Here is a 491,134-nt window from a genome sequence, read left to right on the forward strand (position 1 = left end):
ATTCCATTAATATATATACTGTATATGCTGAATACAACACTAAATGGGAGCGTTTTGCATAATGGGTACTTTTACTTGTGATGACTTGACTTAAATGTAGAGAACAAGTACAATGAAAAGTGTTTTGTGGCTTTTGGAGACTGTGCAATAGGCAGATAAAATGCAAGTAAGACATAAAACAATGTAAAACGCATGCAATAACAAAAGAAGGAAAACACTATGTGCAAGTACATTCAGGGGAAGAGAGTAGTATACAATAAAAAAGTACACTACTCAAAAGTATAGTTTGCTGCCAGTTTATCTCATTTTGAAAGCAGAACTTCTACTTGTAATGGGGTGTTTTTTTCAATGTAGTATTCCTACTTTTATTTTAGTAAAAGATCTCACTACTTATTCCACTGTTTGTAAATGAACTCATCGATGTTAATAAAAAAATGCTGCGTCTATTTGTATTGCAATTCAGCTTTAAAATAAAGTGCGACTGGAAAATAAATCTCATCGAGCTGTATTGTATAAGACTGTTGGTTAGAATACTAAGAAAAAAAACTGGCGTGTAAAAAAGGGGGTGAGAAAAAAAGCTTGAATATGAGCTCTGACTATGGATCCCTGGGGTAGCTGATATCACTGGTTGACTGGAGAAAAAAAAAAAGAGAGAAAAAGTTCAACCAAGAAAATACAGCTTTAAAGCCAAAACAAATAATCCACTGGTGCACTTGATTATGGGGTTATAACAAGAGCGCATGTAGCTTGCTTTACATCACAGCAAGAACACAGTGCTACTGCCCAGAAACCTCCATATGGAAAATTCAATGGGGATGAACACAGTTGGTCCACAGAGATGGCGCTGGCTTGGAGCCTCTGAATGTAATGCATAAGGTGGAACATCATCGCTCCCCAAGGAGTGAGAGAGTGGGCCTGTAGTATTTGCCATATCCATCTGTACCTATAATTCTGCATGTAGACTCTGTTTTATATGAGCTGAACAGGTATCTGTAATCGTTCGCTTCGCCCAATTAAGAATCACATACAGCATCTGCTCCTTGGTACCACCAGAGCGGTTTCACTGTCAGAACTGGAAAACATGCTGCAACTGAATGATCAGAGAGGTACCAAAGGGGTAAAAAAAGGAAGTTTCATCTATGTGTGCCCTTATTATTGTACAGCAGCAACTTAAAAAAGGCATGAAGCTAGAGTTTAGCTTTGCTGCAGTGCCACACATTTGCTATCTTTCACTAAAAGGGTCCACAAGGGAAAGTGGGGCCTTCAATATTGAATCCCATTCCCAAATAGAAATCCACACGGGATCTACACTGAGATGCAGCATAGGCCAGAACAAAGTCTTGGCCATCTCCCATCGTACAAAATGTGCTCGGAAGATTTGCTCTTTGCAACCAGCAGACAGCAGTAGCGGCAGATACATATGGCGAGTCTGTCTCTCTACAGATTTTTTCGGGATTCAGCGCTGCCCTCTGGCACACCCTCCTATGCCACCATCAACACGAGACGGAGCGGGCTTGGAATATGTCTCGAGTATACTGAAGGATTTTCTCACCGGGAGAGTCGAGATAGAAATCTATCATTGGAGGATATGTCTGCTCAATCTGCCAGCAGGCAAAAACACTTGGATTGAGAACATACAGCATAAAGGATTTTGACAAATGCAATAAAATGGTGGTCTCATAATTAAACCGCACAAGATGTTTTTTTGTGCGTGGTATTGTTGGGTCTACACAGCTTTCTCTGCCATGGTCCCCTGAATTATGCAAAACGCATCTCAGCTCAGTATTCAGTGCACATGAGAAGATGACACAACTGCAACGTAACAGCATTTTGCTTTGAAATGCCAATCTTGTATTTGTCAGCTAACAAGCCCCCTAAGCATTAAAGCAACCTATGTAAACCCTGCAGGACTAACAAGGTGTTAACTGGGTTTCTCCTAATCCCTTAACCTTACATGGTCGCTTCTGAAATCAGGTTACTGCCGAAACTGGGGAATGATCAGATTACTAATGTGCATATAAACGCACTGAATGTGAAAAGGACACAATACTGTTATGAAGACATTCTCATAAGAGCTCAAGCCTTTAGATGTTTTTTTTTTCTTCTTCACAGCAAACAAAGAATAATAATCTCTTCTGGGTGATGTTGTGTTGTCAAGTTGTATTTAAATGTTGTATTTGTATATTTATGTTATTTTTATACACTACAATATTTCTGTGATTCACTTTCTGATATTTTGCATAGAAGAACTTCTACAAAAGGCATTTCCACCCTGTTTTATTAGCTGCTAAACTAATGTAAGCAGGCCAATTAAAGCCACGGCCCTCCCGCATTCATAGCTCTGCCTTGCTGTAACACATATTTAAAAATCTAATTTTCAGATTAGATCCATCTCATCAGACATACTGTGCAGTCAGAATACTTACTCTAGCAAATTGGATTTGAAATTAAACAACAGGTCCCGTATGGGGTTAAAGTGCTGACTTTCTGCTTGAAAAGTGTTTGATGGTGTTCATATTTTTGGGCCAACCATGCAGAACTTGTAGCCCTTTCTATCCACACTTATAAAACAAAGAAATTGGATAGTAATCCTGAACATACAGACAAGGAAAACCAAGGAGTTTTTATTGCCAAACTGTGTGAATCCCAAGTGAGCATGTGTTTCACTTGCTGACGACCAGACGGGAGGCAAAAAAGCCCCCAAAACAAGCAAGAAATGAATATGGCTGCAGTACAAGCCTGGCAGAGAATCATCAGGGAACACACCAAGTGTCTGTTCGTGTCTCTAGATCATGGATTTCAGACAGTCACTGACTGGAACGAGTCTAATGACAATATGCTACTGATTTAAGCCTTAAAATATTTGTTATTTATCTAACAAAATATGCTAGGTCATTTTACAATAACCAAATTGAGCTAAATATTCTGAAATGTCGTTTGCAGGATCATCACTGTAATAGACAAATTATTCTTTATTGCATTTATTTGAAATGTATTTAACCTTTTTGTGGAAGCTGTTGCTGTTAAATTATGTATTATTACTATGTAGAAGGACAGAAGTCATGGCAAGGATGCTGTCTGTAGCTCAACTACTTCTAAATGTTAACTATTTCTAAAATGTAAAAGCCTTTTCAATAGTCTATTGTACATTTATATTAGATTATATAGGGGTGCTGCTGTGCTCAAGGTTTTATCTCAGATACTGATGACTGTATTTCCTTGAAGAACAGGCTGGCTACTGTTATTACATTTTAAATAGTGCACTGTGCTTTATGCTCTTAAATAAAGCATGTGTTTTAGATGTGGCACTTATTTTTCAGATGTTCAGTGTTGGCCTTCTCTAATCTGAGAGTCCTTGTCTAACTTGAGAGGGGCCTTGTTTTTACACAGGAACGTTCCTTACGAGACTCTCCAGGCATACAAAAGTGAACTCGACATAGCTGTTGAGTGCTGAGGTTTCTTTTCAAAACTCTAAACTTCTTCATTCTTTCAGCTGCCATTTATCTATACTACTAACACTACAGCTGCTGTGTGTCTACTGTTCCCTCCAACAGGCATTTCCATAGATGTGAAGGGGGGGGGGGGGGGGGAGACTGTGAGCGTTCCAACAAAGTATTGCTTACTAATTAAAGATTTGCCCACTGTGGCATGAAAATGCACATATACTGTAGACTGTGCATCAGCTGAAAACAGCCCACAGGGGAATAGCTTGGATGCCAGATTTGGAATAGGTTTACAGAATATAGACAAGCTCTTCCTAATCAAATTGCTTGATTTGATCAATGTATGAACGACAAATTACCCACAAAAATCTGGCTTTGAAAATGTACATGTAGCTCCTTTTTTCTTAACCAGAAGCTGATCAAAGCTTGAAAGAAGCACTCTATTTCTTGCATTTCCTGTGGACTCTCCAGTAAGGTTTAATATTTATTTTGGAGTCTAAACAGCAGGCTTAATGACTGCTTGTACATTAGCCAAGAAAGGGATACACAGAAAACTACTATTTGGTTGTAAAACACTAAAGTGCAAGACAGGCTGATACCAGAGCTTGTTACATGAGCGGATGTGCTGAGCTGAGCTGGCACACTGGAGCCAATTACATTCTAAGTCTTGATGAGCGAGCTCACGTACAAAAAAGGCTGTTCAACACAGAGGCTACAGGTCTGCAGCTTTCATGTTGCTATCACTGGCCATTTGTGTGCTGAGCAGTGGCAGACTGTGCATGCTCCTTCATAATTCACATCACTCTCTGTCAAATGGGTATAAATATATATATTTCTGTGTGCTGATGTTTGGATTATCACTGATCCTGGCTTCTAAGCAAACACTTGGGCCCGAATTTAAGGGTATCTGTCATGCTAGCTTGCTCCAGCCCCACCCTAGAGACGAGAGCGAGGGTCATGAGACTGGAAAGGCTGACAAAAACAAATCTTTAATCAATATCCGAGCCCTGAACGCAAAACCCTTTCTCTTCCGTCTCTGTCTCAGAGCGCTCTGGGAGTGACAGTTTTTCTTTTTAATCTGTGCCCACATTGTGGAGAAATTGCAAGCTAATGTTTTGGCTATAGATCATTCAACAAATCGCTGCTGGCGGTGCATATCCAAAGTAACAGCTTGAATGCAAACATTTTCCACAACAGTTCAGTGGCTAATATGGCTTAAGGATGTAAAGTGCAGTGTAACAGTATGTGCTCTTTTTTGTAGCTTTACCTGAAACACATAGGAGGCGAATCACTAAAAAAAAACACAAACAGTCCTGTGGATAAACATTTGGCTCTCATCTCTGTCTAGTAAGAAGGGCTGCGAAGCTGAATTAGGCCGATGGCAATGTCTGTTATCATTAGGTTGGATGACAGCCATCCACTGGGCAGGACCAAAAATGCCCCTAAGAGTTTATCTCCAAAATTAGCCAGGTTAGCCAAATGAAATTAGCTCAGACATATTTCATCATCTGGGGGTGAGAAATGTCAAGCTACCAAAAAAACAAAAAAACATACTCCTTCATCTGCTGCGGATAAACTGCGGCCAAGCAACACGTTTTTCAATTGTAGTGATTGATACAATATGCAAATACACAAACAAAAGAAAAAGATGTCATCCAGCAAAAGGAGCTCTTGCTGTGATTGTAGAGTCTCGCATCAAAATGATGTCCTAATGATGGTCACAAATTCATCACTTTAACGTCCTGCCTGTTTTGCATATTTCATGATCTATTTTAACTGAAGGGAGCTCGGTTTATGTGCCTACGCCGAGTCCATTTAAAGACAGAATAAGCTGCAATGTTTCACCTGAAAATGCACCGTCATCTGTTTCACCTCCTGCAGCCTGACAATAATGTTTGTTCCGACGCTCACTTCTTGAAGGAACTGATATTTTGATCACTTAATCCCTGTATTATATGAACAGAATAATACTCCATACACTTAAGCGCTCGCTGTGAGAGGGACAGAAACAGTAAAACATCACATCACTGGCAGGGGATTTGAAAGAACAACTTTCAGTGTGTGTACAAACCATGCATGCACATCGAAAAACACAAAAGCACACAGGCCTATTACAATAGACGGAAGAGAGGAAAACAGAAATGGCATTCATTCACAACATGCACAGAAAAAAAAAAAAAAACTCCCACAGCCGAGCTACATGCACTTTTCTATACCATGCACTTTCTTTAAAAAGGATGTGAAAATACAAGTGAAATGCCAATATAGAAGTATCTAAACATATACAATCCCCAATGGATGCGTCATGCCGTAAGTGTAATGATCAGATTTAGATGGAAGAAAAATTGAGTTTAACATGGTGACAGAAGTTCTAAAACTAGACAACTGTGGTCAAATGTGAAGCGACCAGGGTGCAGTGGTCAGCTAATGACATGCTGCCAATTAAAAGCAATCAATCTGGTTGTGGAGGTGTGAAAAAAAGAGGGGTGGAAAGGTAAAGAGGGGGTTTAACCTGCAGGAGATGATTGTAGTGGCCTTTACAGTAATGGGATATTTCCTCCCCTGTAGCCTACAGGTTAGGACACTTTCCTTTGATTCAGACAAGACCCAAAATTCTTGCTGACGTCAATAATAATGTGCGGGCCAAATATCATGACTTCCAGGCTCATTAAATATTGATAACCCTCTAACCGTGTGCTTAACTTAACAAAAAAAACATTTATCTTGTTATCCCTTTGAATGATACTCTATTTTGTCACATTTCCATGTTAAGTGATAGTCCAAAAATCACTCATTTCAAGAGGTTTGAACATCACTAAAACTCATCTATCTACAGTACATCAATTTCACAATGTTTTTTTTCACAAGGAAGACTTAGTGGTACTTGGCCACAGAGAAGTCCATAGCCCTCCTACTTGTGGGGAGATCCTGAGCTGAGCTTTACTACAACACAAGACAATTAGAGCAGTGTCAGATTTCCCTGGCAGTAATAACAATGATTGGCCAGCAGTCCAAGGGCCAGTCTCCCCACAGCCTGACGACGCTAGATGGGGACACGGATAGGAGTGTGTAGACTTAAAATAGCCATGTGTTAGTGTAGGAGTGGGAAACCAATTATCTTTATCATTTGGCCTATAGCCTGTTCGATAACGCTCTTACATACAGTGAAATTACTAACCGCCCACAAGCCAAAAAAAAAAAAAGAAAAAAGTCTTACTCAACTTCACCATTGCGTTGCTATGTTACGACAAAACTACAACAAAGAGAACATTACATGACTTCTCTAGGATGTAGGATGAGTGTTTGACCCTGCAACACACACAACAGCTACTGTAAGAGGCACAAAAGGTATTTTTTCCCCTCCCAGTGGGAAAGATATAAAAGAGTCTACATGCTAGTAAGAGTTTTGAATTATACTGATTTTTTTTCTGGACACTGATATTAAAAGTATCAGTTTGGACCAATCTTCCCATTCACTTAAATGGGAAAGTGTGCCGAAACTTTTGACTGGTACTGTATATGCAGCTGTGTTACCACTAAACATGTGCATTGTGGCAGCATTCATAGTCTATAATTACACTGTTGATGTTCCCTCAATGATTATACCTTAGACGCACTGTGGCTCTATGTGGTTATAATGGTATGGCATAATGTAGCATAATAAGGGGAGACTGTCAAAAAGTCAAACAGCAGGGAAAAAAAAAACCTGGGCCTATTACTGGAAGTTCAACAAACATGCACACATGGTTAACTGCCTGCAACAAACTGAAAATGACTCTTTATGTGTTCTCTGCCCTCACCAAGCTCACCCATCCATAAAAATCCCATCTCAAGGAGAGCAAAGGTGAGGTCTCTCTCTCCAACTCTGTCTGTCTGTCTCTCGCTCTCTCTCTCTCTTCTTCCCTTTCACTTTGTTCCTATTGCTTACACGTGCACACAAACAAAGCCCCGTCTTTCTGTATCATAACTATTCCCACAATTACTCAGACAATTACTCAGATTAATGGTTTACCTGCCTGTTTGTGCTGCTGTATTCAGCCACAGAGTGTCCTGGGTGAGGCAGAAAAAAACCTCCAGGCTGAACGCATTAAACAGGGTGTCTGACATGGGTACAGGATACTGTAATACCACGCAATAACATGGGGGAAAATAGCAAGACCGGCAAAATGTATTGTCAGTCACAGCTGTCACACATGAAGGGGTAACGCGAAAGTCTATCAACAATGTCCCTGTTACAGTCTGCACCCCTGTTTCATAGATTTGCACAGACAGTCCCCTGCCATAAAAAAATGTCTCAAAACATTCTCTTTTAAAAATACCAAAAAGATTTGGTGCAGCAGAGCTTCTCCCAGTGACAGATATCGAGTGAGGAGCCTAATAAGGAGTTGGGGGTGATTTCAGACTCTCTATTTAGAAATGACAATACATGAGCACACTTAATTACCCAGTCTCTAGTCTAGATCAACACAGTCTTCCAGCAGTGAAGAGACTGGTGTATTTATTAACAATGAAGGGCCTCCTTTCTGCTGAGAAACAATCTGCTTTACAGCAGACAGTTTTTTCAATAGGCAAAGACAGAGGCTAAAATTCAGACACATTTTCTAAAGAGGAATGAAAGGAAAATCACCCACAAATAAAACCCGAGACTTTGGCCTATATTTCTGACTGATTTGTTTTGGTCGTGACAGAAAATAGCACTAGTGCGCAGACTTGTAAGTGCACTGAAGCAATTCCCACAGAAGCTGGTTTTTACAAGTCATAAAAACCTCAGCTATGATGTTGTGTTGTCTTTGTTCTTTGCCCCTAGACTACAGTTCTCATAGAGCACAAATGTAATGAGAGGGAGGCAGAGGCACAGATTAATTCATTTCAAGTAAAAGAAAATATCATAGGATATTAATTTTTTCTGCAGTTAATAAATATTTTGGTCAAACACAATTTAATTTTGCAACATTTTAAAGCCTTTTTTTTTAAACTTTGGTAGGCTTTTTTTCCCTCCATCAAATGCAGGTTCAAGAAAAGCAGAGAAAAGGCAAGTAGAGGGCCATAATTGATGGCTCAAAGTGTAAGCTTTCTCTCTAAGGGTCTGCTCAGGTCCTGATCCCCTGGCCTCAACCTGAAACAATCACTCTTAGTTAACGACAACACTTCAGCTATTGACAGCATGATCCCGTAAAGCAGACACTTCAATCAACAGAGCAGCCGGAGGAGGTGTTGTGTTGGAAGAGAATAAAAAGAAGGAGGGGGCATGGGGACGGATGAAATCAAGAAGTAAATAAATGAATCGATGAATGAATAATAGATTGGCCAGCTAGTGGCCTCTTGGAGCAGCAATGCAGTATTAATAACTGACTCTTACTGTTCGTCTCTGTGTCATCACTGATACTCTTAGGTGGACCATGGCCAGCATAACACACTGCTGATCTGTACATTCGATCCGGATTACGAATTTTCTTCAGTCCTTCAGGAGGCAAAGAGAAAAGTAGAGAAAATCGAGGAAAAGAAGCATTGTCCCAGTCTGTGATAACTAAGCAAACTCCCCATGCAAGTCATATCAACAGAGGCTAGACAGTATATTTGAAATACATTTAAAAACACATCAAACTTGTTGGGCACAACATGAGGCTAATAATTGTAACAATAATCATCATAATTATAATAAATCACAGTGAATGTGTCTATTGTCATTTAAAAACAGTGAAGTTTTTGTCTCTATAAGAAATATGGCCAGTAATAAGGGTCACTGTAGCTCTGTAGCTCCCACTTTGATATGGGTCAATAACACTCCCTATTGTATCAGTGGTAAGCTAGATAAAATCAATACAATCAATCAGTGGAGGCCGTGCAAAGCAGTCAGTAAAGGTCTATTACAGGCAGGCATTAGGAATGATACGTCTCAGCAACCACAGACCGGACCTGGGTCCCATCCATCCACGCCTCGCTGATTCAATTAAAAGGCTGGGAAAAAAATGTACCGCCTGATTCAACACAAAACTGGGAGAGTAAGTCGTCCGACATCACGAGGAGGTTAAATTCATCCTTCTTTACAAAACAGCAGAGAAATATTTATACCATTGCTGCACAAGCACTTTTGTAAGTTAATGGCTGACTGCGTGTTTACTTGATGTTTTGCTGCCGTTTCACCATGAACTTTGAGTGAAATGATAACATCATGAAACTTTTTGAATCTGCATCCGATTGAAAATAAAATAGATTTATTTATTACTTTTTGCTCGGCTAAGACTACAGGTCTAATTCACTATGTTTCAGAAAACAACCTGTGTTGATTGTTTCTGTGTTCACCAAAGTTTCCAGCTGCATTAACCTGAAGTATACTGTATATCATTTATGTAACACACCTGTGTGAGTTTTACGCGTCAGTAATGTTAGGCCTTGCATTTAACTGATTTTAAATTAAAGTATTAAAGTATGCTACAGTATCAAGATTCAACTTCAGAGGGTAAAAGCATCCAGATTTAACTTTAACAATGTTTCCTACAAGTGTTAGTACCGTAGGTTGTGTTTACAAATGTCAATTCATTTCTTTTCTCAAATTTGGCTCTTATACAGAAATATTTTTATGAGTCTCTGCTCTGGTGGATTAATAAAAACCACTGGCTGTATTTTCATCCTGAGGAGTCTCAGTGTAAGACATATCAAGCCTATCAAGCCTGTCTTTTCAGTGCCCTCTAGGCTTTGTACTTAAAATAACGGACCCACAGTGCTTTTTATGAGTGTGAAGAAAAAAAAACACCCCCAAGGGCCCTGACAATCAGTTAGGCTGGAGAGAAATACCCCAGGATGTAAACATTACACCACTGAGTGAGACTGGGTCATGGCCCCTGGGTTTAACACAAGATGTAACCCTCAGTTGTTATGGGCCATCATAGGACCTGCCAACCAACTAAGAGAGATCAGCACTGCCTGCATACCACAAGGACAAAAGGTTAAGGAAACACTGTTCAGCTCTCTCAGCAGCTACACGACATCCAGGGACATGTCATGTAAAAGCTGCTACAGTGATGTTTAAAAATGCCATGCTCTATATTAATGAATAGCCAAGAACTAAGAAAAAACTAGATGCAGGAAGGAATAAAGATTCAGCATGGCAGCTCTACGTAAAAGCTTCAAGGGCCAGGCTTCCATGAGACCACATTGCATTTACATGAAGGTGTGAAGCTCTCTCACTCTCTCTATGCTCCCCTTCCTCCTCCTCCTCCTCCTTTTTTTTTCTCCACTGACCGGCCTCACAGGAACACTGAAAATAACTTAACCTGCTCACCAATGGGACTTTCAAGTCAGGGTTTTCGGTGAGAGTTCCCAGTGTTGGAGAGGCATTGGGATTAACAACTGGATCCTATTTGTTAAGTTCAGCTATCTAGATGAATACATTAGGACTATACACCACAGTGAAGTCATTACTATCATAAAACCAGATGTCTTCATTTTTTTGTCATAGCCACAGACAGATCCTTCATACACTAAATGTGCTTCTGTAGCTCAACATCACCCCCTGGTGGGACTCTGGTTAGTGGTTGGCACACTGACATTCAAACAACTGAATTCCCAGTGTTTTATCGTTTCCCCTCATATGGACGGAGGTAATTTGTTTACACTCATTTGAAACATTAAAGTAATTCCACATCAAAAAGAATTCACATTTGAGGTTCCTGACACCAAACTCTGACGGAGGTCTGTTCAATTTTGGAGCCTGCAACAATATGTTATGTACAGCTCAGAAACAGCTTGACCTAACGATTTATGTAAATCTCTTTTTTAAACTGTTTCTCAAATTATGCAGCCAATTCTAGGATGACTCTTTTGTTTCATCCAGATGGGTCAATATAATCAATAAATATAAAAAGCCCCACACATTTAGGAAAAAATGCAATAGCATATTGTATTAACGACCATAATTACGCTTAATTATGCTCATTACAAAACCTAAAAACTCACAAGTTGTGAACCATTGTTATTATAGTTAGTTTAGTCCATAAGAAGCAACTTAACATCAACATAAACAAGATTAAAGCCAGTTTAACAAGCTTCATCATTATCCAGGAGATTTGTCAAAAATCTGAATTGAAGTTGCTATGTTTTAGGATTTTCACCCATATCAAATATAAAACAGAGATTGTAAATACATAACTTACTCCAGTCTGGATCAAATACCCTTAAAAGTGGAAAGCTGCCAAGAAAACTAGCCATTTTGCAATTTATCTATTTTATCCTATCTTTATTTTTATACAGTCATAGTTTAATTACTCACCCAAATACTCCATGGGCCTATCTGAATAGAAGCAGATCTCTTATGGATATGTTTCGCAGTAAAATATACCCACTAAGTAAGTCTAATGGGTTTCATTTTAAGTTAGTGAGCCGTGTGAAATAAGCTCGGGGAAAAAAAAAAAGTCATCATTTTGTCCTATGTGTAAAGTAGTGTAAATGGGCAGGCAGTGCTGCTGGAAATCCTACTCTCCATGCTCCCTGTTTCCTCTGGTGTGATGGCATTTCATTTCCAGCGCGATAGGGCATTACAAGCGGAGCGGGCATTACAACGTTGTGGTTGTCCGTGTCTCAAAAAAAAAAACACCAAATATAGGCCAAGTACTATTAGCCTAATTGGAATTTGGAGAACATAATCGGCTGATTTTAAAAAAGGAAAACATCACTTCTCACTCGCAAACACTATCCGCTGAATGCCAAAGAAAAAAAAAACATCGCGCTTCAAGGGGGAACTGAACGACCCTCTACAAGACGAGGGGGGGAAAAAATATATAAAACTCGACTTGTACGTTTTAAAACAGACATGCCATAATGATTATCGCAATGCCTTCAAAACAAGCTGCAAACAGCGGCTGTAGAGGACAGTCGTATTGACACATAAACTACCACAACCGAGCCGCTTTTTTAAAGCTGGGTAATAAGGGAAGAAGTTAGTCGATGCCAATGACATGTTGTCATTAACTTAGCCTTGTTGTTAACAACTTGAATTTGCTCGTCTCTTGATAAGCATCCGGAGCAAAACACACGGTAAACGCGTTACTTTTAACCACGCTGACTATTTGTCCCCGTGGTGGTGGTGGTGGTGCTTTAGATGTGGTGCTACGATGGGAATAGCAGCTGGCTAGAAAGCAAGCTAATATTAGCTGGCTAGGTGATGTCTCCACGTTTTAGCAGCCTATTCGGAGGAAAATAGCGGAGCCTTTTTCAGCCCAAAAATTTCTCCACTTGTCCTCTCGCTTGTGTCAGAGTTGCGACTGTTCCTAAAATCACACGGCGGTCATACTAGTAAATTAATCCCATTATATTTCTCTTACCTTCCGGCTTGTTTTCGGCAGCCATTTCCCCTTCACGCGCAACATCCTCCTCCTCCTCACGACCGTGGGTACCACGCGCGTGCACGGTGAGGACAGCACGAGGAGGGACCGGAGGAGCAAGCGGCGAGTCGGTCCGACCGAGGCGAACTTATCATTGGCTGTGAGGCGGTGACTGACAGAGAGGCTCCGGGATGAAAAACACATCTCCAATCACCTTGGCACCGCCAGCCGTGTTTTTTTTTCTTTCTTTCCTCTCTCTCTCTCTCTCTCTCTCTCTCTCTCTCTCTTTTCTTTTTTCTTTTTTTTTTTTTAACAGTGAATTTAAAAAAGCTCAGAGACGCTGCAGGTCTGGCATGACGCTTTAGTTTAAAGCTGATGACGCGTTATTATATTAAAAGGAAATTACTTCATGTTCAGTGCATCTTTTATACTCAATTAAAACTAATTACAATGGGAGTGTTAAATGATTGTCTTTGAGCCGCCCCACTAAAGTTGTTTAACACTAGATACCTGAGCGATACCAAACAGCCCATTGCCTAATTAACCTAAATTAACTGCTTAATGGTCTTTATTAAGTTTTATATATGTAAAAAACATTGGCTATCTGTAGAGATAAGTATTTTGATCAAACTTGATAATGGTTGTCTGATCTGTTCCATACAACTAACAGAGATCCATTTTGCATATAATTATATTTTTACATAATTATCAATAACAGAATCATTTTTGCTTGTTTTGATTTAAAAGCTCAGTTTACTTTATTTTCACTCGGATGCAGGATACTGGTTTCCTTCCAGGGGATTCTTGGGCACAGACATATTAAAAAAAAAAAAACGAAACACTTGAAACGTTTTAAACAATAGTAGGCATATGTCTGCACAATCTGCCAATCAAGTGTCAGATGTCTGTTTATATCTGAAAGCCCGGAGACTAGTTTGTTCCCTTGTAGACCTCACTGATTATGGATAGTGGCAGCTTAATAGCCTGCTGGAGGCTGGTCCTTAAACGCAGCAATTCCGACCGCAGGAATTTACAGGAGGTGGATCCAACCCGGTGGAGCACACCTCAACATTTCTGTCAGGTACTGATTGGTCGGGGTGACGCACAGATTTGAAAACTTCTATCATTATGTCGCAGTTACATACAGCCTTGACAAATTGTACGGCAACGTTAAATGACTACAGGCAATCGAATTACAAATCATTGTACTTAATAGACTTTGGTTTTGGCACTCAACTACAGCACTTAAGAACAGCCGTCATCCTATATTAACAGGCTGTGGACGGTCAGTGCTGAAACGCAGTGTATAGTTTGAGGCGGTGGTGCTGAAAGGACAGCTCCTCTGCTGCCTGCTGCTCCGTCGCGCCTTGTACAGTCAACGGCTTTGTTATTGCAAGGAAAGTAATAATCAGCTAATGAAATACCTAATGTGCTGAAGTGATTGTCTCGCCCTTTGCCTTAATTGCTTCTAGGTGGATAGGATGCAGACAACAAGCCCACCCTTTTAGAACAGCATGAATGCATGTATCCCATCCACCTTCTAAACAATGCATGTTCATATTTTAATATCGGGAATATGACACTGTATGAAGATGATTTTTTATCTAAAATGTCAAATTCAGTGATATTTATGTATTCACGTTTACATTGAAACATAATGGGCGAAATTTAAAATGGTTAGTAGCAGAATTAAACTTTATTTATATAGCACTTTGCTTCATAAAAAAGCTACTTGGAGTATAAAATACTATAAAACAATAATGCTTAAAAAATATGAATGGGATAAATGAAATGAAATTACATTCATACAGATATAAAAGCCTTTTTAAAGAATGTTTCAAGATATTTAAAAGTAGAGATAGATAGAAGATAAGATAAGAGGTACTTTATTAATCCCCTAGAGAGGAAACTGAATGTCACCCTTACACAAAGACAAACAACATACAGGAAGGAAACATAGGTTACACGACTTAGGCAGTGCAAGATAAGCGCAAAGCACAACATCAACATCAAATCAGTCAACAACAGTTTTTGTTAAAAAAAAAAAAAAAAAAGAAAAAGACTAAACTGCACCAGCAAAAAAGGACCTTCTAAATCTTTCTGAAGAGCACCATGGCATTAAAAGTCTGTCAGTAAAGTAGCTCTTCAGCTCACTAAAAACACTGTACAATGGGTGGTCCTCATTATGCAGGACACTCCTGAGTTCCCTTCATGACCAGCCTCTAGTGATATAGCAAACCTATTCTCAGCAGATAAATTGTCTAAGAGGTTTGGCAGTTTTGGTTAAAATGACACTTTAGATGTTATACTGGAATCAGACCTTTCAGCACCGCTCTTTATACCAACTAAGTCAAATAGCTGCACATTTATAACACTTCAAAAATGATAACACACAACATAAACAAGCGTGAATTAAAAAGTCGTTTTTTGTGTGTGTTTATTCATCCCAGACACAAGGGGGCGACAGAGTGCGCAGCGAAGTGATGGCGCGGCGTAAATGAGCCGAAGAAGAAGCGATGACCGGGTGTAAACATGGCGTCTGCCTTGGACGATGATGAGATCTGCAATGATGACTACTATTCCCTGTTGAATGTCAGGAGAGAGGTATGCTACACAGCTGGGATCTGAATGGATGTCTGCGCGTACAAACGTCGCAGTCATCCTTTAAGCTTTCTCGGGTTAACGTGAAGCGACAGCCCGAATAATCGGAGTTAATGTTAGCTAGGTGGGCTAGCTTGTGACCCTCGACATTGGTTTCTTGTGGTGTGACTCTTCGGCTGCACACTTTTTTTTTTTTTTTTTGCAAAGACATACAACAGGTTGCATCATGTTGGCCACTTTTACAAACAGGAGCGTTCAGTTCATTAAGTAATTTGCAGAGTCGTGCGTTACTGTGGTAATCTGGCGACTGATGTTAAAGTTATTTTCACTTTCATAATTATCTCATGGACTGTGCTAACCAGCTAATGCTACCATGTAACTGTATGAGTGCAACTGTAAAGGTTGACCATCATCAGATTACACTCTGAATATCTGCCACATGTGAAAATGACATATGTTTACATAATTAAAATCGACTTTGTGGTAGACAGACGTGCTGCTTTGTTGACTGACTGAACAAACAACAATTAAAATGTTCTTATAATTTACATAAAGTCAAGTGAGCATGTAAGAGAAAAGTATTGAGAGAAAAAACAGAATTAATGTTCATTAATCATAAGCAGAGCATCGGCGTTAAAGTCACCATCCACTTCATTTGGTACACCTGTGCAATCTAATTAAATCAAACAACAACTGTTTTAAGTTCATATGTGTTTTTGTTTCAATTCTATGTTATGTTTATTACTAAGGCTGTACTAAGTGGTGGTCCTCCTAATATTTTGTCCCTCTCATGTATGCTAATGGAGTGGACATTATTTATTAGGAACACTAGTCAATATATATAACAATATAGTGCACTAATGTCATTTTATAAAAATTGAGTTTATTTTTAAAATGTAAAATATCACAATCTCCATTACATACCTTTGGCACAAGTGTTTGTTAACCACATTTGAAAGGAAATGTGTGTTAATGTATAGATTCTGTATATACAAGATTATCAGCCGATATATTGATATAGGAATTTTTTTACCCAAAAATCTAGTATGGGTCGGGCCGTAATCATAATAATGCCCTTCATTTATACTGCACCTTTCATTCACTGTGAATCTAAAAACTGCTACAGCTTTATAAAAGCCAACTAAAAATCTTGTTTACATGATAAACTTGAATTCAATGATAGGTTAAAAAAAAAAGTGTAACTGATCTCTTTACAGTAAAAGTACAACTCAAATGACTCAAGGTCTCTTATGTCCATGATCTCACAAATTAAATGTGTTTAGTTGGCAGGAGTCCAGATTAATTTTTTATGAATAGACTGTGATAGATGACCTTTTGTACCAGTCAGTCTCACAACAATGTAATTAGTCTGAATTTCAGCAACATCAGCAACTTAATGTCTAGACTGTTTTGTCACAAGTCATCTACACCCTGAAATGGCACTACAGCTGTCTTCATAGTAGAGCTACAATGATTAATTCATTTGTTGCCTACTATTAAATTAATCTCCAACTATATTAATAATTACTTAACTTAATTTTGAGTCATTTATTAAGAAAACAATACCCTGATTGCGCTTCTCAAATTTTATTTTCTGTTTTTTTTTAAGTCATCTATGACTGCAAATTGAATATCTATTGGTTGTGGACTGTTGGTCGAGACATTTGAAGACATTTGAAGACATTTGAAGTCATCACCTTGGGATTTGGGAAACAGTGATCGACATTTTTCACAATTTTCTGACATTTTATGGAATAGATTAATCAAGAAAATAATCAACAGACTAAATTGATAATGACAGTAATCATTAGTCGCAGTCCTAGTTCGGAGACCAAATCAAGTGCCGGATCATTAGTAAATTAAGTTAGTAATAGGTGGGTTCAGCTGTAGCGACATTATACTGAATACTTTGTATGTTTTTGATCAAGTTTCTCCTAAAGTTTTGTCACACGTGTTTGTTTTGTTTCTGTCTCAATGTTGTGCTTCAGGCAACACAGGATGAGCTTAAAGCGGCATACAGGCGATTATGCATGTTGTATCACCCAGACAAACACCGGGATCCTGAGCTCAAGCTACAGGCACAACAGCTTTTTAACCTCGTACACGAAGCTTATGAAGGTAAGAAAAGCTACGGTCGCATCAATCAGTCGTCAGGTGTGCACGTGAAGCAGACGCGTTGAACATTTTATGATCCTCATTGACACATTCAGATTCATAAACAATTTCTACTGTTTGTTCACATTATTAATGGTAATCCATCTCTTTACAGTGCTTAGTGACCCACAGGCCCGAGCTATCTATGATATCTATGGCAAGCGAGGTCTCGATGTTGAAGGATGGGAGGTAAGTCCATTAGTGACTTAAGAACGTAATCCCTCAAATAAGCCAGCACTTGATGTTAGAGTTGACAGTTTACTATTTACTAAGAGCAAAAAACATACTCTGACGACTCTCGGACGTGCAGTTTAAGTCGCTTCCAACTAAATTTCACAACCACGATCGTCTTATACATTTTTAAAACTACTTTGTGTTGAATTTATTATAAATGTCATATGTGTTTTGCTAGCCAACTGCAAACAGAACCAAATGTCATGTAACAAAAAAAAAAAAAAAAATCTATTCCACATGTCTATCTGTGTGGAAAAATTCAGTATGGGTTTGCAATTTTCATTTAAACTCTGAGAAAGCGCACACAGTGAGGTGCAGATCAATGTGAGCTTCAGAGCAAGGCCATCAACATTAAAGAGGCAACTCTTCCACAGTACACCTGAACACACCAAATGTTTCTGGCTTTCTTGCCTTCCTCCGGAGTGATCTGGGTAGCGTGTTTCCATTTGAAACCATGGGTCAGTAGAATCAAGGTTTAAAGAGAAAAAAAGGCATATGCTTCCTTATAATCCATACCAGGTTTAGTCTGGACTGAACATTTCTTTAGGTTCTTGACAACTTCAACAAATCAATATGTTTTATAAATTACACATTTATGCACATCTTGCTTGTCATTTGGTATGCTTGAGATTAGTGGTTCTCAATTCAGAGGATTTATTTTCTTGACTCAAATCTTTGCTTTTTTTGTGTGAATTCATCGAAGTTAAAAACAAACAAAAAATCAAATATAGAAACTGGTTACAACTGGTACATAAATGAAGCTGGTTACGAGGGGTCAGAAGTAGACATTGCTGCATTATAAAGGCCTGAAAAGGTTAGGAAGCAGGGCTGCATACACAAGTCTAAAATTTCATTTTTCATATGACTTTGGTGGCAAGCAGCCTTAAAAATATGATATTACCTTTTTTTAAATGCCTATCCATTCAAGTAGTGCAATTCATGATTCCACTGAGCTGGTAGTCTGACATGTAGCACTCAAATGGACACATCAGAAGCACATCAAAAGAAATGATGTGCATAAAATGAGCCAGCTCTTAATGTGGTTAATCCTTTTACCGCCTTCCTCTTGAGAATAACGTACTTAGTGGAAGAATACACAGTGAATCAAGGAGTATAAACCATATATCTACTGTATATATGGCATTAATAAACAAACAGATTTTGGGCATTGCAGTCTCAGGACATAAAACCTGCATTCTTACTATAAGACTTTCAACTGCTTAACCGGCATGAAATACTTTTTGTTTTGCTTCTCTAAAAACCACTGGTATGAGCTTGACAGTAAAAAAAATTATGACACTTATAAATATTTTCACAGAAAGAACATAGGGGGTTGTGAAATTTCTTCTACTGCAGCTTTTTTTTTTTATCTGCCACCTGTGAAGCAGCCAATCTACCATTTCCTTTGCATTCAAATCCTATCTTCTGACTCCAGGTGGTGGAGAGAAAAAGAACCCCTGCAGAGATTCGAGAAGAGTACGAGCGTCTTCAGATAGAGAGAGAAGAGAGAAGGCTTCAGCAAAGGACCAACCCAAAGGTATGCATGGGGGTAGATAACAAGCCTCATATACAACTCAATGTGGTTTAAAGAGTCATTAGGAATCTGTGCATGTAATATACATTATTCATGAACACAGTATTGTTTCCTGATCATATAATACACAGGGAACGATTAGTGTGGGTATTGATGCCACAGACCTCTTTGACCATTATGAGGAAGACTACGAGGATATGGTCGGAGGGGGCGTGCCACATGTGGAAATCAACAAGATGCACATATCACAATCCATAGAGGTAAAACATTGCTCTGCATGATATTTACAATGATGTGGTTTTGGATGAATCAAACCTCCGCTAGTTGTAAGGAAAGATGTTTGAGCTAATTCTTTACAGTTGTTGTATGTGTTCTACTACAGGCTCCTCTCACCACGACCGACACAGCCATTTTGTCTGGCTCCTTGTCAACCCACAACGGAAATGGAGGTGGCACCATTAACTTGGCCTTGAGAAGAGTCACCTCGGCTAAGGGGTGGGGAGAGGTATGCTGCATTCTTACTGGGCACCACATGCACTGATCTTGTAACGTACACTATAAATAGCACACTTTTGTTTCTCTGACTATGTCACAAATAGAGTTGTCTATGTCTATGTGGTACAACAGGAATTGATGTCTTAAGATTTGAAATGATGTTTTTTTTTTTTTTGTCTTGTGTGTACGCAGGTAGAGTTTGGAGCCGGAGACACACATGGACCTCTCCTCGGAATGAAGATTTTTCGAAACTTGACACCTCGCTTGTATGTCTAAAAATATGAGAGAAAAGAAAATCAATAATCGTTGTTTTCACTACAACGTGAAGAAGTCGGTGACATATCTTCCTTTTTTTTTGTTGCCTCAGCTTCGTGACAGCTCAGTGTGGACTCCAGTTTTCATCCCGAGGCGTTCGTCCTGGGGTTACCACAGTGCTGGCCCGTCACCTAGACAAGAACACTATGGGCTACCTGCAGTGGCGCTGGGGGGTCCAGTCATCTATGAACACCAGCGTAGTCAGGGATACCAAGAGCAGTCATTTCACCTTCGCAATGCAGGTTAGCAAGCCAGCAGTCATATTTAACTTTTAATGTTGGCCGAGACACCGTTAAATCAACAGCTGTTTGTCACAGTTGTGCCAAAATGATCATTATCATTTCCTTTTTGTCTCTGCAGCTCGGTATTCCTCATACTTTTATGATGATGAGCTACCAGTACAAGTTCCAGGATGATGATCAGACGAAGATTAAGGGCTCAGTAAAGTACGTTGTCAAAATGCAGTATGTGCTATTTGGAAAACATAAGATCACCGTTGTAGGTCATAATTTGTTTTTAGTATGAATTTGTTTTTTGCAGCTACTCAAATTTCAATCCAATTAAAATGTGCAATTGGTGTAAGTAATTTGACAGCTTAAATTAAAGTTTGACTGCAGGTAGAGGAGGTAGTGACTGTGTCTTTTTTATGTTGCAGATCAGGTTTCTTTGGGACTGTGGTGGAGTACGGCGCTGAGAGGAAGATCAGTCGACACAGCGTCCTGGGGGCCACTGTCAGCGTGGGAGTGCCCCAAGGAGTCTCCCTCAAGATCAAGTGAGTGCTGCTCTTTGCTCCATTTTCCTATTTGAGGAAAGGAGGAGGTTTTCCTAAAAACACTACTGCCATGATTGCCCATTGGAGTCATGATGTAACATTGTGTCAGCCAGTTAATTTAATTTTTTAAAACTGCGTCTGTGATGTGGTATACATGTCAGAATTGGACACATTTGGTCCAGGGATATGATTTTAAAAGCATGTGCAAATATACATATAGAGTATGTTTTTATTATTATTATTTTTGGACACTTACAGACTGACTGAACATATCACACAATAAATTGTCTTAACATGTAAGAAATAAGCACACAATTCACTCTCCTGTCTGACCTGGAAAGTGGCAGGTTTTTCTTACTTTGATGTGTTGAGCTGAGAATAATTGAACTTTAGTTACTTTAGTATTCCTTTAAAGGATTGGTTCAAGTCATTAACACAATGTTTGTCTTGCTGTAATCAGAACCTTCAGCACATTTTAATAGCATGGTTAAGGATGCCAGAGCTACATAGTTTTCTAACCTTATATCAAATAGTCAATGTTATCCCAAAATCCTGTTTGACCCCAGCAGTAACACTGTCTGTCCTACCATCACTTGCTGTTCTAGTTTTGTAGTTTTCAACAACTTTCTTTGCTTCTTTGTTGGCAAGATTGGTAAACAAGCAAACATCATTCCCTTTTTTTTAAGCCCACAACCCCTCGCCCTTCCCGGCTAACAGTCCTGGACAGTTTTTCTCCAATCCTCCAATCTCATTACAAAAACTCACAAATCTGGTTTGTGCTCCTCTAGTTCCCTTGGCATTCTTTGTTAAAAAATCTTATTGATTCCATCGGTCCGTGTGTGCTCTTTATAATCAATAACTCATTGACATCTGGTCATAGCCCGACTTATTTTAAACAAGCTGCTGTTTATCCACTTCTCAAAAAAACACACTAATCTGTAATCTTTGCCTCAGAACTAAAAGGCCTATTTCTAAATGGTTGTTTTTTTTATAGCTAAGGCTACTTAGCAAAGTAGTTGCTAAGTAGCTAAGATGAACACAACATTATTGACATGTTTTAGTCTGGTTTCTGTTGCTTGCATTCAATAGAAACAACTTTTCTCAGAGTCCCAAATGATCTGTTAAATCTGGGTGATGCAGGAGAATGTTTTTTTTTTTTTTTTATTGGTATCATTACAACTCAGTGCTGCTTATGATATTGTGGACCACTTTATATTGATGGAGAGGCTCAGGCAGTGGGTCAGAAAAACGGTTATACTGAAGTATCTCAACTCTATAATAGATTGGATGGCAGATCATTTTCTACTGCTAATTAAGTTCTCAATTTTTTTTTCCTGATGACATTGTCTCGAAGGTGATGGAAATTCTTGAGTCTTTATCATCCACTGTTAAACCGACCCTCCATAATCTGGGCGTTTCCATGGAACCAGGCTTTAAATCTTGACCAGCATGTGATTATGTTGTTCGCTCCTGTTTCTAACAGCTGAAAAACATTGCTTAACTCAGGCCCATTATGTACATAATGGGCCTGAGTGGTGAGATGGAGATGATTATACATGCGTTTAATTCCTTCCATCTTGATTACCACAATTCCCTTTTCGCCTTACTTAGCAAGACATTCCTGAATCACTTACAATCCCTAAGCCTAATATTGCCTAATATGAAGCCTGGCATTGTCTTCAGATAAACTGTGGATTTTGTCACCCATCAATTACATTATCTTCTTATGGTCAGTATGAACAGGAGGAATGATTACAGCAAGCAAAACTTTAAAAAATGTGAATCTATCCTTTAATGTTCTGTCATATTCAGAGAAAATTTCCCACAAATATTACATGGAGTTAGCATTTAGCCGTTTGGATATAAATATGAAACCAACTCTCTCTCCCTGCAGACTAAACAGAGCCAGCCAGACGTATTTCTTCCCTATTCACCTGACCGACCAACTCATGCCTAGTGCTGTATTTTACGCCACAGTTGGACCACTGGTTGTCTACCTCGCCCTCCAGCAACTAATTATTCGGCCCTACGTGCGAGCCCAGAAGGAACAGTAAGAAATCCCTGCTTTATGTTGGTTGTTTCATGCAAGAAATGTTATTGGAAGAAGCGCCACATGTATTATTATGGCCAGATTTTATGAGCTCATTTTATTCCTCCATTTATCTTTTAACTCAACAGAGACTTGGAGAAGCAGCGAGAGAGCTCGGCCTCTAACATAACGAAGAAGAAACAAGAGGCAGAGGCTGCTGTGAGTATTTTATAGGTCTTCATGTAGCTGTGATGCCAATCCTGTATCGTGCTTCGGTGTTAGATAAGAGATGCAGGTATTGTGCGTGACTGTCAAGATGTATTACAAGCCCCACACCAGTCAGAAATCTGTAGTAACAAATGGGCTGAGATGGGATTAGATAAGATGCAAAGCCTTAGTGAAATTCATTAGTATAATCCATATGATGTGAAATCTCATTGTTTGTGTCTGTCTTCCTTTCTCTCTCTCTCCCCGTGCCTTTTTTTTTCATCTGTAAAGGTCTTACTCATGCAGGAGTCTGTGCGCAGGATTATTGAAGCTGAGGAGTCTAGAATGGGTAAGATCAGTAATATTTAAAGGATGAGCTTATCCTCAGAATAATGTTTTTTAAGCAGGTTGTGAAACTATTTGATTCTCTTAGATCCTCAACTGCTTTTCATACATTTTAGGTGAAATGCATTGATGCCTGGTTGAATGTTGCGCACAGAGTAGTGTAATTTCTGAGATACAGTGCCCTGTTTTTTTAACTACATGAAACAAAACCAGTCTTCTACTGGCAAAAAAAAAAAAAAGATCACTCACTGTTAAGTTTTCTGCTCCTTATAAATTACCAGTTCATACATCAGAAAATCCAAACTAAAGCCTTTTAATTGTAGTATAGGACACTTACTGTGTGGCCACTGATATCCAGGGTATTCAGGGTGATTTTGTGGGGATATGGGTAGCTTTTTAAACAAGGTTAAAATGGTTAATAGAGAAATATGTTTCAGTGGATTTTTTAATGACCCTCCAGCCTCTATTTTGACTGCTGATAATTGGGGCTTTTTAGTTTGCCTTTGATAAGTACACTAACAAAAAGCTCTCAGCAGACAGTATAATTTCCACCTGGGGAGTTTGGCAAGTGATAATTGGCTTATAGCACCTGTCACTGTAGAGGTTGCTTAGATTTTAGTATCATCAGAGGTCTCCTACACTTTGCACTTGTTAGATAACAGTTAATAACAGTGTGTGAAATGACAGTCACACAGCTGTTCGTCTGCATTCAGTGGACTACACTCCACCAAATGGTAACATTGTTGTCTGCATAGCTTACAAATAAAAAAAATTGTGCTTGTGTTTTTGTTTTTGCACTTGCAAGGTGAATTTAAGAAATTATTATAGGTTCTGTTCTTAACGGTGCGACCAAATGTAATAGCAAGTGAGATGAAAAGTAGTGCTGGTTCATGTTCGACTGTGTTGTAAAAATCTACATGATCTGTCATCCTTGGGATTTCTGAAATGAACTTAAGTATGACAGTTTAGTGACTAATTTGCATTTGGGAACACATTAACATACCACATTAATGCATAACATTTCCAGTTTGATTCACACTGTTCTTGATGATGCTTCCTAAAAATCAGGCCTCATCATCCTCAACGCCTGGTACGGCAAGTTCGTGACAGACAATAGTAGAAAACACGAGAGGGCAAAAGTCATCGATGTGACTGTGCCACTGCAGTGTCTGGTGAAAGATTCAAAGCTCATCCTGACTGAGACTACAAAGGTACGTACATTTCCAAATTCCAACCCGCCAAAGTCATCCAAAACCTACACGATAGACTAGTTTTTTTCTGCCATAATCATAATGTATTTTCCTGTTGTATAAAATATACTAATACATCCATCACAAATACTGGTTATAAATCTATTTGTGTGTTTACAGTTTCTACATGACCTTGTGTTTTGTCTTTTTAGTCAGGACTCCCTGGCTTCTACGACCCCTGTGTGGGGGAGGAGAAGAGCCTGAAGGTGCTGTATCAGTTCCGCGGAGTCATGCATCAAGTCCTGTCAGGAGACACGGAACCACTCAGGATACCAAAGCAATGTAAGTCTCAGCGAGGCACAATCACTCTCTCATAGAGAGACTGTGTCACATTTTTGCCCCCATCACTATAGTGTTTAGCTACTTCAGTGCAGGTTAATGATGTGGTTGATCATATACTCTCTTGAACGAGTCTAACGTGCCCTTGTGTCAGATGTAGAGGTAACTGACAGCGGGGGAAATTAACTTGAACACTTTGTAGTTTGATGCAACATATCTTAAAATATTTTATCTCCACTTTGAGAATGTCTCCTAAATTTCACAGAGCTGTATTACCTGCCACTTTCATGTGCCTGCCAGCAGCATTATACCTGACTTCTTTGTTCTTGTCCTCCGCACAGCTCACAGGATTGATGCAGACACATAGGGGCTCCTCTGCTGACCAAAAAGACACATCTCTCAGCTGTTTGACAGAAGATGGATAAACCTCTGTTTTAGATACGACATGGATCTCTCCTTGTTTCTCAGAAATTGTGCATTTATCTTTTGTCTTTATATCGTTCGTTCAAATATGCAGAGCAGAGTGAAACCATCACAGACTGGATTGATCCTAATTCAGTATCCATGGACAGGGTTATGGCCTGCTTGAAATTCTAATGTGACACCAAAATCAATGGCTGCCATCTCATTTAACAGGTCTTCTAGCCTCATTGGTGTCCATTTATTTTTGGTAGGGCTTGTAATTTATGACCGAGTTCTATGTACTGTATTGTACACAAACTGCAGTGCCTATGTGATTGAAGACATGAATGCACCTCTGTTTATTTGCCATATTATTAAAAATCTCAGTCTCTCTCATGTTGTATAGCCATTTTGGTATTGTTTTGGGGTTTTTTGTAACACTTAATGAAATTATTTGGATTTTTGGTTAAAACCTAATATTGAACATTGTTAATGTTTTTGAGGCATTTGGAGAAATTGCATATGAAAAATGTTTATTGGCCCTGATCTGATGAAGAAAGATTCTTCATGCCGATATCTTCAGATGATGACTACATGCAGATTTTTAAACATACTCTGTCAGTCAAACTGTAACAGTGAAGTCTGAATGATCCCTTCAGTTGTTTGCCAGTTTGCGCGCCACAAACGGAAGAATAATGGATGAACTGAAGACACTACAAGATCAAAAGAGGTTTACTTCTTTTGAAAACTCAAATTGAGTTTGACAATTTAATCACGAGACACAATCTATTTTTACCAAAATATGTTTTCCAGGATGCATGACATGACATGATTTGATGGTTTGACAACTGAATGTAACCAATGAATTATAAACCCAGATGATCAATACAATTAAAAAGGTGTGTGTGTGTAAAGACTACTGTATGTGTATCAGAGGTAAAATATATTGGCCTCACTTAGGAGGGCCTGAGACAGAGTACATGACAGTATTGTAACAGTAGATGAAAGATAAGAAAAAACTTTACTATGTTTCCTAATAGTCAGCAGACAGTTTGACCTTTCAAAGCAAAAAAAACATGTAAATTATAACATTAACAGTAAGGTGCCCATATAAACACTGAAAGAGGTTTTGTTGCTTTAATCATTCCTCCTGTTCACAATGGCTGTTAAAATATCCCCTTCTAGTATTAAAATTAAATTAGTGTAAAATATTAGCCCATAAAGACAGTAAAAAGAAAAAACACAGACAACAAAACACAAAATTTGAACACTAGACCACATAAGGTGAAACAAAGGACAGTTTGAATAATTGAGTCTTATTCTGCGTTTTAAAGGTGTCAGAGACCACAGATTGTATGTCTATAGAAGAGGCACTGCAGTGTCAGAACCACCACTTGAAAGGTATGGTCACCTTTTGTATTTAAAAGTATGGGACAACCAGTTAGCGCTGATGACCTAAGTGACCTTCTGGTGATATAAGGAGGGAGCAGGTCAGCGATGTACACAGACACCTGACCATGCAGGGCTCTATGTGAAAACAAGAACCTTAAAATGAATCCCAAACTTGATAGGAAGCCAAGAAGTATACATATTCACACCTCTGGATTTAAAGACCATAAAATGGGTGTGATGTGAGTCGCCCTGCTGGACCTGGCCCTGCAACAGCTTTCTGCACCATTTCTAATCTAGACAGTCCAGAGAAGACTTGCAGGTGAAAAGGAAGTAGTAGTTTCAATATTCCAGCCTAGATGATATAAAAGTGTGAATGACTGTCTCTTTCTCAACAGACCTGAGTTTGGCAATGTTTCTTAAATGGAAGAAATGTACGGTTCAATGGGGAAATGTACAAGTTGAAAAGCACAGACTGGTCAAATATATTCTAAGATTAGACTTTTCAGTTGAAGAAAGGGACCCAATACACTGCACAACCAGGGAGGTTATGTTGTCTGACGCAATGATAACTGCCTCAGTCTTATCCAGGTGTAGCTGTAACAATTTGTGAGCCACCCAGTCCTTAACAGCAGTCAGACAATTGTGCAAAACAGTCAGTTTGTCAGTCTCGTCAGGCTGAAAACAGCTGGATCATCATCAGCGTAACAGTGATATATGACATACCTTTACATTTGCTAATAATGTGACCCAAGGGATCATAGCCAATAACATAACACCAAGGCATAATCCTGAGGCACACCACAGACTGGAGCTGCAGTTTTATAGGAGAACCAGACCAGGGCGCTCCCAAAGACCCACTACTTTAATCATGATGCTCTTTAATTCTTTTTTTTTTTTTTTTTTTAGGCATCTTAGATAGGCTGATGGCTAGTGGTGGTGGGGTGGTGGGGCTTCAGAAGAAGTTGAACAACTTCATGTTTGAAATTAACTGGGACACAACCAGACTGCAGGGGGCTATGTACAATCACAGACTGCAAACAAATGTGGATGTTTGTGGCCATTACATCACCTCTTGGTTGTGGACTGCCATTCAAGAAGCATCCAGTGTAGAGATTTTGACCATCTTTGATTTTTGGAGCCAAAAGATTACCATATGAACATGAGGGTGAAGCTGACCCATGGAGATCTTGCTGCTTGCTTGGTAATGTTGCATTTTCTGGTCTATGCTAACTGTGATAATTGCTAATGCTAATGCAGGCTTAAAACCATAAAAACTAAATATACATACCGGAAAAAGTGACCTGTTGACTCCTTTAGACTAGGACCAAACGCTGAACAAAACTTTTCATATGTTACAATTAACTTTACTTTCATGAACTGAAAACACTGTGAAATAGCAGCAGCTACACCTGTTGCGGCCTGCACCTTGTGAGTCTGGAGTTACGCCATGCTTACTTTACGTAGACTTATCGGGCGGGGAGTTCCTATCCTCTGAAAAGAAGCCAATGCGGAAGTAATTTAGAGCTGCATTCTATCAAAATGCCACCAGGGGGCGACCGTTTTGTGTTCAAAAAGACTTCCGGCTCTATACAAGTCAATGGAGAATTCACCAACTTCTCACTTGATTTCTAACCTCAGTAAACGTTTTCAAAATGTGTTTATGGTCTCAATCGCTAGTTTAAAGCCTTCTTCAATGCAGTATGATGTTCATTTGGGACATTTTGGCCTCCCTGATTTTATATGTGACGATAAAGCAGGCTACGTGGCTACGTTGTGATTGACAGGTTGATTGACCAATGTCCTTGAGATCCAGCCCTCGCAACCAATCGCAGCCTCGCCGCTCCGCCGTTAGCCCCGCCCATACTTCCGTCCATGACTCCGCCTCATGCCCATATAAGTAGAATCCGTGTTCTTTTTTCCCAGCATGCACCTGAAATTTTCAAGATGGCGCTGCCTAGATTCGATACTATTGGCTTCCGAGCAGCAGTCCACAAACCAATGGGTGACGTCACAGATGTTACGTCCATTTCTATGAGACTTATCAATCACAAGGTAGCCACGCCCTAAAGCGTACGCTGATTTGACGTCTATTTTACTTTAAATGGGACCATAATTTACAAAACGAACATCATGCTGTATTGATAATAACTTGAAACAAGCGATTGAGACCATAAAAACATCAGTAAAGTGTTTACTGGGGTAATAAATCAAGTGAGAAGTCGGGTCATTTCCTCATAGACTTCCTATACAATTTGACTTATTTTTGCAATTAGTCACCACCTGCTGGACATTAGAGAGAATGCAGGTTAATGGCACCTCACTTTTCAGACCAGGAGCTACTCACTTGTTCAGAATAGAGACCAGGCATGAACCAGTAGACCTAAGTACATTCCCAAGTACATTTTTAAGCATGGAAGTTGGTAAAATATCTACAGGCCTTGAGGGTTTCACACTGCCCACAAGATCAATAAAGTCTTGCAGGGAAATAGGAGAGAAGCAGTCCAAAATTGATTGCTGAATTGGACAAGTAGAAAAGGGAGTGGAAGAGTGGATGGTGCTAGCCCAGAAATGTTTAATCTTATCCACAAAAAAATAACCTTGCTGCAATTCTTATTTGAAAAAACAGGCACATCAGGGGGTGCAGAAGTGACAATGACAATGTTGCTGATGGTGTCAAACAGGACTGGGATCAGGTTGCATTTACTGAAGGAAATTAGGTCAGGAAAGTAAGAAGCCCTTGCATCCTTAACCATATTATTTAACTCTGTTAAAAGGTCTTTGTAATGGGGATGGTGTACATGCACTTCAGTGGATTTCCACAGTCACTACCCTCTGACATTTACGCTAGAAACAATGAATAGTGCCATTTAACTAGGGGGATGGATTGACAAAGGGAACAAGTCTCATTTTGTTATGAACCACTTCTTCCAAAATGGCAGAGCCATGAGTGTTAAAGGTCTGGACCAGACAAGTAATGTCAGTATGAGAAGGCATCACTGTGCTTGGGTCAAAATCTGTAGAAAACTTCTCAGCCAAGATGCAAGAGCAAATTTACATGTTGACTGAGCACAGAATCTAAATTAATAGACAAGTTGGATCAACAAAGTGATGGGTCCCAAAATTGTTGAATTTTTGTACAAAAATGTAATGTTTATCTGAAGCTTATGTGAGGCTTCTGTGGTCTAAGTTAATAATTTTAAGTGTCTTATCAAGTGGATATCACATATCTTCTTGATTTGTCTATTTGGACAGCTGAAGCTTCTGATTAGCTTCATTTCAAAATGCATTTTTGTACAGAAGGAGAATTGTGGATTTTGGCCCCCATCACGTACACTGTCTTGTATTATGAAGGGATCTTCCAATGGCCAGTATGAGTAGGAAGAGTGATTATGACAAGAAAAACAATATTCATTTGGGCACCTGACTATGTTAACTGTCCCAATAAGCCATACGGACAATACCAGAGCCCTGAAACTGGCCCACGTAAATGTAATTATTAAATTAGTTATTGATTCCACCTGTGCTTTTCCTGTTTTGACAAGTCAAATGTGAGAAGGGTCTATTAGAGAGTTCTGTGAACTCCTCTGGCACTCAAAAAAGGACATTTTAAAATCCAGAGGTGTGAATATGTATTTTTGATATATGTATTTGATTGAAATAGTTCAATCTCAACTACACAATTGTTACTATTATTCCTAATCCAGCAGCATGAATTGTTTTCTCTCCCTGCCCGGTTCCAGAAATGGCAGAAAACTGTAAGAATGTTTTGACTGAAAGTGACTAACTTCCTTAACTAGATGGGTTAGTGTAGATATCAATATTTAACTTTTATATGAAGCAGCATTTGTCTGTTTCAGACTGAATTTCACACTGTCTCTGTCACAGATCCAGACACGAAACAAATTAAATAAGGCAGAAATTCTCTGATTCCAGCCTCTTAAATGTGAATATTTTGTGGAATCTTCTCAAGAATCATTAGAGGAGAAGATCAGAAGCCTGAAACCTAATTTAGCTCAACATTTGCTCCTGTGAAGGCCAACGTTTCCGGCTGAACTAACTGGAACTACAAAGTAATTTTCTCACATCCTCATTCTGTAGAAGAACTGAATGTCTGGCAGACTTTGCAGAATGGTGGGGATAAATGGGCAGTACGTGAAATTATACCACATCGAGATGAGACAGTCCAGAAAAGCTTTGTGACCTCTTATGAGTGAGTATTCAGCAGCAGTGGTACACCAGACACCTGACTCTCACATTCATATTATGTAGTAGCTAAAACATTCTCTGTTTTTTTTTCTTTGCAAAATGTAGAAGGAAGGAAGGAAGGAAGGTGAAGCTGATTGATTTGGAGATGGAAGGTTACAACTCATCATTTATGGATCACCTCCAGCCAGACATCAGATTATCTGACTGGTGAGAAGAATACACATGAAATCCTCTCACAGCTCATTGATTAATTCCTAAATTGATGGCAAAAAGAAAAAGTCATGAACACAATTTAGATCTACAATCCAGAAAAATCTGGATACTTACTTAATTGAATTATTTAACTTTTAATTACGTGGATAATGTCACATTCAACACTTTGTATGCCTAAATGAAATCATTGCTGCGTACATGAGCGTGTGTGTGTCAGTCAATGAGATATGTGTAGAGTTAGTCAATCAAAGGAGGGAGCCTGTGCAGACATTTGGTGCTGAGACAGTTTACTTTAATGAGTGGGAATATAAGGAATGAAAGCAGGTATGGTTGAAGCACATTGCATTTATTGTGATCCAAAGGATAATTCTAAACCTACTGATATTTATTTTTCAGATTACCCATAAACCATGGACCAGGAAGTGAGGGATATCCATTTTACCCACAGACGCAAAGACTTACAGGTTTGGAAAGGATGGTATGGAGTTCACATCACTGATAGCTGCATTGAGATATGTCTGGCAATGGACTAATAACTCTGTGGGATTCAACTAATGCCTGTTTCATGCCTTTGGCTGAAACTGCACCTTTTCAAGAACTTCACTTCACATAACCTGAATTTATTTTGTCTGCAGCTATTCGTTTATTTGAATTAGTTTCTTATCAAACATAATTTTTTAGCAAATTCAGCTGTTGAGCGTCAAATCATGAATGAAATCGAAAAATGCTAATCAAAAGCAGTTAATAGGAATAAAGTTTATTTTTTGTTTGTCATCAGTACTGTTCACAATAAGTACAACATTAATTTAGTATCCACATTTAAAGTAGTGTATTCAACAGGAAAATTTACATTTGAGACCAAATAATAATAATAATATTTTTTATTTGATATTTACCATTTATTTATTTAAAAGGGATATTGCACATTAATAGACAAAGGTATCAATAAATGTAAGTAAATGCACCAGAGTTAGCACAACTGCTAAGTTGCATCTGTTTTCCTCTGGCAGGTCATACACACACAAAACAAGACAAAAAATCCATCACACAATTGTAAGAAAAGTATAATGTGCGTGATGAAGTAAGGTGCATATAAAATGACAAGTCAAAAAACATTACACAATCATAAAACAATTATAAAGTGTGTGATGATGTAAAGTGCATATCAGAAGTGACAAGTTCATATGACCATACAGATTTCATACATACTTACCTATATTCATACAGTGCAATACATTAAAACAATAACATTACACACACATACAAGATTCACAACGAACCAGTGTAATAAATCGGTGCAATGCATGCTTGCACATATGTATGTGCCTATGTGTCTATAGATCAACAGTGAGTGCAGGATTGATTACTCTTGAGCCAGTTCTTCAGATGTGTTTTGAATATGGCATATGTATCACATTCCCGTATTGTTAGTGGTAAACTATTCCAAATGTGACTGCCCTTGACTGAGAGTACTAACTGACAAAAAGTGGTGCGTCTGAATGGTATTATAATGTCCCCTCTTGTGGTTGCCCTAGTAGATTGGTTATTATTTGCTTTCTGTTTGATGTAGTCACTTAATGGGGGTGGTGTAAGTGCTTTTAAAGTTTTATATATTGAGCAGGCATACTTAAACTTTTTAAAATGATCAAAACTGAGGAGGTTATGTTTCTGAAGTATATGACAGCGATGATGTGAGAGCGTTTTTTTATAATTTTTTTGGCACAGACACCTTTATTTAATAGTAGACAGACAGGAAACAGGAGAGAGAGGGGGGGGTGACATGCAGCAAAGGACCTCCAGCCGGGATTTGAACCAGGGTCAGCTGCACATGCACTCTAACCACTCGACCACCTGCGCACCTTTTTATCAAACATTTTAAGTGCTCTTTTGTATAGTGATTCGATTCGAGCGTTGCATGACAACCAATCATGGAAATAAGGACAGTATGCCTGATACAGTACAAAGTCAACTTGCAGAACAGGTTCTTTGAATGGACTATCTGATGTTTGATTACTTCTCAGTAAATTTCATTAAAAGGTAAATTATTGATGACACATTTGAAAGGCAATGATTGCATCAGTGTTGTCATTTGAGGGAACAGTGCCTCTTCAGTTTAATTGACTTGTTGATCTTGTCAACTTCAAAGAAAGAGCCTGTGAAAGACCATGGATAAAGGCTAAATGACTTGGGACAACAATATCCGGAAGTTGACCTCAGAACTAAAGGGATTCTCTTTGTGAGAGCATAACTGTGTAGCATTACTGTCTGTTATTGCATTGTTGCTTTACACTGCATTGCAATGTGTAAGGTGTGATGAGGATAATGTAATGCTCAACTGTTTTTGTTGTAGTCATTTCTACAAATTGTTTTGTAGTTTGACCACAAAACTACAAAAAAACTACTAGGCCTACTAAGAATTGCTGCAAATTAACAACTATGTACGATCCAGGAAATTGGTACAAAATTAAAAGGCCTGTAAATGTAATGTGTTGCCAGTACACATAATCGTTAAGTTAGTCACCAATTACTGTGTAAAATACCAGATTACTGATTTATCACAAGTAAAATTTAGTACACATGTCACGGCAAACTGTGCAAAAATCAAACATTTTGATTTGGTTCATATCTTGACACCGCTTCATAAAACATAATCCTCAACTATCAGAAAACACAAGACGACAAAGATTGTGCCGCTGCAGGAATTATGGTTAAATACAGTCTTTAAATCCATACTTGATAATACTACAGTTATTGTAGGCTATTTTTTAATTAATTGGTGGTACGACTAATTTGGTATTTTATTTGTTCTGCAGATATTTATTTATTATGAAAATTATTAAATGAAAAATAGCCTAATTATATCAGAAGAGACAAAAGTTCAAACAAGTATAACTGTATAGGCTACATCTCCTCCAACTTGGATGTCTCCTGTATTATGTATGTTGAATGAAACAAATACATTTTAAAAATCTATACTCAATAATTTTTTTAACAACACAAATGTATTACAACGAACCAATATCACCATATATCTGTAACGTTTTAGCTTTTTTTGTCCCGCCCCCGTGATGACGCAAATACGGAAGTTTCCTTTAAGGAGGCGCTTAAGAGTACGAGGGTTCGCTACTACTTTACGGCGTACACCGACTCTCACCAGGATATGCGGAGTTAGCAGCAACACCGGTGTTATTCAACTGCTACATGACCTATTATTAGTTATCTGCAGGGCCGTAGGTGTAATGTGACCGGGGAATCCAATCCTTAACTTTCGGGTAGTTTTGCTGCGTTATTTGAGATGCTAACCCCGCCGCTCACGCACAAGCCGATGTCTATAACGAATGTGTCAGGAAATAGGAACGTCTTACGGGAAGAAGTATTAAGGGAAATATGACAGATGTCCCGGCGAGAGTTTTGGCCTGAAAGTCACTGTTGCTACCTTTGAAATCAGAGTAATTAAGTGTCATTTGTTAGATTTAGAGTGACTTTCTTCCGCGTCGTGTTTCGTTATCGCGTATAAATAACTGGAGCCATATATATGTGACATTACAGCTTTAAAAGCAATCATACGCACTCATCAACATCTGTCAGGAGGCCGAGAAGTGACGGCAGCGTTTCAGCATATAGCTGGATTCGCTGGGAAAGTCGTCTGTGTCTGGGTCTGTGTCTGGCATGAAGAGGATAAGAAAAAAGGCTTTCATCATGGGTACCAGTCAAAGCCATGATCCAGACTCTAGTCCGGGTCCCTCTGCAGCTTCGTCAGCCTCGTTTTCAAATGAAGATGTAAGTGCTTTACGCCACACTCAACACAAAGTCACTTTTAAAGAATGAAGTTCAGCTGAATGCACCTACTAAGGTTTAAGGTACCGTGAATAACACAGCACAGGGGTTAAAATGATTGGATTATTGGAATGGGGTGACTATGTTTATATTTATATTTATTTATTTATTTTTGCTGTTTGATTAAGTATCAGGGTTCCCACGGCCATGAAATTCCTGGAAAAGTTATGAAATTAGAAAAACAGTTTTCCAAGCCTGGGAATGATTTAGAATTAGGTAAATGTTTTGTAAACGTTTTCAATTAGTGATGGACCAATCTGATATCAAAGATAATGGCTATAAGACATGCTGCATGAACTTGGACCCCCCACTTTCATCATGTCAAACATCAATTTCTATATTTAGCTTTTTAATATCTTGTAATTTGTGATCTGGGGCCAAACACTTGCTCTGGGATGTAATTATAAAATGCACCCATCATTTAGTGAGATCAAAGTGTCAAAACACTGTTAGACCCTGTTCAGAATACAGGAAATGATATCTACTCTGTTAAACTACTTAAAAATAAGTAATGGAAATGGGGTAAAAATATTATGGAATAGTTATGGAAAAGTTTTGAAAATTCAATGGTAAAAATGTGTGGGAAGTTCCCTGAAGTATTTTTTTGGAATATTTTTGCTTTGTGAGTTGACGATGACCACATGGTTTCATTTTGTGGAGGGGGTTCAAGTAGGGGGGTTTAGTTTCATTTTCAAGTATAACAGAAGCCATTAAAAAGAGAAATTATACAGCTGTGCCATGTGCTAAAATGATCAGGTTCAACATTTCATAATTCAGTAGTCCCAGACACAGAATTAGGATGAGCAATGAGTCAAATATATATATTAAGACAAGCATTCAAATAATTAGCCAGTTATGAGTCATGCAGTTTTATGGATTTCTTCAAATTGAACAGAGGTGAGTTAGTTATACTTCTGTTGAGAAAAGAGGCATGTTTGCTACACCTTGTGAGTGCTTGTGAAAAACAAATACTTGCTATTAGAATAAAGAAATGCTCTACCATACCAAGCTTTGTTTTGACACTGTGTCAAAATAACAGAAAATATCCCTGAGGCTAAAGGAGTGTGCAGGGTTGAGTTTGGAAAGTAAATATAAACTTAGATCGTCCCAAAATGTCAAGGTTTTCTCGCAGGTAAAGAACAGATAGATGGAGGTTTCTTGATGTTTTCCACAGAAGGTACAACAGCTGTCAACATCTGTAAATTAACCTAAAAACAAAAATGATAAATCTTATGTAAAAATTAAAGGTGGGTTTGATTGACTTTGTTGGAGATGGAGTAAGATGTTGATACATATATATATATATATATATATATATATATATATATATATATATTATGAAGGCAGTTTTGGAAGGGGCAATTGTCCATAGTGCATTAAAACTACACTCATGATTATCCAAAGCTCCAGCTTACCTGTGCCCTGTCTGTTTCTGTCAGTTACACCCTCTTCCTCTGGACATCCTGGAGGAGATCTTCCTGAGACTTCCCGCTCATCAGGTGGTTCATCCTTGTCGGTCAGTGTGCCATCAGTGGAAAGCAGTGGCTGACAGTGAATCTCTGTGGAGGGACCGGTGTAGAAGAGAAGGATATCACCTCCGCGACCCTTCTAAAGTGCCTAAAGACTGGAGGTTGTTTTACTTCTTGTGCAAGAAGAGAAGGAATCTACTCAAGAATCCAAGAGCAGAAAGTAAGGAGAAAACTTAATTCATCTATAACAACCCTGTTACAGTAGGATTTAGTGGCATCAAGCGTTGAGGTTGCAGATTGTCCTCTACCCCTTCCTCTCCTGGGAGCATGCCGGAGAAACTATGATTGCCACAAAATGTGCAAAAAAAGCATTCGTCCCTCTCTAAAGTTTTGTCTTTTGTGTTTGGTTTGTCTGTGATACTGTAGAAACATGGTGGTGCAACATGGCAAGCTCCATGGAAGAGGACCTGCTACTGTAGATATAAAGGGCTCATACGAAAGTAACAAAAACACAATTTTAGGTGATTATGCACTAATTAAAACATACTTAAGGATTTGATATTCCATTTCAAGTCCATTCCTCTAGATGCCACTAAATTCTACACACTGTACCTTTAACATTACTCAACATTGTTTTCCTGCTCTCCTCCTTTCTTTTACAACTGTCCCTTTTGTTTTAAATAGATCAAATGAATGGTTGGCAAATAGTAGACAACGGTGGTGATGAATGGAAAATAGAGAACGTTATGAAGCCACATCCAAATGAGGTGATCCAGAAAAACTTTGTGACCTCTTATGGGTGAGTATTTACCAAAGGTGGTTCATCATGTCAATCACATTATGGTGTTACATTCAAATCATTACAGTCACTAAAACTTTTTATGTTGTCTTCAGCATGTGTAGGAAGTCTCAGCTGATCGATCTGGAGGTGGAAGGGTACAACAAGTCCTTTATGGATCATTTCCAGCCAGACATCAAAGTGTCCGATTGGTGAGAGGAGCAATACACGTAAATAGATAAAAGTCTGGGGTCCACATCCTGTAGCTCCATAAGAAGCATTTTAATGAGACATCCACCAGTGACGTTTTGAGCTTCCTCAGACTGTAGCAGCATGTAGCTTGAAACATCACTGGTGGATGCCTCATTAAGCTGCATGGGAGCTGCAGTATGTAGACCTTCATCTTTCTTTTTTTTTTTTTTTTTACATTGTTTCTTTGGTCTAGCACCTGTTTGAAGTCTATTATATGTGTGTGTCTACTACAGTATTGAAAACAATGCACATGAAATATTATCACTGTTCTTTAAGTAATTCCTAAATGATGTTAAATTGACAGAATCTAGATTTAACAGACCATGTGAATAAATGGTATAATGCTGTAATCTTTTTTTGGAGACTTTGGAGTCCTAAATTTCAAAATCCAAATTGCTCAAACTAAATGAACATCTACCTCCACACTTGACATTGCTTGTGTGTCTGTGTGTTACGTTAGGTATGCACCACGATTTGACTGTGGCTGTGAATATCAGATCTGCGTAGAGTTGCTGAATCAAAAGAAGCGTCCCATCAAAAAATTTGCTCCTGAGACAATTTACTTTGAGCAGTGGAACGATCAGAAATGGAATCAGGTATGAACAGAGCACGCTACCCAAACTGATAAAATGATGTTTTTAGCTAGAGGAATAAATCCCAAAGACAATCTTTCACCAGATTCACTGGTATTTATTTTTCAGATGACACATGTATTCCAAAACTATGGCCAAGGAGTGAGATACATCCGCTTCACCCATGGAGGAAAGGACTCACAGTTCTGGGCAGGATGGTATGGAATTCGTGTTACGGACAGCAGTGTTGAGATATGTCCAGCAGTGGACACGTAGCTCTGTGGGATTCACCTAGTGCCTGCTTCCTGCCTCTGCCTAAGATTGTACCTTTTTTCAGATACTGCACCTCATATATATATATACTGGTCTTGTAATCAGCACAGCAGCCATATTTCATATTTACAGGATTGTGTATGTAACTAAAAGGCGCGTGCATTAGTTTCCTGCAGCTGCACCCGGAGAAGATGACTTGGATATGTTCTAATTTTTCTGTTATAAGGATCAGGGCTTGTATGGTGCAGCAGCAGACCAAAGAGTTGTAACAGCTTTGTCTATGTATGTATGTATGTATATGTGTAAATGAACATGGTGATGGAAATTGAGCAGAACTTCTTCTAAATTATGCAAATCGTAAAGTCCATGCTTGTGAAGCTTTTGTAAAATTGTAACATGAATGTAAGTTATTTTATAAATGTAATTATTATTATTAGCTCTCAAGTAAAACATAGCCTGGAATAAATGATTAAATGGGTGAATCAGTTGTATGAAGGCATGGCTGGATGTTTGTGATCTCATTATTTCTCATATTCACATGTTTTGGGCAGGATGATTATAGTGATGGTACACAGCTTTGGACAAAAATACTAAAAATCTAGTCTGACCTTTCAAGGTGAGAGCAATGCTGTATATGAATGATGTGGTAACAACTGTTCTCTTCACTACTCCATTATGTATATGTTGTGATACTTGAAATATGAAGTGAGAAACAATACTTTACCCTTTTTGTATTTTTCATCCTTGTCATCTGTCAAAAAAATGTGTTTTAATAAATCTTTTTAAAACCAAGTAAGACAACATCATGTGTAGTATTTGAAGTTAGTTTTATTCATAATACTGGTTTTATTGTGATGTTTAATCACACGGAAGATACAGTACAACTTTGATGTCAAATTGAATAAAGATCAAAGACTCCCAAGAAACTCATTCTCTATTGCAAATCAACATTTTCTGGTTAATTTGATTTCAGTGTCACCTCAGCTTCTTTTTGAAGTCTCTGTATCAGTAATGCACACATTTTATTCAGTCAATAAGTTATGAGTTATTCTCACCGTATTTACAAATCTAATTCAAGCCCACATCTAGGCATGGATATAGTAAAACATAAAAGCAAATACTAATTCAGTCATTCAGAAATCTTCACAGGATCTCAAACTATGTAAAGCATTTTGTATGAAATGTCACAATGTGTTGCTATCTGACATAACATTGCTGCATGTATTTTTCAGTCATCAAAACAGCACTGGACCCTGGCTTTAGCTGAAACGCATCTACAAAAAGTTGAACTTCTGCAACTTGTGTCAATAAGCATTTAAGATGCACATCACCTTCTTGTTAACCAATGTCTCTCACAAAAAGTAAATGACTGGGAAACCGTTGTGCTCAAAGTCCTTGCATGCAGTTGCTTTAACTGTGACGACCAATGGCATGTTCACATTGTGTTTAAATATCTAGCTCCATACATCTCACACTTCTTTGTCAGCCTCGATGGATTTGGACTTTTGACAGGCGTCAATTTACCAGGTTGTTTTTGACAAACTAGAAGTGAGATGGAGCATAGCCTAGAAACGTCTAACTGTCAAATAATTCTTAGATCTGCCCGGAGGCGATGTTGATATTGAACGTGAAATTATGTGGGGGGGAAAATATACAAAAATAAAATTACTTCTATTAACCGTTTGAGTAATGTGATCTTAAAAATGTTTGGAAAACTAAGTATTTGAGTCTCTGTGACTTTTCCAACTGGTATCGGAAGAATGAAGCAGTGGTAATGAAATGCAGTCCTGCGTGTTAAGAACATACAGTATAGTGTAAATGCTAAACATAGAGAGAATTACTTGTAACAAAGTAAGAAACAGATGTAAGACATACAAAGACAGAATCTGAGCATCTCACTAACCCATCATTATCAGCTTGTTTGTGCTTTACAGGCAGTCGATAAAACAGTAGTAAAAACTTAAATTTCATAGTCAGATCTTTCGGAATAACCTTTTCTGCAAACGCTTGACATAATGTGGTGGAACTGAAGTTATTTATACGTGTCTTCTACAATTTATTGATATATTTTAAGTGTTCAGTGATCACACCACGTAAGGCCATTTCAACAGCATCAAATCATCACAAACAGCATCAAAATGTTACTCAATCTTAAAAACATGCTCAACATTGAATATGTATTTAGGTTAAGTCAGTCAGGAGGCAAATATTTCATGGTATTTCAACTCATGCTGGAATGTGCTTGTGCAACAAACCTCTTCAGTACTGTTAACCTAGATTTGGTAACTGGTGTGGAGAAGGCTGCGACGGAACTTAGAGCAGTACACATTTACGCCTTTTCTTAGGTTCAGGGGGCTCCAGGGCAGCCAGTATTGCCTCATCAAACACATTCTTTAATCCTTTCTGTGGAAACAAAATATTAATATTCAAAACAGAGCTACGCACCAAATACAAATGATCATCTTCAGGGAACTAATTGCGAAAGAAGGCTGAGTAGAAATGGAGCAGGGCAGTCAAAATTTTCCTTTATTCAAATAATATTATACAAGACTCTCCTCGTGATCAAGTTGTCTGAGTATAGACAAAAGCCCATGGAAAATTTTGATGCTGCAGTAGAAAAAAAACGTTCTTACTGTCTAAGACAGATTGTAGCATAAATGCTTTGTACGGTACAAATGATACTGAGAAGCTCAATACTGAGATCATTACAGAATATTGAGTTAAGTAAACAAAAACAAAAGTTGTTATGTCCAGCTTCACAGACTTGCTGACAACAGAAAGGAGAACTTAAGATTGGCACTCTTGTCATATTAGGCATCATGGGTTCTTGTGATTAGGTCAAGTTGAAAAGAAAGCACACATGAACAGAAGGAAAAAAAAAAAGTTAATGGGCACAGAGTTTGTTTGTTTTTTTTAAGTTTAAAAGAGCGTTGTAGTTAATTTAGTGACAGACATTTCTTTACAATGAGTAAGCAGCAGACGATCGAGAGGCAAAGCAAGATGCAAGAAGACATCAGAACAAACAGCATTTTCTCTTTCTCTGAGTTTCAGGGGGCTCTAAAGCGGCTAGGATAGCCTCATCAAATACGTTCTTCAGTCCCCGCTACAGACAGAGGGAAAACAAGGGAGAAAGACAGGCACACAACACAGTTAGATGAAGTCTGAAGCCAAATGTTGTTAGCAAAAAGCATTTCCACCCTTGTTAGGAAACTGGTGTTTAAAAACACATGCTTGCCACACCAGCTTTAAGTGTTTTGTTAAAACGGGAGATCTTACCTGTGTTAGGGCGGAGCACTCGACATATTTGACTGCCTTAAGGTCACGAGCCAGCTTTTCTGCTGTCTCGGGGGTGATTGGCTTCTGTTTGTTCTTGGCTAACTTCTCCACTGTGGAGGGATCATCACGCAGATCGATCTGAGTGCCTACCAACAGGAATGGGGTCTTGGGACAGTGGTGAGTTATTTCAGGAACCCACTGGAGAAAAAAAAAAGCACACCCCACAAAGACAAAACACTTATTATCAAAAGGGAAAATATACATGATTAAATATTGTGGTACATGTAGAATATTATCCATGAAATTGCTATTAAGTCAAGTCTGATGACTATGAATATTATTATTATGATTATTCCCAAAAAACTGATTGTTGTAGTGTGAGAGGGGAGTTCACAGGTTTTTGGATAGAGAAAAAAAACCTCTGTCATCACTTCTTCAAGAAAGGAACAACACTTAATGTAATTGTTATAGGTTGTAAATGTGTACATATTCTGTATATGCGTAGGCAATATGGGTGCACTTGTATGTTAAGGTGTGCTCATGTATATTATTTATTCATTTGTTTAACTTGTGTATTGATTTGTGTCTTATTTCATGCAACTCTATCACACACACAAAAGAGTTTGCAACCATGAACTAAACTTCCTTATTAACAAAACAGGACCCACAAGTTAGCCAGATGATTTGGAAATGCCTCAGGCAATTTTGTATACCCACCAGGCTGAACCGTACTCCTACACCTAATATTCATGTTCTGTTTTACATACTTGAAACTATCACAGGGCTGTAGTCGAAATGTTTAACAATTTCATTCTCTGCTCATAGCTTTTTGAAATACCCCCCTAGAGCAGGGGAATAACTTATGATCAGGCAATAATTTATGAATGTATTGAAATTAGATGATTGTTTTTTTAATTTAGTAGCTTGGTGTGCTCCAGAGCTAGAGTAATGTCTAAATGAGTATGTGTTAGCCTCACTACTGCTGTTTTTCATATGTTGTTGGCTTTGACAAGACTACTAATCTCCAGTGACTTCACAACACAGAGGGGAGGGGTGTTAGGGTTAGTGTTAGATTTGCATGTGAGCTACTCCAGTGTTATAAGACAAAACACCACACACTCACCTTTTCTTTAACATTCTCAAATGAGGAGGGTGAAACAACTGAGAAACAGACTAAGAAGACATCCGTCTGTGGGTAGCTTAGTGGTCGTAACCTGTCGTAATCCTCCTGACCTGTAAAGAGACAACACTGCAAATTAAATCACCGTACAACACAGTGTTTCTGCACATTTTTAAGTACAAATGTAAATGACTTTTAAGACCTTTTTAAAACCTGTTTAAGTAGAAAGTACCATCAGTGCTTGTTGTATTAAAATTGCTCAGCAAACAATGGTGGGGTGTAAAAATACTCATGTCACTTCAGTAATAGTAGACTAGTACATAATATATTATAATAAAAAGCAAAAGCAGGATTGTACTGTTGTAGTGGGTTGAAATGGAGCTCATTTTAAGTCATTTATAAAGGACTGCAACTACTGATTAGTTTCATTATAGTTACAACTGCTTATTATTGTTTAATCAATAAGTTGATTGGTTGGTAATGAAAAATAATGATAAATAGCTGAACAAATGTAATTACACTTAAATCAAATTCAAATGCCATAACTCCAATCCCAGACATTTTAAGACCTTGAATATCAAAAAACTAAATTTAAGACATTTTTAGACTTTTTAAGGATATGACTAATAATTGTAGTCATATCCATATCAGTTAAGAGACCAATTCAAATAAAAGGAGGAAAACACAATCTTACCTGCTGTATCAAATAAGCCCAGGGTGTACGGTTCACCCCCGATCATTACAGTTACTGCATAGTTGTCAAACACCTGTGAGAAAAGAGAAACAGGAATATTATACTCTGTTTAGGTAGTGTTTCCAAAATTTAACACTGATTTTTTAAATATTATTATTAATTATGGTTCCATTCCATAAATACGTGTCACCTTAGCCGACAGAAACAGTTTTGTTTCTTTTTTTCTGTTTTTTTTTTTAATGCTGCATACACATTTCCTGTATTTTCTGGTTGTATTCTAATTAAAAGACAATATAATTATATATGGTCATTATAGCATTGCTAAAACAACAAATCTAATGGTGGTCTAAGACTTTTGCATAGTACTGTATATCAATCAGCATCTCCCATTAATTATACAGCGTGTGGCTGCTCACCATAGTCTAATATGTGTCGCTAACCTGTAGGTTAGTTATTTGAAGAAACAACACGAACTTGAAACAATGTAGAAAAATATATTTATTGAAAGATATAAAAATAGAAATAGAAATAGTTGAACTTGGATAATCACTTCTGCTTTCTTTGTTTCAGAGCAGATATATGGACATTAGTCTTTTTTTTTAATGGTTTGTTTAGAACATTTATGAAATGGTAAAATTTCTTTCAAGTGTTTTGTGGATGTGACCTATTTGCTGTCATCACCATTCATACTTATACCATTCATACCTAAATTGTTTAGAGCATAACATTTCTGTTTATAGATATAACATTTCTATTTTGCTCTCAGAGTGCACCAAAATGATGCAATTAACTTAAAAAAGTACAAACTTTGTGGGGAAGCACTATCAGCCTGTGAAAGTACACCGAAACGTACTTACTGTTGGTACATATTCAGAGGGGAATTTGTTGGTGGTATATGAAATCAATAGGCAGGTTTTTCCCACTGCTCCATCACCCACCACCACACATTTGATAGTCTGCATCTCTGTGCTTTTTCTGGTACTGCTGACAACAAACGTTAGCTGAAAAGAGATGTGACAACTCATTAGGACATTTTATATATGTATAAAACATGTCAACATTAGCCTTACAACAACTAAAGATTAGTTACACATCCACCTTTATGAGTAGTTAAAGATAGACAAGAAGAAACTGAGGGTAAAAGTGTCACACCCCATCACCAAAACTGTCTTAAAGCTAACATTTGCTAATGATAACGTTGCCCAACATCACTCGCTTGCTAACACTAAATTACTTGTAATCACTTTTATAACTTTAATATTACAAAAGTGGTGCCATAATATTACTTATCGGCAAATACTGTAACAAACATGTAACGTTTTATTGAAGATTAAACCCGGTTTGTTGTCGGTTATCGGTTAGCAAGCTTAAGCTAATGCAGCGCTAGCAATCACTGGACAATGCTAGCAGGCTAGTTAGCTGGCTTAGGCTAATGCTGGCTTTTTAGTTGCTGTGTCTGAACTACTCCAGCTGTTAAAAAGGCGAAGGATGAAATTAATATCCAACCTTGATTTTACGAACCAGCTACAGACAGAAGGGTCAGACAATGTTTATATTACGTACCAGTATCCCTCCGTATCTGTTTCGCCGGGCGTTGGCACCAGCGAGCAACTCTATGCTACAGTCTACGAAGAGCAACACGCATGACAACCGGATGTCACCTTCAAAATAAAATATCCTGCTAACATGGTTTTTGCATGGAGAGAACCTGTACTCCAGAGCCTTCACAAGATCCTTAAAAACAGCCTAGGGTACCAGGTTTTGAACTTCAACTGCATGTAAAGAAGTCCAAATTCAGTCCATAGCTGTTAATTTATTATTTTTTTAATTATTAATGTGTTTTTATCTTGGTAATTTATTTAAAGGACGGGTTCATAACAGGTTTTCTTGCTGTAATAATTCTTGTTCTATGCCAAAAATAGGATGGGGTAGGGTAGGGTAACTTTATTGATCCCATTGGGTGAAATTCAAAATTGACATAACAGTATTTTCAAAAACAAACAAACAAAAAACCAAAACAAAACAAATTTTAAAAAATGAAATTAAATAAACAATAAAAAATCTCAAAATTCTATATACAGTAATGTTTTGGGGTTGTTGTTTTTGTACATGGTAATTTAGAGTAGGGGTTCACAACAGGGTTTTTTTTGTCATTGTTGTTGTTTTTTGCTGTGATCATTCCTGTTGTATGCAAAAGTATATTTAAAAATCTACCTGAAGCAAATAATAATTAATAAATTCAGCTGTCCAAATTAGTCAAATACACTGGGTATTTTTCATGTCTTTTTCAGTAAGAAAGCTCCTCTTTTTGTTACTATACTTAAGCAGCTCAACAGGGGAGCACGGTCTGAGGAAACACAAAGGCAAGGCAGCTTTATTTATATAGTGCATTTCATACCCAGGGGCAACTCAATGTGCTTTACATAAAAACAAACATTTAACAGTAAGAATTGGAAGCATAAAAACATACAATTAAAATAATAAAAACCCAACTGTAGTAAAAATTGGACACATTAAAAGGAACCCATTATAATAAAAAAGTACAAAAAAACAAAGTACAAAGTACAGAAAAATAGAAAGAGAGAAAGAAAATAAAAAGCTAGATTTAATAGAGCATAAAAGACTAAATGTGGCAGATATCCACTTGATGTGACTAACTCAGACGCTTCATATAAGCTTCAGATAAACTTTTAAATACATTTGTTTGTATTTAACTTTGTTCAAACTGTCTATTAAATTAGATCCTTTGCCCAGTCAACATGTTTGAAATTGTGCTAAATTGCTTTCGTATCTAAAATTGCCTCTCAGCTGATAAGTTTTCTGCGGCTCTTGACCAAGGAAGTGCTTCTCACTCTGATGTTGCTTGTCTGGTCCACTCCTTTAACACACATTGCTCTCTACTGTTTTGGAAAAAGTGACTCCTTACAAAAATAACACTATAAAACGTTTAAATGCATTTGTGTGTAAAATTACTGTGTGGACATACTCAGGATTCTGGCCATCATCACTTTGAAAGTGCATTTGAACGGGATATTTTAATAGCCAGTATGAACAGGAGGAATTATTACATTGGGAAAATCCCTTTCAGTGTTCATGTAGGCACCTGACTGTTATTTTAAGAAAGACTTGAAACCATTTGACGCTGTCCTTTAATTTGGTTCCTTCCTGTGCTTTTACTTTGACAGCTAACTTCCTCTTTTGCCTTGACACAAGTCCGCTCAGTATATTCATGCAGCAGAAGTGATTACGTCATCTCCTAAACTCTTGCATCCTCACCTGAGTCTGAGCTTTGCCTCCCCCTCAGTACATGAACAGGTAGACGCTAATACTCTATCTGATCAAAAATGATCAATATATATATATGTATATATTATATTTATTAATATTTGAAGAAAACAACACAATTTCCATGTTATCAATACCATATTAACAAAAACTTTTTTGTTGAAACTAGTTTTGTTTGCATGTTGAGTCGTGATTTATATGATATGATTTTAGGCTACAGTCACAGAAGACCCTTTTTGTAGAATATATTTTTATATGTCACAGTTTCAAAGCATGCTTGGCATCCAATTTAGCTGCCTTGGTTTAAGGGTCCTATAACGCATGTCATCCCTGTCATACAGTCATGAATTACTGGGACACTTACCGTAGATAGAACAGAGCTATTGTTAATGCAAATTGCTCCTCAGGGACAAATAACATGTTTTGAATTGAATTGATCTTTTACTGCTACAAAAACAAAGAAAGAAGGAAGAAGACCATTTTATGCATCACAAGAATGATATTTAATGAAACGTTATTGAATTACATTGTACAGATGCGTCTTATAAAACTGTTAATATGCTGTTAAATGAGGCAGTTTTGAAATCTGTTGCAAGTACAATCAACAGGCTAATATAATATGCTTCACAAGCATCACAAACCATCGCTGCCTGTTATGTCACATTTTCTGGGGAATTGGAGTATAATTTACCTTTAATTGTAACTGGAAGTCATCAGTTTACATGAATTACCATGGAGAGAAACTCCACCTCAGTTGTATGGTATCTTGTGTGACTTGAGGGTGCATGTGACTATATTCATGTGAAGAAAGGTTCATTAGATTCATTTAAAAACAAAAAACAAACATCTGTAACTTCATGTCCATTTATTATCTTTTAAAAGCAGCTACTTCACAAGACTTGGCCCTTCGTTTGTGCACAAAGGGGATTTTATTCGAAAGCCAAGAGCCCCTGCTCTCTAGAGGTGATAAATCTAAGCTGATTAGATATTAAAAAGTTGTGTCCAAAGTTATCTAAGGCACTGGCACTGAAATTAATGAGCTTTAATCATATAAGTACTAAGAAAAAAATGAGGTGGAAAGCCACTTTTTCCCTTGATGGTTCATTTCTTTCACACTGACAGAATACTTAGATATGTTCATATGTGTTCATAAATCACCCATTATATAAAACACTGCTAGACTTTCACTCATAAATGTTCTCGTATTGACTTTGTTTGGGCTGCTGTGGTTTTTGTGCAGCTTTCATTCTCCACACAATGATATGTGTTGATAGCAAACAACATAACATGAAAATAAAGATGATCCAACGTAGAGTCTCCCACCAGCTGGTTAAACAAACAGACAACAACAGCAAACACATTTAAACAGGGACTCTTATTACTTTTGTTAGTGGCATATAATTGTTCACATTAATTATTAAATCACATTAACTGTAACTTATTTTTTTTATCAGTATGTCAACAATATAAGATTATAGCATTTATTTATTTTTCTCACCTTACTTCACCTCGTCCCTGTATCAGTGATGAATTTGTTGGGGTGGTGTCGGTTGGTGTTATCCCTGTGAAAAAAAAAACAACACTTGGCATTAAAATTTAAAAGATGACATTTTGAATTACACTGATTTATCTGTTTTTGCCCACATATGGGACCAATTTTTTTGAATAATATATTTCTATGTCATATATCCTTACACAATACATAATATATCTATCTATCTATCTGTAGCTATAGATAGATATATTAAGTTCTCAGATTTTTCCCCTAACAATAGTGACATTAAAATAGGTCAAAACTTGTGCATATATATCTCCATTGCAGAACTGCAGATACGGAGAACATCCCAGTAATACTAATGTAAAACAGTTACATTAGGGGACAGAAACCCTAAAGAGTATAAAATGGTAGAAATGCTGTTTCATATTTACAGTACGTTAAATATACAACGTGCCAGGAAACATTGTGGGTGAATATTGATACATTTAAAAGTAGCGATCAAAGTAGAAAGTAATCAAATAGAAGAAATAGTTAGTTAGTTAGTTGGTTAGTTAGTTAGTACCATTATTTTTGGCTTTACTACACAGCATTAAAAACAAGTTATAATGAGTAGAAAAGCCGATGTCTAGAAAAAAACTGTTTTTTTTTTTTCTTATTTCGCAACAACTCAGCTTAATCAGCTTCTCTGTTTTTGGTTGTTGTTTTTTGTTTTGTTATTACATATGACAATAACCTGGCAACATAAAACCTATATTGTGATTGGTCCAAAGGAGTATATTAAGTCACTGTTTTTCCCCCAACCAAGCCCCACCCAAAAGTGGAAAGTATCACTGTTTTTCCCCCAACCAAGCCCCACCCAAAAGTGGAATTTTTGAGGAAATACATGTTCCTAACTGCCTAGCCTAACTGTAGTCAAGATTAGATTCAACTCTTATAGTCTTACATTAGTAACAAATGAACACTTCAAAACAAGACTATAAAGAAGCAGTGGTATCAATTTGAAAGACCCAGTTGTAGTATACCTGTTTGGGAGATGACAAGCCTGACACGAGTGTGGGTGTTCCTTCCAGGTGAAGAGATGACACACCAGTAGACATCATCATCACTTTTTCTGAGAGAAGTCATAGTAACAGTGAAGACCCCAGCCTCCTTATCATCAGAAATGGAGGCCCTGTCACTAGCTTGGCCCCCTCTCACTACTATTTTACACAGCTCATACACAATTCCCTTGCACCAGTACTTTGTGTTGTCTCTGAACTTAAGGTCGTATTGACAAGGGACTTCCACAGATCCTCCGTATTCTGCTGTTACCACCGTTGGAGTTGAGTCAACTGTATGTTTTGTTAACCAGAAGACAAAGAGAACAGAAGCTGCAAAATCCAAAGACAGTTCACAATAAATTAGTTCATTGCATCAAGTATTATTTCCATGTTTCTCTGCTATTAGAGATCTACAGTAGTTTAAAACATTGTTGTTACCCTTAAAGAAGCCAACATATATCCTTGACGTCCTCATGATGAGAGTGGAAAGAACAATGTGAAGCAGAAGTGGGTAATATTTAATTCCTCTTCTTAGGGCCTCCCTCCAGCTGGTCAAGTTGAGCAATGAGGGTTAGGGTTAGGCCAATCAGGTCGTTCTTTATGTGAACTTATATTTTAGGTTACATATAGTGTCACTGTCTCCCCTGCGTGGGAACTGTAAAGCGAATTTATTTACTTAAACAGTAGGTGGCACTAAAGACCAACCTGTCATGGGACGTAGTTAATAAAGCATCTATCTATCTATCTATCTATCTATCTATCTATCTATCTATCTATCTATCTATCTATCTATCTAAACTAGGTCAGTTGTTTTCTCTCCATCTGATGACTGACAGTCACAGTAGTGAGCATTTATAATATAATTTACAGTGAGACAAACTGTATTTTCACACAGCCCATTGCTTCACATCCATTGCATTCATCTTAGTATTTTCTCAGGCTTTGGTTACCTTTAATTTGATTTCATTTTAAGACAGACAACTAAAATACAACAAAATACAACCATACAAAAGAATGAACCACACATTTACCACAGAAAACAAAAAGAGGACATTTCTAGTATCATTATTTCTATTTGCTGCCCATCCCTTCAGCTTTAAAAATAAAAAATGTTCCCCAAATTATGTAACATCAGCCAGTACATCAAAGAAAAAGTCTGGCTGAAAACACAGGTTGATTTTTGAACACATCATTTGAACCTCTTTCTAAAAGGCAGGAACAACATCACAGACACAGAAACACAGAAACACAGAAACAAGTGATCTTTTGATTCATACTCCTTTAACATTTCTTTCATTGCCGTAGAATCATTAATTATTTTTAATTGAAAGGATCTCATAAATGTGTCCACAGTTGTTTTATATATCCTCCGATGACTTCATTCCACGGTATAGTGCAAATCAAATATATCCTCTCATTTTTATAGATATGATCAATTATTAATACTAATTTGTGTGATTGTACATTTGTAATGGCTTAATAATGATATTTTACTTATCATAAAAGATGATGCTTTCAGATTTCTTTTTATGGGCTTCAATATTTCATGTGTATATCATATTCACAGTGCTTAACTTTGCTGTTTTTTTCTGAGATTCACTTTAGTCTTGTAGACTTGAGTGGACTTTATAGGTTGAAATATGTTCATGTTTCAATCTTTTATGTCATCTTGATTTTTACTGATGTTTTTTTCCTCAGTGAGAACTACCAAATGTCTTTATTATTTAACTTGTTTCAGTCCAAATTGAATTGGTATTGATCAAAACTAGCCATATACAGTACAGTTATACATAATAACAAGTATAATAACCTTAATAATAACTTTACTTAAATAAAACCTTTAAAAACAAAGTTGAAGTGCTTTACAGTACAAAGCAAATAATGAAAACACAAAAGATGAATTAAAAAAATGATTTCTCACATCCTTCAGTACAGAAAGTACAATTAGATGAAAAATGGAATTTTAAGAAGATATTTAAAATAGGATAGGGGTTAAAAAGGTCTTTAAAAACAAACAGTAAAATCTTAAAGTTAATGTAGATGTAATATACATGTACAAATGCGGACATAGCAACTGTGGGAAGAAAAACAATTTTGTAGTTAACAAATACCACAAGGTGCTTTAGCAACTGAGTTGATTGTGTCAGAGAGCAGTGATGAAATCTTTTGTGTTGTGGTGGACTGATGTCTTTCTCACACGGGACAACTCTGACTTGCAAAAGTTAAGGCCTATCTTTCTCTAAATTAATTTGAGAGGGTCATTCATATGTTCATAACGTCACGTTTGGATTATTATTATTGTAATCTCCTGACTTGAGTTCTCTCTCTACACTGACTTCCTGTCAGCTTCAGAATCCAGTTCAAGATTTTATTACTTGTTTTTAAAGCTCTTAACAGACTGGCACCACCCTATCTATCGATCTGAGTTGTTGCACCATCATGCTCCAGTCAGAGCACTGAGGTCAACTGAACAGATGTGTCTGCATGCTCCTAGGTCAAGGCTGAAAACCTTATAATATACGAACTGCTCAGACCCTATAAAGTTTTAAATCATTGCTTAAGACTCACCTCTTTGCCTTGGCTTTTAATCCTAGTTGAGTTTGACATCCTATATTTTATTGTGTAACTATCTTTGTTTTTAACTATGTGTTTTTATAGTTTTATTTATTGTGTTTTTATAGTTTATCATACTTATAATTGTTAACTTTTATTTTATCTTGTGTCTTCAGCTTGTACAGCATTGTGTTCAACTGAGGTTGTTTTAAATATGCTATGTAAATAATAATTATAATGACTTTGACTTGAACTTAATATCTGTAAGGCAGAAGTTAAGGTTAATTCAAGGAGTGAAAAGCAGAACTATGCTGGTGACACATGCACTAGTTGTTAGTACATATTTGAGTGAAAGATTACACTACCAATAGAAAAAAACACCTGTGGGAAAACCCTTCTCTTTGCATAAGGTTGTTTAATCTGTAATGATGTGACATTTCAATTCTCTTACAGTTAGAAACAAGACAGAATAGCCGCAACTTAATAAGAAAGTCATTTTTACTTTCTCATTGACTGATCAGACGTTTAATTAAAGTACATGTGATGTGTGACCGATTAGTTTTTGATTTGAAGAACAAGGAAAGAATTCTCAAGTACGCTATCAAACGAACTGCTCTGAAATGATGAAATGACCTTAGTCAATATTTAAAATTGATTTTTTTTCATTATTAATTAAGTAAATCTATGAAATGTAGTCTCTTGACATTTGCTTGACTTCTTCGTCTTATTTTTTTAATTCTTTTAAAAGCAGACAGGGTTGTTTTGTAACAGCAAGAGCAAATGGCTTTACTTCTGCTTCCAGTGCCCCAGCTGAGCCAAGGTATTTTCCGCTGACACTAGCATATCCTTCTTTAAATATTACATTAACTGTCGAAGATAAAGAGGGCTACATTATTATATGGGAACTAAATGATTAGATACGTGTTCCATTTACCCTACAAAATGTTTTTGATGATAATCATAGACTAATGCAAATCCCTCTCCATGACATATCACGAACCTCTTTTCTGCATGATTTTCTGCTTGATTAGAGTTGTCAAACATATTTATCATCACATATAAGCAGTCTAAATAGTAGTTCAAAGACAATTTTGCACGTTTTTATGTGATTCGACTTCTAATATTCTATGTCTCCACTCAACAGAGACAGAAAACGTGTTTACTGCATGACGTGGTGGAATATCTGAGAAGATATCCGAGATTTATGCACTTACGTCAAATCACAAACATTTGTTTTTCCTCTTGTTTTTTTGGCAGGTCAGGCATAATTGGTCAAATATACTGTACCTACATCTTCAACAAATTCTTGAATGTTCTTTAGGGGTTTTGTGTATTTTTTTCTTAACAATTCTTAGGTGCAGTAGTAGCCGAAACTGGAGAGAAATAAGACCTTCACACAAGAAGAAAGTGCACCTGTAGCGAATTCGCCTGAAAGTGTGATAAGTAATCACATATTACTGTAATGTGCAAGTGAGCACATTTGATAATCTCTTCTGAAACAATCTTTTGCAAATAAAGACCTGGCAGATTTCCTATTTTTGTTTAACTTTGAGCAAATTGGGTGCGTATAAAAGCGAGTGCTACAGATGACCTCCTTGTACAAGGTAGTCATGGGAAAAGTACTGTTGCTGACGGGTAAGTCAGAGGAGCTATGTGTTCAATAATCTCCTGGCTCTTTGTACTTCCACAATTTGGATACTCAGTATATTGCATTCATCTTTAGGATGCTGCTTTGAGCACTTTTTCCTCCTAATATATTTCTTGTTTATCACTTATTTGTTTCTTTCCTCTCAATAATAACCATGTGACTCTCAATTTTACAGCTCTAGCCCTGCTGCTGCATGCGCAGCTTGGTAAGCAATTTATAAATATAAGATACTCTGTGTGTGTATGTGTGTGTGTGTGTGTGTGTGTGTTTGTGTTTCTTTTTCTTTTTCATGGTCAGAAATTGTATTGCATGTGCATTATCCATAAATAATAGATTTCTTTCCTATCAAAGGCTCATCCTTCATACTGTCATGCTACTTCACAAACTGGGCGCAGTACAGACCACCCCCAACCATTTACATGCCCAATGACATCGACCCATGCCTGTGTACCCATCTTCTGTATGCCTTCGCCACCATAAAGAACAACCAACTGGCCACCTTTGAATGGAATGATGTGGAGCTTTACAGTCAGTTCAACGGCCTGAAAAACCAGTGAGTTACTAAAAATGATTCTGCTTCTGTTTCCCTTATGTATAAGGTAACAATCCATATAAAGAACAATAATGTGTCACTTATATGCAACAGTAGGAGTGTTTTAAGCTGCCACCACAGTGTAAAATGTCTCATTTCTTGTCAGGAATGGAAACCTGAAGACTCTTCTGTCTGTCGGTGGATGGAACTATGGCTCCACAGGGTGAGATAATCCACAGATAGCTACAGACTTAGCACTCTTACAATGAGGATTCTTCTGATTTTCTGTTCCCACATTAGTTTCTCGCAGATGGTGTCGAGCCCTGCCAACCGTCAGACCTTCATCACCTCAGTCATTACATTCCTGAGAAAGTATGAGTTTGATGGGCTTGACATTGACTGGGAGTATCCAGCCAACAGAGGAGGCGCTGCTGATGATAAGGAGAACTACTCAGTTTTCCTGGAGGTTTGTTTGTCATGTCTGGCTTTTACTTTTTCTCAATATTATGGTTTAAATAATTTCTTACCTGCTAGCAAATATATCTGTCAAAATTTGTTTTACATTTTTTCATTCCACAATAAATCTCTGTGGTGTTTCTGCTGGGCCTTAGTGAATAAAAGACACATAAAAGCAAAACAACTCAAACATGACCATGTCCCAAATCTATGAATTTATGAATCCTGAAGTTCAGTTAATACTAAATATTTTATATCTGTTGGCATTCAATAGGAGATGAGAGCTGCGTTTGAGAATGAGGCCAAGCAGAGCAACAGGGCTCGTCTTCTGATGTCTGCTGCTGTGTCGGCAGGAAAGGACACCATTGAATCTGCTTATCAGATTCCCCAGCTTGGCCAGTAAGCATTTGAAGCAGTATTTGTGGTGTGTCTTATTGACAGCAACATGTATGAATGGAACAACTCTGAATCAAATAATTAAGCTTGTTAATGTTAGCTTGGTAACCTCTTCCCTTCCTATTTTCAATATCCAGGTCACTCGATATGATCAACGTCATGTCATATGACTTCCATGGCTCTTGGGACCCCATGACTGGTGAGTGCAGTCCCCTGTTCAGAGGCCCAGGTGACCAAGGTGGCTTCATCTATTTCAATGTGGTAAGTGGTTGAACATCCTCATGCACAGTTGCGTATTAATTTACAGAAATTGAAATATAAGAAGAAATATACACCTGCAGCTGATCTCTGTAAGTTTACATCTGCAAGCGTTATCTGCAGATACATACAAACTATCTCATTACAGATATGTGTTTATTTCCAAATTCTTTTTTCCAGGACTATGCCATGAACTACTGGAAGAGCCAGGGAGCCCCAGCTGAGAAGCTGATTGTTGGTTTTCCTACATATGGCAACACATTCACTCTTAAGAACTCTGCTAACCACGGCGTTGGTGCAGCTATTTCTGGTCCTGGAAGTCCTGGAAAGTACACACAAGAGGCTGGAGAACTTGCCTACTTTGAGGTAATATCATTAATTACTGTAATGGAGTAATAAGAATAGGCTTGAATGTTTATGGTGGTTATTCTGTATATTAGTTGGTATTCATCTGTCTGCTTGATAACAGTCAGTTTTTTACAGACTCCAGATGCAAAGTGTTATTAATGCACTTGTTTGTACAAATTACAGATCTGTGGCTTTTTGAAAGATGGAGCAACTCAGGTTTGGAACCAGGCCCAGGATGTGCCATATGCTTACAAGGGAAATCAGTGGGTGGGATATGACAACATCAAGAGCTTCCAGCTCAAGGTAACACATACAAAGAATACCTATTTAAGCATTTTACAGGACAATGTGTTTGGCTGTGGTGAATTACCTCTGAGCTAAAAATGTTTCTCAATCTCCATTACCTGTTAAGGCATTTAGGACATGTGCTAGAATGTAAAAGTAATGCGACCGGAGAAAATATACCAAAGTGTTCTGCATGTGATACCTCTTTTTTTGTATGTGGGTCCATACTTTAGGCAGGGACCAGCAATCAGTGTGTAAAGGTCTTCTGATAAAGTGTTTGACCTCTATTCAAATGCTCTCTACGTCACCCCCTTCTGGCTATCTATAGGCTGAGTGGTTGATCAAGAATAACTTCGGAGGTGCCATGGTGTGGACCATTGACATGGACGACTACTTGGGAACTTTCTGTAACCAGGGAAAATATCCACTGATTAATGTGCTTAAAAAGGCCCTTAATCTGGAACAAGCATGTAAGACTATTAATATCCTTATCACTGATGATACATTTAAATTAACTTGATGTTTTCACAAAAATCCTTTTACTCAACAACTACTTTGTGGTGTTTTCCAGCCTGTGCCCCTCCTGCCACTAAACTTCCACCAATCGCAGGAGTGAGTACAACTTCTGGTAGCAGCTCTGGAGGAAGCTCCAGCGGAGGCTCCAGTGGTGGCAGCTCCTCCAGTGGGGGATCTGGCACCAGTGGCATGGACGGCAGTTTCTGCGCTGGAAAGGCCAACGGCATGTACGGCAACCCAAAAAACAAGAACCAATTCTACAACTGCAGCGCCGGAAAGACCTACCTTGAGCACTGTGCCTCTGGTCTGGTCTTTGACAGCTCCTGTTCTTGTTGCAACTGGGCCTAAATCCGAAGTTATAAATTGACTGGATAACTGTTGTAAGCCTGGATGACTCTGTTTTACATTTGTTCTTAGTTCTCAGAGGTTAACTATTCTTGAGTACAAAGTCCTTCATTGCACATCTGATGTTCAACAATGTAAAACCTGAGAAGTCCACTTTGAAAGGAAAGAAAATAAACATGTGAAATGTTGCAGGTGTGTTCTATGTATCCACATTATTTACTTTGATGTCAACTATGTGGTGTTAGAAATGCTCATGTGTGAATCTACTTAAACTACACCATGAATTTTAGTTTAATTGTTTTAATACACATTTTATACATTTTTCCATATACATTACCCAAAATAAATGCAAAAACACTCAAAACATCATGAAAACAAAAGATTATAATTAAAACTGAACTGAATCCCCAACATAAATTTACACTACATGTATATTTTCAGTGGAAAACTGCTGATACAATTCTAATCCTAAAATTTCAAACCCTGATGCAACATAAACAGAACACAAGTCTACAATTTGATGAACACTCTCTACTTTGAAAAGACAATGTAATGTCCGGCACAATAAAAATATATCTACCCAATATTCATTTGGTGGACTTAAGTAAAACATTTAGAGTCTTTGAGGAAAATTCATAGTCGCTAATTTAATGATATCCACTCTCAGCTGGTCTCTGTTTCCTCTTTCTGTTCAGTTTTAGTGGATCCATTCTGTTCGGGTGTTGGTTCATCCACCATGGCAGACTTTTTTGTTGTTCCTGTTGTGATGAAGGGAGAGTTGGAGTGAGTGATGAGGTGTACAAAATAAACACAAATAAACCTTCAGCAATAATTACAATCAATGATTACTAGGCATCGTAAAAGGATGCTGGCGGATATTGTACCTGCGAGGTAATTTCTGTGCATCCGATGGAACAGCAGGAGACCAATGAAAAGAATAAAACCGATGCAGGCGATTATCATTCCACATAGCAGGAAGCTGTAGCTGCCTTCTGTCTGGATAATCTGGGGATAAGACAGAAACATTAAACTACTGATCATGAATCTAAATCTCCTCTTGGCTTGTTTTTGCAATTATACAGTAAGACTAATTATGTACTACTGCACACTATTTCTATAATCATAAAATGTACTCATGATACTTACTGAGCCAACCAGAACCTGCATTACCATCTCTCCCATCCCTGCACTTGTCACCAGGACTGAAGTTGCACATCCTGGAAAAAGAAACGTATGGTTTATTTCCTCTCTGTGCTTTGACTCCATTACTGTGTTGTTATGAACATTGTACGTAATTATACCCTGGTAATCAAGGATGTCTTCAGTGTAGGCAAGCATACAGGGGAAGATGCTGCTGAGGAAAAGCCCACATAAACATGTTCCGACAAACAGAAAGGTGTTGCTGGTGTAGAAAATAAGCAGCATCAACACAGTAACAATAGCACCTGCCTGTAAGAACAAATAAGATAGAGCACAATCAGTAAGTGTTTGACCTTAAAGAGTGTATGTTTCATAATATGATGGTGCACTTAATATTTTATTACCAGGTTGAACATTAGCAGTCTCACAGGCTGGAAACGGTATGAAAGAGGTATGGACAACAGACGTCCAGCAGTGATCGCTGCCCAAAAGATACTGGCCAGGTAACCTGCTGTCTTGTGAGGCAATGACATAGGCGGTGCAACTGCATATGTGTACACGAAGCCAGCATATGCACCCTGAAAAAAGAAAGGTCCTTTACTTTCTGTTTTAAATGTGAAGTTTTTAGTTGCATTTATGACACCATTTGTGAAATATATGTCATACAGTTTTGTTTATCTGCACCCCTCACTCACCACAATACCATCAGTCATGAAGAGCACCATCCCGCCAAGGACATGAATCATAAAGAAGGATACTGGCAGCTCGCGCAGGTTATCATTCCGACAGCAGCTAAAGATATCCCCATGACCTGTAACAGAGCGAAAAGTCACACATGACAGATTGTAGCACAGAAAATGGCAGTTATGGTTTGTCTTTCCCTCTAAGCTGACGGAAAATCTAGGGAGAAAAGTATGCATTATTCATTTTAAAAAAAGGTGTCTTGTATATAAATAATTTCTTCCCTGTCTTTACCTCCTGCTTCATGTTCTTTTTGCTCTACATCTGGGCCCTCGGCCCCCTGCTGGTTCTCCATGGCTAGTTCATCTTTGTCCAGGAGACGAGGAGTGCTACTACGGCAGCATGGGATCAGCTGCTCCCGATACATCAGGAACAGGACTGCCATGGGCACAGGCAGCTAAAGGGTGCATAAATAATATTAAGCTTTTTCATTTGTTGTAGTTTTCAAACATTAACTGAAACATCAGATTAAGAAGGTATGAAAAAGAAAAACTCCTCTCTTGTATCTACTGTGCATCTGTTCAGTGTCTTACATTGATCACTGCCATGATCCAAAAGGCATAGTGCACGTTGGACTCCTCTTCCTCTCCCTCATGGGGCAGGTGGATCTGAGTTATGTTGTGCTCTGCGATTGGACTGTTTCTCAGCATGTTCCTGAAATGATGCATGATCTCAGTCCCATTCCCTGTGTTATTCCCACAGCCTGTCTCGGATAGGAAAGGATCTGCAATCAGTGGGCTCACCAGGGCTCCGAACCCAATGAAGAAATGAAGAGCCTGCAAAATGTAGAAGACAAAACATGGTATATAACTGACTCCTAATTGGACAATATATTCCTACTAATTAATATGTCTTATATATATTCTAAACTTGACGTTGTATTGTTGTACCTGAACCAGCTATTAGTAATTGATTGAATGTGAAGGCTACCATGTTAGTATTTAGATAATTGGCAGGTTAAGACTTTGTTACCTGTAAGAAAACAGCCGAGTCCCTCTGATAGATGGTCACCAGTTGGATGTTAGCGATGGTGTCAATAATTCCCATTGCAAAACCAGACACAGCCATGGCAATGGCCAGCAACAGGACATTATTGCACAGAGGGATGATGGCAAATATTACAGAGATGACGAGAGCAGAGACAAATAAGGCAGACAGAGCACTGAACAACCTTTAAGAAAGAAACAAGATAAACATAATTACAATGATGATCAGTCGATCCTTGATTCCTTGACTTAAGATGACAGATGTTTTATCAATTATGTATCCACAATGAACAACTCTCTCTGGAAAACTCTCCAGATCTGAGTTCATGGTACTTACGTCCTCTTGAAAGCACCACCAATAGAGCTGCCGATCAGCAGGCAGAACTGCTGGGAAAAGAACACCCAGGTAATCTGACTAAGTGTCGAGTTCGTTTGACATTGCAAGTCCAAAATTGTAGGTCCAAGGAAAGCAATGCAGAGTCCAAAGCTGAAGAAAACACTCCAGTAAGTCAGTGTGTGATGGGCATTCCTTTTGAACAGAGTAACAATCCGCTCGTCCACAAACATCTTAGCCACTATAAAGATAGATTCACCTCAGTGCTGCCAAGGATTTTTTACTATCAAATATTACAATCTCAATATGCAACAGTAGCTCTGGGACGGTGTGTGGATGCTTGTTGTAGTATGATGAGTTTTCTGATTTCTTTTAAAGCTTTTCGCTCCCTCCTCTTTGGATTGCTTCACTGAAAAGGATGTCCTCTTGAGTTAATGGGTGAAGTGGAGATTCTTCTAACAATAATATGCCTATTTGAATTGTGTCAATGATTTGTAGTGAGAAAGAGTCTCAGTTGAAGTGCTACCAGAAAGTGTGCATTTACATGTCATACCACTTTCAACCCTATCAATGGTAAATGTGTCGTTCAGGAAGCAATGACAGATAGATGTATCATCGACTGGATGTCTTTTCTTTCATATCTCGGACGACCCTGCAGCACTTATTATGAAATAAGTTTGGATGTTAAAAATGACAATGTGTTGTTGTGTTAAACTGATTTTGTTATCTGTTCTAAAATTCACTTCCTGTTCATTTGTGACTACAGCTGTAACATCATTATGTAATCATTATATTTGTTAAAATATGTGTATAATATATATAATGAATGCAGACACTGCCCTCTATTCTATCTCATATCCCAGTCATATCCTGGCTCTGTGTATATTTCTTCTTAAAATCGTACGCATTGGTATTTTAGGTTTTTTTTAGCAAGAAATCTACTGTTGTCGTTCTTGGTTTAAACTACCTGTATATCACTTCTGGATATATTCTGTGAGCAGTGTATGATGTGTCCACAGAGTTCCTACTTCTTTATTCTTTCTTTTTAGCACACAATGATAATGTAAATGTCAATTCACCACTTTGGTCCAGACTGAAATATCTCAATAACTTCAGGATAGACTTCCATGAAATTTGGTACAGACATTATACCCGGAGGATAAACCCTGCCACCACGAGGTTTACATTTGTGGTTTTGAGTGAAATGTCTCAACAACTATTAGGATATTTGTCATTACATTTGGTACATGTACATTCATGTCCCCCTAAAGATGAAGTATAAAAACGTTGCATAGAAGTATTTGTCCAATTCTGTAGTTTATGACCAAATAACTGCAAAACTAATGATATCCCCACCCCAACTGCATTTTTTGTTTTGTGCTAACTGGTTTGCTAAGAGTTGCATGCTAACATGCTACATTAAATGGTGAACATGGTAAATATTATACTGTACCAGCTAAACATAAGCTAGCATGGCATTGCTTGTTTAACTTTTTTCATTCAAGTGTCTCTATTTATGACATTCAGACTGCTGCAACAACAAGCTGTCTGTCTTTTGACTGAGAAAGTCAACATGAGAAACTGCATATAGTTTAAGTGATAGCTGTTATTATATTTATGTTGTTTTTTATGTCAGTCTAAAGCTAAGGAGGGCTACTGAGGATGTAAAATATGTGTGAACTGACACTTTAAATGTTTAGCTTGACCCCATTTCAGAATGGATGTCGACCTGTCAAGAAACTAGCAGATGCACTTCATCTAAAGGCTTCTGCAGGAGTTAAATATTTGGAAAGCATGCAGTTAATGGTTCTTTGAATTAAAAAAAAAAAGTATTCTGTGATGGATGATGGTGATTACTTGACCAAATTGGTATTACTTAACCAAAGTGTTATGAATAAGAGAGAGGACTCAATACCTAATCCATTTAATGATTACACTGGAGAACAAAAGCTACTGGTTGTGACCAAATATGGGCTTCCAGCAAGGTTGAAACAGAGGACAAGAGAAATCCCCCATAGATCTATGAAAACTATGTATTTAGTCAACATTAAATGTACATTTTATGAAAGACCCACACAGTAAAAAGCACTAGTTTTAGTTTTATGTATATAATTACAACACAAATCTTTTAGATTTGTTGAATTATTTTTAACTAGTGATTTTATCAGCAATCAGTGAATTATCTTAAATTCAGCAATATGATTTACTCAGTTCTTTTAATTGCTGCTGCAGTAACACAATTTGCTACTTCACAAGTTAATTTGTCCATAAATATAAAACTATGCTGCATATCTATGTTAGCTGTCTTGCTCTAATGACTTTACTGATTTCAGCATGCACTACATGTGAAACTGTTACACAATATGACACATTTTCTATCTGTGTTATGTGCCAGAATGACACGGCATACGAAGCTCTACAAAGTTGTGTAACTGATTTGTCTACATCTCCTGCAAGGGTGAGACGCTGGTACTGAACCCTGAGAAATATGGGTGTTTATACAAAAGGCATTCATTAACATTTATCTTCCCCCCACACACTTCCGCTTCTGGAGATGTAGCAACATGAGATGACTCTCTCAGGTAATTGTCAACTAACGTAATCTTAGATGTGTGTAAACCGAGGTTAAAAATCAACTGCAACTTCTGGTAACAGAAGTAGGACATCTGTTTCTGAATGAATTATATACTTATTCTTTATACAGGTTAAAGAAGGAAGTAGTACAGTATGTTGCTGCTATATGTTAAAGCAAGTGTCTTTAAAACCATTGTGAGCCAATTTTTGATGAGCAATTGAGGCATGCTCTCTCACTCATTATTAATTTATTATTTAAAACAGCACTGACTGACCATTTCAAATAATATGTTTAAAAGTTCAGTTAGCCTAGTTAAAAAATCTCAAAACTGCATTTTCCCTTCTTCCTCATTGAAAAAACACAATCTAGGAATAAGCAGATTTAATTTATTTTCAATTTTTAACTGCTAGATAAAAGATGTCTATTACTTCACTGAAAAGTTCATTTTCAGTCTCTGTGCACTGAAGCGTTCAAGTTCCCATATCTTGTAATAAGCTGCATATTGATTAGACTATGACTGGCCTCCAGACTAGTTGTGATGTCGCATAATCATATTTGTGAGATTTAAGAGAAACTTTCCCCATTTAACAGATGAATGTGAAATTAGCCTTTTAGTGTCAAACACTGCAAAGTAACAATAAGCAAATCACATTTTAGAACAGGTGAGAACTTATAAGTCATATGTGTTTTCTTCTAAGTTTCAACACTAGATGGTGTAAAAGGACTGCATTCATCCACAATTCAAGTTAAAAGCACTGATGGTTTGTCTCCATAGAAATATAACAATTTTGGTGTTGTTTTAAAAGGAAAGGAAAGAACAAATGAATTACTATTAATTATAGCACAATATTATCCCTGATGTTGAATAGCTCACAATAATTCTTATTACCCCCCTCTCTCTCTCTCTCTCTCTCTCTCTCTCTCTCTCTCTCTCTCTCTCTCTCTCTCTCTCTCTCTCTCTCTCTCTCTCTCTCACACACATACAAAGATCACCATATCTCTTTTTCGGTCAGACACATGGTTTGAGGATGGCAGCCACATAAAGAACCGGCACATCACTAACAGGGTTTAAAATGAACAAAGGCAGTGTTGCTTTTCTCCTTTCTGTCTCATCTCCATAGGCTGACATTTAGCCAACTCTCAATCAGAGGCCTGAGACAGTACCAGGACAATGTGATAGGAATCATAATCCTAGGTAGAGCAATCCTGCCTCTTTGCTCTTCCTCTGCCTCTATTTGCTTTATCTATATGCTGTGTTCCTTTAGGGGCAGTGGAGCAAAGCACATACTGCCAGACATGATAAAATTGCATGCTAATGACCGTAAAGCCTGATGTTTTTATACATAAGCTTGTGGATTTGAATCTAATAATGTGAATGAGCAAAATAAACATTTGAATGTCTATGAGAGGAAGGAAGTCATAGTGTGCTTGTGTATTATTACTTGTCAAGCCAGGCAGGCGAGCATAAATCAGTATATGCATTAACACAATGGAGGGGATTAGCTCAAGTAGATATGACACAGGAAATGTATCTGTCACCTATCCACAATTCTCCAGTCAGTCCCTGCAGCCCTGGATAGAAATGCCCCGCAGTGCACCCCCTGCACTTCTCCTCGGGCCCAAAATAGAGCCAACGATATGTGGTATGCAAACAGACATGTCTGCAGGGCAAAACAGAGCTATTCTACGAGGCACTAGATGCTGGTGAAGCAAGGAACATGTAAAGCAGCACATGAGTATGTCATGAAAGTTATTTTGATATAATTAATTGAGAGAGCATATGAGCATATAAGTATGAAATGTGACTCATATAAAATCATATGTATAAATCATTCTCTAGGTCTCTTCTTCTCTGAAGTTTTAGCACTGACTAACATCTTAACCACTGTTGTTACATGAGTCTACTATAACTATAATTGTTGTATTGTGTACAGCACAGCCCCATTAAGACTATACAGGCTACTACTAATTTGGTTTGCAGGTTATATTTTGATAGCCTGTATCATTTTTGAATTGCTACACAAGTCATTTCACAGTCACTGGTGTATGCACAGACCACAGGAATTGGACAATGGGGATCAGGATCTACAGTGTGTGAAGTGCTGCATGCTGTTTTGCTTCAATTTACTATAACCCTCCCTTAGCCTTAAAGGATTGGGCCATTTTTCTCTATTTTACTAAATCTCAGTCGCAGAGCATTTCTTATTCCTCTGAGTTGCAGTCCTCCATTGTTGTCCACAAACTATTAAAAGCATATTAATGAGCCACACTGGGTGACATGTTCCTTGGCCTGGAAGAGTACGGGCATGTCAGCTTGTTTGGAAACTGTGCCAAAGACTATAACAGCGACCATTTTTTCAGTCTCCAGAGAGCAGTTACATGTAAGGCAGACATTGCAGTTTCATTTACAGTGCTTTGCTAGCTTGTGATGCTATATAGCATGACATCTTGACTTTCTACTACACTTTACATTGTAAAGAACTTTAGAACAAATCAAGAGGTTGTGATTTCTGGCACAACGTGCTAGTGGTAATGAAAGTAATACTGTGTACCAGCTATATCCTTTAAACAAGTGCTATGTGTGTCCTAACATAATAAAAACATGAATAAAGTTTAATCATGCTGTAGTTGCTCGGAGCCAATATTATCTCAGATGAGTGGGTATCATGGAGGAAATAAATGAGATATGTTGTCAGTGAACATTTAGATGTGTTCAGTTCAAACATTCTGCCACTTGACAAAAACATTCATTAACATAATTTCTTAATATCTTTTGATAAACACAGTATAATCCACGCAGCATTATTATTCTAACCAAATGTATTTGCTGTTGATAATTAGCAGTATACAAAGATAATGTCTAGGATAAAGGGTTGGACAGCAGTGGAGAGAAAAGCCTGACCTCACAGGAGAAATCTTTTAATGCAACTCCAAAACTATCCTGAATCTTAAAAGAATGCTGCTCCTGTATTCTGATATGTCCGCATTAGTCTTGTAGTTTATTGGACTCAGTACAAAGGCCTTTTCTCAAACAGTCCAGGCTTTAATATTATGTGAATAGCAGTTTAAGTCCAGTGGAGCGTTGGTGCTTATCCAAAGACTTCAATCAGGAATTTCCACCCAGGATTCCTAAAAGCTCAGCAGCCGATCACATCTGAAGCCGTCTGAAGATAATGACTTCTGCAAGCCAATCCCCACTCTATAGTGGCGACGCTGTATGTGTTGATCCATGATATATTGGCTAATTATACTTCAATGCACAATGCTGTTAGTGATGGTTATTATTGGCCTTAATATGAATTGTTTCTTAGAGGCTATATAATCATTTGTGTCACATATATGCTCAATCTTGGACTATCATAACCTTTGTCATAATGATAATCTGAAATCCTAAACTGTGACTAATTCTTGTCCTGTATAAACTGACTGCTACTGAACTTGATTAAGTAAGTGCCACAATGCCCTCAAGCATACAAATAAAATAAAATGGTTGCTTTATTATTTATCTGTAATATATAGTTTCCAAAAGCTCAGAATTTCACACCAAATTGTGTTCAGATGTCATCATCAGGTTTTTTGTTTTGCAGTAAAGCTCCATTAAATCCATTCAATGGGATTTTAGGGTGTCATTTCGGCTCTGCTTTAAAACGTTACAGCAAATCCTGGAACATATTGTTGCTCCAACAAGTCTTCAAAATTAAAAGACCAAATACTTTTCCACAGATGCCACTCAGGCCCAGTTCATTCCCAGTCCCCAGTAAATCATCTTTTTAGCACTTTTTGTGAGAACACACATGAAACACCTTTGATACCATATTCAGTTTTGAAATTGCTTGGTCTTGTGATGTTAGGCAGGGAAGAAAAGAGGAAATGAATCCTTACTATTCTCAAAAAGGAGATGATTAATTTGTTGTTTGAAACCTTGTGAAAAAGAAGGTGCCATAACTTCACTGCAAAGTAGTGTCTGTTGTACACAGAAACATGTGTGAATCCAAATTAAGTGATATAAACTAAGATAAATATGAGGTTGTAAGATTAGAGAAAGTCTAAAGTATTTCAATGCTATCAATGTACGAATCATCACAGCCACACAGTGGACAGTGGATACGCAGCCACACAGCTTTTGCAATTGATATTATCTCCTGTCAGAGCCTACTTTATCCAAATCAAACATGTATCATTTAATGTGGGGGTTACCACTACAGCATAATTTCTCCTCCTTTGGGTTTGCTTCTAGGAGTCAATGTAAAAGTAGTATAACAAAGGTCTGGTTTCATAGGGAAGTACAGTTTTTCATGAAATGGATGTGACAAAGTGTTCCAGACTATACAGGGCTTAGGCTGAGCCAATACAGGAATAGAAATCAAGCATTGTGCCCGGTTTCATGGATGAAATGCTTTGTCAGTGTATGAGCACAGATAATAATTTGAATGCTGTGATCGAGTGTCTGACCTCAGTGGTTTTAATGAAAGGCAAGTGATGATTTCAAAACCCCACAAAGGATAACAGATTTCTGTATTGAGGACTGAACCGGCTTTTGTTCGCCCTGAAGATATTTCTGTCAGAGTCAATGAGAGAACAACTCATGCATACACTGGTAATATATGTTTGTACACACATCCGGACACAGAAAAACACAATGGTGATTTATCCTTTTCTATCATAAGATGTCTCTTGCTTTACCCTTCCTCTGCTTCTCCCTGTCCTCCTCTTCCCCCCTCCCGCCTCTCCCGACACAGTTGTAGAGAGTGGAGCAATGATGCGTGTCTTAGTGAAACCTGGTGAATAGTAATGAACCGAGCCTGTGTGTCTATTTGAGGGAAAGCAAGAGGAAGACAGAGAGAGAGAGTAGGGAAGGGTTTGTGGGGAAGGAGGAGGAGGAAGAGAAGGAGGAGGAAGAGGGGGGTAGACTGTGAGTGAAAACAGGGCTTCTCTTGCGGCACTGATGCAGCACAAGCAGCGTTGAGAAGCACAGTGGAGACTAACAAGAGATGCAGTTGCATTAATCCTTTGCACCCTTTACCTTGGCTCTGTGTCACATAGCTCATCAGCTATTCTGGCCAGACCGACATGACGTCACTCATTAAAACCTTCAGCAAACTGTATCTTTTTTGGGTGTGTTTCTTCACCATACAGTAGCTCATTCTCCCTATCTAACCACCCCCCACCCCTTCCTTGTCCTCACATTGACAGGGGGAGGAGGGTGTATTAGTAGAGGAAACGGATGGAGGGGGGAGAAAGCTGTGAGTGAATGTGGCTCAGAGAGGGGCAACAGCACCTGCTGTCTTCATCCCAGATTCACCAGGCAAACAGCATTCTCCCCTACTAGTGATGGACTGTTAGAAGGACAAAGAAAGGAGAAAGAGGTCCAAACAAAGAATTCTCAATAAGAGACTTGGGATCTTCAGATCAGTGCTGACTTGGAGACACTGTAATTTGGAAAATTATTTTGGTCCTGGCTTCCTATTTTAAATCTTATACCCAAACTTTACGTGCAAGAATACAAAAACAAAGTTTGTATCATCGTTGTGAGGTGGGGGTGGGTGTAATGTGAACATCAATGATGGAAATGTGAGTTTCTGTTTACAATCGAGGGATAAGTGACTGGAATATTCAGCAACTGGCTGCAAAGATCAACTAGAGTGCCAGGACTGAAAGGAAGGGAACAAACACAATAGAAAGCCCCCCTACCTCAGCCCCTCTTTTATCCTTTTCCATCCAGGACCCATGGGCACTCTGCCAACTTGGAGTCTTAAGAACTCATTCAAAGAAAGCCAAAGAAAGGGACTTGTTTAAAACCAGGACCCATTCTCTCACAGTCTCTTGTTTTTCCTTACATTTCCCACGTGAAGAGGGATTTCTGGTTGATGTTTTCTCTGACATTGCATCTAGGGAGGTGGGATGGGGAGGGGGATTTCTAGAATTGCCATTCATGTAACGTTTCGTCAGATTCGTGGTACGAGAGTTTTGTGGGCAAGCGATCTCCCTTCTGAGCCCCCTTTCTCCCTCTCACACTCTCTCTCTCTCTCTCCCAGTTTTCATTCTGCTTTACTCGCTCTGTCTCCTCACTCTCTCTGCTGCTCACATAGTAACTCCTCCCCCCCACTACCCATTGTCTCTTAATACAGTATTAGGGTGAGGGGATGCCATACTTGTTTCAGCGAGGGACGCAGGAGAGGGAGAAGAAGGTAAGAGTCAGATTTATAGCATAAGAATGCAACCTGGCACTAACTGCATGTTTGTCTCTGTCACTTTCAGAAGTGTTAAGTGTGTTGGTCCAAATAGCTGTTTGTGTTTCGGTCAAGACTGACAGTGAAGAACAAGAAGCAGCTTCACTGATGCTCTGAGGCTTTCATGTGCTGTATGCAGTGTTTCACTGTGTTTTGGTTGTCTTGTTTGCTGGTGAAAGATGATTTTGTGTTTTTAATAAATGTAAAGGGATCAATGGAAAAGGGTAAAAAAAATCAGGTGCCACCCCTTTATCTTTATCTTTATATTTAAAACCATTAAATGTTAAATTCTGGGGTATTACTCATTTGCTGTATTACTGTAGCTTTATATCTGCAATTTCTTGGAGACATTTTCCTCACTGCTCATACTTCCATCATAACAACAGAGGAATGTATTTATTAAAAACACATTACACATGGCCATAATCATAATAAGCCATTAAAAACATCTGGCTACTGATGATTGTCTGAACTGGCTCCCAGCAGAGAGGACCATGTACGATGTTTAGGGATTAAAGCTAATCCTCCCTGTGGCTGAGATTCACCTTCTTGTCTGGACAGAGTCTGGCACAGGGGTTTTACTAATTTATGCTGAGACATGCATGAGCGCAGGCTCCCTGGAGCTCAGTGGCAGTGGTCTTTTTCAAACCTGGAAAAGGCTGATTGAGTAAACACCTTTCCTCAATCAGTACATAATGCTCTCTTTCAGAGAGTCACATGAATATCCAACATATGTAAAACCAATGAGAGATTATGTCAGTGTTTGGTGTTTAGATAGGATGACAACTTAAAATCAAGCTGGACTACATTAGGTTTCTATCTCTTTAGAATAAACTTAGGGTGTCTTATGATAAAGTTGGGATATATTGCAACTATGTGAAAGTTAAATGTGGCAAAGCCGTGAGAAAAGATTTGAAACTATCTAACAAAGTGTTTTTACTCTTGCACTGCCTGAACAGCTTGAAACAGGTGCATAAAAAGACTAGACTAGACAAGAAGTGGTTCTCTCAGTACTGGAGAGTTGCAGCCGAGTACAGGAAGCTTTGTGTGCTTGTTCAGATAAAAAAAGGAGGCTGTCTCAATGGGGCTTTTGTTGTTTGAGTTGGAGACAGCAAAAGCACAAGAAACACTGACTGACAAATACCTGGCCCCTCTGTGCCTCAAATACCTCAGCGTTGCATTTGATACAATGTCAACAAATGCCTCCTCTGTCCTCCATAGTAGCCCGTTTCCTCTCTGTCCACAAGATTTTTTCATGTTTTTATAAAGGCTACTGTTTTCTGAGCAGACATCTGGGTGAACAGATTTGGCCTGCATAGCTCGAGTGCTGAGTCTCTCACTGAGAGGTTGAAAATGGTCCAAAGAACGTCTGACAGATTAGTGCTGAAAATTGTGTTAAACAGTCTGGTGTTTCAGGGCAGAGAACAGTAACTATTCGGCAAAAATACAAGCTGCCTTTTCTTTATTAATGACATTTTTAAGGTCATGGGAGTATGAATCAAGCGTACTAAAACCCTATTTCAGGTCGTGTTTCTGTGCATGACTTATGCTTAACTCATTAGCATGATGGCTTTGATTCAAGCAGCACAGGAGCTACTGCAGGGAAATGCTAAGTTTATATCTGCAAAAATATTTTGGTCATTAATAAACACTGCTGGCTTCCTGTGCCCAGTAGTTGAATTTACATACTGAGGTAATAATCTTCTTTGTGCTTGGGGAAGTCAAGGGGTTTGCAGAATATAGAAGAAGTTTATGCAATCTGTTTTGAATTCAGTGACAAAATCCTTTTGATTAACATTGTACCTTTTCCCTGTAGACATTGATTTACTGCATTTTTAATCAAGGATTATTCTTCAACCCCCCCTGAGGAATTGAATAGCTTGCGGCAGATTGCTGTAAGGTTCAAGCATCGGCTAGGGGTCAATTTATTTGAGTCAGTGTTGTGAAAAATACAATTCCTACCAGTATAAAGAATCATAACATAGTTTCATTTTACTCCCTCGGGCCTCAGATGAATACTTGCAGTTTCTTTGGTTAATTATTCATGCGGATGTAAGTTTTAAATCCTGAATGCTGTCTGCAACTTGCCCCTGTTTGTTCCTCTTTATGTTTCCAAGCTTTCAGACCCTAACTGCATAAGCTCTCTGCATCTAAGTAACTGATTTTGTCTTATTGTCTTCCAAATCAAACCACAACTGTGTCTTATGGCTTTCTATTCCTATGTGAGTTCTTTCTAACATGTCATGTAGGGTTTAAAGCCATTGGATACACAGTGGACAGTCAACTGTGGCCCTCTGTTACATGACTTTTGAAACTTTTTTGCAAAGATTTCTGTATTATTTGCAAATGTTGTTTATGCCCGCCAAAACTATTCAATGAGCAACAGACTACAAACAAAGTAAAAACATAATTTGGCAATATTAATATAAATTTTTGTTTTTATGAGTTATTTGTAGCATCTAAAAACGTAATTATATCAACAAAAGTTTGGGCCTACAGCATCTACCTCATGCATCTTTCCTTGCGTCAAGGAGTTGTGGGGCAAATGCAGATATTCTGAGTTAGAGCAAACATTTGTGTTTTTCTTGGAAATGTTTTGGAAAATGATTGCGTAGTCTTAATGAAAGTTGTGATTTAGCACGTTCAAGGAAATTAAACAGCAATTTTCCTGCTGCTGTCAGACTTTCTATGATTTCCATAATGTTTTTATTTCTACTGGAAGGTTTACTGTGAAAGTCACAACTCTGTGAATTGAAAGATGTGTTTAATCTAATGATGGATGTTCAGTCCCCTGTGAGGACAATAAAATGAGTGCATACCATTACCTTAGGAAATGACTCTTGTCTGATTCTACTAGTGTTAGTTAAAGTGTGTGTGGTATAACATCATTACTGTCTAATTGAGCTCTAAAAAATAGAACCTACCATTAATAGCATGTATTATTATTATTATTATTGTTGCCACTGATTCACACTGTTTTCTTATCGACATAACAATGGGGTAAAACTATATGTGTTGTTTACCTCTGGCTATTCCAACTAAGGACACTTAATGAGCCTCTCCATAACTTAGCTGTCATTTCGTGGAGAGATAATTATTGTCCATTCAGTATTCATCATGCTTATCATTAATAGAAGTGAATTGCCCTCTAAATTCAAGTAAAGATTATGTGCTGACCTGTAGCAGTGCTAAAAGACATCGTATCAATCAAAATAATGGCTATTCATTTAATTCCCACTCTTCTTTACATGAGTATTTTTTTGCCTATTTTAGTATATATAGCTGGATATTTAATTTCGATTTTATTTTTAATATCATTATTTTTCATTTTTGCAAACTTGCTGGTTCAAAGCCTTTCAAATGTGGCCTCTTGTGGTTTGTACCCCCTCCCTGTCAAGGAGATTTTTCAAAAGCATTCCAGGAGAATTCAGCGTTCTGATCCCAAAACCTCTTGAATATCTCCTAACTTTGAACTTGGAAGTATGCATCAGACTTCTTGAAGCAAGTCTTAGTTATTCTCTCTGCAAAGTAAGAGTCAAGTCTCACTCCACCTCAGGGCTTTTGATTTGAGACTTTTTATATTATCTGTTTCCCAAGGACTTGCAACAGAGGCATCTGTACCTCATGAAGAGCCAATTTGAGCTCGAAACGTTGTATTCTTTGTGAATGTAATAAAGATACTTTTTTTTTTTTGAAGGAGCATTTTACAGTGCTTTGAATCCTTGGGAAACAGAAAGTATAGTATCTACAACATTTTTTTTGACTCAGCACCTGGACATGAAAGATGTCCACAAATGCCCATAAACCTTTTTGTATGCCTTTAAAATACACTCTGACATTGCCTTAATGTTCAATGCCATGATCCTATTTTTTGCAGTATGTGTAATAACAAAACATTCCTCAAGACCAACAAAGGGCATCACAATATTTCACTAATTTTAGCTGTGATATACTAGTTGGGTGAATTTAATGTACTGAGCAGCAGTTACCTGACCTCCCTGTTGTGAATCATTCCTAAGAGCTGCTTGCCAACAAGTTCAACACTGTGGACCAATATAAAAAGGCTCAGTGGTAAAATCTATCAGAATAAGATTAAACGTCCAGGAAGGCTAATATTTTGTATCTAATAATAAAACTGTATACATGTTCACAACTGATGGATCTCATTCCAGTACCGTCAGCTCCCCAGAAATCCCCACTGAAAACAAATGTTGTTTTCCTCACATCACAGTGTGATGGTCTAATCTAAAAATGGTTCAATTCAAGTTCACAACAGTAAACAGCACAGCAGGTGATCGAGTCTGTTCAACTCAAATTCAAATATCACTGCGATGCAAAGTAAACCCCCTGCTGTCTTGTCATTTCATATTCGTGGAGCAGCGAGAGCAAAATAGCAAAGTTGTCATCTAATTAAATACGGTTGAGCTGTTTTGTAAAAATTTACAGCAAAGACAAACATCTGTCATCACCTTTTGTTCACAGGATCAATTTTGCTTCATCTTTTTTTTTTTTGACTGGCATAAGGTGATTTTTGAATAATACTGTGTCAAGGATTATTAGTCGTTTCAGTTTGTTTGTTTCCTGTTTTTGAGACAACCATTTGTTATATAAAAAAGTCCCCCCTATTTATTTTTATTTGTAACACTGACTGTTTCATAAAGAAGGATATCTGCTGGGAAGTAGGGGTGTTGTTGAGGTTAATTAATTGTGGTTCTTCAGACAGTCCCCTATAGATAACGGTGACCCATGATTTTGATTTAGACCAAAAGCCTACCAGGTCATTTCACTCATTTAATGCTGATTGGATTTGTTTGGGTGAAGTTGTGCTGAAGCAGTTTCCTATATTACGTAGCAGGTTTACCGAATTATCTTGGCTGCTTTAACTGCTCTTACTAGTTTTTAGGATAGTCATGTAAATGTGTTTGTTGGACAAGGCTCCTGGTTTAGGTGTCTGGCTGGAACATAGAGCAATCCTCCATGACACATTATGTAGGCACGCCCTGTTTAAACAACCACCTGAGCAAGTGTTTTTCTTTTTTTATCTTTAAACAGGTGTTGCAAAAAAGACCTACTTACAATGTCTTCTACTAGTTGGATGCATCATTTCTGTAAATATACTGCAGCAATGTGCACCGAAGACGCCACAGCACCAGTGTCCAAAGGCCGGGCCCGGGTCAAACCTGAAGGTCAAAGGTACACAATCATTTTACTGGTGTAAAGATCTGCATATAAATACAACTGTATGAAGTAGTGACCATTTTACACAAGGATATTTTGTTACAGTAAATGTAAATGACACAATGAATGGATGACTGCATTACATTTGCTGCTTTGATTTCAGGATCCTCATATTGTGCATGCTAACTCTCTGTCATGGTGTACTGGGATATTTGAATATAATAGAGATCATTAATGTCATAACACCTCTGGCTTTTTCCTACTATGAAAGGTCAACACACTGGCTATAAGATATAGGCTTATATTAAAATGAGATAATTTAATTGGACTGTAATTGCATTTTCATTTTCATTTTTACAAAAAAAACAAAACAAAACAGTGGAGCAATGTACAAAATGACTTTATTTTCCAAGAAGGTCAAAGGGCAATAAAATAGCATAAAAACAATACAACAAAAAACTATAATAATAATAAAAATGCAAGATAGAAAAATGTTATACTAGCAATGTGGGCTGATCAGATATATTTTAAGAGTTTCGTACTAAATAAAAGAGGCAAGAACAATTAATTAATAAAAAATAATTTGAATAAAATGATTTCTTTTTAATAAAGGCAGCTCTGAACTTGCAAATAAATTGAATAACAAGGGTTTAACCTAGAAATCAGATTAATAGCTCACACCAAAGCCACATGCCTTTTTTTATTTAGTGTTTATGCTTTTATTTTTGAGTTCATCACAATTTAATATAATGATCTCAGTCTAATGTAAATGTAGTATACTTCAAAGTGATCTAAACACACTGTTAGCTTGCTGTGTTGTAATGTTTAAGTTAGTCACTCCTGGTATATAAAGTAAGCCTCTTGCTGTCTGTCAAGTCGTGAGTTGCAGCTGTTCTCAGTTCAGCCAGACTCTCTAAGACCTCAGGCACAGAGCAGCTCTGTCGGGTACATCTGACTTCCAGAAACGTGTTTCACTGAAGCACTGAAGTTAGTTGTTCATATTTTTTCCGATTCGGTCTTGTGACATGCCGGTGTTTGTGGAGGATCCTGCTCACTTCTCCAAATCTCGACTCAAGTCAGATTTAATTGCCCACAATGTCGCGCTGCCACCCTCCAAGAGCAAGAAGCAAGCTTATGTGGAGCTGCACATGAAACACGTTGATCAAAAAAACGCTGCGGATTTCTCCAGCGACGAAGAGGATCAAGTGGAAGAAGTGGAAGTGAGTTCAGCAACCCTTTTTTTGGGGGGTGTCTTAAACAAGAGTAGTTTTAATTGACTGTTGCAGAATGTTGCGTTAAGGTGCTCTTGATCTCGATGTGCAACGAACAAAATTGGGTGGCCTATTATTAATTAGTAGTCACTCTAATTTGAGTGTTTTCTCAACTTGCTTCACATGTCTAAGAAATTACCTAAAAATAAATAAAGAAAGATCAGTTGTCGCTATTGCAAATATGATAAACCTATAAACAGTGATGCATTCAAGGACATCAACTTTTCTTTTTTTGTGATTTGATAAATGTTTTTGAACTGATTTAAAGCAGCTGTGGAGGGTTGGGAAGTGGAGATCTGGGTCAGTTACCAAACAGCCTTCTCAGCTTGCTGCAGCACTTGTGATCCTTGACGATATTAAACCACCAGCTGTATAGTTTGGTATAGATTTACAAGAGACGGAGGGGCTGCCATTAAAGTCGCGTGCATGTGCTTGTCACACCTGTCACGTTCATTTATGTGTGTCAGGAAGAGGAGCTTCACACTTGGAAGTCTAGGAGTTGTTCCTGCACTGTGTCATGGGGTACAGTGTGTTTAGGCAACCCCCCCACTAATAGGCTAAATTAACTTTACTGTTAAGTCAGGGTAAAATGTAAAATCTATAAAGTGCTGAAAGATTTGTATGTTAGGCCCACTTAGAGCTGAAACGATTTGTCAATTAATCAGTCGATCTATTTCAGTAAAATGAATTGTGTCAAGTCATTAAAAAAAAAGAAGAAAGAAGCAAAACAGTGTCTGGTTCCAGATTCTCAAACATGAGAAAGTGCTGCTTTTAGAGCTGCAACTAGTAATCAATTATATGCCCACTACTAAATAAACAATTTTTACAATTGGTTTGAGTCATTGTTTTTGGAATATGGTTTCCAAATTCTTGGATTCCAGCTTCTCAAAAGTGAATATTTTCTGGTTTCTTTAGACCTTTTCTGATAATAAACTAAAAACATTTTGACCACTTTCTGGACATTCATGGACCAAACAAACATTGATTATACGAGAAAATAAGATAATGAAAATAACTGCTAGTTGTATCCTTAGTTGCTTAGTGTGTAAATTGATATAATATATAATAATATTTTGGGGATTTGGAATTGGTAAGACAAAACAAGCCATTTGAAGATGTCAACATGTGCTCTGGGAAACTTTGATAGGCATTTCTCCACTGTTTTTATTTAGTAAATGATAAATTGAGAAAATAATGGAAGATTTCTGAAGGCATCACTCAAGAGGAGTTGTGACAAAGATATGTATACAGTAGAATACTTTATGCTTGTAGAATAATGTTATTTCTCATTAAGACTGCACCACCGGTTCAGTTTCAATATACTACTTTGCCAGTTTTGTAGAAAAATGTAAACAGTGGTTTGTGCTGAAATACATATAAGATGACATGGTCTAAATACTGCTGCCGCTTTTTTCAGTATAATCTGTCATGTAGTATTTGTCTTTATTTTGGCATTACCTATTTTAGATGTATCCTAGTAGAGCTGCAAAGATATTTTTTATTTATTTTTATTTGCCCATATAAAACAGACTATAGGAGAAATAAAACAGACATGACAAGGGAGGTCCAGAAGCCATAAAGTTTATACACCTCCCCTAAATTTAAGAAAGTCAATTAAATGTTATTGGTAATTTATGAATTAATTTAGTAGACAAAATGCCAAACCTGTTTAGGTTTCCATGTAGTCAAATGTAAGAATTTTAATGCTTCAGTTGTATGAAATTTTAAATTTGTGGGTTTGAAAATGTTACATTAGGCTTTAGGAGATTGTGACGGGAATTTGTCAATGTTTTTTTGTTTTTATGTTTTATAGACCAATTAAGAAAATCATTGACAGATTATTCAATGATAAGAATAACTGTAGCAATTGCAGTCCTGTATGCCAGTATTGATGAGACACTATCAAATGCAGGCACTCTGATCTGTTTCTTCTGTGAGGCAAATGCAGTTCCCAGAATTGGTAGATATTGAACCAATTTCAGAGGAGCACCCACGTGGAAACTGCTGACATTCAAGCTGCAGCCCTTGTTTTGAACAAATTTCAGTAATTGGGTAAATTTTGTTTTTGTGAGGAGGAGGAGGAGGAAGACGATACAGAAATGCCCGACCCAAGTAATTTGACTGATGATGACCTCAGGGCTGCATTGCTTGTGCATGGAGTCAAAGCTGGGCCCATAGTAGGTGAGGTTGCACTTATACTGTCTTAAACATTTCTTTTTATTGTAGAAATATTTTAAAACTAAATGCAATTGGATTGTTTATCCATCTAGGTTCCACCAGAGCCTTGTATGAGCAGAAGCTCAGGAAGTTGCTTGAGTCTGATGGACATGACAAAAGGAATGGAACAGAGGAAGCTGTATTGTACTCTGACAGTGAAGAAGAGGAGGAAAATGGGAAAGAGGATGATGAAGAATCAGGTATGAGCAGATATGTTTTGGATTGTTTTACATGGCTGGTATTAGATAATCATATGGTTTATACTATTTTCTGTGATTTGTGCAGGTTCTGAAGGAGCAAGACAAGAAACCGTTGCACAGTCAGAACAGACCCAGAAAAAGAGCAGCCAGGTGAGAAAAGTTATGAAATCTTCAATGATCAGGAGCTTCTGTGTTAATAAGTTAAATTGTCTGCCAATAAGAAGCCTGGTTAATAGATCTTATTTTGCATTTTTGCCATCACTAACGTAATGGAAATAAATCTTCCTTACAGTGCCACTATGTGGTTACAGACTGCAACTGTATAAGTGAATGTGTTTATGGTTTAGAACAAGCTCTTGCATTTTGAGTGTTTGTGTATGTGTTGTTGTGTTTTTTTATTTATTTATTTATTTTTTAACTTTTCACAGGTAGAGTTGCTTTTTCAGAAAGGTGGTTATGTTTACCCACAGTGTTTTTTACCCTCATCCAGACTGGTAAATACTACAGATATCCTAAGGGTTTTGCACAATTTCTTTTTTTTTTGTCAAACTAAATTCACCGGCAAAACTGATGTCTTTGTTTTTGATTTGGGTTGGCTTTTTGCAGCGTGCTCGTGCTTCCCGACACAGGGAACCTAGTACCAAGTGGAATTCAGGGAATGTGTTAAAATCATCAGAGCAGAGTCGGTCTTGGAGCTCCCAGATTCCCGCAGGAATTAGTAGAGCATCCTCTGTTGATCAACGCTCGGGATTAGGATCAGGGGTAGGCTGGTCTTATTTGAACAGTTGAATCTTGTGGATTTTAAATTCTCCACATTCCTTGCTTGGAATAACTTTACTCACACACCACCTAGAGGAAACTGGGCATTGTATTTTCTCTTTAATTGTGTCACTGGTGTATGGATTTGGTGATGATAAACATGATACATGTATTTGCTGCTCTTGACATGATAATAATCCTAAACCTTGCAGGTCTCAACTGGATCACAAACAGTCATGTCTAATGATCCATTTCCCTCTCGGAACTTCAGCATCACAGAGATGGTTGAAGAGGGAAGTCTGACATGTTTTCTTGTTTAAAAATTGCCATTTACTCTTATTTTATTGGTGTTTCTTGAGTAGTCACTGTAGGGGCACTTGCTCATTGATGAACAATCTTACTCTAAACAACAGATGGAGAGTCGGACGTCACTCTCTACTAATGTAGACACTGAGAGAGAGTTGAATGGGAGCAATGTTCAGGAGCATTGGTCGCGGTCCAACGGGGTCAGTAGTGCTCACATTGTTCAGTCACACTTTTAAGCTCAAACTGCGGTGGTGGTTAAAGTGTTTGGAGAGGTTCAACAGGGTTGGCAGGACATGTGTATCATCTGTTACATCTCCTTTTCTTAGGTGGACATGCCAGCTGTAGACGAGAATAACCAGTCTGTGTTCTACACTCCCAAGGCTTCCACTTATGAATGGAAAACAAAGGCACATCATCTTTTTAGTTTTTTGTTCAATTTCACTTGATGGAAGTGTGTTCTTTGGCTTACTACAACACATGATATATGGTGGTTAACGTCTAACTCCTTTTTAAATGAAAATGATATACACAATAACCATAATACTTCCTCTACTTTGTTTCTTTGTCTGTATGTGTCAGAAATCAGGTCACTACATTAAAAATCACCTTTTCCTTTCATTTCTGCCTGACTTGCTGGGCCTCTGTCTCTGTTGAACACAGGTGTCTGGGAAAGTCTTCTGTTTTCTCTGGCCTGCTTTGTCAGTAAATACTGCTTTTCCTGTCTAGCTTGCTCCAGAGCCTGTGAAAGATATTTACAAGGACTTGATTCCAGACATTAAGACCACACCTACAGGGATCCAGTAAGTACTGTACCAACACCATTACACACTGCACCAATTATAAACTCCTCACTGCTTTTTAAGCTGTTGATGAGAGAGAATTTGATTTGTCCTGAGTGTGAGACAAGTACAAGAATTTGAAATTGGTTATTAGGGATAACTTGCACAGCAGCTCTCACTGGCACACTTGGTAGGAGTTTTGTAATTAGATTTTCAGCTCATATCTCTGGATTTCAGTGCCACTCGCCGGAGACCAATCAAGGGTGCAGCAGGGAGACCTATCCAGTACGCATATCCAGATACTCCTTCCAGTCCCACCACCCTGGAGAGGCGAGAGGTTGAGCGCCGCCTTGTACCCATCCACATACAGATTTTGGTCTTCTTCATTGTGGCGTCGCTCTTGTACTTAATTTATGCTTGTATTGAAGACAACTCATTCAGTCCATTTGTGGCCTTACTGGACAGTCTAAACCAGGAATCAGACATTGAGGAGGGGCTTTTGCTTCAGGCTGAGACCCAGGACACACCAGCACTCTTTGGACAGAAGTAAAACTCAGTTTCTACAGATGTGAAGGTTGCTTTTTTTTTTGTTAATGTTTCAGCTTTTAACACGCTAGCTAGCCATAATGACTTTGGGATACATTCATGGTGCACATATTAATTTGAACACTTTTTTGTTGACTGTGTTTGTGTGTCTTTTTTGGAGTTTGTTTCTGTTTTCAAAACTCAGTTTTACAGTTTTATGTCACCAGTAAAGTTACCAATAAAGTGCTCTTGTTCCTGTAATCAAAACAATGGCAAAAGCACAGTGATGCAATCAAGACTTTAGAGATCTGAATAGTTTCTCAAATGTATAAATAATAAGGATATGGTTATTTTGCTATTAACTAACCCATATTATGTAATGTGTTGGTGTCTTTTCAATTATTACATGTCAGTGTACTGTTGTATGATGTGTGCTATTTGCTATTTGTTTTTTTAAATATTTAAAACATATTTCAATAAAGGATATTTTGCTTCATAGTTTTTGTGCAATTGATCATACTATCTGAGGTGAAAGCAAATTACTTTTTCTTTTCAGCATGCAGAGGCATGAACTAGGGCAATGGTTGACAAATAGAGACCCGTGGGCCAAATCCTGCCCTTCCCTTTTAACAGATGACTTCTACATCACTCATTCAGAAATGGCCAGTAGATATGAATGTAAACATATGGCTCATATAAATATTAGCTCTTTAAAAACTATATAACACAATGTGGCCCTTCTGACCAGAACAGATTTGTGTCAATGATAGTACTTTGACCATAAATGAAGCAGGTGACTGTTTGTGTGTTGATAAGATATCATCTGTAGTCGCTTGCATGCTCATATTTATGAGTATTTTGTTTGCCAAATGAAGCTGCTGTAATCCTCATTTACTCGTGGAAAAAATAATCTGCCCTCAGGTATGAAAATTGTCACATAAATCAAACTTCTTTTTTAATTAATCAAAATAAATACACAAAACAACATATCAAAGAACATACTAGGCTGTTCTTTCTGAGCCTGTACAATGTCAGCCCCCTATTAAAATGTGTGCTGAAAAAAACAGGCTCATGATTGACCCTAACTGCTGACCCCCGAAGTAGAGATCATTAATATAGTTACATCCACTTTTGCTACATGTCATGAGATTATAATAGTGGCACTGTTCACCTTAATCCTACTGACTGGGTTACCTGCAGACCACACAGTTGTACTGTTTGTCATATCTCACAGGTGCTTTATTCTATCATTCCAGTTTTTCATGAATCAAATTGTTCCTTACTGGCTTCATAACATTAATTGTTTTCTGTTTCTGTTTTAATTGCTTAAATTAGATCCTGGGGGTCCTCCCAATTCTGCCTATGCAATTCTAATAGTTGTAAGTATTTATTGAGTTGATGTGGTATGTGGTAATTGAAGGTATCACACACTATCAAGGGGATATAGGGCTATAGAAAGATTATACTTGGGAAAAAAGCTGCAGCTTGTATCATAGAAAAGTATATTTTTTGTGTTATAAAATATGCAACTTTCTTAACTTTCTTAAAATAAGAATACTGGGTTTTAAATAATATTTTGAGAAGAAATAAGTCAACGTTTTGGTATGATGGTTGTTTCTTACAGTAGTTCTTTTGTCAGTAGCCCTTGTATGTTAAATAAGTTGGTAGGATGAGGGTTAATGAATGACTTAACTGGGTGACAGGGTAATAAAACTTGCCATACACTGACAAAGCAATAGCATTATTCTGTATATGTAGGTGTGATTCTGCTTTTCGGCCAGCAGGTGGCTCTCGCTCAACAACCTCTGACAGCCTGCAGACAGCCACAGTGACCGAGTTCCGCTGTCACAACAGATAATACAACAACATGACTGACTCAGGGCCAAAGATCAAACTATTCAAGTTTTTAAAGATTACTATTTGCAGCCTACTCATCACAGTACTGGTGTTAGGCACTATAGCGTCTATCAGGACTGTTTCGCTGGACGTAAATGTCGGACTTCAGCTGGCACACTGGGAAAAGACGAATAACATCTCTCTTGTGATAGACCAGCAGCAGAGAGAGGAGCTACTTGCTAATTTTAAAGGTAAGTTCCGCTTGCTGTAGTTAGAATTAGGAAGTACTTAGTTACGTGTAGGAAATGTGTCGAAAGCAGCAGTGCCATGCTGTGTGTGTATGTGTGTGTGTTCATTCAGAGGCTGTACGGATCCCCACTGTGTCATTCAGTGGGACGGACATCAACACTACTGCGCTGCTTCAATTTGACAAGCTCCTACGAAAAGGTAAGTTAAAGCTGCCTCTAAAAGATGGGAGACACTGGGTTTGCATGTTATGGCGTGTTTATCGGTTAGTTAATAATGGCTTTAGTCTCTCTCTCACTCTCTCTCTCACACACACACACACACACACACTCACACACTCACACACAACGCTAGCTAGCTAACCCTTGACTCAGCTTGACTGAGGATTTGGTTATATGCTCTTTAGGGAAGGTTTTTCCACAATATACAGACCCATTAATTCATCTTGCAAAGGTGTTAACAGCCTTTTTTGTATTAAGGAGCATAAGAGAGCTTGTGAAAGCAAAAGTTTCACATTAAAAGATGAATTCGCACTTTTTCAAGTCTTTCTTAAGCTCCTGAGACCCGAGCATTTGTTTGGTTTTTAATTTCTCCTATTTGAGATAAGTAGGACCTAATAAGTACACAAACTAAGCCTGGTCTTTGAACAGAAAGTCGTATTTGAAAAAAATAATGCCCTCCTATGGGGTCAATAGGTTTATTTTACTGTATCACAATTAATTCACCAGTGTATAAAATGTATTTCCTTACATTTACAATTTTCCTTTGCATCAACAATAGAAAAAGTCCCAATCTCCTCAAACAAGTACAAACATTAGCTTGTTGCTATTGATAAAATGAGTTCAATATGTATCATATCAAACTACAAATGTTATTAAGCATCACAAAAACAAGTTTGAATCATAAAACTTAATAAGGTTTTGTGCCTGGTCCACTTTTGTCCAGGGATCAGCTGTTGATTGATTTGACCAAGATGCCTGCCATCTGGGTTTTGCATTGATTAATGTACTGCGATTAATGTTTTACCACCAGGTGGCACAAAAGGTGTGTAAGAACAAGGATAACAAGTCAAAGTTAAACAGAATGAAGTATAAGGTCCAACAAACCCAAAATGTAATGTCCCGATATGAGGGCACAGGGTTGCAGGAGGTTAAAGCGACAGTCAGATGTCCATATGAACAGTGAAAGAGGTTTTTCTCTACATAAGCATTTCTCCTGTTCATACTGACAATTAGAAAGTCCCCTTCATAATGCACTTTTTGTTACTATACTTCCACCACAGCTCAACAGGGAAACACAAAAGAGGGAATTTGATTTTAAAATGAGTGTAAATGTGACAGATATCCACTCAATGTGACTAACTCAGACCGCTGATGCCTCATATAACCTTTAGATAAACTTTTAAATGCATTTTTGCACACAATGACACATTGTGGATTTTGTCCCCCATCACTCACATTGAAAGTTCATTAGAAGTAGATCTTTTAAAAAACAGTATGAACAGGAAGAAAACTGAACCCATCCTTTGAAGTCGAAATGTTAATAATCTGGTTTATTCCAAACCAATATATATATAAAAATCTTAGAGGATAGTTTCACACATTTTCAAGTCCTTTAGAGCCACATTTATACATCTGAGGACTAGTATTAAATTGCCAGAGTTTTAATCTTGTATACCTTTTGTATTTAACCTTTAATCTTGTATACCTCTTCCTGTGTCAGCTTTCCCAACAGTTTTCTCCTCAAGCTTGGTTCATCATGAATTGGTGGCAAACTACAGTCACCTGTTTTGGGTGCAAGGGTCGCAACCTGACTTGGTGCCATACATGCTGCTGGCCCATATTGATGTAGTACCTGCCTCAGAGGCAGATGGCTGGGAGGCCCCACCATTTTCTGCCAAGGAGATAGATGGCTTCATCTATGGTAGAGGGACCATAGATGACAAGGGCGCTCTGATGGTGAGAGAACGAGTGATCATTTTTGTGATCTTTAAATTAAACAGAATTGAGTTACATACTTCTTTAGCCTTGTAGTTTTTGCTAAATATGTGTGGCTAAAATAATATACTTTTTTTTTTTTTCAGGGAATCCTTCAGGCCTTGGAGTACTTGCTAATTAAAGGCTATAAACCACGCAGAGGATTTTACATTGGCCTTGGTCATGATGAAGAGGTACCATAATAATATGTATTATTGTGTTTTTAATATAAATGTGAATTTGCATATCACATTAAAAGTTGTCTCTCAATTTCTTTTTTAAAGGTCAGTGGTTATAAGGGGGCACTGAACATAGTAAGCCTTTTGAAGCAGCGTGGTGTGCGACTGTCATTTGTCATGGATGAGGGCCTAGCAGTGCTTGATGGAGTCATCTCTGGTCTTGAGGGACCTGCTGCCCTGTGAGAACCTACCACACTCTATAGTAACAACACTGCATGACCTATACTTTGTAGATTTTGTGTGATAAAACATCAACGATATGGCCAAACCTGACAACAGAACAGAATGATGTCTACATTAGAGATACATTTATTGTATTTGTGTATGTGTGTTTATAGTATCGGAATAAGTGAAAAGGGCTCAGCTACTGTAAAGCTGAGTGTGTCGATGCTCCCTGGTCACTCCTCCATGCCTCCCAAAGAGACCAGCATTGGGATCTTGGCTGCAGCAGTTAAAAGGTTAGAGGAACAGTTTTTCCACAGTAAGATTTTTTTGCCAATTTAATTTTATTTGAGTGTAATTTGATTTGTCCACATTTTGTACTGCAGTGTATGTTCCAAAAGACTCTGTAATCCTATTTACTCAGACTAGAGGAGAACCCCATGCCGAGATTATTTGGTCATGGACCTGAACGTGGAACTTTTGAACACTTGGCCCATAAGGTAAGAAATTAGGGTTACCAGCTACTATTCCACTACTCCTTATACCTATTACACCATATTGTAGGTTAGATCCCTACTTGCTCCATTTCAGTTACTCATTCTTTGACCTCAGTTCAGGCTCCCAATGAAGTTCATAATGTCGAATTTGTGGCTGTTTTCCCCACTCCTTGGCAGGTAAATGCAACCCAAAATGAATTTAGCATGTTTTCTTCTGACTGTGTCGAGTGGATTAAATTAGTCAATTTTGTGTTGCAGGGTACTGGAGAGAAAATCAGACACTAATGCGTTTGTAAGGACAACCACAGCAGTCACCATGTTTAATGCAGGAGTTAAGGTACAGTTGTTAAGTACATAAAAAGCTAATTTACAGCAATTCAGTTTGCCTTGGAAAAATCCCAAATGTTCTGTTGTTTTGCAGGTGAATGTCATCCCTTCCCTTGCTGAAGCTTATGTTAATCTAAGAATCCACTCTGCACAGTCATTAAAAGAGGTAAAGTCTGAATTTTGATTCTCCTTTTTTGAGAATTCACAATGTTTTATCATGAATATTTTGAGCTTAATAAAATGTACGCTCTCTCGCCTAGGTGCTGGACCTGATCGAGTCTTCAGTAGGGGACCACCGTGTGAAGATAGAGTTTATTGAGGGGTTCGATCCTCTCCCTGTCAGTTCCTTTGATGAAACGTCTTTTGGCTTCCAGATCATTAAGAAAACTGTGTTGGACATGTTTCCGACCATTACAGTCGCTCCAGGTAGAAATCAGATTGAAGTAATTGCATAAAATTTTAGGTCAGATTGTTCCTTGTGTGTCTCAATATAATTGTTTGTATTTGCAGGTATCTGTATAGGTAACACTGACAGTCGACACTTCAAAGACCTGACCAATGATATTTATCGCTTTGCCCCTATCTGGTTTAAACCAGGTGATGCTCAGAGGTAAGAATCTAATATGTTACAAAACTACGTAATAAATGCTGAGTAATAAGTGAAAAACTAGAGGGCAGACTTCTTGAACAAAAGAGAGCTTTCTGCTGTTGCTCACATGTTTACATCACAAACTAGTGATGTAACATGTGACCCAGTTGCACAGTTAAGACATAAATTTCCCCTTCAGCAAATACAGTAGAAAGGGTTTTATGTTTCGGACCGGTCTTTTGCCCAGTTTACTTCTCAGCTCTGGTAATAGAAAGGCAGAGAGAGAGATTCAACTGAAGGATAAATAAGTTTGTCTTAGAGATCATAAGGGAAATGTTTTTCTTTTTTTTTTTTTAGATTCCATGGCATCAATGAAAGGATTTCCAAAAAGAACTACGAGGAGCTTGTACTATTTTTCTTCAGTCTGATTCAAAACTGTGACATACAGAAGCTACCTGACCCTCATAGCTCTGTCCATGAACTCTAAGTAATGGATAGTACTGGTAACAAACCTAACAAATGCAATACAAAAGTCTGAATTATTGCAACAAGAGCACCAAACAAAACCACAACTTGTCTTACTCCTTTGTTACTAAATTACATGAACAAAATAAGACGATTCCTTGTCTTATAATGCCAGGTACAATTTTCCACTGGCCTATAATCAATGGAGTCTTTTTGGTCTCTTGTGATCAAATAATCACAGATCAACTATGTCCAGCTTATTTGCATTTGTTATAACAATTTTGTGGCCACTGCTGTGATGATTTAACTTAAAACCAAGATGGTATAGGTTGATCAGTATTTTCTGGGCTGCTAATAATACTGAATAATAATAATAATAATAATAATAATACCAGGGTTCCTAGGCAAGTATGGAAAAGTATGGAAAATGAAAAATAAAGTATGGGAAAATATTTATGCATTTATGCAATTCACAAAAGGTGATTCTGAGCCACATTAATGGGAAAAAGCACAGATGTCTCGTTACTGCATCGCATGAGTGTGTGTGTGAGAGAGAGAGTGAGTGAGTGAGTGTGTGAGTGAGAGAGAGAGCGAGTGAGTGTTTTAGAGTTTTAATTAAATTAAATACATTGAACTTACCTGAGTTTTTATTTGCATGCCATTATGGTACTTGGCTACATTCCCCTATTAAGAATAATTAAATATGATGTGAAATATGATACACTGATATATTTACTCAGATGTCGCATATTCTCTGAAAAAAAAATGTTGAGAAGTCTGGAAATTAGGGTATGGAAAAGTATGAAATTTTGAAATTCCAAATGTGTAGGAACCCTGTAATACTTTAAATGATGATGCACATACCATTTCAATTAAATTACAACATGAGAAGCTGCTTACTGTGAAAATATTGATTTGATTGTAATATTAAAAAATATATTTTGCTATGTGTTCTTGTTGAATCCAGTGCATTAGTTTATCTTTTAAAGAATTCTGTATCACTGATGACAGATTGAAATAAATCCTTTTTTGTACATTTGTGATTTGGATTTGCAGTCTTTAGACATTGTTTCATAATAACAATATAATTTAACCTGTGTGTTTTTTGTCATATGCTATTTTACATTATGAACATAATATAATGACACTGTTATGTTATATTAAAAACAAAATGAAAGGTTATAGTTTACTCACACTCATGCAATTTGAAGTGCTTCAGACTGACACCTATAAGATGGAACATGTAGACAGTGGGTAGTAAAAATAAATTGAGACTGCTGCGAGAAATAATGAAAATGTAATAAGAAATATAATAATGAAATAAAGGGAAATAAAAATTGGATTAAAAAAATTAGATAAAATAGATTTAAAAAATAATTAAATTTAGTTATTTCTCATGTTACTATGGAAGATTAAAAAATGTCATGTCTGTCCATCCTGCTCCCTGAAGAAAAACCATCCAATAAAAACATTGTAAACATAGTAAAACAACCAAAAACACTTTAAAATATAAATCCTTGGTGTTAATTAGCGGTCATGGATAGCACCCTGAACGAGCGCACAACATTAGGATCCTGTCTGGGGTCAAAGTTTAGCTTGACGTTATGTAGAGCATCCCCTCTCCACATGTATTTGTTCTATGGCAGCTAGCTAGCTATGATGATAAGCTAACTATGCAGTAAACAATGGCAATTGGGAAAAAACAAACTTTCTTGAACAGTGAGAGAAAATAGTCTAATTTGTGGGGTGACAGCGAAGCAGAGACGCAATTCATTGTATGACCTTCTATGCTAGCTATCCCCCTGGCAGATCATTACTGGTAGGAAACGCCCATGAGTTAAAGGCAACTTTGGGCAAACAACAATCTTTTTTCACAAGGCTGGTGAAAAAGTCCCAAGCAGCAGTGTAGAGCTTCACATTTTTCACATGGGGATAGCCTATGTACAATTGCCAGAAGAGTGTCAGCTATGTCTGAGAACTTCACACAGAAACTGGACCAAGACCTGCGATCATGGAGGTGGTTTAGCATCCAGTGCATGATTTCTCCACAAAAGAGGAAATCCTGACAGTACTGCTCTTTAAGAAAACAACAAGGGGGATTGATACCTACGACAAAGTGAAGGGGTATTTCATGGAGAAAAAAGTACCATTGGAAAAGCAGGTGTCTATGACAACAGAGTGTGCCCCCACGATGACTGGCCGTCACGCAGGCTTTGACGTGCGATGTGAAGGTGACCCAGATTTCCCCAAATTTCTATATTACCACTGCATCATTCATCAGCAGGTGATATGTGCAAAAGTGATGGGCTTTGATCATGTAATAAAGAAGATAAACAGCATCCGCTCCAAAACAAAACAACACAACACAGGTCATTCAAGGTTCTGTTGGAGGAACTGTCAGCTGAATATGATAAACTTACTTCATACTGAAATGCAATGGCCCCACAGGTGAAGGTTTTTGCACATTTTCTTTTTATCGCTTTGGGGTGAAATCAAAGAGTTCATGGAATCCAGAGGGAAGGACGCCTCGCTGCTTCAGGACACTGAGTAGATACTACACCTTGCATTTCAAACAGACATCACTGGGAAACTGAACCATTTGAACTGTGAACTGCAAGGCAAAGGTAGGACTGTCTCTGACAGGAGAGTGCCTTAAACAAATTTAAAACCAAGATTTTCTTTGTGCATTTACAAAGAAAGAAATTGTGGCACTTTTCTTCTGTGCAGTCAGTGCTGAATGACAGTGCTTCTGCATCTGGGGCCTTCAACAGTGCTGCAAAAAAGGATTCTCATAAACTCATAAAAAGACTTGGGCAAGAGTTCAGAGACAGGTTCTGTAACTTTGATAAGCTGTAGCCATGTGTGTCATTCATTTCAAATCCTTTCATGCAAGTGGACATGACATGCATTGCTGAGAAACTATGTGCATTCAACTTGGATGCTTGTGAGGCAGAGAGGGAAATTCTCACGTTGCAAAGTGACATTCACTTCAAAGCCCATCAGAGCTCACAAAAGTTTTGGTGCCTTGTGGACCCACAAAAAGTACAAAGGTGTATTCAGAGCAGCTTTTCAAGTTGCCTGTCTTTTTGATTCAGCCTATGTGAATCAACCTTTTCAGATATAAACAAACACAGAGCACAACATACTGATGCACATCTAGAAGACACAATCAGAGTTGCAGTGTACCAAGTTGTACTGTACCCTTGATTACAGTGCACTATTGAACAGTATGCAATGCCAAGCTTCCCATTCAAAGACCTTAAAAAAAAGGAGTCAGGAACTTAAACTTTAGCTAGAAAAATAAAAACTGAATTTTAACATAAACCCTCACTCTAATCTGCTGTAATGAAACTATTGCCTCTTAAAAGGCATTCTAAAAGTTCACATTCTGAATTAATTTCAACCTGGAAGACACACATTTTATATTGGCTAACTCACAAAGAACAGTGGCACTGGCAATAAATATTACAACAATATGTAAGGCACATTTAATGACTAACTATTAATGACGGCACATCTTACACAGTGGTTAAAGATTAACAAATGATAACACACTTCAGTTATGGTGCCATCAAATGAAGTATGGACTGAAACAATGGTGTACACTGCACACCCACCCTCGTTATTAACAATTACCCAACAGCTTTTCAGTATATTTGTTATTACTCTCCATTGACACACAATATTGAACAGTATTATGTGTTGGAAAGTGCAAAACGCCCTTAGAAAATGAGTATCAAACAGAGTATTAGACCAAATGTATAAGATGAAATCAGTGCTTCTTATCTATGTTTAATTGACATTGTGGTCATTAAAAATATAATATAATATTTATGTATTCATTTTTTATTTATCTTTGTGCCCTTGACACTGGAACTTTCATCATTCCAGTTTTCAAATCTCATGAGCGTCAAATATTCAGCCATGACATAGTTGGAGAGAGTAGTGCTGGAAGGAGTTTGTTGTGTTGGAGTATAGAAAGTATAGCTAATCTAAAAGATGTTCAATGTCATGGTTGATTATTCAGCTGATTACAACAACTCAACTCTGGTGAGATTTTAGCACAAGACTTATCTTTGAGCGGGATTTGGTTAGAAACAATAAACAGAGCAGATCAAGTGAAAGCTAAAAGGGAAACATTTTATGTCTCTGTATGGTCTTTACTTAAAACAATCTGAGCCTGTGATTGACATGCACAAGCACTAGTGCACTATTGCCCCATTGGATTAAATTGCAGCCCGTTTTGTGGCTGAAATACTCTTGTTCAATACTGCACCAAATTAGACCCCATTAGTTGCTTTCACACAAATATATGGGACAATAGGGTCCATGTTGAAAAATACTTAGTTTCCCTTTAATGTACAACTTGTATCTTTTTATTATACAGCATTATAAATCACAATGAAATCTAGTCAAGTATACTTCATGCTGTGGTGCAATAGAAAGAAAACCCAGAATCCAAAGCTTCTGTAATGATTATCATTATATGTTTAATGCAGGATTTATATTTTAATTTGCTGCTTTTAGAAAAACAGTAGTTCAATCTGCCTTTTCTGCAGTACCACTACATTCTTGAATGAACTGAACACACAAACACACACAGTACCAACAGCTATTGAAGCTTGTGAAACACACAGTAGTTACCTACACACAACATTTGCAGCTTTCTCGAAAGACTAAAGTAGATGGGCAGTGTTGGACCCAGGTGACGCCGTTGGCACAATTGTAAAAAGAACCTGGTGCATCAGGTTTGGCATAAAGCCCATCAGCCTTTGTAGCACAGAAGTTATCTGCAAACATTAAGAGTCATTCATTAGGATTCTTTAAATTACGTAAGAAACATAATTAAAAATATTTAAACTAATATATAATTTCTGCTTACCTGGAGCCACTAGAGTACGGAGATAGCTGATGAGAGGATAGGGTCCTTCTCCACAGAACTGTCCGTTAAAGTCATCAAGATCCAGAGCCCAGACAAAGGCCCCTCCAAATCCATTGTCTTTTAGGTACTGAGCCTGAAGGAGGAACAGTCCAACAGTGTATGTGAGTAAGACTGTAATTTCACAAAACAATTACTGAGAAATATTTTTCTATATAGTAATGACTACCTTAGTCTCATAACTGGTTTTGTCATCATATCCAACCCACTCATTTTGCTTGACAGCATATGGCACTTTCTGATCCTCAATCCGGTGAGCACTGGCGCCTTTGAGGAAACCACAAATCTGAAAATATAAAGAAAGGTCAATTTTTTTAAAAATATAACCTAATATATGAAAGCTTCATACTATTCAACTTTTTTTTAAAAATCAGTAACATACAGTGGAGTTTCATTAAGTAATTAGTTGTCAGTTTCACCTCATAATAGGACCAGAAACCAGCCTCCCTTGTAAAAGCACCAGCAGCAGCGGGACCACTCATTGGTGCTCCAACTCCACTGGACTCAGTAGACAGTTGACATGTTCGCCCATATGCTGCAAAACCCATATTTAGCTTTTCTACAGGTGTTCCCTTGTCCCGCCAATACCTCATGGCAAAGTCCTGTAATACAAATAGACAGTTAAAAAAAATAGTTATATTAAAAAAATTAAAATGACACCCTGTCTTTAAATTCACAATGCAGTAAACCGGTAATCCCTGTACTCACAGTATTTAAGTAAACCTTGTCTCCAGTGTCTTGGGATCCGTTGTATAAGGGGCTGTGATGTCGTGTGACCTTCTCCGGGATGCCATGAAGGTCATATGTCATCACGTTAATAAAATCCAGGTACCTGATAAAATGCAAGTCAGATCAAGTTCATGAAAAAAAAGGAAAAGGGAGACAACTGATCACTGGAATGATGAATGATGAGAATGAAATGTTTGTGTACTTTGCGATCTCTGCGATTTCATAACCAGCATCAATAATGTCTTTCCCAGCAGGCACAGCAGCAGTAACCATTAATCTGGGACGGCCAGATGCTTTTCCCTCAGCCTCATACCCCTCTAGGAGTTCCTGTACACCATACAAGAGTTGAAAAGTCATGTCATATCTTTAAAAAAGGGGAGGGGGGGTGGTTAAGGGGGTGATTTTCTGTTTCTTATTAACAAATGAATCGATAAGTATTGCACGTGTATCAAAAGCCACATTAAGCCATAAAACTATTAAAAACACAATGAGCTACACCAATGCATTGGGTAACATGTTCCTTGTCCTTGAAGAGACTGGTTACTTTAGTGTGTTTAGAAACAGCTCCAAAGTCATGTCGAGCATGAAGTTCTCTTTACAGTAATTGCCATTTCTTTCATGCTTTCACAAAGAAGTTTAGTAGCACAACAAACTAGCAGACTGGTGTAACAGATGTGCAGTGGCTTCTTCCTGTGAGTGAAAACTTGCTCACTGTTATTACTCTTTGGAGCCATTTCTAAACAAACTCATGCAATTATACTCTTGGGAGAAGGAACATGTCACTCAGAGCAACAGTGTGGCCCACTGATGTGTTTAATAGTTGTTGGACAACTGAGGTCTATGACATACATCCGACTTTGAATACACGCAATACTTGAAAGTAGCATAAGTTCATTGTTGGGTTGACTCTGCACATGAGATCTGTAGACAATATACTGTAGACAATTTCCAGCCCAAACCTTTAAACATCAGATCACCATCATATCAGTCATTTTGCATCTAACCTTGCATAACATGGTGAATCTCTGCTTGTCCTCTGGAGGACTTCCTCTTGCAGCAGGATATTCCCAGTCCAGATCAAGTCCATCAAAATCATGTTTTCTCAGGAATTCAATAGAAGATTGAATAAATGTACTCCTGTTGGCTGGTGACGATACCATACTAGCGAATCTGAGTGGCATTTTGGGAAAAGAAAGGTGTTTTTAAGGTATACAGCAAATGCATATAATATATGATCTTTATTATTTTTTTAAATGTTAAATATCTCACCTGAGACTTCCCATAACCCAGCCTCCGACTGCCAACAGTGTTTTGAGATTTGGATTCCTGAGGGAGTATATACACATTTTGTTGCAATGGTTATTTTGTATAACATGATAATGCTGATGTTTGGGGGCCAAAGTTTACAAGTACAAGTTTATTTATTATGTTATATATTTATTTATATGTATTTATAATATACATTACTAAAAGCAATTAGATAAAGTACCAAAGAAACTCACCATAAAATGACATTTAAATACTATTAAAGACAGTTATCAAAGAGTGAAGAGAATAGAAAACACAAGTTAAAATGGAGTAAGACATAAAAACCAAGATGAAATGTTACATTGTAGTGTAAGAAATTCATATTTACCTCTGTTTGAGTCCATTGAAAGATTTATAGAGTTGCTCATCATTCCTGTCTGTGCTTACCAACTCATTCACCTCGTTAATATCAGCAAAGGAATAGATCAGGTGGGTGCACAGGTGGGGATCAATATTTGAAGGCATAAACTTCCCATTGCCAGGTCTATTTTGGGACCAGTTGGTGTGATAACACACCAGTTTGGTGGATGAAACTAAACATGAAAGAACAGAATTTGTTTCCATCAATCTTTTAATAATAATAAATTGAATACACATCTAACAAGTAATAATTAATGTAAGTTTATAAACTCACCCAAACTTCCAAAGCAGAGAAAGAGACCTTCAAAAGTCAAAGTCAAACATATAGTCAGTTTACATGGGGTAAAAATTCAAGAAAAGAAATCGTAGTTTTTCTTTGTGCCTTACCTCCAATTAATATTAGCTTGTTCATGGTGGCTGTGCTTCAATGAGCTCTTGCAGCTGTCAAAATATCTTAAATAGAGCACTGAGGAGCTTCCTCAAATACACAACCTGTGATAATCATTAACTAGAGCGTTATCGTCTCACCCAAAACATTGGGTCCAAGGTCAAATCTAATAAAAAAGAAGCTAATGGTACTAGATGTACTGTAGTTTGAAAACAGACTTCAGAGAGACTTGGCATAATTTCAACGTATTTTTTAGGTCAGTGTCCTGCGCTATGTCAGGTCAGACAGGGTTATATAAGCCTATAGTCTATCTTTTCATATAGTATAGTAGAAAGTAGACTAATGTAATTAAGGTAAAGAATGGAAAACACTAGTTTACTGCAATACTGACTCTAAACTGTAATTTAGACTTCATTATGTTAGTTTATGAACATGAAAATATTTCCATTCCATTTAGTTTAAAAATGTAATGGTTTTCTAATCATAAATAATCAGTTAAAAATCAGGAAATTACTTCAGACCTGAGGTTTTATATATAAAGAGAAACATTCAGTTGAAAGTTAGAGTGCCACCTTCTGCCCAATCTGTAGTATTAAAAACTGTATGTGCTGAGTGTGCAGCTTCATTGTGATCAGCCACAGTGCTGATAGTAGACCAATAGCACTTGTGGTATCTGGTTTTATTTTGTGTATACTGTATAATGTTTAGCTTTAAAACTCACAGGCCCCAAACCCACCATCATTGTTACCATCTACAGGCCACCAAAACCCTCCGCTGTTTTCCTCAATGAATTCTCATCACTATTAACATCTGTATGTGTGATATCCCCCACTGTTATCCTCCTCGGCAATTTCAACATCCACATTGATAATCCATCCAGTACCCTTGCCAATGACTTCACATCACTCCTGGACTGTCTCGGTAACCTAGCAACCCATAACAAAGGCCACATACTGGACTTAATCTGCTGCACTGACATCACTCCCACCAACCTTGATATCACAGATTTCCCCATTTCTGACCACAAAACTGTACTTTTTGACATTCACACCCAATTACACAAAGCCAAAATACCACGGACCATCTCCTTCAGGAACATTAAACATATCAACACCACAGATCTCTCCACCTTGATTGGCTCCTACACCAGTCCCCTGCTGACCTGGTGACTCATTACAACAACTGTCTCTCCTCTTCCCTCATGACCCTGGCTCCCCTGAAATCCTGCTCAGTATCATTTACACACACTGCTCCTTTACCCCTGACCTACACCAGCTCAAAGCCACAGGCCGCCGACTGGAGCGACTGTACTGTACAAAAAGACTGGAGCGACTGTACACAACCAAATGTACTCGGACCACCTACATCACTACAAAAACGCCCTTAACACTGCCAAATCGTCATACTACTCCAACCTCATCAACACTGGTATAGGTAACAACAAAGTCCTCTTCTCAACAGTCAGCCACCTAATTCAGGCTCCTAGGACCCTCCCATCAGACATCTCCACCGATCAGTGCACTGCAGGACTACAGCCCCTCCCGCACCCTATGTTCAACCTCTGCTGGTCTATTAACCATGCCCATATCACGCCTCAGCACCATGGGTGCCCGAGCCTTCAGCTGCTCGGCACCCAGACTATGGAACTCCCTCCCTCCACACATAAGACAGTCAGACTCCATCACAAATCCAAACTCAAAACACACCTGTTCAAACTGTCATACTCACTTTAACACCGTGCAATACACTTGTTTTAGGTTTTCCTTTAGTTTGATGTCTGGTTTTAACAATGTTTGTTGTTTTATTCTGTCTTATTCTTTGTAAGGTGACCTTGGGTGACTTGAAAGGCGCCATCAAATAAAATGTATTATCATTATTTATTATTATTATAATGGTCATAAACATAGATGTGAGGGGCAATTATGTAATAAATACATAATTGCCCTTCACATCTATGTTATCATGGTAATAATTACCTTGATGTCAAAGCTCTGCTCTCAAAAGTCCTCAACATGATTGTATTAAATTAAAGCTGTGATTTATATATAAATTAATAAATTGTGTCTCAGCACTGAACCTTCACTGGCCAAATCCCAGCTTCACGGCGAGTATAGGGCCTAGCTGAGGCTGGTCCACTAGCAGGCGCTCCAACACTGTTAGCTGCTGCATATGTGTGAAATGTGCATCTATATGTGGCTAAATCAACCATGAGCCTGTTAAGAGGAGCTCCTTGGTCTCTCCAGTATCTCATTACGAAATCCTCTGAGAAGACCAAAAAAAAAGAGAAAAATATTTCATATATATTCATTCAGTAATGATTATTTACTAACTCAAAATTCAACATCAAAGATAATTTCCAAAATATTTATAGGCTGAAGCTCTGACCTGGTTTCGAGTCCACTGAAGGACTGATGGAGCTGTACGCCAGGCTGGAGACCAGCTGCCGTGTATTGTTAATGTCAGAAAAGATGTAGATCAGATGGGCACAGTTGGTTGGATCAATATCTGAAACTATAAACTTCCTGCCCTCTGCTCTGTTTTCAGACAAACTGTTATAGTAGCTCAACATCACTGTTCAGATTGCATGTTTTCTCTCATACTGGTATATAACCTTGGAGATTAGATTTATTGCTCACTGACATTCCTGCAGCCAACAAAATACACTGGAGGTGAAATTGATTTTGTTTGTGTTTTGCTTGAAGCACTGAAAAGTACATTTAAAAAAAGAATCTGCAGTTTGTCGATTAGTGTAATAGGAAATATCAACAGTGGCCCCAATATCTGTGATAAAACTGTGTTTTGTGTGGATTATTCAGAGAAATCAGGACACTTTCTCAAAAAAAGAAAGTTTACTGTTGCATTTTTTAAACAAAACTGAGCTTTCACTGTGTTGAAGTGGTAATAAAAGATCTCAGAAAAACCTGTTTTAAAACCAAAGCACAAGCTAAATGCATGGCTAGGTAAAATTTGGGTGAAACATCCTTTTAAGGGAACATTTAATTAATCACTGTGATTTACCTGTGGTTACAATCTGCTTCTTCATGGTGTTACTTTGTGGGTAAGAAAAAACAGAAAAAAATGCAAAATTAGTTTAATTTGCAGCCAGAAGAATATAAATACAATCCACATACATTTTGACTAATCTGCTGTAATTTGAACTGTTGCTTGTCTTAAAAGGCATTTCAAGTCAGAGCAGTGTACAGTGTACAAATGGCATATCATTGTTTTTTGTTTTTTTCTATATGCATTGATTATGTTTGTGGGTTTCCTTATTGAACACAAGGTCAAAAGAGAGATTAAGATTTCACAAGATAATACATTTACATATATGCTGTACAATTGCACGAAGTAAGTGGGCTGTTTACAAAGATAATCCATAAGGATAACATTGCAGTAATAGAGACAAACCGTTTACAGTTGCAAATAAAAAATTAGTAAAAGTTAAAATATTGTGATGGTTACATATTCCAAATCACTGAACCTCTGTAGATAAACTGAAGATAAGCTGAAGTCTTCCTATCTGTGTTTACTTGACATTATCATGGAATGTGTGGTCATTAAGAATAATATTTAACTTTCACATCTCCCTCTCAATTTCCTTCTTGACGAGAAATGTTGCTACACCTATAAGGGTGTTGATTGTTTGGCACGATGGTGTAATTTAGGACTTCCTGCTCACTGGGTGTGAAATACCTTTGCTGGAATATTATTTTTGACATTCCTTTTCCAATTGAGCAGTGCATGACACACACACACACACACACACACACACACACACACACACACACACACACACACACACACACACACACACACACACACACACACACACACACACACACTGTTTTACCTGTTTTGGATGTGAATGTATGTGAAGATGACCCTGAAATAATAACTGTATACTCATATTTTAGACAAGTGGCAGCATTACAGTACAGCTATTAGAACATTTAAACTTATGTTTGTGTCCTTGACACTAGAACTTTAATTATTCCAGTTTTAAAATCTCACAAGTGTCAAGTTTTGAAATATATTAAATATTCAGCCATGACAGAGTTGAATAGAGGAGTGCTGGGAGGAGTTTGTTGTGTTGGAGTATAGAAAGTATAGCTAGTCTAAAAGATGTTAATTGCTTTCACACAAAAAGATGGGACAATAGGGTCCATGTTGAAATATACTTAGTTCCCTTTAATGTGCAACTTGTATCTTTTTATTATACAGCATTATAAATCACAATGAAATCTAGTCAAGTATACTTCATGCTGTGGTGCAATAGAAAGAAAACCCAGAATCCAAAGCTTCTGTAATGATTATCATTATATGTTTAATGCAGGATTTACATTTTAATTTGCTGCTTTTAGAAAAACAGTAGTTCAATCCGCCTTCTCTGCAGTACTACATTCTTAATTGAACTGAACACACACACAACAGCTATTGAAGCTTGTGAAACACACAGTAGTATGTTTGCCTTTATGGCCAACCACAACATTTGCAGCTTTCTCGAAAGACTAAAGTAGATGGGCAGTGTTGGACGAAGGTCATGCCGTTGGCACAATTGTAAAAAGAACCTGGGTCATCAGGTTTGACATAAAGCCCACCAGCCTTTGTAGCACAGAAGTTATCAGGATCAGGGCTTTTAGTGGGAGGAGCGATTGTAGGTCCAGGAGGTTTGGTGGTTGTGGATGGATTCACGGGAGCCAGAGTGGGGCCTGGAGTGGGAAGTGGAGGAAGATCTGCAAACATCAAGAGTCCGTCATGAGTATTCTGTAAATTACAATAAAAATGAAATAAAAAACAAAAGGAATTAAATATGTTTCCTGCTTACCTGAAGCCACTAGAGTACGGAGATAGCTGATGAGAGGATAGCGTCCTTCTCCACAGAACTGTCCGTTAAAGTCATCAAGATCCAGAGCCCAGATGAAGGCCCCTCCAAATCTGTTGTCCTTTAGATACTGAGCCTGAAGGAGGATAGAAAACAGTCCAACAATATATATCAGTGAGTTAAATAATTACTGAGAAATATTCTTCTATAAATGAATGACTACCTTAGTCTCATAGCTGGTTTTGTCGTCATATCCAACCCACTCATTTTGCTTGACAGCATATGGCACTTTCTGATCCTCAATCCGCTGAACACTGGCACCTTTGAGGAAACCACAAATCTGAAAATATAAAAAGGGTCATTTTATTTTAACCTGATATATGAAAGCTTAATAATATTTAACTCTTTCACTTCACGTCTCCCACACTTTCACAATAAGATAACCTTTTTAAAAACAAAATCAGTAACATACAGTGGAGTTTAATATAAGTAGTTAAATAAGTAGTTGGCAGTTTCACCTCATAATAGGACCAGAAGCCGGCCTCCCTTGTAAAAGTACCAGCAGCAGCGGGACCACTGGCTGGTGCTCCAACTTGACTGGACTGAGTAGACAGTCGAAATGTTCGCCCATATGTTGCAAAACCCATATTTAGCTTTTCCACAGGTGTTCCCTTGTCCCGCCAGTACCTCATGGCAAAGTCCTGAAATGTAAATAAAGACAGAAAGAAACAAAAAACAGAAAGAGTTGGGATTATATTAAAAAAACGACACCCTGTCTTTAAATTCACAATGCAGTAAACCGGTAATCCCTGTACTCACAGTATTTAAGTAAACATTGTCTCCAGTGTCTTGGGATCCGTTGTATAAGGGGCTGTTATGTCCTGTAACCCTCTCCCAGGTGCCATGAAAGTCATATGTCATCACGTTAATAAAATCCAGGTACCTGATAAAATACAAGTCAGATCAAGTTCATGAAAAAAAAGAAAAAGGTAGACAACTCATAACTGGAATGATGAATGATGAGAATGAAATGTTTGTCTACTTTGCGATCTCTGCGATTTCATAACCAGCATCAATAGTTGCTTTCCCAGCAGACACAGCAGCAGAAATCATTAATCTGGGACGGCCAGATGCTTTTCCCTCAGCCTCATACGCCTGTAGGAGTTCCTGTACACCATACAAGAGTTGAAAAGTCATGTCATATCTTTAAAAAAAAAAAAAGGTGTTGGGGTGATGGGGAGTTAAGGCTGGGGATTTTCTATGTTTTCTTATTGTTAATGAATCCCATGGGCAAAAAAAGAAAAAAGTATTGTATGTGTATCAAAAGCCTGATACATTGTATTCCTCTGCTGTAGGCCTTACCTTGCATAACGTGGTGAATCTCTGCTTGTCCTGTGGAGGACTTCCTCTTGCAGCAGGATATTCCCAGTCCAGATCAAGTCCATCAAAACCGTGTTTTCTCAGGAATTGAATAGAAGATTGAATAAATGTATTCCTGTTGGCTGGTGACGATACCATAGTAGTGAATCTGAGTGGCATTTTGGGAAAAGAAAGGTGCTTTTAAAAAAGGTATGCAGAACATACATATAATATGATATTTATGTTTTGTTTTATGTTAAATATCTCACTTTTGTGTTCCAAAGTTCCAGCCTCCGACTGCCAACAGTGTTTTGAGATTTGGATTGCTGAGGGAGTATATACACATTTTGTTGCAATGGTTATTTTGTATAACAAGAGGTAATGTAGATGTTGGGGGTTAAAGACAGGTTCATTTACACATCATTTCAGCCATGAAGCAAATGAAAGTGTTTTACATTGACATTTAAAGCAATGAGATAAAGTGCAAAAGAAACCATAAAAAGGACATTTAAATACTACTAAAAATAGTTATCAAAGAGTGAAGAGAATAGAAAACACAAGCTAAAATAGAGTAAGACATTAAAAAAAAATAGTTCAAGAAATTAATATTTGAAGAGGTTACCTCTGTTTGAGTCCATTGAAAGATTTATAGAGTTGCTCATCATTCCACTCTATGTTTATCAACTCATTTCCGGCATTAATACCGGCAAAAGCATAGATCAGGTGGGTGCACAGGTTGGGTTCAATATTTGAAGGCATAAACTTCCCATTGCCAGGTCTATATTGGGACCAGTTGGTGAAATAACACACCAGTCTGGTGGATGAAACTAAACATGGAAGAACAGAATTAGTTTCCATCAATCTTTTAATAATAATAATAAATTGAATACACATCTAACAAGTAATAATTAATGTAAGTTAAATGTAGTTACTTAATTTAAGTTATAAACTCACCCAAACTTCCAAAGCAGAGAAAGAGACCTTCAAAAGTCAAACATATAGTCAGTTTACATGAGGTAAAAATTCAAGAAAAACTAAATCATAGCTTTTCTTTGTGCCTTACCTCCAATTACAATTAGCTTGTTCATGGTGGCTGTGATTCAATGAGCTCTTGCAGCTGCCAAAATGTCTTAAGTAGAGCACTGAGGAGCTTCCTCATACTGATGACAAAATACACAACTTGTGACAATCATTAACTGGAAACACATGGTCCCTTACCCAAAATGTTGATCACAAGGTTATTGCTTCATCAAAAGCAAATAAAAACAGAAGCTATTTAAAGGTCTTTGACCCTCACAAAGAAAAAATGTATACTGTAGTTTTAAGCAATCTGGTTGGGCAGCTGCAGACAACAGATTGCATAATAAGAAACAACATGTGATTGATGATTAATAATATAAATAGTCCATCACCAAACACTCTCTGTGTCACTGGTAATTTCTCAATATGTGGCCATGAAAAATAAGACACAATGCACTTAACTTAAAATAATACCATGAAAACTGGGTGCTGGATCCTTAAATTGGTCTATAATGAAAAAGACAGGGCTCAAAATTAACTTTTTAAAATTGCCACACTGATGCCCATCTTCAGCGTGTAGCAATTTTCTAATCAATCAATCAATCAATCAATCAATCAATCAATCAATCAATCTTTATTTGTATAGCGCCAAATCGCAACAAAGTCATCTCAAGGCACTTTACACATAGAGCAGATTCTAAACCGTACTCTTCAGAAGAGAGTGGGGGGCCATCTGCCTCGACCAGTTGGGGTAGAGAGGAGAGAGAGGAAGGATAAGAGAGAGAAGCATATTGAAGTTAGAAGGTCGGGGCAGGAGTCGATCAACTCCTGGGAAGAAGAAATTAGGGGGAGCCATAATCTTATGATGTAGATTACAAACATAAAACAATTTATACAAATAATAAATAAAAACTTTTTTTAAAAGCAAAAAACACTCATGAGTGTATCCAATACACCTCCCGCTGAAGAAGGATTGTGTCCCTGTTGCCTCTCTGTGGCGTATTCACTGTGTCAGTGCTCATGTTATAGTTCATACAAGCCTCGATTATAACTGTTAAAATGCCACTTATGATTTATCATCATGATAACAAACAGATCACTTATGTTCACATATCCTGACTGAATTTTGAATGTTCTCATTTTTTCTAAAGATGTTTACTGGTAATGAGATCTGATTACCATAACATCAGGCCTTTTGTGCTTCTTTGGACTTCAGACAGACCTGGTATATTTATGTATTTTTAGGGTCAGTGTCCTGCTGTATGTCATGTCAGACAGGATTATATAAGCCTACAGTATGTATTTAAATACAGTGTAGTAGAAAGTAGACTAATATAATAAAGGCACAGAATGGAAAACACTACTTTACTGCAACACTGAATCTAGGGTGGAATTTAGACTTTATAATGTTAATCTATGAAAATGACAATATTTCCATTCAGTGACGCATTTAAAAAATGAAACACACTATTTTGTTTGATGAAGAAGACTTTATTTATTGCCAGCTGCAGCAACTGCATCTAGGATTGAAAACTAGACCAGCTGGACATCTCTGAACGTATGTATCTCCGTGGGAGCACTGAAAGAAGGAGTTGCCGTCTTTGTCATTCATGTACAGGCCATCAGTCTTCCCAGCACAGAAACCACTTCCAGAAGCAACAGTTGTGGTTGTGGTTTTGGCAGTTGTAGTTGCAATAGCTGCAGTGGTGTCGACAGGGCTGGGAACGTTTGTGGTGACCACAGGTGGACGTGTGGTTACAGGAGGAGGAGATGGAAAATCTAGACAGGTAAAATATATTTAAATTAGCGAGATTACAGAAGGAAATATTTTGGTAAAATGTTCTCATGCTGTACAGTTTTGTTGTCTAATTGCTGTTTACCTGAATCCAGAAGAGAGCGCAGGTGATTGATGAGAGGGTAGTTTCCCTGTCCACAGAACTGTCCACTGAAATCATCCAGATCCAGAGACCAGACGAAAGCTCCTCCAAACTTATTGTCTTTCACATACTTTGCCTGTGGAATATCATTTAAAAGAGAGGGCTTCAGTTAAAAATGTAAGTTTTGTGTTTTGTCAACAAGCATTTAGTGTAACTCATTGGTTTAAACACCCCACTACTTTTTCTCAAGTATTTCAGCATAATTTAATTAGAATTAAAACATTTTTGTTTTTATATGTGTGGAGAAAGCTTTACATCTGGAAATTGGAACATTGTCATTACAGGTTAAATGATGTCTGACCTGCATTAGGCCTACTGCCATTGATATGGAGTGTAAACAATTTTCAAACAATTTAGGTTACAGTCCAAGTATATGTACGTTTGGCTGCTCTACCATGTAAGAACATGAAAGATATTTTGATTTGATTTGTGCACCAGTGGTTTGGCTTTCTAACACTTATTGTAATGTAGGAGACTATTAAAATTCAAGAAATGACTTCAGACCTGAGGTTTTATATATAAAGAGAAACATTAAGTTGAAAGTTAGAGTGCCACCTTCTGCCCAATCTGTAGTATTAAAAATTGTATGTGCTGAGTGTGCAGCTTCATTGTGATCAGCCACAGTGCTGATAGTCGACCAGTAGCACTTGTGGTATCTGGTTTTATTTTGCGTATAATGTATAATGGTCATAAACATAGATGTGAGGGGAAATGATGTATTTGTTACCTTGATGTCAAAGCTGTCCTTGTTATCAAACCCAACCCACTCATTGCCTTTCATGGCATATGGCACCTTCTGCTCATCAATCCAATGGACACTGCCTCCTTGAAGGAAGGTGCAAATCTGTATTTTGAAAGAAAATGATGCTCAAAAATCCTCAACATGATTGTATTAAATTAAAGCTGTGATGTATATATAAATTAAATAAGTTGTGTCTCAGCACTGAACCTTCACTGACCTCGTAGTAAGACCAAATCCCAGCTTCACGGGTGTAGGGCCCAGCTGAGGCTGGTCCACTAGCAGGTGCTCCAACACCGTTAGCTGCTGCATATGTGCGAAATGTGCGTCCATATGTAGCAAAACCAACCATGAGCTTGTCAACAGGAGCTCCTTGGTCTCTCCAGTATCTCATAGCGAAATCCTGTGAGTAAAAAAAAAGAAGACATGATTTCATGTATTCAATCAAGCACATGTTAGACATTCATGAACTTTGCTGATCAGTTTACTCACCACATTGAAGTAGATGTTCTGGCCGTGATCAGAAGAGCTGCTGTACAGAGGGCTGTTGTGACCAGTGAAGGGGTCCCATGCTCCATGGAAGTCATAGCTCATGACATTTATGAAGTCTAAGAACCTGAGACAAACAGATGTGACCAAAAAATAAAAAAGACAGTCTTTTTTTGTTTTGTTTTATAGCTTAAACATAAAATATATTGAATTAACTCACTTTGACACATCAGCAATCTCATAACCGTTGTCAATGTTTCCCTTTCCAGCAGCCACTGCAGCTGTGAGCATCAAACGTGGCCTTTTGGTATCAACAGCTTCTTTTTCAAAGGCGGCGAGTAATTCCTAAACACAAGAGGGAATCATGTTCATGATGTGGGCATTTTCAAAGTTTCCTCACTGTTATAGTATCTCAAATCAGTCAATGCTTCAGATTTAAAAACTGACCTGACAGAGTACTGTGAACCTCCTCTTGTCCTCTGGTGGGCTTCCTCTTGCTCCAGGATACTCCCAGTCCAGGTCAAGCCCATCAAAGCCATGCAGTCTTAAGAATTTAATTGAGGACTGGATGAACCTCTGGCGGTTGGCAGGGGATGACACCATGATGGTAAATCTGTAGAAATTTAACACACAATACCAACACTGTTTATAATGCTCTTTGTTAATTCATATGATTAATGAGTCCATGTTGTCCATGTTGTTGAAGCCTTGAAGACTCACTGAGTTGTTCCAAAGTTCCACCCGCCAACGGCCAACAGAGTCTTCAGCTCGGGGTTTCTGTGGGGGACGTGCAACAACGTTCAATTAATCAATGTAGTATTTAGATCTTTAAAAAAAGTCAAAGTAGCAAATGTACAATGTAAAAATACTCTGTTATAAGTTAAAAGGTTTATCTGAAGCTTATAAAAGCTCATATCTGCCACATTTACAGTCTTTTTAGAGTCAAATTCCCTCTTTGTGTTTCCTCACACAGTTAATTTGGATGTCTAAAGATTTATAATCCTCAGATCAACTTTTAAATTGATTTTTGCTCATAAGATATGGATTTTGGCCCCTGTACTTATGTACGGTACATGAGCAAATCTTTGCTCCCTTTTGAAAACCATGTCTGTCCAAATGTAGTGATTTGAACATTTACAGGAAAAATAAAGTATTCATTCATGGGGGGGAAAGGAGAAAATGCCTACTTCTTAAAGAGAATATAAAAACTTACAAACATTTGAAGACAGGGCTGTTTTGTGTTGGTTTTCATAGAACAGTAAGAAGATATATCATTATGAATGCTACATTAACACTGCAGTTAAACTAAGAGCTAGTTTGTTTGTTTTTTTTTAAAGTTACTTGATATTACAAACTGAATGAATCCACATAATCCATAAGCCACAACATCCAACTTAATTCCAGCTGCTTATCTGATATACAGACAACAACAGACGACTTGACTATAGGCAGATTGATATTACAGGCAGGGAAAACTCACTTGTTCTTGAGCTGATTGAAGGATTTATAGAGGACGTCATCATTCCACTCATAGGTCGACAGCTCGTTAGAAGGGTTGATTATTGAGAAAGCGTAGATCAGATGCGTACAGAGATGAGGGTCAACATTGTCAGGTAGATATTTGCCAGCGCCTGGTCTGTACTGGGACCAGTTGGTGAAGTAGCACACCAGTCTGGTAGAAGACACTTTTGGAAAAGGAAGAAATGATAAGAATAATGTTTCTACTAGTAAGTAATGATTATTAAGAAGCAAATATCACAAACATGTGAAGAAGTTAAATAATGAATCCATACCTACTTGAAGGCACATCAACAGGGACAATCCTGAAAAGAAAAGATATTAAATTATTTCTTTTTTTATGCATGAGACCACAGCCTTTAATTGAATGAACAACTGATATAATCCAACCTACCTGCCAGGAGTGTAAATCGAGCCATGTTGTGTCAGCTGAGCCTTTTCCTCAGATTTGACTGCAACAATAAAAAAATGTGGTATGTCATGAATTATTATAATTTTGCCTTTCCATTTTTGTAAACTGCATCCAATTCTTCAGGCTATGTCACAGCAGGTAGTTAAGCTGCAAATATTAAAACATAGCATCTTCTAAAATGTATACCACTTACACCTCTGTGTAGTGATGACTTACCTGTTTGTAGTTGATCAGCTGAATGTGATTCGGATCCACCTGGGAGTCTGTTTTTATAGACGTGATAAGCCCAGGACAAAGGCTGTATGCAAGGGAGGTGTAATGGATGCTCCAAGGAGTATGGCTGTCACAGTAGGTCTAGCTGTGATATCTATTTTTATTGATTCAGAGGGCGTAAGGTTATCCAAAGTGTTTTCTGTAAATTGACTCATAACTGAAAAACTGGCGAAATCCACAGATAAAATATGATAAACGTTTGAACTGAGGCGTTGTATGTCAGATAACTTAATGATTAAAGGGATTTCCATGGTGATGACATGGTACACACAAACATAACACCTCTAAAGTTTTCTTTAGTTTCATATATTTCTCTAAAACTTCAAATACAATATGGCTAAAGCTTTTCATTACCTATTAATCTGATGATTATTTTTTTCAGTGCATCAATCAATTGGTGACATCTTTAAGTTCTTAGTTTTGTTAGATAAACAATTCAAAACCCAAAGATTTACCATCGTATACTGTAAGACAAAGAATATATTCACATTTTAGAAGCTATAATTAAGACATTTTTAGCATTTCTATTTGAATTTTGAGTGACTCATTGATATGTCAACACATTCTTGATGCACTAAAATATGGTTTACATTATATCAACACTAATTTTCATTGTTTCAGTTGATAAATGCACTAAGAAGCTTATTACTATTTGGAAATACACTGTTGAGTGACCTGTTTTAGTCTCAAATTGCATTTTGTTCATTCTTGACTTTACATATGTGTCATGAATTGCTCCAATTAGAGCACTGCAACAATACAACCTCATTATGGTGTTATAGCCAACAGTATATATATTGTTGGACTCAACACCATATTGAGGTTTTTACTATTAAGTACAACAATTTCAGACACTATCATATCAATGACTTGATAAATGAAGAGATAAGATGTCCTTTGCCATAAATCTGTATCATCCTTGGGTGATGATGTAACTTTGAGTTAACTTGTGTGGGAGCACATACTGTAGGTTATAGTTCAAGAGAATGGCAACACCTTTTTTAGCTTTTGCTTAATGCAGTTTGAAGGACCAGTTTTTAAAGTACATAAATCACATGTTCTATGATTTGAATTTACATTAAATTGCAAATATCAATAATAAACCTGGTTATCTCTTAATTAGGAAACAGGGCAGCAAAATGTGATATTCAGAATCACATCAAACATACTAGAAATAAATATTTCCACTTTATTTTCATTAGGGTATAATACACAGATGCTGTTAGGAGTCAAATAAACTAAAGCGGTTACATCAACATTAGTCATTTATGCTGGATCTATGTGCATTGTGAGTGAAACAGGGAAATAGTTGAGTCGAGTTCATATAGAGAAATATCAGCACTTTATGATTTTACAGCTGGTTTATGGCTGCTTGCTGATTCCCCAAATGGTTCGACCTCTTGTCTCCCATCAGACCAAAATGCAAACTGACAGATGAATGCAGATGAATCATTTAGTCCCTTGAGAAATTGTATTACCCTTATTAGAAGGCAGTCTAAGCTCAGGGACACTGTATAGTATGAAGCCCTTATTTACACAAATCACAAATTATTGATATATAAAGAAAGAAAGAAAGAAAGAAAGAAAGAAAGAAAGAAAGAAAGATGTACTAACAGTAGTGAAGTTGTTCCTTGCAGCTGCTTTTTATCAACATGATAAACTGATCTACTTCCGCCTCTTCTAATGTGCAGCCTCTCTCCATAAACAGGATATTTGAACATGTACATGTGTGTGTATGTGTGCTCATGCCCATCAACACAGTATTTTTTACGTATTTACAGGAAACACACTATGAAAAAGAAATGGTAAAGCTTCATTTACATCAGTTGAATGAAAGCATCTCATCTCAGTATTGTCCCAACTATTCTGCCATCTTCATAAAATGCATGGAAGCTGCTCAGAGGGTAACAACACCCCCATGTGTCTCCTCCTGCAGGCACCACAAGGTCCTCCAGATCTTCTTTTCGAGTTGGAGAGTACAAGCATGTGATAAATGAGTTGAAGTCAAGAAAGAAGTTTTGATTTGTGAGTTCTATGCCAGGGAGTAGATGGTATTCATTGGAGAGTGGAGCTCAAGATTTCCACCAAAGTCCAGCTCCCTGACATCTCTCCTGTTTCCTGTGTACTGGCCAATGAACGAGCCGTCCTCATTGAACGGTATCTCTCCACCTTCTCCGTAGTCCACCAGACTGTCGTCACTGTCTGAATGCTTTATCATTGCCTCCATTGATGGCTGACCTCTTTGCAGCCCTCTTTCCTCTTCCCTACAAAGAAATGCAAAAAAGAAACCATTAAAGATAGAGTTTAAAATGCAACCTGCTTTTCTAATCAGTCAGTTTTACGTGGCAGTGATTCACAATGTGTATGTGTAGTACGTACCGTCGGGGGTAGGGCAGAGTGGACACACGCGCTATCCTAAGAAGAGAAGGATCAGATTTCATTGATTCATTGATTATTTACTGTACAGCTTAACAAATCTCTATTATCTATGCAATATTGTACAGTTTAAATGTCAATCATGTCAATGTGTCAATATTTAGTCATTTCATACCTTTCAAGAGACCTTGGGTTGTTCAGTGCGAAAAGAATAAGGTTGAGGTTTTGGGGTGGGGGGGGGGGGTAAAGGTAAAGGTAGAGTAAATAGGGAGAAAAAAAATCAGAAAACAATGTAAGTATGATCAAAGAGTTGTCATAAAAGGTAATCATAACTGTAAGCATATTTGATTTGTACCTGTGTAGCACCATGCTAAAATTGAATCAACTTCAAAGGTGCTCTGTGGAGTTTTTGACCACCAAAAGTACTATGGAGCAATGTTTTTAGGAATGGATCCAACATTTTGTTTGTATCTTACACATTTCTGTGTCTCCAGTTCCCTGCTCCTCCACTGATCTATATTTGGTGGTTGTTATGTGCAAAAACATGTAGCAATGTGCCAATACAAGCAATGAAGACTCTTGCAGCTCTGCAGGATTTAAGATTGTTTTTTGTTTTTTAAACAGGGTTCACAAAATGTTTTATGAAAAAGAAAAATGTGCAGTTTTTTTCACAAGAAAGCTCCACAGGGCACCTTTACTTCACTAAACAGAATGCTAATGCACAGTTACAGAGCAAATGGATGTAAATAAGTGCCTATTGTTATATATTACAACAATAACACTGTTAGCAGTGTTATGTTGGGTGTTGAGCAGTATTACTACTATGCCTTTATATCAATAATAGTGCGTGATTGGACATCTTGGAAACCTTAAATCAAATGTTTGTAAAATAAGATGTAGTACAGGCTGATAACTTAATAATAAAATGTGCTAAAATACACATTTTTATTCAGTGGAAGCAGGAATGCTTGCTGTGAGTGTTTTTCATTTTCCACCAGCTGTGTGCTGTTATGTTTACCGATAGTCGAATGATCCTTCCTGATCTTTGTCATCCACTGGCTCTAATGAAATGTCCTTTTTTTCCCGTACTGTAATTAAAACAACAACCTTGTTATAAGAGATACAATGTCATAATATTGGATGTAGAATATGAATGCCAGGAGTCATCATCGTACCTGGGTATTTCCCCCCTCGGCTTCTCTTGATGAAGCAGACTATAAGTAGGATGAGCACGATGAGAGCCACAGCGCACATTATACCGATGAACCAGCCCTGAGTGGAGATGTCCACCTGGTCCTGAGCATAGACTGTACATAGACAAAAGACAAAACCACACACATCATCAAAGTCAACATCCACTCAGCAGTTTAAAGTGCTTATTCAATAGATAGACAAAAGTGCATAGGGCAAGTAGTAATTTACTTTCAGTGGTGTAGTGGGGTGACTCCTCTGTATGCCATTCCCCTATCCCGATCACAGTTCGTGCTGCCACAGAGAATCTGTATCGAGTGTAGCGGTCATATCGCCGGACTGAGAAACTTGTTACGTTTGGAGGGAACTCCTCAGACTGCAGCTCCTCTCCCCTGGTGGTATTTACTGTGGCAAAAGTGGAAATTCCAATGAGCTATAAGAACTCTTGATGCTGGTAGAGTGCACACAATTGAGCGATTAAGTACCTTACCTGCTTGGAGAGTGCCTAGATAAGTGTTTATTACACTCTCAAGAACCTGCTTCGGTGGTATTCTGGTCATTGAGTGCATATTTAAGTGAACTATTATGTGCAACAGTGATATGCACCCAAGTGTTACGTGAAAAGCCTTGCCAGCTTTAGTGAAATAAAATGTTTCCTTTCCTGTTATTAAAGCTTTGTTGCTTCTCCAAGGAGGACTGCAGCACACTACATTATACTTTAAAATATTCATGTGTAGACTGTCACGATGGCTAGAAATCTCTTGATGTCTTTGAGAGTGTTTCAGATGTTTGGATGGTGTACCTGTTTGGTACTTGAGGGAATATCCGGTGATGACTCCGTTGGGCTCTGCTGGCACGTCCCAGTCAACGTAAATGCTGTCCAGATGTCGCTGTTGGATCCTGAAGGATCTAGGAACAGATGGTACTACGGACAAAAACACAGCAGGAAATGACAAACATGAGCTTAGACTGAAAATTAATTTGATGTGCACGTGTTTTTGTTCCTTGGATGGTTTTATCAGCGAGGTAAATCTCAGATTTTTGGTCACACAACAGTTTTTACCTCCTTCAGGTGTTGAGAAGAATATATTATTAGTGGGCGGCCCTTCATATCGATTATTTGCCACCACTATATACATCTTGTAGTTGCTATAGGGAAAGAGCCCAGTGATGACCCCAGATGGATCCGGGTCATTATTTGGAAATGCTTTAGACTTCATAGCTCTGTTGACCCTCAGCCACCTCAGCTGACTGCTGTCCCTCCAGTAGTACACCTGCGAGACGAGAAGCAACAAACCCACCACCATTTTAATTCTGCTGAAATTACAACAAACATTAGATTGTTATTTTTTGGTAACACTTCCTCCAGAAAAGAAAATCATCACCGGAGTATAATTAGAATTGTAACGTTTTGACCATGACCATATTCAAAGACATCAAATTCTCAATGTGAAATAAGCCTGAAACAACCAATCAAGAGAGAGTCAAATCTGAGAAACCTGAACCAGATACTAAATAAATATCTGATTTAAAAAAACAGCTTAAATTGAAACAATATATGTAAAAATATATTAGATAGTTAATACAAAGTAAGTAATTTTTTAATCACAATGTTATTAAATTAACAAATTGCATAATCCAAACTGGGAATATCTTCATAATCCTAAAGAAAAACAAATCATACAATTAATCAGATAAATAAAATAAAATATCTCACAAAACATCAAGTGAATTTAATTAGTTATTGATGTGATAATTGGCTCAGGTGTTTGTTGTTACATGCTGTGGCTTCAGAATAAAGATGTTGTTGTACAGTAGCTCTAACAAATACTTCAAGATCATTATAGTCCTTTGATTGTCAGTTGAGCAGTGAACTGTCCAGATAAAGTACAGTTCATCTTCAGTTTCTGTTGTTCTTTACCAATATACATGTAAGTTACATTTAAACTCCATTATCCCATCCTGAATTGACAGTAGACACACCTTATATTCTTTCAGTTCTCCCATAATAGAGTTGCGTGCCACTGGGTCCCAGTGCACGGTCACCTGGGTGCTCTCGATGTCGGACACTCTCAGGTTCAGGGGTGCAGTTAAGGGACCTTTGGGAACACAGAAATAATATAGTGCTTTGTCTTTGCTATCAGTGAACACAAATGAAGGTGATAGGAAGGACAACTTGTCTCCAAGATGGAAAAAAATACAATAAAAACAAGAAGAGGTGGTGTTCAGAACGCACAGAGCAGTTTATTTATCCAGAAGCATTAATCATTCACTGGAAATCAAGATTCAGGTTACAGCAGAACTGTCAATGCAGCGGCTCCTGTCCTTTGTCCACCTCTCTTCTGACAAAGTTATTATATAAATAACCGACTGAAGAAAAAATAATCTACTCAAGGTGACTGAGCTTCTTCTGATTGAAACACAGACATATGGCTAACAGATTGAAGAAGAAACCTGACTAAATGAGTGGAACATCATATTCTTCCATACAGGCTATGAGACCTCTAACTAATGGTCTGATAGGTTAGAAAAATATGTGAATTAACCCTAACCCTAACCCTTGGAGACTTATTCGCTATTTTGCTGGGAGCTTGGTGATTGATTCTGCTTACCTAGCTCTTGACAAGAAAACGAATAAGCATGTTTCCCAAAATGTTACACTATTCCTTTCATTTGTATGTCATATATATTACAACAAAATAGATTTTGGTACTTACGGTCTTCCCCAGAGTAACCGGTTACAACAGGAGACTCTGGGCCCAGCCCAAAATCATTGACAGCCTGGACCTTTAGGTCATAAGGAGTAAAAGTATCTGCATCGTAGATGTAATATTTTAGCCATTTAGTGGTGGCGTTCTTCCACTCTTCTCGGGAATCTCTCCGTCGCCACCATACTAGATACTTCAGGTGGGGCCCATTCCACTCTCTGTACATCAGAGGCTGAAAGCAGTTTAGTTTGTTTTTAGAAAATAAAATACTCAACAGTGATGATTTTTCAAGACAAGCGTTAGATGGTTTCAGTCCATATTACCTCCCAACTGATCTCCATGTTATTTCTCCATGTACCCACTCCTTTTAAGTTCTTTGGGACGACATCTGGGGCTGTGCAGGAAAACCAGAGCATTAGTTTCAAAGGAATAGGTCAACAGTAATTTTCTGAATCTTTCTTGGCTGGGTGTAGTGACTTCATGGAGTTTTGTCATCTTTGTGAGGTTATTTTAAACTTTTGGTTTTATGCAGATTAAACAAACAAGATATGTTAATTGCTGCGCTTGAGATGTGTTGCTAAGCAGTTTTTTTTATGTTTCTTCACAGCCACACTTGCCACTTCCAGTCTTTATTCTAAACTAAGCGGCTGTAGCTTCATATTTAACACAGGTATAAAAGTGGTATCAATTGACTCAACTAATTCTCAACAAGACAGCAAATAAACCTATTTCCCAATAAGTCAAAAACTTTAAAATATACCACACATACACACTGTGTAAAGGTTTTAGGTACTTTAGATTATTAGATTCTCATCCACCTGATAGTACCATCAGGTAGGCCTCTGATCAGTCCCGCATTTATTCTCCAGCATGACCATGACCCCAATAAATACAGTTATCATGCATCATTTCTGAATGCTATTACTTTTGTTACTTCTGACAACAAAAATGTAAACCCACGTGCACCGCTGGACTGGAAACGTATTGATGGACGACTTGGGCGACTCATTCCGATTTCACTGATAGCGATGACCCGAAATTCGTAGTAGGTGAAAGGTATAAGATGCAGAATGACAGAGTTGAGGCTTCCTGGATATGTTGACAGGTTTTTCCACTTGCCAGGCAGCCAGTCATCATCATCATACTGCACCAAGTACTCTATAAGAGAGCATTAAATAGATTATCTACATAAATATAACCATAAATGCTGGTATATACAAAAAAAAAACACTCACAAAACGTGTTTATTTGTGTGTGGTTATTAAGTTGCATTGCTCTGACCTGTTATAGGGCTGTGGTTGCTGTCTCCAGGAACCCAAGTGAGTCTTACAGTACGTTCATATGGATCCGACAACTCCAAATTTGTGGGAGGTTCAGGACGGTCTACACAAAAAAACATATAAAGAGTTAAAAAGCCTGACATGCCCATAGTTTATGATTATTATTATTATTTTTTTAAGTGTCATACCCATCACCATTAGTCGTGCTGAGGCAGACTTCTGGTCAAGCTCACTCTTAATGAGACATGTATAATTGCCCTCGTCACCTCTGTTTACGTTAGTGATGACCAGATTTGACTCATCCAAAGACAATCTGAGGATTACACACAAGTGAGTAAAACTGGTGAAATCAAGAAGCTTACAAAGCGTGTATCTTCAGTTCAATAAAAAAAGACATACCTCCAGCCCATATTAACTGTCTTTTTATCTTTCATCCAAGTGGTTGTGACAGGAGTAGTGATGTCTGCTTTCACGCCACACTCGAAGCGAACATCACTTCCACGTATGACTTTCATGCTCTGTGGTTTTGTCACAATCAGAGTGGGTTCTGAGAGGAATGGATCAAATAAAATACCACATTACACAATCACAAAGCATTTTCAAAAATGACAAAGATTTTAAATATGAATTTTTGTATCAGTCACCTTTGACCTCTATTCGGACTTGAATCTCATCTCTTCCTGCGATATTGCTGACTACACACAGGTAAGTTCCCTGGTCGTCGATCTGTATGCGTCTTATCTCCAGAGTCCCGTTACTGTGGGTTTTAAAACGATTTCCTTCAAGGTTCCCCTGTCCATATTTGGACCTGTGTAAATAGATCCCCGATCAGTTCACACCACACACATGCACACACAAACTCTGAGCTGATCACTCTTTACAGCAAAGTGTCAAACAGCATCTTCTCACCATCGCAGCTCAGGCACTGGCGAACCAAAGTAGCGGCAGTCCAAGAAGGTGCGGCTGCCCTCTGTCACCTTCATGAGTTCATTTCTGGGTGAGAGAATACGTGGAGTTGCATCTAGAGAAACATTTTGAATTCAGGATTAATTTACTTATTAAATATTCAGGTTTACAGACAGAGTGGTGACAGAGTGGTAACTTACGTAGCACATTGACCAATGCATTGGCAAATAAGTAGCCATACTGATTTGAAGCATTGCACTGGTAGATAGCGGTGTCTGCAGCAGTAACACTGCGGAGGTTCAGCGTGTCTCCTGACACCTGTCGGTTAGGCTGTGGTGTAGCAGCTGGAAAAAACCCCACAGCAAATAAAAATACAGCAGCTGTAGTGTGAGTATTTTACAGCTTGTTGGAATCTCTAAAAACTTACTTTCAATTGGTTCTCCATTGATGAACCAGCTAATTGTGGGACGAGGAGCCCCATCAGAACGACATACCAAACGTCCATTTTCTTCAGGGGCCAAAACTAAATCAGCGGGCTTCTCTAACCAGAATGGAGCCGCTATAAAACACATGTATGTTAATATATGGAACATGATGTTGTATTAAGAAACAAACATGTTTCTGAAAGTGTGTCTCACCTTTGACCCTGACGGTTATAGTGTGCTCGATGTAGTTGATCTTATTGGCAGCAGTGCAGACGTATTCACCTGCATCTTCAAAAGACGCCTTTGGGATTTGAATCATCTTGTTGAAGTGTTTTGCTTTCATGCGTGACGTCACCACCAGGTTCTCCCCATTCTTGGTCCAGGTAATACGAGGAGTTGGCCTTGATGATGATAAACAAGGCTTTACACAGGATGACTTTATGAATGAAATCAAAGTAAAAATCTTACTCATACTGAACAGAAAATATACAGACACACTTTGTGGCTTTAAATCAATCACTCAGTTTGACAAAAAAAAACCCTGGATATTCCTGAGCTCACACTCACATTCCTGCAGCGATGCACTCCAGGAGCAGCTCCTCCCCTTGCAGGACCAGTTTGGAGCTGGACGAGCCTTTGGGAGACAGCCAGGTGGGGGCAGCCTCGGCTATTGTACGAGCTGTAGAGGAAACAAACCACAGCACAAGAACAGTCACTTGAGCCTCAAACAGCCTCTGCCTGCCCATGAAGTAAAGGAGGTCCACAGGAAATAGGAGAGGAGAGCTGAAGCAGAGTGCACTCTTACCACAATTAGTAAATAATGTTGAAGCAAATGATGAATCTTTAAGATGTAGTCTGAAATAAAAGAAAAAGGTCCAGTCTGTAAGTAAGGTGATCACAAAATGTCAGGAAGGAGGAATAACAGGAAAAGATGAAAAATAGTTGTATTAATGATGTATCTGTTAGTTAAGTTAGTACAAATGAATAGAGGAGTGTTAATTTAAAGGTTTTGAGCGTGCAACTGTCATCCGTATTGTAATAAATGTCCAACTCAGGCCATTGCATGCAACGAAGGCTACATTTACTCTCATTCAATTTTTGTATGTAGAAATCAGACATAGATTATGAAGATGTAAACAGGGGGAAAAAACACATAAAACTACATATTTTAAAATGTGTTTTGACAAGATTTCCATATGAAAACATCAAGATTTTGCTTGATGTGCCTGATGTTTTTACTCTCACTGGTCTTTTGCAACGACCGCAGAGTAAGAATAGAAACAGTTTCATCTGTGCCGCCACAGGCCAAAGACCTCTGTCATTGCTCAGGTCAATCCTTTATTCACAGACTGTAACTAAAAGCCCTAAACCCAACACCAGCTGGACCTCTAGTTTGAATTATTTGTTTCTTTTGTATCTATTACAGTTAATAATTTTCTGTGTTTATTGTTTAGGCCCATGTCTGAGGTTTACCTGTGTATGTATGTGGGTTATGAGTGTAAACACCAAAAAATGTGACCCAAAAAAATGAGATAATGGCAAAAACCTAGACACTGGTAACTGTGAGGATGAAATTATACTCACTTGTGAGCACCTTAACAACCACAGGCATCTTCTGCTGGATGACGTTCCTATATGGGAAGCGGGCATTGCAGCAGTAATCAGCAGCAGAGTCGTTGACCAGGACGTTAGAGAAGTACAGATCTCCGTTTTCTCCCATGGATACCCTGCGGTCCTGCCGCACAGGCTGCATGGTGGGGAAAGCTGTCTGAATTGGCCAGTTAAAAGGCCTTGCATATGAGCCTGAAATGAAACATGATTCAAAGTCAGTACATGTGAGATATATTTTAACAGACCGCCATATCTTCCTCCTGTTTAGACTTAGACCTCAATGATGCAGTTCATGTCTGAGCATCAGAAACTTTTATGTAACCAAGATGTAAATCTAGAGAGACACTCACAGCTTGACATCCAGTAGGTTTCAGGTTTAGGCGGCCCAGGCGGAGGGTCACAGGACAGTACCAGAGGCAAACCGGCGCTGACCACCACAGGCTCTATAATCTCCCTCGGCCACACTGGAGCTCCTTCACACAGACAGAGGAATGCATTCAGCAGCATAAATTTTCAACAGCAAAGTCTGGTTGCACTGGTTAATGTGATGTGATTTTTGTGTAAAAAAACTCAATTAACATACTGTATTATCTTAAAAGACAAGGTTAGTGATATTCTATATTGTTCTTAAAAACACAATATGTCATTTCTGCCGCTATGGGGTTCTTTCAATCAGAACAATGACAAAAGAAAGAGAGTTTGATGACGTCCTGAGTGTGTGATCATGACTGTTATTGTTTCCAGCAATAACCAACTTCTCTCGGTTAAGATTCCTTCAGTGTTTCATTGTTCAGGGTTTCCACGGAGGTCTCCTCTTCTCTAAAACAAATGGACCCAGTGAGTAAAACTAGTAAAAACACTGAATAAGGTAGTTTCATGTTAAATATATATGCTTCTCCGACAGTACTGCCTGTGTTAAGCATCAGATAGCTTATTCCTCTGTGCCATAGACCTCCATTGTTACCAAAAAGCTGTTAAAGACACATCAATGAACCACACGCTGCACTGAGTTCCTTCAGCCAATAAACATGGACACTGTAGTTTATTTGGTGTCCATCTGAAATACACCATCCTCCTTTCAGCCGTAAATACTGTGTTCACTAGCGTAGCAAATCTGCTGCTGAAAATACCCCTCAAGTAGTTCATTATTCACTCCTTTTAAATTAACTTTGGCTATAAACTACAGTGCCCGGTTGTTACTGAGGATATGATTTAGACTTTTTTTTTAAAAGAAAGTCAATATTTGTGACCTGTTTTTGAATATTTATGTGCTTGGGATGAGAGCCACACACGGGGTAGAGAAGTCTGAAAGCACTGAGAGACAGACTGACATATTGTTGGTTTTGGTCTTTTGATGAGATTTGTTGACAATACTGTGTCACTGCCCACACTGAGGTCACTGTACATCTCCTGTCAGTGGTGAGTACAAACAAATAGCTGATTCTACTTTAGCCCCATGACTTAACCTACTGTACAGTTGTAGTCTGATCTTATTGGAGTATGCAGATCCGTACTGGTTGGAGGCAATGCACTGATATTCTGCCTCATACTGTTCTGGTTTGTTCCAGGCAGAGATGTCCAGCGTCCCTGATCGCCTGCGCATTGATACCTGCGAGTCACGTGCAACGTTGAAATACTTCCCATTGCGCCTCCATGAGAAACTTCATGATTGAGCATAATGTGGAGAGACAGAAAAATCAGTGAGTTGGTTTGCAGATAATGTAGTTAGTGAAGTTAAAACTGTTCAGTGGGCGGCATCAGCTCTTACATCGGGTGTGGGTTTCCTATTGCTTCACATTCTATGACCATAGTGTCTTTTGGGTCAACAATATGTTCCTTTAGTGACTGCTTTATGATGGTTGGGGGTTGTCTGACTGCAGGTAGGGAAATAAATCAGTTTAGTGTATTAGGCACTTATGCCAGAAGACAATGCAAGCCATAAATTACAACCAGACAATGGAAACACCTTGAGTTATTGACTCACCTTCCAAAGGGATGTCCAAAGACCAAACACTCTGCCATAAAAGTAGCAGCAGCGCTGGTTTGACCAGTGCACCCATCTTTACAGAGCATGGAATCCAGCAGTGGTTTTGGTCACCAATTATTCTGTTCTCAGATTGAAAGAAGACAAATAGAAAACATCTTGTTAAGTGGCTCAGGCTTGCCTTGAACCACCCACTAGTTATGCTGCAGTAGGTCTAGACTGCTGGGGGACTTCCCATGATGCATTAAGCTCCTCTCTCCTTCTCTTCCTATCAATCTGTACATATACATGTGATGTTAATGTATGTTATTAACTGGGCATCTTCTCTCTCCTGTAATTTTGTGCTTTCTTGTCACTGTCCTCTCATCTTGCTGCTTTCTGCAGGTATTTCTGCCTCCGGAGGTGTAGATATAATACAACTATCATTATTATTGTTATCATTATTATTATACATCTCTCTGTATTGCTTGCATTGTGCTATGTTCTCTGCCCCCCTTTGGCCCCCTCCCCTCATCTTCCCTCCTCCTCTCTCTTCCTCTCCCAACCCACCCAATCGAGTCACATGGCTGCGTGCCCAGAGATCTCTTCTACTCAAGGTTTCTTCCCGTTAAAAGGGTGATGCCACTGTCATCATCGTGCTTACTCATGGGGAAAGTTGGGTCTCTTTCAATGATATTGAAAAGAGTACGGTCTAGGCCTGCTTTAAATGTAAAGTGCACTTCTACTGTAATTTGAATTTGATAAATGAAATTGACTTGACTTATATACGGCACATTAATGTAATTGAATTATAATCCAAAGCAAATTACTGAACAAGAAAACTTACACTTGATATACAAACCATTTACTTTGCAATGAACATTTCACACTGGTGGAAAGTAGTACTCAGATCTTAAATAAAGTAGCATTATCAGCTAAATGTACTTAAAACCTCTTAGTAGAAGTATCAATTATGTGGAAAACTAACCCAGTTAGTGTTATTAATATGTGTATATTTCATTAATTTATTACCATTGCTGATCTATTCATTTGTAAGTACTGTTGTAGCTGTGCTGCGTTATATACAGTTTATACACAGTTTGATTTAATCAAGTGGCTCCCAATCTAAGAGTCTGAGTTTAGAAAAATAAATTAGTATTACTTTTTCTGTTAAATAATGCCTCAAAATGATATTTAAATGAAGCCATCTGAGAAGTTAACTGAGGAAATGTTTCTGCTAACAACTCATAGACATGAAACATTTGAAAGAGAGTGGTCACAACATAAAAAGGTTGGGAACAACTGATTTAATATATAACAACATAGTGTATATTATAAGCTTATCCAGTGTTCTTTTTATGTTAAATTTGATTTAAATTAATGTCAGTAAAAAGTAAAATATTTCCTTTGAAATGTAAATATAAACCTGCATCTGACCGCCTTCCAGAGATGAAAACCAACCTTCTGAATGCTCGAGAGGAATAAATTGTAGTAAAGTACGTCTAGTGTCTGATACGATTAATCTGTCATATCAAACACAAAGACTCATTTCATTAGCTGACAAAATTCAAAGGTTATTGCTGTAAATATATTATGATCCATGAGTCATGTTAGAATGATCAAACAATAAGTTATCAGTTCCTACCTCACTCATGTAAAGTCAGATCAGGACTCTCTCCTCCCCATCTCTGTGGCTTCCCAGATGCATCGATAATCCCAATTTTTTCCAATTGTCTCCAGGAAATTATTCTTGCTTGTGCGGTATACCAATTAATGCCTCAGTCAACCAAAATATCAGGTCAAGAACCCTAGAAGAGTTGATACACTTGAGTAATGGAGTTTCTGTCCGTCACAGCCACTTACACTCTGCCCACCCATCTCATGAATAATGAATGAGCGACATACACCACCTACACCTCACCCACTTCACTGTTTCTGCCAAGCTCTCATAATTGTGAACAATCCATTTCCCTCAAACACAGATACAAAGTTTGTTCACACAATAAACAGACTGCAGTTCCAAGAAAAATAGCAAGTGTTTGGATTTATTATGCCAACTATTGGGAGGAATCACATGGTATTTTATAGGATTTGGTCTGGGAAAGGAATGGCATATTTTTCTTGTGCTTTTTACAGTTTGCCTGATTTTCCTTCATAGCTGAATAATGTCTGGTCTGACCTGATCCGATAAGATCAAATTCAATTTAGCACGCAGAAATACCAGGGTTGGACCACATGAAAGCACAAAACAACCCATATTCTGTACAATTTGCATTCTCATTGGTTTCGATGACATCAAAATGTGGGCTTTGGAGAGAACTGGACAACAGAGTATGAAAGCCATGTTTGTTTCTCTCATATGAATTTTACATGTGGCAAATCGCAAGTCACATGACTCCAGCACAATAGCCCCAACAAAAAGATATGGAGATATCCAACATTTTTGAATAAAAAGTGGATACTTACTTCCTAATTGTTAAATTTCTGTGTATAAATAAAATAACATATCAAACACTGTCGTAATTTTCCTCAATTTTCAACAATATCACTTACAATTGATCATTTTTGTTATGAAAAAAAATGAATGAGAATGTTTTTTCCACAGTCAGATATCGACACGCATATTCCCAGAGGAGAAAAGGTCATTACCATTCAGCTGAGAAAATCCAACGGGAAGGAACAGTTTTCTTTTCTAGAAACAGTGCCAAGAATGCAGGAGAAGCTGTATTTGTGTTAGACAAAAGCCATCTCAAGGCTGTCAACAGAGTCCTGACCTGTGTAGGCTTTCAGGCATCCACACAGAGCTTCACATACAGACCAGTACTGACTGGGCTAAACAAAAGTTTTTTTCTTGGAGGGGGTGGGGGGTGAAATAAGGTGGCGTCACAACCTGCAGATGAAATTAAAACTTCACTGAAAGTTAAGTGTAATGTTTGTATCAGTGAATAACTGATCATTAGAGATTTTCCTTTCTTTTAATTAATATATTCACAGAGTATCTGAACGTGTGACGTAAACCATTAAGACTCTCATATCATTGTAGCTGATGCATCCTCAAGCCGTGATCCCCTTCTCTGTGTTAACGTCTCAAACACAACTTGACTTATCTCACACAGTAAACAAAAGCAGAAGGAGCATGTCAAGCCTCTTGGCTCTCAGAATGGGCTTTTCTCTCCATACATTGATTTAAAGCAGGCCTGGCAGCGAGCAGTGACCAGTGCCATGCACCAGATTGCACAGTGAAGAGGCAGAGAGGCGGACAGCGCTAGCTGAGTGACGACAAGCAGGTCTCTATGCTCGTAGGTCTCCTTTGGCACATGTGCCCAGGGCACGGGTAAGAGCAGATGGCATGTGGGAGGGAGAGCTCAACCACACAAGATGCCTGTTCAGATTCAGAGCACCTATCATTTGCACTTTGACGTCACTGCCTCAGTGGGAGCACAAAGAAGGCCGGGAGAAACTCCTGTGGAGCAGGACGCTGCTGTACATTAAGTCATCATAGTCAAAACATCATTGTGGCTCAAATTAGAGCACTCTGATTCTAACTTTATGGTGAAGTAGTATTAGAGTAAGGAGATACATTTTTCTTTGACACTTTACAGCAATGCTGTGACTTAACCAGAGATATGTTTCTAACATGAATACTAACATCAGCATGATGAACATGCACACAATAATAAATAATACTGACATTAAGTTGGTGTAATGTTTAACATCTTCATTTAAGTGTAGAATGTTAGCATACAAACATATTTCTAATTAACACTATATACGTACAGCTGAGTCTGATGGGAATGTTGTAAGTTTTGCAGGCATTCAAAAGTAATAGTTATTTCTAATTTCATGGCAATCCATCCATGGTAATTGAGATGTTTCACACAAAGCCATGAATGTCAACCTGGTGCTACAAAAGTTGGGATCATCAAAGTCATCGAGAAAAATTGTGTGGGAAACACAAATGTTGTGTCAATCTATCTGGTAGATTTAGAAATATTTAACAAGATAAGTGGAAACATTGGCCTGTTAGGGGCAATACAGGAAGTCAGGTGATCACCAAAGTCATTTGGCTTCATCCTCTTGGGAAAATTCTCATTAACATCCCTGAAATATTGAGACATTTCCATCTGGACAGACTGACTGACAGACTGCCATCCATGGAGCCACACTGCTAGCATTGCTAAAAATATGAAGGCCTGTGTATATTTAGAGTTGTATATTATAGAGCAAGTAGTTCATAAAGTTAAATGCACATCACAGTTGTCACTGAAACATCAAATCAGTAAACCTGCCACATGCCAGTCATCTCAATAGCAGGTGTGAGAGCTGGACAATATTGTGTTCAGTCTCATACAAATCTGCTGATGCACTTGTAGATCCGTCCCACTTCTCAAGTCAGACTATGACATCATTAAAACCTTGACTTCCATTGAGACTTGAATGACAGCTGCAAGGACTAAAGCACTCCTTCACATGGCCATACACTCTATTGCTACTCATTGAAGTATCTTAACATGGCCTTATACCTTCTAATTTATGTCTAAATACTAACATTCAAAATTGTCTAAACAAGGAACTGTTACTGTTGTTAGGTCTTACCTTTAAGTGTTTTGTCTGCTGTTTGGTCCTTTTTTCACTCCTTGCTGTGAAAGCCAGACTCCTACATTCTTCTCATCTTCTGTCACGGCAGATTCACAGCAGCATCTCCACTTTGAACTTCACCTTTCCAGCAGAGTCTGGTCTGAAGTGTTAAATCATGGTAAACAAGTGAGTAAGAATGGCAGACGAGATAACAGAGGCTGATGTGGCCCTTCAGGATGCCTGTCCCGAGCTTGGGTCACACGCTTGGTAAACAGGGCCTGGGAGCCTATTATAATAAATCCATTGTGAAATCCACACATAAATATAACGTCATCTCCACTGTGATGGGAGCGTAAAGTTAAACAGAAGTGACTGTCATGCACCACTTGGCAGATTAGAATTGGCCTGTCATCCAGCTCCTCTCTAACAACAATCAACTAAATCTCATTTGAAAGACGAAATAGTTTTAATCTTTTTTTTAAATATATATCATGTATGCTGTTGGTTTTCAGTGCAGTGAAATGTTAAATGAGGGGGTGGGTTTCTTACTGACCTTGCATCTTCATCCCTGGCTGGCACGAACACACGCTCTTCCACACAAAGCGTTTTTGTCTGGAACAAAGTCAGTCTATTGTGGACAGGGAGGGCACAGCTTCCAGACACATGGGGGGGATTTAACCCCTCACATTCAAGTGATTGGAAAGCTTCTCACTCATTGATAAACTCTCTCACTTGCCATAACTCAGGTGATTTATTTATTGTGTTGTAAAATAAAATGGAGACAGAAATTCTAAAAATAAATAAAAAGTCAAAAACAAGAAAAAGTCTTAATAAATATGGATTTATTCAAAATAAATAGTAGTAAGTATGCCTGATAGAACCCAAGTAATAATAACACAATCAGCTGTCATAAAATCAAGATTTATAGCTTATATTACAATCAATAATACTGAAAAATGCAATATTACAATTTAACATAGTGATAATTGTATATAGTTAATTATGTAACATGTTCACAAAGAATTTGTCATAAAGTGCATGAAAAGTGCTTTTTTCATCAATGTGTATTTGCTCATGCTTATGCGAACATAATGCTTTATATACTGTACACGAGTCATATTGACATCATATAGGAAATATTAACAATACAGTACATGTATAACAGAGAGTGGACAAAATAACAGAAACACTTCCTTGATTATGAAACAACTATGTAGCTTCTTAGTCACAAAGTTAATTTGAAAAATATTCCTCTAAAGCTGATGTATATTGCTAGTCAGCAACTTAATATACTATAATTTAGCGTGACATTTATTGTGGCAAGAGGGTGAATTTCATGAACGGACTGACAGAAAATACCAGGATATGTGATTAATAACATTACAAACCACAGCCTAACAAGATCACACTAATGGCTCTGTTAGGATGTACTTTGGCACAGCAGTGCTAAATGTTGACAACAGCATGCTCACATGTTCACAGTGACAATGCTAACATGCTCATGTTTAGCAAACTAACATTTGCTATTAGCATTAAATACAGAATACAGGTAGGGTTTTGCAAAATATAGGAATCACTGAAATTCTGACCTGATGATGGTGCAAGAGGTACAATTAAGGGACCACCTTAGCAATTACAATTTTTTGTTTGGGGAACATGAATGTGTCTGCCACATTTTTTGGCAAGCCTTCTCATAGCCTATTTGTTGAGACATTTCACTTAAAACCACAAATCTAAAACTCATGGTGGCACTAGATAATAAGCAATCACCTAAGTGAGAGGGCTTCATCTCTGGGGTCCAAGAATGTATGTGCTAAAATGTCATTCAGTTGTTGTTGAGATAATTGTGTCTGGGCCAATGTGGTGGATCAAATGACAGACTGACACTGCTGATCCCTCGTGAGTGTGGCTAAAAATGACCGTAGCGTTGAAGGTCTCAACAACAACAGCAACAAAACAAATTGCACATTGCACATTTCACTGAATTGCTTTGACGTCAGAGATGAAGATGTTTTCCATTATTTTGTCCACAGCCTGTGTATCTACATAGAGTGTAGACATGCCTCATCTCCTCACACCCATCTCTGCTTCACCTCCCAGGCCCTCTCACTGATCCAATCCTTAGTTTTGCTAACAGCAGTGCGCTCTGCTCCGAGCACCAAACAGAGCCTGGCCAGTTTGGGCCGGTTTCTCTCCAAGTATATCTGGGTGTCTCTTTGCAGCTGGTCCAGGGCCCCCGGCCGGCTCTCATCCAGGGACACCTCAGCACTCAGCATTGGGTTGAAGCGGAAGTAGACATCTGGGGCGAGCAGGTCATCCAAAAGTGTGTGGACTCCTTCAGTGTCAGTGGCACTGCAGATCAGGTTGCTGATTTTGGCCCTCAGGCTGGTGGAGGTGGCAGAGCCTCTTTTAGCGTTGTCATAGCGGCCAGTGCCAAGGGATAGCACACACTGAAAGGGCTGATTGGGCCACAGCAGGCGGCTCTCATGAACAGCCAAGGCACAGGGGTTATTAAGTAAAATCCCTCCATCCTACATGGAGACACAAATCAAGTGTCAAGTCATTTATTTGAAAAAGCATTTTCAATATTAAAAAGTGGATTTTTATATTTAGTTAATAAGAATAAGGATCAACAGCCATGCTAGTAGCGCTGTGACTTTGGTACAGCAGTGCTTTGAGCTCAATACTAACATCACCAACTATGACTGTGTCCAAAATCACTCTCTTATTCACTCACTCACTTCTCCTTATGTAATAAAAAGTAAATAGTTCACTGTGAACAGCAAATCAAGATTTTGGACAGTGATTAATCGTTTTTGTGTTGTCACCATCAGTTATAGTCACATGACAGTATTTTCACATCTTTAAAATGTGGAGCATTGCATTGTGGGATTGTTAGCAGAAAGTAGTGTACATAGTATACAAGAGAGTGTACATAGGCACTACTTTTTGCGTTCAATTTTTGAGGGCCCCATTTAATGAAGCTATGGAGGAGGGTAAATGCACTAAATCGTCAAGAGGGAATGATTTCAGACACGTTTGCATGTTAGCATCCTAACATTTGCTAGTTAATCACTAAACACAAAGTACAACTGAGGCTGATGGCAATGTCAGCAGGTTTATAAAAGTATCTGACAAGTTAATGTTTTAACCTGATGACAGCAGTATACCTCCACCCTCCAAAGGATTAGTGGAAAGTAACTGTCCTCAAAAATAGCTTGTAGGGTATGATTTGAGGATTATTTGTTCTTTATCCCTCAGTTATGATCTTACAAACCATTTGCCTTACTGTCATTTCAGTCCCTCTCACTTAACTGTACCTAAAGTAACCAGATTTAAATTTCCACTGAGAACCTTAAGTCCCTTCCAAATCAAAAATGTGTTTTATTTACTGTTACTGCAGTTGGATGCCAGTTGAGCTTCACTGTGCAGAATGATGTATGTACAGAGTGTGACACTTAAATATATCTTCACATTTATCTGGCGAAGGAGTAAAGTTTTGTCTTTTCTCAACTTACTTCTGAGTTAAAGGGATTTAATGATTTACGGCTTTGAAGTTAGTTTTCAAGCCAATCGTGTGATGTGGTTTATAAAGTTTCCCCATCACGCTCCAAGTATGTGATGTGGAAACCTGGAGCCTCTATACACTGAAAATTGCCTTTTCAGTTAAGTAGGAGACATCTTGTGTGCAGCATTTAAACTTTTGAAATGAACAATATTTGCATAATTATAAATTCTGTATTTGTCATTAAGGATATATCATTTAAAAAATGTCTAACTAGGTGATTTAACTTTTTGTGCAAAAACTATATTAGACACAAATTTAAATTCAAACAGAGCATTTCTATGTCTCATAAAATGTCTTGGGGAGGATATTTAAATGCAACAACATGTGTAGTTTCCTACCTGGTGAATGTCACTTTGTAATGTGTACTCCTGAAAGTAGCCTGGGGCAGCTGAAGATGCTCGCACTGCCTGCCACATCTGGTAGCTAGAGCCTCCTGCGTAACGGCTGAGAGAGCCTGGTTTGTGGTTGTAATTGCAGAAGACAAAGGCCTTTGGACTGGTGCCCCAGTTTACCACAGCACTGACTGCTGAAACCTGAAAAGACATCAAAAACAGCCTCTATTATCTTTGAAAATTTAACAAAACCTTTCCAAACTCTAATTTGAATACTTGAAATAACAAAATCTGCTAAATATAGTCTGACCACAGTGGTGTGCTTCATTAAATCAACAATTACAGTGATTATCACATTCTTACCTTGGGACTAGACTCATCCCTTGCTGTTTTAATAAGTATTTGATTGCCCAGCTTCTCTCTGAATAGGATAAAAACAGAAAATGTATTCAGAGCAGACTCTATTGCTGTCTTATCAATATGTTAAGTATTCACCACCATCAGTGGAGCACAATTATAATGTTAGAATCTAGTCTGTGCATACTGTAGTATTTTCTCCCATGTCTCAGTGTTATAGTAAGAGTGACTCCAGCCCATCTTCATTGTGCCAACCAGACGGTTTTGCCGAAACACTTCAGAGCCAAAGCGACGATACATCTCGCCACACTCTTCAAGAGAAAACTGAGCGAGGCCCAGCATGAACGCTAGAACAGCACCTTCAATAAACACATATAAAGACAGAAAAGTGAGATACATAACTAAAGATTCAGCCTGCGAAGCACTGAGATAATGTTTAGAGCACTTTGCTATTTTTTTCTTTTAAATAAATCTGTTCTGTAATTTGTTACCTGTGCTCACTCCACAGATGTAGTCAAAAAGCTGATGGATCTTTTTGCCTGTCTGAGCTTCCAATAGCTTTAACACTTGTAGAGGCACTACACCTCTGGAAGAGACAAATAAAATATATTTAGAAAATGATTCAAAAACAGAAAACAGTAAGATGCACTCTCATAACTCTAATATATTTCAGCTTATAACGACTGATGCCAAACTGACTGGCATTGTGTGAATGTAAGTACATTAAGTATGAGAATATAAGAGTTGTGAATTCTTTTTCCAGTCTGAATATAAAATGTAAAATGTTAGTTAGGGTCAAAATACTGATCTTTATGAAAAGTAAAAAATTGAGCACATTGAAGAAACATAATTCTCTTACAGTTACCTTGTGCCACCACCATCAATTGAGAGCACTCTAATGCCACGACCTTTCACTGGATCCACATAGCCGATTAGAGCAAAGGTTTCTCTTACAGCATTCTGAAGCGCCTGGTGATCTCTGTAGGCTCGACGCTGTCTCAACAATTTTACTGCAACTTTCTCCTGAAAACAAACAAACAAAACAATAAAAAACATCTTTAAGAATTTGCTGAGTTGAGATCAGTTTGTTTAATCTTAACTTGGACTTGCAACAGACCTGCCACATTAAAGCTTTGCGTGAAGGGTAGCGGATAAGTTGTTCATTCATCGCCTCCACACAGGCAGTCAGAGCTTCTGGAGACGAAGCCTGTCCCAGACTGTTGATCAACGCCAGAATCACTTCCTCAGCCTGCCTCCGACTCAAGACAACCTGACAACATACAACCAGAAATGACCTATAAACATTTGCATCAAAGTTTGATTTCATTTCATACTTGTCTAATGGGACCTGCAACCTTTTTGTGACCAGTTGGAGAATGAGATCAGGCAAATGAGACAACTCTGCTTATACAAAAGACTCACTGTAGCTCTCCTGACTAACAAGTAATTTCATTTAATATTTTTAATTACTCATATTCTTGATCAACATGACATCACTTAACAAATAACCTCAACTCACCTTTTTATTCAATATTGCCTCTGGTGAAATCCTGAGTTTTGGCTCACTAGTCTTAGACAAGCTACTTGGTTTTAGAAAAGCACCCAGCAAGTCAGGGATGGCACTTGTGGGGTGGCGAAGGCAGTCTATAAAAGATACAGTCTTCAGTTTTCCAGAGGTAGTAGATCCATGGTCCAGATTTCTACTAATATCCTCATCCAATGCACTTTGACCCTTGAAATACTGATTGATGTGACTGGACATTTGGAAGTGGTTTTCCCCAAAGTTAGTGGTATTGCGGCTGCTGTGGAAAAGGCCTCCAGTTTCAGGGACGGTAGGTTCTTCTTGAATCCATTGTGATGTAGGACTTTGAGTTTGTGAGGTAGATTGTGTTGAGAGGTTTTTGTAAGTGTTTTTCCTTTCCATGGGAAATGACTCTCGCCTATTGTGATGGCCAATTTCATCGGTAACCTTGGCACCAAAGTATCTATTGATGTGTCTAGCAAAATGATGGTAGCTCTCTTCCCAGGTGTTGGAGATGTTGTTTGGTTCCACAACTGCCTGATTACCACCTGACTTTACTTGAGATATTTCAGTTTCTGTAGCGTTTAGAACATAATTATTTTGCATTTTTCTCCTGTTTTGCCTCCTGTTTGTCCTTCTGGTGGAGGACATGGTTTCCAAATTCTCCTGAACTTGAACTTTTGCCACAGCCGGAGAAAAGACTGAGTTGATGTGATTAGCAACGTAACTGTAGCTCTCACCAAATTTTGTCGCCAAGGTGCTGATGTGAAATAGCTGCAGTCCAGAAATTTCTTTGATTAAAGTACCTGTTCCTGAGCTCTCCTGTTCTTCTTTACATTTCAAGGTCTGTGTTGTGTCTTTTCCCTCAGATACATTTCTCTCTTTGGCTGCCCGCTGACTTTGATAACGCCTCTGTGACCTACCAAGAGACTCAGGAGCTGTGACAACAAGACCGACATTTTCAGCGAGTACAATTTCCTTTCTCTTGAAATAAACATTTATGTGTTTGGACAATCGATTAAATGACTGACCAAGACGTACTCCAAGAGAACTCAAAAGAAAACTGTTCCGAGCCTCATCAATGATCCCAATTGGAGCGTCAGCTTTGAATGCGTCCCTATTGGAGGATGAGTAAAAGCGAACAATGTGGAGATGTTTTTCTTTGGTAAAATCTCTGAGGAAGCGGTGTGAGGTTGAGCCTGTATCACTGTGGTTCACATTTTTAAATGTAGCTTTTCTTGTACATCTGGGTGGATGAGGAGCTGCTAAAAGTGAATAACCATGGAGGTCCATGCAGAGTGGTGCTCTGGCCAGACGAGGGTACTTTCTAAGAAGGCCCATTAGGTACCTAATTTTGCAGTATGATCTCAAAGTCCTGTCCGCAGAGCTTGAACACAAGTTGGTGCTGAGGTAGCGACCCATGTTTGATCTGATGTGGTGAGCAGCAATCACTCAATGTCCAAATGTCCCTCTTGAGAGTGCCTTGATTTATGCCACAGTGATAAATTCAACAGGAATCTAGGAAAATACAAAAACATCAATTATAAATGTCTGTTATTAACAAACAAAACCACATGCAATAATAATAACTTAATTGCAATCCTTATGTTTCAATAAATGAATTACCTTGCATAACAATAAGAACAAAGTTAGGATATAAACAAAAATGCCCAAGCATAAGGAAGGTATCTCTGCTGCACGTCTGTTCAGGATCACAGGCACAATGTCGCTGCTGTAAACAAGTCACCCTTAAAAGAGAGTGCATGCTGTCACTGGGAGCTAATCAGACTGTGTACAAACATTATGTCCCACTATAACCTTGTGCTTTCTCTGTTTCCAAGTACTGTGCTCCCTCAGGAATGTAACATGAAACCTCATAACATACATCAGCGTACATCAGCCTGTAAATAACTACAGTATGCCGGCAATGAGAAAAGTTGTCCTTATTTGCTCTCATCTATAAGGATGTGCGGGTGCTATATTTATTTATACATTTAAATCACTAATCTTTGCTCACAAACACTGTTTTCTTTAGTGCCTTCACAGACAGAAATGCAAACAGCTCAGGTATGCTGTAGTCAAACATCTACTATTGTTGTTCTTCATTCAGATGGGCGAAGGTCATTAACTAAAGTAGCTTATGCCTACTCTAAGCCTGATAGAAAATATCAGATGAAAGCATACATTGAAGATTTACCTGAAACACACCTAGTTTTTTCTGTCTTCACAATTCCTCTTCAACCAATTTTCTGTTCTTTGAAATCCAGATCACACTTGTCACACTGTCAGAAGCACCATTTCACTGTGTTTTGATACTTAATTCCATCCTTCTTTGGTGCAGGCCCTTAATCTCATTGGTTGAGCTGTGCTTGGGGGGAGGACCAGCTTGACCAACTCTGTAAGACCACACAGGAATGGAAGGTCACATGTTGTAGCAGCTGACTGCTGGACTGGAAGCACAAGTCTAAAATTAGGGAGGGGGGGGGGGGTGGTGATAACTCAAGGGTCTCAGTGAGCTGAGGTTAGCCATTTTTTTTGCGTCACAGCACATCACAGCACATCACATGCACACACACACAACCTGACTCTTTGCCAGTACTTTAATTCTCAGAAACTGTTGACCAGCCATGGGAATGAAAACAATAAAAAGAGTCTCCGACCTTCAGATTGCTGGTGTAGCCAAAGTATGCAAATTACAAGAAGTATGCAAATGAACCTGAAATGGGTATGCCTTATATCACAAGGTATGTTGTGTAAATATCACCGCCCCATAACCACAACTCATGTGACCTTTGACAAGCACACACTGTTCTGCATGGCAGTGTATTGTTGATGAAACAAGCTCATGATAGGAGAGGCTCCTGTGAGATTAAAAACTCCAGTGATATCTGTCCACCGAACACAGACAGTAATTCAAATATTATTCCACTTCATTGTTTTGTTTCTTACCGTCTTACTGTCTGCAGTGCTAAAAATTGATTTCAATCAGTTCTATAGGAAACACTCAATTGGAATGATCATTTCTGCTCATATAAATATGAGCAAGTGAACTGATCAATCATGACTACGAAATAATACAATTCCAGAGGAGCAATTTCACTCTCACAGCTGATATAATTTTATACTTACAATGAAATCTAGTGGCAGCTTCCAGACAGTTTGTTTTTTCTATCCGCTTATGAATGAACGTCAGTATGAGACACTGTGTACGGCAGGGAATTGACAACAAATTGCTTTAGTATATATTTGTCATAGTCTGCCAGTGTTACATACAGTACTCCATTAATCTTTCCCTGCATCGTCATGTTTCTTATGGTCAGGCTAACATTTTTTTTTAGCATCCGCACTTTGTTTTGGGTGCACATCTGTCATCTTACTGTTAAAAAAACATCAGACTGAGTTACAAAGTTCAGATTTATAGATGTGCAGAATGAAACAATAACTTCCCAGCCTTTATGAAAAAATGGGGTTATCAGTCAGGGTGAGTTAATCTTTTTTTTTTTTTTTAACAATAACCATTTCTTTCTGTCATATTTCTTCAAATATTTAATTTAATAGGTGTCTTTCATTCCATATTACATTTTAGGCCATTTACAGCAAAGTGGAGAGCCTTGTCTACGGCTGTGGCTCAGGAGGTAGATTGGTGTTTCGATTCCTGACTCCTCCAGTCCACATGTCGATGGGTCCTTGGGCAAGACACTTAAACCCCAAATTGCTCCCGTTGCTGTGCCAACGGTGTATGAATGAGAATTAATGATTAAATTTCCCCCTGATGAGCAGGTTGGCCCTGCGTGGTAGCTCCTACCATCAGTATATGAATGTGGGTGTATGGGTGAATGACATGTAATGTAAAGTGCTTTGAGTGGTTGTAAAGACTAGAAAAGCGCTATATCCTTGCACTAAATGTCACCTGATTTATATTGTTTGATGTACTGTTGTTGTGTTATATGTGCCTTGTAAGGTGACCTCGAATGCTTTGAAAGGCGCCTTTAAATAAAATGCATTATTATTATTATTATTATTATTATTATTATTATTGTTATTTAAGTACAGTACATTTACCATTTTGTCTAACAACCATCAACATCCCTATTAGTGTAATTCAGATTTTTATATCTTTGTTTAGTAGATGCTTTCATCACTGTAGCTGAAGTAACTGTAAGTATGTCAAGTGGAACCTACGGTCCTAAAAGTAAAAAAAAAACAACCCTATATCACATGATAGATTAAATACATAAACATTTAATAGGGCAGCTGATATTTCCATTATACAACTTTCACAGACGCAGCTGGTTAAACAGGACCAGCCACGTGGTATTATACAGTTCTTCTTCACAGTCAATTTACTTATTTAACATACTTTATTTTTTTCTGCTGGCAATAGTCAAGGTGTTTTCTTTTCACAGCGTCCCGTGGTGCACTCCTCCCCACGTCCAGTCCACTTTAAACGATTCTGGGCGAAGATGGTATAGGACTTGTCCATTAATGGTCTCACAGGTGGCCACATCATGAAGCGACCCAACCAACCGAGGCCCACTGCGCTGTACATGACTGCAAATGCTGGGACTCCACGATGAACCTGTTGATACAAAGGAGGTTGGTTAGCAGACAAGCAAAATATTACATGCAGCAAAAAGATTGCTGTTCAACACCATAAATAATTACTTTTTTTAGCATAATCAGATTTCCTCAATGCTGCTACCATGACAGACATGCAGACATATTTAGATGTTGATGATGTAAATATTAAGAGTGAAAGTTTAATTGTCACACTGGAAGTGCAAAATCATCTTGTTTATCATCTGGTCCAGATCAAAGAAATAAATAATACCTAGTTTAGTTCTGCTCAGGTCTGTGTTAACACTATTTTTCTTTGCTGAAGCTTGAAGTGACATGTACTGACAGGTAGCTCCTTGATTGGATAGTTTCGGTGATGTCATCGCACCATCAGCATTACATAGATTTAGATGGGAAACAAGAAAAAAGTCTGCACACGTATGCTTGAAACATCACTGGGAGCTGCATTGGGAGCTGCAGTGGGGGGACTTTTTGATGTTTTGATCCAGTACCTGCTTTATTCGTCTTCTGGATGTGCGTGTCCATCACAAACTTTTATGGATTTATATGGGGAAATCTAGGCTGACAGCAAGTCATGCTGCACTTAACACCATATCCTAACTGAATGCGACATGAGTGAGCTTCAACGACATAATCAGTTTGATTGCTTTGTTTTCTATTGAGGTGTCCTAACTGGCTGCGAGTGAGATAGTGCTGTTCAGCAGTTTTGACCTAACTTTATCTGTAGATCGCGTTGGAAATGTTACTGGAAGAGAAACATCTGATTCATTTGGTTGAAATGAGGAGTTATCTCCAGCGGTACCTCCTCATTTCACAACAAAAACATAAATGAAGTGGGAGCTGGCTGCAGAGAGATCACCAGCTAGCTGGAAGTTTCTGGTTAAGTTGCTCTTGGTTATATTGTATGTTATTTCCAGTAAAGAAACATCTAAATTTCACAATATAGAACGTGTGTTTTCTGGTGTAAAAGTACAACCGTAGGATCGCAAGTACTCGCCCATCTTTTACTTGAGTGATTACATCTCCAGTCTTGATTGCACAGCTGATAGGTACGTGGTTTGTTTACATGATATAACAAAAGTGTTTATTTAACGGATTCAGTGAGCGTCTGATGTTACGCATTAGGTGACTTCATAGTTTGGATGCTCATGTGCTGTTAGGACATGGCATTACTGCAGTGTGTTTGTCTGCGCTGAAAAATGTTGACCACTGTTTCCCAAGGCACAAGATGACATCTTCAAAAGTTTTCTCAATAACAGTCCAAAAACAAAAGATATTCAGATTACTGTCATAGAAAACCAAAGAAACCAGAACATATTCACATTTGAGAAGCTGTAATCTGTAAAAATGACTCAAAATTATTATTACATTGTCAAAATAGTTGATGATTAACTTAATAGCTGGCAAGTAATCAATTAATTAACTAATGATTGCAGCTCAACATGAGAGTTGCAGCTGTCATACCAGCCCAAATAAACCAAACCAAACAGGCAAATGCTCCAGAATTATTTTAAGCTGAGGTTCCTTAAATACACATCACATCACAAGCTTAACACATGAATGTGGGTTTACCTCATCTTTCTCATCAATCACATGCATTTCCTCCATGGCCATCTCATAGGTGACACCCTTGTATTTCTCTCCATCATAGCCTGAAAGCGAAATGTCGACGAAATCTACCCTCCCAGGCCGGTTTTTCTGCAGGAACTGGAGGAACCGGATCTCCGTCACACATATGGGACAAAGCCCATCATACAACACCTGGAGATGAGCAAATACAGCACATAAATGGTGTCAACGTGGCTGTCTTCAACTTTCTGTTTCAACCTGTGATATGTCACAAGCTCACAAGTAAAAAAATGACAAAAAGTGAAGTGTTTCAGTTGGATTGAAGAAGTCAAATGGATCAGAAATTTGGTGGCTCTTTTTTAGGAGAAAAAACTTGAAAGACATCTCTGGATAACCGGTCTGATCGGAAATTTTGGTCCAAACATTTCGGTAAGGTTACCCTGCACTGTTCTGCTTTAATATGCGACTGTCTTGGAGGGGGTTAAATTGGTACTCATTCATTTTTTCTATACGATCACTGCCCTATCAAAGGGCAACAATAAATAATACTACACACACGAGGTTCAACAGAATTACATTACAATAGAGTAAGAACTGAAATTGGATAGATTATAAATGTATAAATCGTGTTGTTTTGTATCACAATGATCAAATTTTAAGACTAAGACCAATAAAGTGGATCATTTCACCCCAGTTCTCATATCTTTACTCTGGTTTTCTGTCTGCAAAATAATTGATAAAAAATAATACTGCTATGGATTTATAAACCAGTGAATGGTTGAGACAAAAAGGATTAGGATTTAAAGTTAACATTTCATTTAGAAATTAACTGCAAAGAGCTACTGTACCAAAGTAGTTAAACTTAAGTTGTTAAACTGTAATGGTAGTATGTAGCCTATACAGTACATACACATACTCTCATCGTACATCAAAATGAGTCATAGTTATCATATGGCTTAATAAGTCTAACTTATGACATCAAACTACTTAATGTAGAGTAAATCTACATTAAATTGTACTAAATTCTAAGCTACAGCTTAAAGCGATATTCTAATCCTTTGTTTGCACTGACAGTATGTACCTTATACAATCTTAATGTCATTAAGCAACAAAGTACATTAGCTATTAATAAAGTGATACATTGTCACGTTACAGAAAAACAGGGACTTTACCTTGACACCAGAGCTGCAGGTCCGATGCTGATGTCTGCACAGTGCAGGCGTCACTTTAATCGCAGTCTTTGCATTTATACAACTATACCATCTCGCTAACCCGGATGCAAAACTTGCTCGTCCTCTGGAAAACATCGGGAAAATATGCTGGACCAACTAAAGTGACTAACAGGCAATTATACCTACCTAAACAGATGCACAGTCGCTGGTTAAATAAGCTTTTGTAACTTACACTGCTTGACTTTGGTGCAGCTAAGAGTCACTGCTAACGTTAGCCACCATTCATGTGTTACACAAGTACAGTTGAGTAACACAAACAGAGGTCTCCTGCTGATGCTGTTCACATAAACCGGATGACAGAAACCTCTAACATTACAGCAGACCGTATCTCACGCACTCACATTTGCTTTTTTAGTTTTCAGAGAGATAATTTCTTACAAAACTCGCATATTTTCAGCCACTCGACCACAAAGCATGGCTGAGGCAGGCGTGTGTGTATGTTATGACAGCTGAGACGTCCCACCAAGCTCAATGTTATTGGATCAGTATACCCAATTTCCCGCCCTCATTTTTTAAAGAAACAGTGCTTTTTCTTTTTCCTCATATTTTTGCTTTCTAATAATTGATCAATGATCCCGATACTTTCTGCCAAGCCAGATGTGCATCTATTATTATCATTATTTACCAAAGACAACACAATGCTGTCATGTATTGAGTCTAACAAGTGCAGGCCCAGGTGTTCAGGGGCCCTCAGGCCAGAGCCGCTATTTGAAGTGATGGTTACAACATTCCTCACTGCAGTCTCCGGGCTAAATTCAGTTTAAAGTAGAGATGTCCAGATTACATTTTTTGCCCTTGATCCTTATCAAAGTTTTGATTTTTCTCATACAACAGTTTCACCACATGCTAATGTTACAGTAAAAGTTCATTAAAATTAGGTTAAATTAGTAAAGCAATAAAATCAGTTTCTACCTTGAGTAAATATAATCTACACCACAGACTTTCTTTGATAGTTTCATAGTGTTTTATATAGTGTGCATGAGTCGTTTACATAACGGCCCTGACAAGCCCAGGCCCAGGGGCCCAACGGTTCAGGAGGCCCCCAAGCCAGAGGGTCTGCATGAACTCGTTAATAACTTTGCACTTCTTGTTGCACAGTCAAAGAGCTTAGTCATTCATGTCAGTAACAAACCCCCGAAAAGTCCTGCTGAGAAACTGCAAGAATTGGCTCAACATTCACTTTCAACCTGTCACAAGTAAGAAACCATTTTGATACTTTAAAAGTGTGCTGTAAATCCTGTTGAGGTATAGGTGAACTTAATGGTGTTGGCTGTAAGTCAGTGTACGTGCCGTGCCAGGGAAAAAGGGGTTGGGTGGGGGCTACATGTCTAAGCGTACAGCTAAAACGTTAAAGTAACTGAAAGCAGATGTTTCCCATCTGACACAATTATTTAAAAAATGTTTTCATTTTGCCCATCCCTCGAACACACAAGCAGACATGAGTGTACAAAGAACTCACAGCCTTTGAACATTTTAAATAATATTTTTTATTTATTTATTTTTTTCCAGACAGTGGTATATATCCTAGTCTGGTGTTTAATTTAGTGTTTCTGCTCATAGAGATATGTCCTGAGATCAGAGTTTCTTGTCAGGGTTATTGTTTTTTCTGTGTATGGTCACTTGTATTTATCATGGAAGCACACGTGATGAGATCAAAAGCTGTACAGCTGGGCCTCTCTGAGGGAGACGGCCACAGCCAGGCACAACCAAAAAGTTCATAGCCTTGGCAACACGGTTTCAAGGATTGTGCAGAGGTGAGCTCTTATGATATGTAGATTGTATTTATTAGAGTTTGCATTATTTGTTTATAACAATTTCTTTGAGAATGTATCATTGCTTATACTTTGTTCATTTCTTTTACCTGTTCCCAATATCCAGCCGGTGGATCAAACATGCCCCCTCCAGCAGCAACCAATCTAGGCTACACCCCACCAGATGGAGGCTGGGGCTGGGCCATCGTTGCTGGCGCTTTCATCTCCATAGGATTCTCCTATGCTTTTCCCAAGTCCCTCACCATCTACTTTAAGGAGATTCAGGAATATTTTTCGGTTTCCTACAGTGAGATTGCCTGGGTGTCCTCAGTCATGCTCGCTTCTATGTATGCAGGAGGTCAGTGACAAAGGCAAAAATCATTCCCACACAGCATATTCTATTAACATTTTGATGAGTGAATCAATTTTTTTGTCTGATACACCTACAGTAAAAGAAACTACCAAAAAGTGAGATATTTCTCCTCTCTGTGCAGGACCTTTGAGCAGTATACTTGTCAACCGCTACGGCAGCAGACCTGTGGTTATGGTCGGTGGGGTCATGGTTTGCACTGCCATGGTGCTTGCTTCATTTGGCACTACTATCATTCATCTCTATCTTTGTGTTGGAGTAATTGGAGGTAAATTTATTTTCTTTTTTTCATTAATGAATACATGTTGTTCCTTGTCAACAAGCCAGTAAAATATCCTTCAATGTCAGCCACTTTTATTAAATATCCCGGAGGTTAGTTGAGGTGAAATCTCGAAGAATTTTACTAGTAAGGCCGCTGCTGTTCTTTGTAATGTTTGCTTTACATCTCCTAGTTGTGACCTATTGAGCTGTTTGGTTATCAGGGCTGGAAAACTCTCGTTTTGTCTTTGTGTGGGGTTAACGTTGGTCATTCTGTGCAATGTGTCAATATTTGCCCAAATCGCAATGACAAAATCTAAGCCCTGTTAATACTATTGTTAGAGTAAATCATAGACTTGAGTTAAACCTTAATTTCTTTTTTCTAAATGTCTCACTAAATCTGATGCATTTAGAAAACCTATACACACACATGCACATATGGCAGGCCAAATGATCACGGGCAGCAGTGAGCAAACAAACCCATCAGACTTTAAACTTAATCTCTAATCTAGTATTGATGCACTACCTTCTGTGACAGAGAAAGGAACTGTGTGGAAATAGTTGCCTACTTGAATAAAAAGTATTAGAACATCATGGATATAAAATAAAATATCGCGTCAAAAATGATTAACTGCAATTCTGATGAATTTGCATATTATTTTCTCAATTAAAGGCATACGTTATTGTTTTCTCTTATTTTCCTTTAAAACAATGTAATGTAACTCATTCAAAAGTATGTTCTATGTATCTACAGAGACTCTGCGGTCTGCCTATATTTTCATATTTTCTTAGTATATTGCTGTGTTCGGGTCGATGCTGGGCTGCAGCCTTTGGGCAGTGTGTGTGTGGCCTCCAGCCAAACACAGTGCACGTGGTATTAGTGTGTGACTGTAGAAACATACATGTAGCGACCAGGTGTCAGATCGTAACCATGCATCACAGAGAGAGCTACGATAATGTGGGGCACAGCACAGATGTTCTGCTCATTCAACAGTTTGATAAATTGCTCATACTGTCTCTCTTACTGCACAGTAGTGAGCAGTCGAAGTTGACTCGAGTGAAGTATAACCTAAGGTCTGATTCATTCTGTCTACTGTGGACTCAGTGGTCCGATGTCCACTGTGTGTGTGTGTGTGTGTGTGTGTGTGCAACTCAACCTGCTCAGACACAGACAAGGAGAGGAGAGCGATGTTGAGTCGGGGGGAGCAGCCAAGTTTGAATGTTGTGTTTACGAATAGTAACCGACAAATCCTGCATAGTATGCCTTTAATCATTTGCTCTATAAAATGTCTGAATATAGTGAAAAAATGTTTGTTGCAATTTCCTGAAAGCCAACGAAAACAATTACTCAATTTGCCCTACCAACCACTCAAAGCCACAGAAATTCAGTTGGAATGACAAAGCAAAGAAAAAAAATCCCCATGACTGAGAAGCTGATAACAGGAAATGTTTGGACCTTTTGCTTGAAAAGTTACTTAAACTAGTAATCAATTATCAAAATATTTACTAATAACATTTCTATTAGTTAACTAATCAACTAATTGTTTCACCTCTACAGTAATAACAACACAAATTGCTTGAATGTACAGCTATGTATCATATCAGCCTTGGACTAATTAATAATCTAATTACTATTTATATTACTGTAATTCTCTAAAATGAATCTCTCTCAATGTTTTAATGCATTGTGAAAATTTTTAGACAGCATCTTATTCTTTAACTATATTGAACTGCTATACCAGTTAAAATGCCATTATAGTGGTTAAAGATTAGAATAATAATTCTGCTTGACATTGAATGTGGCATAACAAAATCTTCTTGCTAAAGCTGCTGCTGATAAAGAGCAGGTGTCCACATTATCCTCACAAAAATGACATTTCTATTTCATTATTTCATGTAATACCCTCAAGGCTTCATAATTTGTCTTTAACTGTTAATTCTAATAACACAGCAGAATCACACCTGTTCTGTTATTACTTTATTGTTTACAGAAAAATGTATTATTTATGGTGTATTAATGAACCCTTTTATTATTTTAACAGGTTTGGGCCTTGCCTTCAATCTGCAGCCAGCCCTGACAATCATCGGTTCCTACTTCCAGGTCAAAAGGCCACTAGCAAACGGACTTGCTATGACAGGGAGTCCGGTTGTTCTGTGCACTCTTGCTCCTCTCAATCAGTTTCTGTTTGATTCTTTTGGCTGGAGAGGGAGCTTTCTCATCCTGGGATCCATTGTGTTGAACTGCTGTGTGGCTGGTTCTCTGATGAGACCAGTCAACAAAAATGTCAAACCCAAACCAAAAGCTGAACTACCGGAGTGTAACGGCGGTGAAGAAGCTGCTACTGCGGACATTGCTACACAAATAGATAACCTCCTCCCTGAAGAAAACCAAACTGAGAGTAATAGTCAGAGCTGCATACATAAATTTGTAGATGTCTCACTTTTCAGACACCGAGGTTTCCTCATTTATCTCGCTGGTAATGTGGTCATGTTTTTTGGCTTTTTTGCGCCTGTGGTTTTTATGGCCCCATATGCCAAACATCTAGGGATTGATGAGTATTCAGCAGCTTTCTTGCTCTCTATTTTTGCTTTAACGGACATGTTTATCAGACCAGCAACTGGCTTCATAGGCAACACCAAGTTGGTCAGACCAAGAATCCAGTATTTTTTCAGTTTTGCTGTTTCGTACAATGGTTTATGTCACCTTATGTGCCCACTGGCATCTGGATATGTGGGTCTTGCAATCTATGCTGTATTCTTTGGTTTGGGTTTTGGGATGGTTTCTGCACTGCTCTTTGAAGTCCTCATGGACCTTGTTGGTGCTCATCGCTTCTCCAGTGCGGTTGGGCTCGTCACCATTATTGAGTGTGGCCCAGTGCTTCTTGGACCCCCACTTTCAGGTTTGTAGATTTACAGCCACATTAATATTTTTTATTTTTTAACATTTACAAAGTTGTAAAAATGTTGTCTTTACACCTAAGCAATGATGAATCTTCTCTTTCAGGAGCCCTGGTTGATATGTTTGGAGATTACAAGTACATGTACTATGCGTGTGGTGTATTTATGCTGGTGCCTGGCATATTTTTCTTCATCATGCACTACTACAACTACAAGAGACTGGACGAGGAGCAGAGGCAGAGTGTGGCTGTGAAGATGAAGACTTCTGTAGACGCAGTAAAACTTCAAATGAGCCAGAATGATAACATAGTACATGAAACAAACGGATGAACTTACTGAATATGATTTTATTTTAGTGGATGTTGAAAGATGACACTGTACCTCTTTTACTGCAGGCCTGACAGTATATGGGGTACTATTGCTAGGAATGATTTTCTACCCTGGATCAGGTGTTGGACTCTTTGGACATTTGGAAAATATGTGAGGATTAATGTATGGTATTTTAATAGTTATTTTATATACAGTGTTGTTATTATTACACTATGTGATAACTGCAACTGTAAAGGCTTTCAATCATAAATTATCCAGAAGTGTCTGTTCCTTCCAGTGCAGTTATCCTAATGGCTCTATAAGCTTATATGGTTCCCCTGTGTTTCTTCAGTGGCTGAATATAAAGTCATTTTCCTGAGGGACCATTGTAAAATAATGAGTCGTAACCTACAACCCAGAGCCAAGGTGCCACAGTTTATTATCATCTTCTGACCACTAGATGGCACTGGACACTATCATGTGAAAAATTAAGGTGCCACGCATCTCTGCTATTAAACTGCAATTAAACAGGCACCTCATTGGTTATTTACTTCTCTACTTCATTGCTTTATATATTTTGGGTCATGATCTTCTAATGTGCTGACAGATATTTTGAATGGGTCACCAAGGATGCAGCAATTAAAAGATGACACAATTAAATATCTGTATGTAAAGACTACTGACTTAATACCTTCATCACAATCCCCTAATTGTGTTTACAGAAAGAACATATTTTATTAATTCTTCAAGTCTATAGTATTTTCAGTGTGATGGGGATCTGGACGACTTAAGTACAGTCATAAAAATTCTGTATGAAGTTATGGAAATGTTTTAGAATTGAACTTTAAAATATGTGCAGGGATCCCTATGTGCATTTAATAATACCATTGAATTTGCATGTATGCCAGAAGAACTGAAATGCTTTACATAGTCAGAAATACTGTGCATATAACACACATTTTTTACAGTGTATAGTTGTTCTACCACTACAGAGAAAATATGTAACAGTGGATTAAATTTCTGAATGTAATGAAAATCAAGCACACCAGAGGACTGACCAGTGATTTCACACCAGGTCACACCATCCCACAGGTCAAACTTTCTATTCTAACACATCGCATCATTACACCCCCTTAGCGCCAAGCCTTGAGCATCTGCATTATCAGATACATGGGAGAGCCATTCAGGCAAAGAACAATGCCATTATTACCAATGTATGTTTAAATGATCCATCCTTATCATGTCCCTGCAAGGTGCATATTGACTCCCTTTTTCAGATGGACAAAAAATGCTTATGTGAGTGAATCAATAAGTTCTTTTACAATGTTAGACAAGTTTATCTGAAAATCAGATAAACAGTGCAAGTGCATGGTTTACGGGTGGGTGATCTTCTTTGTCGATCCCTGTTTAATTTCAGTCAACCAAAGGGAAACATGGGCACATTATTTAAAACTATCAATACAATTATGTAGATAGAGTGACAAACATGTCATTACATCCATTCCAATGGAAAAGAGGTTAATGAGAGCACACAAAGTGAAAAAGTAAAGACCTCCAATTACTGGCAGTGGCCCATAAGCTTTGTATCATCTCCTCGCTCAACAGCTTGAGTATAATCGCTGTGATGAACTGTGACTGATGTCAGTAAATCTGACTTTAATTGGGAACAAGAAGATTGAATTCAGGCAGCTCTGCATCCAATCCCTGTGATGACTGCTTCCATGCTGAGACATGGTCTTATAACCATGCTGCTGGCTTGAGCAGTTGCACCCCAAGTTCTGTTTTAACTACACGGTCGGGATGTCTGTAAAGAAGGGAGTGATACTATCTATTTAATCCAACATGTTTGTTAATAATCTCTACTAATCTTCTTTACCCACAGCGGCAGAACTAATCTGTCTTCACAATGTTTACACTCGGAGGGAGGGCAACGTCATGTGAATACCAGAGACTTAAGAGTTTATTCATCAGCCGTGTGGATGGAGCTATTAATGACACATCGCTGGTCTAAAATAAACATCAATAGCCAGGGCATCTAATGTGGTTTCACAGGGCATGTTGACATGTTGTAGCAGACAGAGGAGCAATTGCTATGTCTGTCTATCCAAGGAGCTCTCAAGGACTCAATCACACCTCCCAGAGACTATAGAGACAATGTGTCCTGCAGTGTGTCTCAAATGACTGCCGACCTTGATAAAGCACAAGATTTACTGTGATCATTTGGTGAAAAACAAGGCACGAACAGTAACATACTCTCAAAATCAATAATCTACAGCCACTGTAACACCGACCATGGTCGCCTTGATCTTTATGTAGAGTGAAATCATCTCTATTTCACTGATTTTCTCCTACACAAGCAGTTAGCATCTGAATGTGTTAAGGGAAGAACAGAGGAAGTCTAAATTTTGATTCACCGTCGCCAATGCCTAGAGGGCAGCCTGAATTAGATGAAAGATATCTGTCCAAAGAGAAACACTCAGATAACTGATTTACTAGTGACTGTTTTGTGGAGAAGTGGGCAGCTGCCAGCACATATAAGCTCTGCACTGCGCTGAGACTAAGAGGTTGTTAGTGAGAAACATATTAAAATTAAGTTTAGTCAACAATTATTGGATGAATACCATTTTCTGAAGTTTATGTCTCTCCCAGGCCAAGACGGTCTGGTATTACAGACACTCGATCAGGCAAAACTGTGTTGTTGCTGTTGCTGGACATCTGGCTTCCTTGTGGAATACAAAATGGCACAAAACAGCGCTGTTATGAAGATGTTTTTGAACTCAGACAAAAGAGGAACTTAAACCCCTAAACTACTGAATCATGACTAATGCTTGTAAAAGAAATTGAGTCGCAAAGCAAAAAGGACTTAATGAGATTATGTTACCCATAATTAACAATCTGTGAAACATATTTCCCAAAAACCATAACAGTATGGCTTTTTTGTCCGCCGTCAAGACTAAGAATGTGTGAATTATCATCCAAACACACATTTACCCCACTTTTCAGAGTTGACAATGCAGAGCCCCTGACCAATATCCTTAATCTGCCACTCAAAATACATTTAGCCTTTGTGAGAAGTAATGTGCGTCACCGAAACACTGGTTGTGGAGGCTCTCTGCTGCCTATTAGAACCATTGTTCTTCTTTATCTGGTGAACACAGACAACCACTAAAGCTTGCATGTCTGGGGATGGTTTTGCTGTTGTGTGCACATTACAGGAAGAATACGAGGATTGTCATGTGTATTATAATCTATCCTTTGAATACCACACTGAATTACACTGCTATATAAACAAATCTGATTGAAGAGCTAAATAATAAATGACATAAACTACCCGCTTGTATCTTCTCATTGTACACACTCAGATGTAATCTGTGGCATGTGGATAATAAAAAGTAAGTGGGTTGTATCTATCAGTCCATCAGGGCAGCACACTTGAGTGACCAATTCGACCCAAGCAATAACACTGTAAGATTTCATTTAATTCTTCAGTCTTGATTTGGAAAATTGCATTGAATCTAAAATAGTTCCCAATCCCCCATCTGCAGACACCTGAGATAGACGTTCCAGCGTCATGTCCTCAGGGATCGACACCCCGGCCTGGACTAAGAGAGAGAGCATGACAGAGAGACTGGGCATAGTAAAGGGAGAGGAGCAGAAATAATTATAAGAGCAACTGAGGCGTATCGGCTTGTCCTTGCCTCAAAATGAAAAGCAGGATGAAACATGATGGCAAAAATAAACTGCAAGCCCATATACAGTACCTGATTCACTCATAACATCTGTGTAATTACACATAAGGAACCTTGTAATACTGGGATTCTGTTACCAAATTGTATCATCTGCACATTCCTGGCCAGGACCTAGAATAATTACATATATCATTATCCTGAACTGAAATTGTTAACAAGCACAGACAAACAGTGATGAAGGTAGCTCTCTCTCTCGAAATATGGGCATTCATGACATTAGTTTGATACCCATAGTGAATCATGTCATTTTTTTGTTCCTTGTCTGTATTGAAAGGGTTTTGAGTACACTGCAAAAGAGCGCCACAGTGGCTGAAGTGAATCAGTGTCCTCAGAGGTGTTCTTTGTGTTTCAAGGGCAGTCTCCCCTGAGTCTGGGGCTGACATGATGAGGTTGTTGACTGTCACAGCTGCCTCACTAAGCCCACCAAAGGTGTGTGATTAAATTCCCATTCTTTTCCTAAAGAGAAGTGGAGCCTCTTAGAAACCTATAAACCATATGGACAAGTCAATAAAATGTCTTTAAAATAGAGCTTATAGGTTTTCTCAGAAGGAAATGACAAAAGAAACTGGATGCCTTTGTGTTACAGCACACAGTACGAATAAGCGTTTTTTTTTTTTGTTTGTTTTTTTCAAGATTTCTATATTGAGCAAATTTTTTAAAGGAGCAGTCAATATTCACACGGGTGGAAAGACATTTTCTGCTTTGTAGATTCTGAAGTGTTCTTAAAGTCTGTGTAAAGTCAATTCATTGATTTACTTCTAAACATACATGTTGGAAAATGGTTACAGAAATATGTGAAAAGGCTGATAACTACTGTATGCAGTACTGAATTGTGGAGATAGAGCCTTAAACTGTTTCTCACCCTCTCATTTTTCCTGATTTTCTGAGCCTGCAAAAAAGGGCTACCCCGTGATGGAGTGGCGTACCCACGTCACCTTGGTCCCTCCCCTACTATATAAGACCCCGAGTCTGCTCTCCTCACTGGTTAAACTGCCTAGTGGCAAGTTATTGTTAATATCTAATACTACTACTACTACAGTTTACAGTTAGCCAGTTAGCTGAGCTAGCCACCGAGCTAGCAGCTAAGCTAGCGGCAGAACGCTCTCAGACGTAGCGTCCATGTCACCATCACCATGAGGTGGTGACTTTGATTGACAGGTGCACTTGGTAGGGGGTGGGGCTTCAGCAAACTCGGCAGACACGCCCAGTGTTTGACTGCAGAGACAGAGGCTGCTTTTTACACAACGTTGAAGCCTAATTTCATATATTTGGCGATTTTTTTAATCATTCAAATTTTGGCAGGGTGGTTAACACACTTTTCTGTGGTATGTCAAACTCAGAACACATATTTATTCTTACTTTAAATGGACTAGTAATTTTGAAAAATAGTTTTCAAGGATTAGCAAACCAAGGATATTTAATTATTGTCAACAAATTCCATGAAAAGATTAAAATCAATGAATGAGGAATTTACCCTATGAACAGGCACTGACTGTGTATCTGATATAGCTTATTTCATTGTTGTCAAAAAACTATCAATGAGCCATAATGTTGCACTGGGTGACATGTGCCTTCATTGTAATGAACATGTGTACTGTGGTTATATTTTGAATCAATCCCACTTACACCATTTTGAAGCCATAAATACTGACTGATGCACTAAATATGTATTCGGCTGAAAATAGTCCCCAATAAATGCAATTTTACTTCTATTCAAGTTTTCTTTGCAATGAACTACGGTGCTCATGCTGTTTAAAGAAATTACCAAGCCTCAAGAAATGGATCAATCCATTGTTGGTTGCTTTTTTTTTTTCAAACTAAATTATAAAATACGTTTTTTTTCGCAATAGCCCTTAACAGCAATACATATAAGTGTCGGCAGGATGACATATTTGTTAGTGACTCCAAAATTTGTTCCAGCCGTTGCAGACATAAAACAGAACAAGTCTCTGATCTAACTGTCACTCAAAAATGTGTTTTTCTTCCTTTTCTTACAGTTGAATGTCTGAGCTCAACTGTGCAGAATGATGTATATACAGAGTTTGACACTAGAAGGCATTTTTTTAAACATTTATCTGCTGGAGGTGGAAAGTGTTTTTCTTATAGATAATCTGATTTTAAGGGGTGAGTCTACAGTACAAGCAGGATTTGTGACATCACAACTAGTTTGGAAGCCAGACCTGGTCTAGTATGCCACTTACACAAGTGTGATGTTGAAACCATAGGTTGAAACATGAAGACTCCAGTGTGTGTGCACTGAGAATGCTTTACAGTGAAGTAGGAGACATTTTGTGTCCAGCAGTTAAACTTCAGCCAGATCATTTTTATATGTCATAACAACATGTCTGAAGGTGATCTAAGGTTTGGTTTAGACACAAAAACAACCTGATTGTGATTAAAATAATTAGTAAGTTAGGGAATGTAAGTGTCACAGGGCACTATTTGTTGATCCATCTCTATAACAACATTGCAATATGTCCTCATTCACTCCTGACAGACAACTGTCATAATTGCTACAGTACAGCTTGAGGTCTTTTCAATTTTAAGACATATCATTTTGGGGAATTTACCGAAATGATTGATGCTGTCATTTTTCTTTGGAGGACAGTCTAATTAGATGACTAATTAATCCTTCCCACACATTATCCAAATGACTCTTCAGTATGTTTTAATTATCTATTTCAGTTTCACCTCTGAGTTTAAAAAAAAATCTAAGTTATTTCTGCTAAAAACAAAACAGAAAACTCTACCCTAACAGAAGGTATAGGCTACTGTAATTAAAGCAGCAAAACAATTAAGATTGAAAAAAACAACAACAAAAAAACTCAACAAAATAGCGGCATTCACTGAAATAGTCCTATAAAAAAATCTACATATAAGAAAAACTGATTGATGGGAGGTTGTCATTTTATCATTGGATGTCACAGCACAATCAGCACAGTTTGGTTTTTACATTCAACCAATAATGGAACGACCGTCTGTGGCAGAGGTAGCAATGATGGAATTGACACTTAACAGTTTTGTTATAATATCTCATACATAAAGCTCCTCTGCATATCTGCCCCAGAAGCCATTATATGTATATATAAGTATGATTTACGATGAGGGCGGTGCTTAAGTTATCTAGAAAGACATTATCTATGAAGTTTGGCACAGTCTCCCATGATCTGAAAAGTGAACATGTAATTACATTGTGTTACATAAGAGCAAAGCAGCGGCACACCTTGTGGTTTAGCAGTACAAAGAGCACAGTAAAGGAAGCACAGCATGTGTTGATGATGTCAATCATCATATTTTCCCCTTTTGCTGTTCTCTTCACTCTGGTGTTTCTGAATAGAAAATCACTGTAATGACTTTTTATTTCATGTGAGGAGTAAAAATAAACCATTTAACAACTTTGATGCAGAAATGGTGTGTAGCAGATCTGACAGAGTCTTTAATCAGCTATTTCTAGTCAATAAAGCCTCAGTTTAATGCATGTCTGGCAATTCTTTAATTAAACTGTTAAAAAACATACTTTTTAATTAAAACTAAAAACAGCACATCAAAGGTTTTCTGTGCAGTTTTTCATATATTATATAACATGTATTTTTGTTTTTGTTTTTTCTTAATGCACTTATTACATATATTGTAGGTCTGCCTTATCTTCCCTTGGTTGTATGTCATCTGGAAAAACCCAGGAAAAAAGTTCTAGTTTTTGTTTTAAAATAGTAAATTGTAATTTCTTGTTTTATTTTCCAAAATGTCCATAGTAAACATTTTGTCCGTGTGCATTAGAAGGTTAAATATGACTGCGTGTGTTCTTCATGAGGAATGTAGACTTTGACTTTTGATGTTACTGACTGCATTCATTGACAGCTCAACTGTGACCAAAGTTTGGGATTCTAAGAGTCATTATTAGATATTATTGTGCTTTAGTCTCCTTCTGCAGCCACAAGAAGTGCTTCATGCGATCTATAACTATTAAAGACAGCAAAATACAAATTAACTAAATAAGTCTTTAAACCAGATACAGACCCCACATCACTTCAAATGTCTTAAAATAAATCCGGTCATTACTGTTCCTGCTGGGCGAGACTAATGAATGGTGCTTACAGTTGCAATTGCATTTAATAATTAAATATTTGTTGCTTCTGCAATATGTGTGTACGCCTCTAAAGTAGCCTAAGAAGCCTAAAGTAACAAACAGAAAAAATTGTCTTATGTACAAAATTAAAACCTATGAGTTATTTGGATATATATTTTCGTAGAGATGCTCACACTGGCACTGAGATCGAACTGTTTGCTTTCTTTTACTGATACAAAGAGTTATGCATCATCACCTGAGGGAGCTAATGCAACAGAATGACAAACAACATAAGTCACAAACTGACTCCTGTGCAGCCAATCAGCTTTAATGTATTGTAATGTATTCATAAGGTCGTTCAGTGGTGATGGATTGGCTGAGCTTCAGAAAGTGGGAAGCTAATAAACAAATTTGTAAAGTCTTTATCTTCCTTTACTGCAGCTCAGGATGTATCACCACATGTGAAACTTTAAATGTCTCTCACACACATGCACACACACACACACACATGCACACACACACACACACACACACACACACACACACACACACACACACACACACACACACACACACACACATACATATACATATATAGATTGAAATTGAATGAAGAAGAAAAAAATTAAATATCCAACACGTGGTGTAAAAAGGCTTCAAAGGTCAATTCTTACAACAAGCAAAGGGGTGTAAAACCTAAATTAGAAACAGGGCCACTGTGATCAACTCATCATTTTCAGAAATGTGAGAAAAACTGTTGAAAGCTGATAGTGTAGAATTAAAACAAGCTTATTTTACAGCTGAATTACTGTAAACAGCTTATATAAAACAACTGAATAAGCAAAATATATACAAAAGCCCCAAATTAACCTCATCATAACAGAGTGAAGAGCATGATTGCAAGCGCAGGCAGCATTATACAATACCATGTTTCAAAAAGCAGCCCTCTCAGCTGTCTAAATAGGATGATTGCTGCTGGTCTGAAGGGTCCTTCAGTGAGAGGAGCTTTGGAGGAAAGAGACAGAGACAAAGAGGCAGCACATGTGGGAGGTGCCAAATAAAACAGCACTGATTAACTTGTTTAGTACAGTACAGTGATTTTGGTGTGTATGTGTGTGTATGTGTGTGTATGTGTGTGTATGTGTGTGTGTGTGTGTGTGTGTGTGTGTGTGTGTGTGTGTGTGTGTGTGTGTGTGTGTGGTGTGAGTGTGTGTGTTGCCTGAACTATACATACAACAGTTTTTGTGCGTGTGTGTGCACATGTCGAAGGATGTCAGTTTTTTGCTGCGCTTCAGATAAAAGAAAATGAAAGCGTGTCTGAGCCTGGATGCTCTTTTTTTCTTCTCGTCTCTTTGAAAAGCAGCAGCGTTCATGGCCAGGTGAAGGACAGAGTCAAAGGAGGGCATCCTTTGTTGGAAGAGGCTGATCCTTATTATCCTTTAACAACATGATGATCTAATTATCTCCCTGTGTTACTACTGAGTATATGGATAATAGCAACCATTTATCAGGAGATATTAATTGAAGCAGACTGTCACAATTAATTAGTTGTTCTGGCTATTGTCATGTGACACATTATTCTTACTCAGCTTAATAAAGCAGCTGTTTTCCTTTGAAACATTTGTATCAACATGAAAGTCAGAGGATCGCTGCGAGGAGGAGAATATATCACATCCCTGCAGTGGTTATCAAATTTAAATATCTCATTCCTGTTTGTATAATTTAAAGAGGTGATTTAATGAATATCACTTTTTTTTTTCTTTTTTCATTTCTCCATCCTTGCTTCACGTGTATTATGAAAACGAGAAAGTGCTCCTGTCCCTTGTGGCTGATCCAGAGTTTCTTTCTGTGGATTAGCATGCTCATTACAGCCCACATCTATTCTGTCTTAAGCTATTGTCTGGGTCTCGTCAACCTGCATGTGAACCTGAGTGTCAAACCAATGTAAATGTACTGGCTCATGACACCGAGTTTAATTTAATTAGCCAATTAGGGAATATTTTAAAATGAGAATTCTGCATGGTAATCATTCTTTAAGGTATGTGTGTAATACATATACAGTCCAGTTTCCAGTCATGAGAGCCAAGAAATATCTCTATTATAACACAAGTAGTAATGTTTATCATTTTATGAGAGAGGTCAAAGTTGTTGATGTCATGCATTATTGCCATAACTTCTGTTTAACAAGTGAACGTCCTCATAAAACAATGGTGTAAAATATAGTACAGAGAACAAAAGAGTGGTTCACCCTACACATCCACAGTATACTGTATATGTTGTTTTCTGCTGTTGAGTTATGGGAATAGCACACAGTGGATGATAGGACCATAGACTTATCAATAATGCATAAGATAGTAAGAGAAATGACAGGCACTCTGCTGGTAGGTTCTCTCCAGAAGCAAGCCATAAATTTGCAGGGCAATAATAATGACTCTTCTCAGGGAAATAAAGGCCACCCTCTGCTCCCCATAGTCATAAACCTGACTCACTCTTCCATTGGTTGGAAGAAAAATGCTTCCTCTCCCACCACACAGGAGTCATACACAGGAGGTACTTCAACCAGCCAACTTGATATGCAATCATCTCTCTTTACAGAGGAAAGAATACAATTTCAGATTTTATATTAGCTATTTCCCTATTATGCCTGTGGAGGTGGGGAGAAATTGTGAACACAGTAATAGTGAAATGAAGTTTCCAGCTTGGGAAAATATTCAAAAAAGAATCTTCAATAATTCTTCTATTCAGATCATCTTCTAATCCTGTTGCGCAGCCTGCTTTGTAGACCTATTTTCTATTTTACCATGTACTTTTTATTATTACTTCAAATACAGGTTGTCTTCACTGTGTCTCCAAAAGAAAGATAGGATGTCTTTCTCTTCCTTTGCAAAATAAACTAGGAACAGTTTGACATTTTGGGAAATACACTTACTGTCTTTCTTGCTGAGAGTTATGCACAAGAGGATCGATAACACTCACATATCTGTCCATTAAAGATGGAGCCAGGAGATGGTTTGCTTAGTGTAAATACTGGGAGAAAGGAGAAACAGCTAACCTGGTTCTGCTCAGAGGAATGCTTGTATGTACTTTAATTTGTTCAAAAAGTGTAAAAGTTATAGTTTACGGGTGTATGCACTGGTCTAATTCTTGGCTTTGTGTAGTGGCTTTATTGATTCTGACACATGGAGCCCAGGAGGGGACATGGAGAAAAAAAGTGCTTTCAACGTAATAATTTGTGTTCTCGATTTAGTCATTTGTGATCTTGATTTAGTAATTGCAAATAACCGCTGACAGTAGCACTTGTTCCTAGACTTTACTTTTTGTTCATGTTATTTCAACACCAGCTGTTCTTGCACACTCAGTTCTGTGTTCTTAAAGTCGGAGCACCCTGGTGGTTAAGTGATTATCACGCATGCAATATAATTGCAGCGTCCCTGGTTGAAATCTGGCAAGGGCCCTATGCTGCAGGTCATCCCCCTCTCTCTCTGTGTTTCCTGTCAGCCTCTGTGCCAATTACTGTCTAAATAAAGGCAAAAAAGCCCAAAATAAATCTTAAGAAAAAAAAGAGAAAGGATAAAGTCCAACTAGCAGTAGCTGTCTCTCGTCTTAATGGGCGCACTTGTGATGACAGCAAATGACTGTTCCACTCACTTCTTTAACTCAACACTCAAAACCAGATTTTTACTTCAGATTAAAGAACTCAGAGCAAAGAGAAATGTTTCTAGCACTAATATACACGTACAAGCTAATCCACCTGTTCAGATAACTCCAACCATGGACATCTATACTCGTCTTCATTCTTTCAACCGTTTACAGCCACCACGTCCTGCATTTATGACATATTTTCCACTTGTGATCACATCACCTGAGATGCATATTATTGCCAGGTGTAAACAGGGTCATTAGCATCTACTAATAATAGTTAGTTAATTTGTTAGCATAAATAAAAACAAACTGCCATTTCCCCAACGTTTTTATCTCTAAACTCTGCTGTCTAAAAACTTCCAAACCCCTCAGTCCTCTTTGTCCTGCTGTTATTAAAGGCATGTCTGAGCCATTCGTGGTCCCTTGACTCACCTGTTCTGTCTCTTTTTTTTTTGAACTGGTGTTTTTTAAGCTGTGGTTGTCTAAGGCCTATGGGAAATGGTCTTCTTTAAAGGTTTGTAAAAACAGAACAAAAACTGTTTGGTTGGCATCCTTATTAAAATGTATGAAGTGAATCATACAATGAACCATGTAACATCTGGCTTCCTGCAGATATTGCACCAATCGATTTAATTTGGAACCATGCCCTCTGGAGACCACTTGTGAGGGGAGGAAACTATCACTGCATAAAATTTCATAAAACAATAATGTTTTCTTTGTGGTTGACAAAATAAGTGAATAAGCCAAATATTAAGGGTATGGTGATTTCTTAGTAAAAATCACTTTTGATATGAGAATATTAGATTTAGATTTTCTTAGGTAAGAACTGCGATAAAACATATTGCTTTACAGTATCTCCAATATAACAGCAGGATGACTTTTTCATGTTTGGCAGATTGGTCTTGTCTAACATCTTTTAATTTTTGAGAATCCAACCATCAGAAACTATCAACAGAAACTTCATTATCATTTACAAAAAGGTCTTAGCTGACGTCTGCCGGGCACGCTACCCCCAGATGTTCATGTCATGTTCACTCAGCAGTGGCCCAGAACAAATGATTTGGGATGGAGAGTGCTGGGGTGGGTCTCCATAATCAACTCTACTGAGCTGCCTTCAGAGTACAAACAGCAGGTATCAAACAGTTTAGGGTCCATTTGTTGTGCTGAGTGCTTTCCACCAAAGGTTACAGGAGATACTCTGACCTTGTCAGCAGGGTTAGACTCAGATTTCAGCTGAATCCCTTTAAGACTGCAGAGGAGACTGGCAGAGATGTGACACTGATTTCATCCTGAATTATATTTCTGTAACTTGTAACAGCCAGCTGGTCACAAAAAAGAACACATTTTCTGTCCTTGTGTGAGAGTCAGTTTTATATCTGTTGTTGGTATTTGGCAGTAGCAGAAAAAGAAAAGATACCTTTACAGCTTACAGTATATTCCAGGATCAGCAGCCACAATTAAAACATAGGGCACATAAACAGTTCCTTTACAAGTCTGATGTGTAAGCATTCCTGGCACATAACACGTGGCTGTTACAAGAACATGACCGAATGATTATGTTCATGTCATTCAGGTGCTGATGTAAACATTTGAAGGGCAAATGTGGTTCCATCTCTGGGGATAAATACAGGCATCAGGAAAGGACTGGCAAGTTCAATTACATGGACATCCACAATTTTGGGGGTTGTCAAATGATGTGACGGAGCCAACGCGATTTCAATGCACCATGTCAACCGTATGAACTGAGGGTGACACCATAAAGGCAATAAAAATGATTGATTGTATGACTTTGGGGAGAAAATGTCTTCTCACCAGATTTCTTCCCTTTTCAAGATCCTTCAAAGAAACTGTAATCTCCCTGCTTAATGTTTTCATATCTGATTCTACAATCTTAAAGACAGCAAATGCAAGAAATGCACATCAGCCTTGGCATATTACTGTATATTTTATCTCAATTATTAACACAGCCCTCTGCACTTAAGCCTGATAACTGGCTGACTGCTGATAGCACTTTTTTAAAAGGAAATGGATAAAAAGCCACCTATTGTACTAGTGTTTTTCTTCACCTGGATGCCATGGGAGAGAGCGGTTTTTACAGTAGCAAATCTCATGAGGCACAGATGTATTTACTGGGATGGAACGGTGGAGCCCAGAGCCAGAAGGCAACAGCATCTGCTCTCTCTGGAGACTGTCATCAGCAGTTTGGGCTAAAAGAATGGCTACTTATGTTGAAATGTCTACGTGCTAGCTCTACTTTTTTTCTGCCTCGCACTGCAATATACTGTAGTTCTCTTTGTTAATTTGAAAAATTTCATAATGTGCATGCAGTGACATTTGACTTAATGGCGGGATCAAATAGTGTAGCTCTCAGTAAATGTCAATCGGACTCAGGGAATAATGGAGGGAAAGACATTTGCGTTTCCAGTTTTATATTATATGCTTTAAAAAAACAGGATTAGGCATGCATTACATTGGCAAGCTATTAGCTCTTTATTCTTCTTTTTCACCTGAGTTTTCTCATATCACACTTCAGGTGTACTGTAAGGTTTATGTCTGGGAAGTTAATGAGTTGTTCCGCCTAAGAGAAATATGCCTCAATCTTTTCCATGACAAAGGTATAAATGAAAAGATTAATATCCTTAAAAGAATCTATTAAATGTTAAGATCAACTGATGTAAAAGGTGAGACACTCAATTTCCATTAAACATGAGGGGCTCGTCGAATTGAAAAACATCCCACTCAAGACTTCAGTTATTTTAATAGCAGATTATGCTGATTTTACCCACTAAGACATTAATACTCTGCTGAATAAGATTCAAAGGCCAGATTTTCACACTGCCTTCTATAAAGATAATCTCATTTCTTACTTGGCTGAACTTGAGAGTTGGCTCATGCAGATAAAGTAGACACCAACCGTTTCCCATTGACCTTTCAAGAAAGGAGCAGAGAATGCTTCAGAAAACAAAAACACTCAATGAAAATGCAAATGAATCCTTTGAAAGGCATCCCTCACTACTTCGCTGTACCTTCTCAGTAACTAATTCACTGGCAGTGATTTATTGAACTCAGAGAAAAGACAGTTGAGATGTTATACCAACAGCAAGATAATATCCTCTTCTATTATTGAATCTCTCTCTCTCTATTTTCACACCACTTGTCTCTTTTTGTGTCACAGCTATGCAGCCAAACATCTTGTGCGAATGGAAGTTGCATGTGAGGAATTTTTGTGAAATTATAGCAAGAATGCCTGTAGAAATATATGACTTTTATCTACAAGAACCCTCCCTCCCTTCTCGTTCAAAAAGCATTGCGTGGTGATGCATGACATGATCTACAGTATGACATGTTCTCCATGTCTGATAGAAATCTGCCTTGTGGGCATGGTGTCATTGTAATCAGCAGTAATATCGTCTTAAAATGTCACATGTTTTTCCAGGGCAGAAAAACCTTTAGTGATTCCTGTTATGATAAAAGTCGGCACAGCTGAGGGGGAAGCTAAATAGAAAACCGCTCCATAGTTCTTCCTGAGACATCTCCGTCTCTCCCACCCTGAGCAAAATACAACGATTTATTGACATTTTTACTCTGCTTAGCCACCCTCGGCACAAAGAAGCAACCAACACCTTATCTTATAGGCATGCCATTTAGAAAGAAAATTTGATAGAGAACCAGACAGGCATTAAGAGTAAACCCATATTGCTGCCATTATTTGTAAATAAATGATTTTATGTTGTCTGTCTGCAATTGTAAGGAGAAGTGCAATGCTGTGTCCATGTGCCTGAGAAGCCCATCACTGAAGGTATATAACATTCAGGACAAAAGCTTATGGGCTGTCTGCTTCCTGGCCATATCTGTACCCATAATCTTAGATTCAGGAGACAACTCCTGTGAACATTCTTACAAAAATCTTTCTTTTTTCAGGGTTACTTTTCAGAGAGCAGCCGTCAGAAACATTCAGGGAGGAACCCATTGAATCAGCAGTGCATGAACCTGTTTCAGACAGAAACTGGTGGTCTGCAAGTCAGAAAAACTCTTTTGTGATTGGTTTGTTGCACTGCAAAGATGACAGATACAGAGTAGTTGCTGGAGTATTTTATAGTTATTTCAGGGGGAATTAGATAATTTCTTGGGGAACTTTGTGTTTTGTTGTAAGTTAAACAGTATTTAATTTGACACGAGTCATTGAAACTCACATTAATGCATGAAAGTAAAAAGGTACCACAGAAAAGCAAATCTACCTTGGCCCTAGGGCACACTGTCATATTTTCAAGGGTAGAGTCAGTTTTGTAAAGTTTACTTGTGCTGTTCATGTTAAGAGTGGAAATCTTTCATGTGTATTGGGGTATTTAGTTAAAATGAACTTCAAACAAACAAGCAAATGAAGGAATAGATTTGTATTATATTTATTTAAAGGGTCATTTTTTCCACTGAAGTTAAAGGATAGATCTGATGATATTCTGTTTTTCTTACTGTCAACAAGTCCCATAAGAACGCCAAAACAACAATGATTGTTCCATGAATTATGGATCAATCGCACACCGTCCTGCGAAAAACCATTCATCTGCCACTGAATATAGTCCCCAACAAAAGCACTATTTACTCCTATTGTTAAAAACTACAGTGCCGGGCTGTTTTAGGAAATCATTTTGCCTTTTTTTTTTTTTTTTTTTTTTTTTAATGAAAGCAGATATTTGTGACCTGTTTTTAAAAATGTATGTTTTCTATAGGAACCATTCAACTTTGGGTTGAGAGCTAAAGTCACAAAGTAGAAAAAGGTAAACTAACACATTGTTGATTTTGGTCTTTTCATGGTATTAGTTGACAATACCTACAAGACAAATGTAACGCCAGACTTATCCTTTAAAGAACAAGTTTCTAATGAACACGAAGATCACTATTTTAAGAATGAAATAATACTAAGAGAACATGACTGACTGTAAGCTTTGTGAATTTTAGGATGATGTGGCCACACAAAGCCGACAACATGCATAATATCCAGATATAAATGTAAAATTTTACAAAAAATGCCTCATTATTTTGGAGCAGTTTAGGCACAGCAAAGAACCTCTTGACTGCACTTCACTGGGCTCTAACCTCTTCCCAGCAATTGACGGAGTTATTTATTTCAATGGCTACATTTTCCATTACGTGTGTGCACCTTTATCACAGACCTTTAATGTGTTTACACAGGGATCTGGAGACCCACTGCTGGCAATTTAGAGGTAAAAGTTACACAAATATTGTATTCAATACACACATTTCTTTCAGTGTGTTCTTGATAATTGTCTGTGTGTGTCGCAGGACTGGAGATCAATGACATTATTGATTTCAGGGTCCTGTGTTCAAGATACACCGCCTCAAATGTGCTCCAAAAATATTTCTGAACAAACTCCCCGTGAAACAGATGGCTTGAATAAAGTTGAGTCCTAATGCCGTTTGGCTTCTTCCTATATGTCCCAAATCCCCTCTGCACAGAGTTGACTCTGCCAAAGCCTCAGACATTAATGCTGTGTTGTCGTGTGCCTCCATCTCAAGCAGTTTCTTGCTGCTCTTCTCACTCTGGGTATTCTTCACTCCTTCCTGAACTGGGAATGCACCCTGTCTTCCTGAGCACGCATCCAAATAAAATGTGAAGTCTTTATGCTGTAGAGATGGCAGGGTGAGATGCAGGCCTTGGGCATGTTCTGCATGCTAGTGATAAAAAATACAGACAATGCAAAAGTACAGCTCACCATGTAGCAAAGGTGGCGGGGAACAGGGAGGATCGAACTGTTTCCCCACACATACAGATCGGTGGTGATTTACTCCAAATAACAGCACTCACCTCCCCTTCTTTGCTCTGATCACCATTACGTCTCCATCATAGACTAAAGAACTCCCCCACTGTAGGTGAAGATTACCTTCAGCTGAATAGACATTATTTTTTTCTTAACACAATCCTCTTTCAATTTTCTTTTCTCCTCGGCATGTGAAAACATGCTCTTTCCTAATCTCCTTTTATGCACCTTCCACTAACAACACCAAGGTGAGCTAAGGACTGAGGGTTTACTTCTTTCTGTCCTTACATGCTTCTTGTTGCCCTGGTAATAAAACATCCTCTACCCCTGAATAACTGTTCATCGCTTGAAAAAACATTAAGGATGTTCTTAGTTCTCCTTATGTAGGGCAGCTACTTGCTGAGTAGAAACTGACGAGAGAAAAGGAAATGAATGAAAGGAAATGTTGCCTCAGGAGATGAAGAAATCCATTCTAAATGTAAATAATTGTTAATCATGTGGTCACAGCTACGTGAATGGTGCCAGTTTTCCTGATTTGCATTTGTCAGAAGCATATGATCAGGTGGAATCCCACCATGCCATCTAATCCAGCGGCAGTCTGGCTTTAAGACATGTGATACAGTCTTTCCACTCAGCCAGGCTGTACGGGAACATTTGTTTCTTAGTACTCGCTGAGGGGGATTCAGCCAGAGCCGCTGCTCAGAGGCTGCCTCTCACTGGAAGGATGCAGACGGTGAAAGAAGAGATTCCACTACAGTTAATTAAGGAGCACTCTGCACGTGCCTATAAATGCGAAGGGGCAAATGAATTCAGTGTCAGTGGGAGCAGCTCCTCAAGGGGAAGCAGTGATATTTCAAAGGTGGAATTGAAAGAGCTGTAAATCTATTTCCTGTCTACGGCTTGACGGTCATTTCTGAATCACTGGACTGTTGCTATCAAAGTGTGGAGCAGGGAGGCAGAGTCAGTGGAGTTCCCTCCTCGAGCCAAATTCAGAGTTATTGGATGGGATCAACATGAGCAGCATTATGGATGGATTTATGTCATTCTTTAGAGATATTTAAACACTCTTTGTTGGGTTGCTCAGGTAAGATTTTTGTCTTTCTATTCTGGGGAAAAACAAAAAGAGATTAAGCTTTTTGCATGAAACTGGCAAATCATAAATTAAAATCTGAAATAATGTGAAAACTGAACATATGAAACCTATGATTGTATTCATATTCTCAAATAAAAGCAAACCAAAATGCATTTTCTTTTCTTTTATTCCAATCAATGATTTCATATTGATTACACTGATAATTGCTATTTCATGCAAGCTGTTCATTTAGCAATTTTTTGGTTTTCTGAACTAGTTTATTACAAATGTATATGCTGAAAAGCACAATAGACATTAAGTATACACACAAAGTATATTTTACTCAAATTAGAATCTGGACATCTACTTCATTTATAGCCATTAATTGGCTTTAACAGTACTGATTGATGTGAAAAACGTCTTGTTTTCATTACTAAGGTTTGACAAAAGTTTTGATGCAGTTGAAAAAGAAATACAATATCATGTTAAAATCATATCTTAAAGAAAATCCATATATATCTCATAATGCATCACACATAATACATAATACATCAGACATACAGTACTGTATTCGAAAAGATTATAATAATGCATTTTGTCAGGTTGCTGCTGCGAATAAAGCTTTTGTGAATCAATTTAAGAGCTGACACATTTTGTATCTTCTTCTTCATAGAATCTCTTCACAGCCACCCTTCCTTTATGACCAGGAGCATTCCTCGCTGTTGTTGTTTTTTTTTTTCTTCTTATCTAAACAGCATGGTGAAACATTACAAGCCTTTTGATTCCTATTACTGCTGTGTCACTGTCACATTATTCTGACAGATACAGAAAAGCCTTGGCAGCCAGCTGCTCACAAAATCTTATCTTTCTTTAAGTTTGATTTCGGTTTTTGAGGCAGGAGCACAGCTCAGGAGTTGAAGGGAGTCAGCCTGTCAGGGGAAATCTCTGCTGCATGGGAAAAACTCCCCAGGGATCACTCCACATTTGCAGCGTTGTGGCTCAGGGACAAGACAGGGCAAACTAGGAAGACAAACAGTGAAGAGCTCATACTTATATAATCATGCTAATGATAAATTCTGATGACTAAAAGACTCCACTGACGGGTGTTAAAGCCAGTTATAAACAAGAGTACTCGTATAAAATGGTGATTTTTTTTCCCTTTGCTCATGACTCTGGAAGTATGTGAGTCTGTTTGTGTGTGTGTTTGAGGGCGGTGAGGTCATAGGTTAAAAACTGTTTTCTATTTTACTTTGACTCCACCTCTGCCGGTCCTGAGCAGATGTGTCCTGTCATGTCCTGGCTGCTCTGCTTGTGCCTCTGGGTCAGCGTGACTGTCATTCAGCAGTGTCAGGCCACTTTCTATGACACCATCCAACAGCATCATGGGACGCGGCCTGGACGAACCACCATTCACATGATTGGTGAGTCCTTTCAGTGCTTTCGCCCCCACTCTGGTTATGTCAGGTTTCATAAAAGCATCAAAATATGCAGAAAATGTTTTGTCTTTTTAAGTTGATTATTGAGTTATTGAACCAAGGATTTGCTGCCATTAGCACAAAAGCTTAGAAAAAGTAACACCATATTCTGCTTGGGGTTCATATTTCTATCTTGATTTTAGTAAGTCATTACATTCGTTAGCATTGTATATCAGTAGTTAAGCTTGGACTCACAACCAATTATTTAGCAGCCGCATTATGCAGTTGCTGTTTTTCATTAAGATTTGGCCTGGATAGCATTAGAATTTCTTCACTGAAGATCACACAGATAGTCAATGCCTTTGCACCTTCCTTCTCAAGCTATTACAGTTGATATTCATGCTACACTGCTTCCCCTCAATTTGATCTGTGCGATTGTGTTCCCTGTGAAATTGAACTGAATAGAATATGATCGAAACATTGCGGTCAAACTTTTGTTTGCATCAAGCTGATGTGAGTCACGACTTTGGTAAATAATTATGATCCCAGGATTCGATGAGAGGAGAGGAAGCCAAATTCTGTCAGAACTTCAAAGGGAGAAGAAGCTGCATGAGTGTGCACATCCTTGGTGTCTCTTATTTCCTCTATGCGTTGGTGCACCTCAAGCATATCAGCAAGGGGTCTTTTCAATACTCTCAATATTGTGAGTCAGAAGACTTCCTGTTCCAACACCTTCATTTCATTACTCACGTCTCCACAGGTATATTGGAGGAGAAAAAGGTCCTCTTTTTTTTTTTTTTTTTTTTTAAAGGCACATGAATAGGTTATCTTCCAGAAAGTGGGCTTGTGTCAACAAAAGGGAGATGGAATTAATATTTCAAATGTGCATTCAGGTACCTTTTTTAGAGAAAACAAGTTCAAAGCAAACAATTTGAATCCTTTGGGTCCCTCTGCTACTAAAAGTGTAAATGCCCTGTCATTTCATTTACCATAGTATGGCTAGTCCTCACTCCTGGATAAATGAGATGCCAGTTTTATGAGGGGAGGATGGGATGCCTGTCTGGATTGATTCTGACACTGGGACATTTGTTCTGTGCTCTGTGTTGTGTGCCTGTTGGATTGGTGGGAGGATTGAGGTTGACGGGTCATGAATTGGTGGCAAGAAGGCCAGTGGTTGCAGACCATTGGGCCAATTATTAAAGCCAGTGAAATGCCACAAGTTCACGGTGACTGGTATTACTAGAGGAAATCGAGATTACAGAGGGCGAGAGATCACATGTGTCCTTGCCAATAGAAATTTAGATCCATGGGGAGATGTTTGTTTTGGAAACCAAGTCAATCACATATCGTGCCAGAGACTTTGAGAACAGATAGTAACCTAATCTTCATATCCTCTCATGACACACACAAATTGTGGATAAAATAATATAAAAGTTGTAAATAAAAACACATATACTGTGAACAGACAGGGAGTTTACAGATTTATCAGCAGCATTGAGCTGCTTATTAATAATTTCTTTCAACAGTGTGTGGGCAACTGCACCGACATATTGGCAGCCTTATTGCAAAGAATGTGTGTTCAGAAGTCCATTAACTGGATGACCCTTGAGTAGGTGCTAGTGTATGCTCAGTGATTCGGACAAGGCGGACTGCCTTCCACCCTACAGCTCTACTTACAGATTGCTGCCTGCCACTTTCTCAGATATGCTTAGGGCTGTTCTCTGCCTTCCTGGTACAGGCAGTGTTGCTCTCTGCTGTATGATTCAGAAGGTGCTGTATTTATTTGGTGCAAAGAGCGTGAACGGTGCACAAAAGAGAACAGATTGTGTTTGTCGTGCATCTGTAAAGTGCCGGGGAGAGATGTTGCTTTTAGGGTCGAGCATTTCTCAACCTCTGAACATGTCCGGAGGAAACAGCAGAGGGAGGATTTTACTTGTCTGAAACATTGACTTGCTAAACAAAAAAATAACCTTCTATTGCATCAATTCAAAAACAAAATAAAAAAGCTAATTCAAGTGACAAAGATATGAATATATCATTTACATGTGGGACAAATGGAACCTTTTCAGTGGCAACAACTCAGCTTTTGTGTGGTCTTTAGTAAATACTGAATTATATGTTTCACTGTGGCAAGAACAAAGGTATGTTGAATGTGTTGAGCAGCAGTCTGTTACCAGTGGAAAATATCCCATTGGTGATGCAGAGCATCATGTGGAGGTGTTAGCATAGAGTACGACAAAGAGTAGATAGTGGCTGCCTGAGGTGGCCTTGCTCCCTCATGAACTCACTCCCACCAACCGTCGGCTTTGCAGGGTCAAACTGTTCATAACGGGGAGGTCATCGATTCTCAACATGGTGCGGCCAATCTCTTACCTTGTGGTTGCTGTAAATGTTTAGCTGCAAGTGAATGTGCACAACGAGATAAGATATGCAGAGCAGGAGAAGCATAAGTAACTCACTTGTAAGTATCCACTGTATATTATAATTTATTCAGGCATAAGTCATAAATTCTTTACTCTGTGTGATATCCATTCCACTGTCTTCCTCTCCCCTCATATTGTTACCAACTATGACAGTCTTCTATAGCAGCTATAGTTACCCCCTCCCTTCTGACAGTGCCTCTTAAAGATGTACTTTTTCAGCCTGGATATCATTCTAATTTTAAGCAACTTTAATATCAGCTTTCTGCTAATATATGGAGTGCTCCCAAAGTTTCAATTCTTTCTGGCGTTAAAATACCATTTAAATCCCACATGTCTCCCTTTCATGAGCTTTAGTGAGGAATAGAGGATCAGGACTTCTTTTTTTTTTCCTCAATGTGCTCCAACAAAAGAAACCACTCGCTGGTAAAGCTCACAATGAAACAAACATGAAAAATGGATTTTCGGCTGTCACAAACAAAGGTTGTATCCTCTATGCACTGTTTTAGACACTGACAATTTAATAGCCTTATATAATGCATCCTGGAGGCACATTATTTTGACATACATCTTCCTCTACTCCTCCCCTAGACCTCCTCTCAACCATGCTCTCACTAGTGTCATCACTGCTCCGCTGCAGTGCCAATGGGAAGTGGCATGCAGCCTCAGCCCGAGGCCTCTCCACATCTGGAGCTCAGCAAAGCCACTTTGCCCTGATGTTGAAACACATGCTGCTATGTAGAATGACCACTGACCACTCTGCAAAGCACCAGAAACTTCTTCTGTAGCTTTAAAAATTGACTTTTTTTTTTCTTCCTTTTTTTGCTCTAATGGCTTTGTTGTGATGAGAGGCAAAACTTGTTTGGGTGGTGCTATCATGTATTTTACCAGTAATAAACAATTTCCGACATTTCCTTGGTTAGCCTGAAAGAAAAATATATTTCTAAGTAAATGAATCTGAAGACAATCAGTGCCCTAATTATTACTATATGCTCACAGCTACAAATAGGTTTTACATATTTCAGTATTTCCCATTTATTTCCTCTTTCAGACTATGAATTATTCACAGAGAGCTTCTCTAAGCTTGTGGATATTTGTTTAAACAGCATGTTTAATTGAAGTCTTTCAGCCAATTCTGTGCAGGGGCTATGGTTTGTGGTCACAACGCTTATATGCAAAATGAATTTCTTTGGCCCACAGCTTAATTAATTAGCCAGTTTTTTCAGTCTCATGACTACGCCAGCTGTTTCTAATCTTAGTCCCAAAGCATTAATAAAAGGGGTGTTAAAAATGCACAAAGTTCATTACGTGACATATATTGCAATGTCGGGGTTAACAGTTGCTGTTGATATCCTGAGGGAAACAACAAAACAATTACTTAACATTACAATTATTTAATCCTTAAATGCATGGGTGTTAAATAACATATGTCAGGACTTTAGAAACCTATCACTTGTTCACCACAGAGTGAGCTACTAATGAAGATAGCATGATTTGTAATCTACACATAAAATGAAAATGTGTTTTTACCCATTTTATAGATGACAACATGATATTTTCAGAACTTGTTGATATCTTTTAATGTAACCTACAATATTCTAGCTATACAATATGTTTACTTATTGTAATATTTTACGACAGGCACTTTTAAAATACAAATTTGTCAGCAGAGCAATGACAAATCACGCTCATGTGGTCACTGTAACATGGTTGTGATGTATTTTACAGTCAGGCTCATGACCACTGAGCTAGCAATGTCCTCCAATTCTGTTAATGAAAAAAACTGACTGATCACTTGATATATAATATAATCCTCATCATGAGTTGTACTATATATACCTCCAATACTAAATAATAGTTTACTCTGCAGTACTACCTCACACATTACTGTGACAATGAGATATAATAAACAACCTTTTTGCTTTCTTGTGTTTGCATTCATTCTTAGCATCAGTGACACAAAATGAGGTCAAACACAAAACTACCTGCTATTATCTATAATAAAAATAACACTACAGTATGTCTCTAAACACCTGACAAGCTTTTAATAGAAAAACAGAAGAACTTTTGTAAAATATATATTTAGTCACAGTGGTGCTGTGTAGGTCTGCAACTTACAGTAATGTATTATTGATTGACGATTACTATCTAGATTCATGTATTAATTGTTTTTTCTATAAATGACATCTGCAAATACTATCTTATATGACAAAGTAAGCAACAAATGGGACCTGAAATCAAAGAAGGTAGCCTACTACAAACGCCAGTATGCTAACATGCTCACAACAATAATTAATTCCATTGCAATCCATCCTACTTTTTTATTTTTTATTTTTTTGTAAATAATGTTTAATGTCATTTCAGAGCATGCTGGTACATTACATGGAACAGAAATTAGGTACTGAGGTCCCAGATCAGAAAATGGCAAGAATAAAAAAGTGGAGGCACATGATAAACACACTTTCACACCTGTTCTGTTGGGAAAATATCCCTGAGATACCGATAATCCCATCTCGTAAAAGTTCCATCAAAGCAGAACATAAGTCCCAAATGTTGTGCGATTAAAAAAAAAAAGTCGTCATACACTATAGCTCTCTCCTGTCTCTTGAAAGCAGTCAAAATAGTTTTCTCTTTCAGTTAACATTGTCTGTTTGAGCTCTTCATGATCAGTGACAGCAGTAATTATTGACTGCTTGACAGATGATACGGATCCTGGTCGGTTTCTGCAATACAGTCACCAGAAGATGCTGTTGACTTGTTTTTACTTGTCATAAATTTATTTCTTTCGCAAAGGAAAAAACAAACACCTTATACAAGCCTTCAGAAACAGACTTGAAGACAATCGTTAGCCTAGACACATTAAAGCTAACAACTCATATTGCACACACTCTGTAGAAGACAGTCTTACACTGGCACAATCTCAATTTGAAAAGGTATCTGATGTTGTCAACATGTAATTGTCTAGTCCTCGAATATAAGATAACCCCCACTTTTCAAAATTATCCAATACAATATCCTCTTATATTCGGGTTAATACAGTACTTCATTATACAGGGTTTAATATCAACCTGGGACCTTTAAAGTTGTTAAATCTAATGGTTTAATGGTCCAAGTAAACACTAATCAGTACTATATGAGCTAAGATCTAACATTCACCTGACTGACACACTGATAATTTTTATGGGTGGGATTCAGATTCTTGCATAAATGTTACACAATTTGTAAGATGTAAATGGTCAGTGGGTTGTACTGAAGTAAAAGGACTGTAATTATTTGGATCATAAAGCAGAGTAAACTGAAACAACTTCTGTACTAAACCAAATGTCCTGCTCCAAACAGCTTATGACTAATAAACAGTTTGTACTGTTACACCCTAAATATATCTGTGTTAGAACACTGCTACCAGATTTGCAGCATCTGTGTTTCAAAGTCCATGAAAAGTCTTTCACTAAGGAGACATTTGCTCTTAAATAAATGCTGAAAATAGTGGAACATATTTCGCCTCAGAATGGCAGTATTAGTCGATTATTTCAAAGCACTTAGTCCCTGTTGGGTATAAGACGCTGTGAATCCTCTTGGGGTCATTAACAACAGTCTTAGACCCTTGTTTCATTTAGTACTTCGCAGCAGTTAAAAAAAATAATAAAAGAAATTTGTTGTTGTGACAGCTGACATAGCTGAGGGATAGCTGACTCTGAAACCCTGCATCCTGATAAAAGTGTTCAGTTTGCTTTAATCCAGAAATAGCCCAAAACAGAAGTGCAGCTATTACCGATCCCATTCGTTTGGTTGTTGTAGAAAATGCAGAATAAATAAGTGTTTCACTCATATTAAACAATGCTTTGGGAAGTTACTGGACCTGCTGAATATTTGGAACTATCAGTAGCTGAAAATCAGTTAGTGGCTTCTTAACAGAGTTAATGGAGAGTATTCATTTTTCATATTAATTCATCTGTAATGATGTGTAATTAGTATTAAACTTTAATTGCTGGGAATTGTGCATCTGCATTAGACAAGGATAGGAGAACGAACACCACTAATCCAAAGCACTTAAATCACCATGACTGGATTCTGTAGATTTTTAACCCTGGGTTTCCTCCTTTTTGATTCACTCCATTAAACCTACAGACTTACAGGATAACAGACTACAGTAAATGTTGAGCCCCAATGCAGTGACAGCACTTCATATTTCTCTTGATGAATAACATGAAAAATATATCAATCCCACCACTTTTATCTTTTGTTCCCCTGCTAGAGAATCCAAACAAGTCCTCACAATGGAAAGGACCTTGCCATCACCACACTTCATCGTAATTGCTGATGTCAGTGGTTGCAAAAGCCTGTGAGGGTTCATGTGTGAACAATGTTCCTCTTTAATTCAACATTTTGCCCACGAAAAAAAATGCACTGCTAAATTAATGATAGCTTTGTGTCCCCACTGTTTGTAAATATTATATAATGGAGTTCAGACCTTCTTGTCTTGTGTGTGCTGAGGTTTGTTTGAGCAAGCGTTCTGGCAAATATGCTCCCCTGCTGAGGTAAAAGGCTACCCTGCCGCCTAGTTTTCCTGTTAACCTGCATTATGGAAGTGTCGAGATGTTTTACACATACACAAGAGTGGTGGCAACTTTGTCACCAGGTGTTTGCTGCCTCTCTGGCTTTTATCCTTGTGGAGGATTTTCAAGGTGTGGCAACCCCCAGGCCCTCCCTGCTCTTTAAACAATAAACAGGGTTTTTTTGTTAGTTCACTGTTGGCCATTTTGTGGTGAAATATAGATGTCATTTTGAAAACTTTGTGACCCAGTTGCTCTAAAAGAAAACTGACTTTACTTTCATATTTACTGAGACTAACACCCCACCATACCAAATAAATGTCTTTGTGAAGACAAATTACTTCTATGAATTCCTCCTTTTTGATTTCCTCTTTATTAATATAGCGTCTTTCAAGAGCTGGGACATCACAAAAGTGCTTCATTGAGGGAAGAAAGCGTAGACATAAAAAACAAATAGATAATAGAACAATTACACAAAGGCAAGTCTTAACAAATGGGTCTTGATCTGCTTTTTAAAAATGTCCACAGTATCCACAGATCTTAAGTCCAAAAGGAGAGATTTCTAAACTTTAGGAGTCACAACCTCCTTCAGTTTTAAGCCTCAATCAAGGAACCAGCACCCCCTGATCAGAGGATCTTAGAGACCTGATGGAGACATGGGGCTGCAATAGAGCCCCAATCAGGTGCCTGACCATGCAGAGATATATAGGTGATAACAAGAACTCTCAATTAGATTCTGAATTTGATGGAGAGTCGGTGAAGAGCAATCAAAATCAGTGTCATATGAGAACTTAGAGGACCTGGTAAAGAGCTTTGCATCAGCATTTTGAACCACTTGTAAACGATCTAGGGATGTCTTGCTGAGGCAGGTGAAAAGCGAGTTACAGTAGTCAAGACAGGATGACAGCTTTGCAGTGTTTCTCAGCTGGAAAAAACAAGAGTGAATCAGACACTTGTCATGTTGGACCAGAGTCAGAGCATGGTCCATAGTGACACCTAAATTTCTTCGGGATGATTTAACAGATGATGTTCGGGACCCAAGACCACCCCTTATCTTAAGGACAAGACTAGAAGGGGCAGAAATAAGGATTTATATTTTGTCTGCATTTCACTGAAAGAAGATATCAGTCTTCCAGTTATTTATAGTGTTAGACTTTGCAGTGTTTTAAGGTTTACATGAGATGGAGATAGGAGATACTTCTGAAGTGCCTTATTATCTGTCCAAAGTGAAGTATGTACAAGGCAAACGGAATAGGACCAAGGACTTAACCTTGGGGCACACCACAATACAGAGTTACAGATGTTGAGCTGCCAAAAGAAACTGTGAAACTCAGACAGGTAGGAGGAAAATTACTGTAGGGTTGACCCAGAGATACCTACCCACCATCCGAGCGTATCAAACAAGATACGGTGGTCCACAGCATCAATAGCTGCACTGAAATCCAATGGCGCCAACACTCAACATTCTCCTGTGTTATCAAGATATCATTTGAGACTCTTAGAGGAGTTGTTTCTGTTGAGTGCAACTGGCAGAAGCCAGACTGAAACTAATCAAAGATATTATGCTCATCTATTGCAGTTTTGAGCTGCTTAGCAACCACCTTTTCTAAGATTTTGGCTACAAAAAGCAACTTGGAAGAGGTAGAGAAGAATCAAGGTTTGATTTTGTTGTTGAATAACAGCTTGCTTGAATTGAGCAAGAAAGAAATTCTTCTTGCAGGATGGGAATTGTGCTCAAAAGATTATTTCATATGGTGTTGCCTTTGTGGTTTCACTAGCCTATTTTAAATGCTTGGCAGGAATATGAAATTCATTATCATTACTTAGACCTCATTAAACTGAAAAGAAGCATCTCAACTTACTAATTGGTTCCAAGGGGGAGGGTAGTATGAGAAATAAGCAATGTAATTAATATTGGGTTTATCAGGCTCTATTGCAGATTTCTTCAGGTTTTTTTTCTGCTCTAATATCTCCTCTGTGTGCCATAAGTCTTCTGGCATATTTACACTACAGATCCAATTACCTTTGCTGAAAAGACTGGAGTCTGTATGCGTGAAAATGGGGGACAAAAGTGAGAAAATACATATTGCCAAATGTGGACAACACGATGGAGCGATTGGCTGAAAAATGTCAAGTCCTGCATGACTGACATGAATTCAATTACACTGAAAACAGTATATTTCATACATTTTATGTTGTATCCACGGTGTCTAATTTAAAGCATGTTTTCAAGGTGCTGAAAAGGTTTAGCATCACACCAAGACGTGTTCTGAAAAAATCTGCTGTTACTGAATAAGTAAAGATTCCTCCCTTCCAATGCCTTATCAGCTTGCAGGTCTTGAATAATTATCACCACCGACCCTTCAGAGTACATGTCATACAGCACGAAAGGTCATTTAGCCATTGTATTATTCATTATTACATAGTTTACATGTTGCAGGCACATTGGCACCCAGCGAAGATTGTTTGCCTGGCAGTGAGAGGACCAGCAGTCACATCAGAGCCGAGCAGCTGTTCTCTAAAGGCTCTCTGACTCGGCTCTATCTCTGTTTCCTTTTCTTCTCTGTGAATGTAACTCTTTCATCAGAGCAGACGATCTAAAAATATGAAATACCAGTTCTGGACATTTGCCAGTTGGGGAAAGGGCTAGATAGAAGGACAGGCACAGCTTGACATTTAAAAAATGAATGACATCACACTGACAGCAGACACATTTTTACATGTAATTTTTCTTTTTGCCCCTTTTCAAAAAAGCCTAGAAGTGAACGTGCGCCAGAGGAGGATAACACTGATAGGGTGCTTTTGTTTACACATGTTTAATGGAGATGAAAGCTGCTGTGTGATTGCCATTGTGCAGTATACTTCTGTCATGCTCAACAAGCCACACATCTCCACCGCAAAAACCAAATAACCAAGGGCGTTTTTCATGTGTGGGTCCCTCTCCTTGAGAGTCAGAACATCATTTAATGTCCTTGATCAGTACCAGTCTTGCAGTGTCCTGGGCCTGTGCTGTATGTGACAACAGAGACGACAGGCTTTGAGGCTCACATGCAAATGAAAAACTCCTTCCCCTACTCGCTGCTTCCTCTGTTTCATGCAGTTTTCATGCATCTTAAAACAACAGCAGCTCTGCACTGTGAGTAGTCATTTTGCATTTCAATAAAGTATCACCCATCTTTGGCCCACTGCACAGGACCAATCTTATGGCCTCCTTGTGTGACATGCTGTCAGAACCGCCAGCCATATTTCATGAATTTTCTGTGCTTTTATTTGTCATGGACAATGCTTTTTTTCAGTAGATTTCTTTGCTTGTAAATTGCTTTGATTCCTCTCTCCAGCAAGCACATGCACTCTCTCTCTCTCTCATGCACATATAAACATAAACAAAAGATATACAAAAGAGAGCCACTACGTTAAAAGGAAAAAAATGTCTCATGTGTTGACACCTTTCATATCTGAAGCTTTCCCCGAGCACTATTAATTCCCAAATCAATTTAAAGTCTCCTATTCACTTGTATATTTCTCAATAGTTTGCACCAACACAAGTCCTCTACATTTTCTCCAGTTTGGAAACAAATTTGTCTTTCAGTTTATTGAGCAATATGTCGCTCACTTTCACCCCAGTATTTATGTCTAGAATAACAACATTACTACAGTGACTTCAGATGCTTTCACAGAAGGGAACGGAAGAAAATAGTCACTCAATTTGACACCATGCAGTCACATGTTTTGTGCCTCTCACTGTCTTCCATTTGCATTAATTTGACATTCTCTAATCTGGTGCTCCCATTTCCTGTCAGCGATAGAACTGCTGTAGCCTGCTGGCTTGGACGTCTGCAGAGAGCATACACAGAGAAAGTGGAGCCTATTATGGGTCACCTTGGATGCATTTCCCATTAAAAGGTGACAGGCATGCTGCTCTAAAACATGGACTGCTGTGGTTTGTTGATCAGGCCCTGCTGTCTCTTGTAAATGACTTTTAAGCTACAAAATAATTAAGCACAGGTCAAACAGATTTTGAGTTTACAGAGAATTGCATGTAAGATGGGCTCTGAGCTAGTAGGGAGATGTCACAAACTATCAAGATTTGGCACTTAAATGTGTGTGTGAGAGTGCACATTCTGCACAGGATGTACACATTGTGCCACTGGCTGCCAATCACTGGAATCCAAAGCCCCGGGAAAAAGACAGGTTACCTGCTAAATTGAGTCCCTTAGGCTTTCGATGTGGTTTGTATATGGAGCGTAACAGTGACTATACTCTCAGCGCTTTCCTCTCAGTCATTTGTCCTGTTCATTAAATCCACATATTTCACTTGGATTATTAAGTTTTACCCAAATGATACATGGTGTTCAGAATACCCCTATAAATTGTGCACATAATATTTTTTCATGTACTCAAGTCCTGCACACTGTGATGAACGCCTGGAACAGATGGCAGGGAAGTGTTGCCATTCAGACAGTATACTTGCTATCAGCGTCTCCAGAGACAACCACACAGTCTGGGCTCATTACAGTAGACAGCGAGTCATTGCATACTTATTGCGTAGTGACATTTCTATTGTGATAGACTGACCATTTTCTCCTGCGCAATGGCTGTTTCATCACGTTTGAAGACCCATTTACTGGTCCCACATGAACTCTGCTCACATTCATTAGGCAAGCAGAACCGCATATTCACTGAAATCTGAATCTGTTCTACGTGTTCACGTCATGCATGATTTGACAGCGTTCGCCTTCATGCAGGCTTTGTCCATAACTCATCAGATTTCGATGCAGTGTTGTTGGCTTCCGGTGTGACTTATTGTTGCTGGAGACTGTCGACTCAATGGTACTCAGTCTCCATCCAGCAGCTGAGACAATGCTGATGCCAGGTGTTGTCATATGTGTAGAAAACAGTATTACAGTTAAGTACTCTGACAAATTTCCATGTGGTAAACTTGAACAAAGCGGATCCATCTGTGAGAAGTTATGCATAGTGCCAGAGGGTTTGTTAGGTTTCACAATAGACATTTTACTCTCACTGTTAAATTCATTTTACAGTAACTCTCAACGCACTGTTACGTCTTGATTTGCAAACATAAAAGAAGCCATTAGATATCATAGGCAGTGAATAGAATATAAAAGAAGACCAAGACAGATTGAACATTTTTCCATAATTGTTTTGTTGCACTATTATAGTTTGGGCTCAATTATTGAGCCTCATGATATTGTAGAGGGGACAATACAATTCACAAAATTTGGAAAATACAATTGAATGTACAAGCCATGTTACTGTGTGATGGTAATCAATCCTTTGATGTGAAATTCTGCAATAGGGTTGGAAAAACTCCATAATGGAGTCAGACTGCTTGCTGCTGCTATAGATGAAACCATGAGAAAGTTCTGATATTCAAGTTTGTTTGAATAAAACACACCACTGCTGAGGATCAGAGTTTATTCTTGATCTTTTCTATATAAATAATACAGTTACAATGTCATCACTAGTAACTTGATATCTAAAGCTTTCAATCACATCACATAATCTTCATCAGCACATGGAATTAGCCCAGCTGTCATTTAATTATAGAAGTTAATATTAACGTAAAAATGTGTTTTAAAAAATGACATCACTGACTTATATTTTATTTCAACTAGCAAAAAAGATGACAATTATTTGAACTGTATATGCAGGGTGGGAATAAATATTAAGATCCTTTACTTAAAGGTCCTATATATAAGAATTGTGAAGCATTACGTGTATTAATCATTTTCTATAGCCACTGAGTGAATGGGCTGTAATGTATTGTAAAAAATGAGACCTTACTTGACTGTCTCAGTTGTCTGTAAGATCCTTTTGACTGGTTTCTATATGAAGGACCCTCACTGGATTTTCCAAAAAAGAAGTCCAGAGGATGTGACGTTTTTATGTGCTCCCAAGTGTCTTGTTTCTCTCCCGCTATCGTCAACAAACACCCGGCACAACAACACAACACAACACAACAAAAACGGTGCTATCCGAGTAGAAACACCCTGCAGGTATTAGCTCTCCATCTAATGAGACCACTAGCCGCCTCCGTCAACCACTACACATTTCACAACAAAACACCTCTGCAATGACAAGCCACCCAATCCTGAGCAAACACACAGCTAAAACAACATTATTTCCTCAACAAAGGAGCAGAAAACAAGTTCCAGAGTGATTGCAGAACATAGCTTACCTGTAGTCCAAAGGTGGTAATAAGAACACATTTCACAACACATTGCTCCCCGGGTGAAGCTCACTGAGCCCACCAGTGTTTAGTGTATGTGGTTGGGAAAAAAAAAAGTTGTCAGTTTGTGGGTCAGGTCAGGTTCAGGGGGTTGATTAATGCGGAGAGGGGTGAGGTATAGGGCTCACGTGTTATGTTATTATGAGAAATGTCACCTGCGATAGTCTTGTGCCGCTGAACGAGCAGACGTGCAGTTCACTTAACAACCACCGGTGTCACTAATGAGAAGGAATTTTTGATTTAAGTAATAGTATTGTAAAACAAACAAATCTGTAACAAGAATATCGAGCATTTAAAATTCCACAGCTAATTCAGTTTCAAGTATGAAAAGCCAAAGTCATCATTATGCAGAATGGCTCCTTTTATTATTACTGGTGCCCCGTGATAATCATTTTTAAAGCTGTAACTAGTTGAGAGGGAGCTAATTTTGTTATACTGTTATAGTTTAATCTATAACAATTCTTCAGCTGGTCAAATGTTTTTAATGTTGCAATGTTTTAAATGCACTTTAATCTGTGCAATAACAATATCATCTCTGGTATATTACCACTCAATACCCATATTATGCTAAGATATTTTACTGTCCACTGTCAAATAAATGTAGTGAAAATATTTGCCTCTGGAATGTTGTAGGGCAAAAGTATAAAGAAGCATAAAATGTGAATATTCAAGTATCTGACAAAAGATGTGCTTACTGTAAGCACAGTATTTGAATGGCCAAAGTAAAAAGAAAGCAGATTAAGGACTAAATTAAAACTAAATATATATTTCCTTTTATATGTATGCATTTACTGTGTCATAATTAAAGAAATGAAAAGATGTGTTTAACAAGAACTGTTTAGCTTTTGTCACACTAAGATCAAAATGCAGAAAACAAAGTGAAGAAGACTATTTCAGTGTTCAAATCTCCCATTGATATTAAGGTCCAGACTGCAGAGAAATTTTGACTGTGGGCCACAACACTAAATATAACAGATGTTCATTGTTCTTAGAAACGATTTTTTTCCCCCCACAACAAGAACAGAGCAACAAAGGAAATCTCACCACAGGAAATAAATCAACATATGAAACCAAATGACACAAGGAACAAATCAGCCCAGAAAACAGCCAGAGCAGCCTTCACCTCATATGGGCACAAAGTTATGACTTTTTTCAGCTCCTCCGGACCTAAAAATGAGCTTTGCCCTGTTGGGTTCAGGTTGTAGGTGGTCACCTCATTTCCTGACAGCCTCTGTTTCTCAGGGTCAACGTAATGACGAGGCAGAAGCACAGAGCATGGAAACAAAAACAGGACAGTTCCAGTTGAGACCCTCTGCTTCAATGTCACCTCTGACCTGACGAATGACAAATGCTATGTGACCCTTGTTCCCTGTCAATCAAAATGTTGTTAGAGAGACAACACACACACACACACACACACACACACACACACACACACACTGTTTGTCATTTAGGAGACTTACTTTGTTCATAGTCACTGATAATGGGGGGAAATGGAAATGGAGAAAACAATTATACACTTGCATAGCTCCAGCCTTCACCTGATGAGAGCATTCATTTCCAGCCATGTTATTCTCCGTCTCCCTTTGAAATATTTATGATGCAAAGATGGGATCTTAGAGCATGCAGCGTGTTGGACTTGAAGGCTGAAATCATGGGTGAACTTCAAGAGCGCTCGTCAGTGTTGCATACCTTTTGTTTAAAGGTACCCAGTGCACCTGGCAGCTGGAAATACCACGCTGATTTGCATTTTTATTTGATTTTAATGTATTCTTCGGAGGTGATGATTTCCAAATATATCCCGATTCCTTGCTCTGTTTGCTAGCAACAAGCAGTGCAAGTTAATTCTGTTGAGTAGTGTGTTTTTAATAGATCAAAGAGGAAATCTGGGGCTGTCTTATGCAATTAAGGAGATGCATTAAGAAGAACAAACCCCTGTGGGCTGTTGTTTTCAAATGATGCCCCACTGCTTCCACTGGTACATCACGATTAACGCTGTGCAGACATGCCCTTTTGTTGAGTGCATCAGACAGCAGGCAACATTCTCCCAGACTGGCTACAAGATCTGGATATTTTTCAGTTAAACCAAAGGCTGTTGATGTTTTCTGAAATATGAAGCCAGAAGACATGATAACCCAGAGAAAGTCAACTGACTTGGCAAGAAGCAGGCAAAAGACATGTTTTCTTAATTGTTTCCTCCCCTTGGATAGAAATTTGGCTACTAATTTGGTTTGTTACAACTGCCTTTCCAAATTCAACCACCTTGATCTGATCTGATCTCAGCACTCATTCCATGCATTAATACTATTCATACTGTATATCCACCTGGGAGAAACACTGAAAATTTAATCAAGCGCCATCACAAGTTTATCACCATATAATGCTGGGTTCTCTCGAGGTTTTATGCACGTGAGAGGAGATGATGATCACTTTCTGTAATGTACTCCAGTAAAAATGAGAGAATCAAGTGCGAGACGAGCCCAGTGAACTACTTTTATCCAGCAGGTCAAGTGTGGCCATGTTGGCTAATTCCCACAGGAGCTCACATGATGGCTCAATTACATCCAGAAACTGACAGAGAACTCGTTTTTTAAATTAAGCTACTGTATGACTTGGTTCGGCTTTGGTTTGTGGGTTGAAATATATATTATATATAATGTAGCGGTCTCAGGACAGGATTTTTTCCCCACATGTCTGAAAATTGCTCGCCCCATTTAGCATTTATAAGCAGTATATAAACACTTAACTAATGGTTTTATGACTCACTATACTGTTGATGAGGTCATCGTTTTGTGATGTGCCACTGTACTCTGTAACTCCCCCTATGAAGCATAATGAATGCTTGATAACCCTGTGTCATATACTCTATAATCATACATTATAATATACATGACATGATGCACACACATGAACAAATCTTACAGTGTGTTATAGAGCATAAATAATTTGTTTATACAAATGTACATTCGGTCATTGAAGAAATGTCTTCAGGGCAACGACTGAATCTGACAATAATTATTTTGATTAATAAATTGTCAATCTATGAAAAGCTCAAAAAAGCAGCAACACCCTCACATATAGGCTACTATGAGAATCTGGAAGCATTAGTCATTATATTTGATAAAAAAGGGAATTACATTACTTACTGTTACAACCTATTATTATATTTAATTACAATTGTGTTGCAAAGCAAACACTGCTTTTATAGCAGCAATGGATGCTTCATAAAAGGAGATGACCTATAATTATTGATAATTATTTATATCTGCTTACAACTATGTTATAAGAATACTAATAAATATATGATTAACTGAACATCAAGGATTCAGTGTTGGTTGCTGCTCTCGCTACAGCAGGTTTTCTCTTAGGAGAGTGTGCCAGGATACATTTTTGCCTCTGAGAAACTGCTCTGCATCAGAAAGGTCTCACAGACCAAAATATTCAAATGTAGACAAGTGATATATGCAAATCTAGCCATGACACATTTCACAAACCCACAGCTTATTGTCAAACATTACTTCAAATCACTTTGCTGGCAATATACCAGATAGTTTTCCACCCTCTCTCCCTCATCTTTCTCTCTAAAACCTCCTTGATCTTGTGTCATGCTAACGGGTGTAATTGTCAGATGGTCCTTTGCTGCACAACTCTCATATGTGGAGAGTCTGAACACAGTGGGTGGGAGAGGCCAGTGGTTGTGGTGGGTCGAGTCCGCTCGGTCCAGTCCTCTCATCCTTAAGGGCACAGAGAGTAGTTTGGTGATAATTGCATGGTGGAGTCAGTGTTCATATTCATGATCACCCTGAAGCGGGCCTCTCCTCCTGTTAATAGAAGTTTTTTTTAACTGCCAGCTCTCACACATCTCTTCATCATCATCATCTTACATTCAACAAGCTGCAGGGGTCTCAAGTCCTCAAAGAGTGTAAAGCACGGGAATAGTTATCCTTGTTTATGGCAGACGAGTGTGATGTTTTATAGTTATTTTACTGCGTGATATAAACCTGTGAATTTATGAATATGGAAATTGCATGCCCATATGCTACCTTGAAATACATTTTCAAAGTATTCAAACTTAGGAGCAGAAATATGGATGTGAAAATTGTCCACATAGTGAGCTGTTCAGATAAAGCAAAATGTTGCTCTGTTAGATCACCCTTGAGATGCTGACTTACTGTAGTCTTTTTTTTCTTCTCTCCTTATCAGAGGGGGGCACATGTGAAGTAATTGCGGCTCACAGATGCTGTAATAAGAATCGTATTGAGGAACGGTCACAGACAGTCAAGTGTTCTTGTCTTCCCGGGAAGGTGGCTGGAACCACCAGAAATAGACCTTCATGTGTTGATGGTGAGTATTAAAGCAGAAAAAGCAAAACTAAAATATCAGGTTTTACTCCAGTGCTGTCCTGAGGTTGCATGAAGGGCGGAAAATGAATCATTTCCATATTTATATTGAAATCAACTAAATATGCACCGTATTATACATAAAGTAAAATCCCTGCCCGATAAAACTGCAATGTTTTGTAAAGATACGGATACAGATTTGTCACCCAAGCAATGCTTTGTCCCAGATAAGATTAACATTACCTGGGATAATGTCACATCCAAATTCTGTTGCTGACAGCAGAAGGTATCTGCAGGGGTAAGCTACGCTCCAACAGCAGACAGAAAAACACAAATGCTGAATGTAGCGCACCTCAGGGAAGAGTAGAGACATAAAGAATAACTTAAAGCAAAAAAAGAGATGGAGAGAAATTGCCGTTGATTACATATGCACCTTATTTTATGATGGGTTTTATACATGGTACACAGGCTCAATCCGTTGTAAGAAATGGATTTAGTGCTTGACTCTGACACACCTACAGTAAAATACATATTGGCTTTAGGAAACCCTCTCACGTGCGGCTTTTATCTGAAATCCTTTTGCAAATATTCTTGCAATCTCCGAGCGGACTGGGGGGAATTGAAGGTCTTTCTATGTCTGCTCTGACAGATTCTTTTCCTCTGTCACACATTAATAACCATTTACTGTCTACTTACCCTGTATTTAAGGCAATTTTCTCTCCTGACGGCACAAATGTGGTGTGCATTAAAGTCAAAGTCACAGTCACACCATCCAATCCAGTCACTCAATGAAAAGCCTCATTTCCACCCTTTGCATTTGGGCATAACTGCGTCTAATAAAGCAGCATGGTAATAGTCAACTGCTTTGCATTGTGACAAGTTGTCTGAAACATAAAGATGTTACATAAACAGCCAGGGTTGCTTACTTTCACTTCTTACATGACGTGTTTGATAGTTCAGATAAGACACTTCCACCTAATGGACATCCATGTCTAAACCACCGGGCTGTGCTATCTGGTTTTACACTCTGTTACGGTGAAGGTACCTGCATCACCATTTCTCTTGTCTTTGTTGCCTGTAGCATCCATAGTAATTGGCAAGTGGTGGTGTGAGATGGAGCCTTGCCTGGAGGGGGAGGAATGCAAGACGCTTCCTGACAACTCAGGCTGGATGTGCTACGCCGGCAACAAGATCAAAACCACAAGGGTAAGATAACCTCTCTTGACCGCGGGTAACAAGACGTTACAGCAAAACAGTGGGAGTGAAATGTACAGCGCAGTGTCACACTGGCTTTTCAACAAAAGACAGCATATTTATTGAGACTGACTTTCACTGCAAATTGACTTGTTAACAGCATAGTCTAACCCCTCAATTTCCTGCTTCTTTTTTCTTCCCAGAACACTCAGCCATACACAACATCAACATATTAACACTTTGCGGAAAGGATGCAAGGGAACGCCTCTGTTGCAAAGGTTAATTTGCAGGTCAGCCTCATCACTTATACTAGCACGCTGGGTATACTAATTAATTTTCCTTAACAGTTTTAATTGCTAAGCTTCGTAAAGTGCAGTACAATTTACATTCAAAGATTTACATCACTCTAAAAATGTCTTTCTCTCTCATTTCAGTGCTGTCACAGGACCAATTATCACAAGGACAATGAACCTATTGTTGCTTTATGAAAGCACTTCTCAGATTAAAGTGTAAAAAGATGTAGAATACATAAAGCACATCCTGCTCAAGGCTACTGAAAATACTGACGCTCCAAGCTGCCTGCGGGGAACTTAATCATAACCTTGTAATGAATACATTTTCATTATTTTTTCAAACTCTGAGATGGAACGTGAATGTCTGTGCATTTGGATTAATATCTGGAGAGCATCTGACGTCCCTCCTCAGATGACATGTGTCATGAAGCACCAAGCAGGAGAGGAATACATCAAAGGACATGAGATGAACAAGTAAAATAGTTGACAGCTCTCAGGTTTTTATTTCTCTTTTTTAAAAGAACATTGTATGAAGAAAAATACTGTACATAAATTGTTTGTCTTTTCTCGTGTACTTCATTTATGGTGATGGTGAATAATGATCATTCAAAGTCCCTGAATGCAGTCTTGATCTTCCCTGTTCTTACCCACAAAACCCAACACAGCCAAAGTTTGAAGAGTTCACAGGTGTGATGTTAACATGAAACAGATGTAAGGATGAATTTTGCGAGAGATGTTTTACACATATAGCTTGTGTGTCTTGATACTGTACATTTTTACCATTTGTTTGTATGGTACTTGTATGCCTTTGATCACCTCTTAAATGACTTTACCAGTCCAACATGGTAATGTGTCAGCTACCCTGAAAATGATTGATTCACCAAAAATGTGATACCAGTAGGTTGTTTTCGATACTTGAAATGCCTTATTTGTGTCAAATCATTAAAATGATGATACTGTACATATGAAGCCATCTATTGATATGTGCTGATTTCATTAAAGTCATTGTTCCTGTAACTAATGTGGATGCATCTTTGCCACTGTCCTCATGTGTCAGTTATCAGCACCATATCATGATCCAAACCACTGCTTTAAAAGAATAGTTGGACATTGTTTTTCTGTCTTGCTGAGTGTAAGGTGAGAAAATCGCTACCACTCTCATGTTGTACAGTACATGTTGTGAAGCTGAAGCCAGGCAAGGTTTAACTTAGCTGGATACCGGAAAAGTTCACAGTGATATTAAGACTCTAGAAGGTCCCTTTTTGTACAGATGAGAGAAATTGGTCCTAACGTGTTAATTAGCAAGCTTTTGATGTTCTGATGAGTGGATTTTCCTACCTTTAGAAAAAGCAGGCTTTCTCTTTACAGTCTTTATGATGAGCTAAACTGTCTCCTGGCTGTTTCATACTTCAAGGATATAGTTGGCGAGAATATTTTTCTTATTGTCCACAAGTCTCACGTGCAAAGCCAAACCAACAATAAACTCATTCTAGCGCTTGTGTAGTATTGTGTGTGTATCCAAAACGTCAATGAGCCATACTATAGCACTGAGTGACATGGTTCTCTATCACAATGATTACAGACATGTGAGTTCATTTAGAAATAGTTCCAATGAGTAACAGCGATCATAGTTTCAGTCTCTGGACAGTAATTCCTTGAAGATTGTTGTGCCATATATCCCAACTTCTTGACTTTGTACTACATTGTTCATTTTTCAAAGAACATAAGAACAAAGTTAAAAGGTTGTGTTATGTAACAAAACCAGCTAGCAGAGCTATTCCCATGTATGTGCAATGGTATCTCCCTAGCACAGAAGTACTCTGTGGGGACTGAAAATGTAGTCGCTTTCATTGGTCTTTAGAGCTATTTCGTAATAACTAACATGCCCAAAACAATTTGTGGGAAAGGAACATGTCATGTGGTTTATTGATGTGTTTTTGGACAACAATGAAAGTCAACAACAAAGCGCAATACGATATATATCAGGCTTTAGATACACACAATACTTAAGTAAGAAAGATTTGATTGTTGGTTTGGCTCTGCACATGAGATTGGTTGACAATAAGAAACACTCAGAAAATAGTCAGACTTATCCTTTAATCATAATTATCTCAACAGAAAGCATGTTATTCACCCCTTTCAACTTTGCATCTTCAAGCTCAACACCCTAGTTATTAATTATAGGAACTATTTCCCTCTGTGCACATCATTGCATTCATTACATACATGTGCATCTTATGCTGTGCGTGGAGCATCACGTGCTGGAGGGGGAAACCAGATTTCACCTCAGTAAAGTTGGAAATAAATTTGCAGATTCGAACTTCCTGGATCAATAAATCATAAGTGGAACATTGTTAAAACACAAACAGCGCCTCTGTCCTGGACTAATAGCATTGGTCTGCGTACAGCCAGCTGTGAGCACAGTGCACAGGGACTGTCTAAAATGTGCAACACTGAAAGGAGATGCAACAAAAATATTCAGTAACTTGACCTTTAATAGTGTCCCCAAAATCACTTCACACGAGTGGTCTCCTGTTGGTCATACTGCAACACTTAGTTTGGAAAAATGTCCTTGTCCTGCATAATTTTGGGTAATTTAAATATTCAGTAACTTCACTCTTATACAGTGTAGTGTCCCCAACACTGATTATGAAAATATATGCTTTAGTTTGTTTTATTGAAGATGATGATGCACTTCCAAATACAAATACAGTACTTCCATCAAATATTTGTGTATGGGTTTTTTATTTGCTTGCTTGCTTTTTGCCTGTTCTATAGTTTTATGACTTTTTGTGACTTTTTTTCTCTTATATGTGACTAATTGTACAGTTCAGTTACTCTTAATTGTATTTATTTGTTGATTTTAACAATAATGGTAACATTGAAGAAGATTGCACTTCCACATATTGATTGTGGGTTTATTTTGCCTATTCTATAGTTACTTCTATAGTGTAATATACACTGTTTACTGTATAGTTTCGCAACATGCCCAATTACGCTTAGGGAAGACAAATACCCAGGAACAGCCCTGGTAGACACAGGTATATAAGACTAAGAAGAATTACAGATGAACGGGTAACAGGACTCTCGTGTATTTACAGCACTGTGATGAAGTATCACAGTGGGATACTGGCCATCGCCCTCGGGAGTCGTTCCAGGAGGAACTCTGGGTGACTGGTGGCGCTGTGCAGGGTATCATCCATCATCTGGAAAAATGAAAGTTTTTCCTGGACCTTCCACTTGTTTCATTCTTTACATTGTCCAGTTATATTCAGCTTTGTGTGAAAGCACCATTTGTCTGTTCATCCAAATGCGCCAGTTCCCACTTTTATGAAATGTGAATATGAATTTATTTTGCCTATACAAAGTTTGTCCTCTGATATGATGTAATACTGGGTGTCTACAATTGAACCCATTAATGTCATTTTAACAAAGATTAAACAGTGATTAATTTTGTAGCATTCAACAACTACAGCTCTTATGTGTCTCTAGGAGTACTTTCAAACCCCCAAACACAGTATCATGTTTTTTTTAGTGAAAAAGTACCGAACAAAAGCACAGAAACTAACCAGGAGGTGGTGTGACACTTTGGCTCTCAATAGCCCCTTTTAGATACAACATTTTCTGGCTTCACCAAGCTAATAAAGTGATGACATTTTGTCATTCAGACATGTGACTTTTATGTAAATGTTACTTAACTCAGACATGACAAGACATCTACAGAAAGAGCCACATGATAACAAGACATCTACAGAAAGAGCCACATGATAACAGGATATTTAGCACCTGGCGCATGAGACAGAGCTGTGTCACTTTCTGTCAAAAGTGATAAATCGAAAGTTTTATGAAATGAGTGTTGTCTGTTTTCTCCTGGGCTACAGCATCACTGATGGATTTTAAAGTCCCTGAAAACTTGGTGTCATGTTTTAAGTATCTCTCAATAATAAATAAATATTCATGAGGAAATAAAACAACAACGGAAAAAAAAACATGAAGTTTGGGGACAAAAACACCCTTGGGTATTATTCATCAAAATGTAATACTCAGCTATTGTGCTCAATCAGGTCTGTTTGGGTGTGGTTTGATCAGATTTGATTGACAGCGGCTGGCAACAAAAGCAAACAATGGATGTATTACTGGAAATGAATACTGGACTCAAAATGAAAATGGTCCATCTGGTAAATATGCGTAGTAGTGTTTTTGGCCAGCTTGGTACATGACTTTACATTGTGATGACGTCACTTTTTGAAGTTCAGGGAAACTTTTATTAATATAAAAGTTTCATGGTTGAAAAATTCATAATACCAAAAACCAAAAATAATTCAGAATGGAAACAGTAATATTTGGCCTTGCTTGATATGGATAAATCCCAGGGTTTTCATGTGTGTCCTCACTGTGGATTTTTTTCACTGCAATACTGAGAGTGACCACTGGGGGAAAAAACTGGCAGCAAGGCAACACCATAACTAGCTCTCTTCTTCTAATTCATCCATGAAACATAACCTCACATCTGGCATCAGATTTTGATTGGTGATTGGTGTATGGGAGTATGTAACAGCACAGACTGAAATCCCACATGAGAAATAATCAATACAGTGGAAACCGCTTATAATGATTGCATCTGTCCAGTTCAAGTTGATTACAATAAGTGGACAATTATTAGCATTTTTTTATTTTTTGTTATTTCTCATGCAGATTACCATCTAATTGACATTTGTGTGTTAATTACATGAATATAAAGTTAATTAAATGTACAGCTTCGCAATTTACTGAATTGTATTGGCTGTTTCAAAATACAATACAGCTGTTTCAAACATCTGTGTTGCTGCTGCATCTCGTTGGCTCATTTTGGGCAGTTTTTCATAAGCTTCAAGGAGACTATGTTTTTCATTGAAAGAAAATGATTTTCTTTTCGCATCATGATTTCAATGTGCATGCAGCACCAGCCTCACGTAACCAGTCGTAACCAGATTGGTTATTGTGAGGCTTGGTTTCTATAAGCAAATTATTTCAACAGCATTTCTATTTCTGTCCCAAGCATTTTGATCTATATAAGCGGTTGATCACTGTAACTGTGATCACTATAAGCCGTTTCCACTGTAATTTGGAATGAAATTGGGTGCTCATGTAACACCAGAATGATGAAGTTGATTGAGAAAATGGGTTCCTTTAAATCTGAATAAAAATCTTTCTATTGAAATCTTAATTAATGACCAACATCAGCGTGAGGGACACTCGCCTCTTCTCTTCTAGTGGATATCTTGTGAAATTTTCTCATCAGTTTTGTTATTTATTAGGTATTAGGCTCACATGCTGCTCATATGCTCTATTATAAGTGTCTGCTGAATATTCACCCATCTATTCAGTTATCATGATGGCAAGTGAAGAATATGAGGAGGGAGACAGCTGGTCTGATTATTACTGTGGTTGTACAAGAGTTTTTAATAACCTCTTTTGCCCCGCAACCAAAGGGACAATTATTTTTATTGATTAATCTGACAGGAGAGGAATCAAAGTGTTTCATTTCAAAGTTTATTAAACTGATTTTATTTTTTTCACAGCACAGCAGATGATACTTTCCTGACCCACTTCTTATAGTGATAGGATCTGTACGTGTTTTATGGCATTAAGTTAACACGTGTCATTTTTAAAATGTTACAGAAATATTTGTAATGCTGGTAAGATTACTGTTGTGACTATTATGTATGAGTGTTGCTTATTCATAAATGAGACCAACATGGAAAATTGCCATCACATGTAAAGAGGTGCATGTTTGAAAGGGACTAATGAAACACATGATGAGCTAATTTGAAGAGCAACTAAAGTCAACCTCAGAAGTTATGCCTATTTTGACTCCTTACTTCAAGCTGTTTTCAGTCCCATTCATTACCATATGGAGTGTAAAATGGATTCAATTAAGAACATAGATGAGGAGAGACAATCATATCTAAGTGTTATTAGTAGGAAGACATTAGTGATCAATGGTTAAATAACGAGCCTGTTGTCCCAAGAAAAACGACCTATAGTATATCTATAGTTCATCTGACCTATAGTACATCTAATGACTGTAGTAATTAGTGATGCAGTTCAGATGACAATAATGATCAATATAAGGTGACTTCCTCATTAGGAGGAGGCATGTTGGGGTAATAAAGAGAACTGGATACACAAACAGCACTGGGCATTAAAGCCAATTTGACATAGCAAATACAATGTCACATGATGCACACTGGCCCAAAAACACTTTCTCCCATTGTCTAACATTGTAAAAGAGACATCTGTAAATCAGTGGATCTTTTTTTTTTAAGCATCAAGCCCCCATAAAATGATCAGAATTTGATCTATTCAGTCTGAGACTGAGACACATGACTGAATTGTTTTATCCCCATTTAAGTTAGCTGGAAGGCTAAACCAGAAGTTAGCCATCTCAGCCGGCAGAAGTCTCTAGTGAGCATGATGCATGGGAGCATGTGGCCTTAGAACATGCACAGTATGTTTTCATCTGGATAATTCCTTTACAGTGAGATGTGGCTTTTTGGCACCAAATCAACTTTCCAACTGTAATAGGAATGAAAGGGGTCTGTTATATCTTGTTCTCTGTATGCATCCATGGTTGTGGTGGACCTAGCTGCAAGAGACCACTGTTCACTTTCATGTTTAAAATCACGGGTCAAGACATTAAAAAAAAAACATAGCAACAATATTAGTGTGTACTATAGCTCTAATAATCATGTTTGTCTTAACCTTAACCAGACTTCAACCACAGCACTATCACACCTAAAAACATAATTCTTTTTTAACAGTGATTTGTAACAGTTTCAGAAAGCAGCATTTTATTTGTCATTCTGAAACACTGCATTGGAGCACAGGTACAATCGACCTATATGTGGTTGTTTAATTTGTAGGATTTTTTGCAAATAACAGATATCAGAATGTATTGAGACTTTCTGTGCTGTCTCTGTTTTTGCATGTGTTGTCTGTTGGCTCCATCTGCTTTGTGGATTGTGCAGCATAAACACAGATGTCAAATTATAGCACACTGTCCATCATCCATTGTACCAAAATTACAACATTTGTCTGAGGCAGCAGATGCTACATATGGCTGTATGAATACATGAAAATGCTGTTTAGGTCTTGGGATTTTTTTTAAATTGCCATCATTTTGAACTTGCATTTGAAATAATTTTCCCTGTCTGACATGGGATTGCTAAATGGGCATAATGTGTGCAAGATGGCAGCAAGCAGAATCCCATTTTCAGTCTTCAGAATGGCTCTCTGGGCCGCTGCTGTAGGCTCTGATGTCTCACATCAAGCTACAGAACTGTGAGAAATAAGACACAAGTGATGGTGATGTGCCCTGACTTCTTTTTATGACGCACAGGGACGTCCTGGGAATTGAGGCTCCCATGGGTTTTTTTTTCTGAAGACACATTTCATTCAAAATACTCAGACAGTCTAGTCATGCTTCAGTCTCTGCACTTGGAAGTCGGGGCTGTTTCCATGAATATCAAGGCACAACTTAAAGCAACAGGGTATGATGATAAGGTGTGTTAAAGTGTGAAATAACTCCTATCAAGACAAATCCACACCCACTGATTATTATCTGCTTGAGTGAAGATCAATGCTCAAGATGCCTTTTTATTAGCAAAATAAACGGCATGGCTGGCAAACTGTGAACCCTTGATTTAAACCAGATACCTGTACACGAAACTGCTAGGTCTGTACATATGCAGTCAGCGTAAATAAAACATATAACAAGTATATTAATTCCTCTTTTGCCATTGTTTTTTTTTTCTGGCATCAAGCAATTGCAAAAATGATTCAGTCAAATCACATCCTACAACGGAGAACTCTCTCCACTGCACCTGCAGGATTCTGGGATTTCAGAGTCAAGGTAGTGCGGCCCAAACTGGATTCTAATTAAAGTTGACATCAGGTGCCTCGTACTCCTTTCCCCCCTCCTCCTCAGGCTTTCATCTAAATGATTCATGCAGAGAACACCAGGCCTTTCATGCCGTTAGGTCCTCACAAAGGAATAACAACTTGATCACACAAAGCAAATGTAGACAGATTTACAAGGACACTTTACAATGACATGACACCCTGTCTGTTGCACCGGCTTCTATCATGTTTTGTCAGACCGATGTCGAGGCACTCAGATGACGTTTTGTCGTGACATCTTTTACAGATATTCAAGCTGGCAAATGTGAGGGAGTAAATCAAATCAGAGGGCTAAAAATGGTTTTATAATAGAATCACAAAGCATCACGAAGACAAAAACACAACAAAATGTTTGGTTTCCAGGTGTGGTAATTTGAATCAGATGTGACCTGCTGCAAATCTGACATAATTGTTTGAAAATGAACGTGACACGAGTGTGTCGGCCATATGTTGTGGGCTGGAACACTGGTGTTGTGAAAGAGGATCAGTTTAAGCGGCACAGTGTCGCTCTGGGTAAGAGTATCAGCTAAATACCTAACAGAAACATAAAATTGAATCCCTCCGAAATTGCAGAGGATACTGGTAGGCTAAATAATTGCTGAATAGAGAGATGAATACTTGGAGGCTTGTTTTTCATATAAGTGGGAAGGGGATTTATCTCTGTGTGAGAAAGCCTGCCTTGAATTAAAGATGAGCTCCCCCTGCCTGCTCCCCCTTTGTCAAGCTATTGTGAACAACACAGCATATAGCACACAATAACTACAGGTATGCAAAAATAGGTTTGGCATAATAGCACTGCTTTGTGGAGAAGGTGAATAGACTTACCATGACATGTAAGTGCCTCCAGGCTGAGCAAATAGGGTTGTGTGCTTTTATTATTGGCATATTTGAATTGCAGCCTGAAAATCTTGGCTCTAAGCAAAAAAAAAAAAAAAAAAAAAAAAAAAAACTAAACATAAGTTAGTGGTGCTTCTAATGAATACTAATCATTTTGACCAGACTGGTAGTTTGGTTGCAAATGTCTCAATCTTGAAAATACAAAAAAGTTTGTGAATTTAGAAGGTAGTGGAAGGACTAGTATGTGTGTTCATCGTGAGGAAACTGTTGTCATATTCTTCAATCTGAGGTTTATTTGTTTGTTTCATGACAGACAGTGACACAATGTGGGCGTCATCTGCTGAAATGAAGGACGTGAAATGAACAGCGGCTCGACTCGTGTCCAATCATTCTCCCTGACTGTGGTGTCTTGCTGTAGGTTATTTTCTTCCTCGCCACTCTGGCCTCAACCTCACGTTTGACTTTAATGGACAATGACAGTAAATCACAATTACCCATACAAGACACTTTAAAAATAGTTTAGGAAATTAGGCTGTCCTAATCTGAAGGTTGAAGACATGAACACATGATCCGCACTGCAGAGGATTTTTGAGAGGGCACATCATATTTGGAAAGTTCAGAAGAGGAGGGTCAAGTCCCACATTTACACTTTTGTCCTTGTTTGTCCCTAAAATATTGGACACACTCTGCAAAGCAAGAATGAGTTTACATTTTAAGAGAGAAAACATACAGGTTTATTAACCTCTTAACGCACGCTGTTCCGTCTACGGGACAGGGACGGATGTTAGGAGGTAGCCACACGTTCTTCTGAATGTTTTAAACACCAACCCTTAAACATATATACTCATGCCGTACATTGTTGGAAAGCTTAGATTGTCCTGATTCATTCAAGACCACTCACGAATTATATGGTTGCTCACAGCCGTAATAGTATTAGCGATTAGCTCGGCTAGCCACTCAGCTAAGTGACAAAAGCTATAATGCTACATACCTTCAAAGTCTTCCCTTTATCCACAACGATCATCTTATGACTCAGGACTTTCTGTACAGCTCGCCAAATATCCATTCTTGTGAAATATGAAATCCGTTTCCATAAAACCGGAATATTTTCCTCAATATGTCCATGTATTTAGTCCAACACGTAACGTAATAACACAAATAACAAACCATAGGCTATACGGTCCGTTTACGTCATTTCCTGACCTGCGCGTCCATCTCAGAGTACACGTGACTAGATGTTTACGACCGGGAGCCTCTTCTGCTTCTGACGACACCACACACAAGCCAATCGGTGTTTAGGATTAGGCAGTACATGTCTCCAAAGCCAATGAGGACATGTGACCGACAACAATGACGACATGGCTTTGATTGACAGCTGTTCCAGCCTATGGAAATATTCGGTGAAATGAAGTTGATAACCTTTTAGCCAATAGTCAGAGGTTTCCAACGGTGTATGACACTAAGCTATTAAGTTTGGCTGTCCATAAACAAACTCCAAGCGTAACCGGCGTGCGCCCGGTGCGTAAAAGAGTTGAACCATATATCATTACGCACTCGGCATTTTGGTACACGGTTGGTTCTTCTTCGACTTGACATATGACTTATAGCAAAATAAACAGATAGATAGATAGATAGATAGATAGATAGATGGACAGTTAGTTAGTTAGTTAGTCAGTCAGATAGTTAGTCAGTCAGTCAGTCAGATAGATAGATAGATAGATAGATAGATAGATAGATAGATATGGCCAAACAAAAAAAAAAGGTTATATATAATAATATAATTTATCATAATAATAATAATAATAATAATAATAATAATAATATGGCGTCAGCTTTCATTAGAGACCAAGATTTTGATTGTAGGCAAAGGGGTTGTGAAGTTATAGGTGTTTGATTGTGGTTATACAGCTTTGGTAACCAAGTGTCCATTTGGAGTCTCCAAAAAGGACCTGAGGAAAACGCATGGACATACCTGTTGAAAAATAACTCCAAAAAATTCATCTTTTGGTCTTCTGACTCCAAATTTGGGCTGCATGAAGCCAAGACATGTGGCTGTGGCCTCATTGTGTCTATATCCCGCTGAGAGGTCCATGAATGTCTGTACACATGTCATTGTAAAGGCAAACCTATGAGCGAGTAAACAACCCCATCATTGTAACCTCTGCCACTCTTTGTCAGTAAGTCACAGAATCACACAGACACTTTTACAAGAATCCTGAGAGTGTTTCCTTTCCAATGATATCAGACACATCTCTGAGTCTCTAACTATGTGGGATCTGTGCTGCTCACAACTTGGGCATGTCGTTTAGGCTAACAACATAAAAAATAGGGGCGTGTATTAAGTGGTTAAAAAATGCTAAAAAGTTTAAAATGTAGGCGTAAATATAATCAAAAGTCTTTGAGATACTCTTTGAGATGTTAATGAAAGATGATTTAAGTAGTGTGAAGGTCAAGGTTCATCCATCTGAGAAAAAAATAAAAAAAGTGCTCGACTTTGTTCATACTTTAAAGGAATACTTTGACATTTTGGGAAAAAATGGCATGCCTATTAACTCACTTGCTGAAAGTTAGATGAGAAGATTGCTATCACTTTTATGTTGTGCTGTCTGTTTATAATGCAGCTGGGGCCAGAAGATGGTTAGCTTAGTTTAGCATAAAGACTGAAAACAGAGGAAAATAGTTTCCCTGGCTTCACATTACAGTGTATTGTGATTACGTTTAACAACAGTAACAAGTTGTATTAGGGATTAAATTTGAAATTCAGTAAATACATTATGGTATCCTGGTTACACTCGGTGTGCTCGCTATCGTACTGGGATTAATGCAGGGTTGATATCAGTGTATGTCTCTGTGTTCAGATTGCAAACTGCATGTGGTATTTGCAAAGCGGTCTTATTCACATGCTGTTTGTTCCTATAGCTGGCTTGCTAATGTTAGTCTTGGGTACACCTACATTTGCAGTCATTTAACGCCTGTTTAGTTCATAATTGGAGGTTGTGTCAATTGCACAGCTGAGGTCAGGACCACTGGTGTGCTGTGTGCAGTCACTGAAGCTACACTAACCTATCCTATCCCTCTGAACTGTGTCCTGTGTGCTTGTTAAGGCACAAACATCTCATTGTCTACATGTGTTAAATACAAAAGATGCAACATATGGTGTGGGCAACTTTGATGGAGCTAATGGCTGAGTAACTAAAGTAAAGTAAAGAGTAATGTTTTACACCTTGCATCAACATGCGTCTCGGGTAGTGTGGTCACAACATCTGTCTTTATAGTGCATGTTGAGCTGACCACTTGTGTCCAATATTAATGTGTTCAAATACATACATCTGTACTCATCTCTATTTTGCCAACTACTGGCATGCTTTTACCAAAACAACTGCCACATCCTGCACTGATGACATATTTGGATGCACTAGCACTTTATTTTATTTAGTGCTGTCCACTTGTGATCACATCACCCGAGATGTATGTTAATGCCAGAAGTTACTGCCAAAGTGACTTCACCTAACCCTGTCAATAAAACCACAACATGTCATTTATAGTTTTTGCACAAAGTAATCACAAAAATCAAGATTCAACATATTCATTAATGAGTTTTAGAGGTGCTGATAAGCTGAATTTTTTAACCTTTGGAGGCTTTCCAGTTATTATCCTAAACTAAGCTAACCATGACATGAGAGTGATATCGATCTTCTCACGTAATCCTGAGCAAGAGCATGTTTTCTAAAATATTGAATTGTTTCTTTAAATATGTATTCAAAAACCTTTTAGCATTGTTTTTTATGTTATTTATTTATTTGTTATGTTTTTGGGAATGTGTGGCAAACTTTATGACCCTATATTAAATAATTTGTTCAGATTTCAAGCTCTGAAGGGGAAGGAGTGACTTTAGCTTGTCTTTTCTGAGGCAGACTGCAGAAGTCTTTTAGTTTTACTTTTTTATGAAACTAATTAAAATTAATTATTTTCTCAAGTTTTCACCTTTACGATAAAAAAAAGGGAAACTTGTAAAATGAAACCTTATTATCACTTTGGTGAGGAAGGCAATGACAAAATGAGACCCATTAGACTTGTTTTAGCAACAAAAGAAAATCCTTTAAACAATGAATTTATAAAATGTTCACATGAGGTAAGATACAAAGTGATTGTGAGTGCATCAGTATTGACAGTGTAAGCCTCTGCTCCTGGTATGGGTGAATAATATAGTGTCTGTTTCATTACTTTGACATGCAGCCATGAGGCATGGATGCATATGAATACATCATACACAGCTGATAACATTAATATTGTCCAATTAATGTTTGTTCATTAAAGTGTAATTGTTCAGCTCTCTCTTTTAATTAAGCAGAAAATGTAATCTCTGTTTCTATGTGTGCATAATGACAAAGCAAATAGATGCAACCTCTGAGCCATGACAAAACTACAATCTATTGCTCTGAGTCGCCTATATACTGTAGTTGCCTGCAGTAAAAGAAGACTAATTCACTCCAGACACGCACACATATGCAGAGAGAGAGAGAGAGGGAGAGAGAGAGAGAGAGAGAGAGAATTGTGTTTACAATTTTTATTACCAGTGTCAACTCTAGATGAGGAAAAAGTTGTTAAATGGGAATAGCACAGCGGTTCAATTATGTTTTTCATGTGCCCCAGGACAGTTTCTTTTCTATTAGTGAACATGAACTACTGTCCCCAACAGACAGTCACAGTAGAGGGAAGGTTCCCTACCACATATTACCTGGAAACTGATATCAAATAAGCTGCCAGAAATGTGCTATTTGTGATTCTGGTATGAACTATGAGACTCTAGTCTGAGGAATTGCTCAGATGGTCCTTCCCTTTGAATGATATCTCTACATTTAGGTTATTTGTGTCACATTTTTGTCATTGACATTAAGAAAATTATACATTTATTTAATCTCCTGCTGTGTTGTTATTTTGGCTTGAAGCATTTTCTTGCATGCAACAAGTTCCAGCAAACAGCGAGGATCCTATAACTCCCACCTTAATTACCCTGTATATTGGCTGCTTTCATTTTGAATTCATGACATGATTTTTGTGTTCAAAGCCACGAATTATGACAGGTACTCAGGAGGGTTTCTGCTCAATTTGTACAGAAGCGGAGCGATAAAGCTGTTTTGACTGGCTTTAAGGTTATTTTTCAGATAAAAGGTAATCAAGCATTACCGTACAGATTTCTTAAACTTTTGTAAGAACCTGCATGAGTGTGAATCACAGAGTTTATCTAAGACACCTCTGAAAGTCACCTAATGAATGTCACACCAGCTCCTTTGAAAATGAGTCAGAAAAAGAAATCTGTGAGGGCTGCTGGTATTTTAGGAATATAGGCGCAAATTTTAAGGATATGCACTGTCATCGTTGACATAAACCCCACTGGGGTATAAAGGATTTTGCCTTACTTTGCCAAGTCTTATTACAAAAAGTTAGTTCTTGTTGAAATCTTGAAAAAATATGACAAAATGTGGCTATAAAAGAGGCAGGACATTATGTTGCAGATCATATTTTTTATTTTATTTACAGTGTATACAGAGCATGTCAATATATTTGTAAAAAAAATAAACATAAAAATAGAAAGTAAGTATGGTAATAAAATGAAAGTCACACATCTACTTATTCTGCTCATTCCCACTGGATTCTTCTTTCAGTGAGAAAATGTCGCTCGTTGAGTTCCTGATCTTTCCAAAGCTTTCTTGTCCAAGTTTCAGGTATTTACGAACAGTCAAGAAATCGTGGGACTTTTAACATCTGTGAGCTCAGTATTTCTTTATAATAAACGAATACATACATACAAGATGGGGAATAGTTCAGTGAGTAAGTTTAGGTGATGAGACTACAATCGGACTTCTAGAGAATCTGTGTCAGTTCCTGAGTTTAACCTGCAATGATATGTTAAATCTGAATGAAAAACATCTAAAACAATATACACATCTCAATCCATTTGCCTGGAGAGGTCAAAAAACCCTTTATTCCCAGAGTTGGTACACACCATTACCAAGATTATGCCTGCATTCAAATTGACAAAGTTGAAACTGGACAAAATAAAACTGATGACTTCTCAAGAGCTTTTATGGGTGATTCATTTTCTAATTATTCTCCTGATTAATAAACCAATTGATTGTCAGAAAGTTGTGAACAATGCCCATCACAGTTTCCTAAAGCTCAAGGTGCTTCAAATTGCATGTTATGTACAACCAATAATCCAATTTAAAGATATTGAATTTACTATCAGATAAGACAAAGAGAAGCAGCAAATCCTCACAGTTGAGATTATGTTTGGCATTTTTTGTCAGAAAAATGGTTGAAATACAACAGAACAGCTGTAAAACTTATATTGTTTAATAATTTTGAGACTGAAAGATGTTGATTCAAGTTAAATTACATTTTTGAAGCCTTAGTTTTTGGCCTTGTTGGAGTGAATTGCAATATTTTCTAAGGATTTCCTATTATTGTTTTCACCCTTTTGTAAAGACATTTTAAAGTCAGCTCTCGCGCTGAATACAGCCAAGGTCCTATGTAAACAGTATTGTTGAAAGAACCATCATTCTACACAATCTGACTGATCCTTCATCATTTTTATAATACTGTGGTCAGCTGCATTACCAGCTTATGATGGAACTATAAACAAGCCTGTCATCTAGAAATTATGACCAAATTGGTTTCCAAATCATGATGTTTTGTCAAATGTTATCGCTGCCTGGGTCATCATCACCACAGGCAACAAATGAATGAAGTAACATTTAATAAACATGTTGTGATTTAACTAAATGAGACCAAGACACTATGTAAAAAGTTTAATATTACTTAAGTTAGTACTAGCAGATATTATACTGCAAGATCAGATATTTTGGGTCACTATTAATATTTTTACAACTTGCTAAATACTTTAATTTTCTTTTTTTTCTACTCATTATGTTGAGAAAATATAATTTAGCCATTGCTTTCATTCTAGCAAAATGTATTTCCTGTTGCAATTTAGTGGTATGTTAATGTCATTTCTCAGTGACAGGGTTGCTATAACATATAAGTCTTCACAAAAGGCATATTACTCTAACCTCAAACACTCAAAAGATATCATTGATTTAGGGGAGGGATTTATAAAATATCCAGCACATTAGAATATAATTATTTCAATATGAAAATTACACGGTCTTATCGTTTTGACTACATTAACAGCAGTGCTAACATTAAATAATAATTGGAATTTGAATGTTTACAAAGCAAAACCATGCATAAATTGCCTTGGTCCACACGACAGCTCAGTGAAGAATCTTGTCACTACCAAAACATTCATAACGCTTAATTGCGTTAAGTAAATGTTGAGAAAACTGCTTAGAATTCAGCTGCTTTCAACTAGCACAGCATGTGGCTTTCACACAAGTCTGATGCCTCAGATGGGATGATTTGCAGCCACTGTATTTGTGTTGTTATGAAATGTCTCCTCATTGCAATGGTGAAATGCAAAAATGTCTGGCTGAACTCAAGAGATAAAAGACAAGGCAATCAGGGTGGGTCTGGAAGAAATATTCATATGAAGAAGACAGCTGATGAAGTGGTAATAACGGTAAACATTCAGTTCTGTTAGTGGCTACAATTCGCTTCAAGGCAAAGAATCTCGAATGTTTCCCATCATTATTATAACAGGAGTCCCCCTCCACAAGAGCATCCAGTTTAGAGAGACAAACAAAAGCATGATGTAAATACTGTCAGCAGTGAAGAAGCTCCTCTCCTCTCTTCTCTCCCCTTTCTCCCCATGATTAGCATTTCAAACAGTCCTTGTTTTGCATCAGAGCTTCATGCTTGTGTGCATGCCATCACAGCCTTGCAGGTGGTGGACTGTCCAACCAGTTTAAAAGCAGTCTTTCTGTGTGTGTGTGTGTGTGTGTGTGTGTGTGTGTGTGTGTGTGTAGATGTAGATGTGTGTATGTGTGTGTGTGTGTGTGTGTGTAGATGTAGGTGTGTAGGTGTGTGTGTGTGTGTGTGCATGCATGCAGGTGTGTTTGTGAGAGTACCTCTTTGTGGTAAGGACTAGTCCAAAGGGATCTGACCTCTTTACAGAACTCAGAATAACTCTGTAGGACAGCATTGTCTACAAATACTACATACATTTCTCAGTATTTGTGGTCTTCTGCTTTGATCGGCAGAGAGTCACAAGCCACTGACTGGATTCACATTCTGCCTGCTGAAAATCCACAAAATCTCTTTTAAGTGTCTGCCAGCAGGCCCATCCAACCTTTGATTGAGTGCATCACAATGTGCCTGGCATATCAAGCACTGGAACAATGATAGAGTCTTTCGCAGGGGCTGCATGTTTGGATTGTAAAAGGGTGCTGCATCGTTTTATCTTGAGTCAATTGTTAATAGATTGTCCATTCCACGGGATTATCCCCAACCAAAATAGTTCAAGAAAAAAGAAAATTAAAATAATGAGTTCCTGCAATTTAAGGCTTAGCCAGGAAATATCTAATTAAATCTATATTGTTCTTAGCTCTATCTGGCGAGGCATTCATTGTCCTCAAAGTCCAGTGTCAAGTGACCACTAAAGACCAGACGGGCACGTCCTGATTAGATGAAGCCTCCGTCTTGCTATCGCGCCACCTAAAAACAAGAACAAAATAGTAATCCAAGTGCAAAATTTCACAAATCTGGAGTTCATGTCCATCACAATGAATTAAATATCCCCTCCAAACATATTTTAAAATGTATATAAAATACTAGACTTTGAATGATAATGAGATTTTTTTTCCCCACACACATTTGTACATATCTCGTTAAAACCATTAAAATCTTCTCCTCTCTCATTAAAAAATTCAGAATCTATGAATATGCAAATATTTTTCCATTTCAAAAGTTTAACTGCTGGAGACAAGATGCCTCCTACTTCTGTAAAGTAAATTCTTACTATCTGTGCACTGAAAGCTTTGAGTTTCCACATCACACATAGTAAGTGTACGATGCATACTGGCTCATGATTGACACCAAACTAATTATAATGTCCTAAGTACTCTATATGTGAACACAGAAAAACTTTCCCTATCATTTTGCACAGTGAAGCTCAAACATTTAAGGTTTAGATTTATCATAACCAATTGATTGTTATTGACTGCTGAACCCAGTACCTGAACAGCAACCAACCATAGCTTAGCAACCGTCACTAGGCACAACAGCCCTGTCAAGCTTTTGATTTCACACAAAATGGTGTGCAGTGGGTAGTAAGCTGTGAGAGCAATGCTCCATAGAGTTTGGAGGGTATTGTGGTTTTTTTTAGACTGAACAAAGCAAAAAAACACAAAAGCAAACCTGTAAGGAATGGATTCAACTATATGTATCTCTAAAATAAAATGCAAACGTACCAGGCTTGCATTAACTGTTGAAAATATTAGTTCTGTGTAAGAGGCATTAGACAATGTTTGCAAGACTCATCATTCCTCAGATCCTTTCTTCTTGTAAGAGCAAAGCATATTGTTAAAAATAATAAAATGAAAGAATACATTTCAAGTATGTTTTTTTTCTAAAATGAGCATCCAAATCCGAATCCTACATGTTTAATACCTATTTACTGATAATTCTGTACTATAATAATGGGGCTATTTAGCTCTATCCTGCAGTACAGAAACACTGCTGCTCCTTGATTTCGATGCTCCACGTGGATCATCAGCTGGTGAGGATGCTGACTGTTTGCTCAGGACTTCAGTACAGTACATCATGTCATCTGCTGTATGTAGACATCATGTACATATTTAAACACCATCTTTCAGCAATCTTTAAATAAAACGAGTCAGCTGGCAGCGTTCAAAGTCAGCAGGAGACAGTTTTTAACCACCTCTTGGTGTATTAGCAATATCATTAGCTACTGCTCCCTACAGCTGACAAAATCTGTCAGCAACAGTTTCAGATGACATAACCCTTATAGTGGCAATACGTAGTAAGCCTGTTTGGTTTATTAAGGGAAGAAGGGAAGAATTACTGCAAATTATAAGTGGAAAATCCACAGTGTTAACTTTGTATGTGCCCCTCAAAATCAGAAAGCTTTACAGGCATAGTAACAGTAACTAAAGGGAAAAACTAACAAAAACTTGTATTCTCTTCTATTTTATTGTATAATCTAATGGGTCATATGATTACTGGGTCATGGGCTACATGTTGACAGTGCTCATTTGTTCCCATTTCACTGTAAAATGCTTCCCTCCCAGAAATCATACATATAAAACAGTTCAATATAAAGGCAACTTGTGTAAAAGTGCATTTCTAAATGTAGCTGACTTCCCTTTGGCCATCAGATTTAATTACATGGGTTTTAACGTTCAGTATTAATTTACGGCTTATTTTATGTTTGTCCTCATGGCTCCATCATTCACCAGATTATGGAATTAGGTTTTCTGAGCCCACTGTGCCTGGTGGAGAGCAGAGAAGGTTGATATGGCCAGTGGGAGCCTTCATTATGCTTGATTGTGGAATCTGTCACCATCAAAGACAACTTACTTATATAAAGCTTTATGGTGAGTTTCACAAGTCTGTCGGCCCCTGTTTGCATAAGAGCAATGCAATAAAAAAGGGGGAAATTTACCATATGGCTGCTTTTACGTATCTATAAATAACAAGCCTTAAACTGAAGCATTTTTGTGTTATGTCTATTGTAGAGTATTGGTACCACACTGACTCAGACTAATGCAGGCCCACTCCTCACCTTAGTGGTCTTTACTTTGTTCCCAGAGATGCATGACCAGCCAGTAAGGTCAGGGAGAACTCGGCACTCCTCCCCCTCCAGGCACGGCTCCATTTTACACCACCACTTCTGACGCACAATAGAGGCTGGAGAAAAATATGCCATAACAGAAGGTCACTTTTTAGATGGAGGGACTTCAAAACAGAGTTGTTTGGAAAAAAACATCTCAATCTGATGTCATACTCTGATCCTTGATAGTCCTTCAGTATCACTGAAACTGACTGACCTTACTCTACTTTGACAAATAATATATTCGTGTCAGAATATTTCCAGAGGAGAAGGTCCCAGTAATAATACCTTCAACACAAGAGGGTAGAGCCCTTGTTGTCCCTGCTACCTGTCCTGGGAAACAGGAGCACTTGACTGTTTGAGAGCGTTCTTCAATCTTGTTCCTATTGCAGCAACGATGAGCAGCAACCACTTCGCAAGTCCCCGTCCTCTCCTGTGATGACCCTGAAGAAGAGGATTTGGAGGGATAGGTGACTATTTTTCATACTAGTTTTGTATGTAAGTAGCCGTCAATGCTTACTGATGGCTGCATGTCACATAGCAACGATTTCATGGCTTTATTAGATTATAAACATAAAATAAATGGAATAGTACTTCAGATCTAATTTGGATGTTTCTGAAGCAACAGCACCACCAAGTGGATGAAAAGCATCAGTACTCATGGTCAACTCAGTCAAGGAAAGAAATATTCAAATATCCTAACATCTAAGTTATCACTGATAAGGTTCAGCTACTGAATGTCATGTTTGAGAATTTGTCTGAACAGAAACATGCAGAGAAAACAGCATAAACAGAAACATCACACTTCCTGCACACTTCCTGCATCTTTTTAAAGAAGGAGAAATAAAAACGCTTTACTTTTGATGATTATTACTCTACTGATGATTCACACTGATAAAGTGAACTTCTAATTGAAACAACATAAACAGAAACATCAGAAGTGAAAACATGAAGAGGAAAACTCATGCATGCATATTGCTAATTTAGAGTACTGAGGTGTTTTTCTGGCTGCATGAACAACAACACCTGCAGGACTGGGAGGTTAATTCATAATTAAAGCTGTGTTTTTCAATCAGACTACAATCAAAGCAGAGTCCCAACAATGAAACATGCAATTATTGAAAATAAAGACACATCTCAAGGTGGGAGGTTGCTGCTGAGGAACTGTAATGCAGTGGAGGAAAGTAACCGAGTATATTAATTCAAGTAATTTGAGCACAATTTAGAGATGCTTGTGCTTTACTTGAAAGTTTCCATTTTATGCTTCTTTATATTACATTTCAGTCTGAGATGTACTTTTTTACTCCCTACATTTATCTAACAGCTACTCATTGAATGAATTAGCTAATGAAATACACAACCCTGTCTCCTAGACATTTTGTTTGTATGCTACTAAATTGTTTTCCCAGTTACACCATATTAGCAAATGTAATCACTGCCTGGATTATGTTCACAGCAAACCCATTTTCCTTACCCAAACCAAGTGCTGTCAGTGCCTAAATAACCACATACAGTTTAATATTGCTGCCATTACTACAGATTAGTAATATTGTTCTGTGAGATCAGTTCTTTGTGTGAGGGTGGCACCTTCACACCTTCTCATTCACTTCAGTGAGAAAATGTGTCCAAACGTTTGACTGGCATCACATGTAAACAAAAGTTTTAGGAGACAGGGTTGCAAATTCAATACATTGTTAAGGATTAAGTCAGAGGTTTAGGCTCAAAGAGATACAACAATCCAATATTTTACAAAAAGCAAACATTTTAGAGAAAAAAATAAAGCTTTTCTCTTTTCCTCTCCTATTAATGATCTAACAACCCTTTAGATTTATTGTGATCCTTTGAAGTTGCCTCACCACTCAGATGCAAACCAATGGATCAAACTATCTAAAGGTTATAAGTGGTATACATCAGTATTAATGATCTAATAATCGTATTCATATTAATAGTTACAGAGGGCTTTTTCTTGCAGAGCCACTTTTGCTTCTGATACTTTTTTGTATTTGCTGTTGGTTCGCTGTACTCTCACTGAAGTGGAATTCTGAATACTTAAACATATTTGTATTGGTGCTTTTTCTTCAGTAAAAGATCTTAATACTTCTTCCATTCCTGCTGTAATGAAACAAATGTGCCCCCTCTTTCAGCTAATGCTACAGGAGTATAGTAATATTATGCAGCCATTTGAGTGACAATAGTCAAAGTGCATGATCAATCAAACCTTTTTACAGCATTTTAATATGAATGTTTTGAGTAAACATGAGAATCTACTTCCTCCATGTATGTTTAATGTAAGAAGCTGAGTGATTTTCAGGATCTTGTTGCTTAAACAGAACTCTTTACCAGGCACCCACACTGATGACCAGGAGTCAGGAGCCATAATGAGTCCCACAGGGTGTGCAAATGGTCTGGCTGGGTCTGGCACCTACCTGTCTGTCCTCTGGAGCTTCGGTTGCCAGTGGACACTAGCGGGCTGCAGAGGCTTACTATACAAAGAAGCAGGAGGCCCCAGTGTAAAGGCCGTGCTAACATGTTCAGCTTCATCTTGCCTGTAGAGAAAAAGAGGATCACACACATTAACCAGAATCAGGCCAATAGTTTTCCCCTAAGCACGTGACCATAAATTCTCCTGAGGCCTCCTGACACCCGATATGTGATTCAAAAGATCATTGCATGTATTTGCTCAATTACGACTCTCACATCACCAAGCAAAGCACGGCAAATCAAAGAAATGCCAATAAAAGCCTGATCAGAGGCAATTGGAGGCAGATGAGATTGGGTCCACATTTTCTGAGTCAAATTATCCCTTCAGCTGTAAACATGTCTCAAAGCTAAACTCGCCCTCCAAAACAAGTCATATTGCACACAACTCTACAGAAAAACTGGGACGTGGACCTTTAAGTCAAATTACAGCAATAACTCATTCAAAACAAACATGACATTAAGTAAAACCAGAAGGATTAATTCACTAGTTTGCCACTTAACCTTTCTTATATAAAGTTGGGGTTGCAACTAATGATTATTTTCATTATTGATTCATGTTCATCATTTCCCAGAGCCCAAGATTTTTTTTGTCAACAACAGTCCAAAATCAATACAGTCCTTTCAATGATTTCAAAAAAGAGGAAAAAAGCAAATCCTTTCATTTTAGAGGCTGGAGTCAGCAAAGGATTGGCTGGATTGGATTTTTTTCCTTAAGAAATTATTTGAAAAATGATAAAAGATAAACTTTTTTTTTTTAGTTCTAACAAAGTTTTACAGCTGAACATTGATATGAAGTGATACAGACATCACTCTTCAAATCAATAGCCAGTTATCCATGTGAGGAACATAACTTCAACACTATGCTTTGCTTTGTCATTATGATGAATAACAGGCTGCCTTAATAAACAATACATATTGAATCTTTACCTCAACAGTGAAGACTTTTGACAGTGCTTCAAATTAATTTGGAATAGTCAAGTGCTGTTTTTCTCTCCTTGTGTTATGTTATTTATTAATTCATTTCATTTTTTTTGCTTGTTTTATCAACAGTAACTCAACAACACTCTACCTGCAATGATATAAAATAAATGAACTATCATCAGTTTATCAATCAATCGACCCATTTTTGCACAATTAAGTTTTGCAGTTCCACATTAATATTCAGTGATATACTATTCATTCAATCAATAGCTGATCATTCATTTGAGCCATCAGCCTGTGCATGCTATTTTATATAATGTAGGCCTCTTTCATATATTTATATTGTGTTGTACAACATCACCATCATTAAAATCAGACTTTTGACAGTGCTTGTAATTAATCTAAAATATATGCAATATGCTACTTACTTTCTCTGCTCGTGTTATTGGTGTACACACGTCGCTGCCGAAGCCTCCACGGATGTCTACATCATGCACACTGTATAGTAATCGTCGTCCTCCAGTTTCTGACTTTTTTCTGCCCCGATTGAGCAGTATAAAAAAAAAGAAAAAAAGCGGACGTTTCTTTTTTCTAAATAATACTCCCGCTGATAAACACAACAGACAACACGCCAGCTGAAGTGAAAACCTGCACTTTCACACATCAGCTCCTCTCCCTGGAGTTACACTTACCAGGTGGGATGTGATGTGAGAAATGTTGCTCTGTGAACACTTAAGGGATAACTCCGATGAACAGAGCCTGTCAGCTTCTCCCGTCAGGAAAATTAAAACTTAATCAAGACAGAAACCATCTGTCTCTCGGACAATATGCGGCCACTTTCATTAGTGCCCTAAGAAGCTTACAGTGGGTATTGACATCCTGGCTGTCACACTGTGGAAAAGAAGGGATAGAGCCTGTCTCAAGGAGGACTAGTCCTCTTTATTCTCACGATATGCTTCATTTTTGTTAAAGTAAAACTACCATCTATAAAAACACCCATTTATTTATGCCTGCCAGTTGGTCAATGTGAAATAAAGGACGTGTTAATTTTAGCAGTGTAAAGTAACTAAGTATATTTATTCTATACTCAGACACAAGTTTGAGGTACCCCCACTTAAAGATGCAGTGTGTCAAATTTATTGGCATCTAATAGACTTTGCAGAAATAGATGTAAACTTAACAAGTAGTTTTTAATTCTACACCAAAATGCCATGATATTGATATATGATGATCTATACCATCATATCTCAATATCATGGTATTCTACACCATGATGATATTAATATCATGGCATTTTGGTGTAGAATTTCAAAATTCGCATTTGCCATGTTGTTGTTGTTGTTGTTGTTGTTGTTGTTTTTCCAACCTCAGCCTTGTTGTCTTTTAAATACTAGAAGTACACCTTAAGTGAAAGATTTGAATTCTATCTTAAAGTAGTTTTCTGACAAAATGATATTAATCTTAAGTCTTTATTGTGTTTTCCTATTTTTAACCACTAACTACCTTCTGTCTTTTATGCCACATTTTAAATCAACGTGGCCTGCTTTATTTATAAATTGTATCAATGTCCCTTGATGCAAACACAAGATAGCCTCTTGGTTGTCAATAAGATGATGCTGCAGACACAGAACAGATTAATATCCAAACTGTGGAGGATTCAGTGTGACGCATGTTTCTAACAGCTAATGGATGAGAGCAGGTGTTCTGGCTGTGATAGTCCATCTTTAAAGTATTATCGTGGAGAAGTATTAAGGAAGGTGGCAGACTCAGGGTAAAGACAGATCATCTAGCTATACAGTGCAACCAGCAATAGACATGTATCACCACAAAGATAAAAAGAAAAACAAACTAAAACATTTTTGTACAGATGGAGTGTACTTTGGATCAATGTATAATGCACTTACAATGTAAGTGCATTATACATTGATCTTCTAATGGTCAGTATGAACAGGAGGACTGATTACAGCAATAACAGTCTGTTTCGGTGTTCATTCAGGCACCTGGCTATTATTTTAAAACAGACTTCAAAAACTGTGAACCGTCCTTTCACTTTCAGTTTGGCCATGACTGTTGCTTGGAACATATCAATCAATCAACCGAACTGTATTTATATAGCACCTTTCATACAGACTAGTGTAGTTGAATGACAAGCTGATAATAAGACAGAACAAGTGAAAAAAAATCATCATTTAAAAAAAGGAATTAAAAAAAAAAGAAACAATGATAAAAAATACTTAAAAATGTATATAAAATAAGTGAAAATAAATGATTAAATAAATACAGATAACTAAGTAAAATAAGTTAGAGTTTTGGCATTGTCCTGGCCTCCCTAACACCAGTGTGATCATCGTGTTTCATAATGAGGCCTGGTCCACTCTGCTGCGGACCGTCTACAGTGTCTTACACACAGCTCCTGATGCCCTGCTCACAGAGATCTTACTGGTGGATGATGCCAGCACAGATGGTGAGAGCTTCACAGCTTCAAAGTGCTGCACGCATAGTAAAGATGGATTCACATGCACAGACTGATGTATCTTTGTTCATAATGCACATCATAGACTTCTAAAACATCATTAGTGGAAGATGTTTTATATCCATGTAGCACTGCAGTGTACAAATATTTCTGTAGAAGCAAATGTCTTATAGGGCACATAATAGATTTAAATAGTGGGAAGGAAACATAAAAAACTATAAGAGGGCCAAGAGTCACCTCATTTGACCCATATAACGTTCCAGCTGACTGACAAATGTCACTGCATCCCTGCTCAGGTGAATGCTTCCCTGGATGATTGGAGCCTCTTTTATCTCGGATAGCAGAGTAGCCAACTGCTGTGGTGAGCCCACATATCACTATTATTGACTGAGATAACCTAAAGTTCAGTAAACCATGTCGTAAAGCCCATCATCATGTCTGAGGGAATTTTGACTTGAATCTCAAATTTGGATGGTATGTTGTCCCTGAGGAGGAGAAGAAGCAAAGGCAGAAGGAAAAACACCCTATCCGGTAAATACAAATACACATGCATATATTGATTAGATCCAGAAAGCACATACATCAATGCTGCAAAATCCTCCTTGGATCATCTTCACTTTGATGATAGAATGTTTTATATGCATCTGGATTCAAATCTGCATCAAGTACATGTATTGGTACGTGACAATTATTCTGATTGGCTGATAGTAGGCATCATTTTTGGAATAAACCATAACCAAAGGAATATTAGGGCTTTGTGCAAGGATGAACTGTGCAGAATTTCAACTGAGTCAGACTCATAACCACTGAGTTATGGTCATTTATGTACTATTTCATGAGGCTGTACCATCTTTGATCAGTCCATCCTTCCTTGACATTTAGGTAATCCAAATACTGTATGTGATACACCTATTTAGATGATGAATGGGTGAAATGAGTAGTGGTGAAAACAAATGTGAAAACTGTTTACTCAGCCTTTATTCACACTGAATCACCTATCAGTTCAGTCATGGCATATGACCTATTTTTAGCAAATTTCTCTGAAATGGGACTAGTTTTATCATATCCTACTAGTTACAGAAAAAGCTTATTGGCTTTATTGCAGTGAGATGGGAAGATTGATTCCATTTGCATATTTCTATGTTAAATATGTAGGTGAAGCCAACATAACATTCGCTCAGTGAAGCATAAAGACTGGAAACAGGTGGAAATTGTTAGCCTGGTTGTGCCTAAAGGGAACATCTGCCTCTCAGCACCTCTAAAGCTCACTAATTGTTACCTAATATCTACTGTGTACCTAATGTTTGTTTAAAACATATATACAGACATACTATATATACTGTACTTATAATGCACTTTGCACCTTCAGTAACCTTGTGCTGTGTGTCTTGTCTATTAGAGGCCTGGCAATGTGGAGGTCAGCTGGAGATTATTTCTTGATCTGTTGTAGGGCACATTTTCCACAAATATAATGCCCGCACTTTCCCCAAAGGCGTCTCTATGATCACCTGCAACCTGGTCCGCCTGGCCGAGGTCTGGATGGACGACTACAAATAGATCTTCTGTCCTGCAAACAGAAAGGCCTCTTCCATATTTAAAGAGGTTGGGTTGTTCAATTTTACAGTAGACTATGAGTCAGTCATTTCACATTTATGATGTTGACCTACCTCACGATATATTGCTTTTATGTTATAAATCAGAATTTATTTGGAGTGCAGGAACTTCTCTTAGTACCTGAAGAATATTTACCCAGAGGCCTATGTGCCTGACATCAGGCCTGTTATGCATGGACAGGTAATCTACTTTATCAACATTGATAATCTTTTATGGGATATTACAGTTTATGGTCCTAAAACATGTTTAATTTACAATATGCAAAAAATATGAATGATATAAGCTTATTAAAAGGCTTATTGCATAAATCACTTTCAGTATATGCTCTTTAAGAAGTAAGGTGATAATAAGCCTCCCGCATTAATCAGTCTATACTATACTGTCAGTCTACTTGTATGAATTCCATTTCCCATGTCCCATATGTTGGCCTCTGAACAGGTGTTAAAATGCCTTAAAATACATACTGCATGAGGTCAAACATGATCATTTCCACAGTCCAGCTTTTCCCTTGTTTTTCACCTTGGCTGCAAATCCCCCCAATATTGAATATGATTATACAATATAGTTTATTTTAGCCTAAAGTTAGAGAGGCTTAACAAAAACATGGTTGATATATGGAGATTACTGCATATCAAAGAACCATACATTTTACAAATCAAGAACTGTTTTCAATAAAACATAGTTCAGTACATTACATAGATATTCATGTTTGCCAAAAAGGCATTTTGGACATTTTGTTGGCTAATTGCATTTGTATTTTTTTCTGCAGTTGAACAAGACTGGTTGGAGATGTTGCCTGTATGTGAAATAGAAAACTAAGATTTGGAAACCTTTTAAAATGTTAAAATGCAACAGTGAAGATGGAGGGCAGGAACATCAGCTACTTCTGTGAGATCAGTGGTTCCCAACCTGGAGGCTGAGACCCCTCCAGTCACCGCATGAATAAATGATAAGAAATTGTGTTCAGATATTTTAAATTCTTCTGGACTCCAAAAACTAGTCAGATTGAGAAAAAACTCTTTGGTTGAACTGCTAACAAAATAACATATAACAAAAAGTTGGGAACCACTGTGTTAAATCAACATAAGCTACAGTACAGTTTTAAAAGTACTGCCAGTAATGAGACATAACATTATCTTACGCTTCTTAAATACTGTGTTTGTCTGTGTAACTTTCAGTATTTTGAGCACACATCCCAGAAGGAGCTACAGCTCAGCACGGGCATGTTTGACCCCTGGAAGAGCTCTGGTGTCTCTAGAACTGTTTCAGCTGAGGGGAAAAGTAACTAAAGCCGCCCCCAAACAAGTAGTAGTCAATAGCAAGAGGAAACGTGATGACTACCTGCAAATCTACCAGTGTCAGTCAAAACTGGGTCTTCATCTGACACCAGTCATGGATCTGTATATGTGGAGTTTGTGCATTTACCTTTACTTCAACAATAGGTTCAGATTGTCTAAGAAGACAACCCCCCCCCCTTCTTCTTCCCCCTCACATTCATCATCCCATGACCCTTTAAAATTTACCAAGTGAATTCCACAAAATATTAAAACATTTTTAATTGTTGAGTTTCATTTTAAGACTGTCACATAAAACATCATTATATTTTAATCTTACTAACAGTCTTCCAACATCTCCTATTTTTATGTGATGTAGTTGCTTTCAATACACTTAAAAGTCCTTGAAGATGAACAGTAAAGCTGCCCTGCGCTCCAAACAAATCTGGTGAAAATTGCAATTTAAGCTTCCTCTACAACCATGATAATAAAACTTTATTACAGCTTAGTGCACATCATTATTCTCATTTGACTGACAGAAAAAGAGCTACATTGTAAGACGACACGAGACAAATACACAAAGGAGTAAACATGACTGATAGAAAAAATGTCGTCAACTGATTGCATGGTCATATGACCATCCTATCCCAAAAGTTAAACCTTTCTCATCATATATACATTATCATATCGAGTACACCACCGTGCTGTCACAAAAACCTTGTGATGTAACATCCAGTTTGCATTCAGAAGCAGTCGACCTTCGCATCAGTGCTGTGTGGTGTAATGAATGTTCAGGCGGTGAAATTGAGCTTGAAGAGCACCGTCTGGGGCGTGGTGACATCTGCCACGGCTAGTTCCTGTCCATCTGACAAGCCCAGCTCTGCATCAGAAGAAACAAGACGAGGTCAAAACCTTGAATATGACTACACTGTGTATAAAACGTTAGACAATTTTTCATTTGTATGCCGCCTGATTACCAGATGTGGACATCACAGCCCTTTAAGCATGTTTGCTTCTATGTATGTTTTTTTAATTCGTATAGTACTTTTCATACAGTAGTTGTAACTAAAGGCACTGTGCACAATAATTTAAAGAAAAATACTCAAAATGCATTGAATCAGATTTTGGGTGTAGACTATGTAGTGATCTTGATTTAGGCCATATTTTATTGCATTTATGAAAACGGAAGGGCTTTATTTTGAGAAGACACTAGATAGATGTAACATGCAGAAATTGACAGGAAGTTACACTGGTGCACAGATGCTCTCTTCTCGTGTAAATGTCACTCGACAGTCCCCTTTGCTATGTAATTATGCTCAACATCTCAGAAAATGTCAGAGCAAATGTTCAAACAGATGTTATTTGGATAAACTGACACTGGGAATTCAGTCATTGAGTCACCCAGTCAGTGACAGATACTCACAGGGGGCTGGCCCTGTTGTTGGGGTCCAGCCAAAAACATATTATATGTGTATTATGAATGTCAACAGTTCCAGGTCACTCTGGATAGACTGGGATTTTAATAACAGCTTCTTATTACCTTTTAAAGTTTTGCAGAGGTTTGGCCGAGTTCGTTCCTCGATGGATTTCACAGACTGGAATATAATTGTAGTCACAGTTTAGTTTTTTTTTAAAATAAAATGCAGATAAACACAACACAGCATTCTCAGTGATTAAATAGTGTTGATTACCTGCAAATACAGCGTCTTATTCTTTCCTTCCAGAGTTGTGGTGATAGCCGGGGATTTCATTTGTCTGGAAAACATTCATACGCAATCTTAATCTTAATCTGATAATTGTTATTTTTCCTACAGTGGAATTAAAATGCTTCTTCTGAATACTCACAGAGAGGCGTTCTCTGTCAGGTACTCTAAAACCTCCTGTAATTTAGCAGAAGGAGGGAACTGGAGATCCTGAGGTACCTGACTGCATGCTGAACAATTTTCCTGCCAATCAAACAAAGACAAGAATGATGCTGGTTAAACTTTACTATTCTTCTGGAAGTGAAAATGTAGAAATGTCATTACATATCCAACAAGACTGACTATCCTGACTATGACAAACCTTTCGCTCGGCTTCAAAACTGTAGGTGTATAGTCCATCCACGTCATTAAAGACCAGGTAATTATTCAAAGGAATATATGCACTGTAAAATAAAATCAGATATTAAGTAACTTTCACCAGATAATTGCAATGAGATCTTCAGAATGTGTTTCTTCCACCAACCTTGTTGCAATTTTAAAAACTTCAGTTGCACAGGCAGCTAGGGAGAACAAAAGCAGAAATAAGTCTAGTTACCCAAATTGAATAATTGTAGTAGAATAAAGTAAAAAAAACAATAAAAGAGAAAAATGTTGAGGGATGGATTAAACTTGTCTGCCCTAAAGTAAGCTGCATTTGCATGTCTGGACAACTAGCTCTAATCCTACAGTAGAAACATACAATGCCAAGAAGCATATCATTAGAATAACATTAGCTATAATTATAGATTATAGGTTATGTTAGAACAATCTTTCTCTCTATCTTTCAATGTGTGAAGATTAACAATGTGCTTCTCTGTATTGGATTGGGGTAAATCTTGTCAAAATAATTAGATTTATCCTCTGGAACAAGCAGCTTTAGACTCAGTGATTTAGCATTTGTGATATTTCACCAGATATTAAATGGTGTTCTTTTAAAAAATGTCCTTTCTGTTAACATCCCTGAACTGCCTCAAAAACTTTGGACTCCTTCGGACCTTTGCTGCAGGTCATGCCCCTCTCTCTCTCTCTCTCTCTCTCTCTCTCTCTCTCTCTCTCTCTCACTGTTTCCTTTCGACCTCTCTGCCACTACCGAAAAATAAATCTTTCAAACTTCAAATAATGTCAAAGCTTCATACCGGCAATAACGGCGTTAGTTGATGCCACAGCAGGAATGATCCGCTTCACAACTCCTGCAGTAGAAAAATGTTCATGACATCATTTGCAACACATAGGTATCAGTATTTCTGAACAAGACAGCTGTCAATTAAGGTGAGAAATGTAAAAAAAAAGGTACACCTCCAAAAACCTGACTGATGCACCACATTAACACATTAACAATGAATAAATTATTGTGTGTTGTTTCACAGGTTCACCTTGAGTGAGTCTGTATGTCACTCCGGTAATGTTAAACTCTGCAGCTCGTTCTTGGGATCTGTCAAACACCCACTGAATGTGCTCTGGATTGTCTCCGTCTAAGCTGGTTTCTAGTGAAGAAGAACATGGTTAGTTTTCAATGATGAGGTTTAGATTAAATGATGAGATTAGATGTGTTAAAGTACAAAAAAAAAAAAAAGATGTATATTTAAACTTACCTCCAAATGGCTTTTCTTTGGGCCACTGTAAGATTCGTGCATATTCAATGCAATGTTCTGGTAACCTTGGCATGGACGCAATGGTGCACATGGGGAAATTAATCTGTGGATAGTAAAATTAAATTAATGTCAACCCACTTTGGAGTAGCTAAAATAAGCTGTGAACACACCACTGACATATCATCATCTTACATGTCAGTGACATGTAGTGAAGTTGTCAGCAAATAGTTGCCTCTTCACACATCCTGCAACATTAACATTCATTTAAAGTCATGTTTCTGGCCACCTGCTTTGTTCCACATCAACTCATGAGGGAAATATCTGGATCTTTAGCTGCTAAATTCTCACACCATATTTATCACATTTGTCGCTAACTTTGTCTGTGTGCTATTTGGTGCCAGACAGGTAGCGTACAGTGGGGTTTTTTTTAGATCTGTCACTGGAAACAGCTGCTTGCTATAAGTGGAAATAAACCTGATGAGTGATTTTAAGTGATTTTAAATAAGAACAGTCAAAACAATGAGTTGACAGACTACCAGCAACCCCCTTAAACACACACAAGTAGTCATGTGATCCGCTATTAATATAAAAATATTAATTATAGCAGCTTTTAAACACCACGAGAAATGCCCTTTCTGTTCTATGTGGTAAAAATGTCCAAAAGACTATGACTACAATAACTGCTTTTTAAGAAAATGTAATCTTAGTAATGATCACAATCTGTACTTTATTTTATTTCTATATACAATTTTCTGTGTATTTTGGGGAGATCTTTGGTACAAATAGTCACTATGCTGGTGTTGCACTCTATTGAGTACTTATAGTAATTTCAATAGGTAGCATTTTTGTCTCTGTCCATTCAGTCTAATAGCTATTATTGGTTATGATTATGACCCAGTTCTTCAAATTTTGCAGATGATAACATGAAAAATCATCTTCAAAATGTGACAGCCTTTGTAAAAAATGTCTGTCATCCATCAAGAACACCCAAAATTGGCATCTATTTATAAGACTCTTTGAAGTGACACTAGAATAGAAATTTGCTGTTGAAAAAGTGAGCGGTACCTGCGGCGGGTACAGCTCTAGCGTGCAGTCGATGCATGCTGTCATCCCGGGCAGAATGACACGAGCGTTCCCTTTGAAGCCCTCCGTCCCTCCGTCGATGAGCGGGATGATGGAACTGGGATCCAATACTCCATCTTCATAGCTCAGGAGGGATATCTGAGCAGGCGACATCAATCATAACTCACCACTGATTACAGTTAATTAAATATGTGCTTGTACGCTTCTGATATGCAAATGTCCATCAGACAGACAATAATGAAATAAATTAAAACATTAGTTTCCTACCAACATGCCGTTCATCCAACGTCTGGCAATGATGGAGTCAAGTCCACACACGATGATGTGAAATTCTGCAAAGAGACGAGTGTTTTAAAACAGATAAAAGCTCTGAGGTGTTTACTTGGAAAGCTTTGCTAATCAGTAGATCATGTGAGAAAAATACACTTACGCCTGTAGAAAGACTCATCAAAGTCTTGGATCTTTTTAAAGTGACTGTGTATGTTATTGATAAGGAATAAAAATTATGATCAAGGTAGTTTATAAAATGTCAATTATAAGTCTGAGTTTCATAACTATTTATAACAGTTGCTTTAAAAGGATACGGGACAACTTTACATCCAGGGATGCGATTGTTGATAAAGTCGGCAGCTACTTCTGCCTTTGGTCGTCCGACATCTTTGGGCCTTAAAGGATGTATAAAAGTGTAAATTACAGAGCGCATGAGATGATCTGATTATATCACACTGGAGCTATTACAGTACTGCAGTCACCTACAGCTGTAACAATTATTTTATTAATTATCAATTAAATTGATCGGCAACTATAATTAACGATAATTGATTTTTTTTTTTTTTTATCTAAATGTCCAGATTCTCTGATTTCAGCTTCTTAAATGTGAATATCTCCTGGTTTCTTTTAGTTTCTTTATGATAACTAACTGAATATATTTTGCTTGTGGATTGTTGGTCTGGACAAAACAAGACATTCGAGGATGTCACTTTGGGATTTGGGAAACAATTATTGATATTTTTCACCATTTTATGAATACAAACAATGTCTAATCAAGCAAAGACAGATAACAGATAGTCTGATCATGAAATAATTGTTAGATGCAGCCCTACAATTACCAACCGGCAAATACTCTACTACTACTGCTTCACTCATTTTCAATGGAGTTACTAGACAATAATATCAGTACTTGAGAAAATAATTTTTAGTTATATACAATCTCAGATGAGCATTGTGTAGATTATTAAAAGGAAATATTACAAAACTACATACTCACAACTTTGATGCATATTTCCCCAAACTAATAACAATTTTTCATAAATACTGTATTTATCAAATATCAAACTACTGTTAAACTGAGGAAATACAAAGGTGAGACCTACCTGAATAGAAACTGCCTGTTGAGGTTGGACACGTCAATAGTGTCCATGTCAACCACATGAATAAGGCGAAACCCAGAGAGGGCCTGAAGCACAATAAGAGTATGTAAGGATTTATCCAAAGATACAACCAGGAAAGGCAATTCTCACACTGTTGAAATTCATTAAGCACATCAATATATGTATAATAAAAATATTTCCTACCAGATTTTTGAGGAGTTCACATCCGAGTCCTCCCGCACCGATGACCAGAATCTTGCATGTCTCCAACAGGAACTGTAGAGACTGAGATGAAAAAAGGCATTCAAGTGTTTTAACAATTGCATTTTAGAACTCTATGTGCATAGTGACGCCATGGTCCAATCCCACATCTGTCAGTTTACCATATGACAGACGTGTGAGACATTTTCCTTTTCAATAAAATTCACCTCAGTGCTTGGTTCGAAGTCAGGATGGGTGAAGGGTCCAGGTCTCTCCAAAAACTTCTTCACATGATTCCACCGACCATCCCAGTCTCCGTCCATGTGTCCGCCATCTACAGCCATTCTGGACACACAGCACAACAGGATACATTAAACTTGTACAACAACTTAAATGAGTACATTTCTTCCAACATATCCCTTTAATTGTGTCACTTATTTCTTATTATATGTATTACAATGAATATAAATGTAGGAAAGAAAGCAGTTGGTTAAATTAATAAGGTTGATGGGCAGCTTAACTACCAAAGGTCTTACTGAGCCACACTGATTTGACACCTGTACTCGCTCTGTAGTTTTGCTACTTAGCTGGAAATATTGTAGCTGAGGCTCAAAACTAAAAGGAAATGTTAAAAACACACTTTAAGTATTCAAAAACTTGTATTATTCCAACTTTTCCCTTTATAACTAGTTCAATACAGTATAATTTTGCCTCTTGTGGCCTTTCAAAAATGTCTTTAAATGATAGTGTGAGTACAAAATCACTATATAGCCACAATACTCTTAGACATGTTAAAATTAGAAACAGCTTTCCACTAACTGGAGTGCAGCTAATTCATCACTTAGAACAAAAGCAAGATGTCAACATATGCTGTATCTCACTTCCATACTACACATACTAATTACATACATGTACTCATATTTATAGCACAACATTTGCACATAGTATACAAGAAATATACATACTTTACTGTTTTATACTAAGAGGAAATGATACAATACATGCCCCATTAGACTTTATAGCCCACAGTTAGTGGGCTGCTCTCTTATTTAGCTTCACAGAGAGAAACTAAAATGTCTTTATTATGACTTATTTTTTAAATGTGTTTACTTTTTATGATCTTTCTGACTTATAGGCTCCATTATTGACTTTTTTAAGCACTTAATTATCACTTTCTTCCTATGAGCACACTACATACTGCTTTAAGTTAGTTAGTATGTAGGGTGGATTAGGATAATGTGGGACCATTATGATAACCATATTTAAATATGAATCCAATACATTATATCAACACCTAATATCATTATGGAATTGCTGAGATGTTTCTTTGTTTAATCAGAAGACAATTTTTTAGATATTGTACTCTAAAAGGAAAATGGCACATATATTAATGTCCCTTGTGTCAAATTGTTTCAGAATTTGTAGATTTTGTAAAATGGCACACTATTTTTTAGGCTTAGAAATACTTTGATTAATACAAAGCGACCTTATCTGCCAACACGTTCTGCCTGCAGGCTATGTTTGTTTGTTTTTTGCTCTCTCATTAGAAAGGTTAAAAAACTAGCCTGTATGTTCACATGTGTAATGTTACACAATATAACGTACACAGTTTGCATATACTAGTTAGCTTTAAAATAACTGAATAGAAAAAGTGATAAATGCACTGGAGTCTAGTTGTCCCATATTAGTCAGTATGAAGATGTCACACTCACACATAATATTAAATGCAGTTTATTCCCTGTTTGTCTTGCAAGGAGGATACAGTGCAGGGTGTCTGCATGAACTTTAACACTGTGAATGGATACTTAGTGTTTATGGCTTAACTGGACAAACATTTAAACTGGCTTATTAAAACTGGTCCCTTTGCTCTAAATGTTCATTGTTTTCATGTCTCCTGGCCCAGCAGTCAGAGACCTTCATTAAGCATTCAGTCACTAACTTCTCAGTCAGGTCCTCTATTCGCCTTCTTTTCTTCTCCCTGGAGGAAAGAAAAAAGAAAAGAGAGTCGAGGAATGCCACGTTAACGTCAAACTATGAGAGATAAACTGCGATAATATTGTGTTTTTTCGTCCATTGAGACTTACGGCTCCTCGGCATCCGCCATACTTTCACGGTCCCATGTCCTCGAGTCTGCCTGCTGCGTTCAGGAACGTCAAAGCTGCGCTGCTGCCGGTCTGCGGCTCATTCATGGGGTTTATTGATGGTAGACTAACAACCAATTGGTGCATTACTGCCACTGTCTGGTACCTGGCATTTACAATATTCATTTTTTAAATAAAAAAACCTCCTTAATAATCTTTATATTCAAATTATTTAGTCCAAGATACTGAAAAAAAAGGATTTGATAACACTCATTTCTTGAGTTCTTTTGTACGCTATCTATTATATCAAAATGTCTAACAAGAATAGGCTATCTAGTATTTACAGTTCATTAAAACAAACAAAAAAAAAACCCTATAATAATAATCATATTTAAACGATTATTGAAAATATGATTTTTTTCTTGAGTTCTTTTGTAGGCTATCTAGCTAATGTTCTTTTATCTTTTTGAGGTTTTGCCTTCTTTCTGCCTCATATTTCTGACAGTGTAAATGCTCTAGGGTACTGTTTCTTCTTGCCCACAGTATTCACATTATTATTATTATTATTGTTATTATTATTATTATTCATTATAATTATATTTCTATTATTTTTGTTGTTGCTGTGCTTCTCTATGTGTCCTCTCCCTTTTTTCGGTCAAGGCAGATGGCCACCCACCTTGAGTCCAGTTCTGCTTGAGGTTTCTTCCCATTAAAGGGCAGTTTTTACCTTTTACTTGCCAGAGAACAGTGTAGACCTGTGGAAAATGTCCTGGGATACAGAAACTTGTTGTGATTCGGTGCTATATGAATAAAATTGACTTGACTTGACACCTCCCGTTATTAGGCCTAATTTTGCCTATTTTGAGTAGTGTACTGTTCAGCCCAGTGTGTCCAAGTCTAAGTCTTGAAGTCTTATATTATTGTCTCATCTTTCCTGATCCTTCCTGCAAACCCCTTTACCTTTTAACCTTTTTACTGCAATATGTTTCTCTGCTGCTTCCAGTACAATTACAAAGTCATCACACATCAGATACATCAGATATCTAGTAGTGCCAGAACAGACATTCATAAATGCTAACTGGTAAAGCTTTAGGCTATAGGTGTTCAAATTAACACTAAAGAGGTTTTTCGTGCTGTAATTATATTTTAATTTTCCTCTGGGCATCCAACTATAGTTTCTTACTTTCCTTATTTACGTCTCCATGCACTTTAATATTCAATAAAACTCTAAAACAATGCTGTTGCGCATGCTGAGAAATACCACGCAAACGTAATCCCCAAACACTGCACAAAGAATCAAACTCTCGCGATATTCCCGCCCGAGAGCACGGCTTGTTGTTTGATTCCTCTTCTCGGAGCTCCGACTGGGATCAGCTGACCTGTCAAAATATTTCGCAGCGTGTGTGCGGGTATGTTTGTGTATCTCTGAGCTAAGTCATGGCAGCCAAGATGGAGCTTGCACCTCTCAGACCGTGGGATGATTTCTTCCCTGGAGCGGACAGGTTCGCTAAACCAGAGTTTGGAGATTTAACAAAGTGGAACAACAGAGTGATCAGTAATTTACTCTACTACCAGACCAATTACTTTGCCGTGGCCGTGGTGGTTTTCGTCATTGTTGGGTAAGTGCTGTCAGCAGGCTAAACACAGCTTAGCATCACTGACTTTTAGTTTAATCACCATTTTTTTTTATCCACACTCATCATCATCATCATCATCATCACGCAGTAATGGTTGGCATTGCTGTGCCAACGATTAACGCATTCATTTGTCGTTTCCGGCTTTTAAGATGAAGACATTTGACGTTTCCTTGCTTACATGAGTCTATAAAACACACATTTGCGCATTAATATATCCAAGAATAACGCTGCAGCTGTCTTAAATAGTGTCCAATTGCTCCAAATTGTTAAAGATCAGCCTCAAATCCTGCGCATTTTCAGGTTTTTGAGGATCAGTGATGCTTCATTTGCTTCCGGAAGCTCCCACAGTCACATTTCACTGCTGCCAGCTGGCTCATTGGGATTTTGCAGACATCAAACTCATGTGATAGTTTTCTCTGAATAGAGGATGATGTAGTAAGTGGAAATTATGAGTGCAGGCCTTTGCTGCTGGTATCTGCACTTATGGTTTACAGTACACTAACCTGCACAGGATGTCAGCTGATGTTTGTTACCACCAGCAGGTTGTGCTATTTTATTTTATTATATTTATTTATTTATTTATTTATTTTTTGCATGGTTGCACTCTGGGAAGTCACTCTGCATTGCCAGTATCCAGTCCAAATGGGAGAATGAATAGAGGATGACTTGGGGGGAAAAAGAGGAGGATTGTGTTTGAACTATTTTTGCCCACAATATGAAATTCTTCACAGGTTGTACACAACACCAGTTATTGAAAAAACAAATGTTAGAAAGAACAAGGGAATTATTTTCTTTTCTTTTTTTCGGGAAAGCAAATACATTTCATGATTTTTTTTTTTTTATCTGTTATCAAAGAAGTTACTGATATTTTTTGTAAAGAAGGAGGCCTCTGAGTGCTAAGGGTGTGTCACTTTTACACTGAAATGTAAACATGATAAACTGCTACTTTTGGCATGAAAATGTTTTGAAATAGATTAAGGACGCTCCTCCTACTGCCACAGTCTGGTACAGAGAAGTTTACAGTGTTTCTCCACATTAAAAAGTCTGTACTCAAAGGAAATGTCCAGGAATTCATCCAATTGTGGAGGCCTATTCTAGATTTTTAACCAGATACCTCGATATCAGCATTGTAGGCATGAGTATTGTTGCAAAAAATACTTATATTATATCACAATATTATAATAACCCCAAATTTAAGATGATATTTAGTCTCGTATCATGATATCAATATTGTACTGACTCACCCTAACCCTGACCCTAACCCTAATGAAAGACAAAACGTTCTCTATAATAAAAGCCTTTGAGAATAGACACTGAACTGTAATCAATGATGGATTGATGATGGGACTAAAAGCTAAAAAGTCTTATGGGGGAATATGGGGTGCAGCTTGACCTTTCTGGACTGTTTCTGTTACCGTTATGTTGTTGAGTCATACTGTCTGTTGATATTATAGCCTATAAATTAATAGCCTAGACCCAGTAGAATATACAGTTTGTACCACATGTCATTTTGATGTTCCTATATTCAGGTTCCTGAATCCATTTGGCATGTTTCTGGGCGGAGGTGTGGTTGCTCTGGTCTTCATGGGCTCCGTGTGGGCAGGAGAAAATAAAGCCACCATCAAGAACTTCAAAAGGAAGAACCCCACCCTGTTTGTCATCGGGGTCATGGTCACCAGTTACTTTGTGCTGTCGATGTGCGGTGGCGTCATGGTCTTCATCTTCGGAATCACCTTCCCTTTGCTGTGTGAGTCTTTTGTTTATTCCTCACAGTTTCCTGTTTACTTCCAGGCCATGCTGGATGCTTCCCAATGACATCTCAATTTGGAAGTCTTTATAAATCTTAAGATACAACACGTCTCTTGCATAGTGTAATTGTCATCTTGATTTTTATACAGTGCATTTTGTTTAGTTGTATGTTTATTCTTCTGTATAAACTAGCCACATGCTCAAAGTGGACTGTGTGTGGTGATGTGAAAAACTTAATTGTAATATTCCAGAGATCTTCTTGGATTTATTTTTAGCACAACTAAAATCTAAATTCAGATTTTCTCAGTAATCTGATTTAATTCTCTTTTTCTTCTAACAATGACCTCATCCCCTCTTATATACTAGGTGGTTGACCTTTTTCTTTCTGAGCACACAATAAGAAAACGCCGGAAAAAAATCAGCTTTGAGATGTTTTTGACTTTTCTTTCAGTTCCACCTAGTAACACTCCCTCTTGTAATTTAAATCTTATAAAATGTATCTTCTTCAACACAGTGATTTCGACGTGAAAATGTAAAAGAAGAAGCTAACTTTTTTGCCATTAGATACATTTTCCTGTTATTCCTGGTTATTTTGCTAGCAGCTAGCTTCAATTAGCACTCAATTTAACAGATTTGACAAAGAAATTCGAAGACAGGTATAATATTTATTGTCTCAATAACTGTAAGAACTATTAAAACATTAACTATATTCATAAATGTAGTGCTAGGCCTTCTCTAACTTGTGCTCCCCCGGTAGTATATTGCAAACACGTGTTGGCTAATGATATACGAAAACTGTTTAAGAGAGTGGTGACTCATTCAGGGATTCATAGCTCAGGTTTTCCTCTGAGTGAGCAAGTTTTTCCAAACACGCTCTCTCATCCTGACTCACTGTAGGGATTGAACATCGGGTGCAGTAACACTGACATGCACTTACTCGTGACACAGATTCTTAAATTGAAGCATAAGAGTGTACCACATTACAGAGCCAGCTATACTGTGGATTAAAGATATAGTTTTGGATTTACTGCAGCTCTCTAAATATATTTAGAGTCAGACTGTCAGCAAAGTGGTTTTAGATAATTGACGGGTTGGTCGTTAAAAAAAAATGTTGCAGCTTTAACGTTGTGGCTGATCAAGTCAGTTTGATTGCTTCCCAGGAGTCCTACCCACTGCTGTCTGTGTTGACGGGTTGCTATGGGTTGTTGATTTGGACACAACCACATTTACTGGCTGATGTCATGCATTCAGTATCCGCCTGACATGGGAATAAAAGATACGCCAATCCCTACACCTGCTTTAAAGTCTGATTAGAGAGAGTATCTGTTTTCTGCTTACAGTGTTTGTTTTCCTACTTTCCAAGTTGTTTTCCAGAGATATCAAGTTTGGGACCTTAAACTTTTTCTTTTTTTTCACATTTGAAAAAAATTTAAATAATTCCCTTTGTCTCCTTTTTTAGTAATCCTAATCCATGCCTCTCTGAGACTCCGCAACATGAAGAACAGAGTGGAGAACAAGATTGAAGGTGTTGGGCTGAAGAAGACCCCCATGGGCGTCATCATGGACCTCCTGGATCAACAGGAGGAAAAAATGAACAAAATTCAGGATTTCATTGAGAGCAAGCTGAAAGATTAAGGCTCTAGCCAGGAGTGTGACAAGAGGAGTCAGTGTCATAATGTATGGATTAAAATGTCCGTAGCATCATCCCATATATCATGTTTTTACCCCCCCCCCCCCCCCCCCCCATACATGTAAGGTTACTGATGTTTGCATTCCCATACTTTTTATCCATTTTGCTTTTTGCTTTTTTTTGTACATTTGTATTAATACACTCCATTTTAAGTGTGCAGATGGTTACCAACAACAAGATTATAACAACATTTGCACAATCACCTTGTGGATTGGATGTTGAAAGGCGATACACACCAAAGGTTATCAAAGGTTTGAGCATTCCTGTTTCCAAAAATTTAAAAAACAAACTGAATTTCCCTTGCTGACAGTGCACTTTTGTTGGACATGAAAACCAAGTATTTATTTCAGCCAAATAAAGCAGAATGTCTGAACACAATATCTAATATATGTATTTGTTGTCAAAAAAAACATTTCTGATCCGTTCAGTTCGCTACCTCAAAACAAGCATGTTTAATTTTCCTCTCACAAATGTAGAGCCACATTACCAAAATACAGACTCAACACCAAGTGAACTCTTGTCTGCTTATTAAACAGCAATAACTCCCTTTTTGTCACTTTAGGAGCTGTATGAATACCAATTTGAGACCATTTTGCTTCTAGTTCTAGTTCATGGTTTGCGGGGCCTGAATAATTTCTGGAGTTGAAATATTGATATTCTTAAAAGGTATGTGCATACAGTTCCTGAGCATACAGGCTGGCCTGAGTGTATCCCGTCTGATCACAGCTATGCAATACTGAAAAATGAATGGCAAGTGCAACTTTATTCTGTCATGGTATGTACACGTTTGTTATTTCTGATGTGTCTTTATTTTCATAATATAGCATGTAGAAATGTATAACATGGCTGCAGGAGACAAAGTATACCATTTTGGATTCAATTTAGATTTGACCTTTAATATTGTTACTCTTAGTAAATACTCAACTAGAGACACCCCATGCTATTTTCCCACTCTCTGTTGTGATCAAATCCCTTTTCCTTGTTAAAGAAGGTATATCTGTTATCTGTAATGTTAAATCTTCATTTTCTGCAGTTGAGATTAAGAGCAGTTGTTTCCTGTTGCTTTTCAAACAAGCACATTGACTGCAGTTTGTGCATGCTACCTTCACAAATGGCAGTTGGGACAGATTGTCTATATGGATGCTATATTATATATTATCTCTGTTTTTATGTGACTTTTTCATTCTTGAATAGTGATGATGAAATCACAGACTGGAAGTAAAACATGGCTGTGCTCTATGATAATATTAATAAAGTTAACATAATTTATGTTGCAGTCTTTTTTTCCAATCAAGTCTCAGTGTGAATATATAGAAGTATTTATTCATCATAAAATTCAGTTTATTTGGGTTGAAAGTTCCTGCCAAACAATGAAGAAAATTGTCTATTGACTATTACTGAAACAACTTAACCACTTAACACACGCCCCTGTTTTTTATGCTGTTAGCCTAAACGACATGCCCAAGTTGTGAGCAGCACAGATCCCACATAGTTTGAGACTCAGAGATGTGTCTGGTATCATTGGAAAGGAAACACTCTCAGGATTCTTGTAAAAGTGTCTGTGTGATTCTGTGACTTACTGACAAAGAGTGGCAGAGGTTACAATGATGGGGTTGTTTACTCGCCCATAGGTTTGCCTTTACAATGACATGTGTACAGACATTCAGGGAGTCAAAAGACCAAAAGATGAATTTTTCAGAATTATTTTTCAACAGGTATGTCCATGCGTTTTCCTCAGGTCCTTTTTGGAGACTCCAAGTGGACACTTGGTTACCAAAGCTGTATAACCGCAATCAAACACCTATAACTTCACAACCCCTTTGCCTACAATCAAAATCTTGGTCTCTAATGAAAGCTGACGCCATATTATTATTATTATTATTATTAATATTATTATTATTATTATTATTACATATAACCATATTTTTTTGTTTGGCCATATCTATCTATCTATCTATCTACTGTTTATGGACAGCTAGACTTAATAGCTTAGTGTCATACACCGTTGGAAACCTCTGACTATTGGCTAAAAGGTTATCAACTTCATTTCACCGAATATTTCCATAGGCTGGAACAGCAGTCAATCAAAGCCATGTCGTCATTGTTGTCGGTCACATGTCCTCATTGGCTTTGGAGACATGTACTGCCTAATCCTAAACACCGATTGGCTTGTGTGTGGTGTCGTCAGAAGCAGAAGAGGCTCACGGTCGTAAACATCTAGTCACGTGCATAGACATATAAAGATCTTTATATGATCATCTTTATATGTCTATGGTCACGTGTACTCTGAGATGGACGCGCAGGTCAGGAAATGACGTAAACGGACCGTATATGGTTTGTTATTTGTGTTATTACGTTACGTGTTGGACTAAATACATGGACATATTGAGGAAAGTATTCCGGTTTTATGGAAACGGATTTCATATTTCACAAGAATGGATATTTGGCGAGCTGTACAGAAAGTCCTGAGTCATAAGATGATCGTTGTGGATAAAGGGAAGACTTTGAAGGTATGTAGCATTATAGCTTTTCTTACTTAGCTCAGGGGCTAGCCGAGCTAATCGCTAATACTATTACGGCTGTGAGCAACCATATAATTCGTGAGTGGTCTTGAATGAATCAGGACAATCTAAGCTTTCCAACGATGTACGGCATGAATATATATGTTTAAGGGTTGGTGTTTAAAACATTCAGAAGAACTTGTGGCTACCTCCTAACATCCGTCCCGTCCCATAGACGGAACAGCGTGCGTTAAGAGGCTAATAGCAGATGATATATCAATGAATAGCACCTTCAGAATTGTACACAGTGTCATTTCACTCAGTTACCTGTGCATCATAGATTTTTCCACATTTTACTGTGTGATGCAAAAGCCCAAATTTATATTATTCAACATATGGAAAGATATACCTCACCTTAAAAAAATGTATTTTTCATATCTGCAGCAGCAAAAAGCAAAAACTATTGGGTGTAACTGATGATTGCATTTAGTTTGACACTTCCACACAGTGCTATTCCTTTTTAATTAAAAAGAATAATCCTGAGGCAATTAGTGGAATACTATTTTTATAGCAAAATGCAAATATAAGGAACAGGTTTGCTTCAAAATGAATCCTCATCTATCATTGTTACTCTACAAATCCTTTTTAAAGCAAAGTTAACGTGGACAATACAACATCATTATACATTTTACCATGCTACCATGATGACAGAGCTTATATATTTTAATGAAAATTCATAGATTATTCTTTAATTTTCATGTATTTGTTCTTATGACTTCTTAAAGACAACAGCATTTAGTGAAACAATAACACAATTGTGGTACAACAAGCCAATATTGTTTCATGTGCGATTTATACATAGTTCACTCTTCATCTGCACAGTTCATTTGAGGAAGTTCTGAGTGACTAATAGCAAATATGTATAAAGTAAACATACAGTATGGTGAAGAGAACAAGCAGCTGAAGTCACAGCCTCAGAAGAGACTCGTTTCGCTTGATTCCAGGGCTTTTGGGAGCGGCACCTGCAAGCAGCCACAAAAAAGAAAAAAGAATGATGTAAAATGTCTTTACTTGGATTTCTAGGACATTGCACATAGTGTAAAATCACTGATAATTATACAAGATAACATGTAGGCTGTAAAACAATCAGGATCATTTAATGCTCTGTTTTTAAAGCTTTAATACTGTCAACAACTTAAGTGATTAAAAACTCTAACTAGTACTAAACACAGGATTCCAACTCAATTGCTCTCATAGCACTCATTAATGGATACTCACAGATTTGAGATAGGCCACATTACTCTTTTTGATCTCGCTTAGGAGGTGATCACGGGGTGTGAGATCAATCTTTGGAGGAAGTCGTCTGCGAGGGACTGGCTTCAAAGTCTTAATCACTGCACCCAGGTTAGGTCTCTCGTCTATCACCCCTGCATCCTTCACTTTGGGAGTCTTCCTAAGTTGGAAACTTGCCCTATCTGATCTCCTGTCATCCCTTGGGTCCATCTCCAGGAAAGGGTCACGTTTCTTGGGAGTCTTCTTCAGTTGAACGTCCCTTAATGAGTTTTCTGGTTCGGCACTGGGTTGTTTGGGAATGCCTTTGTGTTTGCGCTGTTTCTGATGCTCTGGCTCTTCTGTCTGATGCTGTGTTTCTGGGATGGTGCTCAGATCTGATGAAGGTGGGATGAGCCCATGCTTCTGCAGGAGTTCTAAGGATGGTACGTACCCCAGCATTTCAAGTAAACCAGGAGGCAGGTTTAGACTGTTCTCATACATCAGCATCAGCTCCTTCTGCTCCTTCATTTGCTGCTGTTTCTGGTCCTCCTTCCTCAGCTGCCTCTGTCGGTCAAGATTCCTGGTTAAAAGATTGGTCACTACCATCCTGGGCCCTGGCAGCTCAAAGTGGTAGCCCATCTTCAGGAGGGTGTTGTTGGCCTTGAGCAGGCGTGAGATCTCCATCTCTGCATGGTGACCCAACATATGTCTCTGGTTGTGAAATCGCAGCTCTGTGAGAGTCTCGTTGAATTGGAGGCAGCGAATGATGGCAACAATCCCCTTTCCGGTTACGAAGTTGGACTCGATATTCAAAGTGATAATGCTGCGATTCTCTCGTAGCATGTTGGCCAGGTTGAATGCTATGTTTTCATCGACACCGGTGTTGGCTATGCTGAAGGTTTTCACATGTTTGTTCTTCTTCAAGGCGTTGACGTAGTCCAAGAGCATGTCTTTGGGAATGTTTTCTATGTTGTTGAGGTTTACTTCAGTGATAGAGGGGTTGTTCTTGCGGATCTTGTCAAGAGTCGTATCCAAGTTTGTCTCATTTCCGGATGGTCTTGATGTCATTTTTATATTATTGAGTGCCAGCTTTGGAATTTTTAATTTGTTGATTTTTCTCTCCTCTTTTTGTGGGAGTTTATCATCTGTTTCACTTATCTTTGGCTCCTCTGGGGCCTCTTTGGGAAGCAAAGATTCTGTATTTTTAATTTCCTCTTTCTCTCCAGTTTGTGATGTGCTGATTTTTGGGGCTGAGCTCTCAGTCTTTTCTTCTTTGTCTGAGATAGGCTGGTTGTCATCTGTGTTGTTTCCTGGTACTTCCTTTTTGTTGTTATCTAACAGATCTACTTGTTTGTCTATATCTGTCTTCACAGGTTGCTTCACCTCTTCTTTTTTCACATCAACCATTTTGTCCGTTTCATCACTCTCCTCAACCTCTTCAACAATTTCTTCAATTATTTCCTCTATAATTTCCTCTCCTTCAATACCATCTACAGCTTCTTCTTCAATGACTTCCTCTATCACTTCTATCACTTCATATTCCCCATCTTCTTTTTTTTCTTCTTCTTCTTCTTTTTCAACTTCCTCCCTTAAAGTTTTCTGATGAAGTCAACAAATCAGACCAACAAAGTTAAAACTGTGTGCTTCCAAACACTACTTCTAAGATTTTTAGTTTTTAAAGCAAATGTTGGATATTCTCAATTGATATTGTACATAAACTTTTAGGAGTTTGACCTCTTACCTCACTGGGCAGTAGAGTAGCCGGCACTCTTTCTTCCTCAAGCATACGTTTGGACTCTTTTTCCCAGTAAAGGTAATCAACCAGGGATCTGTGGTCGAACGTCCCTGTCGGAGTCTTTTCTGTCTGGTCCTTTTGTCTCTGTCCAACAGGTACAGTCTCATCTGGGGCGATAATAACATCCATCTCACTCTGTAGCTCCTGAAGTTCCTCCGGTGAAAGCATAGCAAGGAGTTCATCTTCATCAATCTCTTCTTCACTGAGATTCTCAGTGTCTTTATCGTTGGACATGTTTGCTGCTTCAAATGATATCAAAAGGAAGGATAATGTCTGTCCAATCTGTGACTCACGACAGCGCAAAATGAGAAGCTTCTGACTTTGATTTCAGCTAGAAACGGTTTGCTCCTGTCTCATGTGGAGTCTAAAATTAAACTCTGTGAACAGCATGGAAGATATTTAAGGTACAAGCAGGGGAAAGACATGCTAACATTCTTTTTTCAGCCCCCTTCTCCCAGCTGGCTCGGCCATCAGGATCCTTTGGGATGACAGTTGCTTAAGGCAAATGAAAGTGCATGACTGACAGCAGCAGGTGGACCATTTTCACAGGCCTGGTCGTGGTTAACTCTCCCCTGCACTCAGAGCTCCTATCCCATCCCAGGGCTCTAGAGAAGACATAAACTTTGAAGTGCAGCATAACAGCACATGAGATTGAGCCAAAGGGAGGTAGTTTTTCAAAAAGGGTATGGTACACAGTTGGAGAGATGATATTTATTCTCTCTGGATTTTTTTTTAGATCATAACTCAAAGCATAATTTGATACTTGCGAGATATCTTTTCACTCACAGCCTCAAAAATAACACACTTCTATAATAAATAAAAAATCAATCAAATCTTACAGTAGTGGTTCAGTATTTTGGCAAATTGGCTGATTAGTGAGGTTAAGAATTGCTGATGTATCACTTGCCCCTTTTTCCAGTCTTTATGCTAAGCTAAGCAAACCAGCTGCTGGCTTATATTTAACACACACGTATGAGAGTGATATCGATCTTCTCATCTAACTCTTGGCAAGAAAGTAAATATGCATAATTCCCAAAATATCAAACTATTCCTTTAAGGCTCTGTCAAGGACAGAACCTGAACCAGTCATTTTCCAACACTCAAGCCTTTTGAAAGAAAGTGACGGCAGCCACCTAGTGTCACACATGTATTTATTCACATCCTTGTTCCCGGTGGAAAATATTTTATGACAACATCTAACAACATACGTATAACTACACACTGACTGTACAAATATGTGAGGAAACAAACAACGAGACATGAATATGTTTTTTTTTTTTACGGCAGTGGTCTTCTGTTGATATAAAAGGACTGAAGTTCTTATCAAAAATCGATATTAACATGCATTTTAAAACACAATACGGCACCAACAAAGACAAATGGCTCTATAAACAATATTGACATAATACATTCTGATTCAATGTTTAAAGAAAGGAAGAAATGGAAATTCATCTAATACACAGTCTGCTCTAATGAATGGTCATATCAGGTCACATTTGTGAATATTTTCAAACTTTGTTTTCAATTTCCATGTCATATTTAAGACCATTTTTATCATACTTTTAATGAGATGAAAGTGGTGAAAATCATTTTTACTCTAATCTACTGTTTTGTATAAGGCAGTAGATAGTTCCTGCTAAAATACATGAAGTCGGATTCAGTAAAAACAAATGTTGCCTCTTTTTTCATCTTTAATACACAATAAGGTTTGAAGTCAGTGTGGTTGTGCAACGTCTCATAATTTTTTGACACATTTCTTCCAGCCTGTACAATTTCATCCAATCCATCCAATCCAAGGCACATGGGAAAGTCATTCAAGAGTGTCATCACTGTGTTCAGAGGTTACTTTAACATGTGGACAGCATACACCTAGACTGCTGCCAAAACCTTCTGGACAAAACATCTCCCAAGATTGAGTTATGGCAGCAAAAAGTTTGTGTACAGCCCATTTTCCAACTTCCTCTCCTTCATGTGCTGCTGGCCATGGCTTTATTTGTGCCAACGTTTGGTTTGGTCCTCTTCAGCGGATGCTCATGTAGCTTCCATCCAGGTGAAATCTGCACAAGAAGTGACAAGAATAAGTCAAATCCATTGTAGTTCAATTGTTTTAGAACAAAGGGACACATGACTGAACCTTGTGATAAAACTGAGGAATGGAAATGGAAATGCAATGAACTGTAGAGACCTTACATGTGGTACACCTTACTTTTAGAGGGCATACAACATGATTGAGGCTTCATGCAGTAAAAGGAAACTTCCCTCTTCTTATCCATGTTAATATTGTGTCTCTATGGCAGTTTTTTTAAACCTGTATTGTTTAGTCTGTTCATTTCCCCTCATGGTGTGATTAGTGTGGGTAGATAGAGTCGTCATTCTGGTCATTCTGGATGATCATTTGTTATTGTAGTCTACCAACACCCTTAGTAGGTAGGTCAACCACTTAAGTCCTAACTGAAATATCTCAATAATTACTGGATGGATTGGTGCAGACATATTTCCCACAGAATGAACTGTAGTAACTTTGGTTTGCATTGTCATTGTGAGCATATTAGCATGCTGATGTTAGCATCAACGCACTGCCGCATCTGAGTGCCTCACAGAGCCGCAAGCAAGGACACAAACTCTTAGTCTTATTACTTTGTAATCATGAGATTAACACTATAAAGTATGTCCTTTGTGTTCAGGATCATCAAGATAATGAGTGAAACATTTTTGAGCAAATACAGGAACAATGCTGAAGAAAAAAAAAAACACCACAAAATACACTACAAAAATGTGGATGAGTCGATTAAATGGGCCATAACGAAGTGACACACTGATGACAATGGAAGAATGGAGATGTGTGGCAACACGACACAGAGCAGCCTGCTGTAGTGGTCTCACCCTTAAGTGCTAGAATGGTTGTCTGATGGCTCATCTGTACTATTGGCCTCAGCACCAACCACTTCTACTGACTCAGATTTTTTAGGCATTGTGTCAGACCCCGAAACCTTGTTTTCTGGAGAAAATCTGCACACATGAGTATTAATCATAAGTCAAGAAAGGAAGAAAGAAAGAAATTCTCATGAATACATTTTCATGAGATAAATAGGGTCAGGTCACTCAAGGAGAATGCAATGACTAGATCTAAAGTCATTCAGGGACAAAGCAACACACAGAACAAAGGAACTGATTGACATTTTGGGAAATTCACTTCCTTGTTGAGAGTTAAATGAGAATATTGAAACCTTATCTGTCAATTCAATATGATGCAACAGCCAGTAGTTGGTTAGCTTAGCACAAACACTGAAAACCGGGGCAAACAGCTACCCTGAGTGTCTGAAGGTAAACACTGTATCCTTCTTCCAGCATCTATTTTCAGTCTTTGTGCTAACTTAAGATATCCGGCTGCCGGCTTTAGCTACATACACAGATTTTTAGAGTGGTATCGATCAAGGCAGAAGCGGATAAGGGTATTTTTCCAAATGCCAGACAGTTTTTAAGCTGCTAAAAGCATGCATTGAGTGAAACAGTAGAGGCACTGGTATCATTATCTGCCACTGAGCATCAACAGGTAGACATTAAGCAGGTTAATGTATTCTTAAGATTCTGGCAACCAGCATTTTATATGAAACCCTACTAATAATGAAATTTGTTTCATTAATTAGTTAATTTGTTGGGCAACACTTGCCTGCTGTGTGAGGGACTGTGGTTGTATGGAGAAGCAGGCGCTCCCGGATGAGCGTACGGAGGTGTGTCAGGTGAATCGTACTCTGTCAGGCCGACTGCCAGCTGGTTGCGCCAGTTCCCTGCGCTCTCCACTGAGGACACTGCAAAGAAGAAATGCAAAAAAACACTGCAATGTTGGTGTGTAACTGTGGTAATTGCTGTTTTTGGAAACACCACTAAATCCAGTTAAACGTCACTATTGCAGAACAAACAATTATCTTTCACAAATTATGGCAACATGTGATTACAGTAGTGTTGCTAGCAGCTTACATGGGAACGTTTCTATGTATTATTCATTTTTTATGTTACAATATAGGCTAAACTTGCAAAGGAGTTTAATTGTCAACTTTAATTGAGAGTAATTGTTGTTTAATTGTTTAATTGTTATAAAATAGTGTATTGGTCCAATATCTTAAAATTGAATTATACTTTTTAATACCATTTTAATTAATTACTAGGACCAGCTGGTGCCTCTGATATATTATGATTACTTTACATAACATAGTGTAACCCCTTTACCAAGTGAATCAATTTAATTCTCTCCTTTAATATTAATGGAAGCCAGATTTCCTTGCTCAATTTGTACAACCAAAATTGAAATGTTTTATTATCAGTTATTCTGGTCTATATTTATGTTACTCTATTTATATATTCATTGATGTTTATATATATTCATATATCATTATCAGTTGCCTGGCTATTTGCAACTTGGGAGACAGGTTAAAAATCTTTTTCACTGTACACCAGACCCAGTTTTTAATCTTGATGGTCTTTGAGGATCAAAGCAACAATAACAAAAAAAAACATTAATAAAAACATTAATGCATCTTAATGCAAGTTTCAAAAAGGCAGGGAGAGCAAATGTTTCTTATACATTTAAAGATCTCACTGCCACATCTCAGATGTAATAGTAATATACAAACTGGGGCTAATTTCCTCCCAGACTTCTTTTCTTGGCGGCCTAGAAAAGCTTTGGCCACAACATGTAAAAATCCTCCACTGAAACCCACATAAATAAAACTGTCTTGGGTACATTAGCAGTTCTTTAAAGCATGTTGGAGGAATTCATAATTAGGGAGAAAATCATAAATATACAATAACAACAAATAACAATAAAATGTATGGATTGGATATGGAAATAAAATCATTTGCAGGATGCTTAGATAGCAGTGGGAGATAACCATACAGCTGGCAGATATCTAATATGGAATAAACCGCCGACAGAAATCTGATATCTATATATATCTAACTATAATTTAGTTGGAGACAAAAATTGATTTTATGAAATCATTTTCTCTTCCACACCAATATTTGACTTGACTTGAAAACGGCCTCAAGAAATAATCTTACCTGATGAGAAGGAAGTGGTTCGGCTGGAGTGGCTGAAAGCCGCTGGCATGGTCTGGTAGCCCAAACTGAGCTGGGAGCCGCTGTCAAAGTCATATCCAGCCAACATCCCCCTGCCCCCCTCCTTGTGGCCTCGGTTTCGATGATACCAGCCTCTCAGATGCTCTGCCACCATGGCCTTCTGCATGTTCTTGGCCAGCAGCTCATTTCTGGGTCCCTCCCTACTCCTTGGAGGCCTCACTGTTGCGTAGGGATTCTGGGAAAGACCATCAGCTCGGTCACTGCTGTAATGCCTGAACCTGTCATGTCCGTGGTACCCATTAATTTGATAGGAGGGGTTGACGTTGTAGTGGCCTTCTACCTCATTCTCATACACATAGGCACCATTAGCGTAAGGCTCCATGTCCGGACAGGGGTAGCCGGAGACGTAGTAGGCACTGGGTGCATAGTGTGCTGAGGTCTCACATGTGTAACTACAACCAGAATGGTGCTGGACCAAGTTGGGCATGCTCCCAGTATTTCCATACACTTCCACTTTCCTGTGGAGACGATGCATGGTTGAGGTTCGGGAGTCCAGTGTACTGTAGTGGGAGTTGGCTGCCCCGCAGTAGTCCAGACTGGACTGACTAGTGTAGGAGGAGCAATCCTCTAACACCTCTGTGCTGTTGCTGCGGTGGGCTGGTGACAAGATAAACACTGGCTTCTCTGAGTCTGTGTCTTTTCTTAGCTGGGGCTGCGACTCGAGACTTCCACTGCGATGCCTGAAGCAATGAGGAGACCCTTCGGACCTGGAGAAGCAACACAACTTGAATTGTTTAAACATATCTAATGACAAAATGAATGATGATGGATAATATTTCTGGTTTTATTAGTTAAAATAAAGGTTAGGGGAGTGTATGAGAGATTTGGGTTGAGGTTGGGAGTTGGGAAGTAGGGAGTAGGGATAAGGTTGTAGTAAAGTTATTGTTGAGGAGAAGGACAGACATTGGGTTGGGAGTGTTGGGGAACCATAATCACACCTGAGCTGGCTGCTGCTGTAGGCATTGCGGGTCATAACTGGGGTGGGAGGCATGCTGCGTGGATCTCTAGGAGGTCTGGGAAGGGTTTTATAGGGGCTAGTGTGGGTGGAGGAGACTTCTCTTGGATTCTGGTAGTAGTGGGAAGCCTCCTGGCCTTCAAATGCTAATCTAAAAGGGTGTGGTAAAAGGAGAGGATGGAAAAAAAACAGGAATGAAATGTGAGGAAAGGAATGAAGGTGCAAACATGACACAGCAAATATCACAAGCCCTGCCAAAACATGATATCATTGCTTCATTGTAAAAAAAAAAAAAAATCCAACAGTTCAGCTTTTCAGTAAAATCAAGAGTTGTGGAACAAGTTTACCACTTCACACTAGACTTCATGGAAACAACAAATAGATCTGCTCAGGATATCTGTTCCCCTACCTGCTGTGGTTTTTGTTGCGGTGATTTTCCCTCGGAGATCCTTGTCTTTCCACATCATATTCTGGCCCCAGTGACAGCATCGGACTGAGCTGAGGGGAACCTTGGACTGACCGCGACCGTGGCCTCTGACTGACACTGTCTGAGTCATCTGAATGCAAACACAAACCAACGGGAAAAAATACTGACACTTGCTTTTTTGAAAAACAGTCATAATAAGAAAGAGACATCCATGTTATTGGGGGTCAAAGTTCACCAGAACATTTGCTGTCTGACTCACCATCGTCCAGTGGGAGACTAGACAGGGAGCTGCAGTCTGAGCGGACAAGTTCATCTAATGAAGGAGGGAATAACGCCATGTTAGCTGTGAGTACAGCTGAATGACTAATGCAGTAACACACGTCAACTTGCACCATACCTGCAATGATCACTGAGGCTCGCTGGGTTGGCTTTTTTCCCTTCTTGATTCTGTACTGATTCATCTCATCCTCTATCTGCTGGAGTTTGTGCATGGCATCCAAACAGTTTCTCCTCCTCTTCTTTTTGACTGTCTTACACAGTTCTGACTCGTTTGCCAGCTTCTTCGCCGCCTCCACAATCTTTTGCTGCAGGGCAAATCTGCTTTCCAAGTTTCTAAGGAAGGGATCCTGTACAAATCACAAGCAGCAGAGATAACAATGACTGTTGTTACAGAATAGATCTGATTAAGTTTTCATGTCAGATGGATTTTATTGATATTTTTCTTAAACAAATGTCCTGCAAATTAGAAGCTGGATATATAGATATATAAAGGATAGAACTGCTGATAATCTATTTTTATTATTGTAGACAAATGCCACAAAAAGATCAAAACCAACAGTCTCTCTTTCAGTACTTTCTGACTTCCCCAACTGTGGCTGTCTGTGGCTCTCAGTCCCAAACCCATTTGTTCCCATAAAAGATTTAAATCTTTAAAAGGGTTAAAAGTATATAAAAGTCTGAACAGGTGCTGTAGTTTTTAGCAAATGTTACTCAAAGAGGAGTAAATATAGATGTATATAGATTTAGGGCGAACATGTGCTACACTGGGCCGATGTATGTGGGATGGACTCAGTGTTCATATTTATTATAAGGAAGGAGTATGTCACCTGTGTGGCTGAATAATGTGTTTTTTAATCATTTTACAGCAAAAATGACTCAGCAATGCAAGAAATACATGCAAGACGAATTCATTGCTGGTATTGATATTTTAGTGGCATTTATTACCAATAGAATTAAACTAAATACCAACAGACTTCTCCTTTAAAAGTTAAATCTATTAACTTTAAAGTACATGGTGCAGAAAAACAGTATTAAACACAAAACAAGGAAACAAGGAAAGAGTTGTAATCATTTGATTAAAGTAAAACAGTTAAATACAGACCTCATTGTAGGGGAAAAGGTCATCTAACTTGAAAGCAGTGCCAACTCGCCGCCTGACCTGTGGCGGTCTTTCACCTGAAGAGAGGGGATACTCTTTTGGCAGCTTGCCAGTGAGCTCCTGAAAACACAAAAACACCCCACTGATACTTAAATGAACAGCAGAAACCATTAGTCCAGTCACCACACAGCAACACATTTTAATTAAAGGAGTTAAAAAATAGAGCCTAGCAAAATATAGCAACACTACAAACAAAACCAACTCTCACCGCCTCTCTCAGGCAAATCTTCTTCAGTTCTTTTGTTTTCTTGGTCAAAATATCTTGGATCTCTTGCTCTTTTTTTCTCAGCTCAGAGAGTTTCTCTTTCTTCTGTTCTTCACTCATTTCAGAGTCTGCAGAACCTGTGAAAACAATTTTCTGACGATTTTAGTTTTATGTCCCAAATTTTCCATACAGACATTAGTAAAGCTAGAGCAGCATGCGTCCTTTGCGGTTTAATTCAAAAACAGCTCAGTGTTCGTAACTCAGAGTTTTGTCACAGGAACTTACACCTACATGATCTGAAATAATGATTTTTGTTTTAAGAACTGAAATAATTGTTAATAACCTGTAGACACAAGGCTCCCATTGCTGGCCGTTATAAAGTTATTCTTCAGGCCTGTGTCTCCAAGTCTGTTTATTTTTGCCCCTCCGTGCTCAGTGAGATCCATGGCAATTTCCTCCAGACTTCTTGCTGTTCCTACTTTGGCCTAAAAGAATGAAAAAGAGAAAGGGAACAAAGATCAGTGGATGAATAACTATGTAATAAAAGAAACACATAGTGACCGATAACTGACACTTACTTTGCTTTGCTTTCTGTCCAAGTAGAACTGGTGCTGGCTTATAGCCATGACCCAAATGGTTTTGATCAAAGAATGGCTGGCATACCACGTGTGGATGAGTAAACCAGTCTGCCCAAAGGTGCGCTTGGTTACAGCTCTCCTGTTGCAAGTGACAATCAAAGGCTGAGTTACAATTCACAAAATAACACATTTCAAATTAAAGCTATAGATGGGACACCTTTCAAAAAAACTAATCAATTAGAACTATTTGTTATTTCAAGTCATATTTAATAAAAGTAAACTAAATATCTTCAAGTTGTAGACTTTTGGTAAGCACAGAATGAGACATTTGTAGAAAATAAACTTTGTAGAACAGAAATCAACATTTTTCACCATTTTCTGGCATTTTATAGACCAAACAACTAATTGATTAATGTATAACTGATAATAAAAATAATTGTTAGATTCAACCCTGTAATTATAATGACTTCCACACATATCCAGTTTATGAATTACAAAATGTGCCTTGAACGAAGAATGTCTCCCACTGCTCACCTGTGTGGATCATTAACTTCTACAGCAAATTTTTTCTCTCGGAAGTACAAGTTTTCAAGCTGCTTCCACTGATAAAGCTGGAGGTAAAATGGAGAAATAACATTAACTGATTAGGGAAATAGATTCTTTACTCTGTAATTCACAACCTGTATTGTGTTAAGATGAGCAACTGTAGAGACACTGTAAACACTTTCAGCCTTTTGTTCAATTTCTAAGAAGACTGTAACCGCGACCATCATGACTGATAGTAAATAAACTATTACCAGAAAAAATTAACAGCGCAGATGTTTAGGCTAGCCTGTTTCAACCACAGTCATTTAAAAAAAGGCAGACTGTAACATGAACTGTCATTATAGTCTGGGCTGCCTAGCATGCCAAGTCTGTAATAATGCAGGTGTTAGAGAGGGAATGAATGCCACAAGGGGACATTAAGACTCATTGTGGTACACAGTTTTCCATGGCTCATCACAGCCATTCGCATTTCACCCAGGTGCTCAATGACAAGACCCTGATATAAACAGTCTATAGGGGTCTGAGTCACTGAATGTCTGGACAAGATCTGAATGAGACACAAACTTAAACAGACAGCGCACAGAAAATTATATTACATGTGGCAGCTTTGGGGAATATTTTGCATCACAGTGTGATACATGGTAAATATTCAGTAATAAGTATGGACAGTTAAAATCATTAGGGCTTTACAATTCAAAACTTGAGGATTGCTTCAACAATCATGTCATGTCTTACAAACTGTTTTAAATTTGTTTCTTGATTTTATGCCGCCAACTCACACCTGGCCCGGGACAACGGATGAAAACTACACTTTGGGCTAATTCTAACATATTTACATAATGTTTATTGATATGTAATGTCCCTGACAAATAAACCAATACAATAAAATAAATATTTAAATTAACATATGTATTGGTAAATGTTATTTAAGAAATATAAGGAAATATATAAGGTATTGCCGTATTCCTTCCAAAAGGAGAAGTGTAGCATTCAGTCTTACCAGTACAAAAGATGTTCACAAGTCCTGTTTTTGAAGTTATAAAATCCTCCCTGGCTTTGCTGTCAACACAAACACATACTTTGTTCCGTCTCCTGTCAGCTCTTGACTTGTCTCCTCAGGTATTCTCAGAACATAGAATGATAACGCTCCAAATCCGGCCCCCTTTTCCCTTTGACATCACCAGCTCACTCCCTCTCCTCTTCTATAAAGCACACCGCTGCTTCACGCACAGCTGGCCGCTTGCACAATGTTGGAAGTCAGCAGATAAAGTTGGATTGCACCATGTCATGCTGGTTACAAGGCTTTAACAGGAAAATGATGCCAGTAAATAAGAACTGTTCTCAACTTCCTACCTCTTTTTTTAACACAGCATTGTATATCTTCACCCAGCTGCACATGCAAAAGTCAAACTGTACAACATAGCTTACAGATCACTCACATGGGTGTTTCTCCTATCGACTCACAAGCTAAAACAATACAAATGAAACAAGAAAAGCAGGTTCAAAGTGTGAGTATGATTCTCAAAGCCAACTGCTCCTATTTATGAGAGTGATTTTACCACAGTGACTTCAGCTTTCTAGACTGACAATTTGATTCAAATTTTCAAGTCTGGCCTCGTCTGCTGCAGCTGTAGCCCAGCCTTTGTTGCAGTGAAATAGATGATGCATGAATTAGAGGTGGTGAATCACCACGCTATGTGCAACAGCAGCAATCCTTCCCCATGCCCTGTGCTGTCATGTCCACAGTCAGATTAGTGAAGCAGTGAAACAGCAGCAGCCATTTTAGAGACTGTGCAGCTGGACAACTGAAATATTTACCTTTCGAGGTTTTAATTTGTCCTGCAAATCATATTGGCCGATGCCCTTATAGCTGATTCCAAGCCACCACGGGATTCCTTGTTTGTCCTGTAAGGCAAGAACACAGCTTGATGGTTGATTATATTTTCAGATTAAACAGCTGATATTTCATATTAATCACAGCAGAAGACCTACCTTAACTTCATAATAATGTACGCCATACGTGGGCAATGATTCCACTAACGTCAAATACCTAGAACGAAAACAATTTTTATTAAAACCATCAGCTGCTTTTCTACATCTGCATGTGGTTTACCTTAAAAATGTGAAAAGATATAACTGGGAATTTGATCAGAGGAATCTGATCCGGTGAATCAGTGTGATTCACTGGACTGCAACAGAAGAGGAGCTATTGATTTCTATCAGATGATGAGAAAAGGAGTGCCAGAAAGAGAAAGCGAGGGAGGGAGTGGAGGGCTAATGGAGGTGAGAGAAAGATTAATGAACTCAAAGCTCAGTAACATTAACTGTTCAATTACAAGTGTTTATCTAATTTCAGTAAATCCATGTTTTATTCTATTTTAATTCCAATACTCACTGCACAATGGCCTGTCCTCGGGAGACTCCTTTCAGCTGTTTATAATATTCAATTACTCGATCCTCACTGCAATGTCACATTAAAAAAAGACACCTTTTCACTTTTCAAACAGCTGTGTATTATCAGATCATGCAGATCATGTATGGGGTATATGTATTGCTGATTTCAAATAAGCATTTCCAATGAGCATACCAGTATGCAAGGGATGGGTGTTCCTTGAGTAGTTTGGTGGGAAGAGTCGGTAGTTTCTTCAAGTCAGCTCGAGTAGTTTCATCACTGAAACAGAAAAGAAAATTAGGTGTGATGACAATCTTGAGACATGATATGCAAATATGTCAAGAACAAAATTCTGGTTGGGAAATACTAACATAATTTGCCCTCCAGCCGTCAAATTTAAATATATTGAGTCTAAAAAGACACTGGAAACAGCTTATGAAATGTCCACCATGTGTTGTGTTTTAATTGTAGAATGTAAACACTTGAATCCCAGAAAAAAAGGAGAGGAAATGACCCACTTCGTTCCTCCTGAACACTACATGTACAGCATCAAAAGGCAGCTCTGTTGAACAGATGTAATATAAAGTCTCTACTTGGTTTCTATCAGTGCTGTGAGATTCATTAGTTGACTGGTGTGAGCTTCTCAGGCCTCTGTGGCGAGCCTCACATAACACTGCTATTGATTTTTGTTGTCTGCACTCTGGAGAAACAAGTGACCTATTGAATGTATTTGCTAAAAGTGCACTATTAAGTTGTCCTGCTGCTGTTAAATACTCCTACACAGCTGGTTAATACTCTTACCTTGTGTAGTCTCCTTTAGCCTCCTGATGATAAAAAACAAACATGTTATTAGATTACACGCCTTGCACTAATTAATGTATGTATATGGGGTTATTAATAAGCACTTACCTGCAAAGCTTTTGCTGCTAATTTGAAGAAGTTCTCACTTTCCACTTCTATAATCCCCTGAGAAACATAATAGACGACGAGAATGAAAGATAAGTAGCGTGCAGAAAATGCAATCCATGTGCTGAAAGCTTGCAAGATCCAAACATAGAATCTTCTCTGTGTTGCCCTATAATAACCTCTGCTTTTTCTCAAAATGAACCCTTGTGTTTTTCTACTTTTGAAGACTCTCTGCTTTGCATTCCAGCCAGCAGAGAGAGAAAACTGTGCCCCGCAGCCACTGTCTGCTTAGCTGAGGTGCTGCAAGGGTCTAGAGACAGTGAATCATCGGGGAGCAGTTGAGAAACAATGAGGGATCATTTTTCATTAGTTCAAACTTCGGAAAGACAACAGCTAAAACACTTACATTGTAGACAGCAGATTTTGCATTCAGGAAGAATAACTCCACCGTTATGATGTCCTTTAGCTGTGTTATGTTTTCTACATAAAACCTATAGAGGAATAAAGCACAAACAATAAATTAAAGGTTAAACTGAGAGAACTTGTGACTTAGTTATGGCTGCTGATAGTTATTATCAGTGTGCTTTCCTAAGCAGAATGAGGTGTTGGGTGTGCTAGTGACATACATGGTTTATGATAATGTGCAACAGTCTGTAAACCACCAAAAAGACAGTCACAGGTTTTTCAGCCATCAGTTGGACACATGAATATTTATTCAAGATGACCAGAATAAGTATGTTTTATCACTTATAATTTTCTAAACAGCTGCAACATGTGAGTTTAAGGTATCATACAAGGTATCATACATATGCTAATAAAGGACTGCTCTCTACTGGAGAGCGTGCGTCTTGCATGAGGAGATGAATTATTACCTGACCAGGAAGTTGAGGGCAATGGTCCCGGGCTTCTTTGAAAAGTCATGTTCAAGAACTCTGCGGTCCATCTGCAACCACTTACACTGGCCACTGCAAAAAGCAAACAGACTGAAGCTGCACACATCTGCACACTCACACGTATGCACCATAAATATTCACTCATCTGAAAGTAATAAGCTTGCACAGTTTACATACTTGTCGTCAAAAAAAGCAAGTCCAAAGAATTCCTTCTCCTTGAGGTTGAAATGGGAGGATACCAAGTCGAGAAGTTCGTATGACAGCAGCTTAGGCTGTGGAGGAAGATTTAGATTCAGTATTAGCTTTGGTGGGAAAACCTACTGTCATCCCAACACATCAGGTAAACATCCCTGGTGAAGTAATTCAGATAATTTTCTTGATAAATGTGACATGGCAGATGCTTTTGGAAAATATCTTTTTTCCTGTTTCCTTCCCTTCCCACAAGAAGTCAGACTGAAAGGTCAACTAGAGAAGAGCAGCTCTGGAGTGAGGATTTAGTGGCCTGCTCAAGGACACTTCAACAGTGCAGATACTCGTAATAACAGGGACTTGAACCCAGGTCATTCTCCTGAAAGGTGGTCTTGCTACTTACTAAGCTAACCTCCTGCTCATGCCCAATCCCATAGAGAAAAAATGTTCCCACCAAAAACATGCCACATTATGTCATTACCGAAACATTTCTTTTACATTAATATTTTTAAACCTGCAATTATTTTTTTGGCCACTTGGGGGAATAGCACTGACATATCTTCATCTTTTAACTTGATTTGGTGATGTTAGCAAGATGTCTTATCATTTACACATCCAGCAAATATGGAACAATACTAGTATTCATTTGGGGTCATGTTCGTGTCCGCCTGAGGAATTCCAAGTCCAATATCCACTCTCTTTTAGCTCTGTTTCTAGTCTTTGTTAACTGATGGAAATATTTGGCTCTCCAGATAAAGTATGAATAACTAATCTCAACTCTCCCCATAAAACTGCATGACTTGAATGAATTTGAAATTACTTAGAGCTTCAAAATGTTCCTATTTTAAGGGACTTTGGCATCAGCAGTTTTAATATTAGCTAAATTATTGTGTTTGTCAAAACAATTATGTACTACTGAAATGTGGCCTTCCAAAATAAAGAATGAATATAAGGAGATATTTTACAAAGAGTCAAGAACTAAACAGTGTGAATACAGACAGTAGCTATATGTGTGTGAGCTTTCTTTACTTAATGTTAAATAATCAACTCCATGGTAGCTAACCAGCTAACCCTTGAGATTAAAGCCTTTTGGCTAAAATACTAATGTTCAGTATTGCTATTAAATGCAATATTGTGTTAATAAGTTGTTCATGGATTGTGAAACTGTGCTTCCTCAAAATAAGTGACAGTATGACAGCAGCATGTTGAGTGTCTTTTTCACTGAACAGCTGCTGAAAATGACACTTTGAAAACTGTGAGAGTGAATTAAAACAATCAAGTTGCAGAGCCAGAAAACCAAAGCAATGAGCTGTAAGGTTTGTAGAGCAGGTAGAGCAACTCTCTGTTACAAACAATATTGATTATAGCCACTAAAGGATCATTCATTAATGATTAAAAGGACAGCTGCAGATGTATGAGACTAAGTTCTATCCCAAATGAGGTGAAAGGTGCTAAAATGCAGTAGAGATGTGGAGAACTATCGAGTTAGGTGATAGTTATTTGTTATCATGAAATAAACTGGATTATAGCCACTAAAGGATCATTCATACCTGAACCAGCAGCTCTAGCTTCCTGTCATCCAGCAGCTGCACCTGACACAGTCTGCCCTCAGTCATCTGCAGGAGAAAGAAAAAAGGAAGTTCAAGACGTGTGACACAGATTTTATATTCATCATCACAAGGGAGGATGACATCGGGTCTTGTGAGTTGGTAATGTTTTTAGCACCATGACACTACATTATACATGAGGAACGATAGGTCTTTTAACACTACAATATCTAGAAATCGCAAAATAAAGATTCAGGTTTCTACACAGTTAACATACAGCAAATATTACTATCATTATCCATGCTGAGCAAAGGCCACGGTGGTAAATACAGTGATCCTTTCCAAGGAAACACTGACGCTGTTAATAACAATAAAACCATTGTCTCAAGGATTTGTCGCCATGGTAACCACAGGAGAGATTTGAGGTTTTTCCAATTTTAATCATTCACGTTTCACTTTTACTCTATCAAACTTCTCAGCATTTGAATAAACAACTATCTTCTCCACTTTTCACTCTGTAACTTAAAATATTTATGCATCAAGTTCCAACCAGCTTGCAACTGTTTATAGCAGCATAAACCACAAGCTCATTTCAGATTCTGCATCCATTAAATCCATTTCTCTGGTACTCATGCTCACATGATAACAAGGAAATCATGTTTGCTTGTGCAAAATCACTTTCACCTCAATGCCCTTCAAACAGCGCCTCTTATGATAGAATCAGGTTGACCTACCTAGAGACACTGAAAACACTGCACACTTGATAAACTGAATACCCAGTAAAAGAAATGACATATTGAGGTTAACCAGTTGTACAACAAAAACCGGCCCAGAAACTGAAAAAAAACACACACCAAGTAGATCCAAACAGCCTCCGCATGTGACAGAATGAGGCTGATCAAAACTTCTAACACTTGGAGTGAATGGAGCAGCTGCTGAATACCTGGTAAATCTGCCCGGGGAGAGTGCAGGTGCAGATACATCCCTGATCAGACATCATCCTTTCTTCTTGGATCCAGACCATATATTGTGAGCTCTGAGCAGCAACAGTCGATCAAGATTAACCAGCAACCTGTTCCATCTAGGTTATTGACTGAGCAGCCTTTAGCTTTGTGCAGTGAAGGCTTACAGTGGCCACATTGTGAGAAATCCACAGCTGACTTAATGAGCACAGGCTAGGCCAGACACCTGACCAAAGTTTAGGGTTTACCACTTCTTAATAAGTAATATGGGTCGAGCAAGAAACACAATTAGTTAATATAAAGTGATTAAGCATGTCTGAGTCATAAATTTGACCCCTTATTCCGTCTGTGGCAGATGAGGTTTGAATATGAATATCAGGTTTGTCTTGCTTCCTTTTCTTGTACATTTGAACTGAGTTAATTTATGGAAGCAGGAAAGATTCCCACTAAGAAACAAAGATACCTTACATCCCACACACTATACTTCTCATTTATATTTTATACATACTGCACTAATAAATGATTAAACAAACTCCCCTGTGTCTTGAATAGAGGGTACTGCTTTAAATGACACCATCTGTATCGTTTTAACGAGCACTTAGTCAATTACACCCCCTGACTAATGTGTATTTCTTATCACAACAGCCATAAATTTTCTTTCGTGATCTAAATTAAAAGTCTGCATTCAATAAATCCAATTAATTTAGAGTGTGGTGCAGTTTTATTACATTGATTAGAGCTTGATTTAGTTATGACAGCACTGTTGTAGGGGTCACACAATTTGTCTCTGCAATAAGCATGACATTATTTCAGTCTAACCACTAGATGGTGCATGGATTATTATTTTTCTGTGTGCAGAAGAAGTTCATGTGGAGAAAATGGCCTCTTAAACCAAGCATGCACTACTGGAGAGTTTTGATAAGCAGTCGAGAATCAAATTCAGCTGGGATGACGCTTACTCATGCAATATAAATGACGTGAGTGGGAGGAGGAGCAATGATTTTTAGGAATCTACACCATTAATCATCCGAGACCTATAATCACTCCAAGAACTGCTATTTATATCTGACTGTGCAACCCAGCAACCCCGACTAACCCTGCAGTTTCTTAGTGGCAATGCAGAGAAGAGACTCTTTATTAAACACTGCTCAGACAGAAGTGACCTCCAGATCGGTGCAGGCTGTGATTTGAAACTGGTGCACACAGTAATTACAAATACACAATAACAGGTGGTTACCATGTGCACCTTCATTTGATATCTCATGATGCATGCGTCAGGCCTGTGTAGCTCCACACATTAGAGCAAACAACGCTGCAAACACAGCCTATTCAGCCTATTCAGCCTCAGTAAAAGGCCATTCTTAGATCCTGTGAGGTTAAGACAAGCACCGAATCTTCATGTAAAAAACACACAGAGGGAAATGATGAAAGAACTGTCAGTCTTTGTATTTGTGTCTCCAGAGACCGGACAGGCGCTTTTGGAGTATTAAGTAGAGCCAAACCCACAGGGTACAGGTTCGGCCCTCCTTTGGAGCCTGGGGTTGGCATATAGACAGCTCGTTATATGTGAGCTACAGTGAAATATCCCAATGGATACTTGAAGAAGGTGCAGATGTGGCCTCTTTTCTACATGGTGCTAAACCTATTAATACATATTAAGGATGTTCATTAGAATGATATATAAACTAGAGAGATGTAGAAGTGCAAATCCGTCTGTTAATGAGCAACTACAGAGCAGGACAAATTTATACTTTTTTGACCACAACAATGAAAAATAACACCATGAAGACTGAAAGTTATACAATAAGCAAGCTTCTCTGTCTCCTGTGTAAACTGGCTGCCAGTAGTGTTTAATACGTCACACTGGTTAAATGTCATGTCCAGACTGCAGCCTGTCTTATCTCAGTTTCCCGTTTTCATGCATTATTGATGTAGGCTGGTATCACACACAGGTCGGTGTCTGCTCTCCGTGCTTACATGGTCTTGTGAAGACACCCACTGAAATAGCACCAACCTGGAAATTAGTGTGTAATACATATTCACAGACAACTTTAAATTTTGTGCCAAATTTCTCTGCAAATTAGCAAGCTTGTTCCAGTTTCAAAAGATTAATCCAACACTAGATAATCTAGTTATCTAGATTCATACAGAAAGACAAAGAGAAGAGGAACCAAGAAACCAAAATATAATTTTCCTGTGAATTCAAACAGACTACCTAACAGGACGTGACATCCAGTGGCGCTGCAATGGTTAAGGGAAACACACAAAGTTCTGTGTTTGGGTACAGGCGATTTTACAGTTCCTCTGTGATGTTATAACACAATTGAATGTAGCAGATGTAGCTGACCTTTGACACCTTTGATACCTGACTCTGACACAGGGATCGGCACATTTCATGGATTGATTCAAACCGAGCTGCAACAATTCGTCAATCGACACCAAATGAATCAGTTATGTCAGTTAAATGCCAAATAAAGATGATTGTTATTTGCAACCCTAGATTTAAAATAAATATATTTTTTGAGATGAAATAAGTGATTTTGTCATTTGCTTTGGTCTTTTTCTGGCAAGGTCTTGGCTTTGCCCAAGTAATCGAACTGACAGGATACTTAATTAATGTCTATTAGAAAGTCCAACATTAAATAAAACACTGAAGACTACTACTAAGTACAAAGCAAGAAGCCATACTTGCAGAGGTAGTGGGCTGAAGGATACAGTCCAGGATTATATCCCTGATCTGAAATCTCATCATGACTCATGTTGTCAGCAGTCAAAAGGTATTTGCCAACCATCATCTCCCCTAGAGAAGCAGTCTGCCTGTTTTGATATCCGGGAAATTCAAGAACACAATGAGACTCAGGATATTATTGAAAATTATAACCTGGGAGATTTATTAATTTTGTACCTCCTTGATACAACAAGGCAGTCTGCATCACAGACGAGTGATTCATGTGAATGATGTCATCATGCAGTACAAGTCCTTATTTCCACCCTGAAAAGGATGTCCACAGGGGCAGGACAACATTGTGAGATATATGTTCTTGTGGCTGTACTAACAACTGCAACTGCAACATTTTATTAGCAGCCATGGTGACAGCGGTTGTCAGCTCATATCAGTCCCTGTAGGGCGGTAATGTAAGCAGTAGAAAAGCTAAATAAAAACGCATATTCTCGTGAACATTTGAGATCATTCATTTTAGGTTACATTAAAGTATCCATCACCATGTTTTCTCCAGATCCTCATACTGCTTGAAGTGACAGACGCTCAGCTGCTTTCGTTAGAACTGACCTTGAGTGATTGTGACTGTGTGTTAAAATGAAGAAAAGCTACATAATCAGAGAACGGTTTAGTGGTTATATTTTTCATTTATGCTGTTTGGATAGAATATGACTAAACTCATTGCTCAGTGCCTGTGAAAACCACAGACGCCAGTTACAGTACTTGCAGAGAAATTCAAAATGTTGAAATTATGCACAGACATCGCAACATGATTTTTTAGCTATTGTGCATAAAACATTACTCATTATTAGTTGAGTTTAAACAATACAAGAAGAAGAATCTATAGCCATGCTACCAGCAGTGCTTTAAGGGCATTGGAATGCTAACAAAAGACAATGCTAACATGCTGATATTAAGCAGATATGATGTTCACCCTCTCTTAGTTTAACATGTTTGCTTATAAGCACTAAATACAAAGTCCAGAGGCTGGGTCAACCTCATGGTGGCCCACAGAAAAAGTCAAGGGATTGTGAAAGTCATTCAGATTCATCTTCTACAGACCATGAATGCCTGTACTGAATAGTTGGTGAGATATTTCAGTCTGAACCAAAATTGTTGACTAACCAACAGACCAACATTGCAATCCCTAGGGCCACACTGCTGGCATGCTTTATTTGATTTAAGGTTTAATCAAAACAGTTATGTTAAATTATATCACATTAACCCGTGAGGTAAATTTACATATGTTTGAATCTATTATATCTCTTACTGTGTCTTGTCTTACAGTAAGGAGACTAAATATTTAAACAGCACAGGGACCCCTAGAGGCTTATTGTTCATTTGTGCCCAACAGTACTCAACACTATACTGACTATAACTGCTAGAGCCGTCTACTAGTGTATGAGGTTACAACTGTTTGTCCTGATGTTGGCACTTGAAGAGACATATTATACAACATTCATTTGGAAAAAGCTTAAGTTAAACAAAATGTCATCAACAGAAGCCATGGTATATTAAAAGCCCTTTGAAGTATGACTATGCCCTTCAATCCATTGTTATCTGCTTATTTTATTAGTATTACTAGTTGTGAGAAAGTATACACTTTGGTTTGAGGATGGTGCAACTGAAAACTGAGTTTCCAAAATGGAAAGCTACTCAGTAAATGTCTTAGCAGTGCACCCCTTAGTCATAGTCTAGTGTAAAAGTGGATAATTTGACCTGATGATGATGCAAGAGGAAAGGTCAGAGGGTCACCAAACCAACACCTTTAGAAATCATGAATATCTGTGCTGCATTTACTGGCATTCTGGCCTCTATTTGTTGACTTGCTTAATACCAAAGTGGTGGATGGGTGGACAGCTGGACCTACAATACAAAATGACTTGCGGACTATATTGATAGTGGAGGGAAACTGCTTGAATTCAAACTGAATCCTTATGAAGAAGTTAATGTTGAAACAACTAGATCCAAGGTATATGCAGTGTTTTTAATTATTTCTTAAATTAACTGATACGTTTGTTAAAGAGTTATTATGACTCACCATCCTTGTATTACAGATTCCTTTTAAATCCCTGAACTATCTAAATGCAGCATCTCAGTGCTGAATTTATGTGCACAACAGGCCTGATTCAGAACATACAGACTGTAGGCAGTGAGCAATTGCCATTTTGAAAGCTTTGCCACCAGTTGCCCTCATTCTCAGGGATTTACAGCTGTCCCCACTGACAGTCCTGATATCACAAACTGCAGAGTTTCATGACAAAGAGCTGCAGTGACTTTCTGCAGAGCCCAGGGACGAGGTACTGAGGCGCGGACGTGAATGGGTGGAGAAAGTGGAACATGAACAAATTACATCAGAGTGTCCGCAGCCCTGAGAAATCCTCAATACTGTGTCATAGCAATATTGACAAAAATGTAATCAAGTCATATTTATTATTTTCACCTAAACTGGATGCATACTGTGGATGTTAAGCTGTTATGTTAAAACTGGAATCATTGATCCATCCAGTAATGATTTAAAGGACAGCTGCACATGTGTAAGACTGTAAGTTCTACCCTAACCTGCTTCGCTCCAATGATGCTGCTCTGTTGTACTGCAGGTATTTACCAGATTACATCAGATCTATTCCCTCTATGTTAAGTGTATGAATACAAGATTACTTGCCCATCCAAAAATAGATCTCTCCTCTCTGTCTTTAGCACATTTCTCAGAGAGTCTCAGGAGGCTTTCATTCCTAAATGGATGGTTGCCAACTGAGCGCTGAGACATCTCTCAGCAGCATCAAGGAGATATATAGGAGCATCTCTGTCTTGTTAGACTCCCATACTGACAAACAAGTGAGGGAGGTCATGAAAAAATACATTGAATTTTGTGCTGAGTTCTGACTCAGTCCCTTTAAGGAGCTTCACATGATTTAAGTGACCCTTTGCTCTTTCAAAGGGTTCAAAGGCCATCAAAAAGTCCACTGCAGTGATAAACGACACAGGACATCCTCTCAAACAAATAGGAAGAGCACCAAAGTTTCACGCTGGACACGTGTGTCATAGACACGCACCCATCACGACAACAATTCCTGTTTACAATGCCAAGTCTTTAAATACACACAGACTTGTGTTTCTTCCGTCAACTCTGAGATAACATCAGTATAGGTCAGTGTCAACCTTTCCTGTGCTCATCCTTTTTTTTCTACTAGAGTGAAAATAGAGATCCAGAGCAATACAGTGAAAAGAAGGCTCACAACAAGGCTTCCACTAAAACCATAAGTACTGGAGACATGTCCTTGTGAATCCTGATTAAAAATGTTTGGCCTGAGTCCCCAATTTTCACCACTGTCACTCCTACATAAATCACATACATATGAAAACTGAACATGCACAAAAAGCATACAAATCTCCAGGTGTTAAATAATACCTTGGATCCACAGTGCTGCAGGGTGAATGCTTCCAAAAAGGTAAAATGATGATTCATCCAGCATTTTTAATATTCATCAAGTCACACTTGCTAAATCAATGCATTAGCTATACAGCCTGCTTCTATTTAATTAAACCAATCCAGTTAACTTATCTTTTAACTTAAACACACTAAAATACCGTTTTATATTTGCTTTATCCACTACAATCAGTATTGCCCACAGTATCCTGTATAATGAGACCAGCCCACCTCAGGGCCAGTTGCCACTGAGAGAACAATGAATGTGCTACTGTAGAGTACTGTACATGGGTGGTTTCCACCTGAGCCCCATGACTAGACAGATGTGCCAAATAAAACCTCACTCCTGCTTGTTTTACTAGCTGCTGAGAGCCAAACCCATGCTGTTGTAATTTTCATTGATGCTCTCCCCGAATCACATGCGTGCCTGACTCGGTCTACTTTGTCTCCTCAGAGCTCTCTATAGGGCGGGATGAATCAGCTCCATCACATCATGCATCGCCTTACCTTTGCGCTCCTGACGCTTTATATCCCGCTTAGGTATTGATAAGATGGGGTTTCCCCTGCATACTGATCACCCCGTTCAGCTTTCTTCCCGGTTGGTTTTGCCAGGGAGTGGAGATGCCGTGCAGACGCTGTCCATGTTCATCCTCCGGTACTGCTGTAGCGCACACTCGCCTCGTATTGAGCCACTCACCACGCCTTCACCCGCCGGCTATTATGTGAACAAGCCCCGCATCCCCTCCCTCCCTCGAGTCGACGCTCCCTCCCTCTCTCTCACCCAGCAGCTGCCGGCCGGCCTGGTTCACACTGGATCCCCATAATAATGAAGTGTGGTAGCTTGGAGGTTGTGTGTGTGTGTGTGTGTGTATGTGTGTGTGTGTGTGTGTGTGTGTGTGTGTGTGTGTGTGTTTGTGTGCTGTATCCATCCCTTCCCTCTCAACTGCTTTATAAGTGCCCTGTTGAGAGCAAACAGACAGATCTATATGATTTATGTTTAATATACACTAGGCCTATATATAGGCTACATATTGTCTCATCACAGACCTTAAATACAATTATTATTCCCTCTTTACTCTGATCAAATGTGATTTTTATCACAAAATTGTTTTTTCTATAATCTCCAATATTCTTACAACATGCATATAGAGGAAAATTGTGTCCATAATTAAATTATACAGGCCTTTTTGTATCCTCATATCAGTTTACTGCTCATTTAGATGCCCATTAGTTGTTGCCTTGGCAACAACTACTCTTTCTGGGGATCCATAAACAAATATTTACACCTTCACTGCATACAGATAATAAAAAACCAAACATGTGATGTACGAACACACAGAATAAAATGGCAGTGAAACATAAAAATAGTAACAAATCTCAATTAATTTGCAGGTCCGTATCTTTGTCTTTGCAGTATTGCACACTATCCTTTATTAACCATCACTTTTCTGTCTTTTAATTCAGTGAATAGACTCCCAGTAATGTTAATCCGGTTAACTGTTTTTTTTAAATGTGTGTCTTAACCTACTTTGGTGTACTGTATTTGCACAAAGGATTTTTTCCCCCTTCCCATATTGACCTGTGGCAGTAAACAGGAGCTAAGTAACTGCTGAAGAGGATGTAGTTAGTGTGTGGGATAACTGACAAGACACAGGAAATGGTAACGCTGTTGAATGATGAACACCAGCTGCGAGCAAAGATTGTTCACTGATGAACACAGACACCCAAGTTTGCTTTCTGTGTATCCAAAGGAGCTTAACCTGTAGAGCGAGATGTAGGTCAAAGTCAGCCTTTGGCACAGAAAGGTTGAACTTTGTTCAGCTGGTGACTGTAACGCTGACAACCAAAAACAGTCTGAATCAATTGTTGTTATGTTTGTTGTTTAATTGTTGCTGTTGGCCTCTTATGAATGAATATGCAGGGCTAATATAAATAACAGTTTGGTGGATGCCAGCTATTATATTCATGTCTCTTCACACATCAGTTAACATCTTTGACGTGTGCAATACAAAAGACACAGTATGGCTGAACCAGACTACTGGTGTGTGTTTCACATGTGATATTCTCTCCTGCTCAGGACAGTGCTGCTGAAATATTCATTACTGTCATTACTGGTACTCAGGTGGTAATTTTCCAAAGAACCCAGCGCAGTAGCCTTGCTAAAGTCCCCAAAACAACAATGAATATTGAGCTAGTAGGCCTATGTATGACAACTGATAAATTAAGGAACTACACTGCTACTACTGTATGCCCTCGCTGTGCACTCAATAGCCTGTCAGCAGACTGAGGCTTCCCCAACCCCCCCTTTGCTCTTGGATTTCTGACATCAGACATGAATAAGTATCTCATTAAGATCCCCCAAAACCATCTGCCCAGTGAGTCTCCTCCTTACAGGGAAATTGCTCTCATAAACAAAAGAGTAGGATTCCCTCATTGCCCTCGTTACCCTCATTAGGTGTTTAATTCTATCGTCAATGGCAGACTATACGTTAAATACATTCAGGGAATTTGGGGTAAAAGCTGGCATGTATAATTCTAAGCAGACTCAGCAATATTTTCAGTACATTTTGCAAAACTAGCATAAAATCAGCAGTAATGTATGTGAAACTTATAATGTACTTTAAATCTGCTGCACAAATGTTCTGAGTTTTTGCTTAGCAACTAATAAATCCACAGTTGTTAGAGGAGAAAAGTCATTGTGCGTAATTAAAAATGCAATATCTGGCATCATAACTACTAAGCAAGATAACAATGCAATTTATGATGCCTTCAAGTCCCTTTCTAAACATTGTCAAATGATGGTTGGCAGACACTTTATGCAAATACATCCTGCACACATTACAGCAACAGAAACTAAAAGAGCTGACATCATGAACAACAAAACAAAGTAGAATGAGTTGTGCTCTCATATGTAGAGAAAGTATTTAAATAACACTGATGCAAATGTTAAGTACATAACTTCTAAATAAACATCTATTAGTAAATGGAAAAATAATCTCATGCACGGGACTTAAAAATGTTAAAACAGCAACATAAAAAGAAACAATCTGAAGTTATGATGCCCATCAGACATGCATAAATGAGTGGTTTTGGAGGTGCACATTTTGAGTTATATTATAGTTCTTGAAAGATCATTGATTACAATCCTGCTGCCTTAAAGATATCATATAAATGGTATCTTGGTTTCATTTCAGGTCCCGTGCAGTTAGCATTTATAAGCAAACTAATAACTTGTTTATAACTCACTATAAATCAGAGGCAAGCAGATATGTGTTTATTATTGTCAGCAACTACAGCTGCTTCTGTGGTCATCCATAACTGGAAGCTAGTGTACAAACAGATAATAAATGGCAATATACTAATAAACTTAATAATATAAAATATGTCTTCATAGGAGAAGTTATAATTGCTGACTGTACATTAATTAACAATTGGTCTTTTCTAACTATATTATAGTGTGTTATAAACTATTAACTACATGTTTACTGCTTATAAATGCCAAATAAGGGAGATAAATTAAATGTAACACAGCAGTTTTCACTGAAATTAATATAAGGATCATTTTATCTTCTGTTAAGCAATGAGTATCTAATGGTTAATGTTCAGTGGACCTTCTTCTTGACCGTTTTTCAGTCCCCTGGCAGGACAAACTGATCAGTGGGTGACAGTCAACACATAATGTCCTGGAACACCCGGACACCATTGGCTCGTATTCCAGGATCTTGTTTTGACTCCAGCATTCAGGAAGTGGTCATGGCAAGCAGTCACAAGTCACTGATCACTGGCTGACAGCATTAAAGAGCTGTGAGTGAAAACAAGTGAAGACTGTCTCCTCACACCTGAGCATAGACGTTTCAGTTCATGCTTTGTGTTATTTGCCAGCAGTGTTTGCTTTGTCTGTCACTACTCATTGAATCTGCACAACACTGTGTAAACAATGATGGTGTGTCTCTGTAATTATTACTATTATTGTTCATGTGTTTAGTTATTTCATGGCACACGGCCAGTGTGTTGGGCATTTGCTGTCTGACATTTGTGTGTTGCAGCTTTCATGCACATGTTGTACTGGCATGGCATGTGTTACTGGCATAAGCGGGGGGAAGTTATATTGGTTGTATGCACAGGCAACGTGATCTGGTTTTCTGCACTGCCTGTAGAGTGCAATTTGGCTGACATAGCTTAGATCAGTATGTAGGACAAAAACTTAAGAAAAAAACTGTAAATTAGCTCTTGTGATGTATTTTCTAAAACCACTATGATATTTGATATTTCTTTCTTTAAAAAACAGTATCAAATATTTATACACTATAGTATATTCACTTGAGGAATCACAAAGGGTATTGTAGTCTACTCTGCAAACTCTGGGGGCCTCCCTCAGCTGGAGGCCCTGGGTAATCAGCGCCCCTATTCATCCCACAACAGCACGCAGAATAATATGTGTTGTCTACTCTATTGTGTGCCTGGTGCTGTCCTCTTTGACTGATCAGGAAACCCTGCAGGTCCTGCATGTGTCTCCTCTTCTGACTGTAACTGAGTCTCTGAACTACTGTGACAAGAAAAAAAGTGTTGTACAAATATGAATAAATTGTGATTATGTGTCTCATTAAGTCTGTCTTGAAATTACCATCATGTCAGTTAAGATTTTTATTTTTAGGTATTTAAGTCAGTGCTTTCCAGCAGAGAGGCACATTTGCATGTTATTTGCATTGGTAAAATTCAGACTTAAACCAGTTCAGCAGGATGAGGCGAATGCAAATATTGAACTTGAATTTCCATTTTGTAATAGAGAGTGCCCCCCGTGGACACACAACTCTAACTTTCCTAGCTATACACTGCCCCCAAGTGGTTGACAGTAGTTCACCGAGCAGATCCAACTTGGTGAGCGGAGCACAGTCTGGGTTTAGGAGACGAGCAGCAAAGTCAGGTCAGACTGTCTGCACAGGAGGGAAACACAGACATGAGGGTCGACAGAGTCTCCAGGTTTGTTGTAACTTGGGTGCAATAGCTGCATGATTTACAAATGACAGATTGACCCGCTGAGACGGTAAGAGAAGTGGAAGATTTCTAGATTATTAACAATTGTGCTGTGCAGGAATGACTTTGTGATTGATTTTTGTGCTGTTGTGGTGGTGGTGGACATCTGGTGTTTGAATCACTGATGTGAGTAAAACGACCTACTTGGAGTAAAAATCCTTTACACTTTCATTCATGTATGTCTTAATGGAAATCCCTTTTATGATTGCACATGCCATCATCAGTGGATGATTCGCCGTGTAGCGGTTTTTCAAGGTCACTCTGCGAGTAATAAGCTCTGGGACTTTGATACCTTGAGCTTAACTTGTTATTATAATACTTAACCATGCATTAATGTTGTCCTCTCTTGCAAAAATCAGGGCTTCCCCAGTCTACTACAGCTTACATGACAGTCATGTATGCGGCATGTTTGTTTGTTATTCTTCACAGATAATTCCCCTTAAATCAGATTATTGCACAGGTTTACAAGTTGACATTAATATTTTTTTTATATATATATATGTGACTCATTGCGATATGGTCAGGTTTAATGTGATGTCTCTTGAGACTGCAGGCTTTAGATGAACATCCTTTTTAATAATTCAAAATCAGTCTATTAAATACCATTAACCGTTGCCATAAACAATGAATTATCATTACTATAGAAGGATATTAAACTTTATTGCACTGTAGTTTCACTATGTGAGCAAATAAGGCTGTGTAAAAAAAAAAAATCCCCCTAGGATGTTGCAGCCAATGAAAACCATGCTGACATTGACAGACGAGGTGCATCATGGTAGTTGTAGTCGGAGCGTCGTTTGCGGCCCTTTATCGACTCTGTTCCTGCTGCTGTGGAGGACTACAGAGCTCCGGGTCCTGGACAGAGGCGGCTCGAGTTGACAGCGGTCGGTACTAAGCGAAGTACGGCGGCACAAAATCCAGTCAGTCTGTCATTTGTTAAAAGGGGTTTAACGGTTTTTATAAGTTGACATCTGCAAGTATGCAGTCCGAATCGGGAATAGTTCCCGACTTCGAGGTTGGAGAGGAGTTTCAAGAGGAACCAAAAACGTATTACGAATTGAAGAGTCAACCCTTGAAAAACAGGTCAGTTCTGCTGTTGGAGTGTGGACAGTTATTTCCCACGCTGAAGCGGTTTTGGTGTTTAGGTGATAATTAGGCTGCAGACTTGCTGAGTGTTGTCCGGAGTCCGGTGCATGTATGAAGGCTTCTGCAGGGATGTTACAGGAGGATGGGTCCCGGCGCGGAGCTCTGCACTGGGATTCAACTTGCCTCCCATTCCTTATGTTTTTTTTTCAGCTTGCATGAAGTTATGCAACACTTGGGTGTTGTCTTGTCAACATCAACTTCAAATATTAGCCTGCAGAGGAGCAGACAGGTCAGGAGTTTGATGCAGCTCAGACTCACTAGTGTTGATGGTTTGGCAGGCTGCTAAAGTAGAAGGGTGGACTGGTTTTTATTTGACTTCTCCTGTAAGGTTTTGCTTATGATCTTATATAATTTTCAGCATTTCAGTAGGCATGAGGAAATTGGCTATCAATAGGATGATAAGTTATATTGTATGACAATTTTAGTCTAGTAAGTTGTAGTTCAATACCTAAAAGCCAGCTGTAGTTGAAATAGCACAGCCTCTTGTAGTGGAGAGTTTTTGAGATTTATTGTAATAAAAAGTTTACAGTTTTAATATACAAGTCAGTTTGATTTACAAAGCCCAATATCCCAAATCATACATGCTTTAGGGGGCTTTATAATATGAACAGCAAAGCAACATCCTCTGTTCTTAGACCCTCGGTTCAAATGAGGAAAAACTGCCTGAAAAAACGGGGGGGGGGGGGGGGGGGGGGGGGGAACCTCAGGAGGAGCAACAGAGGGAGGGACAGACATGCAATAGATGTTGTGTGTACAGAATACAGCATCGAACAGTTCAACAGATTCATAATGGATTTAACATATATTTGAAGATTGCTATGAAGAGGATGCCAAGCAACAGAATAGGGCCTAAGCCACACTCATTATTAACTGGCTAAAAGCTTTTTGCATAGTAAAACATACCTGAATAGAGCTGTAGTGGCTCTAAGAGATAAAATCAAGTATTGGCCTTTCTGTTTATTAGGAGCTGACAAACTGAAACTGCAGTAGTTGCTGTGCTCAAAAAGTCTCCTAAAGCTAACCTTGTTCATATAATAAAAGTTAACAGTTAGTATGGCGTCTCAGGACGTCAACTAAACCACCAACACTCTGCAGCACTGACTTATTAGAAAGCTATTCTCAGCTTTGGCACATTGATGCCTCTCCAAACAACCAACATTGAGCTGAGTCAGGTCTGTATGGTCTGATTTGACCTTTCACCCTTTTTCTGGGAGAACTGTCCACAGTGGGTGTGCTTTCTGATACATCTGTTTGTTTCTAAAGTAACTCTAGTTAACTAGTTTCCCAAAATGTCAAAGTGTTCCTTTAAGGAAATGAAACAGTGCATTAAGTCACATCTGTAATGATCTCAGAAACTTACTGGTTGTGATGCATTTCTGACTTTTAAAGAATTGTTGTATAACCAGTTTTATTTATTATTTTATCTCGGTGTGATCTTAATAGATAATGAAACACCTCAGTTGTGATACAATTAGGAAATTAAGAAACTGTGCCTGTGTGATTTTGACAACGACAATGAGGATTATGATGATGACGTCAATACTTCTATTAACAGAATGCTGTCTGATTATCTGTATTTTGTGCCCACTCCTGTCTAGAGGTAGTAATACATGGCCTCATTGTAAGGGTGAGACACTGAGAGGACAGTACACCACTGTGTTGAGACAGAGCTCTTATTGCAGACATTTTTGGTAGACGCCTGTTATTTTGTTTCACCCTCTGGATCTTCACATTTTGTTGCAGATCTTCCAGTTTCCTTTTCTCTCAATTCAGCCAAAACACCAGTTTAGGGAGACACACTGTCATCTCAGACAGTCCTAACCTTTAACCCAGTTCTGAGTTTTTAAACTAATTTCTTCATTAGTGAAATGTCATTACACTGTTACACATACATGGGCTGAATCCAAGCAGTGTTGAGCCGCTGCTGGCAGTGCAGTAGCGGCAGTCAGGCTCAGTATTACTGAAGTACCAGCACTGGTTTTGGGGAATAACAGATTATTTCATTTATTGTCATCTCTTTTGGATTAGGGGAAGTTCTCTGAACAGTTGTTTCGATTGAAGGTATCCCACTTCCTCTTCCCACCACATGAGAATGACCCAGCATAAATCTGTTTATTTATTTTTTATAGGGACAATGCACATTAACCAACATCACTATAAAAGTGCCAAGTTTAAACTGCTGTACCCTGACCAGATGTTAGACCAGACTTTAAAACATGTAGAGTTATACAGAAGACAGCAGGCGACTCATGAAGCAGCTGAAGAGGATAGAAGACCAAAAAGAGTAAAGCAGACAGCTAATAATAGTCACGATGACTGTGTTGTGAGACATTGTTGTGCAAAATGGATATAATTAGTTGATTGAGTATTGACTTGTTTAATGCGTTGTCACGCTGCCCGCTCCGTTTTTAAATTTGAAAAGAAATGACAAAATGTCATCTTTGCTTTCGCAAGATCTTTTTGTTTTCTAGCGGCGGCCGTATCAGTTTGACAGAGCAACCCGGCTGCCACAGACGATGTGCCAGACTTTGTGCCTAATATAGATGTGAGACAGGCGGTGAATCTATGCAGTGTAAATAAGCTGTATAAATTTAGCAGTGGATGTGTTATATCTGAAACTGAGAGCTGGGGGGGATGTTTTATTTTTTTTTGCACACAAATCACCTAAAATATTTATGCAACAGTCAAAATGAGACTGAAAGTCATAAAAACTGAAGTTATGCTTGCTAATTTATGGGTCGACATAGTTTGGCTATGTTTCAACATTTTCATACAGTACCGGTAATGTTTGGATACACTAGAAAGTTCAGTGTGTATATTTTCCACTGGTCTAGTCTATTGTTCATTTAATATAAGCCCCATTTTGCAAGTGTAAGTAAGTAAGACTGGTGCAAGTTTTCTGATTCAGATACATTTTGCAATTTAGCAAAATTCAGATTTAAGTCAAGATATATTTAATGAAAGAATAGACAAAGAAGACTAGATTCTGATCAAACACTGAATGTCAGATTTCTTGACATTATGCTATAAATAGAGTTTAGTTAAACACCCAGATACAGTTAAATATAGCTGGCTCACCTATCACAATATCAAACAATGCACTATTAAAAAAAAGGGTTATTTAGTTTGTAATGTGCAGTATGTTGCAGATTGGCTACAAACCAAATTTGTGTTCATAAAAATTGGGAATAGAATAGAACACAAGATGTGAAAGCGATCAGTCGTTGCACGAAAGCTGAGTCTGAATGTGGAAGGAGCAGCTTGTTCCCGATGGGAGTCCCAGACAGAGATGCCAGAGAGGCCGAAGAGTTTCATCCATGATCTAAGACGGACTGAAGGGTTAAGTGACACAGACAGGTGTTGTGGCGGGAGCACAACTACTTGATCTGCGGCCACGATCACTTTTGCTGTATCTTATCGTCTTTGGTGGCTTTTTGAAGCACATGTGTGTTTTATATTTGCTATCTTTGGGAAATCTTCATTTAGTTTGGATCTTTTTTTTTTTGTTTTGCATCACGCATTTTTTAATAAAAGTAATCTGTGATCTTTGTCAACCTCTTTTGGTGACCAGTAGGAAATGCAACAACACTGAAAACATCACCTCTTACACAGCAGGTGACATCTTCAGACCCTTACACTGTGGCCTGAAGTAGTTTCATCATAAGTCCTGGTGTAAAGTACAGAAGGAATAATTATATATAGAAGGAATAAATCTCAAATAACTGTTTGGTCTAAATGTCAGATAATAGTGAATAATGATACACCCTGATATGATAGCTTCAGATTGCTTGTTATGTCCAGCAGCCAAACGTTACAAGTGAGAAGCTGAAAGTAGTGAATTTTTAGCATTTTTACCTGAAAAATGATTTTTTTAAAAACTGACTAATCATCTTATTTAAAATCAATAAAATCAGCTATTGTGTTTAAAATGAGGACTGAGGAATAATTACTGTGGTTTCCTCACAATAGGATAATGTGTTAGTCGCCTGTTGTCATCTTCACTGCCTTAAGAGCTACAAGAAAAACTGCTTCATGTTTGTACAACATCTTTATTTACTTAACTTGAAACCTTTGTGGACCGACTCAACTTTCTATAGCAATGTGTCTGACAGACAGAGGAGAGAGAGAGAGCAGTAGCCTGCCGTCCTCCTGGAAACAACTGAAGGGAATTATGGAAGGCACAGAACCTAATTACAGAAATAAGACCCGGCAAGTCCAGGTTATCCCAACCGCTCCTGGCTTCCTGGAAATGCCACAGCAAAAAACCTGATTATCTCTTTGGAGGCTTTAACAGCTTACAGAGTTTTGTTTTGCCCTGGTGTCAGAACTTATATGAATCTTTGTCTAGCAGCTGAGAGAATGAGCTCACACCATTTTTTGGATAGTTATTTGATAGTTATTTGACATTTTTTGGATAGTAGCTTGATAGTTTGTGACAAGGTGATCACTTTGCTGGTTCTTATTGGAGAAAAAAGTTTAAAATGTTTCAATTAATATCTGTATTTTGGTTTGTTTCTCAGCTGTATGCGTGAATCAATCCAATCAGATTGTACTTGAAGTCCCCTTATTTAGCATTTGTAAGCAGTATATGAACATTTCATAAATGGTTTATAAAGCCGTATTTTAGTATTAGGCAGATAAAAGGACAGTTGTAGGTGTTGTTCTCTTATTAAGACATATTTCATATTACAACAGTGTTTTACTATATTGTCATTAATTGTCTGTTTATACGGCAGCCTCCACTTATTGGGGCCCAGAGGACATGAATAAACACTTACATTTGCTTATAACTACATTATAGTCTTCTACAAACATTAACTAACTGTTTATATACTGATTATAATTGCTGAGTAGGGGGACTTAAAATAAAGTGTGTCCTTCAGACAGAAAAATTCACAACATAATTTATAATGAATTTATAATCTATAGGGCTGAATACGTGCATTTAGAATAAAGCTAATTTAAATCTAATTGTCTCAACTCTAAATGTAAAAGTTAATATTGGCTTGGCTTGTCAGCTGTGGGATGTTACGTTTTCTTGTGGTTTATATTGTGACAATAATATTTGTTGGTTTTTTTTTGTGACGTTCAAGTGTCAACCCTCTATTAAGCAGAAGCTCTGTATTTAAATAGTTGTACGGGTAAATACAGAGCTTCCACCTACAGCTATTTACTTTTAAAGGGAACTTTATTGATTTTTAAAAAAAAGTATTACACATATGTTACAACAATAATTATTACAAGGGAAAAAGGAGAAGGGGAAAAAAATTGAAATAATATTAAATACTAATAACAATAATACCAAAGTACATGCATTTAACCACTAGTTCACTTAATTGTTTGTGTTTGTACAGTTGTTTTCTTCTCTTTTTTGCTTCTTTTTTTTTCAAAAAATGTCTTTTAAACCGTGTGTGACACTGGTCTACAAAACTGATGGCCTCTAAATCTAACACTTGCATACAAACGCTTCTCAATATCACTGATTTGCTTGCTAGTAAGTGACTCCAGGGGATGAGACCAGCTGCAGCACATAGGGGTGTTGTGAACAGCAGGGGAGCTCGAGCGGATCAATGTACTGTCATATAGGGTCATAATCACTGAGCTGTACTCCTGCAGAGAGGTCGTGTCGTCCTGCAGGAGGGTCTGGATCTACTCTGTGAGCAAAGCACCTGCAGTCTGGTGTAGAGAAAGTCAAACGGACGACATCGTCACATGCAGCTCGTTTGAAGGAAGGTGTTTTTGCAGTGCAATGTCTCTGCACCGCTCCCTTGAGCCTTCTCACCTCTCTCTCTCTCTCTCTCGCACTACATTCCCTTTATACTTAATGTGATATGGTGCTCCCCCACTTTAACTCCCCCCAGAAAAAGCAATTACAAAAGTATTATATGTCAGAGAAAGTGAAGTGGGCTAGGAGATGAAAGAGCGCCCTCACATGGAAGAGTGGTTAAGAACTTTTTTGTGAAGGGATTTTTCAAAGCCAGATGAATTTCGAGACTATCTAACTTCCATATGGTATATTTCCAAGTGAAACAGGACAGACAGGAGGGACATTACATTTGGAGGAAATTCGATTTGAACATTGAATTGTGGCCGTGTTTAAATGAATCTTAGCTCTGTGCCACTAAAATGATGATTGAATGATGGGTAGTTGTCATATTATTGGTTGAAATTGGTTGGTTCAAGCTTGCACATGTCATATTTTGTTTTATAGGAAGAAAACATGATTTGATTTTGATATTGGTATTTGTTTGGCACATATTGTTAAATAGTTGCACAGGATGATGTGAGGGGATGTGATCTAAAAGGTTAAAAATGCCTTTTTCATTTCAAATCGACTGAAATGTTTATTTCTTGACTATGATTTCATTATATACGTATGTTATATGCAGAGATTCTGAACATAGTTGAATCAGTAACAGAGACTGTGCTGCTATGGGGTTGACCAGTTACCCTTGTGCATTTCCCAAATTTCTAGATGCATTTTTGACTTGATTTAATCTGGTTTGAAAAGATCTAATTTGCCAAAAGGTTGAAGAATTTTCACAACCTGCAGAGGAGGTTTGTAATCTGTAAATTGTAGTTTAAACATTATAATGAGCACAATGTTGCTGGCCATTAAAACCATGTTACTGATTTAGAATTTTGAAGGATTATGTTTCTATATGGGGGGTGAGAAAATTCTTGTACCTCTTAGGCTAAATAAACTGTTTAAAAACTCATTAGATTATTAGAAAAATGGATTGGCAGAAAAGCTGTTTTTTCTTAGCTCATGACAAGTTGACAGATACGTGGTGTTCACAGCACAGTGACTAAATCTTGCTGGTGGTTCATCCACTCAGCAGTGGTGACACTTGTCTCTAAGTGAAACAGTATCTATGTGGTTTTTAAAGCGGCGTGTTGACTGACAGTGTGTTTCTAGCAGGCACTCGCTCTCCTCTGCTCTGCTCGTGCGCTGAGGTATGCTCGGACAGGGGCTGGTCCTCTGCCTGGGACTCTGTGTGGCGATTGGAGAGTCCAGGCCGGGCCCCGGAGCCTCCCCCCTCTGACACACTTTCAGTGCTGCACCACCAGCATGACTTTCACTGCTCTCCAAGGGCGGGTGGTGCACCTTCAGGAAAAAACAAACAAATATGGAGGCTGTAGGAGTGCAAGTGTACAGACCCTGCTCATTTGACTGTTTGTGAGTATGGTGCCTCAGCATCTGTGATATTGTTGGCATGCATTAAGGTTTGACTTTGAAATGTATTGGTGTGTGTTCAACAGTATATGTGCAAAATGAAGAACAGTGTGCACACAGCTGTGTGTTGGAAGTACATACAATCATAGATATTAGCAGACTGCTCCGTATGCTGTGTTTTGTGTTGAATACTTTGGGTTTGTTGCATAGACTTGATTGCAATTAGACTTGATTTGCGTTTTTGTCAATTTGACAAACTTAATAACAAAAAATGTTTTAGCAGTAAAATTGAATTGAATTCTAAATGTAATGACATTGATGTTTAGATGAGGTTGTTGTAACAACATTATCTAGTAGCTATGCTTTGGCCACAAAAGGGTCATTAGGTTTCCAAAGTGGGTGGAAGCTTTTTACCATCTGAAGTCAGTTACCTGCAGTAGTACTGGTGGTGGTGCAGCTGGTCTGTTTTATATATTACTTTCCATTAAGCAGCTCAGTGTTTTTGCTTTGATTAGATTTCTATCGCTCAACTGAACATTGTCGCTTACCTTCTCTTCTCTCTGAGTGCAAAGCTACTTCATTTTCCAGGTGGGCAGCTATCTGTCAGTCATTAAACCTGCATCAAAGCTCTGTCTGCTTGACTAATAATGAGTATGATGGAGTAGCATAGTGAGCAGAATCAGAGGAATCATGAGTTGGGTGGGTGGGGCTCTTCAAGACTGTACAGCCATTGTTTTTTTTTTTTCTTCTTTGAGATACACACAAACATGAGAGGAGGTGTGCACGCACGCACACATGCGTACACACACACACACACACACACACACACACACACACACACACAAAGTGAAAAAAGTTAAAAAGGACAAAAGAGCTTTTTATGTGTTTCAGTGGTCTGTTTGGCAAAAGGCCACCAAACAGTCAAAAGGAAAAAAACAGACTGAGCTAGACGTTGAGCTTTGCTTTGTAGAGAGGCTTCTGGTCATTCATGCACACACACATACAAACACACATAAATCAAGCTGATGATCAGGAATGTATTAAAGAAAATCATGAGGCGCTACAACTCACAGATCTCAGCTCTTAAAACCATTGTCCACTATTTGGAAACATGTTGGGATTAATTTCCTGTAATTATTCAAGTGTAAACCTCTTCAACTGCCGACCATTGATGGGGTCGATATTTTAAACTTTGTGACACTTATTTCAAATTCTAATTAAGATGTCAAATGTAGCTCAGCCAATGCATCGACATGGTTGATTTTATATTAAGGCTTTATATTAGATTATCACAGATATGTCAGTGTTGTCGACTGATAAGCAAGAAGAAATTGTGATAGAGAATTACCAAGCATATGTTCAAACCTGCATTCATGGGTTTTTTCGTGGCCTCTTGGGGGCAGCTGAAACAAGGTGTGGACATCTTTTAAGGTGATATTGTGAAGTCTCTTTAGCTGCAAAACCCTCCAATATGTTCACCAGCTAGTTGCTAACCATGTTTGTCATTTGGTGCTGGGCAGATAGTATACAGTGGATTTATTAGAGCTGTTAGAGTGAATCAGAACAGTAAATATGTGGGATGGAAAACCAACTGAAGCTGAGATATGAAATACTCTCAAGGTGCAGGGTTGGTGATGATTCTCCGAGTTTTACCACTATGAGCAATCCTTTCACAAAAATATGAATTATAGCAGCTTTAAAGTTTATTTAGACATATTAGTCACCATTACATTGTTTCTCCACCAGAGAGCACTGACATGCTCATTTTTTTTAACTCTAAAGTCTTCTCATTAAATATGTTGCTCACATCTTTATGAAAAATACCTATTTATGTCATCAAATTAGCCTATATATTGAGTCAAGTCAATTTTATTTGTAAAACCCATCACAAATCGCAAATTTGCCAAGAAGGTTTTACAGTATGTACAGCACTGCAACACCCTGTATCCTCAGACCCTCTAATTAAACAAATTCTCCAAAAATGGGGAAAAAATGGTAGAAATATCCTAAAATAAATGCTATGCTGTGGCAAAAAAGTATAATGTGAGTTTGTCCTGGTTTTATGATATTCTGATTTTACTTTCCTCGCCAATAAAAGCGTTATCCAATAAGTCACTTAACAATTTCTTTTGAAAGGCCCCAAACTAAATTTTCTGCTTAAAAAGACTCAGAACATCATTAATAGAAAAATAACATGGTTGGTTGTATCTGAGTCTCCACTGTTCCCTTAAATTTCCAAAGCATTTGTTCATATTTCTATTTCATTCCAAGATACTATTGGCCACAAAACCCTAGTACTGGTCTGATTATAATGTCAAAGTTTCCAAAGATATATATAATAGTGATTTAAGGGGAAAATGATGCACAGGATGTGGTGCAGCAAGTTAATCTTGGATTTGCATATTTAACTCAGCACTGATACAGTTTAACTTCTTTGAGTCATTGAAACAATCAGGTCTAGTATATTCTACATATTGTATCTGTAATGTTGCCAAGCAGCGTGCAAATCAGTTTTATCTAATTTTAAAGCTACTCTGCGGTTCATGTGGTTAAAAACAACAACTGAGGCACTGATGATGATTTTGGTTCAAATGAAAGTCTATATATGAAGAAATTAGTCGAGTGGTAAAATAAATTCTCTCCTCCTTCTATCACTTCTGCTGATGTGTCCTCCAGCAACGCGGTTGACCTTTCTTTTCGTTTCCATGGAGCGGTGCAGATGTGTCTGTTTGAGCCTCGTTAGGTGGAGACAGAAACTGGCGTATCCTCTCTCGTGCCTGGGAGCGCTGCTACACCTTCAGGTTGTTGTTGTGTTTGAGGTGACAAAGAATGTGTTTTCGCTGATAGCCTGGAAGGGTGTGAAGAAGTTTTTAATCAGAAGAGCCATTGCCAAGATTATTAGAGCTCAAGTTAAAACTGTAAGACTCTGGGGCGTTAGCTGTCACTGTGTGCTTTAAGACATAAAGCTGTTAAAGAAGCTCCCTCTACTGTTATTTTTACACAGTTTAGCAAATTTACTTTTTTAGTTAGTGTCAAAACAAATAGAATATGCAAAGAAAAGTGACAAAGCACCCATTCCAATGATCTGAAAAAAGTCATATGTACCTTTTTTTAAACACATTTTTACATAACTGAGAAGTAACTGAGAATTAAGGTCTTTTGTATCTGCGTGAGTTTCCAGACAGTCTGACACAGTCTGCAGTCTCTTAACATTAGTGTGTGTGTGTGTGTGTGTGTGTGTGTGTGTGTGTGTGTGTGTGTGTGTGTGTGTGTGTGTGACATAGCATTTCTATATTTTTGTCACACTTTTGTCCCTCACCAGAACATCCTGAAGTGCAAATATGTAAAGAAACAGCAGTTACATTTACATTAAATGTTTTTCACCAGAACTCATTTTTTGGACACTTGAAGTCTAACAAACATGTTGAATGCACTGCCTTATATGAATGATTAGCAAAGTTGATATTTTGAATGTTCTAAATTGTTCATGTTTATTAGTTTTAGTTTAGTTTTTTATTAGTTTATTAGTGTGACTGTGCAGCCTTCTTTTTTACTGCTGTTGCTGACTAATGGTTACATCTATTTGGGCATTACTTCCACCAGCTGTCTATCAGTGCAATACATGAAACCAACAGCAGGAAAATATGTATGAAAACGTTGCTCAATACTGCTACTAAAAATACTCCACAGGGTAGCTTAAAGGGGAATTAATGCCTCTTTGTGATTTTCTGGTATTTTTGTAACTGAATATTAAAAATTGTCAAAGTTGAAACAACTTGAGGTGAACGTACCGTATGTAAAAATGCTGCCTGCAAGTCAAAACCCAGGGCTTCAGCTTGTTCTTCACTTGCAAAGTTACTTTTAATTCCCCATCGAAATGACGTCAGATTCTTTATGCATGCCCACAAGCTGTCATCAGCTCTGTACTGCTTGTTGCTAAGGTTGTTCAATGGGTTGTTCACATTGTCTGCTCACATATTTGAGATCAGGCTTGGGGCGGATGTGTTTGAGAAGTTCTTGCTATCACCACTCACTCTCTTCATTCACTCTGTAGCTCACTGAACCACCACTGCTCTCTGTTTTTCCCTCCTGCTCTCAGCTTTCTCTCTCTTTTTTTTCTCACCTTTTTAAAAATGAGTTGGGGAAACTAACATCAAAGCTTAACTTTACTTTAAACATTATCAAATGAAGAGAGATGTCCTCCCCTTGTCTTAGTCATGTCTTTGTCCTCCCTCATGGCAGGCTTGTACAGGCAGGGTTGTACAGCTCTGATCAGTCTGGCTTTTGTGATTTGCCACTACAGCGTGATGTCGGGTTATGTTTCTGCAAAAGTTGATTTGGGTTCAACTTCTTTTGCTGTCTTTTGTGGCACTCCATGTGTGTACCTTTTTAAAGCCTAAACGCACTACTATTCAAATGAATGGGAGGACTGCTGTTTTTCCCACAATGCAGCCTTAAAGAGACAGGAGCTAAAACAGCTTGTTTGGGACACAGGCTGAGCTGAGGGGCTGTGTTAAGGAACAGTATAAGATAAATAATGTTTTTTGAACTGTTAATAATGCAGTAGCGATAGTGGTCTGGTTTGAAGGGCCCCTCGGTGGGCAGACCCAGGTACTTGGCCTGCTTGTCTGTCAGCTTGGTCACTTCCTTAATGCAAGCTATTTCAGTGAAGCCAGAGTATAAAAGTATAGACCTGGAAATATGGATCATATGTTCCCTTTAAATGTTAATGCACATTTAATGCAGGTCTCTTGTCAATGTAACCAGTAGAGTGGGAAAGTGTCTCTTTCTCATTATGTGAACTTGAAAATACTTTATGTGGAAAACATGTATAATATTGTTCCATTTCAAATTTCAAGGAGTGGAAAAAAAGATTCTTGATTACTCAATTAAACTTCTGGTCTATAAAAAAACAGATTTTTCCACAGCCCAAGAGAACAACTACAAATTGTTTGATTTGACTGACCAAAAAAAGCCAGATAACCCACCACAGAGGACTAGAAAACATTAGGGAGCTGGAACCAGTAGCAGTTTTGTTTAAAAGGGATTCATAAGTGGTCACAATTGTTGCTATTTAATCTATTCATTGCTTAAACTTGAGTTTTATCAAAACATGTTCTTTTAATTTTGCCTGTAATAGTAAATAAATTCAAAAGTGTAGAAAATTAAAAGGAAATGAAACTGCTGTCTTGAAATTTGCCCTGAAAAACTCAAACTCTCAAACAGAGAAGTAGATTAAAGAAACAAAGAAAAATCAAAGGATTTAGTCCCGGCAGTGCAAATGGAGAAAAAAAAAGCAGTTTTAACATTAGATCCAATGACTTCTGTTTGAAATTTGTGGGATGAAAGGAAACACAATCTCCCAAAGTCTCACAGACAAAGGACTTATGCATATGAACACTAAACCTGATTCTGTATTTGGTGAAGTACAAAAGAAACTTGACAAAAAATGACTGTTGGATTGAGAGACCCAAACTGCTGCTTTACTTTCAGAGAACAAGTCTTTGTTCAGCTCTCATTCATTCCTTAAATCTGCTAGTTAATTGATTCATTAATCCAAGATCAATAACAAACTACTCTGTATTGGTATTTTCTTCAGCAATGAATGATACATTTTCTTTTAAACTTGAAATATTATCTCATTTCAATGTAGACAATGGTCATAAATGTGCTTTTCTTATATGTCGTAGCATATTGTTTCTCTTGTGCATGCTTCAGTGGGTGTGGTATCAAACAATGAGATTATATGCAGCGCTGGGGGGAGAATTATGGTATGTTGAGGGCTCAACACCCACTGAATACGCTGTAGACCGAAGCTGTGTTTGACTCCACTGGCTAATTAGTGCGATTACTGCACAGCTGGATTGGCCAGACGTTTTACTGAGTTTTATCAAAAGGATCACTCACTCGATGAAGGCTTCAGCCCGACAACTTCTGCTTCAGCAGAGTCTCTCTATTTTAGGACTGCAGGACTGTGTCTGGGGAGTAGCCGTCTAAATTTAAGAGAGTGGGAAAACTGAAGCAACCTGTTATGAAAAATGTTCCTCTTTCTGTTGCGGTTAATTCTGCTGGTGTAAAAAAACGTTGTGATTGCAGCTACTTTGTCGCGACAGATACTTCATCTTTTTCTTTTTAAATGTATGCTTTAAAAGTTAAAGGGTTTCATTTGTAGTATATATTCTTTCTGAGAAATAAAAAAATTGAACTACCCGCAAGATTTTCCTTTTGATCTCCACCCCTTCAGTCATCCTCTGTGCCAGTTTCCTTTCATCATATTAACCTTTTCTTCCGTCTGCCTTCCCTCAATCGTCTTCTACCTTTCTTGCTCTCCACTCCTGCTAATCTCCCTCGTCTCTTCTGCTTGACCTCTCTCTCCATCGTCTGACCTCTCTCTACCCTCTCTCTGTTATCACTTTCTGTCTTGTAGCCTCTCTTCACCTTTCACCTTTCCAACCTGCTCTCCTCTTGCTCTTGCTCTCTCTCTCTTCCTTCACCACCCTCTCTCTCTCTCTCTATCTCTGCATATCTGCTCATTTATCTGGCATGTTTCTCCCCTCTGCAGCAGCCCATCGGACCAGCATGGCTCCTCCAAGCCCCCGCTGAGCTCCTCGGCCATGACATCACGCATCCTGTTGCGGCAACAGCTGATGCGGGAGCAGCTTCAGGAGCAGGAGCGGCGGGAACAGCAGAGACAGCAGGCCTCCCAGTACCCACAAACCACAGCGGCACAGACCCCGGCCATCAATGTCAGCGTCCCAGTCAGTCTACCGCCTGCTGCACAGGTGCCAATGGAGGTGCTGAAGGTAAGAGACCACGGTTCTGGTTTCTAACGGCAGGGGACAACAGGGAATATTGCACGTATAATTAGTAAGCTGTCAAATTTATTACAGTATATTCTTAAAGTTTCCACCTCTGGAAGTAGAAGTTGCATGCGTCATTGTTGCAGTCTGAGTGGTCCATGCAGTGCGTGTATTTATAGGCTTTATTGACTCGTGTGTGTGTGTGTAGACAGTCAGGCAATCGTGGTTTTACTATGACTGTGTGTAAAAAAAAAAAAAAACACAGGAGTGAGTGAAGTGTGCTAAAATGCGTATATGGGGATTATCTTTCCTGAGAGAATTCCTCTTTAATGCATGCTGTGCTTCCAGCCATTTGGATTTAGCCATCTTTAATCCTATTTGCTCAGCTACATTCACATCTTTTCATAGCTTTGATTCCCTGGCAGTCCGAGGGACAGGAGACTCTTAAGATTTTCTGTACGAGTAGAGACCGTTGTGTTTGTGGGTGCATTTTAACAAGGCAATTTGGTAAGTTGATCTTTTTTTCCATGTGTTTTCAGAGAGTTGGTAATATTTATGAAATATTAATAGAAAAGTGTTGTACTGTATTTCATGGTGGTGAGCACGCTTATCTGTGGATTCTTTTTTTCTGGTACATTTCCTTTTAACTCAGTGATTTATAGTATAAAAACTTGCTGTGTGATTGTGATTTAGAAAGATTTACACAATACTAAGATTCTCTAACTTTAGCGAGTTGCTCCTGTTTCAGTTTAGCACTTGCATTTTCCTGGAAATGTGTGTGTTTGCATCGTTATAAAGGCGATGAAATATGTGTGGAGTTTGTTATGAGGGCGCATGCCTGTATGTATATTCTTGCCAGGCGTTTGTATGTATTGTATTTATTTCCATTTCCACATGATTGAGTGAGTCTGGATTTCTCCAAGAAAGAGAGCTTTTGGTTTTGTCACTGATTTGTTGTTTTTTCCAGTACGTTCATTTTTGCAGCTGTGCGATCATAAATGTAAGCCTTAATATTAAAAAAAATATATATATATATGACAATTGAGGAAATCTGTGCACAAATATATATATATCGTTGCATTTGTGCATTTATTTTAAAATCTCAATATCTATAAATTTAAAATACTTACCTACCAAAACCTGATTTTTATACAACTTCAAGTATAGTGGCGTAATAATAGCTGCCAAGGGGAGAAATAAAAAGTAATGTTACCTCTGAATGTAACTGTTTGAGATTGATGGAAAAGCTTTGATGAAAGGATACATCAAAGTTTTAACAGTATAGTAACCTCTCATGGTGTGGAGTGTAAAGTACAAATATACTGAGAGCTATTGAATAATCTTTGCTGAACTAAATCCATCCACAACACTTTCAGAGATTTCATGGTTACTTGCTCAGCCACACTTTCATCACCCTGGATATGTGTGGCATGGGCCAGCAGTGAAGGACAAATACAGTATATCCATTGAAAACATGACCCTCTTCATGCAGCATAAACATTACTTACTCTCCATAATCTGCAGCTCTTTTGAGAGGTTTAGGACGCCCCCACCCCGAACCCTCGCCCTGTGTACAATACATCAAGTTAGAATAATTTCTCTGGTTTGGCGAGAGCTTACAGACATTCTTCATTGACTGAAGCCCTCAAATGAAAAGGCCGTTCCAGCTTGGCGCTGTTGAGCTGGGTTAACCTGCTCTCCTGTCTGTGGATAGATTAGCAGAGTCCACACAAAGCTCAGGGGTACCAGGCAGAGCTGCTGGACCTCAAAAAGTGCAAACATTAAGCTCAGATGAGTTTATCTAAAGACTGATTGGACCCTTAATTAACCAAGTGACCTCTGACCTTCTGGAGAATAAGTAAGGGATCAGTTTAGGGATCAAGACAAAGGCGAGCACAGCCTTACCACACACCGAACGTTAATTCAGTGAAGAATGCTCGTAATTAGCCCCCACTGCTTTCATTCCATGGCATATTTAAGAGAAAAAAAACACTGCTTTGAAATTTATGTAGGATAACTTCCTAAAAGGGTTAAAATATGATTTCTTGAAATTCTTTTTTTTTTTTTCTCCAAAGGATTTATGGTGGCATGAAAAGAACAAAGTACTTGTCAACCTTGTACAAAATGTACATTACTTTTGGATTATACAGTCACTGTAGCTCGTGACCAGTATGTATCAGAAAGTATAAGAAGATGCCACACAGATGTTTCATTTAAATTGAGTCATGAATGAATGCAACAAGACATTCAAAAGCCATGCACATTTAAAGCCAAAACACATTATATTTTATATTTGGAAAAAATGTGTCATGATATTAAACACACAGTATCAATATTTCTCAGTAATTGTAATCACAGTAATTTAAAACAAGCTTTCTAAATATCACAGCTGTACATTATCAGTGTATAAAACTGAAATCCACTCGGCCATAAAGTTTTTTTAAAACAATGTTTTATGCTAATTTTAACACAACATTGCCCATTTAAAGAATCATGGGTTGTATTACGTTGGTAATTTGCCAGGCGTTTGCATAATAGCATGACAATACGTCAGAGGTGGAGAAGACCACAGGTTGCTCTGATGTAGCTGCTCACATTAGCATCACAGTTGTTGTCTACAAGTTCCATGAAGCCCGTTAGCAGCTTAACTGTGAGACAAATGGCCTATTCTTCTGCTCTGCATAGCAAATAGGGCATTCTTGTTAATGTATCCTGGTAGGACCATCATGGAATGCCCACAGCACGCAAGTCAAAAAAAAAAAAAAAAAAAAAATACAAATCAGTGTTTGTCATTCTGCCCTCACCCTGCGTCCTTTCTCAGTACAGCAGTGAGCTTTGTGCATGTTTCTGCAGAGTGTTTCTGACTCTTTGGGGGTTATGTTGCCGATGCCCTCAGGCTCACTGATGGCTAAAAACGAGCTGATAAACAACAAGCCGTGTTGTTCGCTGTATTTGCAAAAGCTGGAAGTAAGTTAGCAGTTTGCACATTTACAGATAGTGTATTTTGGAAAACGTACAAAATGAATATGATCCAAGTTAACTTCAAGTCCTGCTGGCACTAAGTTATCACTATATATTTCATTTCTGTGTTGACTACTGAATGGTTAGTGTTGGAGATGTATCACAGTGTATGTAGGACTAAGACAAATGTTTATATAGGAACAACATCATATACATTCCTCCTTATACATTCTTTACGTTGGATAACAAAGACGCTGTAGAAGTCCAGTCTGTGGAGATGTGTCCACTTTGTAAACACACCATGACAAGCAGCATTTTTCACCCATCTGGGTCTTGAACATTTCTCACCCTCAGACCAGTTCATCATAACAAAAGCTACAGTATGTATTGACAAGACTGAGATGTTCCAGTCTGAGGTCTGTGGCCCCAGGGCCCTTCAATGAACTCAAAGCAGTGAGATCATATAATTATGCGTGATAATTTAGGAAAACCCTGAGGACAAAAACAAGTTTGAAAAAAATACTGATTTTAATGTAAAGGACTAGACATGACAACGTGACAACATGATAACGTATAAAAATGAACAAACTTTAGAACAAACAAATTGATTTTCAAAACTGATTTAGCTTCTGTTTGGTCTATAAAATGTATCATTTTCCACAGTCCAAGGTGACATATTCAGGGTGCTTGTTTTATCCGAGCAGCAGTCCAGTACCTGCAGGTATTAAGTTTACTGATATATGAGACAAAGAAAAGCTGGAAATGATTGGCAATTCTTTTCAATCATTTTTTGTCAATAGACTAATCTGTTAATTGAGTAATCGTTTGAATTTACACCTAATTTCTGCAGTGAGGAAATCAGAGGGAAAATGAATCAATACTTTTTAAATCTGAAACCCAAATGTTGCATTAGTGTACACATTCACATAACATTTATACAGTGGTACACATTTTTTATCGGGGCACCTTTAACTTCGTCTTGTGTACATAATGCCCTTAATGAAGTCTTTGTTTCTATTTTAGGATCGTGCGTGTGTGTGTGTGTGTGTATGAGAGAGAGAGAGAGAGAGAGAGAGAGAGAGAGAGAGAGAGAGAGAGGCAGTTGTATGGGGCTCCTACAGTAATCATTTGTGCTGTATCTTTGTTTCTATTTTTAGACAGCAAAAGGACAGTGATGTGGATGCGTGTGTTCGTGTGCATGTGAATATACATGAGACAAGTCAGTGGGTCTTTGTATAACAAAAATCTTGCTGTAGATGTGCAGTATGCATATAGCAATATTTTTCAATCTGGGTGACACTAGATAAAACATTCCCAAAATAATCTGCTATGAATTATTTACATTTCTTTTTAGAGTTGTTTTTACATTCAATACATTCATTTTAAGGAGTCTAAAGCCAAAATGGTTGTGGAGCCACTAACATACAGCTCATGATGGTCTGTGGTACAGAAACACACAAGAAATGAATGGAGTGAAAATACTACTATGTGATATCACTATTATTACTGCTATTGATGTCTATGTCTTCATCATTTGCTGGCTGGCTGGATTTATTACCGGCATCTATAGAAAACAGGCCATTATTAGACAAAACTGTAAGAAACACATCAGGAAGTGTTATAACATGTTGTGAAGGTAACTTGTGATCTAATTATTTTAGCAGATTACCATTAGATGAACCTCTAAGTAGCTGAGTGGGCCACAGAAATTGTTGAATTTATGAATTAAAAGTCTCTGAGGATGGTGCACCTGTTAACCTGACCTTCACAGAGCAGTCAGAGCAGGCTACATAACAAATGTTGCAGTTACTTAAACAGCCCTGGTTACTTCTTTTTTCTTCTCAAAAGCAGCTGCTATAAAATGATTGCGGTTCCCACACAGGGAGGATAGCACACTCAGTAATCCTCGAGGTCAGTGAGAACACCTAAAGTGTTGCAGCGATGGCGGGAACCAACTGATGAGACAGACAGGATTAAGCACGCTCTTATATATGCTTTCACACAAACTAATGCTAGTATGTATATCCATTATGTCTGCAACTGTCAGACTGTAAAACAAAGGAAGCGACTTGGAGAAGAGGAACACTGTAATAGTATTGTTTGGATTACATATATTTGTATTCAGTCGAGGGTTAAATATTTATAACACTTCACCAGATTTACTTATTATCAAGCCTTTTAAATCCCTTATTCAACCTATTTAGGTTTGACCCTCAATTGGCTTTCAACAAAAGTTGTAAATTGCTCAATATTTAAGAACTAAATCTCATAGACTGACATTCATATAACACGATACATATAAGACTTTTCAGGCAGATTACTGATTCAGTATTTCGCTAAATGTCTACCTAAATGTTTTCTACATTGCTGTTTGTTAATAAGTAACATTATTCTGATAAATGATGAAGAAAAATGCAAAAAGAATCATTACTTCCAGTTTCCTCAAATGTGAATATTTGCCTGTCATCTATGAAATTGAACCAAATACCTTTTTGGTTTTGGGCTGCTTGTCGGAAATTATGATGAGCATATTTGACTATTTTCTGACATTTTATGGACCAAATGATTCATCACTTAGTAGATGTCACAATAACATTAAAATACAGACAGAGTGAATCATTTCAATAACTAGTGAGGAAATAGAAAATACTTGAAGAGATTTGTTTGGCTCTGAGCTTCTCAGTCACAGTTGAGTTGATAAGTGGCATAGTTAACTAGTATTCATGGTTTGTTTATCCTGCGTTTACACACGTGAGTGCAAATAATTGGGTTCCTCATTTACGGCTCAAGTATATCCATCTGGATTAGGTTTCTAAATACTTATTTTATTGTACTAGTGTTCAGTCTATTTACAGGATCAACGTCACTGAGGCTTTTAATGTTAATAAAACTAAACAAATTGTTGGGTTTTTATTGACGTGACTTAAAAATGCAGGTGGTGATAACAGTGGAAATGCCTCTTAAGCTGTTATCAGTGATAGTAACAATATTACACTAGTGTTAAACATAATAATGAGACAAGATAAAGACTAAAGGTTTCTATTAGTAAAGGTAATGAATCTCATTCTTTTGGCCCAGAGCATGATGATATGGTTTCTTCTTAATAAGTCATTGACATGCTATAAATTTGCCCCCCTCCATGATGTCAGCTTTACAACCCTGTAGTGACAATTTGTAACCTAAGGTGATCTCATGCGTACCTGCAGGATATATGTTAATGTACCTCACATGAGTATCCTCTGCAGAACAGTGATACTGTGTCAAATCATGGAAAAGAGACACTGAAAGACTTTCTGTTCTGTTAGAGAAGTAGAACATTTTGACTGTCACAGAAAAGATAATCTGACCTGAACTGATTTATTTAAAATATACAGAGACATGCCAGGTAAAGAGAGAGTGTGTGGACTTATTAGCTTCCACAGATGAGCAGATGAATAAGATGAACACTTTTATACAAAGATATACGAGAGTTAATGCAACATAAGTAAAATGCAGTCAGGAGAGAACAGCGTGAATAAGTGCCGTAAAGCTAAGTTCAGTTCCGATAAGACATAGGTACCAACAGGCAGTGCTTAGAGGAAATGCATAGAGTGCATAGAAGTGGATAATAGGTTTTTTTTGTGTTTTTCTGCACTTTTTTCTTTGGTTCCACATGTCATGATAACAAGTTGTTTGTGGAGTGGGATATCATTTTTTTATATCCGTTCAGCAGCCATATCATTTTTACTGTGGAGTGCAGACCAGGGAGTTTTTCACAGCAGCAGAAGAAATGTCAGAGGTAGCTAAGAGTTCGTTTAGAGCCTGTGACCTCCTCAGCTGTGTTAATGAACTCAAATCCCCTGGGCTTAAGCAGAACAAACACTTAAGTTAAAAAAAAAAAAAAAAAAAAAAAGTAGGAGCAGAGACTATTATTCATAATTGTGCATAATTATTGGTTTATGAGACCAAGTATGTCTGTTGTTCCCGATTAAAAATGACATTTTAGAGACACGAGGAGATGCAAGCCTAAGAGTGTAACAGACTCTATTCTTTGTGCTGTGCTGGGACTGGGAACGCATGCCAAGCATCCACAGGGTTAAAAAAGTGGATGGGGCAAAGTAACAGCCCCGGGCAAGTTTCAGTAAAAGAAGTGGCCTTGCAAAACAAAGGCACTAACTGTTAGCACCACATCCTGACATCAAGTGATACACCATAAAGGAATAAATTCAGATTTTACATAAAACAACACAAATTTGAAAAGGCTCATTGTATTTTGCTAAGATTCCACTAACATGCATAACTAATTACGTGTCTTGTCTTTTAAAAGATGAGCTGGATGTGGATGCCCTCATATGAGCAGGCTTAGTCCTCTGGTGCAGCCAAGAAGGAAGCAGCCACAGTCCTTCTTAGTTTTTATCCGTCTTAGTTAATTTAACACAGAGGTTTAAGTTTCTGCTTTCTAATTTGGACATCCCAATTAACTGTAAATGATGCTTGAGATGCTTGGATATCATCCTTATGAGGTATGTTTAAAATCAATATTATCTTTTTTTGAGGTGTGTTATAAATTATAAATGGAAAATAACATCATAGGATCAGGACAAAGTCTACTGTATCTTTTTTGTTGTATCATTCCATTAAAAATTGAGGCAAAAGGCAGGAAGGTTTAAATATAGACCTCTAAATGTGAGACTGAACACAGCAGCACAGCTCTGTTTAAAATATGTTTTGGACGTTGTTTGTCTCTATGCCTGAAGTAGCTTTTCTGAATCATTAAGGCTGCGTGGGGATCAATGATACACAGAAAACTAATTCATCCATAACTGGGGAATGATGGATGTGCATGTCATTTTTTTAATGTAAAAAAATGTGGACTGTAAATGCGGAAATGCAGAAAACAAGTTACATTTAAGAGGAACATGCAGAAAGTATTTCCTCTTGAGACTTTCTGAGATAACAACTCTTTACAGCCTCACTGAGGTCAACATGCATAATGTATTGTATTGTATTGTACATGTATTGTATAATGCACAGTTTTGAAATCTGTGCCAAGTTATTGTTACATAATGGTCGGTACTTCTACTATACAAGGGAAGGTAAGACTTGGAGGTGTATTTAAAGTTGTGTTAATCTAGTAAAAGATGATTTTGTAAAAGCACAGAGCAGTTTACAATCAGATTAGATTCCTCATCTTTGTGATATTTGTTTGCTTGTATCATTTATTTCTAAACGAGCAACAACTGGTAATATTTTTTCCCCAGATATATTTCCTGCCACTGATATATATTTTTTATTTTTTGGTCTACTCTTCTAATTCTTTACGTTTCTACCATGCTCTCATCATGGCTTTTCTTCTCTCTCCACCAATAGGTCCAGACTCACCTGGAGAACCCAACCAAGTACCACATCCAGAGGTCTCAGCAGCAGCAGGTGAAGCGGTACCTGGGAAAGCTTGGCTCTCAGGTGTTGAGCTTGCCCTGCCCCAACCAGTCCTCTGACCACGGGGGCATGCCGCCAGGGCCGGGCAACAGCGCCCCCAACAGCCCTATGGCCTTACTGACCCTGAACTCTAACTGCGAGAAAGAGGTGAGTGCTGTCATTTTGACTTTTACGCAGAATACTCCTTTTTGTGATATTTTACTAATTTAATTTTACTTATTTATGTGTCATTTATCTTGTATGTCCTCTTTCTTTAGATGGATGATGTCATTGATGACATTATTAGTCTGGAGTCCAGTTACAGTGATGATATCCTCGGCCTTATGGACCCAGGTCTTCAGATGGCTAACACGGTATGTGTGTGTGTCTGTGTGTGTCTGTGTTTACGTCACTTTTTCCTCCACACTGAGCCTGCAGGCAACAAATCACTTCATGCTATTAAAGGTCACCACATAAGAGAGTTCAATTTTGTGTATTTGGTTGAAAATGTTGTTATAACACAACTATTACACAACAAGAAAACTAATGAAAAAACCTTTCATAAGAAGGCTAACGGCTACAGTTATTTGAAAGTTAAAGTTAGCTCTCCTGTGCTATCTTGAACAGAAACAATATAAAATTTAACGGTGATGTCATGCTTATTTGCATATTGTAACATTTGTTTATGTCACCACCCTTCCCATCATGCTTATCCTGTGATGCTGATTAGCATATAAGGGGAGGGGGGGGGTGATCCTTGTTTAATGGCTTTACTGTGTCCCCTCAGATCCCCGTGCCTGCTAACCTCATGGACATGTATGGTAATCAGGGTATGTCCCAGCAAGGTCTTCCCATCAGCAACTCTTGCCCTGCCAACCTGCCCAACATCAAAAGGGAATACTCAGGTAAGCAATGCAATCTGTGTCACTATCAAATGTTTGCCGTGAGCTGTGAAAATTAACCATACTTTCTATTTTGCTGCTATAGTGCATGGAAAACATCAGTGTTCTAACAATACAGACACACTTCTACTCTCCAGGCCTTTGTGCAGCCCACAAAGTAGCATTTTATAATTAGTCCAGTTTTTGTAATCCTCCTTTGTGTGGGGGTCTAAGAGAGCCAATAAGAGAACAAGTGTTCACCAACTGACCTGATTAATGACATTACTGACATATTTTTTTCCAGTGTGTTTGAGTCTATTCTGTACATTTTCATATTGAAAACAACATTATTTGTCATATAGTTTCACATTCCCCGGCCATCATGCATATGCTGGACAAGTCTGGATCCTGTGGCAAATTTGACAACTATCAAAGGCCTGAAGGGTTCCCTGTTGGTACGTGTGGTTATTTAGATACAACATTTAGAAGTTAGTTATTTGCTACTGTATGTGCTGCACATGTTTGATACTTCTACTGTGTTGTTATGTTCAATCACTAACAAAAATGCTTTGATTCAGAAGCTGAGGTCAGAGCAATGGCAAAGGAGAGACAGAAGAAGGACAACCATAACCTGAGTGAGTTTGAATTTTCACAAAATTTAAACTGTGGTAAAATAAAAAAAAACAATTAAAAAAAATCAAATTGTGTTTTCTCAACTAGTTATAGATGTTGTTTTTAATTTATTTTCCTCTTCTGTTTTTTTTTGTGTAGTTGAGAGAAGACGGCGGTTTAACATCAATGATCGAATCAAGGAATTGGGAACTTTAATTCCAAAGTCCAACGACCCGTAAGTTACTTGTTTTATTCAGCCGCTAGTTATGCCATATTTAATTGTTACCATTAACACCTATTCCAGGCATGTAACATGGAATGAGTGGCCTATCTGTAAAATATAGGTCTATATCACTGCAGACATTTTGACTTGTCATAATAAGAAATGCACAGGTGTTGGTAAAGTGTCCCAGTAAACTCTCAGTGTACCCAGCTAAATGGAATTCATCTGTCATTAATGTTATTATATACAGCTGTGCTTTTCCTACTCTGACATGTCAAAATGTCCTTCATAAAAAAGGCCCATCATTAAGGAATCTAATGGAAAAAAAATGTTTGTGGTAGAAAAAATGATTCCAACAGCTTTACTCTCTCACTACAATTGCTCCCATCTGCTGGGAACAAAGGATGGAGTATTTAATCATTGTAATTACCAACAGTTCTCTTTCTAAATGCAACAATCATGGGAAAAGCATTGGTTCAGACACAAAAAAAGCTATAAAAGTGTTGATGGGATAGGCTTATATCTTTTTCAAGTTAGTCTTAAAACAGCATCCTTTGAACATTAGTGACCGCTGTAATTGTTTCAAGTCAAGTCAGTTATAGTTAAGTATAGCTCAATATTACAAATCACAAATTTGCCTCAGGGGGCTTAACAATCTGCAATACAAGCAATAAAGATATTTCATTCTTAGGCCCTTGATTCGGAAAAGGAAAAAAACTCCTCCCAAAAAAACTTTTAATGGGGAAAAAAATGGAAGAAACCTCAGGAAGTACAAGCGCAAGAGGATGGATGCCTCTTCTAGGACTGACAGACATGCAGAAGATGCTGTGTGGACAGAACAGATGAGATAATAAAAAAAAGGATACAGCATGGAAAACACAAAAACAAGGGTATACATGGATTGATAACACTCTGATCAGGATCTGATGTTCCTCCTGTTTAATGCTGGCTGTTAATAGATCCTGTTAAGAGTAGATAGGGGACAAAATTTACAGTCCTCATTTTTTGTAGAAATCCATTCCAAAGTTCATCTGAAGCTAATATGAGGCTTCAGCCGTCCGGGTTAGACAAATCAAGTCAGTATCTTCCAAAGTTACTGCCTTGTCAGTACAAAATCCCCTCTTTGTGTAACCATCTCTTTATGGCAGCCAATCAAGGAAACACTGTCTGTGGAAACACAAAGAACCGACTTTGTACCAAAAAGTCTGTAAGTTTGAAAGATACTGAGTTGATTTGACTTAGCGAGACGGCTGAAACCTCATATTGACTTTGGCTGAACTGTAGAATTAATTTCTACATAAAACATGGATGGCTGATTTTGTCACTCTTTTCTTACTTTGCTGTTACTCTTCAGTATGGAGAGGAGTTATCACTGTGCTATTTTAACATGCATATGGGAATGTGAATGTTGTTGGTGACAGACATGAAAAAATGTGAACCTATCCTTTAAACAATGGGCCTACAGATGTGTCTGTTGTAGACTACTATATTTAGATACATTAATCATATTTATTATATGTATTGACACTCTAAAAGCACCACTTAAAGTCTACTCGTTTCCTTTCCTCTGCCCTTTGACCTTGCCTGTGTTTCTGGGAAGATCCCAGCAGCTCCTTTTGTTATGTGTTTCCACCCATGGTTGTTTTGCTTAACCCCAGCTGGGTGCTCCACCCACACATACCTACATAAACATAAGACAGCTGACAGCCTTTCACAAATAGACTTGACTTTAAATTGTTATCATTGTAGATAACACAAGGTTTCTTTTAGGATTATACATTTTCTTTATCAGTATTAAAGACTCATTTTAAAACTGAATTAATCAATGCAGTAAGAAAAAAAAAACATCTCAATGTCTGCACTTAAGACTAAAAAACTGTGGACTTCCTTTCGGCATAATTTTTTACAAGTTGCTTCTATGAATCTTATGTAATAAGGGGTTTTCCATCTGTGCTCAAGCCCAGCAAAGATCAATTTTACTTCTGCAAAACCTCAACTGCAGCCTTCAATCCTTCAGGGAGCTCAGGGTCATCCTTATGACTGTTTGTGACCCTGTTAACCTCCCGTGCATAAAGTCTTAATTTAGAATTCACTTCAGCAAAGTCATCCAAAGACTCCTGACTGCTGGTCACCTCTATGACCTCCTTCACAGTTCTGCTCCTTGTTCCTCCCCATTATTTTCTTTTGTCTCTTGTTTTTATAACTGAATAGGCCTTAATTGTAGTGTTCAGTTATAGAAACTGGAGTCACTGATTAAACTCAGCATTGTCAGCGTTGTCCTTTTGTTGTCTATTAAAAACCCATTATCTTAACTGCCTGACATTAAAACTATAAGTTCTAAGAAACTGTAGAATTAAAGAATAATGGCTCCTCTGTGGTTTTCAGGGACATGCGCTGGAATAAAGGCACCATCCTCAAGGCATCAGTGGACTACATCAGGAAGCTGCAGCGGGAACAACAGAGGGCCAAGGAGCTGGAGAGTCGTCAGAAGAAGCTTGAACATGCCAATCGACATCTGATGTTGAGGATACAGGTAAATGAACTGTCATGAATTTGGAAGGGGGAGTCACAGGGGCAAAATAATCAAAAGATAACTACAGTTTGGGCTGTGTGTATGGGGGGTTAGTGGAGATTGTCAATAGAGGATTTGGAAGGCCTTCTTTCACTTAGTTCAAGCTGCGTTTATAACTAATGGTGTAAAGAGTGTCTTCGCTAACGTCAGAAGACATTAGTAGAACTTTATGAAATATATAAAGCTCCAGGGAAAATGAACAGAGGCACCAATTCACACAACAAAGGCCGCATATTTAAGCTGGGAGGCAACTGTTCAGACACTAATGGATCACAAGACAAGATGCGTCAGGACCTGTGAGAGTCAGCATACGTTGACTGATTGCTTACATTGTCTTATAACTTTTTACAAGAAGGAAAAGTCAAGGCTATCAGTCACAGTCAAGCAAAAGACTTATTTTCACTTTCCATCTCAACTAACCAGTTTCTTTAGAGAAGCTGTATGCTGTACTTTGCTGATTAGGGCAGGTGAAACAGCAGAGTGAGGTCATCCTGACACCAGAGAAGAAGAGTGTGGTCTGACTAACTTGTCCGTCTTTCTCTCTGTTGATTGCAGGAATTAGAGATGCAGGCTAGGGCTCATGGCCTGGCGATCACATCTTCAGCACTCTGCTCTGCTGATCTCAGCTCCCGAAACATCAAGCAGGAACCCTCTCTGGAGGACTGTCACCAGGACCTGTACACACTCCACCCCCATCACCAACATCACCCCGCCTGCACCCCAGAACCACCCGTCACCCTGGAGATAAACGAAGGCCACTCTAACTTCTCCGAGGGCCACTACAGCGTTCACACCAAGCCGGGCTCCAAACTCAACGACATCCTCATGGAAGATACCTTATCACCGGTGAGAGGAGGGGACCCTTTGCTCTCGTCTGTCTCCCCAGACGCCTCAAAGGACAGCAGTCGCAAGAGCAGTGTAAGCATGGATGAGAATGAGCAGGGCTGTTAGCACCCCCTACTGGAAGACCCCCTCGCCTGCATCATCTGAAACGCCTCCATCCTGCTGCAAGAGTTCCTGTCAGTAGCTAACACACTCCCAGCTGCTGGAGAGGCTTCCTCCTGTTCATGTTTGTTATGTTTTTTTTCTCTCCCCTACCTGTGTTTACATGTATTGAACCTTTTCCATTCATTTATTTTTTGTTTTGTTAGTATTTTTTGTGATATTTTTGTCTTTTCAAGCCCTCAACCTTGATTTCAAGGACTGATTTTAAAGTATGTTTGCTTTAATCAATACTTTGATGACAATGAGTTACAAAAATAGACGTTTTTATATTTAAAAAAATATGCATTTATCTTTGGATAGAGGCTAGATTATGTTTATTTCTATTGATTCCAAAGAATCTAGGGAAATTATAAATCATGGTCAGAAATGTAGATATTTTGTGGTGAGATGAACACTGCTTTTTAAATCACTAGCAATAATAGAAGAAAACAAATCTATTTATTACTATAGTGCTTTACACTCCTTGTGTCTTAGATTGAACTTGAATGTGCCAATGCCTTATTATGATGTGTATACATCAATGTTGTATTGCTATGCACATATTCTGGCTGTTAGCTGAGTCTTTGCCAGTCTTCCAGTTGAAATTTCCTTCTTGACAAATATTAATCATTTGTAGATTTGAACTTATTTATGTATCTATGTAAACAGGACTTTATGTATACATTCCCCTGAAAAGAATAATTTATAAAAAGGCATTTCAAAGAGCCTGATATAATAAAAATCGAAGCACATTAAAAAAAAAGAACCCCGAAACTAAAATGCCTCCTTCAAGATGATTAAAATGAGTAAAGTCATCATTGATAATGGCAAACTTTTGTGTTTTTATTCAGTGTGATAATGAGCAAGAGGCAGCACAACAATCCAGTAACAAAGAAATGTCAAGTTTCACCACACTGATTCATCCTTTAACCATCCAGCAGTGTGTACTAGATATATTAACAATACATTCCTCACTGCCAAAACCACTGAAATATTTCAATTCAATTTTTTTTTAAAACAACAAACCTCAAAGAAACTTTTTAAACGCAAAGTCTCAAAACTTGTTTAATTGTAGCTCAAATCAAAAAAATACAAAAGCTATAGCGGCCCTGACACGCGCACAAGAAGCTGATTTCACTCGATAGATCTGAATATTGTGACATAATTCTATAAATCTTTGTTATGTGGTTGATGCAAGAAAGATGAATCAATTCAGTTTTTATTGTGTTCTTGTCTATAGTGATCAGAACTGGTAGAACTGCTACTATTTCAGCACACACAGTGTTTAATAATTCTTGTGTCAATTCAAGTGCTCAGTTTTTATTATTGTCCATCCATTTCCTAAATTATTGCGTTTTTCTTTTCTTTTTTTTTTAACACCACTGTGGTGACATTTCACATTCAGGATGTTTTTTTTTTCCATTATGTGAACATTTATATTGTCAAGGAGTATAAGGAGACTGCTTTGCGATTTTGTATAAAATGCATGACATTGTCAAAACACTGGAATGACCTCTGTAAATCGAAACGTGGTTTGTTCGCCTTTTTTTATCTAAGCATTAACTAACTATTGTATTTGGCTTTTCAAATGCATACACAATATTGTATGAGATTGTAGATTCTTTATGGTGTACGGTTGTTGTATATTTGAGCAGTTTGTTTTCAACAGTTGTAGCACATGCATAAATATGCCTTTGTTAATAACTACCTGCCACACATTGAGAGCCCTGTTACAGCACAGCCTCCATTTGGTTAAACTATGCAATGGTTGAAGTTGTGCCTGTAGAGCAGCATCATGTCTTGACAATGTGATTTCCTTATGAATTAGTATCAAAGTGATTCTCTTTTTAATTGATTTTAAGTGCCTTACAGTCATTTCTTTTACCCTGGTGTTTGTAAGAGGAGTTGTAGATAGCGATGCAGCCTTTTGTTAATGTTTGTACTGGTGTTTGGTGCTTCATGGAATAACTTAAGGGTGCCAAAATACCTTTGAAAGCAATAGGAAATGCCGTTTTGTCAGCATGAGATAACACAAGCCTCTCAGACTCAAGAACCACAAGAAAGAGTTTGTTTTTATGGAACCGGAAAATGTTCAGAATAAAAGTAAGGCATTATGAAATAATGTGACAAAAACTATAAATAAATAGAAAATCTGAAATAATTGTATAAATGATCTAAATAATAATTCTAAATTATTATTAAATAACAGCAGTTACACACTTTTATTTGTTTTTATTTTAGTACAGACATTTGAATGTAAAAGTTTCCTTTATTAAAAAAAAATGAATCTGTTTTTAATTCATAATAGCACTTTTCCCCAATAACCCTTTCATCTCAAAATTGTCAACACCTCCTCACCCTTCAGCCGATAACCCCAATCCTCCTGACAGGCTAGCTAGAGTTGTTGAGCCTGGTTAGGGACATGTGATTGACTGAAAAGTAAAGAGGTGGAGACTATTCACTGTCATGAAAAGTGAAATTTTGAAATAAAAAGTGTAACTAAGGAAAGTACTATTGTGAAGTAGAAAATCAAGCTGAAATAAAAGCAATAACTTTTACAATAAAAATAAGAAGACTGAAATAATACTCCATAAACATCATTTTCACAAACTATTAGTTGCATTTTATATCTTACTTTATTTATTTATATGATTATTATTATTTCTTTCATAATGTCTTATTTGTTATTTGATATTGAACACTTTGCACCTCCATATGTTTTGGTTGTGCATTTTATTTTATCTTTATTAGGTCGACCTTTACATTGAAGGCATTGATCCCAAGCTTATATGTTTGCCTGAATGCAATTCAAAGTGCTGACTGCCAAAATGTGTTGCCAAAATGAAATATACAGTGGGTTTTTTATAAAGATATAAATAGTAATGTTTTAGGAGCTTGACGGCAATCAGGCAATAAGTAAAGTGCTAATGATGGTGATGAAGTACATTGTGATAGTTCATTCTTGGAAACAATAATTTGACCCAAAACAAATATGTAACTCAAGATCTACCAAACAGTACATTTTCTGGAGCTTTCAACTATCATCTCACAGTCTTCATCAGCAGATGGAGTTCACTCTTTGACCTAAGTATGGGCTTTTGGTCACAATTGTATGTGGTTGCACAATCTCTCTCCCTTCTTCATAACCACTGATAAGGGCCGTGCAATGCTTTTGAAAGGTCTAAAAACGCTAGTAAGTGGAGATTGAGTTAAGTTTTTTTATTTTTTTTTATTTTGTCATAATAGGTGAAGTGAAGTACAAAATAGCCCTTATGGTTATACAAATCCCAGGTATTGAGCCTTAATAGTGCATTATACACAAGCCTGTAATATTGCCCTTTGACTGAACCCAGATCAGCTTTTTTTAATGGAGTATATAAATCATCTAAACCCGGAAATGTGAGTGTTGGTTAGAATAGACATCAGCATTACAACTGGTGGTGCTGGCACTTAATTTCAAAGCCATCACCATGACGGATTTCTCATAATGAATCATACAGCTGTTAATCATGGCACATTATGGGAATACCACTAATGAAGAACCATGTTAGCTCAATGTAGACCTCTGTGCTCATTCTCATTCCTGTGGTTCATACAGACACATTCTCTGCTGATGTTGCTACTGTTCGTTGATATGAGATGAATGTAGCAATAGTTACTGTATGCACTGGTTTCAGATTAGTCAACTCAAAAACTCATTGGTACCTAACGATGTTGTGAGACATATTAAAAAAGTTTTATTCGAATGTTTTGAGTGTTTTTCTGCCTCATATTTAAAATGGTGTTATTAGATGGAATCAAAAATTTCCAATGCTTAGTTGTTATCTTAAAGATTTATTAATACAGTATTTGAAGTTATAGCTGCACATATAGTGGGTTTTTTTTATTATTTGTTCCCAGAAGAAGCAAGCTCATCCGTCCACTTCTGATATGCTTGGCAAAGGATGTTATCTTCAATCATGTCATGGAAGATTTCTATAAAAATCAATTACAAAATAATTTCAGTAACAGACAAATTGTGATTTACGTGTGATTTAATTTTAGTTTTGATATTACACCTGCATGTCCCAGTCCTGTGGGAAGAGGCATCCTCAAAGAGCCTGCAGAATGCTTCAGACGCTCCCTGAGGGACTTCTGCACCAGGTCTAGAGAACAGTCCTGGTGCCACACAGGCAGCTCTAGGCCCAGCATGCACTGGATAATGCGGTCTTTCTCCTCTGCTGTCAGCAGCCCCCTCTGGTGGGCCACATATACCATGAGGGACATGTCAATATTGACCGCCTCCCCATGAAGCAACGCTGGCAACACTCGCTATGTATTGACAAGAAATAGAGATAGTTATACTTTTGTGTGTAAAGAAAACATTTATAAAGGCATCAAGGCAAAAAAACCTAATAAGATATTGCACAGTTCACTTTTCATGACCTTACATCACAAAAATATTGATCATATCATTTGAAGCTACTTTCTGACCATTTCTAATTCAGGACTGATGAGGTGACCAAAATCCACCAGTCTATCTAGATCATCCTCCCACAAGTTGGGAGCCAGTTCTTCCAGCATGGTTTCTATGGCGATGCGGGTGGATGCTGTGGCACTGTCTTCTTGTTCAGAGTTGTTGCTGCTCTCGCAGGACTGCAGCTTGGACTGCAGCAGCATCCTACCCTCAGCCTCCAGCAACTCAAACAAGCCACGATGCTTCATCAAGGCCATCTAAGGTATATTTAAAGAATTAAAGTAGTTAATTGGAAATAACTGGTAGAGAAATACTTACAGCATATTTTAAACTGTCACAATGTTCTAATTATAAACTACTGCATGCATTGGATGGTTGTAGTGCAATGTGTGCAGTAAGTATTTATACATAAATGACAACATGCCTTAATAGACTAGGCGGGTCACAACTTTAAGCCATATTTTGCTCTGGCATGGAAGTTCAAATAATGATTGGCTTTAGAGGAATAATTATACATGTAACAACCTGTTTAGAAAAAGAAAGACGAGTTTAATGTTCAGTGAAGTAACAGATCTACAAAAACTTCTACAATTCTTCAGTGTTTCTAAACTGAGGTTGTTGTGAGACAGCAGTTCTGTCAGTTCTGTCAGTTCTGTCTTTGGAAAGCTGTAGCTTGTAGAGTCAGCTCGGTTAGCTTTCAGAAAACAAGTTTTTTTCTTGTTTGTTTTTCTGTTTTTGGTACAGCATGCACCCTTTGCACAGTACAATATGTAATTCAGCTTGAATACACTTGAAATGATATAATTTAATTACTTCTATTTCTTTTAACACACTCCAATGAAGAGACTCCTTTGACTGTGTTTTCCTGCTTAGTGCGTTCAAGTGCTTGAAGGGAAACTTCTGGAGTGCCTGAAGTCCTGAAAGATCTTTTTTATCTTGTAGAAACAAGATAATAGTTTATGTGTACAAATCAACCACTCAATATTTAAGAGAAGAAAGAATCAAATTCACAGAGTTTGTTTTTTTGGGGCTTTTTTTGCTGTTTATTGGTTTTGGGGCTTTTTTTGTGTTTTCATTTCTTAACAATGCAGCTTGTCAATGCAAGGCTTGTCTGTATCCAGCTGTCAAGTATATAACATTTGATCTTAAAGAAAAGAAAGTTAGTCCCTGCTTGCAACAAAATGATTTTCTTTTTTCTCTACCATACCAGTATAAACAGAAACCTCCTAAATGTCTAGAAGTCAAGAAATTAGTCAAAAACATGCTCTCAAAAATGGTTGGTAGTAAGGTGAATTGCATACACTTTGTTGTTCATGGACTTCCACATGCAGAAAAACCACTCTCTGTGTCAAAGCTCATGCAGTAAAGAGGACCTTCAACATCTCTGCCATCCCATTAGAGATCTGGCGCGGTGGGAGAGTTTGGAAGAATGAGCGATCTAAGAACGTGGCCACTGGTGGGACGTAACTCCCCAACTTGTTTTTGCCACCAGCAAAGTTGACCCCTGTTTTTGCCCCGACACTGGCATCAATGTAGGACAGAAAAGTGGTCGGCACTCGAATGTACGGAGTCCTCCGGCGATAGAGAGATGCTGCCAAACCCACGATATCCAGACACACCCCACCACCGATGGCTATGATCGGCTCAGAGCGTCTATCAATACTAAACTTGTGAACTTCCTCCAGGATCTTGGTCACTAACTCCATACATTTGTTCTCTTCAGTGGTGGGCAGAGGGAGAATTTTGTAAACCACTTCTCTGGCTGCAAAGTAGTTAGTGACTTGGGGGCCGTACAGCTGATTAACAGTGTCATCTATGACAACAAAACGTTTAATGGGTTTGGAGTTACTTATGGTGCATTTAAGGTCTTCATCTCCTATATGACCCCAGAGCAATGTGTCATTTCTGGGATCCATTATGTTTTTGCACTGAATGACCCTATAGGTGAATACAATGGGGCTGACGACTGTCCAGGAAACTCCATGTTCTGACTTGTTCTCATAGCTGGAGATCATTTACAATAAAACAACAGAGGAGCAGAAAAACAATAGTAAGTTGTTATGGGACAGAAAAAACACACTGCTATAGTAATTTATTCAACTACTGTAATTAAGTGACATTTCAAGGCAACTGTACTTTAATTGAATGTTCCCATTGTCTGCCACTTTATACATCTACCCCACTACATACCAGGAAATATACTTTTTATTCCACAAGATTTATTCAACAGCTTTATTTAACAAAAAAAAAAGATCAACTTAATGCCTTGTTATAGATTTCACTTATATGTTAAGTGATAGGGGCCGAACCTGCAGTCCTCATCTTGAGCTAAAATGTATTAAACATTAATCTGAACATATTATGAGTCTTCATGCAACTGATAAAGTGGATATCTGCCACAGTTTCAGTCTTTTTATGAAAAAAATGAATCTCTTTTTATCTTGACTAATAGTGTTTCCTGTTTAGCTGGCAGGATTGTCACAAAAAGAGGAAATTAGGCACTAAAAAGACTGTAAAACAAATATGTAATTGATTTAACTCATTTAGACAACTGAACCCCAAATTAAAGCCTCATTAAACTTTTAAAAACATGTATGCATGGCAAGAGGACTACAGATTTTGTCCCCCATCATTTAAAATGAAAGTACATGATGAGAGGATGTCTTAAAGCTCAGTATGAATGGGAGGAATGATTACAGCAAGAAAAATGTGTCAATGTTCATTTGGGAACCTGTCTGCTGTTATAGGACAGACTTGAAAAATTGTGACACGATCCTTCCTCATAACTTCCTTTACCACTGCTGTACTTGTTTCACATGTGAGTGTCCTCAGCCTAAAATAGAACGGTATTTCATAACCCTACTCCATTGAGCATACCACTGAACATACAGTATAACCAGGGACAATACTGTAAAGTGAACATACAGTACAAGTAATAAATAAAACAAAAATATTGTAGACAGACAGACAGACAGATAATGACTATAGGAGTGCTGTAAGTTAATGGGCTCTCATCCATAATAATCAATGATATCAGAATAATATCAATCTATTTCCATTCAGTACTTACATTTTAGCATCTGATAACTTTCCCTCTGCCGGCTGGGACTGTTCAGTTTGTCGGGTCCATGTCCCGTTCACTTGGACCAGATTTGACTGAGTTTGCTGTGAAAGGCTGGAGTTATTATTTGAAGGCATGTTCCCGATTACCCGTCTCTCAAATGTCTTCAGCCAACTCTGTCATGCCATGTGGAGTGACGTAACAAATGTATAGGATGTCAATGAAGACCATGACTACCATGCTCTCCCTGCACTCCTGTACTCTCTGCATGTCAGTATTGTGTTGCTATGCTGTGGGATAAGTGTGGCTATAACAACAAGCAGGCTGACACACATACACATTATACCCTGTGGGCTATTTTCTTCTTTCAACTCTTCACTATATCAACAGGTGGCAGTAGTTCCCTTCAAATGCTAGCACCAAATAAACAATGAAAGTTTCCTCATGACTCCAACAAAAAAAACAAAAAAACACCACCTTTGATTGTGCAGACTATTTATTACATACAGTATATGTGATTGAATTTGCAGCCCAAAGAGAGCAATGAAATCCAATTGTGATGCTGCATTTTAAGCAATTTAGTTTCTGAAGAGGATGAGTTTGAGTGATTTTGTTTGACTTTAACATTGTGCGTGCAGGACAGAGGTTAAATACAAAAAGAGGCTTTTATCAGCGATGGCACACCTCTGACATCTCCATAGCCAGCTCTAGAAGTTCTGCTGTATCCTTACAAGAAGAGCCGCAGAGATGACAGTCCAGTTCCAGTTTGCAGCTCCAGCAGTCCAGTCCCTGCTGGTCCTTCTCACTGGACGCCTTGATGTATTTGAATGAGGGGAAACAACGGCTCACAGCCCTCTCACATGAATCCCGTAGCAGGACCAGTAACTCATAGAAACGACAATACAGACAAGCGAGCAGAAGTCCTGCGCAGTCATCTGGTGGAAGGTAGAATAAAAGAAGATCAACACTGGGAGTAAAATTATACCCACTCAAAGTAACAACCAGTGTGACCACAAAGCAACTACACCACCTCATAATCTTGTTGATGTTGTAACAACACTGATCAACCTTGATAATGTCGAGTTAATCATTAACAATAGGTCAGAGAAGTAAAACAATACCTCCAGTGTCTGGCTGGTATGAGTCATCAGAAGAGAAATGACTACTGTTGTTCTTAAACTTGTCAGAACACATTGAGAAACTGGATCCACCCCATTCACTACCAACCAGGGCATCATGGGAGGTGGAATCAAGGTCCGGCTTGTCTGATTCTTGCTCGGAGATGGTGCTCAGTCTGCGTGCCTCACTGATCCACTTGCCCGTCATTTTTCTAGGTGGACTGACTGTTACTGGCTTGTGGATGCTCCCTTTAAAAGAATGAAATAAGCAATAGAGGGATGATTTTGCATTTAAATGAATTACACCTATATTTCTCATATGCACTGGTTCAACACGCAGCTCAGTGTCTGTTTGAGTTACCCCTTTTCTAATCATGCACTATGCCAAGGAGGTGAGACTTGAAGTGTGCCATGTAGTAAGCTAGCTCAATAAAATTTCAGCAAGGAGAGACTATTGATTTGTAAGCTTTTGTTTGGATCTGTGTATCCTGTGTTGAATAGAGCTGAAGAAAATAAATACTGTGCGAACCAACACTTGAACTGGCATGAACTACATCAGTATTATTGCTAAATCACTGGACTATTTTAACCTGACTTTTCATACAGTTAACATGAACTTAATCCCAGATGTAATTAATCATATCTGACATAAAGTAAACTGAGTAATCATACCATCACCCCAAGACCCCTAGTTTCTCAAGCTGGATCATTGCTAAATCACTGTACCATTTTTAACTTCACTTTTTTATGCAATTAATAAATGAACCTAATCCCAGCAGTATTTAATCATATAAGACATAAAGTTAACATACCATCAAAGTCCTTTAGCTTTTCAATCTGGATACAATCATGATCATTCACAGGAGATTTTGAGGGAGCTGACATCTTATGCAGCGCAAATTGGAGAGAATAAACATGCAGAGAAAAATGCAAAGCACTGTTTGAATAATGGCTTTAAAACAGCCTAAATAACCTCTCCAACCAAGACTATAACAATAAATGTTTATTGCAACATCCTGTTTTTTGTTAAGTATAATAAATCATGCAAGAAATACTTATACACTCCTAAAATTAGACTAACATGGTCCCTTAATGAATTGCTTTAAAGATTACCTGTCTGTACTGGTAAATAATCCAACAGAGTAAAACCGTAGCATCTGCAACCTCTTTGAGTTTGAGCTCAAGTACCTCCCATCATCGTGCACACACCCAAATTGTGAGCACACTCCACAACGATCAATACTCGCCAATTAGGGAGAACTGCAAATCTGTGAAGGCATAATGCATGTAGGATCCACTCAATTATGGCATCAATATAAAAGCTCTGTCAGGGAAAGCCACTTATCAAATACTTATATTTAGCATCACGAGACAGGCAACACTAAAATAAAATGATCTTACCATAATTTATTATCTTGTCTAAATCAGCGCTTTTAACGCCACACTGGCTTTGTAAACCGCTTGTTTTTCCACATCTGCTGACAGTACACATGTGGTTTTATATGATGTTAAAATGGACATACCACAATACCGCAGTGGAAAGACCATTTGCTTTCCACCATTACCTTCCATTAAGAAGTCATTACTGTTGACTGAGAGAAGTGGAGCTTGTTGTCAAAACTGCGCCAGGCCCTATTTTCATCTCGTGAGTGACGAATGCGTTAAAGCCAAGGCAATCATTGAGCTAGATGAAAGACACACACAGGATCCACATTTATCATGAGGAATTTATTATTTATAGAGATGCATTGGTTTACAATAATGGTAAATCTATATTGTCTACTCTTACAAGCTCAATTAGAGCAAATTCAGCAATGTTTGTGGTGGGGGGGGTGAAAAAGACCAACAAGTATAAAGAAGTCACACATTCTTTTGATCAGTTGATTATACCTTAAATACAAATATATCAGATCATGTTGGCAGTGAACATTTTACATTTTTCATTTTTTAAAGCAACATTTTTACTTCTTCTACAAAGTTTTATATATTATAACAAAAAAAAAAAAGAAAAAAAAAATCAGGTAGTGTGGCCCTAACATAGCATAAAGTAGCTACACAGAGGGGGGACAATTTCATTGTGAAGTGCTAACTATTGATGTTCCCTTTGCTTTGGCCTATCTGCTCATCATGGTCCTTCTGTATACAGATATAAAATAAGATAAATCATGAACAGTTTCACATATGTGTTTTTGTGATCTCACTCTACTGTACAGAAAGAATTAAAAGCTAGATTAAAGAACCAAAAAAAAAAAAAAAAAAAAAAAAAGACTGCTGATAAATAAATTAAAAATCCTCAAGAAGAGAGTGTTTGGTTATGTAGATGAAGCTGTTGTTTTTGGAATCTTTTCAAAGTCACATAGGCTGTGAGCGAGGCGGACTCGAATCTGAGAACTTGGACCTCACAGTCAGAGAGAAGGCACACGATCGAGATGAAGGTTGGGCCTCTCCGGGCTGCCGTTGTCTTCATCGTGGTTCATCTCGTGCTCATCTGTGCTCTCTGGAGATTCATAGTGATAGTTTTCACATATCTCCTCATCCTCCTGCTCCTCTTTGATGCTGGTTTTGATAAACAGACAGAGAAAAAACAACAACACATAATTAGGACTTGTGATCACATAATTACATTAAATCACAGCTGAGTCAACTACACTGGAGGTCGGGGGAATGTAATGGGCCCATTTCGGTCCCCGGAGCTGGCACTTACAAAGCTTGGGGAGGGGACTGCGTCGCACTGCTGTCACTTTGGTATCCAGATCCATTGGCGAGGGCTCCATTCATCTGCTCCTGGAGAACGTGAGGCAGGGAGTGTAATGGGATGCTGCCCATAGTGGCTGGGTTGTAGAAAGAGTTGCAGTCTAGACCACCAGTCTAAAAAAAACATTCTCAGTTGTCACTAATATCAACATGTAATAAACTGAGTGGTTAACATTTTCAGGCTGCTGCAATATATAGTACTGGAGCACAATAGAGTGTGACTCATTTTATTCATAATGTATTATTCAGACATAGAGCTTCAAATAGTAGATTTCTCTTACCTGAGGAGCAGACCCAGGATAGCTCTGACGGTTCTGAGAGTTCTTCAGCAGAGATCTGTTAGTGCAGAGAAAACAGAAGGTTATATTTTATCTAGTGTCAACATCTGTAAAACCTGAGGTAAGCATTATACTTTGGTGCTGACTTCATACTAAAGTACAGAATTTGATGCACATGAGATTGGCTTTTTGCTAAATCCCTTTCCCATATCTTAGCAACCATAACAAGGCAATACAGGCCTGTCAGACTTTGTTAAACAGTGGGCATGAGGCTGCACTGACAGTTATACTGTTTCTAAAGAGTTTTCAGGGTCGGTGCCTTTTTTTTTAGCCTTTTAAAAACCAAAAGCAGAAGAGTACAAGTGTGGGTAACAGAAGAATAAAGTGTGATTATCTGCTGTAACAGAGGCTACAGATCTTAGCCTGTCTTGCTTCAGCAAGTCCAGCCGAATTCATCAAATGCACTGTGCAGTGTTAAAAGTGAAACATACCCTTAAAAAATATGAACAATACAAGATAAATCAGTTTGCTACTCAGACAAACAGGGTCATGTTAGAGTGAATTAACAGTCCGATCTTACATCTTTCTTTCTCACATTTACAAAACTATGACTAACATGCCTGCTACATGGATCATCAACTTGTCAAGACGTGAATTTCAGCCTTTTAGCAAAGGATATTAAAAAAATCAGCTGGATTGCTTGTTTCCACCAAGACATGGAGCCAACGTGCAAATAGTATGTGCACTGCTGGCATCAAGAGTAACTAAAAATATAGACACTGTTTGTATTGCACAATCTACACAAATGAGTCATCGTCTCAATTCATGGCACCAGAAACAAGACATTTTTGACCAATTGCTGACAGCAGGGGGAAAAAAAGTGTAGAAGTTAAGCTTTGCAGGTTTGTGCAAACTGCAACAAATGCGGCACTTAATGTTGTTAGCAAAGCCCTGCATTTGCTTGTGCGAACTCGCCAAATTGGATTTTGTCAGTAGCGCACTTAAAGCCTTTAAAACTCAAAAGACTTGTTTACAGTATATCTAATGTGTGCACTTATGAGGTGGAGCTTAAAAAGGTCAAGTACGCTGATGTAAAGCGTCTCACTTCCAGCAATATGTGAAAACACAAAAAGGCTGCATGTTAAAAGTACACCTACCCATTACCAGCAGTCTTTTGAGGCCTTCTTCTGTGGAACTCAATCTCATCTACTGTCCACACGGCTCCCTTCACATTTTCCAACCGTACGAAGCATTTATGGAGGCTGAGATTATGTCTGACAGCATTCTGGAAGATTAAAAAATAGAATAAATTAGGATTCTCATGGAGTATTAAATTAGTAATAACCTTGTTGCATTGAAATGTAAATAAATCATGTGTTTCTCGAGACCTTGCCCCTGTTTCATATATTAATAGCCGATGACATTTAACGTGGAATCGAGTCAATACCTTCCAAGTTGCTGCATTGCGTCTGAAATATGCAAAGTTTCTTGTGAACCAGTTGTAGATTTCATTTAATGTCAGCTGATTGCGAGGGGATTCAAATATCGCCTGTAAGAGATGAAAGAAGAGAAGGAGAATAAACAAAAAAAACAAATGTGGATCTGCTTCATTTTGCCTCAGAAAGCCAGGGTTGTCATGCAAATAAGTACATTCAGATTGTCAACGATATTTTTTGTAGCTGTGTAAAATAAGCAAAGTACTCTTTACCTGTCTTATGAGAGAGGCGTATGTAAATGGAGGTCTGACTTCTGTGCTCAAGTAGAACTCCTTATTATCAATTATATCTGTGGGAAGACAATAATGAGCCATTTTATTACATACACATGCACAGTAAAATACAGGATATAAAGAAGAAGAAACATTGAACTAATATTTAAAGAAATATCATACACAAGAATTATGAATAAGAACTAAATATATGACTTGCGTGCCTCTTTTAATATTTTAGTTTCGGGTTGCGCTCTTATACCACCTTTTATGCTCTCCTGCTCAAACAGGTGTGTTTGTTTGACACATAGTTTGGAGGTTTGCATGTCGGCACCTCTGTGAGCCGCTATGAGCTACTGTAAACACAAACTGTGTCGCTATGAAATTATGCTTAAGTGTATCTTAGTAGAAGCATGTTACAGCCTGAACCGGCGATGAACAGTTCTCTATTAATTAACTTCTAATTCATGATTTCACTGTTACCTTGGCTCACAGACCGGCTATACCGCCTCCGTACAGGGGTTCCAGTGAACATGCTATTGGGAGTGAGGACTGAAGGGGATTCAGACAGCGGCGTCAGGGGTGTGGATGGTGCCGTGGCACTCTGAGACAGGCTCATAGGAGGAGGGCCTTTGGGCAATGTTGCCTGGGAGAAGGATACATTAGATGCTAGATTCACCTGAAAGAAAAAAAAACAAAAAACAAAAAAAAACAGAGGAGTCAGGAGTGCGTCAGTGTAACTACAAGCAAAGCAATATTTATTTTAATTGAAGGAAACAGTCATGGCAGGTACTTACAGGCTGTGCTGCGGGTTTGGGTTCAGAGGACTTCAGATGAGCCATCATTGCTTGCAGTCGCTCTTTGTCCTTCTTCAGCTGTGTTAGGACCAAAATAGAAATTGAGAGGTGGTGAATTCACGGCTTGAGTTAAATGACACTCAGTGTGAGAACGACGTCTTTCCTGGCATCCTGAGATGTGTAATTATCTAAAGACATCACTTCTGTTTGCAGGCTTGGTGTGAAAACACAACACCACTGCACACATTTAATAGGCATTCCTTTTTTTTTTTTTTTTTTCTGGAAACTCTTTGAAAGCTTTTCCCTTTCAAAGAGTTTTCAGACAGGAAAGAGGACAGGATGCCTCACTCTGCCAAGCAATTTCTCTTTGTGACAGCACACTGATGTTGATTCATCAACAGTTGGTTGTCTGTTGTTTGATTAAAAAAATAAGAAAATAAATCAAACACATACCTGCAGTTCCAGCTGCTGAACCACCTGCATCTGCACACGACACTGTGCTGTGCTCTTGTCATCGAGTGTATGTTCACTGTTCAAATGTCTGCAAAAAACATAAATTCAAAGTCCTGACATGCTTTAGGAACACCACATGCTTTGCAGAGACCTGTTTCACAAAAGCCACTTATGAACATTGCCTACATTCAGATCGCGTAGACTAGAGTCCTATAGTTCTCTTGTGTGCTCATGCATAGTTTACAAGTTTGGTGTTGTAAATGTGTCAAAATTAACACGACAGGAAATGATCTCATGTTGCAAGTTTCAGTTTGCATGTTGATCATTTGTTGAAAGAGAGGCGGACATACTACAATCATCTAAACAACAAAAATAAACACACAATCAGGGGAAAATAATATTTATACAATGATATAACTGACTTCCCAATGTAGCTAGCAAACTCCTGTTCTTATACTGACAGTGAGCTCTCATTACAAGAGAAGGAGGTTTGCACATACAGGTAATTTGCCTCGGTGCTGTTGTGCATAGCAGGCAAAAATATCCAAATAATTCTGGATGAGAAGAGCTGTTGCTTTAAATTTTAAATTAAAGAGAATTCAATTAAATGTACAAATATCTTAAAAAAACATCTTTCCTGTATACAGTCTCTATCTTGTATGCAAGGTTTCACTACTCACTTGAGGAATGCCTGAAAGTCTCCAAAGACAGTTTCGCAGCCAGGCCATTTACACATGCCATTTCCATACAGAGGATGGCTATTGGGTGTGTTTTCATCCAGTGACGCACTGCAACGAGTACAAGTAATCGACCGTTAATGACACATCTCTGAATCTGGAACATGACAGCACAACCGGAGGATGAAAGAGGACATATAGCGACATAAATCTGGACAGAAAAGTGTATATTTGTAAAGCACCTTTCTTTCCTCTTTATGAGAGTGTGATGACCATTTGTGGTAGATAGTAGACTGGAAGACTCTCTGGTGTCCCCGCCAGTGGACAGGATGCTACTGTTCTCACAGCCTGAAATTGCACATATACACTAGAGATAAACTGTTGTGTCACACTATAGTGGGATTTAATTCCCTGTGCATGAGAAAGCACATAATTACATTAACTCTTGCATCAGTGTTTGCACCTGAAAGTATTTGCTCTATAAAAATGCAATCAAAAACCACAGGAGAGCATACCTGGGACTGTGATGGGGCTGGTGGGAAGGACAGACAGCAGGCCTTGCCTCTGCAGGTTGAGCAGATGTTGCTGCTGCACCTGAAGGAGCTGCTGCTGGATGGCAATCTGCTGAGATGTGAGCTGTGACAGAAGGAAAAGCCGAACATCAGTGAGTGACTTGCCTTCCTTGTTTTCCATAAACAACCTAAATAACCTAATATAGTTTATTCTGGGTTATGTCATTAGGAAAATGAAATCTTCATCTAATATGGATATACTCTGTGATAGAGGAGTAAAACACTGTGTAGGCTTGACAATGGAACACACACACACACACACACACACACACACACACACACACACACACACACACACACCTTTGGCCCACCAACCATAAAACCATAAAGTCGAGTGCTGTCAATCACCCAGCTCACAATGGCCATAAAATCAGCATGTGTTAGCCATTTAAAGAAGAAAAAACAAACAACTATTTGAGCCGTGACACAAGTCTGAGGCTGTTTATTTTTAGGATAATATTCTCAGTTGTAAAACATTGTGGGCAGCAGCACTTCCAGTTTTTCCTGCATTTTGCTTGTAAACAACGAACCTAACAGAAGAAATGCCCAGTTCTGTTCTCATCAAAATTACGCAGAGCACATTTGGAACGCAACAAAATATTTTCAGAATTTCCTGCCTTGTGCACTCAGACAAGTGCCTGCTCGGGTTATGAATTTCATGTTAAGGCTGCGAGTGGACGACGGATTTCAGAACACATTGAGACAGGAAATCATTACAAATAAGCACATCCAACAGATAAAAACAGCTCCTGTGTAAGCCAGATCTGAGAAAGCGGTTATAGCTTCGCCCTAAAATGCATTCTGTGTATGAATTACACGCCATGAAAAGCCTGGATGTGTTTACTCCTTGTCTTCAAAGGGAAATGATATTCCACACTTAGTGTAATGAGTAACTGTTTATAATTATTATTATGAGTATTATGATTATTATGAGTCTTTAGTCATTTAACCCTTAGTGCTACTGAAGTGTATCAGACTTTTAGAAATGACTATCCTTGTTGCAAAATAAATATTGTTATTGTTATTTTTGTTAATTAAATATGAGTGAAATCATGTAAATAAAGCTATAATACATAAAGATTACCTCTTGGCTAACAATCCCAGCATTCTTCTGTTGTAGCAGCTGCAGACTTAGCTGCTCTTGCTGATTCTTGAAGACCTCTTGTATTTGTTGCTGCAGACACGTTGATGAAATTTGAGTTAAACAAAAAAAATCTGTTCAATATAAACAACAACAAACAAATATAAGTCCTCTTTCAATACATTACCTGGTGTAACATGAGTGCTTTCTGCTGCTGGAGCAAGGCTTGGAGCTGCTGGGGATTGAGAATCTGTTGTTGTGATGTTTGCTGCAGCTGCTGTGGAGCCTCGGCTGGTGGGGTCATCATGGACAATGACACTGGAACCTGCAATATCCAAACATCATAACATGTCAGTTAAATCAATACATACACAAAAACAGAGATAACACTGTAAAAGCAAAGTTTATTGTGACAGGAGAAAATTGAACAGACTTTTCTGGGTACGTGTGTGTGTGTATCCAATCTACTGTATAGACGCAATTCTTGTGCACACAATCAGTACGTTTACATATCAACAAGGAACCATATCTCTTTTATCAGGGTGACGGATTACGAGACACAGCTAGACTTCAGCTGTCTTGGTCATGTAAACTTGGTAACCTAGTTTCTAACAGACCTTCAACTAGACAAAAACTTCAGACAGAAGAAGTTTTACAGTGGCAGCAGGCTGGCAGGATAAAAAGAAATCACTTGCAGTGATGCCCCCTCGTATCCAAAATAATTAAAATTCAAAGTGAGTCTAAAAGTGAAATTGAAATAGACGAGTCTGAGTAAGTGTCCACAGCTGAACAGCAGTCTGTTCTCATCTTTGGTCCAAATCATTGACTATGTATGCATATGAATGACATGTCTCCACTACCTATTGCTGTGCAAAAGTCAAGCCAAAATATCTCCTATCTCCAGGAACTGCCATCTTGCTTGTGTGACATCATTTGAAGAAAGGCAGCAGGAAGGGCAGGAAGGCTGTCTGCGGGACAAGCGCTGTCAGCCGCCCCGCTGCCTGGCGAAGGTTTAAGAGCAGCAGTCACATCAGTCACACCTTTTTTTATATCTCCAATTAACTCATTAAATAACACATTTATCCAAAAAAAGAGCACTTAACCAGATTGCTTTACCCCAAATTAACCACCCCAACCAACAGGCGTACCACCCTCTTTTTTACATGGTTTCCTCCTGCAATCTGAAAGTTCTGATCAAACTTTCCGTAACTTTCATGTCAGCATGTTAAGAAGTACCTAAAAAGACAGGTTTTCCATGTACATTGTTTTACTTTTAGTTTGACTCACATCGCCTTCACTAACACGGAGAAGGCAGAATTTATTATCTATACTACAGTGAGCCACCAGGGGGCGATCGAGGTATTCCAGCTTCACTTTTGCAGAGCTGGTATATCGTCCATATTTATATAAAGAACTAACAGCTTTAGTTAAATAATATGGTAGGTGGGTTTACTTAAAAGTGCAAAGTCAAAAGCGTCATAACACACTTTACAAAAATAAAAATGTATGATCTATACCGCAGTCGGCCACCAGGGGTCGATCGAGGTGTTCTGGCTTCGCTTTTATATCGTCCATATTTATATAAAGTCAACGGTCCAAATACTCTGACATAAAGTAAAAAGAAACGTTACAGCTTTAGTTAAATAATGTGGTTGCTGAGCATAGTATAAGATGTCTTAACACAATTTACTAAAATAAAAAAATAAATATATACAGTGTAAAAACATACCATACCACATCATACTATAAATAGACATGTATGTTTATTGTAAGGAGAGATCTATTTACTGAGCAACTGTGTGTAAATGTTACAATGATTTTTCCCTGTGACTGAACTCTTACGCCCCTTCCTCAAATGATAAATAAGAACATATAGTCACTAACACCACTGCTTAATAATGATTCCCCTAACTCACTTGTCAGTCTCTCAAGCCTTGAACTTTGCTCTAGAGCCATTTTCAGCTAAAAATAAACCAAAAAAACAACAACAACAAGTAAACAACAACATCAGCAGATGGCTTGAGGGAATTAAATTCCAACCAAAAAAAAAAAAAAAAACGACAACAACAACCAGCACCACAAAAACAACAACATCCTCTGCTCGGCTTGCAGCAATTACCACACCCCTCCCCCTCACTGTCAAGCCTCACAGCTCAAGGGATGTTTACAGTAAACATAAACACAGTAATCAAAATTGCACAGAGATATAAATAATGAATAAAAAAGCATACAGAGTCTGTTTACAAAAACAGAACTTAAGATTCATATTTTAATTAAGGTCTGAACCACAAACAAACATTTCTCTCCAAGGCACAGTCTGTTTTGAATCGGGTAAATAAACTGACAGTGAATTTCACACAGGCTTTGGGCTAACAATAACAGACGACTGCCTCCTAGTTTGTCCTTTTCTTTCTTTCTTTCTTTTTTTTTTTTTTTTTAAATGAAATTCAATGCTGCAGAGGTGGCCACCAAAGCAATGAAAACAGGTCTGTCCCACAAACAGAGCCAGTTGGCCCCCCTCTCTTTTTTCTTTTTTTTTTTTCTGTGGACACCATCAACACAACAACAGCCTTTGCCTAATCCCTGTTGCCATGGTAGCCAGCAAGTCCAAACATCTTCTGTTGTTGTTATTGTTGAAAGTCATACCAGTGAGCAACAGAGTGTAAACATTGATCCGTTCCCGCAAGACTGGTCTTGTGAACTCTGAGATGACTGACAGCACACGGAAAAGCTGAAAACTTGCTGAAAAACAAACAATCTGCCCCCCCCCCCACCCCTCTTTGTGAGATTGAATATTTGCTCATATGTACAAATGGTTGCAGCCTCTGAAAAATAACAGTGACATTCACAAACACACACACATAAGTGATAAGTGAAGATTCAGGATGATGAAATCTAAAAAATAAATATATATATTAAATTACGCAACTACAGAAATAAGACGCACACACACACAAAAAGGCACAATACTAACATTTAAAAATTGAGATTAGTCTCCTGCAATGATCTCAGAAAATGTATTAAGAAAATTGCTGGACAAACCTGAGGGTCTCCATTTAAAAGTCTGTCTAGAAACTGAACAAAACAAAACAAAAAACAACTGCTGCTGCTGCTCAGCGGTAACGTTCAGCCTTTTAAAAAAAAAACTCAAACAGGGACTGGCTAACCTACATGATGTGAGCATAAACAAAACTCACAATATAACACTCCGCTCTCTCGCTCTCTCTCTCTCTCTCCGCCCAGCAGGAGTTTTGCTCTCCCTCCCCTTTCAAACCGTAGCACAACCTCCCCCCTCGCTGAGCGCCCCTTCAGCAGAAATATAAAACATGACAGATTGAAGAAGACAGAGAGGGAGAGAGAGAGGTACCTTAATCATGTAAAAAAAAAAAAAAAAACACTAACTACTATGTTAAAATAAACCTACAATCTCATTTAGTAATAACTGTCTACTATCATGACTGCTGACCAAAAAAAAAAAAAAAAGTATATGATGATGTACAGAAACTTGAATGTAACACAACCGATTGTGATTCACACTTTACTGGCGAACGAGGAACTGCATCTGTTGCAAAACACGTTACATTAAGAACAAACATTTACACATTCCCTTATGCAGCTGCACGGCGTTGAAACAAAGCAGCAGAAATGCATGCAGCAGCAAAAAACATTTAAGCAACTCTGAACACAATGACGTTTGTCTCTGTAGCGTGACGCCATTCAAACTGAGTACTGACCAAACTGTGACTGTAGTATCAAAACTTACAGATAACAGTTACTGAATGCTAAATAAATATAGCAATCAATGTGTTTTCCATCTATCTATGCATAATACTGGTCATTCTTGTCTGTTTTCACACACTTCTACTCACACACCTGCCTTATATACCGCTGGCTCATGGCTCATGTGTGTCCATGTTTTAAATCAAACATAACCAGAAAATCAAGACTGTGCAAACGTGTGTGTGAGAAAACGTGTGAGTTTTCAGTTTCACCAGACTTATTAAAATCTTGACTGTTTGAGCAAATGTTGTTGCAAATGACTCATTTCAACAATAACACAATATTAAAAACAGTAATACTATTTCCACAGGGCTGCAAACAACAATTAAGTTTCATTTTTGATTCATGTGCTGATTATATTCTTGATTAATCATCCCTTAATCACAATTTCCCAGACCCCAAGATGGCATTTTCCAATTACATTTTTTAGTCTGACTAACAGTCCAATCCAACACTAAAAATATGTTTGTAAAAAAAAAAAAAAAAGTAGTTAATCTGAGATCATTTGTGAAACAGGAAGCAGAAAAAAACTACTCAACCGATTAATAAACAATCAAAATAGTTGCCAAGAAATTTTCTGTCTGACTACTAATCAGTGAATTTACTAATCCTTTCAGCTCTGCGTGCACAGCCGTTTTATAGGTGTGTAAAAAATGATGCTTGTAAAAACAAACAAACAAACCAAAAAATAAATAAAAATGCTGATGTGTTGAGCAGATGCAGCTGGGAATGACTGACCCGGGGTGCCTCTGGAGGAGGAGTCTGGCCGCTCCTCAGTCGACTCTCATTTTCAGAACTATTCCCGTTCTCTGTGTGAATCGCTGTAATGGTGTGACTTGTTGTTTCTGACCCAGACTCATGCATCTGGACTTCACTGACCTGAGAAAGGAAGTTAATGTAATGAAAAACAACCGGATAAAGCTGAATGATAAAAATCCAATACAGACAGACTTTGTGGATGATTTTGATAAAGCTGGTACCACACATTTTAATCAGAGGTCCATTGTCTGAAAGAATTTTTACAGTTGTAGCTATACAATGGTCTCTGAAAGGGCTAAATAATACAAGTCATTCACCATATGAAAGAAACTTGTTTTTGAATGTTAAAAAGGAAGTTAATAACTGCACTCTTATAGTTGTACCCACCAAGACAAACATTCTCCTCTACAAGTGAGAGAGGAACATGCTAGGTCTATTTGTTGAATAACCAAGTGCTGCCATGACTACTGTAAACACAGGGGCCCTGGGTCCGTATTTATGTGCAAACATATCTTCTTTCTGGAACAATTTACCATTAACCAGGTGGTGCGATAAACGGCTGTGGCAGGTAGTACAATGCACAAGTAGGCTTTTATGTATACAGCTTGGGAGTGTTTGAGTCAAAAGCTAAACAGCATAAACAAAGGTAAACAAAGTGGGCAAAAAATAAAGTGAGCAGATGGAAACCTACACAGAAAGCCTCGAATGAAACAGACCAAACCGCCTCGAGGATAATATTATTTTTAAGGTTTACCCAACGATCAAAAATTCACATCTTGAATTTATCTGTTCAATCTATCAATCATTTAGGCACCACTGAGAGCCAACTTCACATACAGACTACATCTGACTGATGATCTGATTGCACTACATACACTCAGATGAAATCATGGCAGTTTGGTCAAGTAAAAGAAGAAAGGAAAAAATAGAGTTTCCTGCCTTTTAAAATGACTAAGAGGTGATGACTGGAGCACACTGATGTGTCATAGCCAAGTTTGAACTAAAGATGGTGAAAACTGAAGTAATTCTTGCAACTGAGGTCTAAAACCGATCTAATCATAACAGGCAGTTGCTGGTAAGGTTTCCACACTGTTTACTTTTGCTTTCAGGATCAGGATTAGTCCTCGAGACAAAGAACAGTGTTTCCTTGTCATTTCTGAAGATGTTGGGGGTGGGAGTGATTTTTGCTGCGAGAGCCAGGCTCAACTACTGGGGCCATTTCACATGATATCCATTAAGAATTATAGATAACAACATATCTAAGATACTATAGTATTATAATAATGGGATAATAATGCTACAGTACAGCTGTATTAAGCACACATTTCTTCTTCTTTTTTTTTTACTGTATTTAAAATGTTCACAACACAGGAGCAACTTTCTACAAGTATCAAAGAATGAAAAGGAAACACTGCAAAGAGGCTTTTCCCTTAAGAAAGAGCAAACAACAGACACCCCCTGTTTTAAAGCAGACTTGAAGCACACATAAGCCATTAAAAAGCATCATCAAAACAGCTATAGTTCACTAATGCCCAAATAGAAAAGCTCATACATCATTAAATACCTGTGAATAAATGGGAATTAGTATAACTAAATATATATTTTAACTATTGAATAGGAATGATACAGAAAAATCCACAAGATTATCCACTATTTATCAAAAATACATGTTAGCCTATTGTTACTTTGTATTAGCTTCAACTTTCTCCATGGTTTGGATCTAAGCTGTTGCATTTAATAGTTTATGATGCACTCACTCCTTTAAAAAAAATCTACGTATCAAGTGTGCAATGTCTTCGTGGCAGTTATTTAAAAAAAAACCTATGGCTTGATAAGCTCGTTTACATAAAGATTTTACTCTTGTATTGTGACATCTTAATTAATTATGTTTACATTATAACGTTACACCTAAGTTAGCTGACTTTCCAGAGAGCAGAGTGCACACACCCAACCCCATTTATAACCCTCCGATCAACACACTAAAACCACACACTTTTAAATTGACGTGATGTGATGTAAGCTATATTTATACGCTGTGATAATACTTATATTAGATGTGTTTTTTTATATAACATTATTTGATTTCAGTTAGCTAAACGTATGATGAATGGACTCGATATCCGTTAACACCAGCCATTGCAGTATTTATGGTTTGCGTTGCTGATTTGAACCTTTTAGCTAGATATTAACGGAGAAAACGAGAGGTTTAAAAGTTTAATATGTTAACTATCAAAATAACTTAGCGTTGTCTGTTTTCTGTCTTTAATAACATGTTAGGTGGGGCTGAAAAACTGTTTTCAAACCCACCTGGCGGATAGCGTTTAACAGTCCACACAAAAGCTAGCAGCCAGTCCTAACGCTAGCTTGAAAGAGACGTTTTCTCTCTCACTCTCTCTCTCTCTTCTTTTCATTTTATATCACAATGAATGATGTTAAATTGATAATTCATCTAGCGTGTGTGTTTTTTAGCGAGCGGGTATAATTGACGTTTACTCACCGAATTGTGTACAGGTGGACAATCTTTGACTCGGGGTGGCGGCTGAAGAGTAAACCTCGGAGTGCCTTCCTTGGTAGCGAGCTAGCCACAAGTTGCTAACAGAGGGCGTGGCTTACGTAAAAGTAAACAATGGTGACGTCATGCTCACACGCGGGACTGTTTCAGATCACCTCGAAATGAATCCTACATTAAAATATACCCAATACTAAGGGCGATCTCAGCACCCCTAAAAATACATAAATTATATTTGCATTTTTTCCCCCTAAAAATGATTTTATACAACTTGAATTGTTATGTGAGCCTGTCTGTTAGAGATGAGACAAACACTGATGCTACAGTTTCAAATGGTTTTATTTGAACAGGTTTAATGTATAATATTGTCTTTCTCTCAGGGTTCATTAACTATCTTAGAGTCCTCTCTGTAGAAATTTGTCATTGTTTATTGTGAACCATTATTATCATACATTATAGTAGACCACTCTACTATAATATTTCGTGTTGTAATTTACGTTATTCAGTGAAATGTGGGATTTAGCAGGGGGTTTGAACACTTGCTTATATGTCAAATTCTCATTAGGAGCTGAGCCCCTCTAAAAGTCTGATCCTCGAATCGCCCCTGCCCAATACTAATTATCTGATCGGGAAGTTCATGAATATTTGATGTTTCTTTTTGTAAACATTATACAGAAACCATCCCACATCTGTTCTTTGAATGTGAAATATCCTAAAAATCTGTAAAAACACCATATACACATTTCTTTTAGCCGGATGTTTCCTAATGTGACCCACAGTATTTAAAAATGAAAATAAAATGCATCATTAAAAAAAAAAAAAAGTATATGTAAATGTACAAGTTTGACCTGTGTTTATTGAACAAATTCAAAAATCACCATTCAAACATGTGAAATAGTGATTGTGTTGTGTTGATTAATCAAACAGAAGGACTAATCAAACATTTATTAATGACTGACAGGGACTTTATGCATGTGAATTGGTGTAGAGACTAATTATGAGTCAGAATATGAACGGTATGTAAGGGTTAGATGATATTAAAGATATCATCTGCTATTATAAATCAGAGAATAATGCTGCAGAATATCTTATTAATTTTGTTATTCTTTATGCCAAAGTTTTATTCATAAACATAAATTCTCAAAAATTGGACCTCCTAGAATTTAACTAAAATCACACAAGCTAGTAAATAATAAATAATAAAAATTACCCCACTAATCATCTGATTGGTAAGTTCATGCACATTGATGCTTCTTTTACCATAAACCTTAAACTTTATACAGGAATCATCATACACCATTTCTTTGAAAGTGAAATATCCCAAAAACCTTAAATATATCATATAACTCAGAAAATAATACTGCAGAATATTTTATTATTTTGTATCATTCTTTATGCCAATTTATCCAGAAACAGAAAATCTTACCTAAACATGATCTAAAATTGCACTTTTCCTCCTAGAATTAATGAATAATAAATAATAATAAAATAAAAATAATAAAAAAGCAATAAATTAATAAACCACTATGAAACACTGTTCCCTGAAACAGACTAAAGTATGAATCCTATTCCTAGTTTCCTCATATCTGTAACTAATGTCAATGACAAGATTCCACCAGAAGATGGAGACATTTTCTTTGACAGTGGTCATGAAATGGTAGCTTCCTCTCACTAAGTGGCTAGGCATGTATGCGTATTAATCCCAAAAGACAGCTTTTTTATTTCCAGCTAGTTACTACGCAAAACAAAAATGGACTAAAAATAAGCCAGAAATTAAACATTTAACCATTATCTAAACTGTATGTACTGAGTATACATTGTACAATGATAATGCCATGAAATATACCCAAGATTAGTAGTGCAAGTTAAACTGGGGCTGCTACAGTAAGGTGTAGGATTGCCTTATTGATGTTAAAACAGAATTTTAGTGTTGATAATACATCATATCTACATTCAAACATAGTCTTTCAATGGCAACGTTTAAAATGAATGGTCAATGTTATCATCACCATTGATTAATATGTTGAAATGTCTAATATTTGATTCACTACTAATCTCTTTGGTCAATGTACACAGCTTCCAGACAGCAAAAGACTGAGGTTTAGGCATCTTTATTTTTCAAACACGTGTAAAACTAATAGAGAAACATGACTAGATACAATTCAAACATGCTGAACACAGATGACTGTAACATTCTAAACTGCTGGTAAACACAAGGCACCATCCAAGATCAACAATCAGTTACAAGGTCTGAGATCTTAAGTGAGTGGTCGACTGCATATGTGCAAGGGTACAGTAATTCTCTTATCCTACAGTATGTGCTTTCAATATTATTACATGGACAGCAGAACAGCATAAGGGAGAATAAAGCAATGTTAAGTTTGGCAAAGTCAGTGGTCTTCTTGACTTGAGAAGAGAATACATGGCAAGCCACCAGCATTATAAATACTTGAACATTTGATTTGATTGAGATCCATAGAAGCAGTCTGTCTGTGGGTTTCAATGCATACAGTACTCCATAGCTCTGTAAAAATGACCTCAAATGTCTTAGCACTAGCACACATGAAAATCTGCTCTGCTCTATGCCGTCAAGAATAGTCCATCTCACATCTCACTCCCTCACTAACACACTCACACACACACACAAACACACAGGAAAGGCGCCTTTGGTAAGATGTATAATAGTTTTACTTCCTAAATTACATCATTTCACTTATGATTATGATTTTTTAATAACACAAATACACCTGACTACATGTAGCACCAGTCAAAAGTGAAGACACACTTTCTCATCATTGGAAAATTCCAAATCTTTGACTGGTACTAAGACAAAAAAAGGAAACTTTAAAGCTATGGATTTGAAAGAAACTGAAATTGTTCTGATGCAGCAGTCGTAAACCATCTGATTGACTTTTTTTTCTTGTGCATCACTTCATCAACACCACTGATTTGTAATATTACACTATAACTGCCATACCGCAGCCTTAAAATAATGTGAGATTTAGATCAACAACTTTCTTTTTTTGTACCAGTGTGACAGATTTCTGTGTCATGTGTTTGCTCATTTATTCTGGGGCCAATATTATCTGCTATACAAAGGTGAAGGTTTCACAAGTTTGAATTCTAACACAGGTTTTATGATCGTATAAAAAAAAAAACACGTCATTTCAACTTTGCCATTCACACGTCTCAGATGTTTCTATTAAAAGCTGACAGAGAAAGCCCCCTTACAAAACAAATAAAAATAAAAACAGCGTTAGACTTCATCAGAAAAGGTGACACAAAACCAAAGGCTATTTGGTCTCAGTGGTCACAATTTCTGTGTAACCCTGGAGGGACTGTCTGATGTCTTAGATGTAAGAAACAAAGTGCTCGATTTAGGGCAGAAGCTTCAACAGAATTACAACCACAAGACTGCAAATTTGCTGCAAAATTCAACATAATGGAAATGATTGCATATATTTCTCAGTATCTACTCACTAATGTTTTATGTACTGAGGTCATTTTATTGTAACATGTAACATTTTCTTTTCACAATCCATTTATATCCTAAAGAAGTAAATAAAAAAAGAATGTGCAATTTTCTGCTCAAATACTAGCGTTACAGCATACTAACATTCTCCAGGATAGGCAACTGTATTTTGGCTATGACATACAAAACAGAGAATAAAGAACTGACTAGAAAAGCGTTGTCATGTATTGTTAAAGGTTTGATTTGTGGACCTAGGCCTCTCAAGATTAAAAAAAAAGAGATTTAACTTAAAGACCTAGCTTTGTTTGTGCTCAGGAAACTGCACAAAATATGCTATAATACATCTAAAAACATTTGACTGTACATGATCTACTGGTTTTTGGTTACGGTTTTTGCAAAATGTTGCAGTATAAAAACATACAAACACTGCCATAGATAATAAAATGAAACTGGTGATGGTTTTTGCTTTCGGCTAAAACAAAAAAAAAGTATTTTGGATATTTTTGAGTGACAGTAGTGCTCAGGAGATGGGGAATTCCATCAATTTGCAAGTCATAATACATGGGCTACATTTTGAGGTAATTAAGATGATAACATTGAGAACTATGAGCTTCAACCCAAATGCTTCAAAATTTGCCCAAATATTATGGTCTAAAACATAAGCAACAACAACAACAACAACAACAAAATTAATATCTCAAGGGTCTGATGTGCAAAATGTGCTAATGTCTTGAACGTCCTCCTTCAAAAGCATGGTGCTCCTCGTGTGCTGAAATAGAAGCAAACAGAACAATTACCCACATTTTATGGTGTAACTGTAAAAACCATTAAACCATTGTTAAAGCTCAAAATGAAATACTCACGTTTGTAAAACACTGCTTTGAAGGGTATTTGTGGCAAGAGCTCATTGATTCTTCCTAAGATTTTTGACTCATTGGCACACAAAGCATTTCCATTCCAGACCTGAAAGACATCTTCTCTGTCTCGTACACTGACGCTGACGCCAACCACTTCATCATCTGCAACAGAACAGCACCAGAAAATGACATTAATGCATTTCAGACAATATTGATAGTATTGCGTAACTAATACAGCAATCCCATTTTAATTTTTTTTAAATGGCAATCATTATTTGCTTTGAACCAAAGCCAATGAAGCTTTACGTAACTCAATCAAGACATTTACCTGAGGCACAAAAATCACTGAACTGTTCTCCAATCGTAGCCAATAGCAACTCCTTCCACACAACAGACTGTGGATATAAGGACAAGTTTGTGAAATAGTAAATAATTGACACTAAAATAGTGCATTAAAAATATACTTTAATTGATAATGTCACTTACGGTGCACTCTTTTGGCACTTTCATTTTCCAAACACCACCTTTAGCGTTGCTTTCTTCTTCCCTGTATGCAAAGTAGCAAGCAACGTTACACGATGCTGTTTCAAAAAAGCTTTGAGTCTAATGAACACGTACAGTACATGCAAATTTAACTCACCAGAGGGGCTTTCTTTCACCTCTCATCAGATGATAGCTACATCTCAGTGGCAAGCTGGAGACGCCAGGTATGTTGTTGTAAACTCTCCAGAAGTTCTAGTCCGATGCCAAGGTGAAGACAGGAAACAGGTATATTTTATTGAACCACTTAACCGGCACAGCGAGACAGTTTGCCTTGTAAAGATTTCACATTTATTACATTGTAAAAAAAAAGTCACAGCCAAATGTCTTTTCTTCACTGCTCTTATCCACACACACACACACACACACACATACACATACACACACACAACAAATCACATATGAATCCTTATCCAACACAGCTGTGGTTGGGGTGTCATCATGGGGCATTAGAAGTCTGTAACCTCCCGTCACCAATGACATATTAAAAACAACCTGGCACGCTAATTAAGTCATTAGTAACTATAAAGATGAACATGTTAATTAGCAGGTGTTTCCATGTCAACAAAGCTGTTTTGACACATATTCAGGAGCTATTTCTACCTTAAAATTATAACACGTGATGACATAATGTTACACGTCATGCTGGCAGAGATTTTGAAAAACAATAAAAAGACCCACAGTAACACCAGCATATGTTCAAAACAGTCTCAAAAGGCTATGTGTGATGTTAGTGAACCTCAGGCTGATTGCAGTGTTAAATGTGGTTTGACCTGTACACGCAGCATGCCGTGATGTTACTATAGTACTAGAACTTAATTCTGCATTCAGTATTTACTTTAAATGTGTCTCCCGATGAGAGTCCTCATTAAAAGCTTCTGACTCCGCGAGTCTAGCTGTGGTTTTGGTGCATTTGGGAGAAAGAGAAAAACTCCCAACAGTTGAGAAGAGATAAAACCTAATATTGATTTGAGTGTACATGAAGGAACTTGCTTCAAAAATGTGCCTTAACTCAACTCCTTGAGTGGCAGAAAAGTAGCAAAGGAGATTAATCCTCTTGTAAGCTCTTACTGAGTTGCTACCAATGTGCCGACACTGTGTCTGATGGAGCTGTGTCCTTACATCACGACTGTAGAGCATCTTACCTGGACGGTCTCCACTGTGTAGATTTTCTTCAGGTTTGACTCACATTCAGCTGCTGTTGTCCCTGGTAGAGATCTGATAGAAAAAAGAAAACCCAGATGGACATTTAATTAAATTCCATTTACATGATGTTTTCCTTTAAAAAATAAAAATACAGGCTTGTAAAAATCTCATGCCCTCTGACTTCACTTGTTCTAGATGCATTTTTGTGGTGCTTCGTTACTCAGACATGTTTCAGTGAGCCCCCCTCCAAGCAGACAGGATGGAGGGGGGGGGATCGGATGACAAATAACCCAGTAAACAGTAAACAACACTGACCCCATTTGAGCAGAGCACCCTCTGATTTGTACATACTGTGGATGATGAGGCTTGTGAAACTGTCACATGTGGTCAACTCTGTGTGTGTGATCACTGCATAGCATTAATTCTGAAACCACTGCATAGAATAATAAAGTTAATGGGTGACTTTTGGGCCTTTTGTTTGCCACGATGACAAGTTTGAGCCACATATGTTTTAATGTAACAGAAAAAAGACAGCGGCAACAGACACACCATGAGTGATTCAACAAGTTTTGGTTTTTTTACAATAAAAAAATACAATTAAATACTCGGAATATATTAAAACTGTATGAAATCAGATCCAGCAAGTAGTCTATATTTAGCTAGAGAATTTGTCTCTTATAATTACACCATTTTGTTTATTTTAAGATCCCACCACCAAGCAGAGGACTTGCTATGTAGGTCAGAGAGAAAAGAAGTTGGCAGAGAAGCTGCATCAAGCCATTAACCAGCAGTTTTTGCTGTCATGTTATGTTCATGTGATTTATAAGACAATTCATCTCTACATCGCTGTTAAACATACCTTTTTTGTTATGTAGGTTGCAATGACCCACTTTCCCTAGGCCTGATAAAGTCGTCACCTCCTTTCTTTGTTCTCATTTTTTTTAAAAAAGGTCAGCTACAAAGAGTTAACCTACATGACAGTGGTTGAAAATGTATACAGGAAGGAAAATAACTCACCTATCAAGCCAGAAAGTCCACGGAGAATGCAAAGGCAGCGTGTCGATTTCTTTATTACTTGAAATGCCTCCCAAATCTCTGTCTCTGATGTGAATGTTGTGCTCCAGCAGACCCGGCGGGCTTGCTGATGTGCTCAGCTGTAATGTGGCAGCTACCGGGACTGCCATTGCTTCCTCTGAAAACCGAATGGCTCCGTTAAATAATAAAATAAAAAAACAAGCAGTTGTCTGGTGCAAATGTTTCTACCAGAGCTCGTTTGTTTATATGTTTTGATATATAGGTCTGTTAGGTCAAATTAACCCCCGATCAGCTGCTGACTCACAGGTCGCTTCACCGGTTTGCGCCGTCACAACAACAGAAAAAAAAACAAAAAAACGATGACGCCCGCTGACAGCCTGCAGCACCTACAGCTCACTAGACACCGAGAAGATTTCCACGTCTATCCACACATACTTTCACTGAAAATATACATATATATACACACACGCAATATAAAACATACAATACTCCGCTCCTTGCTAATTACTCAATCGTCTCTGTGTGTGCATCCAAATTCAAAGGCTTTGTTGATGTCAGGCTAACTGGAACGCGTCTTCCGCAAAGCGTGCTACGTCACTGCGGACATGCGCAGTCCCCGCTGCCACCAGCTTTGTTGAGTTGCTACCTGCTACTGCTAACTAGCTAAGTGTTTCCTGCCTGTGACTGGACACAGCTATGGACATCGACGCGTTATTGGAGGCACTTCAAGGCAATTTATTTGAATTTTTTACAATTATCCAAAATAAGCGGTTTATTAGTAGTGAGGGAGATTTTTTTTTTCTTTACATTTGTTTAGTTGCACTCACCAAAAATCTCTGGTGACTGCTAACTACGTTACCGTAACTTAGCTTACCAACAACGTCTAGCGTTTAGGAGAGGCACTCATGGGGCTCTCTGTTTCTGTTTCTGCCTGGACTAGATAGTTTAATGTTTCTATCTGTTAGCAAGTAGTTTGTCTTGTCTAACCCTTATTGATACTTATCGATCATCTAAACAGCTAGCCTGGTAACGTGAACGTCATAATAAATGTGCTACTAACTTTTGTGAGAAGTTTCCATTTAACCTCTGCTTATTTGAAATTGGTGTTAGGGTATTTTATGGTGTGACGATTCGCTTGTTTTCTTCTCCTTTCAGTGTATTTTTTACTTGGCACAGCTGATAATTAACACTTAACAGCTAGTTAATCATGGCCAGCGTACACTTGGTGCGCCAGAAGTAGCCTGGAAATTAAATGGGATTTAACCTTTGTCCAGAATAATTTAGATAATGACCACATTATTCTTTGATGGTCATATGCTTCTGGGTTAGTTTGAAAACTTTCAGGTTTACATCATGGCAGGTACAAACATTGTTTTCTTATGTTAAGGTCAGCTTTAGGAGACATTTGGATTAACGTGATATACTTAAATGCTACTTTCTTTTTTATTTCATGTGTCATTTACAGATTTTGAGAAGAAAGGGAAAAAAGAGACCAGTCCTGTTCTAGAGCAGTTCCTGTGCCATGTTGCCAAGACAGGGCAGGCAATGTGAGTAGTTACTGCAAAGTTTCACACTCTTAAGCGCCCATAAGTTTTCTGTGTTTTTGTATAAAAAAAGAAAAAGTAATACAAGACTTTCAAGATCATTCTTTTTGTGCTTGACATACAGAGTTGCATTTCCAATATCTTCCAGGATCTCATGGTCACAGTTCAAAGCGTACTTCATGTTTAAGTTGGAGAAAATCATGGATGATTTCCAGGCTTCAACACCTGAACAGAGAGGACTACATAATCCCAATGTAGAGTATATTCCCTTTGAAGAGATGAAGAAAAGGATCTTAAAAATAGTGGATGGTTACAACGGGTAAGTGAATTTGCTTGATCAACATTTGCAGTACTTAGGAATGATCCCTATTGTAAATTGTATATTGTAAATCATATATAAAAATGTAATTGTATATAGCAGTTCAGTCATCCGTCCATGCTTGTTATTAATTAAACCAAAAAGAAAGAGACATGTACGTGTTCATAAAGGAAATCTGAAATACATTAGAATCAATCTGAAATCAGATCAGGCACATTGTGTGTTGTAATTCATTCATTTCTGCTATCAAACAAGTTGTCCTGTTGCATGCAAGATTTTGTTACATGCATTCAAAACCGAGCTACAGTGTCAATCAAGTTTGTCAACTTGATCTGTTGCATGTGACTCTCCAAAAAACACATTTGCATAACTTAACATGTAGTGAAATGACATGATTTGGAAATGATTAACTCTTTCACACCTCCAGTCAACATTTATTGTACAACAAAACAAATAAGAAAAATGTTTTATTTCCCTTGGTGCTTAAGTTAACCTAGTAGTGAACTTAGTGTTCTAACATTTTAACATTAAAACGTAAACCAATGAAAACATTTTGGCAGAAAAGAATGGTTAATCATTTATATCATAGCTTGTGGCCAGCTGAAACTAGGATTGTGTGTCCAGGTTGATACGTTTTTGCTCATTCAGCTCCAGTGCTGCCAGGTTTGGCATGGTGTCAGACAAAGTGTTGATGCTGGCCATGAGACTGCTGTGTGTGACTGATCCTAAATATATCTCTTGGTAACTTTTTTCCAGAATCCCATTCACCATCCAGCGCCTATGTGAACTGCTTACAGACCCCAAGCGAAACTATACAGGAACAGAAAAGTTTCTCAGGGGTGTGGAGAAGGTGAGCACTGCACTGCACTAGTTTGAGCAAATGTCATCAGGCTGTATATCTGGGATACTACCGTGTTAAAGTATAAATAGCCAAAACCACATAGTGTAATGTTTGTATTAAGGATAAACCTTAATAATGTAGTGTCTGTGGATTTTAAATTCTGATACACATAACTGTTTATGTATTGCAGAATGTAATGGTGGTCAGCTGTGTGTACCCCACCTCAGAGTAAGTACCTCAGCTGTTACACTTATGTTCCCTTGCTCTGCTGGTTTGCAGTATTTTTTACATTGACAGCTCCCTTTTAATCTGCTTATTCAGTTACAATTAACAGCCAGTTGTTTTTGTGCCTTTCTACTTCTTTCGAAGGAAAAATGGGGCATCCAGTGTAAACAGAATGAATGGAGTGATGTTTCCTGGTAACTCTTCTCTATATTCAGACAGGTGGGAGCCACATACTTGTCAGTGATTGACTTCCACAAATCTAAAATTGCCTCATATACCAGCAAGTGGAAAGTTAAATTGATTTAGAGCCAAATAAGCAACAAAACAGCCAGGGTATAATAATCCCCTGTCAGATTGGGTTTTAGTACTTATGCTGGTTTTGTGATTTGGCATGCATAACGAGCAGTCATTTTCTGTTTTTGCAGTCGAAACGTAAATGGACCAGGCACACCAAAACCATTCAACAGACCAAAGCTGTCATTGTCAACTTCACTGTCGACCAACGGGCTTTCTGACTGTACAGTTAGCAAAGAGCCAGAGCCAACCACAGAGGAAGATGATGAGCACCATATCAGGTAATTAAAAGAAGTTTGGTACACTCTATGAGACACTGTTGACATATTCTGCAGCAGCAACTTGGCTGAAGGGGTTTAGGGTGAGATACCAAATGTTTTATTTTATTTTATTTTTTATTTTGAGTGTGTTGTGTACATATTTTTTGTTTAAAATGTAGGGATACTAATAATAGCTGCCAAAGTCCAAAGACTTCATCTTTAAAAGAAAAACATCAGTAAAACAACTGCAACTCGCTTTGATCTCACATAGACTGTCTAGTTTGATGAACTGATCCTCTGCATTTATGTCATTATTGCAGTGATTCCTCACTATCAGACGGTGAAGTTTCACCAAACAGTGGGATAAAGAACAAACACCCCGAGGAGGAGGAGGAGGAAGAAGACTCTGATGCTGACAAGCACGAAGTTAAGAGGCTCAAGTTTGACGAAAAGAAGGAATATGAAACGGAAAGTGAAGAAAAGGAGCCATCTTGTTGTGAAGGGTCAGAGAGCGTGTCAGAGACACCGGAGGCTTCAAAAGACTCTTGTGGTCAAGAGTACAAGAGTGGAACATCTTGTGACACACCCACCATTTCAGAGGATCATGGTAAGAATGTACTCATCCTTACTTAGGCTGATATAAACTTTTTTGTTGAAGTGTTGCAGTACACCGTGGAAATGTTTGTCAGAAGTGTTTGTACCCATTACGAAAGGCCAAACTTGTCTGTGGGATGAAAAATGCCTGCCATTGTAGTCTCCTCCAGGCTGCAGGTTACTGCGTCCAGATTCTTTGTCTTTTGTATGTCTTGACTCACACTTTTAGTCTCAGCTGAAAGTGGCTATTGTCAATAGTTTCATAATCATAATGGGTTAAATTACTATCCCGAATGTGAAAGGGTTGTCATTCAAGAGTTTGTATCGTACTGTGCAGCTAAAGTCAAAATGATTTCCCTCATGCTGTACACTATATGACATTTTCAGTTTTTTCCCTCATTTCAAAACATCCAATTTAAGTAATTCACTTTCAAAAAAATAAAGATTGCCTTGAATGAAAGCCTGTTTGTTAATCAGAATGTAATGGTGAAATGTCCACTTTGCTTCTCAGAGCCCAGCAGCACACAGACTGAAACTTGTGAAAAGGAAGTAGCGTCACCTGAGAAGGAGGATGCCCACAGTCCAAAAAGTGACAGTACTGTGGACCAACCTGAGCAGCCCGCTCCATCAAAGAAGAGCACAAGCGTTGAGCAGGACAGTGGGGAGAGCAGCAGCAGCAGCAGCAGCAGCAGCAGTGATGGAGAGGGCCAACCCAGTGACAAGCAGGTCCCCTCTTCATCTAGTAATTCACCTGACTTGTCAACAGAGGGCGATGCTGATAATTCAAACAGCACAGAGACTGCAATTGAGCCCGGGGAACATGACTAACTTGAAGCCCAGCCTGCCAACAGACTGTTTTTAACACTGTATGATACCACACCAAGGGTATATCTGTAGCACTGTGGACCTCTAGACTTCAGGACCAGGAGCGATGTGGACCTTGAAGTTCCTCATTGAAGGATCTTTTTGTCCCCCTGAGTTTCTACTGCTAAAGCCCACACATTGCCTGGTCTTTTAAACTGGAAGGAAATGATTTACAGGAGATTATGGAGACTCTGCTTTTTTTCACTGTTGACTAAAAGTTTTTTCTAATCTTTTTTTTCTCCCCCAATTTTTTATATCTGAAGCATTATGATTTAACCTTGATAACTGATGTATTAAATAACGTCATTAGTCATTTGGCATGTATTTCCAAAAACATACATTTGACAGCTTGAGTTGTTGTTTTGGCCTAAGCATAGTTGTTTTGACTATCTTTCTAATGAATGTGTCCCTCTCCGGGTGAATGAGGACACCTGCCATTAAGAATGAAAAGCAACATTTCACAGACATCTTGTTTGCTTTTTCTATGAAGCACATAACACAAAACTTAATTCTTATTAACATTATCTTGCACTTGTTAGCATTGACTCCTTGAAGGATGTGGAAAATGTCACAGTTTTGCTTTGTCACTGTATGAAGCCAATATAACACAACACAACGTTGCCAACAGTAACCAGTTTGGTTTGGCTTAAATGAAAGCCATGTCTGCATCAAAATCTGTCAGCATAACACAAGGTACTTTTACACTTTCTGTATGTCATACCTTAGCTGTACAACTGTCTCTTTTGATAGCTAGGATTTTTACAGTACATATCTGTAAATCAGTTTTTGTAGACTTGTAATACATGTTCAATGCCTTCGTAAAACTGATAATCGCTGGAAAATGAATGCTTGAGTCTGTATCATGGTATTCATGGAAAGCAATAAATGCTCAAATTTGAAGTGCGGTATGTTTTAATCAATCTGTTGTTCTTTGTTGTTGCTAATCCAGTTGTGTTTTATACCCGCAGAACACAATGGGAGGCAGTGAGTTGAATGAGTGTTTTGAGCTGTGACTGTTATAATCGCAACATAGATGGTTCAATTGTTGGCCCAGAATTTTAGTCCAGAGTGAAATGTGTTTTTAAATTTGGTCTGTTGCCCAAAAAGTCCTTAAACTAAGTTCATGAAAGTAAATCTCTAAAGCTAATGACCACATTTCTGTCTTTAACTGGGCTTTTTGATGTGGTGGAAATTTGGTAAGGGGGCCAAAGGAAAGACTTGTATTTGAGTAATCCTGTTCTTAGTATTAGCTTGTTGTTGTAGTCTTGTTTTTTAAAATATATCATTTACTGAACTGAAACAGTGGAGGAAGTGACTGCTACAGAGATGACACTATTGAAAGTTACTTGGCCCAGTTCTTATAAAAAAAGCCAGTCATTGATGCTGAAATGCCAAGTATTAATTAAACCCCTCTGGCTACTGTGTACAGAAGAGCAACTTGAGCAATTTGAATCCTTTTAGAAAGAAATTTTGAAATGTTTCTCATGTAAGAACAGAAGGTGTGAATCATTTTAATCATATGAGGATAACATCCAGTGACTCCTCTAATGGCCTTGACACTTCTCGACTAAGATTAAGGCTTACCCTGTTGTCAGCACATATCAACGGCCTGGGAGGTAGTGGGCCAGGCCAATCACTCACCTGTAAACAACAGCAGTAAACAATAACAGTGACGCATTATTTCACTGAAAATGTATATTGTCAAATGACCACAAACTCTTACCTGACACTTAAATAAAGCCGAATGAAGGCTTTTAAAAAATTTTCATTTCCCAAATATAATTGCCCTATTGACACCCAAGGTATAATTTAAAGTCCAAAATTTGTGAATGTGGCAACAACACATTTATTATGGGCTTCAGCAAGACTGAGGTAGCTGTCTACATAGGGTTGGGAGTTAATGAGCCTGGCACCTGAAGGTCAGAGCTTATAGGGATAACTGAAGACTCGGCCTGTATGAATCATCAGATCCATCAGGGGCTTCCCACACTGAGAAAGACTACTTTAACGAGTATGGCTGTGATTCAATATTGCACTTCATTAAAGTGGGAGGACTTAAAAGAGAGATTTGAAAAGAATTGTCAAAATGTAAGGAGCAAAACTTCAGACATTCGATTTTAAGTACCTAGCATGGGTCAAACTCTTTCTGAATATGGGTCAAACTCATTTCCTATGGTGACTAATTGCCCCAGGATGAGATAACCTGAATGACATCACCACTGTTGTTTCTCAGACATGACTTTCAGCCAAGCCAACGCTCTCCACTGGTTGAGTAATACTCCCTAAACAGACCTTTCTATGTAAAAACCGTAGTCATGCAGACATGTACTGTATGTACTTGAACTGTACTATATCAAACAGTATGTGTATATCACTAGATAACATCTTTATCATCTGTAATCTGGATGCGGCTTGACTACACTATGTTTGACCTCATGTCTGATATAATCCTTCTATCAATTTTTTTTTATCTCTATCACATATACTGCACTGTACAAAATAGTCTAATTAAGTAGATATCTTTTAATATTAAAGTCTAATTCCACCACAGCTCAACAGGGAAACACTGTCAAAGGAAAAACAGAGGGAATGGATTTTATGGTAAAAAGACTGTAAATGTGACAGATATCAACTTGATAGACTAACTAAGACTGCTGAAGTATGAAAATAAACCTCTGAATTCATTTTTTACACAAAATGACTGCGTGAACACTGAATCTTGGCCCCATCAGCACATTAGAAGGGGATCTTTTAATAGACACTACGAACAGGAGGAATGATTACAGCAAGGAAAACCTCTTTCTGTGATCCTTTGGGCAGTTGACTGTTGTTTTAAGACAGCATTAAAAAGTCAAACATATCCTTTAATTAATGTTTCCACCAAGTTGACATATAGTAGATGTACAGTGCTTCTGTATTTTAGGAGAGCTAGAGGGAGGAGCACTAGGCAATCCTTTCATGAACTAATTGAGTTTGACAAGTGTCCATTTTAAATCCCTTATCTCGATCCATAACAGCCTGTACCTCATCCTCACTCTCACAGAGGGGATTTGCCACAATAGAGAGCCTAATAATAATTCAGCTTGTATATGGACTTTCATTTCATTTTTTTCTTCAATCTTTGCTGATTTTCCAAAAAGAATTGTTGTGGGATTTATCTACATCACTGAGGACTAACATTTCTGAATTTTGTAATATAAAGCGTAAAAGGAGTTCAGTAGGTCAAACAAGGTCTGTGAGGCTGTAATGTAAGTGACACTCTCAGTCTTTAAGGTGTTGGAGAATATATTTCCATAATGGGTCAGCGCCTGAGCGAGGAAAGTGACCCAGATAAGGAAATCGATGTTGCCGAGCTGCAGGAATGGTACAAAAAATTTGTTGTGGAATGTCCAAGCGGGACTCTCTTCATGCACGAGTTCAAGAGCTTCTTTGGTGTCACCGATAACAAGGAGGCCGCGGATTACATTGAAAACATGTTTCGAGCCTTTGACAAGAATGGGGTAAGTATCAAAGTTTTATTGTGTGGAACTATGTGCTTTGGTCTCATATTAATATTGACACTTCACAAAGTAAAGATTGCTGATTGGAAGCATTTGTTATAAAAGTTAATGCCCACGACTTGAGACCTTAATATTTTGGATTGCTGTGTTGAGTAAACAGGCATTTAACATTTGAATTGTTCTTCTGCATGTACACAGGACAACACCATTGATTTCCTGGAGTACGTGGCAGCCTTGAACTTAGTCCTGAGGGGTAAACTGGAACACAAGCTTAAATGGACATTCAAGATGTATGACAAAGATGGAAGTGGATGCATTGATAAAACAGAGCTGAAAGAAATTGTGGAGGTAATGTATAATATTTTACGGAAACCATAAAGGATAGCTGATTACTACTTTAATGACTTCAATCAGTGTAATATAGTAATCAACTGTAATAAAATTGGGTCAGCTTTAGATTTATTGTATCCTTTCCTGTCACTTTCAGTCTATTTATCGACTGAAGAAAGCTTGCCATGGAGAGCTGGATGAAGAGTGCAATCTGCTGACCCCAGACCAAGTGGTTGACCGGATATTTGAGCTTGTTGATGAAAATGGAGATGGTGAGTGTTTTTAACAGTTTTCTGACATCTTAAAATGCATTGCGGGTGATTTAAAAGCTCCGTATGAGGCTGCCGTAATGGCTTTGTGGAGTGTTAATGTAGAAGTGTGGTGAAGTTCATTGTTACTTGTCATCAAAACTGCAAATTCAGGAAAGGAGAAACGTATAGTGAAACATGCCCTTTGTATCTAAATGATGCTGTGTCAGAGAATAACCTTAGCTACTCATTGCCACTTAGGGGAGCTCTCGCTGGATGAGTTCATTGATGGAGCGCGGAGAGATAAGTGGGTGATGAAGATGCTGCAAATGGACGTCAACCCCGGGGACTGGATGAGCGAGCGAAGAAAAAGTACTGACTTCTAAGGCTGTAGCACGGACTGTCAATCTGTCACATACACACAGCCTTAGTATATTACCAATCCTATTGGGATTTTGTATCCCTTGCAGTGTATATACATATATATATGTATATATATTAAAAAAAAAAAAAAAAAAAAAAAAAAAAAGATTTATATACAAGTTTAGTCCACACCAATGTTATATTTTGCTTGTAAAGGCGCTTTCTATTAATTCCATTCATTTTGATTTATGTTACACATTTAATTGAGCCATTGAGGAATTAAACAGTAGACCTGACTTCGTCTAATGGCACTTCAGGTCTTGTATATCTGTTTATGTGTCTGTACTTTATAGATGCTTCAGGCTTAATTTACTGCATAACATACTGTATTTTCATTTTTTTGTTTTGTGTTATTGAATAAACATGCAAAAACCCCTATCCAACCACATACCTGTTTTCACTTATTTACAGTATTTAGATCTCTTCTCAGGACTGTGTGGGTGTGCACGGACTAAGACTCACTGATTTTCACATTTTTCTAAAGAAGTATATTTATCATTTTTATGGGTATACTGTTTTTGATGCCCTCATGTACAGTTATGCCTCTCATAGCATCACCCAGTTTAACCTGAAAATAGATCTAATAAACTAGAATAAATTGAATAAACCACTTTAAACACAATAACCACAATAAATAAGTATATACAGACTTTACACTGACTGCCTTGTTTTATAGAAATCTGGTGCACTCCATTAAGTATAGGCAATAATTGGAGGATTGTAATAATGACCTTCACAAAAGTATTTATGCACATATCTTGATAGGCACTGCATTCTAAGACTACAGCTTAAAATGACAAAATTAGCTCAGATACTCTTCTGTAATTTTCCACCCAAATAGAGTCAATTCTTTGTGAGTAATGTTATGAAAAGTTTTGTGCAACTCTTTAGTCAAATTAGGGGGTTTTCAGCTGTGAAACCTCTTATTATCTTTTATTATTATAAACTCATTTATTTTACTTAACCCAGATAGCCTCACTGAGAAGATCTTTTCAGCAGTGTCCTGGCCCAGAGTGACAATGATCATTACTATATTAACTTATTTTGTCACTGTTCATATACATTATATAATCGGTGTAAAGATCACTCAATGTTATTCACATACTCAATCAAAGCAGCTAATAAGATAGATTCAAGATATTTATTGGGCTTATAATTCAATACACTAGATCAAATCATACATAAGACAGCCAATATGATCATCTTATACACATGTTGATGATGTAGATAAACACACAAAGTAAATACAGACCTGGCAAACAAAAAACATAGAAGGTTGTAGTCCTGTCATAGCTGGGAGCTGAGGCTGCAGTCTAATCAGAGAAAGGATGGATGAAGGTCTGCAGTGAAGGAGGATGACTAGAAGAGTCTGGATCGACACTGGAGGGACAGAAGTCATGACAGCTGAATGTGATACAATGAACATAAGTGGTCTGTTTATGAACCAACAGCAGTAAAAGTTTTATTCCACACCATGTTACACTGATGTGCTGAAGGACTGAAGATGACCAGTTAAAGGAGATACAGGAGCTTTTACCAGGTTAAATGTAAAACACAGGCAAGCAAAATAAACATTACTTAAGAACTTACACAAAATGACATTGGACTATGAAATAAACACAAGTGCATATTTACTTGACAAGTCGCATCAGGTCCAGTGATCCAGATCTCCTGATGATGCCACAGAGTTAAAGATGTATCTATTCATTGTGATCACAGAGAAGCTTTTGGTTCAGATCAGGCTGGCAGTGAAATTACTGGCACTCATTAGTACAGATCTGCTGTGGAAATAGCACAATGCTGAACTGAAACTATGTTCTCAGTGTGCTATCCTCATCCTGGAGCCATTAAACCTGGAAGATTAGAGGCCTGAGTGAAGGCCACAGCTGAGGGTCAGAGGTGATGATGAGAAAGCTGAACAGGTATCTGCTGCTTCTGTAGCTCCAGCTGCTGCTACTTCACCCTGCTGTCTGAGACTCTGCTTTTGCCAAGAATATATATAATCACAGATATAAAACACATTAAGAAAACGGGTAATTTTTGGTTTCTGTTTCTGTATTTCTTATAAATACTTAAAGAAAATCATCTCTTTTGACCAGGAAAAGCTTAAATTTCAATTTAATCTTTTGTATTTTAAAACGAATATCAAGTAACCAGCACTTGTTTTTTGTTTTTCAATACTTGTTCCTTAAAAGAAAATTGAATGACCAAAAGATACATGGACCTTAGTGAAACCTGAGTGTGCATGTGTAATCCAAAAAAACAAACTAACTCGTAACTCTTGTGTCAGTATCAGATTCCAGATGAGTTTCTGAGAACTCAAACAATAAGGCACAGCATTCCCACAGAAATCATTTATATAACTCCCACTTCAAATAGTACAGAGCAACATTATCATTTATTTACAGAGTTACGTCATGTCAAAGTCCCTTCCAGATGTCAAATAATGACCTTTTCGTGTCTGGTGTGTATCTGTCAAAGCCTGATGTGGCTTTGCTTTTCTGAATCAGTTTATCTGCCTGAGTACACCAGAGACAATACAGTGGTTTACTATGAGAGGCCCCTTAAGAAATAATTCATACTTGGTCTCACACAGAGCATCATAATCTCACAAACACGACTATACTCATACACAAACACGACTGTACTCTCTCACAAACACTACTATACTCAAATTACTCATACACAAACACGACTGTACTCTCTCACACGTACTACTATACTCAGACACATAGGCTACATGTAAGAGTAGTGTTTGTGAGAGAGTATAGTAGGATTTGTGAGAGTATAGTAGTGTTTGTATGAGTATAGACAGTAGTGCTTGTGAGAATTCACTAGTGTGTGTGAAAGTATAGTCGTGTGTGTGTGAGTATAGTAGTACATTTTAGAGTGTAGTAGTTTTTGTGAGAGTGTAGTAGTACGTGTGAGAGAGTGTAGTTTTTGTGAGAGTATAATAGTACATGAGAGAGTATATAGTAGTGTGTGAGAGAGAGTATAGTAATACATGTGAGAGAGTAGTAGTGTATGTGTATGAGTATAGCAGTGTTTGTGTATACTATAAGACTTATAGTATACGTATAGTGGTGTACTTGTGAGAGAGTATAGTAGTGTTTGTGTATAGTGAGATTATGATGTTGTGTGTGAGACCAAGTATGAATTATTTCTCAAGGGGTCTCTCATAGTATACTGTCAGTCACAGACAGCAGATATTACTACGGTCATTCATTGCTGTTCGTAGTTATTATCACCAATTAGCATTATGTCATCGCGTGGAGGGATCAATAACGTTATGAATATGACAAAATCAGAGATAAAACATCACTGTCATTTACCGTTCATCCTGTTTCACAGTGGGGAAACATCTGAATAAATGTCAGCAATAAACTGACTGAGTACCAGCACATGGATATCAACTTGAATAAAATAAAAAAGACCTGAAAACACTCATATTTCAGCGAAAGTTTTGAGCCAAGTTGTCAAGTGAGACGCTTCTTCTGCAGTCTTTTCTTCCCGCAGAGTCAACGAGAGGGAATATGGACAGCGCCAGACTGCCGTTGGAACCAACACTGTGGCCGAAGGGAGGAATTACAGCCGATGATTTAAATGGATGAGTGCACCTCGCCCCTTGATCGCAGTCGGACTCTGGTCTCCTGATATACAAGCTAACTTACCGCGCTGTCAAAAAAGCATCCTGCAAGTGTATTTATAAAGTATTAAACCTGCGGTCAACTGCCTTGTAAGTTATCCCGTAAGAAGCTGGTTATATATGTCTTCGTGTAGTGACGGCTGAATGTTGACAAGCTTGCGTTGTTTGAATGTTTATTCGCGTCGCCACGCTGCAAATCAGCTCTTCACTCAAGTGCCCTATTTACTGTCCTCAATGTCTTCTGTATCTGAGGAGCCGGGAGTGAGCCACACAATGCGGGTAAAGTTTAGACCACATTTTGAAAGTTGTTTTATGTCTTAATAGTTTCGCTTTCTAGACATCAGTTTCATTTTCTTGTTCTGTCATTGTGCCTCCTCACACGATGTAATGCTGCCCCCTCCTGGTTAGCCTGCAGAAAACAACTGGAGACTGAACTACATCAGTGGGGACCTGTTCTCCTGTCCTGAGGACGAAGCTTTGGCCCACTGCATCAGTGAGGATTGCCGCATGGGGGCAGGCATAGCAGTGAAATTCAAGAATAAGTTCAAAGGGGTAGAAGAACTAAAGGAACAGAGTAAGTCAGCCCATCATATAAGTATTCGTCTGTACTAAAAGTGTGTGACTTATTTGGAAAATGTCTGATGTGGATGTAATCTTTTTCTCATTCAAAAAGAAAAGCTGATGGGACAGTGTGCTGTACTGCAAAGAGGAAAACGTTTTGTCTATTACCTGGTAAAGATGTAACAGTCAATTAAAATCCCTAGCCTTTTTTTCTTTCAAAAGACATTGTAGGTAATGTTATTGTTTTGCTTTCCTATCATTTTATTGCAGATCACAAAGAAAAAGGCCAGCCACAAACCCACATATGACAGTCTGACACAGAGTTTGGAGGATATGAAGACACACTGTGTCAAGAATACAGTCACCCGGATATCAATGCCTCGGTTTGTATAATTTCCAAACAATTAGCATCTAATTATTCCAGTCAGTATCTTTATCAAAACAGGGTCAAGAGGGAAAGGCTTACAAACATAAATTAAGTTTTGTGTTGGTGTGATCAGTGCAGGTTCATTTCTTCAGTCACATTACCTGCTCCACTCCCAGCTTACACCAAACATAGTAAAACTATATCTGTAGTCATGTCTCCCCTAAAATATATTGTTACAGAGGTGACTTGGTGTATTTTCAGCAGTACAACACATGCTACTGAATAATCAAAAATATCATATGACTATTAAAGGAACACAGTGTTTTCTCCCTATAATTGTACAGGCCACCACGGTAGCAAGAACTCTCCCAGGCCAAAAAAAAATGTTTTTTTTAATGCCAAAAAAACCCAGCCAAATATGAATTAATTAAAAAATCTGTCAATCAGTGTTTCAGAGCATCTGTGGTGCTATTCCGAAATGTGTGTCAACCTCTGTTTTTTGAATGTGGTTAGCTCCTTAATAAGCATAAATGGGATAGCAAAGCCTAATAGAGTACAGAGAAATGTGTGCTTGCTGAGTCTCTCCCGAGTTTTGCTCAGATCTAATCCATTTGCTACTTCAGCACCACGGACAGTGCCATGGATTTATCAATACACAGCATAGTTAGGCTACTAATATTTCAGAGCCATTGTCAGGGCCATAGTTTCTAACTTGCACGAACCTCAGTCAGATAAACAATCAATGAGTCAGGCAGACTAGACTCACATTTTCAACAGAGTAACCACTCTGCCCCTGCACTCTCCAGGGGATGTAGAGGGAAGGTGACAGGTCCACAAGGTGGATGCATTTTGGTCATTTTGTTAACAAGAGGGATCGCATCTCCCTTCATCCCCCCTCAAATCACCAACTGCTTCTGTCACTATTATACTTAAACAATATGTTTTTGTCTCTTTCTGACAGTATTGGTTGTGGCCTGGATGGATTGAGGTGGGAAATGGTGTCAGACAAACTGAAAGAGGTCTTCAGAGACACAAACATCTCCATCACGATCTACAGCCTTCCAGAGAAAGCAGAGACCACAGTCATGAGGGAGAACATGCGCAGATGATTAATGGCATTGCTTTTTTACTGTAATGAACTTTTCTTTATTTTTACCACAATGTTGATAATTTTCCTTGAATAAAATGTACATTATTTACAATGTTAAAATAAATTATCCTTTTATGCACAACAAGGTCAACTGAACTTCACTAAGACATTATCCCACTGGCCATATATAAATTGTATTTTCATTTGGTCTCTTCTGTAGTCATTGGTTGTCAACTTTTTGACAAGATTTCAAAGCTTCCAAAATGTGCAAATCTAGATTCATCACTAAATCCAGATGTTACTTGAATTTGCTCACCTGCCACTCCTGATTTCACATCACATGATGTTTTACAGCAGGACACTGAGCCTAAAATAGAAGGTGTCTTTGTATTTGCCTATTCTTCCACTATGCAGGCAATTACATTGTTGATTGAACAAACAGTGTATTTGCATTTCTCTGTGGGTATCATATAACTTCTAAAGTGCTCATTGTAGCCACTGCAGATGGCCGAGGTATTGTATGATCCATTATTGATTTTCTCTGGTATTGTACTTTAATGCAGCTGGGACACAATGGAGGTACCAGATGTGAGTCAAAGAAAGCGGTACAGTGAATCCGACACCACAATGTCAATCCCGAAACATCAATTTTCTTTAGGACTGGAAAGCCTTTTAACACATCTCCATTCAAGTCATTTTTATTAAATTTGAACAGTTAAATAATCTAACTAAAAGGGGGCTCCTTTCGCCCTCTACTTCCCTATTTGACATGTATTTGAAGTGTTAATAATTATCCTAAGCCTCAGTATCAGACTGTCTGAACAGACTCAGTAGCTTGCTGCCTGTGACCCGCCTACTCTCCTTTGGGGCACCTTCAATAATTCATGAGGAAAAGGCATTAACCGCTGTGTACTCTGCAGCTGCCTGCCCATTTCCCCCCACATATCCAGGCTGGCTGGAAGACTGTATTTCGGCATCACTGCAACCAACCCCCTCTCTCCTCCTCCCCCTCCCTTCCCATCCCATCCCCCTTCTTGCCTGGCAATTAGACTTCTCACTGCAGCAGAGCCACCTATCCACGCTGCAGTGAACGCAGGGAAATCTCCCTTCATGTGACCTGCTCTCACACCTCAACATGCTAGGGTTGGTGGAATGTGCATCCAAATCTGCCCTCAACTCATCTATATCCCCCCCTCCCACCCCCTCCTTCCCACTTTGTTCCCATGCAGCCTCTGCTTGTCCCACTGCGGTCCACTGATTTGCCTCCGATGCTTTCCCCCATTTCCCCTCTGCCTCTGTCCTCCATTCCTTTTTTTTTATTCTTTGCTCGGTGCATATGAAATTGCAGAGCTCAGCATTCTTCACCACAGGCACTTAGGGAAAAAAAAGAGAGAGAGATGAGCTAGGCGGGAGGGTTTCTGGTGCACCACATAACTGGCCCCCTTCCAATTAAAGAAGAGAGCTTATGTTATTGAAGAGCAGCTTAGCCAATCAGGAAGCAGTGCAGGAAAAGACAGCAGGAAAAAAAGCAGCAGAGCGAGTGGGCAAGAGGAGGAAAAAAAACTGCAGTGTGTGAGTGTGTGTAGTTTTTATCCCTCCCCTGAGCAGATCTTTATCAATTTGGGTACTCCAGTCTTGGGGTACATTTGAATGAGTGTCTCTGTGTGTGTATATGTGGAAGAGTTTACAGGAGGACAGAGTAAAGGTGTGTCTAGGGCTGTGTTAAGGCTCCTGACTTATTCATTCTGAAAACTGGAAATAAGAGAAAGTAAGAAGAAATTGATTCTTTTTCTCTCTATCTCAAAGTGTCTCGGAGCCTGAGGAGAAGGGGAAGAGCTCAGAGTCCAGGAGAGAGCAACCAGCACCAAAGGTAAGCAGCTACATTATACTCCTACTATAGGCACGGTGGGTTTTACACTTTTGAAGTTCTTTCTGTGTGCTTTGCCAGTGTATGTTTGCCCTCTTTCAGTATTTCAAATCTAAATACACATAGATATATATGTGGATTTGTACTTTAATGATTTTCTTATATAATAAAGTCCTGACAGAAAAGCAGAGGGAGAGACAGAGGAAGAGCGAGAGAGAGAGTGAGGGAGGGGGAAGGTTAGTGCGGGACTCCCTGATGCTTCTAGGCAAGTTTCTGTGCACACGGTTCTCTAGTGCTGCAGTATCCCATTACATCCCTGAGCAGAGCTGCCTCAGCATCCAGCCAGTGCCAGGCAGAGCGAATCAAACCAGCTACCAGCTTTCTAAAATGACTGCCACTGATAGAACTTTTTTTTTCTTCTATTAAATCCCTGCTTTGGCTAAGAGTAAAGTTTTTGCACCTTACATTGTAAATCAAGTTCACCCTGAGAAGCTCAGAGCCATGCAGCCCATTTTGGTTTTGTTGTGCATGCACTCATTGTGTATTCTGGGTATCAGTGGGGTTGCTTAGATAACAGATTGAATTGGCTCTGATAGCGTTTCAGCCTGGTGATGAGTTTTTGTTTTGTTTATCCGGTGTTCTGGGACTTCCTTCAGTCTGAGCCTGCAGTAAAAGTAGGCTCTCTGATTGGTTGGACAAGGATCACTGACAAGAGTGTGCCAAAGAAGTGGAAAAGATAATGTTATCATGACATGTACCTTCACTGGTGTATTTATACAGTGAAGAGATGGTTCATTATCATTGTCAAATTAACTCAAACAACAAAGGAAAGTGAAGCTTTGCTTGTGTGTAGCGAAGGACAGACAATTAATACAATTTTTTTTTGTCAATATGCGTTCATAATCAGCCTTCTTTAAGCACAGTTTTTTGTAAGTCTGACCTTCATCACTAGTGAATGAAGATTTGATACTGTCCAGCAGTGGGCACTGTGTGTTGTCTCTGTTGAAAATGTCGGGGAACACTGGCCTGCTGCAGAATTGGAGGAAATACTGGATGGACTTAGTGTATTTTGTGTGGGCACACTGAAAAGCATAGTTAGACAGGATGAAGAGTACAGTATGTACTGGTGTTTTCATACTACTTAGCAATGAAGATAATACCTTTCACCCACATATATTAGAGATAAGCACAAGACATGCATCAACACGGCCAGAATTTCTGGTTCCAGTAACTGGTTGTTTGAATTTAAATGTTGAAATTATTCAAGAGTGAGTTATATGTGACGAAAAGGATGTGGCTGGAAAGGAAATGTAACCCATTTCAGCACCATGGACAGAGCACAGAGCGAAGACTGTTGATAAGTGCTTCCTCAAAAATGTTAGAAGCAAACCAGTGTTGTTTAGCAATGAGGGTTAGAGGACAGTTTATCTATGTCTGGTGGAGATGACCTAATAAATCTTCTGGCTATGCACATTTCCAAGTCCCTGTTTGAAATTGAGGTTTGCTTTACACATCCTGCCTTTTGCTTCTTCATTTGAAGGCATGAAGAAAACATTTTTCATTATTCATGCACCTCTCCTTTTCTAGAGCTCATAACAATTTACAGAGAACTATGTTTTGCAGAGATGGCTTCGTCCTGTCCTTGTCTACCTATATTATCACTGTGTGGTCCAGGTGGGAGCGTCAGTGCTGTGGTTGCTAAGCTTATTGCATTCAGCTATTTGTTTGATAGCTCTAAATTAAAAGGATAATTATCAAAAGAGCACATTATACACAATGTCTGCTTATAGTACCTAGTGACTAATTATATTTCCCAGAAATCATTTCCATTAATTGCAGAGGTGTTAAAAGTCTGCAGTGTTATTCGAATCAGTGAGGAGAAACATTTAAAACCTATAATGTTTTACATGTTGCCTATACAGTTTTTACACCTGCTGTGACACAAAGCATTGCTTCATGTCATGGATGAGAACAACCAGGAAAGTGTCTCAGCAGGAAGCAACTGGCTTACTGAGAAACTCATTCAAATAGCAATGCCAGAAACCTCAGCTCTCTAATGGGAAACGGAAATGAAACCACCTCACTGTTTACAAGAATTAGCAAGTATCCCTCTTTAAGATAGAAACAGAGTGGGAGATGGAGGAGGTGTAACCACTTCTAATTAGGTAGAATGGTTTCTCTAAACAGGCAGACGTGTATCCTGTGATTTACTTTTAAGTCTAATTTAATGTTTGAGCAGCTACTTGAATCAGGCATTTTAGCATGTCAATATCAACAGCTCAGGCCACGTGTAGGAATTTAAATGCTGGGAATGATCACATTTCTTTACATAGTCTGACCCTGTGCATTTATATAAGTTATATACTGTAACTCTTTCTCAGTCGTGGCATTTTTGGAGGAAGGGAGCAGCTGCTTGTCATTATTCATCCTCTGTGTATGACACTCTCTGTCCCAGACTGTGCGACATGGGTGTTTAGTGTGCCCCGGTAAATGATGGTGTAAGCAACATAGCGGAGCAGCAGCAGCTGTCACTGTGACATAGTACAGTTAGCAACAATCCCAGAACTCTCTATGTCAGGGAAACAAAAATGACTGTAAAAACTCCCCAAACCAGTAAAAATAGAGTTTCTTCTGGATATTTGTTAACTTAAATGATATCTCTTTTTTTAGGTTGTACAGACAAAATAGAGGGCATTGCAGATTTTGAATGTCAGCAGACCCTCTCGGGGATACTAGAATGACACCTTGATGAATACAGTGAGGTGGAGGAAGGACAGTGTGGTGTGCTTTCTCACATAACCAGGAAAGGGATACTTTATCATACACTCCTGGGAAAGGTTACAGGATGTATTTATGTAATATATGTGTGTGGGTAAACATATTTTTATCTGTACATGTGAGTGCCCGAGGGTAAGCTAGTGTAAATGAAGAATATAAGAGCCAGTGCTGGACACGTGGATTACAGTCAGCTACGAGTGTGTGAAGAAAAAGGAGGCAGAAAGGAACAAAAGGAAAGAGAAGAAAGTGAAGGGAGGAAGGCAAGACAAATAATTCAAGTATGAGCAAGAGAGGGTGAGAGATAGAGCGAGAGATTGAGAGATTGTCAGAGGCAGAGCAAGAATGGAAGAGAGTGGGCGTGCATAGCAGAGCTACGAGCACTGCAGTACATTGCAGTGCCCAGCCCCCGCTGTGTTCTCAGCTCACCATCCGGTTCCATGCACTGAAAGGACCCCTGCAGCAGCAGAGCTGCACGGCACAGAGCACTGCCTGCTGATGAACAGAAACCTTACAAAGAGCTTTTGACCTGCCGTTGTACATCCTGGACTTGTGATGCACAAATTTTTAAAGGGGTGATGCAAATAACAGTGTTCATGACAAAACAGCCGACCTGCGTCTGCAAACGCATTGTCATGTAGAGAGAGGGAGTAGTCAATTCACGTTCCCCCTGGATTATGTAAGCGTATAACACATTTACTTTACCCAATACCAGCTGAATGATCCCACCTTCCCCGGCCATGTTTTCCTCATTAGGAACATCTGCCTTACTGTTTGCTTTTGTTTCAGAGGTAGCATCTTTGCAAATATAGACAGGCACTTTATTGAACTTATTGAAATGGCAACAATAGGGAAGCAAACAACATGGCACCTTAAATAGATGGTGTGTTTGTATGCCTGCGGTTTGACATTTTGTTGATGGTTCCCTGTGAGGCAAAGGAGAAATAATGATCCCATGGATAACTGCTAAGACCTTCATCAGATGTTGGCTCATGTGAAGGAAAAAAACCCACCATTTATTGAGTGTATATTCAGACAGTGTCCGGTATGCACAAATGACTCACACAGGGTAGCCTCACACTTAAATTCTATCGGATTAATTATGCAGTTTTTGGCTGGGCAAGAAATACTCTGTCTCTGTCACACGCAAGCACACGTACACATGCACGCAAGCGCACAGACCCATGCATGAAAAATGTGAAATTAATCTTTATCACGTGAAAGCTCTAGGAAGCGAAGGAGAAGCTTGTTTCTGCATCTATAAACAGTTGCTACGTTTCCGTCCCACTGCCTGCCTGGGGGGTGGGACGGTTGAAGCGTGAGAGCTTCCCTCATTACATGTTCTCTGGTTTGCCTCTATTTGCTGATGTGGCTGATTCAGATTGTGTGGACTCTCTCTGCTTCCTGTGACAAGGTCTGATTGTGTGTCTCGCTGTGTTCGGGAGTAGCTGAGTCAATTACACCTCGCCAGGCAGGTGTTTGAGCTGTTAAGTGTGTTTGCCTCAACACATCCGCCAGTGTTTGTTTCTGATTTGCTCTAAAATCAGAACAAGGCTTTGAAAATGATAAGGCAGAAATATGTGCTGATAATGAGTCACACTGTAACTAAATATACTAATCCAGCTCATAATCATTGTGAATCTTGTGCATTCATTCACATCTAATGTATCTGAATTATTATTTGTATAACATTGCTGGAAAAAAAATATGTCAGTTTTTTCTTTGTGAGGGGGTGTTAAATGCATTAGACTAAATGCAGCAGTTTATGAATACATTTAATATTTCATTAGCTTATGGTTCACATGCCTTTGCCTTTAGTAAAATAATGCATTAACATTAAGCCTAGCAAGACCTCTTGAAGAAAGACAGAGGATTGCTGCAGTCATATCTTTAGTCTTTATGACAGCACACTATTTAAAGAGAAAAATCCCTTCCTTGACTGTGGATAGTCGAAAATGTAGTCATAAATGAGAAAAAGAGACTCTGGTATCTGTGTGTGTGTGTGTATGCATGAGTGAGTGTGTGACAGAGACGGAGAGAGTGGGAGAAAGCGGTCGAGTATTGTAGTGTGGGTGAGCTGCAGTAGGGATTCAGAGTGCTGCATTGAGCTGCATAATTAATGTTAAGAGGGTGGAGCTAAAGGCGGAGATAAATGGATATGAAGAACAAGCCGCTGCAATACTGCTAAAATAGAGCTAGCTCATGTTGCTTTTGTGTGGAATCTCTCTTTAGGAGACAAGCTGAGCATAGATGAATATGGAAGCGATATTTTGATGGAAAACCAGGGTGGCACGCTTAGTCGTTTGGTCCAGCTCTGTGTCCCCGTCCCATCTGCTCCCTCGGCCCTCAAAGCCAATCACTCTCCACTGAGCTGCATGCCACAGCCAAATGCCTCAATGCTGGCTCTGTGGCGCTGTTAATTATCCAATTTGTAGCAAAGCACCTTCCTATATGACACATCTGGTGTAACTCTCATCTGGTCTGTCTGAATTAAACCATGAAGAAGGAGGAGGTGTGGCTTTAAAATCTGCAGCTTGGTGTTATATTTAGTCATCTTCTTCATAGATTCTAGGTTGTTGTTAAGTGTTGTCTACATGGTGGAACTGTGCTGACAGCTTGTAACAGGAGACACATCTATACAGCAAACCTGCTGTTTTTCGGCAGTTTATCTTTGGAGACAATCTTTGGTCTTCTCTCCTCAGTTTTATTTTTAAACCCAGTCTCCCTGCATTAGAAAGGTCTGCCTGTTCAGCTATTTATTCAGCTCACACATGCAAACACTGTATGTTTAGGTGTGCACATGCATACACATGTGTTTGACAAAGATGCAGTGGGGATTTGTGCTGATCACTCTTGGATGTGAATACATGCTTGGGGGGGGGGGATGTACAGAATGCATCCAGGCTTGTGTATGTGTGAGCGTGTTAGTCTTAAGCACTGTCAGAGCTCAGGAACCTGTTTAGCTCCTCTGTCTCCAGGGTGATATTGTCTGGCCGGTGACCACGTCTCACTGCTCTGCTTGCACCCCTGTCACCTAACCTCATCGTCACTGTAACCGTTCTAGTACTTGACGTCCATTCTGGTGTAACATACTCAGCCTTCATGTCTTCATTGCTTTAAGATCTACAGTAAAGCTTTGAAACGCTTGTGAAATAAAGCTGCAAAGTGTTTTTCAGTGCCCTCCATATGCTGTGCTAAATGTGTTCTATTTCCTTTTTAGTTTATACTCAAAGCGGCGCCACTCTTTGTTGAGAGGTGTCTGCCAAATGCAACTGAGGGGGGTCTGTCCTTGTCAAACTGGCTGAGGGATCGCACAGAGGCAAATGCATGTGTTGGCTCCAAGACTCTCAGTACACAGCTAGGAGGCGGGTAATGACAGCATTTTCATTCCAGTCCCCCAAAAGCCAGAAAATCACACTTAAATTGCAACTTTGACATTATCAAGAACGAGTAGAGAGGCTGATACGATTGAGCCTTGGAGGTGGAAGCCCATAGGTGCACAGTGTACCTTCCAGCTGTAATATCAAGCTTCTTTATGCACTGATATAATCTACCTAAATAATGATGGTAGACGTATGATAGTCTGCCAAAAGCTGTCTTAAAAATGCTCCTTCAGGGTTTCAGTATGTTTAAAATGTAGTTTGAAGGTTTTGTATGTATTTTCCTCTCAATTTTTCTTTTTCTTTGCCTACTCAAAAAGGCATCTGGCAGCACATTCTGAAGCTCAGAGAAACAACACAGAGCCTCATTAACTATATTTTCCTGTCCACTGAAATCTTAGAAATGAAGAGACATTCTCTGTTTTCTTTCTCTCTGTTCCCATGGGGTTTTGCAGTGGGAGAGCTGAATTGCCATTTCATAGTGTTGCCAAGTGAGAATCTGCCCATCTGACATTCAGAACGCTTGGAGCGGTGCAAACATCAACAGAAAATCTTGTTGGAAAAAAAAACATGTTTTTTCCCTTTAAAATAAACTCAGGCTTTGAAATAGTTTTGAGTGTGTCATACTATGAAATGTTCTGAAATTAGTTTAAACTACAGTGTGTACTGGCGCTGCCAAAGTGAGGAATTGTATAATTGTGTTGTTCCATGCAACCTGCAAGCTTTTGTGACCTGTGCCCTTTTTTTTGTTTGTTTGTTTATATATCAGAGGTATACAAGGATTAATATTTTTCATTAAAGGAACTGTGGGATATGAAATCTGCCAGAGAGAGAGAAATAAAGCGATTGGAGAGAGAGAGAGAGGAGGAATGAGAATACTTTAACTGTGTGTGTAGGTGCTCAGCATGAAGGTTGATTCGTTTCTCTTTGAGGTTTTCGAGGCCAGTGTGCAGGCGAAGGACAGCACACAGAATAAAAAAAAAAATCCCTGTGAGATCTAGTTGTACAGCTACATTCTCTGTGGTAGGACTGAGAGATAACAAAGAACAGAAGAATCAAAAGTAAAACGCTTTCCTCCTCATGAAATGATAAATTATGTTGTGCTGAGAGGCATCGACATATTTAGAGATATTTCTTACTTGTAGAGTATGCCGCAGTGCTTTGTTTTTAACATATTTTAAGGTTGATCTCTATTTAACAAAGGATTAGAGCTAAAACAACAATCTGATGACAGACAGAACATCTTTTCATTTCACATATTTTTCTTTCAGATTCACAATTTTCAATTATTAAGTCATTATTCTCTGCTTTTCTCTGCTTTATATAGATTGTAAATTGAATATTTCTGTGCAGACAAAACAAGACATTTGGAGACTTCACTGTGATGGGCATATCTGGCTATTTCACAACATATTAAAGAGCAAATAATGAATCTAGAACATAATAGGCAGACTAATCCATAATGAATAATTGTTAATCGCAGCCCTGCGAAAGATATAAAATTGCTGGCTTTTTGAATCAAGATGGTATTATTGCGGAGCGCCCTGGTGGTTGAGTGGTTAGAGCGAATCCAGTCAGGGACCTATGCTACAGGTCATTCCCCCTCTGTCTCTCCCTGTTTCCTGTCAGTCTCTGCCAGCTACTGACTAAATATTAAAGGCAAAAAAAGCCCAAAAATAGATCTTAAAAAAGATTGTGCATGCTACATGGAAAATCTTCTCAGTCTCAGTGCTGATACATCATGTCTGTTTTATTCTTCTCAAAGATTTGACCTCCTGAATTAATGAATTATCCTAGTAGTGTGAGTGGGAGGTCACTTTTGGCACTTTGTAAAGATGAAAGTGCTCCACTGACTATTGAGCCATCCTCTCTTTACTCTTTCTCTACTCAGGTCATTGTGCTGCGGCCATTCTCAGAATAAAAGATTCCTGATATTTATTTGCACTAAACAAACAATGTTTTGACTTCAATGCAAAGAAGAGTGAGTAACAAACAGAAGCTACTAATCTAACTTCTTGTGGATTTTTAAAAGAGTCAAGTATCATGTCTGAATACTTACTAGCTTTGTGTTTTGTCTGTGTGTCACATCCAAGTTGTAGAAATCTCGCAGATTCGATCTCTCCCAAAGAGATTATTGACTTGACAGCAAATTGGTTGGCTTCTCCAAGAGCATGATGGAGAGTTGCAAAATCTATTTCCTCCCATGATAAGCCCGGTAATAGTTGGGCCTTGCTAGCGGGACACGATATTCATTATAGTATATTGATCAAAATAATTGCTCCCATTCTATTGTACATTTCGAAAAACCCCACTCACAACATTGTTATCTGGAGAGCTGTTCATAAATACATTTTTTGTAATCTGTCTCATCTTGAGAGGTTTCCTGAATCATTACCCAAAGCCTCAATATACAGATAGAACCATATTGCACATCATTTTACCGACTGTACGTCCTTGGTAATATAAGACTGCTTTGTGAATTGTAGTATGGGTGTGTTAATTGCCAAGAGGTTGAATGAGAGTGGATGATATCAGCCAGCTCAGGACAAACAAAAGGGGGAGAAAACATCAAGATGCTGCTGAAGCGCCTTTATATCTTACTCTGTGCTGGTGTGTCTCAATGCTAAACCAAAGCATTAGTGAATCACGACATGTTACAGAGTCTAATTTCACTGCACATTGCTGCAATGAGTCAACAACCCTTTACATTTCGGTTTATGCATTTCCTTGCCTACCACTTTCCTCCTCGTTGTCGGTTGAGAGACCTCACTGACATAATGAATAATGAAATTTGGTTGCAATCTGCCCAACAGAAAACGAGCAATGTATGTGTCACTCAAGAATCCCTTATCCATCCCAATCTCTAAAAGGCCAAACCAGGGCTCACCCTCATTTTTCGCTGTCGCTGCTCTCCGGGATCTTCCTTTCCTTTTCTTGTTTTAAGCTTGACTTTCTCTACCTCTCTCTTTCTCTCTCTCTCTCAAATGTTCCTTTTGTGTCTGCCAGTTACAGCAGTGGTTTGTCATACTTGACTCTGTAGCCAGTTAACACTGGACACACACACACACACACACACACACACAGGGGATTAAAGAGCTTTAGCGAATAGTCTGAACATGGCACTCTTCATGACAAGAATACCAGCACAACCACCAAAGACGTTTCAAAAAGACATTTTTCTACCCTGTTTTCGAAGTAGCAAATCCCTAACTCAATCCTCTCTTGGAGGCAGAACTGAGAGTCAATGCAAATTAGAAATTAATTGCAACATATTTGCCCTTAGCAGATAATTTAAATCTACCAAAGTAAACTACACCAAACCACAACGCCTATTCTACAAAAGGATTGCTAATGTGTTGCTGTGAGTCATCTTGAAACCCATGTTTCTGCTGAGAAAATCCTGTGTGGTTTTTTAGAATGATGGACAGGCAGCATTTTAGCCTTTGTTTTTTTCATACGGGGCTCTGGAAGTGATGTGCATCCCCATGCATTGTCTGCTGTTATGTAAACGTGACTGCTGTAGAGAGTCTTTCGATGCAGTGTAGGGTACCGTTTATCTAGGACATGGCTGGTTTGTGCCCCCTCATTGAAATGCGTCAAAGGGGCTATGGAAGCAAGTTTTCTCTCTCTCTCTCTCTCTCTCTCTCTCTCTCTCTCTCTCTCTCTCTGTCTCTCTCTCTCTCTCTCTCTCTCTCTCTCTCTTAGACTTTCTTATGAAAATGTCCTTGACACTGTTGACAATAAATCAATTAGTTGGTCTGTCTTTAGAAATACACAGGTGGTGTAAGGGCAGAACACTCACCTACCGACTGCAGCGTATTCAGTTCAACTTGCTTAACATAACAATAGATTATGTTTATCAGTGAGAAGTCAGTGAGGGATCATGTCCTTGGTGCTGCACCAGTAAATCCCTTTCGTTAGTTAGGGTGCCTGTGTGGAGGGGGGATACCAACGACCTTTGTGTATGTCTTGTGTACTGTGTGTCTACACAATCCCCGGCACAACAGTGAAATTAGATGTGACAAAGACCACAGTGAACTTGAATTGGCCATTGATAACTAGAAGAAAAAAGATATATAATATAATGAATACATAAATCATAAAAATAAATAAATGTGTCTAATATAGAGAGAGAAATGGTCAAGCTGTAACTGGACTGCACACTTAGCTATTTTTTTTCTTAAAATGTTCTAAAATAATTATTCAATCATCAAAATAGTTGGTAATGAATTTTCTGTTGATTGACTAATAGAGTAATCGACCCATCGTTGCAGGTCTAGTCAGGTTATTGAGACTGATAGTCGATACCTTGCTGTTGAAGATAGAAATGTGTCTTGATAGAAATACCATCACATTAGCTTGAAGGCATCGTGAAAAGTTATGCACAGAAATATTCCTGCTTCATATTGATATCCTTCTTACATCCACCATCATTTAGTCTTTGATTGGGTATGCTCTTTGATAAGTGTGCATGCATTAGTTTCCACAATCAATCTGCACTGTGAAAACGTTCTTACCCCTGAGATGAGTTGATTTTGATGATGCAACGAAGTGCTGTGATTAGTGGACTCTGCAGGACTGGATTCAGCCGTTTTTACATTTTCTGTCAAATCTAGCATGAGTAATTAAATTGAAATTATTAAGAAGCATACCATCATAACATATCATAATAACATAACATTAAATGTATAAAATAGAATATGTTCTAATTTAGTAATGTAAATGCTAAATGCTGCTGATATTTGGCATCAGCAGTTTTCCAGACTTTGGTTTAGAAGTTATTTTTAGAAAGAGTTTTATTCTGTACTAATTTTAATCTCTAACCAAATGTGCATAGAAAGAGGCTTGAAATGTGTGCCTGTATACTGGTCTGAACAGGCACATTATTATTTTTTTCATTCAAATATTTTTGTTAACAATTATGTATTGCATTTCAGATTTTCCACATTTAAAACACACCAATGCAAGGTTGGAATAGTGGTGAGGGAGAAGAAGAAAAGGGAAAAACCAAATGTATAACAAAGAGGGTGGGGTAAATTGCTTGTCATGATCATCAAACTAATACAAATGAGCTTGAATGAATTAAAGATAAAAAGAGGCTTACCGTGATGCAACAATCATTTATTCCTGCAGTCTTTAAAGTTCTGTGATGAGTCTCTTTGAATAGCTGTAAATAATGTATAGCCTGTTTTGCTCTTTTCAGGCGGAGCTGTTATTTATAAAATGAATTCAAATAGGTTGGAAAACAAGGAACTGTGGAAACGGGGGCAACGTCTCAGCTCGGCTCTATCACGGCTGGCAGACTTGTAGTCCGACCCCACTTTGGCCGGTTTCCCCGGTGCCACAGTTCTGTTAGAATTGAATGGACTTACAGGGACTAGCTGATTGTGCTGCTTTCTATCTGAACGCACAGTGAAACTGCATAGTGCCATTACAGAGTAATTCATATACACAGTGAAACTGACATTTTCTCCTTATCTAGTTTCTGGCATGCTGCTGAAAAGTTTAAGAATCTTTTTACAAACGTTCTTTTCATTTTTGCAGCCTCACTATTTTCATATTACAAAATGAAGGAATGAATCTAAATTGGAAAGTTAAGCTGCAATAGAGGTTAAACTGACTGTGCATTATGTATTGGTGCACATTTTAAACAGCTCGTGTTGCCAGCTAAGCTGCCTCTCCTTGAGGGGTTTTTCAGGCATAATGTTGGAGCATTTAGTAGATGCAAAACTGAACCCCCGACTGATGGAGCATTTGCATTGTGTAGAGTTTGCATAATTTCAACAAAATAACTAATTCAGAGTGAAATACAGGTCAATAGAACTTCTTTTTTTTGGTTGTTGTTTTTTTATCCCCAAAGTAGCAAAAATCACTTGTAATTGAAAATGACTGCCATTGTTATTTTTGGGCAGCCACAAATCAAGCAGACAAGAAGGACAGCGTGTGTATACCAGCTGGAATCATTTCTGCTCCAACTCTAAAGCTAAAATCATTCACAGATATGTGATATGTGGGTTTTTAATGATAATACTAGATTGTATTGTATTAAACCCTGCCAGTGCAGAGGTTACTGAATGTAATGATGCAATGTGTTCTTTTGAAGGCACACTGCTTTTAAAATTGCTCATACTGAATAACTCATGCATTGTTCCTGGTATAAAGAATTAGAGAGTAAAGAACCATCAGTTAATTGGACTAAAGAAGGGCAGTGTAACTGTAAAAAAGCAGGTATTTACACCTGTCACCTTTGAATATATTTTAATTGTATTCAGTTTTTATTTACAAAATGCATATCAGGATGTTTTGACTTCAGTTAAACTTTCACAGCAGGGAGACTTCGGGGAGAGGCTGAATACAAAATGCAGTCGAATTGTCGTCTAACTCAAAATCTCACACAGTGACATCAGGGAATGTAAACACAGCAAATAATTAGATTGGTCGTTCTTTGACTGCGTGAATGACAAGACACAATATTGAGTTTGACGTGCAGAATAACTGATAATCAACAGCATAATGAGAGCCCACAGTGACTTGGTTCTTGTGACATATCAACCATTTGGGACACAATGCAGTTCCCTCAGCCCTGCTGTGTTGTGTGTGTGTATTGGGTTATTTTTCTAAGACACTTTTTAAATCCGGCAGTGAGTTCTTGCAATGACTGAGTTAAAATCGGAAAAAGCCATTAGTCCTATGACAGATACCAAATGGAAGTGATGCTAATTATACTAAAAGTACTATGAAGATTTATCAGAACTGTCACAAAAGCACAGACCCGGAGACACCGAGTTCAATTTGAAATATTTAGTTCCTACTAAATATTATTCAGTTGCACGGTTTTAAAATGGTTGCCAGATGTTTTAACTGATGCTACACATAAAAATAAGTGGAATATTGTGAGGAACACATGTTGTTTATTTGCCCAGAAAATAGTCGGCGCACAGTTAGCCTGCAAACTGAATCATACCACTTAGTTTGAAGTGTGAATACGGGACATTTTGTCTCTGGAGGAAGTAAAGCTTTGAACACCAACGAGGGTGACAGACCAAGAGACGAAAGGGAAAATCATCCCTACATCCCATCATGTGGATGCTCAATATTTAATGAGAGATATTTTAATAGCCTACTCCTTTTTCTGTACTGTACTGTACAGCCAAAGAAATATTTCCTCTCCTTGTGCTGCACTTTAGCGCAGGTGAAACACAGAAAATGGACATAGAAATATCAACCTGCTCACATCGTGCACACTGTGAAATGACTTTCAATATATGGCTTTAAAAATGTAACACAGACAGTATAAATATCTTGAGATAATGCACCTTTTTGTCACACAGCATTTTTACCTGCACTTCCTACCCCATGATTCACAATGGAAATCAACCCAGGCTTAAGGATCAATGTTGTTCTGCACTCCTGTGCACACAGCAACCGTTAGCTTTGACAAGCAGCAGATGGTGTGCTATACAGTGATTTACTGCTGCATAGCCAGGGGTGCAGTACTTTTTTGTGAGCCTTTCTCCCCCTGAATAATTGATAGAATACTGTCAGTGGACTGTGTAGGATTTCAAATGTTGTCAATTGAGTGGAAAGATTTGGCGTGTGTTCTGTGTTTCTTCAAGGCTTTCTGGTTTTTAATTGTTGGGGCATTAGCTTACATCTGTTGGGATGCAGTAAGAGGCAGAAATGATGATTACTTTTCACATTGAAACCTGATATAATGAAACATAGTCATTTTATGGCTTCCTATAAACCTGGGAATGTTTAACAGGATTACAAAGGAAATGATTTATTTAGTTTAAAAAGAACTGGGTGACATTATAAGTTAAAAGTTGGATTCTGTGTTTTGCATCACATAAACAGTAACATGATTGAATCTTAGTTTTCTCTTGTCAGTAAGGCAAATAAATGTATTGCAGTTGTTGTTTTCTCAAGTTTGTAACTACATCATTGGGCGCTGCAGTTATTGTTTGCAACTCCAGAGATGACATTTAATAACCTTGTTGCCAAATTGTTTTTCTCCCCATGTTAGCAGTGCAACATCCTGCTGGGATAATTTGATGGGTCTGTAAATGGAGCTATGATAGAGAGAGAGTGGCTCTGTCGGAGAATTCAACTTGTATTTTGGCCAGAAAGTAAGACAAGTTATGGTAACATTTCCCATCCAAGCCTGGAAATTGTTTGTGTTTTTTTAGCCTGTTGACACTGAATGCCAATAATATCTGATGGCTCCAGTGTAGCAAAGTATTTATATACTTTTGTTTTTTAAACAAAGTACAAAGTCCAGCTATTTCAGTTACTTTTACCACTGTGTAAAAATGTTGTTATAGATCATTACATACTGAGATTGGAATTGATTTCTAGCCAGGCTGCTGTAGCCCAGCTCTATGAATGGCAATGTTGGTTGTAGGTCAGTCAGTTGGTCCACTGCTTAGGTCCAGACTGAAACATGACAATAACTATTAGATGATTAGTCAAAACATTCATGATCCCCGGAGGATGAAGCTGAATGACTGTGGTGATATTTCTTTTTGTGCCAAATGAGGTTGACATTTTTGGCTGTAAGTGAAATGCCTTGGCAAGTAATGGATGGATTGGTATGAAATTGAACTTATTGTCAGACTCTTTTGTTTATGTCCAAATATTTGCAACACTAATTTCCTATTTCCCTATCAGCCTCAGCTGTAGTTTGTGTTTAGTGCTCCTTAGCAAATGTTAGAGGGCTATATTGACTGCTATAGTGAACATTATACCTGCTTTTACATCAGCATGTTAGAATTGTTATTGTGAGCATTTTAGCTCAGAAAAAAGGTCTTTTCTAAATATTGCCTCACACAGATGCTACCATGGCTGTAGATGTCTATATGAATATTTACAAAGGATTTGTGGCCCCCCTTTTTAGCCGTTAAATTGACAAATTGCATTTGCAAACTGTGAAATCTCAATTTTAGTACTCACTATAGAGTAAACTATTGAGTGTCTTGACATTGTTGTCTTGGGAACAAAATGTTCTCTTTTATGAGTGCCAGTTTGGATGTTCACATTTTCAATGCATCTAAACTCTGAAGTGGTGTAATTGATTTTAATTTTGACCTGTTAACAAGCTTGATGCATGATATCCTCACTCAGCAGGCTTACATATATATATAGGTACAGTGTAAGACTAGTTAAGAGGTCATCTGTCTATTTATATATTTTCTTAGTATTGATCCAGTTGACCCTTGCAATAACGATCTTTCAATTGTCTTATTCTGTTAACTGCTCATGTTACACCAAACGCTGCAGCTTGTTCACAGTGAGGAAATGAGAAAATGATAATTATCTCTCTGAGAGTTTTTGTGAAACAGATGTTGATTACAATAATCAAATTTCACTTTCAGGCTCAGAATACATTTCATTAGAGCTTTTTTGTTTTTTTAACCAATGAACAAAAGAGATCAAATTGTATGATTGCACCAACATTTTATAAAATCTTTGGCTATTCTAAAAGTTAACCGAAGTGTTATATTAGGAATGGTCATCCAATTCAGTTCACTGCATTTAGTGGCTCCAAGCTGATAAGTGCGCAATTACCATAGTGTTTCTAACGGGCATTGATTGGTCTTGTATTCTCTGTCCCCCCTTCCATTGATTGTTGATGCCACTCTCAGATTACAAGGCGATGTGAGGGCAGGTGATAATACATTACTGTCTGGCTGCAGGAGCATTCCTAATGTACATTTTATAGTATTTCTGATTGTGTATGTGTTTATAAAAGTCACATATTCTGTTGCGGCCATATTTTTTCATACATTTGTTCAGAATATTTAATTAATAAATAAATGAAGACATTAATTCAGAAGTAGACTACTTTATGGGTAGCATAAAAACTTGATACTGTGCAGTTGATTACCAATGATACATTCAGAAGGACATCTCTCAGCCGAGAGCACTACTCTTGATTATTTTCTAGTTAACCTTTAGACATTCATGCAATCTCAACGCCAGCATGCACATTTCAAATGCAAATACTGAGCAGATATTTTTCAGTACACAGTTGATCTAAGGAAGTGCTGATACTAATGACAAGATAACATGGATGTAATTAAAACTTGCTTGTCGTTTGTAATGGAAGAGACCCTTGAAACATAACACCAAGACTTCTCGTTTTAATCAGGGACGGATGTGCTGAAGTGCACGTCTACCTTTCTCTTCTCTTCCCTGTGCTAGTATGTTTCAAAGGTCGTTACCTAATTTAGGTTTTAATGAGTGCTTAATTGAAAAAGACTCTCCGTCTACTTTACAGATGATCTCAGTTAAATATCGCAATGTTTTAAGGTCAAATCTTTCCATCACTCAACTCCAGACAGTGAGTTTCTGAACACATGAGAGGTGTGATGAAATGCAATCCTATTAATTTTTAAAAAGTAAGTAACACACAACTCTTTTTATACACAGTTGAAGAAATCGTCAGAAGAGGGCAAGGATGTTAAAACTGCAGCAATTCTTCACCCATGAAGGACCTGTAGACTAAAGACATGTATATTAAAGACTTTAAATGAGATCATAACAGTGGGAAGCAACAACTGACAGTAAGCTAATTAAAGTATTTGTAATTAAATTCAGCATGTTTTAGCCAGAGAGCTATTCTTTGATAACTGTATATATTAATTACAGAGGTAAGATATGTGTTTTTCATTGTCCTTAATATTTTACAGTTATTTTCTAGTTGGTATGGTTAATGGTATCTTTATAACAATATATTTCTCTCTGCTTTGTGCCTCGGACTGTAACTCTGCAGCAATGAATGATTTCAGTACAACAACATAATTATGCAGCAACAAGAGTTCATTTTTATGTGCTGCAAGTAGATCATCATGAGAGCTTGGCTGTCACACTCAATCTGTGTTTGACTAATGATGCCGTGGTTCCTCAAGATTTGGGCCTGCCTTGTGATGGAGTTCACTGGCGTCGTGAAGGTGAATGATCCCCTTGAGCAGCCTCTCCGTTTGCCATTGGCGGCTTGTCTATCGTTTGTCCTACAATACCTTTGACCGCATTACAAGGAGCGAAAGAGACCATCCACTCTCCTCTGACAAGTTTGTCACATCTATAGTCTTATAACAAATGTGCAATTTTCATCCTAAGCGCAGGCCTCCGAATCACTGTAACACACAATAACACAAAGAGTATGCCTCCTACTGCTGGTTTAGACCTGAAATGTAACACACATTTAACTGTATGTGGACACGATGATGAAAATTGATCTGGGCCTTCTTAAATCTCTGTCCTCTTCCAGCTATAGATAGGTGGTAGGTAATATGGTTTATTATGTTGAGAGGTCGGCTCTGTCTAAAAGAAATAGCTGCTTGCAGAGTGCATTACAAAACCCTATTTGACATTTATAAGAGTTTGTTGGTCCCCTGAGGAGTTTGCTGTTGTTTTTTTTTTCTAGCATCACACTGCTCTCAGAAAGCATGTAATTCAGAGACATTGAGGTCTGGAGGCTTTTGAGTGTTTCCTCCTTTTTCCATTTACTCAGATTGTTCTCTTCCTTGATAGGCGACCAATTATTTCTATGGAGATAATAAACTGCTAACTCAAACAATTAGATTTGTCAACATATCTCTTACAATCGACGCAACATTAATACTCAGAAGTAGAAAGTGAATTGATGCATTTCATTATTTCCTCATGTGTTTAATCTCTCTTTCTGTCTAGTGTGGTTGGTAGTGTTATGTTTCATTCACTGGGCAGGCAAGGAGGGAAACAATTATTTTGGAATTGTGTGCTGTTTGGTTCCCCCGTTGTTGACCATTTCTCTGGGACTGGATGATGAATTGCCTTATTTCTGCACATAAACACAGGTCTTGTCTCCCAGTGAAGCAAGTAGCCGGAGGAAAGTAGGCGCTCTCCACCAGGATTTATGGACGGCAGCTTTGTGAAAAATAGCACTTGGTTCAAATAAGTGAAGTGAGATCATCGTTTTCTTAAAAGATGTGAAGACAGCAGAATAACAAGAGAAAAAAATGAAGCAAAAACAAAAATCTTTCTTGTTGTCGTTTATGCTGTGTCATGCGGCTGATGGAGCAATTACATTTAACTGCTGCCAGGGTGGACAATGAGATTGATTTGATGCAGCCATTTTAAATGTAGCTGAGATGGATCTCTGGCCCAAAACAGTTTTTTTCTAACCTGAGCTTCTAAATTGAATAAAATCGCTTCTAGACTTAATGCAGGATACTCCCAAACCATCAGTTCTGGATCTCTGTTAAATGTTGTTTTACCACATTTCTTTGTCATTGAAGCCATGTTCAATCACTAAAATTCTTCGCAGGTCAGCATTATGACAGCTTGATCTTGGTGAGCTTACAGATAAACCAGCAGCGGGCGTAGCGTGGAGAACAGAGGCTTTGCTCGAGGCTAAGTGATTCTTTTCAAGGGAACTGTTTTTATGAACCTTCATAAATGAGAATCAACAATGTCAGCTGTGAGAAATTCACAAATCCTGTACATTAACAGGAATGGTAGTTTCTTACTTATTCATAGAATATTATTTAATGTGCTTGACATGCACATACACTAATGGTGACTTTTCATTTTGAAGTCTGTGTGCAGGTGTAGCAGGGGAATATTGGGGCATGCCACATATGTGATGATGTCACTCGAGTCAACGTCGGTTTTTGGGCTAAAGGCTACCAGTTTGACATTGACCAAACCTATGTAGCTCTCTACTCACCTCTGCTTGAGGTTAGGAGCTTGAGGCTAACCTCAATGACTGCATTGATTTTGATTCTTGTAAAAAAACAAAAAGTAAAAAGGCCTATCCACCGCAAGTCCGACAATGTCATAGAAGAGAAATGCTGAATGGGTCGAGTGCTCTTTTAAAGTTTGATGGACAACACTGTTTCTCTCTTGTGTCTGTACCGGCTGTATCAGAGCATAGAGAAGCCAAAGTGCCATCGATTGCTTGTTTCTGCTGACTGTGAAAGACTCCCACAGTCAGCAGTCTGTCATGTTGGCAACCACCCATCATGTTCTTCACCTCTCACACTGTAGGAACAAACAGTAAAGCCCACAGCAGCCTCCGCCTCGATGAGTATCATTATTATTAGTAATGGTGTTAGTATTCCTATTAGTACTCGTAGTAGTATCAGTATTAGTATTAGTATTTAGAGTATTAGTATTCAGACAAATGGTGCAGTGTGCTCAGATTAAAACCTTCATTAACAACAACAAAAATCCACATGAAAGAACAAATGACCAGACCATTATTATATATTTTGTTGAATTGTGCACTTGCACTGCCCTAAATGTTTCCAATCATTTTAAAACCCAGAGAAATCCGTAATTTTAATCAAGGTAACAGTCAGTTTCATTTGGTCATCTGTGAATGTCGTCATATCCCCTTTGCACGTGTCAGCATTGAGGTCGTTGCGAGAAGCTGCCATAAATTGACTTTTTATCCAATTTTAAGTTTAATTTTTACCATTTACTGTTTAGATATCTATAGATCTTTTAACTGGATGATGGGTTTTCCTCATCGGACATCTGGAGCTTAAGTTATTAGAGAAACAAGCTGAGCAAACATTAGCATTAGCTAGACTACCCCAGGCATCCTGTGTTCATCAGATAGCATCAGAAAAACACTTATTTAAATGTGAAACTGCTTGATTCAGTTTTTTTTTTTTTAACGGTTTTAATTATGATGTTCATTTGTTTTGGAGAGGAGGAGACCTCTGCAGATAATTGCATTCCTGATAAAAAAACAAATGATGAACACTGAAGGAACCTTACTGGGAGAGGCTGACTGCAGTGACCAATACAACAACTCCCATGATCCCACGCTACTTCACAACGTCATCAAACCCCTAGTGGCAGAAAATTACATAGTTTGCATTTATGTTAATATTTTAGTCCTTCTTGTCCTTATTTACTTTTTTATTCTTTTGGTATATGAGTTGCGTTGATCACAGTGTTGCAAAACGCTGACCTACCTGATAACTAAGATGTTACACATGACCCTGCTTAAAGAAGATCTGCTTTATAAAATTCAGTGTAGGCTTCACAGAATTTTGTAATACTGAAATCGGTCTCTCCTGCCTGTCCAACACTCTTTACACAGCTATCTCAGATCAAATGGGCTTTCGTGGGTGCGTATGTGTGCATGCATTCTGAGTGTACTTGTGTTTGTGAGAAAATGTGTGTATTGTGTGTTATCAGAGGGCCAGTTCTTTAATGTGTTCGCCTGCCTTCTGGCTCCATGTTAAACCCCTGCATTGCAGCACTGCCAGTGGGATTTCAGCAGGCGCAGCCCTTTTTTCCTCTAACCCTCCATCTTCACAATAGAGAGATTAAATTTGGGCCAGATCCCTCCTGCGTGGAAAGCTCCTCACTCACACATGCACTTCTTCCAGTGTTCATACGCTACGCTCCAGAGAGCGCAGGGCAGCTGAGAGCCCCCAAAAGTCTCCTGTAGGCTCCCTTTGCCCCACATGAATCGCCCCTCCCATGACTGAGTGAGAGCAACAGTCATGGAGAGCCACGTGTCTTGGAGACAGACACAGACAGAGAGAACGAGAGACTGGGAGAGAGAAAAAGAAAACATGGGATCCTCAGGGGCTCAGCAATTCAAGTGCTGTCTGAGAAGCTGCACAGTAATCTTGTTAAAGAATGGAAGGGCTCTGCAGTTTGGTGCTGAGTGACTTTTCCAGTTGTTTGGGCTTCATGGCCCTCTTCATCAAACAGAGACCAAATGGGGAGAGGCAGCATAAATCAGAGAATGTCCTTCCTCTTGGACAGCGGCGTGATTTTAGCAGTTTGGAATATTAACAGAAAGCTTTACTTTGAATGAGACAAGCTCACAGCCATAGACAGAGTCAATAAAACATCTCTGATAGCTAGTGCTGTGCTTCAGGAATCATTTTCACATTTTCACACTGCTTTGAGCGGGTGATGCTGACAGAATGAAAAAGATGATTTTTTAACAGAAATGTTCATACTTTGATTTGTTATTATATTTTGGTCATAACTAACTGTAATGCAGCATGTAAGACAACCTAAAGACAACATCTAAACTATGATATGTCACACAAATAAGTTGAGAGCCAAAAAGATTTTGTACACAATATGCCAAAAATCTCCATCGTCTCATATCACAACATGATATTATTTCACTGTATCTCCCAAGAAAGGCCTATTCATAACCTGTACAAGATTCAAACTGATAATCTTGATGAATTAGTGCAACGTTTAAAGGGTTATGTTGTAGTAGATTATTAGTACAACTGCACTTATTGATACTTATAGTTCACAAGGTATGACAGAAAAAAATGTTTCAGAGCTTCAGAGTTGACACCATCATCCTGACCTTCAGTGATCTGGCTTATCAATGTTCATTTTGATATGACTCCACTGCCAGCATGGCTCACTGACATGAACTAGTAATGGAAATCAAAGAACAGAGTCTTCATTAAATTCCCTTTCGTTTTTCCACCACATAGTTTGGTCCCTCGGGGACATAAATAGGTAGGGGAAAGATCCAATTATGTTCACCAAGAGGCAATTCCCTTTAACGTGATTGTATCTGAGAATCTGCACATCAGAGCCTGTCGTGCCTGTCAGCTAGCCAATTTATGATCTTTCAAGAATCTCTTTTTTTGACCTTATATTTGTCCTCATGGATTAATGTATATTGTCTATTTTGAGATTATCATGACTACGTCTTTTTTGTTTTATAGAACAATTTGATCTGCATTTTGTGCATGAAAGGTGATTTTGATCAGTTATTATGATTATGATATTATTTTTGATCATAATATATAAGCATACAGTCAATAACAATAAGTCTTTACATTCAGGTTTGACCATCAAATCATATTTAACAGAGCATTTCTGTTTTTTTGATTGTGAATTCAGTCCTTGTCACTTGACCTTTCTTTATGAAACAAAGAAAATGCCACTCGTGTTCCCAGAGTGCTGCAATGTGAAGCAGTTCTGAAGCACTGCTCCTCTCTTCCCTGTCACGGCTGCCCCTCAGCTAGCTGCAAACAACTCACTTTGACAGTTTCATAGTGTTCTCAGGAGCACTGCAGGTCCTTCACTGTGCAGGAACATAAAGAGTCCCGAGACTATACTCCTCACTTTACCATGAAATTATTCTTCACTGTGCTGCTGATATATGTTATCGGCTCTCTTATTTAGAAATACTTACAGTTGGGTGTGACAGAATAAAAACGGCCACCATAGAAAAAGGGCTGTCAGCATAGATATAATGACATCAGCAGGCTTATCTGATGGATTTATCTCAAGGGTGTTACTTACTTAAATAGCTATTTCAATGGGGAAATGAGCTATAACTTGCTCATTTATTTCATAAGAGTCTACTATTAGAGATAGTATTGCAGTATTGAACAACAATGCCTCAGGCTAGTCTTCTTCTTAAAACCATGTACTAAAAATAGATCATTGTATAATTTTTCTCCCATTAGCTGATCTCAATGAAGTTATCAGGCAGCTGAATTATTCCGCCTGCTCACTTGACTACATCCTCACTACACTGTCACTGTTGGAGTCTTTCTTTCTGTGTTTCTCACATGATATACTGAATTTACTCAACAATAATCTAAACCTTTTTGTAATTAGTAACTACATACCAATCTCAAGCTTCCCTATCCCTCATAAAATAGTGGAAAAAGTTGTATATAAACAATTCAATGATTGCTTTCCCATCCACAGTGTTTATAATATGTTCCAGTTGGGTTTAATATCTAACAACGACAATGAAACTACCCATATCAGTGACTAATATTTGCAATGATTCAAAAAGGATTTTAATTTTAGCCACTTTACTCCTCACACACCTTTCAAAGGTTAAATTAGGTGGGGCTGTGAAGGGCCATTTCAGTAACTCTCCAAAACCTACAATCCGAATCCAACATTCACACCCACTTCACGCCATGATAAGCGAGCTGCGCAGAGGCATGAAATTCATCTGGGTTTTAACTCGCCTGTCTAGCTGTCCTCTCACTTTCCTGACATAACCATTTCAGTCACTTTTAATGTCAACAACTAAGTGCAACACCATAAATGCCTTCCAGGGGAGACTGTCTAAAAAATATGCTTTATCCTCGCATTTAAACAATATCATGTCTACCCCTTTCCCACCATGGCCAGCTTGTCACACTGCCTTCAATTATAGTCGTTTGAAACAGAAGTAAACACGAATGCTTTTGGATAATATGTCGTACAAACCAGTTCCGATAAACCAGAAACCAACTTAAATAGATGTTGTTCTAGCTAGCTTTAAATCTTAAATTTAAATAAGATGAAACTAAAAAAAGTTCTTAGGGATTCCACAAGGGTCAATTATTGGATCTTTTCTTTTTAATTTGAACACACAACAACACAGCAACATTATAAAGAAACAGTAGTATACGCTATATTAACAGTAGTATATGCTAATACATACTATATGTGGATGATACTGAGCTTTACCTCTCTCTGTCTTGTGATGTTCTAAGTCATCTCAAATCTTTGGAACACAGTGAGTACATCTTTAACCTCTGAGTTATTAATTCTGGTTGTAAAGATCACCACCTGGGATAGTCAAAACTAAAACTACTTGGCTTGGATTATGGTTTTTCCATAAAAAGTTTGGGCTAACCTGGGCTACAGCCCCAGGGCCTCCACCATGGGGGGCCTCTAAAAATTGAGAATAATTATGTAGGCTAATGAACACTCGACCATAACGCACATGACGCTGCACTACAGTGACATCTGGTGGTAAAAGTGATGGGGATGGTGCAACACCGAGAGCCCCCCCCCATATCTTTCATTTTGATATAATGTAACAAAATCACACCATATATATCCATCATGCAGTTTAGTAGACGGCACACAAAGCATCAGGCGACACATAGCCTAATAGTTAGCAACAATGAAGCGTTCACACCCAAGTGGCGTTGTAATTGTTGTGATGTAATTGTGCATGTGTGTGTGAGTGCATGTTGGCTCATTTGCAAAAATTTAATGCACATAGTTCATGTTAGGCCTACATACATTAAATAAATAAATGGCACAGAGATGAATCAGTTATTTGCTTGCAATATGTTTGATTTGTTGCATAGCCTATGGAACAGTTATTTTCAGCCTAAGTGAAGTATTGTGCTGATGTAATTGTGTGTGTGGGTGAGTATGTGTTGGCTCATTTTCAAAAGTGAAATGCACATAATTAATGGTACATACATTGGTACAAATAAATGGCACAGAGCCAAAGATGACCTTGTATTGAGTTTTTAAAGGCAAAATATGTGTCAACCACTTAGAGATGGGGGGCTCATAAAGTCCTGTAGCAGGGGCGCGGGGTGGGGGGGCCTCATAAAGTTCTGTAGCCCAGGGGCCTCCAGTGATGTTAATGCACCTCTGGTAATGTAACAAATCATGTTCATAGTTAGACCCCTTAAACTCAGATTTTAGGTGAGCACAGAGAGGTTTTTCCCCTCAGCCGATGAATGTGATGAGACAGTTTTCTACTCTCACTGTGTTTCTGTACTGTTAAACTCAGACATGGAAAACATTTTATCTTATGAGAAACATATCAGAAGGCTTTATATCTTAACCCCGGTCTGAGAAACTGGTTCATCTCAGCCACGTTAGATTACTGTAACACACTCTTAGCTGGATTACCCAAATAAAAGTAAGAAGGCTCCAGCTCATCCAGGAGTCATTACACCTACACACAAAAACAAACATATTACTCATTTTTACTTGACTTACTAAATAATCAACTTATACTTACTTACAGTGTTTAAAGCAAAGGTGATGTTTTTCTGACCTAACTAAAAGAAGATCTAGATCTGGCGATGGCACTTCAGGCTAATATTTCTCAGGAACAAACTGTCTAATGACCCGAGCTCTGTCTGTGTCCACATTAAAAGTAAACTGAAAATGTTGCTGTCCTCTCACGCTTATGATTAGTGTGTGTGTGTGTGTGTGTGTGTGTGTGTGTGTGTGTGTCTTTAGGATGGTTGTGTGGTGTGTTTCGGACAGTGGGTTTTAGTCAATGTTGTATGTTCTTGTGTTTTAATTATAATAATTTTCATTGGATGTCATTAGTTGCTATATCCTCTTTAAATGACTTTACATGTATTGAAATGTGCTATAGAAATAAAATTCCCTTGCCTTGTCTTGCCTTTATGAGTATCTTTTAGAAAAGCAAAATCAATATATAAGACACATAATTCACAGAAGAAAAAGCTGTTTGATTTAAATTGTGCGAACTGTTTTCCATCACTGAAGTGCACAAATTGAAGTTAGTTATCTCTCCCTGTGGATGTCTTTCATGATACAATTACAATAAAGCAATTAAGTCCAGTGAGTCATGAAATTGATTGTTTTGCCAAAATAGGAAAAAGAAATTGGGCCACAAATAGAATATCCTCAAAGGTCTGCGTAAGAACATGGTTGGAATTTGACTGATAGTAACAGTTCTTCTCTTCTCTCATCAGCAATTTGTGATTAGCAAGCATATTAAAGGACACAGAAGGTAGTCCCTGGCAATTTTATGCTGTTAAGAAAGTGACTTAGAGCTGAATGTAGGATCTCTAAGGAATAGTTTGACATTTAGGAAATATGCTCAGTCACCTCACATTCATGACATTCAAAGAAGTCACAGCACCCTGTTAAGAAATAGTACAGCGCATAACCTCATGTAAAACTGCAACTTGGTGTCTTTACAGTACAGATGTGGATTCTTTTTTTACCTTTGGAGCTAGGCTAACTCTCTCCTGACTGTAGCTTCATATTTAATAGACATCTACCGGAGTGGTATCAATCTTCTTATCCAGCTGTTGGCAAGAAAGCGAATAAGTGTATTTCCCAAAATGTTAAACACTTTCTTTAATACTTAAGGATTGTTTTGTTGTTGTTTTTTAGGCTTGTCTGACTTAACTATCTTATAAATACTCATGAATTTTGTAAGTTAATATTATTAGCCATGTTTCCTGACAAACGTTAGGAAAAGTCTCTTGAATATTAAATCAAATATGTTGCTATGAGACGACTTCAACAAATCTTTATTTACTAAAAATGATTTTTTTCTGCTAAATTTTTTAAACCATGGTAAATGTGTTTCCTAGATGAGATTGTAGTAGGTATATATGTGTATATACCTCTTCTAGCTTGTCCTTTATAGACATCTAATACTATAATATATACATTGGTATTGAAAACAACTATTTTTATGCTATGCTCTACATTTGTGTGTCACAGTCCCCTTTTTGATAGTGCTCTACTGTCTGGACACTTGCTGTACTTATATGTCTAAATGGAAATGCACAATATATATAGTTCTCATTACCATAGCTGTCACTCCTGCATTTCTTTTTTCTGGATGAGATGTTTTGGGTGAAGAAGAATGGATACACTTTATCTTGTATCCTTTGCTTAATTTTCCATCAAAATCCCAATAAACAAATGCTTTGAAAAATAATATTGTCATTCATTTGTCAGTGCCTGCCTGTTATGCCTCAGTGTCCTAAAATATTTCTATAAATGGTGATGATAAAAATGTTCAAAATGAGTATTCTGAAATGAAAACTCCGTGTGGCGGTTTGTGTGTTCAAACACATTTTTCAAAAAAGACAGTCATTAGGGTGGTACCAGGGTAACGACACTGAATTAATTTAATAACTGCTGAGCTGTAGCATGCAACGGATAGCTGTCAGGAATAATTCATTTGTCCCGCGGCTTTGTGGATCAAAATAGGTGGTTTCAGGCATATATCAGCTTGTTTATGTGTGAAGGAGACAGCTATCAATATTCTTCCCCTGGTACACATTGACTTTTGCTGTAATGAGGTTCTACAGTGTACAGAAAGTTTGTTTGATCCTTTTTTGATCATTTTAATTCAGGAATGCAAATCACACAGTTGTCTTTATGTAGTGCAAGTCAATGTTAAGGATGACCTTGAAATGATATACATATCAGTTAAGCTGCCTTTAAATCAGCCTTTAAATCAACACTTGATTTGAGAGAATTTGAGAGAGGATTGAGAGTCAGCAAATGTTAAAATACATTCAAATTTGCCACATTTCAATCAAGCAATGGAGATACTTGTAGTGGGATTTATGAGCTGGTCATAATAGAACCAAATAAATACAATGAAGATGCCTCCATGACTCAAAGCGTGAACTCTGTCTTTCTGTCTCTTTCAGGATTTCTGACTGACAACATTCTCACTGTGATTACCTCCGGCCACATTCAAGATCTGAGAATCAGCTGTAAGTATCCCACCTTAAAGATACTGTGTGCACGAGCCAGTACTGTACAGTATGTGAACCTAAATGTTGGGAGAGAAGGGGGAGGAGATTCTCCACTTTGTCAGAAGGTCCGGTGTCATTGCTGTGACCGTCCTCTATAAAAGGAGACAGATCACTGCACATTGTTACATGCCTCCATCCTCTGCAGCTCCCCTCTTAGAAATACCATCCATTCTTAGTCAGTGCAGAAATCCAGCTTGCCTCTGTGCATTTACGGTCAACTGAAGGCATGGCCCAGATGGCATACTGCGGCTGCATGCTCTCTGAAACTGTCCAATAATATAACACTCTGATGAGCTGTGGGGTGATGCATTAACTGTCCTAAATGGGTTTTGTTGATCATCATTGATTGTGTGGTAGATATCATTTTTTGTGAAGAATGGAAAATTATATCAACAGAATATTTTTGTGCTATGCATGGAATACAAAAAATAAATCTTCCCATTATTACCATATATTTCAAAAGATGAATCTTGTGTAATCACATGTTTTGGACTCCACTAGATGTCAGCATGAAACGTTGTGTGTTGGGTTTTCCCCAGTCTCCCATCTGTGCTTAGAAAAGCTTTGCATGTGCCAGGGAGGAGGGAGCCCACTGCAGTGTGTAGCGAGCAGGAGAGGCGTGGTGAGGATGAAGGTGCAGCCCACTGTGAACAAGCATGATTTACTGTAGGACTGGCTCTTTGTGCGCCAGTCTCCAGCATACTCTGCACACTCTGCACACTCCAGCACTCAGCTGATTAATCAGAGTCATTTCCATGAGTGATGGAAGCTCTAGTGCCTCAGGGGCTACAGCAAGCTAATAAACCCCAGCGGACAACAGCCACGCCTGGAAGGACAGTTACTGGCCGCTGCTTTTGTACCGGCTCTGTTACTACAGCCATCTGCCATTATTCAGCCCACACTGTCTCATTGTTATTAACATTGATCAGTTCAACATCTACTGAATAAGAATTCATACCCTCGGGACTGCTGATGCACAATTAGATGTTCAAGCTTTTACTATTGTACAAATACAGTGTACTTCATTCATTTATTTTATATAGGAATATATTTTCTCTGGATTTTTAGCGACGAACCACAGGTGAATAAGATAAGTGTCCTTCTCTCCCATCATACTTTACATGATGAATAGGACTTTTTCAACACGCATTAACTGTTTTTTGTCCACGGGGGGAAAGTGGAAAGAAGCTATTTACACAACATTAACATATTATCATCATTTAAGATGATATGAAAAACTTAAACAGCTCCCTGTTTACACATCCAGCAACTATACATAAACAACATTAGCATTAATTTTGATCTGTAATTCTGGCATACTATTCACTCTCCTTTTAGCTTGGTTGGTTTGAACTGGGAGTTAATAAATGTAAGTGTATAAGGAGTAAATGTTAACACTAGTGCCTAATAGAATAACAACAAAAGAATTACATATATAATAGAATGGTAAATGTATTGCATTTATATAATGCCTCTCTAGTCTTATGACCACTCAAGGTGCTTTAAACGACACATTAACATTTACCTATTCACACACACACTCTCACACTGATGGTGCAGCTTTCAGGAGTAATTTTGTGCCAAGGACACTACGGGAAGCAGACTGAAGAAGCCAGGGATCGAACCACCAAACTTCTGATTAGTGGACGACCCGCTTTACCTCCTGAGCCAAAACCACCCCAGAATAATAATACAAAAATAATAGATTTAATCGAATGGCAATAAAAGTAAGATGCATTTAGTCAAATAAGTAAACTAAAATAGAAAAGTAAATAAGAGAACTGATATTGCACATTTTGCATATTGAAAGGTAATATTGGCATTGATATTAAAAAAGCAATAAAAAGTCATATTGCACATGATATTGAAAAATAATATTGCACTTGAGAAAATGGTATCCCTTGAAACTACCTGATGTCTGTATCTAGTGATATGTTGATGTAGAATAAAATGTACCAGTTTTTTTCCTAAATTGATACTTGCATCTGCAGGTTCCCTTTAATACTCAGTAAATTCAGTTGCAGTAACACCTATTGTAACACCTTCTGAGCAGCAGTGTGGAGAAACAATATGGCTCGAGCAGAGAGGTTTCCCTCTCACTCTGCCAGATCTAAAATGGGCCAACACTATGAATCACAAAGTATTGCATTTTTGCGCCTTCTCACATCTGCAGCCCCACATCCCAGCACAGATCTAATCCCTGACTGCCAGCCTCAGAATTGTATATTTACCACACATACAGAAAGGCAGCATTCACTAAATAGATGTAGAGATCAGGGGAGCGGTAACAATGCTTCACTGCTTCATGTTAAGAGCCACAACAGGCATACATTTTGAGACTTCAGTTGATAAAAAGAAACGCTAGATGCTGTCATATGTGTGCCGTTCATACTGTATCTTTTTTTATGCAAATTTTTTTTTGTTCTTCTGTCAACTGCATAGATAAAAAAGCGCCAGAGACTTTCTTCTTTGTCATCCTTCCTACTTTTCTCTTTTCCTGCTCAGGTTCTGTTGAATATCTCTGATGTCTCTGAAAGTACAGTCACCTTATTAAAACACAGCCATGTGACTTCAATCATGGCACAGAAAAACACATGGCGCTCCATGTGATTTTGTAGAAAAGGCTTGGGACGACAATATATTTCTGTGGTCTCCCACACTCATTGACTGAACAGCTTTATGTGAGCTCCATGCAGTTAGTCTCCACAACACACATGCCTCATTAAATATGTATTCTAAGTTGCACTGAATCTCTCTGGAGACTTGGCCTGTTTAGTTCAAAGTAAGGTCTGATGTGTTTTTTTCTCATTTCTTAGTCAATGAAACCATTCTCATGATGACTAGATCATTAGTGTATTTGCTGTAGCCGAAATAGTCTGCAAATAAAACTATGATGAGGGCTTCCATAGTTGAGTCACCACAAATCACTATCCTTCTGCATTTCACCTCTCTTGGGTCAGTTGCCAGTGTTGCTCACCATGGGTTTAACCAGCATGCCATGAATCTTAGTTGGATCAATATCCTGATCTCACTCAGACATTGAATCAGACCTGCCTGCATGGGTTTCAAGGCACTGGGCTGTAAGATATCTCTTACAATGTGGAAAATAGGGCACAAATGGATACAGGGTTGACTAGCTTTCATGGATTCGATAGCAAAGCTTAAATGTCATGGCATATTGTTGATGAGGAGAGAATAGAAACTGTGGATGGCTGCCATTTTATTTTCCCCCTACACAAAACAATATGGAGGCGGAGAGCTGCCAGGGAGAGCTGAATCAGCCACCTTCCAGGTTTATTTGTGTATTTGTCTCTAAAATGATAATTAGATTTTATATTTTTTCTTCCTAACACATCCTATGAAAAGGCCAAAACCACTTATGCAATGATCATACTAACAACTAATTTAGCTTTTTCCTGTCACACAGCTGCATCGTTGCCCAGAAACTATAAAGACATTTGAGTAAGCCACATCATTGCACTTTGACATGTTCCTTCCTTTTGAAAAAAATGGGCACTGTCATTTTGAGTCAATCCAAAATACAACGTCCTGTTTCAGTTAAAAGTCCAGTGTGTAGAATTGAATGGCTTCTATTGATGAGGTTACAGATTTAAACCAATGGAAAACCCCTTTCCCTAACATTCCTCCTCCAAGAACTTATAGATTCTGCAAAACTTCCCAAAAACAGGAAAGGCATTCTTTAGAAACAATGATTGGTTTGTCTGTTCTTGGCTTCATGGCGGTACAACATGGCAGCCTCCGTGGAAGAGGACCCGCCCCTTGTGTAGATATAGAGGGCCCATACTAAGGTAATGAAAACAGGATTAACAAGATATATGCCAATAAAACATTTTTCTTACTGCCTATGAAACAAATGTGTATCAATCTGCAGCTGAAAATAGTCCCCAACAAATGTAGCATGTACTTTGAGTAACGTTTGCAAAAAACTAAAGTCTCCAGCTCTTTTGGGCAATGACTGTCAAACTATATACAGTATTTTTGAGCTTTCTTTTGAAGATTTACATTTTAAGTAGAACGAATGGTTGGAGTGCCACAGACAGGGTAGATAAGTTAGACAGTCTAAGACAGACTAAGACATTTGTCATTTTCACAGCATTTGTTGACAGTAAGAAAAATGTAGAATAAAACCAGCTGTTTCCTTAAAGGTTTTACACTTATGTAATCTACCAAATGCGAGGTGAAGATATAAAGAGATGTCCTTTGCTTGTGCCATTTTTCTTGAGCATTATTGAGACCGCTTCTCCTCTATAATTACCAGATCACTTCTAATACAAAACCAGCAACCATAAATTACTGCCTGAAACCAGTACTGAGGAAAGGTATTGCCATGGACAGCGAACAAATTACATTCCTATCTCTCCTCTTGTATGTTTTGAAATTACAAAAAAGCCATCTCACTTTCTCTGTGTCTCCCCCTCTCCCTTCCATTTTTACTGATTGAGACTTTATTGATTTCTGGTTCAAGGGCTCATTGCTGGCCAATAAGGAGGGTGATTCACTTAGGGGACGATGATAATTCTCAGTGACACGCAGTAATACCCAAAGGGCTCCAAACTGTCTGGTTCAGCGTTGGTGTTAAGCGAAGAGTGCGTCACATCTTGTCATTAAACAAGCAGATTTACACGGTAATATGCCGACTATAAGGAGAAAGAGCAGTTTGAGCTAAGGGGTCTGGGTGTCACAGCTCACAATTTTGCAGTTGAAGAATTTCTACTCTGAACTGTATTTTTTAAAATCACAGGACCATATTTAAAACCCTCTTAACTAAGCTTCAGAAGCTTACATTAAGCAATGTGGAAAAAAGAAAACTTCCTCTATGCCAGGAAGGTTTTTTAATTATACCACACGAACAACTTTCATTCATTTTTACACTTATAAACATAATAATGTGATATCTACCTTACTAATATTTGTGCTGCTATCCTAGGATTCAAATCTTTCTTGATGACAGTGGGAGTGGTGCCAGTCCAAAGACATAATTCAGATAAATGGATAGAGATGGCAAGAAAGAAAGAGACTCAGCAGCAGACGACTGCTGCGGTAAGCACACAGCAAATAACTGGCTTCTTCTTGTCTTCAACCGATTATCTAGAGATCTGATCTACAGTATGGCATTTTCTTTTTACTTATTTACAGCCATTCATTCCTTCATGCAGTTGCAGCCTTGAAAGCTCAAAGCACATGTCTGAGCCCTACGGAGTCCCAGAGCAGTGGTGCTGTTAGAACAAGGCAAGGGTGGGGGTGTCGGTCGGACAGTAGAGCATATGGATGATTTTGGATTGCCCTTATGTATAGGACAGGGGTGCAGATTGCTGCATACAGCACCTTATGAGCGGCATCACAAATCAGCCGGTTGAGTAGTGAGCGCTGGAGTGGAGGGAGAGATGGAAGATTTAGAGAAAGCGAGGGCAAGGGAGAGGGGAAAGGGGAGGAGGAGGAGGTGGGGGGATCCTTTCAGTGAAAGAGATAGAAAGAGTGGAGAGAGGGAGAGGAGGAGGGGATTGAGAGAAACAGAGGTGGGGGTAGTCACAGAGAGAATGAGTGAGAGTGTGTGTGTGTGTGTGTGTACGTGTGTATATGGGAGAACAAGTAGTGCTGCAGTGGAAACAGTGCGAGGAGGACTGCAGTTTCTGGTGCTGATGGGAGAGCGGTCGAGGGACGTTATTAAGGCATTGTAACATTAACCCTAAGTGCCTCTTTGGTGAATGGGTAGCCTGTTGTGGAGAACAGGATTACGGATTTGCAGTTGTGCTGGTAAGGGTGTATTTCAACTCTCTTCTCAGCTTTGCTTAAACAGTTCCTTTAAGGAATCTGTAATAGAGTTGCGGGCATGTAAGGATGATGGTTGCTGCTGTAGTTTTGGATTTTTCAAGGCTGCATCTGACTTTCCTTTATCCGTTTCCTTTTTGTTGGTTTTGCCACGACGCAGGTGCTGTGTCCATGTTACTTCCTGGTGCGTGTGATTCAAACTTTACTCAAAGCTAATTCATTCAAACCTTGTAAAGGGAATGCTGAGTATCCAATGGGTCCTGATCTGCCCCAGGACGCAGCTATGGACCCTTGCTTCCATGCAATCTGTTATGATTCCACATCAGGGACTGTTTGGTGATTTTTTTAGAGGGGGTTGTTGAAGCTCTGGATCTAGATTATTCTCATTGATCATGCCTCATTTAGCCTGCCTGGTGGGTGTAGTACCTCTTTCCTGGAGAGTGTCCAAGAGGCTGCCCTGCTGACAGATGCTCTACTTACCCCTCTAGGTATACCGGTATCTCTTGCAACCTCCCTGAGAACTGACAAACAACCAAGTGGAGCCAAAATATGACACGATACACCAGAACACCTCAGGTCTACTGTATTGTAGCCGCAATGTAGCAAAACAGACACAAGCCACTGTGTTCTTTATCTTTGAGACCGATTAGGCAGACACAAAAAGAGGCTGACAGTTGTGCTGAGGAGTATGGAGAGGGTGGGGATTTTAAAAAGTGCTGCAGGATGCTCTTTTTTTTTTCGTTGTCTCTCATGGGACATATAGCTCTGGCAGCACCAAGATGACAGTACCAAGGACAAAACCTATCTTGGGATGCTTGTACCTCTTACAGCTTAATGCTTACTCTTGCAGTTCTGCATTATGCCATTAGTATGACAGGGACTTCATTCAATCAAATCTAATTCAAATTCATTACAATGTGCAGATAAATTGCAAGCTATAAATAGCTACAATAGAATTTCTGAAGTGTTATTGAGAGCTTGAGGTTTGTCTCACGGTTTGAAGCTGCAGTTTTGAAACAAATATGGTACAATTTTCACATATTGCACAAAGAGAATTTATTATTTTGTCATACCAGGGTTCTGTGTCCTGAAGTAACATCTTGAGATCCAAATCAGGTTTATTCTTTCCCCAGAGTCTCTGGTGTTGCAATTATCAGACAGTCAATGGCATGTATTTGGTGCGGTCACATGATCTCTCAGGTTTCAGAAGTGTAGTAAACAAAAACAGTGTGGAGAATGTGAGAGATATTATATGGTCAGTATATGATACATAGGTATGCATGTTTACTCATCCAATACCAGAGTGCAGAGGACTATTTGATACTGAGCATGCTCTGAAGGTGGCTTTTTGTCAGGCTCTAAAACATTCAGGCAGGCTCATTAAGTCCATACCTCAGGCTGCCGCTCCCAGTGGCACTCACACTGAGAAAATACTCTCAGAGTCCCTCATACATAACCAGAAAAATGAGGGGATGCTTTGAAGTTCACCAATCTTATTTCTTTTTTCTGTGGGCTCCTTCCAAGAAGGCAGCTGGTGCCCGAATGCTGGAAGAGCTCAGAGAGGAAGAGAAAGAAAAGAGGCTTATTCTATCTGTGCAGCGTGTATCCTGTCCTAGAGTATATTGCTCGAGTGGGTGTGCACTCTTGCACCCACATCACCCATGTCTTCCTACTTCCTGCTGCTTCAATACTGTAGGTAGAAATATTACTTCTCTGATTGTATTTTAAAGTGTTTCACAACTAGAAGTGTCATTGAAATGACAAAGCCAACCATATTGGACTGAGAATGAGTCAATGTTTTTCCCTCTGACACATTAGCACAGCTATCATTGTGATTGCTCAGCTGTTGTCAGCTTTTCACTCCAGGTGAGTGCGGAGCTTTCCCAGTCCTGGCCCCTGCCCATGTGATGGTGTGTTTCTGGCAGACGATAGCAGAAAGCTTCAGTGTTAAACGGTCAGGCGCTGTCACCAGTCACAGTTCCCTGCAGTGCTGACGGGGCATTCTCGCCACTCTTTAATCTTCAGAGGGTGAAGAAAATGACAATTTTTGTTGTCAGACTTTAGCTGCAGATTTTCAGTCCCTCCTTCTCAGCCTCATCCTGGAGGAGAGGATTTGGGATGGTTTAGAGACATCATAAGGCGCAGCAGGGTGACACTTTTCTATAGAGAATGAGTGAAATAATTTTCAGTGGGTTTCATCATGCTGGTGATGTGTTGTGTAATGCTTCAAAAGTTACTGCAAAACTTACAAAATTTACATTACATATATTTAGTAGTTTGTTTAAAGCAACAGTGTGATATTTTGGGAAATGCGCTAATTCCCTCACTGGCAGTTATATGAAAAGTTTGATACCTCATGCCTGTACAGTAACGCCTTGCTGCATCATAAAACGGCTGTGACGCAGTTTTGTTCTGTCCTCTGCATGTCTTACCCCGCTGGGAGCAGAAGCGGAGTGTTTTGCTCCGCTAGCACCAGATAGAAGAGAGCCACCCCTCTATTTGGAGAGGAAGCCAGAGATCGGGGCAGTTATGGCAGCAGTGGTGTCTTAAATTCTTGTGATTTTCACTTCCAAGGTGAACTTCTCATTGTCCGTGGTGACAAATATCATCTGTTTGCTTGTGTCTCTTTGAAACTCTGCAACATGTTACTGTGTATGACCATCAAAAATAGACTTGGCGCGTATGTTTAGTGGAGCATAGAGCTGCTTCTGGGATACTTCTGAAATGCACTGTGGTGCATCTGGTAGGATTACAAGCATTCATTCAAGTGGCTGCAATCAGCTCCTGCGACCACGTTGGAGTCGGGGCGCGATGCAGATGCGCCCAGTGGAATCAAGCCATAAACATGAAGCTACCACAAGCTAATTAGCTTAGCCTAGCATACTGGCTTAGCTTAAAATACTTAGCATACTATCCAATTGTAACAACAAAACACTTTGGTGTATGTATGCTATATCATACAAATAGACTTTTACTGTTAAAATGACAATTTGATATTTCTCAGGGTTTATGTGCCAGCAACTTCTTTAAGCCTCTACTGGTTGCCTGGCAACTGCTCAGAGCCAAAAGATGTGCAGCACATAAACCGCCATAAATCAGTTGTCATTTTTAGACTTTTTTTGCACAGAATTAAACAAACGAGATATGACTTGTTAAGTTAGAGTTGCTGGTAGGCAAATTTTGTAAAAGCTGGACAGAGCCAGGCTAGTTGTTCCCTATATTTCCAGTCAATGTGCTAAGCTAAGCTAACTGACTGTGGGTCATATTCAGCAGACACGAGAGTGGTATCTTCTCATCTAAGTATATTTCCTAAAATGTCAAACTGTTCCTTTACGGCATTGATGTTGATTTCCTAACTTGAAAAGAGATTTTGTATTCTATATCTCTACATAGTTTCCTCTTTAAAGTAAGAATGTCAGAAGATGTGGTGTATCTGCCATTCTGCAGAAACCCGATCTCCTCTTCCCTGTTTCCTCCACACAGCATTACATGCAGATTGGGTCACTATCTCTGTGACAGAATTATTAATCGACCTATCAGGGGACAGGGAAGGGGGTTGTGCTGAGGGGGAGAGAGACTATGTATGGCAACTGGCTGTAAATGATCCCTGCAGCTCCTCGCTCAACATTCAAACTCCGGCACCTCCCACCTTCTTTTCAAGGATCCCTCCTGATAATAGCTGAGTCACATTCAGCTGCAGGTGAGAATAAGCATTGTTTTATCTACACATGCAGGTTTGTGAATGACCCTCTCTGGACCGTCCTTTGGGCCAGCACACAATGAGATATATGAGGGAGAGGCTTTTCTCTAATTCTCTTTATGAGATAATGTGCATGGCTCCTTTTTGACATCCTTATCTCAGTCACTGCCCCCCAGCTTAGTAGTGGCACTAGCAGGATTTCCTGAACTAATTGCATTTTGTTGACATAAAAGGTAATAGCCATGTTGACATCTCTGACTGATGGTCACAGTCTCTTCTCATGGTATTCTGTATGTGAGCATCCCGAGTATTTATGCAGTCCTGAGGCAAAAACACCGGGTTTGATGCCTGTTGCCTCAGTAAATGTCCTGGATGGTTACATAAGCAGTTCTGCTGTGTTGGAGATCAGTGAATGTGTATATTTTATCTTGTATGTTGTTGTAGAGATCACCATGCAGGAAAAAAGCATTGACTCATGCAGTAGTTAACTGGATGTAACTCCAGTTCAATGAGTATGTGCGTAACTAACGGGCTTCACCATTAGTTTAACCCCCACAAGGCTCCACTTTGGCACCTGAGAAACTTTTCAGGGCCAGTATAACAGCAATTAAGGACACTGACCATCACTCTATCCCTCTCAGAGATGAGCATTTGGCTGATCGGCAATGGGCTAGAGGGACATGGAGGGGAGAAGACAGACCCTAACTGTATTCTCAATGAGAGGCATTCCCTTGTCCTATTCCCAGCCCTCAACAGTGGAATATGGTCTGTAAGCCACCGGGGGCTTTGCGGTCAGCAGAGACACCAACTTACACTGTGCATAGTTCAAGATTGGTACCATCTTGGGACAGACAACACAAGGGGCGAGACCTCCTACAAGTCTGGACGAGTAGGCCTGCAGTAAAATCCTTAGTGGGAGTCTTGGAAAGTGGCTGAGGTGGCAGGGGGGTCACCATCTTGTCCATGGCTGATTCAAAACTTGGGCAGAACATCTAGTGATGATAGTGGTGGGTTGGCAGCAGGTCCTCTTTGAAGAGGAACGCAGAGTCTTCCTCTTTAAAGATACAATACTCAACCTCCTCTCGCCATAGTCAGCACACCCTCTGCTGCTGGTGTCAAGGGAGTGGACAGACTTGGTAAAGGCCAGCTGATGCTCTTGAAATCTAATTGACAGGATGTTGTCAGTTCCTTGTTAGTTGATTTTAATACCGTAAGTATAGTTGAGTCAAATTACAGTCTCCTGACAGATGCTTGGCCCTCTTTCACTGATGTATTGTGGCAGTAGACTTGTAGGTATTTTGGTCAAGAGTTTCAGAATCTTTCTCCAGCACACATTTTGTACTGTGTGCTATGTGTTAGGATTTGCCAGAGCTTTTGTCAGTCTCTTGGCTCTCTACCATGAAATGACAAAGAGGAGGTGTTTTGTAACTACACTTGTAGGCTACCTTGCAGAAATCTGTCTCTGCCACACACTTAGCATTTATTTGACTGTGTATGCCAGCGGAAATCTGTTCAGCTGCAGTACGGTACACTGACTCGTGCACAAGTGATGAAGACTGAATACAGAATATCTTTATGCAAAATGGTTCAAAACAGCAATACTGGGCAAATGAATAACCAAAGACAAACTAAAATGTGAAAAGAAGCATGCTTTATAGTCAGTGGCACCTCTCAGCTTAATATTTTGATTAAATACCTAGTTAAATAGTACAGAGTATTTTTCAAAGGCTTTATCAGTAATGAGTTAATTTAATGAAAGGTTGTAGATATGACAATTACATTATAATGATTTTTTCTGCTTATACATCTGAATATATTCTTAAGTTCAGCCAAGGCCAAGTTCCACACAGTATTTCATCCTTCACTGGTAAATAACAAGCCATGCAGCCATCAGTATCCCCCCTGTAATCCTATTAAAACTTGGCCAAAATGAGACCATTATGACTGTGGGAGCCCCAAGTCCATTTCAGCAGGACTGAATTACCATAGAGTAGCAAGAGTTCAGGAACAAAGCTGTACATTATCTCTAATTGAAACAAGTCCACCATCTCAGCTCAGCTTTCTGTCTACAGCAATGCTCTGTCTGATGGATCTATTAAAATATGATGCTCTGTGTTCTCTAAATGTTCCAGTGCACATTTCTTCTGCTGAAATCCAGTCCAGAGAGATCAGAGGTCAGCTGTGACTCAGTGGCAGTCGTGCCAATATTCCCTTCCCCTTTCTTCAAGTGTGTTTATCATAAATTTGAGATGCGTGTGGTGTCTTATTACAATTACCCTTTAAATGATAGCCTCTATATCTTATGCAACGTGGATACTTAAAATAGCTCAATGGGATTTAGATGAAAGAGTCACTCGGCACGAAATGTGCAAATACAAAATTAAAGCACACACATACACACACACATGGAACAGAAAGAGATAATCTGCCTTCCTGTGAAAGAAATACCTCTTTGCTTAAAGGTAGCATTGGCCTGAATCAAAAAGGGATCAAATTAAGAGTCTCTCTAGTATTTAAAATCTTGGAAGTCACTAACTTCTTGTACATTTTTAAATAATCCAGCTCAGTTTACTGAAGTAGCATCACATCAGTGAGACTTAGAGGAAATGAAGCTGTGCAGGATGCACAGCTAGTTCAGCTGGAGGCCAGGCACTCCACCCACCCACACATAACCCGTAATGTCACAGATGGCAGGGGCCTCAGTGGGGGCTGAAATGATTTCATCGAGGTCACATTATTCAGATTGCTTTTCGTATCTTTGAGGACCCTGGTCCTCTGGTACCCTGTAACAAGCAAGCGGCCATTGCTTTCACTTCTCTTTGAATACAACAACCTTTTCACAGTGCATAATATTCAATACTTAATTTGCCGCCCCACTGCTCCTGACTGTTGCCCCCGAGCAGCAGTCACATGACCCCTATGACCAGTTTTCTCCTTAGTCACAGAAGCCATTTTGAAAGCGAGTATTAAGATGTTTCTGGGATTTGAGCCATGTGCTCCATTTAATTGCAAGTAGGGATGGAAATACAGGTTTAAAACAGACAGCCGCACGCACACACATACACGTATAGATTGGCCAATGGCAGACAGCTGTGTGAAGTGGTACAGAGGCAAGTTGTCAGGACCGAGGGGAAAACAAAGGACTTCACCGTCTGGCTGTAGATTGTTAATTGCTGTTCAGGGTACTTGTTGTTGTGTAATGAAACAGCTGCATGACTTTCTCTTGGCTCTGACCTGGGTGCTAATAAGCCCTCAATAAACACAGTCCGCCACACACAGAGCTGTCCTGTCTGCAGGCTGGGGGTTTCCCGTCACTAGGGAGGATGTCACACTATGTGGTCTCTGGGTCATCACATGCATGACGTCAGATAAGGAAGTAGTATTTTTCATGTATGTGACATTGAGTGAATGTAGTTGTTATTATTAGAGTTTGACAGGTGGGGGGTAATTAAGCAAGAATACCTGGCTAAAAGTGTAATTGAGTGATTGTAAGCGATTCATTTTTTTTCTCTAATGAAGATGATGCTCTAATATTTCTCCAAATTTTCCTTGTAATTATATTTATTGCTAATATTTCTTATGAAATTATGGTACTGTATAACATGCAAGAATCAAGGTGGTACTGTACCACACATAATAAAGGAGAAGGTGCAATTAAGAAGAAGAAGCTAAGAGAAGGATTTTGGAATTTACTTCCCTAGGTAGATATCAGTGCTCAAGCAGTTGCAGTTCAAATTTAAGCAAATGTGTTTTTCCATCACAAAACTAATTGTTATTAGGCACATTCATAAATGCGTATGTGTAAAAATGTCAGATTGAATTACTTTTGAATGAAACATGCTCACAACATTCCCTCAGAAAACACAGCATTTCCCTAATTTCTGCAATTCACAGTTGTGACTTTTACACATATTGAAGCCATCTGTCTTCACCCTCATGCGTCTCAGCTGGTAGAGTTTAAGAGGCACGTTTAACCTTTATGTTTCACAGTAAATTTTCTCTAAAACTGCTGTGTTAGTATATGGGCTTGCTGTATGCAGTTTGTTTGTACACCAAAGATAAAAGTGCTTGATCCCCATCCAACTCAGAGCAGTGTGTTTAGTGATAAGGGCCAGATCATGCCCATAGCTGCGCTGCTCTGGGCCGTGGAGCAGAGCCATTTTGTTTTAACTTATTCTGATAACTCAAACGCTAACGGAATGAGATGCACTTTGGGAAGCGGAGCTCAAAACTCCCACAGAGCTCAGTAATCAAGTATTACATGAAATACGTATTGGATAAGAGCTGTATTCATTCTTTTATTCATTTAGGGGTACGTTTACCGAGTGTGAATACCCTTGTTTCCACAACACTCTGCTCCACACACACTCACAGTTACACACATTTTCACCTGGAAGCTGCCCAATACAATCACAGCCTGATCTATTGCCCACTGAGCACCTCCACTGAAGCAAACAGGGGTTAAGAGCCTTGCTCAAGGACATCTCAGTGGTGGCAGCAAGGGAAGGGTAAGCAGCGCTCTATTAATTCCTTTCTGAGATTGAATCTGTTGGTAGTGAGATTGAACAAGCAGCCTTCCAGTCAGAGTCACAGTTTTTTTTTCTTCGCTTTAGGGTAAAAATAACTTTATACAAGCTTCACAAGTGTGAAACCTTTGCATCTCTCTATTGTATCTAGTTGTTTCTGAATATGAATGATTTCAGTTACTGGTTTTTAGCTGCACTAGCTGCTTCACTTCAGGGATGGCAGTGTCAGTCTGTCGGTTGTTCCACCACTTTGGTCCAGACTGAAATATCTTAACAGCTAATCAATGGATTGCCATGAAATAGACATTCATGGAGCCCAGAGGATTCATTTACTTTGGTCATTACTTTGGTCTGACTTTTCCTCTAGCACTACCATTAGGTTGACATTTGTGGTTTTCAGCTAAATGTCTCAGCAATTATTGGACGGTGTGCCATTAGTGGTACACATTCATGTTCCACTCAGGATGAATTATAATAACGTTGGTGATCCTTTGACTTTCTATCTTGCTCCATCATCAGGTAAACATTTTAATTCATCCATTTTTCATTTTTTTTTGTTACCAACAAAACTAAAACATTCAATTTGCCTCAGCAGTACTTTGTGTTTAGGGCTAATTAGCAAATGTTACCATGTCAACAGGCTTAACTAAGATGGTGAAGGTGATTATTATGGAAAGGGAGTAATGCCCACACACTTACTCCAAAGCTACAATTCAAATTTTAATTCAAATAGACTAGTTTTGATTCAAAATTGACCTGACAAGCATCCCTTTTGGACATAAACCTTGTCTATTTGAATTAAAATTTGCATTGTAGCTTTGGAGTAAGTGTGCAGGCGTTACTATTTTTCCATTGTTTGATATCTTCTAATAGCCCTGCACCTACATAATGTGCATACAATTACACCACTTTCTTATTAAGATGATGATTATACCTGCTAACCATCAGCATGTCAGTCATTTTGAGTATGTTAGCATGCCATTGTTTGCATGTGGCTAATAGAAACCTATAGAATGTCTCACAAAGCCATTAGCCTGGCTGTAAGCTGTTAGTCTTGTAAAAAGGCTCTGAAAGTGTGAGACTGCGTTCTTTAAAGAAAAAAAAAAGAAGCTGTTTATGTAGTTGATTTGTCTGTAGTGAGCGCTTAGAGCTGGCTATGAAACAGGACTAATGGCTGTCATAAAACAATAGCGCAAGTCCGTGTCCTCTCTGTCTGTCCTCACTATCACCCTCAGAGTGGAGGAGATAAAATGCTTGAGCACATATCCATGAATGTTAATTGAATCGGTCTGGCTTGGCCCGATGTGAGGGACAAACATGATAAAATGTACATAAAACTTAGATGTAGGTGAAGACTTTTAACATTAAAGTACTGTATAATAAAGAGTGGAGACAGTGAGGCCTTTTATTGCTGTTTTATAAAGCAATAAGCTCATTTTCAAATGTGAGATGGGTGAAAGTGATTCTAAGTCCTTTTCTCAATATTCACAATAACTCATTTGAATGCATACCGTAGCCCCTTCTCAGTATATTATCTTAAGATGCTGGTCGTTTGTAACATCAGCCTGCATAACAGCAGCGCGTTATTTTAGACACATATATTTTAAAATGACTACACTGGTTCAGGCCCTGAATAATATAAGAGTATCCTTCCAGTTACCAGCCTGAATTTGAATAATTCATACGTAGCAATAAATAGAGGCAGCATCTCTGGCACTAACTTGAAAAATTGGCACTTGAGAAATGGGAAATTCCTTCTTTTTTTTTTACTTCTTCTTCTTCTTCTTTTTTGCCCGTATCACCATCACTTTAATAAAATCAACAACAGAAGTCTGCTCTTGTTATGCTTGTCATCTATCGCCCGCTTTCTGAATCGAGGTCTCGCCCGATCACTCATCACTCTGTCGACACGCTGCTTTCCAGCTGCACTTGACACACTGCGATTTCTGGAACCGATAAGAGCTCTGATTGAACATTTGTTTGGCCTGTGGAAACACCACTGGAGGATGGCTTGTAGTTGTTCATTTTGTTCCTTTCTGTAATTTAAACAGCTTTCCAGGTCAGGCACTGTTGGTTTGAGTGCAGGGCAGCGTCCAGACAAAACAAAGGTTTGATAAATTGAGCATTGATGGATATTTCTTATAAATATTGTCGGTAATTGATCTCAAATCATTGTCCACTGACCTCACAACCCTGTGATTTGTATTGGAATCACTGCAAAAAGGCAGACTGTGGTGCAGACTGCCATAATCAATCATTTTATAAAATAGATTCCTGTGTGGAAATTGAACCATAAAAAAAAAGATCAGATATCATACATTTCCAAAACGATGTGCAGCCGTTTTGCACTTCCTGTCTTGTCTGCCATATTTAAGAGTTAGGCTACGTTCACATTACAAGTCTTAATGGATATTGGATGAATAATATGGATGACTTGGCTGTGCTAGCATCCAGTTGTGGTAAGTTCCTACCAGTTTGGCTTGAATAGAAGCTTCTCCATAAATGTTCAGCAAATGAGACTAAATGATGATGACAGGCACATGCCCAGAGAAGTGAGACCTTAAAAAAACACACACAAATTCCGGTCCGATCGTTCTGACAGTCAGAGATCGAGTGGCCCAGATATGATGTGAAAAAATCTGATTTGGTTTGTTAACAAATAATCTGATCTGATTTGGGCCACTTCGGCTTGTGGTTTAACCGTAGCCTTAGATATATAACATGCTGAACAATCATATTTTGGACAGTACGTCTGAGTTTTTATAAGATTCTGCTTTATGAATCATAATTTTATAGTTACACCAGTGTGTCATATTGAAGCAACTTTCATGGGGAAAATAAGATGCATTGAACATTAACTGAAGTTCTTCTGGAACATAAATGTATTTATATGTGCTTAGAGATGTAGCCTAGAATTAGGTATTACAATTTCCTTTCTGAATGTTACATTAGATACAGTATGTGGGATTCAGTTGGATTTTTGCCCATCTGAAGCTTTGAAAATAGTTTCATTTTTCACAGGCAAGGTGCTTACAGCTGTCTTTTTATGTTTCTCTGTTTGTGACATGCATGGACATTTTGCCTGTAGCAAAAAAAAAAGGATTTGACTGATGATGATTTCTATGGGGGTGTATTACACAACCTACTGTCTTCGTTTCCCTGTTTAAGCTAACAGAGACTGAATGACATATCCAAGGAGTGTGTGTGTGTGTGTGTGTGTGTGTGTGTGTGTGTGTGTTTGTGTAACCCTAACCCTGTGCCACTCTGTCAACAAAATGTTTTAACACTGAAGTGTTAGTGATTTGAATGAAGTCTTCGGGTATGACAGCGAACCTTGCCATGCCATTTTCCATCATGTAATTTGCTTTTGCACTGTGCACCCAACGAAGTGCAGAACTAACTGCAGTAGAGACCTTTTCTGGAGGATTATGGACTATTTGCTTATTTTTTAAATAGTATTTGTCTCATGTAATAGAAATCTTGAGCTCAATGAGGCTTCCAGATGTAGTAGAACAGGCTAGCAGATGTGAACCTTTTGAAGATATACTCTCTCAACACCATCAGCAGGTGCAGGATTAATAATTTGGTTTCCATCTAGTATGACCTGCATGTTACCCCAGTGCTCCCAAGTTACAAGATGACTATATCTAAAGCCTCTTCCTTTTTTAAAAATATTACATAATAACACATCAGAAGACATTCAGGAGCAAGACAGGAGGAGGCAGGGATCAAACCACTAATATGATAACAGCTGACCCTTTCTACCACCTTTCTGCAGCCACCTTTTGATCCTTTTCATTATTTATAGAACTTTCAGAAGAGTAACCGTTCACCGTCTCAGTTTGGTTTTTAATATAAGGACTAGTCTTGAAGCAGCTCTGTGCACCAAACCTTATTCATCCATATAGGCTGTTAAGTTAGTTATTTTTGGAGAAAGACTGTGAATCATTCCCTCTTTCCTTATAAATTTTGGCATTATTATCGTTGCTATTATCATTATTGTTTTAGTCATATTACAATGAACCTGAATTGGTTTTAATTTCTCCACAAAAATGAAAACTGGCTGAATGATTCAACCTTTTAATCAGCTGCTAATGTGCTGTGGGGGGAGGTTAAGTCATTGGCGGTTGGATTCTCGGTTGGATGTTTATTGGAGCGCTGACCTCTCTAAATGACAGTGTTTTCATGCTGTTTTTCAGGGACCGTGGGTGCAGCCTAAATGACGAAGTTCAACTTGTTCAAGCATCAGACAACGCCGATGGTAGCTGCTCAGCCAACGGGGGCCAGTGCCTTGACTGTGACTCCAGCCCCTGTCGCAGTAGTCTCTACTGACAACACCACCGAACCAGTCAACAAGAACGATGCCTTCGATGAGATCAGAAACAAGTTTCTGAATCAGTTCGACAAGATCCCACGTGAGTAGCCAACCAAACCTCAAACCTGTTCCCATCAACCAACCTGTATTGATGTGACTCTCAGCAATGATTTTGGAATTAGATTTTCTCTTTCGCTGCAGGCATCAGCAGCCTCATAATGTCTTTATTCAGTATTGATCACTGGCTGTCCTTCCTAATGGTTGAGAAATCAAATTTTCACCCAATCTAATTGCTAACCTAGCACCTCTTACTAAATATATTTGGCCCAGGACATGATATGGAGAGGCTAAATAATTGGTTGGTCAAATGTCAAAGTATTTGCTTCTTTCTTCTGTGGATGTGACTGTGCCATCTATACATTGGTCTGTATATTCTCCTCAGTGCCGTCCTGGGCCATCATTGCCATTGCCGTGGTCGCTGCTTTACTCATTCTAACATGCTGCTTCTGCATCATCAAGAAATGCTGTTGCAAGAAGAAGAAGAACAAGAAGGGCAAGAAGGGGAAGGGGGACATGGGAATGAAGAACCTGAAAGGGGGAGAGGTATGTTCCACCACGGGGGTTCGTGTCGCAGCCGCAGGACAATTTTAACCAGTTTACGAATCTATTATGTTACAGCTTAGATTAGAAAATATACATGTAGCTATAAACATAAACCTTACAATAAGCATTACATTGGAGCAGTACTTCTCATGTTATACATTTTAGTCCAGCAACAATGAAAGAATAAAGTTAACCGTATGTAAAAGTATTTGATTAAAGATCATTAGCATAACATACCTTTTTGATGTCTTTCTAACCCAGTTAGTACATTCTCCGCAGGTGATAATGACATTCTTTATACCCACCATGATTATCTTTTGTTTTTCTCTCTTTTTTTTTTTTTTTGTTATTTATTGTATTTTGTCATTAATGTATTGTTGCTCTTTCTCTTACTTGTGCTTTGGGATTTGAGTGGAAAATGACATGCCTCTTAATCTATTTAGCCCAGACATTGTTTTCACAGCCATTAAAGAGTAATTATGAAAATTTGTAGTTAGCACAATCCGGTTGTTTTAGGCTTATAATAATAATAATAATAATAATAATAATAATAATAATAATAATAATAATATCAATAAGTACGTTATTGATGATTTGATATACTATGTTCAGGGCAATAAGGCAATAATGCATGTAAAAGTGCAGTTATTTAAAAGCACAATGGCTCTGCTGCACAAGATATGATTGTGCTAATGAGGAGGCTTTTCTATCTGTCATTTTCCTCGTCCCTACAGTGTAGCTGACTGCATTTGCTGTGATTACCCTTCTTTGGTGTCTGCTGTGAGTTCAATCTCTTCCTTTGTCTCTGCTCTCCTCCTTCCTGCTTTGTGTCTTATGTGTGCTCCGTGTATCTTGACTGTGGTGGACTTCTCTGCCTACGGTAGGTCTGATAGCACGCGGCACCCCTCTCTGGCCGCTCTAAGTAAGCGCAGACCAGGGCAGGGGGGAAAGGTGGGGGTGGGGTGGGCTGGGCTTGGAGGGATGGATTGCAGTGATGATGACAATGAGTGCTATGGCTTCCTTAGTTTTTTGCAAGCTTAGGTGCTGCGGGTGCTTGAGGAATCTATGGGAGCGATTAAGCTGCTTCGCAAAAACCACTGAACTGATATGCCGCACCAACTGCTATGTCTTGAATATATAGAGATTGCAATTTTTGGCAAAAAACAATAGAACAAAGACTTGTTTAATTGCAGATGTCTATGGTTTGAAATGAACATGAAACTCATCCTTTGGTTGAGCCTTTGAATGACGAGTGCACTCAGCAACTCACTAGAGATCACTAACATGCATGTGCAAGGGGTAAGCTGGATATTTGTCAAACAATAGAATGAAACTTTACCTAACTGAGAGCTTAGAGCATGTTTCCACCATGACAGGCCTCAATTGTGCAACACAACCAAAAACCGACACCTTACACACATTACAATCTCTCTCCAGAGATAAATTGACTTGAATCTGAAATTTTACACACTGTGCCCCCACTTGTGCAAACACGCTCCGAGTTCCATGACAGATAAAGCTGTTTGTATCTCTTGACAAAGACCAGCATATGCCCTTGCAGTAGGTACCATTGAATGGCCACAACTTGACTTGAGAGTAACTTTCCTGGATGACCCATGCTGCTGACATTCTAGGTGACAGTCATTGATGCCCTCTCTCCCCTGAAGCACTTGGGTCTCACTGAGGAGAAATGGTGGGCCAGAATGTTTGCCCACATTTGCCGTCAACTGCAGAGGCCCGATTTCAGTCAATCCAAAGATAATTCTACAATGAACTGACTGGTTTTGTCACACATTTCATATAATATTACCTCAGTACTGATCCTGTAATTTGCCCCATGGAGTTGACCAAAGGGCATACATTCAGACATACCATGTCTTTTTCTTTGAACCCCCACTGGAAGTTTGAGAAAAACTGATAATTCTCAATATAGCATGATCCCTCCATGGATGTGTGCATTTCACTTAGAACACATGTACAGAAATTTTTGGGCCAAAAAGACAAAAATTTGTCTCAGAGGTTTTGAAAACATAACTTTTATCTGTCCTCTTAAAAGTTTATAATACATTTGCCATCAGAGAGTAACCTTTCCTTGGATCCTGCATTGTGTGGCCTGGCATGCTTGAATGAAAAGCATTTATAATAACAAAGATAGAGAATGTCACAAATAAGGATTGTTGTGTGAGAATATGTGTGTTTTTGAGAGCTCGCGAGAGAGCTCGCGAGAGAGAGAGAGAGAGAGGGGGAGAGGAGAGAGCGTGAGTTTTTAAGCACGCATGAGAGCCTGCATGTAAGCAATTGTGTGTCTGTGTGCGTGCGTGTGTGTGTATGTGGGTGTAGAGTATGATATGTAGTGTGTACGACAGTGTGTGTATTCTCTGTGTGTGTGTGTGCCCTGTTCCTCTTCCAGCTCAGCAGTGAGTAGCTGGACCCTCCAGTCTTGTGAAGACATCAGTGTTTTTTCAAGAAGACAGCCATAGGAAAGTAGGCCATACTGAGATATTATCCAGCTTCATACAGTTTACTTTAATATTCACATCGAGGATCATTTGATTAGTCTTGACTGCCTCTAAAAAGATGAAAGAGTCACTGGTTGTGATGGACGATAACACAGGACTTGACTTATCTTCATGGCGCCCTGATTACCACAGGAGCAGTTAACTGTCAGTAAACTGCTGGATTTTGTTTCAGCATATGATCAAGTGTTACAGTTATTCACATTAGAGTATTAATTGGAAAATTTAGAATATTTTTGGAATGACAAAATGAGTCTTAAACAGATAATTCAGTTTCAAACAAAATCCCATCAACATTACGAGTGTAAACAGATTAATGAGACTTTGGGATGTCAGGAGAAGAGAAACAGCAAACAGTAATATTGTCTGGCCTGAAGTAAACCTGTTTGTCAAACAGCTTACACTATCAGATGGCACAGCAGGTTATCGGAGGATATTTGCCTGCAGTTTCATCAAGTTTGAGAGCGTTTCAAGGAAGGTGTCAGGAATCACTGCATCAGTGGTTTGATCAAATCACATCTTTTCCTTGTAGCTCTGTCCTTCAGCTCCTCAGTGAGGACGTTCTGCTTCTTGTGACAGCTTATATAGGAAACACTGTACACGGGGTGGACAAAATAACACGAACCTTACGCATAGTGCAATGCAATGCTATAACTCTGCAATAAATAGAAGATTTTTTAACCCTTACATACCGTTCCTATTGTGACCATTCACAGTAAGCCCTCATAATTAGTCCATATACCATTCTTGTGGACCATAAATCTATTTTTCATTCCCCATGCCTTTTCATGCCTCATCAGTCAATAATACATGGGTGATTAATCCTTAATTAAGCTTTTAGAGATTGTTTTGGTTTTACGCTTTTTGTTTATGGACAAACATTCACAGTCTCGCTATATTGTGGTGCACTGTTACATAAAACAGGAGGAAATAACAGTCAATGATTTAATTGGTAATTGTTAATTTTACATCCTGGGTTAGTTTAGGAAAACTTCAGACCTTAACAGTATGTAAGAGTTCAGTTGAGAAGTTCAGCTTTGTGTCAAAAAGGCTGAAGTTTATGTTTTAGGGAATAAAAATGTTTCATATGGCTTTGGCTCATCTTTGCAGATCCAACTTTTCTCTGTGTGGGATAAGTCATCACAATCTTTGAAACTTTTTTAACAGCTTAATATGACTCATTTGGGATGAGTCATACTTGGGATTTGCGTAGCTGCCTGTGCACCCGCATCGAAGTCCTGTTTTGTGTTGTGTTTCTGTTATTTTGTCCACCCCTTGTAATATCACAATTCCACTGAGTCATATTAAATTGAAAAACCAATTAGCAGTAATTAAAGTCATCTTTTTTATGAGTAAAAAAATAAGGAACTTCCAGAGGTTATTGCACGACTGTTTTATTATATTGCATTTTAATGTAAGGTGTTCCTGTTTTTCTGTCCACCCTCTGTATTTTGACTGTTTATATTCTGTTGTTTCTCTCTTTCTCTCACTCTGTCACTGTCTGTCTCTCTCTATTCATTGCATAATAGCACAGAGTTCTATTGAAATGGCATTTCTACAACATTTTGTAGTCCAGGAGAAATTCACTTCCTCTGATTTTAGCTTACTTGTAATGCTCATGAAGAAAAAAAAACAGCAAATGGTGTCACCCAAGAAATAGTGAAATCAAGTCAGGTTGCAACCGTGGTCATCGATGAACAGATTGCACTTGTAACACCGGGGTGAGCGGTGGTAAGTGGCAGGTAGGTGTTGTGACTAACCTGACTGCTGATGTCCAAGTTTTGGTATTCAGCACAGCAGCAGACTCAAAACCATCTATTCACTCTTTCTTCTGCCGCTTGGTCCCTTTCTGTCTTTTTGCAGAAACAACAGGATGATGATGATGAAGAAGATGACGTTGAGCCCGGACTCACTGGAGATGAGAAAGAGGAAGAAGTGAAGGAGAAAGAAAAGCTCGGGAAGCTGCAGTACTCCATTGATTATGACTTCCAGGAGAACAAGGTAAGACTTCACTAGTTTATTTAACACTTTCTTTTCAAAATGAACTCGTCAAAGTTGAAGCAGAGCCTTCCAGTTCTTATGTAAGCATCATGTGCTACTCTTTTCCTCAGTTTTTGTGTGGCATTTCTCTGGCCTGGTATTTCTTTGTTGATAATCCTAAAGGAAAAACTGGATCAGGAACACACTGAATCTATATCAAAAAAGACATTATACACCCTGGACGCTAGATGTTTAAACTCCTTCCATCAGGCAGGAGCTACAGATCAATCCGTACAAATAGACGGAAAAACAGCCTCTTCCCTGAAAGCTTTGGCACTATTGAACTGAGATTAAGACTGATAATGCTTCATGTATCTTTTAAGCATGTGCCAATATATTATGAATCAATAGGCACGTGCTATATCTATTTACTTACATGTCACTTTAAACCACTGATCATGTGGAGTATTTTTACACCCACCCATTCAACACATTTACTGTATTTTGCACCTTGCTAGTTGTATTTTTTGTTGTATTTTATCATGAATTGCTTTTTACACTTTATATTGCTTATATTTTGTAGTTAATTGCTTAGATTCCGCACTTTATAGCTCATAGTTTTTATATTTCTTTCTCATTTATTACATGTAAAAATGTGTAAAGTCTTAAATACAAAAGCATCATTTCAGGTTGGCGCAACTGTAATTTTGTTGTGCTTGCAAAGTGAGAATAAAGTTACTGACTTCTTGAATTGAATTGAATTGAGAAAAGGGCTACACTGACTGACTCTTTTCTTCTACCTCCACAGCTGGCTGTTGGAATCCTGCAAGCAGCTGATCTCCTCTCCATGGACAGCGGTGGCACCTCTGACCCCTATGTCAAGGTCTTCGTCCTCCCTGACAAGAAGAAGAAGTTTGACACAAAGGTTCACAAGAAAACGCTCAATCCTGTCTTCAATGAGAGCTTTACCTTCAAGGTAAGTTGAAACACCCTGTGGTCACCTTTTTCTTATTACTTATTAAAACAACATGCACGCCAAGCTGTTTGATGTGTTGACGGGTCCTGTTAATAGTGAACCGCTCCTCTTGTCTTTCTCTCTTTCTTTTTTTCTCTTTCACTAACATTTCTGGTCAGCAGTGGCAAAAAGCAGCAGACATTTTGAAGGTGTCCAACAGGGAGAATGTGCTAGAGAATCAGATTAAAGGAGAAGGCCACCTCTGGTGCACCTTGCCTGCTGACACAGCTCTTTAAAAACAAACCAAACAGCTTCAGCTTGATAAAGTCAGGCCAGTTCTGCTCAAGCAGCATGATATTAAGTCAGGTGATTTTGAGCCCCGCAGGCCAAAGTCACAATCAATATGGCTGTATAGTTCTGATCTGTAAATCCAGATGCCCTAACCCCTAACCCTTTTTTTTTTTTTTCACGTTTGTAATTCTTTTTTGTATCTAAATCAATAAAACTCGATTGTTTTCTGTCTTCAGATTCCATTCCAGGAGATGGGAGGGAAGACTCTGGTAATGTCAGTCTATGACTTTGATCGCTTCTCTAAACATGATGTCATCGGTGAGATTAAAATACCCATGAACACCCTTGACCTGGCAAAGGCAATTGAGGAGTGGAGAGACCTGGACAGCGCAGATCAAGAAGAGGTATGAGTCATGCTGCAGAATTATTCTTAAAAAAACCTGCTGTTTATATCCATTACTTCATCCAATGTATGTTTTGCTGGACTTTTGAGGCTGACCCTTACGATATTTGAGAATTTAAGATTATATTTATATAACTGGTAACAATATATCATACTGTATTTGTTTCTTTTTTAACATAAAACAAAGATTTTTTTAATAAAAATCCCTAAAATTTGATTATTGATGTTCTGAAACCAAGATATGTACTGAGTGCGGGTATTTATAACCAGTGCTCTCTGGTGAATAAACTATGTGATGGTGATAGTCTGTTTCTAATTACCTTAAACATATCTTCTTACTCTGTCATTTTTTGTTACTTATTGGCTGACATGTCGATACCAATGCAGTCTGTCTGTGAGTAGCTAATGTCAGCTTATAGTACAATGCCTTTGCATCACAATGCAACCTGTGAAAAAGATTTTAAACATAGTGATACGCATTTGTTGTTATTCACTTCTTTCATATAGAGCGCCTTGAACAGCTTGCGCACTAGATGACATACAGTAGTACAAAAATAACCAGATCACATGAGCATAGGGAGGCAACTTTGCTTGCTGATGAGATTCAAAGAACAGAAAGACACACTTTTCTAACCAACTGCACTGCAACTGTTTCCTCTGTGGCCATGCAGCCTGTTATGTGGCACTTCAACCATTGTGCTGCACCAGAATATGAAAAACAGGTTTTAATCAATGAGACAACGTCGTCTCCAGGCCTCCCCAGAGCCATGTTAAGAATGAATACTCACTCTACAGTTAATTTTGCTTGCAGTCTCGGATATTTTATTAACATTGGGAAAAAAGCAGCTAGATGTATTTAAGATTACCAGTTATGGCAACAGGAATTATAGATATTGAAGGTGCATGTTTAAGATTAAAAGGCACGTTTATAGTACGATCAGAGAAAATATATAAATTCTGGTTCAGACCTCGGTTGACTTTCTCCCCCCCTTCCCTCCTTATCACAGCCGGAGAAGCTGGGTGACATTTGCATCTCGCTGCGTTATGTCCCCACTGCTGGCAAACTCACCATTTGTATACTGGAGGCCAAGAACCTGAAGAAAATGGACGTGGGTGGACTGTCAGGTACATGCACAGAACTGAACATCAGACATTGCATTGCCCTTATCACACTTGACACTATTTCAGTGTTCAGGTCTTGATAAAAATAGCCACTTGTGTTTGTCTAATGTGAAATGTGAATGCTTACACGGGGGGAGTGCAGTGTATGAAAGGATCGTGCCTTTGAGCTCAGCCATTAGGTCGCTCATGCTCTGCTCACGTGCTGACGCTGCAGTACTCACCATGCAGCAGCTCCCTGCCCTCCCGGCTTCAGCACTGGCCCCATCTGTTGGTGCATTACAGCACTGCAACGCAGACATGCATGTACAGTGCATTTTTATCAGATTGTTATGATGTTGCATTCGTTCCATTTTCAGATCCCTATGTGAAGATCAACCTGCTGCAGAATGGAAAGAGGCTGAAGAAGAAGAAGACGACGGTGAAGAAGAACACTTTGAATCCTTACTACAATGAGTCCTTCAGCTTTGAGATTCCTCTTGAGCAAATGCAGGTAAGAACATGAGCTAATTTGTTAAAAATCTCTAACATTTATCAGGGGTGTAAGCAGTATAACATTATCCTACAGTAATGAAAGTACTGTTCTAAAGATATTAACTGGGGTTAAAACATACTACATGTGAGTAAAAAGCAAAAAGCAAATGTGTAACTAATCCTTATACCTACCAAGCAACCTTCTCATCTTTATAATCTTATCATCTTTTTATATGAAGGCTTCAAGCAGGTACTGGGTAGCAATTCTATGCATGTGAAATATACATTCCTGTCTTGGTGCCATTGTTTCTTGTATTTTACATGGATATGATTGGCAACTTATAGTTTATGTTTTTCGGGTATGGAGTGTGGATGTGAAAAGATGCCCAGACAATTCCTCATTAGAGTTAGAACAAAACAACAAGGTGAAACTTTTGAAAACAAGAAATAACACATTTCCATTTTAGACATAATTGTTAATGCATAAGCAGTAAAAGTTGCCCTTTTTCCGGTAGCAAATTGATTTACCAAACTTTAGAGCTAATGACTTCATGACTCTGCTTTATGTGTAATATTGTATATTTTACCATTTTAACATAATTGTCATATTTGGCCACAGTGACCTCTAACATGACATAGGCTCACTTTATAGCACATCAGTAAGTGTATATAGTACATACAAACAATAAACATTAATTTTGCTGCACTAATTGATTTCCTACATTATTAATCTGACAAATAAACTGGCATTAAACATGCAGAAAACAAACAAGAACAACACAGTACACATAACAACTCAAATCTATAGTGTGTATGAAAATATAAGTAAGCAACACACAAACCATCCATTTCATGTAGATACCCAGTACCCACCACAATGGGACCACTGCACATCCAAACACTGGCCAACTGTCCACTGGCCAAAAAATGTTAACAACAGAACAGTATTTGATTTCAGTTACTTTCCACTTCTGGTATCCAGGAAATCTTCATGGCATTTTGAACTTCATTGTAATTCTACCCCCCCTCCATTTTCCCAGAAAATCCAAGCTGTGATCACAGTGCTGGATTATGACAAGATTGGCAAGAACGATGCCATCGGGAAGATCTGGGTGGGGAACAAGTGCACAGGGGCCGGGCTGAAACACTGGTCCGACATGCTAGCCAACCCCCGTCGCCCCATCGCCCAGTGGCATCCACTGCAGCCAGAGGAGGAGGTGGATGCCGCCCTCGCAGCCCTGAATGCCAAGAAGTAAACTCCCACCAGAACACATTGTCCTCCACCTCCACCAACCCATACATTTCCCATCATTTCCCCAGGTCCCACATATCAGTGTATATTCCAGAAGAACACCGCCCCAATCTCCCCAACCCCTCCCACCCCCCTTTTTTCCTCTCCTACTGCCACCTTTCAAAAGATCCATAGAAAACCATTTGACATGATGGGAAATATAGTTTAAAAAAGCCTCATGTTATATTAAATCATGTCATTGAGAAAAGAAGACAAGTTCCAGGATGGACAGATACTCCGTTGATTTCCTTTAGATCTATTTTTGTATTGGGGTTGTGGTTCCATTATTAAGAATACAGAGTAGACTATGAAGAACAGTTAGAGTGCTTATATGGGTATCTGGTGATAGAGGGGATAAAACATACATCACTCATATTGTACTTCTCACCCTTTCCCTTTAGTGACACAGTTTGCTTAGAATAGTGCTTAATAATAAAATGCTTTATACTGCCATATTGATAGAGAAATAACACAAGCAGGTCCATTCCTTAGGTGTATTGTGCACCATTTTCCACACCTGCCAGTTATCATACTAGATGATTCTGTTTGTTTAAAGTACATTCCTAGAATTGGGTAGCGAGTAGGGATAGGCACATATCCAGTTACCCACAAACACACTGCCTTTTTGATTAGTTGACCTTCCACCCATCGTCTCAGGAAAACTGAGAGGAAACTGAAACTCCATGCCTTTTTTTCTAAACGGGTTGTTCTTATTCAAACACTTCACTCGATGAGAAAGAAACGTTGGATACAAAAGCTTGACCACTTGTGTTTTTTTCAGTGATGTAAGGCTCATGACTAGCGTTAGTTTATCCATGAAATGGTACGTTGGGGGAATTGGAGGGAGTGATGGATTTTCAGTAAAGAGGGTATTTATTTACAAGGTGTCGATTACTGCCTGCAGTCTACCACCTCCCCTCCCAACGCCTCTGATTCTGTATCTCACTTGTTCAGTGCTACTGCCATTAGTCATGGACTTGACACAAGGGTTTTACTTCAAAGGAATCCCTATAACCGTCTTACAGTCATAAAGGAGACAAGCCTTCCAAGTAACAAAATAAGCAATTTTCAACTACCAGGGACGCCTTCCAGTTAGCGGTGTTGTTCTCTTCATTTCTTCCTTTCTTTCTTTCTTCTTTTTTTTTCTGTTTTATTTTATTTCACTTTAAACAACACTTTTATTCCTCGAGCACTTTAAATCCAAATGTTGCATCTAAGTACCCTTAGAAACCAGAGCTTTAATTATTTATGTTAGGAATAATTATTTATGTAATAATTGCTGGTTTTTTAGGATAAAAAAAGAGCAAAGGGAATACATTATGTGAGCAGGGTTTTTTTTATTTGTTGCTTTGTTTTGCCTCAGCTTTTTGTGATTGTGTTTTTTGATTGTTTGAATATTACTTTTCTCACTTGATTGCAAGGATATGGTCTGGAAGAAGGCACTGATCCATGTGTATTTCATACACAACTTACCAAACAGTTGAATTTAATTGCACTACTGGGTATTATTCTGTTCTGATATGACATTGTTTTTGATCTGTGTTTTTTTTTTTTTTTTTTTTGTGACCAAATGTTGTGAGATTGAATCTTTTTATGGCACACATGGCATGCCAGACAGGTCTCTTAATATAAATGGACTCTTCTAATAAGAAAACAAGACACATTTCCATCTAATGCTGCTCCCTGGCTCCTTCACAGAATGTAATTGGTTCAGTGTTGTAGATATTCTGTTGAAGGAAAATTGTGTGGATGAACGTGGAGAAAAATCCAAAATGTTGTTGCCCTGAATAAATTGATGAAAGCTAAATTGTTCATTAAAATCCTGAGTTGCATCAGGTGCTTGGACCCCAGTATACCTGCTTACAGGTCTAGTTCTTAACTAAAACTAGTCTGTGAGCACCAACAGCAAAAATCACCAGTTGACTGTGTGCAACAAAAACGCAAAGTCAATGTAAATTTGGAATTTAACGAATGTCGGCTCTTCTCTCTATTGGAAATTGTATCTCTTTATTTTTTTTTTTATAACCACCATACACCATGTTCAGATTTCTGTTTTGTAACTCACATTATCTTTTTTTTTCTTTCTGTTGATGAAGCAACACTAAAGAAAAGGCAACATGGAAGCAATCAAGCAACCCATTTGTGTGTAGTTTTGCCTATATACATAGTTCATACACGTTGATACTGCATGTTTATACAAAAATACTGTACATAAGAGCATGTTTTAGAGACAAAGCAAAAATATCTCGTGTACGTAAATGAGTGTCATTTGTCATTTTAATACAGTAACACAACGAAGGGAAAAAGATGCACTGTATATTTTCTAAATGAAACAAATCTGTATTTATTTTCCATGAGGGTCATTGGAGAGAATGTCATACAAATATTAGAGTACTATTACTAATAAGAACCTTTCCACGCCTGAAATTCTTAAGCAAGTGTGTCGTCCAGTACTGTGTGTGAGTTCATGTAGGATGAAAATGTAGCCGCATGCTTGCTATCTAACTCCTTGTGATCCAAGATTTTGATTTGAAGCCATTGATCTGCCATACATTTTGTTTCAGCACTTATCTGAAGGCCAGTGTTTGACTTGTTTCTAAATTTTATTGATATTGATTTTTTTTTTTTTTTTTTTTTTTTAAAGGTAGGTTTTCAATTTTTGATGTATGGAATGGGGGGTCTCCAAGTCTATAAGCTGACAATTTTCAAACAGCAGATTAGGCACAGTGTTAATATCTCATTACAAGAAGATTGAATAATTCTTGGATCTGCAGGCAGATTGCAGTCATTATTTCTGCCAGTGCTGACCAAGAATGAAGTCTGTTGGATCATATCTTTATATAAAATGCATTTCCAGGGGCCAAAAGATGAATAATCCCATTCCAGTGATCACGAATGACTTGGAATCCCTTCTTCCCTCTTTGTTTACCTGGGACTTTTTATTTTCCACTTCTATTTAAATGACCTGAAAAACTTTCACGGCTGTGTCTCTTTTACTGTGTTTATTATACGATATGTGTACATGTATACAAGATAAATGAATAAGATAAAACTAAAGCCATAAAACTCAAGCACTAACTCTTTAGTAGAGCTCAGCTGAGTAGCTAGAGTTGATTTATGAAAAAAAAAAGTCTGACATGTCTTTTTCCTTGGCCAGTGTTTCTCTTTTACATTCCGTTCAGAGGTCTTTGTTCATCAAGAGGGCAAAATCCATTTTACTATATATGTGAGCATTGAGAACAGTTGTGAGTTTAGTAGAGTGAGTGTGTCTTTTTCTACTTTCAGAGCTGTTGATGTCCTTGTTTCATAGAGGTAGCTGATTTTACAGTATTGTGATTAGTAATGTATATGCCTTGTTTTGATAGTATGGATTATAGATATAATATCACAATAGGTTATCAATAATACTGCTAAAATGATATATATAAATATATATATATGAAAGTGTGTTCTATTCATGGGCTGAGTGCAATTTATGAACCAAACTGGGTCACTCTTCAAGTTTCTCTTCTACCACTTCTACATCAAAATGTATTAGTGATTACATATATTGTGTAAATCAGTGGCTCACACTGACATCTTTTTTGGTAGTATTAAGAAAACAATGAAGTCAGAGCTCCAATAATATTAAAGCAAAAAGAGAGAAACTTAAAACAGTGGCACCCATGTTTTAGGCCTGAATCCCTCCCATAGAACTATGCATAGAGTTTTGATTTTCACAAACGTATTGCTAAAAAGTACAAGAAAATGTGGAAATACGTATCATGTCATGTACATGATATGAAATTAAGTGAAAAGTTTGACATTTTGGGAAATAAGATGAGGAGATCACTACCACTCTCATGTCTGTCTGAGCCAGAAGATGATTAGCTTAGCCACCTCCTGGTTATAGCTTCATACTTACTGGACAGATATCTGGTGTCAATCGTCTCATCTAATGCTTGGCAAGAAGGCGAAATACTCTTATTTCCCAAAATGTTGAACTCTTCCTTTAAGTTTACCTCAGTCGCAGAATTATAAGTTAAACTGCCACATCTATCCTGGTAACAATCTCCAGTGTGCTGCGTGATGCCGCACATTGTCTGATGCAATATTACGAGTCAATCTCCTTTATTCACTGTCCCATTAACGCTATTGAATGTGACCAAATAATGCACTGAGAATGATTTAAATAGATGATTTCAGTGTGTTTCGAAAATACTGCCAGTACCTGATTACAGTTGCCTACATTCGTCACCACTGTTTGAATCTACAATGCCAAAATAATTCACGCAGAGGCAAACAGAACACATCAGATGATGAGGCAAATGTGATTGCAGGTTAATTTATAGCACATTTAAGAGATTTTTTTTTAATTTCCTTTAACTGCTCGGGTCACTATACGGTCACATGACCAATTAAGTTCTATGGGGGACAGAGTGTGTGTGCTTGTGTATGTGGGTTAAATAGATGAAGTGTAGGCCCTTTAGCAGACATGGTGCAAAAATCTGCACTAGAATATATAACTACAATATACACTACAGGTCTGCATGCATGGGACACATTACTCATTCTTAAATGTACATCTCTGTGTGTGTGTGTGTGACTGTAATACTCAATCTTAAAAAATATTTGAAATATGGGGGTTAATATGTTCTGTTGATAGCTGTGTAGATGTACAATACCTTATGCACAACTGCATCTGAAACTGAGACAGTTTTAGAGCACTGTTCACACAGCTAGTTGTGTATTTTGTTCGGATTCTTTTTTATGTTGTCCTTTTTTTTTTCTTTTCTTTTTTAACAAACGGTGGGATTTAAAAAGGGAAACCATCCAAAGTTCAGTAGATCATTTACCATCTTGTCAACATGCATTGAAAAGCCTCTCAGCGGGTAAAGACACCACTTTGAAACATGTTGTCTTGTCTCCTCTATTACTCGCTGTATTTCTTCTTTGTATTCTTGTGCATATGTGTAATCACTCTCTTCTTCTCCTATTTTTTGCTTTCCGTGATGTGTATACTTCTGATGTAGAATGTAGAGACTGTGTTGAATCGATGCCAGACATATTTCACCTTGCTTTATGTTTGTGTCTTTGTCCTGTTTATGTGTAACCAGCTATGTACCATCAGTATCATTATGCTGAATAGGAAGCAGGATCATTGAGTTCTTCACTGAATCTGCTTTTGCTGAGCGTAAAGAATGCCGGCCTTCATGTTTACAACATGGACATACTGTATACTGCCAAACATGCAGGACCGTACCAAACTCCCCCCCCCCCCCCCCCCCCCTCTTGAGCGCTTAGTTCTCCACCTCTCCTCCCTGATGCAACTGTATTCTCAAGACTCTTTTTTCTGTTCCTTTCTCAACTCTTTCTCTTCCTCATCATCTTTTAAAGCATAGGAGGACAGTCAGGTTGTGTCCTCTAGCTGTGTTTCTTCGTGTCTAGTGTCGTGGTGCGCGTGTTCATGTCAGTACTTGTGCCTACTGTGGATCGCATGCTTTAGCCCTTGACTGGACACAAACGTTGCTCACAAACTCCTCTTGACCCTTATGTGGACAAACGTTGGGGATCCTTATAAAAATTATCAAGGGAACCAAATAACTTATTACAAATTTATCATATGTGTTACCAGTTCTGTAAAAAACAAATAGGAAATAAAGGCCTTTTAATTACCATGACTTGCTTGTGTTTAATTTGAAGCGTTTTCAGCTCAGCTAGCGCATAATAGCTTCTTTGCCTCTGATGCATAATATATTCAAGTCACACGGGGAAACATTTTCATCCCTTTACAGTTTATTAAGCAAAGTGAATAAACCAATATGTGCATATTAAGCTATCATTCAACACATTTCAAACTTTTAAATAGAATATACTGCATAGATCAATATATTTACAGCACATGTAGAAATAGCTTACACATACCGCATCTTATATTTAGTTTTGAGTAAATCAGTTTACTGGATGTGACCAAAGATAACACTGGTGTTACAACATGCTGCTCTGGTTGGACTCCAAAATCATCACATTGTTAAAGGAATGCATCAAGTCACCCATTAAGTTAAGAGAAGACACAGACACCAAAATCAGGCACTTGAAGCAAGTCTAAAGCTGAAGGAATTTAAAATATGAAGCTGAGATTGGCAGTTTTATATATTAAATTTGGTATGGAACACAAGTAGAACTCAAGATGACCTTATCTGCCTTCCTTCTAAACTTCAAGCATAAAGTCAAAGTGATAGCACAATGGGTAATGCAGCATGAGGTACTGTGGAACTGCAAGATACTGGCTTCTTCCATGCTTTTATTTGTATTACTCATGTTAGATAAATTAATTTTCTAGCATGAGAAACATTTTAAAATCTTAAAATTCTTAACCAAAATATTGAAATAGCACCAGTTAATATGACTTCCAAAATTACCAGAACAAAAACTGACTGGCTTCATAAACTGGGATATATTGCAGGGTTGTAACATTGGACTGTTTTAGATGTAACCAGATGTTCCTAATAAACTGGCAGCTCAGTGAATTTAACTTGTTGTGACAGTATCATATGTACAACAAATGTATGCACAGCAGCAATAATGAAAACTGCCCTTATTCCTAATAACTGGTTACTTTGACATGTGCTTGATGTTCAAATCACACACCATATTAGGTAAGCTAAGAAAAAAAAAAAAAGTAGAAAAAGTAGAAAAAGTCATCTCCTAGAGACTAAATGGATGATTTTGGTGTTTGTGTTTTCATCACAACAGAAATATTGCCGTTAAGTCAGCCAGAATAATTGGTGTATTCCTTTAAAAGAAAATTGAATAAACAAAGTATAAAGATGAAAACTACAAAAAAATGCATAAATAAATAAATATATCTCTACTACAAAACATAATATAGGACATTTGTTTTACACACACTCAGGCTGTCTCCTCTGTTTAGCCACTCTGCTGTTTTTGATGATGGTTTTAGTTTTTTTTTTGCTTTTTAAATCCTCTCTAAAGGATATAAACACAACTGAAACATGGTCATTGAAACCACACAGAGAAGTAACAACAGAGTCTGGCAAACATTAAGTTAAGTACTCATGGAACCATTGTGAAGGTAATACAGTGCTGACGGTGTCGCACAAGTGATTAAAACTCAGCACTATTCAGTCTGTACAAAGTGCATGTAATCAGTCCTCTTTATATACCAAATACAGTGAGGACACTATCATATGTTAGGTAAACAAACATTTCTCAAAAACTAGTATAATTTCATTCTTAAAATGCTACAGATTTTAATGAAATGTCCAAAAAAGTGATCGAACCTTTTGGAACTAGTTTGCAGGTCTGCAGGAGGCTGTTGTTAATTAAATATATGCAAGTTTATCCCGGAGCCCGCACACCCTGGTGCATAAGCGTGTGTAAGAAAACTGTAGAAATACATGGATGTTGTTTTTATGATGTCACCGGTGATCCTAGGACCTAAAGGGAGGTTTTGGGTTTACAGTTTACAACTTGGAACTGTAAAATCCAAATTTGAGAGGTGCCGAGGGGTGCGAGGACAGCACAGCTGAGCAAAACCTGCATCTCATTACCTTTCTAAGTTATTGCCTTCATATCTTTCTAATGGAGCAAATATGTTCAACATGCCATCGGTGGAAATCGGCTGTTGTAATCTTATTTTAAAATGTTTGAGAGAAGCTGGAAATTTTCTTCTTTGCTTCAACACAGTCTGAGTTTTGAGGAAACCTCCAGTTACCATTAAAAGAGCTAAATCTTCTGCAGTGGCATTAATGTTCAGACATGGTAGTTGCTACTCAGATGACTCTGGAGAATCATATCAATAAACAGTTTATGTCTCCGCAACTGGAGTCCCTGTTTATTTCTGGCCTGGGCTTCATTTTACAAGCATTGCTCTATATTCCAAATTAAATTATAAAGATGTCTCAGTCTTTATTTATTCATGCCAGACAGACTGTGACTTCTCAGGAGCTCCAAACGCACTTTTTCCTCTAAATAATCCAGGTATGGGAAGATGATTTCAGTAGTATGAAAAAAACATTCTTAATGACAAAATCGGCTTCTCTCTTTTTCCATAGTTAGGATAACAGTAAAATACTTTTCTGCAGTGCACAATGTAGCAAAAAAAAAAAAGAAAGTGATGTGTGGACGTGATGTAATGTGTGGGTATAATATTAGTTACAGTATCTTCATGCAAACCCGTGGATTTGTTTGAATTGGGCCTTGAAATGTCATTCAAACAGTACATGTGGTCCCTATATATGTAAAGAAAATAATAACTAATCAAGTAGAAACGATTATTGTAACTCCTTCACACACTTGGTAAAATTTGACACTTCTCTTTGGATCTTCACAAGTCCCAACAGGAATTACTGTGTCAGGATCTTCAGCCAAAGTGGCCCATCAGAGGTGTCAGGGATCTGGGACATCATTAATAATTAAATTGCCATATTAAGGTTGGAGTGTCCACAGACACAGGACAGGAGCTTCAGGTTGTGACTCAGACATCTTTTCATTTGGACAGTTTGCTGATGACTCGAATGAGAGCCCCGTTCTCATCCTTTAGCCTCTGGTTGTCTGACTTGAGCTCTGTTAAGATCTGGGACAGCAGAGGGAAAAGAATGATATTAGTATATTATAATAATACAATGTTATAATCAGGAGTAACATTTTGTGCATAGTTTGTAATTTAAAGCTTCAGGTGGTACAATGACACAATTCACCACAACCATCCAGTGTTATAATAAAATATCTCCAATCAGCATTAACAAGAGGACTTAAAGTTCTTTGTCAGTAAAGTTAGACACCGAGCAATGATGACATGCTTTATGGTACTCGATCATGCAGTGAGGAGTGACTTTGGCTTTATGTGAAAAGTGAAAGAGAATAAAGTCAAAGAGAGAGAGAGACTGAGAGAGGGTCAATCTTTCAAATCTAGGTCATGTCTCTCATGAGGAGCAATGACTAAAAATAACCACCCTCTTTGTCAAAGTGTTTCCCCTCTACTAGAGGCAAACAATAACCCTCTGCTCTAGCTGTGACATATTACCAAAACTGGTCAAATGAGCAAAAACACCTGGCATCAACATGTTCATGATTTGAAGGAGATGTCAAGTTTACAACCACTTTTCTACTTCTACTTTTCTCACATTTTCTAATAAACTCAAATTTCAGCACAAAAAACTTCATAGTAATGGCAAAATGCAAATAAAGGAATAGTTGGAAAATATGCTTATTTGCTTTTGTGGAGGGTTTAGATGAGAAGATAGACAACTGTACATCTGTTATATATAAAGTTATTGCCAGGAATTGCTCAGCTTAGCTTACCACATGAGAGACACAAGACTGGAAACAGTTAGCCAGGCTCTGTCCAAAGGTAACCAAATCCGCCTACCAGCACCTCTAAAGCTCACTAATTAATATGTTACATCTTATTTGTTTAATCCATACAAAAACAGAAATGCCCAAACTATGAGTTTAGGCACATTCTGGGACTAGGCTATTTCTAAGTGAGCTTTAGAGGTGTTAGTTGTCCATTTTTTTAAACCTTTGGACAGAGGCAAGTTAGCTGTTTTGTCCCTGCATCCATGTAGCTTCCTATTTAGTGTACAAACATAATGGTGGTGTCAATGTTCTCATCTAACTCTTGGCAAGAAGGCAGATAAGCATATTTCTTTATTTACTTCAAAATCATATCGTCATCTCTTTTCTCTCTCATGAACAAAAACACACACAGAAACAAAATCTACCACACATCTGTGTCTCATCCACTTGCACAGGAGTTGCTCATTTTGAGGGCTAATGATGATAACACACTTCATTTCCTTTGGAAGATTGACTAGAGCAGTTATTTCCTTGGCAAACAATTTTGCATTGATTATACAGCACATTACACAGGACCCACACATATCTGACTGTTGCAAGATCAATAACTGCTATAAATGATTTTATTCTTCATAGTGCACACTGCTAGATGTTTAATTTAGATGATAACCAAAGCTAAAAACATAAATGAATACAATGCTGATGCTGTGTTCATGTCATTTGAAGCTCCATGCAACATCACTGTAGCTAAAAATACACTCAAAGGAGGCTTATGAGAAATGTTTTGGGGGGAGGGGCAGTGAGTTTGCCCTCTAATGGCCGTAAAGGAGAATGGGTTAAAAGAGTGCAGAGGAAGATGCAATGCACTGTTGGAGGTGGGGGAGGGGTGGTGGGGGGCATCGAGGGGTTGCAGGACCTGCCTGAGAGGAACACAGCAGAGGACGAGAGAGATGTAGAGGCACCAGAAGGAGAGAGGAGTGTAGAAGTTATGTAGCTGAGGAATGGGGGGAGGAGGAGAGGAAAGGAGGACAGATGATGTCAGAGGATCAGAGGTCCTCTGTCTCCGGCATGGAGGCCGTCTCAGAGAGGCGGGCGAGGACGCGCAGCATGGCTCTATTCTCAGCTAGGAGACACTCGTTCACCCTCCGCAAGGTCTGGACCTGAGCCATAGCAGGGAAAGCCTGCACAGAGGAGGAGAGAGATACAGAGAGGGGCAGACAGAGAAAGCATGCAGGGAAGCAGGCCGTGTGCAGAGAGAAAGACTCATATAGACACTATATAGATATCCGCATATACGGGCATGCACCCACGCACCTACTCAGACAGGGGAAAAGAAAAGACCCGAGGGACTCATGAGCAAAACTTATATAAACAAGTATATACATTACATAACAGGGGTTTTGAGAAGAAAAAGCAAAAGCTGCAACAAACAAAGCAAATCATGAAGCCAGCTGTCATTGTGGGAACTGTATGAGAGTGTTGAGGAGCCACGGTGTCATGTGTTATTATATATAAAGATTTGGAGTAATGCTCAGGAGAAGAGAAAAGGAGAGGGAATTAACATTCATAGAAATTCACATAATATTTCAGACTTTGTGCAAGAGGCCAGTCGATTATAAGTCAATAGGAATGGAAATGATTCATTTCCCTCCTTCTCTTGGCCTGACTGTTTGAGGTGAACCTCAATGTGGTTTGACAGAAACGTCTGTGGTTTGACGCCGTTCCTGAGGGTAAACCACACAGATCACACACACACTCACACTGGGCACTTACAGACTACAAAAGCACAAGTTTCTAGACTTGAATATGAGGTGTAAGGAGGACTTTCAGCTGTTTTTTATAATACCAAAACACATTTATAAAAGCAGTTTAAAGCAAGCATGTGTTTGGGATTTAACAGTCCATGCATATAATGTTCTCTCGGTATCAGAATAAAACAGTACAGGTTCCTTTTCTTCACTATTGCCGAGGGCAGAGTGAAGAAAAGGGCAGAGTGTGGCAAGAATGCATAATAACCACTATCCCACATTACACACTCTTAATGTTGTGCTCATAGGCATTAGATCAGACTCAAGTCCTGCAGATAATTTTACACGGTTTCAGAGGTTGTCAGGAATAATTCAGCTTTTCTATTAAACTGTGAGACTCCTAACGCGTAAGAAATCCGACACTTGGGACACTAACATGCGTATAATGTTTCAAAAGGGAAAACAAGGACACACAGTGACATTGATGTGAAACACCTGAAACCTGGCTGAGTCAACAACAGAGCCAATAGTTTCAGCCCAAAGATGCTAGATCAGCAGTTCAAATACAACCTGTGTTCCCTATTGGCAAGACAATTAACAACAGCAACCTGGAGACAAAGACATGCTGATATGTGTCATCTTTTTTGACAACTTATATTTCACAGTTTCAAAGCTACACACATACGAAATAGCAGCAGCAGTGATTGTAACACTCACATAATGATGTGATTATTGTTCAAATTACAGCAGCTGTTATTTTGTTCGCCTGTAGAAGACACCATTGACAAGTCTAGTGCTGCTGCTTTTCCTTCCCAGTAGGTGGTGCAGGTTGTCACTATTTTGAACAGCTCCTCCTAGTGGAGAATCTACAGCTTGCTAAACGTGAATAAGTGAGTTTGTGGGTGAGTGACATACCAACTCCCTGAGGTGGTGTACATGTAAAGAAAATAAAGACTGTGACGGTGACCCTGTGGCTTTTACTGTAGAGAGTACTCGTCGTTTTGAGCGACCTATGTGATGTACATGTGTGTCCACACGTGTAAACATGCCCCTGTCTCTGACAGAAGAGAATCGTGTGAAGTGACAGGCAGGTGTCAATCACTCTTCTGAATCATATAGCGACCACTCACCATCCCCCCTACCCTGAGACAGCCTGCCCTCAGGGCTGGTACCCACAGCGGAACCGCAGTGGGGCATCCTGCTGAGGGAACCACGACAACATGAGGGTCAAACATCTGCTGCTGGCACACCACACTGCTGTTTGTGTCCTATTTCTAATGTCCTTGTAAGTATTTGCAGTCACTCTCTGCATATTCCTTATGCCTCACTAGGGACATTTTGGGCTTTTTAATTTGCAATTTTGCAATATTCTGGCTGTGTTAATACATATTAAAATTTGATACGGGTGTAAATTTTTTCCCCAGCTTTTCCAATTTTTAAGCTTAATCTAATTTCCTATAATAAGTATATCATAAACTGTGTAATAAAACTCATGGCACTCAGCTACTTAAGGACAAAACCAACCACAGCCATCACATCATAAAATCAAGCATTATATTATATCATGATTTCAATCTAGAGCACTGGCTTCAAAATTGTAGTTTTTATTATTTTTCACTAGACTGAGCCATTTTTTCTTGTTTGTCCAATGGCACAAATAATTATATCTATTTTCCTGGTTTCCACTAGGGGCATTGCTGCTATTATGGAGCACATGTAGCAAATGTATGTTATGCTATGCTGTGCTGTGTGTGTGTTGTTGGAGAGTAATATGTGTGTGTGTGTATGTGTGTGCGTGGAGAAATGTGTGTGCACCGACACTCAGATACTTATGAGCAGAAATTCCCTAAATAGACTGTAATGTTTCCGGTGCCATTACAGCATACAATCATGCTTTCTATGTCAGGCTTTGAATCCCTGCTTTCAATGTTGTACTTTTTACTACTGGTATCATGTCAAAAACCGACATTTAAAGGCTAAAATTCTGAAAATAACTCCATTTTTGGTAGTTATGACCAAGATTGATGTGGGTAAAAAAAGAAAAATCAACTCAGCCAAAGTGGAATATTAATATACAGTATTTTATAGTGGGTTTGGGAACAGGATATTTCTGTGCTCTAAAGTACAAGAGTGATTTTTTTTTTTTCAAATTTGGTTAAAATATTTAACTTAGTCAAAGTGGAAAATACTATTAATATGTATAGTTCTATATCAGTTCTTGATGCAGCATGTTTTGTCACTTAACTTCAGTGAAGCCTTTTTGAAATGAGAAACAAGGGTTGAATGAAGTGAATAACTTCAACAGTTGCAGTCTATTTAGAAAAAATGTTCCTCTTTGTATCTTGAGAACAGTGTTTTCCTGTTCAGCAGCTGTGAAGGATTGTGACAAAAAGAGGGCATTTGGTCCTAAAATGACAGTAACTTTGGAAGATATTGACTTGATTTGACTAATTAAAAAGCTCATATTAACTTTAAATAAACTGTTCAATACAAAAACATGTTTCAATGTTCATTTTGGCACCTGACTATTGTTTTAGGAGAGACTTAAAAAATTATGAACCTAACCTTTAATCATTTAATTATAATCTTATTGTGTGGATTGTGAACTACACACATCTACTCAGGCCTGACATCTCTTTGCAGCTCTGTCCTGTGTTTCTTTGTGAAGCAGAATACACACAGTACAGTGCAGGAATGTCTCACAAAAGCAGGTATTTTGCTCTTGGACGGGGTTTGGTATTCAGCTGGAACTAGGTCACAATGTTCACCCCAACAGTGGGATAAGTGGAGCAGAGGAGAGGCAGCACAGACTCCTCCTTAGCCTGGCAGGAAGTGGCCCAGCAGAACACTGTGGGTAATGAGCCTGAAGCTGTAACCTTCCCTCTCCTTGTCTCCAAACCCACCTGGCTAACCACAACCCTGGAGTGTGCTATATGTGTGTTTTGCTTTGTAAAAACTCTTTAGGCATGCTTGATTTAGCATGGGTGAGAGGGGCTTGGCTGGAGGGGTGTGTACCTTCAAGGACTGTTAGGGTGATTACAGCGTTAGGAACAGAACATTTCTGAGACAAATTAGGCATTACTTGTAACAAAAATGTGTCATTTAAACCCTAGGCAGAATTTCTAGTAGCATAGACTAACCTTTAATTCTTCCTCCATGCCTGACACTTTTTTCTCCAGAGCCTGTTTTTCCTGTAGATAAAGAAGAAAAATAAATATATTGCTGTGTTCCTTTGGAAAAAACCCAAAAAGTCATTAGACTATAATTCAAGCAGACAGGATAATAAGAAGGAAAGAGACAAATAGAAGATATGGACACTCAAATACCAAAATGCCAGAAAGTTGCCAAGGAAACTTACCCTTTTCTCCGATTCAAGTACAGTAGATCTCTCTGATATCCTGTCGTGCCTCTGGAAGTTAGAACATTTCTGTTATTATTGAGAGAAAATATTACAAGAGCTGTATCCAAAGTCAGTAATCATCTCTGCCATGACCTTCCCTTGTATTATTTTTAAGATGACTAAAGGATGATGCAGTGACTGTTTCTGCGCTCTATACCTGAGTGACTTTCTCCAGCTGGGAACGAATCTTGGCCAGTTCTTGTTTGCTGTCCTGCAACCTGGATTTGAGACGCTCATTCTCGTGCAGAGCCTCTGTGTACATCTGAAAATGTACAAAGTGAGATTAAAGAATCGCTTTGTTCCAGCAATTCTAGTTAGTAATTAAACAAAATATTGAAATAATGCAATGCAAATATCAAAATCTTGAACATTATCTGGAGCCTGCTGTTATTCTTCCTTCTTAACCCAAAGCTAACTGTATGGACATCTATTTATTATATATCTACAGCAGACCAGTGTCTAATGCTATATACAATAAATCAGTATACTGTTCTACATTATTAATATATCAAAATGCACTGTCAATAAAATCACCAAATACATTTAACATGTCAATACAGTTCCATAGTTACCATTTGGTCATGTTCATGAAATTATGTTGGGTTTTTTTGTGTGTGTGTGTGTGTTTACTCAACTATATCGTGGTAATATTATTATTTCTTTGGGTGCTAACAACAATGACAGTTTTTAAAATGTGAGTGTCTGATTTATACTTTAGAGATCCACCTTTCTCCCTTCTATGTACAATAAAAGGGCAATTTCAACAGTCTGCATACATCTGTCAACATTAAAGTGAAATAAATAATTCAAGCTTTAAGACAGGAGCCATGTCTAAAACATAAGAAACAAAACATTTTACAGATAGCATATAGACACTTACTTTTTTTTTTGAAGATGAATAAATAAAATGTAACACTAACAACAATAATAATAACACTAGAAAGTCATATAATAGGCAATGCGCTATTTGTGGAACTAGACCAGACTTGCTTATCTGTGCAGCAGCTCAATAACTTTTTGGGTGATGTATGCTCTTCTTGTGGTTGTCTGCAGAAAATTGTCATCTTATATTCAAAATACAAGCATTTCCATTCCAACTGGATTTACCTTATTATCACCACAGATGCAGATATCTAAAAACTGTGAAAAATATACTAATGAAATAATTTCAACAAATAGAATAGAATTCAATTCGTTTTTATTGACATATTCACAACAATGTATGGTAAACTTTGCATTTAAAAAAAAAGTAATCACATATGAAGATTTCAACATAAACACAATTTATGTTTTTTCCCTTTTTTTGAGGATAAGTCGGCAAAAAAAATCTTAACTCAAATGCTACATGGCTAAATCAGGTTGAGTTCTGTACAGCACATTTTTCAGCACAATATCACAACTTGAAAGTAAATCTTCATGTGCATGTCCTTATTGGAGCATTACTAAAATAGTCACTGAGTTTACTGTACATACATGGATAAATCTGTATGGAGATCTGACAGTCACATGGGACTCCAGCTCTCTGCCAACATGAATCATTCAGGGGAGGAATGTGCCTCTTTAAACTGAAGTAAGAGTTACTACCTTCTTGTAATCTTTGGTAGTGGAGTCTTGCTCCTGTTTATTCAGTGCAGCCAGCCTCGTCTCTCTCCGTGTGTAAGAGCTGGTCCTGCCCATTGGTTTGTCTGTTGCACTCTCTCCACTGGAGTCATATCTACAGGCAACATATCATACATTCACTACACAATGCCACTTTATGTTGGGCGTTTGTTGTAACTTTTTTTTTTCAGGAAATACAGTTCTGTAACATAGGAGAAAAACAAACAACGCTAAATTCTTACCTTGACAGTCTGTCATGCTGAAAAACAAAGAATAAGCCATGTTAGTCAGATCACTCAGCACCAGAGAAATGGGAACAACACTGTGTAGAAACGTTCAGTCATGGTTAGATCCAGATTTATTTGTTTGATAAGACCAAACAAGAGCTTGGCAGTGAAATATTTTCCATTCTGGGACAACAGAGAACAAAAACAAAACTTCCAAGTGAATTATCACAGCGTGTTCAGAGGCCTGAGGTTCCAGAGGGACGAGGTGCACGCAGAAGTGAGATATAATTCACCCCAACACTACACCGACAGAGTTCACACAGGTCAGAGCTCCCCGGTGAGCCCGGTTAATCTTTTAGAATAGGCGGCTGCCACGCAAATGCCTTCAGCATAAAGATGACATCATGACATCAGGAGCTAAGTATGACGGGTCGACTGCTGACCTCAGAGAACATACTGATAGCAGACTGTCCTGGAAGGTTTTTGCTATGACTAGTCCAGTCTACATAGCTGCCAAGTTGCTTGTTGTGATCACACACTGGATGTGTTTCCATGTCACCAAGGAGTCTGGGTATTGTGCTACATTCAGAGGAATTGTATGTTTTTTTCAACAACTGTATTTCTGGTTTGTGTTTTCAGAAATGATATTACTTCAAACGTGTGCCTACATGAAACCTGTAGGTGTAGTTTATGTCTGTCTACTGCCTCCCTGTGTTAGTGTACGTCATGCATACACTGGGTCTTCAGCCAAACCAATTTCTGCACTGAATGAAACTGAACAAAACAGCCACCAGCTGAGAAAGCCAGGGAGAGAGGCTGCCATGATATGAGGCCAGACTGATCCATGATCTCTTCACTATATCTGCTACACTCTCATAAACTTTACTCCTTCAAATTCAAAGATCTGGAGTTGCTCTCATGCCAGAAAAAGACAGCTTTAAACACTTCTGTTTGGAAATGCTTTTGCACTGAACTTCTTGTGTGGCGGTCGGAGCTGTTTGAGACAAGAAGCAGATGTAGATTCTGTAAAAAGCATGAGCTTTATAGGAGGAGAATTTATGTCAAAAGGAACGGAGTGCTCAGTTATTCCTGCGCTACCATTTGGCTTGTTGGGGGATATTTCATGCAGCGTCAAAGGAGCTATTCCTCAGCACGTGTTTACACAACTGAGCCAGTGCTGCCTGTCCTTATGTGGTCATGTGCTTTAGCAGAGCTATCCAGAAAACAGACCTCCATGACCTCAGATGAAAAAAGGCCAAGGACGGAGCGAGGGAGAGTTCTCACTCTCTCCAATCTCTCAGTGCAGAACCGAGGGGATCCCTCGATCAGATTTGGTTTACATTCATTAATCAGCTGGGATGATTGGCCCAGATTTATGCATAAATCATCAGAGAGTCTGCAAGTGGGGATATGAACTGCTACACAGCCCTTCAAACTCTTTCAAGATTATTCGTTTCTGGATGCAAACCTATTTCACACCAAAGGATTAGCAAATTAGTGAAATTAGATTTTAATTCCAGCAAAATCTTAGCTCGGCCCGGTGGGGCTTAAGTGACTGGATATTATCCTTAAGAAAAGGAAGGAGGGGGGAGATTTTTGCATGTGGGGAGTAACACATGCATGCTTTTACATGAAAGTCTGCATCATGCAACTTTTGGTCCACACTGAGCCAAAGCCAGAACATGAATCATACTGCAGCTGAAATTCTCCTTCAGATGGCAGCTGCACCAATCTGATTCCCTTGTTAGGACAAGTAGAGGGAGTAAGAAGTGGCACATGTAGCTCAGTGAACTATGTGAGGCAGAGCAGATTCAGGAAGAGAAGATCAGCCAGGGGAGAAAAACAACAGGGTATTAGACTGTTGGAAATAGCCTGTGAACGGGTGCATGCTCGAACCATGGGTGCTCTGTAAACACAACTGCCTCCAATTTTATGGCTCGCCAGGACTAGCATCATATGTGGCAGGAAGCGTTTGGGATACACATGCTGGCTGCCTGTATAAATGATGTTGTAACTGCAGTTTGGAAGAGCCAATGAAATAATCATTAAGAGACTCTCCATCTTCCCTCTCACCTCTTTCATTTCTTCCCCCTGTTTGTGTCATGGCATCACTTCTTCAGAGCTGACTGGATTTTGCAGTAGGAAAATCTGAGCAACCTGCTGCTACACTCTCTCTCTCTCTCTCTCTTTCTCTCTCTCTCTCTCTCTCTCTCTCTCTCCCTCTTCACCCCCACCACTGGAACGGACACTGCACACACAACCATAAAAGACGTTTCTTCCATATTCACTCACCTTTCCTCCTATTAACTCTTTACAAAACATCTGAGCCCTTCTGGAAACTGAGATCATCTTCCTCTTCTCCTGTTTTTACTCAAATGCCTCACATCTGCTTCATGATGAGTGTCCAAGTGTCCATCCAATAATGCAAATCACTCTTGTTTATACTTCTTCCTCTCGCTCACAGCTGTAGCACATATTGTATTTTATTAAAGAGGACCAGGTGCTCATCTAAATACTGTGGCAAGTGCTAAAAAGTACTGCAACAACCTGATTCCACGCCCTCTCTATTACATTTCCTCTCCCAGGAAAACTCTGCCAATTGAGATCAGGCTGACACCATGGCAAATTAATGCCAAAGTTTCACCATGGATACAGTGCAAGGAGACTGACACTGCTTCAAAAGAGAGCAAAAAGAATGACAGCATCCACTGGTAACATTCACCACTGGCAACTGTGTTCTAATGAGAGCATCTGTAGTGTTGCACAACATTGCATGAGCAAATCTCTACACATCTCTAAACAGATTGCTGCTTCACATTTTTTGATTTCTCTCTGTCCCTTTAAATGTGGCTGTCACACAGCTGAGTCTGATGCTCTGACATAAACAAAACAGTCAAACAACGCCCATGAGAATAAGCCACTTAGACAGAAAAAAATAACAGGAAATTACAGAAGGAATGTTTCAATCCAGAAATCTTTTCCAGAAAGTAGGATCAGAATCTTAGCATTGCGGAGCAAACAACCGCTGCTCTTTCACGGGTCAACAAATAAGCTGAGATGATGAGTGGTTCACAAGTTATTTGTTCATTTTAATAAACTAATTTAGTGACTCTGGAGTAGCTGTTTATTCATGTAAATGCACATAATCACAAAGCAATGTCAGAAAATAGAAAGTCATTCCACTTTACATTATGGCCTGCTAATACAAAAAAATGCTTCTGCAGCTCAAAACAGCATATATTCAAAGATAGAATTACTCTACAGAGAGCCTGAGGCTTTCACGTGTTACCACATAGAAGATTAAGTCTAAATGCATTTTACAAATCCACACACAAATTAATCTGGTTTATAAATCAATCACTAACACCTATAGGATATAAGAGGCTTTATTTGGGTTTACTCAAGTGTTAGATTGGATTAATTTACTAAATGAGGGAAAAACCTTTAACAGTTATGATAGTTAAGACCTCCTCAAAAAACTACTTTTAAAATAATCAAGTAAATACACTCCTCTCTATGTAATCTATCATCTTGAACTGGCTAAATCATTCAATTTAACGTCAAAACAGTGTGTTTCAGTGCAAGAATAGGTTCTGGTCTTACTCTGTAGCTTTTCTCTGTTGGGGATGGAGAGGACGGTGGTGAATCTGTCAGTGACTTCCTCGTACGAGTCAGATCCTTGGTGCGCGGGTAGTAGGTTGACATCTCCCTCCTCTACCCTGGACAAGCAGGTCAGCGTCTACTGTAACATTCACTGAGGCCACCACCAGATAACAGCTTCCCAGACGCACAGATTCCCTCAAGCAACGGTGACGCAGATGCCCATGACTGCGCTCTGGGGGAAACCTCAGCAACAACAGGTGTGTGTGTATATATGTGTGTGCGTATGTTTCAGTCCAGTTTCACACTCCCATGAGCTGTAGAGACCTAAGATAGGAAGGATTTCTGATGTGTGGTCACACCTTTCTTCAAAGCTCCAACAGTAAAGCAATAATTAGATAAAAAATGCAAAGAAAAACAAAACAAAGTAATCGCTGTTGATCACAAAAACAGATAAGTAACCCTTTAACTAGGAAAGCAAACAAATTATCATCCCTTGTCTTCACTCTGTGAACACTGAGGTCTTTGATGAACTGTGAGAAAGTCCAAAAGTAAGCAGCCAGTAGAGAAAAGTTTGTTCCCTATGCTGCCTCTGAGGATTCCCAAAGTTATACTCTCTCTCTCCATTTCCCTCCCTCTCTTGCTTTCTCTCTCTCTCTCTCTCTCTCTCTCTCTCTCTCTCTCTCTCCCTATCTCTCTCTCTCTCTCCCTCTCTCCTTCTCCTTTCACTGCTTGGTCGCCCTCCCAGTCCCCACACCCCCACCCCTGCTTCTCCCCGCTCTCTTCAGCTTTGGCAGCTTGCTGTGGCAGCCTGCCAGAGGCTCTGCTATGGACAGACTCGGAACTGAGGGCTAAAATTGTCCACTGATGTGGATGGGGATAAGGGGAGGTGGAGCACAAAGCCAGAGTCGGGGGGGAGTCGCAGTCGTTTTTGTCCTGGAAGGTCGACACTATTACCTGAGGAGCCATCAACAATTGTGAGGTGTCAAGTAACTCTGTGCACCCTGATGGAGAGTAAATGTTGAGTGTTACACAATGTTAACACAGCGCACTTGTACAACATATCTCCTCTCCCCAAAATCTGTGTAATCCATTACACACTTTATCAAAGCATTGGTTATTCTGTGTTAATTTTTGTTTGTGACTCATCCTGTTTTGAAAGACATTATCTTGTTAGAGGAATAGTTTCACATAGTGGGACACGCACTCTTGATGAGAAGATTGATATCACTCTTATTTTTAACTAAATATGAAGCCACATGGAGCAGCGAGTTTGCTTAATTGAATAAAGACTAGTCACAGGGCAAAATAACCGGTATGCCTCTGTGCAAAGGTAAATAAATCCACCAAACATGACCTCTAAAGCTCACTAAATAACAAATTACATCTCATTTGTTAAATCCCAGTGTGAAAACAACCAGTTGTGGTTTCACAGAGGTTATGTGCCAGAGCATTTATTGGCTGTATGCAGTTATATAACCTCTCCTAAAACCTCAGTTTATTGTTTTTACATGTAGGTTTCTGTACAAACAACTAGATATAGCAGTTAGTGTGCTTTAGAAGTGCTGGTGGTCAGAGTTAGTTAAATTTGGACAGAGTTTTCCCCTGTGTGCAGTCTTAATGCTAAACTAAAATAACCAGCTGCTGGCTGTAACTTGATATTCATTGTATTACACACATCACATGGGTATAAGGGTATTTTTCATAATTTTGAAATATTCCTTTAAACAGCCCTGCAACCCCCTCACCCGCCACCCTACACCCCTCACCCCCTCCTTTAGTGCGTTGCCATAGTCTGCACAAGCCGGCTCATTGCTATCTTCCTTTTATAGTGAGGTTTGCAGCAGCACACTGTTCCTAAACTCCTAAACTCCCTCTTCCCTGCTCAGGGCAAACAGATAGAAGGAAAGATACAACAAATTGAAATAAAACAAAGACGCACAGAAGGAGAAAAAATAGAAGGATGGAGAGAATATGAAGAAGAAGGCAAGACTTGATTATTTCACAAAAAAGCTGTGATGATGCTGTTTAGTGCTACTGAACAACCATTCATCCTCTTAATGTGACCGAAATGCCTCTGAAACGACTAAACATAAGAAAGGTAAAACAGTGGTAACATATAGAATAAAGAAACCTTGACAGCTTTGGTTCCTGAACTATTTTACATCATATAAAATCAGTAATACATTCTTCTGTGACGGATGGTTTGTAAAACTGAATACCAGCAATTGTATTCATCGTGAGTATATTTGGATGTTCGTCTTCAGAAACCATCTGCAAAGAATATGATAGTGGCAGTGAACTGCTCTGGCACTGGTGTTGGTTGGAGCTTCCCCTGTCTGATCCCCAGCCTTAGTTGCAGGACTTTCCATATGAGATATTATTCTCATGCATTTCAGGAATACTGATAATGAGCCACAGATGCAGCCACCAGAGTACATGTGCCAGGGGGAGCAGGACCATCAGGATCTAATTACTTAATCCCATCCAGTATAAAGTGGCAGACTGGCAGTATAAATATTGACTGTAAAAGTATTCTTTCTTGCTCTATCTCTGTCTGCTGATTTACTCGACACCTGTCTTTCTCTCTGCTGCTGAAACAGCAATGTGGAAAATCTGTTCAGATCATCATGGAGTCAAGCGGAGGTCGAGTCCAGTGATGGGCAGCCTGTCATGCTTTTGATGAATCCTCGCTGCTCAGTATGATTATCACAGACAGATATAGTCCTCTCGGTAATGGTAAGAGACTCTCATGTTACTAACAGATTTCGGTTTCAGATTCCGCCATGGGGGACAGCTGATCTGCTGACCTGAAGTCAGCTCACAGGGAAGTCATTTTCCATTCATACTGTATCACACGCAGGACATTCATAATCTGTGCATAATCTTCTGTAAAAGTCATCCCTCACCGCTTTATCATTTCTCTGCTCCCCTCCCAACTTCACTGTGGTATCTATTTTTAGTACATCTTCATTTTAGAAACACAAATGAATTCAATATCATCATCGAAGCTCGAGTTGCACCGAGTAGGAGGAATCATTGGGTTCAGGGTCAGGGTTTTCACATGCAGCACAGAGGTGGAGGAAGCTTTCCGTTAAGAGGGTGAAAGAGAGAAAAGAAGGCAATCTCTCTGAATCCGAGGCTAAGACTCAGCAGAGAGCGTCTCGGTTTTGCCCAATATGGTATGGAATGCTAAGACACCTCAGCCATGTGATGTGAAGAAGCAAAGCGACTTAGAGGGGGGAGGGGCAGGGGGGCAACAGGGGGGTTTGGGTCTCCTGGATGTCTTTCTATGAGATATAAACCAGCATTTTGTGTTATGTGCACGTGTGTGTGTGTGTGTGTGTGTGTTTCACATTTATGATTGCAGTACATCTCAAAATGTTGCATCAGAGATCAGAGCTGCCTTTGAAGCATACTTGGCTTTCGGGTGAGAGAGCAACAACATGCAAATATGAAACAATGTCCCTAATTAATATTGATTCAAATAGGACAACTCAATTATTGTTGGTGGCATATTTTCAGCTCTAGAAGTATCTGATATCTGGAAACTATGTTTGGAAATGTTCGGAAATCCTTTTCACGGTGATGATGATAATCACAGAATGCCATAAAAATATTGAAACTTATTCTCAGGGACTCTCAGTGTATCGGAAAGTAGTTTGTATCAAGTGACTAGTAAATATTCATTTTTCTCAAACAAAAGAAAATGTAAAGCCCTTTAGCTCCATCTAGTGGTACCAAATGCAAACAGCGGGAAAGTGGGGTTGCTCAAATTATTTTTTCACTGAAGCTATCTAGGATTACTAATAAATTAAAAGTATATTAAAGTTCTCCTCATACCTCTGCAGTGTTGTAGTCTGATTCCTCGACATCACAGCAGCGTCGTCTTTGCTGCTGTTTTGTGGCAAAGTTCAGCTGTACTGCCTCCTCAATAGGGTTCTGATTTTCATCTCTCCACTGTCTCTCACCAGCTGTACATGTAAAGTAAGTATGTCAGTTTATCGACTGATCACTATTGAAAATTAACAATAAATTTGTTTTAAATTTGACTGTAGATATAGGTAAGTATGAAAGCAGTAAACAAAAGAATAACCTCATGTATTGGTCTTTTAGATGAATTCATTCATAATCAATGTCCAGACAATTGGGAATAAATCAATCTAAGAGACCAATATATGAGGTGATTCATTTTGTTGTTTTGTGACTCTAGAGGGCTCTTCCTGAACATAGAGAACATATAACAAGAACAAGAGACATGTTTTAAAGGCAGAGCACCCCTATTTTATTTCAGTGCAGGAGAAGTGCACCTCTTATGTATGTAGGTATGTCTGGGAGATAAATGTTTTTTGATACTGTGACACTGAGTGCAATAAAAAAAAAATCCCTAAGGTTAATAGCTTATCTTTAAAAAGATCCAATGTATCTCTGACCTCTGAAGGAGTTGTTGCTGGTGTTGGAGGAGTAAGGCATGCCACAGGATCCAGTAATAGACGAATATGAAAGGCTTGTAATTGGAGATTCAGCCACGGTTTCTAACCTGGGTTCAATGTTCCCCTGCTGTACATGCAGAAGAAAAAAAATCAGATTTTAAAAACTCACAAGCAATACCTAAAGTCACAAATAAATCCTCTCTGGACCAGAAAGTGTGAATTAATTTTTGAATTAATATTTGCAAACTTTTTTTTTTTTTTTACTAACCTCATCCATTTTGCTCCATTTTGAGCTAATTTCAGTCGGTTCCCTGGAATCCGTCAGGCTGGCATTGACTCGTCTGTCATCCGTCAAGCCTTTCCAGAGACAGGACCTGTCATCTAGAGTGCCTCCTTCCTCCATCTGTCTGTCTTGAGCAGACAGGTTGTTGGTCTTCTGAGCCTCTTTCAGGTCTGTCAAAGTCACACCCTGCAGGAAATTCATACAGCTTCATATCTGTCAACACACGTCCCAGTAAAACCTCGACTTCTGAGAGCCATTTGTCATTTACCTGTGTTGACCTGCGAGTCTGTCTGGCATGACGAGACTTCGCTTTCCTCTGAGACTCTGCCTCTTCATCTCTGACTGGGGTCAGATATGACCTGAGTCAATACAAAGTAAATCATAAAGAGTTTAAGTAAAAAGGGTGCAGCAGGGCATAGTCAGAGAAATGCACACAGAGGACAAGATGATACTCAGTTTTTGATCAGTTGCATTATCGAAGATGTACATACATATACAACAATTATAATAGTAATGTTAAATTATAGAGCACTTTTCAAGACTTAGAAAGTGTTTCACATAAAAGGCAGTTAACTCAAATCAACAATTATAAAATCAAAAATATAAAATCCAATCAATCATTATGGGTAACCAAAGACATCAAGTGAAACATAACCAAATATTGCCTACCTATAGTTAAACACAGTTGTAAACATACATGCTCCAAAAAGGTGTCAAAAAAGCAGCAAAGGATAAAATCAGTCTCACAGTACATTTAATTAACTAATTATGCCTATTCTTTTTTTTTGACATACAACAAGTAGAAAACCAGATTATAATTTTAGGGATGAGAGGAAAATATGTTGCGACTATATTGTAACTTAAAGAGACATATCTGCAGTGAATTTGTTCTGAAAATGATGTGTTCTTTTTTTTGTGACATGGCAACAAAAAAAGGAAGCACCACAATTAATATTGTAGTTTATTGTAGTTTTGCAGTTTCCATTCTTACTCTTATTTCAATGAATAAATGTATAAAAATGCAACTGACAGACACTGATGCAGTGATGTGGCTTATTGCTAACCGAGGAACTCTTTGTTCTTGTATGAGCAGCATATATAAAGAGGACAAGACAGTCACCTTTCCAACCATGCATAAATTCAGCCACCAGTTACCCACTTTGACCAGTCACTAATCCAACCTTGGTGGGCAGAAGCAAATTAATTAAATTAAATTAAGTACTGAAATGTAAAAGGCTTTCACTTTGTTAGCTACTCAATAATGAATGCAAAAAATGTCACGTCTCCCACTTCCTTCCTGCTGTGTATCTGTATTTGCGGCCTCATGATGCTTAACATCCCACTGATTTACGCTTTTGAAAAACCTCTCCCTGCACCCTAATATCCCACCTCAACAGGAAATATATCAGAATAAGGAAACGAAAGATGTTGTCAGCTGTTTCATTGTGACTTCAAGATGTAAGCAAGATTTCCGGCGGTGACTTCACAGACATACAGAAAGAGCTGAGCTAGCATCAGTGGAGAGGCTCATGTTTTACCCCAAGCTGCCCGCCCCTCCTCTGCTACTCTATTGTAAGCTTTTACTGGTATTGATTTTTCAGTTGTGGAGTCACCCTGAATCCTGACTGAGTCAACGGGTTCAGCAGCACACTCTTCTGAATATAATGTACAGAGCTTCGACTACTGACTCAATGACTGTGCATGGATCCAAAGAGTGATACGAAAAATATTGCAGTGAAATAAATCAACAACAAAATAAGTGAAAGCTACTACAGCTGCACATCAATTTATTGTCTAATTACAATTATGAGAAGAAGAATAGATTTTATCCATAAACACTGGCGCACAAAACCTGCTCCCCATATATAATGCTCTCTTTAAACTATATGATGAATATGCATTCATAATTAATCAGTTCAGATAGTTGCTAAGGATAATAGCCTTCAGCCAAAAAATGACTAATGTACATAAGAGAAGCAAATCAAAGAGACCAAGGAGAGAAACTAATCTTCAGCCCCCAATGTAACAACCTCCAAGCTCACATTACATCAGTTTAATAAGGCCTACAGCACTTGTACTAAACATAATTACATGAGGACATGGAGCTTTGCCAACACAATAGCTCCAAATTAGTAAAATAAAAATCCAGGAATAGAACAGTATGGCTCGTGAAACTCTGAAACTTACCTGGGAACAAATGCTTGCATGGTCCCTGTGGAGGGTCAGAGCCTGAGACACTGAGGCACTGCAGCAGTGAAGAGTGGGAGAGGCTGTACAAAATGACCGGAACAGGCTAGAGTGCAGAGAGAGAGAGAGAGAGGGAGAGAGAGGTGGTGAGAAAGAGAGAGAGACTTCCTGCTCATCTAGATGATGCACACACAATCAATTTAGACTTTCTGTCTACCAAAGTCTGATGCAAGCAAGTCTATGCACACTTCAGTTCAGTCGAACATGTGGGCAGCAAGCCCATCTCTGCTAATAGCACTCAAGGATTTATTTGATTACATAATAAATTATATGAATCAACTCCATGTCTCAGTGTGTTACAATGATTCATTCTTTTTACTGGGAGGGGATGACGGTGTTGAAGGATAATTATGTAATTTAGGAAGCAAATTATGTATTCATGTATTCATTGATGCATTTACCTAGGTCGAGGGGCTTAGGCTTACTCCAGCATACACCAGGTAGATGCACGACAAAAATAATCGACCTACTGGGTCACACAAAGAAATGAGGGGTGACATCTTTTGTTTGAATGATACGTATGTTGTGCCCCCAACAACATTCAATTTTACCAATTTTGTAAAAATTTCATGTAAATGTTTGAAAAAAGTATTTGCGTTCTGAGTTTTGGCTGCCAAAAAATGCATTCGACTGAAAAAGTGATTTAATAAATGAATCAATTTTTCATCTGTTGACCTGCATCCTGAATATATGATGGGATCTAAACACAACACCGTAAATTTAAATAACAATGATTGATTCTCTTAACATGGTAGTAAATTGAATATTTTGGGGGTTTCACCTGCTGGTTGGACAACAAGACATTTGATGACATCACTTTGGCCTATAGGAAATTGCAAAGGGCATTTTTTTAACTGTTCTGTAATGTTGATGATGCCATATGATGTCAATTAAAATGACTGAAAGTTTGATTCCTTGCACATAATAAATGCACATGTAATTCTGGTGAAAACAAACACAGATAACCAAATACTTCATTTGACTGTTAAGCTTGATTTCATTATAAACATGGGAACATCAGGCTGAAGATAATATAAACAGGTACTTTGAAACTATTTGACAAATAAAAGCTCATTTATACAATATGGGGAAATATCAAACCTGACATATGTGGACAGATATTTAAGAGGTTACTTATGGTGATCGTATAGCTAATCAGACCCAGCCGCATGCGCTGATAATGAAATATGAAACACTAACTCTGCATGACCATATTGAATGGGACACAACACAGCACAGAATTGAGAATACAAACTTGAAAGAACCAGGGTTTATTTTAAAAACAAGGTGAAAAAAAGTCATATCGGCAGTAATCAATGCCATGGCAAAAACAGTGCATTTTGTAAATGTGAAGTTAAGTCTTACTAAAAATGCATAGTGGTGCCCAAAAGTCTTACTATACTACTGAGAAGCTGTTTAATCACTTATCAGAAACTTATTCCAGAGTTGTGCAACATGTATATACAAACATTTGCCTAAAAACAAGATCATTTTATAACAATATATTTGATATGTCTATTGCCTGCCCCAATCACAGCTAGAAAGCAGTGATTTTACCTTTTTTTGCATTATTTGAGGATTCACATTATTGTAGTTGTCTTCATAGCATCCCAGAGAGACAGTCTTGTGATGTGAGAGTATGTTTTGCTCTTTTTTTTTTTTTTTTTTTTTAGATCTGGTGACTGGTGAGAAGAAGCCATGAACAGCACCACTCCTTGCTTGTCCTCAGACCTCAAACAATCCTGGTGCCCCTTCCATCCATGTTAGGATCAGAGTCCTGCTGCAAAACCTAAAAAGTCATGATTCTGTAGTGTAAAGTAGCCCTTCTATTTTGCTGATATGCAGCTGAGCCTGTGTATTTCCACTCAAGCTTGACTCTGATCTTATAAATTGTTGACCTGATGTCCTCACAAAAGCTCCCTGTTAAAACTTTGCTTCATCTGTAGTCCACACTTTCAGGTTCAGCAGTGAAATTTCACTTCCATTAAGACTTTGTCATTAACATGTGGTCTGACAATAGCTACAGTTTGTCAGTTGTCTTTGGACTGATTGCGTTCAACATATAGATCTTTAGTTGCTGTGGTCTAGAGATGCATCGGTTAGTTGATTAATTGAAAATCAACTGATCCTATAAAATCTTTTTAAAGTGAAAAATTCAAAGAATCTATTTGCTAATGTTGTGAAATGTGAATATTTGCTGCTTTTCCTTGTCTTAACATGACAGTAAATTGATATTTGGTGGTTTCCAACAGCTGGTTGGACAGCAAGATATTAAATGACATTACTTTAGACGACAGGCATGGGCATATTATTAGTGTTTTGTGATGTTAATGATGCCAAATGATTAATAATTGGCAGATTAATCAAAAATAGTCATTAGTTGCAGCCTTAGTGTAGATTGCTTAGGTAGGTTTGGTGCTGTTTTGAATGAAAATGACTTGGTTTGCATATCACTGCAGATCTAAAAATGCTAAATTTAGCTGCACATCAGCACTGTGAGTTTTTAGGCCATCTGGAAAACAATTTGTCCCTGAGGTGCTTCACTGAGCTCCTTTGACAGCTATAAACAACAGCTTATAAGTTAATGCATAGATCATATCTGCTGTTTCTTATTAAAAGGCTCCCAAAAAAGACAAAATGATTTTCCAAAGTCTGATTTTGGATTAATGCATACCTAAATTTAAAAAAAAGGAAGCAAAGCAGTTGATGAAAGTAAACTATTCTTGGTAGAGGGCTCAAGCTTTAAGATCCCACTGTACCTTACAATACTAAAGCTGTATTCTGTTTGGCTGGAATTGTAATCAGTTAAAAAAAAAAGTGCAAAAATGAACCAAACTTTAACATGTAATCCTCCAGTTTTTAAGTAATGAACCACAAAAATGCTATCAACTACAGCATGTCCTACACTTTAAATAAATCCAGGAATTGTTCTTATCAAAAGAGTTTTTACTTCTTTTTTTTTTAATAGACTTTTCCTCTAGCTCTTTCATTGGCTGTTTTTTGATGTGTAAACAACCAGGGTACAATAAATTACTTCCTGCATTTGTTTTCTATTCTAAAATATTATCTCACAATATATCTCAGGCAGTGAAAAAATGAAACAAACTTTAATATCACCAAGATAGGCATCACTTATGGCTTCAAGTGCATTAATAAAACAGGTTATGTCATTGGCTTTTAAGTTTTCCAGTTTAAGTACAGAATCTAATGTTGACAAAAAAGTTGACTTCTTAAAAGTGGAAAATGCTCTATAGAAAGACAAGTCATTTTTTCTGGATTAAGGCTTTTGAGGTTGTTATTGATGGGTAAACCCTGAAATACTCATTTCCTAACTTCACAGCCTTTTTATATTTTGAGGTACAGGTTTTAACTCAGCCTAAGCTCCAGCATAGTGAGTGAATTCTTCTGAATATCTCTGCCTTTCAAAAGAGCAACCACATTACTAATACTGCACCCAAACAACAGCTATCAATAATGTCCTTGTATTTGTCAATTTATAGACTGTGACTTTAGCCTGAGAAAGTTCCCCTTCTCCTTGGCGGGTTTGTCAGGTGTGGAAAAAAATCCCTTTCTGGTGACATGCATTCTGTAAAACACAACAAAACAGAGAATTATTAGGAAGGATATGTTAGTATGGGCAATATTAGTAAGCTAGTAAAGTTAAAACAATAGTTGATTACACTTTTATATCAGTAATTTAATCATAGATTATTTTCTTGATACATTCTCACTCACATCCAGCTTTCTTCATCATCTTCTTAAAGCTCCTCTCTATCTTCGTCTTCCCACTCAGATGGCTCTGTCTCCTCTTCAAAATGGCTCTCGTCTTCAGCTGCTACATCCTGCTGATCTTCCTCCCCTTCCGATACCTCTTCCTCTACATTAAGTTTCTCCTGCTCCGGTGACTCCTCCTCAACTCCTTCTTCTTCTTCCTGCTCTTCCTCTTCTTCAGGTGCCTCCTCTTCATCTGCTGTCTGCGTCTCCTCATGAGGCATCTCCTCTTCTACATTTTGTCCCTCTTCTTCCGTCTGTGACTCATGTTGCTCGGTCTCATCCTCTTTTACTGCCTCTACTGCCTCTGCAGGAGCAATTTCTTCTGGTGCAGAGTCCTCCTGCTCAACAGGAGCTTCGTCTTCTGCAGCTGCCTCCACTTCACTTGCCTCTTCTTCTACAGCTGCATCAAGTGCCTCTTCTTCAGTTGCTGCAGGTGCCTCTTCTTCGGCAGCGGGAGCTGTTTCTTCCTGTGTCTCCACAGGCTCAGCAGAAGGTTGAGTTTCATCCACCAGCTAAGACAAGGAAAGCAATACAGTATATTGTAGTCTGAACACAAAATAATTTACAGCTCTGCTATCAGGATATCCAGGTGACTTGGTACATGAGATGAGATTAAAAACATGATCTATATGGCATGAATGTAAGTGTAGATGTGAATCCATTAAAGAACTATGCCAGGCAATTAGTTCATTCAAATTAACAAGATGGAAAGCTCATTACGGTTCCCTCTGGGCACATAGTGAACAAAAATAGTAAAGGGATCATGTGGGCTGACAGTTTGTGTGTTAAGGCATGTACGTGCCATTATAATTCAAGTATAATCTAATCATACACTACTGCTTATTCTGAGAGCTTTATTATATACATAGTGTTTTACATCTGTGACCCACATTTAAATCGTTAATTCAATGAAGAAGAATCAGATTAGCTTGCGTGTTGGATACCTGGGTAACCTGCTTCTGTATGTTCTCCAGCTGAGCCCTGAGTTCAGAGTGCAGGCTATGGGATGCTGAGTTCTGATCCTGCAGACTCTGACGTACCGTATTGAGCTGCTCCTCCACACCAGCCTGCTGGAGCCTCTGGGACTGTTCTTTCTCAAGCAACTCTCTGGAACACAGAACAACCTCAGTGAAAATCTTGGTTTCAAAAGATGTTTTCTGCACTCGTTAATTGTGAAGACACAAAATGTGACATGTCATAAAATATGATACATAGTTAACCGGGTGCCCTATGAAGCCCAAATCTTCACAGTTAAAATATTGTTATAAGGCGCCAGTGCCTTTATAACTTTCTTTGAGTCTGACATGGGCAACAATGGCCTGTGAACCACAGTTCCATGATGTTTACATAAGCTTCAAAGAGTGCAGATTTTACATACAAAAGAAATTTTACGCCAAACATTCAGCTCCAGAAATCATCAATACAAAGAAATGTTTATACAGATGAGAACAATCTCACAATGTGAATATGAGGCCTACCAACACTGGCCTAGAGTAACACAGAGAAGCAGACAGTGGCAGCCAGAAGGGCTTTGACAAAGTCAACATAACGTTATGGGTCACAGGAGGTGAGCTATTTCTCCATAGCACCAAAAGCAGCTGCTTTTTCCACAATTTACCTGACAGTAGCCATCTCCAGCGTGCTGGCCTCCAGGTTAGCCTGATAGCTGTTCAGCTGCTCCTTCAGGCTGAGCACCTCAGCAGCTTGTCCCTCCAGGGTGGCACTGAGAGTGGCAACCTGCCCAACTCTCTCCTCCAGCCTCGATTCTGCTTCTCCCAGGCTACCCGTCAGGCCCTCAACCTGCTGGGACAGTTCCGCACTCAAGATCGCCAGGCTCTCCACCTGAAGCCTGACATCCTCAAACTCCTCATTCTTCTCCTTCAGCATGGTCTGTAACTGGCTCAGCTGCTCCAGAGACACTGTGGCTTGCTGCATCTCTTCCAGGCGGGCTTTCATCTCAGTGTGGAGCGACAGCACCTGAGCGGGGAGGTCAGACGTCTTGAGCTGCTCAGCTGTGGCCATGGCCATGCCCACCTGTTTCTGCGCCAGTGCATAAGACTCCTCCAGGCCATTCAGGCGAGCCTCCAGACTCTCGGAAATGTGCAGCTGCAACGAGACACAGGAGTAATGTTAAGCCACGCTGGCAACATGGAGTGACCATTATTGTCACTGGGCTGGTGTTTTGATAGTTTCTTAAACACTGTACATGTGCACCCCAAAACAATTACAGATATTGTATTAGTCAGCCTCACTTAAAGCTGCAGTCAGGGGCTGAAGCAGCAGCCATTTTTAAAATCATTTTGGTTTGTTTAAATTCTTGTTATGTTGCAAACTCATTTAACACATGCAACAGACTTAAAACTGGAATGGAGTGAAGTTGCATAAACAAATTAGTGTTTTCTTCCCCCAATTCATGTTCATCAGGAGCCAGAAAACAGGCCACAAAGCCAACCAAGGGTGCACAAGTAAAACCTTTGCAGAGGCACATTTATGAGTCATGAAAAGTACATTTGAGGTTGTACCGGAAATATTTCAGAAACAAGACTGAGCTAGCAGAGTTGATGTCACACAAAGATCTTGCCATACTGACTTCCCTAAACATAATTTGAAAAGTAGAGTTGCGGGAGGAAAGGAAGGACTGAGGAGTGGATTTGTTTTGAATAAGTGCTTCAAATAATGTTGCTTATCTCCCCAGGGCTTCCTGCAGCAACTTCGATGTTGGATCACAGATAGAGTGACACAGCATCCATTAGTTTCAGTTAACAGTGACATAACAGGGTCACTTCATTCATGTTCAAACATAAAACTAGGGATATAACTACTTTAGGGCTGCATTTACAAAATATCAGAACATAGTGAAGAATGTCCTTGATAATTTCTTTAGGCTATGGTGACAAATGTCTTGCTTTGTCTAATCAATAGTCCAAAATCCAAGTTTACGATCATGGGCAACACAGAAAAGCTTCAAATTCCTACATCTGAGAGGCTGCAATCAGTAATCATTTGGCATTTTTGCTTAAAAAACAGCTGAAGCAATAATTTCATTACTGAAATTGCCCTTCAATTGCTGACAATCATCTAACTGATATTTTGGCTGGTTGTTTCAGCTCTAAGGCCACACTCATATTCAGATATATTTGAATTATCATTACAGAAATCCAGAAGAACCAATAATTAATTTGTGTTTTCCTAAAATCTTTCAGCCCGTAAACAACCTCTGAACTGGTGTTCAGTATCAAAAGACTAAATTTAGCTTTGGCACATTACTGTCTTGTTTATTATTATTTTGGCAGCATCCTCTGGCAGCATGTTCTTGTTTGGTATTATAATACTGATAGGTTTCACACAGAGAGAACTTTTGACTCTGATTTTTGACAGTGAATAGACTCTCTGTGTTTGACTCACTAATAAAGTCACTGTCCCCCTCCCTGCATTTGTAGGTCAACATCCACACTGCTGCTGTTAGAAAGAGCAGCTTTTTGTGGCTACTCACTGAGGGTCTTGGCATTTTTGAAATCTGATAGGAGGCCTACACTTCTTTCCTAACTTGCAACTACCAGCATGCAGCATGTGCTGAGGCCTTTACTTATTATTTGAAGGTGTTTGTGAAAATAATAGCCCATAAAAATAAGAATTTTAGTGTATTTATAATATGATAGAGGTCATTAGATGAGGCATCTGTTGGTGGCTGTACACTCTGGTGACATATCATATTCTCACGGGGGACAATCATCACACTTATTTTTAAATCCTTACCTTACCACTTGACTGTCGCATTTCTTCGTGGGAAGCCTGTAATTTCACTATCTTCATCTGCATGCCCATGATATTGTCTGTTAAGTAGGTTAAAGTTTGGTGTTGCTGGAAACAGAACCATGAGCCAGTGGCACCGCCAATTACAATCATTAGAAATAAAACCAAGAGAAGAGCGTAATTATTACTCCCTCCTGCGCGAACTTCTGACTCCATAACTTCATTTTTGAAAAAGTTATCTTCATTGTTGTGTTTGCCTTTTCCTCTCCGATGTTTGGCAGTCATCTTCCTACAGAGGACACAATGTTCTAGCGAGGCAGAGAGGTGATATTCAAAGGAACCGTGGGTCAAAAAAGCCTCGGCTGGTGTGAAAGCGGTGATTTACTTCTGATGGCTCCTTTAAATTGCGCTGCGTAATTTCGCCTGATTTAAATCACCGCACAATAATGTACCGAGAGGCTGCAGGGAGTTCTTGATGATGAGGTTGAGCAGGAGAAGAGAAAGGGAGGCGTGGACCGTAGGTAGCGTGCTCGTCCATTCAGGAAGAGCGAGGAGGAGTGGGGGCGCCTGGCTGCCACCGGGAGTGGCTGATCCTCCGCCACCATGTGCGCTGCTGTCATCTAATGGAAAGACTACACGTCCGGCAGTGGCCTTCTGTGCGCTATTTTTTACTGCAGCTGAGGCCAGAGTTGGTGCATGTGGCCTGTAGCAACTGCACTCCTCTGTCTTATAATAATAACCACTCAGTTGTGAGTTAAAACGTATTAACGATACATTTATTGTGACCTTATCAATTAATTATCTGAACAATGTCATCCCTCTTCATGCATTACCACAGTGTCCATTTAAAATGTGCCTATGAGACTTTCACATTCATTGGCATGCACAGACTGGTGAGGACACATTTCTATTTAAGGTCACCTAATTAAAGTCACCACTGTCTTAATTGTCAATATATTTTTGGCATTTGCTGCCTCCTTACATTCCATCTCATCCCTTCCCTTTAGTCAGGTTATTTTCTGTTTGTTCTGTTTGTATGGTGCAAATAAACTAAACTACATTAAAAACTCCCCACACTAATCTACACCAGACTATTGATGTTGGCCTGAAAATTACTTTATCGATCACTGGAGGCATATTTGAAACCCCTACACACCCATGGTCCACCCACACAGATGTTTGCAATGATGTTGTCTAATTAGCTCTGCTCAGAGCTGTGTGGGCATGTACAAACCTGATTAATATTTCCTTCACTGTTCTGTTACAGTGGAAGGTCGCTGAACACTCGCTTAGAAACTACAAAGTTACAAAGCAACAAAATAGAATGTAGTGATGGAAGTTTAGCCTTTTCTAGCTGTTGATAAATGTCTAGTTCATAGTTTCAGTGATAAAATACACTGGAATAATTAGCTGGAGAAATGGGAACACACTGAAGGGTCTGGGCTTAAATAATGGGTAATAAAACCAGTAATGGCAGAATGGAAGTGTGCAGTAATGTGAGAGTACCTTTAGTAACCCATAGATGTTGGTGACACCACACAATTCACAGCACCTAAGAGGTCACTCCACACTAACCCTCTTTTTCTCTCCATATGGACTGTTTACTGCATGCAGCTGTCGGTCCTAAAGAAGGGATCTGTCATCTGTTCCTCTACCTGAGGTGTCTCTACATGAAACTTTTGACTGATGCACAATAGGTTAGTATAAGCCTTTTTTATGGAACATGGTAAAAGCACATGTGAAAATAATAAAATGAATGATGGTTGAATTGGTTTAAAGGTAGAATATGTAGAATGAGCAGAACAACGCCATCTAATGTCTCGAGATCGTAGTCGCAACAACCAAAAAGTAATTCCAGCAGTCGAGTTGCCAGGTCCGTTGCCGGATTTTATTTTAGCTCTAACTCTGTAAATATACCACTTTATCCACATGTCTAACCTTTTTAGGCGAGAAAGTAGCCCTTTAGATCCACAATGTGACTCTAATTTGTCCAAATAACATCTGCTTAAAGTTTTGTTCCTGCGAATTCGGAGCCACTCAAGTTAGCCGTAGCGAGTAACGCACTTCCGGTCATTTTCACAAAATAAAACACCCGTTGCCTTTTATTATTAAGAAAACCATAACGATAGAGTTGGTGCTTTTATTTTGAAAACAGGAAGCGAACATACCCTCGCTGTAACTGAATTGAAACCACCGAGGTACATTACATTGTAACGCCAGTGGGAGTAGCAGCAATGTCTCTGCATGTACTGCCTAATCCTAAACACCGATTGGTTTGTGTGTGGTGTCGTCAGAAGCAGAAGAGGCTCACGGTCGTAAACATCTAGTCACGTGTACTCTGAGATGGACGCGCAGGTCAGGAAATGACGTAAACGGACCGTACATGGTTTGTTATTTACCGTAGGCTATATGGACTAAATACATGGACATATTGAGGAAAATATTCCGGTTTTATGGAAACGGATTTCATATTTCACAAGAATGGATACTTGGCGAGCTGTACAGGAAGTCCTGAGTCATAAGATGATCGTTGTGGATAAAGGGAAGACTTTGAAGGTATGTAGGCACTATAGCTGTTAGCTTACTTTAGCTGAGTGGCTAGCTGAGCTAATCGCTAATACTATTACGGCTGTGAGCAACCATATAAGTCGTGGGTGGTCTTGAATGAATCGGGAGAATCTAAGCTTTCTAACAATGTACGGCATGAGTATATATGTTTAAGGGTTGGTGTTTAAAACATTCAGAAGAACGTGTGGCTACCTCCTAACATCCGTCCCGTCCCGTGAACGGAACAGCGTGCGTTAAGAGGTTAATGATCAAATATCAAAATCCGAATAGCGTCAGAAAGTCAACCCACTCTCCACATTTCCATTGCTACCGTTTTGATACTTCATGGTACACAAACAAATAGCATCTCATATGAAAGCTAAGACCCTGGCGAGTTCAACAGTACCACTATTATTGCGCTAAAAACTCAGTGAACCAGCAGCCAAAGAATACAAAGGTAAACAACCATTTATTTACAGCGACTAACAGATATTCTGTCTTACCTTCGAAGTTTTGTGATAAAAAGTTGTACTTGAGAGCAAAAAACGCTGGTTTTAGTAAGTCCAACACGGCTCTGCTTGTTTACAACTCCATTTCACCCAGTGCCAGCCTACAGTAGCTGCATCGGAACAACAGACAACCCTGGCAACCCGCAATTCCGGTCGCTAATTGGCTGGTACAGTGTACACAGAACGTGTCAGAACGTCATTGTCGAACCCGTCAAAAAAATTTAAAATTATTAATTCAGACTAATTTTTTTTTATTTTTTATGGAAAAGCAATACTTTCATTCTGTACCCCTCAAAACGCCCCGTGGCTGTATTATTTTTTAAAAATATATAGCTTTTAATAAATATTCTACATATTCAACCTTTAAGGCTCCTCATTGGGACAGTTGAAAGGTATAGAGCAATTGTTAATGTGATTGGTAACACCTGTGTTTGTTTCCTAATCAAAATCCCTGGTAGGAATATTGTATACTAAGTTCTTTTGTCAGTAAAAGTCATATCTGATAGAGGTAAATCAGCTGGACAGAAAAAAACAGACAACCACAGTATCATTAGTGTTATATAGCTGCTTTAAAATAAATATAGTTACACAAGCCACTGTACCACGGTATCTGCAATCATCTGGTAAAAGATTGTATCAATATTACAACCATTTCCATGTTCTGCATGAATTTTCTGATTTGAATCACTTGATTAAAAACTCAGCAGTGGAATAATTATGAAACCAGAAAAACAATGTTTTATTTGAGGAATCATTTTATTTTAATTTCAGTAGCAGCCCAATAAACACAATGTTCCATCATTTCCTTCTTCATAATGCAACTGGTGCATTACTTCCAAGCAGCACGACCACTTCAATTCAAACATCATGTATTAGATATCTAAACTGTAAAATAAATGCTGCTCATACAGTGCTCATTATAGTTTCTTCACTCTGTAAAGGAGGTTAAAAATAGGATTTAGCATCTTTTAGTATCTTTTTCCCAGCATGTCATTTAAGTTAAAGTGCAGGTGTGTTTCCTTCTTACCTCTGACACTGAGTACAGTGGAGCATTCAGCCCGTCCCAGGGCATTCTCTGCAGTGATGGTATACTCTCCCATGTCTTTGGGGCCCACACGAAGGATTAACAAGGAGCAAACTCCACAGATGTTGGAGATGTAATAGTTGGTATCAGTGTTTATACTGATGTGATTTCGATACCATGTGATACGAGGTTTGGGATTTCCTTTCGCTGCACAGCTCATGTAGCATTCATAGCCTTTCGGTGCAGTGTGAAGCTTTAAAGGTACAATGAAGGTGGGAGCACATTGCAAATCACAGTCCTTTCTGGTTGGTAAACTCACCACAAACTTTTCTACAAGAGAAGAGATTCAGTTAGATTTATTTTCTGAACAATCTATTCAAACTTTTTTTTGACAGGCATTTGTGCATGACTCACAAACACACCTTTCTTTCTCTCCGTTCCCCATGTTGGTGACTCCGAGGGTGCAGATATGCCCATGTCATTTTTGGCATAGACCCGGAAATGATATTCCCTCCCATGCATGATATTGCAGGCTGTGAACTTGTTATTGAAGAGTCTGTCAGCCACTGTGGACCATGTGCGTTTAGTAGAGTCCAGTTTGGACACTGTGTAGTGGAGGCGGTCATCACGCTTCTCATCAGGAGAAGGTTCCCAGATCACTGTGACTGTGCCAGGCACATTTTCCTCCAGTTCTACTGGTCCAGGAGGCTTTGGATCATCTGCAACCACAGGCAGGTTTACTGGCATCAGATCCATTAACAGATTAATTTGAAATTGATTCAGCTGATGTGTCTCTGTTAGAATTTTACCTGTAACCCTGACTTCTGTACTGAATGTCTCCTGTCCTGCGAGATTTTTCACTAAAATTGAGTATATGCCTGAATCAGAGCGCTCAGAGGAGGGGATCAGCAGCTGTGATGAGCCATCAGAGTTACTGATGGTTACTCGCTTTGTCACTGGCACGTTGTCCTTTAGCCACATAATCACTGGCCGTGGTAAGGCCTGGAAAAAAGAGCATTAGAAATATATTAATATAGTGTCCATTTGGTCTTCACTCTTGTTTAATAATAAAAATACTAATCAGCTTAAGTATAAATATTCACCTCAAAGTTTATCGTGATCCTGACAGAATTTCCCGCCTTCACCACTAAGAAACTCTTCATCCTGTGGTTTGTGAACTTTGGCCTCACTAATATAAAGAAGAGAAGATTTAGGTCAGTGATTTAGTTCGTTTTAACAGCAAAATCATGCAAATCTAAAAAAATAAGAATTCATAGCTACAACTAACCAGCAACATATATAGTATTTCCAAGTTTTTTTTTTAAGAAGAGCTGACGTACCAGGAGAAGGCATTGCAATAACATAATTGGCCAATTCTTCGGGAACACTCTCTCCTCCATCATTAGTTGCAATCACTCTCACCCAGTACATGTCCATGGACTTAAGGCCTTTTACCCTGAAGGAAGTCATAATGATGGGGGTGCTATTACAGCGGGACCATTCAATGCAATCCGCTGGACGTATCTCAACATAATATCCTTTAGCTTCATCCTGTATACCAGTTTTTTCCTCAGGTTTAGTCCAGGCCAGGACCAAATGGGTGTAAGAAGTTTCTGTCAGCTTCAGGCCTGTAACTTTACCAGGAGGCTCTGGGGAAAACAGGAAGAATATCACAAAATATAAACAAATGCAATATCAGGTATTCAATATTTAGATTTATATAGTGTACAATAGAAAAAAGCATACACTGTAAATAAACATATTTACTAAATCTAATATACACATAATTAAATCTTTTTGATTGATTTATTTTTACATATTATTGTGTACATTATAGAAAAAGAATAGCAACACTTACTCTTAGGGTCTCGTGCAAAAACAAACTCAGAAGGGTCGCTACATTCACCAGCTCCCGAGATGTTTATGGCAGTGACTCTGAATTCATATGCCATACCTGCCACAACGTCCTTCACTTCATATTTCTTCCCTGGAAGTATTTTTAGATAGGGAACAAGAAACATCACTATTATGATGTACAATGATATTAGTTTGAACAGGAGTAAAATAAAAATTAAGAGCATACCTTTTATTAGCTCATCCAAAGCATTGACAACAGTCCATAGATTACTCCCCTTCTTGCGCTTCTCCAAAATATAGCCCAGGATACGTGAACCTCCTGTTTTACTTGGTGAATCCCAGGAAAGGCTTATGCAGTCGTCATAGGCGCTGACCACCTTTGGAGGCGCTGGAGGGCCAGGGAAGGCTGGGATATGCAGCAAAAAACAAAACAAAAAAACCCCATAAAGATACTGGTGGTAAAGTCTGTAGTCTGAGAGATATCAATTTTCTTGTATATTTTGTGACTACACTTACATTTCCAAATTCAGTAATATTCTGGTCATGTTACAGATGAAGCAAACATATGCTTTGCCAGTGGTGATTGTGATGTGGACAGATGTGCAACATAAGCTTGAAAAATGTTGACCTAATTTACACTATAAAGGTAGATCCTTTGCTTTTTAAGGAGTAACAGAATAATTAAATAATTAATAAAGCAACTGAATAATTAATTTGTCATTTGTCAAGCAGCTGACAAATGACCCCCCCCCCCCCCAAAAGAATAAAATGAATCTGAAATCTGAATCAGTCATTGGCAGATCAAGAATTGCATTGACATTGAATAAGCTGATAATCAAATAGGTAATTTTCACTAAACACATTTTGCGATGTCAAAGTATAAAAAGCAAAGGAAGAAGTTGTTGTTTTCATGGTCCTTGCTGGGACACTTGAGCAGAATATGAGCCATAAAAGTTTCTGCAGAGACAAATACCCTTTCCATTTAGATTAAATAGTGTCATACCATGTGAACGATATATCTTCACCAGTTTCTAGTCTGTTGATATTTCATTCTGATATTTTTGTTTGCTTGCTGTAGTCTTTTTTTTTTAAAAAAATTTTAAATTTGAGTTCAACCACCCACCTGGCTGGAAATGCGCATGCGCAGTGCTGTCCCGTTTTCAACCAAAGTGAGGTCTTGAGAAAACATTACAATCAATAATGATCTTTACGCAGTTGCAGACATGTAATTTTCATTTTGAGTCAGTGTGACAGTCTTTGAGGGAGCTGGACATGTCTCAAAACATTGCGGTAAGTGTTGTTAAGCAACCTGCAGTGAGTTATTTGCTTCGCTGGCTGAGTCCATTTTCTTAGCATGGGTTTTGGTTTTCACTAAAATATCAACAACTTCTGTCCTCGTTTTCCCCCACATCGCTTACTATACCTTTTTAAATGTAGCCTACTGTACCAGAGCTAGTTTTTATCAACAGTCCCCTTTTCAACAGGTCACAGTTAATATATAAACGCAAGATAACAAACAATACAAAGCAAAAAACACATAGGACACGATAGAAAGTTACCAACATGTTATATCATCTGTTTTTTTTTTAAACTAAGTATAACTATTAAAAATAGCATGCAAATGTTTACCAGCAAATTTAGTGTCTGCAAACCATTTGTGCTATTTTAAATTTTAGATATTAGCATGTCTGGTTTCATGCTAGCATATTAGTCCATTTCCTACTCTACTAACTACACCTGATAACAACCCAAGCACATTGGGTTGATATGGACAGCTTAGGCAACTCGGTTAACTTCATATAACATCACATTTTCCAATCTATTTGAGGTGGGACCCAATCTTCTGTGAGTAAATCTGTTAGCCGGCTGGTGTTGGATGAACAACAGGTTGTGTGACTTTGCCAACAGTGATGGAGGTTTCTGCCATCCAAGCTTAATTACTGTTTTCTAACAGCAACAGCTTGTGGAGAAAAGCTGGATGGGGACCTTGGAGAGGACTTTTTCCAGACTTGTCAGGGATAACTTTCAACTCCGGCCAGCTCTTCTGTTGAGTCTTGTGGACCACTGAGACTGATCTGAGCCTTGATGGAGAACTACTACAACACGCCCCAACACTCCGCCAAGGATGACTGTGGCATGGACTTCTTTTCCAAGCAGACCTTCAAACAGTAAGTGCAAATCATTGTTTTTTTTTTGTTTTCTGCTTGTGTTGTGTTGGCTGCTGTGCCATGCTGGGTCTCTGCTTGTTGTAACCTTTTTAAACGTGCATCTTCTTTGCTCACTTTTCAACAATCGCTGTTGTTTTTGGGCCCTGCGTGAGATTTTCTGTCTGACGGATTCATAGATCTAAAATGTATTGACCACTGTGGACGTTATTGACATTTGGAAAGGAAAATAAGATCATTTTCTCCTATTGATTGTAATTTGATGTCATTTTGCTTGAGGTTTTGACTTAAAAGATTTCTAACCAGTACCAAGGACTGTTGCATTGTCTGTCTTAGCCAAATGTTATAGTGGCAGGTTTTTTGGACATTAGAGTTTGGTGCAGGTGGATTTTAGACTTATGTGTTATATAAAAAATCTACAAGAGGCTTTTTAATCATCATGTTTTATCACAGGATATTCTTGCTCTCCTTACAGCCACTGCTTCCCATTACTGCACTTTATTGGTATAGATTAAATGGTAAATCTGTGCTCTGGTTTCTCACACAGACCTCAGACATGCATATTATGTGAAATGAAAAGTCAGACTTTATTGCCCGTGTGCTTTAATTTGTCTGCTTACTGTGTGTGTGTTGGGCCTGTGATCTACTTGTGATGTGTCTTGGATGTACACTGCTTCTCCCCCCTCTCGCCCCCTGGACTCCGTACATAATAATCATAGATAATGGTTGGGCAGCACAGAGTGCCAGCAAAAGATAACACCACAAATAGGCTTTGGAGTACCATTTGTTATTTGACGTGCACTAAAAGCAGTGAGGTGTATTAACAAAAAGTGAAATCTTATTAGGGTATAGTTTATCCTCTGTTACATTACTGTCTTTAGTGTTAGTGGGTGGGACAATTATATTAGTATATCTCACCGAGTGTGCCAGCTTGCATATCGTCAGTCTCCATCACTTCACTTACACCCTCCGCAGTCACTGCTCGGATACGATAACAATATTTTCGGCCACGGTCCACATCTGTGTCACGGTAGCTGGGCACATCTGGAATTTCCCCAAGTTTCTTCCAGGTGTTTCGTCCGACCTGCTGTCGCTCCAGTATGTAGTTAATCAGTGGTGAACCTCCATCGTCCTTTGGAGGTCTCCACCTAAATTCAATACATGTAGCTGAGCTCTCTGTTACCTCTGCAGGACCCAGGGGTGAAGTGGGTTTGTCTGAAACACAAAATGTAGTTATTTGAAATTGCTTATGTGTAAGTGAGCTGATACTTGTTTCTTGGAGAAGTCGTATTTTTATTTAGAGCTGGCAAAATACAATAAATTACAATAAAATAATGTATATTATTTCAACTTATGTATTTTCGTACCACATCTTTAACCTGTCACATTATCAAAACCTGCGATTGTACTTTAAAGTAAACAATATTTATAAAACAATTCCTGTTAGTGATGTGGCAGTTTTGCAGTTGATGGTTTGCATTTGGAAAATAAGTAACTGAATGTGTCCAGGTAGGGATGGGCTCAGGGACATGTTATGCTCCCTTTTCACCTTACAGAGAAAAGAGTTGCCTCATTTGTACCTTATTGTAGATGAGTAATGAAGCTTTTAAGCACGCTGCTGTTTGCTGTTCTTAAGCTTTTACAAGAGCAAAGTACTTCTTATTACACTGCTTGCAGCACAAATAGCATCCTTAGGCATCTATAAAGATAAGAATTTTAGGGAGTTGGATGTTTAGTTAATAATTTACTTTTTAAATTGGACATTTTTATTGTTGTGGTAAATGTTTTTTTTAGTTTTTATAGCTGTGGAGGAAAAATGATCTGTGGGGGAGAAATTTCTGTTTTGTGTTTTAATTCTCTTGTTGTCCTTCATTTACTCACCGAGCACAATCAGCTGTGAAATCGCCTCAATGAAGCCGTGTTCGTTCTTCAGCTTAATCTTGATCTCTCCTGTGTCCTTTCTCTGGCACCTGCTCAGCAGCAAGCGGCTGTGACTTACAGATTTCTCTATCTTTGTATTGTTGTCACCTTGGAGCTTTTCTCCCTCTTTGTACCACTGAATCTTTATGGGTTCATAGCCAACAAAACTCAGTTTAAAGATGGCGTTGTGCCCCACTTTAACTGTTATAGGCTTACTGAAAGTACATAGGTCTTCAGGGTGAAACCGTGGGGGATCTAAATAAAAAAAAAAAAAGGGATCAGTTCGGATAATTTTGAACCTCATATGCTGTCAGCTGGGATTGGATTCAGTGTTAACATTTGCTGACCTGTATTTATAATAATAATAATAATAATAATATATGCTCTATTATTAAACAGCATTATTGTTATTCTAACAAATTCTCAAACCTCGGACGTTGATAATTGCTTCTGTTTTACGGCTGTCTGCCTCAAAGCGGTATTTCCCAGAGAGCTCTTCTTTGCATGTTGTTATGATTAATTTGTGGATCGTGCCATCTTTAGTGATTGTGAAATTGTCATCTGGGGATATCTGAAAGGAAGAGATGCAGGCAGATGAAAATAAATGATTGAGCAACAACAATTGAGTTATTATTCAAGTCAGTAATATTGAATGGTCCCCCCCATAGGGCTTAATGTCCAGCTGTGGTGTCCTATATATGCCCAGAGTAACTAAACATGTTTGAGGTCCATCACAGATTAAAACATAATGTATGAACAGCGTATAGTGAATAACAGATTCCCTATAATTGGGCTGGTAATATACTTTTGTTTTATTCATCTTTCTTTCAATGATTTTTTGTGTGTTTGCCGTTTACCATATTGGCCCAAAATATGAGGCAACCCTGATTATGAGACAACCCCCCCTCAACACCTGTTTTGGAAAAAATGTTTTTTCGAAGGCAAATCACATCACAGTACAGTCACACACTCAGACACGTCTGCCAGACTCTTGAAAGCAGTCAATTGTATTTTCTTCGGCAGTTAACATTTATTAAGGCTGTCTGTTCGTCTTTGAGCTCCTCATCATCTGTGGCAGCGGTCAATTTGCAGTTTGACAGATTTAGTCCGTTTCTACAGTAAAGATGTCAGGAGATACTTTGGACGAGGACTGAACAATTAATTGAAATCGCAAAATATGGACTGCTGCAATTTTCAAATAGCAGGAGGCACAATATCTGTTGAAGGTGAAAAGTGTGTCAAAATCCCATTTGTTTGGTACAGATCCCTGCAAAAATCACAACATTTAAATATTGTCCAATTAAAATGAGAATAAAAATGATCATTTCCTCATCTATTGCAAATCATATTGCAATGCGAGTCAAAATAATTGCAATTAGTCGTTCAGACCGACTTTTGTCTCATTTTCACTTGTCGTGATTTTTTTTTTTTTTCACTTGTCGTTTAACCTGCAGAAACTACTGCAGGTTAAACTGGCCAAACGAAACACTTTTTGGACTGACTGACTCTTACACACACAACATTAAGGCTATGAACAACCCATAATGCAACACTCTCTCTAGGAGTACAGTATTTCTGATGACAGTAAAGGGATGGAGAAGAAATGTGAAGAGAAAGAGAGGGATGAGATACAGTCAAGGTCGCTGACTGACTTTGATCTGAGGATGTTGAGGTTATACTGTACATGTCCTAGCAGCCACCGTGACTCTCATCTTGTGCATTATCTTGATGTACACCAACACACAACCCAATAAAAAGAAGAGTTTGACCTTTTAAGCCTAACCTTTTTGCCGTCTCTGAACCAGGCTCCCTCACAGTCTTCACTGCTGACCTTGCATGTTAGCTCAGCGGCCTCACCGATGATAGCGCTGACATCAGACAGTCCACAGATGAACTGAACCCCGGGATCTAACATACACAACAGTGAACAGCAAGGCTGGTTAACTGATTGTTTTCATTTCCAAAAGCAAACCTGTTAGTTGTGTTCACACTGAGGAGGGATAGCTGAAAATGTAATTTTGTTGTTAGAGTTATTACAGGATGACTTTTATTTTTCTCCCATTTTACTTTTTCAGATAGATTTCAGTCTCTGTTGGAAGGTTTTTATTCACTTTTCTTCTCCTGTGTGATACAGCTCCCTTTCCTGTGCTATAAATATTTATCCCCTCAATGTTTTCTTTTGTATTCAATGTGGGTCAAACAGAAAATTGACTCTCATGCTAGCCAAATGCAGATCTGTCAAGAAATCCTCAGGTTGATGACAAAACAATCCAGCTTTGTGGGGTAGCTCTGCTTCTGAAGAGGCTCCCTGCTGTGGCAAAATAGAACATCAACACTGAACACGGAGCAATGGGTATTAACTAGAAAAATAACACAGTTACCAATTTCAGAATAATTGATTGAGGTGGAGGCAATATGTTTTTGCAACTTGTCACTAAAAGGAATAATGATTTCATTGTTGTAAAGCTAAACTCTGGATATTTTGAATTGACTACAGATAATGAATCAAAATTTCATATTAAAATATGCTTGGAGCGAATCGGCATGTCTTAACTGAAAAGATTAGCCAGTTAATTGATTGTTTGATTACTCTATCATCAGACAATTAATTCCTAAACAGTCCAATTTAGATAAACGAGTCATTAAGTCATGACACCTGTTTGAATACTCACCAATCACTGCATCTTCTATCAGTGGAGCTTGTCTTTTATGCTTTGAACGTGTGACAACGCCAGTTTCATCTTCTGTCTCATTGTACTCAGTGTGTGTGTGTGCAGGACCTGTGCTTTCACCTTTGAAATCAAAGTATTTAAATGTTTCAGAGAGCAAAATATAATAATGCTATTGCACACACAGTTTATTCACTGAGCAGTCATCCATACAAGACCGTAATATAAGAATATATGATATAAGAGTCACAAAGATACAATAATATACTATTTGGGGTCTCTTACCATTGACTGCATCCTGTGTTTTTTGATCTTCCTCCGAATGATTCAAATTTGTGACCTCAGAGTCCTCCGCATCTTCATCTTCATCTTCATCACTTCCTGCTTCATTTTTATCTGTTAGAGCTACATAATTCAGGTAGTAAACACTCAACTGTACATATTTGATATGAACAGTATTTCACTGCAGTTTTATTCAAGTCAAAGCAAGCAGCACTATGACTTTATGTACAGTTTCACCAGCTATTCTCATCCTTTCCTCACAAGTTCAGTATTCAAACAAATCACAGCATTTCCATATGTGGATGAAATAAAAACTATTTCAACTACACACATGTAAGCGGTATACAATGTTCCAGGTGTACACTCTGCAACTCTCATAATTTCCTTTCTTTTGGTCTGTAACATAGTCTCAAATCAAGAGTTATTCTTTCATATAATAGTATCAAATACAACATGAGCTCTACAGTCAAGACAGTGATTCATGATGGAAAAAAGAGATGATCCATCACCATTGTAAATAGCACAGAAATAGAATTATACAAAGCAATAAAGACTGTTTCTTCTGTCAGTACTCTACAGTATATCAGCTGCAGGTATGACTAATCTTGAAAGTCAACTATAGTACAGTTTCTCCGTGCAGTCAATGTCCCAGTTATTTCTTACCAGATCGGTGTTGTTTATTCTGGTCCTTCCTTGTTTGCTTTGAATTTCTGACAGACGCAGCAGAGTTTTCATTTCCATCTGAATCTGTCGCTTCATTTTGACTTGTGGCAAATGTTTGAATCTGGTTTACCTCGTTATCATCACATCTGCTGCTGGACCCTGCACAGATACAACAGAAAATCCAAATTCTATGCACCAAATAATTATGGATGTTAAAATAGTCAAAAACACACTTAGAAAAGTGGTGTCAATCACAAAGAAATGGATCATTAACATAAATATGGATATTAAGAGCTGCTATGTTGCCTTACCTGTTTCTCTATGATCAGTCTCTTGACCATTGGTGATGCGTTTTGATTTATTGGATGATCCAGTGAAGTCTTCATTATCTTCAGAGTGTCCTTCTTCAATAGCATCTGTGGTATGTCACAGATATTATAATGAAATAGTTCACAAGTGATACTCAGATCAGTATTCATTGTTCGTCTAATCGATTAACAATTGCAGCTCTGGTATAGTGGGGTGTGATGAAACACTAAAAACAGTGTGTTTGCTGTGGTTTTAGACCCTCCATACTATTATTGAGATATCCTGACCAGGTTTATAAAGCTGCATAGACTGGTCTGCAACTTAATTTTGATTTAATTATTGTTTTAATCTTACTGATTAATTTAGACCATACATTTTCAGAAAACACTAAATGCTCATTACACTTTCCTGAAATACGAGGTGATCTCTTCAAATCATTATGGTCGGACCACCAGCCAAAACACAACAATATTCACTTTACAATCACACAAGACTAAGTTAAGAAGCAAGAATAAGAAAAATGACTTCCAATCATTCCAGCTTTTAAAGGTATTACAGGTATTACTAAGAATGACATGAACAACAAGTTGTACTGTTCAGTCAATAGAAATGTAATCCAAACAGATGTTAGATGTTGAATTGGGTGATGAGCAGCTGATCATTTGTACATAGATCTACTTCAGTGTATCCTGAACGCAACTTATCTTTTATGATCTTCTTGCTACGAATCCATTGTTAGGCATGGGTGGACTTTACCTGTTACCTTGTCAAAATCCTCTTGACCAGATTTGGTGTGTTTTTTGTTCTTCAGTTCATCTGCTATCAGTTGCTCTCCTGGAGAAGTTACACACCCTGAAGCATCCGATTTCAATACTGGGCCATTTGCATCCGATTTCAATACTGTGCCATCTGCATCCGATTTCAATACTGTGCCATCTGCATCCGATTTCAATACTGTGCCATCTGCTTTAGAGTTTTTCATCTTAACTTTCTCTCTGCCCCCTTGTTCTTCAAACGAGACTCTGGCTTTTGCGGCATCGGGCTTGTCCTTTACCGCTCCACTGTTTTTCCCCGGTCCAGTGATTGCTATTATTTCATTATCTCTTCCACAAGCAGTTAATGGCTTTTCTCCGGTCAGTTGTTCTGCTTCGTGTTTTGCTTTTATGGCCGCTAAAATCTTCTCCATCTCCTCTCGGTTTTTTATTTGCTGCTGTTTGGCCACTTTCTCAAGGTCCGTCTCTGCTCCATCAGCTGCGGCAGTTTTACGTTTTTTCTTCTTATCAGCAGACGTGAGGTTACTTTCAACTTAAAAGATATGAAATATTTCATACGTGACTCACAATTATTTAGAATCATAACAATATTGAATATTGATGTATTTTACTGTAACGTTTTACCTTCCACCACCAGCCAGGCATTGCAGGATGTAATTCCAGCCACAGCTGAGTAGATGCCTTTGTCTTGCTGCTTGCAGTCCCTGATCAGCAGCTTGTGGATCAGTTTGTGGTCTGACACAGTTATGTTGTATTTTTCTCCATCCTCCAGGACGTTGCCCTTACGCATCCATGTGACTCTGGGCAGTGGGTGAGTCAGGACACATTCAAAGAGGGCATCTTCTCCTACTTCAGCATTTATTTCCTGAATTTTGACAGCGAAGTCCACATTGGAAACTGCATAAAACACACGCACACAGACACACACACACACACACACACACACACACACAAAATTAACTAACAGGAAGGGAACAAAGCCATCTATTCAGTTTGTTACACACAAACTACTACAATGAGAAGGGAGGTTTTATAGACCCTTTTGTGTGTGTTTTCTTAAACCCACCACATGGTATGCGTGTCACCTCTGAACCAGAATAATCTTCACAAACTCATTACATACTGAAATCAACCATTGTCACCTTGGGGTCAGCTCTATGTTCCCACAGCCCTATGTTCCCACATTTCTAACTTTCTTTTCAGAATTAGGCCCCATGTTCCCACAGGGTTAGGGTTATATTTTACAACTATTTTACAAAAAGTCTGCCCAATCAGGACAGCGTTGTGCCTGCCCCAGTGCTTAATTTGTAAATTATTGCTCATGAGGGACTTTCACTCGTAGCCTTACAGAGGTACCAGGACACCTCACAGGTCTATGGCTGTGGGAACATAGGACCTATATTTGAATAATCTCTTAGAAATGTGGGTACATAGAGCTGTGGGAACATAGAGCCTAAATTTAAATAATTTCTTAGAAACGTGGGAACATAGGTGCTCTGAGAACATAGGTGCTCTGAGGACATAGGTGCTGTGGGAACTTAGGGCTGTGGGATCATAGAGCTGTGGGAACATAGACACGCTCCCGTCACCTTTTGCAGTACATACTATAAGTTACTGATGTCATTAGAGATCGAGGGGCCTACACAACAACCAAAGCTGGTTTGGTATTTTCTAGACATTCCTTTTGATCTGTCTGTGTGGTATTTGGGTGCCCAGTGCACAAGGAGGACTAGAAGCATAAACATGTTTAAGGTTCATTTAAAAGAGACAATTTTTGTGGGAAATTGTCCTGAGAATAGACGTCTCAATGTCTGTCTGCTGCTAATTTTTGATTTTATTAATGAGCCAAATTAACTGTTTTGATTAAACACTCTCCAATGTGATGGTTACATTTAAAGGAACCATCAAAATGCGTATTAGAGACTGACCACACTTGATGGACATAAATGGACAATAGGAATGTTTTGCTTATTTAAAAAAAACTTTCAGTCCCACCTACTGCCACTTTCTTTGTACCTACGTTTAAACTCTTTGAGGAGGAGTTTGACATCTTCACCATCCATCTGATTCAACCCCGTGCCAAGGAAGTTTATCTGTTCAGCATCCAGTTGAGTGAGCCCTGCATCGAGGAAGTTGACCTCTTTAACATTCAACTTATTCAGCCTTACATCGAGGAAGTTGGCCTTTTCAGCATCCAGCTGACTTGGTCCTGTGCCCTTTTGCATCTGGCCCTTTATAACAGAATCGTTTGTCCTCCCACCGCTCGTTGGGCAGTGTTTGTCTCTTTCATCCTCATCATAAGGAATCACACCATCTTGCTAGAAGTTAACGACAAAAGAAAACTTAAATTATATAAACTGAAAATATATTTAATTTTGTTATAAAACATTTCAAATAGTAATAATATGAATAATAATAATATAGGCACCTTTTTAAAGCACTCAACCAAACCTTACAAGCAGATGTAAAAAAATTGATAAATGCATTAATCATAAAATAAGCAGACCATTATTAAGTAATATAAAAATGTAAAGCAGCACACCAGAAAATATGTAGAAACTTGACAGAATCTATGTTAATAATTGGAAGTTTATGTGAGAAAATTACAACATTTTGAGTTTTTAAGTCTGCATTAGTTACATTGTACAAGACAAAGGAAACAATATATTATGAAATGTGTTCAATAAAGTCCTAATTTGCCTCACTGTGCATCTTTTAGCTCAATTTCCAGCTCTAATGAAGCACACCCGTCCTTTTTAATATAGCTGTGTTCTGATGGTGACAAGAGATGGAAACAGCTGATAGAGATGGGAATCAGTGATGGGAGTGAGAGAAGTAGAATTAATGGGCTGAAATCTGCAGATCATCGTTCATGATTAAATGTCTCAAATGCATTAGTTCATCTAATTGCAGTTATGCAGTTGGATGAGAGTTATTCTCATCATGCAGTCTATTTCAGGTTTGGTGAATATTCAGAATTAATATGATTTCTCCTCCTTAATCAGTGCCACATGTTTTCATTGAAATGTCATACTATCACTGGCTGATTTAGCAGGAGATAACGTATCTGCTGTGAGATCTGGCTGTTTTCATACCTTGCACTTGTTTTGCGCTCTCTCCTTCTTCCTCTTCTCCAGTCTCTTGAGAATCGAATGTAAGTCTGAAACACCAAACTCAGTACAGATGCGCTCGTAGTCTTTCCTGTCAGCATTCATCATGGCGTCCCAGAATCTCGTATTAGTTCCCTCATCTTCGGTGTTTGTTTGGTTTTCTTCTTCTGTTTCTACTTTACTAAAGGCATAATGCATAACTCATACATACAGTCATACACTCATTTAGAAATGTCTGATTTGATATTTTAAAATCTTATAACTTATATATCTTTTCTTACCTTCTCCTCAGCAATTTTCTGAAATCTGATGGATTTGTCAAGGCTGAAAACAAAAGATTAATTTCTGGTTTATTTATATATATATATGCCAGTAACAGACTTTACAACTCCCTGACATGCACATTCAAAACAAATATTCATATTTCAGAAAAGTATTGCATGAATAACTCTTACACTCATCGACAGTTAATGTTGTAGAGCAGACAGCTTTGCCATACTCGTTCATAGCGTAGCATTTGTATGTATCCGCCTCCATCGCAGACACTTTGCGGATCTAGAAAGACAAATAGACATGGCAAGTTATCACATATACAGATTGAATTCACACAATAACTGAATTAATAATGTATATTTTAATACATTACTGTCTGTGCTGTTAAAAACTCATAATGAGCAGTAACTGCTGGCAGGAGTTTTATTGTACCTCTAATATGTGCTCTCCAGTTGACTCATCATATTTCATCTGAAATTTCTCCTTGTCTGACATATTCCCTTTAGTTCTTCTCCATGATACTTCTGGTGCTGGATCCCCATTCACCATGGCCTTAAAAATGGCTAATTTTCCTGAATGATATGTAGAAATATTGCATTATTATTTTCACATCTATGAATTTTAGTCTGTGTTAAGATAGTGCTATGAAATTCAACCAATTTTCCTTTGCTTTTAAATAATTTACATTTTACATTTACTGTCATGCATCTTTCAGTAACTATACACTTTAATTAATCTGTTAGTTTTAGTGACCTGTTATGATATAAAGAAACCCACCTTCCTGGACGCTCACTGGGAGAGGTTTACACTGGAAATCTGGGGCGCTTTTTCCTTCTGGCAGATTTGCTACATGCTGTGTGATGATGACTCCAGGAATCTTAGATTTTCTCCGGATACCAGCTAAACAAGAAACAAACATCCACACCCCCCACCAAAAAAAAAACAAAACACACCACATATTTTTGAGCATAGTTAAGTGACTTTAAAAGCTCAACTTAGTAAAGAAAAACAACAAACACAAATGGTTAGAAAAAATATATTCAGTCCAAATGGAGAGGTCTGATTGTGGTTGAACTAAACATTTCCTCTTTTCTACCAGCAGATGTCAGGTATGTCCAACGTATTCCCAGTGGTGCCTTGTGTGTGTGTGTCTGTGTGTCTGTGTGTTTGTGTGTGTCTGTGTGTGTGTCTGTGCTGTTAAAAGCACTTAGTTTCACCTTTTGAATGATCATCAGGGAGAATACTGTACACTCACTGGCCACTTCATTAGATACACCTGTGCAATCTAATACAACAGCTCTACCATTCTACATTTATGAAGCTTATACATTTTCATTTTTTTGTTGACATTGTCAAAAAAAAAAAAAAAATTCTACTTTATTTTTATTACTGGGGTCGTAGTGGGTGGTGGTGTACTTGGGTTATTGAGAAGTGTTCCTAATATTTTAAACACTCCATTAACATACATGAGGGGAGCAAAATATTAGGAATATTTTTCAACATAATGCACTCCAGTAGATTGTGATGTGTATGTGCAGTAGATTTTACTGGTTGTGCCATCTGATTGCTTATTAATGTCTGACTTAGACATCAGAGATGAGATAGAACATAAACACCTACCAGCGAGGGTGATTTGGAAAAGAAAACATGTCTTTGTCAAAATGTGACTGGTCATTTTCCTACTGAACATTGTCATTATATGTTGTTTTCTATTGGTTTCTGTTTGTTAACTTGGTAACTTCACATCTTAAAGGATCAGCATATAGGATTTTAGTGGCATCTAGCAGTGAGGTTGGATATTGCAAACAACTGAATATCCTTCCCCTCAGCCCCCTCAGCCCCCTCAGCCCCCTCAGCCCCCTCAGCCGAACCCTGCTGTAGGAGAATCTGTAGGAGAATCTACAGTGGTCACAAAATTTGCAAAAAGTCAGTGTTTGGTTTGTTCTCTCTGGGCTACTATAAAAACATTGTGGTGCTACATGGCGTGGCCTGTGGAAGAGAAGTCGCTCCCTTTGTAGATATAAAGGGCTTATTCTAATGTAATGTAAACACAACGATTCTCATTTTCATGTGATAATACACTTAATTAAAAAGTGTTATATTCCATTTCTGCCAATAGATTCCCTCAAAGCTTACACTCTGCTCTTTTTAACTGTGAAATTCAGCGCCTATAGCAGTTAGTGTGAAATTTAAATTACTGTATAGGCTGGAGTTGATCTTTGCCTTTTACGCATAAAACATGTTGTACAGCAGGAGCCAAATCATAATTTAATGTTGCACTCTTTGTTTGATTTTTATTATTGGTGGTTAAGGTCAGGCTAGAGCTGGAATTATGCTGCTCTAAAGATGAGTTTAAGCATCTCTGTGAACTTATGAAGAAATGGCTTTTATGGGTAACCGTAGATAGCAGAGGAGCAATCATAAACACTTTCCGAATCTCAATGCGTAGTGCAGACCTACGTGTCAAGCAAGTCGATACAGTTTCTTGTGGGGTGGGTCAGAAACAGAGATGAAAACAAACTTTACAATACATTTAAAAGAAATCTCTCCAAATGACACCCCGTATCTTATTCCAAAAAGGACACTGATAGTGAAAGTACACTGTAGCTCATGTATAGATGTACACATATTTCAGCACGTAGCCCACAAAGTTAAAAGAATAAACAACACACTAATTCACTGAAACATTTCAAACAGCGTGACGTTAAATCCACTCTATAATCCTCTGCCTACCTGGTTTACTGCTAAACATTTTCTTATCAGGCTTTGGATGTGCAAAGATAGAGGATCACACAGGAGTCGATGAAGAACAACATTAATCTGGGGATTAATGATTATTATGACGAGGACAGTAATAGGAGAACTGTCAGCCCATGAAACATGTAACTGAGGCCGACTGATTTCACAAGGCAATAAATTAATAGCTTAGGTTAACCACATGAAGACAGGACAGGTAATATGTACGCAGCAGTCAATAATACCTAATGTATTATTCAGTATATTCCATTATTAATAATAATAATGGATGTAGCTTTGTGTTATGTTCATACAGTACAGTAATGCAAAGAGACAGGGAACATGTGATGTGTGTCTACCAGACAATAAGAAATTATCTTACCTGATATGTTTCCAGATACCTCATTAAAACGTTGAATGTATTGATGAACGAGGGAGAAATCTGTTTGAGAAAAATAAATCACAGCAGATCAGATACAAGTACAGGACTGAATGTTGTAGCCATAGTACATTTAAGTGGTGTATATAACAATACGTGTGGAGAAGAAGAGGTGTTTTTGGTACTGGTTGCTTTTGTGAAATTACAGGTTATGTCCTACAAGCATTTTCTTTATATTTGCAGAAAAGATGATGGTTATCCAAGCTAGGCTAAGCATTTATTTGCTTAGTACTTTAATGTATATGATTGGTAGTTAGATATATGTACACAGAGAGAGAGAAAGAGAGAAGTAAACGAGTGAAAGACCCAAAATAGTGGGTGGAAAGGCTTGAATAGAAGACCCAGTCAGGCATAATGTGAAAAAGGAAAGCTCATGGAGGCCTGAATAAACTGAAGCACTCAGAGGGTCACAGTAAAGGGCAGTAGGCAGGCAACCTTAATCCAGGGATGTTTTCTTCTCATCCTCAGTTTATCACTGAAGCCTGAGAGAGACGACCTTTAGTCAACTGGCTGCCGAAGTGCCTGTCAGTTGGGGAAACTCCAACTCCACATAGTTCTGATAAAAGTTAATGGAGTGCTGCACATGAGGCTAGACTGAATATTTTTAGGTGTTTCGTGGCCTTTTACAGATGCCATGGGAACTGTCGGCCTGCAGGGATGAAGATTTAACTCGACCAAGCTTTCCAAAATAGGAAATATTTCTTCAGATTTTTAAGTAGCGTGGTTTCAACTTGATGTTTCCAAGTGTTTTATAAAGCTGCACCAGAATGTCGATATACACAACACGGACTACTCCTCTACTGTCAAAACTGTTTGTTGACTGCAATAATATGTTTTGGCAGGATTAGTGGCGCCTCATTTTCTACCACTTCTGGTGATGAATTTACTTGCTCACAGATTACTGTAAATGAGCCAGTGATTCAGTTGGTTTGCTCATGTCAAAGACTGATGTCGACTTTCATTTCCGATAATCACTGCTAAATAGTGTGTGTCTGATTACAAAATGGTGTTATAGATGTTGTGCCAAATTTGTTCTGAATATTCACTTGACTTCACATGACTTTTTACCTCTTTTATGAAACAGACAGGATAGTTTTTGCTTTGCTCAACGTGTTTTTCTACAGGAGCTTTTACATTTTTTAAAATCATGTGACCTCATGGCTTGTATCAAAGATTTACTGTTACAGCAAATTGTATAATCCTTTACCCCAAAACTGACACCCCTTAGAGGCATTTGAAGAATGAAAGAACAAAAAAGTGTGCTCATTTAAAATTATTCCGTCAGTGGCAGAAATGTATTTCAAAATAGTAATAATTATAATGCATTATAATGTTATTTTCAAAACTTTTCTCAGAGACTGTTTACCTTAATCTGCAGTAGCACAACTTTATATTTGCGATAAATGGATACTGGGCTGATTTTACTGTTGCTTAAATCTGTAAAATAGAACAGGAAAAACAGGAAGGAAGAATGAAAAGCAGAAGCGTACTTAGTCTAGAGGGGCCCGTGGTCTTTGCTCTATTCCACATTTTGGCAAGGCTTGAGTGACCTGAAAAGAGAAAATGAACATAAACATTAGTGCCAATGATGAAGCAAACATCATTATATATATTCTTCCTACTGTGCAGTATTTTCATTTGGAAAGAAAAATCTATTATTACAACACAATTTATATTTATATTCTACAAAGTAGTAATATGGTGATTTATAGAAGCCACTAACCCATTTTTTTCCCGACAGCTTTCATGCTGCTGAACGGGTATTACTAACCTTGCAGTAGTAATACCCTGTTTATATTTTACATATACTTTCACTTGAATAGACAGAATTTGATGTTAAGTAGAGTAAATAGAGACTGACATAGACAGAATATGTGTTGCCTTCAGTTTTAAACATCTGACTACCACAAACCCCATGTAAACAACCAATTACATAGGCTTTAAAGTATTTATTGCTCCATGTTGACAGTCACTAAACTGTCAAATAATGTATGAGCATATCAATGTCAGAGGGGTTTGCTTTGAAGCTTGCATGTGGATCAAGGTAAAAAGGTCAGTCTACATTTATTATGTCTGATTTGAAGGTTGTCAGTTCTTGTGCATTACATCCACTGGGTCTTTCATGAAGTGAATGTGCATGTAGGGATACAAAAGTCTCAATTCAACCCTTTACAGCAAGGCAAAAGCTGAAGAGACACATTTTGTTTAAATATTTCCTGTGCTCTGAAGTTGATATCAGATGCTTTTATTAATGAATGATGGTAGAGATTACTTATGCAACACAAAGTTTTAAGTAAAGATTCTTTTGAAGGAAATATTATGCACATTGTTATCATATTTTGGTCCAATCTGAGGACTTAGAAACATCAAGACTGGGGTTATTGAGAGGCCAAGTCTTCTAAAGCTCCCAAGCTATAGTTAGCTGTAACCCTGTTATGACTTCATATGGTTACACAAAGTCTGACTGAAGACTATTGTCACCCTGAGATCTCCGTCCTCAGAAGTCAGATAGATTCTCAAGTGAGATGCTCTCAGTACACCAATGTAGGGCTGCAATTACCAAATATTTTTTATTATGGATCAGTGCTCCTGATAATTTCTTACCAATTAATTGTTTTGTCTAAGGTGATGTCTTCAAGTGCTTTTGTCTGACCAATAGTCCAAAACCCAAAAACCCTTACAATAAATGATAGAGAAAAACAGCTAATCCTTAAATATTACAGCTTGAAGCATTCATTGTTTGAAATCGCAATAGTTGCGATGACATTTAGGTGAATCGTTAACCATTTCAGTTCAGTTCAGGTGATAAAGAAAACGATAAAATGACAAATACAGAAATATCATGGGGTGGGTGAGATACAGAGAACTTCATCTTCATCTTTTCTAGCTAAATGTTTCATTGCTCTGTTCATATTTAAAGTTACAGTGATAATTCTTTCGTACATCATGGTGCCTACACTACAGAACAAAGACTGAACATTAACTCTTTTATCTGGTCGACCTTTTAAGAAGAAATCTCTTGAGTCTCTAGAGCAAACCCTCAATTGTTCTACTTCTATCATTTCATAAACTGTAATCCACCTGGATATCATAAAAAAAAGTCAAGGCTGACCCATGGTCACACATAAACACAAACAAACAGATGAAGAGTGGTTTACCTGTCTACAGCTCTGTCCTCACTCCCACTGAGACTCAGACTGGTTTATAGATGTGGTATAAACTTGCTGCCTCCTCGATTTTACTGGATATTAAATCCTTTGGGAAAACACATTTGATTTTGCTGTCTGCAAGCTTGTGCCGAGACACAGACTGTCAAGGAGAGGCTTCTTCTGTTTAGGCAGATGGATGCTCAAAGAGGATGGGTTATTATTAAGGGGAATGGGGGTGCGTGTGGCGGTGGGTTGGTGGGGTGGTGGTGGTGGTGGGGGGGGGGGGGCATAGGATGAGGTAAGGAGGGATGAATAGCCTGAGGCAGAGAGAAGGGCTACCAATGACAAGTTAGTTGTGAAGTTTATATCTCACAGCAGTAATTACTGATGACAGTCTACTCATCTTCCACAGAACAGTTGCTGACAAGAAAAATGATTGGTGAGTTCATTTTGTTTGTATGGTATCTGATTCTTACAGATGCCACATTACACAGAGCATAGACGTATAACTGTCAGTATCAGTTAAGTAGAGTGTTAATAGCAAAAAAAAAAAAAAAGATGCAGGTAAACAGCTTACTCTCAACTCTTGTATTTTTAAAATACTCAGATTGGAGTTTGAGCCGTCACACCAGGCTTTTGATTTGAAACATGTAGCATTAAGAGCTGGAATAATAAACTATTGTTATTTGATAGCGACCTTGGGTGGTGGTTGCCAGGTAACTTTGCACAGACAGACACTGTGTGAATCTTATTAAATAATGTGGCTGGGAGTCATACACCTCATTGAACTTCAAGGTGGTATGATGTTGAAACAAATTTACAGTGGGATTCTGAATTGAATCTCACCCTTGCGAGTACAGATCACACGTTGTAAACAAGGCATTTATCCCCTTGTATGCAGTGCTCTTCTTATATTACCACATATTACATAATCAAGGTTGTGGCATTTATGTGGTATAAGCTCTTCTCGTCATGGCTTTCAGGCAGTTGTGACTTAGGAAAAGGAAGATCAAATGAAGAACAAGGCATTAATGGTCTCAAGGTCATGTACCAGAATGTCCATTACATTCATCACACATTGTCTATATGTTCTGCATGTGGAGTATGTGATGAGCAGCACTTAGAATGTGTAGCTATAAGACAGCTCTGACAAAAAGCAGTCACTGCAGCAGGTGATAAACAGCAACGGCTGACTTTAACACACTTTGTTTTTGCAGTTGCTGATCTAATTTCCTTAAGGGAGGTAACTATATTTAATTCCTGTTATGTTCTCTCCATGGAAACCTGTTTGTATTTTTGCCACATTAGCAGCATGACTCTAGAAATGGCAAAGCTGTTTGGTCTGTCAATCTGTTGGTCTACTGGTCCACCTATTTGATCTAGTGGGACTACTGCTGAATGGAATGAAATTAAGTATGATACACATTCATAGTCCCAAGAAGCTGACTTCATTTAGTGCCACAATCAGGTCAAAATATCCACTTGTCCAAATCTTCTGTTCATTCTGTACAATGCCTCTTAAACTAATGACCAATCTGTCGTCTTAATATTTACTTTGAGATTAATGCATACAACATAGCGTATATTGGCATGCTAATATATGAAACATAATCATACAGCACCAAGCTAAATGTCATATGCTTTTATCATTACACTTTCAGATTAAAGCACAGCTGATCCTAACAGCCTGAAGTGACAAAATACAGCTTAGACTCTAAATGTCCATTGCACACAGGATAAACTGTGTTGTTAGCCATTTGATTTGACTAACCATACAGGATTTCCTCTGGTGCTGCTCCATTACATCCACCAATTTGGCGTCTAATGTTATAGCATCACAGGCTACTTGTGTGTTTGTAAGTGTTATTTAAAATATCATAATCCGGACTTCCCATTCTTTAGTATTATTTAAATAAAAATGAATATAATTTAAAAGTAAATATTTATTAAACCAAATTTTAAACTCGATGAGTGAAACGTACTGCACCACTAACAAAAGTACATCCTGTGCCACAACAGCATTCTGATTTTGAGTCCAACTAAACATACGTGACAGTCACACCAGATCAGCTTCAGTGAAATGGAACACCATGGAAACTGCAGGATTCAAAGAACAGATTGAAATACACGCTTCTGACACGGTGGTTGTGTCTGTCTGTACGAGACAGCCATAGAATCCACTAGCACAAGGTCCGAATGGTGCCAGTGTCCTGTCATGCTTGTCCTTCCACGTGCGGTACCTCTAATGCATCTGAATAGGGCCTGAGCCCACATAAACCAGCTGGATTAGGAATTAAACCCCTTCAGCCTACCCTCCTTATATTGATTAAATGTCATGCTGCATAGCTTTCATTCCAGTCATGGGGAACCACAGAGAGCAGCCGCTGAGGTGCTAACTAGACAGCCTGGCCTGCCTCTCTGTTGTGTAGATTGCTCTTCACAGGAAAACCTCAACAGTACATGAGCTGAGGCCTTGTCACTCACTCTTCAACAAGGAGCGAAGATATTCTTAATTGGCTTCCACAAGGTGCACTGGCAATAAATCCAGGCCACTAATAGTCAAAAATAACTGATCAGGCTTTTTTAAAACTGGTACATTTTTAAATTATTGAATAGGTTTTAGGGTAATACTTTGTAAATAAGGGCTTGTTGGCAGAATTTCTGCAGTTTACCAGCTTAAAAAGAAGCTTTAAGTAGGGCATCCCCACCTCTCTGCTAACATGATAAACTCTGGTCATGATTTCTACTTGATTATTTTGATTATGGAGCTCTTTTTGATTATATTCAAGTAATGTTTGAAATGTTTTTGTGTAGGGAAATTCAAATGTGCTGTACATATACAAGTCCCATAAACAAAAGGATCTTCCACATAAGACACAATTATTCTTTTAAAATGACCCCATTAAGATATCTCCATAATACACACAGAGGAGTATCAGTAGAGCATACAGGTTCTCCAAAAACCAAGATTAACACCTACAGTAAGGATAGAAAATAAAACAAAAATATGAAAAAAGGAAAATGTACTGATTCTGAACCCTATCCTGACATATGTACTTCACAGTATGTGTGTGACTAATGAGAGATGATAGGTTCATTCATGCCTGTCCATGTTTTGAGGAATAGTAGCAAAGGCTTCCTTGTCTAGCTTTTATGGATGAGTCATGCATAGTACATCACTAGCGGTAAGAGAAATCTATACCAGCCGTGCCCTTAAAATAAACTCAGTGCATACAGCTCATAGTTTTGTGTCAAGTATGGATGTCTTGATGAGAAAATGACTTTGTATGTCATGAACTGTACTCTTACATACAAAATAGACATAAACTGAAAGAAACTGATGTCTCTTTTTTATCTTTTACTGAATCTGTACTTACTTTTTCTTTTATCACCTGGTTTGATAGCATTTGTGTCAGGGATAAAAACCAAATGGGCCACATTGTGAAGGTAGCTGGTAAGCTTATTGGAACCCCACAGACTTCCCTAACAGCCGTCTTTGAGAAGCAGGTCCTCAATAAAGCTAGGTCTACACTAGACTGTGCAAGCCACCCCCTCCACTGCAACTTTGAGACGCTCCCCTCTAGCTGGAGATTTAGAGTTCCATTTTACAAATGTAACAAGGACCAGAAACTCCTTTTGTCCCCAGAGCGATAACCTTGCTAAATTTGCACAATACTGATTCACAGTTATAAATTCTCTTCTTAGTGGTTTCAATTCGGCCAGACTTGATTGTTGCTTGTGATTTGTCTGTCTTGTTTTTATATGTGATTATGTTTTTGATAGTTTATTTTTTTAACCTGTCTGCAAGTCAAGTTTTCCTTTAGGGGACAATAAAATCAACTGAACTGAACTGAGATTAGATTGTGGGGGAAAATTTGGTAAAAGACGCATCGCCAAATCTAAAAAAACACTGTATGTTTCTTTGAAGCCCAAAGGAATGAATGCTGACTCCATTTGATGTAATACTCTGTAAATTCTACATAGAGACAGATTAAAGAATAACAAAAGAAAAAAACAACATTGTATAACATATTGAAAGCCTTTTTAGCGTCTTGAACACATTATTATTGCTGGCTTATGAAGAAGGTAAATAATGTGAGGGATATTTCCATAGTACCTGTAGAGTGTATGGATTTGATAAAGCCAGTTGGGTCATTATGCATATGGAGTGATTATAAAAAAATATCCAGTCAAGCTCCCCAGAACTGTGGTCATTAGCTTTATGCCACTATTCAGCAGACGTATGTGCCTGTAGCTGGAATATTTGGCAGGTTGTTAGTTTTAGATCCAAAGACATTAAATCGAAATTGATATTGGTTGAAAAATGAGCTTCCTTAATACATTTGTGCACCATGTCTTACAGTAAGTAACCAGATTGTGGCCTGAAAGCAATATACATTTAGGCAGGAGACGTCCCCCCCTTTTTAATAGAGCATGATGAAGCTCTATTAACACTGTTTAAATAGAAAATCTTTCACATCTATATGAGGGTTATGAATTAAAGTTTTGATAGAATGACTTTAAGGGCATTAAAAAAAACAAAAAAAACCTTTTATTGCCTCCATTTTGGTCTGACCTCTTTTGTCTCCATTGAGGTCTGGCTGTCTGGGATTTTGATTGGAGGGCTTTGAGGTTTTGATATTTACTTTCTGATAGTTTAATTTAATTTCTGAGGCACTCAGATTGTTCGTGTGGGTGTTATTAAAATAACAATCCAGTGACTCTGAGGACAGATTTCTTGCTCTCAAGAAATAGCCATTTAATGAGTTTATTGATGATGTAAGTTGCCTCTACTTCTATATTCTCCAAGCTCTAAAATTAGGCTGTCTCCTCACTGTCTCAGTAACCAGACTGTATCACAGCTTCCTGTCACTTCATTGTGTGTTTTATATGCTATCACCCTTTCATCATTGCCATACAGAGCATGTCTGCTGAAAGAGCCATGATTGCTTTGATATATCAGGTGCTTCTCACATGGCCATTGAAACGCTGATGGACACCAATGCTTATAAATCACAGTAAACTCATGACAGAATGTGTAGAAGACAGCAATGAAGGTGCTGTGATTGTGACACTCGCATTCCCTTGAATTGCCATCTCTCACAGGACAGCATTGCCATATGGATGCGGTATTGCCATTTTTAAGCATTTGCTCAAAAATGTGCTTGGTGGAACGTGTACAATGTATTCAGAGTTAGTCAGTTCTGGGCTCCAGACCAAACAGCCCAGGCATCTTTGCTCAGTAATGAAAAGCTATTTTAGATTAGATTGTTAACAACAGAAAAGGGATGAATGTTGTTGGGGGCTTATGAAAGATAATACATCAGCTACTAAACTCAGTGTTTATTCAGTATGTTACTTTTTATTATTATTTATGAATTCCATCTGAAAAACTGTTTAAAGGTTGAAGAAGGTTGTTTTCTCTCTCTCCAGATTTTTAATAATTGACTTAAAAATACATTTTGTAACGCAGTCGTAAAGCCAATGGATTCTCCGAGTATAATCTGAACGGGTTTACCATGCGTCATACTGAGATAAAATTCCTTCTTTGACTCTTTAAACACATCGCATCAATATGCAGTCCCACAGAAAACAAAAGTGATGAAAGACACAGTCATGTGTTTCAGTTTTCCCCGGGGCTCAACCACCCATGGTCTGACATGGATTTGTCCTTCTCTGTGAGCACTACTCTCAGATCTAGTGCTGTATGATTATTGCACATTCATTCAGTTAACATTACTCTTATTGTTACCATTACAGCCTGGACAGTGTGACACATCTGTCAGCTTTTGTTTGAGTTGCTTTTACATCATTATAATGAAATCATTAACAACACTTGATTTACCCTTTTGTACTCAACATTTGAAATGCAGCTTTAAATAGTCGTGATTATCACTACATCATATGCATTCCTTCTTACTGTTATACACAACTGTAGATATGAACTAAATAGCTGACCTTCTATACACTGTCTCTATGTACTCTATGCACTGCCTGTTAACATCTAAGTCATGTCATTCTCATACTTAGCTTTATTAGTTGTGCTGTTCTTTCCTGACTAGATCTTGCTTGTATTGTATCAACTGTCACATTAGTTTTCTTGACATTGTGTCTGCTAAATGAAATTGTAAATAAGCTGTAGCCTAATTAAAATGACATAACATCATATTGTTTTAATGTTCACATCAACTTATCAACTTGTCGGTCATTTGTAAAGCACTTTGAATTTCATTATGAAAGCTGCTACACTAATTAAGTTTGACTGATTGATTTGTTGTAGCACACAAATACACACATAATAAAATAGAAATGTGTTTGTCCCCTAATTTCAGTGTATAAACAACACATTTAGAGAGTTGTTTAGAGACTTAACTTTCAGGATCGTCTCTATGAAATCAGTCAGACAGGAAGGGGATATGACCAAGGAGTCTCTGTCCACTGGCAAAAAGGGGAAAAAAAGCCTGTATCTCTTTGAGATATGCCCCTATCTTGCCATGAATTGCATTCTAAATCCTCATCACATCTTCCTGGTGGCCCATCTCCATCCTCATTACTCACAGCTCCAAAGGCTCCAAGCCTGATTAATTCCTCTCACCGACAAATAATCCATGTGCTTTAAACACTCAGACACTGGCACTCTGATTGTTGCCTATACACTCTGCAGTACAGGGACATTTGAATCATGTACTTAAGAGCTGACCAATCACAACAAAGCTGTACATACCTGAGAGCTTAAACTGAGGCTGAATGGCATTCAATGTTGTGCAAAAAATATTATGATTTTTAACGGTGGCCTTGGTCTTGGTCCAGCTGGGATCAACACCATGCTGCAGTGATATCAAAGAGCCGGGGATTGACATAAACATGGCACACTCTTCAACAACACATACAATACTGAGCTTGTAGTCTCACCACACAGTTAAATCGGGATTATGACAGTATCACTAGAGAGTTTATTCCCCACAATTTAATAATAAGCATCTGTTGTTGTCTTTGCAGTAATTAAAATCTACAAGTCAAACATGTAATAATAATAACTGACGTATATGATATCGTCCAAATTGAAAAAGGTAAACAATCACTGACTCAGAACAAAGCTAACTAGGGCATATACAGCATTAAGATAAGAACTATTTCCTCTTGTAAACTAAAAATACATTTTATTCTCATACCAAGCAAGGACAAGTGTTGGTTTGATTTTCGACTCATACTTCAGATGTATTTGCATTGACAATCACTTTGGTTTTCTATTCCAATGGATTCCACCAGATGGTAGTAGATTTCCTTCATTTGCAATCACAATGAAATTCAAATTATTGTCCTGTCAAAAGTTCAACATGTAAATGAACCCTTTGTTACTTTGTAAATGAACCCTTTATGTTAATTTGAAAGAGTCTCCCCTGTCTTGAATGTTTTATGGTGTAGTTATCAAGCAATGAAGGCAGGACTATATATTTGTGACATAAGTTTTTGATGAATGTGTTGGGATAAAACCTTTTTTTTTTCTTTCTTGATTGGGTTCAGTGTATTTTTCTCCATCAGATGAAAATGGAAATAAAATCAACTGGACCCAAGGAAGAAAATGGAGGTTATGAAAAGGAAGACGATGTATAATTACATTGTATTTAATCCTGATTTCATTCAGTAATTTTCTTCATTGAATTCTGGGCTGTGTTCCATCCACTGAATGGCCTTTTCATTTTGCTTGGTATGAGAAGGGAACTATATGATGATATTGCCATATCAATAGGCTATCTGTGTGTGATAATTGAAAAAGGCTCTTTAGAGAAATGTGAGACTGTTATTCTTTAATTGTGACCCAGCAACTGTATGCTGTATGCAGCCCAGAAACAACCTTAAAACCACCTCTGACATACAGTATTATCACATAGCAGTGTTAATTAACTAATCCATATTACTTACTGTGGATTTTTTAAATTTACTTTTTATCAATGCTCACTGGTTTTCTATCAATTTGTCCACAACAACAAATTCAATTGAGTGTATTCCTCCTTTATATCTTCAACCAGTTTCTAATAGAGCTGCAACTAATGATTATTTTTCATTATCCATTCATCTGTCAGTTATTTTCTTGATTAATCGATTAGTTTTCTGGTCATAAAATGTCAAAAAATGCTGGAAAAATATCAAGTGCAGTTTCCCCTAAGCACAAAATAACACCCTCAAATGTCTTGCTTTGTCCTGTCCAACAGTCCACAACTCAAAGATATCCAGTTTCCTGTCATAGAAGACGAAAGAAACCGGAAAATGTTCACATTTGAGCAGTTGGAATTAATACATTTGGACTTGAAGCGATTTATCAAAATAGATGGTGATTAATTTGGCAACTCATCGATAAATTGAATTAGTTGTTGCCGCTCTAGTTTCAACAAATAAAACAATCACCATAATACATTTCTAAAGCTGATTTTGATTTTGAGGGTCAGAAAACCTCAATAGAACTATTATAACAACAGCGAGCTAACCAAATACTCTATATTGGAAAGATTGTTACTCAAAAATGGTATCTCCCAAGTGTGTGTCTATGTCACATAATAAAAGGCTCCAAGACAGTTGACCCTTGATGGCTCACCCAAATCTTTGATGTTTGCTTATTGGAAAAACAAACAAACAAACAGCCACAGCATTGCTCGTCTGGAACAATCCCCGTCAGTGTCTTACTGAAGGAGACGGCTCAAAACATGGCATCTAAAATCAAGATCAACATTCTCTCCTATTCTCAGCAGTCAGCAGCTACAGTCATGGAGAGGTACTTGCCCCTTGTGTTAATTTTTAAAGTGCTGACTGCCTCCTGTCCCTGGTGTTGTATGTGACATCTGCACTGCATTTATGACCACCATTATTGACCCACAGTGGTTAGCATAATTAGCATGATGCCAATCCAATCTGATGTAAACGTTATTTTCTGTGTAAACATCTTGTGACAAGGGAGACATAAAGAAGAAAATCAGTTTTTTTTTAGTATAGAGACTGTAAAATTATAATCCATGTTGGCCATTATGACAGATTTATTCAATGTTATTCAAGTTTACTCAGTAAAGCAGTTTGATACATTACATAAACAACATTAAATGCCAGACAAACAAAGTCAATTGTAAAGCAAACTTTGAAAATGTTAACATAAGAGAATGTCATTTTACATTAAAAAATTGTTCACGTCTTTCTTTAAGCAAAAATGCACATAATTCCAACTTCTCTGATGTTTTGTTAGCCTTTGATGATTGTAAACTGAGCATCAAAGATAAAGTTGTAAAGTCTCTATGTCATAGCCTGCTCTCTTATCTGTCAGTTTATCATTTTCTTTATCACCTGTATACTTTGAGTGCATTGATGTTGAACTGAAAAGATTAGTAATTTAATCATCAGATAATTCATCAGCAACTATTGACATAATGAGTGGTGGTACAAGTACATTTTCAAGTAAAATGCTAAATAATGTTATGTTTTCATCACATTATGAAGCCTCAAAGCCCCAAAGAATGCCTCTGCGTATTACTGGCACAAGCAGAAAAAAAAAAAGCAGTCAGTGTTTTCTGTTTTTCAAAAGTTAATGACAATAACAGTGACACTGAAACTACTTTTGGGTCATTACTTATTAAGACATCACAAAGTCTGCAGTTTTCAGTGGTGACTGACAAGGGAGCCAGAGCCGCTGGCTAAAGCAGTGTGTACATGAACATGATCTGGCTGATACTAGCCAGAGGAGCAGGTTATTACTGGTAATCCACTCAGAGCAACAGTCAGAGCTATCTGCAGTATGTGGTTCAAGGGCAATCTGTATTTAAGGCTCAGCCACAATCTGGACATCCCACCACTTTCTTGTGGTGTCCGTCATGTCAATCATCTTGAAAGGAAAGTCAGTCCAATGAAAGACTTTCAGTTTTTTCAAGAAGACAAATATAACAGTATATTTTTTTTCAGTGGTATGTTGGCAAGCCAGTCCATTATGCTAGATGATGTTCTTAATTTAATGAAAACAAGTAACGTGTAAGGTTTATCACAAACTCATCAAGGAAAGGGGCTATGAACCTGAAAAATGATTAAAAATAGTCATTTTAATGGATGAATAATAAGGAGAAATACATCAGCATCAAAATAGCCATTCACATCCTTCGTGTGATTAAATCATTGATCCTAAACCACAGCAATGACCTGTATTTATGTAAGCCTAATCATCTAAAAGCAAAATACAGGATTATTGTAATGCTAATTGTTATCCTTCTCAAAAAAAAGAAACAGCAGAGTTTAATTTTTTTTTAATGGCTCTGAATGAATACTATATGGCAGTTCAAGTTGTGATCAGACTGGTGAGATTGTTGTCAGTAATGTTTGGTGTCTGTGGCTCCCTGTCTCCCAGCAAATCCTGGTCCATCAACCAACAGAACACGCTTCAGTGAGACCATGATACTTAACCATCCACTTAACAAGGTAGCACAGCAGCAGCAATTTAGGGAAAAAAAGGTTGAAAGTGCCTACCTATCAGTCTTTGAACGACTGCTTAACTGCACTGCAGCAGAAGATCCACTTAACACAGAAGATGGCAGAAAAGCTATCTGAAATTCTGGAGCCATTACTTGAACATCTAAAAGCTCTGCTGTTAAATGGTTATTGGTTGTACCTGTAGTTGTAGCAATATACATTCAATATACCTTTTTTATTAAAAATTAGCCTTTCTAGTGCTTCTTCTGTATATGTACAAGGAGATGACAAAATATAAAATAACTCATTGTACATTCAGTTCCTATGTTTGATTGTTAAAATGAATGCATTTGAATGTCCTTTTAATGGAAAGGAAAAGGGAAATGGCACACCCATCCCCCACCAACTATACGCTTTAGAGACCACATATGAAATGCCCAAGTAAAGGTCATAATATAGTAATGAAGGTGATTGCAAATTGATTTTTTCAAATCAATTTCTTTATCTATCACCCAAGAGACCTACAGCCACCCTGCCATTATATTCTGGGTGCCCGTTCATCTTACAATTTCTGTTTCTTCTACAGAATCATTTAACTTGACAATAGCTCTAGGAGTATGGCACCACATACAACTCTTTTCATGATGTCAATCATCACAAATGTAGGTTAGATTGGAAAAAAAATACAGCTGATACAGGCACACTTCAAGACAACCTGACATGCATATCCACTTTAGTAATCTTTTTCTTGTGTGCCGAAATCCCAAAAGAGTGAACTGTGAACCTGTCAAGAAAAAAACAGTTTCACCAGCGCTATTACCACCTTTCCCCCGCTCATCTGTTCCTGTCGCGGGTCACAAGGACCGGACCGATCTAACACTTTCTAATCAAGCGCTCACCCTTTATCATCTCCCACTGACAGCTTTAAGTAGCCATAAATAAGCGTGGGCCAAGCTCCTCATTTGTCATGTGAGGCCCTGCTTGCTGTATATCTCCCTCTTTAGAGACCATAGCTCTACTTTACAGCTCCTGCCTTAAGTAGGCAATGCTGGGGAATGACGGCAACAAATAATCCTGTGATAATAATGGGCCTTTGCTCCTCAATGATGATGAAAGAAACCCCTCATAAAGATACCTTTTTAAGCTTCCATTTTATTAAAAAACAAGACCTCCATTAGTATTGCAGAATTTAGTTTATGGTTCGGCCGCTGTGGGAAATTTCCAGCCAGCCAGGAAAAAAGACCATTATATTTAATGTATCACTGTGTATTTTTTTGTGATGAATTGTTTATTGAGATAATGCAAAACAAATAGATCAACAGATAGATCATCAAGCATACAGGGAACTCCAGTCCACTAATGCAGTTAGTCTGCAGGAATGGGGGAAAAAAAGAAAAAAGATTATAAGTATCAATAAATAAAGAATGCTAAAATGGTAAAGGAGTGAATTAAGACACCAAATAAGTCCAATTAAATAAAAACAATAATGAGTCAATGTAAATGCACAAATGAACAGAACGCCTGAGACACAGAATAACATATAATAAGATATACAATAGTAAATCCACAGTAATAAACAACAGTAACGATGCCAGAGACAACAAACAATATGCTAATTACAAACATACACACATAGACATACACATACATGTACATGGCCCATGGTACTAAATAGAAAAGGTTATGTGAAATGAAATGAGGTCAAGGAAAGACTAAAGGTTGGGTTTACTTTTGCCTCTGGATGATCTTGATAGCTTTAGACCAGTTGATCAAAGTATCAGCTCTAGCCCTGTTAAAATAAACATCTGCAACTATAACTAGATATATATTGCTATAACTAGAACAATATATCTGGATTATACCCAATAAGTTATAGTGCAGAGCAGCTGGGGAGGGCTTTATTATTGATAGTTCCAAAAATCTTATTGATATATTCCCAAAAAGCTTTCATAGAGTGGAATAATACCAGGACATATATTAGTAGTATAGTATTAGTAGTCTCCTCTGACAAGTCATTGTCAACCAGTTTTCATCTACATCTATGCTCTGGCATACAGTAATATTTGTGCACAAACTTAGAGTGAATTATCTGATAAGTGAGATTTTTAGATGACAAACAAATGGTGCCCAGACTGTCTCTCAATCAGTCAAGGTTGAGAGACTCAAAACTTTTTGTTACTGGGAGTGGTTGGCTGTCACAAGAGGAAAGTTTGTTATAAACCAAAGCTATCAGTTTAGTCTGGGTATTAATTACTGCTACCAAGTTGGAGTAGGAGTACATCCCATGGTAATCTTCCTTGCCATCTCCTGGCCCCTTCCACCAACATACCTTCCTGCCATCACCTGTTTCCTACCTCCACTTTTTTCTGCTAGCCATCCCACTCCAACACTTTCTGACTGATGGTTGAATGAATGTTGTATTTGTATATACAATAAAAACACACAGACGCTTCATCAGGAGAATCAAACAGGAGGGTGTCTTGGACGTGGGAGACCTTCAACTTTGCACTGTGAAGCAGGAAGTTCTGCACACCCTTTTTTATAGTTCTTTCATGATGAGTGAAAGGCCATTCTGTGTCCTGAGGTGTGTAGGGAATAATCAGGCGAACAGCAGAAGCTCATGACTCCCATCGGCAAAAGATGCATTCAGTACGACCTTCCTACCAGTCTTGGATTGTTATCACCGGTTGTTGGACTTGGTGTAAATCCTGTGGGCCCGTAGGGAGCCACATAGGGAGTTGGCACTGGAGAAAACCAATTGTGTCACTACCCTCCTGTCTTCAGGGAGAAAGATTAATCTAAGATTAGATCTGCGTGTATAATCCTGGATCCTTGGATCTTCTCTTTGTTTAGTTGAGTGACCTCACACTATGCACACAGGTCAGACTGAATGATATTGGTTCTTTCTGAGAGTGAGCAAATCAGATCCAAAAGAACTTGCTCTCTGGAGACAGTCATCTTTAAACTCCTCATGTCTGTTTGGATTGCGATGACAGCAACCCTCTTGACACTTACATCTTGCCAGATATCAGACACTCCTTTAAGTCAGCAATCGCCTGGGATATATTTGTCAGATGAGACGTTACGGAGATTTCCTCAGGACCAGCAAACGCTTTACATACCAACAGCTGCGCATGTTCTTGGGTTGTGTGATATTGGCGTGTTCTGATTCGGATAGTGAGGACTTTGATTTCTCTATTGTCTGAACCTGAAGAAGAAGAGGGCAATGCAGGCTCCAGTGTTTCCCTTATAATTGTACAAGCCTGGCAGACAGGACAATGAGAACCCTGGCCAGGCCAAAAAATATACATTTTAATGCCAAAAATAACATCAAATGTCTCTTTATTCAAGATCAACAGTATTTGGGAGACTCTGTGTCGCACTGTTTCGAAACGTGAGTCAACTTCCGTGTCGTTGCCTAGGAAACTCTTGGTAGCGTTGCTCCTTTAAGGAATTGGGCAGCGCATAGTGAGTATGTGGTCGAGAGGCTGCAACTACTGTCAAAAGAGTTTCTGCCAAAAATAAGCACCCAAAACACACAGAGACATGAGAGCAGCTACATGAGATTACTGCAGAGAGCAGGAGGGAGGACAGCCCTCTGTCTCCACTACTCTGTGCTCAGGCTCTGCTGCAGACTGTCGCAGAGCAGAACGTGTCTGTCGTCCAACTAAGTATTGATGGCATTCTTAATTTGAAGAACAAGACTGCTGAAATGTGGAAACAAAGTAACCCTAACCTTGGGGAACCAATGGGCTCCATCAAGTCAAAGGTTCCTGCCTCAGTGAGCAGAGGTTTTTCTGCATAGTTACAGAGATATTTCTTTTGAGTACAAATTCCATTCTCTTTACATTTCTGGTTTCATACTTTCAAACCCATGTAGTTCAATGCTGTACTGTTATTACACACCACATACAACATAATTCTAACATCAAAAACCCAGCAACTATTGAATAAGAAATGATTTTGTTACTTGGCACCATAAATGGATGACATATCCTTGTGTGTTCAGGGTCAAGATATGTTACACGTCATCAGGTTAAGTAACCTTTGATTAACTGTGCTTTCGCAGTCATTCATACTAAGAAATGCTTATTAATTAGTTTTCTTGAAAGGCCCATTCTTACATGTGATGTGGCAAAATCACAGATGAGAATTATGTTGACTATTTAGCTACACTCTCATTCATAATCCCTCATAAGATATGCAAACTGGTATATGTAAACTTCATACCAAGTGACTGGCTGAAGCAGACCCCTGACTGATGATTTTATATAACTAGTAGCTGAATTATTTAATGATATAGCATTGGATAGTGCTATTTGTAAGTCACTCACACAGGTTATATGCTCTTGTTTAGGGTCTTTAATGTGATCTAATTGTCACAAGAAAAAATGCCATAAGGAACCAATTTTATAGCATCCGTGGTTTAAATTATTTTTTTATGGCAGCTACTGTGACAGATTGAATGGATTCGCTAATTTGTGCTGTAAAAGAAAAATCAATACTGCTGCTGCTCTAAGTGTGGCAACACGCTTTAATCTGAAGCTGAAAACACAAAAGACAAACTAGCACAACTATTACATTACTAAGACTTCTACGATTATTTATTGCTATTGCTAATACCTGTTTGGATTACTGGTGTTGTTATCTTTATTTTGAAACTACAAAAATTAGCTGTCCTGGAGTCTTGATTTCACACACAATGGGTAGTAGAAACGATCACAATATTTTTCGCAGGTGTGACGATATTTACTGAATAGCTCAACTATCTAGCCTAGCTCAACAATCTATGAAAAAGTAGGGGAAATAGACAACAAATGCGAAAAACAACTGAACTGTATTTATGAATATGATTTTGTGGGATGTCCTTCACCTGTCCTAGTAATGTCTTTGTACTCCCGGCTGTGACGGTATGAATTCTTTCTGACTGTTAAAAGCAACATAACAATGCAGTTTGTCTAACCTTAGATTCCAGTCATTAAACTGCCAATCAGCTAGAGCCTCCTTTCCAGCACCTTGAAATAAGCTTTTCCTGGGAGGCACAGTAGTGTGGTCCCCCAATGGTTAGATCACACCCTCTGGTCCCCTTTTTTTAAAAATGGAAACCACTACCCAGGTCTGCCAGTCCATAGGCACTGTCCTCAATCTCCATGCGACACTGAAGAGACATGCCAGCCATGACAGCCCTGCAATGTCCAGACCCTCTTTGAGGCCAAATGTAAGTCAAATGTAAGTTCTTTTTCATGGCTTCCCCTATCCCCCTCCAAAACAGGTTTTTGCTTCAGCAACCACCTGAGCTGCTGCCGTTTTGGCCCTTTGGTACCCATCTGCTGCTCCAGGAGACTCCTGGGTCAACCAGACCAGAAAGTCCTCCTTCAGCTTGATGACGTCTTTCACTGCTGGTGTACAACAGCAGGTATCGGGTTGCTGCCCAAACAGGTACAGATGACCTTCCAGCTACCACTGAGGTCTTCCCTGGGATGCAGGACTCTGCTCCTGCCTTTACCTGAGTGTCCAAGACATACAACTGCAGATCTGATGATGAAAGTACAAAATGTATCATCAGTCTTAAACCTAAAGGCTTTTTCACAAAAGTTGTGTGATTAATAAACAACATGAAAATGTGAAATACTTGCAGTGTGAATAAACGTTTTGCATAACAACTACTCACACCATCAGCAATACAAATCCTGGCTCCATGGGAAGAAATCATCAGTATTTGTATTTATAAATACATGATGATGAGTCACATGAGGATGCATGAATCAATATATTAATTCTTTGGTTTTATTCATTTGCCCAGTGAGCATACCTGTCTGCCTCCAGTGAAACAGAGAAACCCACAAACAGCCTGGGAGCTGATCAGTCATTGTAGATGTGGTAAATAACACATTCAGCGGGATAGTCAACCCCCCACATACGCCTTCACAATATACAGGTCTTTGTGCTGATGATAATCTGTGAATGCTTGATACTTTCATTCACAGTGTGAAAACTGGGAAAAATCCACCTTGTTACAAAAAAGTTGTATTGCTTCGTTACGATACACATTCTCTGTGAAAGTACTGATGAGACAGCTTTGAAAAATGTTGACATGCAATTTAATCACAAAAAAACCCCAAAAAACATTGGCAAACATTTAGAAAAACTAGATAGATGATATTCTTGCTGATAATCTTATTTGCTTACGTAGGTCATATAGAGGCATTAGAGCCATCATGAGTTCTTAACCAATTAAAAGTTTTTAATCATTTGGAAAATAGCTGTGTCTCAGTCATTGCAATTAAAAATAACATTTTCAAGAATATAATAAAGCTAAGTATTTGGATGATGTTGGTGTAATTTCTTGGCTGTCATCAGAAATTGCTAAAAGTCAGACATTACTGTATTGTAGGTGTCAGGTAATGAGGTTTTTTTTGCTTCCCATAAGGACATAAGCATATATACAGTCATCATGTCTTACATTATGTCTTCTTGACATTTGACAGATGACATTTCCTAATGATTTCTGCCATAACAATCAGCAATTTAATCATGCAACTAGAAAAAGCGAGGAAAAAGGATGAAAAATGTCACTTAATTCATAACCACCCTGAGGGTTTTCACAACCCTACACCTTTTCCTCCTCCTTATAGCCTGCAAGTCTACAGGAATTGTGCCCCAATTATGTCCAAAAGTGTCCGCATTATTTTGGCACCATAGGTGCTTGTTCGGAATGGGTCGATTACTTATTATTTCTTGAAAGCAACGTATGTATCAATTGACTGATGTATCAATTAAAATTACAAGGAATTAATAAATTAAATGTTTTAAATCCAAACAGAAACTTCACCAGTAAGACTTTGAGGTTGAACCGTAGAAGCAATATTCAGCCTTCCATTGGTTAATTCTGCTGTCAATCAAATAGGCTATGCTTGGACAGTTTGACTTCCTTTTTTTTCTCCTGTGTATACTCGTTCTTCTCTCCTGGGAAATTGAGCAATTCAGAGCCCAGAAGCTCCACCCCACTGTGATATCAAAGCCTGCCTGTGATGTGAAGGTATTTTATACTTTTTCAATATAGTCCCCAAATAGATGTAATCCCACCTTCAACCATAATGTGGAGTACAATGACAGAGTGGTGCTGTCTCTATTTCTCCTTGTTGACTCCATGTGCAGAAGAAGAAGCGGAAGCAATGTTGTATATGAGGTAGTTTCATACAGTATTTCTGAACTTGCTGGACACAACCTGCACTAAGTCTTGAATGTACATGGCAAGTTTCACCATGATGCACAGGCCTCCATATTTTTTTTTTTAAATATTGGCGGCTGCCTTTAAACCCACAACATTTAGATACATATGCTTACATCTTGAAATAACATAAACATTTCACCACTAATGATGATCAGTGAGAAAGAATGACAAGTGGTGTGTGATTAAAGGGACAGTTGAAGCAGTAAGTAGGATTACCATGATGTTTTTTCCCTGCAGACAAATGTGTACATGGACAGTAAATAGCCCTTCAGCTTTAAATTCAATGGCATGTAAACATACTCCAAAGACACATAGACACTCACACATCAATCACAAATGTGGTATATGTAGTGAGAATGTTTTTAGCTATTGTGGTGGCTGCAGTATTCTACATGACACTCAATACTATTCAGGTGTGGACAGACAGGGGGATTGTTTAATGCTAATTTTCAGAGGACATCAAGTTGAAGTGGTTTGCATGAGGATTTTGATAGAAAGCTGTAATCGCCCGAGGCAACACCATCGGATTACCTCCTTTTGAAAAGCAATTTATGAAGTGGATGAGTGCCCAGGTCAAAGCCACATGAGGCACCTTCCTTTGGCATGTACTGCTCATCACCACTGCAAATCAAAGGAGAGAGAGAAGTGCCCACAAGGTCGTCTGGACGTCAATATTTCTAACCAGAGACTAATTAGGAATATCCGAAATGTGTTGTTTATTGTATGTCATGAGATAATAAGAGATAATTAGAGATAATTTATTCTAATTGGATGTTAATGGAGCTCATAGGTGCCACCTTCACACCTGTACCCACAACAGAGCAGTTAACTTACAATAAAAAGCCTTGTTACGTATACCAAGCTGCATACAGATGACACTGACCCAAATGTGCTCTGGCTCTGATTACTCTGTTCCCATGAGGTTTCGTTTTTGACTCTCTAACCAGGAGAGGAGGCATATAACTAAAGAAGACTTGATAGATTGAGTGGGTGAACTGTGATCTTTAACATTTTGACAAGAAGAGAACCTAATATAATTAAATGTTTTTCAGGAATCTGTGAAAATATATTTCATACCAAATATCAAAAAGTTTCAGGAAAAAAAAAACACCCAAGGTTTTAAAAAGGTAACACCCACTGGTTTAACAAATTCTACAAATACAAACTAAATTAACTACTACTTAAAGGAGTCACTGGTTTTCGACAAACATTTTAATCGTACCAATTAAAGGGGATTACAAACTGGCACAAATGCTTTTTAGTTAGAGAAATACAATCAATGAACCATCTTTTTGCAGCTTTTATCGGTAAAACAGACATTTCAATAGATCAACTATACCATGAGCTTCTTGTTTTTTGAAAATTAGATTTAGCAAGGTTTTTTTACAGCACTAAATGATTGAATTAATGGGCAGTTTCCTTCGGCTTTAGTTATAATGGGCATGCTGTCTGTTTTTTTTTAATACACATCCAACATGTGTGCATTAAAAAAGCAGGAAAGCCACTTTAAGAAAGTGATCCACAATCCAGTGTTAAAAAAAAGACAATGAATGAGTTTATGAGTGGATTGTGACAGAATTGAAGAGAACAGTAACTATGACTCAGTGGATATATAGCAAGGGTCAAATGTAATTTCTCTTCACATTTAATAGATAGCACGTTGGATTTTTGGAGTGCAGGTTAAATGAATTCTGATTGCACTTCACTGACCGGCAGACAAATGCCCCCATCTGCGGTTCAGGTGAATACGTACATCCTTCAGAATAAATCAGTAGAAATGATATGCTGCTGCCAGTCAGTGAGAGCTCTTCACAAGCACCTGGAGAATGTGTTTTGTGGCCTCCCCGTCACTTAAAGTTGATGCCTCTTCTTCAGCCCATTCACCTCTCATCTCAGTGTGATGGCTTTGAATTTCAGACGGATCAGTTGTGCTGGAACTTGATGCTGACTGATGTTGATAGAGGCAACATAATCATGACAAAAGAGTCTTATTTGGTAGGGAATGACATTTAATTCTCTTTTATAAGACCTGAGTGCAGATTTCATGTAAAATGTCATCACAGAAAGGTTTTTGCTGCCTTATCAACATTAGATGACACTTCATTAAATAGATTAAATAGGAATAATCTTCTCAAATCACTTTTCAGTAATTTGCTACAGTAGTGTCTATACTGTTTTGTATTTTTAGCTATAATTGATTCAGGGCTGCTTTTAATTTACACTTCTCACCTGATGAGTCCCCTGTGGTTTCTCAACAGTCTGTAAAACTCCTTTGGTTTAATCTGGCAGTAAACCAGCACAGACAAATATTGAGAAAGAGATCAAAGACAATGGTGTGTTTTTTTCTACCTATCTCTTCATAACATGATGCAACAAATATCCAGAACCTAAATTTGTAACTTATATATTCTGACATCCACTGTTATTGTGTAACATATCCCAACAATTGATGATGAACATTTTCCTTTTCTTTATTTCAATGTATTTCAGTGGTTTTAGGTAAAAGCTGAGTTTTAAACTAAATGCACTTTCACTTATATACCCTCTATCCACTCAGTGTGCTCCATTAATGCACAAGAAAAGCAGTGTTTTATTATTTTCTTTAACTATATATTTTTATTATGTATTACAAATCCATTTTATTTTAAAATGTGCTGTATGTACCTTCTTCATTTACCCTATGGAAAGAAAGCCTTTCCCTCCTGGGACCCATTTTTTGGAAGAGTTGTACTAATCTGCTTTGACAGTGCAATTCATGGACTTTGACACAGTAATTCTGACTGTTGATGTCAACATACACATGTTGCTATTCCTGTTGTTTCAGAGCAAATGAATTCATCAGTTGACCTAAGCTCTTTTGATCTCACCCAGTATGTCTGATCCTACGCATGAACATACAGTATATATTATACTTATTCAGCCAATTTTCAACCACAATTTTGTTTGTTTTAAGAAATCAAATCCACCCTGACACCTTAAAAACAGCTGTTGGGATAATTTTGATGTCAAGAAAGGCATTTTTCTGATTCTCATGAATAATGAGACAGTAGGATGTAGGATGTTTTGATCCCCACACCTCAAGTAACTGGTGCAAGAACATATTGTATTAATGTACTATAGCCATAGTCTACTGTAGATGGCCTTGATGTATGTTAATTGGAGACAGAAATATTCCTTTTCAATCAGACATTGAATGTGAATGGATATTACATGTTTTGACCACTTCTTGATGCTCACTTGTTAAGACATACGCAGAGGGAAATGCTGAGCTCAAATGGACCCATCAGTTAACTAGACTGCAGGTACACACAGCACTGACTCAGCCCTTAGTTAAATAGCTGTCTGCTTCAGGAGTCTGCTCAGTAGGTTTTAAAATGATGAAGGAAATATCTCATAATTATCACCAGTAAATAAAAGACTGAAGACAGTAAAAGCATCAGAAAATCTTAATTTACAATATGTTGATATATTTCTGCTGAGCCACCATAGAGCTGGTTATAGATGGTAAGACGAAGAGGAATCAGCTCCTGTTTTACTGCAGTACACTAGAAAAGTATGTAGTATTAGGTGTTAGTCTAGTGACATGAACAAATTGGATTAAGCTGTTACAAGAAAATACCATTTTCCCTGCCTGACTTGACAGTAAGATTGTTACAGTTTGAGTATCCTTTCTTACAGACATTGTTTTTTAACACATGAAGAATAAGAGGGCAATGTTCAACTGTCACTTGGCTTTTTGAAATAAGTTGGCTTTCTAGAATTTTACCATAGTTACTAAAGCTGGACATGTTGAAGATATGTAATGTGTGAAATTGCTCTGAACATATATATATATATATATATATATATATATATATATATATATATAGCAGTAGATAATAGAAGACTTTCACACCTGAGTCTGAGATCACATTAGCTGTCTGTACACACTGTTCTCACAAGCATGGCAGGTGCAGCACATAGCAGGTTGGCAGCCTTTGACTTGTTTTTGTGGACGGATAAAGAGTTCTGTTTTTTTTTTTTTTTACCATTACACCTATGTACAATTAAAAAAAGAAGCATCATATTTATCCTTATTACTGCAATGTGAGTTATATCACTAGTAATATCTTATTATTATGATTTTCATGACACATTTGACTTTGTACTGCTGTAACCTCTTAAAAGGGACATATCATGCTTTTTGTGATTTTCTGTTATTTTTATACAGATGTCGGATGGTTGGAGGTTTAAGTAAAATGTTCCCTGTAAGTCAGCAGCCCAGGCTTCAAATTGCTCTGAACACTTTGTTTGTAATGTCACCTTTACTTCCTCCTCATGATGGTTTCAGATTGTTTGAGCAAATATCTGTCTGTTTCATCGCCTTAGTTGCTAAGGTTGTTGCTACGGTTGTTGTATAGGGGGTTGTTTGCATTGTCCACTCCAGCATTCTTGTTGGATTTCCTTCAGTGCTGTCACTATCTCTCTACTCTGGTCCTCTGGAAACTGTGGAATAAAAGCAAATATTTTGTTAAGCTTAAAACAGATGGTGTAAATAAAACCTCATGAAAAATAAAAGACTATGAAGTTAATATTTTTCTCTTTATTTTGAGGGTGTCTACAGATGAGCAGTGTAGGAATTGTAGCTTTAGTTTTTGTTTGTAACTAAAGTCTACCGATTTTACTGGACCGAAGATCAGTTAAAACAAACTTTAGTCATGATGTCAAACAGTTTTCAGTCATTGACTCTCTGAAGTCGGTGATCCCAGAGGACACTCCCCTGGTGATTCTCTGCCTCGCCTCAACTGCAAACTGGACACTGCTGGGTCATTAAAAACCTCCCTGGCTGCATTTGCTGTACATTTAGGGTCATCCTCCTCCTGTGTTGTTCTAAAATTGGCAGCACCTAAAAGGGGGACACTGTTGCTTCAGTGTTCACCTAGTATAGAGGTGAACACAAAACTATTTCAAGCCAAGTCAGCACTTTAGTTTTAGTCGGTTTCATTTCAAATCAGATATGCCAAAGCCAAAATGACCCTAAATGTGTCACTGTCTAAATGATGGAGTCAACCCTTTACTTACCAGCCCCCCCCGCCCCCCCCAAGCTGTTTCCAGGTGCAGTCATAGGATGAGTTTATGCATCAACCTGTCAAATATAGGCACATGACATTTATTTTATTATTTAGCACATTTTCCTTTACTTGTAGTCTGTATTCACAAACATAAAGACCACATTAGAGCTCAATACATCAAAAATGAATGTCAAACCACCCCTAATCATAGGGTCCAGTTAACTCACATAAACTTAGACATTTCACACACACTTAGATGAGCAAATATACCACATGCCAGGCTTATGGATGAAACATTATTTTAAAAAGATGTGAGATATCTAAGGAACTGAAGTTGTTAACATGGTGTTGAGCCATTAATAGATGCTGCTCAGCAATCAACTGGAACACCTGGCATTTATTTCCTGACACCTCTATCTGCTCCTGAGGATGCTTTCAAAGTTATTGCAATTATGCATCTATATTTTTGAGAGTAACTCATATTTTACATAACAGTGCAACATCTTATTATGCTTGAGTATATGGTGAAGGTCAATTATATATAACTGTGTGATATGATGAATGACGCTAATATTAGCTATAAGAGGACTTAAGAGACATTACCACTTCATTACTGCAGCATCTCATAGACATTTTATCAGCTATATATATCACCACCTCCACCTGTGAGTGAAAATTAAAAAATGTTTAAGCTGAGCAAAAATGAAAGTCATCAAGCTATGTAACTAAACACCAGGATCCTGCATTAGACAAGCAAAGTCAATAATTACTGCTTTGTCAAATAGTAGCTGCGTCTACAAAATGGGTTACTAGTCAATGTTAGCATTATCCCTCCTCTGCTGGTGGTGTTACAGGGTAGTTACACAGCATAACAACCATAAACACACATTAAACATTACTTATCAATTGAAGCCAGCATTGTGAGTGATTGACTGACATAAGGAGGACGTTAACAGAACAGTTCATGTCTTTGTCTCTAATGATCTCCGTTCAGAGTGGCTTGGCTGCAGAAGTGGGAGCTGATGAGGTACCTGTATTCACCACAGAAACTGCACCAGCTATCAGGCTCACACGGCCCTGGCTTTGACATCCCATCCTGAACTTTATCATATCACAAACAACATAACCCCTCCTGCCTGAAATGAGCCTGCACACAACCGTGTTCTTCTGTTACAGAGGCAGCAGTGAAGTCAATTTATTCACCTGCATGATAACTAGCTGCTGCTTTGCGTGCTAAGAAAGGGAACTTCACGTGGGAGCAAAACATGTATAATCTTGACCCCATGACACACTTTGAATGACATTCCCCATTTGCGTAATGACACAGACATGCATAAAGAAATGTAAAAAGAAAATACAGGAATCATTTTGGGGAAATCAATTGGTTAATACCTCCATATATTAATTATTTATTCAGTCATTCTGTCAGCAAGTGCCATGAAGAAATCAAAGAATGAAAGTATTGCCCTTGCTCATTTCTCAGTATTAAAGCAAATATTCCCTCCTCTGGGGTTCATAGAACAGAGCTGCCTATGAGAGCGTAGTAATGTAAAGAATAAGAGAGAGTTCAGTCAGTCAGTCATTCTGTGATGAACTGCTACTAGACTGTGAAACCTCAGAGAGCCTTACAAAGCAAACACACGAGAGAAAAGCTGCAATCTGTCTGTAACACTTTCAGAGCTACAGTAGGTTAGTTAATAAGGCCAACATGGAGGAAAGCCCCATAAAAGATCATGCCAATACAAGTTTTTTTTTACTGCTGCTGTGACCTTACATTACCTCAGCCTGCTTAATGCATTAGACCTCATTTCTGAATGCAATACTGATCTCTTGTGGACACATACCCCCGAGTTATTTCTTGTTGTGCCCACCCCACACCCCCTCCACTCCCCTCCACTCCCCTCCACTCCCTTGAAAACAACATTATGCAACAATAGCATTTATATTAATGTAACATCTAGAGAGCAATGTTGATGTCCTGAAATATTGATTGCGGGAGAAGTTTGTGCTCAGCATTTAGTTTAGAGCTGTACAAAAATAATGCAGCCACTTGCCTCATTGCTTACTTGGAATCGTTCGGAGCAGATGTGAGAGCCAAATAATTTATGATCACTAACTAATCTTGACGATACTGGGCTTTAAATTTAAAAAAAAAAAAGCTAAATGAGTCAGCGACAATGACAATGCAACATTTCTTTATGAGGCCAACAAAAAGCCTATATCATATAATTTTTTTCATGTCATTATTTGCTGTTATGTAGTCAGATGTGAAGCGAGGTGCATGCAGATCGAGGTCACTAATGTAGTGATGTTGCCAGGTTTGCATCCTATGTCTCTGACATGTTAAAATCTGTAAGGAGACGGTAATCTCACTATTGATGTATCCAGGTGATGCACCCTATTTTCTCCCATAATGCTACAGTGTGAACAACAAATCTGTGTTAGAAATTATAGAAATAAACACAAGAAACCACCAGTTACCTTTCTGTTACAGATGAGATCCAGTGTTTGTTACAGCAATGCTACATTTACAGCAACAAGACCAACTTTCACTGCACAGTTTTCATTTCAATTATCAAGGCCACAGACCACAGATTGGTAAATAAACTCACATGGCCTCTGTAAAGAATGGTCAACTCTGATCAATACTATATTCCCTCATGTCGATGATGAAGTACAAGTTATCATTTTAAGTGCTACAGACTTGAATTACATTGAGCTGCTCGTAATGCAACACATTTGTTATTTTACTTCATGTTTGTCATCAAAGTTTCACATTGATCGAGTCAATCCATTTTCATTCACTTAAATCACATTTGATTTACTTTGACACTCAACTCTTGTATTTGATAACTCATTTTGGTGCTACAGACACTATTTTGATTTAGTTTGATGTTTTACATCTATTACATCTTCTACTCTTTTTTATTTGATTGTTTTTGGTGCTTTTATGTTGCAAGTTTTCAGATTTGGGATTTCATTTGTTTTGTGTCACTTTTTCAACATTCGTAAATATAACCGTAATTATAACAATATAACATCAAACACGAGTCTCAAAACTTAATTTGTCAAAAAACCCAAATTGTATTGGGGACTGACTGAATTTCCCTGGGACCCACTCAAATCCCCACCTGTGGCTCCAAGGGACACATTACATTGAAAGCCTATCAGCATCACTGCTAATGTGACAAAAATGTTTTTTTTCCCTCTTTGTTCAAGACAGCTTATGTTATATAACCCAAATAGAGATGACACATTTTATTTTAAACACAAAGTAAAGCACAATCTATTTCAAAAACATCACAATTGAGTCAAATCATATTTGGTACATTTTACAGACTCAAGCATATGATACATAACATGCTGTCATCGGTTATGAAAAATGATAACAACACACTATGTAACAGATTTTCTCCATTTGTAATATAAAGTGGCTCCACTGAAATGTGATACTCAATATTCAATATTCAAATCAACTACAGCAAGTCCTCCAATGTGTTTCTCTAAATAGGTAACTCTGGGGAGACCTGGAGCAAATGGTTTATAGCTGAAGGCAAATGTCACAACATGAATATACAACCATTTTATTGGGGCTTCTGAAATGATATCAAGGGAGGGGAGGAAAGCTGCATTGTTCACTCAGGCCAGAGGAATAGAAGTCCAGAGAGCCAGTTTTTCATCCTGTCTTGTGGCACTGTGCACCAGCAGGTTCATAATAGCTCTGCTTAATGAGGGCTATGATATACCTCCACCACTTTATTGGCAGGACCTAGATTCTTTCCCTGTGCAGAAAACCATTATTCACTATAAAAGAAGCCCCGGCTCCAAACAAGCCTAATGCACTGCATCTGTGAGGACAAAGGAACATGACCACATCAGGGTTTTTCCTGGCTCAAAATCAGGCGGAGGTGGTACTTCATAGTTTTAAAGCCATTTATGCATGTGTGTGCGTGTCTTCTTCTGGCTCTCGCACAACCCAGTTTGTTTTAGTCCTAAACTGGGGCTAATTTAGGACTGTTGTTGTCAGTATGAGTTTGAGTTTACATTAAATGGTGTAATGAATTAACATGAGACAGATATGGCTGGAAGTGAACATAGCTGCTGAAACAGTGGAAGGGTGCAAAGACATGTCTGTACTGTAGGTCTACATGGTTTACATTATAGTGGCACTATAGGTCTGATATTATATCGAATGGTATGATGAATAACATAAGACAGATAGGGCTGAAATTGAACATAGCTGCAAGGGTGCAAACAGTTACAACCCTCTTTACAAAGGCCTTTGTGTTTTTCCCTTTGAAATCTTTATAGAGTTACTTAAAACTACACAGTTCAAAGATGATTTAGGGCGCACTCACACTAGGAAATCTGTGCCATGCCCGGGCACGTTTGAGCCCTGTAGCCCAGTTCGTTTGACTAGTGTGGTTGCTCTGAACGTGCCCGGGCCCGGATGAAGAGGTAGGCTCGGGCACAGTTCAGTTGGACTCTGGCACAGACAGTCAAACATGACGTCAATTATACGAATGTCACCATAGCAACAAACCGGCATAATAAGTACTGTATCGAGTGTAGCACTGTAGAGTCGGAAATCATGTATTAGTAGAACAGCTGTTTAGTCAATCACATTTCTATAAAACCATGGAGTGCCAAATAGAGAAGCTTCATAAAGTTCACACCACGCTTCTTTGAACTTGCTTTTATGTATTAATTTAAGCTGTGGATGCTCTGCAAGAGGTATGGACCTTGTTGTTTTTAATTATTAGAAATGTTATGATATTTATTTCTCTTTTTTTTTGTATAAAAAAAATCAACATTCATTGCCTACCTTCTTAAAAAAGATATGTAAAGACATCTTTGGACCTTTAATTACAAAAAGAAGACATTTGAAAACTTTAAAGTCTGTAGGGATCCTGTTTTTGAAAATTCTGTATGCATGAGAAACCCTGCACATCTGTGAAAATAGAAACTGGATATTCACTTCACTGTCTGTCTTTTTTATTCACCAAGTAATGGAAGAAGAAGTACCTGCACTGGGTTGAGTGCTGACTGTCTCACTTGGCTCAAAATAAAGCTATATATGTGACCTCTTCATTCACAGGATTCAAGTCTCAATGATTTATGAAAGGAAGATGCCAAATAATATTACAAAGGAAGCAAGTACAGTAGCATGTTGTGTTTATACATCCATATGTGATCAATATAGTTTAAATTGCCATATGAAATAAGGCATATGTTAAGAATTCATCTTTCCTAAAATAAAAATAAAAAAATTAGATAAGTTGTAGCACCGATCTGTTTAGACACACCTTTCCATTGCCTTGAATGAGTGTGTCCAAACTTTTGACTGGTACTTTAAATGAAAGAAAGTAAAATAAATATCAGATATAATCATATTTGCATGATCACCCCTATATTGGCTATGTTTAGTAAGCTACACATCTATTTTCTGCTGATTCTGCAGATGGATTTTTTGCTTGTGTGTACTTAGCCTTCAGTGGCATGTGAGTCTTCATTTCTTGCTGGGGCTGTCTTAAGCCCTAGGTGGGAGTCCTCTTGTGTGCCATTATGGTTGTATTTGATTATGCAACATGTGGTGAGACATTTCATCTTCTCATCTTTCCTGGAGTTCGGGGCCGAGACAGGCTTTGTAAACATGCTCTAATCCACCACCAGATACACAATGAAGTCCAAAGCCTCCTGATCCTTGATAGATCCTTTAGAACAACAGTAAATATGAATGTATTCTGACACCAGGCAATGCTGTCTGGAAAAGACTAAACAGCTCTCTTTCATTTTTTTGTCTTTCTTCTTCTTTATAAGTAATTCTGTACTACTGGACATGTTTGTGTGTAACAGGTGCAGGTAGCAATGAACTGCTGGAGACTTGCCTCAAATCAATTTTCACCTTTTTTTTTCTTTTCACACAAGGTACTTAAATATTGTGTGATTTATTCTTCACCTCATCCCGCATCCTTCTCGTGGACTGAAGGGTTTCAAAGCTGCTGAGCGTATATGAAGATCTGGAAATAAGATTTTATTACAAGACATACATCTCATGGTACATTAGATTCACCACAGGTAACATAAATCACTGCTGTAAAAATGGGATGGATGCAATTTAAACTGAATTATAAATATATAGAACCACTCAAAAGTTTGGACACACTTTCTCATACAGGTGACTTGTAAGGTGGTATGCAAACCTTTGACTGGTACTGGTATACTTCATCATTATAGCACTGTTGTGGTTTAAGGAGGCTAAAATAAACCAGACTGGCTGCTGTGTTAAAGGGCCACTGTGTAAGAGTTAGTGGCATCTATATACCCCTCCATTCCCTTCCCCTTCCAAGCATGTTGGACAATCTACGGTGGCTGTGAAAAATCTGAAAGGCGCTCTCAAGAGTCAGGGTTTGGTTTGGTCATTTTGGGCTACTGTAGAAACATGGCGGTGCAACCAGGCGAGGAGTTCTGGTCCTCTGAAATGAGGCCAACGCAGAAGTAACTTAGAACTGCATTCTAGCAAAAGGCCACCAGGGGGCGACTATTTGTGTTCAAACGGACTTCTGTCTCAATATAAGTCAAAGGAGAATTCACCAATTTCTCGCTTGATTTCTAACCTCCGTAAACGTTTTCAAAATGTGTTTATGGTCTCAATCGCTAGTTTAAGCATGCACCTGACATTTTCAAGATGGTGCTGCCTAGATTCAAAACTATTGGCTTCTGAGCAGCAGTCCACAAACCAATGGGTGACACACGTTACGTCCATTTCTTTTATACAGTCTATGGGTGCAACATGGCGGGCACCATGGAAGATGACCCGTTCACTATATGGATATTAATGGCTCATTCTAATGTAGCAAAAATACAACAGTTGTTATTTTTAGGTGATTATTAATTAGACATACTCATCAATATCATATTCAATTTTTGGCAATAAATCCCCCTTAAATCGTACACACTGGTCCTTTACATGTTATAAACTTTATTTTTTGACATAAACTAACAGGCCTTTTAAATGGTCAGAATTGGGTGTAATAAATACAAAAATGTAATGCTATATAAAACCTTGCATTAAGTGTAATAGCGAAAATTATACAAGTGAGGAATGTCAAGGGTTTGAAAATAGACTTCCTAGAGAAGTTCAGCTTTTCTGTGAAGTTACTCAAAAAGCTAAGTACATTTTTCTTTTTCAAAGGCTTTAAAATGTCTAATTTCCTGTACGTTCAGGAGGTTATGTTGCTGTGAGCAATAATTTATCCTGATCTTAATAACGGTTTAAATGGATTATGTTGCAGCTTATCAGCATGAAATTAGAAGATAAAATCAGATCTATTTTTCAAGGTTTGCATTCGTCACTTCGTGTAGTTTCAATATACAGAGTTTTCACACATTACTCATTGGCAGATTGTGTCACACTGAGATGCATTAGAATATTGTCACCCCCCCCCCCCCTCCCCCCTGTGGACAATGTTACTATTTTCAAATGTGTCGAATAGATGATGAAAATAGATGGTTCATCACATACTGTAGGTCAGTAAACAATATCTGACTGAAAAACACATTTGAAGAGCCTTTAATGTTGTGACCCTGGTAATTCTCCAATGAAAACAACTATGAATGTTCAACATCTGGTAAAACTGACTGGATTGTAAAGTTTCAAACCAATATACTTTTTTATTCTTATTTGAAAAATAGTTCTTATTATGTTGAGGAACTGTTGTACTGTTATCCACCTTTTGTTTTAGAGAGTAAAGGTTTTTTTTTGCTGAGTTGACAGTATGACAGACCGATCAGTGTTTGTGTTTTAGACTTTATACTGTAGTTTTATAATTGTGTCTAGCATTGTTTAACAAAGCACCAACAAAAAAGGGTCATGACTGGCTGATTTGCAGGAGCAATATCAAAATCTATTAAAGCGAAATGGAAAATATTTTACTCGCCGAAAATAAGCTCTTTACAGTGGATGGAAAAGCTGCAAAATACAGTTTGTGGATACTTCTACTGCCGGGCTGCAACGACTCAACAATGCTTGACACAGCTTGAAGGTGAGGGATGGCAGTTTAGAGCCATATTCCTCTCTTTCACTCGTCATCGTAAAAAAAGCCCACTTTATGCAACATACAAAAAACTCTTCATAGATCTTAATGGTAACACTAAACAGTCAACTGCAAACAAAGTACAAATGTTGGTGGGGAAATTATCATTCTAAAATTTCAAATCCACAATTAGAAACACTGCTTGATGACATCTGGACAAAATGTGAGTTCAGGGAAGAAGATTACCCTAATACCAATGACTCAGCAGAGGAGATTCATATCAGTACATTTTGTCAGTAGTAACAGTGCAGTGGGCTGTGTTGATACCGCATGGTGATTACAGCAGTTTTACTCTGGCTGCAGGTGCCACAATGCATTGAGAAATAATCTCCAACACAAGCTCATATTCCTCTAATAGATATGTCAGCATCACACAAACAGGGCAGGTGGTGGACAGGAATGCAAACTGTTTCACTGGATGGTGGCCATGCAACTTACACGCAAGCTGTTGCATGCTGACAGTGAATAACTACTTGATACAAAAACATGTAATTGTGGCTTACAGGAGCACTCCTACAGGGATTTTTTGTGGCTGAGTTTTTCATTCTTCATTTTTTTGGTTATTTCTTGGCCTATTAATTTTCTATTTTCATTTCATTTATCATCTCTCAAATGAAAAACCACACTTATGCTGATGAAAGTTTGGGCCTATGCTGCTTCCCTTGGTGAGTAAATTACTAACTATAAAGACAAATGGCCAGCCTCAGCAGACGCACTGCTGAGGAATGGCATTGTGTTATTGGGTGTTTATTGGAACAAGAGAAAGAGAGAAAGAGACAGAAAGAGAGAGAGATTGAGAGAGTTGGCCAGTTTGAGTCATTCTGCACAATACTGCTCTCTAATCTTAATTTCTTGGCAATTCATCAACTGGTGGTGATCAATAGCTGATCTCCCCTTTACAATGGCTTCATACCACACTATTGTTTGAGCCTGACGCATCATAAAAGCATGAATGGGGTAAATCTGTTGATCCTACAGTAGTACCTCACAGCCAGCAATAGAACTGATTTAATAGCATTAAGGAGAACAAGTGATAACCTCAAAAAGGGGATCCTGTGACATTTACGCTTATGAGAGAATAAAATGACTAAGAACATAAATCTGAGGAAATGTGAATTTAATGTTGAGGGCACAGAAGTATTGAAAGTCTTCATTTGCAATATTGTTTTCTTAATTTATTCCTACAAACTCTGAGGGAAGTCAAGAACCAAACTTTTAGGTAAAATGAGGAATGAGAAGAAATAAACAGAAGTGTTTTGATTGACTTCTTGTTACTGTTAATGTGCAATGGTAAAGCTACAGCACATGTTTTTATTTTTCAAGATCAAACGTGAGAAGCAAGGAAAATGACAAATTGAGGCAGCAACATTATTTCATTAGACAGATGATAGAGAAAGTTAATTCCACACCAGTGTCACACTTGATGAAAAATATCATCCACTTTTCCGAAGTAATTACTCGGATCTGAATCTACTTGAACAAAACGGCTCTCATATTTATAGATTTCAGTATTTGTACTGTTCCTCCGCTCATGCAGGATTGATGGTGTTGGACGTGCATATTAGTTGCACAAATGAAATCCAGCTCATTTCTGCTCAGTGGACAAAACAAATGAAGCAGATACCCCAACTCTTATAAACGATTCATACTGAGAGCCCTGATGAAAAGTAAATCGATCCCTGAGTTCAGTTAACTTCACGTCACTGGACCATGATCTATCAGTCCAGCAAGCAATGGGACATTTTTGACTTAAAATACGTGGCAAGTTATGAATGGTTAATAGGGCTAAAATTATAGCAGAATGTGCTATCTGTTTTGAATCCTAATTAACACCTAAGTACCCTGAAATAGACTCTGAAACTGCATGTTGACAAAGTAGTAGCTCATTTGTGAACCAAATGCCAGTAAATGCAAAATACTTGACTCTATGTGACTGTGTAGTGTTGACAGGAAAACTTTGTGTTGATTATCACTAAGGCTCATCATTTTTGGTTTTGTTATTATAAAATATTGGTTTTAATTTACACCCTGATTTTATGCCTCTAAAAGTTAAAATGTTGTTTCCTGATTCAAGAAGATATTCACCACATTTTACCATCATTTACGTCTTGCTGCCATGAGTACAGTTAAAGAAATTGAAAATGAGAAGAATATACCAAAGATCTTTTTAAAGTAATTGCAATAAAAACCCAAAAAAACAAAAAAAAAAAACAAAACAGAAAGCCCCAGTTGTGATCCAGTCCTTTCACTGACTGTTTCTATTTTAGGCGACACAATTACAAATAGATTTCTTTTCAGTTGCTGCAGAAATTGCAGTTCATCCATGGCAATAAACCTCATTTCCACATGGTCGAACTTTCATTCAAGCTGTTCAAAAACCACATCGAGCCCAACCCGTTTGATGAAGAATATAAAATGGCTGCCTCGCAATGGCTTGGGTCGGCTAGGCATAGGGAATCTGTGTGTCTGTGACATCAAGTGAAACCAAAAAGCTCGTTGATGAATGGGAGATGGTGTGATTTTAAATTTTAACCCACCACTTCTTCACATTGTATCTTCTCTCGGCATTGGCTGCCGCAGATTGTCTGTTGAAGGCGGAGTCTTCTGCGACACCTCAAGCATGATGGAGGGACCGCAGCCTTCATGCAGCGATCCAAATGGTTGGAGGCTGCTCATTAATATAGATGGGGTTTTTATAGGAATGGCTGTTGTGCTAAATTATTCAGGGGGTTCAGGGAGACATATGGGCTGGCCCCTTCAGTAGCACTGCTAACTGAACACGTAAATACGTACTGTGGGGCAGGTGAAGCAGAGGAATGAGCCTAGAAATCTGATGTATATGTGAAGAGTAATGGTATAAAGTCTTGACAGTCTTAAATCATGAGCTGTAATAATGTCACCATGGCAGCAGCAACCATATACACATGCACACACAACAGGGTTACCACATTTGTAATTTGACAAAGACATGAAGCCTGTGTGTGAAATGTTCAGTATGTGCACATGTGATGCATAATAATAACCAACATTACTATTGAATATACAGTGTACAGTATCATGAAATACACCACCAATATATATCAGGGAAGTCAGCTCGAGAAATGCTTTAATTTTTTAATTTTACTGTAGCCTTTAACTAGCTAGTCATCTTCACACTAATGCACTACTGCACTTCTTTAAAATGTGTTTTACTTGATTTTATACATACTATTTATTCTATGTTTTAGCTACTTTGACTATGCACTATTTGTACTATTTTAAAGTTTTATTATTTCTATTTTCCATCTTATATTACATTAATGCTTTTGTTGTTGTTGTTTTTTAACTTTGCTTTATGCTCCTTTTAATGCCCTTTTAATGTGAAGCACTTGGTGCATGTAATTTCTTTAGTTGTAAAGCACTTTAAGCTATATTTCTTGTATGAAAGGTGCTATACAAATAAAGTTATTGTTATTATTATATTGCATGGTTCAACCATAAATATTGTTAGTCTGTGCGGATGATCCACTTATAAGATGGTGTGCAAACCAGGCAGTCAGGCAGGACAGAAAAAGACAGCACAGGCAGCTGTGGAGACACGGTTAAAAATAGAAGCTATTGCTAAATTTCTGTCTGAGCATGTACACATTTGATTGACATCTCACAGATGACAGACGACTGCAAATCTACAAACACAGACTCTGCTGTGTGGTTAAAACCTGGCTTTTCAGCCACCTGGCATGGACTCAACACAACAGTAGTTTATACACACACTCACACAGTATGCATGCTTGGAGATAAATGAAGGGTCTCATCCTGTGATCAGGTCCATTAGGTTATCCTGTCAGTATGGGTATGCTGTCATTATTGTGCAGAGAGTGATGGTAATGTATACATCAGGCTGTCCCTCATGTTGTAATATAAAGTAACACTGCATGGGGATGTGCTTTGTGTCTGTAAGTGCTTCTTACTGCAGTCAGCCTGTATTTTAAAACTTTGGGAGAATGTTTCTAATATTCAAGGTTTAATTTCCAACAGCAAATGATGATTGCATTCATATATTACTTCAAGATCACAGGTCCCCTCTCTGTTATCATATCAGGGGACAGATACAGTTCACTCTGCATTTCTATCACTGTCTGGGTTGATCGGCTACCAAACAGGTCAGTAACAACAACGGACAGTCAGGTCTGCAGAAAAGACTATCTGTGCTGACCTGCCCACAACCCAGGATATGTACACCTCCAGGGTCAGGGAACAGGTAGGGAAGATCACTGTAGAACCCTCATACCCTGGACATAACCTGTTCCAACCTCTCCTCTCTGTAGGCACTACAGAACAGTGTACACCAAAACCACTAGACACAGAAACCCATTCTTTCCCCTTGTCGTAACACTTCCCAGATAGCATGCGAATGTGGGCCACTTGAGGCAATGATCCGGCACTGTAGGCATTCTTCTGGCCCGGACAAAACAGACGTGAACCTAAACTGGCCCATTCATTTGGGCCAAATATCACAAAACGAATATGGCCCATCTTTGGCCGAAATATGGCAAGTATGGCAATGACTAATCCGGATGCGAGCCTAAAGAGGCCCACATATAAGGAAACATACTTGGCCCACCTTTGTTGAAACATATTTGGGCCAGTCTTGGCCGAACTGGTTTATTTGGTGTGTTTTTGGTTGACATCTGGCATTGTGATGGCTTGGTTATGGCCCACTTTTGGCAAACATGAGCGGACCGCCCAAGTGCCATCATTCCATGCTGTATGTGGGCCGGATGAACATGTCAGGTGTGGGCCAGATATGGGCCAAAAGAATTTTGCTATCTGGGTTATGAACTATTAACTCACCTACAAGTTATATAACTAGCTATTATACAGTATGTCTATATATAGTAACATTTTTTGAAAACCATTTAATACTTATCTCATTACTTTTTGCACTCAGATTCATTTGTATACTGAGTTATTCCTGGTGTATATTTCTGAATATTGTTGTGTCATTATTCTCTAAGTACATTAAGAACAACTAAACTGGAGTAAAATTCCTTTTACATGTAAAACACTTGGCCAATAAAGGTGATTGTGATTCTGATAAAGATAGTTGTGCTGCTGGTATTAATTCAACCTTGAAAGGCAGGCGAGGAACATTTGTTTTGTTGGTTCGTATGCAGTGTCTGCAATTTTAAAGAGGGAGCCAAGTATCTTGCTGATGGAATATTTATCTTTCCTCAATAGGGTTCCATAGTGCTGTCATGCAGTTTGTTAAGATTATTTGAGGGCCAGGAAAAGGCTGCTATTATGCATAATGAGTTTCTTCCTGGGTGATTTAAATGTTTGTGGTACAGTAGATATGTGCTCATTTGAATTTCAATTATCAGATTTCAGTGTTGAGACTTTTTCATCTGATTGTTTGATGGAGCATGTCCATAAACTCCTCCACTTGTTGGGAATAATCACAATAAAGTGGTTTCACACATGTAATGCATGCTAGAATGCTACGTGCCATCTTAAAATACACAAGCACTTTAAACATTCATAAAAAAGCAGACTGACAAATTGAAAGAACACTTCTTCTGTGGGGGTGGAGGTGCATTTGGGACATGCACTAAATGTTAATGGCTTTCCTTCAAGATGTACTGTTTGAATAGTTAATTTTTGTCTGTTTTATCAGGGTGTTGTTGATTTCCTCTACTGTTGCTGCTGACTGCCCCCGTATTGGGCTGCAGCCACTGATTTAACACCTTTAGTGCCTTGATTTCACATTAAATGATTCAATCATAGTAAACACAGTGGACAGCCATCTGTAAAGGCCGTGTGCTCCAGCATGTCACTTTTCAAATCTGTCCTGCTGCCTTTTGATTGATAAATTAGTTTAGTTTTTAGAATTAAACTGAGGGTGATGATTCATTATTTTCCAGCTCAATATTTTACTGACATTCCAGTTATTAATCATATTAAATATTTAGATCTAAATGCATCCATTGGTTGGTGGACATTTAATTAAAACATTATTCTTTCTTTCTTAGTATTTAGTTTGTGCTTATGGGCAGAATTTATCCTGGTCAGATGAGTGATGTGCCAGACACAGACCCAGTTGTTAGATTTCGTCTAAACACAGATTTTCATGAAAAATACCTACAAATTACTTTGCACTTGCACCGCGAGTTCAACTTTCCTCCATTTACACCTTTCCCCTAGCGTGAATATACCAAAGAGACAGGCATTTTACAGTCAGGAGAAAGCCTCTCGAGAACATAAGAACAACTGTAACACATTGGTGGTGTTGTACATGCACGTTGGAAACCATTCAAAGTGTTGTGAGTAATTGACTTGTGTCATTGAGGATGAACTGATAGACTTCAGGCATATGCATCACATACTGCAGTGTTGAATCACCAGTTTTCTAAAACTTCTACAGTCGTTATTGGAGCTTAAGGTTAACTGTAGGAGATTTTGTGAAATCTACAATTCAACACCACTTTCCTGTCATAAATTTGTCAGCCTTTCTGGAGAGGAAACATAGTCAAGACAGCTGACCATTTCTCGAGTAGGATTATTTCATAATGATGACTACTTTTTTGTGACTAGTCAGGAGAGGTCCAAATGAAATTCCTGCTACAGGCTTGCTGTAATGGGCCACAAAGCACTGTATAGGTTGTCATAATGATTTATTGCACTACCCAGAAAATTTCCCCCCTTGGAGTCTTCTGTGTTTTATTTTTCCTTCTCGTAAGAAGTTTGTAAAAACTGGTTAAAGTAGGAGATTCAGTTTGCAGTGTGATTGAGGCATTTCTGAATTATTTAATTGAAAGAAATATGCAAAACTAAAATTACAATAAAAATATAGCCTTTTAAAACATTAGTAGGTGAATTTTTTTGAGTGTGAAACGATTATTTTTACACTGCAAAATCCACACATCATATATTATTCATGTCACCAGAAAATACAGCCTTACATAGCAAAGACGCAGTTCCAACTGGCTTAGTTTCATTCCCTTTGTCATTAGAGCTTTGCTGCCTTCTAGCTCCATCACTCACAGTAAGCCCCTGCCTAGTGCCAGCATTAGTTGATAGAAGCCGCATCAGTCACACAGAGTGAGTCACATACGCATGGAGTCAAGATTAATGAAACACTGCATACAGCTGTTTGGACAAACCAAGAATGTACGAGAAAAAAAAAGAACCGGAGACGGTTTGTCCACAAAGGGACAACCAAAAAGAGTGTTTTTGACCCCATTCGTTCAAACACGCTGTACTTTGTGTTGCTCCACAATCCAGCAGGGGTAAATTCAAATTCAAACTTACCTCAGCCTAGCATCTGTGTACTGTCTTCACCACATTCTGAGAGAAATACCTCGGCTAGATTTAATGCTTTTTTTTCCTGGGGACGAAATAAAATACCTGCTTGCTGGTTAGAGCAGCAGGGTGGAAATATTAAAGTGATATTTCAAATGTGAGAAAACCTTTTTTTTATTTTCGGCACGTATTCCCTAAATGATCATAGAACAGTACTTATTAATTTGCGCAATGGGAAAGATGTGGTAATATTACGTTAAATGGGAAAATATTCAAAACAGGTGGTGGTGTTTTTCTTGGTAATTTGTAGGAAATTATAAGGAGAATAGTGCATCCTGGGTGGATAAACCATGCGTGAAAAATTGAAAAGGAAAATACAATTTAAAATTTCATAGCTTGCTGTGTGAGTAACATAGACACTGGGTAATTGGGATGAACGGAGGTTTAGAAACAATTCAGCAGTGGCTGGCATTCATTCTAACAATATTAAAAGCATTTATATTAAGTGTATATCTTTATTGCAGCCAAGCACATAACATTTAACTAATTACATTGATCTATTTTTCTAACTTATGCCATACTGCCAAGCCCTAGGTACAGTTATAAAATTCATATCACGGTGTAATTTACCAGTAACGATATATATTACACAACACATTCTCATTATTAAACAATCCCACAGGTCGATTGTACCTGCACTCCTGAATGACCCATAAGGGCATTTTCAAAATGACCCACAATCATTACAAATCACTGTTGAGAAATGATGATGCTTTATGTTGTGACAACGCTGTGGTTCAGGTTTGCTGAGGTTTACACACAAAAACCACTTGGTTCGGATTAGGAAACAATCATTGTTTGGGTTAAAATGATCACTTAAAATATGGTTTCTGCTCCCTTAAAATTACACAACCTTTCTTGTCCTGGCAACTGTACACCATGTTACATTTTTCTTTTCTTTTTTTTCTAAAAAAAGGTCCCAACTTCCAGAAAAATGATACCCATGATTGGAAATGAGAAGGCAACAGCAGTCTCCTGTATCTAAGTCCAATTTTTTGCCCTTTTTTACTAACTATGTAGCCACCCACCTAACCTGCTGCCTCCTAATAAGGAAAATTGTCACCTTACATTGACATCGTCTGGCCAGCATCATGTTCCCAGGTCATATTTTCAGCGGCCAGTAGATGTGCAAATGTATCAATAGGATGTTTTTGCCGGCTGAACTTTAGACCAATACAGTTGTTTTTTTCTTGTGAGGATGGGCTGATATGTGCTTATATATTTGTTTTTCATTAACATTTCAGTATACATTATTCTGAAGGGATAAAGCACTGGTATGGCAAATACTGAACTCTTATAACTGTATTACAAGGACATATTTCACATTGTACATAGTTGAGTTTTATTTTTAAATTGCAAAACAGCACATTTAATTTAAAGTACGAAACCTTTTCTCAAGTAACTTCCATCTTGTTAGTACAGCCTGTAGAAAATTCCTGAGAAAATGATGTCTCATTTGCAGAGGTATCTATTTTGTTCCCACTGCTGCTTTATGACGTCTGAAAATTGTGGAGGACGCATTATTTTGCTTTCCTCATATTTCAGAACATGTTTTGATCAGGCGGGGAGTTCTGGTCCTCTGAAATGAAGCCAATGTGGAAGTAACTTAGAACTGCATTCTAGCAAAAGGCCACCAGGGGGCGACCATTTTGGTGTCAAAAGGACTTCTGTCTCTATACAAGTCAATGGAGAATTCACCAACTTCTCACTTGATTTCTAACCTCGTTTTCAAAATGTGTTTATGGTCTCAATCGCTAGTTTAAAGCCTTCTTCAATGCAGTATGATGTTCATTTGTGAAATTTTGGCCTCCCTGATTTTATATTTGACGATAAAGCAGGGTATGGATTGGGGTGTGGCTACGTCGTGATTGACAGGTTGATTGCCCAATGTCCTCGAGATCCCCTCGCAACCAATCTCAACCTCCCTGCTCTGCCCATGACCCTGCCTCATGCCCATATAAGTAGAATCCGTGATTTTATTTTTCCCAGCATGCACCTGAAACTTTCAAGATGGCGCTGCATAGATTCAAAACTATTGGCTTCCGAGCAGCAGTCCACAAACCAATGGGTGTTTGTTGTCTGGCTTTTTAAACCCGAACCATGTCCGTAAAATGGAAGTTGCACTGGTCATTTCTTTGTTTCCAAGTAAAGCAGTGTGGGGTCTCATGTTTTCCAGACGATTCGCTGGTTCAGGGTGATGACAATGAATCCTGGGTAACTTTGTCTTTTGATCAAGCAAAATGAGAGCTTTACCCGTCAGCATGATGTAGTCAAAATTCATACCACAGGGCAAATTCATACTGATGTAAAGTTCTGTATCATTTGTACCATTCACCCCTATCTGTATCACACTTTTTCAGCTCATATTTCTTTCCAGTAATGGTATATCAGTCATTTATGCTTGTGTGAACACCACCAAACAGTTAATCGCATTGTAATACCATCTTCTTGAATCCATTTCCACATTCAGTCAAAAGATCTCTCTCTCAGAAACTGCAGAAGGAAATGCTATGTTTTCAGTGCAAATACTTTTCCTTTGTAGAGACGGGGCACTTTTCAGACCGAAGAATGAAATAATATCTCACCAGTGAAACAACTTCTAAAGCATATCAATATGAGTTTCCTGCAGAAATAAGTAGGTTCTTCCAACATCTGCTTATGATCATACTTGATATCAGGCCTCTGTTGACAGACAAGATTATTGGTCCATATGGTTGGTTCATATTTGGTTTATATGAGTAAGTCAGGAAGGTCAATTAGACTTTTAGTGTCTTTTTTGTGCTGGCAGCAAACAAACACTGGTAGTTCGCTGAATTCATGATGTTTAATTCTTTGTCCATGTGTTCCTTGTTAAAGTTTCTTCTCAACATAAATCATTAAAATAAACATAAATGGTCTCAGGTTTAAAATGTTTATACTAATGTTATGAGAATTTAGTATAAAGACTAAAGTCGGAACATTTTGAAGAAAAAGTAATAATGTTGTAATAGTTCAGCAAATTAGTTTTTCATTTCCAAATTCACGATCTTACAAAAGCAAATTATAATCATTCAGAGTTAGATGATGGAGTTTCAACAGAGTCTATGTGCCTCACTCCTTCATGTCAGCGGGTAGTGGGCTTTAATCTTTTTCTGACGCTATTAACTCATGTTTTAATATTTGCCTCTGCACTTACTGGAGGAAACAAAGTCCACTCTGTGACTTCAAAACACATCCCGTTATAAAGGCAGGCATCTGGTAATTGCTTTAATTTGTCACCAGTGATGACAAATGTTCCTTAATACCAGTTACAAATAGATGTACTGGATGTTGCCAATGAGAAGTGGTTATTGGAAGGCAAGGAGACGATGTAGCAGTCGTATTTATGTTATAGTCTACCTCTTTGTACAATTGTCTTACATAATCGGCCCTTGGAGGCCTCCTTGCAGTCACTGTGACTCTGCACCTGCTTGACAATTACATCAGTTTCTTGTGGTGGGAATTTTCTACGGCAGAGCTGTTCATCCTTAGTCACGATGAAAATGATAATATGCTATGACAAAGCTGTCTTAAGAGGGCAGGAAATGGCATGGCAGATTCAGCCTAGGTGATAATTAATCCCAGTGATGATTTTCTATTTTCCACATAGGCCACCATTAAAAAAACAGATATGACTGTAAAACTGCTGACTGGACACGTCAAACCACACACTGTGGCAGTTATTTGGCTCAAGCCACATTAAAGCCTGCTTCATCTCCACCTGCCGAGAAGGATTTCTTCACACTAAATGTATAGGTGACATTTTATTTTACAGGCAGATATGTTGTCGTGTAGTGGTAAAATCACAGGTGTTTAATAATAATAATTAATAACATTAATTTGGGCTACAGTCCAATTAGTTTCCCAAGTTCCAGATCCATCTTGATCCAGGACATGGATTTTCACTTCCTCAGCTTACTTGGACACATAAATGGAGTTTAAACCATCATTAACTTTATTAGTTATAAATGCGAGCTGCTATCATATGGCAGGATGTCTACTGTTAGTATGTGGAAATAGCATTTTTATTGGTTAGTTTTAGTTATGTAAATGTTACTTTATTATTAAATCTTAAAAAACAATGTCAGCATTGTAGTTGCAAATTATGGGCCATGTTTCTTTTTATTAATCACTGGAAGTTAGCAGCAGGTAGGGAAGACTTCATTAAAACTTGAAAAATGTACATTTCCTTTTTGAGGAGTCGCCTATGTATCACAGACAAAGAGAGACTATATAACTGTGTATACTGCTGTTTTGCTAATTGCACAGGGCAGGGGACACCAGGCTAATGATAGTACTGTATCAGTGATCACCCAGGTGGCAATTTCAACCCTGCAATAAATCCACAATAAAGATAGTTTCACCAGCTCTACTTTTCATTTTGAGTGTGTCGTAATTCTGTCAGCTTTTGAAGGTAGTGTGCTATTTTCTCAATTTGTTCAAGGCCCATACTGCAGGTGTAACTGACCGTATTGATCCACTATTAAACCGAGGTAAAGGCTGTGGCTCCCCTGATTACTGGTGAAAGTTAGACAACATTGTGATTCAACACTACATCTGACTTGTGTTCATGCTTCATTACAGTTTCAGCATAATAAGCTATTTAATGATACAGAACCATATTAAACAGAAGTCACAGTTCAACAGTGGCCTTCAGATCTTTCCCATGTTGCCCTCTCCAATTTTGTATTTTTGAGTGATGGTAAAATCCATTTGTCTTTCCAGCCCCTGTACAGCTTCTCCTCTGGCTAATCACACAACTTTATGATTCAACAGTGAAAATGACCAAATGGAAAATCCTGTAGATATAAAAGTACGAGTTTTAGCTCTGGGCTGTTCCAGTGTTAGATGCTGTGTGTGATCTGAATGTGACTCTCCAATCTCTGTAAATCATATTGATACATTTTCCACCAGTGTAACCCCAACTGGCCTTTTCATGAAAACCATCATAACAAGGGCATCGATTATTCTTTTAAAACTTTATTTAGAACATACTGTAAGCATATATTATGCAATAAAGAATTATTTGCATTGTTGAATAATCACCATTTATTTCCTTGGTTAAGTGACTAATCATTTGGTCTATAAAACAGTCCAAAGTTACATCTTCAAATGTCTTGTTTTGATCAATATGAAGTCCGTTCAATAAAGATATTCAGTTTACAATCATGTTAAAGAAAGAAAAGCAGCAAATTGTCACATCAGAGAAGCTTTTTTTTAAATCTAAAATCTGTTCTCAGGTTGGAGTTAAAAACTAAATGTCTGTCCAAGGACAAATTTAATCCACTATAGATGACATTTACCATCACAGAGCATGTCTTTTCATTGATCTTACACATTATGTCAATTTGAAGAATACAGTAATTCATATTATTGAAGGAGATCAAAAGTTGTGAAATTGAAGAAAAGAAGAAGCAGCAACACTTTTATTAGCAAAACAGTCTTTTATTAGAAATATCTTGTATAAAAATGAACATGCTCTACACATTTTTATTTTTTCTATAGATAATTCATAAATATCCAGGCACTGTAATTCTTTTTTGTGTTTGATCTTTTTTTTTTATAATTCAGTACATAAAGCAGACATGATCAATCAATTTTTAATAACATTAACTTGCCATTTAATTTCAGTCAGCACTTACATATTCTATTTTGTAACACAGACAAAGTGTTTTAGAAAAATAAAAGGGGGGTTGTGGCAAAAAAAGCATTAAATTATCATATTCACAAACACAAACAATCCCACAAACGATACTTTATCAAATGATGAAAAAAACAACAACATTTGCAGCAACACCTTTTAAATTTTTGTTGAAGCTGAGAGAATAATTGATTAAACCAAAATATTAGTTATTTATTTATAATCCTCTGCAGTAGTTTTCCTTCTGGACATTACACCTCTCTCTCTCAAATTGTCCACATGACTTGTTATGAGTTTTGACATGCAACATACAGATTTTTGCATTGCTGAGGATAACATTTAAATGAGACAAATTTCAGAGTTACTGTTTCTGACGAATACTTCAGAGACTGGAGACAGAAATGGAGTTAACACACTTAATTAGAAATTGTACATAAAGTCCTTTCTCCCTTATGTTTCAACAGAATACACTTTAAAAGGTAATGTAGATGCAAAGCAAACAACACCATGATGAATCCATGGAAAGAACGGCAGGAGTAGTTTAATGGATATGAGGCACAGAATGAAGGCACTGGCCCTTATTTATCAAGCAGCAATATGTTTCGATTTAAAAACCAATGTTTATTAATATTACTGTAAATATTAATTCATGTATGTTAGAGAAGTGATTCTCATTGCAGTGGAAATTTGACCTTGGGGCTAGATAGACTCCAAAATGATCAGAGACACACAAACCTGAGATACAACTGTCTTCCCATACGAAGAATCATCCTTGTTACACTTGTGACTGTATGACCAATGCTAGTCTATTATTCACTAGCCTTTAGCTCTGTTTTTTATCACCAGCAACTTCTGTGAAAGATAACTGGGTAATGTCCAAGATGCTAAACCTTCTTTACCTTCTATCTGCTATTTTCT

General features: G+C 38.3%; 32 protein-coding genes across 34 annotated transcripts; 13 read left to right on the forward strand and 19 right to left on the reverse strand.

The window, feature by feature from the left end:
• Nucleotides 1-15,251: 15,251 nt before the first annotated feature.
• Nucleotides 15,252-26,288, forward strand: dnajc11a (DnaJ (Hsp40) homolog, subfamily C, member 11a). Its single transcript, XM_053317398.1, has 16 exons — nt 15,252-15,367; nt 17,353-17,482; nt 17,634-17,707; nt 19,188-19,289; nt 19,418-19,546; nt 19,669-19,791; nt 19,974-20,047; nt 20,149-20,338; nt 20,457-20,542; nt 20,752-20,868; nt 22,763-22,918; nt 23,047-23,116; nt 23,396-23,453; nt 24,518-24,660; nt 24,852-24,981; nt 25,320-26,288. The coding sequence occupies exons 1-16, from the start codon at nt 15,296-15,298 to the stop codon at nt 25,343-25,345; spliced, it is 1,680 nt and encodes a 559-aa protein (XP_053173373.1). The 5' UTR covers nt 15,252-15,295; the 3' UTR covers nt 25,346-26,288.
• Nucleotides 26,289-34,599: 8,311 nt separating this feature from the next.
• On the forward strand, nt 34,600-39,291 carry LOC128357155 (F-box only protein 6-like). Its single transcript, XM_053317403.1, has 6 exons — nt 34,600-34,971; nt 36,468-36,717; nt 37,182-37,296; nt 37,392-37,487; nt 37,988-38,123; nt 38,229-39,291. The coding sequence occupies exons 1-6, from the start codon at nt 34,861-34,863 to the stop codon at nt 38,373-38,375; spliced, it is 855 nt and encodes a 284-aa protein (XP_053173378.1). The 5' UTR covers nt 34,600-34,860; the 3' UTR covers nt 38,376-39,291.
• Nucleotides 39,183-45,074, reverse strand: LOC128357156 (cell division control protein 42 homolog). 3 transcript variants are annotated; one of them, XM_053317404.1, is made up of 6 exons: nt 45,026-45,074; nt 44,320-44,463; nt 43,463-43,535; nt 42,772-42,881; nt 41,649-41,846; nt 39,183-40,775 (listed from the first exon to the last, which is right to left on the reverse strand). In XM_053317404.1, exons 2-6 carry the CDS (start codon nt 44,422-44,424, stop codon nt 40,686-40,688), a joined length of 576 nt encoding a protein of 191 aa, XP_053173379.1. In that variant the 5' UTR covers nt 44,425-44,463; nt 45,026-45,074; the 3' UTR covers nt 39,183-40,685. The 3 variants fall into 3 exon arrangements, with proteins under 3 accessions (XP_053173379.1, XP_053173382.1, XP_053173380.1); XM_053317407.1 differs by lacking the exon at nt 45,026-45,074 and adding an exon at nt 44,969-45,002; XM_053317405.1 differs by lacking the exon at nt 39,183-40,775 and adding an exon at nt 40,790-41,475.
• Nucleotides 45,075-47,678: 2,604 nt separating this feature from the next.
• Nucleotides 47,679-49,760, reverse strand: LOC128357653 (CMRF35-like molecule 7). Its single transcript, XM_053318022.1, has 4 exons — nt 49,724-49,760; nt 49,268-49,615; nt 48,246-48,309; nt 47,679-48,073 (listed from the first exon to the last, which is right to left on the reverse strand). The coding sequence occupies exons 1-4, from the start codon at nt 49,758-49,760 to the stop codon at nt 47,932-47,934; spliced, it is 591 nt and encodes a 196-aa protein (XP_053173997.1). The 3' UTR covers nt 47,679-47,931.
• A 3,688-nt stretch (nt 49,761-53,448) lies between these two features.
• On the forward strand, nt 53,449-56,659 carry LOC128357151 (acidic mammalian chitinase). The gene is made up of 11 exons (XM_053317400.1): nt 53,449-53,473; nt 53,662-53,691; nt 53,838-54,039; nt 54,185-54,241; nt 54,319-54,484; nt 54,749-54,873; nt 55,008-55,131; nt 55,309-55,494; nt 55,660-55,779; nt 56,090-56,231; nt 56,333-56,659. Exons 1-11 carry the CDS (start codon nt 53,449-53,451, stop codon nt 56,623-56,625), a joined length of 1,470 nt encoding a protein of 489 aa, XP_053173375.1. The 3' UTR covers nt 56,626-56,659.
• A 374-nt stretch (nt 56,660-57,033) lies between these two features.
• mfsd4ab (major facilitator superfamily domain containing 4Ab) lies at nt 57,034-60,446 on the reverse strand. The gene is made up of 10 exons (XM_053317408.1): nt 59,827-60,446; nt 59,476-59,674; nt 59,037-59,279; nt 58,738-58,900; nt 58,458-58,573; nt 58,167-58,340; nt 57,924-58,071; nt 57,769-57,839; nt 57,507-57,627; nt 57,034-57,380 (listed from the first exon to the last, which is right to left on the reverse strand). Exons 1-10 carry the CDS (start codon nt 60,054-60,056, stop codon nt 57,286-57,288), a joined length of 1,560 nt encoding a protein of 519 aa, XP_053173383.1. The 5' UTR covers nt 60,057-60,446; the 3' UTR covers nt 57,034-57,285.
• Nucleotides 60,447-74,831: 14,385 nt separating this feature from the next.
• On the forward strand, nt 74,832-80,052 carry lemd1 (LEM domain containing 1). Its single transcript, XM_053318023.1, has 10 exons — nt 74,832-75,026; nt 77,162-77,258; nt 77,348-77,494; nt 77,580-77,644; nt 77,923-77,988; nt 78,101-78,256; nt 78,667-78,759; nt 78,886-78,966; nt 79,286-79,359; nt 79,576-80,052. Exons 1-10 carry the CDS (start codon nt 74,832-74,834, stop codon nt 79,886-79,888), a joined length of 1,287 nt encoding a protein of 428 aa, XP_053173998.1. The 3' UTR covers nt 79,889-80,052.
• Nucleotides 80,053-81,687: 1,635 nt separating this feature from the next.
• Nucleotides 81,688-87,230, forward strand: pm20d1.2 (peptidase M20 domain containing 1, tandem duplicate 2). Its single transcript, XM_053317399.1, has 13 exons — nt 81,688-81,950; nt 82,060-82,146; nt 83,668-83,903; nt 84,029-84,115; nt 84,206-84,339; nt 84,499-84,618; nt 84,747-84,822; nt 84,935-84,996; nt 85,078-85,156; nt 85,241-85,312; nt 85,407-85,572; nt 85,657-85,756; nt 86,093-87,230. Exons 1-13 carry the CDS (start codon nt 81,731-81,733, stop codon nt 86,220-86,222), a joined length of 1,569 nt encoding a protein of 522 aa, XP_053173374.1. The 5' UTR covers nt 81,688-81,730; the 3' UTR covers nt 86,223-87,230.
• A 3,435-nt stretch (nt 87,231-90,665) lies between these two features.
• LOC128357154 (acidic mammalian chitinase-like) lies at nt 90,666-94,042 on the reverse strand. Its single transcript, XM_053317402.1, has 11 exons — nt 93,924-94,042; nt 93,811-93,837; nt 93,505-93,709; nt 93,138-93,194; nt 92,873-93,038; nt 92,071-92,195; nt 91,848-91,971; nt 91,559-91,741; nt 91,309-91,425; nt 91,083-91,215; nt 90,666-90,990 (listed from the first exon to the last, which is right to left on the reverse strand). Exons 1-11 carry the CDS (start codon nt 93,946-93,948, stop codon nt 90,845-90,847), a joined length of 1,308 nt encoding a protein of 435 aa, XP_053173377.1. The 5' UTR covers nt 93,949-94,042; the 3' UTR covers nt 90,666-90,844.
• Nucleotides 94,043-98,085: 4,043 nt separating this feature from the next.
• On the reverse strand, nt 98,086-101,278 carry LOC128357152 (chitotriosidase-1). The gene is made up of 11 exons (XM_053317401.1): nt 101,169-101,278; nt 101,060-101,086; nt 100,728-100,932; nt 100,375-100,431; nt 100,109-100,274; nt 99,789-99,913; nt 99,566-99,689; nt 99,265-99,447; nt 98,970-99,086; nt 98,750-98,882; nt 98,086-98,657 (listed from the first exon to the last, which is right to left on the reverse strand). The coding sequence occupies exons 1-11, from the start codon at nt 101,191-101,193 to the stop codon at nt 98,395-98,397; spliced, it is 1,425 nt and encodes a 474-aa protein (XP_053173376.1). The 5' UTR covers nt 101,194-101,278; the 3' UTR covers nt 98,086-98,394.
• A 1,342-nt stretch (nt 101,279-102,620) lies between these two features.
• Nucleotides 102,621-106,227, reverse strand: LOC128357655 (acidic mammalian chitinase-like). The gene is made up of 11 exons (XM_053318025.1): nt 106,203-106,227; nt 106,084-106,113; nt 105,771-105,975; nt 105,011-105,067; nt 104,738-104,903; nt 104,511-104,635; nt 104,294-104,417; nt 104,022-104,204; nt 103,790-103,906; nt 103,006-103,138; nt 102,621-102,904 (listed from the first exon to the last, which is right to left on the reverse strand). The coding sequence occupies exons 1-11, from the start codon at nt 106,225-106,227 to the stop codon at nt 102,621-102,623; spliced, it is 1,449 nt and encodes a 482-aa protein (XP_053174000.1).
• Nucleotides 106,228-108,475: 2,248 nt separating this feature from the next.
• nfascb (neurofascin homolog (chicken) b) lies at nt 108,476-119,050 on the reverse strand. Its single transcript, XM_053317395.1, has 26 exons — nt 118,975-119,050; nt 118,759-118,864; nt 118,461-118,651; nt 117,341-117,463; nt 116,964-117,182; nt 115,947-116,058; nt 115,593-115,780; nt 115,382-115,513; nt 115,155-115,298; nt 114,958-115,069; nt 114,693-114,856; nt 114,448-114,595; nt 114,237-114,361; nt 114,050-114,151; nt 113,729-113,926; nt 113,092-113,162; nt 112,778-113,000; nt 112,044-112,159; nt 111,124-111,334; nt 110,863-110,985; nt 110,292-110,465; nt 110,045-110,176; nt 109,888-109,957; nt 109,045-109,056; nt 108,873-108,908; nt 108,476-108,757 (listed from the first exon to the last, which is right to left on the reverse strand). The coding sequence occupies exons 1-26, from the start codon at nt 119,048-119,050 to the stop codon at nt 108,526-108,528; spliced, it is 3,540 nt and encodes a 1,179-aa protein (XP_053173370.1). The 3' UTR covers nt 108,476-108,525.
• A 6,484-nt stretch (nt 119,051-125,534) lies between these two features.
• LOC128357308 (calcium-independent phospholipase A2-gamma-like) lies at nt 125,535-130,738 on the reverse strand. The gene is made up of 8 exons (XM_053317634.1): nt 129,308-130,738; nt 128,906-129,058; nt 128,654-128,811; nt 128,280-128,374; nt 127,976-128,147; nt 127,795-127,852; nt 127,438-127,632; nt 125,535-126,062 (listed from the first exon to the last, which is right to left on the reverse strand). The coding sequence occupies exons 1-8, from the start codon at nt 130,730-130,732 to the stop codon at nt 125,604-125,606; spliced, it is 2,715 nt and encodes a 904-aa protein (XP_053173609.1). The 5' UTR covers nt 130,733-130,738; the 3' UTR covers nt 125,535-125,603.
• Nucleotides 130,739-133,562: 2,824 nt separating this feature from the next.
• Nucleotides 133,563-136,379, reverse strand: LOC128357656 (uncharacterized). Its single transcript, XM_053318026.1, has 3 exons — nt 136,374-136,379; nt 135,461-135,649; nt 133,563-133,889 (listed from the first exon to the last, which is right to left on the reverse strand). Exons 1-3 carry the CDS (start codon nt 136,377-136,379, stop codon nt 133,695-133,697), a joined length of 390 nt encoding a protein of 129 aa, XP_053174001.1. The 3' UTR covers nt 133,563-133,694.
• Nucleotides 136,380-138,285: 1,906 nt separating this feature from the next.
• LOC128357126 (monocarboxylate transporter 2-like) lies at nt 138,286-142,809 on the forward strand. The gene is made up of 5 exons (XM_053317369.1): nt 138,286-138,443; nt 138,568-138,798; nt 138,935-139,078; nt 141,111-141,968; nt 142,073-142,809. The coding sequence occupies exons 2-5, from the start codon at nt 138,582-138,584 to the stop codon at nt 142,294-142,296; spliced, it is 1,443 nt and encodes a 480-aa protein (XP_053173344.1). The 5' UTR covers nt 138,286-138,443; nt 138,568-138,581; the 3' UTR covers nt 142,297-142,809.
• Nucleotides 142,810-161,860: 19,051 nt separating this feature from the next.
• LOC128357438 (chemokine-like protein TAFA-1) lies at nt 161,861-180,989 on the forward strand. The gene is made up of 4 exons (XM_053317790.1): nt 161,861-162,002; nt 179,423-179,563; nt 180,641-180,765; nt 180,957-180,989. Exons 1-4 carry the CDS (start codon nt 161,861-161,863, stop codon nt 180,987-180,989), a joined length of 441 nt encoding a protein of 146 aa, XP_053173765.1.
• Nucleotides 180,990-198,370: 17,381 nt separating this feature from the next.
• LOC128357657 (chemokine-like protein TAFA-2) lies at nt 198,371-203,118 on the reverse strand. Its single transcript, XM_053318027.1, has 5 exons — nt 203,004-203,118; nt 200,866-201,021; nt 200,530-200,654; nt 198,978-199,111; nt 198,371-198,440 (listed from the first exon to the last, which is right to left on the reverse strand). The coding sequence occupies exons 1-5, from the start codon at nt 203,116-203,118 to the stop codon at nt 198,371-198,373; spliced, it is 600 nt and encodes a 199-aa protein (XP_053174002.1).
• Nucleotides 203,119-209,557: 6,439 nt separating this feature from the next.
• On the reverse strand, nt 209,558-217,454 carry LOC128357016 (NEDD8-activating enzyme E1 catalytic subunit-like). Its single transcript, XM_053317233.1, has 18 exons — nt 217,413-217,454; nt 217,268-217,306; nt 215,556-215,673; nt 215,332-215,412; nt 215,131-215,213; nt 214,342-214,422; nt 214,188-214,231; nt 214,025-214,089; nt 213,740-213,895; nt 212,675-212,777; nt 212,456-212,566; nt 212,219-212,272; nt 211,567-211,603; nt 211,405-211,486; nt 211,186-211,286; nt 211,032-211,095; nt 210,881-210,935; nt 209,558-210,220 (listed from the first exon to the last, which is right to left on the reverse strand). The coding sequence occupies exons 1-18, from the start codon at nt 217,430-217,432 to the stop codon at nt 210,132-210,134; spliced, it is 1,383 nt and encodes a 460-aa protein (XP_053173208.1). The 5' UTR covers nt 217,433-217,454; the 3' UTR covers nt 209,558-210,131.
• A 1,323-nt stretch (nt 217,455-218,777) lies between these two features.
• On the forward strand, nt 218,778-223,730 carry LOC128357173 (PRA1 family protein 3-like). The gene is made up of 3 exons (XM_053317428.1): nt 218,778-219,028; nt 220,576-220,793; nt 222,255-223,730. Exons 1-3 carry the CDS (start codon nt 218,847-218,849, stop codon nt 222,428-222,430), a joined length of 576 nt encoding a protein of 191 aa, XP_053173403.1. The 5' UTR covers nt 218,778-218,846; the 3' UTR covers nt 222,431-223,730.
• Nucleotides 223,731-225,693: 1,963 nt separating this feature from the next.
• Nucleotides 225,694-228,287, reverse strand: lmod3 (leiomodin 3 (fetal)). Its single transcript, XM_053317875.1, has 3 exons — nt 228,000-228,287; nt 226,265-227,857; nt 225,694-226,008 (listed from the first exon to the last, which is right to left on the reverse strand). Exons 1-3 carry the CDS (start codon nt 228,285-228,287, stop codon nt 225,961-225,963), a joined length of 1,929 nt encoding a protein of 642 aa, XP_053173850.1. The 3' UTR covers nt 225,694-225,960.
• Nucleotides 228,288-229,193: 906 nt separating this feature from the next.
• frmd4bb (FERM domain containing 4Bb) lies at nt 229,194-251,018 on the reverse strand. Its single transcript, XM_053317319.1, has 23 exons — nt 250,884-251,018; nt 243,269-243,334; nt 241,707-241,801; nt 241,509-241,601; nt 241,043-241,127; nt 240,640-240,696; nt 240,532-240,554; nt 239,926-240,009; nt 239,734-239,799; nt 239,331-239,388; nt 239,157-239,243; nt 237,327-237,403; nt 236,793-236,931; nt 236,558-236,699; nt 236,218-236,351; nt 235,953-236,069; nt 234,969-235,197; nt 234,831-234,884; nt 234,554-234,701; nt 234,128-234,295; nt 233,112-233,896; nt 231,724-231,862; nt 229,194-230,110 (listed from the first exon to the last, which is right to left on the reverse strand). Exons 2-23 carry the CDS (start codon nt 243,332-243,334, stop codon nt 230,074-230,076), a joined length of 2,883 nt encoding a protein of 960 aa, XP_053173294.1. The 5' UTR covers nt 250,884-251,018; the 3' UTR covers nt 229,194-230,073.
• Nucleotides 251,019-256,137: 5,119 nt separating this feature from the next.
• On the forward strand, nt 256,138-285,041 carry LOC128357059 (microphthalmia-associated transcription factor-like). The gene is made up of 10 exons (XM_053317291.1): nt 256,138-256,493; nt 270,296-270,536; nt 278,844-279,059; nt 279,170-279,265; nt 279,679-279,796; nt 280,135-280,227; nt 280,354-280,407; nt 280,544-280,619; nt 282,993-283,140; nt 283,735-285,041. The coding sequence occupies exons 1-10, from the start codon at nt 256,390-256,392 to the stop codon at nt 284,128-284,130; spliced, it is 1,542 nt and encodes a 513-aa protein (XP_053173266.1). The 5' UTR covers nt 256,138-256,389; the 3' UTR covers nt 284,131-285,041.
• A 3,008-nt stretch (nt 285,042-288,049) lies between these two features.
• On the reverse strand, nt 288,050-291,817 carry LOC128357658 (2-epi-5-epi-valiolone synthase-like). The gene is made up of 5 exons (XM_053318028.1): nt 291,690-291,817; nt 289,993-290,623; nt 288,637-288,876; nt 288,222-288,474; nt 288,050-288,138 (listed from the first exon to the last, which is right to left on the reverse strand). The coding sequence occupies exons 1-5, from the start codon at nt 291,815-291,817 to the stop codon at nt 288,050-288,052; spliced, it is 1,341 nt and encodes a 446-aa protein (XP_053174003.1).
• A 532-nt stretch (nt 291,818-292,349) lies between these two features.
• Nucleotides 292,350-293,006, reverse strand: LOC128357659 (myoD family inhibitor domain-containing protein 2-like). Its single transcript, XM_053318029.1, has 2 exons — nt 292,802-293,006; nt 292,350-292,615 (listed from the first exon to the last, which is right to left on the reverse strand). Exons 1-2 carry the CDS (start codon nt 293,004-293,006, stop codon nt 292,350-292,352), a joined length of 471 nt encoding a protein of 156 aa, XP_053174004.1.
• A 1,717-nt stretch (nt 293,007-294,723) lies between these two features.
• Nucleotides 294,724-308,221, reverse strand: LOC128356890 (forkhead box protein P1-B-like). The gene is made up of 16 exons (XM_053317067.1): nt 308,155-308,221; nt 305,637-305,777; nt 301,306-301,443; nt 301,122-301,211; nt 299,981-300,101; nt 299,708-299,813; nt 299,469-299,576; nt 298,789-298,876; nt 298,336-298,413; nt 298,022-298,217; nt 297,539-297,615; nt 297,278-297,379; nt 296,988-297,115; nt 295,834-295,888; nt 295,503-295,666; nt 294,724-295,354 (listed from the first exon to the last, which is right to left on the reverse strand). Exons 2-16 carry the CDS (start codon nt 305,760-305,762, stop codon nt 295,204-295,206), a joined length of 1,728 nt encoding a protein of 575 aa, XP_053173042.1. The 5' UTR covers nt 305,763-305,777; nt 308,155-308,221; the 3' UTR covers nt 294,724-295,203.
• Nucleotides 308,222-311,095: 2,874 nt separating this feature from the next.
• LOC128357201 (eukaryotic translation initiation factor 4E type 3-like) lies at nt 311,096-315,662 on the reverse strand. The gene is made up of 7 exons (XM_053317466.1): nt 315,199-315,662; nt 314,181-314,253; nt 313,136-313,230; nt 312,982-313,042; nt 312,824-312,890; nt 312,502-312,657; nt 311,096-312,407 (listed from the first exon to the last, which is right to left on the reverse strand). Exons 1-7 carry the CDS (start codon nt 315,363-315,365, stop codon nt 312,361-312,363), a joined length of 666 nt encoding a protein of 221 aa, XP_053173441.1. The 5' UTR covers nt 315,366-315,662; the 3' UTR covers nt 311,096-312,360.
• A 186-nt stretch (nt 315,663-315,848) lies between these two features.
• LOC128357989 (serine/threonine-protein phosphatase 4 regulatory subunit 2-like) lies at nt 315,849-465,180 on the forward strand. Its single transcript, XM_053318440.1, has 10 exons — nt 315,849-315,946; nt 316,682-316,763; nt 316,909-317,079; nt 317,836-317,929; nt 318,111-318,148; nt 318,290-318,364; nt 318,571-318,720; nt 319,020-319,306; nt 319,805-321,062; nt 465,167-465,180. Exons 1-9 carry the CDS (start codon nt 315,913-315,915, stop codon nt 320,119-320,121), a joined length of 1,248 nt encoding a protein of 415 aa, XP_053174415.1. The 5' UTR covers nt 315,849-315,912; the 3' UTR covers nt 320,122-321,062; nt 465,167-465,180.
• guca1b (guanylate cyclase activator 1B) lies at nt 323,454-324,621 on the forward strand. Its single transcript, XM_053318442.1, has 4 exons — nt 323,454-323,657; nt 323,856-324,005; nt 324,145-324,259; nt 324,497-324,621. Exons 1-4 carry the CDS (start codon nt 323,454-323,456, stop codon nt 324,619-324,621), a joined length of 594 nt encoding a protein of 197 aa, XP_053174417.1.
• On the forward strand, nt 328,183-330,458 carry oard1 (O-acyl-ADP-ribose deacylase 1). The gene is made up of 5 exons (XM_053318441.1): nt 328,183-328,583; nt 328,713-328,878; nt 328,978-329,036; nt 329,136-329,248; nt 330,194-330,458. Exons 1-5 carry the CDS (start codon nt 328,449-328,451, stop codon nt 330,339-330,341), a joined length of 621 nt encoding a protein of 206 aa, XP_053174416.1. The 5' UTR covers nt 328,183-328,448; the 3' UTR covers nt 330,342-330,458.
• LOC128357988 (synaptotagmin-2-like) lies at nt 373,473-393,251 on the forward strand. Its single transcript, XM_053318439.1, has 9 exons — nt 373,473-373,638; nt 377,856-378,071; nt 378,414-378,574; nt 382,963-383,091; nt 383,879-384,046; nt 384,553-384,720; nt 385,727-385,844; nt 386,198-386,331; nt 387,353-393,251. Exons 2-9 carry the CDS (start codon nt 377,876-377,878, stop codon nt 387,566-387,568), a joined length of 1,290 nt encoding a protein of 429 aa, XP_053174414.1. The 5' UTR covers nt 373,473-373,638; nt 377,856-377,875; the 3' UTR covers nt 387,569-393,251.
• On the reverse strand, nt 395,845-407,948 carry LOC128357992 (protein phosphatase 1 regulatory subunit 12B-like). The gene is made up of 7 exons (XM_053318443.1): nt 407,484-407,948; nt 403,896-403,912; nt 403,639-403,768; nt 402,212-402,316; nt 402,013-402,081; nt 401,795-401,845; nt 395,845-396,181 (listed from the first exon to the last, which is right to left on the reverse strand). Exons 1-7 carry the CDS (start codon nt 407,583-407,585, stop codon nt 396,095-396,097), a joined length of 561 nt encoding a protein of 186 aa, XP_053174418.1. The 5' UTR covers nt 407,586-407,948; the 3' UTR covers nt 395,845-396,094.
• Nucleotides 417,538-462,014, reverse strand: LOC128357660 (immunoglobulin-like and fibronectin type III domain-containing protein 1). The gene is made up of 28 exons (XM_053318030.1): nt 461,948-462,014; nt 443,190-443,249; nt 440,849-440,971; nt 440,504-440,643; nt 440,254-440,353; nt 440,080-440,122; nt 439,784-439,979; nt 438,709-439,006; nt 437,306-437,585; nt 436,672-437,213; nt 435,918-436,022; nt 433,776-433,900; nt 432,422-432,563; nt 431,954-432,247; nt 430,991-431,287; nt 428,134-428,313; nt 427,909-428,037; nt 427,391-427,699; nt 427,154-427,239; nt 426,860-427,052; nt 426,473-426,769; nt 426,054-426,380; nt 422,423-422,647; nt 421,974-422,050; nt 419,836-420,323; nt 419,258-419,324; nt 418,179-418,729; nt 417,538-418,029 (listed from the first exon to the last, which is right to left on the reverse strand). Exons 1-27 carry the CDS (start codon nt 462,012-462,014, stop codon nt 418,202-418,204), a joined length of 5,718 nt encoding a protein of 1,905 aa, XP_053174005.1. The 3' UTR covers nt 417,538-418,029; nt 418,179-418,201.
• Nucleotides 465,181-491,134: the final 25,954 nt, after the last annotated feature.

The sequence above is a fragment of the Scomber japonicus genome, chromosome 4, assembly GCF_027409825.1.
Source record: "Scomber japonicus isolate fScoJap1 chromosome 4, fScoJap1.pri, whole genome shotgun sequence".
NCBI classification, from domain to species: Eukaryota; Metazoa; Chordata; class Actinopteri; order Scombriformes; family Scombridae; genus Scomber; species Scomber japonicus.

Coding starts and splice junctions, on each gene's coding strand:
- pm20d1.2 (XM_053317399.1), top strand. CDS start 81,731: ATGACTGACTCAGGGCCAAAGATCAAACTATTCAAGTTTTTAAAGATT. Junction 82,147..83,667: donor TGACAAGCTCCTACGAAAAG/GTAAGTTAAAGC, acceptor TTCCTGTGTCAG/CTTTCCCAACAGTTTTCTCC. Junction 85,157..85,240: donor TGTTTAATGCAGGAGTTAAG/GTACAGTTGTTA, acceptor GTTGTTTTGCAG/GTGAATGTCATCCCTTCCCT.
- LOC128357152 (XM_053317401.1), bottom strand. CDS start 101,193: ATGAACAAGCTAATTGTAATTGGAG. Junction 101,087..101,168: donor CAAGCTAATTGTAATTGGAG/GTAAGGCACAAA, acceptor TGACTTTTGAAG/GTCTCTTTCTCTGCTTTGGA. Junction 100,275..100,374: donor TGGAACTTTGGAACACAAAA/GTGAGATATTTA, acceptor AATGCCACTCAG/ATTCACTACTATGGTATCGT.
- LOC128357155 (XM_053317403.1), top strand. CDS start 34,861: ATGAAGAGGATAAGAAAAAAGGCTTTCATCATGGGTACCAGTCAAAGC. Junction 36,718..37,181: donor CAAGAATCCAAGAGCAGAAA/GTAAGGAGAAAA, acceptor TGTTTTAAATAG/ATCAAATGAATGGTTGGCAA. Junction 37,297..37,391: donor AACTTTGTGACCTCTTATGG/GTGAGTATTTAC, acceptor TGTTGTCTTCAG/CATGTGTAGGAAGTCTCAGC.
- LOC128357989 (XM_053318440.1), top strand. CDS start 315,913: ATGGACATCGACGCGTTATTGGAGGCACTTCAAG. Junction 316,764..316,908: donor GCCAAGACAGGGCAGGCAAT/GTGAGTAGTTAC, acceptor AATATCTTCCAG/GATCTCATGGTCACAGTTCA. Junction 318,721..319,019: donor GATGATGAGCACCATATCAG/GTAATTAAAAGA, acceptor TCATTATTGCAG/TGATTCCTCACTATCAGACG.
- LOC128357126 (XM_053317369.1), top strand. CDS start 138,582: ATGCCCCCTCCAGCAGCAACCAATCTAGGCTACACCCCACCAGATGGA. Junction 138,799..138,934: donor CGCTTCTATGTATGCAGGAG/GTCAGTGACAAA, acceptor CTCTCTGTGCAG/GACCTTTGAGCAGTATACTT. Junction 141,969..142,072: donor TCTTGGACCCCCACTTTCAG/GTTTGTAGATTT, acceptor CTTCTCTTTCAG/GAGCCCTGGTTGATATGTTT.
- LOC128357658 (XM_053318028.1), bottom strand. CDS start 291,817: ATGCCTTCAAATAATAACTCCAGCCTTTCACAGCAAACTCAGTCAAAT. Junction 288,877..289,992: donor GGATGGCAGAGATGTTGAAG/GTCCTCTTTACT, acceptor AATATACCTTAG/ATGGCCTTGATGAAGCATCG. Junction 288,139..288,221: donor CACAGGACTGGGACATGCAG/GTGTAATATCAA, acceptor TGATTTTTATAG/AAATCTTCCATGACATGATT.
- lmod3 (XM_053317875.1), bottom strand. CDS start 228,287: ATGTCCAACGATAAAGACACTGAGAATCTCAGTGAAGAAGAGATTGAT. Junction 227,858..227,999: donor CTACTCTACTGCCCAGTGAG/GTAAGAGGTCAA, acceptor TGACTTCATCAG/AAAACTTTAAGGGAGGAAGT. Junction 226,009..226,264: donor ATGTGGCCTATCTCAAATCT/GTGAGTATCCAT, acceptor GGCTGCTTGCAG/GTGCCGCTCCCAAAAGCCCT.
- LOC128357988 (XM_053318439.1), top strand. CDS start 377,876: ATGACGAAGTTCAACTTGTTCAAGCATCAGACAACGCCGATGGTAGCT. Junction 378,575..382,962: donor AGAACCTGAAAGGGGGAGAG/GTATGTTCCACC, acceptor CAGAAACAACAG/GATGATGATGATGAAGAAGA. Junction 386,332..387,352: donor TTCCTCTTGAGCAAATGCAG/GTAAGAACATGA, acceptor CCATTTTCCCAG/AAAATCCAAGCTGTGATCAC.
- LOC128357659 (XM_053318029.1), bottom strand. CDS start 293,006: ATGACGGGCAAGTGGATCAGTGAGGCACGCAGACTGAGCACCATCTCC. Junction 292,616..292,801: donor ATACCAGCCAGACACTGGAG/GTATTGTTTTAC, acceptor ACCTTCCACCAG/ATGACTGCGCAGGACTTCTG.
- LOC128356890 (XM_053317067.1), bottom strand. CDS start 305,762: ATGCATGAGTCTGGGTCAGAAACAACAAGTCACACCATTACAGCGATT. Junction 299,814..299,980: donor CAGCCCCATCACAGTCCCAG/GTATGCTCTCCT, acceptor GTGCAATTTCAG/GCTGTGAGAACAGTAGCATC. Junction 295,889..296,987: donor CAAAAGACTGCTGGTAATGG/GTAGGTGTACTT, acceptor CTGCACTAACAG/ATCTCTGCTGAAGAACTCTC.
- dnajc11a (XM_053317398.1), top strand. CDS start 15,296: ATGGCGTCTGCCTTGGACGATGATGAGATCTGCAATGATGACTACTAT. Junction 15,368..17,352: donor TGTTGAATGTCAGGAGAGAG/GTATGCTACACA, acceptor GTTGTGCTTCAG/GCAACACAGGATGAGCTTAA. Junction 17,483..17,633: donor CGTACACGAAGCTTATGAAG/GTAAGAAAAGCT, acceptor ATCTCTTTACAG/TGCTTAGTGACCCACAGGCC.
- LOC128357016 (XM_053317233.1), bottom strand. CDS start 217,432: ATGGCGGATGCCGAGGAGCC. Junction 214,423..215,130: donor AACAGGCAGTTTCTATTCAG/GTAGGTCTCACC, acceptor ACATCCTTTAAG/GCCCAAAGATGTCGGACGAC. Junction 211,287..211,404: donor GTTTTGAAGCCGAGCGAAAG/GTTTGTCATAGT, acceptor TTTGATTGGCAG/GAAAATTGTTCAGCATGCAG.
- guca1b (XM_053318442.1), top strand. CDS start 323,454: ATGGGTCAGCGCCTGAGCGAGGAAAGTGACCCAGATAAGGAAATCGAT. Junction 323,658..323,855: donor GAGCCTTTGACAAGAATGGG/GTAAGTATCAAA, acceptor GCATGTACACAG/GACAACACCATTGATTTCCT. Junction 324,006..324,144: donor AGCTGAAAGAAATTGTGGAG/GTAATGTATAAT, acceptor TGTCACTTTCAG/TCTATTTATCGACTGAAGAA.
- LOC128357308 (XM_053317634.1), bottom strand. CDS start 130,732: ATGGGTCGCTACCTCAGCACCAACTTGTGTTCAAGCTCTGCGGACAGG. Junction 128,812..128,905: donor GCAAAGCTTTAATGTGGCAG/GTCTGTTGCAAG, acceptor GTTTGTTTTCAG/GAGAAAGTTGCAGTAAAATT. Junction 128,375..128,653: donor ATTGATGGTGGTGGCACAAG/GTAACTGTAAGA, acceptor TGTCTCTTCCAG/AGGTGTAGTGCCTCTACAAG.
- LOC128357660 (XM_053318030.1), bottom strand. CDS start 462,014: ATGGCTGGCATGTCTCTTCAGTGTCGCATGGAGATTGAGGACAGTGCC. Junction 431,288..431,953: donor TTCACAGCTGATTGTGCTCG/GTGAGTAAATGA, acceptor TTTGTGTTTCAG/ACAAACCCACTTCACCCCTG. Junction 427,240..427,390: donor TATTGCAATGCCTTCTCCTG/GTACGTCAGCTC, acceptor TCTTTATATTAG/TGAGGCCAAAGTTCACAAAC.
- LOC128357201 (XM_053317466.1), bottom strand. CDS start 315,365: ATGGCAGTCCCGGTAGCTGCCACATTACAGCTGAGCACATCAGCAAGC. Junction 312,891..312,981: donor AAGTGCCAAAAGAGTGCACC/GTAAGTGACATT, acceptor TTATATCCACAG/TCTGTTGTGTGGAAGGAGTT. Junction 312,658..312,823: donor CAGTGATTTTTGTGCCTCAG/GTAAATGTCTTG, acceptor GTTCTGTTGCAG/ATGATGAAGTGGTTGGCGTC.
- LOC128357657 (XM_053318027.1), bottom strand. CDS start 203,118: ATGAAGCTGAACATGTTAGCACGGCCTTTACACTGGGGCCTCCTGCTT. Junction 199,112..200,529: donor ACAAAGTAAAGACCACTAAG/GTGAGGAGTGGG, acceptor TGCTTTGTTCAG/TCTAAAAAAAACCACAATAC. Junction 198,441..198,977: donor GTGACGGTTGCTAAGCTATG/GTTGGTTGCTGT, acceptor TCTTGTTTTTAG/GTGGCGCGATAGCAAGACGG.
- LOC128357156 (XM_053317404.1), bottom strand. CDS start 44,424: ATGCAGACTATCAAATGTGTGGTGGTGGGTGATGGAGCAGTGGGAAAA. Junction 43,536..44,319: donor CCTCTGAATATGTACCAACA/GTAAGTACGTTT, acceptor CTTTTCTCACAG/GTGTTTGACAACTATGCAGT. Junction 41,847..42,771: donor TTGAGAATGTTAAAGAAAAG/GTGAGTGTGTGG, acceptor TTTTTTCTCCAG/TGGGTTCCTGAAATAACTCA.
- LOC128357653 (XM_053318022.1), bottom strand. CDS start 49,760: ATGAGGACGTCAAGGATATATGTTGGCTTCTTTAAGG. Junction 49,616..49,723: donor ATATGTTGGCTTCTTTAAGG/GTAACAACAATG, acceptor TGGATTTTGCAG/CTTCTGTTCTCTTTGTCTTC. Junction 48,074..48,245: donor CAGGGACGAGGTGAAGTAAG/GTGAGAAAAATA, acceptor TTGTTTAACCAG/CTGGTGGGAGACTCTACGTT.
- oard1 (XM_053318441.1), top strand. CDS start 328,449: ATGTTGACAAGCTTGCGTTGTTTGAATGTTTATTCGCGTCGCCACGCT. Junction 328,584..328,712: donor GAGTGAGCCACACAATGCGG/GTAAAGTTTAGA, acceptor CCTCCTGGTTAG/CCTGCAGAAAACAACTGGAG. Junction 329,037..329,135: donor AACGTTTTGTCTATTACCTG/GTAAAGATGTAA, acceptor ATTTTATTGCAG/ATCACAAAGAAAAAGGCCAG.
- nfascb (XM_053317395.1), bottom strand. CDS start 119,050: ATGGGTGCACTGGTCAAACCAGCGCTGCTGCTACTTTTATGGCAGAGT. Junction 117,464..118,460: donor GATCAGACTACAACTGTACA/GTAGGTTAAGTC, acceptor GTCTGTGTGAAG/GAGCTCCAGTGTGGCCGAGG. Junction 110,466..110,862: donor TTCCCTCAAGTACCAAACAG/GTACACCATCCA, acceptor CTTTTGCCACAG/TAAATACCACCAGGGGAGAG.
- LOC128357992 (XM_053318443.1), bottom strand. CDS start 407,585: ATGTCAACCTACTACCCGCGCACCAAGGATCTGACTCGTACGAGGAAG. Junction 401,846..402,012: donor TACTTGAATCGGAGAAAAGG/GTAAGTTTCCTT, acceptor CTTTATCTACAG/GAAAAACAGGCTCTGGAGAA. Junction 396,182..401,794: donor GCATGGAGGAAGAATTAAAG/GTTAGTCTATGC, acceptor CTGCTGTCCCAG/ATCTTAACAGAGCTCAAGTC.
- mfsd4ab (XM_053317408.1), bottom strand. CDS start 60,056: ATGTTTGTGGACGAGCGGATTGTTACTCTGTTCAAAAGGAATGCCCAT. Junction 58,072..58,166: donor GACTGCTAATGTTCAACCTG/GTAATAAAATAT, acceptor TTGTTCTTACAG/GCAGGTGCTATTGTTACTGT. Junction 57,381..57,506: donor GCACAGAAATTACCTCGCAG/GTACAATATCCG, acceptor TCATCACAACAG/GAACAACAAAAAAGTCTGCC.
- LOC128357173 (XM_053317428.1), top strand. CDS start 218,847: ATGGCAGCCAAGATGGAGCTTGCACCTCTCAGACCGTGGGATGATTTC. Junction 219,029..220,575: donor GTGGTTTTCGTCATTGTTGG/GTAAGTGCTGTC, acceptor TCCTATATTCAG/GTTCCTGAATCCATTTGGCA. Junction 220,794..222,254: donor AATCACCTTCCCTTTGCTGT/GTGAGTCTTTTG, acceptor CTCCTTTTTTAG/TAATCCTAATCCATGCCTCT.
- LOC128357154 (XM_053317402.1), bottom strand. CDS start 93,948: ATGAACAAGCTAATATTAATTGGAG. Junction 93,838..93,923: donor CAAGCTAATATTAATTGGAG/GTAAGGCACAAA, acceptor TGACTTTTGAAG/GTCTCTTTCTCTGCTTTGGA. Junction 93,710..93,810: donor TCTCTGCTTTGGAAGTTTGG/GTGAGTTTATAA, acceptor TTTCATGTTTAG/TTTCATCCACCAAACTGGTG.
- LOC128357655 (XM_053318025.1), bottom strand. CDS start 106,227: ATGGCTCGATTTACACTCCTGGCAG. Junction 104,205..104,293: donor AGAACATCTACTTCAATGTG/GTGAGTAAACTG, acceptor TTTTACTCACAG/GATTTCGCTATGAGATACTG. Junction 102,905..103,005: donor GCGCTCTCTTCTGGATTCAG/GTAAACAGCAAT, acceptor TTACCTGTCTAG/ATTTTCCATCTCCTCCTCCT.
- LOC128357656 (XM_053318026.1), bottom strand. Junction 133,890..135,460: donor TGATTGATGAGAAAGATGAG/GTAAACCCACAT, acceptor TTGTATCAACAG/GTTCATCGTGGAGTCCCAGC.
- lemd1 (XM_053318023.1), top strand. CDS start 74,832: ATGCCGGTGTTTGTGGAGGATCCTGCTCACTTCTCCAAATCTCGACTC. Junction 77,495..77,579: donor AGAGGATGATGAAGAATCAG/GTATGAGCAGAT, acceptor TGATTTGTGCAG/GTTCTGAAGGAGCAAGACAA. Junction 78,967..79,285: donor CTTATGAATGGAAAACAAAG/GCACATCATCTT, acceptor TTTCCTGTCTAG/CTTGCTCCAGAGCCTGTGAA.
- LOC128357438 (XM_053317790.1), top strand. CDS start 161,861: ATGTGTCCTGTCATGTCCTGGCTGCTCTGCTTGTGCCTCTGGGTCAGC. Junction 162,003..179,422: donor AACCACCATTCACATGATTG/GTGAGTCCTTTC, acceptor TCTCCTTATCAG/AGGGGGGCACATGTGAAGTA. Junction 179,564..180,640: donor TAGACCTTCATGTGTTGATG/GTGAGTATTAAA, acceptor TGTTGCCTGTAG/CATCCATAGTAATTGGCAAG.
- LOC128357151 (XM_053317400.1), top strand. CDS start 53,449: ATGGGAAAAGTACTGTTGCTGACGG. Junction 54,040..54,184: donor TTCAACGGCCTGAAAAACCA/GTGAGTTACTAA, acceptor ATTTCTTGTCAG/GAATGGAAACCTGAAGACTC. Junction 54,874..55,007: donor CAGATTCCCCAGCTTGGCCA/GTAAGCATTTGA, acceptor TTCAATATCCAG/GTCACTCGATATGATCAACG.
- LOC128357059 (XM_053317291.1), top strand. CDS start 256,390: ATGCAGTCCGAATCGGGAATAGTTCCCGACTTCGAGGTTGGAGAGGAG. Junction 280,228..280,353: donor GCCTGAAGGGTTCCCTGTTG/GTACGTGTGGTT, acceptor TTGATTCAGAAG/CTGAGGTCAGAGCAATGGCA. Junction 280,620..282,992: donor ATTCCAAAGTCCAACGACCC/GTAAGTTACTTG, acceptor TGTGGTTTTCAG/GGACATGCGCTGGAATAAAG.
- frmd4bb (XM_053317319.1), bottom strand. CDS start 243,334: ATGACTGAGGGCAGACTGTGTCAGGTGCAGCTGCTGGATGACAGGAAG. Junction 236,352..236,557: donor TGGGAGCCTTGTGTCTACAG/GTTATTAACAAT, acceptor TTGTTTTCACAG/GTTCTGCAGACTCTGAAATG. Junction 236,070..236,217: donor AGATTTGCCTGAGAGAGGCG/GTGAGAGTTGGT, acceptor TTGTGTTTTCAG/GAGCTCACTGGCAAGCTGCC.